We start from the raw sequence: 513,492 nt of genomic DNA on the forward strand, positions 1-513,492 counted from the left end.
ACTTCACAGTCATAAAGGCTAAAGCATCATACTCAGAACTGAGAATTTACCTGGACCCAGCCTGATTCTCAAAGAACCTTTGGGAAAATCAGTACACAGATTGATCTTCAGAATTACTTCTAAAACGTCTACTCTCTGACATCATGCGTCAATCGCCATTTTCCCCTCACTGCATAGAGATTTATTGACCCTTGCCCAAAATTCTACACAGCTATCTTAACTGTACTGCAAGTACCCTACCCTGGATGCACTCTTTGGGCCATTTTAAGCTACAGAAGTTCAACCCAGTTGACTTATTACCTAATAACAACGTAAGAGGAGCACAAATCTGCCAGGACCTTGAGTCTACATTATTAGAGGCTTTCTCTAGAGGCCTTGAACCCACTTTGTCTGCTTGACTGGCCAGGAGAAAAGAGACAGTCTCCTGGGCTCAGTCCTGCCTGAATGAGAGAGGCGTTTCCATCTCAGACTTCAGCTCCAGCAGCTTTACTGAGGAGTCTCAAGGAAAGCAAATCTCCTTAGAACTTGATAGAGAAAAAGACTGAGAATAGATGGTAAGGTCCACAGTGAAAGCTAGAGCTCTGGGCATATTCCTCATTGCTAGGACCCGGCCCCAGGGGTCACTTTGATCATAGCAGTCTCAGATAACCTGAGATGTAATTCTCTGTGCACTCAGCACTATAAATACCACTCTGTTATGTGCTGAAGCTGGCTTTTATCAGCTTGCTAAAGCTGATTGTTAAATCTTTAGGAGTTTTGCAAGCAGGTTAATGGCATTTGTAGCTTGAAATAAGCCACCAAGGGAGTGTTTACACCACAGAAATTGGCAAACAGTACAAACCAAGACTTTTTCCCCAAGAGACTCAACTGTCAAATATTTTCCAGTAAACCATTTATTCCTACCCTACAAAACCTGCATATAAAGCAGTGGTTCTCAACCAGGAGTGATTTTGGCCTTAAGGCAGTGTTTGGAGATATTTTGGGTTGCCATACAGTGGGTAGAAGCCAGAGATGCTGCTAACCATCTTACTACAACCCCACATAACAAATAATTCTCCAGCCCCAAATGTCAACAGTGCTGAGGTTGAGAAACCTTGGTGTGTATCTTGAGGAAGTAGAGCTTCCTGATAAGCCATACTCATTAAAACCAAAAGAAATTCCCCATGATGGAACTGACTATCCCTGTAATTACTCTCTCCTTCCCCATGAAAAGGCTCATATGGCCATCTAACAACCATTGCTAATGCTCATGTATTAAAAATTAACTTTGCAGGCACTTCACAAATAAACTCTTGCTGCTTCTCTACATCTACTCATATTGTATTTGTGTCTCATTGACTTTTTCAACCCTATTTTGGTGACATTCTGCTACCTGCACCCAATCAACCTCTACCCACCTCTCCAACTATGTTTTAAAAAATAGCTTGCCCAGCTGGCGTGGCTCAGTGATTGAGCATCAACCTATGAACCAGGAGGTCACGATTTGATTCCCGGTCAGGGCACATGCCCAGGTTGAGGACTTGAAAGATATTTTACCCAGAATAGAGTCATATATTTTCTTAACACAGATACCAATGAATTGTCCCATTGTGGCGTGTCCCCAAGGATTTATAGCCAAGGGCAAAGTACTCAATAAATGGTAGCTATTATTAGTACTATCTACGGGTCCCAGGTAGCCCTCAAGGCACTGTCTAAATCCCTAGTGTGACCATTTTTTGTTGTTGTTGTTATCTTCAGCACATCAAACATCAATTCATAGCTGCTACTGGACTACAGACCTACTTAGATCATCCTTACTTCATGAAACCTTCCTTCACACTTCCAGCCCTCAGAAGAACTATTCAAGCATGAAAAACTTTTATATATCAGGATTAGCTACATATTGTTTTATATTGTTTCAGTTATGTGTATTAATCATGTGGCCCAAGTCAGATTGTACCCTTTCTGAGGACAACAATTCTGATTTATAATTCTATATATTGCACATCTCCTCACAGGTGAACATTTAATGAAGTTTTTAATAACGTAGTGTAACCAGACAATCAATGGGTCCTGGCTGCCTGTCACTACTTGAGCCAATTAAGCAGAGACAGGGTTGAATCATACATGAGCATTTATCCCAATACTGCCAGCAGTATGGGAGAGCAGCAGGTCATCCACAAAAATCTGCTCTGCACCCCACCATAAGCCAGCTGCTTATATTGGGTAGAAGGACAAAGATTACATGGGAAGTAGGCAAAAGGGTATGCCAAATGGAGATTTGCAAAGGCCTGCAGGTATGCAAAGAACTAGGGGTCTTCAAAGGATTTCTACAACAAGGTTGTTAATCTTTCCATCATAATAGACAGCTCCCTGATGGAGAGGATGGCCGCATTTCCAGGTGAGCTCCCAGGTCCCATGTGCAACTCCCAGCCAGGTTAGAATGTGCCTTCTTTAATCAGAACAAAACAATCACAGTTAACGCATGATTAATATTTCTTACAATTATAGCTGGTCTCCAATATTCTACTTCTGTCCCTATTAAAATAACATATGTGTTATGTTGCTCTTTCGGATTGTATTTCTTGGTTTCTGATCAGCATAAACTGGATTTCTTGTTTAACAAGAATTTGCTCATTGTCACTTGATTATTATTTGCACTAAATTTCCAAGAAACTCAGCCTCAGGAATTACACAATGCCTCAGTTTCAATCACAAAACTGGCAAGAGAGAAGGGAAAGAACATTTAGCTCCTACATGGAAATAATCCTATATAATAAAAGCCTAATATGCAAATCAACCAAACGGCAGAACGACTGGTCACTATGATGTGCACTGACCACCAGGGGGTAGATGCTCAGCGCAGGAGCTGCCCCCAGCCAGCAAGCCCCAGGCCAGCCAAGGTGGATGCCAGTGTGGGGCCCTGATCACCCCACCAGTCGCCCCACAGATCGGCTATGATTGCCCGCCAGGCCTAGGGACCCTACCCATGCACGAATTTCATGCACTGGGCCTCTAGTACTATATAACTAAGATTGCAATCAACTACATTCTTGGCCTTTAGTATATCTGAGTGTAGTAAATACACTTGTAAATAAATAGGAGAATGGAATATGCAATAATAGATACAGAAATTATCTAATTATAGAGGAGTTAATTTTAAAAATCTATAGAAATGATCAGCCAGCACTCCACACCAACTTTTCCATAATAATTTCATTTTAACTATTTGAATCAGTGTCAATTCTGACAAACCCTACTGAGGAAATAAGTGCAGGTTCCTTCATTAATCTCTTTCTTATTTATTTTTCATTAATTTCTTTATTCACTATACATTTATTTAAACTGTGTGAATCATGCAAAGATGAATATAATCCATTGCCCCCTGTCCTGAGACTCTTCTTTGTTTCTGGATAGTAATATATTGACTGGAAAATCACCTGCCTTATACTGGTGTCTCTTTTCTCTCACCCTCCCCCCCAAACAAACAAGGCAATATGCTGCACTGCCACTTAGTATATGGTATTCTCAAAGTCACCCAGGAGTTTAGGAATGTGCTGCCGAGAAGCTTTTTTCAATATTTCTTCATTATCGTTTTTTGAGGATTTCTTACAGAGTTTTTTTCCTAAAGCTCCCTACCCACCACATTTCAATAGCACAAATGTACTGCTTTTCTGTTTATGTACTTTGGCCCTTTAGAGGACCACATCCCATTCTAATATCTGAGATTGTTTCCATCCCCTGAAAGCCAAGGTTTGCCCCCCTTGGAAGTGATATTGTTCCCCCTGAGAATGCATGGTCTTGAATCTAAACTACCACACAGTCTGAGGGGTGTCCCGCTGGCTCTCACATGTTGTTCCTGGGCTGAAAATGTAACTGTGCAGAAACTTCATTTCTTTAATCTAAACTTCTCTCCTTTTTTTCCTTTTTGATTCAAACTAGCCTTGTCCAGCCCAGGAGCACCCTCACTCACTCATCTCCCTCTCCCTTGCACGTCCACTCATCTAATCATTAAGCCCTCAGGACAATTCAGTTCTGGCCAGCATCAAGTAATCTTAGGAACAAAGCTTTAGATCTGTTGACCACAAACTAAAGATAGCATCTAGGCCTCCGTTGTGTTTCAGCTCCAGACCTAGAAAAGCAGAACAACCCCACTGACCACACACTTGTGAAACCAGACAAAATGATGCCATGGCTGACACGGACCAGATGAATGACCAACAACCCCCAACCCTAGCACCGACTAACCAATAGAGACCCTGACCCCAACCACAACACTAAATCCCTTAGTCACTGAGTTTAATGATTTCCCCTCCCCCCTATATAACCCATCCGCTAGACAGTTATATTGGGGGGAAAATAAACTCATAAAAATTCTTTACAGGTTTGAATTTTTTTTATGTTAACACTAGAGGCCCGATGCATGAAATCTGTGCAAGAGTAGGCCTTCCTTCCCCCAGCTACCAGCACCGGCTTCCCTCCGGCACCCGGGACCCGGGCTTCTCTCGCAGCCATGGCTTCCTCCGGTCTAATTAGCATATTATGCTTTTATTACTATAGATAGGCCAGAGTGATCAGACATTACCTGGGGGATGGTGGAAGATGCGGGAACCTGATCTTATATCTGGGGTAATTAGATATCAAGGATAGGGATTATGGCTGAACTGATTTAGCAGGATTCTTGCTAAAACTGTGCTCTACAGAACATGCCCAACGATGGAGCCTAGTAGGAAAAGGGCTCAGAGGAACCTGATGAGTTTGGTGGAGAGAATCTTGGTCAGGGCCTTTCTTGGGGGAATAGAAGCCAACAGAACTTTTGGTCGCTGAGCAGGTTGGTGTGATAAACTAGCATCATGGCCTTTTCTCCAAATGGGACACGTAGTAAGTACTGGAGTGACACGGGAGACTGGGGAACCTGGCAAGCAAACACCATCTTCTGGTGTCTCATAGTGTTAACCAGAAAAATGTTCTAAGATGTTTTAAATTAAATTACAGGGAGCTGGAGCGTGAAAGAGGCTGGGGTCCACCTGACAAAAGACTGCTCATATTTCTGAATGTATGTTGGAACTTTGAATCAACATCCAGACATCTGCTAACTGACCACTAAATAGGCCACTGCACCCTGCATGTGCATGAACTTTCAGAACCGCTGCCTCTATCTGATCAAAAGTGGTAAATATTTCTTCTTTACAGCCTGGGCTCCTATCCTAGAATCCCGCCCCCCTATACCCCAACTCCACCCCTTTCACATTATTCCATCCCCATTATCTACAGTCAGTGTAAATTCTTTCAAATCAACTTACATCTTTTTTCCCCAAAACACAATGTATAAAAAGCGCTCCTCGACTCCAGGATAGCAGACAGGTTGCTTTTTCCACTTAGCGTTGCTGCTGGTGGTTTAGATTTCATGCCCCCCAACTGGTCCTTTATGGTCCAATAAACCTTTTCTTTTAAAAAGCTTTTAGCCTTAAGTTATTTGTTTAAGAGTGCTTAGGAGACAAAGCCTCCCAGCAAAACACAGCAGAGGTCTTCACCTCAAGATACTTTCCAGATTTTGCATCTTTTGAACTGGAAGAGAAGAAAAGGAAGCAAAACACTTCTGATAGGTGAAACTTATGGGACTGAGGACAGAAGAGATCTGTCAGGCTCTCAATCAAGTGTGGAGAGGTGCCATGCCCCAGGAGAAGACTGAGCTGGAAAGGCAGAGTAACAGCCTCCATCTACTAGTACCTAGGAGACAATTTCTTGTCTCACACATGTGGCTAGCCTCTCTGTCAAGGCATCTGCTAGATTTTGAAGTTGCCTAAAGAGCTAAGCTCAAATGTCCAAAAGAAATCTGCCAGACTCTCAATTAAGAATTTGAAAAGGCAGTGTCTAAGGAACATGCAACAAACTAGGGGGACTGGCTCTAACTAAAAATGTACCCTACCCCAACTCAGTTGTTTACAGGATCCAGTTAGCAGAGGAATGGTAAAGCCTCTTGGGGATGCTTAACTTGTCTTCAGTTTCTATGGATCTCTTGTAAAAATGTCCTGTACGTAATAACTTGTGGGAATTCCAACAGGCAGCAAAGTGTGACCAACAATCAAAAAATGAAAACATGCAAAAAATAATAATAATAAAGAAAAAATAATAAATAAGTAAGTAAAAACATGCAATGAAAGTACAGACCCAGATGATCCAAATGTTGGTATTAGCAGATAAATATCTGTCATAATTATGTTAAGAAGAACAGTAGGAAAAGACGCACAAAACTGATGAAAAGATGTAGAACTTAACAGGACTATAAACTATTAAAAAAATCAAATGTACATTTTAGAACTTAAAATGTTTAAAGTTAAGAACTCATTGTATAAATTTAACAGCAGTTAGATATGACAGATGACAGATTTAGTGAATTTAAACACAAGACAATAGAAAATATCAAAGCTGAAAAAATAAAAACAACAGATCAGATTATAAAATATATGTGTTTGTACAGTCTAAAAGCAAAGAGGAAATCTCAAATACAGCCAGGGGAAAATAAGACATGTTATCCTCAAAAAGCAATAGTAAGACTAAAGGCTGAATTTTCAAGAGAAATTATGGAAGAGCAAAGAAAATAGAAGGATCATTAAAGTGCTGAGAAAAAAAGGCAAAAAGAAAGTTGTAAAGGGCGGGGAGTGGGAACCACTATAATTGCCTATCAAGCTATTAGTCTGACTAAATGGAGATATGAGCCCTATCCGGTTTGGCTCAGTGGATAGAGCGTCAGCCCGCGGACTTAAGGGTCCAAGGTTGGATTCCAGTCAAGGGCATGTACCTTGGTTGCGGGCACATACCAGTGGGGAGTGTGCAGGAGGCAGCTGATCGATGTTTCTCTCTCATTGATGTTTCTAACTCTCTATCCTTCTCCCTTCCTTTCTGTAAAAATATCAATAAAATATATTTTTAAATAAATAAATTAATAAATAAATGGAGATATGAGTAAGTAACAAAAAGAAAGCAAGCAAGAAAGAAAGATGGCATAAATAAATGAACGAGCGAAAAAACAGAGGTAAGTGCTGCTTGACCCTTAGGCCAAGGGATAGATTTACATTTAACTGTAGAAGTATTGGTTAAATGGACTGGACCCCACCATGTGCCACTCCAGATTCATTTATCCTCACCTCTATCTTCCCCAACTCTGTGACCCCAGCTTCACTCATTTGCCCTTTTTTCTGGCCAGAGCAGTCCTTGAAATGGCTTGTGCTGCTGTAGTAATAAAAGTAGCGAAAAGGAGAGCTCACCATACCTGTGCTCTGGTTGTACTGGGCCTATGGGGTAGATGGAAATCCCAGTAGATCCTTGGAGGAACCACGTAACACAATCCAGAACTGTGGAGGATGTGCAATGTGCTGCTGGGAAGACTTTGATCAATGGGAGAGGAAAACAGGAAGGAACAGCAGGTAAATTGTTCACTTTTCCTCCCTCCACCAACTGGCTATTCCTGGATGTGGTGGTTTTATATCATTCTCAGGAGACATCCTGCAAGGCCAAACAACCCATTTGGCCATTCCTATCATGCATTCCTTGTATTTGCTTTTCCTCTTTCCCTGCTTCACTTCCTCTTTTGCCCCTTATTCATTTTTCCCTGACATTGTATTGCTGAAGTATGGTAGCAACCATACTTAGGTAAAAACTGCTGTTTGAATTTTAACCCTGCTATTCTGGCTTCTGCACCCACTTACTTGCTTAAACAATAGGGTAGTTACCTGAGCTTCCAGACTGAGACCTGGAAACTCACAAAGGTAATTTTCCTGTGCCTGTGGACCAGAACTACAGGAGATTGATTCCCACTGACTCAGTAGCTCCAGGAGTGGAAACTGTAGATAACCTTTAGAGATTACTAACTCTGCTTGATTCTGCTTCTGTAAAAAATTGCTTTCGCAAGATAGGGCCACATTCCTATGTCCAGCAGGATGTGGCTGGGAATGGCCCTGCGGGCCGTTCCCAGCATTTAGAATTTAGAATTTAGAACAAAGGAAAATTTTTGTGGTTTGGACCTTTAAAAGGACTGCCTACACCTGGAACGGCGCGGTCGTGAGGGTGGACTCCACCTGCGTGTGGTGCTCTCGCGGCCATCCTGGCCAGCTCAATAAATCCTTGCCTGCTTTTTTAATCAATCAGCAGCCTCCAGTGGTCTTATTCTGACTCCAGGGTTCGACCCCACAACAATTGCCACCTCCCAATAAAGGGATAGCACATAAGCCTTTGGCTCAAGCATTGTATTATGGAGAGCCTAACATACAGCATCAGGGAATTTGCCCATAAATCTGCATTCATAGCCACAGAGGTTAGTAGTTTTATATTCATTTATTAAAAGATGAGCCAAGACGAAACCGGTTTGGCTCAGTGGATAGAGCGTCCGTCGGCCTGCGGACTGAAGAGTTCCAGGTTCGATTCCGGTCAAGGGCATGTACATTGGTTGCGGGCACATCCCCGGTAGGGGGTGTGCAGGAGGCAGCTGGTCGATGTTTCTCTCTCATTGATGTTTCTAGCTCTCTGTCCCTCTCACTTCCTCTCTGTAAAAAATCAATAAAATATATTAATAAATAAATAAATAAATAAATAAATAAATAAATAAATAAAAAGATGAGCCAAGAAAATTTCATTTTCTAGGTTTCCTACTTCTTAAATCTGAACTATTAGCAGAAACAGTACAAAATGTTTGAGACTTGAATCACCTTTCTAGCCTGTTTCTTTTAATAATGCAGATCATTATTAAAAGGCATTGTTTGTGATAAATTATTAAATCTATTTAATGCCTCATGAGGAAAGTCCTCTTCATTTTCATAAGAGATGAGAAATTACATAACTCCTAAATCGCTGTATTTAGAACAATACTTTTTCACTGAATGTCCTGAATGCTTAAGAGGGCAACTTTCCCATTGGATGATAGCCAAGATCAATAGCTTTCCGCCAGATTAAGTATAGATTTAACTGAAGTAAATAATCTTTTCAAGAACTTTGACTATCATTCTACAGAAGCAGGAGGAAGAGAAGTAATGAGGGTCAGAAACAGATATTTAAGTGAGGTGGTGGTACATCCTGAATCTTTAGTGACCAAGTAGTGGGATCAGTCAAAGAATAACATATGAGCATAAGATGGGCAAATTCACATAATTTTTTTTCTGTTTCAGTCAAGCTTTTCACATATAAACTTAGTTAGTAGTACTTCAGTATAAAATTTCTTTCCAAAAGGATCTATTTTCTCCTATGTCAGTGAAACAGGTTGAGATCGTGAGAAATGAGAATATCTGATACCTAGCAACAAGGCTAATTAGCATCCACCTCTCAGAGCAGTATAAGTAGTTAGGTCTGTACTTCCTTGAATATATAATCAGAATGAATTGTTATTATTATTATTACTGCTGTTGCTTATTTTGTTGTTGTTGTTGTTGCTTATTTTTTTACAGACTAATCTCTGCATTAAAGTTATTCATTCATTCATTCATCTATTTATTTTTGACCAACCAGGTTCTCTACTTTTGGTGAAAGCACCCCAAATTTTGACCACCACCCCAATATCAGCCCATGATTAAAGAGTAGGGTTAATCCCCACTTCTAGATCTCGAAGTGGATATGGTACCCATGTCTAACCAGTTAGTATGTTCCATCCCATTGGCCAAAGTGCTATTTTCAGGACTGGATATGTGACCCAAATCAAGCTAATGATTGTAAAGTTTGAGTGGCTGAGAAAGAGAAAAGCCCACCTGAACAAACCCACCATAGTGGACACCAAACCAATAAATTGCAAGAGTGCAAGTCCTGGTCTCAATTTTTAGCCCTAGAGTTTGGCTTTGGATATTTCAATTTTATGAGTCAATAGATTCCATTTCATTGTTGTAGCAGACACTCTCAGCCGGTTTCTGTCACTTGTATTCCAAAGAGTCCTGACAACATAGAAATTGGTCTTGGAGATGGGAAATTACATATAATAGAATCTAAAATGTAGACTATGCTGAGTTGATGTGCTGTGGAGGGAAGTGACTATCCCTTTGTCCCTGAGATGGAAAGTTGGAAACTCTTATCATGGTGATAGAAAAGCAGTTGTTTAAAGTATTGTCTGTGTATCTTTGTACTCCAAATCTGTTTCTACCAAATCTGAAATCTTAGGGAAATTGATAGAAAAAAAAGAAAGTCAGGGTGTGTTTGCTACTTGCAACCCTCAGGAATTTCCTGCAATAAAAACAACTACAGTTGAAGCTAGGATATTTAAAAGCAGAGATGATAGATTAGATAGATAGATAGATAGATAGATAGATAGATAGATAGATAGATAGATAGATAATATGAATGTACATCTTTGCTAAGAGAGATGTTTTTGCACAGTCAGCAAACTAAAATAGGTATTTCTTATTGATAGGTTGGAAAAGTCAAAATATTTGTTTAAATTTGGTGGCAGCAAAGATGGAGGCTGTGTTAAAAGTGACAGATAAGAATAGGACTGCTCTGGCCAGGTGACTCAGTTGGTGGGAGTGATGTGTATGGGATTCCCAGTCAGGGCACATATCCAGGTTTTGGGCTTCATCTGCAGTAGGAACTGAGGAACTGATCGATGTTTCTCTCTCTCTCTCTCTCTCTCTCTCTCTCTCTCTCTCTCTCTCTCTCTCTCTCTTTCTCTCTCTCTCTCTCTCTGGTAAGAATTTAAAAAGAAAGAATGGGACCAAGAAGGAGCTGGAAACTCAAAATCACCTCACCTTATTAGAGTAACAAGTTTCTCCTATTGTGAAGAGAAATATAGTGGAGTACATTCTGGGGCAAAGGGAACATTTAAATTGATTCCATAGTTTTGGATGGAAGATGAAAGTAAACTAAAGAGAATGAGCAAGGGTCTATGGACTATTGGAAGAAAAGTCCCAAGGATGCCATCTATATTCAAAAACTAGATTTTCTCACAGACATTTAGTGAGTAGGTACAAGGTAGGTATGAGTAGAATCTGCAGTGGCCTTGAGCAGGGTGAGGAGGTAGTCCCTGAATGAGGGAAGACTGGAACAAGGTGTGAAGCCCAAGCAGGAAGAGAAGGGAGTAGTGTGGCCTGGTGTAGGGTGTAGGAGCTTCTGCACAGGAACCATGGTGGCAATGGGAATATTAGTCAGGCACAGGGGATTGATCATATAAGTAAATGTATGTTAATAGAAGCCACTGTAAAAGAAGGAAATTACAAGTTTGGGAAGAGAAAACTAAAATGAACCCTGTGTTGCTGGGATGGGCATTGGACATGTCTGTGTGAACTCACGGTTTTTACTACCTATTGGTAGATATAAAAATAAACACAATCTGTATGTGGACATGTATATATATTCATACACAGATTTCCTAATATTTTTTTTCTGAAAGGATCTGGGAGCAATGATATCACAGTAGCAATTTGTGTACTCAGTGCTCAGACTATGGCTTCTAAAAGGAATGAGCACTCCTTGGAGAAAAAGATGATTAATTCAGGGCTGCAGCAGAAATGTACAAAATTAGCCTGGGATAATTTCTTGTGCCAGAATGTAAGAAAGCATGTCAAGAGTGAGAGAGCCCTAACCGGTTTGGCTCAGTGGATAGAGCGTCGGCCTGCGGACTCAAGGGTCCCAGGTTTGATTCCGGTCAAGGGCATGTACATTGGTTATGGGCACATCCCCAGTAGAGGGTGTGCAGGAGGCAGCTGATTGATGTTTCTCTCTCATCGATGTTTCTAACTCTCTATCCCTCTCCCTTCCTCTCTGTAAAAAATCAATAAAATATATTTTTTAAAAATAAAGTGAGAGAGATAATGTAAAAGGACATGAAAGCCGACTTGAAGGGACTCCCATTAGCCAAGTCTAGGACAAGTTGAGTATCAACATAAATTACCAAATACCAGATTAAAACCGGTGAATAAAATAAGCAGTATTAATATAAATAAGTTAAGTTTGGTGAGAAAAGAATATTTACAGAATTATAGAGTAACTTCCCACAAAGCACACATTACTTAAAAAGGAAAAAGACAGTTTATAGTGGAGAAGTTGACAGACACATAGTAATTGACTAAATGTTGGGCAAATCTTAAATCATATGTCTCTTGGTAGCATGCAATGAGAATTAGACTCATGCCTGTGATATATCTACCATGGGTTTTCTATGTTTGATAGTTTTCAAAATAAATTGGGGATATCATCAAGATGGTAAAATAGGAAGCTCCTGAGTCTCCCTGCTCTCACAGACATACCAGATAAACAGCTACACATGAATCAATTCATCTGAGAGATATCCATAAACTAGTTGAGACTCACTGGGAGACTAAGAAAATACCCATATTGAAATGGATAGGAAAGACTGCGCGTCACTCTGACTGCAAACCCCACGCCTGCCACGTCACATTGCAAATCAGGAGGGAACCTGCAGCTCCCAGCAGCTCCCTGAGGGATGAAGAGCTTGGACAACGCATTTGTTGCCCCAACTTTTATGGTTGCCATCCAAGGAACTGGCTTCTGGCTCACCTATATCTGGGAGCTGACGGGCCTGGCATTCACTAGTCCCCAAGGACCACTGATATCCAAGAAGTGGTTTGTTTGTGTTTTCAATTACAGTTGACATTCAATATTACATTAGTTTCAGGTGTGCAGCATAGTGGTTAGACATTTATATAACTTACAAAGTGATCCCGCTGTTAAGTCTAGGACCCACCTGCACCCTACATAGTTATTACAATATTGTTGACTATATTCTCTGTGCTGTACTTTACATCCCCGTGACTGATTTTTAACTGCCAATTTGTACTTGTTAATCCCTTCTCCTTTTTCACCCAGCACCCCGACCCATCACTGACCACCTGACAAGCCCTCAGTAAATATTGGTTGATCATAGTATTTCTGTGCAATATTTGAATGGGAATTGAGGGGAAATGTTGCACTTTGCCTGTATGCCGATGTACTCTGAAATTACTTGTGGTTTATGAGAACTGAAAGTCACTAGCTACCAAGCATAAAGATTTATTCTTTTTTATTAATTTCATTTTGTTAAGGAAAACGAGGTACAATGAACCATTACTATTTCATGCTGCTGAGAAGGTAAGGTTCAAGTCCTTATTTTTCTATTTACAATGTGGGGTGGGGGTGGTCATTTACCTACTCAATCTAAGCCTTTCGGTTGCTTCATCTCTAAAAATGAAATAATAATATCTGCTCTGCCTCCCCTACAGGGGTGTTGTTTTGAAATGAAGAGCGTGATACACATGTTGGGCTTCAGGGATTCCTTATAGCTTCTTGATGTTGCTTCCTTCTAAGGTTTGACATAGTAGTATTTTGAAATGTTATATTGCTCCCCAGGAGTAAACTTGCAAAACTAATGATGAAAAATAATAACAAGAAATAAATTGCACATCGCGCTTACTTAAATTAATGGTGTTTCCGAAACCATACTGACGTCTAAGTGGAAAGTGAATTCCACTTATAATTGTTCTGGCTCAGTTTGTACTATGGCAACATAAGAGCTTGTCCTAATGCCCAGAATTTTACCTTTCAAAAGTCACAGTTCTAAGAAGTGCACCAGGAAATGGCTTTGGAATCCAGAGCCCAGGGCCACTTCTCTGTGTGGGAATTTGCCAATGAATTTGTCAGGAAGACAAAGCATCGTGTTCAGCAGCCTCCACCCCAGGGTCCTTAAATGAAGTGATTTCTGTGCGCGAATTTCCTGGAGCCTGAAGGTTTATGGGAGAGCTGTCTCTCCTGCTCTGATCCTTTCTGTGTCACCTTAGGAGACGCCTTGGCTTATATTTTCTTTAAGATGCTCTGAGGGCATCTGCTTGAATGGTATCTGAGAATGTGAAGACTTCCCAAGGATTTGAAAACCATTTGATGACCACTAACATTTGCCTCCGCATTTTTTATTAGTTAGTTAGTTAGTTAGTTAGTTAGTTAGTTAGTTAGTTAGTTTTGGCAGCTTAATTTCTCATGGCCAGTGGACTGGATCTAGGTAAGAGGTGGCATTGCCTGGATTGAACTCTGTACCAGGATACTGTAGGCATAAAGGCTGTGGTTGGACATGTCGCAATATTGCTCCTCCTCCCTCTTTTGCTTTCCCTTGCAGACTAACTAGTAAAGACAAATAATCCAAACACTAAATTCCTAGAACGAACTCAACCAGGAGAGCACAGCTGGGAGGTTTTTCCTAGATAGCAGAACTATACTCCAATCCCAAATCAAATCTTTTATTTGTCTATCTCATAGATTCTTGTTGAGTGCTTATGTATCTTCTAAAACTAAATATCTCTTAAATCACCTTTAAAAAGAGAGAGAACATGTTTGGAGAAGAAGAAATTATTTTTTTCTATTTTAATGTTTTTCATTTTAAATATGGTGTCATTTTTAAAAAGTGAAGAATAACTGTAGTAGATGGAAACAATGTATTTTCAAGTTTTCTTCTTTTGTTTCTATAAAGCAGAGTTTGCATTGAATGGAGATATGTAGATCTGTTTGGGAGGCAGTAAAAATTTTTGGCTGTTGTTTTGTGTTTTGACTTTCTGTTCTTAGATTTTTTTCAAAGAGCACTCAGATTTAGTTGTTGTTTTTGCTGTACCTGTGGAATCATTCTGTGTTTTGAAATATTTCATTGTGAAAATGTGTGCCTGCAGAGATTTAATCAGATAGAATTCATTTTCCCAAATTCTACAAATTTGGGTTGATTTCTTTTAATGGTTGACATTTTTTTTTTTTTGTCTGAAAATCTGCTAACAACCGGCCATGTTTTGACTTAAGATAGAAGATTGGATAAATGATCTTGTGAGGTCAATGGGGATCAATCCATGTTTTGGGAAGATATGCTATAGAAAGAAGAAAAGAGTACCTGCTCTTATATTTACATTTGACTTCCCAGGTATCAGTTAGCAGATACTAGTATATATCTATTAAAGAGAGAGAGTGGAAGGGTGGGGGAGAAACAGACAGAGAGAAATACATTAGTTGGATGCCTCCCACATGTGCCCTGACCAAGGCAGGGGTTGAACCTGAGACCCTTCATTCTGTGGGCCGATGCTCTATCCACTGAGCAAACCGGGCTAGGGCCAGATATATTATTTTTGTGGTATTGTTTGGTTTTTCAGTTGGGAGTTAAAAGAATTCTTTCAGTAGCATAGTAGCTTAAGATTTTTAGTTTGTCTTCATTACACCAAGAGTATAAAGAACTTATTCAGATGAGTTGTCTACATAACACCAAATATCTGGATATTTGAAAACCTACCAATAGCTTGGTAATATTTTCCAGTTTTTAATCAGACACAGTACTGTGTATGAACCCAATATAGGAATCCTGCTGTATAAAGGTGATTCATTGAGAAACATGATATGTCATCACACATTTTATTTTGCATGACTGCAATCCTGGATACTATGCTTTCTTTATATACTTTGTCACTGTTTACATCATCATTACATAATTGCCAGAGAGAGAGAGAGAAAGATAAGAAGTCTGGAGGAAATCTATATAATAAAAGCCTAAGCAACCCTTACAGCGGAACGACCAGAATGACCGGTGGCTATGACGCAGACTGAGCAGGCAGGCAGGAGAACAGTTAGGGGCAATGAGGCAGGCAGGCAGGCGAGTGGTTAGGGGTGATCAGGCAGGCAGGCAGGCGAGTGGTTAGGAGCCAGCAGTCCCAGATTGCGAGAGGGTACAGGCCAGGCTGAGCCTCCCTCCCCCACCGCCAGTACACAAATTTCATACACGGAGCCTCTAGTTTCAAAATAACAGTAAAGTAACTGAATCAATTCTGACTAAGCTATTGGTTAAGTTTTATAAGTAGACCTCTTTGTGCCATCCCAGAGTTCTAATTACTTTCCCAGGTGCCTATTTTCCTGCCCTCCCGGACTGAAAACACATGTATGGAGAAAGCCACCCTTTTTGAAGACTCAAAAGCCTTTGACCATCTGTTTCTATTCCCACTGCCTAACCTTCTTTTTGGCACCTATTGAATTCTTCAGTTCAATTATTGACTACTTCAGCTCCAAACTTTCCGTTTTGTTCTTTTTTATGTTTTCTATCTCTTTGTTAAATTTGACATCTTTTTCTTGTATTGCTCTCCTATCATTAATTGTTTATCTGTGTTCTCTTGTAGCTCTCTGATCATTTTGAGAACAATTATTTTGAATGATTTGTCAGTTGATTTTCTATCTCCGTCTCTTTGGGGCCGGTTACTGGAGGTTACAGTATTCCTTTAATGGAGTCATGCTTCTGAGTCTCTCTGATTCCTATAGCCTCGTGTAGGTGGCTGCACATTTGAAGAAGCAGTCATCTCTTCCAGACTTTATAGAATGACTTTGGTAAGAAAGATTTCCACCTATATGCGGGGGGCACACTGGAGTGTGATGTGTCCCTGGGTCTAGTGGTTCAGGGTGCCGAGTGAGAGATGTGTGGCGTCACGGGGCTGGGGTAGAGGGCATGATGTCTCTTCACCTCAGGCCACTGGGAGCACAGCATCGACAACTGTGTAATCCTTGGCAAGTGCTACTGAGTGTCGACAGTGGTTCCAACAGCTATCAGGTTCCTGAGCTGTGCCTCCAGGTTCAGTGGTCGGGGACAGCAGCGGGTGGCCAGAGCTGGTGATATACATACAATTGGCTATGGGGGCCAGCTTCATGTGCCTGTGTAGAGGTAGGGGCCAGTTGCAGGCACACATATGTAGTTGTTGGGGCCAAGATAGACAGCTGCTGGAGTACTGGTAGTTTGGAGGCCCTGTCTGTCGGCACATACTACATTGCTTGCTGGGTCTCAGTCCAGATTCAAAAGTGACCTGCTTTCCAGACAAACCTGCAGTGCAGCAGGGTGAGGGTGTTGGACTGATGGCATGCATGTGCTCGGCTGTAGGGACTACAGCTCAGGGGACCACAGTGGGGCAGGCCAGTGACAGGAGACAGAGCCTTCTCTGGGCCCACAGAGGCTTTGGTAGGCATGGCTGCCAGGTGTGCCCTTCTGTGACTGCAGAATCTTCCCCAGGTGTGCACACACAGTGAAAGGCTAGTGAGAGGTGTCAGGCTGGCGGTGTGCACTTGCACAGCTGGAGGGGCTAGACCCTAGCACACACAGAGCTGTGGAGTCAGCTTGGGGTTCTCAACTGGTATTTTACCATCGCAAAGCCTCCAAGGCCTGGGGTGGCTGCTGATGCAATCCCTGGGTTCCAAAGGTGGAAGGAGGGTACGGGGTGGGACTCAGATGGCTGGAGTCAGTGAAATGAATACCCATCGGGAAAGCTGCCAAAATCTGCAGGGAGTTTATGGCAACTGTGCTGGCCATTTGTTTCCTCCTTATTGTTGAAAGCAGCTGGTTTGTCTGTAAAGCAGGTCACTGTGAACCTCAATCACTTCCGTGCATGGCTGCTATGGGAACCACCACTTTTCTTTATTGTTCTAGGCATCTCTGCACGTCTCAGCGTTGCCGACCTGGGTAGGGTGAAATTGAAGTGGAACCTTCATGCAGTGCCCCGGAAGGCGAGGGAAGCTAGTTGTTCACCCCACTCTTCCTTTTCTGGTGAGGGAAACTTTTTCTAGCTGGGGAGTTCTCTCTTGGCAATAAGCAATGCCAGTTTGGGGGATGAGATGATGCAGGGAAAATAAAGCTGTATTCCTTCTCTTCTTATGTGGTTATTCTCAGGGGTTTTTTATCCACTGTGTGGCCGAAGTTTCTTAAATGGAATCCAGTGCTCTCCCAGAGCGGTTTTTGTTCATTGAGAGCTGTCTAATTGTTGATCTTTGTGGGAGGACAGAGGCTGGGGTCTCCTATGCACCATCTTGATGATGTCACGTTGGCCTCAGTAAATGCTGATGAACGTACAGATGCAGTTCTTACCACAACCCATGGTTGTCATGTTATCATTGACAATATTTCACAAAAGTGCAAACAGCCTCTAAATGGTCAGGATCTGCTCTGTCCCATGCCTGGAAGTGTATATTTCTGATGATATAGACCTTGTTTTACTGTGTCCTCTAGCTGACTATGAGTGACACAACTTTTTATTTGGAGATTGTGTGCCACTTCTTTCAGGTCCAGAAATATACACTTCTAAGTAGAAAGGGTGGCCACCAGCTGACCTCACAGTGCACACAAAGGGCACGCAACCTCTAGGATTTGCTCAGTGATTTATGTGGGCCATTTCCATTGGCACCTGGGGTGGGGAGCTACTTTATTTACTTCAGAGTTTTGTTGAGTCTCAAATAAGACAATGTGTGTGAACACTCTTTAAAAATTATAGAACACTGCCAAAACCAGTTTGGCTCAGTGGATAGAGCGTCAGCCTGCGGAATGAAAGGTCCCAGGTTCGATTCTGGTCAAGGGCATGTACCTTGGTTGCGGGCACATCCCCAGTAGGGGTTGTGCAGGAGGCAGCTGATCGATGATTCTCTATCATCGATGTTTCTAACTCTCTGTCCCTCTCTCTTCCTCTCTGTAAAAAAATAAAAAAAAAAAATTATAGAACACTATAGAAAATAGCATCTATACTAATAAAAAAGTAATATGCTAATTAGACCAGACATCTTCCAGATGTTCTTCTGGACATCCTTCTGGACAAAGCCATGGTGGTGGGAGCTGAGGCAGAGGCAGTTAGGGGCAATCAGGCCAGCAAAGGAGAGCAGTTAGGGGGATCAGGCCGGCAGGCAGAGTGGTTAGGAGCAATCAGGCAGGCAGGCAGGTGAGCAGTTAGGAGCCAGTGGTCCCGGAATGCGAGAGGCGTGTCCGACTGCTGGGATCGGGCCTAAACCGGCAGTCAGACATCCCCCAAGGGGCCGTATTATAGAGGGTGCAGGCCAGGCTGAGGGACACCCCCCCTTGCATGAATTTCATGCACCAGGCCTCTAGTCTATAATAATAAAAGTGTAATATGCTAATTAGACCAGACAGCCGAATGACCTTGTCATTCTAGACATCCTTCCAGATGAAACCGCGGCAGTGGGGGCTGAGGCAGAGGTGGTTAGGGGCAATCAGGCAGGCAGGCAGAGTGGTTAGGGGTGATCAGGCCAGCGATTAGAAGCCAGCGGTCCCACAGTGCACACAAAGGGTACGCAACCTCTAGAATTTGCCCAATGATTTATGTGGGCCATTTCCATTGGGTAATATGCTAATTAGACCAGACATCTTCTGGATGTCCTTCTGGAAAAAGCCATGGTGGCGGGGGCTGAGGTAGAGGCAGTTAGGGGCAATCAGGCCAGCAGAGGAGAGTAGTTAGGGGCGATCAGGCTGGCAGGGGAGAGCAGTTAGGGGTGATCAGGCCAACAGGCGAGCAGTTAGGGGTGATCAGGCCAGCAGGGGATAGCAGTTAGGGGGCCGAGGCAGAGGTGATTAGGGGCAATCAGGCAAGCAGGTGAGTGATTAGGGGTGATCAGGCCAGTGGTTAGGAGCCAGCGGTCCCAGATTGTGAGAGGGATGTCCAACTGCCAGTTTAGGCCCAATCCCACGGGAAACTGTCAATCAGGCATCTCCTGAGGGGTCCCAGATTGAGAGAGAGTGCAGGCCGGGCTGAGGGATTCCACCCCCCACCCCTCACCCCCATCCCCCCGTGCACGAATTTCTTGCACCGGGCCTCTAGTATTATTAATAATGCTAAATAAATTGTTAGGTAAATTTATCCTTATGAATCTATGCTGTCACTACTCAAAGTGTGGATTAAGTGTGTGTTATCAAATCTTGCTACATACTGGGCTAGGCAATTCTCTGATTTCTTTGTCTCTTAAAGAATTGAACTTTGTACATTTCCATGTTTTATAGTATTTTACTCCAGTAAACATTTACCCCTTTACTTTTCTGTTTAAGGATTTCCTGGTTTTGTGTAGTTGCTTCACGTGACTGTTAATTTTGTTTTACATTTTGGAAGAAGAGTACATATTGGGCAATTTGTCCCTTTTATTTAACCTTTTCTAACACTATTGAGAAACTATAAGAAATTGTTTTTTGATAGTTCTCACTTTTCATAATGACTCAAGTTCTATGGGGCAAGATTTTTCTATTTTAAAATAAGTCTTTATCTTACTCAATTCACATGGGTTGCTGTTTGTCCTGATTGGCCAGACACTGGAAAACTGTAAAAGACATTTTCACAATGGCTCGGCATTTCAAAATTCATGCAGATATTGAAAACTATGAATTTTCCAGACACTCCGAATTTCAGAACAGAATTTTATTTAAAATGTTTAATGCATTAGCTATTGATATGATATCTAGTTCATTCTAAAATCTATGCGAACATTTGTGTGCCTCTCATGTTGCAGGCGAGAAACCAAAGTCCAACACGGACTGACGCGTTAAAGGTCATGCCCTTGGGTGGGAAGAGAACCTGAAGCTCCTGCCTGACTTTCCCTGCGTCATACTGCCTACCTTGCAGTAATCTGGAGCCTTTTGCTGCAGAAAGCTGCCAACCTCAATTCCTGCTGGACTCCGTCCTTGAGTACGTACCCAATCACACTGTCTCTTAGGGGATTTGATGATGCGAGAATTTCTGCATCTTGTATTCATGGCCACTTATGGTCTAGTGTCATGTTGGCTCCAGAAAGTTTCAAAGATTAGTGCAGTGTGTGTAGTTCTGACCTGGACATCTGAAATATACTTGAAGAAGATAGAAATTATTCTATTTGTTTTTCAAAAAAGTTACAACTTCAGTGGATTTAATGTCATTTTTTCTTATCATTACTAATAAAAGAACCCTCATCACTTTAGATTGTTTTGACAACAATGTTCAGATCTCAGATCACAAAATTATCTGAGAAATACCGTTAGACATGATAAGTATAAAAATAGTCTTCCTTTGTAAAATTAATTACTCACAGTGACTTTATTCATTAATTGCCCTAAAATCTTGCCCTCAGTAGGAACCTCCATGTTCACAAAGGAAAAGAGACATGGAAAGAAAGCTGACTGGGAGTAGAAGCAAAGCATGGCTCTCCCCTCTTACCCTACATAATGTTTTGTATTTGTAAATCTTTAAGTCAAATTTTTCATACCTTTGGAGAAATCATTGAGCATTTTTTATTTGGGACCTTTGCTAAATTCGGTTAAAGATAATTTTAGAAAGACTTTGTCCTCCGATATAAGCCACCCTTGTTCTAGTGGGCACCTGGTCCATCTCTGGGCATCAGTGACTATCTGAAATGTTTTCTAATGCTGAGTCCAAATCTGTTTTCCTACTGTTATTTCTTGAGGCTGCAATGAGGTAGAGTATGACTCAGTTTAAAAAGGAATGTTCTAAGAGAGTTACTTAAAGATAAAAGTGGTAGAAATAGAAGAAATTATTCCTAAATCCCTTAGGATGTTTAAGTGGTTGAAAAATCACTTATCAGAGATGTTGTAGAGTATTATACGGTAGTGGGACCACGTCATTGCTCAGCTTCTAGCATGAAAACTGATTCTACAAACATCTGTTCTTTTCGCCACATCTCTAAAACATTTCATCTGTAATTTCAGAGAATCATAGAAATCATTCTACCTCCATAGAAATGGTTTCTGCCTTGTGTTTAAAATCCATTTATCTTGCTTCATTTGTTTAATCAAACTCATCTCAAGTTTTTGTTCATCGCATTTGGATAAGTGAAAATAATGTATATCAGAACCTCTTGAAAAAATTTGATTATGCAAAATCTAAGGTGCTATAAAGCTCTGTCAAGTCAGAATCCTTGAATAGTACCACAAAACTTTATTTCAACAATTTTTAATGGACATTTGTCTAAATTCTATTTATGCAATGGTTACAGTACTTACAGTTAAACATATTTGTACTTAACTATCTTTTTATTTTTCAGTTTACTGGAGATTTCACATTTTCTGCATGACTCATGTTTATTGTTAAAACTATTAATTGGAGTATTGAGCTGTAATACAATTATGCTTTCAGGGCTAGAAGACTGTGTGTGTGTGTGTGTGTGTGTGTGTGTGTGTGTGTGTGTGTGTGTGTAGAGTTCCTGCTTTTCCCTGTATCCTCCATCCCCAATAGCTGTCACAGTGACTTATCTATAGCAATATTTATATATTTTCCAATTTGTTGTGGCTTGGAAATAGGAGATATAAGCTTATTAGAACAAAGTGTCAAGCAAGGATACATAAATTCTGAGACACTAAGATATAAAATACATCGACTTTCATGCCTGGTTCTTATGTAATGTTTATTTTTGCAGCTCCAGGTGCTTAAAAATTAACTTCTAGTTCTCTCTTGTATTGTGAAGAGGAGGGCTGAAGTGGTGAGCTACTTGAAATAATGTGAAATCTAGAACGTATTGCTCTACTAGTATTATTCACCACATTGCTTCTCTGACCCTCACAATGACAGCGGCATCTCCGGCAGTACGTGCTGCCTTTGGAGGGGCCCAACAGGTACCTGGAGAGCAGCATTATTTTGCTCCTCCTATCAAAAGAGGAGCCACGCCAGGGCATGATTCTAAACCAGATATCTTGGCTATTTTTATTAGTTCTTGATAATCATCTCATTTAGTGAATATTATTTCACGGAAAACTGTAAAAAACGCTAGATTCAAAGAAGTCAGAAAGGAAGCAGCGGAAAGAGTCTCTCCCAGCAGTATCTCCACTCAGAACAATGGCGTTGAGAAATGGGAGTCCAGAAAAAGGACAGAAGGACATTTGTAAGAGGATAAAATCTCCTAGAGTCAGGAAGAACTGGGACCATTTTTCTTTGAGTACTTTGTCACAGTACTTTGTCACCGGTTTCCAGGAGGTATATTTGGCTCTTCGTTGCTGGTAAAAGACATGCTCCAGGATCTTGCACAGTGGCACCATCCCAGGTGTAGCCCCAGGAGGACATCCTGGGGTCACTAATGTCAGTGGTGAAAACTGTAACCATAAAAAGAAAGGGCTTTCTTGCCCTGGCCAGTGGTTAGAGCATTGGCCTGGGCACGGAGGGGTCACGTGTTCCATTCCAGGTCAAAGGCAGGTGCCTGGGTTGTGGGTTCGATCCCGGGCCATGCTGGAGACAACCAGTCAATGTGTCTCTCCCACATCAATGTTTCTCTCTCTCTCTCTCTCTCTCTCTCTCTCTCTCTCTCTCTCTCTCTCTCTGTGTGTGTGTGTGTGTGTGTGTGTGTGTGTGTGTGTTTCTCTCTTCCCCTCCTCCCTCCCTCTCTTCTAGTCTCTCTAAAAAGCAATGGAAAAATATCTATCCTTGGGTGAGGATTAACAAAAAAAAAAGGGAGCGGGGCTTCCTTGAATCTGCTGCTACCTTCTATCATGTGGCCCAGGCAGGACCTGTTCCCTCAGCCTGCCAGAAACTGTGCTCCCAAGATCTGAACTCAATGCCCAAATACATTCTTAGGTAAGTGCTTGTAAACTTCAATGTGCATATAATCACTTAGGGGTTCACCAGGTCTGGCATGGGCCTGAGCTCCTGAACCAGCTCCTTGGTGATGCCCATGCCAATTGCCCATGAGGCACTCTTTGAGTAGTGATGTTTGAGAATTTCTCAATTCTAATTAAATTAGCTAGAAGTCATGAAATGAAAGGGAATATCCTATATAATAAAAGGCTTATATGCAAATCGACCAAACGGTGGAATGACCAGTCACTATGACGCACACTGACCTCGGGGGGCAGATGCTCAATGCGGGAGCTACCCCCTGATGATCAGTGTGCCCCCACAGGGAGAGTGCCGCTCAGCCATTAGCCAGGCTCACAGCTGGCCAGTGCGGTAGTGGTGGCGGGAACCTCTCCCGCCTCCACTGCAGGCAGGCAGTAAGGAGAGAGGGTTCCTGGACTGCGAGAGCCCCAGACTGCGAGAGGGATGTCTGACTGCCAGCTTAGGTGGCTCAGTGCACGACATTCGTGCACTGGTGGGGGTTGTCCCTCAGCTTGGCCTGCGCCCTCTCGCAGTCCGGGACCCCTCGGGGGATGTTCGCCTGCTGACTGGGCCTCTAATATAGTTATAAAATAAACCAACTTCTGAACTCCACAACATTAGTGCTAAAGAGACATAAAGAACATCCAAAAATGAAGGCCTAGATAAAAAATGGAATCTTAATAAACACTTATTTCTCACATTCTGGAGGCTGGGAAGTCCAAGATCAAGGTGTTAGTGGATATGGTGTCTAGTGAGGACCCACTTCCTGGCTCGCTAGTGAGAGATGGACCCTGACTTCCAATCCATGCCTTTTCGGGTCCCCATGAAATGAGTTTAGAAAACACTGAAAGAGAGGGGACACTGGGACTGGAGAGGGAGTTAGGGCATGAAATGCTTACAAGTAGAATAAAATTAAGCAGTAGAGACAACAGAGGGGAAAAGCAACTAGGAAGAAAGGGAACAAGTGATAGGAGTATAAGAAATCTGTTGGTTGGAAGAATATAAAATATCAAGGGAGGCATATTGTAAAATTAGAAGATCAAAAGGCAAGATGCTGTCAGTTCAAATTGTTCAGACGTTCTCAAGGAAGCTTGAGAAATTGGTTTTTATACTTACTTCCATTATAAGTTTCCAGTCATGAAAATGACAGCTAAATTAGAAGACTTCTCTAAAATCCAGGTACATGCCCAGCCTGGCTGACAGCTTGATTTCAGCCTCGTGAGACGGAAGCAGAAAACCCAGGCGATCTCCCAGATCTCTGACCTATGGAATAGTTGACACTTTTATTATCTGCAATAAATGTGGGCATGTGTTTGTGGGGACTTGGTATGCAGCAATAGGACTGTAATAGTTTTAGGAAGGGTGAGTAAGGGAGTGGAGAGGAAAGAGGGAAGGGAGGAAAGTCAACTGTAAGGGAACCTGAGAGGAGGCTGTGTTTGGGAGCAGTGGGGCTCAATTCTCCTGGGATCTCCTGAGAAGTGGGCAGAATGCCACCCAGAATTATCCATCAAAACTATAAGACCAGCCCTAGCCAGTTGCTCAGTGGTTAGAGCATCAGCCTGCAGACTGAAGGGTCACGGGTTTGATTCTGGTCAAGGGCATGTACCACAGTTGCAGGCTCGATCCCCGGCCCCAGTCAGGGCGCATGCAGGAGGCAACCAATCAATGTCTTTCTCACATCAATGTTTTTCTCTCTGTCTCTCCCTGTCCCTTCTACTCTCTCTAAAAAAAAAAAAATCAATGGAAAAAATAACCTCTGGTGAGGATTAACCAAAAAAAAATAACTATAAGACCACAGCATCTCAGTCCAACTCATCCACTCCTAGGGTAAGGAGGCCATAATGACCCTGCACTTCCAAGCAGAGCTTCAGCATCGTCCCAGAGTGCCCCAGGAGGAAGAGAGAAAGGCACTGCAGAAAGACATACCAGGAAAGCTTCTTTTTTCATTTTATTTATATATTCACTTTTTTAATTTTTCAATATTACTTTGTATTGGTTTCAGGTGTACAGCATAGTGTTAGACAATCATAAGCTTTGTGCCGTGAAAGGCACTGTATAGAATGAGTCTGAACTTACACAGAATTTTCTGGCACTTTGTGGCTGAAAATAGAAGTAGGCCAAGGTGATATGAGCAGGGTGCTTAAAATAATAAAATAAAATCCTATATAATAAAAGCCTAATATGCAAATTGTCCTCTCGACCAGGACTTCCATTGCTCACTATGAAGTGCACTGACCACCAAGGAACTGCGAGGAACATGGCAGGCATCGGCAATGCAGCGCTGGCAGCAGGCGGCAGTGGAGGCACTGCTGGCCCCGATGGGCCCCAATGAGAGCAGGACTGTGGCGGGATGGTGGAGCAGGTGAGTGGGTGGCGCCAGGCCAAGTCAGGTACGAGTGGGGGCTGATCACCCCACTGATAGCCCTGCAGACGGCAACCAGGACCAACGGCCAGCAGGCCAAGCCCCAGGCTGGGATGGGGAACTGGGGGTGGGTGGCAGCGACTAACCTCCTGCTGCACCTGGGCAGGTGGCTGCGACCTCTTGCTGGCTACTTGGAGGTGGTAGTGACAGGGACAGAGGTACAGTGAGAATGCGGGGAGTCCGCCGAACTCACTCTCACTCCCCCTGCTACCCTCCCCCGGGTTGCCAGGGCTCACTTGCTGGGTGTCTGCGAGGACCCTGCCCCGCACCCTCGCGGCCTCTTTTGGATGAGCCAGGCCAGTTGGGCTCCTCCTGTGGGTTTGTGCAGGAGCCGGTCTGCGTGGCTGGCTGGGAGAGAGCGTGCTGCCTGCTTGGCTTCTGTGCAGCACCGCTGGGCGGCCCAGAGGCCCACACTGTGCCCCGTCCCATGGCGTCCAGCCACACTCACCACATCTCTGCATGGGGACTTGGGTGCCATGACTCAGGCGGAGGGGAATGTGCAGGGACCTGGGGGCCTGTCAGCTGGGACCTGTCCTTCCACACCAGACGCTCACACTTCGATCACCAGCCAGGCCTAGGGACTGCACCTGTGCATGAATTTCGTGCACCGGGCCTCTAGTAATAAATAAAAATCCTGGAGTGTCAGAACTGAGACTCAGAGAAGAGAAGGCTCCTGCTCAAAGGAACCAAGCCTGCCAAGCAATGTCGGAGGAAAACTCAGTCCCCATGACCTCCAGCAGCCTCTCCACTGCTCCCAGCAAACTTAAACCCCCGAACACAAGATGAGCTGCTTATCAAATTTCTGTCTACCTATGGGCATCCTTCTATGTTCCAAACAAGACTACAAGATTACCTCTGGTTCATTTGACATTTAAATATGTAGTGCTTTGTACAAGCAATTACATGTTGGTGTTATAGGGTATTAACAAAACAAAACCATACCCAACTTCGTGTTGCTTATAAAAAATATATATATATACCAGGGTAACTCAGAAAAGTTGACATTGAGCTCATTACTATATTTTTACTTTGTCAACGCTCTAAAATTCATTTTAGAAACTTCTTTGCTTCTCCTAACGATAGCATACTTTTCTTTCTCCACGACTTCTGGACTAGGAGTGAAATTGGAAAGAAATGGACAGAGCAATAAGATCCCCAAGCTTCTTGCAGAAAAAGTCTTGCACCTTGTTCCGGACCAGCAGTCATCCTCATTTACATCTATTTTAAATAAATAACTTTCTTACGTCTCCTAATACTGAGGGTGTCATATCTTGAGCAATAGAAAATTTACCTAGCAACTGAGTAATTGACAAGGAGTTATTTTTGCATCCTAGCATGAGCTTGATAAGAAGCTTTTCTGAGCTCTTAGTTTTATTTTATTTAAATTTCGGTTATAAAAATTTAGAGTTGGTTTTTTTTAGATGCTCTAATTACTTAAATAATTTGAGCACCAGTCTAACTATCTGGTTTATAACAAATGAAAACATGGAAGTATTAGTTCATAAAAGACTGAACAAAGACAGCTTAAACTAGAGTTCCATTAAAATGACTTAAAACATTCTATTTACATAGAACTTCCTACAATACATCTAAAGCGCTGTATTTTGTTCATCTGAAGGCACACTTTTCTTTAATGTTTTAACAGCTCTGGGGTGTTTATTACCTTGCTCTAGACCAAGAAACTTTTATGATCTACTTGTTTTTGCCTGCAAGTGCACAAACATCAAAAATGCTAGATCTCACACAGCCCGGTTTCTACCGACTTCCCCGCCAATGTCTCCTACCCCTCGTGCTTTCCACGAGTTTGCTCCAAATACAGAGGCCTGCCTGGGTTCCCGGCTCGGTTGTGCATTAGAGCATGTATGCCACCAGTTCAGTATGCATGGAATGCAGTTGCCTCCGATCTCATTATGATTATCATTCGTCATTCATATCTCAGCCTAAAATGTCCACCTCATCCCCTAGGGCAGTGGTCGGCAAACTGCGGCTCTGTTGACTGAGTTCGCCAACCACTGGACTAGACTAAATGTTACCGTGTAGTTGGAAGCTGTGAGGGTTAGGCAATGGTGGCATATTGTGTGCAAAGAGGTAAAGGGTAGTATATACAGTGGTCGGCAAACTCATTAGTCAACAGAGCCGCAATTTGCCGACCACTGCCCTATCCCATTGCCAGTTCTTAAGGCTCTTACTCAAGGCCGGTTTCTAAAATCCCTTTCGCTACTCCCACGGAAAGCAAACCCATACTGTCTCCTTTTCTCGTGTCTCAAGAAACTAGCAGAAGTGAGAAAAGTACCTGCACATAGTAGTGCCCGTGCTTTTTTAAATAAACTAATGTATATGTTAAGTAATCCCACCCAAAGACTGAATAATTCTATGGACCAGACCCACTTTGGGAAGCAGGTGAGTTTTATGTGTGGGTCTGAGTGAATGGCAGGCTCACTGGCTCGGAAAGCACGAAGTTCTGTTTCTTAGCACCATGTCAGGGAGCCACAGCCCCCAATTTCCTCTACTGACACAAAGAATGCCCTTATATTTTCATATAATGATCCTTGAATTGCTGGGTAAGTATTTTATCAGGTCCCTTTCTTTCCAGACACTCTTCACCGTGTGCCAATTTAAGGGAATTGTGAGAGCTGCGCGTTAAAATTACAGATCTTAAAAATGGACAAGAAATCCAGATCTCTCCTGGTCCAGAGGCTATGGCTTCAGGCATGTATATTATTATGCCCTTATTACAAATAAAGAAACCGAGGCCTGAGAAACTGAGGGTAGAGTCTCATTTAAGATCACTTATGCTTGGTGTGAGCTCTCCCTCCCAGGAGCACACTGTGCCTTCCCCTCCCCTTCCCCTACTGTCCCCCCACAGGAATGCCATCTCCGAAACTCTAAGGGACCCCACAAGACTTGCAACCAGGGAGCAATGGGCGGCGGCAGCTCTTCCTGAGCTAACCCTCTGACCTAGACCCCAAGGCCCCCTTTTCTCTGACTTTCCCGTGAGCCCACGCTGCCTGCCTAGGCTCTCCTGTTGCTTCTTCCATCCTTGTTTCACTGCCCCCAGCTTTAATAAACATACTCTCAAAATTAAAAACATAAAAAAGCACTTATTTTTGAGAGTCGAGATGGCAGTAAGGTTACCTGTCCCATGTGTCTCTGTTCACTGTCATTCTGATCCCAGCTCGTTCATTTTCAACCTGGGTCCCATTATTTATAGTCTCATTTTAAAACTGAGGCAAAAATACCTCTGCCATTGACCAGCACCAAGTTATTAATATCAGGGGGGGAGAAATAAGACCTGTTTTGGTTTTCTTTGGTATCTTTGCTCACCAAATGCTTATTGTACACACTGTGGTGTCTTTTATTTGCATAGCTTTTAACTATTTTCAGAGTGCTCCATACATGTTAACTCTCCTTATGGGGAGGTTGAGATGTTGTTACTGAATCCATGATAGAAGAGAGAGTGCATAATTGACTCAGAGGGATGGCAAAAGGAAAGAAATATGGAATACCCTGACCCTGACCTGAATCCTAACTCCAACCTCTAGCCATAGAGTAAAACCAAGGCACATCATTACCAGTGGAGAGTAAAAGTGGACTAGAATTAATAACATCAAAAGAGTCCCAGCAGAAATACAAAATGTTGGGAAAGCACTGCTAAGTGGGGAAAGAAGGGGTGAAGCAAAGAGAGGGATGTGAGTAGGTGCAGAGGAGGCACTAAGAGAAAGCTGTCAGTGTGGGTGGATAGACAGGTTGACAGGTGAGAGGAGTAGAGATGAATGCTGAGATTGGAGAGGAAGTGTGAGGAGAGGGCAGGGTGAGAGAGTGGGAAAAATTTAAGTGCCATCCAGGACAGGGCATTGATAGCACAATTATATGTCAATAGCATTCAGAAACCACTGCTCAGTAAATGAGTCTTTTCTGTTGCTTCAATATCTACTTTCTAGTGTCATGTAGAGCTAGTGGAGATGGAATTAGATAAAATCAATTTGACCTCTAATCTTACTCTTACTCCAGCAGACCCTGAGCGATGGACGAACAGATCACTGTGACACAGGTTTCTGTGAAAGAGAGGGCTAAGGGCCTCTTTTACTTCAGTAGTAAAGCAGTCCTGTTCACCTGCCTCTTTGGCTTTTTATTGTAACAACAACTTGAACTCAAATTAACCTCTAGATACAATCAGCAGGGTCAGTATCCTTGAGAAAGTATATGCTTCTACAAGGTCAGGTCTTTAAAGACTAAACATAAAGATTCTAGCAAAACACCCCAGGCGATCGGACTTGTTTAGAAAAGTAAAGGTAAGGGCTTCGGCCTTTGGCAAGGTCCCCTCAGAGGCCCCGACCTTTCAGAGAATCCTCCTTACAGACATTCCAACCAAGTCCCGTGCGATTCCAAATTATTGTCCTAACCAATAGCATTTATACTTTCAAAATGTAATATTTTTAATGAAATCTCAAGTTAAGTAGGTAAATAAGTAAGCTGGGATAGTGAAAATTTGCTAGTTTTCTTTGAAGGCAAATGAAAAAAGAGGGCTTAGTGAATTCATCTTCACTTTACAGAAGAAAATATGAGATTTACTCGATAATTTGATCATTTCAGTTTAGTGTATTCACTATAAAAATGTTTGAGGTTGCCTAAAATCTATAGAAATAATTTTCTCAGTAAAGATCAATCAGTTTAGAATTCTCATTTCTTGTGAGGAAAATGAGATACAGTTTAATGTAATCAAATGAGAGGAAAAAGCAAAGAAGGCAGAATTTAGTAAGGAAAGTTTCATTCTGACAGAAAATAGCGCCACCTACTGCTAATCACAACCCTTTTTCTTTAAAAAAAGAATTATGACATTTTTTATTTAAAAATTTTTTTAATATATTTTATTGATTTTTTACAGAGAGGAAGAGAGAGGGATAGAGAGTTAGAAACATCGATGAGAGAGAAACATAGATCAGCTGCCTCCTGCACACCCGCTACTGGGGATGTGCCCGCAACCAAGGTACATGCCCTTGACCGGAATCGAACCTGGGACCCTTGAGTCCGCAGGCCGACGCTCTATCCACTGAGCCAAACCGGTTTTGGCGTTTTTTATTTAAAATTTTTAATTTAAAATTAAAATAGAAAAAAGCCCCGTGAAATACATTAAAATAAAATTTAAATAAATAACACAACAAAAAACACAGCCTACAACCTCACTCTCTTCCTCTTCTCTTGCTTCACAGAAGTAAGCACTTTCAGCCTTTTTGTTGCATTTTCTTGTATTACTCTTTATACATCATTTTGGTAACAGCCTTAAACGTATGCCTCTTGAATTATACATTTTAGACACATCTGTTGATTTCATGTTATTAAAAATGAATATTTAGCTTTCCTTCTTCCCTGCTCCCATCATACTAAATATTTACTCTGCAATTTTTTATTATGCAAGGTCAGAATTTCCATTATTACATTATATTACAGTATTACATTACTCTTTCCTTCTAAGTCTTCTAATGTAACATCACTTTATCATCTTGCTTGTTCTCTGCTTTTCCTGGATTGCCCCTTTGTTTTCATTTGTATAACTTTTTGTTAATATCATCTTAATTTTTTCTCATTGGCTATGTCAATGCCCGTTAGTAGTTTATTTCTAAATGCTTACACATATTAGATATTCTATCAGTTCCAATCTTTCCCTTTTAGGGAATCTTCACTCGGCCTCCTCAAATTGGTTTCTGTTGCTCTGAGGCCAACTAAATATCTGTCATCTTGTAATTCTTTCCTGAAACACACATTTTCCTCCTCTTAACAGCTTCTTAAGTAAGGGAGCATGAGATGTTAATTTTTTTAATATGCTTTTATTGATTTTGAGAGAGATAAACATCGATGTGAGAGAAAAACATCAATTGGTTGCCTCCTGTACACATCCCAAATGGAACAGAACCCACAACCTGGGCATGTGCCCTGACCAAGAATTGAGCCAGTGACCCTTCAGTGCATGGGACAATGCTCAAACAACTGAGCCACACCGGCCAGGGAGAGATGTGAATTTTTTGAGTCCTCATATGAATGAGTATGCATTTATTCCACCATAACTCTTGATTGATATTTTTCTGGACATACAATTATTAGTTGGGGGGGAACAGGATTTTAAGGGTTTACATCATTCTCTTCCCCCCTACCCCCACAGCATTATCCTATATAATAACAAACTTGAGCTTTAGTGCCACCTTTGGGAAAACAAAAAGGAGGCTGTCAGAACCTGGAATGGTGTGTTGCAGGATCAAAAGAAGGCTTACAAACTTAGGAATTCTGCCACAAAAGAGAGCAAGAAGTGTGAATCGGGTGTATGCATAGATCTAAGAAAGCCTCAGAATCCTTAGCAGGGCAGATAGAAGGTATAACTCTCACAAAAAGCACTTAGTAAAGACTGGAGCAGTGACTGCTACTTCAAAAGTTGAGACAGCAATGCAAACCTTTAATAAATGTGAAATAATGAAGAAAATATGGCATGACCAAACAGTCACAATAATTTTCCAATAACTGATCACAAAGATATGGAAATCTGTGATTTACCAGATAAAGAATTCAGAATAGCTATTTTTTTTTAAATCAATGAATTACAGCACAAAAAGACAACTCAATTAAATCATAAATAATACTCAACAAAATGAGAAGTTTAACAGGCAGATGGAAATGAGTAAAAGGACCAAATAGACAAGTGAGAGGCTTTGCGAGGCTGCAGCTCTTGCTCCCTAGACGGCAGAGGTGTCATGAGCGAGTGCCCATTCACCGTGTGCAGGAGCCTGCACCCTGGCCACCTGTGGATCTGGTGGCCAAATGTGTATGTGGACAAGAACGAGCGCACCTGGCTGCCCATTATCATTGAGACAGAAAGTAGCCTCCAAGTCCTCATGCATCAGATAGACATCCCCCGAGGAGAGGCTGTGCAGCACAGCCAGCTGTCCCCCAGCATGCTGCCTCTCATGTGGCAGCTCTATCCTGGCAGGCGGTACTGCGCCTCCAACTCTAGCTTCTGGCGCATCATGTACCACATCGAGATCAGCAGCATCAAGAACATGGTCCTTGAGCAGCTGCCAGACCCTTAACACAAGCCATGTGGTCCTCAGGTTCCTGTCCCCTGAGCCGCAGTCCCTCTGGCCTGCAGTGAAGATGTCTGTGCTTCTGTTCACCTTTTTACCAGCCCTGTTGTTCTGTCTGCCACCGCCAGGCCAGCAGGGCATGGATGGGCAGGGGATGAGGGGATGAGCCCTACCCAGAGCCCATGGGAACCTGCCTGCAGCACCCTCGGCCTCCCACCCCCTCCCCAGATTGGCACTAGAAAGCACCCCGGGTCCATATAGCTTCCTCCAAGTGCCCAGGCTATACTGGTGTCCCTGGTTTTCTCAGCTGCCTGATGATTTGTGGCCTCTCTCTCTGTGTGTTGTGCTCCTCCCTCCCAGTATCTCATGTTGTGTGTTCTACCCACAGGACTACTTCTCATTCTCTTCCCTCAGCTCTGTGCACCTCTGGCTACAAGGCAATGGGGCCTACGTGCCTGAGCCCAGGCCAGGCCTCAGAGCCCCTGTGTCAGCTCTCATGTGGCGTGTGCCTGCTCATGGCCATGTCTACAAAGGTCCCACCTGCCATGCAGGTTCACGTGCATCTCACGGGAAGGCCTGAGAGGAGCCATGCTCCATGCTCAGTGCTCAGAAGCCTATTGGTCAAGGGTCCACAGCCCCTGACCTCGCAGGAGGCTAGGCAGGCAAGCCCCATGGATGGACCTTCAGGCAGCCCTCCTGTAGTACAGACGTTGGAAGTTCTCCCCTTTTATAGGCATCCACACTCCTGGATGTTATGAGGTTGTATGTAGCATGAACACTTTATAATAGTGATTAATTACATGTAAGACAATTTAAAAAATAAAATAAAAAGAACCAAACAGAAATTCTGAGCTGAAAATACAATGAATGAATTTTTTTTAAATGCAATAGAGAGCATCAACATCAAAATGGAATAGAGTAGAAGAAAGCATCTGTGAACTAGAAGACAGAAATTTTTAAATTGTCTAATCTGAGGAAAACAAAAAAAGAATGAAAATGAATAGAGAAAGACTGTGTGATTTATGGGATAACATCCACAGAACCAATTTGCAAATTATTGGAATTCCATAATGAGAAGAGAAATGAGAAGGTGAAGAAAGCTTACTTTAAAAAAATTGGCTGAGAATTACCCAAAATAAGGGAGAGATTTGGATATCCAAATACATGAGCTCACAAATCACAAAACAGAATCAAAGTTGTTTTCTCCAAGACTCATTATAGTAAAATTATCAAAGACTTTTTATCGTTCAGTCTTTTGTGTGGTTTATCACATTGATTAATTTGTGCATTTAACCATTTTTGCATTCCAGGAATAAATACAACTTGTTCATGGTATATGAATCTTTTAATGTGCTTTTTAGTTTGGTTTGCTAGTATTTTGTGGAGGATTTTTGCAATTATGTCTACTAGAGATTAGCCTGTAGATTTTCCTGAAATTAAATCAGATGACACCTGATGAGACAGCTTTTCCAAGATATTCATATCATGCTACCTAGGAAGTCTAAAATTTGCTAAAGTGACTCTGGATTCTTATCCAATTCATAGTCTCTGCAGTTGCAACCTACAGGCTGTATTATGATAAGACATTTGTTCCAAATTGTTTCTTTTGAAATAACAATACTAATTTATTCCTTCATGTTTATTCCTACATTTTTTCTTCCCAAAGCACTTCTTTCAGTTCTGAGTGTACCTTTGTTGTATTCTCTGTTCTAGGCTACAGACTTTAAATGGGAACTGCCTGGGAGATCTGATCTCCCTCCTGCCCCTTTTTGTTATGCAAATGTGAACATAACAGGTTTCAAATCTGTGTACTTTCCTTCCATCCTGGTAGATGACACTCAGGAAAGGTCCTTTCAGGCATCCAGCAACAAGTGAATCTGGAAAATCCTGACTCTTGATCAGTGATGCTTTCAGAGAAAGATCTTGATAAAAAGGAGGAAATGCAAAAATTAATAAACAGAAACCTCAAAATGGAGTCGGGAGACTAGAAGAGAGAATTCTCATGCACACGTCACTCAGTGCACACTACTGACCCCAACAATAAGAGACACACCTGGCTTCTCTGACAGAAAGTGATACTAGTCTATGACCTTCACAGGAGGAAGAAAATATTCCTCCTTGCCCAGTAACAGCTCAGCCAATGGGAGACTGCCAGAACCGAGCCAATGAAAAGTCACAATACTTCAAACTTTCAGTTTCCTCCAGTGGACCTGGGACCATTCCTGCCCTTCCCAGTACCTCTGGACTTGTGTGTGGTTTGCCATTACACCACATGTCCTGCATTGCAATTCTTTATTGTTCCCAAATAAACCCATTTTGCTGGAGAAATGTTTGGCTTTCTATTTTTGTTTAAGGTCATTTTTACTTTGTGGAGGAAGTTACTGGCTTGGGGTTGAAATATAGTTCATTCTTGGTGGCTTGTAACACATGCAAGTAGAGATTATATCTCAGAAATATAATGTACATGAGTTTTTTAGACATTGTCATCATAGAACAGTGGAAGAAACTGCAGTATTTATGAGTTTCCTAAGACAGTGTATAGTAAAGGAGAGAAGAGGGCTAGGACTGAGTCTTGAGATTTTCTAATACTGTTTTTCAAGTGGGATCTCACAAAGGACACCCAGAAGCCATGACTAGAATAGTTTAAGGCACTCAGGAGGTTGAGATGTCAGAGAAGCCCAGGAAAAATAAAGATCCCAAAGGAGGTTATAGTCCAATTCTGCTCTGGGTCCCAACTAAAGGCTGAAAATATTCAGAAACATGTTCTTTTGTGACCTCCAGGATGAAGGTAATCCACCCCGTTCTGACACACTATCAGCATTTTCCCATGCAGTCCAGTTAATTATTAACATTGATTTAGGAAGAACTTTACAATTTACAAATGTTTTTATAGACAGAAATTGTGAAATGGAAATGTGTTACTGCCAATGCTAATTACTAGGCCAGAACTCCAGCTATCATTTCACTAAGATTTCCCCCAAATTAAACTCTTTCACTCTGTATGTGATGAGCCTGGCTGCTCTGTGGGGATTGTGGGACCAGCAGTAGATTTATGATGCATGTCCTCTGTTAGGATCTGGCCAGTGACACAGCTGTGAAAGAATTCACAACTAAAATAAGAGATGTAGAAAGAAAGTTTATTTTACTTCCCACAAAGGGAAAGGGCCAGGTATTGCTAATTAATACAGGACAAGAAACAAAAAGCAGCTTCCCCTTTTAAAAAGTAATGGCATGCCCTAACCGGTTTGGCTCAGTGGATAGAGCGTTGGCCTGCAGACTCAAGGGTCCCAGGTTCGATTCCGGTCTAGGGCATGTACCTTGGTTGCGAGCACATCCCCATTAGGGGGTGTGCAGGAGGCAGCTGATCTATGTTTCTCTCTCATTGATGTTTCTAGCTCTCTATTCCCCTCCCTTCCTCTCTGTAAAAAAATAAATAAATAAAATCAATAAAATATATTTTAAAAATAAAAAAGTAATGGCTGCCCTGGTCAGATGCTCTTAGAACATCAGCCCTTGGATCATAGAGTTGCAGGTTTGATTCCCGGTCAAGGGTACCTCGGTTGCAGGCTCAATCCCTGCCCCAGTTGGAGTGCATGGGGAGGCAACCAATTGATGTGTTTCTCTCATATCCATGTCTCTCTCTCTCTCTCAAAAAATTTTTTTAAAAAATCAATGGAAAAAAATCCGTTGGTGAGGATAAAAAATAAATAGTAATGGCTACTGTTGCTGGATGACAAGGGATGGAGGAGAATTTAGGGCTGAAGTTGAGCAGATACCAGGGGCTGTCTTGAAAAGTTTGTTTGCTTTTCAGGAGACAGTTCGGCAGATGTCCTAGCAGTGGTCGGCAAACTGCGGCTCGAGAGCCTCGGTTTGCCACTCTGTTGACTAATGAGTTTGCCGACCACTGGGATAGGGGCTTAATCACAAGGAACAACAACAGTCTGTAATTATTGGAATCGAGAGTCTAGGTCAGTGGTCGGCAAACTCATTAGTCAACAGAGCGGCGAGCCGCAGTTTGCCGACCACTGGCCTAGGGAGATGTTTTATCAGTATTTTCTCCAAACCTGTAAAACATGCTTAGAGCAAAAGTTATGAAGAGAAAGAAAAGTTACGAAGAGTTCAAAAGAGATTTGTTTGAAGGGAGGTGGGGAAGGGAACTTTTCTACTAACTGAGACATCTTGGTGCAAATTATCCCTGAGTTGTAAAAACAGCAGGGAGGAGGGGGGCGGGGGGAGTGCAAGAATGTAGCCTTGAGAGTAATCTATCTTGTCTTGCAGTTTGAACAGAGGGGCTGTTTGAATCAGAGGAGCTAATGATCTTGGGGTTTAATTACCAGGTGTTTCTCATAAATTGTGGAAGGCCACAGCAAAGAAAAAGAAAAGCCATTTTTTATGCCCTTACATCTCCCTGCTTCTTTCTTTTGTGTGTGTGTGTGGGGGGGGGGGGGGGGGGGGTATAGTGCCTGATGACAGTCACAAACCCTCCAACCAGACATGAGTCCTTAAATTGTTCTGCCCACCATGAAGTAGATTGCAAAGTAGCCTGGCCTCATGTCCAAGGCCATAGAGGGCAGAGCCTTTGATGTTGTCTGAATCCCAAATATGGAGGAGCTAAGATGACTGAGGACAAGTATATCCTGGGTAGGAACAGGGCTCAGCAGGAAGGGTGTGGGGTGGCTCTTAAGGTCTGGGGTGGGAGTTGAAGAATAAATGCTGGTGCATTTAACCAAGAATTACTAGATGAAACGTTGTAAAGTGGTATCCCTGCAGTGGGGACAAAATTCCCCAAGTGGCCATTGTGAGGGTTTCCTGAGATTTGGTGTTAATCCTGGGAATTAAATATTAATTAAATAATAACTCTGAACAGGAGGTCTTATTAAAATATAAAACCTTACGGTTATCATTTTGTTATCTGTTAAATGAGAATATTACCTTCCCTATGTGCAAAGTAGCCAAAGCTTTCTTACTTTTGACCCCAGGAGAGGAGAGGGCTCCTGTTTGCCTTAGACCACTTTGCACATGCATGAGATTGAGCTGGAAGGGGTTCGCTCCAGGTGAATGTCTGAGGATTCATGAGTGGTGTAACTAGCAGAGCTTAAAAGACTGGATTCTCTTTTATACTTTATCTGGATAAGAATCAAGAGGTGGACAGGTGGTGGCTGAGTTCCAGATGTCACTGGAAAGGGACCAGGACCAAGGTATGTCTGCCCCAGCACAGTCTGGAATGTGTGAGTTCTTGACTTCATGCAGGAAAGATTTTACAAAAGAGGTCCAGGTGATTTTGAGAGTATTATTACAACTGGGGACAGTGAAACAAAGGAAGGACTTAAAACAGAAGAGGCAAAATGACAGTAACAGAAGTGAACCTAGACTGAGCTGCCTAGACTCAGGGAAGAAAGTCACAGTAACAGAAGTGAGCCACACTGGGCTGTGTGGGCTCAGAAAACAAGTTACAGAGGCAAAAGGAAGGCAAACAGAAGGCCCTGGAGACAGGTTCAGGGGGTTAGCCCGGGATAAGCCACCACTGCCTCTGCTCCTCTGATTGTAAGTCTCCTGGTAACCTTCAGAGCTAAGGAGAAAGCAAGCCTGAGGAACAAAGTGGGTGGGGGGAACAGACAAGCTCAAGGGAGAGCATGCACTGACATCCTTCATCTTAAGAGTTTTTATCTGTTTTTTAAAAGCAGGCGTTTTAGGGGAAGTCTCAGATGAAGATCTCAACACCAAATTTAACAGCTTTCCAGGTGTATCCTTTGATATGCTGATGTATCAAAATGAGCATATAAGGGAGTTTGGGGTCTTTCTCTGGTGAGCTTCACTGCTTTGCTTTTATCTTGGATTTGCCTGGCTCTGATTGGATTTTTGTTGTTGTTGTTATTTATTCCTGACTTCATCTGATCTGGGGTTTGGCTGGCACTAATAGCACCAATGGGTCTCGATTATCTATCTCCTTGACTAGGATGATTGAAGCTACTCCCTCTCTGGTTGTGGAGGAGAGGTGTAAATCATCTGTTCTTGGTTAGGGATGATAAGATTTTGCAATTAATTAGCTGGCTTTGATTGCTTGGCCTTGTTTAACTATCTGCCTCATTCCACTTGCCAAAGAATTTCCTAGCTTCTTACTATCCTGCCTCACCGGCAATGAAACAAGAGTTGAGAAAGGACTTGCTCTCACTCCTGAATTGATCCATTTTTGGCAAATGGTCAGGTTTCTCATTTTGGCCTGGATCTTCCCAGCGCACCCAGCAAATACTAGGGCCCATTGTGTTCACCACCCTGTTAGGCATCTGAAAGCTCGGGGACTGATGTGGAAATAATCCCCATCCAACATTTGCATTCATTTGTTCCAGCCTCCAGAAAGGCTATGTGTTCTCAGGAGAGATGGGAGAGGTTTTCTTTTTATCCAACCTATGGGCTGGGTGGAAAAATAATCCCCTCATTTTCCATGTTAGTGGTTGCAATGGCCTTAAACATGTGGTGAACACAGGTGATAAAGATGAGTGAGAGCAGAAGTTTCTAGACCAGTAGGGAGCAGGTGTTTCCTCAGGTGAGCCCGGTGATACAGGTGCATGGGTGGAGGCTGTGCAGCCTTGAGAGAAGGAACGGGGGTGGACAAGAGAGAACAACAAGGAATCACATGTTTATTTTTCCTGGTTTTAAACACATTTAAATTTTATAGACTATACTTGAATGGTTTGATAGCTTCAGAAATTTAATTTCCTTACCAAACTTGTTCCCAACTCAGTTTCTCTTTTCATCTTGCTTTCAACTTGAAAATAGAATGCAATGTATGCAGTATTGCTTTTTTTTTTTATTATTGTGACTGTGTATTGAGGAAAAGCAATATAGCAGACAGAATAAAATGTAGGGTGTTAGTCGGCAAAATGACAGACTTCGGAAGCTCCAAGCTCTCACTTCCCCACAGTAACATCTACAGAACAAGCAGAACCTATCTGATTCCGCTGGAGCTGCCAGCGCAGGAGACTCAAGAAGTGGCAACATTGGTCTCTTGCCTGTTCCCTGCTTGCTCAATTAGCCCCCAGGATGTGTGTGTGTGTGTGTGTGTGTTCCTTGCACTCACACTTACTGAGCGCTCCTCTGTTTCATGACGATGCCAACGGGGCCTGAGACCTCTGTCAGCCATATGTCTTTGAGTGCACACGAAGTTTGTATGATGGGTCCAGTACCAAAGGTTCCTTTGTCCCCTTGGCTTGCCCCAGCTATGAAAAGGGAATGTACCTTCCCTTGGGAAAGCAGCCCAGGGCTCCTGGAGAAAATTTCCCTCTCTCCTCAGCCTCTTCCCTCATGCCAGAGGGAAGAGGCATACCAATAATTCATCTGGCCACCCCCACTGTCCATAAGGAGCCCAGGTCTGCAGAGTTCTCTCTCTCTGGCCCCCAGGTGGCCCTGGGTCTGGGTGGAGCAGAAAGGTTGAGGGGCTGGGATGCCAGCTGCCTGCCTGGGTGGGGACTGTAGTGGGCTGGGTAGAGAAGTTTCTGAAGACATTCTTCTTCATGGCTTCTGACATCCACGTAGAGAGATCGCTTTATTCTGGTTTCTCAAAATTGCTTTAGCCATTTTAATGTCTTTGCCTTTCCATATAAGTATTTTTTAAAGATAAATACATTCACTTCTTTTTAACCACTGAAAGTTCTACTATTTGCTATTTTCATTTACCAATTCATCATCAATATCTTCCCATGTCAATACCTACAAATCGACCTCATTTAACAATATAAACCTAAATTGACAGTATTGCATTGTGTGGATGTACCAGAAATTCTTTTTACCTTTTCCCTCTTAATGGCTATTTTTCCCCAATTTTGTTATTTTACTAAGTAATATCGATATCAATATCTTATTACACATATGTTTGCAAAAAGGTTCCCGACACCTATTTGCTGCCATTTAATTTTGCTTATTGTACGTATAGGCAAAGATCAATTTTGCTTCATCTTAATAGGGTCAAGTTTCTCAATCATTTCCTTAATGGCTTCTGGCCCTTTTTTCCTTTCTTTCTTTCTTTCTTTCTTTCTTTTTCCCTTTCTTCCTTTCTTTCTTTCTTTTTTTTTTTTTTTCTTAATGCTTTAGACTTCTGCTCTGGAACTGTAGAATTAAAATGATTCATCTATGCTTCCTACAAATAATTTATGGCTTCAGTTTTTTTTAATATATTTTTATTGATATCAGAGAGGGAGAGAGAGGTAGAAACATCAATAATGAGAGCGAATCATCGATTGGCTGCCTCCTGCACGCCCCTCACTGGGGATGGAGCCCGAAACCCTGGGCATGTGCCCTTGACCGGAATCGAACCTGGGACCCTTTGGTCCGCAGGCCGCCGCTCCATCCACTGAGCCAAACCGGCCAGGGCTCATGGCTTCAGTTTTACAGTCCCGGCCGGATCCAGTCCCGGCTTATTTTCCAAGTCCTCCCAGGAGCCCGGGAGCCGGTCGTGCCTCTCTGGGAAGCCCGGGCAGGCGCTCTGTCTTGCCGGCGTCTCCAGGACGTTTTCCCGATTCCTTCCGGAGCTCGGAGGAGGGGAAGCTGTTACCGTCGGCAGCCATCCCTAGGGGGAATTATGGTCCCAAGAATCTCTCGAAATTTTTTCCAAGTTCTTTTTGGCTCCCTGACCAAGAGCTCCCAGGCGGACGCCCAAGGGCCGCGCCGGACGCCCTCCGCCCGCTTCCGCCGGGAGACAGATCCGAGGTGGGCCGGGAGGAGGTGGGCCGCTGGGCGGCCGGTGCGATCCCGAGCCGTCCGGCTGGCGTTCGCGCCGGTTGTCGAGCGTCATCAAGCGACCGCTTTTGTGTAGTTTCTCCCTCCGGAGTCCGGGCCAAATCCGCAAGGGAGAGGCTTGACCGCGGTGCCCGAAAGTGCCAGGCGGCTGCTTGGTCCCGGTAGCGCCAGGGTGTCGGCGCGTCGCCCTTGCGCAAGAGACTGGAATCGCTCGGCTGTGCGCTGCGCTTCGGGCGTCAAACGGTCCTTGCAGCGGATTTGGACGTGGTGTCCCGGGTTCGGTTCTGGTCAGGGGCATGTGCCTTGGTTGCGGGCGCATCCCCAGTGGGGAGTGTGTGTGTGTGTGTGTGTGTGTGTGTGTGTGTGTGTGTGTGTGTGTGTGGCAGGGAGGGGGGGGAGGGGGAGGGCGGGGGGGGAGGGGGAAGGCGGGGGGGGGGCGGAGGGGCGGCTGATGGATGTGTCTCTCTCATCGATGTTTCTGGCTCTCTATCCCTCTCCCTTCCTATCTGTAAAAAATCAATAAAATATATTTTAAAAAATAAAATTTACCTTTGTAAGCATTTTAAGCACACAGTTCCATGGCATTAAGTACTGTCTTCCCGCTGAGCTTCAACTTGCCCCACCCATCTGGAGCAGCCAGCAAGTCTAGAGAGCACCAGCCTGGCCATGCTGCCCTCCCTTGGAGCCCTCCACACCATCCACCAGCCTGGGACTCCTCCCCGGGGCACCCACCAATGGTGGCCAAAGAAGGGAGCTCCAGTGGGGAGAGGGTGACAAGAGGAGAGCAAGACAAAAGGAGAGTGAGAAAAGGAAAGCCAGGTACAAAGGCCTACAGCACCTGCTATTCCCAGGTGGTCTCCTAACCAAGTACTCACCAGGCCTGACACTGCTTATCTTCCAAGATCAGAAGCCATGGGGTACCTTCAAGACAACATGGTCACAGACATTGGCAGCTACAGCCGGGCAGCCTCATAGCCAGCCCCCTCTGCAAAGTCCTGCCACACCAGGCTCCACTCACCAGTGCATTTTGGAGCCCTGGAGTCCCCCACCTCCTGGTAAGAGAGAAGGCAGCCTGCCCAGCCAAGGCTTGAAAACACAGCTATTTGGTGTTGCTGCCTAGGCATATTCCAGAATGACCACCCTGCTCACATCAAGAGTCTGGACATTTAGATTCCCACAAGTTTCCACTTTGCTGTTCCCAGGGCACCTTTTACAATAACCACTTAGAATTGAGCATACGAAAAAGTTAGTGACCTCCACCCAAACACCTTATAAATAACTAGAGACCCGGTGCACAAATTTGTGCACAGGTGGGTCCCTCGGGGTGGCCTGCAGGGATCGGTCCCAAGCTCACAGCCCCAGCGCTGCCTCCTCACTTACTCCACCATCCTGCCGGCAGAGCGATGATCTGGGCTGGGCCCCCTGCCAGGCTCCCTCAGCACTTGGGAGCCAGGCAGCGGCCTCGCACCCCCCTCCACCCTACCCCCCCCCCCTGGCCACTGCTGGTCGCCATCTGCGGGGTGGTTGGTGAGGCAATCGGGCCCATGCTCACACCTGCCTTGGCCTGGCGCTGCCCGCTCATCTGCTCCACCATCCCACCGGAGTCGCACTCTCATCGGGGCCCAGTGGGGCCAGCAGCACCTCCACTGCCACCCGCTGCCAGCGCCATGTCACCCCCTGGCAGTCAGTGCACGTCATAGCGAGTTGTTGAACTCCCAGTCGAACTCCACAGTCGAGGGGACAATTTGCATATTAGGCTTTTATTATATAGGATAGGGGCTTGCTAGCCTGCTCTCTGTCTCCTGCTCGCTCATGACCTGGGATAGAGGACTGCCCGTTCCCCAGCACACTGTGCCACTCCTCCCACCCCTTTCCTGGGGTCTCTAAGTAGTAAATCTTAGGGTAGGGTGGGGTGGGGCAGAGGTCATACCTTGGGGCTCAAGGATGGCGCCACTGGTGGCCTCCCTCACTAAGAGGGAGGGACTTCAGGAGAAGAGGGCGTCAAGGGAGGAACTCAGTTTGGCATACATTGACTTTCAGAAGCTCAGAGACCCAGGGCAGAGGTATCCAGAAGAAGCTGGACATAGGGGACAAAGGTGTGACGGAGGGCCAGGGCTGGAGCTTGTGACCCAATGAGTAAGAGAAGGGACATCATGGAAGGGGACTGAGGACATGGAGGAAGTTCATTAACTAGAGTCATCAAGCTGGAGACCTTTCGTGTTCGTTTCACAGCCTCCTGGTGCTAACAGAGTGCAGGGGCCAGGGAGGCCACTCAGTCAACATGGGCTGACTTGCCCCCACTCCACCTGTTTCCACTTGGAATCACTGGAAGAGAATTTGCTGAATTAAACAGATTGGTGACCCAGGCTCAGGTTAATTACCTAGGGAGGTGATACAAGGGATTACAAATCAAAGCAAAATATAGCCTCGAGGCAAAACTAAGAATCCAGGCTACAAACTAAGACTCTCAACATGCAGCTCACTGAGGTCTGAGGGCCTTTGCACTTGCTGTTTTCTCAGTCTGGAATATTCTCAGTCTGGAATAATCTGTTTTCTTCATAGCTTGCTCCCTAAACACCTTCAGAAATTTACTCAAACATCCTTCCTGACTTTATTTTTCTCCATAGTACATAACACTACCTGACATTGTGTATATTTTACTCATTTTTTTTTCTGTCTCCCCAACTGAACTGTCAGCTCATGACAATGGAGGCCTCTGTCTGCTTCACCCACTGCTGCATCCTGGTGTCTGGAACTGGCCTGGCACACAGTAGGGCCTCAGTGAAGGTACACCTGGTAAGTGAACACTGAGAGCGTAGTGGGGACACCTGGGTGTCTTCCAGCACTGTCCCAGATGGAGAATGAAGGGGTCAGTACAACCTGCTGAAGATCTTGTTCTTTGGAAACGTCTATTGCTATTGAAAAGAGGCAAAATTACGTCCAGGAAAAGCAGGTGCCCTGATTCAGGACCATCCTAAACATAATAAACTGCGAGGGGTGTGTGAGTCCAAGGCTCTCAGTGGCAATTTGCATCCTCTCAGTGTCTCCTTCCACCTCCCTCAGAAAACCCACCGCCAGGATACCTCGGGCCAATACCCTCCACTTGGTGGGGGCAGGGGTTGAGCTGTCGATGTTTCCAGCCCAGAAAGAACTTGGTCCACACTTTGTAACTTGGAAAACCCTCTCCTCTTCCCTCAGCCCATCCAACCCCACTGCTCTTCATTCCCATGGCTCCGGGAGGGTTTCTGAGTCTTCATGCAGCAGAGGAGCTCCATTAGGTGTCAGGTGCTGAGGCTTGTCCAGCAACCACGATCCACCCAAACCACACGTGACAAGTCCCTGGTCCTTGTGAGTGGATGGACCCGGTGTGACTCCACAGGCCTGTGGCTGAACCTCCTACCTATCTGGTGTGGTCTCAAAGGGTGGACTCTGCAAAGCTGAGCCCTGATTGTGCTACCTACCTACCTCCCCAGCCCTCGCCAAGCTGGACAATTACTGAGATTCTCACATTTAAGGAACTAAGCCCAAATCCTGGTGTGACCTTTAGGGCACTTTTCAGCTTGACTCAACCTAGCTGTGAGACAAGGGCGCCGGGGTCCTGTCAGGTTTCTGGGATTGGGGCCTCAGGGGCACCTTGAAGTTTGGGGAAGGGAGGTGCTCCACGCTCTTGGGCCGCCTCCCAGCTTCCGGGGCGGGGAGGCCGAGCCAGGGCCTATAGGACGCGCTCCGTCAGGAATGGAGTTGTCTTCTGAAGAGCCTTGAGCCAGGGCTGCGCGACCCAGACAGTCCTGGAGCGAGACGGTGTGGTGGGGACTCCGAGGCACAGCTGCAGCGTTTGGAGTCGCAGGGACCTGCGCCCTCCGGAGACCCCTCTCACCTCCTCCAATTCGCCGTCCGAGGAGCTGCCCGCCCAGGGGGTCTCAGGAGGAGGCAGGCGAGAACGGCGGTGACACATCGGAGGTCCCGAGCCCCGATGCTCAGCTCAGGGGTGCTCCTCTGACGTCTGAGGGAGAGGCCGCAGGAGGACCTGCGGGACTAGCGTCGCCGCGCCCTCCTTTTCCCTGCCGGCCGGCCGTGCCGCAGGCGACCGAGTCCTGGCAGCGGCGGCATCAGAGGCCCAGTGGCTGGGCGCGGAGGGGGCCGCCTGGGTGAGGACGCGCCGCACAGACCAGGCGGCTGCGCCAGGTCCACGCGGGTCCAGTTGGCGGCCGCGAGGGGGCTGAGCCCGGCCATCGGGAGGCCTTTCAGCGAGGCGGGGCCGCAGGTGCCCACGCCGGCTCCGGCCTCCGCAGCTTCCCGGCGCGCCGACAACCCGGCGCTGCTCGAGGGCCTGCTGGCTGAGCCGGCGGAACCCAACCGCCTCCAGGGCTCCGGCAGCTCTCCCAGCTCCAGGGCCGAGCGCCGGCGGCGGCAGTGCGTGTGCCTGGAGCGCGTGCACTGCTTGGCATCCCGGAGCTCAGGGAGGGTGTGCTGAGGCCGGCCCGGCTGTCTGCTGTCCACCCCCCGGGCCGAGGGCCGTGGCCATGCGCTCCACCAGCACCGAGTTGGCGTTCCTTCCTACCTGTTGATGGAGCCTCAAGCGCCAGAGGCGCCTTTGCCTGTCTCCTGGATGCAGAGGAGCGCTTCCATTGAAGATGGCATCTTCCTAGGAGAGTAGTAGGCCCTTCTTTCTGCTTCTCCCTCTGCCCTCCTGCTAGATCTGTGCCCTGTGGACAAGGGCAACTTCCCTGGAATGACAGTGCATCAGGGAGAGGGGCTTCCTGGAGCAGCCCTGCCAGACCAGTCTGGACTGTGTGCCTCCAGACCAAGCAGGAGAGAGATGCAAACTTTCCTGTCTGCCACGCTCTTGGGGGGCCCTTTGTAACTGCAGCTGAACCTTATCCTGACCAGGACAGCAGACTTGGAGGGGACTTTTCTGTGTGGGACCCTTGGTTCAGGCTGCTCCAAGAGCCACAGCTGTGTAAAATGTTCAGCCCTCACTTCCAGGGGGTGACAGCCTCGCCCAGCGGTAACTCACTCTCCTCTCCTGGTGCTTCTCTGGACATCTAGCATGTGAACCCTGGAGCTGCCAGCTAAATGAGCCTGGAGCTAACACGTCCAGGGATGTCTCTTGTTCTTTCCGCCCACACTTGTGCGCGCGCACACCCACTCCTCCCAAAGACGCAGCTCGTTTTAAAATATGCTGATTCTTTCCCTAATAACATCTGTAGACTATAATTATTTTTTAATATATTTTTATTGACTTCAGAGAGGAAGGAAGAGGGAGAGAGAGAGAAACATCAATGATGACAGAGAACCACCGACCGGCTGCCTCCTGCACGCCCCACACTGGGGATCTAGCCCCCAACCTGACCAGGAATCAAACCATGACCTCCTGGTTCACAGGTCGACAATCAATGAGCCATGCTGGCCGGGCTATAGACTCTAATTAAATAACTGAAGAAACAGGCTATCCCACACCTGGAGTAACTTGATTATTGCTAGAAAGATGAGTTTGGAACTGACAAGTTTCCTCTAAGCTGACAAGTTTAAAAGAATAATTTTAAAAAACCAACCAAATTCCACTCATCATATGAAGGCAGAGATTGGGACTTTATCAAGCCTTGGCCTGAGCTGTCAGTTTGGATAACCACCTATTTAGGACTCGCCACGTGTCTCATCTTGTCCATATAATATCCTATATGCACTTTATTCTTATGGAGTCTGCAACTTCATGGGGAAAAGGTACTCCAATATATATTAAAGTTGTTGAGGGAATTGTAAAAAGGTATATAGTTCATTTGTTCATTTGTTTGCTGTAAGGGTTTGCAAAGGAACTTGTAGGGCTGGTTTTAAATAGAATGTATGAATAGAAAATTTGAGGTTCAGTAAGGCCAACAGACCAGAAATGACTGCCGTTGAACAGATGGTTTGTTAGTTTCCAGAGGAGGGAGCATGCCACGCCACGCAGGAAAGCATCAGGACGGCTCAAGAGGGAGAGAAGGAAACCGAGACATGTTTCTGCCTGAGAGGAATAAGATGGGAAGAGAAGAAGTTGCCTCCTTTTGTCTGGCTTGAACACTGTGCAGACGGCTGGAGCAGAGGCAGCCATCGTGCAACCATAAGGCAGTGACACCAACGTTCCGTTAATGGTGAAGTAGAGAGGTGGGTGGCAGCCGAGTCACTGATGACATTGTTGGGCCACTAGACGACCTCTGGACCTCCCATCTCTCACATATTTAAACATTGAACATTAGGTGCCTTTGTCGTTTAAGCCACACTTTGTAGGATTATCTGTTACTTTATATCTGATATATATATATCACATATAAATACCACATATCTGATACAGCCTTCAAGTCTCCATTGAAAATGGAGATAATACCCCCAAACACAGCAGCTCAATGCAGGCAAGGCCAAGATGTTAAGGCTTCCAACCTACAAAGTCCACACACCCATTCACTCCTCAAGCCCCCACCCCAGGCCATGCTTATGTCAGGACAGAATGACTCAGACCTGGCAGGGATCAGGATACAGCTATCTAGACGCTCAGCTCAGGGCTGTGTCCAGAAACCTCAACCAATCACGGGCCGGAGGTACGGGGGGAAGAGGACCTTGTCTGGATGAGGAAGCTGGGCTCTGGAGCTGGCCTGGCTGGGCTTCCCAGGGCTCCTCCATCCCCATCTCACTCATCACATAGGTCAGCTATCTGAAGCAGAAGGGACTGGGCAGGTCCATGGACTGGGCATGGACAACTTTGTTGGCTCCTTCTGTAGCCTGGGCCAATACCCCCTCATCAAGACCCTGCAGCTGGAGCTAAGTGAGTAAGGGGCCAGGGACCAGAATTCAGGGAGAGGATATGAACCCTCTTCCCTCAACTGCAGGTACTGGCTCCTTCTGAGGAAGTGACTTTGCCCCATACTATGATTTCCCAAACTTCTTGCACCCCCACCCCCTCCATGAGCTGAGGAAGTGGTTAAAATGATTCTCTTTTCATGCTCTTCTTCTGTAGCAATGCCTGCTCAGGGTGTTGGTAACAAGGGTTTCCCTCCAGGGGCCCTCAGACTGGGAACAGCAACTTGCTTCTGTCTCCTCAAGAAGCAAGCCTGCACTCATCCTATAGTGTGAGACCTCCACGGGCCCTATTATATGGTTGGGCTTTGCAGATGGTAGATGGCCACTGACTGCCTGTTACATGCACAGCCCCAGTGTTTAATGGCGTGGCCATTGTCTGGCTAAATGTGAACTGTGGGATGTTGAGCTGCTGCCTGCCTAGGGTTGCTGACCATATGCATGGCCTATGGATTTGGGATCTCTTGGCTGAATCTTCAGTTTTCCCAGGTCTTCCATATATACATTTAGGGCCCCTCCTCTAACCCCCTCCCCAGAGCATGAAGTTCCCATATCAAGCCAGAGGTCTGAACCTGAGTGTGGCCCCAGCCTTGGACAAGACACCTTCTGCCAGGGCAACCCTGACAGACTCTACCCCAACCCTCAGGACAGGTCCAGCTACTACAGCTCTGCACGGTGGCTGTTCCAGCAAAGCTGCCCAAGGAGCCTGGTGTCCAGCTCCTCCTGTAAATACTGCATCTGGAGTTGAGTCCTCAAGGCCCCCTCAACCCTAGCCTCCATGCCAGAGCCTGGGAGCCCTCCACAGCCCGTCTCCCCAGCTCTCCTTAGGGCCTGCAGTCTGGATCCCGCAGGCCTCTCTGTGGTCTGTGCATATCCAAGCTCTCTGCTCTCAGACCTGAGCTCCTTTCTGTGTGTTGCGCCAGGGTTGCCTCTTCCACTGCCCCCAGATGTAATGATTTACAGAGGCTTTTGAAGAACATTGTTAGTTCAAGAACTGTCCGTGCCCTAGCCTTAACCCTAACTCTAAACCTAACCCTAACCCCCTAATCTTCTAACCCTAAACCCCTAATCCTAACCCTAAACTATAGCCCAAACCCCAAACCCTAATCCTAACCCTAACCCTCTCACCCTTACTCTTATCCATTAACCCTTACCCTAACCCAGAACCCATACCCTGGACCCAAACCCTAACCTCCAACCTTAACCCTAACCCCTAACACCCGATCCCCAAACCCTAAACCTCAAACCCTTAAACCCCTAAACTTCTAACATCCTAAACATAAAACATGTTACCATTTATAACATCATGATATTAAATGAAGTACAAGAGAAACTGATGCAATCCAGAGACAGTAAACACAGGATGTGTGAGGTGTAACACAGCATACTGGGGTATTTTTGTTGTTGTTTTCTGTTTTGAATTTCCTCTTTATTACAAGACTACTTTTTAAATATATTTTATTAAATTTTTACAGAGAGGAAGGGAGAGGGATAGAAATTTAGAACCTAGATGGGAGAGAAACATCTATCAGCTGCCTCCTGCACACCTCCTACTGGGGATGTGCCCACAACCAAGGTACATGCCCTTGACCGGAATCGAACCTTGGACCCTTCAGTCTGCAGGCCAATGCTCTATCCACTGAGCCAAACCAGTTAGGGCTACAAGACTACTTTTTAAAAAATCAGCATATTACAAATTTAAATGCACTTATTATGTGTATTTCCCTTTACCTTAAATTACAGCTGAGGTAAAAAAAAAATTATTCTAGAAATATCTTTATTTCTTTTTTTTAATTTATCTTTATTGTTGAGAGTATTACAGATGTCCCCAATTTTCCCCTATTGCCCCCTCCATCCCAGGCCTTCACCACACTACTATCTGTGTCCATGGGGTGTGTATATATGCATACGTTATTTGGTTAACCTCTTCCCATCCCCCCACCCCTCTTCCCTCTGAGGTATGTCAGTCTGTGTCATGCTTCCATGCCTCTGGATCTATTTTGTTCATTAGATTCCACATATAAGTGAGATCCTGTGATACTGGTATTTCTCTGACGTGCTTATTTCGCTTAGCATAATGGTCTCCAGGTTTACAGGATGTATGAGACATAACACAGCAAACTGCTTTACAGCAAACTTTTTTCTTCGTAAGTAGAAAGAGTACACTCTAAACTAATGATGAAATTATAGTATAGTAAATACATGAACCAGTAACATGATCATTTATTTTCAAGAATTTTGTATTGTACATAATGTATCTGCTATACTTTTATATAACTGTCGACAACGTCGATATGTTTACACCAATATTACCATGAACACGTAATGCCTTGTGCTACAACCAAGATGTCACTAGGTTTTCACTAGACAGCCATAATGTTACTAGGCAACAGAAATTGTTCAGTTCCATTATAATCTTACTAGAGGCCCGGTGCACGAAATTCGTGCGACGGATGGTGGGGGAGCAGTCCCTCAGCCCGGCCTGCAACGATGCAAGCGTTCTGCACCTGGCCTGGCCAGAGGCCCACTGTGGCCAGGCGCGGAACGCTTGCCTCGTCGCCAGAGTGACAACACAAGCATCCCCCAACCCCCCAGCCACTCCATGCCCGCTGCCCAGAGGCCCTCTGCGGCTGGGGTGGAACACTTGCCTCGTCACTGCGGCAACAAAGCAAGCATTCCGCCAGGCCGCTCATGCTGCCCTCTCTCAGCGGCCGCGCCCACCCCCCCCCCCCCCCAACCCCCGGGACTGAGGGACTCCGGTGGGGCTGAGAGGGCTGGGCGCCACCATCTTGTGGCTATGGGCGCCGCCATCTTTGTGATGGAGTTATAGTCAATTTGCATATTCCCTCTTTATTAGATAGGACAGGACCACCATATACATGGTCTGTCATTGATCAAAATGTCATTATGTACTATATGACTATACATATAGGTGAATGGAATTGAACTGAGAGCCCAGAGGTAAACACCCATTTATAGTCATATACTGTTGGACAAAGGCAGAAAACATTAAATTGGGTAAAGAAGGGTCTTTTCAATAAATGGTGCTAGGCAACTGACTTTTCACATACAAAGGAATGAAATTGGACCCTTACCTCATACCACATATAAAACTTAACTCAAAATAGATAAAAGGCTTAAATGTAGGAGGTTAAATTATAAACTATCAAAGAAAACCTGAGATGAAATCTTCATGATCTTGGATTTAGCTATGGTTTCTTAGATCTGACACCAAAGCACAAGCAATGAAAGAAAAAATACATGCATGAGCTTTCCTCTAGATTAAAAACTTTCATGCATAAAAAGACTATCCAGAAAATGAAAAGACAGCCTACAGAATGGGAAAAAAATATTTGTCCATTATATATCTGATAAGTCTATTCTCCAGAATACAGAAAGAACTTTTACAACTCATCAACAAAAAGACAACTAAGTTTTTTTTAATGGACTTTAAGATACCCTTCTCCAGAGAAAACATACAGTCAATAGCACACAAAAAAATATTAAACATCATTAGTCATGATGCAGATACAAATTAAAACCACACACACTAGCCCTGACACTGTTGCTCAATGGTTAGAGTGTAGGCCCTTGGGCCAAAGGATTGTAGGTTCGATCCCTGGCCCCTGTTGGGGTATGTGTGGAAGGCAACCAGTCAGTGTATCTCTCTCATATCAAAGTTTCTCTTTCTCTCTCTCTCCCGCCCTCCCTTCCACTCTCTAAAAATCAATGGAAAGGGGAGGATTAACAGAAAAAAAAAAGAAAAAAAAACGCGCGCACACACTGGAATGGTTATAATGGAGAAAACCCAGACTTCTGCTGAGATCTTCTGCCCATCCCTTTCATCAAGTCTCCCAGTGTTTCAATGACATTTCCAAGGTCTTAAGAGCAGAACAATACCCAAAAATACATATCACAAAGAAGCAGCAATGTTCCCTGGATCCGGGTGAGGCCGCGTGCCCCTGGGTCCGGGTGAGACCACGCCCCTGGGTCCGGGCGAGACCAAACCAGAGGGAGTCGGACCTGCATTACCACCATTTGTCCACCATCCAGAACTGAAAAGTCAGTGCTGACATGTACACAAAAGGAACTGGTGGACATTGAAATTGGGTCTCAAAAGAACTGTTGGTCCAGAAAGAAACTCACTACAGACTGATTCATTTGCCTGTCAGCATAACTATTATTGCTCATCTCACATTCGGTTCTTATAAGTATATTTCTAGTAACACATGATCTCACTCATCTAGGGGAAATGATGAACAACATAGACTGATGAACAAGAACAGACCCAGAAACAAGGAGGCATCGATCGGACTGTCGGGCCTCAGAGGGAGGGTAGGGGAGGGTGGGGATGGGGGGAGAGATCAACCAAAGGACTTGTGTGCATGCATACGAGCCTAACCAATGGTTAAGGACAACAGGGGGCATCCGTGGGGAGGGGTGTGGGATGGGAATGGGGGGATGAGGACAAATATGTGACACCTTAATCAATAAAGAAATTTTAAAAAAAAGAAGCAGCAATGTGATTTGCAAATATTTCTAATACATTACATCTAAGGTCAAAAGATACTTTGCAAATAAAGATGTTAAGATGTTTAAAATGGATGGAGGGAGGAGGAAGGGACGGAGGTGGACACAGATGGGGGTTGGACACAATTTTACATGTCTATGTCACAAGGAACATCTTCCTGTCAGTGGATCACCTTATATTTGGTACTTGTACTGAACTTTCATTATCTTCCAAATAAAATCAAAGTAGAAAAGCAAATAAGTATCCCCTAAAGAAATTCTCTAAGGTTATAAAACATATTCCGAAGGTTAACTACTAAAGGGAACTTGGAGAAACAGTGTCATTGTCATGAGCAGCCACACACTGCCCTCTTATGGCCAAATGAAAAATGGTACCAGTGCTGTTATGGTTCTGTCCCTAATAGAAGTCAACACCAAACTGAGACATCTTCCCCAGGCTCGCTGCTAGATCAAAATAAATTTCGTTAAGATTTAATACCTGGTGTGAATTCCAGTAGAAGTCATTATCTTGGCATTTCTCACTGTGAGAAAAAGTAGTCCAGTTCCCAAGTACAATATTTTCAGGGAGTAATTATGGAGCACCTGAGTCAGGCCCTGTTCCAGGACAGAAAATAGGAAAAGTATGGAAATAAGTTGTCTACATCACAGCTCTGTATGTCTGATTTTAAAAAAATAAATAAATAATAATTATATAGCCCTAGCTTGTTTGGCTCAGTGGATAGAGCGTCAGCCTGTGGACTGAAGGGTCCAGAGTTCAATCCCCGTCAAGGGCACAAGCCCAGGTTGCAGGCTCAACCCCCAGTAGAGCACATATAGGAGGCAGCCAATGATTCTTCCTCATCATTGATGTTCCTATCTCTCTCTCACTCTCCCTTCCTCTCTGAAATCAATAAAAATATTTTTAATCATAATTATAATTACTACTTCAACTTCATTAGTTGTTGTTGGTCTGTTCAGATTTTCTGATTCTTCCTGATTCAGTTTTGGAAGATTGTATGTTTCTAGGAATTTGTCTATTTTACCCAGGTTATCCTATTTGTTGGCATATAGTTGTCTGTAATATTTTCTTACAATCCTTTGTATTGCTGTGGTGTCAGTTGTTACTTTACCTCTTTTGTTTCCTATTTTATTTATTTGGTCTTTCTTTGTTTCTTGATGAGGCTGGCTAGCAGTTCATCAATCTTATTTTATCTTTTCAAAGAACCAGTTAACAATATTGTATTGTATTCTTTAAGAAGAGGAAGAAGAAGAAAAAGGTAAAGATAAAAATTATAAACAACAAATACATATCTATCAACAAGTGAATCTAAAAATCAAGTGAATAAAAAATCTGATGAACAGAAAAAACTGGTGAATATAATAGAATCAGAGGCATAGAAAGGGAGTGGACTGACAATTCTCAGGGGGAAGGGGTGTGGGGGTGTGGGAAGAGACTGGATAAAAATCATACACCTATGGATGAGGACAGTGAGGGGAAGGTAAGGGCAGAGGGTGGGGGGAACCGGGTGGAAGGGAGCTATGGGGGGAAAAAAGAGGAACAATTGTAATAATCTGAACAATATTTATTAAATAAATAAATATCGTGAATTGCCATTAAAATAAGTGAACATGGATGTTTATAGCAGCTTTATTCATAATTGTCAAAACTTGGAAGTAACTCCATTAGATGAGTGAATAAACTGTGGTTCATCCAGATAACGGAATATTATTCAGTGGTAAAAATAAATGAGCTATTTGGCCATGAAAAGACATGGAGGAACCTTAAATACATATTATTAAGTGAAAGAAATCACTTTGAAAAGTCTCTATATTGTATGTTTCCAACTATATAATATTCTGGAAAAGGCAATACTATAGAGACAGTAAAAAGATTGATGGTTATCAGGGATTGTGGGAGGAGAGATGAATAGGCAGAATAGAGGATTTTTTAGGGCAGTAACACTACTCTGTATGATACTATAGAATGATGGACGCATTTCATTATATATTTGTTTAAATCCATAGAATGTACAACATCAAGAGTGAACCCCAGTAAAATCTAAGCCATCTCACATAGCAATATGTTTATGGATATATCTCTTAGGGCAAAGGAAACTAAGGAGAAAATAAACAATGGGACTACATCAAAATAAAAAGCTTCCACACAACCAAAGAAACCACAATCAGATTGAAAAGGGAACCCACCAGATGGGAGAACATATTTGCCAATGATATATTTGATAAGGAGTTAATAACCAAAATATATAAAGTACTCATACAACTCAACAAAAAGAAGACAAACAATCCAATTTAAAAATGGGCAGAAGACCTGAATAGACATTTCTCCAAAAAGGACATACAAATAAATGGCCAAGAGATACATGAAAAAATGCTCAAAGTCACTAATCATCAGAGAAATGCAAATTAAGACCATGGATATCACCTCACACCTGTCAGAATGGCTATCATCAAAAAATCAACTGACAAGTGCTGGCAAGAATGTGGAGAAAAGGGAACACTATTTCACTGCTGGTGGGATGTAGACTAGTGCAGCCACTATGGAAAACAGTATAGAGTTTCCTAAAAAAATTAAAAAATGGAACTTCTATTTGACCCAGCGATCCCACTTCTGGGAATATATCCTAAAAACCCCAAAACTCCAATCAGAAAGAATATACGCATAACATATATGTTCATAACAGTGTTATTTACAACTAGAGGCCTGTTGCACAAAGATTCATGCAATAGGCCTTCCTTCCCCTGGCTGCCGGCACCAGTTTTCCTCTGGCACCCGGGACCCAGGCCTTCGCTCTGGCCACCGCCTTCTGTCTTCGCTCCAGCCGGAGTCTTCAGTCTTCGCTCCAGCCAGAGCCTTCAGTCTTCTCCGCTCCAGAGCGCTGCTCCTGTAGCTCCCTCCGCCCCCCGCCCTCCCCCTCATAGCAGGCGTCCTGCCCCATGTGTCTGCGTATGCAAATTAACCCACCATCTTTGTTGGGTTAATTTGCATGCTCACCCCTGATTGGCTGGTGGGCGTCACAGAGGTATGGTCAATTTGCATATTTCTCTTTTATTAGTGTAGATAGCTAAGATTTGTAAACAATCCAAGAGCCCATCAGTAGATGAGTGGATAAAAAAAGCCGTGTGACATTTACACTATGGAATACTATGCAGCTGTAAAAAAGAGGGATCTCTTACCCTTTGAGACAGCATGAAGGGACCTGGAAAATATTATGCTAAGTGAAATAATCCAAACAGAGAAAAACAAGTATTATATGATCTCACTTATTTGTGGAATCTAATGAACAAAAGGAATTGACCAACAAAATAAGACCCAAAGCAGGGAGGCATGGAACAGATCAAGATACCTCAATGTGGGTTGGGGGAACAAGAAGAGATAAACCAAATAACTTATATACTTACATGCATAGCCCATGGATACAGGCAAATAGCCCAGGGTGGTAAATACTGAGGGGTGGGTAGGGGCTTGGAGGAGGGGGGAAAGGAGAAGAAAATGGAAGATATCTGTAATACTAGCAACAATAAAAAAGTATATATATATTTTTTTAAGTGTGAACCCTAAATTGGGGGGCTGAGTGTAGAAAAAGGTAAAGGAGGGTAAGAGGTGACAGAAGTAGACTTGACTTTGGGTAGTGAACACACAATACAGATGATGTGTTATAGAATGGTACACTTGAAACCTATATAAATTTTATTAACCAATGTCACCCCAATAAATTCAAAAAAATGTTTAAAAAGGGTGACATTGAGTGCTCGCTTCGGCAGCACATACACTAAAATTGGAATGATACAGAGAAGATTAGCATGGCCCCTGGGCAAGGATGACACACAAATTTGTGAAGCATTCCATATTTTTTTAAAAAATAAATTTAAATTAAATTTTAAAATGTGACATTGGGTGATTATGATGCCTCAATGCAGGTTGACCAATTGTAACAATGTACCACTCCAGTAGGGAATGTGATAATATGGAAGGCTATAAATGTGATATTATAGGAAACTAGAGGCCCGGTGCACTAAATTCGTGCACAGAGGGGGTAGTCCCTCAGCCCAGCCTGTACCCTCTACAATCTGGGACCCCTCAAGGGATGTCCTACTGCCCATTTAGGCCCCATCCCTGGGATCGGGCCTAAACGGGCAGTCGGACATCCCTCTCACAATCCAGGACTGCTGGCTCCCAACTGCTTGCCTGCCTGCCTTCCTGATTGCCCCTAACCGCTTCTGCCTGCCAGCCTGATCACCCCCTAACCACTCTGCTCCCAGCCTGTTTGCCCCCAACTTCCCTCCTCTGCCGGCCTAGTTACCCCTAACTGCCCTCTCCTGCAGGGTTGATCACCTCCAACTGCCCTCCCTTGTAGGCTGGGTGCCTCCCAACTGCCCTCTCCTGCTGGCCATCTTGTGGTGGCCATCTTGTGTCCACATGGGGGCAGGATCTTTGACCACATGGGGGCAGCTATATTGTGTGTTGCAGTGATGATCAATCTGCATAGTACTCTTTTATTAGATAGGATAGAGGCCTGGTACAGGGGTGGGGGCCAGCTGGTTTGCCCTGAAGGGTGTCCCTGATCAGGGTGGGGTTCCCTTGGGGCGTGGGGCGGCCTGAGTGAGGGGCCTGTGGTAGTTTGCAGGCCGGCCACGGCCCCTGGCAACCTAAGCGGAGGCCCTGGTATCTGGAATTTATTTTCCTTCTACAATTGAAACTTTGTAGCCTAGAGCAGAGCCAAGCCTGGGGCTCCCTCCGAGGCCCGAAGCCATTTGTGTTGGGGTTATAATTGAAACTTTGTTGCCTTAAGCGGGTGGGCCCGGCCAGGGTGTATGGAAAGCTTTGCTTCCCCTGTTGCCGGCAGCAACCCTGGCCTGCTCTCTCAAGCTCCATTCTGCCGCCATTTGTTTGAATTTGTTTACCTTCTATAATTGAAACTTTGTAGCTTGAGTGGAGGCTTAGGCCTGCAACGGCTGGCAGAAAGCTTGGCTTCTTCTGTTTCCTAGGAAACCTTGCTCTCTGTGGCTGTAGCCATCTTGGTTTGGGTTAATTTGCATACCCGCTCTGATTGGATGGTGGGCGTGGCTTGTGGGTGTGTCGGGGTATGGTCAATTTGCATATTTGTCTATTATTAGATAGGATAGGTGTACTTTTCTCTCAATCTTGCTTGGAGGTAAAACTGCTCTAATAAAATAAAAAGTTTTTAATTTTTTCCAGTTTTATTGAGATATAATTGGCATACATCACTGTGTAAGTTTAAGGCATATGCATAATGGTTTAACTTACATAGATTGTAAAATGATTACTACATGTTTTTAGCCTCCATCATCTCATATAGATACAATAAAAAAGTGAAAGCAAAAAAGAAAAGAAAATGTCCTTGTGATGAGAACTCAGAATTTACTCTCTTAATAAGTGTCATATGTATCATACAACAATCCTATCTAATAAAAGAGTAATATGCAAATTAACCATCACTCTGCTACATCCACAAGCCACGCCCACAAGCCAATCAGGAGTGAATATGCAAATAAACCAACCAAGATGGCTACAGCCGCAGAGAGCAGGAGGGAGGCTTGGGTTTCCCCAGCAATGGAGGAAGCCAAGCTTTCCGCCTGCCCTTGCTGGCCTAGGCCTCCACTCAAGGCTACAAAGTTTCAATGATAGAAGATACATAAATACAAACAGAAATGGCAGCAGCCACGGAGCTGGAAAGAGCAGGAGGCTAGGGTTGCCCCCAGTGATGGAGGAAACCAAGTTTTCCACACACCCTGGCTGGCCCAGGCCTCCGCTTAAGGCTACAAAGTTTCAATTATAGAAGATATATAAATCCCAACAGAAATGGCTGCTGCCAGCCATGGAGCAAGCAGAAGGCTTGGCTCCGCTCCAGGCTACAAAGTTTCAATTGTAGAAGATAAATAAACCCCAGATACCAGGGCCTCCGCTTGGGTTGCTAGGGGGCGTGGCCGGCCTGCAAACCACCACAGGCCCCTCGCCCAGGCCACCCCACACCCCAAGGGAACCCCCACCCTGATCCGGGATATCCTTCAGGGCAAACCAGCCAGCCCTCACCCATGCATCAGGCCTCTATCCTATCTAATAAAAGAGTAATATGCAGATTGACCATCACACCAACACACAAGATGGCTGCCCCAATGTGGCCAAAGATCCTGCCCCCATGTGGACACAAGATGGCCACCACAAGATGGCCAGCAGGGGAGGGCAGTTGGGAGAGACCAGGCCTGCAAGGGAGGGCAGTTGGGAGTGACCAAGCCAGCAGAGGAGGGAAGTTGGGGGCAAACAGGCCTGCAGGGAAGGGCAGTTGGGAGGGACCCAGGCCTGCAGGGGAGAGCAGTTGGGGGAACCAGGCCTGCAGGGGAGGGCAGTTAGGGGCAAACAGGCTGGCAGGGGAGCAGTTAGGCATCAATCAGGCTGACAGGGGAGTGGTTAGGGGGTGATCAGGCTGGCAGGCAAAGCGGTTAGGGGCAATCAGGAAGGCAGGCAGGCGAGCAGTTGGGAGCCAGCAGTCCTGGAGCAGCCAGACAGCCCTCGAGGGGTCCCAGATTGGAGAGGGTGCAGGCTGGGCTGAGGGACACTCCCCTTCTCCCCCGTGCATGAATTTCATGCACTGGGCCTCTAGTGTTAACTATAATCATGCTATTAGATGCCTAGTACTTATTAACCTTGTAGCTGGTTGTTTGTACCTCTTGACCACCTTTCTCCAATTCCCTCTACCCCTATCATCCCCAAGGATGTCGTTTTTTAAGTTAAGCTGCCATAAAATGATATTTTTTAAGTATAAGAGAAGAAAAATGTGCTTCTGTAATTTGGAACTGCATTGAAGATTAGAATGGAGAAAATAATTACAGTAAAGCAGAAATTTACATGTCGTTTCTCCAAAATTCTTTGATGATCTTTGAAGAGGCCACAAGGAGCCCAGACAAGGAAGAACTGACTGAGGCTAAGTTGTTCGGTGTTTGACAAAAACTCATACAGAAAAAGAGACTCATTTTTAAAATAAGACTGCTTCAGAATTCAAAATGTCATCAGAAAAGGTCAGTCGAATTAAATAGGACATTCTCAATTTCTCTCCTAAATATGTAACTAGTTGGATTCCAATTTTGATTTCACAACTTCAAATTGCCTCCATGCTTTAAAACCATTCTCCCGAGAAGGTTTCCTTTATGGGACAGAAGTAAACGTCATCGTGATTTTATTAAATATAGAATATTATCTGTCTTTACTGCATTTAAATTCTCCTTTTACACAGTCTTACATTTATGTATCTTAAGAATATGCCACCACGTAGCCTAGAGATTTAAATATCCAACAAAAACCCTGACCGGTTTGGCTCAGTGGATAGAGCATCAGCCTGCAGACTGAAGGGTCCCAGGTTCGATTCCGGTCAAGGGCATGTACCTTGGTTGCGGGCACATCCCCAGTGGGGGGTGTGCAGGAGGCAGCTGATCAATGTTTCTCTCTCATCAATGTTTCTAACTCTCTATCTCCTCTCCCTTCCTCTCTGTAAAAAAACAATAAAAATATATTTTTAAAAAATATATATCCAACAAAAAGTTTAAAAAGTAGGTCAAATAAATTGCTGGATCAGAGGACACAAAGAAACACTATAAAAATAATTCTACTTTTTTCTCCCATGTATTGTTTAATTAATCCTACTATAATTACTAATTGTCACTGTTAAGTAGTTCTATTGTGGTTTTGTTCAAATGATAGCGAGAAAGTAAATAAACACCAATTTTTCACATTTTTAAAGTAGTAACTGTGTGTGTGTGTGTGTGTCTCTCTGTGTGTGTGTATATGTGTGTGTGTATGTGTGTGTGTGTGTGTGTGTGTGTGTGTGTGTGTATTATCTATTACATGACGGCTCCTGTCCAGCGTGGCGGTGTCCTGAGCTAGCTCTCCAACCCGCCCCCACAGCCCTGCCCAGCACCCCAATAGATAAACCTCCCGGCCCCAGGTGACCTACCTAGGCCCCACCCCTCACAAGCCCCGCCCTCATAACAAACCCCGCCTCCCCGGCGCGTCCAGGACCCGGGGAGATCCCTGGCGGCCCCGCCTCCGCAATATCCAGGCTTCTCCCCGGGCTGGTTACCCAGCCTGCCCGCTATCGGTGCAGTCTCCGGGGAGGGCCGGCCGCTTCCACTTTCGGTGGTCCCGTTGGCGCCAGCCCTCCCAGCCTCGTCTTTTCCGGTCTCAGTCAGGCGTGGCAGGGCCGGCAGGCGCCCCAGCCCTTTCGTATCCTCTCTGTCATGGCGGCGCCCTGCCTCTCCTTCCGGCCAAGCCTGTCATGGCGGCACCCCGAACAGCCACTTCTGGGCCTAGCCCCTTAGGTTGTTCTGGCTCTTAGTACTTCCGGCTGCCATGGCGGCGCCCAGGGTTCACCGGAAGTAAAACTTCGAAAGCGAGGCGGGCCTCCGCCCGGAAGCGAGCGCGGCGCTAGGAAAGATGGCGGCGGCGGCGGGCAACGCGCTGCCTAGTGGGGCCCGGTCTAGCGTGGCTCGGCCCGGCGGACAGCCCAGGCCCATGCCGCAGCCGCGCACGCTCCTTGCCGCCGGCCCAGCGCTCATAGCGAGCGGCGACGAACTGGTCGCCGCCGTATGGCCGTACCGGCGGCTGGCGCTCCCGCGGCGCCTCACGGTGCTGCCGTTCGCCGGGCTGCTGTACCCGGCCTGGCTGGGCGCCGCGGCCGCCGGCTGCTGGGGCTGGGGCAGCAGCTGGGCGCAGATCCCCGAGGCCGCGCTGCTCGTGCTTGCTGCTATCTGCCTCGCGCACGCGCTCACCGTCCTCTCGGGGCATTGGTCCGTGCACGCTCACTGCGCGCTCACCTGCACCCCGGTAAGTGCGCGGGCAGGAGCCCGACCTCCACCATGGCGGGTCGCAGCCGGCGTTCATGCCGATCCCCATCCGGCCCGGGCCTCCCATCTGCTGGGCCTGGGTCCCCAGCGGCGCCCTAGACTCTTTCGCACTGGCGTAATTTGGGGGGCCGTTACTGACTTGCTGTGCGACCCTAGCACGGGTACTTCCTTTCTTTGGAATTCCTCCCCGGTGTTGTCATTTAGATTCCATAAGGTAGTACCTGGAGAAAGCATAGCGCAGGGCCCAACACAGGTCGCTGTTGGATAGTTCCCATCCTAGCGAGTACTCGGTTGTTTCTCCCGGAAACAGCCCTCTCTTCCTCCCACCGTGGTTTTGTTGTCAAAATGTGAGACGAGACCTGCCAGGTGGGTTTTTCTGTGTGTGAGGCTTGGCTTCGAAACTGAACATCAGCCCTGCTGTCCAGTGCCCAGAGGCCTCCGGTACTGCCACCAAAACCAGCTTGAAATACAGTTAATAGCAGCGCTTAAAAGAGCTATTGGTGACCAAGTGACTTCACTGTTTGGGGTCCCTTTCCGTCCGTCTGCAAGGTGAGGGTGTGACCCGTAGCCCCAATATGGGGATGAGGGAGAGCTGCCCTGGGCCAGCAGTTGATGTCCCCGGGCCTGCCTCGGATGACCCCGCGGGTTGGGAGCAATGGGTGAGTGAAGAGGTCGGCCTCCTGCCAGCCTCCACTCTGGCCACAGGTGTGTGTCTGCTGAAAGAAGAGGGGAAGGGAGCTGCAGAAAGAGGCAGGAGCCCCATCTTTGACTTAGAATGTGGGCTGAATCCTCTTTCTCCTCAGAGAGTGGCATCTCCCTTACCCCACAAGCCTTATACCAGGGGAGGGGCTCAAGCTTTGGGGCTTGGTAGAGTTGAGTCAGTTAGTTCCATGGAAGACCCCAGCAAGGGACAGAAAAATGGAGGGGGGGGTACGGGGAGTTTGACACACACATCCGAACTTCCAGCTGCCTTTTGGCCTGTGGCTTAAAAGTGTGACAGCCTCCTTTGGAGAACAGGGCGGAGCTAAACAGCTATGGGATGAGGACAGTAAGATCTGGGTTCGCATCAGAGATCCCAGACACCAGTGCTTCTGCTTTCTGGGTTTCAGTTTCCCCTTCTGTAAAGTGAGAACCGTAACACCTACCTCGGGATGCCATGGTGAGAAGCATGGTGTCTGCAAAGCCCCTGGTATGGGGCCTGCGCGCGTGGCACTTTGTACTTTTCTTCCATGGCGTTACCAGGGTTCAGAGATGATGTGTTGTTCTTTTTTTTTTTTTAATATATTTTATTGATTTTTACAGGGAGGAAGGGAGAGGGATAGAGAGCTAGAAACGTCGATGAGGGAGAAACATCGACCAGCTGCCTCCTGCACATCCCCTACTGGGGATGTGCCCGCAACCAAGGTACATGCCCTTAACCGGAATCGAACCTGGGACCTTCCAGTCCGCAGGCCGACGCTCTATCCACTGAGCCAAACCGGCTTTGGCTGATGTGTTGTTCTTGTCTGCCTGCTTCCATTGCCAGGAGCTCTCTGAGGGGAGGGCTTGTTTTTCACAGTCACTGCTGTGACGCCCTCCCTCCCTCACCCACGGGCACAGCAGCAGTGGGATGGATGCAGCTCATGCTGAAGGAGTGCTAACTGAGCTCCATTTGGTGCTTCCCTGTCTGAAGTGCTGAGGAAACAGCAGTGAACAAAACCCATTGCCTTCATAGGGTTCGTGGGGGAGGCTTGTACTCGGCAGTCAGTGCCCAAGAGGGAAAATAGAAATGAGATAGGAACATAGTGATGGAACTTCACATGGGCACCCAAGTGTGGCCTCCTGAGAAGATGACGTGTGAGCAAAGGTCTGAAAGCTGTGTGACCACGTGTCCTGGACAGAGAACAGCACACACCAACAAGCTCCTTGGTTGAATCAAGGACGAGCCTCCGATCTCATTGCTCCTCCTTGCTGGAGGACACAGCAAGAATCGTGATGGGGCCCTAGCCGGTTTGGCTCAGTAGATAGAGCGTCAGCCTGTGGACCGAAGGGTCCCCAGTTCGATTCTGATCAAGGGCACGTACATAGGTTGCAGGCTCCTCCCCAGCTCGGGCCCTGGATGGGGTGTGTGTAGGACGCAACCAATCGATGTGTTTCTCTCACATCGACATTTCTCTCTGTCTTTCCCTCTGTCTTCCACTCTTTCTAAAAATTAATGGGAAAATACCGTCCAGTGAGGATTTAAAAAAAGAATAGTAATGGAGCCTGGCCAGTGTTGCTCAGCGGTTGAGTGTCGACTTATGAACCAGGAGTTCATGGTTCAATTCACGGTCAGGACACATGCCCAGGTTGCAGGCTCAATCCCCAGTGGGGGGCATGCAGGAGGCAGCCAGATCAATGACTCATCCTTGATGTTTCTGTCTCGCTCTCCATTCCTTTCTGAAATCAATTTAAAGGGTTGTGTGTTTTTTTTAAAGAATATTAGTGGGGTGGGGGGCGGAAGCCAGGCAACATTAGAATGGTGAGCTGTGACAGGGCTTGGTTCACATGAGCTGTGACAGGGCTTGGTTCACATGAGCTGTGACAGGGCTTGGTTCACATGGATTGAGGCTGCACCTCTTGCCGGACAGTCTTCTCCCCACAGTGGTTGAGAAGGACTCAGCAGCATCACTTTGCCTCTCACAGGAGTACGATCCCAGCAAAGCGACCTTCGTGAAGGTGGTCCCGACCCCCAACAATGGCTCCACTGAGCTCGTGGCCCTGCACCGAGATGAGGTAGGGACCACCTGCCAACCTGCTCAGTGCAGGTCTTGGGTGAGATTCCCAGGCACTGGCATCCCAGGTCAGGGGCCTCTGCCACAGACCGCCTTCTCCCACAGGGTGAAGACGGGCAGGAGGTGCTGTCCTTCGAATTCCAGAAGATCAAGTATTCCTATGACGCCCAGGAGAAGAAGCGCTTCCTGCCCGTGGCCTTCCCTGTGGGAAACTCCTTCTCTTACTACCAGAGCAGCAGAGGGTTTCAGGAGGACTCGGACATCCGCGCAGCGGAGAAGAAGTTTGGGAGTAACAAGTGAGTCCTGACATCCCCATGTGTCCCTCCTGCTGACAGGACTGGGCCTCTGCCTGTGGTCATGGGCCTTGCCCCGCCCCAGCTGGTGGCCTGTTTCTGCCCCTTCGAACTCCTGGGGTGGGGTGCCTGGGATGTAGGAGTCCGCCTTTTCAACAAAGCATCCCAGGTGAACGCGGCCCCCTCTGAGAAACGCGCTCTGTTCTAAGTCTCCCCTGAACTTGTTTGCTGACAGGAACCTCCTGGTGGGTTCTGGGGGAAGAGCCCTCCTGGGGAGCCTGGCCATGGGATACAAGAGTTGGCTATTCATCCTTGTCTTGTTTTTATAATTCCCCAATTCATTTTAAATTCTTTCTTTTAAAAAGATGGGAGAGAGAAATATAAACATTGATGATGAGAGAAAATCCTTGATCGGCTGCCTCCTACACACCACCTACTGGGGATCGAGCCTGCAACCCGGGCATGTGCCCTGACCAGGAATTGAACCTTGACTTCCTGGTTCATAGGTCGATGCGCAATCACTGAGCCACACCTGCTGGGCTTAAATTCTTTCTTTAAATCTATTTTCTTGCCTGTCTCCTCAGGTCCTGGCACTTAAAGAATGGTGGTAAAACCCACCTCTCTCTCTGCTCTCTCCCCAGAGGAAAAAAAAAAAAAAGAATGGTGGTAAAAAAGAAGTCAGTGATCAGGATAGCTCTTACTTGTACCAGGTAGAATAGCGGATGCTCTATACACACTTTAATCTTCACCAAAACTGCCAGTGCTGACCCATGCCTGGGAGAGGGCCAAGTTGAACTTCAGAGCCGCTCAGAACCTCTCGGGAATTCTTTCTGGGCTGATTGTTTACCACAACTATCAGTCCAATAGGAAGATTTTAAGAAATATTTACTGGCCCTCACTCCCCACCCCTCAGGTCCAGGCTCCCTTAAAGGCAGCAGACACAATGCAGGGTGATTTTTAGTTTATTTTTATCACTGTGGGACCACTGTGGTCTCTTATCATATTCCACATTCAGGAGCCCTCTACATACCATGCTGCACACCCTTAGCGCCCCCCTTTGTCACATTTCTGAGGCTTTTATTCAGGGCGTTTTGGGGAAATCTGGCTCCAGACCTCCTCTCTCCACAGTGGGACGAGCTCAGGCCCCAGGGGCTCAGAGGCATCTGGTTGCCAGGCCGCCTCTGTGCACCTTCAGCTTCAGGGCTCCTGTCCCAGTCAGAGGTTCCTTCTCCACTTGCTGTGTCTGCCGCCCAGATGGTGGGTTCTCATCTCACCAGCCCCCACTCGGATGGGGGTGCTGCATGAAGAGCTTGTTGCCAATTCAGAAGCTTCGTCTGGGCTCTGCAGAGCAGCGGGCTGGGGGTTGTCAGCATGCTGCCCCGGTGAGGGAGGAGAGCCATCATTGAATGGAGAGTCCTATCGTCTAGAAGGTTGCCCGGGCTTCTCATTTCCTGAGGAGGCCTGCAGTGCCTCCGGGTAGAGGTGTCAGGGAGGGGCCTCCGAGGCCTCCCACCGTGAACAGGGTCTGGGGTCTGTTTTCTTGCAGGGCTGAGATGGTGGTGCCTGACTTCTCAGAGCTGTTCAAGGAGAGAGCCACAGCACCTTTCTTTGTGTTCCAGGTAAAGCAGCAGCTCCAGCGCACCTTCCTACCCCATTCTTCAGGGCTTACCCAGCCAGCATGACCTGTGTCCAGTTCCAAACCCGAAAACTCCCTTGTCCTAATGGGTCAGAGTCCAGGGGGGGAATGGCCCTCGGGGTGGGTCCAGGCCTCAGCAGGCATCCTCATTACGTTTCTGGGGCAGGTGTTCTGCGTGGGGCTCTGGTGCCTGGATGAGTACTGGTACTACAGCGTCTTCACGCTCTCCATGCTGGTGGCCTTCGAGGCCTCCCTGGTGCAGCAGCAGATGCGCAACATGTCCGAGATCCGGAAGATGGGCAACAAGCCCCACACAATCCAGGTGTGGCCAGCAGGGTCCCAGAGGTCTTGGCAGGCCTAGTGCAGGTGTGTTCCCAGAGCTGACCATGCCCCACCCCACTCAGGTCTACCGAAGCCGCAAGTGGAGGCCCATTGCCAGCGACGACATTGTTCCCGGGGACATTGTCTCCATTGGTGAGGCCCAGTTCTGCTCTTTCCTGGTGGCATTTAGCCGTGGCTTCTGCCTGACCCTCTGGTGCTGCCCCACAGGTCGCTCGCCACAGGATAACCTGGTGCCGTGTGATGTGCTGCTGCTTCGGGGCCGCTGCATCGTGGACGAGGCCATGCTCACAGGGGAGTCAGTGCCACAGATGAAGGTGTGGGGAAGGGGAGACCTCAGTCCACTCAGGTGCACTGTGGACCATTCTTGAAGGGGCCACCATCCAGGAGAGGGCCAGGATCTTGTCCAGGCGCCCACGGAGGAGGGATGGAAACCTGGCCAGGAGGCTGGAGGAGGCAGAGTGGGTGCGGCATCTGGGCAGAGCTGCTGATCTCAGTGCCCTGGACAAAGGGAAATGGGGTGGCGGTGGAGAGAGGAGATGAGAGTCCCAGAGCGTTGGGACATCTAGGTGCCCTGAGATACCAGACCGAGGTGGACTGAGAAGTGGGGAGGGTGTGATTTCTGGGAGAGGCCAGGTGCAGGGTCACAGGGAGTCGACGAACGTACAGCTGGAGAAAAGGTGAGATTTGCTGGGCCAGGTGGGGAGCAGGTGGGCTCCTCCAGCCCCAGGGCTCAGCTCTCCAGAGACGGGGTGGAGAGGGAGGCCGAGGTGGGACTGACCACTGGCTTCACTGTCCTCCCTCTTCCCCAGGAGCCCATTGAAGACCTCAGCCCCGACCGGGTGCTGGACCTGCAGGCCGACTCCCGGCTCCACGTCATCTTCGGGGGCACCAAGGTGGTGCAGCACATCCCCCCACAGAAGGCCACAACAGGCCTGAAGCGTAGGTGCCTTGGGGGTTTTGGGGGTGTCCTGGCCCCACCTCCCTACCCCCTCCATGTCTGCTTGGCTGTGAGGGAGTCCAGACAAAGAGACTCAATGACACTGCCTCTGCTTGTTTCCCAGCGGTCGACAGTGGGTGCGTGGCCTTCGTCCTAAGGACTGGATTTAACACATCTCAGGTGGGGCATCTTGCCTGACTGGGGCGGGTGGGCTCCATGGCCGATGAACACTCAAGATGGCAGTCCTTTTAGACCCCAGGACATCCACCCCACAGGCCCACTCTGCCAGCGGGTACTAGGCCAGAGGCCATGCGGAGCAAGCCCAAGATCAGGCTCACTCTCCCCTGCTAAGGGCCTGGTGGGAAATAGCAGACTGGCTGTTGACACGTGTTTTGGGGTCATGAACACTTGAGCCTATAAACTCATTAAAACAGCAAGAAGACTGCCTGATAGAGATAATGGCCAGACCTCCTTCCAGTAACTCCTGTGCTATCTAGACCACTTTCTTCCCCCCACCTCCAGGCCTTGGTCACTGGTCTCCTTAGCTCTTAGTCAAGTTACAGCTGCCCATGTAGCCATGTGGTCCCTGGACCGTCTGTGTGGTGGGTTGCAGGACTCACTGGTGGGCCTGGGGCTGCTGCTCTCTGTCAGCTAAGGGAGGATCTGACCCTGATGCCCTCAAGCAGGGAGGCTACCACCCCCACCCCCCAGAAAAGCCTCTGACTCCGTTCTTCCAGGGCAAGCTGCTGCGCACGATCCTCTTTGGGGTCAAGAGAGTGACTGCGAACAACCTGGAGACCTTCGTCTTCATCCTCTTTCTCCTTGTCTTTGCCATCGCAGCAGCCTCCTACGTGTGGATTGAAGGTAAGCACCACGTTCCCCACCTGTCTGCTGGTCCCATGCCCACCGCCACAGGCTGGCAGGCCCTGTCTCCATAGGCACCAAGGATCCCACCCGGAACCGCTACAAGCTGTTTCTGGAATGCACATTGATCCTCACATCAGTAGTGCCCCCTGAGTTGCCCATTGAGCTGTCTCTGGCTGTCAACACCTCCCTCATCGCCCTGGCCAAGCTCTGTGAGTACCTGAAGCAGGGCTGGGGTACCAAGGGGCTGGGGCCTGGCAGGACCCCTGACCCTGGCTCCACCTTGCAGACATGTACTGTACGGAGCCCTTCCGCATTCCCTTCGCTGGCAAGGTGGAGGTGTGCTGCTTCGACAAGACGGGGACCTTGACCAGCGACAGCCTGGTAGTGCGCGGAGTGGCTGGGCTCAGGTGAGCGTGGAGACCTGGGCCAGGAGGTACCCAGCCAGCAGCAGAGGGCTTTCTGAGAGCTCATGGGCCTGAGTGCTGCCCACCCAAGCCCCCAAAGTAGAGCCTGTCAGAGGTCTGTTCCAGGGGGCTTCCTATGCAGTCTCAGTATGAGTGACAGCGGCACAGGAATCATCTTAGGCTCCAAGCAGCCACGTGACCTGTGGGAGCATCCGTGATACAAGTACAGATGTCACAAGGACCAAACCGACACCCCCTACTGCCCCTGAAGTGACTGGCACAGATATGGGGGCCCATCCCTCTTCCTGGCTGGCAATTCCCAGAGGGTCCCTCCACCCTATAACCAACTATTCCCCTTCCTTGCAGAGATGGAAAGGAGGTGACCCCCGTGTCCAACATCCCTGTAGAAACACACCGAGCCCTGGCCTCATGCCACTCCCTGATGCAGCTGGATGATGGTACCTTGGTGGGTGACCCCCTGGAGAAGGCCATGCTGACAGCCGTGGACTGGACACTGACCAAAGGTGAGGGGCTGGAGTCTCAGGCCCAGTGCAGACTCACCACCAGCTCTCACGCTCCCGGGAAGGCAAGCCAGATCCCTAGGCTGGCGGGTGGGCATGCACACACGTGGTTGTCCTCCTGGGTTGGAACCCATCCCACCCAAAGCTACAGGGCAGGGTCCTCCAAGCCCAGGTCTCCCAGCTCTTATCCCCAGGAGGCAGGAGCCCACAGGCCCCGGATCTGGGGGTGGAGGGAGGAAGGAGGGGCAGGCGGGGGCCTGGCTTCCTCTTTGGAGCTAAGGCCCTCAGGACTCGTACTTATTTGTTTCCAGATGAGAAAGTATTCCCCCGAAGTATTAAAACTCAGGGGCTGAAAATTCACCAGCGCTTTCATTTTGCCAGTGCCCTAAAGCGAATGTCCGTGCTCGCCTCCTACGAGAAGCTGGGCTCCACCGACCTCTGCTACATCGCGGCTGTGAAGGGGGCCCCTGAAACCCTGCATTCCATGGTGAGTGGAGCACGGCTCTGGGGTTCAGGGGGGAGGTCAGTGTGAGGTAGTTGATGACATTCCTCTGCGTTTCCTGCAGTTCTCCCAGTGCCCAGCCAACTATCACCACATCCACACGGAGATTTCCCGGGAAGGAGCCCGCGTCCTGGCTCTGGGGTACAAGGAGCTGGGGCACCTCACCCACCAGCAGGTAATGGCCCAGGCTCCCCACCTGCCAGCCTCTCCCCCACCCCTCACCCATGTTCCCACACCTTGTGTCCTCACAATGCCCCTGTGAGCAGGCACGATTTCATCTTCCTCCTCCCCGGATTCTACCGTTGGAGACTCCAGGTGGCACTCAGTCCACAGTGCCCTGCCTCCATGGGACCCAGGCCCATCCTGGAACCTAGGGCTGCCTCCACCCAGCTTCCTGCCCCCACCCAAGGGTCCTCATGTACCCTCAGTAGGCATCAGAATACATCTTTTTTTTATATATATTTTTATTGATTTCAGAGAGGAAGGGAAGGCGGGGAGAGAGAGAGAGAAACATCAATGATGAGATGAAATCATTGATCGGCTGCCTCCTACACGCCCCCTACTCGGGATCCAGTCTGCAACCTGGGCCTATCCAGGAATTGACCCATGACCTCCTGGTTCATAGGTCAACGCTCAACCACTGAACGTGCTGACTGGCCCAGAAGGCAATTTAGATTACCATCTCTAGTCTAGTTCTGACCCAGCCCAGCTCAGTCACCTGCTTACTGCATGGTTTGAAGACATCCCCAGCTCTCAGTCATACCCCATGTCCCATCAGCTCTTCTCCCACCTCCACTACCAACACTCCTTTACCTCCTTCCACCTTGGCCTTCATCCAGGCTGTTTGCACCCAGTGGCCAAGAGAGCCTTCCAGAATGCATTCCTGATCACACCCCTCCAGAGCCCCTCCTGCTTAATGCCACTCCTCTCGCAATTCAGGACCCCTCAGGGGATGTCGGAGGCCCGGTGCATGGATTCGGCCCGATTCCCACAGGCCAGGCCGAGGGGCCCCACCAGTGCATGAATCCATGCACCAGGCCTCTAGTATGCATTTAAGATCTTTGGTTAATCTCTTCCCTTCCTTTCCCCCTTCCCTCTGAGATTCATCTGTCTGTTCCATGTTTCCATGCCTGTACGTTGAGCACCTGCTCCCTGGTGGTCAGTGCACGTCATAACTACCGGTCGAACAGTCACTTGGGCTTTTATATTTATAGATGCCTTCCCCAGTAGAAGACAAGCTTCATGAGGGTGGGCATTTTTGGTTTCTGGGATGAGGTAGAGGGTAAGTGCATGCTGGGTTGTGAACAAGGAACAGGTGACAGAAGCCAAGACACAAGGCCTCTGTGAGGACATGCCATGCCCACACCAGGGAGTAGAAGCATTAGGGGCAGGGACCACCCAGCCATTGCCAAGCCCCTGTGCCACAGGGAGGACAAGCCCTTCTCTGACCTCTCCACTCAGCACATTGTTGGAGCTTGGGGAATTGCAGGGGTGGGGGACATCATGATCGTAAGAGCCCCCCATGTTTGTCCACAGGCCCGGGAGGTCAAGCGGGAAGTGTTGGAGTGTAACCTCAAATTCGTCGGCTTCATTGTGGTCTCCTGCCCGCTCAAGGCTGATTCCAAGGCTGTGATCCGGGAGATCCAGAATGCCTCCCACCGGGTATGGCTCCTGGACCCTCCACCCCAGGCCCCTCAGGCAGATGGGCGGGTGGGCCATGGCTCCTTACAGAGAGGAGGATGTGACAGCAGAGGACACTTCCACCCCCATTGGGGCAAGTGGCTGCTTCCTGGGGCCCGCAGCATCCCTGGGAGGCTGAGGCTGGGTAGAGGGTGTGGGAGCAATACCCAGACGGGTCATGTCTGTCTCAGTGGCTTCAGTCTGTTCTTCCTGGTGTTTCTGTTGTCTAATTTGGGACTCAGGATGCAGTTTAAAGTGGGAGCTAAGTGAGCAGTCTCAGAGGATGGTAGCAGGATCAGTCCCTACCTGGCACCCATGTGGTTCCCACCCACCCCACACACAACTTCCTGGGAAGCTATCAAGCCAAAAGGGTCTACGAAAAAACTGGTTCATAATTTAACATGAAAGGTATGGGTGTTCTCAGAAAGATAAACATACATGTATTATTTTTAAAAACATCACCGGGGTGGACAGATTACGAAGTCCAGTCCTCGGGAGGGGCCAGGACCTCCCTCGGTAGCCTTCCGTAGAGGGGACTCGGGCACAATTCTCCAGGCTGGAGCTCTGCCCCTCTGAGCCTTCGCCTCTCTCCCCAGGTGGTCATGATCACTGGTGACAACCCACTCACTGCATGCCACGTGGCCCAGGAACTACACTTCATTGAGAAGGCACACACGCTGATCCTGCAGCCTCCCACAGAGAAAGGTGAGAGACCCTGAATGAGCACGCCAGTGTTACTGAGCACCTGTGATGGTGACAGCAGTGTGATGGGCCTGTGGATCACAGCCCTGCTCCTCGGGCCATCTGGCTAAAGAGTTCCACTCGTGTCTAGCAGCATGAGGGCAGTCACTGGCTCCGGGATCAGTGATGACTTATAACCTCAAGGCAATCGATTATAGTCACACCATCTCATGTCTCCTATCATCACACCCACCTCGGGCCTGACGGCTGCCTGTGCACTGCACGTATACCCCGTTCCCACGTTCAGGGACTGCTGGTGCTGATGCTCGGCATAGCCAGACCCTGGGCAGCGGGCTTGGTATGTGTTACCACATTGTCCCTTCACCCTACACAGGAGGGCCGCCGTCCCCCTGCCACATAGGAGGAAGCATCTGGGTCACTGTTGTCACCCAGCTTTATAGACAGTGAAATAGAAGTGAACCCACCCACCAGGTTTCTTGGTGTCGTTGTGACTAAGCATTTGAACCTGGATGGCCTGACTCCAGCAGCTGACCACTGAGTTGGCGGCAAGTGGTACCCCAGAGTCAGACCATTCGAGGAGCCGTTCCAGCCACAGCACTTTCTGTCTGGTGGGGTGGGGTCTGTCAGATGCTGAAGGATGGTGCCCAGTGCAGCACCTGGCTAGGGGGTGTTTGGCAAGGCTACAGGCCAGGGGAGGGTGTTGGTGAGGCCCAGCCAGGTCAGCTTCTGGCACTTCCTGGCCTCTCTCCCAGTCTGCACTGCTGGTCCCAGAGCTCCGTCCAGCTCCAGACACCGGGCTCCTGAGACGCCCGGGATTATGGGCAGGCAGCCCAGAGAGGTGGCTGTCAGGGCTGTTGATTGGCAAGTGAAGGGCAACAACAAAAACCAGGTGGAGGTTAGTTTCCTGCCCAGCTGAGACTGTCCAGGTGAGCCATCAGTGCCAGGAGGGCTAGTTGGCCAGCCAGCTGGAAAGAGGAAGTGGATAGCAAGTGTCTGGCCAGAGGAAGTGACTCCAGTGCCCCAGCCCCAGGAGAATGGGGTTTCAGGCAGGCCACAAGGGTGGGGCTAATTAAGTAATAGGTTTGGGTTATGCCTGAGTTGGAATTTGGCCACTTCACGTGGTCTTAGGCCCTGGGTTCTGGGAGTCCTCATTTATATTGGAGGGTTCTGAACAATCTCTATTGGATGGTCACCGGTCCAAGGCACAAGTAGGTGTGGATGCGGCTTGGAGGAGGGGTAAGGAAGGGTAGGGGTCAAAATGGTGCTCCAGAGAGGAGACACTAGGACCAGGCATGTTGAGTCCAAGTCAGGGGTCTTCCTGAGTGACAGCCCTGTCCCTGACTCGGCACTGGCCCTGCAGGTCGACCCTGCGAGTGGTGCTCCATCGACGGCAGTGTCGTGCTACCCCTGGTCCAAGGCTCCCCGAAGGCGCTGGCCCTGGAGCATGCCCTGTGCCTCACGGGCGATGGCTTGGCCCACCTGCAGGCCAAGGACCCCCAGCTGCTGCTGCACCTCATCCCCCATGTGCAAGTGTTTGCCCGTGTGGCCCCCAAACAGAAGGTGAGCACAGAGGTGACAGGTGGGCGAGGCCCTGAAGTGGCGCACAGCCCTCACTTGGTCCTTTGCCCATGTAGGAGTTTGTTATCACCAGCCTGAAGGAGCTGGGCTACGTGACCCTCATGTGTGGGGACGGCACCAATGACGTGGGTGCCCTGAAGCACGCCGACGTAGGTGAGCCGCCGCCCCCGCCCCCTCCTTCCTCCCGTCCCCTGGCAAAGTCTGTTCCTTCCTTACTGTACAGCCAGCCAGGGCTCAGCATAAAGGACACCTCCCCGAGCATGAGGAGGCAGTGAAGGGATAGGGTCAGGGATCCAAGGCAGAAGGACACAGGAGTCTAAGGAACAGTGTGGCTGAAGCCACCAGAGCCATGGGGAAAGTTTGGGGAGGCAGGGAAGCTCTGTGAGAGAACCCGGGACCCTTTAGTCCGCAGGCTGACACTCTGTCCACTGAGCCAAACTGGCTAGGGCTTGTTTTTATTTTTTCAGTAGTTATAGAAAGTAAGATAAAATGCTCTCTGCGGGTACTCTTTGGGGAGGTCCAGTGAAATGGGGAGGTTTGGCTCTGAGGCCCATGGCTCCATCTAGGCATTGAGCTGACACCCACTCTGGCTTGGGGCCAGTGGGCTCCCCTCAATCCTAACACACACACATTCTTCCCTCTCCCCCCGCCCCCAGGTGTGGCACTCCTGGCCAATGCCCCAGAGCGGGTTGTCGAGCGGAAGCGGCGGCCCCGCGACAGCCCTGTCCTGAGCAACAGCGGTGTCAGGGCCACATCCAGGGCATCCAAGCAGAGGTTGGGGCTCCCACCCCCAGAGGAGCAGTCCACCTCCCAGAGGGTGAGTCTTGGAAGGGGGGCCCCGGCACCCCCTTGGGTCCAGGTCTCACCCACCGCCACTCACCTCACAGGACCGCCTGAGCCAGGTGCTGCGGGACCTTGAGGATGAGAGCACGCCCATCGTGAAGCTGGGGGACGCCAGCATCGCGGCGCCCTTCACCTCCAAGCTTTCATCCATTCAGTGCAGTGAGTCCTGCCACCTGCCCTGTCCCCCTGCCAACCCTGCCTGGCATCCATGCCCATGCCTGCATGGCACCCATGCTCACACCTACCTCCCCCAATCCATGTAGTCTGCCACGTGATCAAGCAGGGCCGATGCACGCTCGTGACCACGCTACAGATGTTCAAGATTCTGGCACTCAATGCCCTCATCCTGGCCTACAGTCAGAGTGTCCTCTACCTGGAGGGCGTCAAGTTCAGCGACTTCCAGGCCACACTACAGGGGCTGCTGCTGGCTGGCTGCTTCCTCTTCATCTCCCGCTCCAAGGTGGGCTGAGACCCCAGGCAAAGCAATGGCTCCTGCCCCACCCAAAGGCTCCTCTGCCTCTGAACCACAGCGCCCGCCCTGGAGGTGCTCAGAGGCTTCATTGATTCATGACAAGGGACACTTGGGCCTGTTAGAGGTGCTTCCGGATGTCATCTTTTTCTTCCTCACAGCAGCCCTCGGGAAAGCTGTCATCCCCGTGTTACAGATGGGGCGTGGGAGGGAGGGGGCGAGCCCACTGAGCTCTTCCCAGTAGCACAGCTCGGGCCCCAGCACTGTTCATAGGCAAGCAGGGCTCTGGAGGCTAGTGCCAACCCGTGGCCCCAGGATGTGGGACTGCTCTCTGCACCAGGCCTGCAGGAGGCATGGTGGGTGGGTGGCCCAGGGCACTCTGGGCCTTAGCACTCACCCATGTATTCAACCCCCAATACTGCAGCCCCTCAAGACCCTGTCCCGGGAGCGGCCCCTGCCCAACATCTTCAACCTGTACACCATCCTCACGGTCCTGCTCCAGTTCTGCGTGCACTTCCTAAGTCTCATCTACCTGTACAGCGAGGCCCAGGCCCGAAGCCCTGAGAAGTGAGTGCCGCCCTAGCAGTGGGAGCACAGGGCATCCAAAGGAGGCAGCATCCCTGTGGGGGGAGGTGGAAGGAGGATGCAGATGCAGGTGCAGACGTTGGCCTGGGGCAACCAGGGCCAAGCAGAGAGTCCTGGCTGTGTGCAGGGGCAGTGGGAGCCACACAACGGCCCTCACCCCCGTGCATCCTGCAGGCAGGAACAGTTTGTGGACCTGTATAAGGAGTTTGAGCCAACCCTGGTCAACAGCACTGTGTACATCATGGCCATGGCCATGCAGATGGCCACCTTTGCCATCAACTACAAGGTGAGCTCCAGCCCTAGCCCAGGCATGCCCTGCCCACCCACCCCCCACAACACAAACTATTCATCTCTCTGTCCCCACAGGGCCCGCCCTTCATGGAGAGCCTGCCTGAGAACAAGCCTCTGGTGTGGAGCCTGGTTGTGTCACTCCTAGCTATTGTGGGCTTGCTCCTCGGTTCCTCGCCTGACTTCAACAGCCAGTTTGGGCTTGTGGACATCCCCGTGGAGGTGAGTATCCCTGTGGATGTGGCCCCAGGACTTGACCTGGGCCCATCGGCAGGCATCCAGCTCATCATCGCTCCCTACCCTGCAGTTCAAGCTGGTCATCGCCCAGGTCCTGATCCTTGACTTCTGCCTGGCACTCCTGGCCGACCGCGTCCTGCAGTTCTTCCTGGGGACCCCGAAGCTGAAAGTGCCTTCCTGAGACAGCAGTGCCAGCACCCACTGCCCACCCTGCTACCACCGGGCAGGGACCCCATGTGGGCCCCAGGAGGGAACACTGCCCCCCACGGCAAGGCCAGTGCAGCCTTGCCCACTAAGACTGAGTTGGGGCCTTTCCCCTCCCCCTCCCCCCCCACATGGCTGTCCTAGGGCCTGGCTGGCAGAACCAGCCCCAGCCAGCACCTTTGGTAAATAAAGCAGCATCCACAATTTTAAGCCCTGTTTTCACCTCTGCCTGTACCACACCAGGGGTCGCTGGGAGGCTGGGTGTTCTCCGAGGAAGGTCCTGGCACCCTCGCAGAGGGCTGTGTGAGGTTAAGGACACCCTCTGCAACAGTCAGGGCTTGCACGGGCCGAGCTTCCAGCTCAGAGAGCTCTGCATACTTCCTGGTTTAATAAGCACCCCCATATGTCAGCTTCATATTTTCACATCTCGGGCACTGCGGGGAGGCTTAGGTTCTATGGCTTTTTCCCCTTTTTAGTAATATGCAAAATGGCAGCATGGCGTCTTATATGTGAGGAAGTTCAATGCACACCATTACAATACTGGCTCAGGCTAGGGTCCTGGGGTCGTGAGGCATTTAGGTGCTGTTGCCATTTCAGTCACAGCCAGGCGGGCCCAGCAGCCTGGCTCTGCCCTCACACTGACTGTCCTTCCTCTCAGAGGGCACTCGCTCAATGCAGTCGGGAACGTCAGAGCAGGCAGCACAAGAGCTGAGAAGCAGCCAGTTGGAGATAACGGCGAAAAACTTGAGGAAGCAAAGTTATAATACATGAAGTCTTTCATTACAGCCAGAAATGCCACTGAGTGAAGAGTGGGTACATTTTTGTAACTGAGAAGCTGCTTGTGACCACCTCAGGCCAGGGGACCCAGACTCAGACTTCTGGGCCACCTCCCCACCACTGCTCAATCCCTTCCTGCCCTCCTGGTCACCCTCAGTAGCCCACTGTCTGGCTTCCCCAGTGAGTGCAGTGCAGCCTGCAGTCCTTGGGAAGCCTTGGCAAACAGCAGGGCCCAGCCATGGATACCTGTGAGCATCGTGAGCACTGGCTGGCCAAGGTCCCAGGGGGTAGTGGCCCCAGACGGCAGCCTGCAGAGGGGTTGCTGTGGTCATGGGGAATGGAGAGGGAGGCCAAGTCCCTGGGACATAGACAACTTGAGGCGACTCAGAGAGCAGTCTGGAATTGGGTTTGCCAGGGATGATTGTTTGGGAGCTCAGGGGAGGGTCTCTGTGCCGCCCTCACCACTACCCCACCCCACCCCAGGCCTGAAAAGAACTGAGGGCTACGCTGTAATTGGGCCTCGAGAGCCTGATCTAGCTTTGAGGGTCACTGGGAGTCCCCCAGGCCAGGAGTTTCTGGCCACAAAGTGTTCGGTGACTTCTGATTCAGCTGTAATTGGGCAGGACAGCCGGCCTCCACAAGGGGCTCCACGTCTCTAGTCGGCTGGGCTGGACGAGTTCAGGGGTCAACAGAGCCCTGAGCAGAACTGTCACTGGGTGTGTGGAAGGGTGGAAAACAGGTGGACTCTGGGGTCACTCCTGGGGGAGTGTACTGGCGCTTTGGGACCGTGCAAAGATCTGGAAAGGAGAACCCTGGCCAGGATGGAGTCCTGGAGTGTCCAGGTCTGGGGTGGTCGCCCAGGAGGCACTGGCTTTAGAGCATCTCTGCCCTTGAGCAGGGGGCTCCTTCCGCGCTTCTGAGCCTGGGGGCGTGGCCTCCGGCAAGGGCGTGTTCAGAGTGATAAAGTGGGGGCGTGGCCTGCCATGGGGCGGGGAGACGCGGAAGCCGGTGGTAGCCGAAGCAGAAAATCTGGGCTAGGCCCAGCCGGCGATTCCATCCTCTCAGTCCCTGTCCCCACCGAGCAACCCCTAGGCCATGGACGCAGCAGAGCCGGGTAGGCGGTCCGGGATACGGGATCCAAGAGGGGCAGGAGCCATACCCGCTTCCTAAAGTGAGGGCCTATGGTTGTCCCTCTCTGTCCATAGAGCAGGGACAGGAGTTCCTGAATGGGGAGGACGCCGGGGATCCTCCATTGTGGGCACCGGCCCCCGCAAGCCGAGAGGGGCCCGGGACACCAGTCCCTGACCCCCTCCCCCTTTGGAGTCTTCACCCCGGATGCCTCGTTGAAGGGGCCCAGGAAGGGGAAGTGGCTGCTTCTGCTTTTGATATTTGTGATGGGGGCAGGGTGCAACAACCGCGGATGGAGAGGGGAAAGGGCGACCGCGCAGCAGGATCCCCACCCGCTGCTCCATAGCCCCGGGAGGAGCAATGCTGATGGGGCCTCCAGAAGAAGGGCGGGAGAAGCTGTCGCAGAAATGTAGCAAGTTTCCGCTTGTTTGGGGGGCTGTCGTTTGTGTCTCTCTGTGCATGTTGAGTGTCAGTCATTCAGTCTTTATGGCCCTGATGGCTCAGTCTGCCAGGGTTTCTGCCACAGCTCTCTGCCTGTCTGTCCCACGTGTATTTCCATCTGTCTGGCCTGAGTTCCATGTGGCTCCATTGCCAAGCTGGCTCTCGCCCCTGGGGACAGTGTGACTGCATCTGGGGCATCTGTGTTGTCTCGTTGCCTCTGAGCCTGTGTGTTTGTGGCTGTCTCTGCTCTCTGTGTTGGGTTGTGCCTGAGTCCATCTGCCTGGCCAAAGTCAGCCCCACCCACCCAAGCCCATCCTCCCTCCATTCCAGCTCAGACACCCACCTCATCCCACACTCCCCACAGAACCAGAACTTTCCTTCTGTCTTGCTCCTCTTTCTTTCTCTCTCCCACCCTCCAAACAGCCAGCCGAGGTGCTGTGGACTAGGAAGGCTTCGTGTACCCATATATGACCCCCCCCCCTCCCTTTTAGGGCTTCCCCCGGCTCCTGAGAGCAGGAAGAGGTACAGTGACATCTTTCGGAGCCTGGACAACCTTGAAATTTCACTGGGGAACGCGTGAGTCTGAGCCTGGGTCGCCCCCAAATCCTGCCAAGATCTCCAAAACACCCAAAATTCACCCTCCCCAAATCCACTGGAAATCCCTATAGTGGTCCTAGAACCCCTACATATCCTTCTGGTGACCTCTTACAACATTTGAGACCCCTATAATCCCACTCTCTGAATCCCAAAGTTACCTGTAAACCATCAAACTCTGTCTCAAGTCTCATAAAAAAGCTCACCTGGCTGTCCCCCAAAATCCCATCCCTTAGACCTCCCAGATACAAGAGATGTCACTGAGGTGGTATTCAGGACCATCAGCCAAAATTCCCTGGGATCCTCAGCACCCCTGAGCGGGACAGCCTGGGTGGAGGGTGGTATCCTGATACCCTTACCTCCCAGGACCCTTGAGATGCTGGCTGGAGACCCTATACTTACAGGAGATCCAGAGCCTGACAAGACCCCCACAGCCACTGTGGTGAGAGATGGAGCCAAGGGGGGCAGGGAGGAGGGGCCTCCAGGAGGAGGGGCTCTAAGGAGGGGGGCCCCTGCCCTGCATGTTCCTGAATGCTGTCTCCCTCCCCCTCAGACCAGTGAAACCAGCCATTGGAGTGGCCCCTCCCCAGAGGGTCCTGCACCCCTTACAGGTAGGGGGTTTTGAGGCCAGGAGGTGGGGGCAGAAAGAAGTTCTTCCCTTAAGTCATCACCAACTGCCTGTCCTGTGCACCTGGGACACTGCAGTGCACAGAGCAGATGTGAGCCCCTGCCCTCAGGGAGCCCCAGTCTGGGTGGAAAATCAGTGTAAAATTGCAAGTCATTGTAAAGGGTATTTTGGGGAGTCATAGGGTAGAATAAAGGTCACTGGTCAGGTCTTGAGGCTCAAGTGAGGTCAGGGTTTCAAGGGAGTTTAGGATTCAGAGGTCAGAGGTCCACCTGTCTGCCCAGGGGAGGAACTGGACTTGCGGCTCGTTCGGACCAAGGGTGGTGTGGACGCAGCCCTGGAGTATGCCAAGACCTGGAGCCGCTATGCGAAGGAGCTGCTGGCCTGGACCGAGAAGAGAGCCAGCCTTGGTGAGGGTCCTTCCACCGGCCCCAGGCTCCAGGCAGCTCCCACTCCCTGCCCAGCTCAGACCTTTGCTGTCTCCCCCCAGAGCTAGATTTTACCAAAAGCATTATGAAGATCGCCGAGGCTGGCAAGGTGTCAATCCACCAGCAGGTAACCATGACCAGCCCCCCCTTCCCCTCTGCCCCCAGCCCAAACCCTTCAGAAAGAACCCCAGCCCAACCCCACCCCTAGATCCTCAGCATCTTCCAACACCCCCACCCCAGAGCCACATGCCACTGCAATACATCTACGCCCTGTTTCTGGAGCACGACCTCAGTCTGGGAGCCCTGGCCATGGAGACAGTGGCCCAGCAGAAAAGAGACTACTACCAGGTGAGGGATCCATGCTGCCCACGCACCATTCCATTCACTCCCCTCAGCGGAGGGCGCCGGCACCATCAGTGCTATTTTGCTGATGAGGAAGCTAAGGCCCATGGATGCTGAGGAACTTGCCCAAGGTTACCCAGCAGAGATTCAAACCAGGCTTCTTGTGCAATTGCAAAACTGCATTTGTTTGTTGGTGGGGCGCAAGGTGAGGTGCTGAGTGTTCCCAGGAAGAGTCTCTTGGCATCTCTGGATCAAGGCAGAAAGGATGAGGTGACCACTAAGTCTTCTTGGGACACAGAGTGGGGGTGAGCAAGTCTGGGTGAGAAGACCCTCTGGGAGCCTGCAGACCCTGAAAAGGGTCCAGAGGGTGAAAGGCACCTGGCCTCGGGGAATGGAAGGACCAGTGGCCCTGAGGCAGCATCCCCGTCCCCCATCATTGCCAGCCCCTGGCCGCCAAACGGACTGAGATTGAGAAGTGGCGGAAGGAGTTCAAGGAGCAGTGGATGAAAGAGCAGAAGCGGATGGTGAGGCCCGGGTGGGTGAGGGTGGGTGAGGGTGGGTGAGGGTGAGCTAGGGAAGGAGCGGAAGGGCCCTGACTGTGCTCCTGCCCTTCCCCCAGAACGAAGCGGTGCAGGCACTGCGGAGAGCCCAGCTCCAGTATGTGCAGCGCAGCGAGGACCTGAGGGTGCGCTCCCAGGCATCCTCGGAGGACCCAGCCCCCCAGGCCCCACTGGCACCCAGCAAACAGCAAGAGCGGCGGCGGCGCTCCCGAGAGGAGGCCCAGGCCAAGGTGGTGACCCTGCCCCCTAGGCCCCTCGTGCTTCGGTGCTCCCCACCCACGCTGTCCCCCACCTGTACCCCCGGCCTTGCTTTCTCCAGGCGCAGGAGGCAGAGGCATTGTACCAGGCCTGCGTCCGGGAGGCCAATGCGCGGCAGCAGGACTTAGAGGCCACCAAGCAGCGAATCGTGTCACACATACGCAAGCTGGTGCTGCAGGGGGACGAAGTGATGAGGCGGGTGAGACCCTACCCCAAGCTGAGCGCCCCTCCCTCCTGCTCTCCCTAAACTGCCTCCAGGATACCAGGACTCACTCCATCTCCCTGGGTAGCCAGTCCCTGCCTCAGACCCTGAATGCACCTCTGCCTAGGCCCCACTCCTGTGGGGTCCTGCCCCCAGGATGACCCTGACCAGCCACCCCCCTCCCCTCAGTAACACCCTCATCCCTAGGCTGCCTCCCACTGTCTAACTCCACGCCCCCTCTCTCATATGTGGTCTCCACCTGGCAGGTGACCCTGGGACTGTTCCGGCTTCGAGGGGCGCAAGCAGAGCGTGGTCCCCGCGCCTTTGCCGCCCTGGCCGAGTGCTGCGCGCCCTTCGAGCCTGGCCAGCGCTACCAGGAGTTCGTGCGGACACTGCGGCCAGAGGCCCCGCCACCCCCGCCACCTGCCTTCTCCTTCCAGGAGTTTGTTCCCACCCCGCACAGGTGGGCCCCTAGGAGCAGAGTCAGGAAGGAGCCCAGACATGGTGCCCGCTGTTGGCATCATGGGCTGAGAACTCGGGGTCAAAGAACTCAAAGCCTCAGTACTCGGGTTTAGTACCCAAGGCTCTCATCTGGGCAGCGGGGGCTGTCCCAGGCCTGGGAGGGTCAGGACTTTAAGACTGCTGCACTGGCCACAATGCGCATACACCTCGGGGCTTGCAGACCCTAGTACTTGGAGTTGGATCCAAGATGCGGGGCCTGGGTGCTGTCACCCTGGCCAGTGTCCTCGTTCTCAGAGCCCTCAAACCTGTCCTCCCAGCTCCCCTCTGGACACAAAGAAGAAGCTCTCCGGTCCCCCACCTCCACGGTTGGATGAGAGTGCCGCTGAGCCAGGCCCTTGGGAGGACACAGGCGTCGGCTGGCAGGGTGAGTGCAGGGAGGAGTGGGGAGGAGTGGTGCTGGGGAGGGTCGTCCTCATTGACCTCTCCCCTCCTAGGGACTCCGGGCCCCACTCCAGGCAGCGACGTGGACAGCGTGGGCGGTGGCAGCGAGTCTCGATCCCTGGACTCTCCCACTTCCAGCCCAGGTGGGGCCAGGACCTGGCCCTGACCCACTCCTAACTCTGACCCTCCTCCAGCCCTGGCCAGGCTCTGACCTTTCATCTCTAACTTACCCTTCGATCTTTAACCTACCCACACTCCTGACCTATTTCTTCAGCCTCTGACCTGTCTGACCCCCCACATACACACCTTCAACCCTTTCCCCAAGGATAGCTGTGGGTGGTTCTGAAAGGCCTGAAAACTAGGAAAGCCTGCTTAGCTTTGGAACTTCTCCGTGACCCCTATGACCCCGACCTCTGGGACCCTCTGACTGCAGGCCCTGGTACAAGGCGGCTGGTGAAGGTCTCATCCACAGGCACTGAGTCTTCAGATGACTTTGAGGAGCGAGACCCTGGTAAGGCTGGAAGCAGGTGGGCAGGACGGGGGCAGGGATGGACCAGGCCCCCTAACCCTGTTTTCCCACAGACCTGGGAGACGGGCTTGAGAATGGGTCCGGCAGCCCCTTCAGGAAGTGGACGCTCTCCAACGCAGCCCAGACTCACCGGCTGCGGCGGCTGAGGGGCCCAGCCAAGTGCCGAGAGTGTGAGGCCTTCATGGTCAGCGGGACCGAATGTGAGGAGGTGTGGCCCGGGCCAATGACCGGCTCTCTGCTGACCCCACTGACCTCCCTGAGCCCCAGGCACCTCCATGACCTGATATTCCTGTGCCCTTCCCGCCCCTGAGACCAGCCCTGATCTATTGATTGCCCATGAGCTTCCCGTTCCCTAAGGATCCTTACAACCTTCGCTTCTGCTGACCCCCAGTGACCTCCCTATCTTTTTTTTTGGAAACTGTTCTTTCTTTATGCAAAACATTTTCTAAATTAATTTTTATTTGCTACCAATGAATTTGCTCCCCACCCCCAACCCCCAGTGCTTTCTGACCTGCCACAAGCGCTGCCTTGAGACTCTGCTGATCCTCTGTGGACACAGGCGGCTCCCAGCCCGGATATCCCTCTTCGGGGTCGACTTCCTGCAGTTGCCCAGGGACTTCCCGGAGGAGGTGCCCTTTGTAGTCACCAGGTGCACGGCTGAGATAGAACAGCGCGCTCTGGGTGTGCAGGTGCGACCTTGACCCTTGACCTTTGACCATCCCCAGCAATGGCCTGGCCCTCTCCAGGGCTGGATTACTACCCAGGAGTTTCTTTCCCACACTACCCTACAGGGCATTTATCGGGTCAGCGGGTCCCGGGTCCGCGTAGAACGGCTGTGTCAGGCTTTCGAGAATGGCCGAGCGTTGGTGGACCTGTCTGGGAACTCACCTCATGATGTCTCAACTGTGCTCAAGCGATTCCTCCAGGAGGTGGGTGCTCAGGGGACAGGGCAGGGCCAGCTGGGCAGGCTGAGGCTAAGGACCCTCTGCAGCCTACCCACACCCATGTTCCCCCTGCCATTCCACCCCCAGCTCACTGACCCCGTGGTCCCCTTCCACTTCTACGATGCCTTCATCTCTCTGGCTAAAACCCTGCATGCAAACCCCGGGCACGACTCTGAGACCCCAAGTCCCAGTCCTGAGGTTATTCGCTTGCTGAAGACCCTGTTGGTGCAGCTGCCTGACTCTAACTACAACACCCTGCGGCATCTGGTGGCTCATCTGTTCAGGTGTGCACTGTCCCTGACCTTGAAATGGATGTGACTACTGGACATGTGACTGCTGACCCCTGACACTGACCTCTGACCTTTGCATGTGTTTTCTGAGCTCTGAACCTTAATACATGACTTCTGACTTTCGGTGCCTACTCCCGCTCCCCATGGCTGGGCATAGAGCTGCTGGGCTCAAACCCCCGTGACTTGGGCAAGTAACCACTAGTCTGGCGTTCAGGTCCTACCCGGTAAGTGACAACTGGGCACTCTGTGCCTTTCCCTTCTCCTCGCCCCAGGGTGGCTGCACAGTTTGAGGAAAACAAGATGTCTGCCAACAACTTGGGCATTGTGTTTGGACCCACGCTGCTGCGGCCACCGGACGATCCTGGGGCAGCTGCCACCGGCTCTGTTCCCTGCCTCCTGGACTTCGGGCACCAGGCCCAGCTTGTCGAGTTCCTCATAGTGCACTATGAGCAGATCTTTGGGATGGACGAGCTCCCCCTGGCCACTGAGCTCCCACCTCAAGACCCCAGCCCAGCCCCTGGGCTCCTCACAACCAGCCCCCAGCCAGCACCCCCATACCCTGCCCCAGATCCCCTGCCCCCAACCTTACCCTCAGATTCAGATCCAGACCCTGAGCCCCACAGTGCCCTGGAGAAGCATCCCGAGGTCATGCCCTCCGAGGTAGGAACCAGCTGGGCCCACAGACGTGGGGAGGGTCCTTTCTCCATTTAATCTTCTCATTCACTCTCTCTCCTCCCTTCCTTGCCCTTTAAATTTTTCTTTTTCACTCCTTCCTTATGTACCCTGTGCTCATTCTAGAAGGAAAAGTGAGGAGTGGAATTGGGGAGGGGAGGGAGTGTTAATAATGGAGTGACAACAGGGTACAGCCCTGCAGAGGGTGACCATTCACACTTTCAACAGAATATTTATTTAACACCTATTATGTGCCAAGCATTGCTTTAGGCATTACATACACATCAGTGAGCAGAATATTCAAAGACCCTATTCTCTTGGTGCCTGCATTCTCATGGGAAAGAAACCAGCAATAAACAAGAAATATGATACAGAGTTAGTTATAGAGGATGTTACATGGTGACAAGTACTATAGAGAAAAGAAAGTAGCATAAGGTAAGGGATGTCAGGGACACGGAGGTGAGAGGTGATGGACAGCTTGTAGCAGTAAGTAGGATGGTGTGGGCAGGTCTCCTGGAGAAGGTGGATTCGAACAAAGACTGGGAGGATGTGAAGGAGAAATAAGCCAGGGAAGCTCAGGGTAAGTGTGTCCCAGGCAAAGGCCCTGAGGTGGGAGCATGCCTGGTGTGTTCAAGGCACAGCTCCGTGGTGTAATGAATGAAGGGAAGATGAGGCCAAAGAGGTCACCTACTATACGTGAGCACTTTACAGGCTTCCTGTCATTCTCGCCACAGCCCTGAGTGGTAGATACTGTTAGTGAGTTAGTTATATAGTGAAAACCATTTACAGATGAGACTCCTAGGGAGGTTTCCTGGTCCCTCAGGTTCTGCTACACCTGCCGTTCCTGAGCGCGCAGACCTCCTCCACTGCAGTCCCAAGCTGCGGAAGGGTTGCTGGTGAGCTGTGGGACTCTGAACTGGAATGACTCATAGAAAGAACTCCGGCTGCTATTAGCATTCAGCTAAAGGCAGAATAGTGAGACTGTGCAGCTAACCGGGCGTAGGTTGCAGAGAATAGAGCAGGAAGGAGCGTCACCTCATCCTAGCGTGGAGAGGGGTAAGTCACAGCCTGGCCTGGCCTCTGCTGGACAAGGGCGTTCCCGCCCTCAGAGCCCACAGTGGAGACCAATAGCACTGCTCCGCCCAGCAGGACAAGCAGGACACTGTTAGGGGCACCACATCGTCCCAGACACCAGAACTGCAAAGGAACTTGCATGTCCAGGAACAAACTCTCGGTTCTCCAAGAGCCTCAAAGAACTGGGATTTTATTGTTGGGGTCTTGGTCTTGGGTTTCTCCCTACAGATTCCAACTCCACAGAGTGACCAGAGAGAGGAAGTGGCCCAAGACACCAAAGATGAGAGAGGGGAAGGTGAGTGTGCTGGGAGTAAACCAGGAGTTCTGGGGGTACCCTGCCCAAGGTAGCTTGGCGGAGAGGTGACTCCCGGGAGGGATATCCAGAGGACTTAGTGATGCTCAGCAGTGACCACCCCATTCCACAGTGTCCAGCCAAGGCCCCGAGGACTCCCTCCTGGGGACGCAGTCCCGTGGCTACTTCAGCCGCCAGCCAGTGAAGTATCCCCGGGGGGGCGTGCGGCCTGTCACCCACCAGCTGTCCAGCTTGGCCCTGGTGGCTTTCAAACTGGGCGAGGAGACTCCAGTCACATCAGGGCCTCAAGGGAGCTTGCGGGGGAGGGGACCTGCTGCTGCCTCCCCTGAGGGCCACCCCCTGCGCCGCACCCCGCTGCCCAAGCATTTTGAGATCACCCAGGAGACAGCCCGGCTGCTCTCCAAGCTGCACAGAGAGGAGGTGCCCAAGGCCTCGGGCTGCCCGGACCCTCCGCCTGAGGATGAGGAAGTGGAGGAGCATCTCTGACCAAGGAGCCCAGGACTGAGGACGTAGACTCACTTCTCCCCAGGAGTTCACTGTTGGGGGATCTGGAGAGTTCCTATAAGGAAAAACTACACGGCCTGTGGGGAGACAAACCCTTTTGGGGACAGTGTACCAGGATCCCCCACTAGACACGGGATACTGCCAAGCATCAGGGCCACTCAGGTTCAGAGGTCACTCAGGGTCAATACTCAGGTTCAATACAGGTCACAGGATCCTTGGGGTCCACCCTAGTCTCTGACCCCTTGGACAGGGGCACCTTTGGCTACTCTGGTCGTGGCCACTTCCCCACCTCAGCCCTCTTCCTTAGCTGACCCCAAGTGACCTGCTTTTGGAGTGGGGGAGTGACAGCCAGATACGTCCCGGTCGTGCCTGGGGTCTGAGGGCCTCGGAATAAACTGTGTCCTTACGCCCTTCAGTGTCTTTCTTTGCCAGGTGAGGGCAGCAGCATTTGGCCCATTTCACCCATCGGGGAAACCAAGGCCTCCTTCCTTCGCGCACCTATAGGCAGTCAGGCCGGACGGGCACCGAGCTGAGTCATGCCACCCGGCCCTCGGGGAGCTCCGGATCCCGTCCTGCATAATCAAATATAACAAAGTGAAGATAACCGGGACAATGGGGCTGTGTGCTCTGGGCCGGGCTGCGGGAGCCCAGGGCCCAGGCAGGCCTGGGCCGGGCAGGGGGCAGCGCCGCCAGGGCGGGGAGGCGCGGGGGCGGGATTTCCAGAAACCTGAGCGCGGCGGGACCGCCAGCCGAGGAGGTCCGCAAAGTGCGGGGGGCCGCGGCGCCGCGCATCTCCCGCGGTGGGGCGGGGGTCCGGGCCGTGGGGCCTGGTCGGATCAGGGCGGGGCCTGGAGCTCGGCGGCGGATTGGACGCGAGGGAGCGGGGTTGGCCCGGGACGGGGGTGCGGACCCTGGGACCACCCGGAGCTGAGCCCGGGCGGCGCGAGGTCACGGCGGGAATTCTCCAGCCGCGGGTGACTCAGCCGCCCCCAAAGCCCGAAACTGCGGGCGCGCGAGGTGTGCGGGGACGGGGCGGGGGTCCCGCGCCGGAAGTGGAGAAGGGCCGCGAGGCGGGAGGAAATGGGGGACCGCGGTTCCGGGCGACCCTGTGCTCGCCGGGCTGCGGAGGCGGGTTGCCCCCAGGTGGCGGGGGCAGGGCGGGGGCGGGGCGCCGGGGATGGGCCGGGACCGGCTGGGACAGGACCGTGAGGGCGGGACCCCGCCTCCCGCGCTCTGTGCCGCCCGGGCTGAGCGCACTCCAACTCTGCGCTCCCTGCGCGGTCGCTGGGCCATGGGTCCCCGATCCGGCCCTCCCCCCTGCGAGGCCGCCCGGTCTGCGGCGTGAAGGACCGCCTAGGTGAGGCCGGCACGGACGGGGCGGGGGGCCCGGGTCCCTGGGAGGGTGTGGCGCCTGCCCGCGGGCCCCAGGTGCCGCCCCCTTCTCCCCGCACCCTCCTCCTAAGCCCGGGCGCCCCGGAGAGCCCCGCCAGCTGCGCGCTTCTCCGCGGAGGCCACCGGAGTCCCGCGTCCCCCCGAACGGCCTGCTGCCCCGCCCGCTCCGGTGGTGCTCTCGTCCAAAGCCCTTCGCCCAACGCCCGGGCTGTCCCCTCGGGCCTCCCGTCACCTCCAGGCCCCAGCACCACCGCCTGCAGGGCCCCGGCAGAGGCCCCACCCCGCGCACATGCCCCTGGGCTCTGCTCTCTGACGTGACCCCGACCCTGAACTTACCCTCCCTCCCCACCTTCACAGCTCACCCCTTTGTCCTGCCCTAACCCAACCTCCCCAACCAGAACAGATTGGACCCAGATTGGTGGATCGTAGGCCGATGGGTTTTGTTTTGTTCCTTTAGATTACAAAACAAAACCAACCCCGGGGGAAAACACACAAACCCAGCCAGTTGTTTGATTTGGGAGGTAACTTTTGTAAGCCTTTTTCTTTCTTTCTTTCTTTTTTTCTTTTTTTTTTTCTCTTCTTTTTAATTTTTTTTATTTTTTGGTTTTTTGTTAACTCTCACCCGAGGACATTTTCGAGAGAGTGTAAGGGAGGGGGAGAGACACAGAGAGAGAAACATTGATGTGAGAGAGACACATCAGTTGGTTGCCTCCGGCTCACGCTCTGACCCGGGATGGAGCCTGCACCCTAGGTGAGGACCCTTGACCAGAATCAAACCCGGGACCCTTCAGTCCACAGGCCGACGCTCTATCCAGTGAGCTAAGCCAGAGAAGGCTGTCAGAGTCTTATTTGTAAATAAGCAACAACTGTCCCACCAGCACCCCACAACCCACGGGGCTTGCTTTTCTAGAACGCTCTGGTCCCCCAAACACCACTTGGCCCGGAGGCCTTTGGGGTTGAGAGCTCTGGCCTTGTCCCGATCCCCGCCCTCTGTGTGCGGCTCCTTTCTGTGTCCTCCCAGCAAGTGCCGCCCGCAGCGACCCTCTCCTCTGCCCCCAGATGGTCACCATGGGCCAGTGCTACTACAACGAGACCATCGGCTTCTTCTACAACAACAGCGGCAAGGAGCTGAGCTCCCGCTGGCGGCCTAAGGACGTGGTGGTGGTGGCCCTGGGCCTGACGGTCAGCGTGCTGGTGCTGCTGACCAACCTGCTGATCATCGCGGCCATCGCCTCGAACCGTCGCTTCCACCAGCCCATTTACTACCTGCTCGGCAACCTGGCCGCGGCTGACCTCTTTGCCGGCGTGGCCTACCTCTTCCTCATGTTTCACACCGGCCCGCGCACAGCCCGGCTCTCGCTCCAGGGCTGGTTCGTGCGGCAGGGTCTGCTGGACACGAGCCTCACGGCATCGGTGGCCACACTGCTGGCCATCGCCGTGGAGCGGCACCGCAGCGTGATGGCCGTGCAGCTGCACAGCCGCCTGCCGCGTGGCCGCGTCGTCCTGCTCATTGTGGGAGTGTGGGTAGCCGCGCTGGGCCTGGGGCTGCTGCCCGCCCACTCCTGGCACTGCCTCTGTGCCCTGGACAGCTGCTCGCGCATGGCCCCCCTGCTCAGCCGCTCCTACCTGGCGGTCTGGGCCCTGTCCAGCCTGCTCGTCTTCCTGCTCATGGTGGCTGTCTACACCCGCATATTCTTCTACGTTCGTCGGCGGGTGCAGCGCATGGCGGAGCATGTGAGCTGCCACCCCCGTTACCGGGAGACCACGCTCAGCCTGGTCAAGACTGTTGTCATCATCCTGGGTGAGTGGGACCCCACTTTCCCCCAACTCCTCCAAGACCTGATGGAGGAGTGTGATGGGAGGAGATGACTTGGGTGGGGAAGGTTCTCCAAGGAGGTGATACCTGAGCAGAGATCTAATGGCTAGAGAAGGGAACAGAGTTCAGGCAGAAGGAACAGAGAGCCCCAGGCAGGACCGGGCAGCAATTCCAGAGAGGAGAGCAGGTCCGCACAGCCTCCGAGGGCAGAGGTCGGAGTCAGATTTTGTTCTGAATTCCTTAAGAGGGTTTAGCAGGGAGTAACGTGGTCACTGGCTGTTGCAATGTAGGATGGTCTGGGTGGGGGAGGCAGCAAGAGGCCTTCCCATGAGGATATACCCCACACACACACACACACACACACAAACACACGAGAACAGGGAGTGACTCTTCCAATGATCTCCTCCCCCCACGGAGTAACTGGCCTGTCCCACAGTGATCTCTTTTCCCCACCGAACAGATCTCCATGTAGAAATGTCCAGAGCTCTGGCCACAGTGCACCAATTAAGAAAGGTGTCCCTTCTGGCAGAGAAGTCAGATAAAGAGACCCTTCTTAGCAATTCTGCCCCATCGCTCTGCCAGGCCAGCAAGACAGGCCTCCCTTGCCCTGCACGCCACAGCTGTTGTCCAAGCTCTGGACCCCCCCCCTCCAGCCCTGAGCTTGGAGCTGTGGGTCACCTTGGGCTCCATCCCGCAGGGGCGTTCGTGGTTTGTTGGACGCCGGGCCAGGTGGTGCTGCTCCTTGACGGTCTGGACTGCAAGTCTTGCAACGTCCTGGCTGTGGAGAAGTATTTCCTACTCTTGGCCGAGGCCAACTCCCTGGTCAACGCTGTGGTGTACTCCTGCCGCGATGCTGAGATGCGCCGCACCTTCCGCCGCCTCCTCTGCTGTCTGTGCCTCCGCCGGTCCGCCCAGGAGTCTGCCCACTACACATCCTCCGCCCGAACAGGCGCCAGCACTCGCATCATGCTTCCTGAGAATGGCCACCCCCTGATGGATTCCACCCTTTAGCCAACCTTGGACTTCAGTGGGATGCAGCAAGTGCCAGATCGCACCCCTGACCGCTTGTGGATGTGCCTGGTTCGACTCAATTTGAAGGACAGAATTAAAGGCAGACCCTCGGTCTGGATGCCAGACCTCCGCAGACACACACAACTCTGCCTGCTCCAGGGCCTGGGGGTATGTGGTCATCTCCAGGTGCCCAGGAGAGTGTCCGATGGGGTACCGGAACTGGCTCTTCCATCATCTCAGGTTGTGGGCTTTTTAACAGACATTTTCCTGTTTTGCTGCACATCCCTGGTAAACCCTGTGGATTGCTTCCTTGTCCGTGGCGGTGTGTGTTAAAGGTCGGCGAGATGAGGACTCTCGGGCCCTGACTCCCAAAAGTAATAAGGACGGATCATGGAGGCACCATCCGCCTGAGGCTGATTCTTCAGGGGCACAGAGTCTGTGGCCCCGTGAAGCCTCCGGGCTTGCCCGTCCCCATTAGACTTGAGGGTATCCACAAGGAGGACATATTAAGGAGTAAACTTTTATTTTTCCTCGGAGGTCTCCAACGCACTTTGTGTCATCAGCTCAGTCTGTCACTTTGTCCCAGAATTGTCCATCTCAGCTGTAGCCTGGCAGGCATCCTTCAGCAGGGCCTCTCCGCAGCCCTGTTCTCATTGCCCTTCAGACTCTGGCTGGCTGTTCCTCCATCTCTCTTGGAGACTTAGATCTGTTCCCTCTTGTCTGTCTTCTCCACTTGTTCCCTGGCCTCCACCTTGCCACCTGCCTGTCTTCATCCTCTGGAGCTGAGTAGTTCATGGGCCATGTGAGTCCTCTCTTTCCCGCCTGCCCTTTCGTCCCAGGCCAGGTTCACAGTCATGTGTGTCCATCCCATTGCACACTACACACCCACAGGCCAGGGTAGTGGGATCCCTGGAGCAGGGTGCAAGATCTGAGTGTTGCCATTTCGCAAGCTCCCCTGATGCCTGGCACACGGGGAAGCACTTGAGGTGCATTATTGAACCATCACCTGCAGGGATTACACTTATTTTCGTGGGAGGACCGTGGTTTGAGAGGTTGAGATCTGGCCCGTGGTTCCACAGCTTTGAAAGGACACCGAGATGCATGCAGGGACTAGAGAGGCCCCTGGGGAAGGAGCTTCTGATTCCCACAAAGTGTGGAATTGGTCACAAGCTCAGCCTGGCTTTTCCCACCTCACCCCACAGCCCCCAACGGCGTCAGACATACCAGACTCCTGACGATGAGCCCCATCTCAGATGTTCATAGTGTAGACCAGGATCTGGATGCTCTGCTTGCAACTAAGGAGGAGATAGGGTTATGTCCCTACTTCAGGTTCACACACAGAATAACAGCCGATTTGGAAAGCAGGCCTCCCACCAGAGGCCCAGTTCTTAAGCTACTAATGTACGCATTGCCAAAGAACCAAAAACATCTAGGTCCTTCTACATTAAATGGGGCTGGGCTTCCCTTTGGGGAAACTCCCAGCCCTAAGGTAGCTTTGTGAGGAGGCAAGAATGAACTGGGGTGCTGGGTACTTCTCCAGGGTCCAAAGTGGGCAGCATAGGGCCTGGGGCCTGCAACTCCAGAGGTGACGGCCACGAAAGATGCCGTCTTTGCCTCCACGGAGCTCTGGGCTTGTTGGGTAGACGTGTCATTTTGGGGGCCGAGGCAGCCAACCAATTCCTAGGACCTCCAGACAGCTCTGTGCTTCACCGGCTGAGCATCCTCCGGGTTCTCACTCACAATCCTCGAGTCTCCTTTGGGATTTCGTCCCCCCAGTTTTCCCTCTCTTGCAGGTCTCTATTCTCTACGGGGTGACTTCCAAGTTTTTGTCTCTGCTGGCCTTTGAAGCTTTCAAACACCCATCCCCTCACCCCATTCTCTGAGGGACGCCAAAGTTGCCCACTATTTTTAGGCCGCCTGTGCAAGAGCTGTGCTAGCCGCTGACCTTCCTGTGCAGGGCTTTCGCTCTCGATGGCGCCCACGGCCTAGTACTTCCTGTACGTTATTGGGGCCAAGTGTCAGCTCTCATCAGGAAGCTTTCGAGGTTGTTCTTACCCTGGCCCACATCACTCATTTCCATTCCCTGCCGCCTCTGTCAGGGGTTCCAATCACACCGGGTGGTACCTGCATTTCCTCTCCAGCAGCAATGGGAACCCTGCCCCAAGGGTTGGCATGAGGAGCTGCTGTCTTGGGGAGCACCACAGGGTAGGTCTTCTGGAAGTATCCATTCGTTAACCGTGTGGTAGCGTTTTCTAGACCTGGAATGCTGCAGAGCAAGAGAATGAATAAACAAGAGAGTGGTCACGCTCAAGCCAGACCTTGAAAGGTGAACAGAACCAACTTCTACAGCTGAGAAAACCACTCGGTTCTAACCTCCCAGCACCCTCGCCGCGCCCCTCCTGGGAAGGCGGATGGAGCTTTGAGGGCCAAGGGAAATCCTGAGAAGGAAGGGGTGCTGGGAGGGACAGTGGGTTGCTCTGAGATGTGTGCGACCCTGAGGAATAAGAGGCTCAGAGAGGAGGGCCTCTGAGGAGGAGCAAGGTCTCTGCAGAGGAGGTGCGAGAGGCGGAGATGTGGGGTAAGGGCCACCGGAGCGGGGCGGGGCCGGCATCGCCCTCTGGAGGAGGGTGGGGGAGGCGCCTTTGCAACCCCTGCGCTCTCCCGGCATGGCGCGGGCTGCTAGGGGGTCCGTGGGGGGGCCCACGCGGCTGCTCCGGGCTCGGCGGCTCCTCCTCGCGCCCTCCGGGCCGCCGCCAGGGCCCCCGCCGGCCCAGCTCGGGAGACTCCTGCGGCAGATCGTGGCCTCACCGACCGACCGACCCGAGCCTGGAGGAGGCGCAGGCCAGGTGCTGCGCGGCTCCGCTGGGGCCGGAGCCACCCCGAGTCCGGGCCAGGAAGGGGCGGGCCCAGCGGCCGGGTGGCTGGGGGTGAAACAGAGGGAGGGCCGGGGCGACAGCACGGGGTGCGTGTCTAAGCAGGGAGAGCAGGTGTGGGGGGCTGCAGGAGGATGAAAAAGGGGTTTATGGGGGTTAAAATGTAGCGGATTGAAAAGCTTATGGGGCTAAGCAGGGCGGGGGGAGGGGGTTTAGGAGATCGTCCAGGGGCGAGAGGGATGGGTTTAAGGGGAGCTCATGGATGGGGAGGCTTACGGTGAAAAGTGGTTTATGGAATTGTGAAGGGGTAAGAGGAATGTTGGGGTGTAAATAGATGGGATAGTGGGATTCATGAAGTGGGGAGTTTGGAGTGTAAGTAATGGAGAGTTGTGGAGAATGGGACTTGGGAATAAAGAGATGGGTGACTGACCAGGTGTGGGAACCATCAGGAAAAATGGTTACTCGGGGAGCTGGGTGGAAACAAAGGACCTCCCGCTTTCTTATTAATTTGGCAAATATTTATTAGATACTTTGTGCAGGGATACTGGCTTCTGGCAAAGTCCCAGTTCTCAAGCTCATGGTTTGAGAGAGAAAATAAATGCAAACAATTTAGGAGAGCCCAGCCGGTGTGGCTCAGTGGTTGAGCATCGATGCATTCACCAAGAGGTCACCTGTTCGGTTCCCAGCTGGGGCTCATGCCCAGGTTGTGGGCGCCATTCCCAGTGGGGGGCGTGCAAGAGGCGGCCAATCAGCAATGTTTCTATCCTTCTCCCTTCCTCTCTCTCAAATCAATAAAGACATTTTTTAAAAACCAGTGTACATTGTGAGAAAAGCTCTGAGGAAAGGGCTGGCATGCTGAGGGAAGCCAGGGGGAGCGAGCACAGCTCCTTCAGAGGCCCCAGGTGGGGACAGCGGGCAGAAAGCAGAGTGAGGGACTGGAGTCCCCAGCGGCGTTTGGAGGGAGGCTGGAACTGGATCACCCTAGGCCCTTGGTCAGCAAACTGCGGCTCGCGAGCCACATGCAGCTCTTTGGCCCCTTGAGTGTGGCTCTTCCACAAAATACCACGGCCTGGGCGACTCTATTTTGAAGAAGTGGCGTTAGAAGAAGTTTAAGTTTAAAAAATTTGGCTCTCAAAAGAAATTTCAGTCGTTGTACTGTTGATATTTGGCTCTGTTGACTAATGAGTTTGCCGACCACTGGGCTAGGCCTACAAGTCTCAAAGAGTTGGGGCTTTGTTTCAGCTGCAAGGGGAACATCACAGCAATTATAAGACCACTGTCCCACTTACCCCCACCCACCACTGCCAGCCAGCCAGGACTGGCAACGTCTCCTTCACAGGCAGCCACTGTGTTTGGGTTCTGCCCAAATTATCAGAGATGGGGAAGGACTGGAGTCCTTTTGGAGGATGAGGTCTTCTTAAATGAGAGCCTGTTTGGGGGAGGAGGATGGGCCCCGGGGGTGGAACCAAGGTCTGGTGGTGTGGACGGACCACAGTCAGTCCCTGGAGCCTTCCGTTGAGGAGGGTTTACAAAGCCCGCTGAGCAGTAGCCCTGGGCAGCCTCACCACCTCTATCTGGAGAGTTAGGGGTGTCACCCACCACCACTCCCACCACCACCACGTTTATTCGACTCGTTGAAGCATTGTGCTGGGCGCTAGAGAAGCCAAGGTAGCTAAGACAGTCCCTGCCCTCCTGACGCTCTCTGGAAAGTAGAGTGCGGGGGAGACTAATTTATAAATAGTTTTCATATCCGCGATATGCTGAGGAGACGTAATTCCTGGCGCGAAAGACTGGGCTGGGAGAGGGTGCCTTTGTGTGACGCCGTATTTGCTAGACGAGTCTGAGAGCAGGGACCGTGTTGTACTTTCCTTTGTATCCCAGGGCCTGGCACCTAGCATGCATAACGTTTTGTGGCTCTTAGATTCTGGAAGGATGAGCAGGAGCGGGGGGAGGGAGGAATGGCTCTTCACGGGCAGGAACCACAGAGGCAGTGCTCTGCGTGTTTGTGGAGTCACCTGTGTTCCTTTTTTTTTTTTTTTTTTAATATATTTTATTGATTTTTTTACAGAGAGGAAGGGAGAGGGATAGAGAGCCAGAAACATCGATGAGAGAGAGACATCGACCAGCTGCCTCCTGCACACCCCCTACCAGGGATGTGCCCGCATCCAATGCACATGCCCTTGACCGGAATCGAACCTGGGACCCTTTCAGTCCGCAGACCGACGCTGTATCCACCGAGCCAAACCGGTTTCGGCGCTACCTGTGTTCCTTTGCTTCTAGGTGGACAGTTGCGTGAGGAGTGAGCTCTGCCCAGCTGTGGCCTTCCTCACGAACCGTCACCCGCCTCAGCCCTGGGCTGCTGGCTTCTCTCTTGTAGCAATCTTTCGAGACTCCCCCAGATAGGCTTCAGAATAAAATAAAATGTATCAGTCACCTCTCCTTGAAGACAGCTCTTTCTCTCTTAAGGCTAAGAAAATGAAGAGTGGGATGTTATGCATGCTTGACAACATGACTCTGAGATATCTGGCTCCTGGTTCCTTTCTGTGGTAGAAAGACACCTGGGCTTTCATTTCGAGGCTTAGAAGCTTCAAGTCTGTCCTTCTTCGTTGGAGATAGCCTGTAGGTGAACTCAAGGCCCTAAAAGTCACCCAAGTCCAGACAATAACCTTTCATCCTCAGCTGAGCCACGTACTCCACTCGCGAGAACACAGCTGAGTGGGTCTTCTCCTCCAAGTAACTCTGCAGCCTGCTGGGTTGGGTCTCTCCTGGTCAGCTGACTGGGCAAGTGACACTTTGCAAGTCTTTCTGACCCTGCCCTCTCACAGGGTGCCTGCTGACCCCTTCATAGTCCCTGGAGTCAGTTTAGCTCAACTGGTTAGCAAGAAAGAATTTCTTTTTTTTTCTTTTTTAATATATTTCTTTATTGATTTCAGAGAGGAAGGGAGAGGGAGAGAGAGATAGAAACATCAATGATGAGAGAGAATCATGGATCGGCTGCCTTCTGCACGCCCCCTATTGGGGGTCGAGCCCACAACCCAGGCATGTGCCCTTGGCCGGAATCGAACCTGGGACCCTTCAGTCTGCAGGCCGACGCTCTATCCACTGAGCCAAACCGGCTAGGGCAAGAAAGAATTTCTCATCTCAGCTGTGAGGCCCTCTCAACCTGTTTTGTCACCATAAATGTGTTTTAAAAAGGAAAGCAGAAAAACTATACTATTTCTGTCTTCCAGTCAAGATGGCGACGTAGGTAAATTGCAGCATTGGCATCTTCCCACAACCACATCAAAATTACATCTAAACCACAAAACAACCATCGTTCAGACCTGCCTGAAATCTGGCTGAATGGAAGTCCTACAACTAGAGAATTAAAGAAGAAGCCAAACTGAGACTAGTAGGAAGGGCAGAGGTGAGGAACAGGCTGGTCCAATACCCACATGTGGCTTTTTTTTTTTTTTTTTTTAATTGGGAGGGATATCTTGGCTGCGGAGGTCTATGTGAGGAGCAAGGGTCCCAGCCCCACACCAGACCCCTCTGTCCAGGATTCCTGTGGCAGGAAGAGAAGTCCCCATAACTTCAGAGTGTAAAAACCAGTGGGGATTGTGGTTGAGTGACATGTAGGCTTCTGGAGTCCCAGGTGTTCCTCTTAAAGGGCTAGTGCACGAATTACTCAGACTCACTTCCTCTGAGCTCCAGTGCTGGGGCAGTAGCTTGAAAGGATCCAGGGACATACAGGAGGAACTAAATTGTCTGGCATCAAGGCAAGAACTGGGGGCAGCTTTCTCCCAGACAAAAGTGCTGGCAAAGGTCGTTGTTCCTAGGCTGAGACCTTCTCTGCCACAGAGCCAACTGGCAGTTGCCATATCTGAGTTTCCATCAACATGACTCACACTGTTCACCTGACCCTGGTGATTCCCCCAGACCTCACCCCACCTAATTTGCAGCCCCACCCAAGCTGTTTGCATATGAATAGCCTGTCCTGGCTTAGGCTTCAGTCTTTTCTAAAATCTCTCAAACAAGCAGCAGCTAACCTCAGCATGCCCTATATCTCTTAATAAGAGGCCCCAGGCTCAGTCTGCTTTGGTACACAGCTTGGCCTCTCCGGGGCACCTCCAAGCAGCCATCAGCAGATCACTCTGTAGCTCATTATAGTTAAACTAGTGTCCTGGTGCACAGATTCATGCACATTAAAAGGAAATTAATTAGAAGAAATATTTTAATATCTCTATTCGTCCTTTCTCTATAATAGAAATGTCAACCAAATTCACGATTGACAATGACAGATTGAAACACACATGTGCAATTGGCACCAGTGAGAGCTTTATATGTATCGCGCATGTGTGAGTCACCTTAGCCTTTTATATATATAGAATAAACTTGCTTAATTAGACCTGCTTTCTGATTTAGCTAAACTTTTTCCAGCCCAGTGAAGCAGCCCAACTCTTTCAGGTAATTGTCCACAACACAGCAGTAAATATCAACACGAAGCAGATTATTATTGATCGTGTAGGGAAAACAAAGGATAAAATATTTAACTGTAGCAGTGTTTGACTATATTCTGCACAGTGAGAAAACCTGAAGTCATTTTCAAGGTCCACCATTTCTTACTTCTTTTCAGTCAGGTCAAGTTTCTAAGCTTCCTAAATCTCTGGCTAATGAAAAGAAAACAGGATTCTACCGAGTCTCCTCTCTACCTACTCCAGGACTTCTGTGAGGATCAAATGAGATGAGGCACGGAAAATGCTTCACAGACATTTGGTTAAAGTGTGAAATGTTTCCACCTGGCTATAAAGCAAGTCATGTTCCTGGGCTGAAGAAATATCCAAGGAGGTTAATCATGGCTAGGGAGAGGAAGCCGGGCGTTGCTACCTGACGTCATTACCCAGAGCCCACAGCAACCGTTTACGGGCTGGGCTGGCTCTGGGCCACATTTTGCACCATGGGGTCTTGGCAGCATTGGTGCGATTTGGTGGGGTGCGATTTGGTGGGGTTCTGCAGTGGTGGCGGGGCCTGAGTCCCACTTGGGGGAAGCTGAGTGTTGGTTTGTCAGCGCCAGGTCCATGGTGCCATTTATTTTTAAATGGCCAGTGTGCGTCATAGAAGCTCCTGTGTTGAGCGTCTGCCCCCTGGTGGTCAGTGCGCATCATAGCTACAGGTCAGACGGATGGACACTTAGCCTTTTATATATATAGATAGTCTCGGGATAGTGAACTGTGTGTTGTTCTTGCTTCTGACTACACAGATAGTGGAAGGACATTGGGAACTTTGGGATGCACCATCTTAGTTTAGATTCAGCCCGAGTCAGCTGGAAACTTCCTGTGTGAGAGGTGATTAGTCTCCATGAATGATCGTCTGACCCTCTTAGGCCAGACCCTGAGCTCTTCCTGGAAAAGGGATAGTTCCACATCTTCTGGTTTGAACCTTTCACAGATCGTGTTCTTATTCATTCCTTGTATGGGACCAGTAAAACAGAAATTTTAATCTCATTTGCCAAGGATTGTCTGAATATTTTGCTCTTATAGGCACAGACTTTTAAAAATTATTGATTGATTGATTTGAGAGAGAGATTTGTTGTTCCACTTATTTATGCACTCATTGGTTGGTTCTCATATGTGTCCTGATGGGAGATTGAACCTGCAACCTTGGCGTATCAGGACAATGCTCCAACCAACGGAGCTACCCAGCCTGGGCACCTTAGTTTTTTATAATAATAATTTTTACAACCTTTTACAGTTTACATAGTCATTGCATTTGCTTCTCTCAGCTACCTTGATGAGGGGCATATGAGGGTTATCAGGCTGGGACTGAGAGCTCCTCTGTTAGGACTGTCAAACTCCAAAGGTCTTCCCTCCCCTCAGGGTCCTTGGCCAATGTTTGAGTCATGGGCCCTTTTTTGTCTGTTTGTCAATCGCCATCTGAAATTATTTTTCCATTGATTTTTATTTTTATTTTTATTTTTTTTTTTAAAAATATGGAACGCTTCACGAATTTGCGTGTCATCCTTGCGCAGGGGCCATGCTAATCTTCTCTGTATCGTTCCAATTTTAGTATATGTGCTGCCGAAGCGAGCACTTTCCATTGATTTTTAGAGAGAGTGGAAGGAAGGGGGAGAGACAGAAAGAGAGAGAGAAACATCAATGTGAGAGGAGACACAATCAATTGGTTGCCTCCCGCATGCGCTCTGACGAGGGCCAGGGCCTGCAACCGAGGTATGTGCCCTTGCTTGGAATCGAACCCACAACCCTTCAGTCAACGGGCTGATGCTCTATCCACTGAGCCAAACCAGCTAGGGCAAGTCATGGACCCTTTTGAAAATGTGTAGCAAGCTCTGGGCCCTCCCCCATTCCCTCAGCAGCCTGCCAGTTTACTACACTCTCAGGGAGCCTCAAGCCTGGCCTCCTTTTTGTCTAGTAGTGAGATTCCTAAGGAGTCGGTATGAAAACTCTAAAGTTAGGAATGGCTGAGGGGTGAGTTTTGGAAACCAGCTCAAACAAGGAAGCAGAGCCCTAGCTGGGTTAGCTCAGTGGATAGAGTGTCGGCCTGCGGACTGAAGGATCCCAGGTTCGATTCCGGTCACAGGCATGTACCTTGGTTACAGGCTCCATCCCCAGCCCCATTCGGGGCAGGTGTGGGAGGCAACCAATCGACATCGATGTTTCTGTCTCTCCCCCTCCCTTCCACTCTCTCTCTCTAAAAAAAACAAAAAACAAACAAACAAAAAGGAAGCAGAATGGTCAGCAGCGTCATTTTGCAGACCCAGGCTCCATACGGATGTCCTGGTAGGAGCAGCTGAAGAGGACTGAGCCTTCTTCAAGTCGTTCTGCACGGTAGCAGGACAGGTGGGCTGTGCGGCTGGGTTGGCAGATTTGGCTGGAGTGGTGACTTCTTGACCCTTTGCCTGCAGGTGCACACAGATACACTAGAGCAGTGGTCGGCAAACCGCGGCTCGAGAGCCACATGCGGCTCTTTGGCCCCTTGAGTGTGGCCCTTCCACAAAATAATGCGTGCGGGAGCGCACGTACAGCGCGAAGGAAACTTCGTGGCCCATGCGCAGAAGTCGGTTTTCGGCCTGGGCGAGTCTATTTTGAAGAAGCGGCGTTAGAAGAAGTGGGGGTGTCGGTCGCATGTGGCTCGCGAGCTGCGGTTTGCCGACCACTGCACTCGAGTTGCACTGTTTAATGTGGTAGCCGCTCACCATGTATCTTTTTAAATGAAAATGAATCAAAATGAAATATATTAAACATTCGGTTCCTCAATTGCACAGTTCCATTTCAGGTGCTCCGTAGCCATGCGTGGCTAGTGGCTACCGTATTACCTCAGATGGAGGACATTTCCATCTTCGCAGAAAAGGCTCCTGGACGGTGAGTGGCATTCGAGAACACAGCTGCTGAGGGAATCTTACTGCAGCCTCTGTGGGAATCTTACTGCGGTGCAGGTTGTGCCACAGCAGGTCTTTGGGAGCAAGAGGCCACATTTCTTTCTTTTTTTATTTATTAATAAGTGTAGTGTTTATTAGGTTAATTTGTGTCTTTAAGATTTTTATTTTTATTTTTTAAAATATATTTTATAGATTTTTTACAGAGAGGAAGAGAGAGGGAGAGTTAGAAACATCGATGAGAGAGAAACATCGATCAGCTGCCTCCTGCACACTCCCTACTGGGGATGTGCCCGCAACCAAGGTACATGCCCTTGACCTGAATCGAACCTGGGACCTTTCAGTCCACAGGCCGACGCTCTATCCACTGAGACAAACCGGTTTCGGCTCTTTTTTTTTTTTTTAATTTCTTTATTGATTAAGGTGTCACATATTTATCCTCATCCCTTCATTCCCATCCCACACCCCTCCCCACGGATGCCCCCACCCCCCTGTTGTCCTTAACCATTGGTTAGGCTCGTATGCATGCACACAAGTCCCTTGGTTGATCTCTCCCCCTACCCCCACCCTCCTCTACCCTCCCTCTGAGGCCCGACAGTCCGATCGATGCCTCCTTGTTTCTGGTTCTGTTCTTGTTCATCAGTCTATGTTGTTCATCATTTCCCCTAGATGAGTGAGATCATGTGTTACTAGAAATATACTTATAAGAACCTAATGTGAGACGAGCAATAATAGTTATGCTGACAGGCAAATGAATCAGTCTGTAGTGAGTTTCTTTCTGGACCAACAGTTCTTTTGAGACCCAATTTCAATGTCCACCAGTTCCTTATGTGTACATGTCGGCACTGACTTTTCAGCTCTGGATGGTGGGCAAATGGTGGTAATGCAGGTCCGACTCCCTCTGGTTTGGTCTCTCCCGGACCCAGGGGCGCGTGGCCTCTGCCGGACCCAGGGGTGTGGTCTCACCCGGACCCGGGACCCAGCCTCACCTGGATCCAGGGGTGCACGGCCTCACCCGGACCCAGGGGCGCGTGAGGCCACATTTCTAACAAGCCCCGAGGGGTACCACCCGGCTGATCCCAGACCACACTTGGAGGTCAGGCTCTCAAGAGTGGAGATGGGCAAGTCCCATTTATTTCAGTTTCCGTAAATCCGTTTACCTGGGAGATGGTTAATCTGACAAAAGGGAAATTATTTCTGAGCCTGAGTTTGATTTGTAGACATCATGGACTTTAAATTAATCACAAGGGTCACCTAGTGGCATTGTTTTGCCTACTTACTCAGAAAATAGTTTTGTGGCGTTTTTTCCTCTAAAGGAAACACTTGGCCTGGGGCCATGGGGCCCTATGGTTTTGGGGTCTGTTTACATTTTTCCATCTAAGAAAATCAGGTTTTAAAGGTTCCAGGTTAAAAAAAAAAGTTCCAGGTTGTGTCAACTCAAATTTGTGTTCATTTGTAGAACTTGAGTATAATAGAAAACGACATTTGGGGAAAGGTATTAAGGATTTGGGGGCAAAAAAAGAAATCTTTACATATAGTGAATAAAAGTATGATAGAGAAGAGTCACTGTCTTACATGTTTTAGGAGTAATATGGTATATGGGGTGGGGTGCCTGAAACTAATAATATTATATTTAGAAATTGGCTTTTAGACAATATAATAGGTATTACAATTATAGCCTTCATAGCATTTCTGAGGAAGAAAACTCGCTGAAGTTTTTTGGTTTTTTACACATACTTCTTAAGTGTCTTCTACCGGTAGAAATTTGCGTGACTTTTTTTTTTTTTTTTTTTCCAAATGATAAGAGAAAGTTTGGTTAGAAAGTTACAGAGGTAGAAGTGAGCCAGCTGAGCTGGGCTGTGTGGGCTCAGGAAGTAAGTTACAGAAGCAGAAGAAGGACCCCCGCAGCTTAGGAGAGAGAAAGGCAAAGGTAAGGGGCCTGGGAGGGGGAGCGGGGGAGGGAAGGGGCCAGTGTGCTGGGAGAGGGAGCGTGCCGGGTGCTTCCTCCTAAAGGTTTTTTTTTTTTTTTTTTAATATATTTTATTGATTTTTTACAGAGAGGAAGGGAGAGGGATAGAGAGTTAGAAACATCTATGAGAGAGAAACATCGATCAGCTGCCTCCTGCATACCCCCCACTGGGGATGTGCCCGCAACCAAGGTACATGCCCTTGACCGGAATCGAACCTGGGACCCTTCAGTCCGCAGGCCGACGCTCTATCCACTGAGCCAAACCGGCTTCGGCCCTCCTAAAGGTTTTAAAGACTGGGCGTTCAGGCGAGGCCCGGGGGAGGATCTCAATAGAATATTCACCGGCTTGATGCTGATGTGCCAAAATGACAGTTATTCCCCTGACTTCACCCGCATGACTTTCTTGATTTGTCCAGTATTTCTGCAGATTAACTTTGCTTATAACATGGATTAAAGTCTAACAATTATTAAAGGGAGGTGATGTAATGTGTACTATCCTTACAACGTACCCAAAAGGCAAGGCATAAACTGTCCACCAACCATGTGCCCCTGCTCTCGATACTTCCGGAATCCTACATCAGGGGCCGTAGACCTTCAGAAGTATGCACACTCATGCATGTCAGCCTCTGCTTTCAGCATGTCCATTCAAGGCATCCACGGGGTCAGAGGAGGAATGTATGGTGTGGAATTCCCCAAAGCCAGATAGTGTTAGCATGAGAGACTCTATTAGCCCAAACATGGGAAGTAGACTGCCAGTGGTGAAATTTTCTGTTTCATCATTCTTTTTTTTTTTTAATTTCTTTATTGATTATGGTATCACATAATTGTCCTCATCCCCCTATTCCCATCCCAAACCCCTCCCCCTGTTGTCCATGACCACCGGCCAGGCTTATATGCATGCACACAAGTCCTTTGGTTGATCTCTCCCCCTTCCCCCCACCCTCCCCTGCCTTCCCTCCGAGGCTCGACAGTCCGAGCAATGCTTCCCGTCACCGGGTCTGTTCTTGTTCCTCAGTCTATGTTGTTCATTATTTCCCCTAGATACGTGAGATCACGTGATACAAGAAATACACTTATAAGAACCGAAAATGAGACAAGCCATAAGGGTTATGCTGAGAGGCAAATGAATCGGTCTGTAGTGAGTTTCCTTCTGGGCCAACAGTTCTTTTGAGTCCCAGTTTCAATGTCGAACAGTTCCTTACGTGTACATGTCGGCACTGACATTACAGTTCTGGGTGGTGGACAAATGGTGGTGATGCAGGTCCGACCGCCTCTGGTTGTTTCATCATTCTTAAGAGCTGCCTTAGACACTCGTCAACTCAGTGCCCGCCGTCTTTGCTCCAGGCCTGCTGGCAGGTTTCAGCTGGACTCAGGTTAACACGCTTATCTTGGCTTGGCCTAGTGCCAAAGGAGCCTTGATGTCCTAGAGGCCTTGGAGTTTAATGTTTGTGGTTTTAAAACAGCTTCCTGAAACTATCTGAAATCTAGAATCGCAGTAAAACCCTTTGTGACGTGGCTTCGTAGAACGTTTCAGAAAAGTTTCACCAGTGAGCAGGTAACACTCATTCATCTAAGGGACCGTTACTGAGTGCCTCCGTCTGAACACAAACCTCCCCAAAATCCTCGGAAGTGAGTGGTTTCTCAGGGAGCCTCTTCCTGAGGAACTGGTCCTGAGTGAGTAAGAACTGGCCTGAGGTCAGACAGTTCGAGGGTGGTTGGGTGGAGATGTGGCTTAATTCTCTTAAACTCTGCTACTGCCCTGCAGCCTCCTCTCTCCTCTGGGAGCTCACGAGAATATGGCATCACTTCCTGCTTCAAGTGCTCGATCGTACCGTTGGCCTGCGTCTCCGGAGGAGCAGCGAGAGGGCGAGGAGGCATTAACCAGGGCGGCAAACTCATTAGTCAGCAGCGCCAAATGTCAACAGTACAACGATGGAAATTTCTTTTGAGAGCCACATTTTTTAAACTTAAACTTCTTCTAACGCCACTTCTTCAAAATAGACTCGCCCAGGCCGTGGTATTTTGTGGAAGAGCCACACTCAAGGGGCCAAAGAGCCGCATGTGGCTCGCGAGCCGCAGTTTGCCGACCACTGGACTAGGGCAAGGAAGGCCACCCGACCGCAAGACGAGAGCCTGCGGAGCGTGAAGGATGAAACGACCCTGGAATCCCAACGAGCCAGGCTGGCGCTCAGGAGCATGCCCCTCGGAGGTGACCGCGATCTGTGCGGGGAAGGCAGAGCGAGAAAGCACGCAGGGTAGTTCCATCTGGCCTGAGGGGAAGGCATGACCTCCGAAGGGGGACTCACCGGGGTAGGGTGGCTGCCTTCGCTGCCGCTCAGTCAAGCATGGCCTTGAACTCCTTGCCAAAGCAAGGAGGGAGCATGCAGTTTGTTGTGCTCCTTGTTCCTTCTCAAAGTACGCTGACCTTTCTAAGGCATTTGTCTTGGATCAGAAGAAACAGTCGTCACATCTGTTTCTCTAACCACCGCTGGGAGAGCTTGTGCACTTTTTAAGGCCGAGAGCATGGTTAGATTCGGGTCCATTTGCATAACTCGAGGTGACTTCCCCGTCTCAAGACCCTTCGCCTTAGTCACCTCTGCCTTGCTTCCCCTTTAAGAGAGCTTCTTCCTGTTTCCGAGGAGAGCACCCCGACACCTTCGGAGGTCATTCTCCTGCCAAACGCAGTTCCCACTGCAGGCAAACAAGAGCCAGAGTCCGCCCCGCTTGTTTCTCTGACTTTGCCGCCTGGCTCTCTCACTCACCTCTTCCCTCACAGCATCCTGGTTTCTTTTTTTTTTCTTTTTCTTTTTTTTTAATAAATTTTATTGCCCTGGCTGGTTTGGCTCAGTGGATAGAGCGTCGGCCTGCAGACTGAAGGGTCCCGGGTTCGATTCCAGCCAGGGGCATGTGCCTGGGTTGTAGGCTCGATCCCCAGTAGGGGGCGTGCGGGAGGCAGCCGATCAATGATTCTCTCTCATCATTGATGTTTCTGTCTCTCTCTCCCTCTCCCTTCCTCTCTGAAATCAATAAAAATATTTTTAAAAAAAAATAAATAAATAAATTTTATTGATTTTTTTACAGAGAGGAAGAGAGAGGGATAGAGAGTTAGAAACATCGATGAGAGAGAAACATCAATCAGCTGCCTCCTGCACACCCCCTACTGGGGATGTGCCCGCAAACAAGGTACATGCCCTTGACCGGAATCGAACCTGGGACCTTTCAGTCCGCAGGCCAACACTCAATCCACTGAGCCAAACCGGTTTCGGCCATCCTGGTTTCTTAAAGAGCCACGTGTGCTCTCACTCGGGGCCTTTGCACTGGCTGTCCCTTCTGCCTAAATTATTCCTCTCTCCAGCCCTTTTCCTGCCTGACTTCTCCTTGTCATTCCAGTCCTGGCTTTGGTGTCACCTCAGAGAGATATAAATTCCAATAAACTTCTCGTCATCATTCTGGTTGAAGTCGTCACAAAGCACCAGCCATGGCTGATGGTTTTCTTGTTGGTGTGTGTATTCCGTGTGTCTCACTCCCTCCATCTTAACTGCCACCTGGGTCAGAAACTTGTCTGTCTGTGTCTTTGTGACACTAGAGTGGTGTGTGGGACATAATAGGTGCTCAGTAAACAACTGCTAAGTTACCGCCTGGCACCGGGGTCGGATGGCTGGGGTTTCTGCTCACGCATCAGAGTGCTACTGCAGGGCCTTGGTGAGAGCACAGCTTTCAAATCACTGCACCTTGAAATGGATAGCTCTTGATGAGTCGTCGCATTATCTGTATTGTTTAAAATTCTGCATGTAAAGGGAACTGTTTTGTATATTTCTATATTGCTCTATTTACACTTCGTACAAATTGAGTTCGTATGAAATGCTGGTGCTGCGCCTTGCTAAGGGGTTTTCCACAGAACTAGGCCACTCCGTGCGGAGGATCTCAACTCTGGCGGACAGGATGACACACTCTTTCCCACACACTTCTCTGTCCCTTCTCTTTCAGAAAGCATGCCCTTACCGTAACAGGGACTCTCTCTAAGGGATGGCTGCTCTCCTAGGCCTCCTAAGGGGTCAGGGCTTTTGGGAACATGGAAGGCAGGGCAGCAGGTCATGAGCCCCACAATTGGAAACTAAAGTTGTAGGAAGCGTTTTCCGTCCCGGGCTACGGAGGTAAGGCTGGCTAAGTCCGGAGGCAGGCAAGCAGGGACGCCTCTCTTGGGATTGGTTCCATAGAGTGGAGTCCATTTGTCTGAGCGGAGTAAGTCCATGGTTCCAGTGCCTCGCCGTCTCCACAACCGTTGGTTCGTCTGCTCTCAGGATATGGGGTATGACTCTCCGCCGGGTGGCACCTGGGTGCCAGGAGATCCCTGTGGACTGGAGCCCACCTGACTGAGCAGAGGGAGTCCACCCTCCCTGTGACTGGCCATCATAGGGCTTTTGGTAAGTCAACCCTCAAGGTAGACCAGGTGGATGGTAGTATACAAGGTCAACCTCCATGCCCCAGGTATTCCCCAGGTGGAAAGGCACCTGTGCTACCGTGGTGCTCAGACCACAGGATGATGGCCCAGGACAGCCAGAGGCTAGCTGGGATGCCGCTACCTTCCAGCTGGGAATTTGTATCTGTCTCTCCTTAGATGGGGGACAAGCCCACAGTTCCTGGAGATATCCCTTTGGGTGAAATTTGGCCCTGAATCCCTCAAGCTTCTTTAGCCACATAGCCTGGCCCCACTATAAAGTGGACAATGGAGAGGTTTGGTCAGTTGATGGCACCTTTAGGTTTAATACTATCCTGCAGTTAAACCAGTTTTCCCATTCTCAGGGAAGTGAATGGAGAATGAGGCCTCCTTAGATCAATGTGTCTTTTCCATACATACAGCCGCTATGGCTCGCAGAAATGACCCTCAGCTATATGCTACCTATAAACTCTATCATTGCTACAAAGTCTGAGAGAAAAATATACACACGTGGAAAGAAACATCCCAAAAATGGATAAGTAAATCTGTCTTTTGCCAACATTTGCCAATGCTTGAAGTATTAAAAATGACTGTCCTTGTTTTATAAATAAAGTCTTTACAGGAAAAAAAGAGAGAGAGAGAGAGAGAGAGAAAAAAGAAAAAAAGGAAGAGAGAAAGAAATAGAGAGAGAAAGAAAAAAAGCCCTTAATTGCCATCTGATGAAACCTGCGTTCCTCATGTGCTGCGTGAAATCCAGGAGAAGGCAGGTAGGCCATTGAGAAGACACTTCCTGTGTGGATCCAGGACCACAGCTGCCCTGTCTCTGGTCTTGGCCCCCGTGTGTATCGTGGGCCTTCTAGCCCGTCACATCTCTCTCTGGCAGTGGATGGTTCATTTCTGTCTTATCAGAGCCCTGCTTTCTGGTGTATCGCATCCATTTACTTTACCCTTTACAGCGGGAGCAAGACTGTTGCCAGTGAGTAACGAGCAGCTGCATGTCTTAACCAAGACCTAAGAGCACGGTGGCAGTCAGTTGTTTTCGGAAAGGGAAGATAGAATTTAAAAAGTAGAATAATGACAAGTTTGTTTTTTTCTTTTCTTTTAAATTTATTTTTATCATTGACAGTATTACAGATGTCTCCCATTTTGGCCTCCTCCACCCAGCCCCCACCCCACCCCAGGCCTTCACAACACTACTTCCTGTTCATGGGCTATGCATATAAATTCTTTGGTTAACCTCTTCCCGCCCACCCGCCCACCCACCCCCGCAATTTGTACTTTTTAATCCCTTCACCTTTTTCACCATTCTCCCCGATACCCCTCCCACCTGGAAACTTGCAAAATGTTCTCTGTATCTATGAGTCTGTTTCTCTCCTGCTTTATTTTTTTTTTTTATATTCAATTGTTGATAGATATGTATTTATTGCCATTTTATTGTACATACTTTTATGATTATTAAAATTTTTTTACAAAAGTTTATTCTTTCTTTTTTTAATATAATTTTTATTGATTTCATAGAAGAAGGGAGAGGGAGCGAGAGATAGAAACATCTTTGATCAGCTGCCTCCTGCTGGCACCCACTGGGGATCCAGCCTGCAACCTGGGCATGTGCTCTGACTGGAATCAAACCATTACTTCTTGATCATATGTCGATGGTTCATATGTCCACTGAGCCACGCTGTCTGAGCCAAAAGTTTATTCTTAAATGTACAACAGGCTCCAAGACAACACTTCATTCTAGCTATAGGTGGCAAGACATGTTATGACAGGGAATCCAGATGTTGAAAAAGGAATGGAATGAAGGATCACCATTGCCCCAGGCACAGGAACAGCCAGCTCACTTTTTGCCAGATTTCTTAATCCCACCTGTGGCCAGGGGGCCCCTCCCCACGGCATTTAACTCAAGTTTCTTCAGCTCCTCTTTTTGCTTCTGCTTGAATGCCTTATCTTCCTTGTCCATCTCCTTGGCCTGCTTCTTGGGCTGCTTCAGGGACTTCTTGCCACCTTTGTGGCCAGACATGGCGCCTCTATTGTTCATATTTTTTATGCTTTTTTTCTTCTTTTTAAAGAAAACCCCAACATTTTATGTAATACTAATTTGGTGGTGCTGAACTCCTTTAGCTTTTTCTTCTCTGGGAAGCTCTATTCATCTGTCCTTCCATTCTAAATGAGAGTTTTGCTGGGTAGAGTAATCTTGGTTGTAAGTGATTGCTTTTCATCACTTTGGATATTTCTTGCCATTCCCTTCTGGCCTGCAAAGTTCCTGTTGAGAAATCAGCTGATGGTCTTATGGGAGCTCTCTGTAGGTAACTAACTGCTTTTCTCTTGCTGCTTTTAAGATTCTCTTTGCCCTGGCTGGTGTGGCTCAGTTGGTTATGCATCATCCTGTGCACCAAAAGGTCACTGGTTCGAACCTTGGTCAGGGTGCATATGGGAGGCAACCAATCAATGTTTCTCTTGCATCAATGCTTCTTTCTCTCTTTCCCTCTCCCTTCCTCTCTCTCTCTTAAATCAATAAAAACAATTTTTAAAATATATTTTTATTGATTTCAGAGAGGAAGGGAGAGGGAGAGATAGAAATATCAATGATGACAGAGAATCACTGATCATCTGCTTCCTGCACACCCCACACTGGAGATCGAGCCTGTAACTCACGCACATGCCGTGACCAGGAATCAAAACTTAACCTCTTGGTCCACAGGTTGACACTCGACTACTGAGCCACACTGGCTGGGCCAAACATTTTATTTTGTTAAAAGAGTCTCTCTTTTTCTTTAACCTTTTGCATTTTAATTATGATGTGTCTTGGTGAGGGCCTCTTTTGGTTCATCTTGTTTTGGACTTTCTGCTTTTCCTGGACTTGTATGTCTATTTCCTTCACTAGGTTAAGGAAGTTTCCTGTCATTATTTTTTCAAACAGGTTTTCAATTTCTCCCTTCTCTCATACCCCTATGATGCGAACATTGGAATGCTTGAAGCTGACTCAGAGACTTCCTACATTATCTTCATTTTTAAAAAATGTATTTTTATTGATTTCAGAGAGGAGGAAGGGAGAGGGAGAGAGCAAGAAACTGCCTCCTGCTGCCCCCTGTTGGGGATAAGCCCGCATGTGCCCTGGCTGGGAATCGAACCGGCAGCCTCTTGGTGCATGGGTCAGTGCTGAACCACTGGCCACACTGGGCAGGCTGCTCTAATTCTCTTCCCTTCTAGTGCACTTTGTAACCCAGAATGTTATCTTCCTTTTGGCTTACAAAGTCATTGCAGCTTGAGTCCACATTTGTTCTCATAGGGTTTGTTTGTGTATATTGAACTTTTTCTTTTTCTTTTTTTTAACTTTTTATTTTGAAGTAATCACAGATTTACAGACATGCTCATTAAATTTTCCATGTACACATCAGTATAGATTCACGGAGTCTTATTTTATCCTGGTCATTTACTATCATCATTCATTTTGATGCTCAAATTGTCCCAGATTTGGATAGAAGGAATCTCTTTAAAATAACCTTGAGTCCTGGCATGGCGCCGTCATCTTTTGAGTTCTTCCTTACTTGTTGCTAAAAGGTTCCATACCCAATTTCCAATGTGTTGGCCGGAGGTTCCCCGACACCAGCACGTAATTCTTGGACGCCAGCTGGGTGTCCTACAAGTCAACTCAATTCTGAAACTACCTACATAGGTAATCATCAGATGCTACCGGCTAAGGGCTCAGTCTCCTGAGACTGCACACTCGCGCCTCCCATGTCAGATACCCAGGTTATCCATCACCTATGCTTCTGACACTGGCCATAGATTGGAGGTTCCAATGGCCCCTCTTTGGGTTTGATTAACTTGCTAGAATGACTCAGAGAACTCAGAAACATTTCACTTACTGGATTACTGGTTTATTATAAAAGAATGTAACTCAGGTACACCCAGATGAAAAATGCAGAAGGCCAGGTGTGGGGAAGAGGCACAGAGCTTCCCTGTGCTCTCTGAGCCCACACTCTGCCCCGCCTCCAGTCGTCCAGCAACCCAGAGCTCTCTGAATCTCCCCTTTTGGTTTTTTTTTTTTTTTTGGAGGCTTCATTACATAGGCACGATTGATTATATCACCGGCCATTGTTGAACCTGTTCAACCCCAGCTCCTCTCTGCTCCCTGGGGGTCTGGAGATTGGGGTGGGTCCCCTGGCAACCCGCTTCCACCCTTAGGTGCTGTTCCAAAGTCACCTCATTTACAAACGAAAGACACCTTCTCCAAGAGTTTTAGGGGTTCTATGCCAGAAACGGGGACAAGACCAAATACTGTATGTATTTCTTACTATAAATCACAGTATCACCATAACATGTTCATATTCTACTCTCTTTGCTCCAGCCAGAATCAGCCATTTCTCCAAGAAACCCTGGCTCCATCTGGAGTCGATCTTGGCCCTGGGTGTGCTTTTTGCTATTGAGGTGTCACTGCTCTGGCCACTCTCAGGAAACAGCTAAAGAATACTTGCGAGTGACACCTGAGTGTGTGCACACACACATTCACGTCTAGTTTCTCTATGTCTGTATATATGGAAAGCCACGAGTTCATCCCAATATATTTATTTCTAGTTCAGCACCGCAGGGTTCCTTCTGCTTTTCCTCTTTACGGACTTGTAACTCCTTTTTCTGATAAGGAAGAACCCTGCTCCGACTCGTCTCAGTGCTTTCCCGTAATCAGTCGTTCCCTCCTACTGTGTATCCGCCGTCCTCCTCCCCACGCTCCTCTCCCCTCCCTGGGCTCCTGACCCTCTGCTGGCCGCTCCCACAGGATGCCCTCCTCACCTTTCCCGGGCTCCACCACCCAAGGCTACGTCGCCTCCTCCAGAGACACCGCCTCACTCTGCAGGGCTGTGCGGACCCACGCTGCACCCTCGCTCAGGTGCCTCGCAGGCGTTTGAACGTCTAATGGTCTGTTCTCCTCTGTTCCTTATTTAGATTATGGGGAGCAGATATTATGGCTTCCAGTGAATGGAAGCACAAAGCTCGGCTTTTGTGAGGGTTAAACAAGTTTGCCCTCAACTCCTGGCAGCATTCCAGCGTTTCGGGTGAACTGGGTAAGCAGCATTCCTGCACCCGGGACCTGCGGGCTGAGAGAAGCCGACCCCAGGAGACACCGCACCTTCAGCCCCTGAGCCGCTGGCTCCTTAGTGCCATTGAGTTGTGTGATGTTGATCACCCTAACGGGGACGCCCTTCTGCCTGGGAGTGGGTCATCCTCACCTCCCAGGCGCCTGAGGACAGAGCCCCGCAGAGGCCTGGCTGCCGAGTCTGACTTGAAGCAGGCAGGGACTCCAGTGAGTCTGAGCGTGCAGTTTGGGGAGATGCCTGTTACCAGATCCGGTTAAGGAGGGTTCTCTCTGTTCCTGGTTTGTAAGGGTTTTTTATCATTAATATTTTACTTGGTTTCATTTATTTTTGCATCTTTTAAATATATATATTTTTTATTGACTTCAGAGAAGAAGGGAGAGGGAGAGATAGAAAAATGAGGTTGAGTTGCCGTGCCCCCTGGTGTCAGGATTTTTAACTGCGTTCTGTAAACAAATTACTTCCCTCTGAGGTGATTGTTTTTATCCTCACTCTAGGATTTTTCCATTGATTTTTAGAGAGAGTGCAAGGGAGGGGGCGGGGAGAGGGAGAGAAACATCGATGTGAGAGAGACACATGCATTGGCTGCCTCCTGCACGCACCCGATGGAACCTGCAAGCCAGGTGAGTCAAATCCGAGACCCTTCAGGCCACAGGCTGACGCTAACCACTGAGCGCCAGGCAGGGCTCTGAGGTGACTTTTACCAGGATGTAGAAATCACCGGCACCGTGTCCTGTGATCATTGATCTTTAGTGTTGAAACGGTGTAGGTCGCACACACGATCCAATCCCCCATGGTTTGTGCCTCCGTGAGAGATGTTGGGAACGCTCTCCCTGTGTTTCCTTAGTTACTGATTACGGTAGGTCAGCACCCCCGCCCCTCCTCAGTCCTTCCCCAGCCAAGGGCTACGGGTGAGTGACAGGGTGGGAAAGCGGCTGATTGGAGGGGCCAGTCAGGGCACCTGACATCACTGGTGGCTCAGACTTCCTCCTGGGCCGTCGGGGGTCCTGAGTGGCTCCCCCCACCCCCCACCCTGGCACGGGGAGAGTTGGAGCACCCCTGAGTGGGGAGGTGGCAGCGTGGGGGGAGTCAGGGCGGAGAAGGCTTTCCCTCTGAGCCTTCCTCCCCCTCCACCCCCCCCCCCCACCGCCCCCAAATAGCCACGCCCTCGAAGGTACCATGAGGAGAGAAAAAAACAAACACACGACTTGGGGTCATGTTCCTTCCTGTCTTGGTCTGCTCAGGCCGCCATAGCAGAATACCACAGACTGGGCGGCTCAGACACAGACATTTATTTCCTCACCGCGGTGGAGGCTGCGAGTGCTCCATCAAGGAGGTGCGGGTGGGGAGAGGGCTCACTTGTTAGAAGGCCTCCGTCCTGCCGTTCAGAGCCCCCCTTACGACCTCATTTGACCTTGATCACCTCCTCGCAGGCCCTGTCTCCACCTACAGTCATGCTGGGGGGGGACACAATTCAGTCCATAGCAGCTCTGTATTGTTTCTTACAAAAAAGCATCATGGATCGATAGTCACACTTTTATCTTACTTCATTGTTGCTTTACTGGGAGTGTTTATCACCCTGGGTAAGTTGGGAACAGAAGGAACCTGGCAGTTTGGGGTGGGTGCCTTTGTTTCAGTCCCCCCCTCTTCTGAGTGCTCCAGCAGATGGTGGCCCTGAGCTGAGCCCCTGTCCCCAAGGCCTCCTGCCTGCCAGTCGGGGCCCCGGGGGGCTGAGGAGCAGGTCTGAGACGTCTGGGGCAGCACTGGAAGTGAACCAGTAATGGACGCAACGAGGGTCTAATGACCGTAATTAGCCCAGAGACGTGCACTGGGGACAGACGCGCCCTGCTGAGGGACGGGAGGGGCTGATGGAGGGAAAGGCACTTTGCAAGCAGGTAAAGCGAAGCCCAAACACATGTGCTTGGTGTGGCCTCATCCACAGCTGTGACTGGCAGTGGTGACCGAGGGAGGCACCAGTAACATTTTCGGTAAGCTAGGCTTTCACTCATGCATGCTGCAAAAAGGTACAGCCTTGCCCGAGCCGGTTTGGCTCACTGGATGGAGCGTCGGCCTGTGGATTGAAGGGTCCCAGGTTCGATTCCTGGTCAGGGGCACATGCCCAGGTTGCGGGCTCATCCCCACTAGGGGGCGTGCAGGAGGCAGCCAATCAGTGATTCTCTCTCATCATTGATGTTTCTATCTCTCTGTCCCTCTCCCTTCCTCTCTAAAACAATCAATCAGAACACATTTAAAGATAAATGAGACATATTTATCTCAAGACATATGCCTGGTTAACCCCGGAAGGCGTGGTAGGCGCGTTGTCTCCTTATTCATAGACGTCTGGGGGGTTTCCATTTTTCACAATTATAAGCAGTGGGGTCATGTGCATCCTGTACATGCAGCATTCACAGGGGTCAGTCTTCCTCTGAGATAAATTCTCAGTTTGGAGGCCAAAGGACATACACCTTTTCAATATCGATTAGCATTTCAGAGCCGTCCTCCCAAAAAGGCTGCCCCAGTGCACACACCCTCCCTGGGTCCGGGTGAGACCATGTGTCCCTGGATCCGGATGAGGCCCCGTGCACCTAGGCCCGGGTGAGGCCACGTGCCCCTGGGTCTGGGAGAGGCTAAGCGTCCCTGGGTCCGGGTGTGACCATGTGTCCCTGGATCCGGGTGAGGCCTCGTGCACCTAGGCCCGGGTGAGCCCAAGTGGCCCTGGGTCTGGGAGTGGCCAAACATTCCTGGGTCTGGGTGAGACCATGTGTCCCTGGATCCGGGTGAGGCCTCGTGCACCTAGGCCCGGGTGAGCCCAAGTGGCCCTGGGTCGGGGAGAGGCCAAGCGTCCCTGGGTCCGGGTGAGACCATGTGTCCCTGGATCCGGGTGAGGCCTCGTGCACCTAGGCCCGGGTGAGCCCAAGTGGCCCTGGGTCTGGGAGAGGCCAAGTATCCCTGGGTCCGGGTGAGACCATGTGTCCCAGGATCCGGGTGAGGCCTCGTGCACCTAGGCCCGGGTGAGCCCAAGTGGCCCTGGGTCTGGGAGAGGCCAAGCGTCCCTGGGTCCGGGTGAGACCATGTGTCCCTGGATCCGGGTGAGGCCTCGTGCACCTAGGCCCGGGTGAGGCCACGTGCCCCTGGGTCTGGGTGAGGCCAAGCGTCCCTGGGTACGGGTGAAGCCAGATCCTGGGTCCGGGTGAGGCCGTGCGCCCCTGGATCCATCCGGGTGAGGCTGGGTCCCAGGCCCGGGTGAGACCACGCGCCCCTTGGGTATGGGTGAGGCCACGTGCCCCTTAGTCTAGGTGACGCCGTGCCCCTGGGTTCGGCCGAGACCAAACCAGAGGGAGTCGGACCTCCGTTACCACCATTTGTCCACCATCCAGAGCTGAGGGGTCAGTGCTGAATGTACACATAAGGAACTACTGGACATCGAAATTGGGTCTCAAAAGAACTGTTGGTCCAGGGGGAAGCTCGCTACAGATGATTCATTTGCCTGTCAGCATAAATATTATTGCTCGTCTCACAGTAGAGCGTCGACCTGCAGACTCAATGGTCCCGGGTTCGATTCCGGTCAAGGGCATATGCCCAGGTTGTGGGCTCAATCCCCAGTGGGGGGCGTGCAGGAGGCAGCCAATCAATGGTTCTCTCTCATCATTGATGTTTCTATTTCCCTCTCCTTCCTCCCTGAAATTTCCGTCTTCCTTCCTCCCTGAAATTAATAAAAATATATATATTGTTTAAAAGCCTTGGGTATTGTCTTCATTAGAGTTTTCATTTTGAGAACAGTAAATTCCTTGGTGTGTTTTTGGGGTGTTTTTGGGGTGTGTGTGTGTGTGTGTGTGTGTGTGGTTCCTGGCTGTGGTGGGGTCTCAGATGCTTGCTGTTGCATAAATAAAAGAATGAAAGACAGACTGCCACGCCCCACAGCAGCCCAGCATCACCGGTGCACACCCCACGCCTTTCACTAAGCTGCATGTTCCCATCTGAACCCCTCCTTCCTCCAGTTCACTTGGAGCCGGGTGTCAGGGCATGCTGGGCCTATGGGAGGGGCTAGACCCCTGTATCCCTGGCCTCGGGGAGGAGCTACGGAATCCCCACCGGGCCCAGGAGCAGAGCCATGTGCGGTGGGAGAGCCAGCAGGGCCCAGCGGAGGAAAGTCTGTTGATTTGTTTGCCCGACACTGTCCTCTGAGGCACAAGCACCGCGGCAGCTCCTTTGAACTCGGGGGAGGAAATAGCTGAGGCCAGGGGGTCTTGGAGGGTCGGGTGGGCAGAGGGCCAGCAGGAGGCTCAGCCTGTAAAGGGAAAGACAAGAGAGGAGGGTGAGGAGGCTCATGCTGCTCTGTCCGATGGCGGCGGCCATGCTTGCAGACAGGACGCACCCAGGGCGGAGCGCCTGAGAAGAGCCATTTTCAGGGTGTTTTCTACTAGGGGGGCACGGGGGTGTTCTGTGGACAAACAACCCAGGTCACAGGGGCTCCGTCTCTGCACTGCAGACAGAGCCCAGAGCGCCCAGCCAGATGTCTGCGCCTCTTCCGCTCACTGCATCTCCCCGGAATGTTCTGGGGACCATCATCACTCCAGGCCTCACTGGGTCTCCCTCATGCTCGGCGTGTGTAGAAACCCCAGCTGTACCCAGATGCCACGCCCGTCCCCCAGAGCCCCAGGGAGGCCAGTTTTCTGCTGGGGAAGCACCTCCATGGCACGGGTCAGGCATCGAGGCCCAGGACTGACCCCTCCATATCCCTGTCTCCTCTGCTTGGGGGCAAGACCAGCCATCAGGCCCTAACTGGTTTGGCTCAGTGGATAGAGCATTGGCCTGCAGACTTAAGGGTCCCAGGTTCAATTCCGGTCAAGGGCATGTACCTTGGTTGTGGGCACATACCCAGTGGGGGGTGTGCAGGAGGCAGCTGATTGATGTTTCTAACTCTCTCCCTCTCTGTAAAATATCAATAAAATATATTTTTTGCCGAAACCGGTTTGGCTCAGTGGATAGAGCGTCGGCCTGCAGACTCAAGGGTCCCAGGTTCGATTCCGGTCAGGGGCATGTACCTTGGTTGCCGGCACATTCCCAGTAGGGGGTGTGCAGGAGGCGGTTGATCAGTGTTTCTCTCTCATCGATGTTTCTAACTCTCTATCCCTCTCTCTTCCTCTCTGTAAAAAATCAATAAAATATATTTAAAAAAATGTATTTATAAAAAAATAAAAATAAAAAATATATATATATTTTTTTTTAAAAAAATAAAAAAGACCAGCCAGCAGTCTCGGGGCTGCCCCTCTGACACTCTGTTGCTATCTTTCCAGGCCAGGGGCAGCTGGCGGGGCCCCCTACCCCCAAGTGTCGACTGCTTCGCCTGCTGGGGACCCCAGCGTTGTCAACTCAGATGCATCTAAGCTTTGGGGACAGCAGAAAAGAAGACAGTGTGGCCTGCACGGAGTGCGGGCATGGTGACTTCACTGCGGGTGCAGCTGATGACTCAGAAAACCCAGAACCGCCAACAGGCGGTTCTCCCTGAGCCACTGCCGGGACTCTGCTCCCACTCGTGCTTGTGAGCTGGGATTTAAAACGGGCCAAGGGGCTGCTCATTCCCCCAACTCTTTTTACTAGTAAGACTCTGAGTTGTCTCTTCTAGGACTGGTCACCAGTTCTCGCATTACAATTGTTTGCTCTAATTTTGATATTGTTCACCACCAGATTCTGTCTGGCGGAGGCTGACAGTGGGGGCGCAGCGTCGTAGCTGCGGCTGCGCAGTCGGGCAAGTTGTGATTCGGTCCACGCGTTTGTCCATTGAGTGCCAACTCACCCAGACACTGCCTGCCCTTGTATCATTTCATACAGTTTTGGTTCAAGTCTGTCATGGGCTCAGAATTTTACTGGGGATTGGTTTTGCACACACACACACACCTTCCCCCCACTCTCCCCCCCACCCCACCCCCGTTAGTACAAGTTCTACCATTTTTAGCTGAAATGTCATTAAAGTCGGGTGTTCTCAAAGGACCGTGGTGGCTTCGCCTTTGGCCCACACGCGCCCTCTTGTGGCCATGGTGTGAATGCAGGTTGTGGTTCGATTGGCTGCTGACTTCATTCAAACTGGGTTTCTTGGAGGGTTTTAATTTGAGGAAACGCCCCTGGGTCAAATTCTGCACATAAAGTCGCATTTTACTAACATTTCGTATTGCGCTATTCAAAAATGCCTGAAATGTGGCCCCGCGACAGTAACCAAGCTGTCAAGATTACAGGAGCACAAAGGAGTCACCGGGCTCAGCCCCTGAGCCTGCCCTGCCAGCATGGAGCCTCCATGCAACAGGTGGGTCTGCTGGGGTTCCGAGGCTTCTTGGCCTGCACCCCAAACCCCAGTTAGGAGGCACTGGCAGAGCCAGGGTGCGAGCCTGAAGGCAGTGCTAGTGGACTGACTGCTCATCGGTACAGCTGCTCAAGACAGCAGTTTTCTAGAATCTATTCATATTAAAAATGCATACCTTTTCCCTCACCAATATCCCCTCCTGGGATTTTTCTACAAATACTTGGATATGAGTGCAAAATGATGCATTTCTTGCCACATTTTTGCAAATTGAAAACGCCTGTCAGTCGGGGGCTGTCTAAAGTGTAGACTCTAAACCAGGGTAGCTCAGCCTTGCAGTGGAATACTGCGCAACAGCTGAAAAGGCTGCTGGGGCGTTTCTCTACAACATTAATGTTAAGAATAGGGAGCTGACACCTTGTGTGCATTTTTTAAATTGGAGGGAGGGACTTTCACCAGATATATCTGGGAGAAAACTCTGGTTACAGCCATGGCCTCTGGAGAGAAAGCCACGGACCTAGGTGTTGGCAGGAGGCAGTCTCTCTTGCTCCTTGGGCAGTTGGCATTTTTAAAATCCTTAAGAGAATGATGTAAGGAGGGAAGCCAGAGCCCTTGACACTGATCACTCCCCTCAGCCAGTCATGCTCATTATCCCCCCACCCACCTGAAGCTTGGAGGTGGGTGATCAGAGGTTTCACCTGAGAGGGGGCCCACCTGGAAGGGGAATTGGAGACGGCAGCACAGAGAGATCAGGGTTTGCTGAGTGCAGGTTCAGCTGCTGTGTCCGGACACGGGCACCAGGGGTCGCTGTGTCCCATGAATCCTGCGGAGAGCACTGAGTTGGAGATACTGGAATCCTGGGCTGGGGCCCCAAGGGTGTAAGACCCCCTCCTCACCTAGGGGGCGGTCCAAGGGCTGATCCTCTTCAAGGGCTGGGCTCGGCAGGAAATAGGGACCTTCGCCGTAACTGTTACACTCAACATGTCCCTTGGGATGTGTCTAACAACTTCCGCCCCAGACCCAGGCCCCCTCCTTCAAGTTACACAGTATTTGCATGATCTACTTTGTTTGAATTAAAACTGTGGTATTTGCATATAATTTGCATCGCTTTTATAGATTTGTCTTGATTTTGTGAGCCAGTTTGGTGGGAGACAGGGACTGGGGACCAGGTCCTGGGCCACCTTTGGATGTGGGTGGACACTGTGGCCGCCACCCTCCCGGTTCCACGAAACCACATCCCCACTTGCCTGGTCGGGAGCCCTAGGGAGGCATGCTCTGTCCTCTTAGGACCCCACAGATTCACTGAGGCAGAGGCCACCGAAACCCAACAGGGTCCCAGGCAGTGGGACCCAAGACCGACTGGGAGTCACCCAGCCATGGAGGCTACCCTGAGGGACATAGGCCAGGGCCCCTCAGATGGTCACTCAGGTTAAATGCAGGTGCTGGCCAGGTATCTGGGTGGACGGGCTGCTAATATTCTCCCCAATCCACACATTTTAACCTCACTCTTCTTACGAGAGAAAAAGGCCTAATGTTCATCATGTTAATTAATTAGCAAACTATCTGGGGTTGATTGGCAATTTTTAAAAGGCTGGGCTTTAGGTTAGAGTTTTTCAAGTGGGGGCCGAATACCTGGAGTGTGTGGTCCTGACTGGGTAATTGCCCCACCTGAGCGGGGCCCACACATACACCCACGCTTGGGGCCAGCTGAGACCGAGGGGCTGTCAGAGTCCTAGGGATCCTTATTTTGGAACTAGAGGCCCGGTGCACAAAATTTGTGCACTCAGGGGCGGGTGAGTCCCTCAGCCAAGCCTGCACCCTCTCACAGTCTGGGAGCCTTCAGGGGATGTCCGACTGATGGCTTAGTCAGATATCCTTAGCACTGCCGCAGAGGTGGGAGAGGCTCCTGCCACCACCACTGCGCTTGCCAGCCATGAACCTGGCTTCTGGCTGAGTGGCACTCCCCCTGTGGGAGTGCACTGACCACAGGGGGCAGTTCCTGCATTGAGCGTCTGCCCCCTGGTGGTCAGTGTGCATCATAGCGGCCAGTAGTTCTGCTGTTTGGTCGATGTGCATATTAGCCTTTTATTATATAGGACTAGAGGCCTGGTGCACAAAATTCATGCATGGGGGGTGGTGTTCCTCAGCCCGGCCTGCACCCTTTCCAATCCGGGACCCCTCGGGGGATGTCCGACTGCTGGTTTAGGCCCGATGCCTGCAGGATCAAGCCTAAACCGGCAGTCGGACATCCTTCTTGCAATCCGGGACCGCTGGCTCCTAATGGCTCACCTGCCTGCCTGCCTGCTTGCTCCTAACTGCTCTCCCCTGCCAGCCTGATCCCCCTAACTGCTCTCCCCTACCAGCCTGATCCCCCTAACTCCCTCTGCCTCGGCCCCACCACCGTGGCTTTGTCCAGAAGGATGTCCAGAAGGTCGCCGGAAGATGTCTGGTCTAATTAGCATATTACCCTTTTATTAGTGTAGATAGTGAGAATTTAGAAAGAGAGGGATGGCACTCCATCTCAAAACACACATTCAAATGGAGCCAGAGGTTGGGGAGCCAGAGGACCTGAATTTTAAAGTAAATTACAGTCACAGGGTCATCTTGTCCCCATTCTGCTGGCTGGGGACCTTAGACAGGAAGACAGGAGGCCGGCCGTCTGACTGAGATCTGCAGCATTAAAGGGGCTCCCACTGGCCCATGGTGGCACCAGTTAATGCAGGAATCGCCAGCAGGCACCAAAAACAGCGAAGGTAAGTTTGAGGAGGGTGTTGGTGCATTCTCACTCGCCTCCCTTAACCAAAAATCAGGGCCCTAGCTGGTTCGGCTCAATGGATAGAGCATGGGCCCTCGGACTGAAGGGTCCCGGGTTTGATTCCAGTCAAGGGCATGTACTTTGGGTGCAGGCTCAATCCCCAGCCCCCATCAGGGTGCGTGCGGGAGGCAACCAATTGATGTGTCTCTCTCACATCCTTGTTTCTCTCTATGTGTCTCTCTTCCTCCTTCCACTTTCTCTAAAGATCAATGGGAAAAATATCCTCGGGTGAGGATTATCAAAGAAAATGAATCGGGGAAACCGAGGCACAGGGAAGGAGCCCCACATTCTGTGCTCCTCACCTGCCCACCTACCTGTGGCCCTCATGGGCCCATAGAGCCTCCTCCAGCTCCTGACCCTGGTCCAGCTGCCTGGCCAAGGCCTCCTTACACCAGGGACACCCTGTCAGGAAGGGCTACCCCCACCAGGGGCCAGCCCATCCTGCCAGAGCCCATTCTGAGTCCTGCCTCTGCATCCCATGTGCCGCCCTCCCTGAGCCTCCATTTCCCCCTCTGCCTGTAGGGCTCCGTGGGAATCTCCTGAGCACATCCCTGAAAAGCGCTGAGGATGGTGTCCACGCTTACAGAGAGTCCGGGGTTATACACTGAGTGGCCAGATTATTATGATCTCTGAACACATAATAATCTGGCCACTCAGTGTATATCCTATATAATAAAAGCTAATATGCAAATTGTCCCCTCGACCAGGAGTTTGACCAGCAGGCAGGCCGGCCAACCGCCATGTCCCCTCCCCCTGGCCAGGTTGGCTGGACCCCACCCACGCACGAATTCATGCACCGGGCCTCTAATACACACACATACACACACACACACACACACACACACACACACACACACAGACACTGAGTGGCCAGATTATTATGCGTTCAGAGATCATAATAATCTGGCCACTCAGTGTATTGTCCCCATTTTGTCAAGGGGGATACCAAGGCCTGCCTCCCTGATGATTCTCCCCGGGATTGCCCAGGGGCAATCTTACAACGATCCTGTTTATTTATTGGGCCCTGGTTGCCCTTCCTCTGAATCCAATCCCCCTCCCCCTCCCCACCAAGCCCTACAGGAGCCATCTTTTTTTTTTTTTTTTTTTTTAGCTTAATAAAAGTTTATTTTCACAATGTTTGAGAAGGACCCATCTTTAGCACCTCTCTCTCTCCACCGGCCCCTCACTGCTCCTCCCATAAGTACGTTCCCACCCCCGGGACTTGGCACTGGTCTTTTCCTCTACTTGAGAACCTTCTCTTCCCTTCTTTGCCTGGCTAACTGCCTTGCCCCAACCCAGACCCTTCTCTGCTCCCCAACATCTCCAGCCCTGACCCCACCCCCACCCCCGCCCAGCTTTCTTCTCCCCTGAGTCACCCCCTACTCACTGGCCAGCCAGCTATCCTGGGACCTCAGCCAAGGGCTAGGGGCACTTGGGGGGCTGGGGGCGATGTTTCTCCACCTGACAGACACCTTGTTCTCTCCTAGAGCAGAGCTGAGGCAACTCCAGCAGCTGCTGTCCTGGCTCCTGCTGATCTCCCTCAAGGCCTCCCATGGCCGCCCAGTGACCCGGAGGGGCCTGGGCTGTGTGTCCTGGAGACAAGTCTGTCCCTCTCTGGTTCTCAGCCTTACCCCTGCCTGGCCAATGAGCCCTGGGAAGGGTTGAAAGGGGAGGAGAGCTGTGGTCTGGGGTGGGGGAGTCTGTGAGTGAGTTGGTTGTCAAAGTTTCCCCAAAGCTTCTGGTTTAAATTCTTGGGGCAGGCAGGCCCACGTTCTGGTCCACCTGGACCGGGACCCTCACCTGATCCCCTCCCTCTGTGGAACCTCCCTGCACCCCCTCCCGCCCCAGGACCCTGACTCTGGTCCCTCCCCTCATCTGACATCTGATCCCACCAAGCCCTGGCTCCACACCTTAGTGGGGGCTTTGGCTCCACCCACTCACACCTAAAGCTACTGCACTCGGCACTGTGCTTCCACCCTGAGCCTTCTCCGTCTCCAGAGTCCCCCAGAGTCACCTGGGTCAGGGGCAGGGTCGGGAATTGGAGTTCTGTACATGGCGAGGTTGGCTACTGTCCCTGGGCCCTGGACCTCCTCCCCAGTCCCTGGGGTTAGAGGGGCTCATGTGCAACCCCCCTACAGCGTTTCCTCCAACCCTCTCTGCACCTCAGTCTCCACAATCTCCCGTCCTCCCAGGGCCACTGATAAGGGGGTGATACTCCAAATGGGAGTTTTGAGGCTCCCCACGTGGGAATTTGGAGGCTTCCCCTGTCCAAGCCCTAGTAGAGGTTTTCAGATCCCCTGGGCCAGGGCACGGGGAGATTTAGGGTTCCAGAAGTATGTTCAGGCCTAAGTTAGGTGGGCTGTGGCAGCTTCAAGTTCCCCCCACGTGCAGTTTCAAGGTTCCCCACATCAAATTTCAAGATGGAAATTCCAAAGGGCCTCTTACTGAGTGCCTGGTGAGACCCCATACCCAATCCCTGGTAAAGATTTCTATTCCACGAAGACTCCAGGAGGCATCTCCAGATCTACCACACCAGGGCGCTGGAGGAAGTCTGACCCGGTAGGGAAATGGAGGCCCTGATTTAGGTGCTTTGGGGAGTTTTAATGCCCCTCACCCAACACCACTGCAAAGCGCTGGGAGGAGGCAGTGGCTGAGGCAGGGGACCCGGGGCTGCCTGGGACACCACAGCTTCCACCCCTGAACCTCTCCTGTGTGTCACCGAGCACCTCCTGCAGGCCAGCTAGCGTTCTCCGGTACCCGAGGGAGCGGCCACTGTTGGTCCGTCCTCTGCCAGGGAAACAGGCTGTGAGGTTGACTGGGGGCAGGGCCTGGTTTAACCCGAGAGGCTAGATTTTGTGCTCAGGGATCTCTGGTGACCCAGCAAGGGTTCGCCCAGAGACCTCCCCGCACTGAGGAACCATGGGAGCCATGCAGGGTGTGTGCGCAGGGGTGTGACCAGAGCGTGTGGGAAGCCAGTGACACCCTGGCCCACCAGTGTGGCTCAAGCTGCAGCTCTGCCTTTGGCCTCTAGGGGCTTCCCCAGCCCAAAAGACAAGGCCCCTATCCTGGCGTCAGCAGGGAACTGGATCCCACATCCAGAATCAGGTCCTGCTACCCCAGGACACCAACTGAACCCTCTGAGCCTCAGTTTCCCCATCTGTATAGTGGGGCAATAACAGGAACAGCCTCGCTGGGAGGGATCAGTGAAGAGATGCAAGCAAGGTGCTTCAGCATCCAGCAGTCTCAATGCCCCAGGTGTGAGCCACCTGCCCAGCCATGGCTCAGGGCAGATGGACAGACGGAGGGTGCTGAAGCATGGCCTGGGGCAAGGAGCACCTCTGGGGAGAGGCACGCGGGTCCACTTGGAACACACTGAACCCCAGGGCCCTGGGGAGGTCCAGAGGCCCAGAAGGGGGTCAGACCCACAGAGGGGTCTGGGGTGGGTGTCCTCAGGCTGCCCTGACCTCCCTTCATGTGGTCAAGGGAGCCAGAGCTTCCTGTGGAATATCAGCCCAATGATAGGCTCCTGGCTATTGGGTATGACCGCTGTAAAGGGGTGAGCTCCCTATTTTCAGGAGCATGCAAGCAGACAAGGCATCTCCAACAGCAGCTGGTCCAGGGGGCCTGATTCTCCAAGGACACTCGGAGGCAGGTCACAGCCTGCTGACAGGAGGCTGAGGGTGGTACCGCCAGGGGCTGGATTCCCTGGTCCGACAACAGGTTCCAAAGAGCTAGAGCACGGACATTCCTCAGCTCCGGGCATCGGCAGGCCACTCTTGCCTGATGAAATGTAAGCTGGGCCTGGCCCCGTGGACTGCGTGTTTTTCCAGTGGCTTCTTCAGCCACGACCTGACCACAACCTAGATTCCGTTGGGTTGGCCATTTCCAAGTGTTTGTTTTCAGCCGGGCCAGACAGTGGGTGCGGACAAGGCCGGGGGCCCAGGCCTCCCAGAAGGCCTGGAGCAGCGCCCCCGGGCTCCCACTTGGACCGCCCTCTGCCTAGAAGCCCCTCATCAAACACACTCAGCAGCCCTGGCTGGCGTGGCTCCGTAGCTGGAGCATCGGCCCAAGCACCAAAGTGTCAAGGGTTTGATTCCTGGTCAAGGACACTTGCTTTTGCTTGGGTTGCGGGTTCGATCCCTGGCCCAGCCGGGGCATGGGCAGGAGGCCACTAACTGATGTGTCTCTCTCACACTGGTTCTCTCTCTCTCTCTCTCTCTCTCTCTCTCTCTCTCTCTCTCTCTCTCTCATCCTCCCTCCTTTCCACACTCTCTAAAAGTCAATGGAAAAATATCCTTGGGTGAGAACTAACCAAAAATAAATAAATAAGTAACGCGCTGAAAATATAATTAGATCTTTCTGCTTACCTTCCCTTGATAATGTTTCTTCAGTTAAAAAAAAACACAAAACAAAACATCACGCAGCAAATGACAAGGGATGGGGGACGACCTTGCTGAAGAGGCCGCAGGGGAGCTTGTATGTCCCATGCAGAGGGGTCTCCATCCCCAGCCAGGACCCCAGGTGCAAAGACACGACCCCGGGCAAAGCCGACTGACTTGAGCCTTACCGCTCTGTCCTTCAGACTGTAGGGTCAGCACTGAGACCAGGTCGGCGGCCACAGTTGCAGGTCAGAGGCCAGGGTCACGTGCGAACCCTCCCTGTGGGACCCTAGGCAAGGGCCTTGCTCTCTTAGCCTTGGTTTCCTCGGCTACAAACTGGGGATGCTAAGGGAACCTGCCTTAAAGGGTGGTTGACAGACTACAACCCAGCGCCTAGCAGGGGCTCCATAAACCTGAGGTCTCCCCTGGGTCTGGCTCTGCCCCCGCATCTGATGGACAGCCCCTGAGAGCAGAGGCTGGGTCCCCGAGGGGAGGTAGTGAACTGTGGTTTGTTTGACTGTGTCCCTCCCCTGCTCAGAATCCTCACCGGCAAAAGGTAAACTCCACCACCAGTATTCAGGCCCTTTGGACATCTGATCTTGGTTTGGCAACTTCCTCTTTATCCCCCAAAGCCCGTATCAAATGCCCTCTGCTGCAGAAAGCCTTCTCTGGACCCCATCCGGGCTTCCCAGCCCCTGGCCCTCCTGCTGGCCCAGCCCTGACCCTCTAGGCGGGGGTGTCTCTGCCTTGCTCTGCAGAATGGGGCTCTGTGAGAGCCAGTCCCGAGCTGGGCATCAAGCATATCTGTACCCACAGGTCTGCATGGAGCCATCACATGGGCGCACACGTGTGTCTGTCTGTCTGTTCCTGTCCCTGGGCCAGGCCCCAGGATAGGCAGCCAGGCCAACTCCCCCCAGACCACCTGAGAGAGCGGTGTGTTTAGAAGAGTGGGCTGAGCAGGACCCCTTTATGAGGGAGCCTGGCTCAGCCGGGAAGAACTGGGGGTGCGAGCAGCCAGCCTCGGCCTCCTGCTCACCGTTAAAGTGCGAGCCGCATCTGCTGGGGAGGGCCGGGGCCCAGGGAAGAGCGGAGTCCTGAGTGGGAGCTCCCCACCCCCGCCTTGGTGGAGGCCCTGCAGGCAGCCTTTGAGGACATACCTGAGGTTTGGCAGCGCCCGCTGGCCTGCCCCCAGGGCTGAATCAGCAGGAAGAGACTCAGGACTTCCCAGGAAAGGCGGCTGGACCTGCGCTTCCCCAGCCCCCTCCCGGCCCACGCCAGCCTGGGGCCCGGAGGGTGGGCGGTTCACGTGCGCCTGGCTGTGGCCCAGTGTGCCTGGAGGACAGGCTTGTGGGGGGTTGTGAGGGACTAGAATCATCCTTACTAGGGCATTCTGGGCATCTAGGCGTCAGAGGGCCCCCAAATGTGGGGAGAAAGCAGGGTGACAGTGGGTGTGTCGATGCTCTGTGCCACCACGTGACCTTCCGTCACGGGCCTGCCTGTGGGGGGGCATCTGCCCGTGCGGCTGTGAAGGTGGGACAGGGTCCGGCGTGTCCCCTGTGTCCAGCGGGCTGGGCGAGTCAAGCCAGGTGCACCTTGGGCGGGTGACTGCATGCGGGGCTGCCATTGGGAGTGGCGTGCAGCTAAAGGGGTAACAAGGTGGCTGGGAGGACGGGGACAGAACACGACAAGGACAGCGTGACCTTGGGAATGACGACAGGGCGCCTGGCTCCATGTGCCGTATCCACTGTGCTACACAGTGGCTGTGACTCTGGGTGGGGGAGTGTGTGTACCCCCGCATCCATCCCCGAATGCCCGTGCCTGTTGTCCCCTCATCCCTGAGTTCCCGCCCTCCTGCCTGCCCAGACCCCACCCCAGACCCTGGGCCTGGCCTCAGCTCCTGCCCTGGGAGGGGTCGGCACAGTTACCTGGACTGCTCTCTTCGGGCCGTCACCCTGCCTCTGTTTCCACCATGAAAGCCAAGCCTTCCCCCGACCCGACGGAAGCCAGGTCTCCCCGCCAGGCTGGCTCCAGTCTTTGGGGTCTGAGACTGGGTCATACCCAACTCCGAGGGCTGATGAGAGAGACAGACGGGGCTGGGGAAGTGGTGGGTGGCCACGCCAGGGCCACGAGGCCCCGCTGGAGGAGCCAGAAACGTTCAGCCAGAACAGGAGGCAGGAGGGGAGGGGCGCTGGGCTGCCACGTGGAAGGGGGCAGACCCCAGCTCCATAAACAAACACTCGGCCACAAGCTGAACCCTGCACCAACTCCAGGGGAGTCTTTGTTTGGAGAAATTGTGCAAACTTCCCCTGCTCTGGCACCTTCTGCAGCTCGCACTCACCTGCCAGGGTCGGCACTCAGCACTCAAGCCCTGTTCACCCACCCCCCACCCCCCACCCCCGTGTCGCCCTCCCGTAGCTGCTCTCCATGCCCACGTTTTCCTCCTCCGGCCTTCACATCTACCTTCGCAGCTACCTGGAATGCCCTTCCTGCTTTGCTACCTGGCAAACTCCTACACATCCGTCAAGACCCCAGGGCCTATGTTCCCTGCTCTGGGAAACATTGTCCTTCTTCCCAGTCCACAGTGTCCCTATTTGCTGTGTGACCCTGGGCAAGTCCCTCCCGCTGTGACATGGAGGTATGTGCGAAAACCACCTCCCTGAAAGCCTGTTTTGAGCCCCAAGACAATACATAAACATTAGATGCTCTTAAAGTAAGTTGGACCTTGGGGGAGCAGGGAGAGTTTGCATCCAGTCGGTGCTCAATGTGTGTTCATTTTTATCTTCCTCTTCTGGGGTTCTGTGGTTTTAAGACTCTCTTGTTTTTAAGCATTGTTCCAAGATTTTTTCTCCCACTCACGGTGCTAGGAATTTTAAAACCCCTGGTTCTAAAATTATAGAAGTCTGAAATGCTGTGGGCGGGACCAAGGGCCTCCTGGTGCCCTGAGCTGACCCCAGGGTGGCTCCGGAGCCTGGGTCTCTGGGGGGCCTCGTGCCCTCCTCTCCCCCTAGGCTGAGGGGTGTGGTCTGGCAGCCCTCGTTGTGGGGAGAGCATTGGTTTTACCAAGAGGCTGAAGGCCAACTTTCCGGCGGAGGTGGGGACTCCTGGCTCAGCTGCTAGAATGGGGTCACAAGGCAGCGTCAAGAGGCACAGGGCTGGCAGCTCAGGGTGATGGCTTTTTTTCTCTTGGAGGCTCAGGGTTTTTTTTGTTGTTGTTGTTGTTGTAGTTGTTTTAAAAAATATCTTTTTATTGATTTCAGAGAGGAAGGGAGAGGGAAAGTGAGATGGAAACATCAATGATGAGAGTGAGTCATTGAGCGGCTGCCTCCTGCATACCCTCTACTGGGGATTGAGCCCGCAATCCGGGCATGTGCCCTTGACCAGAATCAAACCCAGGATCCTTCAGTCCACAGGCCGACGCGCTAGCCAATGGGCCAAACCGGTTAGGGGAAGGCTCAGTTTTCTCATCTGGAAACTGGGGCCAGGTGCAGCCTCTTGATGAGTTGTCAGCAGGACGGGGAGGAGCTGGGGCTGCAGGCCCCGCCTGGTGCCAAGCATTGACGTGGGCTGGGCCTTCTGCCTGGTCCATGTCCCTCCAGAAGCCCTGCTCACTCCTGGCCCCGCCATGGCAGCTGGGAAGGGGCTTCAGGATGATGCCCACCCACCCCTGCCCCACCCCAGGGAAGGAGGGACAGACGTATTCCCCAAACTCGTCTGCCCCAGGCCTGGCATTGGCCACGGACCCAACACTTTCTCAATGAAAGGTATTTGGCTATGGAGCCTGACACCTCATTACCCTTGGCCTGAACGCCAGCTTCAACTGCTGGCTGCAAAGGGAGCCCCCTCTCCCTCCTGCTGCTCCCCAGGACCCCGCCAGGCAGCCCTGGGCAGGGCTCTGGAGCAGGCAGACTCAGAGTTTGGTCGTCTTGGGCAGGGGGCCTGCCCATCTGAGTCTCCCCGTCAGCTGGGGGCATACACACAGTAAGCTGTGGATAAATGCACGTCTCCTGGCTCCTGAGGGGCCTCAAAGCTTCTCTCCTCTCCTGTCCATCACAGCCCATCCCGTTCAAGGCTGGGCTGCCAGCACCCGGGGTGTCCCAAACCTTGACTCCAGCAGAGCCTCGGGGTCCACCCTCAGAGACTGGGGCTGATGCCCTTGGGTTTGCCATCTTCTCCCTGACATTCCAGACCCCCATGTCCACCACCTAGGCAGGGGCACGTGTTCCCACGAAGGGAATGGGTGAGAGGTGGCCGAGGCTAGGAGTTGTCAGATGGAGAAGAGCGGCAGGATGTGTTGGGGTCTGCATGTGAGCCTCCCTCCCCAGGGCTGGGCCCTCTCCAAGGCCCTGGTGTTCACACAGATATAACACCTCCAAATGCTGAACAGGCAGAGGGTGGGGTGGTCGGCAGCGGGTGTGAGCAGGTAGGTGGCTGAGTGGGCAGGTGGGTGATAGAAGGGGAAGGGGGAGGGTGCAGAAGTCACAAACACGCCCCGGGCTCCCTCCATTACTGCTTCCCCAGGTGATCAGCCAGGCACAATGCCTCCCATGCCAGGTCCTCAGTGATGCCACTTTGATGCCTTCCAGGGGCCAACATCTCCAGGCTGAGGGAGTCTCACTCGTGTGCTCAGGGAGCTGCTGGGTCACCCAGGGAGCCCCCCATCCCTGTGGGATTCACTCCAGGGTCCAGGCAGCCCTTTGCCTCTCCTTTTGGGGGCCTCTGTTCTGGAAGGTGGGGGTGTGGTCAGAACAGTGCCTGCCCCATGGGGTGCCAGGAGGATTCATCTAGCCATGTGGACAGAATGAGAGCAAGTGATGGTTCTGCCACCTCCAGACTGAGGGTCCCAGAGAGGTCAGAGGGTCCAGGACCAGGGCCTTGGACAGCCCAGGTACCACTTGGCCAAGGTGTGGGGCCTGGGGTAGGGCGGCTGTGGCCTCGGCTTAGGAAATCCACGGTGGCTTCAATTCCAACCACCCGGGGCATGCAGCCCTGTCAGGGCCCCTCCCTGCCCACTGCAGCCGCAGGCACACAGCCAGGCACCGAGGAGGCCAGGGCAGCAGCTACTACTGTGTTCAGCCGTCAGGGCTGCACCGGTTCCGGCCACTCAGGAGTCAGCTCTGCACGCACGTGTCTCACACACACTCTGCATGCCTCATCCTGGGGGGGGTGCGGGGGGGCACATGCCTATGAGAGGCACATCCAGGGCCTGTGGGGGCACCTGAGCTGTTTGCACATGGATGTCCTTGTGTATTGGGGACATGCTTCTGCCAAGCTCGTCTGGGTCTGGCAGCCGTAGCCTCCACCCTTTGCTCCCTGAGACTGACACCAGGAGTTGGAAATGAAGCATCTTTAATTGATTCCCTGCCTCAACCCCCTGAGGGTCTCTAAGCACCAAACATGAGAATTGTGTCCCCCAGCCCCAGAACCAAGAAGCCCCTTTCCCAGACCTTCATTGGGCCCGGACTCCCCCACACACCCCCATGATCAACCCCACAGGCTTTGTTTCAATAAATAACCCCCAGAACAAAGCTTGAGGCAGCGGACCCGATAAGGCACCCTGTTCAGTGACACACAGGGGTCTTTAGGCCGAAGGTCAGAAATCCCAAGGGGCAGAATATTTGAAATCAGAGTTAAAATACAATTGAAATCAGAGCATGTGATCCGGGAGCCATTCCCTCCAGCCTTGACGGTCTCCGGGATGCTGGCTCCCACGGTCAGGACGAACTCGAGCTCCATTTTACATCTCTCAGCAATAACCACCTTCTTGGCAATTCCACCATTGCACCTGACTCTGAATTCTGAGCAGTGGGCATCTGGAGAAGGGGGTGAGACTCCCCAGGGACAGAGAAGTCCGGAGCAAGGCAGAGGAGCAAGGCTGGGGCCCAGGTCACTGCCAGGCCCTGCCTCGGAGGGTACGGAGGAGACCCTCAGCTCAGGCCTGTGCCTGGGCCACCTCACTCATCTCCCTGCGGATGTCACCAAGTGCTGTTGCTGGGGACTCCAGCAGCCTCTGGAAGAGGCTGGGCCGACCGGCCACTGGTTCCCGGCACTGGAATGTGACAGCTGTGCCCGCATCAGCCTTCATCTCCCTGGAGAAGCCGTCAGAGGAGCCATCGAAGCAACGGCCAATGGCGATCTCCTTCGCCAGCCTTGGGCTCTGGTCAGTGACCGTGTAGACACCGTAGTTGTGACCCAGAGGGTCCAGCGGGGCCAGCATGGCAAAGGTGGCCGGGTCGTCAGCAGGAGCGGGAGGGGGGTGCCGGGCCAAGTAGTCCCGAAGGAGCCCATTGACGGCCACACGACGACAGCTCCCCTGGGGCATTATGGTCACCAGCGTCCGGTCCACCTGTCGCTGGTCGAACAGCATCCCGCTGCACTTGAACTCCACGCAGGCAGCAGACGTGCCAGGGCGCTGGGGGTCTCTCACGCTGCGGGCATCCCGCAGCCCATAGAGCTGGCCCTGGGTGCGTGGGTGGCTGCCCCCCACGTTGTGGGAGCGGATCATGTACTCCTGCGGGCCTTGGACCTTGACCTTGAGGAAGCAGGCCCGGAACTCCTGGGGGTTGGGCCACCAGGCCAGGAGATCTCCGGTCCAGGAGGCTGGCGCGCCCTCACGGAATGGGACCACGTTGTACTCGTACTTGTCGGCCTCCATGCGTGCGAAGCGGAAGTGGCTGGCGGTCACCGGGGCCTCCTGGCACTCCCGCAGGCTGCGCCACGGGTACACCGGGCCTTTGGCTTCGGTGGGGTCGCCGGGCCTGGGTTTGGCGAGGTTGATGCGGAAGCCGTTGCGCTTCAGGGCAGGGTCGTCGTGGTCGGTGCGGCGGTACCCCAGCCTGTCCAGGTAGGGCTGGGCCACGCCCACGGTGGCCGGCAGCGGGCGCGGCCGGGACGGAGGGGGCTCCAGCTCCTCCCCGCCCAGGGTGGCCGTCACCAGGGCGGTGTAGGCATCAGCTTGGTCCGCGTCGCAGAAGGCGGGGAGGCAGGCCCCGTTGGGGCCGGTGACCGCACTGTCGAAGCGGCCCCAGGCGCGGGGGTTGGCGGAGAAGCCCGGAGCCGGCTCCAGGTTGACCAGCGTGACCACCACGCCCTCCACCTGCTCGCTGGCGGCGAACTTGTCGCTCGCGTAGGCGCGCACCTTCACGAAGCAGCGGCGGCGCTCGGGCACGTCCAGGTTGAAGAGGCGCCGCTCGCGGATCTCCACGTTGCCCACGAGGAAGACGCGCTCTTCCCGGCGGACCCGGGGGGCCGCCGACCCCTCGCGCTGGAAGCCGCTCTCCTCCTCCCACAAGCCTGTGTCGGGGTTCAGCGACCACAGCTTGAGGGCCTCCACGTGGCCCGCCATGCGGATCTGGCCGGCGGCCACACGCACGGCCAGGGGCCCGGCCTGCAGCTGCTCGGCGGAGCCGGAGCCGGCGGCCCGGAGGTCCACCGCGAACATGCCGTAGGTGCGCAGCGGGGCCAGCTCGCCATCGCTGTCCGCAAAGCGCAGGTCACTGGGGGCGGCAGCCGCCGAGGTGAGATCTCGGGGATCCACGAAGGTCACCCGGGCCTCCACGGCCCCCGAATAGGGCTCTCCGTCGGCCCTGCGGAAGGCTCCGGGTGGGAGGACCAGCTCGCCCAAAGGAGGCTCGTCTCCCAGCTCCCCCAGCGGGAGCGTGTTGCTCTGGCTGGCGTCTAGGATGACGGGCGGTTTCTTCCGCATGGCCTTGACCTCGTGGTACACACCAGCACCTCGAGGGTCAAAGGGCAGGACCCTGACCGTGTCCATGAAATCGCCACTGGGTTCCACGAAAGTCACCACCAGTCGCTGGGTAGAGCGGGGCACCTCGATGGTGAAGTCGCCCTGGTAGGAGGTAAAGCCGATGGGCTCGAGACCCAGCAGGATCTGGGCAAATCGCAGGGGTTCCCCCGTGTCAGCGGCCACCACACGGCCCCGGACCAGCCCGCGAGGGGGCAGACATTTCTGGCAGCCACACTCGGCCACCACCTTGACCGGAAGGACGTAGCTGGAGCAGTGGATCTCCCTGCTGTCCAGGCGGCGCACGGAGCAGCACCGGGAGCCCGCGTCCCCACACCTGGGGCTGGAGCCCGCTGGCCCGGGGCAACGGGTGTCAGGGCAGAGACCCACATCCAGATAGGCGGGGCCGCGGCCCGGCTGACTGCAGTCGTCGGGGAGTTTGATCAGGTGCTCACGAGGCTGGGGGTCACAGGCTGGCTGTCCCGGAGCTGGAGAGCAAGAAACCGGCCAGATCAGGGTAAGGGGAGGACTCCTTTAGAGGTCAAGGGTGAGGGCAAGGTTCAGGGGGTCAGCGGGGGCTTGGGATCAGACTCAGCAAGGTCCAAAACCAGTTTGCCATTGGGGCTCCATTGGAGGTTGAGTTAGGACTTGCTGGGGGGAGGTGGCAGGGTGCTCACCAAGCACGACGAGCTCAGCAGTACCGGAGAGCACAGAGCCCGCGTCATTCCACGCTTTGCAGTGGTAGGCGCCCGCCTGGTCCGGACGCAGTCCCCGAAGCTCCAGGTGGGCCCCATACCTGTGCTCTCGCCTGTCCAGCAGGGTCCCGTTGTGAAACCTGGGTGGCGGGTGGGCAACACCATGAGGGCCCTTGGCACAGGTGTGGGCCTCCACCCTCCCCACCCAGAACACAGCCCCAGGAGGATGCAGAACAGCTCCCTCCAGGTCTCGGAGGCACCAGATATCATGAGCAATCCAATCCGATACCAAAGCCGGCACGGGGCCCTGGAGCATGGGTCAGGACACTCACCAGGAGTATTTCTTGGTGCCTGAGGCTTTGCAGCAGAAGGTCACATTCTGGCCTGCCTCTCGCACTCGGGACTCGGGGTGCTTCACCAGGTGGGGCTTCTCTGAGGGCAAAGGTCAGGGCACTGCCCCATCCCAACTTCTCCCAATGACACTTCCCAAGAGTAGGGTCCATCCTCTCCTTCTAGGGATGCCCTATTCCCCCAACTCAAGTTCACCCCACTCTGCTCAACATGATGCCCCATCTTAATGCTTCTCTGCAACTCTGTCTTACCCCGCCTTCAATGACTGCATCACATCTCACTTCTTCCCCCAGTAACCTTGATCTATCACACCGCCCCAATCCCTAGTGCTTGGCGTCACCCAGAACTTCCTCCCCAGCTTCTTGACCCCCTTTGCCACAAGGCACTTACCTAACTTATCAAGAACAATAGTGACCACCGCAGACATGGAGCTGTTGGCCTGGGCCTGGGCCATACCAGCAGAGAAGCCATCCATTTGGGCACTGACGTTGGTCTGGCTGCTGGCACAGACTCCAGGCATCCGGAAGGTTCCATGGGCATCGCTGGTGGCCACAGTGCCAGGCCAGTCTCTCAGGGAGACCTTGGCCCCTGGTAGCGGCCGGCCAGATGGAGTGACCACTGAGCCCAGGAGGATGTGATTAGGGCATCCACACGTTTTGGGGCTGCACCCTGGAGGACACAGGGAGGCAGAGGGCAGAAGGGCCTACACAGCAAAGGTGCCTCCGCATGGCCCTGCTTGGAGCAGCCCCTAGTGTGAAGGGGAGGATGGGGCTGAGTGGTCAGGGCCGGGCAGGGGGAGGGATCTGAGGTGCAGAGGGGTGAGGAAGATGCCCTGGGAGGGAACAGGAGAGGTAACTCTCACAGCACCGAGAGGATCCTTCCAGCATGAGAGAAAATGTCCAGGCGGGGGCTGGGGGCCCAGCAAGGGGCTGGGTCTTGAGCCCAGAAGATCTCCCTCCCCTCCCAACACCGCGGTTTCTCCACAAAATGGAAAATTCCACTGGAAACTTCAGGGCAGAGACGCCACAGGGAGAGCAGAGCCAGGCGGGTAGGGTGGGGACCCCACCACCCCATTGGCCATCACACTCCCCCACCCGACTGCGGGCTCTGCCGGCGCAGTCTGCAGACCGTGTTTGTGAAGCCCAGGCCGGATGGGAATTTCCAGTCGCCTCCTGGCTGGCCTGGTGTCTGGCTCTGGGAAGGCCTGGGTATCGTGTCTGCCAGGGTGTGAGCACGTGCCCATGTGGGCATATGGGGCAGGCAGGGGCTGCAAGTGCCGCGTGTGTAGACCCCAAATGCTTCTGTGTGTGTCCGTGTCCACTGGGACATCCCCGGCCGTGCAACAGGGGAAGCGCCCCCTCAGATGGGCCCAGGCCTGAACACCACCCGGGGGTTGTTCACCTGCACACATTCACCAATGGTCCTCGAGAGGAGGAGCCCAAAAGGAAAGGAAAGGAAGGGCCAATCTCCTTGTGAACCCAGTCTGGGCCCTCCAGGCCGGGCCCCTGTGCCCAGGCCCCGCCCCTCTTCTCCAGGCTCCGCCTATTTAATCCAGGTCCCGCCCATCAGGCTCCACCAAATTAGCCCCTCCCTTCTAGGTTCGTCCCTCTACCGGTCCCGCCCCTCCTACCTGGACACCGAGGCCGCACACACTTCTGTGCCTCCAGGGGGCGCCCGGGACATGCCTCCCCAGCGGGGCTTGGGCAGCGGCGGCGGCGCAAACGACGACCTGGCCCGCAGCTCCCTGAACAGGGACCCCACGGGCCCCACGCTCCCCACGCGGCCTCTGCAGGGAGGGCGGATGGGGAGGGAGGGTCAGGCGGCCGCCCGCCCTAGGGACTGCATCTTGAACACCTGTTGACAACGTGGGACCGGAAGACGCCCCCGCCACGTGCATCCAAGGGCAGCACTCCAAACAGAAGCCCTGCCCGCTGCTCCCACCAAGGCTCCCCTAGGTGCACTGTCCGAGGTGCAGTTGAGGTACCTCCCCTCCCCCCCTCCCCCCGCCCTCCCCGAGGTTAACCTGCTGTGCCACCGGCGTCTCAAACACATTTTGGGCTCAAAACACTCCCACACAGAACGGAGCTGGACAAAAGAAGGCAGCGGGAGGGAGATGTGCTCCTTGGGGCCCCTTCTTGCCCCCCCCCTTCCCCCCCCTCCCCCCGACCTGGGACCCGAGCTAAACCCAGCCTCTCCCTTCCGAAGCTCCGCCCTTATCAGGTCCTGCCCTATGCAGGGCCCTGCTGTTAAAGGACCCGCCTCTCCCTAGCCTCAGGCCCAAATCCTCAAAACCCGCCGTCCGGGCCCCACGCACCTGGGACCCCCTCCCACCCCTCGAAGCCCCGCCCCCACTCAGGCCTGGCCCCGCCCTCACCCAGAGGGCAGCGGAAGCGCACGTGGTAGTTGGAGCAGCGGCGGCCGCGCGGCTGCTCGCGGTTGAGGCACCAGAAGCCGCGCGTGGGGTTCAGGTGTACACGCTCGCCGACGGTGGACGGCAGGGCCCAGTCCGTGGTGCGCGCCTCCAGCGCCAGCGGCCGCGGGCACACGCGCGCCGGCCCGTAATAGAAGCGGATGGCAGCCAGGCTCTCGAAGTCGCCCTCACCGCCCGGGTGATCCACGTTGAACCAGGACGTCCACTCGCTGGCCTCTGTGGGCACCATAGGCACTCGGACCCGGGCCGAAGCCTAGTCGGGCCCCACCTGCGTGCTACGGGCCTTACGTGCTGTCCAAGTGGGAGTCCTCCCCTCCCACCCCAGGGAGCGCTGGGCTAGCCCAACCCACCCCTGGCCCCACCCTGAGCCAGAGCCCTCCGAAGCAGAAGGCGCTGTGAAGGGGTCGCCGGAAGGTTGCCCAGGGCCTGAGCTGGCGCATCAGTGCGCACAGAGATCTTGCCACTGTCTCACCTGTCCTCACCCTCAGCATTCAGAACACTTGAGGTGAGCTAGGAAGGCCGCTGGGGAGGCCTGCCTGACACCAGCCCCAGCTGTGGCTTTCCACTGCCTGGCAGCCGGGGCCTTGCTCACTGCCTAGCTCAACCCACCACAGGCGGGAAGGGGCTGGCCTCCCATATCAACCCCCCAGAATCCTTTTCTGGTTCCAGAGCAATCCAATGGAACTTTCCTGGCCTGAGAACGAGAGACCCAGGTTCCAGAACTCCTGCTTTCCTGTATGGCCTGGGCAGGTGGTCCCACCGTCCTACCACCATCCCTCTTCAGTTTCCTCCTTGACCAACACCTGGATTCTCACCTCCCTGCTCCTAAAACATACCTCTTGGGGGCACCACTTCCAGGGGTTGTCATGTCCAGAATGGTACTGGGCTCTTCACCCAGCTTGTGTCCCCTCCTCCTATGTCCCCACCAGCCAGAGCTTACACAACAGTCCGCAGCAGAGCCAGGACTCGGGCCCTGGCTAACTCACCTTCCCAGTCCTCCAGGGCTGGTGAGGGCTGGCCAGGGTGCAGCGCTGGACCTTCGAGGCCCCACGTGGTCTCCGTGGGCTCCTCAATAAGGGTAGTGCCTGTGGAAGAGATGAGGAGTGGGAGGAAGGGAGGAACGTTGATGGGAATCCCTGTGAGCTCTTTTTATGCATCCCCATTTCACAGGGGAGAAAACCGAGGCTCTTAGAAGCCAGAACCCAGCTCTAGCTGACCCCAAGGACTGCAGCACCCCATCTTCCAGGAAGCCTGCTCTGACCCGAAGCCCCAAGTCCACAGGCCTTGGAAGTCTGTCCACCCTCCTCCCCAGACCAAGTTCTCCCCCTAGATGTGTTCTGCTCCGGGCTGAGCGGCATTCCCCTTCGTGCGTTTGCCTGTTGGAAGTTGCTCCCTCACTCGACCTTCCCTCTGCACTTGGGGCCCATGCTGCCAGCAGGAGGTCTTTGGAGCTGAGCCCGGCTTCTCTGGCCTCAAGTTGGGCTGGGCCATGACCTCAGACAAGTCCCTTCCCTCTTGAAGCCTCAGTCTCAATGGGCCCCATTCCCCGCTCCACCGAGTGTTCCAGAGATGAGACTTCCTTTTCTGAATGGGAGTTGTGTGTGGAGGAAGGGAGGAGTTAGGTAAGAGAGGCCAGGACCAGACGATCCAGGGTCCAGACGCTGGGGCTGCGATGGAGATAGGTGCCCCGCGGTCACCGGGGGCCCAGAAAAGCCTCAAGTTCTTATCCACATTCCGAGTGAAAGTGGGGAAGGTCTGTTTCTCGCCCAGGCGGTCCTGGGCTCGTCTCCCAGGTGCCCTCTCACGCCCCCACCCCCGGGATGGGGAAGCGAGGGTCCCTGGGTTCTCTCTCCGGGCGCGGGGGGCATGCCAGGCCCACGGCCAGGCGGCCAGGCGCCTGTGGGGCGAGGCTGGGGACAGGGGACGCCTCACCTCGGGCCCCCGCCAGGTGCGCGGCGGCGACACAGAGGCAGAGCAGTGGTGGCAGTGATGCCATGGCCGGTCCGAGGGAGGCTCCGGGCTCCACCGCGCGCTCGGGTCGGACTCCCGCGGGTCTGGCAGCCGCGGGGGCTGAAGGTGGGGGCGGGACGCGACCGCAGGCCCCGCCCAGCCCCGCCCCCGCCCCGCCCGCCCCGGCCAAGCTGCTTGGCCCGGAGTGAGCTGTGTGTGAAGAACCTCTCTGGTTCGGCTGTGCCTCCGCCTTCAGGATGGCCTGCGTCCCCCGGTCGCCGCCTGGAAGCCCCTCCCTCCACCCACCCTCCATTCCCCACGCTGGGGCCCAAGCTGCCTGTGGGAAGTGCGCCCTGGAATCGGGCCTGAAGCTACCCGAACCTCCACGCTTCAGGAGGCCAGACACCCTCCTGCGAGTCGAACTGCGATCCAATGGCCTTAGGCCATCGGAGCAGGCTGCAAGCCCCAGAATCTCCCCTTGACGGGGGTCAGCGGGAAGTCCCCCTCTCCGTCTGCCCTCCCGCCTTGGGCCGCCCCAGGCTGCCCACCCGCGGCGCACAGAGGAGGCGAGGCCAGGCGGTGGTGGGATGTCTGTTTATTGGGGCACGTCCAGGCCGCGAGGGCACGGGGGGCGGTCACAGCGCGGCCACGCAGTCGGTGCCCGTGTACCCCGGCAGCCGCAGAGCGAACTTTCGGCGCACGTCGTCGGGCACGAACCTGCCAGCCACGAAGTGGTGGCGCCCGGAGAAGCGGCCAGCGCAGCGCTTGGGCGCCCCCAGTGACACCAGCACGTCGGGCCGCAGGCCGTCCTCGGAGTCTTCGCCGGTCTCCGCATCCCAGCCTGAGGGAGGAGGGGTGGGAGGGGAGATCGGGAGCTGGGGAGGGTGCACGCCCTCAGAGGAGAGTCCCAGCTTCTGCTTTCTGACAGTGAGTCTTGATCAGACCTGCCTCCCCAAAGAACTGAGCCTCCACCCTCAGACCAGTCGCTTTCCTTCCTTGGGGATGTTTTCCCTCCCCCTCTGGCCAGAGCCCTCATACTTCTCTGCCCCTCCTCCCACCCCGCTACCCAATCTGATTCAGCCTCCTCCATCTGATTCAGCCTCTGCCTTCAGACTGCATCATTTCCACCTGCTGCCCTTTCCTGGTCAGACCCATGCCTCTTCTGGCGTCTGTCTATCCCCATACCTCCCTTGCTGTCAATCCTGAGCTTCCCGGCTTGGACTAGAACCTCTTTCCACCCAGACTTCCCAGCCAGCCTCCACTTTCTGACCAGATCCCCACTCAAAGGACAGACTTTCCTCCATCCACAAGCAAGCCTCTCCTATCTGACCTCCTTGCCCCAGGCTCTTGCCTCTGACAGGAAGTGCCTCCTTCCCCACCCAACGGGAGCATTGATCCTCCTCCCTCTGCCCAGAACTCTTTCCTCTGATCTGACACCTCTGCCTCACCCTCATGCTCTGCCTTGCCTTTTTACTTGGCAGGACCACACCAGCTCACTCATTGGTTCATGGCCTCTGCCACCTCCCATGACCTTCCACCTTCAGACTAGGAGCTTTGCCTCCTCTCCTGCCTCTGACTGGAGTCTGGAACCACTAACTAAAAGCCTCTCCCCTCTGACTTTAATCATTCCTTCTGTGATCCTACCTCCACCCTCATACCAGACAGCCCACCTCCTCCTAGCCACCCCCACGCCGCCCCTGCTCTTCAGCACCCTGCTGAGAAGGCCCTGAGGTCTTGCAAGCCAGGGGATGTCCCTCTGAGTTCGGCCACCCCGTGAAGGGTCCGGCTGGCCAGCGGCTGTTTGTTCCGTCTGCCCGTGGCCTAATGGCTCCAACAGGCATAGGGCGGCGGCCAGGACGGGCGAGGCCTTTGCTGAGTGAGCTCACGTCTGCCTGGTGACTGGGCCAGGGTGGGCACTGGGCACATTGGGCTGAGTGTGGTGGGAGGGGATGCAGGATCACCTGGGCAACGACCTCAGTGTTCCCCATCTGAGGGATGGACATGGCCCTCTGCCATACCCAGGGTGCACAATCCATCCCCAAGGAAACTGAGGCTCAGAGTAGGCAGACCAACTGGGTAACAAAAGCTGGAGAACAGGCCCCCCCCCCATGTCTCCCAGGCCCTGACGCACCCCCCTCCACCTGGCATGCCTGAGGGAATGTCCAGGCTCACGAGAGGGATGGATAGCAGCTTGAGTGTGGCCAGCGCACGTGTGCAGGGGCCCCCGACCTCACGGGGCTCCACGCCAGGGCCCAGCACAGCATCCACCACCAGCCCATAGGCATCATTGATGAGCTGGACCTGGGAGGGAAGGCAAGGTAAGGGGCAGCCTTGGGGCACCATCCCCCACCTGCCCCTTCGTTGTCAAGGAGTGCTGACCTCTGTGGGCAGATAGGACAGGAAGGGGATGTCCATCTTCTCACACTGGGTGGTCAGGTCCTGGTGCAGCGGGTCCAGTGAACGTGTGGGGTAGAAGATGGTCGGTTCATACTCCTGGGGGGGAGGTGGGGGCAGGAAAGGGTCAGTATGGGGGCTGCCCAAGCTTTTACAGGCTCTGCCAAGCCTCCAGACCTGGTACCAGGCAGCAGTATCTGGGGCAAGCACTGGGCATATTCTGTAACTTGTCCAGTCTCAATGTTCCCCTGGAACACTACCAAGAGGAGGAAGTGACTTCTGCAGGGACAGAATGGGGAGTGACCCTGGGAGACCAAGGGGGTCCTTGCTACTCACAAACACCCGCAGGTGCCGGGCACAGACCAGCCCTACCGCCCCATTCTGCTCCGGTCCGCACACGACCAGCACCGTCTTCTGCTTCCTGGAGAGAGCAGGCAAGGGGAACACCTGGTAGGGGGCACAGCAAAGGCAAAGGCACGGAGCTTGGAATTCCTCCCTGATCAGGTGGGGAAACTGAGGCCCCAGGTAGAGGAAGGGACGGGGCTTGGGCTTGGAAGCAATATGGGTGAGGGGCCGGGCCACTTGGGGGCCTCAGTTTCCTCCTTGGAGACGCGGAGTCCTGGCCTCAGGATCCGCCAAGCCAGAACAGGAAAGCATGAATCCAGCCACCATTGAAAGCCCGAGAGCCTGGACTGTGGTTTGTTTATTCTCGGCCTGAGTTGCAGACATTCTTCCACCTTTTTCCACTGCAGTGGCTTCCCCGCCCCCACCCATTTTCCAGGCCCTCCCAGAGGCCCCAGAGTTGGTGGGGAGGTACTTTTCCAACCTGCCGTGCCCTGTCTCTCTCCACTGGCCTATCCTCACCTCCCTGTCTCTCTGTAGCTCTCAGACGCTCTCCGTCTAGTCTCTTTCTGTCTCTCTCCTTGTCTCAGTCTCTCTCTCTCTCTCAGACTCTGTCTTTGTGGGTCTGTATATCACTCTCTCTTTCTCTCTTCAATACAGCAGTTAAGCGTGCTGGTGTTAGAGTCCCAGCCTCCCCTGACTCCCTCCCCTCGGCCCCCTCTCCTCTCCCAGCCTCGGTTTGCCTCTATTATATAGAAGCTCTGACAGTCTCATGGGGCCTCGCCCTGACTCCACAGGGCCTGGCCATACTCTAACCTTCCACCACACAGAGGGGAAATTACTCCATGTTTAAGTCTCCTCCCCAAGGTCTGAGGTCCTGACTGACACTGACCATGCCTGCAGCCCATAACCCCAGAGTCAGGGAGGGTGACATTGGCTGGCTGGCTGAGACGAAGGGGCTTCTGGATGTACTTGGGGCTTTCAGGGCAAACACGGGACGAATTTACTACTCTGGCTTTGCTTCTGTGGCTTAGATTTTCTCCATTTCTTTCTCTTTTGGGCACCTCACTCAGGATATGTTTCATTTGGAAATAAAAACATTTAAGTAAAAAAAAAAAATTGAGTTCACATAGAGAAAAATACTGAGTTTTAAAAAATATACAGTGGTAATAAGAAGAGAAAGAGGGGAGGAAGAGGAGAAGAAGGATGACATACTGGAGCCCTGACTGTTGGGCATTTTTCTAAGGTGTTTATGTTTATTAACTGGTGTCAGTTTATTACTCTTGTTCAGAGGTAACATGGGGCAAAACACCAGATAGTAGTATCATCGTTGCTATTATTTGCCAGTTCGTTGCAGACACCTCAAGTATTTGCCCCAGAGCCACAGCTCTGCTTCCCAATCCCTGGGCCATCTGGCTGAGGTCAAGGTCAAGGGGCAGGGGTTAGGTACCTTGGTCACAGCCACAGCACTAGCATGGCCACATAACTCCACCAGCTGTTGCCGCCCAAAACGATAATCCTCCAGCAGCTCCCGTTCCAGAGCAGCTGCCTCCTCCGTGCTGGGGGACAGAGTTGGGAGAGACGCTTAGAGACGCAGAGAGATGGAGACAGAGGCTCAGATGGAGTCAGAAATGTTCCACCACTGGGTCCGGGCGAGGCCTTGTGCCCCTGGATTCGGGTGAGGCTGGGTCCCGGGTCCGGGTGAGGCCGTGCGCCCCTGGATCCGGGTGAGGCTGGGTCCCGGGTCCGGGTGAGGCTGCGCCCACCTAGGTCCGGGTGAGGCCACACGCCCCTGGGTCTGGGAGAGGCCACGCGCCCCTGGGTCCGGGTGAGGCCTCACGCCCTTGGGTCCGGGTGAAGCTGGATCCCGGGTCCGGGTGAGGCCTCGCGCACCTGGGTCCGGGTGAGGCCACGTGCCCCTGAGTCCGGGTGAAGCCGTGCCCCTGGGTCCGGCCGAGACCAAACCAGAGGGAGTCGGACCTGCGTTACCACCATTTGTCCACCATCAGAACTGAGGGGTCAGTGCCGACATGTACACATAAGGAACTGGTGGACATTGAAATTGGGTCTCAAAAGAACTGTTGGTCCAGAAAGAAACTCACTACAGACTGATTCATTTGCCTGTCAGCATAACTATTATTGCTCGTCTCACATTCAGTTCTTATATCTCTAGTGACACATGATCTCGCTCATCTAGGGGAAATGATGAACAACATAGACTGATGAACAAGAACAGAACCAGAAACAAGGAGGCATCGATCGGACTATCGGGCCTCAGAGGGAGGATAGGGGAGGGGGAGGATAGGGGAGGGTGGGGGGAGGGGGGAAAGATCAACCAAAGGACTTGTGTGCATGCATATGAGCCTAACCAATGGTTAAGTTCAACAGGGGGTTGGGGCATCCGTGGGGAGGGGTGTGGGATGGGAATGGGGGGATGAGGACAAATATGTGACACCTTAATCAATAAAGAAATTTAAAAAAAAAAGAAATGTTCCACCAATGTCCCGTGCCAGTCTCTGATGCCACCGCGAACCGCCCCCCCCTCCCCCCGCCCCCCATCTGTTTCCCCATTGGAGGCGCAAGCGATTGAATGGAACCAGGCAGGCAGCTGGAGGTTTAAACTGAAGCCTGATGCGCCGGCGCCCTCTGGTGGTCGAGGAAGCACGTGGTGGCGCATGTTGGTTCTGTTCTTCCTAATCGTGGGAGACTGAGCCCCACTCAAAGGTCCCCAGCCCCCAAGGTGGGAGGAACCCGGAGGAGGCATGGAGCCTGAAGGACTGTGATGGGGGCGATGGGTGGATTTCAGGCAGAGGAAGTCACTGACTGAGCTCCAGGACACTGGAGGGGGCTGACTGGACTAGGGGCGGGGTACGGGGTACTGAGGGAGGTGTGTGAAGGCTGCAGAGGCGTTTGACAGCTCACTTAGGGAGGTGGGATGTGACCCTCTTCAAAGTTAGTTGTAAAACTCAAATAATTGTGCCCAGGGAGATGGAGCCAACTTGCTTGAGACAAAGCTCTACTACGGAGTTGGCGTACTGGAGTGACTGGGGTCTATTTCATCTTTCCAAGCCTTGCTTCCTCTGCAAAAGTGAAGGCGGGATGGGCTCGATTAATTTTGAGGGCCAATTCAAAATGCAAATGCAGTGCCCCTTGTTCAAAAATTAAGAATTTCAAGATGGGCCGAAACCGGTTTGGCTCAGTGGATAGAGCGTCGGCCTGCGGACTCAAGGGTCCCAGGTTCGATTCCGGTCAAGGGCATGTACCTTGGTTGCGGGCACATCACCAGTAAGGGGTTGTGCAGGAGGCAGCTGATCGATGTTTCTCTCTCATCGATGTTTCTAACTCTCTATCCCTCTCTCTTCCTCTCTGTAAAAAAATCAATAAAATATATTTTTTTAAAAAAAAAAAGAATTTCAAGATGGTGATAGAGTGTTAAACCAAGTGTTGGGCACTTATAACAGCAGGGACCAAGCTGTCTGGCCCTTGCTTAAGGACCTTCCAAAGGGCCTGGACGTGGTGGTTGCAGAGAGGGAGAGCTGGCTTTGATCAGGTGTTCCTCACTCCAGAATCAAGGGTTGGGCAGCTGGCAGGACCTTCCTGCTGGGGAGTAACATCTACCCCCAGTTCAGCAGATCCTAGAGAGGGTAATAATAACAACAATAATAGAACTAGGGCCCTACCAGGTTTGGCTCAGTGGATAGAGCCTCGGCCTCTGGACTGAAGGGTCCTGGGTTCAATTCCAGTCAAGGGAACATGCCCTGGTTGTAGGCTTGATCCCCAGTAGGGGGCGTGCAGGAGGCAGTCAATCAATGATTCTCTCTCATCATTGATGTTCCAAACTCTCTCTCTCTCTCTCTCTGAAATCAATAAAAACATATCAAAAAAAGAAAGAAAAAAAAGCACACGCAATTAAAATATGATGATAATAATAATAGAACCAGTCAGTCCCAGAGAGTTGGAAGAACAACTCAGAGAAGCCAAGTGGGTTGCCCAGGGTCATGCCAGAAGAGTGGGGAAACGGAGACTTCCACCTTTGGTGTCTGTCTTCAGAGCCACGAACAGAGTATGAACAAAGCAGCAGAGGGTGATCTACATATGGCAGAAGTTTGGGATGATTTCCCTGATTTCCTCCTTCAATTCTGTGAGTAGGAAAACCACAACCTTCCAGCCAATTTTGCAGTGTGATTAGGCCAAGCAGCAGGAGGGGCAGAGGTGGGAAATGAGGACGACTGTGGGATGGGGAGTCAGGGAAGGCTCCCTGGAGGAGCTGGCCTGGAGCACTATGGTAGATAATCCAGGTGGCAAGAACAGCAAGGCCCAAGGCCTCTTGGTGGGAGAGCTTGGCAGGTTCGAGGGACAGAAGAGAGACCAGTGTGGCTGAGCAGTGAAACAGAATACATACTTTGGGGCCCACATAGATGGGGGAGATGAAGGCTGAGGGCAGGGAGGTTACATGCCCTGAGACAGCAGCAATCAGAGCCAGATTCAACCTCTAACTTGTCTTCAGCCAATGTCAGATGAGGTTGAAGTACCAGGTGGAAAAAGGAGCTCACAGTGGGGCTAAATAAGAGCAAACCCATCCCTCCCCCATCCCCGGCATGGAAGGCCAGCCCAGCTCCTGGGAAGGGTGTTCGGGAACATGGCTTATTTCTCCACTTTCATCTTGTGACAGTTCTGCCTGCAGCCCTCACAGGAGAGTGGGAGGGTGGGAGGATGAGAAGGGTGGAGGATCATCCATTCCTCCTCTTCCTCTGTCCCAAAGCTTTGATCTCATCACCACTCGGAAAATTATCTTCCTGCCTAACTGGTCGTTAGAGTGATAATGGGGAGTCCATAGGAAGAGGGTGGTCTAGGCTATGGGTAGGGTATGAGTGGGAATCGGGGCTGAGCCATGTGGGACCAGGGGTAGGGGGAGGCACCTCAGTTATGAGAGTACCTCTTGTCCCCCAACCAACCCCCCAGATGAGAAGGGCTTTGAGGCCCGGGATTTCCCCACCAGCCCAGAAGGGCTGAGGTGACCTGGTTTCAAAGGGAACTGGGCCTAACACTTCCAAAACGCTTCCAGGAGGGGGCTCTTTGTTTTCGTTTAGTTTTTTTAAAAAACATTGGTTTTTTTTCTTTCTTTCAATATATTTTTATTGATTTCAGAGAGGAATGAAGGAGAGACAGAAACATCAACGATGAGAATCACTGATCGGCTGCCTCCTATACCCACCACCCTGGGAATGGAACTGTGATCTCCGGGTTCATAGGTTGATGCTCAACCACTGAGCCATGCCAGCCAGGCTGGAGGGGGCTCTTTTGGAGGTGAAGCCACGAGGCCAGGATGGCCATGCCAGATCCTCCGTGCTCTCCGCTCTGCCTGCTTCTCTCCACCCTCACCACCCTCATGCCTCTTCTCACCAGCCTGCCATTACTGCCCACCAGGCTGCCAACAGCAGTCTCATGCCCCCTAAACTCCACACCAACGAAGATGGGGGCTTTGAAAATTTGAATACCAGATCAGATCATATGCCCTGTTGCAAACCTTACGGCTCCCCAGTATTCAGAGAATATTCAAATTCCTCATCATATACACAAGCCCCCCACTATGTCTCTAACCTCATTGCCTCCTCTCCCCTTGTTCACTGGGTTCTACACACACACACACCCCACAGAGCCCCATCACTCTTCAATTGGCATTTGAGGTGTCCCACTGTCCCCCATGCCAGATGAGGCCATTGCTTGTTTCTGGAACATTCATCTCCCTCTGCCTGGGAGGTGCTAGGTGTTTAAGCTGAATCCGGATAGCAGCCAGAATCTGGGCACCGGACAATATCAGCCCTGAGAAGAGAAGCTGATCAGACAGAGGGCAGACTTCTGTGAAATGAATCTGGTTTCTCCAGCCCGGCTTGGTGGCCCATGTCACACAGGATGACTCAGAACAAGGCTGTGAGACTGCTATGGTTGCTGACTCCAGACCCCGACAAGTGGCCCAGGTGTTCAAAACTCGCCCTAGCCTTGGCTCAGGCAGTGGCTTCCCTCCCAGACCTGTTTCCTTGTCTAGACAAGGTGGTAATAGCAGGTGGATCACCATGGGGGTGTGTAAGCATTTGAGGAGCTGAGAGTAAGAGTTGAGATGGGGCTCCAGGGTAGCTGGGAGAGGGAAAGGGGAGGTGGGCCCGGGTGGGGTAAAGGGTTATGGAGGGGGAGTAGCAGTGCTGATGAATAATTCACGGAGCGGGTTTGCTGCGACTGTAGTTTCCCTGGCAATGCAGCGTCAAAGGCGGGAAGCGGCAGGCTGTGTCTCCAGTGAAATGCGGGGTGGGCCTCGGATTTCCCCCCCCTCCGCCCCACAGCCCCTCCCAGACATGCTCCTTCCCCCATTACCCCTCTCGACCTGCCCCTTCCTCACACAGAGTCCCGGGTATCCCTTTCCCGGCTGACCTGAGGAAACGCCGATCCTCGGGCGCCTCCGCCGAGTCTCGGCTGGCCGCCCCAATCATGGCCAAGGCGAGCCTGTGCGGGCAGCGGAGCCAGGCAGACACCGTTTTAAAGCGTATCCCAGAGCAGGCCCCGCCCACTCCCACCCGCCAATCAAGAGGCGCCGTGAAGGCGCTTTGCGAGGCCACTGGTCGCTGGTCGCAGGCGGACTTAACTCTTTTGTGGCAGAAGCACAGCTGCTAGCGGATGTAAGGACGCCCAGATGCCCATATTGGCAAGGAGACAAGTCTGGAGGGGCAGAGTTGGGTTGTGATGGGTCGGTCACACCTGCTATGGGGTCCTGGCCTGGGAGTATGGGGACACGCCTCTGCCGCCTGCCCTGCCATTGCTCCTCTCCAGGCCCCTATCCATCCCTGGAGGGGTGGGTGCAGTCAAGCAGAATTACGACAGAGGTAGGGCAGTCAAGGCATAGTTTGGAATCCAGGGCTGGTAGTGGATCCAGGGGCAGCGTAGGTGTGTTTTTTAACGTCACCCAACTTGGCGTTTTCTGCTGAATTTCCAGGTCTAGTCTCTGAGTCCCCACAAGGTGTGTGACCCAGTGGCGCTCACCCTCCCCAAGTCACTCAGTCCTTGGGACACAGGCAGGCAGGTCTCCAGAACATTTATTCACTCCATGGGCGGGGGCGAGGTCCAGTGGCACTTCCTACGTGTACCAGACGAAGCCATAGGCGGCGTTGACAGCCTCCTCATTCGTGCGCAGTCCATACAGCTCACCCAGTACAGGGGGCACCCAGCGCTTTGTGTGGAACACAGACTCGCCCACCTGAGGGGAAAGCAGGTACAGGTGGGGGTACTGGCCACTGTGTCAGAAGCTGCCGCCTTCCTCACCTCACTCCCAGCACCTACTGCAGGCGTCCTCAAACTACGGCCCGCGGGCTACATGCGGTGTTTTTGCCGTTTTGTTTTTTTACTTCAAAATAAGATATGTGCAGTGTGCATAGGAATTTGTTCAGTTTTTTTTAAACTATAGTCTGGCCCTCCAAGGGTCTGAGGGACAGTGAACTGGCCCCCTGTTTAAAAAGTTTGAGGACCCCTGAGCCACTGCCTCTCTCAGCTTCAAAGAGGTTTTCTGTGGAAGGTTGCACTTCTACGGTGGCCTAGACCCTTTCCCTCCCTACAGGGGACCCACCTTCCAGTCGGGCACATCCTTCATGATGATGGCCTCCTCCTCCAGGTTCTCCCGAAGCATCTGCAGGATCCTGTAAGGATGGAGTGGGAGGTGGAGACAGGCCTCAATACCCCAAGGGACCCCTGCCTAATGCACCTATCAGACCGCCTACTCACTCCCCCTCCAATCATCTCCTGCCACTTCCAACCCTGCACACACTGACCTCTTTCTTTCCTTTCCTCACCCTGGCAAACTTTTTTTTTTTTACTAGAGCAGTGGTAGGCAAACCACGGCTCACAAGCCACATGCGGCTCTTTGGCCCCTTGAGTGTGGCTCAGCGTTAGACCACTTCTTCAAAATAGACTCGCCCAGGCCGAAAACCGACCTCTGCGCATGGGCCACGAAGTTTCAATCGCACTGTACGTGCGCACCCGCACGTGGTATTTTGTGGAAGAGCCACACTCAAGGGGCCAAAGAGCTGCATGTGGCTTGCGAGCCACGGTTTGCTGACCACTGTACTAGAGGCCCCATGCACAAAATTCGTGCATGGGTAGGATCCCTAGGCCTGGCCGGCAATCAGGGCTGATCTGCAGGGCAACCAGCAGGGCGATGGGCCGGGAGGGGACCCTCTGCTGGCACCCGCCTTGGCTAGCCTGGGGCCTGCAGGCTGGAGTCAGCTCCTGCGTTGAGCATCTGCCCCCTGGTGATCATTGCGTGTCATAGCGACCGGTCGTTCCACCGTTCAGTAGATTTGCATATTAGGCTTTTATTATATAGGATTGATTTCAGAGAGGAAGGGAGGAGAGAGATAGAAACATCAATGATGAGAGAAATCATCAATCGGCTGCCTCCTGCATGCCCCACACTGGGGATCAAGCCCACAACCCGGGCATATACCCTGACAGGGAATTGAACCAGTGACCTCCTGGTCGATGCTCAACCACTGAACCACGCCGGCCTGGCTCCCTAGCAAACTCTTTTCTCCTGCCCCAGCCCCAACACTCCCTTCTTGCAGAAAAGCCTTCCCGTTCTCCCCCTTGGTCTCCACTTTGTCTAAGGCCCCCTCCAAGGATGACAGCAGTTTGTTTGTGCAAAGATATAGCTGCCAGTCCCCATGTGCATTTTGGCTGTCCCCGAACTGCAAGCTAGGGCACTCAGGCCTATGACCTCCTGACCCTGGCGGTCCCACCTTCGGTCCTTCTCTGCCTGCAACAGCGGCATCAGTGCGATGCGGGCCTCAAAGTCCTCGATCTGCAAGCGCCTGTGAAACCCCAAAACCAACACTTGGATCAGATTAGGGTGGGCAGAGAGGGAGGCAGACATGTGGCCCCTGGATATTCAGGGTGATGCACTTCTGCAGTGGCCTAGACCCTTGCCCTCCCTACAGAGGATGGTGGTGGGGGGAGAGGAGAGCAAGCAGGATAGAGCTTGGGCACTAGGCTCCGTCCACCAGGAACCCGAGATGGGGAACCCAGCTAGTGCAGGCATTGGTCCACAAGACTGCTGGCTTCACACTTTCTTTTCAATTAAAAAACTTTTTTTTTTTTTATCCTAAAAATAGCCCAAGTCTGTAACTGCAGTGAAGGAAGGGAAGCGTTCATCATGGAGCTCTGGTCCTTACAAAACCATGTCCCCTTCATCTCAAAATAACATTGGGGCATTCCTTTCTTCTCCCTGCTCTTCAGCATCTTCCAAGCCCCAGCCATGTCTGTGCTCGGGGCTGGGGAGAACGAGCCCTATTGTGTCCCAGGGAGTGGCCTCTGGCCATATCCCCTCATCACCAGAAATCTTACGGAGGCACAAGGAAGGGGTAGATGAACTTCAACCCCTCTGCTGGCCCCATACCCCAGGCTATTGCCCCCATCACAGCCACACTATGGCCACTACTGTGTCCCCCTAGGAGGCTGGGCCTGGTCTTGCTGGTCCACCACAGGGGCCCTTGCATCCAGCACCCATCAGGTGCTCCTGGGTATACTCAATAATGAGGAGCACCCTCCACGAGCTGAGCCTTCTCTAGCACCCTCCTCAGAGATTCCTGGCCGAGTGGGGGATGCTAAGGACATATGACATAGGTGGGATAGGGTGGAGGAGCCCAGCCAGTCAGAGGCCAATGACAAGGAGCCACATGGCAGGGAATCAGATGAGCTCAGAGGTGGCTGGAGTCTGAACTGAGGCCATTGTAGGCCTTGGTCCCTCAAGCCCTACATGGCTGGCGTGGCCACTGTCTTGCATGATCTGCTTTCCATGCCCTTATATCATCATTACTTGGTTGCCATGGACTACCTGGATACCCTCGAGTCCCCAGTGGCAGAGGCTGAAGGGGTGCCTGGTGAACACATGGAGGCAAGCTCTTTGCTTACTAGTCAGTCATTAAAGGTAAAATCCAAAAATGGATTTGCTGGGTCCCCAAGACCTGGGGGGTTGGTGAGGGGCCCAGTGTATACCAAGTCCACAGGCACATGCCCACCCTCACCTGCACGGGGCCTACCTGCGTTCACGATTCCACTTCATCATGCTCCAGTGCCCAAAGATCATGGCCCCAATGCCCACAGCGAACATGCTGTAGCCTGTGGGGAGAGGAGCACCAGCTCAGCATCTGCATGAGAACAGGCCACCCGGGTCACTTCTTCTCATGAAGCATATCCACTCGCTGTACAAATAACCCCAGAAATACAGACGATGGAGAAGGTGAGAGTGCCCTGACCCCCTCCCAGAGATGGCTTGTATTTCTTCAGGCTATTTTTTTCTCTCTGTGGAATGTCCACTGGCCCGCTTCCTTGGACACCCCCTCTTCTATCACGTGTGTCCCTCTGCAGGCAGGGGACCCCAAAGAAGCCTCAGCTTCTCTCTCATAGGCAAGACTGGTGGCAGCACCACCTCTGCCCCCATGCTGGGGTTTCTGGAAGGTACTGGGCAGGGACTGCAGGAGGACTCAAAGGTCTAGGTGTTTATGGTTGGACTAGAGGCCCGATACGTGCAAGAGTAGGCCTTCCTTCCCCCAGCTGCCGGCACCGGCTTCCCTCTGGCACTCGGGATCCAGGCTTCCCTCACAGCCCCAGCTTCATCCGGAAAGTTGTCCTAGGTAATAATTAGCATATTACACTTTTATTATTATAGATGGCCCTGGCAGCGCAATCTTGCTGGAGGTTGTTTGGTTCCCAGTCAGCCAGCCAGCCCCTCAAGGATGGCTGACGCCCATGGCTAGGTTCCAGCTCCATGGTAGCTCCCATCTGCCTGGGCCACCTCCTTGCATGCTGCTCACAGGGCCTACCTCGTGAATGCAGGCAGGACCCTGTGCGAGGCTGTCAGAGGCAGGCTGTGCCCTTCAGGGGTTGCCACCACCCCCTGGCCTCCTGGGTGCTGCTCCTAGCCCGGCAGGGTAGACACCCACTTCCTGTCCAAACCCAGGGGAACTGGCTGCCATGAATATTTACTGCGCTCCAGCAGGCATTCACTGTAATCCTGACTGACAGGCTGTGGGCCTGCTGGGGTCTTCAGGGAATCCCAGACACCTGGGGCCTGGCTGGCCCTGCACCCCCTCATCTTTCGAGCATGGTCTCTTCTCTGGCCAGGCCTCCAGGTTGCTGTGACAAATGGACAGGCTCAGCTAGGTCAATCTCCAGTCAACACCTAGTAAAGGACTGGTAAACAAAGGGCGATGCCGCTCCCTGGGCCTCATGGGGAGAAAAGGGGTCGGGGGTGTCTTTCTTTTTCACATCAGCTGGGACACAAGGTTCATCAGGCACCTCTGCTGGACCTGGAGATACATGATAAACTGGCTCCATATTTCCCCCCTTAGTTCAACTTGTTAAAAACACCAGCTCAGGTCAGCGAGGCACGTTAGAGCAGCAATCGCCAAACTTTCGGACCTCACGGACCACCAGTGGTCCATGACCGCTGCTCTAGAGACAATACCCCTCCCAGCACACACAATAGTTGGCCACCAGTGTAGGGCGCTTCATCAGAGCTGCCTCATTCTTTTAAATAGCTGCAGAGAGGCCCAGAGGCCTCCCCTTCTGACCCCACCCCAGGGGACGGACCTAGACGGTCTTTGTGAAATCCTTTGCCATCACACCTGGCACCCAAGTGTGAGTCCATCTGCAAGATAAATTCCAGGACTAAGGATGCCTTTATGATGATGCAGCTCTAACTCATCTCTTCCTCACTAAGGGCTACAAGGCCCAGACCCCAGGCCCTGGGCAGGTGATGTCTGTGCTTCTGGAGCTGCCAGTATGTCGGGAAAGGCCAAGGAGTGGCATGCCCAGAGGGTGTGCGGACCATGGGTAACCAAGACTTAAATAAATGGAAACTCTTCCTGTGTTTATGGATCAGAACTTAATTTAACATTTTGTTCAGATGGCAGCACTCTCCAAAATGAGGTAGATTCAACACAGGCCTCATCAGAATCCCAACCCATCCCCCACAATCTGACAGAAATTGACTAGCAGATCGTGAAATTCATATGGAAATGCAAGGGACCAGAATAAACAAAACAATTCTGAAAAAGAACAAAATATGAGGACTCACACTTTACAATTTCAAAACTTATCACACAGCTGTGTGTACTGAACAGCGTGGCACTGGCATCAGGACAGACATGTATATCGTTGGCAAAGAGCTGAGAATCCAGAAATAGACCCTCATATTTATGGTCAATTGAATTTGTCCAAGGGTGCCAAGACAACTCAATGGGGAAAGAACAGGCTTTTCAGCAAATTGGACAACTGGATAGCCACATGCAAAAGAATAGTGTGCTCCTTCCTACTCCCATCCACACAAAAAAATGAACTCAAAATTGATCAAAGACCTCGATGTAAAAAGCTAAAATTATAAAACTCAGAAAACAGGAGTCAGTCTCTGTGACCTTGGATGACACAATGATTTCTTAGATAAAACACCAGAAGCACAAGACAAAAGAAAAAAGTTGATGAACTGGACTTCACTGAAATAAAAAAACTTGTGTGCTGCAAATGAGACCATTGAGCTGAAAAGGCAACCCACAGAATGGGAGAAAATATTTGCAAATCATATATCTGATAAAGGAATGGTATCCAAAATATATAAAGAACTATTAAATCTCAATGATAGCCCAGCATGCTCAGTGGTTGAGCGTTGACCTATGAACCAGGAGGTTACGGTTTGATTCCTGGTCAGGGGTCAGGAGTCAGGACTTGATCCCCAGTATGGGGCATGCATCATTGATGTTTCTAGCTCTCTCTCCTCTCCCTTCCTCTCTGAAATCAGCAAAAATATATTTATTTAAAAAAAAAAACACACTCAATGACAAAAAGATGAATAACCCAATTTTTTAAAAATATATTTTATTGATTTTTGTACAGAGAGGAAGGGAGAGGGATAGAGAATTAGAAACATCGATGAGAGAGAAACATTGATCAGCTGCTCCCTGCACGCCTCCTACTGGGGATGTGCCCGCAACCAAGGTATATGACCTTGACCGGAATCGAACCTAAGACCTTTCAGTCCACAGGCCGACGCTCTATCCACTGAGCCAAACGGGTCAGGGCGAATAACCCAATTTTAAAATGTGTAAATGATTTAGACGTTTCTCTAAGAAAGCTATACAAATGGCCAATATACACAAGAAAGATGCTCAATACTATTAGTCACCAAGGAAATGCAAATTAAAACCACAATGAGATACCACCTCATACCACCTGGGATGGTGAGACTCAAAAGAATGATAAATAGTGTTGTCCAGATGTGAAGAAATTTGAACTCCCAGATGTTGCAGATGGGAACATAAAATGGTATAGCCAAAGTGGAAAATAGTTTGGTAGTTCCTCAAAATGTTAAATGTGGAATTACCATAACCCAGCAATGACATTCCCAGGTGAAATTTCACCTAAGAGAAACGAAACATATGCCACATAGACACTTTTACACACATGTTCATAGCAGCACTGTTCACAACAGGAGAAAGGTAGAAACACCTGAAGAGTGCCTCAAGTGGGAAAGGATACACAAAAGTGGCCCATCAATACAAGATTATTACTCATTCATAAAAAGGAATGAAGCACTGGCACATGCTACATGAACATTAAAAACACCATGCTGAGAGCTTGGCTGAGAGACTGCAGGGGGAGGAAGAGTGGGGAGTTTGGGAAGGGAGAGTGGGGGGGACCCCCTTCTGAGCTCTGGCCTCTCGTGAGGCCCTGAGTTGTGCAGCTACCCCAGTCTCCTCCTCCCCCCAAAAAACACAACATGCTGAAAGAAACCAGACACAAAAGGATACATTGTGAATGATTCCATTAATATGAAGTGTCCAGAAGAGGCAAATCCATAAAGACAGAAAGCAGATTAGTGGTTGTCAGGGGCTGAGGGGAGAAGGGGGAGTGACTGTTAGTAGGCATGGGGTTTCTTTTGGGAGTGATTAAAGTGTTTTAAATTTAGACCACGGTGATAGTTACACAACTGCAAATAGACTAAATATCTGTGATCTGTAATCACAAAACAGGTAACTATATGGTATGAAATCTCAATAAAAATGTTAAAGACACAAGAAAAAAAGGAGCCACATACTGGGCATAGGAGGTAGTGGAGAGAGCTGGGTGTGAGATGAGGAGTTGTGGGGGTAGTGCCACTTTAGGAGCAGCAGGGATTAAAGGCAGCTTGAGCCAGCTTGGCATGCTCTGGGACGCTGGTGGTGAGTGGTCCAGGGAAAGAGGTGCCAGGCTTGAGGCCACAGTGCCAGGCTCAAAAGAGGCAAGGCTGGAGGAGGCCCATGACAACAGAGGATGAAGGTGGGGTACCGGACACAGCACAGGGTCTTTGCACTCGCTGTTCCATCCATCTGAGGAACTCCTCCTCAGAGAGGTCACACAGGCCCTCCCTAGCTAAAGCAGGTCCTGGTTAGCCCAGGCCCCTCCACTCACTACAACAGGAAATTCAGGCGTGATATGACATTGAATTCAAGACAAGGCCCATAGCCATGTACACACTCAACAAAGTTAATGAATGAATGCAAGAGCTTAAGCAAAGACCACACCAACTGAAGGAGTATCTTCCTCACACCTCTGCAGCCAGGAAATACTGGGATGGCTTTGTATGTGTTACAATGAAAGTCATGTAAAAGGGATGTGATTAGGAGACCCAACTCCAGGCAATGGCATTTAGGGCCCGCTGCGCTATGAACAGGAAGAGGACCGGTATAAAGGTATAAAGGATGTGTTTGTAGGTTAAAAAAAAAAAAGATGCCGAGTGAGGAGGGCCCAAGGAGACCCAAGGGCTGGTCACACAGGGGCATGTGTGTAAACAGACCTTATGGAGCACACCTGAGGGGTGCACTGGCCTGGTTGTTACGACTCAGATTCATTCAATGTGCTCTAGGATGAGTTGAGTGCCCATGTGGTGTCAAATCTATCTTTAACCTGTTTTTGTATGGCCCTCCGGGTAAGAACACTTTTAGATTTGTAAACAACTGTTAAAAAAAAAAAAAAAAAAAGCAGCAGCAGTGGACAGTGGATAGAGATAATCTGGCCAATAAAGCATAAAATATTTATCTGGCTCTTTATAGAAAAAGTTTGCCAACCTCTGTTCTGGGATACAAAAAAGCCAAGAAGGGGAGGGGAAGAACTTGAATTTTCAATAGGCAACTTATCTACCATCAGAATTATTTTTTTTACTATGCCCACGAATTTTTTATTAAAGCATAATATGCAGATTTTAAAAATATATATCTTTATTGATTTCAGAGAGAAAGGGAGAGAGATAGAAACATCAATGATGTGAGATAATCATTGATTGACTGCCTCCTGCATGCTGGGATGGAGCCCCAACCTGGACATGTGTCCTTGACTGGAATCGAACCTGGGACCCTTCAGTCCACAGGCCAACGCTCTATACATTGAGCCAAACCGGCTAGGGTTATATGCAGATTTTAATGTATTCACAATTAATTTGTTTTAAATTTTTTTGTTAATCCTGGGTGTGAAGTATGTGCATCTTTTACTTTCTCTCTTACCTTTTTCTGTGATGAACCCAACAACAAAATTTTTAAAAAACATATTTTTATTGATTTCGGAGAGGAAGGGAGAGGGAGAGAGAGAGAAGTATCAATGATGACAGAGAATCATTCACTGGCTGCCTCCTGAACGCCCCACACTGGGGACCAGCCGCAACCCAGGCATGTGCCCTGACGGGAATCGAACTGTGACCTCCTGGTTAAGAGGTCGACTGCTCAACCACTGAGTCACACTGGCCAGGCACGAATTTTAAAATGTTACTTAAAACGTTTGAAAAACTTAAGAATATATATTCCTGGGATATCCTACAAGTGAGGAGCACCAGCGAGGAACCACCACAAAGAACATCTTTTAAATTCCTTCTGTGTTCCGGGTTTTGAACCCAGCTTTTTTCGGGGTGGCCCTGCAGGTAAGGTCGCAGCCTCACTTTTTCCACCTGTAAAATAGAAGCGTGGCCGAGGGCTAAGGGTTCAGGCTAAACTAACCTCAACTTAACCTACTGTGAAAAGGAAATAATTAACAGGACCGACTTCTGGGCTGTTAGGAGAAGAAATTAAAGGAATTAGTAATCGCTCGACAAATTACAGCAGTTATCGTTATTGTTACCACTGACGCTATCCATAGACTCAGACTCCGCCTCTCCTCACGCCGCAGGTAGACTGAGGCCTGTTAGCCTCCCCAGCGCCCCGCCCCCGCTGCGGCGCTCAGGAGGCCCAGACCCTGACACCCCGGCGCAGATGGACACTGACCCGACAGTCCCCGACGCGGAAGGTTCCGTTTGTAGTCGATGGGGCCGTAGCCACCAGGAGGGGGCATGTCCTGCTTCACCTTCGAGGCCGCCATGTTCGGGTGCTCTGTACTTCCGGTTGTGGGCGGAAGTGACGTAGTCTGAGGTCGCCGCCATGATGAGTGTGGCGGAAGCTGTCGCGCAGGTCCCGGGTGGGGCCAGGGAACCCAGGACGCTAGTGTAGCGATCCTACTGCGCGGGAGAACTCAGGCTATGATGCCCGGCTGCAGCCAAGGAATCCTTATTTCTTCTCCCAGACGAGGCGTGGCTCAGCCGGTGTGGACGGCTGGAACCTGTGGGGTCGCCCAGGTTCTTGCATCAAAGGACTTCCCTTTCACCTTCCCTCTGGGGTGATGCGCAGGGCAATCAAGCTCCGGAGGGAGACAGGTCACCGAGCTAAGCCCCCTTTCCCGTTTTTCCCCCCTCTGGGTCTGTGCGGGCAGCCCAGGGCTCCACATAGTCAAGGCTTGGTACAAGTAGTTGGGTGGGGGCGGCAGCTGCTCAAATTTGGACTCGCAAGGAGCCACCCACCCCAACCAACCCCTGGCACAGATTCTGCTCCTTGGTGGTGGTCGGGAGCCCTTGGTAGTAGTAGCCTCTCATCAGGAACTGATTATGAGTCATAAAGCCCTAGGGCCTTGGGGGGGTCCATCCCGAGGCGGGGTGACGCCCGCGGGGCCCCCACCCCCGAGGTAGGGTGACGCCCGCAGTCACTTCACAAGGCAGAAATTGTTACCTGGGTAATAAAAGGCACCGCGGCAGCCGGACCCCGGGAGTGGGCACATGGGGGTGCGGGTGTGCAGGTGCCAAGCGCCATGGGTTAGGCCCGAGATCGGAGTCCGGCCGCCCCCCGACAGCAGCCGCCTCCTGCTCTCCGTGCGCCCCAGGCGCCACCATGTCGGGCGACAAACTCCTGAGCGAACTCGGCTATAAGCTGGGTCGCACGATAGGTGAGGGCAGTTACTCCAAGGTGAAGGTGGCCACGTCCAAGAAGTACAAGGGAACAGTGGCCATCAAGGTGGTGGACCGGCGGCGCGCACCGCCTGACTTCGTCAACAAGTTCCTGCCCCGCGAGCTGTCCATCCTTCGAGGAGTGCGGCACCCGCATATTGTGCACGTCTTCGAGTTCATCGAGGTGTGCAACGGGAAGCTGTACATCGTGATGGAGGCAGCCGCCACGGATCTGCTCCAGGCCGTGCAGCGCAACGGGCGCATCCCCGGGGGGCAGGCCCGCGACCTCTTCGCACAAATCGCCGGCGCCGTGCGCTACCTGCACGACCACCACCTGGTGCACCGCGACCTCAAGTGCGAAAACGTGCTGCTGAGCCCTGACGAGCGCCGCGTCAAGCTCACCGACTTTGGCTTCGGCCGCCAGGCTCACGGCTACCCAGACCTGAGCACCACCTACTGCGGCTCAGCAGCCTACGCATCGCCGGAGGTTCTCCTGGGCATCCCCTATGACCCCAAGAAGTACGACGTGTGGAGCCTAGGCGTCGTGCTCTACGTCATGGTCACCGGGTGCATGCCCTTCGATGACTCAGACATCGCTGGCCTGCCCCGGCGCCAGAAGCGCGGCGTCCTCTACCCCGACGGCCTCGAGCTGTCCGAGCGTTGCAAGGCACTGATCACCGAATTGCTGCAGTTCAGCCCGTCGGCCAGACCCTCGGCGGGCCAGGTAGCGCGCAACGGCTGGCTGCGCGCTGGGGACTCCGGCTAAAGCCGGAGTTCCCACATACCCGCCGCCCCTAGCACTGCGCAAGCGCGGCACACGCGAGAGGCGCGCTTCCAGCGTCCCGCGAAGCCGCCGCGCACCAATGCGCATGCGTCCTTTCCCCTTTCCTTCTTTCTCGACAGCGGGGGCCACAGTGGCCCCTGTTTGGAATCTAGTTCCTCCTCCACGAACCGGAGAGCGCATGCGCATCCTCGATTACCCCCCCGCAAGAAGGCCCCGGGAGGGGGCGAGACCAGAGGATGCTGAAGCATTGCGCCTGCGCGGACTGAGCGACTGCTCTGCGGCCGGAGGAGGCTGCCAGGTAGAGCTGCCCACTAGGGGACGCACGCTGAGTGCGTCCATTCCCAGCCCTGCCGCGCAGGCCGCCGCGGGACGGCGCGCTCCGGGCGTCACCCGCGTTGTAATTTGCAATAAACTCGCTCTACCTCGCACCTGGCTCTAGCAATGCCACCCTTTTACGGAGCGGGGAGAAGGGGTCAATCCCCGGAAGGCAAGCGCGGGCGCCCCCTTTTAGAGAAAGGTTGGTTAAGGTTCTTGAAAGATGAAACAGAGGGCCGGAGACCATGGGATACCAGGACACAGGCTTTATTGGCGATCACCCTGCCGGCCGCCTTCCAGAGGGGGAAAGGGAAGAGAGAGAGAGAGAGAGAGCTTGAGAGCGAGAGAGCTTGCCGGGGTGAGAGTGCCTTTTAAGGGGAGGAAAAGAGGGGATGGGGCTTAGGGCGCTCTGCCCATGCTGATTGGTGGTTTCATGTAAGGTACATGGTTAGGGGCCTAGGGATTTAGGAATTGGGGGTTTAGGGTATATGGCAGGTGCTGATTGGTGGTTCAATGTACAGTCCATATAAGGTGTTCAGGAATGTCCGGCTGCAGGTGGAGTTTACATCATACTCCGTCCATCAGTTGGGGGAAGGGAGGATCTATCATTCCAGGATTTTGCTAATATTAAAAAAATTGAGAGTCCGGGCAGGGTCAGGGGATGAAGGTCCGTCTTCCATAGCTACTTCCCGCTGAGCGGGGGCGTCGTTAGGGGCGTCTACCCGGGGTCTCAAGGATTCTGGAGTTAGGTTCTGAATTCAGTGCCAGCTAGATCTCTCCCACCTTCTGGTTGGTGAATGCCTGCATTCTGTTCTGCAAAAGACTAGAAAACAGTGCATGAGAAAGGGGGCTAAAGAGCAAAATTAAAGGAATAGACACCAGTTGGCCTAATGATGGGAGGCTGGACGAGGAGTGCAGCAGCATAATTTCCCCAAGAGACTGGTTGGTGAAGTCTTGAGAGCGAAGTCTTGTTGAGTCACTTGGGAGGTAAAAGCTGGTCCTGAGGCTGCCACAGCGTCACTTGTCTGGTTTTGCCGCTTTTCTGGGCCTGGAGCTGAAATACAACTGAGACCTAGATGTTATTTTTAGGGGGGAAAAGAGTAGGGGTTTCAGTTGCCTCACTAGTGATATGAAAGGGGAGAATAGGTTACCCTGGGGGTGAGGTTCTTGCTTTCCCAGTTTTGCCCCTTGCTGGGCATTCACATGTTTCTTGTAGGTCCTGAGACAGGGTTTCAAAGTATGGGTAGAGCAGTGGTTAAGCTCCCTGTGGCAGTTCCAACCCCTGCTGTGATGCCCAGGGTTAGGAGGAGAGGGATGATCTGGACTGCCCTTTTGTGTCAGATAAGATGGTTTACGGGGACAGGTAAAGACTGATTATTGGGGGCTGCATCTACATTGGGTGAGAGATGAGAATACAGGTTCCTGTCCAGCTGATGGGGAGACAGATGTATGTGCTTTCCCCACAGATGAAGAAAAATCCCTATCATGGAGACGAGCTGATAGGTATAGGGAGAAGAGGTGGACTAAAGGGTATGAGATTCCTTTTTCTAGTTCCGCACTCCAAGCTGAGAGAGTAGTCACCATGGCGCAACCAATATGGGGTGACAGATGAGTGATTGAGATTGTACTGCAGTGAAAGTGGGAGGGAAAGGGAAGGAAAGGAGTAGTGGAAGCCAGGGACCTGGATGGTTGGATAAGAGGTTAGACACTGAATATTCTGGTTTAGCTGAAGAAGTATCCAGCAACCTTGTCCTGCCAGGCTTGGAGACTGAAGCCTCACTTTCTTGCTTAGAGTAACTTTCTTCCTTTCTTTTTTCTTTCTTTATTTCTAAAAGGCAGGGGGCGGGGGAGGGAGCTGGCTCCGAAGCCTGTTCCCAGGCTAGCCAGGCTTCTAGATGCTTCAGTCCCAAATGGCCACATTCTTCCTACAGATAATGATCATAGAGGAGATAAGGAGATAAGGCATTTACAGTCCAAGGAATAGCTGGGACTTGTGGGGTAAGAGAGTGAAACTGAGGTAGGTGACTGTGGTTTGGGACAACTGGGTTTTAAGAGGGGATACATGGTAGCCCTGGCCGGGCACCAAGGTAGAATGAGAAAAGAGTGAATGGGGGAATTTAGTAAGATGCAGTGTAGACATGAGGTGGCTAATGGCTGTGAGACTAATCCGTCAACCCCCATAACAGAGACTGAGGAGGGGACAAGGGTCCCAGCGAATTCACAGAGGGCAGAATAAGTGGCTCTAGTGTCAATTAAAAAGGAGATCGGCTTACCTGCCACCACAGTCGTTACCCGAGGCTCTGTCCTGGTGATGTAAGTCTGTGGGGCCCTGTCAGGGCCTGGGCAGCTTCTTCAGTGGCCAGTCCCAGGAGGTCTGGGAGCTCCAAACCGGATCCAGAGGGCGGCCATGCTGGACTGGCTGAGGCCAGACCCGGAGGAGCCAGACTACAGTCTGATTTCCAGTGGCCTTCCCTTCCACACCTTGGGCAGGGCCCAGGCGGGGGTCTCGGGTTTGAGCAGGACTTGGCTCAGTGTCCTTCCTTGCTGCATTTGAAGCATGGGCCCGGAGGAGGCTTAGCCCCTGACTTACCCGCGGTTGGAGGACCGGCACTCCGTTTGGGGTTCGTGAGAGCGGTGGCTAGGAGCTGGAAGGCCCGCTACTGGGCCTCAGCCTTGGTCTGATCTCGCCTTTGTTTTTGGATTTGGGTCTCCTTGTCTCTATTATTAAAGACCTTAAAGGTCAGGTTAACGAGGTCTTTTGAGGGGTTTGTGGACCTGCAGTTGCGGCATATGTCGGGGAGTAAAGGTGGTCAGGTCAGTGGAAAAAGAAACCTGAGATGCCTCTCAATCTGTGAGGCTGGACATAGAGAATGGGACGTGGAAAGCAAGTGGGGAGAACGGGAGGGTGGGTGGGGAGAGGAAAGCCTGTTCGTAGGAATCTCGAATGCTTCCCAATCCGGTGGCAAAAATTATCTAGATCTCGGAGGATATTGGAATTTTCAGGCCACAGAGAGACTGTTGAGTTTATATTGTGGCCAGGTAGAGCTTCTTTGAGGTTACGAGAGGGTTTGGATTGAGGGGTTCCCATGACCGGAGGGAAAGGCCACCGAGAAGTTGGGGAAGGAATAAGAAGCGTCCTTCTTTTCCCTCTGCCAACCTGTAGAAAAAAGGACAGGAGAAGGTTGCAAGGTCGTCACCCCGAACCTTTCCCGTGGAGTAGAACAGAGTTTTCCCGGCCAGGTACCTGGGCTTTCGTAGAAAGTAGAACGTAGAACATAGAACGTAGAATGTAGAGCCGCTTACGGGAAACTCTGAGGCCTTTCCAGGTCAAGGGAACCAGGGGTGGGTGTGGTTGGGAAAATCCCTGAAGCCTACCGGTTAGAAGGAAGCGACGAGATTCCCACGTGTCCTGGTACAGCAGGGTTTGAGGAGTGTTCTGAGCAGGCCAATCGACTCAGAACCATGCCGCCGAGCAGAGCCAGAGCAGGAGTCAGAAGCTCGGGGCTAGGTTCGAGGATAGTCCATGCTCACCCAGGTTCAGCACCATGATGAAAGATGAAACAGAGGGCCGGAGACCATGGGATACCAGGACACAGGCTTTATTGGCGATCACCCTGCCGGCCGCCTTCCAGAGGGGAAAGGGAAGAGAGAGAGAGAGAGAGAGCTTGAGAGCGAGAGAGCTTGCCGGGGTGAGAGTGCCTTTTAAGGGGAGGAAAAGAGGGGATGGGGCTTAGGGCGCTCTGCCCATGCTGATTGGTGGTTTCATGTAAGGTACATGGTTAGAGGCCTAGGGATTTAGGAATTGGGGGTTTAGGGTATATGGCAGGTGCTGATTGGTGGTTCAATGTACAGTCCATATAAGGTGTTCAGGAATGTCCGGCTGCAGGTGGAGTTTACATCATACTCCGTCCATCAGTTGGGGGAAGGGAGGATCTATCAGTTCTTGCTCCAGTTCTCAAAAGGGAGTTGGTGGGATTCGAACCTGTACATTTTGGGCTCCCCAGCCTGGGAAGAGTCCAAGGGACTTTGAGGTCGTTCCCAGGGTCGTGATGGTCCTGGGAATAGAGATGTTGGGCTAAGGAGCAGAGACCCAGCACCCTTCTCATGTTTTAAGGAGGGAATGGCGTGGGTAGGTGGGGAGACCCTGTCTCGAAATCAACTGAGCATTTACAGATAAGGAAATTGATGCCCACACAGACGTCATTGCCCATGAACACAGCTGTGATTTGAACCCAGATATAGCTGAAGTAGAGTAGGGAGGTGGTGGAAGCTCTCCTTAGTGAGGGCCCCTTCCTTAGTGAGGGTAAGAGTCTGGGGGGAAAGTCAAGGGTGGGGCTTAAGTCCACTGGACAAGCTGATTTGTTCAGTTCTCTCTTAATTAATGCATTTATTGAACTCCTTCTGTATACCAAGCTTTGGGACTCAAGAAAGAAGCTTAGATCCATCCCTGCCCTCAGTGAAGAGGCAGATGAAAAGTCAAGTAAAAAAAATTGCATGGAAATCTTTTAAAAATTGTAAGTTGTGCTAAATGCTGGGGGGGGGGGGAGGGGGAGGATGCCTGAGGGATTGAAGGAGGTATCTGAACTGAACCCTGAAGGAATCAGCCACTGGAAATAGTGGGAAGTGTTTCATGAGTTCCCAAACAGGATGGAGCTGGTGTGTTTGAGTGATGCCAGGAAGCCCCTGCGGCTGGAATGGAGAGGAGGTGGAGATGAAAAGGTGTATGTCTGGAGAGGGGACCCCATATGGCCTGGGGAGTTTGAGGGTTATTTTGCTATGATGAGGTTACTAGTATGGGAAACATCTCCCTAATCCTTAATCCTGCCCGCTTCCATCTGAAGCCCATGGCCAGTTTAAGGAGACCATGCCCCACCCCTGCTCATTCACTCCCCATGGCACTCAGGTGCCCTGGGGATTAAGTGCCAGATCTCCTCTCACACCCTTGAAATAGGCTTGATCCCAACCCCTCATTTTGCAGATGAGGAAACTGGCTAAGAGAAGGGAAGTGCCTTGCCTCCATCTGGCTTTTTCACATCTGAATTGAGACAGAAAAACCAACGTTTTGGTTTACACTAGAAGGGTGCCTTCCTTACCTGGACCATATCTCAGGCTCTGCACCTGGAAAATGGGGGCAGAAACATATCCTTGGGGTTGTTGGAAAGGGCTGTGGTTTACTGGAGGACTGCACCTCGATCCTTCTCAAAGCTCCCACTTCACTCAGAATAAAACCCACATCCTCACCCATCTTCCCCACCAGCCAGCCATACTGCCTTTCTCATCCTCCACCTGCCAGGCTTGGTCACACCTCTGAGACTTGTCACTGGCTGTTCCCTCTCCCAGTAATACTTTCCCCCTTTTCATTCAAGACTTGGCCTACAAGTTCACCTCCTTCTCGTCATTCCATTCCTTTCCCTCTTTGCCAGTCATAGGTTCAATCCCATTGCCTGGGATCTGGCACATGCCTTTTTCTGTTCCTCACTGATGAATCTGCATGAGCAATGGGCCAAGGTGTCCTTCCACCCCATAGCCATAGAGCCAGCTTAGTTTCGAAGTGACAAAATCTCAGGGAACCAGGGTGGGTGTACCATTTGTTAGCTGGAGAAACAGACTCACCCCTGGGTCCGCGGAGGAGCCTGTGGCTGATCCAGCAGACTCACTTGAGGGCTGAGTGCAGAGCCACTAAGAAAGCACTTCATAAGTGCGTTTCCTGCAGCCAGCGCTACGAGTGTGGGGCATCAGTAAGGATGTCACAGGTAGACTGGTTTAGGCTTGGGTTTAATTTATCAGCCATGGTGAAACCGAACTGGCTGTTGAGGAGGGCAGTTAGCACCCACCACCAGAGGCAGGGATGCTTCAACAACAAAAACAAGAATCAGCAAAAAAAGGAAAGAAAAAGAAAGCACCTAGGAAAACACTGGTAACAGATTACCCAAGTGATCACAGGTCTCAGATAGTATGAAAAACTTGAAACCATGTGATGTGAACCTCTAAAAACAAATTTTCACAAGTAATTGTTCATTTCAGGGCCTGGCTGGGTGGCTCCATCTGTACTTAAAACCTGCATCTGTAACATTGTGTCCTGCAGCAAAGACTCAAAGTGGAGCCAAGCCTGAAAAGCACTCTGAAAAAACCCACCACTCAGGGTGGAAACTGGAAGGGGCTTAGGACCAGCCTCAGCCACTCCCCCAGGCCACAAAGCTCCTGGTTTTGGTGGAGATGGAGGCTCAGAAGCGAGACCACAGTGCCCAGTTCGGGAGGACTCCCCCGACATGGGAAGTGAAGTCCCAAGGAAGCCCAAGCAGCAGATCTCTTATCCTTTGCTTCCATCTTAACAAAGGGTCGCTCTGCTGCACTTACCCAGTTTCTAATCTGCCCCATACATGGACTAAACAATGCAGGAAAACCAGAGCCGAGGGGGACAAAAGAAAAATATAGCCAACACAGCATTTCTTTATTGTGCTTCAGATCGAAAACTTCCTTGTGACATTATGTATAGCCATTTATTCCGGCTTCTGTTTATGGAACTTCTATTCTGGTTTGGTGATCAACTTTTTGGTTTTACATTATCAGCAAAGATTTACTCAAAGTAAATACAAGTGACTCCTCCCCCCCCCCCCAAATCTACCTCCCTGCACTAGTGTAACGGTTTATTATACTTTGCTAAGGATTATAAAACTTCAGCTGTCATTTAAGAAAATATCTATTTTTTTATTTATTTCAGAGGGAGAGATAGAAACATCAAAGAGAATAACAGATAAGCTGTCTCTTACACACACACCCTCCCCCCCCACCACCACCACTGGGGATCGAGCCTGCAACCCAATCACGTGCCCTTGACTAGAATCGAACCCAACACCCTTCAGTCCGCAGGCTGATGCTCTATCCACTGAGCCAAACCAGCTAGGGCATAGCTGTTATTTTAATGAAAGCTCGGTCGGAGTTCTTTAGGCAGTCATGTGCAGCATATAACTTGGCATAAAACACACACACACACAAAACCCTATGGTGCAACAGCAAAGACCATTTCCATTACTTACACACCCCTGTGATGAGGATGCTTATATTACTTACACAAAAAACTCCTCCCTTTGTCACTGCCCATAGGAGAGATGTGTGGAACACAGGGCAGGGCTGTACTCAATAGCCTCTTTCATTTTCTCTGCACTTTTTGCTTCAAGATCTTGGAGAGTGAATCAGAGGCCCCTGGAGAAGGGCCATTCTCTGCCTTGTCAAAGGTGTGGTCCTAACTTCACAGTTGGGACAATGAGGTCCAGAGTCCCCATGACATGGTCAGAATGGCCAGAACCATGAGCAGCTCCAAGGGGGTATGCATGTCTGTGAACATACACATATGCACATGGCCATTTCAGACCTGCTCCCCATCAAAATGGGGAATAAGCTTGTGAACCCCACACCCCAGTCCACAGAATGGTGACATTTTTAAGTTTCTAGCTGCTGTCAGCAGTCTGTGTCCCAGATAACTTGGGACCATTAAAATTGTCATTTGAGCCTAGAGGCTCCTACGTTCTCACTGCTTCTGGAAACCAGGCCTCTCAGCCCTGACACTCCTGGGGGAAACCAGGACCCCAGCACTGTGGCAGATTTTTCAGGGGGTGAACTTGGCTACTGAGAGAACACACTTACTGTTAACATCCTTTCCTAGTATATTCAAACCCCACACCAGAGAGGTATTTAACAATACCTTGCCTGAAACATCTTAAAGTCCATCACATAAATACCCATTTAGGGCTTATCATAGATGTTACAACGCAAAGTGGGAAATTGAAGATACGGGGGTGGGGGTGGTGGTGGTGTGTGTGGAATTTTAAAATGGTAGAAATGAACTAAAGACTAAAGCAAGCATGTCAAAGGCCATGAGTTTGACATGCTTGGGACTAAAGCCTCTCACGTTCTTGCCCTTTTAAAAAATTCTTTTAAAAGCAGTTCACTGTCCTTTATTACCATCCCTGTAGATGGTCGAAATTTTTTAAAACATATTTTTATTGATTTCAGAGAGGGAGAGAAATGTCAATGATGAGAGAATAATTGATAGGCTGCCACCTTCACACCCCCCACTAAGGATTGAGCCCACAACCCAGGCATGTGCCCTGACTAGGAATTGAACTGTGATCTCCTGATTCATAGGTTGACACTCAACCACTGAGCCACACCAGCTGAGTTTGCCCTTTTTAAAAAGCTACATTTCCATCCTAGTAAGTTGTCCTTGATGGGAATGTGCCTAGGGATGCTGGGCTGGATGGAGAAGGCAAAGCCAGGGCCTGGCTGTCCTGTCCTCTGCCTGAGGTGATCTGGTCCGGCAAGGTGAGATAAGAGGTGGTTCCTGAGCGCGGTTGAGCCAAGTTCTGATGGGGCTGGGGATCAACATATGCCTCGAGTCACAGACCCAGTCAATCTGGATGGGAGGGTGGTGGCAACTTTAGCTGGCATTTTAATAAAATGCACCCCTCCGGTGCATGAGTGACTTTGGCCCAGACACCTGATTCAGTTACTGCATATAACTGAGGTCTGTTTGCTGGGAGTGGCCAGCCCAGTGCTCCTTGTTGGACGATTTGGAGTTTGGCCCATGTAACTGAACAGAGAGGGCTAACAGCTCAGGGTAGTATATAAGATGGGTATTTATTTACCAGGCTCGCGCGTGTGCATGCACACACACAGAAAAGCAAGAAATAGAAATGCTTGCATACTCTTTGAGTTTTTGGTGTATAAACACATCCTTTCCCCATACTCCTGAATATTAATTTCCCTTTCTCCCCCAATCCCTGCATTTTGTTATGAAAGCCACACTTCCCTGCCCTCCCCTCCCTTCAGCCCATATACTCAAAACAAAAATCAATGAGAAATTCAGGGTTTTATAGAACAAAAAATTAGAACATTTTGCAAAGCTAGGTCTTCGACCACATTAAAAATGTTTTCTAAACACTGATATTCACACATGAGAGGGGGTTAAATGAGCCTTTATTAGAATGTTGAAGCAATGTGTTCAAAGGCAGCCCTATAAAATAAGGATTTTAAGTTAAGTCCCTAACTGCATGGACAGGAAAACCAGGGCAGGAGCTGAAGTGGGGAGCGACGTATCCCGTCTCCACGCCAACACATGCATGTGCACACACATGGGACACCCTCACATGTGCTTGGAGCTGGCGCTGTGTGCAGCTCACACATGACATCTGCCTTTCCTCATGGAACTGATTTTTAAGGAGTGGGAGAAACCAAAATGAAACACGACTTAGAGCAGACCTGATCCTTTGTAAGACATTTCTGTAGACTCTAAAGAGGGTTAAAAAAAAAAAAAGTCTGAAGGCGAACACTGGCAGCACGGCCCTCCTTTAAGGGAAGGTTCTAAACTAGACCCAAACGGAAACCCTAAAGTCTGTGAGGGCAGGGGCATCGCCCCACCTGACACACCTGATGGGAGCACAAGCCAGGGCAGCTTGGGATGTTGTCTATCAAAATAAGTAGGAAAAGAAAAGGAAAAATTTAATAAAATAAACCACAACAACAACAACAAAAAAAACACAATAGCCCGCCCCTCCAACTTCCTGCTCAGGCTCTGTATGTTGCTGCCATTTCTCTACTCCCTTCTCCAAGGGCAGCAGCGTGGCTTTCAGGATCCCAGGCACTCTGGCTGGGTCTGGGTTGCAGTTTGTTCTTCTGCTAAGTGTGGGAGGTTGGGGGTCTCCAGAACGAGCAGCAGTACAGGCCTTCTGCTGGAGCAAACGAGGGCTGGTCAGTCAGCGGCCCATCCTCTGGGGCATGAGGGCCGTGCTCGGCAGGAACCCCTGGGTCTGCATGGTTTACTTTAAACTCCATCATCATGAGGTGATTAAAAAAACTTGTCAACCTAGAGATTGCCGTGAAGGAAGGCAGTCAAAGATTGGGAGGCTAAGGTGGGGAAAAAGCAAAAAGAAAACAACGGTCCACTCAACTTCAAAAGCCCCGAGCTCCGGTCTTGCCCGAGTGTGTCACAGTGTCCAGGCTGCCCATGTGCCCTGAGGGGGCTGAAGAGGAGGGCGGGAGCAGAAACAGCCCCCGAAGTCCAATTTTCTGCTGGTGTTGGGCAAACTAAAGGCAAAGAAAGGAGGAAAGCCCATGGGAAAGGTCCCCCAGTAATAATAATCCTCATCCACCTGTGAAGCGGCCCTCCAGCCACAAGACTTTGCAGCCAAGAATGAAGGGAGCTCTTGCTTCCGCAGTGTGGCAGACACTCGCTTGCTCGCTCTCTTGGGGAGCAGGATGTCTTCCCCAGCGAGCAGAGGGTGGCGGGCCAGGTGGGAAGGAAGAGGGAGCCTGTTCTCCACAAGGCCGGCTCACACTATTTCCACGTGGCCGACTGGGGGATGGAGCGTGGCGGGATCATGTCCAGGAGGTACTCCCGCTGGCGGTCCACAGCCGAGGAGGTCTTGTGCACTGTCAAGCTGGGGCTGACAAACGCAAGCGCCCCACCTGCAACAGAACAGAGCAACAGGCTGAGATGGTCCCAGTCAGGGCTAGGCTCCCAGGAGGACTGGGCCAACCAAGCCTGGGCAGCCAAAAGCCCACCTCAGAACTGAAGAGAATTTAAGAAATAACTTGCCCCAGCTAGTTTGGCTCAGTGGATAAACTGTCGGTCTACAGACCAAAGGGTCCCAGGTTTGATTCTGGTCAGGGCTCGTGCAGGAGGCAACCAATTGATGTGTTTCTCTCACATCAATGTTTCTCTCTGTCTCTTCCTCTCTTCCATTCTCCCTAAAAAAATCAATGGAAAAATATCCTCGGGTGAGGATTAACAAAACAACAAACAAACAAAAGAAAATAAACAAAAAAAGAGAAAAGAAATAACTCAATCTCCTTTACAATATTCTTAGCCTCTGCTACAGTAACAGATAATTCCATAGGCTATTTGAGAGCTCTGTTAACTGAGGTGGCTACCACAGTGCTATTTAGAACTGAAAAATAACAAATGACTGAACTACACAACTGGGAAATTAGTATGATGGAATACCATGCAGCCATCAAAAATAATAGGGTAACATTCTCTAATTAAACCATTCAGAGGGGCACGGAATGGCACATACAGCGTAATCCCTTTGTAGGACACTCACATGTAGGACATGTGAATGAAGAGGCAACTGAGGAAGGCCTCTGCTGTATTTGTTCTTCTGGAGTAGAAAATACCAGCCATTGCCATCATCTTCCTTTTTCATATTATCTAAATATTCCCAAAGTATCACTTCTACAACTGGAAAATGATTATACACACACACACACACCAGCACACAGGTTTTTGGCTGGCCTGGCCTAAGGACTGCCCTGGATCCCCAGCTACAGCAGCAGGGCTCTCCCCAGAGTATTTTTGGTGGAGGTTAATAGACTTTGTGGAACAAGGATTCTGAGGTCAAATGCATTAGAGTCCTCTCTGCATACTCAAGGCAGCACCACCAACTAGATCCCACCCAGTTTCTCTCAACCCACCACCTAGAAACACAGGGTAACCTGGAGCTCTGGCAGAACTCTCCTGGGAAATGTGGCTTCTAAGCCTTGACACTTTTACCTCTAATCTGACTGTTGAACACAGCAACTATTTATTCCTTCATATTCCCTTTCAAACATCACCCTTAAGTGCGTGCACACATGGGTTCACATGATTGCTATCACAGTGTACACATGCATATACTCATACTTGACTTTTCCCATTTCATATACTTCTAAATTTCCCACAAAAAGGATTTCTAACTAGCCTGTGAGTTCTTAGTTGTATGTATCTTATACTTGCTGAGCAAAAGTATCTTTGCCTAGTATTTACAAATGCTCTTTGCTTTCCAGGTGGTCCAAATTCTTCTGTGGTCAGATGAATATCTTATTCTCCTAAGCTCCTCTCCTATGGGAGACTCTGGTCAGCTGCATGTACAGTGGGTTCCTGTGTTACCATTGCACAAACAGCCCTACTTTCTCAGGTCTAAACAGCCCTACTTTCTCAGGTCTAACTAGGGTTCCTCTATGATGGCGTTTCTTCTTCCTACAGGGGCGTGGCATGTGCTCACTCCCACAAATGAGCGCTCTCACCCATCTCCTTTGCTCAGCCTTTTGTGTCTACCGTTCACTTTCCCGTTTTGCTATGTGTTTTTAGTATTTTTTTTGTAAATTTTTTTTTTATTGATTTCAGAGAGGGAGAGGGGGAGAGAGATAGAAACATCAATTATGAAAGAGAATCATTGATTGGATGCTTCCTGCACACCCCCTACTGGGGATTGAACAGGCAACCTGGGCATGTACCTTGACCTGGAACAGAACCATGACCTGCTGGTTCATAAGTTGACTCTCAACCACTGAGCCACACCCAGCCTTGACTTTAATATTTTTATTATTGATTTTAAAGAGAGGAAGGGAGAGGGAGAGAGAGAGAAACATCATGTGAAAGGGTAACATTGATCGACTACCTCCTGCATGTCCACTAGGGGTCAAGCCCACAACCCAGGCACGTGCTCTGACCGGGCACTGAACTGGCACCCTCTCGGTGTATGGGACAATGCTCAACCAACTGAGCCACACTGGCTGGGCTCACTTTTTCTTTTTTTGTTTTGCTGAACATATCAAGATTTTATTGTCATATAATAAAACAAAATATGAAGCTTAAAATTGGATCACTTGACCCTTTCTCTTCTTATCTCCTCCCAGTTAAAAATGCTTGCATCTCTTAATAGCCAGCATTCTCTTAGATCTGCAGTTAGGCTCAACGCAGTCAAGCCTCAGCACAATCTTCTTTGTAGTTTAGCCTTTTTTCGGAAAATCGGCTTAGTCTGCCCACCATAGCCACTCTGCTTCCTGTCATAACGCTGCTCTCCCTGCGCACCCAGGAAGCCTTGCCCTTCTTGTACGGTGTCACGTTGTGGGGTTGATGCCTACCACACTTCCTACGGAAAGCTCAGCGGGTTTTAGGAACATTCACCATATTTGCAAGCGCTATCAGCAGGGAAAGTCACTTCTTCATTTTTGATGGACAGAAATACTGAATGTTCATCTCAATGCTAGCACATAAATAAGAAACTTTTAAAATAGGATGACCCAGGATGGCAGGACTGAGGAAGATTTAAAAATATCTGCCTGAGCGCCTCCTCATCCCCTGGGCTTGTTCTTAAAATGTTGTCTCCCCAGGAGTTTGGGCGACTGGCTGAACATGCAAGGTGCCTCCCCACCTCAGTTAAACTCCCCTCCTCACCCCTACATTCTTATTCTATTTTGTACTTTGTACCACCTGATCTGTCCAAGCCAGAAGAAGGTGGGAAGAGTGGCCCACAGATCAGAAAATAAAAGACTATCTGGATGAACAAAAAATAGTATAGCAGAAAAGGCACAAGTTAACAGTAAAAACAGGTGTTCCCTTTGCCAGGGGCCAGGAGACAAGGGGATAGATAAACATCTGCGCTGCCAGAAGTCTACTGGATGGTGGGAGTAACTGCCTGAACTGGGCCTGTCCTATGTTTTGAGTGAAGGGTTAAGAGTTTGGGTGTGGAGACACTGAGGGCTACTTAGTATCACGCAGGGCTGCCACTTGTTGAGGTCATCCTATTTAGTGAACAAGAGAGATTTGGTGAACAAGAGAGATTCAGCTGAAGAGTTGGAGGCAGCTGTTCTCAGGGAGTAGGTCTGGGGTTCAGGGCCCTTTGTGCCATTTCTTTTCATCATGTGCAAGTCTTTGCTAAAATAAGAAAGGGATGGACCCATCCACGGCAAGGTCCCTACTTTGAGCCCCTTGGGGGCTTGCCCACCTACCTGTACTCAGGGGTGCCTTCTTCCAGTTGGAGGTGGCATTGCCCTTGCCAGAACTAACGGCTCTCTCGGAATGTTTGCCGGTCCTGCTGACAAGAGCTGTGGCTGAGGCTGCATTCTGCAGTTTGGGCGACTGGCTGAACGTGTGCAGGACGCCTCGGGGTGTCGTGGCCGAGCCCCGGGACAGCTGGCTGGAGGCCTGCAATGGAAAGAGGGTGCAATGGCTCATGTGGGAAAGGAAAAGGTAGAGGGTGAGGTGCTCAGTGCAGCCTTTCCTTGCTGTGGCCGACCTCTTCCCACCCACACGGGGTCCCTAAAGTCCAAAATCAGGAGACCAGGTAAGTTACACCAAGGGGACAGGGGAAGGAAAGAGGGAGAGAGAGAGAAACAGAGAGACAGACGCAGGCTGCTGACGTGGTCACGGACTGGGGCGTGAGGGCTGGTTGGTGGCTTGGTGCAGGGGACTCCCAGCACTGTAGTTCTGACCTGTAGCACAGCCCCGTTACTCCAGTCGCGGGCCTCTCCTGAGCGGAACGCCAACTTACGCCGGGGTTTTATGACCTATACAAATGGGGGTTGAAATCAAGATCAGCACCATCCACAGGCCAGCCCAGGGCAACCTAGAGTGACCAAAGGGCAGCAGCTGTGGCCACACGAGGCCTAGTCCCCATATGACAGGCCGTTTCCCGAGGACAGTGTGGCCTCCCACTATTATAGGGACCTTGAGAAGATGTGGTCATTAGTGAATTACAAATGACTTCCAAGGATACAAAAAACTGCCAACACAAAGCTTTGGATCTATATGGGGTAGAAAGCAGAGCATTAAAAAAAGCAGCCAAAAAAAAAAAACAACTTGATTTCAAACTTCTTTCTCTCCTTAATTTAGCTAGAACATTTCTTCAGAACGCCTCTTTTGTATCTCAATGGGGCTTTCAGAAAAGTCCTTATAGACAAGAAGTACTTGTCGGCGGCACAATGAACGTGAAAGCTACAAAATCTAAAAAAACTGCAAATTAGTATTTTCACCACTAAACACCACCATTAAACGCAATTTAGACGCAGTTGACAATCAGGCAGATGCTTGCCGAGTGTGGACAGAACGCCAGGACATTTTGTGTGCTAGCGACAACTTCCCTGCCAGGGAAGAGCATCTCTCCTGGAGGATGAGGCCCCAGTCAAGTTCCCAGAGGTCACAACTCTGGCTCCTAGACAAGAGCTCACCTGCTTCAGAGTGGGATGTGGGGCGGTGGCGGGCTCAGCTTTGGCCTGCACAGGAGCTGCACCCTGCTGCAGAAGGCGCTGCTCGATCTCCTGCTCCTGCTGCAGTGCCTTCACGAAGGCAGCCTTCAGCCTGCTCGTGTGCTCCACCTTGAGCGCCTTCTTCTGGTTGGAAGCCATGCAGTTCTCACACATGATGGCACCGCCCTTCTCCTCCCGCCAGCGGCATGTGAAGTCCGTCTTGCACTGCGCACACATGTAGGGCTCCCGGGACAGTACAACGGCAGCTGACATCCTGCCTGCTGTAGGGCAGATGGGTGGGCTCACATCAAAGGAACAAGATGCCAATCAGAACCCCCACTACCCAGCATGCAGGATAGAAGAGGGGCAGCACCCCAAGCCAGGTGGCTCAATGGCTATCAGAAAACCAAAGCCTCAGTAGATGCCGACTGTGTACAGATACTTTGGAAATGCTGTAGGTCAGGCATCCTTGGTACCACTCTCAAAAACATTACATAGTGCCATCAGCTTGGCTTCTCCCAATGGCCTTGCCCAGCCACAGTGTAGGACAGGGAGGCATCTCGTCCTGACTTGGCCTCCCGCCTGTCCTTCCTATACAAGCCTTGCAGCAGCAGGGTTTTTTTAAATCCTCACCCAAGGATATTTTTTCAATTGATTTCTAAAGAGAGTGAAAGGGAGGGACAGGGAGGAATGGGGAGAGAGGGAGAGAGGGGGAGAGAAAGAGGAGAGGGGACAGAGGAGGGGTGGGGGCGGGGGGGGGGGGAGAGATTGGTTGTCTCCCACACCAGCCCAGGGAAACCAACTCAGGTATGTGGCCTTGACCAGGAATTGAACCGGCAACACTTCGTTGCGTGGGCCGATGCTCTATCACAGAGCCACATCGGCCAGGGCTCGCAGCAGCTCTTTTGCTAATAATATTACCATTCATTATTAAGAAGACACCAAAGGGAGCCAGACATACATCCAGGCCATGTCAGAGCTTGCACCCCTCTCTGTGGTCCCTCAAGGTAACCTGATTGATAGGTGGAGTCTGTCAGCCCCTCCTCTGTTCCCCTGGACAAGTTCTCACTATGCCTTCTCCTCAGCTATACGCATCTGAAAAGATCACACAGGAAGAGGGTTCAGGCTGGCTGCTCAATTCATGTCACTATCAGCTCCATCTCAGGCCACAAGTGTCCCCAGTTCAGTGGCTGGTGGAGACCCCCTAAGGGTTAACATGGCCTCTACCTCCATTTTCAATATTGTTTTTGCTCACTATCCTGTTTATGCTCTTTTATTCCTAAAAGCTCCTACCATACAGGTACATTTTCCAAATTGTTTACAAGGAGGGTTATTTACTGAGTCTGGCTTAAGTGTAGGTACCCTCTCCCACCTTGAGTGCTCAGAACACTCAAAGCTCTGGAAAGTTCCACCCCTGTGTTGACTTCCTGTTTGGAAGCAAAGCCTGTCATGTCAGTCTAAGGCAGGCATTCCTCCTCATTGCCCACACCAACATCACAGTGCTGCTGCTTGGCACCCTGGACCATGTATGTGGGGATCTTGAGCTTCACCAGGGCCTGGCTCTCAGGAGGCCGTAACAGGAAAGGTGCCTGCAATGTGTTTAAGAAGCTGTTGAACTTCTGCCCTGGCGGGGTGCCTCAATTAGTTGGAGCATTGTCCAGTATACTGAACGGCTGCAAGTTTGATTCCTGGTTAGGGCACAAACCTAGGTTCCAGGTTCAATCCCTGGTTGGGGAGCACATGGGAGTCAACCAATTGATGTTTTCTCTCTCTTTCTCCCTTCCTCTCTTGCTAAAATCTAAACATGTCCTCAGGTGAGGATTAAAAAAAAAAAAAAAAAAAGCTATTAAACCTCACAGCAAGTAGAACTGATGATGCAATGTTACCCATAGCATCTAAAATACCCAATCTTTAAGACAGCTCTGGGTGCACCACAGGTGCATAGACAGGTGCTGTACATTGAAAAAAACATATGTTACAGAAACTTCAGTGGCAAGAGATGAAAACAATCCTAGCTCAGGGCCCACTCACCTTGCGTCTCCAGCAGGTTCTGTACCACCTCCTCCAGGCCGACCAGGTAGATAAATTCGTTATTGGCAGCGCTGGGCAGGAAGTTCATCTCTGGGGCAGGGGGCTTGGGTGGGGGGATTTCAAGCAGCGTCTTCTCCAGCTGTTTGCGCAGTGCGAGCTTGGCGGCCGCCTGCCGGCTGGCTGGAGAATCACCAGATGTGACCACAGAAGTCACGCTGGTGGGGGTGGAGTTGCCCTGAGCAGAGGTGACTGTCGTTCCTTTCAGTGAGGCTGGGGATGGCTTTTGGGAAATAACAACCTGGTCAGAGTGCTAGGGGTAACCTGCACTGAGGCAGGCCCTACCGCTGCACCCACAGCCCAGGTCAGCACCATTAGTTGCACTAATTAATGAGTCCCTGAGAGAGAAATTCCAAGCTGCTTGATACCTGTGAGCAGCAGGCAGAGTAGCATTAAACCATTCACTCTATGAAATGACCAATCTTGTACATACACTGTTGAGGCTTAGCTGATATCCAATAAACCACACACATTAAAAAATCTTTAATTTGCTACCTTTTTCCAGGAGGATATCCATAAAGCAACCCATCACTATAACCAAGACAGTGGGCATCCCCTTGGCAATGTCCCCACAGCACCAACCCAGACAGCATGGCCACTATCCTAGCTCTATGGCCTGACCCTCCTCTCAGCACAGGTCTGGGCAGCCTCCCTCCTCACAGGGGTGCAATGGTGGCTCAAGTGTCATCTGTGGCATTTCCCTTGTGAGCATCTTTGTGTGTGCTTATCTGGAGATGCTAATGTCTTTATCAGGGTTGCAGGAGAGAGAAGTTCCTGCACCAACCTCTCGCCCTGAGGTCACACCGTACCACCCCACTGTACCTCAACCCTTGCTATTCCTGCACTACTTTATCGTCTTTGTCTAGACCCCAGTGACCAACGCTCCATAGTCTCCTTGCTCCAGTTCACTCACCCCCAACACTGTCAAGTGCTCTCCCCAAAATCTGAAACTGACCACAATAGTGCTCTTAGCTTCATAAGGTAGAGGACCCTTTTGGAAATCTGAAGGAAAGCTGCATACACCATCCCCAGGAAAATGCACACACCTGATGACTTGCCTATAATACATCACAGGTTTTAGGAAGCACAGATGCTTTCCTAGGATCCTTACCCCCACAGAAGGTCTCAGAGTCAAAGAGACTCGTCAACACAGAGGACGCCATCACAGCATCTTGACCTAGCCAATGCCTCATTGATCAACCAGCCAGTTCTCCCCTGACCCCTCCTTGGGGTCACCACTCCACTGCGAACAGAACCCCCTGGCACCACTGCTGCTGGCCTGCTTTCTTCCATCCTCCCCGCACACTGAGCTGAGAACAGGGTCTGGCACCTGGGAGAGATGCGGATCAAGGTTTATGGGGTAAACTGCTTGTATAGGTCAAGCTTTTGTTTTGCCAGGACATCACTATGTGGTAGCAGGACTGCACTTGATCCTGACCTAGAGAAGGCAGGCAAGAATATATTAGGCCAATGGAGGCAGAGAAGCTGACTCGCCCATCAGCAAAAGCCCCTGCATACCCAATAATTTTATCTGTCAATGAGGCTTTGCTTCTAGCCTATTGGCCCCCCATCCCATCTTCCTGGCTCTGTTGGGTGGGGACAAACCCACCCCATCTCAGAGTCTTTGTCCGGAGTTGAAGGGACTTGTGAATAAGAATAGGTACACTGGTGCCATGAGGACATTTGCAGACACATGATCCTCATGTGCTTGTGCCCACAGGGGGTAAGTGTGGGAAAGGCTCTAGTGCCCCCAGCCATCCCCAGGCCCACCAAACACCTTAGCTAGCCCTATCTATCCCCCAAACCTGCCTTCCCCAAGACCTCAGACTCCCATCTCAGCTCAGGTCTGCACCCCTCACGCTCTCAGCAACTCTCCACCTCTGTCATGTAGCAGATCTGAATATCTGCCTGTGACCTTCATGCCTGACAGGCCCAGAGGAGCTCACGTACAAACCACAAGGGGTGTCCAAAGCCTCACTTGGCTCTGAGGTCACACCACCCCACCCCACTGTGCCTCAGGACTGGGGGACCTTTTGGGGGCAGCTGCATGGCACACTCCCCATGTCAGCAGAGCATGGCCCTCACCTGTGGGATATTGACGAGCAGACTGGTGTTGGGGACATTGGCAACACGGATAAGGCCTTGCTGGATGATCCTCTGTCCCTGGATTTGCACATTGGGCACAGACGCCCGGGGGGCCAGGAGGAGTGGAGGTGGCCCCGTGCTGGAATGTTGTCTGATGTTGTGGATTTGCTGTGGGATGGGGTGGGGACAAGACAATGAGGGACAATGGAGGGAGGTAGAGGAAAAGGTTGGGCTCACAGCCCCAGCCTAAGAACTGGAAAGGGTTGTTTATGTGAGGTAAACCATTGCTTGGGGCTGCCTGGCTATATTCCTGTCCCAAGGGTGCACCCCTGCTCACCTGAGCCCCCCTGACAAGTGGGGGCATGACGACCTGTGAGCTTGCCTGCGGCCCCAGCTTTGAGGACATCTGCTGCCCACCACGGACCAGGGGCGGTGGGATGACACTACCAGGCATTCGAGTCGAAGAGGTCTGTCAAAAGATACCAACCCCCATATCTTAACATGTGGGTGTTTTTTTTTAAAAAACAAAACAGGTTTACTATTTTTTAAAAGCACATACTTATTAACCAAAAAAGGAGGAGGTAATAGAAAACCCATAAAAGCAACAAGGAACATAGACTCCAACAAGAGACCTATAAACATGGGCTCGGTCAAGACACAGGCCCCACCAGAGCAAGAGTCCAGCCAATTAGGACAGGCACCTGCCACCTGCTGGTGTGAGCTGGGGGCTCAGGCTTGTTTAAGGGGAGCTGGGCCCCTGTCCAGACCTCAGTCCTATGGCTGGGAAGGAGAATCCTTTGAGCAGAGGAGGCCAGGAGCCTTGCTGGGTCAAGATCCCACTGCCTTTGGGAGACTCTGAATGAAGGGAGCCCAATATGTTTAGGTAGGAACTTAGTTCTCTCTCCAGTCTCAAAAGGGGTGGTCATGGGTAGGGCCTCCCATCTGTTGGTGTGATTTGTTTATGATGTCAATGGTGGCTTTAGTTTGGGAACGTAAGCATTATTTATTTTGGGGACGCCAGCAGGAAAACCTAACCCGGTCTAATCAGAAGGAACAGGCAGCCTTTTACAGGGCTCCTCAAGAGCCTGATGAGGAAGGAACTGACCTGAAGTGATGGCTTCCCGGAAGGAATGTTCTGGGTGCCCCGCACGAGCGGGGGAGGGGTGGTCACGGTGCTCCCAGTGGAGCCTGTGGGCTGCAAGAGAGCAGGATACTCGGTAGATGAGATAGCCATCAGTCCTGCCCACCCCATAATCCTGATGGAGGAGGACTGATTTTCTTCCTATTCCAAAGGTACTAAGTTTGCAAAGGTTTTGCTTCCAGCCTGGTAAGTGACCCCTGCCTATCTGCGACAGGAATTGACATGTACAAAAATGGGCAGAGGAGAGCTTTTCCAACACCACTCCACCCCCTGGGGACTCCTGCCATCACTCTGTGGCTCTGCCTGTCAGGGGGCAGGAAAGGCAGGCAATGGGAAAGGACCCAGGGCCTGGACAGGTTAATACCAACCTTAGGGTTCTTTTAACATTTTTAAAAATATGTTTTTATTTATTTCAGAGAGAGGAAGGGAGAGGGAGAGTTGGAAACATGAGGAGAGAGAATCATTGATCAGCTGCCTCCTGCATGCCCACTACTGGGGATCGAGCCTGCAACCCAGGCAATAGCCCTGACTGGGAATTGAACCGTGACTCCTGGTTCATAGGTCGATACTCAACGACTGACCGACACCAGCCAGGCCCAACCTTGGGATTCTTAAAGTAACATTCCACTAGGGAAGGGACAGTGACATACTTGGGTCACTTTACCTTATCTTCAACAACTGACAAGGAAACAATAGGCAGGTTCTGTCCACCAGGAGATTAACTGACATCAGTCAGGCCACATCCACTTGCTGACTGAGTGGGGTGGGAACTCAAATAAGCCCCCAAATCAGACCAGTGAGTGTCTTTCTTCTGTCCCTCTCTCTTAGGGAATACGAGTTCTACACATTCTGTCAGCCATCCTGCCTACCATGTAATCACTTTCCTGGTTTAGTGATAGTGGTTTTTTTTCTTTTTAAATATATTTTTATTGATTTCAGAGAGGAAGAGAGAGACAGAAACATCAATGATGAGAGGAAATCATTGATTGACTGCCTCCTGCATGTCCTCTTCTGGGGACCGAGCCCACAACCTGGGAATGTGCCCTTGACCAGAATCAAACCTGGGATCCTTGAGTCTGCAGGCCGACGCTCTATGCACTGAGCCAAACCAGCTAGGGCGTGATAGTGATTATGATAAGGGCAGCTGCATAACCAATCATAAACCTTCCCAGAAATCCAACAAAACACGAACTTGCCCTACAAGTTCACAGGGTGAGCTCAGAGCAGAACCACAAAGAACCTCAGGCACTGGGACAGAGCCCTGTCCACAACCCCAGATTAAAACACAGATGCCCAGATTAAAACACAGCAGCCTCTTCAGGCCAGCACAGCCACCCGCAGGGCAGGAGGCCTTTTTAAAAACAAATTCAGGCCCTGGGCAGTTTGGCTCAGTGGATAGAGCGTTGGCTTGCGGACTAAGGGGTCCCAGGTTCGATTCCGGTCAAGGGCATGTACCTTGGTTGCGGGACATCCCCAGTGGGGGGTGTGCAGGAGGCAGCTGATTGATGTTTCTCTCTCATCTATGTTTCTAACTCTCTATCCCTCTCCCTTCCTCTCTATAAAAGATCAATAAAATATATTTTTTTAAAGAAGGACTTAAAAACAAACTCAGGACAGAGCTCTGAACCTTGAAGGGTGCTTCCAGCAGCTTCATACATCTATCTGTTTTCTACTCCCTTGATGTTTTTACAGGAAGTGAGTTTTATGTACTCAGATCTGGAACATTCTAGACTAAGCAGGACTCTAATATCCTCTCATTGACATCCTTTTAGCTAAATACAAAATGGGACCTTTTGTAGTTAGCTAAAGTTTCTATTCAGACCCTCATGCCCCCGAGGAAACCCGTCCCCCATGACCAGCCTTTCCGACCCCAGCTCTGAATGGCTTCCACTGACCCTTGAGGAAGGTACAGACTTGCACAAACCTTCTGGGTGGTGGTTTCCTTTTGTATTTGACTCTGCCGCAACTTTTTCAATAAAACGAGTTTTGCTTCTTCTAACCGTAACTCTTCTTTCAGCTGCTTAATCATCCTTTCTCGTTCTTCAGGACTGCTTTTCTGCAAGCGCAAGAGAACAGGGTTGAGAGGGAGGCCCAGCACCCAGGAGCACAGGCCCCACTGTCACCAGCTATATTCAGAGATGCTGTTCAGTGGAGTATTCCCTAGCAGGGGGACAAGACTCACCATAAGGTCCTCAGTGCTGGTCTCCTGCAAGGCCTCTTTCGGAAGCCCATTCACCCTCGGGCTCATGGGCTGCTCGTTGTCGGAGAGCACAATCACATCAGGCGAGGGGGCTCTCTTCTCGGACTTCATGTCACTGTGGAGCAGGGACGGCGGGTTGTTACCAGAGCACATTGACTGTGCTGGACTCTGTTCCCCAGAACCCCTCCAGATGCCCAGACAAAAACACAGACAAAGCAAGGAGATGGCAAGCACACTGCCCTACAGGTGGGAGCATCTCTCCTTGTGTCCTCCCTGATAGTCAGTCTCTCTGCCACCCATCTAGGCTGCCTTCTCTCATTGTACTCACCATGCAGTACCCAAACCCACATATTTATGGCTCGGCTCCTCCCAGTTCCAGTTGGGACTGTTCTTGGTGCCTGCCTTTATGTCCCCAGGGATGAGGACACCTATATGTCTGAGGGTGACACAGACGTTTTGGAAAACACCACCCACCACCACTCTTTCCTCTACAATATGGCTAGGTGTTGAATTAAAAACGTCAGTGGTTAACCAGTGAGCAACTCCAGCCAGGGCTAGAGTGTTGGACCGCACACCGAAAGGTCACAGGTTCAGTTCCCAGCCAAGGGCACATATCTGGGTTGTGGTCATGCTCCCCACCTCCAGTTGGGACATATGCGGGAGCAACCAGTCAATGTGTCTCTCACATCACATCCATGTCCCCCCCACCCCTTTCCACTCTCTCTGAAAAGCAATGGGGAAAAAATATCCCCAGGTGAGGATTAACAACAACAAAAAAACAACAAGCAAACAAACAAAAATGTCAGTGGTTAGAGCCTCGGCCAGTGCACTGAAGAGTCATGGGTTCAATTCCTGGACAAGGGCACGTACCTGGGTTGCAGGTTCAAACCCCAGACCCGGTCAGAGGGTGTGCAGGAGGCAACCATTCAATGTGTCTCTCACATCAATGTCCCCCCCCTCCCCCGCCTTCCTCCCTTCCCCTCTCTCTAAAAATATCAATGGGAAAAATATCTTCGGGTGAGGATTAATATAAACAAAGAAACAAACACATGGCCATAGATCCTGGCTGAGGTCCTTCCTGGACCACATGTGGCCCCTTCAACCTTCCAGTGGTAACGTGGCTACATGTTTTGAAATAGACTAGAATACAGAACACATTTTATCTTGCAAATCTGGGTGCTCTTCATCTATCTGATCTGCTCACAAACTGGTTTCCAGCAACCTCTACCCCCCATGCTCTAACAGTGGGTGAACTGGTCCGGTGCCAAGGCCACCCCTGCCATTACTCTCACCCTCTTACCCAAACCCTGTCCACACCCAAGTCTCCTAAGACATATATGCACATCTGAGCCTCTGCTATGGTGTCACTGATACTATACACAGAATCAAAGGGTCCCAGAGATGGCACTTCGCCCCCAACAAAGCGGCTCCATTTGCTGAAGGCACAATGTAAACATTCCCTTCAGGTCTGGCTTCAAGTCTTGTTGAAGGAATCAAATCTTTCCCTTAGCAGCAAAATCAACCAAGGACCAAACTGGTCCGCTAGGTGGCACTGTTGCCCAGAGAACAAACTTGGTAAAGTTAACTGAGTAACAGCTAGAAGTTGTCCCACTCCTTTCACTACATCCCAGCAAAGCAGGGGCAGAGTTATAGGGAACTGCTGCTTAATAGCCCACTAAACCGCCTTTGCTGTCCCTGATGTGAGCTGCACATTCACAGAGGACTAGACCCTGAGGGTTCGCTGACTCTCTTGGATCCTGGACCCTAGGTGGCTGCAAGCAGGCGGGGCAGCAGCCCAGGCAGAACCACAGCTAGAATTACAGACTGCAGGCACTTTCTAAGGAAGTGTGTGCAGAGATGAGGGTGATCTACAGGGATTAACCCTTTGCAATCGCTTGCTTTTTTCTCCATTTCTTTATTCTACTCGGGATTTAATTTTTTAAATACCCCAGATTTTACAAAGCGCGGCAGTAGAATAAAAAACTGGAGTTTCTTTTCATACAAACTTATTTATTTGGATTTTTTTATATTTCAAATTATTGATACATTTAAATAGTAATTTTAATCTCGACATCCGAGTGCAAAAGGTTAATCACTTTTTATCATCTCAGTGAGGGTGTGCACTTCTTCGGAGGGCGAGATGTAAAAAAAAAAAAAAAAGAAAGAAAGAAAATAAATTGGCCGGAGGGAAGAGGGCAGGGAGAGGGGACCAGACCATCTAGAAGCTGCAGCTCCCTGAGATGGCCACTCTGACCACAGCACTCCAAGGTCCCATCTTAGACTGACATTAATCAATAACTCATCCAAGAGATGACATCACCTCCCATCGAAGATCACTTAGCATCCCAGCAGGGAGTGAACTTCCTGTATGCTACTCAGGCCACCAAAAAGTCATGTGACGAAGGCATTTCCCTTCTTGGTCATATGACTCTTTAACTGTGCCTTCCATGTGAAAACCATGGCAACAGCCAGTTCTAACCAGTTTGTGACAAGCAGCCTTCATTTTGAGAAGTGAGGTAGGTTTCAGGTGTTTTCAGAAAATGGAGGCGCCCAGTTCACCCTGGAGCTGCCAGGCTGGCGGGCACTTCCTGTGTGGTGTCCACCCACGGAGACTACAGTATGTTACAGAGACTGGGTCATTTCCAAACACAGAGGGGCCACTAGCCCCTCTAGTTTCCAACATGAAAAACTTCCCTAAGCTCCATCTTTAAAACAAGGGTGCTTCAAGCCTCTCAGTTCCTTCGCAAAGAATTCTTTTAATTCAGGAAAAAGAATGCCTCTTTGATACAGAATCAGAATTAACATGGATGTTCTTTTTTAAAAATTGTTTTAAATAATAGAACCATTTAGGCCAGGGGAACAAAAGCAGAGGAAATCCAGCTAGCCCAACATGCTAGAGGGACGGTGGCATGGCCAGGTATACTGCTTCAGTCCAAGGAAGTGACCTGGGCACCGAGTTTATTTGGAAGCTACAAGACTTCAGGGCAAATCCGATAAACCCATCCTGCCCATCTTGGGAACCCTTATGTAAAATATTGTGATCAAGAGATTTTACATGACCTATGAAAAGTCACTGGACGCAGGCCAGGCTGTAATCAGCGAAAATTGTCTCACTACCTCATCCCCCTTGAGCAGTCTCTGGCTAAACAAACACATAACCCTCTCAAGTTTTCTGGAGGTTAAGACCAGGATTGTAAACTTAACTTATAACAGGATCCTGCGTCCACAACGCCAGGCTACTGTCCCAGGTGTTCACCAGCCAGAGGTCAGAATGAGGTTAATATTTAGTGTACTCTGCCCCCTCACCCCACCTGTGCCAGGGGAAGCAGTCTCATAGAGGGAATGCAGAAACAGTCCTCAGAAACTCTGACCTTTGTTCTCTGAATGAGCCTGCCTGATGTTGGGGAAAGAGTGCTTCATCTACACTCATGCATTTATCCATTCAGTCACTCAACTCTTATTTGCTGAATGCCCACCTAAGAAGTAGGTGTAGTGCCAGGCAGGGAGGATAAACCCCTGGATAAAAAGGTGGTTCTGTCCTTAGGATCTACCAAGAGGGACAGGACCACTACCCACATCAGCTCAGGAGCAGCTGGGCAGCTTCTCCAGGGCTTTAGAAATGTAGCATCTTGCTGCCCTACACCTTGCTCAATCTAAGCCTGCATTTTTTAAAAAATATATTTTATTGATTTTTAACAGAGAGGAAGGGAGAAGTGATAGAGAGCTAGAAACATCGATGAGAGAGAAACATCGACCAGCTGCCTCCTGCACCCCCCCCACCGGGGATGTGCCCGCAACCAATGTACATGCCCTTAACCAGAATCGAACCTGGGACCCTTCAGTCCACAGACCAATGCTCTATCCACTGAGCCAAACCGGTTTCGGCTAAGCCTGCATTTTAACAAGACCCCTGAGATTCCTGCACACACTAGGGGAGCTGGGAATGACTGGGCCCAATAAGGCCTCAGGACAACAAATTCCTCCTTAGGGCCAGGGGCAACCAGCCATTCCCTGCCAGGACCTTCTCTGCAACTCCCCAGCACGGCAGCTGGGTCCAGAAGCAGGTAGCTGCTAGTTGTGGTTAAAGGCGGGGTGAGGAGTTGCTAGATCAGCACCAGCCTCACCCGCTCCTTCTGCAAACCACAACCTGGGCCCCAGGGCATTCCTCCCACTGGAACCCATTCACACCTCCCAGGCCAAGCCAATTCTTATCCACTCCAACCAGTCCCACCAGTCTCTATATGGGATCATCCTGTCTTGGGCTCTGACCTTCACCACCATTCCCTTCACCACACCCCCACATCCTCCTTCACAAGATGCACTTCAAACCTTTTATGCCCTCAGAAGGTCCCTGGGTTCTCCCACTCCAAGCTAGGGCTGCAGGTAGTCACAAAACAGTAGCCAGAACCCCATGGTTCTACTTGTAGCCTGTCTCTAGAAGGCCCATGTACTGAATGTTCCCAGGATGACCCAACAAACAAAGGGCAAAACAGGAATCCAGTCCTGATATGATACTATGGACTTCAGAAGAGGGGGTGAGGCTCCCCTCCTTCCTAGAGCCAGAAGAGCAGGAATCTTCTAGTGCCACACTGGCTTGAAGTGGCAGAGAGGACACAGGGCCTCCTCCCAGAGCCCATGGCCATGCTCACAAAGGCCTACCATGAGTGGGCACTGTGCACCAAGCTTGCACACTGGGGAAGAGGGCAGGTGTTGCTGTCATACTCCCACAAAACCACCTGTGGTCTCACTTGATTCTGCCTCTTGCAAGTGGAGGAGCCTAGGGCAAGATACTTCCCTCTCTGTGCCTCCTACAATACAAGAACAGGAACAGGGGTTTCAGCTCAGCTGCTCCTCAGAGCTCAAAATTGTTCAGATAACTTAGGAAGCTGTCAGGACATCAGGGTCCCGCCCTTCCCTGAAGCATTAAGAGGCTGCTCACGGTGAATGCAGGCTAGGCACACAATGGGCTACTGAGGTAACTAACATTCAAATATTCTCAAACCTGGGAAGGCAGGGATTGTGTTTGTTCTGTGAGCAACTGTCCCAGCAGCTACAGGATGGTCTGACATAGTGGGTTTTCAAGCAACAGGATTGGCATATGCCCACTTCCTCCTCTTCCCTGGTACCTGGTTCCAGGATGGGGTCTGTAAGTCCACAAGGAACGCAGCAATACCCGTAGAGTGACTAATAATCTTCTTGCACACGTGGATGACTATGTCCACAGGCACAATCAATGCTGTGTTGCTAAAGGATGTGCAAATTCACTTAAAAGGATTTCTGAATTCTGTGTTATGTGTCTTTTCAGAACACAGGCCCTGTAAGTTCAACCTCTAGCCTGTGAGTCCAGGATTCTGGTGGATGTTAAGAGGAAGCCCCAATACTAGTGGTTGACAGAACCCTGTACAGAGAACCAGCACTCCACCCTGATGAGGTCATCAGCCCAGCCTTGAGAGCCCTGTGAAGGCGCTCATTCCAGCTGACCCTTGACTGTGCTCACACTCCATCTAGTCCTGTTCCCATGACCTGGGCTGGTTTTGTGACTTGCTCTCTCTACAGGAACGTGGAAGAAGCAACATTGCAAGCTTTTGAGGCAAGGCCACAGGAACCTTGCAGCTCCCACTTGGGCCCCTAGAGTGAGCCCACGAAGGCCCAGGTACTGCAGCTCCCGAGACCACCCTCATGTAGGATGCCAAGCTAGCTTCATGGAAAGAGGGTCTCTGAGGGTCAGAGACAGACATGGAGATGAGCCTAGCCATCCCACATGAGTGACAAAGCCACCAGTCATCCAGCTCAGCTAACGTGGAACTGCAAGAACAAGAGTCCAAGAAGCAGTGCCCTGCTTGGACCAGCCAACAGACAATTACACACCAATACATCATTACATTAAACCACTAAGATAATGGGGCCAACAGGGAGCTAGCCCACACCACGGTAACTCCTTGTCCTCCCTCAGACTGTCCCCAACAGAGGCCATCTACCCTAGACATTACCCTGGGGTAGAGTAGGGAGAGACAAGGGATAGGGAGGGGGGAAGAAAAGATTTTTCCTAGTAGCCACCCCTGCTGACTCTCAAAGCCCCCCAAAGGGACCAGTGCAGTTCTCCACACATGTATCTCCTGTGGCAGATACAGAACTTGGGATAAGATAGACATGGAGTTCCAGGAAGACTGAGCAAGAGACCAGAGCTGCCCAACAAAGGGGTGAGGAGAAAGTCCCACAGGAAAGGAGGGGCCATCCTCAAGCCTATGAGCCACCAGTTTCAGATACAACCTGGAGTGATATCTGAGTCACAGCCAAAAGCAATTCCATGCTTAATCCAATGAGCACCCCTCCACCCCCACAATTCCAGAAACACTTCTAGAAAAGCCCTATGAGAAAATAAGAGTTATCGCCAGTTCCCGGGGAAGTCTACCATCTGGCACCATCTCACTGGCAGGCCCCTGCGAACTGGGTGTCTTGACAGACACACATTTCTGGGGCCTTTCATGGCCACCTGGGCATGGAGGCTGCTCACTGGAATCCCACCCTCCTTTCCCAAGGGATACCATTCACTCAGAGACATTTGATATGATTCGACAGGAAGCTCCACTGCCCAGACACAGACTGTGCCCCACAGTCCACGTCCTGCCTGCCCCGTAGGGGGAGGGGTGCCTGGTCTCCTCCCCAGACCCTTACAGCCCTGGAGCCCACCCGCTTGCTTCCCACCCCTCTGCTTGAATCCCTTCTTGGCATCCACTGCTACTTCTCCCAGCACTGTAACTTGACACCCTGTTGGCTGGGATGTCAAGAGAAAAGCCTGCTTTGTGGGGGCCTGGAAGTCAGAACACATTTTGCTTCTTGGCCACAAAGGCCATGGAGGTGAGCAGCTGCAATGGGATTTTTGAAACCTAGCCATCATTCTTCCTGGATACTTCAGGTCTGACTATCGCTCTGGGATGCCATTATAGTGCACCAGCCCTGCCACAGCTACAGCTGAACATATCAGGAGAAAAGGAGGGAGCATGTGTGGCCAGGTTCTGGCCTGTGAGCCCAATCCCCCCCTTTAGGACCCCCAGCACAGAGATGGGCAATTCCAGGGCACAGAGCAGGAACAGAGGAGCACTATGCCATCAGCAAGGTCAGGAGACATCCAGCCTATCTTTCTGGGGCTCCTTTTAGGAACAAAGGAACCCCTGAAAGTCACAAATCCTGGCCAGGGATGCCAAGAGGACCTCACTGTGACTGGAAGCAGTGATAGGGGCCAGTTTCCGGGTGCGCAGAGTCGCCGAGAGATGTACAGACAAGCCAAAGAGAGGACCCCCTGAGCCAGCAGCTGGCAGTGGCCCCATGGAAAGACCCCAACACCAAATAGTAACAGGGTAGCCTGCAGGGCCAGCGCCCACCCAAGGAGTCACTTCAGCACGATCCTGACCCGTCCAGCCAGGATTCAACACCACCAGGGAGGTTAAATCCAATGCAGCACACACTGTTCAAAAATTCAGGAAGAGGCACTTATTGGAAACGACCAGTCATAGAACTGAAAAGCTGGTATATGTGAGGTTTGGAAAAATCGCCCAGGACATACACTGATCCTTTATAATGGCCAGCCCTGTGCCAACCATCAAGATGCACACTTTCATGTAATCCTCGCAGCTGTTCGACTGTTACACCCGTCCAGAAGTGAATATAGTCTGAAGGGAGTGAGTTTCCCAGGTCACATGCCTGTGGCCTGCAGAGAGTACTAGTATAAGGTGGAAGAGGATGGGTCTCATGTGACTTTCAACTCTGACGTATCTACCTTGAGTTACCAAACATAATTTTTATACTAGATTAAAGGGGGAAGTGTTTTTATTCATACTTGAAGGATCCTAGACAGCAGCATCTGCATGTAAAGTCCCTGAAGTGACAGAAATAACTGTGAGGACATAAAGGGGGTCTCAAACTTGACTGAGAAACAACTCTCACTACACATGGACCACCATCTGCCTGACGGAACTAGGTAGGATTTTGGCACTTGGGAATCCAGGCTCCCAAAGGGCCAGGACCTTGGAAGAGTAAAAGAAAAACAAATGTCAAACCCAGACTGTTGGCCACAGCATCAATGCTAGTGTCCCCTCCTTCCTCTGTTCCCTAACCACATGTTAGGCCAATCTTCTACCAAGGAGGACATAGAGAGAACCCAGGAGCACTCTCCAGCTCAGGACTCGAGACATCAGATGAACCCAAACCCACATCTTGGGATGCCAGCTTCTTCACCAACGTATAGCAAGAGAAGAGTCACCTATGTGCAGGTGAAAACCACACATGAGCAACAAACACTGCTTCCTAGTTTGTACTAACCACAAACTTTTGTGATAAATGGAAAGCACACACTTTGCCTGGAAGTTTACTGCCTCTCTTTAAATTCCTAATTCAAACTGCTGGATCCTTCCCCACCTTCCACAGGCAAATCCTCTCAGGCTCACCTGTTCCCCAACCCCCACCTGCTCAGATCTGCTCCAGCTACTCTGAGCCCAGCAGCCAAGGGACTCCATACAGGTCAGCCACCCAGGTCATACTGGAGGACCAGGGGGGGCCAGGTGTACCTTTCTGGCTGTGGGAACCTGGCCCCAAACCTCAATGAACTTTGGTTTCTTCATCTTCAGAATGAATGCTGCTGACTTCAAGGGGGTGTCATGAAATGTAAAAGATACAAAAAAAGAAAAAAGAAAAAAGCAACTAGTCAAAAGACAGTGACCGTGCCTTTCTTCCAGATCCTCGCAGAATGCAATGTGCACACTTGTGGCAACCCCATCACTTTCTCTGCTCTGAACTGACTCATCTGATCACCCACCTGCAACGGGAGGTCTCTAGGGACAAGGTCCCAGGCTGAGGGTTTCTCTTCCTTCTACTGTCTGACCCCAGCAGGCCATCAACCATTGTGCTGCTGGAGACATAAGCACAGACCCTGCTGGGCATCCTGACTCTGCCCACGCTGGACAGCCAGAAACGATTTGCCTGTGCTCCTCTGCATAACACTGGGCTACTAGCAGTTCCCCAAATTGGTCCTTGGGACCCCTCCAGGGGCTCTGCCAGGTTGTAACACTGAGACAACATCTGCTTTTTTTTTCTGCCAAGGTAGGACAGCAGTGCCAAACTATGCCAGGTGTCAGTGTTGTCATGCTATGGGCAATGCCCTTATGAAGAACCATTGATTGGCTGCCTCCTGCGTGCCCCCCCACTGGGGATCAAGTCCAAAGCCTGGGCATGTGCCCTGACAGGGAATGGAACCATGACCTCCTGGTTTACAGGCCAATGCTCAACCACCTCAGCCCTTAAGAGTCTTTTTAATATTCTGTGACAAGACAGAATTTTGTAAAACTTGCGTTTGCCTCTATGAGCCCAACAGCTTCCCAACATATCAGAGATGAACTAATCTGATTCTGCAATACTGAAAATGAAATGTGTCAGTAGAGTTGATCCTTGAACAACTCAGGGGTTAGGAGCACTGACCCCTGCACAATCAAAAATCCACATGTGACTTTTGACTTCCTAAAACTTTAACTATTAATAAATAGCCTACTGTTGACTGGATGTCAGATAGCATACTGGATGTCAGAAAGTCAATACAGATGTCATACAGATAACCAATTAACACATATTTTGTATGTCATATGTATCATATACTATATTCTTACAATAAAGTAAAATAAAAATCAAGAAAATCGTAAGAAAAAGACATTTACAGTACTATATGTTAATGAAAAATATCTATGTATAAGTGGACTCACACAGTGCAAACCCATGTTGTTCAAGGGTCAACTGTATTTGAAAGATCTCAACAAGCCAGTAAACCATTATTTTCTAATGTTCAATGATACAACAAAAATCAAACATGAATAAAAAAATCATTCAGGAGGAGAAGAGATATATTTCCCAGGCAGAAGAATATCAAGTAATCTATGCAGATGCTGCACCCTTGAAGAGGGGGAATGGTTACTGTGGGCTGTAAATAGTGACTTCCTTCCAAAGTGGATAGCACACAAAAAGGGGAGAGAAGCGCCGAAACCGGTTTGGCTCAGTGGATAGAGCGTCGGCCTGCGGACTCAAGGGTCCCAGGTTCGATTCCGGTCAAGGGCATGTACCTTAGTTGCGGGCACATCCCCAGTGGGGAGTGTGCAGGAGGCAGCTGGTCGATGTTTCTCTCTCATCGATGTTTCTAACTCTCTATCCCTCTCTCTTCCTCTCTGTAAAAAATCAATAAAATATATTTAAAAAAAAAGGGGGGGGGGGGGAGAGAAGCTTTACATAGGAAACACCTGACAGACACCACCTCCACCAGGGGATCAAGGTCAACATCAGTGAAAAGTCACATTGGCTCAGCTGGCATGGCTCAGTGGTTGAGCGTCAACCTATGAACCCAGAGATCACAGTTCGATTCCCAGTCAGGGCACATGCCCGGGTTTCAGGCTTGATCCCCAGTAGAGGGCATGCAGAAGGCAGCTAATCAATGATTCTTTCTCATCATTGATGTTTCTATCTCTCTCTCTCCCTCTCCGAAATCAATTTTTAAAAAAAGTCACATTGATGGTATGTGCCCCAGACACAATGTACAGAGAAGGGTGCCTCACCTCTGTGGTCTTCCTCACTCTCCACATACTCATCACCCTAGTCCAACCATAAGAAAACACAAATCCCAATTGAGGGCATCCTACAAAATACCTCAATGGTACTCAAAACTGTCAAGGTTATCAAATCAGGAAAGGCTGAGCTCGACTGGCGTGCATTGACCTATGAACCAGGAAGTCACAGTTCGATTCCCAGTCAGGGCACATGCCCTGTTGTGGTCTCAATCCCCAGTGGGGGCATGCAGGAGGCAGCCGATGGGTGATCCTCTCTCATCATTGATGTTTCTATCTCCTCTCTGAAATCAATTAAAAAAATATATTCACGGGGGGGGGGGGGGGGGGGGGGGGGGGGGGGAGAAGAGTCTGAGAAACTGTCTCAGCCCAGAGAAGCCTAAGGAAACTAAATGTAACAAGGATCCTGGGACAGAAAAGGTAAAAAAGAGGAAATCTGAATAGATTATAGACTTCAGTTAATAGCAACATGTGGGTGTTCGGTTCCACAGTAACCTATTAACAATGGGGAGACTCAGACAGGGTGAGCACAATCTTTGCAACCTTTCTGTAAATCTAAAATGATCCTAAAATTAAGGATGTACTTTTTAAAAAAAAAGATTATTATGTTCAAAGTGCAAGAAAGACTGGTGAACTTTAATGTAACCAAGTACTGGAAGTTCACTAAAAAGATTTAAGAGTCTATAGTGCAACTAACTGTTAGGGAGAGGCCACTTCGTGTTTTAGTGTTGCATTAAAGGGAGAAATACACAATTATCCAAAAAGACTAATCAAACACACCTCAGTGCCCCAACTGCTCTGTGTGAAGCTGGATTTTTTTCATAGGCTTTAACCCTAAACAACATATCACAAGAAATTGGTTGCAGAAGAGATGAGAATCCAGCTGTCTACTTACTAAGCAAAATAATTAAACTTGCAGAATAATTATTTCTCATAAAAAAATGTTATTTATGCTGCCATGTAATAATGGGTTTATTAATGTCATCTTTATTAAATGAGTTAATATTGTCAACAGATATTTTCTTTCTTTTTAAAAAATATTTTTATTGTTTTCAAAGAGGAAGGGAGAGGGAAAGAGAGATAGAAACATCAATGATGAAGAGTCACAGATTGGCTGCCTCCTGTACGCCCCCTACTGGGGATTGAGCCCACAACCCAGGCATGTGTCCTTGACTGCAATCAAACCCAGGACTCTTCAGTCCACACTCTATCCACTAAGCCAAACCAGCTAGGGCATCAAAAGATATTTTCAACACCAATGTTCTTTGGGTACTAGAGATGGTAAAGGGGCTGTGCCAGGGCTTGTGACAAAGGGTTCCCCATCCCTGTGGCAGATGCCAGTCTGAGCAAAGGCTCCTGAGTGAGGTCCTCCTGATACATGAACTTTTTCTTGAAGTTGTATTTTGAAAAGAGAGAGGTACTAAAAATTTAATAGGACTCACCCCACAGATACACTGTAATTTCCCTACAAAATCTACTCAATTATAAGGCAACAAAATTTGGTAACCCTGTTCTTGTGGCCTTTAAAGCAGCGACTGTACAGGCCCCGCAGTTACTCAATGCCTAGATCTTGGCATTTCCCAGGGCAGCTCCGCTCTGACACTGCGTCTGCAGATCGGGAGATCAAGCAAAGGCTGCCCAGTGGCTGGCCCAAGCTCCCAATGCCAGTACACTACCCTGCACCTGATGCCCCACTCCCCACAGACTGCTACTTTCCAGGCAAAGGCATTTTCTCTCTTTCCCAACAGGTCCACCTCCATCGTCAGGTCCAGGTGCTCCTCAGCTCTACCCAGGCCCAGAACACCAACTCTTCCCCCTCCAGAGGGCACTTCAGGGCCTGACCTTCCCAGCCATACAGTCACCCTGCTCCCACCACCCTGGGCCTTCTCAGGTCCCAACTCTGACCAAACCCGAAGGCTCTAGGGACCTGAAACCCTAAGTACCCCAATTTCTGGGCTGTTAGCTCCCTAGACAGTGCCACCAAGACTGCTCTGTTCCACAATGACCGTAGGCACTGCCAAGTGTTCCTGAAGGAAGAAAACGCGTTATGGCTGAACTGGTCATTCTCCTCAGAGTACCATTGTGTTGACTTTTTTCTGAGAGCTGTCAAGGCTCTGCCTTGAGGAACACTGCAAGCTACCAGGTCTCAGTCCCACCAAGACCTGAAGCTTGGCAATGTGGTTATATCACAACTATTTTTAAGATTAAATTGTAAAAATAAGCAGTATTCTGGCTTGGGACCCGAGGAAGAGGAAATGCAGCAAGGGCTGGGTTTTTTTTTCCTCCTTGATACATTTTTATTGATTTCAGAGAGAGGAAGGGAGAGGGAGAGACAGAAACATCGATAAGATCAGCTGCCTCCTGCATGCCCTTTACCGGGGATTGTGCCCTGAGAATCGAACCGTGATCTCCTGGTTCATAGGTCAACCACTGAGTCACACTTACCGGGCAACAGGGCTGGTTTATATCTCCCGCCTCTCCACCCCTCGCACACTCCTCACCTCCTCACCCATCCTGCCCCTTGTGGGCCCCTCCATGGTGCCAGCATTGAGGTTGCCTTGGCCAAAGGGAACTCAGCAAGTTCAAAGGCAGCTGACACCTGGCTGTGCATGTCACCCACCTTACTCCCACAGATGCCTGTGGCCATCCACTTATACTCCTTTCTCTCACTCTTGTTCACCCATGAGTCCTATGGCTCCCTCCCATTAGCACTGTGACAAACCTTACTGAGTGACACTGGGAGCTTCTAAGGCTCAGGAATGGCCAACCTTGTCCAGCCGGCGTGGCTCAGTGGTTGAGCATCGACCTATGAACCAGGAGGTCACAGTTGATTCCCAGTCAGGGCAAATGCCCAGTGGGGGGCAAACAGGTGGCAGCTAATCAATGATTATCTCTTATCATTGATGTTTCTGTCTCTTACTCCCTTCTTCTCTGACATCAATAAAAAAAAACTTAAAAAGACCATCCTCGATTCACAGATGGTGGGTTCTGAGGATGGGATAAACTGTCCTTGGCCACATGGGGGTGAGTAGAATCAAGCTAAAAGACACCCTCATTCTCTTTCCACCACCTGCTGGTACCACCCTCAGGTTCACAAATTGTAATTCATGTGCTAATCTTCTCAAGGGAAAAATCTTGGCAATCTCTTGCAAACAGGCCAAGGCACTGAGAAAATGCTCCTCTCCTAGTGTGTCCCCTGCTTGTCCCACCTGGGATCACACACACCTTTGGGAGGTCCCAGGAGTAACTCCTGTTCCCACCTGCTCTACACATAGTCCTCCCCTTCATTTTATTGCTTTACCAGATTAGGTGGCTGTGAAGGACACGGTGGGATCCCTCAGTCCCAGTGCTCTGGCCAGTGCACTTGCCACCCCCGCATCACAGGATGCAAGATAAAAAGCCGTGCATGTTAAGAGCAGTTTTAGCCAGCCCAGTGGAGGACTGGCTGGTCAGAGACGTTCCCTCACATATCCCTGCAAGTAGAACGTTTAAATGACCCAGCTAACACAGCCACGGCATCGGTTACAGGGTGAGGAGCCTGTCAACATGTGACAAAACACGAGTAGGAATATGTGCTATGAGGAGGTATCAGAAACTGCACTGCAGAATTACACCAAAGAATTTCAAAATAACCTGCTTAATTCACACATGTGTGAAGAGAAGCATTCCTGACTGCTAAAGGATAAGCACTTAAGAGTGCTTACCTTGATGACCATGCACAAGGGCTGCCACACAGGACATCTCCAGAAGGCTTACACTGTCCAGTGAGAAACCATCCCCTCCATGGCCAGAGGAGGGTGCCATAAAGGCAACAGAAAAGTGACAACCCATGGTGCTCCTTACCTGTCACCAGGCCGGCTCACACTATGCCCAGAGTGATACTATATCACTCTGATACCCCAAAATAATCTAATAACTTTTAGTACAGGTGAACCCCTCAATTGTCAATTATTTCAAACCTGGAATACGGTATGGTCAGAGAGAGAACTGGGATGAGGAGCCTAAAGGGAAGGGGTGAGGCAGAGAATGAGAAGATGGAGAGAGGCCACAAAAGTTTGGAGGTGGCAGTGATGCAGGGAAGAGAGCATGGAACCAGGAACTGATTTCCAAAGAAACATACCTCTCAGTTCCCATGTTCTGAACACACTAAAAAATACAAGCAGGCTAAGATTTCCAGTTGGAGCTGATGGAGTAGCTCTCTGAGGCTGCTCGGGCTCTCCTGGAAGCTGCCCAGAAGCAGAGAAAGAATCAGCAGTGAAAGGGAGCAGCCACCCACAACAGGTGCTGGGGAGGGAGCTGAGCTCCAAAGGGTCTCCCAGAGTGCTGGAGCCCCGACTCAGAGAAGTGATGGTCAGAAGGAAGGAACAGGTTTCTGGATGCAGAACTTCCAAAGCTCTCACACAATAGAGGGAGGTCAAACCCTGTGAGGAAGACTGCAGATGAACCAGGGTGAGGGCTACTCCCACACCTATTCGGCTATGTGAAAACCAGGACCCTTTCCCAAGCTATCATGCCCACAGCTGTGTCACATTCACCCAACTCACTCAAGGATACACATTCCAGTAGACAGCTGGCCAGCAGGCCAGGCACAGCTGCAGTGCCACGTGGTCCTGAGAACACAGTGGGTAGGGGCTCAGGTTTGTACATGGCCAGTGAGCACTCCTACCCATCACCAGTCAGGCAGCCACAATCATCCTTCTGTTACCAAGGGCAAAAGACTGATGGTCATACAAGCAGGCTAGGACCTGGACCCATACCTCTCTGGAAACCCATTGGCTAAAACTGTAAAGACTTCTGTGGCCTGTTTTACTCCGTTATTAGAGCGTCAACCCTTAGACTGTCTCAAGTTTGATTCCCGGTCAAGGGCACATACCTCAGTTGCAGACTTGGTTGCATGCTGGAGGCAACCAATTGATGCTTCTCTTCTCTCTCTCTCTCTCTCTCTCTCTCTTTCTCCCTCCCTCCCCCTCCACTCTCTCTAAAAATCAATTAAAAATATCCTCGGGTAAGAATTTTTTTAAAAAAGACTGAAGACACCATCATTCTGTACACCAAAAGGTGGCAGGTTCGATTCCTGGTCAGGATGCATGCGGGAGGCAGCCAATTGATATTTCTCTAAAAAAAATAAAAAATAAAAAAGACTGAAGACACCAAGTGAAAATGAAGTGGCAGTCCTCCACACCTACCAGAGTAAAATGGCCTTGACATTTTGGGGGAAATGGTAGTTTCTTTAAAATAACACACACCAAGAGAAATGAGGATCAATGTTCATGTGAAGACTTCTGCAGGAATGATGATGGCAGCTGTGCTCACCCAGCCCTGGCAGTCTATGGACAGGTGAGTGGATAACTCTGCACATCCACGCAGGAGTCGCTCAGCAAAATGCTGATACACACACACTATGAATGAATCTCAAAGCACACAGAGAGAAGCCAGATTCTACCAAACACATACTGCATGACTCCAATTGTAGGAAGTCTAAGAAGAGGAGAGGTTATATCTAGCGTGGGAGAGTGCACCCAGTCAGGGAGGCAAGGAAATGCATGGAGGGCTTGAGGGAATTTCATGGGGTGAGGACAAGGTTCTGTACTCTGCCAAGGCTATGGACTACATAGGTGGATGCATGTATGCAAACCACACCAGGAGAGGCTCACATGGTGTGCAAATGTTACCTCCTGCCAGGGCAGGCAGCCCCAGTGTTTACCTTATTCTTCCCCTCTCAAGAGGCCACTTATAAAGAATGTCACCCAAACAACAAACACTACCTATGACCCAGGCATGGAGTCATCCATCTTAGGTGATGTAAACCTTTTCCTTCAGACCCCATTTCTACACAGAACAGAACAGGCTATCACACACCCTCACATTACAGACAAGTGGCTGCACTACCATGTTGCTTTCAGATTCATTTTTGCGTTGGAAGAAGACCTGGTATTAGCGTGTACGTGGATGATGTGCCTGCCTACACATCACCACTGTGGGCCATAAAGCCCTGTCTTAATTCCAAATGACCAGCCAATGAGATTGCTGGGCACAAAAAAGGTGACTGGTCTCTACACAGATGTGTCACCCCCCCCCCCCCCCCACTACTCCCTTTGGTGAATGCCAAAGTCTCAAAAGAAAGATGAGACAGTGATCCTGTCATCAAGGATACCAGCTTCAAAAGTGCCCTGCTTTGCAGGCCCAGAAAACAGACAGTACTTTTGTACATGCTACAGTCTGTTATAACTTCTGACCAGGGAGGTAGAAAGCCAGAAAAACTAAAAGGCAGTAACATCTCTAAGGGCTCTGTATGCTACTGCCAGCTCCCAGTAGGCTCTTGGTGGGTATAGTAGCCCCTCCTACTACATAAGGGGCAAGAGAAGTCCCATCCCTGGGCTAAAGAGATTCAATGGGGGAAGGGGAGAGAAGAGGGAGATGCAAGGCTGCCTCAAGGCCACACCCCCCAACAGAAGCCAGTATAGGCAGACACCAGGACACCTATGACATATCCGAGGTCCATGTAGCAGGCTACTGAGAAGAAACGGGGTTCTTGGTCTGCCCCTGCCCTGTCTGTGTTTCCTTTCAGGTAAAATGAGGGAAGTAGAGATGGTCTGCTAGGCATCCAGTGACTTCAACCCCCCTCCCCGATGAGCCATACCCTCAAACAGTCCCTAAGACCTCTGCATGTTTTCGTAATATGGTACCCCAGAAAATAGCATGATGAGATCATTTCTGTCCCCAGGACAAGGCCGTCACAGAGTTGGTGCCTCAGAAAAAGGCACACACGCCCTGGCTGGTTTGGCTCAGTGGACAGAGCATCTGCCTGTGGACTAAAGGGTCCAGGGTTGGATCCCCAGTAGGGGGCATGCAGGAGGCATCTGATCAATGATTCTCTCTCATCATTGATATTTCTCTCTCTCTCTCTCTCTCTCTCTCTCTCTCTCTCTCTCTCTCTCTCTCTTCCTCTCGGAAATCAACAAAATATACATACATATATATCTATATATATATAAGGCTAAGCAAACATCTGACTGGCTGGTAGGTATGATGCGCACAGGGGGCAGATGCAGCAACTTTGCAGAGTGCCTTCTTGTACTCCGGGACCCCTCGGGGGATGTCAGAGAGCCGGTTTTGGCCCAATCCCCGCAGGCCAGGCTGAGAGACCCCACCTGCTGGAGGGACCCCTGGTCCCTCTGCAGACACCCTTCGAGCCATGGCACCACCCCAGATGCGGCCAGCCAGGGAGGGACCGTGGGAGGTTGGTTCCAGGGCATGTCTGGCCCCTCTGGCACAGTCACACCACACTGACCACCTTCTAATTAATTTCCTTTCAATGTGCATGAATCCATGCACCAGTTCACTAGTATATATATAAAGAAAAAGGCTCACACAAAAATACATTTTCAGTGAAACATGGAGGTGATTGTTCATGGAACCCCAACCCCACATAGGCTCAGGGTGACAAGTCCTTACGTTTCAGGTGCAGAATATCTAAAGGAGAGGTTCATGTTTTTTGTTTTTATAGTTATTGTTGTTTTTAATACATTTTTATTGATTTCAGAGAGGAAGGGGGAGGGAGAGAGAGAGAGAGAGAAAGAAAGAAACTCATGTTTCTATAATGAGAATCATCAACTGGCTGCCTCCTACACACCCGCTACTGGGGATCAAGCCCACAACTCAGGCATATGCCCTGACTGAATCGAATCGCACCATCAACGCTCAACCACTGAGCCATGCCAGCCAGGTGAGTTTCATGTTTTACTGAGTTTGAATGCTCCTTGACCCAAGGGAAAGGGGGGGTGACGGAGTTGTTCTCACTTGTGTGTGCCCCAGATTATTTCTGAAGATCAACAATTTGTGACAGAAAGATTCTCCTCTATAAGGAGTAGACTCTACTTATCACAAAAACAAAACAAAGAACCCAATGCAGCTTTCACTGCCTATCCCAGCTCCAGCCTTATCCAACAGTCCTGACTCGAGGAGGGGGAGGGCAGTCTATGCTCAACCTCTGGGTTGGTCTCGCAAGACCAACAGATTCACAACTTCCACCTCTGTGATTTTTGTTTTTCTGAGAGCACACTTATGGACGCCAGAATGAAAACCAAACTATTTTTAACCTCATTTATATATTTTTAAAACATCCATATTAAGGTGTAATTTATGCACCACAAAAGTCATCTATTGTCAGAGTACAATATAATGATTTTTAATAAATTTAGAGTTGTGCAACCATCACCACAATCCAATTTTAGAACACTTCCATCACCCTGAAAAGTTCCCTCGTGTCCATGAGCTGTTAATCATTGCTACCACCCACCTCTGCCATACCCCATGGAACCACTAATTTCTCTCCTCTCTACACGGTTTGCTTTTTTTGGACACTCCCCGTAGATACAATTCTACAATATGTAGAGTCTGGGTTGGGAGTCTCCCCTTGGCATGACAAGCCTGACATTCATCCATGTTGTAGCATGTATTGAAAATTTGTGTTTTACATTTCTGAATAGTCATCTACTATGCAAATTTAGCATATCTTGTTCACCCAAGAATACGTGGACTCTTTCCATGTTTTAGCTATTACAAATCATGCTGCTTTGGACATTCAAGTGCCTGCCTTTGTGTGGACATATGTTTTCATTTCTCCTGGACAGATTGCTGAATCATGTGGTAAGTTCATGTCTAATTTTGTAAGGAATTATCAAATTATTTATGTCATTTTACATTCCCACCATGTATCAGGGTTTTTTACTCTACATCCTCACCAACATTTGCTATTATCTATCCTTTTTTTTTTGGGGGGGGGGGGAGGGAGAGATATCAATCTGTTGCCTCCCATATGTGCCCCAATGGGAATAGAACCCAGACATGTGCCCTGACTAGGAATAGAACCCACAACTTTTTGGTGTATGGGATGATGCTCCAACCAAATGAGCCACCCAGCCAGGGCTTATCTGTCTTTTTTTATTACAGCCATCCTTGAGACTTATTTTATGGCCTAGCACATGGAATGTTCCATGTGCTTGTGAGAAGAGGTATTCTCCAGTCACTAAGTGGAGTGTTCTATAGATGCCCTTTAGCCAAACGGGCCAACAGTGCTCAAGTCTTTTAGAGCATGCTGATTTTATTTAGTTGTTCTACCAATTATTGAGAGTGGAGTATTGAAATCTTTATAATTGATGAACTGTCTATTTTTACTAACAATACTATCAGCTCATGCCTCAGGTATTTTGTGGTTCTGTTGTTATGTGCATATACATTTATGACTATTACTAGAGGCCTAGTGCATGAAATTCATGCATGGGGGGGGGGCGGTGTCCCTCAGCCCAGCCTGGACCCTATCCAATCTGGGACCCCTCGAAGGATGTCCTACTGCTGGTTTACAGGGATCGGGCCTAAACCAGCAGTCAGACATCCCTCTCGCAATCCGGGACTGCTGGCTCCTAACCGCTCACCTGCCTGCCTGCCTGATTGCCCCTAACCACTCTGCCTGCCAGCCTACTCGCCACCAACTGCCCCCCACCGCCAGCCTGCTCACCCCCAAATGCCCCCCTGTGCCTGTGTGCTCACCCCCAACTGCCCCTCCCATGCTGGCCTGCTCGCCCCCATCTTCCCTCCCCACTGGCATGCTCGCCCCCAACTGTCCCTCTGCTGGCCTGCTCTCTCCAAACTGCGCCCCCCCACACTGTCCTGATCACTTCCAACTGACCCCCACTGATGGGGTGAGGGACTGAGGGCTGTTTTCAGGCTGGCCACACTCCCTTCAGGGTGGGGGTCCCCACTGGGGTGCCTGGCCAGTCTGGGTGAGGGGCTGATGACTGTTTGCAGGCTGGCCAAGCCCCCCTGCGGGGACCCTCACCCCATGGGAGTGTGGCCAGTCTGGGTGAGGAGCTGAGAGCTGTTTTCAGGCTGGCCACGCCTCCCCCCGACGATCCAGGCTCCCAGACCCTCCTTTTTTTCTTTGCAGTGCCTCCTTGAGCGGAGGCCAGGGTCAGCTGGAAGCAGGTATCTGGGATTTATTTATCTTCTATAATTGAAACGTTGTAGATTTGAGCGGAGGCCAGGGCTGGCTGGAAGCTTGGGTTGCCAGGGCCGGCCAGGGTAGGCGGGAAGCTTGGCTTCCTCCATCGCTGGGGACAACCCAAGCCTCCTGCTGGCTCCAGCTCCAAGGCTGCTGCCATCTTGGTTGGACTAATTTGCATACTCGCTCCTGATTGGCTGATGGGTGTAGTGGTGTGATGGTCAATTTGCATGTTTCTCTTTTATTAGTGTAGATTATATCTTCCTGATGTATTGTTATAAAATGTCCCTCTTGTCTTAAAGTCTATTTATCTAATAAAATATGGTCACTCCAGCTTTCTTATGTTTACTTATGGTATATATTTCCCCATCTTTTACCTAAGGATCTAAGTGTTTCTTATAGACAACATATAATTAAGCTTTTTGTTCTACTTTGACAATTTGTGCCTTTTGATTCAGGTATTTAGACCATTCCCACTTAATGCAATTATTAATTGGATTTACATTTGTTAGTTTGCACGTCCTCGGATTCTGGATCCTAGAACCAATACCCACTGGATACCAAGGGACAATTAAGTGTTGAGAGAGTCAAAAGTTATACACAAATTTTTGGGTTGCGCAAGGGACTGATGTCCCTAGCCGCCCCCCACCCCCACTCCACTGTTCAGGGGTCAAGTGTGTGTGTGTGTGTGTGTGTGTGTGTGTGTGTGTGTTCCCAAGGGGATGTCCGAAGCCAGATACCCTCAACGAGGATCCAAAGACTGCCTGCATCTAACACAAAAACTGTGGCCACTCACTCCAGAATGAATTACAGTTTTAGAATGGCTCTGGGCTGAACCTGATCTTATGATTCTGTCAAAACCCTCAACTGTATTTCTCTAAGAATTAGATAAAACATTCTGTGTGGGAACTCAGGGAGATACTGCTCCACATGTGACATCTTGTTTTCAATGAAGCTTAAGACTGAAGGGCAGTTGTTGTTAACACTTTTTCCCTCACCACATGCCGTACACCAGGGCTGATTCTGGGTACATATTTGTCACCCATCAACCTGCAAGGCAGAGATTATTGACCATTTTACAAATAAAGAAGCACAGGGGAAGATCACCTCTCAAGATCAGTCAGGGAGTGTGATTTGACCCCCACTCTTCTTGCTGACCTCCAAAGCCGGGCTCTTCCCACACTCACACAGGTTCACCATGCCCTGGGGTGTCTCTAGTCCTGAAGGAGGACCCTGCCCTGTGTGCCTGGGTTAATCTCTGTCCCCTGCTCCTTTGCATCCTTTATATGTTATAAAGATACCATACCCATCAACTTCAGAAAACGTCATCCCCTCTAAGTTCCCTTGGGTTGGAAGCCAATGGGCAGTGGGAAAAATCTGGGACCAAGAGGCCCAGAGACCAACTGCTGCCCAGGCTTTGGAACAGAAAGACCTGAGTTTGAGTTCCAGTTCATTCAAACTTAACCTCTCCCTCACAATTCACTGGCCTGCCCTGCAGGGGAGCATAGTGATTACAGGAAAAAATGTACATCAGGCGCTCAGGAATGCAAGGGACCCAAAGATCTCCACAAACAACAAGCTCCTCCTTATCCTCACAATCTGAGACATTGCTGAGAACCAAGTCAGAGACAGAAAAGGGAGTTACAATTTTATTTCTGGAACTTTAAAAGAGGCCTCGGCTTTAGAATAGGAGCTGCAGAAAGCAGAACCAGACAGAAAAGGCCTTTCTGGGTAGCAGAAACACAAAGCACACACTATCCCTCCAGCTTATGATACTTTCCCAATAGGAGGAGATTGGATTTTCCCATTTATTTATCTCAAGGAGATAAGAATTTTCAATGAGAAGTGCTAGGCCAGATGATCTCCTTAGGATGCCAACAGTCTGGGTTCCAAAATGGATTTTTTTAAAATTTATTTTTTTAAAATATATTTTATTATTTACAGAGAGGAAGGGAGAGGGATAGAGAGTTAGAAACATTGATGAGAGAGAAACATCAACCAGCTGCCTCCTGCACACCTTAGTTGCGGGATGTGCCCACAACTAAGGTACATACCCTTGACCAGAATCGAACCTGGGACCCTTCAGTCCGCAGGCTGACGCTTTATCCACTGAGCCAAACTGGTTAGGGCCCAAAATGGATTTAACACCAAGACCACAGGCTGAGGCCCCGCTGGAGGATAAGTTGACAATCACTAGAAGGCAAAGAGCCCCAAGCTTCCCCAGCTCTCTACTTCCCTACCCTCCACCGCTACTTGAGCAGAGATGTGAAGGGGAGTTTTCAAGGGAAGCAGCGAGGGAGACAAGGGATAGACCACAGAGGGACTGCAGAGCTGGCTGGGACGCCATGGCCACACCCACATGTCCAAGGTGAAACATCATGAGACATCTGGGTATGAACATTCTGGAGAACTACTCTCATCAGAGCTCTCTGGGGAGGGGATGACAGCAGGAACAGAGCTAGGCCTAAATTTCTTTACAGGGAGAAAAGGTTTCTGAGGGGACATAGGGTGGTACATTGAGTCGTATTTCTTCAAAGCTTTTTCCTTAAGAGCCTTACAAAAGTGGAAGATCAGGAAAGTTACTCTTGAAGTAATCAGTATCGACTAAGGAGAAACCAAGAGAGCACACCACAGAAGACCTCTCCTCGGTGTGGTCCCTCCTCCAAGAGGAGCGGCGGCATGTATGAGAGGTACCCTGGGCTGGGCTCCTGACTCTGCCGGCAGCCAAATGATCCAGGCAGAGCATAGCATCCCCGGCTTCCTAAGCCTCATATCTGAAAAGCAGGAAGGCATGACCAAATGAAAAATTCAAGTTTTCCAACAAACCAAAAGTACCAAGTTGAACAAATAGCAGGAGAACAGACAGGGGATACTACTCCCCCTCCTATGAGACCCATACCCTATGCTACTGATGTCCAGGTCTCTCCGCCACGATGGCACAACGATGCCAGGGCTGGGTTCCATGGCCATCTACATGATAACCCACCAAAACCTGCTTTCTGCAGGCTGAGGAACTGGTAGAGCCTTGAGCCCACATTCTCACATCTGGTCCTGACCTGATTCCCATCCCCTCCCCTCCTACTCACCTCTGTGAGGTGCGCATGTCCACAGGCCCATCACCTGTCTGCTCTTCGCCTCTGCCCATGGCTGTCGACTCAGCCCCGCTCAGCAATCCTGGGGCTGGGCCTCCTGGCTCGGGTGTCACCCTCATGTCTCCATCAGTGTTTAAATCTGAAGCCAACAATCCTCTCTCCATTTTTATTTTCTTGTTCTCCACATCCTCCTCTGCTGGATCCTGTTCAAGCGCTCGTTTCTGACTCCGTGTCCGGCATGCTTCTTCGGTCATTCTGAACTTTGGGGAAGGAGAAAATAAGACATTTAAACTTGGCACAATGGAGTTGTTACCTTCTTAGTAACTTTTCAGTGTCAGCTTGTAGTATTTTTCTGGCCATGTGACAGTGACAGAAGTAGGTACACAAACACAGGGTCCACAAAGTGGGCCCAGGACATTTCTTCACTGCCCTTGGGAAGGCTGGGACAGGAGTGGTGGGGCATCTGGGGAGCTGAAACCTCAGGGACCTGGACAGAAACAATGGAAGGAGGCTGTTTTATCATAAAGAAGGAGAATTCTTGGTGCTTCAGACTCAAAGCAAATAGAAGAAAACTGAACTCCCTAGGGGTCTGGAATCCAGGAAAGGGACTATGCTGTGCCAAGAGCAAGGTACTACCAGGTCCAGGCCTGCACTGCAAAAAATCAGGCTGGCCCTTGACACTTTTCTCCTTCAGTGAGGGTGGCCCTCACCTCAGGGGGATAAAAGAATGGGGGTAACTTTTAATCCTATGACTGCTGATGAGGTAAACTTTAGAGTGAATTCTAGCCCGCCACCATGCCAGCGCCCTGTACCTGAAACACACACATATCTTGATATAAAGAAAGAAAAGAAGAATAAAACAGCTGAGTCAGTTTCTGATCCCATGACATCACTGGGCTCCACATGACCCTTCCCAGGATTCAGTCTGAGAGACAAAGCACTTTCTAGAAAACTAGTCTGAACCGGTTCCAGACAACAAGCTGAAGTGCTGTTAACCCTCACATAGACAGGAGGGAGGACAAGCAGTGATGTCTGCAGGGAGGCTGCAGGCATTCCATAGCTAAGTCCGGGACACGGGCACCCACTATTAAAGGGGCCACTCTGAGCCCAGTCTCGATGTTCCAAACAGGGCAGGACACCAGAAACAAGACAGTGAGAGTTCACCAGGGGTCAGAAAGGAATTCAGCTGCTAGGCTAAAGCAGAATTCCCAAAGTGCCTGTTCTCTTCAGGACAGTCAGGAGCCATGTCTACCAATACCTGGCCAGGGGGAGGAGTACACCTGTGAACCTCTCAAAGCCCCAATTCACACCTGTGGTATGCCTACATGCAAGGCCTCCCAGCACCTCAGTTTCCTCACCAGGAGGCCTGTTCTGGACAGGGCTGGGTAGACCCAGTCCTGAAGCCCACCTTCTGGGAGGCTGGGGACAGCACAAAGCAACCAAGGGGCCAAATCATCATATATGGGACACGTTCCAGAGCTGACTCAGTTACAGCATCCTTAAAGGAGGCCCTGCCCCAACGGGTTCTACTGTGGACTTACAGACTGAAAGGAAGGAAAGGACAGCTGCTTCTTGCTCCTCCCTCTGCACATGTATTAGACCACCATGGCACTGACATCTGCTTTTACAGTCAGTCCGAAGGGTTGAACAGAGCAGGTCTCCCCATGGCCATGTCACCCCCAAAGTGCTCCCCACTCCATCTAGATGGAGGGCAGGGCTACTGGTTATGGCTCAGCCTCCATCTGCCCCCAACCCCTCCTTGTCATCCCAGCCTGCGCCTTCAGTCAATCCTGTAGCAACTGCTCAGCTTCAGCCGCCCCTATACAACCCCCATCCCTCTGCTCTTGCCCAGATCTCTCCATTCCCTCATCCACCTCCCTGTAATCTCCTCACTATCCCACAGGGAAGCGAGGAGTGTTCCCATTTGCCTCTTAGTCTAAAGTGCTAGGTTTCTTTTTCCAACATGCCCTGACCACAAACCCCATCAGCCTGCTCACAGAGTCTGTCCATCCTGTCTCTCCACAAGTCATTGTCCTGAGTATCTGTCAGTGTGGGAAGGGTGAATCATTTTTCCTTTGGGCACAACCTGAAACAGAAGTTCCTCAAACATCTGAAAATTGGAACAAGAGGCGCAATTCTGAGGCCACCTTGGCTGGCAGGTATGTGTGCCCCCAAGACTGAGGAGAAGCCTGTCTGGATAGAAGATGAGGGGATACCAGGATCTCAGACAAGGAGGGACCCCACTGGAATCCAAGGAAATTCTGCCCCTGAGGGAGAAGTTCCCATTCTGGCCTGGTACCCACTGGGGATGAAGGGTATCCCAGGTAGACAAGAACATATTCCTACTGCATAACTCTGTGTCCCCTAATCCTGCACTCAGAGCATCCATGCTTCCCCATTCCACCTCTGCTCCAGCCCAGAGGGGCTCCCCACAGCATAAGTCCCGAGATCTTATCTATGAAGCTCATATGAACCCCAGAACCTGTGTGAAATTGTTCCTCCAATCTGCCCACAGATAAAGGGACAGGCAACAAGATTGCTGTGTGCCAGGTGACCAGACTGGTGTGGTGGTGCCAAGTGGCCTCACTTCATCATCACTGGTGTAAAACAAACAGATCATGAGGTGCCAGAGCAGAGCCTCACACCCACAGGGCCACTCCCTCCAGCCCCGGTAGGGCCCAGGAATCCATCAGCTTATGCTGTGTCAGGGCAACTCATTCTGCAGCCCAGGGGCTGAAATGCTGCCAACCCAGGCCCAGAACCAAGGGCCTGGACTGTGCCTCTGACAGGCCACTCTGGAGGGACATGCTGAAACCCTCCCCCACCACAGGAAGGACAACCACAGCTGGAGGGAGCAGGGCCTGCAAGTGGGGGATGATGCCTCCTACACAGCCAGGAAGTTGCCGTAGGGCCGGATGGGGCTTGCTTTGGCCAATCCCTGGCCCCTGGCCTCACTCCTGGGCAGGGCAGGGCAGGTGCTGGTAAGTAGCTGCTGCTCCTCTCAAGGGGAAAGGACAATGCCCCAGCACATCAGGGCTGGCAGCCACAGCCCTGCAGGCACAGACCCAGGGATGGCGACAAAGTTTCAGGAAGAAACCCTCCTTGTGGAATGAAGCGTGACTGCAGATTTCTGCAAAAAGCAGTGAGGAGGTATTTTCTAAAGTGGAGGTGAAGAGGCTGGATTGTCCCAGCTGGCAAATTCTAATCAGCTTCAGAATTCCTGGAGAGCGAGGAAAGGAAAATAGAGGGGCAGCAAGAACTGCAGAAGTTTCACCACAGGCCCATTCATCCAGGAAATGCGGGGCCCACAAAGAACACCCCCTCTTGGTGGGATTCTGTGCTGGCTGCTGCCTGAAGCATAGGCTGCTTGCTACATAGGGAACGGCTGGAAGCTAGGTGGCCTCAACCCCTTCTCCTCACACTCCAGACACAACCTTACTCTGATGAGTCCTGTCCTGGGCCAGCGGGAGGTGGCAGGACACAGCCCAGGTCTTCCTGGGCAGGTTTCAGCCACATTAGAGGCTACAAAGGCATAGCACAGACTGAACTCAGGATGATGGGGCCACTAAGTACAGGGCACAATGCTGACATAGGGATTTGGGTCAGATGCAAATTTCAACTGCCTCTACCGAAAGCTGCTTTATTTTAGTAAAATCCCACCATCCCATTGGTCTGAGAACCTCAGGAGGAAAACCTGTTTTAAAACAACTCCAAAGGGTGAATTATGGTGTGGCAGAAACCAGAATTTTTAAACAGGACTAACGGGAGACCAACAGAAAGTAAGTGGCATAGGTCAGGCACACAGGCCAGTAAAAAAAAAAAAAAAAAAAAAGACCACACCAAGACACATCATTAATTAAAATGCCAAGGGCAAAAGACAAAGAGAGAATCTTACAAGCAGCAAGAGAAAAACAGTTAGTTACCTACAAGGGAGCACCCATATGACTGTCAGCTGATTTCTCAACAGAAACTATGCAGGCCAGACGGGAGTGGCAAGAAATATTCAAAGTGATGAATAGCAAGAACCTACAACCAAGACTACTCTACCCAGCAAAGTTATCATTCAGAATTGAAGGGCAGATAAAGAACTTCACAGATAAGAAAAAGCTAAAGGAGTTCATCACCACCAAACCAGTATTATATGAAATGCTGAAAGGTATTCTTTAAAAAGAGGAAAAAGAAGAAAAAAGTAAAGATAAAAATTATGAACAACAAATACATATCTATCAACAAGTGATCCTAAAAATCTGAGGAACAGAATAAACTGGTGAACATAATAGAATCAGAGGCACAGAATGGGAGTGGATTGATAATTCTCAGGGGGAAAGGGGTGTCTGTGTGGGGGGTATGGGAAGAGACTGGACAAAAATCATACACCTATGGATAAGGACAACGGGGGGGAGGTAAGGGCAGAGAGGGGGGTGGGAACTGGGTGGTGGGGGAGATATGGGGGGAAAAAAGGAGAAACAATTGTAATAATCTGAACAATAAAGATTTATAAAAAAAAAAAAAAGAGCCCTAGCCAGCTTGGCTCAGTGGATAGAGCGTTGGCCTGCGGACTGAAGGGTCCCAGGTTCGATTCCGGCCAAGGGCACATGCCTGGGTTGCGGGCTTGATCCCCAGTAGGGGGCATGCAGGAGGCAGCCAATCAATGATTCTCTCATCATTGATGTTTCTATCTCTCTCTTCTCTTCCTCTCTGAAATCAATAAAGAAATATATAAAAAAAAAAAAAAAAAGGAAATAGACATAAGCCATAGAGCCATAACTCTGAGGCATTATCATTAATACTATCTGGACTATTTACACTACTCTGTTACTAACATACCAGCAAGATTACTAGAGTAATACTCTTTTTTTTTTTTTAATATATTTTATTGATTTTTTACAGAGAGGAAAGGAGAGGGATATAGAGCTAGAAACATCGATGAGAGAGAAACATCGACCAGCTGCCTCTTGCACACCCCCTACCGAGGATGTGCCCGCAACCAATGTACATGCCCTTGACCGGAATCGAACCTGGGACCCTTCAGTCCGCAGACCGACGCTCTATCCACTGAGCCAAACCGGTTTCGGCTAGAGTAATACTCTTGTTTCATAAACCAGGAAAGCAAGGCTTAGTAATATGTGCTTGGGAGAAGTGACAGAGCTAATGAGCTAAAAAGTAGACTTGGGGTGCTTTTTCCAGAGCCCAGGGAAGGGAGTTTGCATGAGAAGCTGGGGGAAAGAGGGTGCTGAGTTGGACTGATCTCAGGGGAAGCACAGGGAGATATAATTTGTTCTAAAGGATCATCTGGCTGATTTGGGGATAGGCTGGGGGCTTCTGTATCTTGTGGCCCAGGACAGGAAGGGGACCGAGTGGTAGGGAGATGATCATATGCTGGACTGGACTTTAGAGCAGTGGTTGCCAATCGGTGGTCCGAAAGTTTGGCAACCGCTGCTTTAGAGGATAAGAACATCACAACATGTCAACAGCTGCACAAGAGGCAAGAGAAGGTTGCTCTGTTTTGTTGTTTTTTTCCTGAGAAACTGGAAAGAAGAAATTGGTTTTCTGAGATAGGGAAGGAGCAGTTCTGGGAAAAGAAGGTTAGGAGTGGAGGTACTTTGGACATGCTGAGCATGAGCTGTCTACCAGACCCACACAAGCTGAGGAGCATCTGCTAGGTGAAGGCCTGCACATGGGGCAGCTACTGTCCTCAGGGTAGTGTAGGGCACCCTTCCTGTCAGGAAGGGCCTGTGAAGCAATGGATGCTAGGATGGGACGATGGGATCCAGATGCTAACTTACCAGCCACTGGCCAAGCTCTAGAGTCTCAACACACAGCACAGGTGGGTTTCTGCACCCTAGCGATCTTGGGATTGGGGCTGTGCCACCTCTCTTCGCATGGCCTCCCTTGTCTCCTGCTTAGACCCAGGACCTCCATCCACCCTCCCCAACTCAGCAGCCTGAGGAAGCTTCCAAAGCTGAGTCTTGGTCTGCACACCCTCCACAGGCTCCCCATGTTCTTGAGAGTCGAACACAGGCACTAGGGAGGGGTCAGGGGAGAATAGCTAAGTTGCACTTTGGTCTTCCCTTCCAGAACAGGCCCTAATCTGCTCCAGGTCTGAACCACTTCCTGACACCTATCTCTGAGTAACATAGCAGAGATGCAGTGGTTGTGTTCTGGAAGGAACTCACACCAAAAAGTCAGCTCTCGAGTTTTAAACTATGTCAAGGTCTAATAAAGCTGAGTACAGGAATGTAATTTAACTTGGGAAACACAAAGATGATCGACAGCTAGTCTGCACCGCTGGATACAGCAGAGAAGAGGCAGAATCTCAGGGAGCAACTGGGGGGGCGGGGGGGGGGGCGGGGACCTTGTCACTCTGAGCCTGTTTCCCCATCCATACCTCACAGGCATGCTATGTGAAAAGACACAGTGATTTTAGAAATAACTTGAATGAGAAAATCAAATTGCACAATAGTATAATACTATTCACGCGGTTTAAAAGTGCTTATAATCTACAGAAAAAAAATTGAAAGTTTACTAAAATTGAAACTGAAAGAAATGGGGCTAAATTCACAGCACTCATTTCTGAAGAGTGGATTAAGAAACTTTCACTTTCTCTATTAAATCATAGTCTCTTAACAGTGACTGTGTATTATCAGTCTTGTATTATAAGAAAACAAAGATAAAAAGGAAAGCTAGATCAAATAACACTGTCACCTTCAGAGGCTGAGAACCTAAAGGACACAAGTGTTAGTGGGGGTGGGGCAAGGGGAGAAGGCCCTGCAGGGAGGGAGGTGCTGTCCTCAATGGCCCTTGGCCAGGAGGGCGCCTATGATAAAGGGAAGACACTTGGCTGGCTCCCGAAATGGGCGGAACCAAGAACACAAGAGGAACACAGAACCTCAGTGGGCTGAGAGGAGACACTGCTGCTACTTTCCCTCAGGAAAAAAACAGCTTAAAAGTCCACCTTCTCTGTCACTTATTACAATGACTCCCGCTCTCAAAGCAGTAAACACAACCCTCTCGGCTCATCCACACAGCACACCTTCTACCTGGGCCACTAGTTGTCCCAAGGGGCCATCAGGACACACTGTCATTGTGGGCTCACTCTGACAGAGACCATGTTCCATACAGTCCCTCACCAGGACTGTCTATGGCAACAACCTCCACACAACTCAATGGCTTCATCTCTCCTCATGCTAAACTCTTCCATGGCAGAAAGTTCTTTTTGCCATTAATCTTCATTTTCAGTGTGGAGCAAACAGTATGGGTTTAGTATGTGTTATTTTAGTTAAACTACATTTCTGTAAATGAAGTCTCATAAAGCGTATGCTTCCTGGGTTGCCCTCTGGGGCAAAACAAAGCAAACAAATTGTGTGCTTTCATTAAGAACACCTGCATTCTGACTGTAAGGCAAGTATACTGAGATGGAGACCCACAGACTAAGGCTGAGGTAGGAACAGGAATCTGGGGAGATGGACCAGATAGGGAAACAGCATGGGCCAAGCTACTGAACAGGGAGGGTGCCTGTTACAGAATAAGGCAGCCACAGCAAGTCCTATGCTAAAGGTTTGTTCAAAAGGAGAACTAAATCTTACTACTCACTGAATGAAGATGGGATCTTAACCCTTAGTGGTCTGAAAAGATACTCCAGAAATATGGCCTTTTCTTTCCTTTACATCATCAGGAGGGCCACAGGTCCAGATACCTGGCTAAGAGCTTCCTGAGCCTTCAAAAACACAGACTAAGCCCTGACTGGTTTGACTCAGTGGATAGAGCGTCGGCCTGCAGACTCAAGGGTCCCAGGTTCGATTCCAATAAAGGGCATGTACCTTGGTTGCAGGCACATCCCCAGTAGGGGGTGTACAGGAGGCAGCTGATCGATGTTTCTCTCTCATCAATGTTTCTAACTCTCTATCCCTATCCCTTCCTCTCTGTAAAAAATTAATAAAATATATATTAAAAAAAAACAAAAAACACACTGAGAAAATTTTGGGGAGAAGCACACTCACACACTCTGGGGGTGACAGCACCCAGAGCCTCAGAATGTTGACAATGGGATGCACAGGCCACCCCACAAGGTGGGGAAATCCAAGTCTAGATGGGCTAAGGATTTGGGCCTGGAACCCAGTTCTGCACTCCTATTTCTACCTGGCATTCTCACAAGCTGCCCACTGTGAACCATTCCACTATATGGTGTAAAGGCCTTTTGTTAATTATGTTTAAACTAGAGGCCCGGTGCATGAAATTCATGCACGGGGGCGGAAGGGGGGTGAGTCCCTCAGCCCAGCCTGCACCCTCTCCAATCTGGGACCCCTTGAGGGATGTCCAACTGCCCGTTGAGGCACGGTTCCACCGGGATATCCCTCTCACAATCCAAGACTGCTGGCTCCCAACTGCTCGCCTGCCTGCCTTCCTGATTGCCCCTAAGTGCTTCTGCCTGCCAGCCTGATCACCCCCTAACCACTCCCTTGCCTGCCTGATTGATGTCTAACTGCTCCCCTGCCAGCATGTTTGCCCCCAACTTCCCTCCTCTGCCAGCCTGGTCACCCCTAACTGCCCTCGCCTTCAGGCTTGATTGCCCCCAACTGCCCTCCCTTGCAGGCCTGGTCCCTCCCAATTGCCCTCCCCTACTGGCCATCTTGTTGTGCACATCTTGTGTCCACATGGGGGCAGGATCTTTGACCACATGGGGGCAGCCATCTTGTGTGTTGGAGTGATGGTCAATCTGCATATTACTCTTTTATTAGATAGAGGCCTGGTACATGGGTGGGGGCCAGCTGGTTTGCCCTGAAGGGTGTCCCGCATCAGGGTGGGGGTTCCCTTGGGACGTGGGGCGGCCTGGGCGAGGGGCCTGTGGCAGTTTGCAGTCCGGCCACGCCCCCTGGCGACCCAAGTAGAGGCCCTGGTATCTGGGATTTATTTATCTTCTATAATTGAAACTTTGTAGCCTTAAGCGGAGGTCAAAGCAGGCCAGAGCTGCAGAAGCTTGGCTTCCTCCATCGCCAGGGGCAACCCTAGCCTCCTGCTCTCTCCAGCTCCGTGGCTGCCGCCATTTCTGTTGGGATTTTTTGTATCTTCTATAATTGAAACTTTGTAGCCTTAAGTGGAGGCCTGGGCCGGCCTGGGTGTGCAGAAAGCTTGGCTTCCTCCATCACCAGGGAAACCCAAGCCTCCTGCTCTCTCTGTGGCCACAGCCATCTTGGTTGGGTTAATTAGCACACTCACTCCTGATTGGCTGGTGGGCGTGGCTGATGGGTGTAGCAGAGTGATGGTTAATTTGCATATTACTCTTTTATTAGATAGGCTAGTTCGATTTCATCTGGAGTGACAATCACATGGAGGGACTAAAATAATGCACACGCCAGTGAGGAGGATGGAACAGCCATCCTGAAATGCCTGCAAGGGCAGCCATGCCTGAGAGAATTAAGATTTGCCCTCCATGGGAAGGTCTGAGCCCTCCATCCCCATAATCAGATATTATTACCACCCACCAGGGTAACGGGCAGCAGGATGTCAGCATCAATGTTCCTGGTCCCCAGTCCTAGAAAAGTACTGGCCACACAGCAGATGCACAGCAAACATCTGATGAACAATTGAATGTTTTACAGAGAGAGCTCAGAAAGCAGGGTGCCTGGACCAGACACTTTAGATGATCCTCACAACCTTCTGCAAGGTGAGTGCTGTTATCAGTCCCCGTTTTACAGTGGGGAAACTGAGGCAGGTGGAGGTCACACAGAAAGTGGGTGGGACAGTGCTGGGTACTAAAGGCCATGCTCCTCCAGGCAATGTCCATAGAAACATCCCATTAACCACCAGTCAGACTCAATGTTTCCAAAGGACACTGGTACCTCCTTGCAAGGGGAGTGGGCTTCACCTCTCACCACAAATACTAAGTGATTACAGCCTTATAGAGTGTCATAAGTGAGACCATACCTTTTGCTGTTTGCTTTCAAAGTACAGTAAGTTCTGCTGGAGCACAATAGATGCATTTTTAACAACCGTCATGTGTTGCAAAATCATGCAGAAGAAACATAGGCCTTATGGGAACAATGGGGTTAGGTACACAGCAATCCAAATCACCATCAGTCACATAAGAAGAGACAAGAACCTGATTTTTAAATGGCGGCATGTTAAAACAGCCAAGAAATACATAAATGCTACCTGAAGCCTGATGCCTCCCCTGGGGAAGACCTGAGTGTGTGTGCTATGACAGCAGTAGAATGGGGTTGGGGGCTGCAGTTTCTGAGTTACTGTGACAAGCTGGCAGGAGGCTATCTGACTCCAGACAGAAGAAGAGTGTGACCTGAGGGGGATTGGTGCATCTGAGGTGTGTGCATTTTGATTCTGTGTACCAGCAGGTACTCTTTTGACTGGGAACAATATTCTGGATTCTTCTGGTACAGGTTAAAGGAACACAGTAAATATTTCCAGCTCTTTGGGCCATTCCATCTCTGTCCCGATTATTCAGCTGTGACAATATGTCCTCAAATGGGCATAGCTGTGCCCTGGTCAAACTTTATTTATCAAAACAGGCCACCAGCTAATTTAGCATTTCTCCTAGACAAAATCACACGCATAACCAAATACAACATGTGTGCTATGTTTCAACTGTGCCATAATATATCAATAGTGTTGAAATAAATCTGCTTTTCCAAAACAAGCATTATAGCAGAACTACAGAGAAAAATATGTTTCAAAAGAAGGACTTGAACATGTAAATTCAATCTGAGCCCACGACTCATGGTAACCCTTTTGACAAATCAGAAGAAATTTGGTTTCAAAAAGTGCCTAGTGTACACTGCTCACTGCAGGGTCAGCCTGTCTCACTACCGGTCAATTTTATACCATCCTAAAAGCCCTACACACTCTCAAGATAAATAGGTGCCTTGCAGAAGGAAATTACAAGCTATAAACTCAATTACTGCAGCAGATGAAACTTTAACCCAGTTACAGAAAGAAGCAGTTCCTCACCACACGTGCCAAAGCTCTAAGGAGAAGCACAGGGACTGAGAAGAGAACCTGATGGGTGAAGTGCCCAGTGTGGGAGGGCAGGAGAAGCCTCACTGAGAGAAATTAAAGCAGGTATGGAAAGTGTGAATCAAGCATACTGGGGCTGAGTCACTAAAGATCCTGCAAAGCCCCACTTCTCCCGGTAACTTGAGGGCTGGGGAGAAAGGGGTCATTTGTGCTAGGGAAACTCTGAGAAGGGTGCTTTACCTGGTGTGAAAGGGGTAACCATTCTAGGAGGATGCAGGTCCACACCAAATTGCCCTAACTATCCCATTCCAGGGCAACAAGGCAGCACCATCATAGCCCTGTACCACAGATTGATGGAGATCTCTAAACAATCACGATTTGCACCCAGTGCATTCTGCCTGTGGCTGCAGCTCCATAGCCCAGCCAAGAGACAGCAGGAGAGCGTTGAGGACCTGCCTGGGGCTCAGCCTCCAGCTGGTCAGCACCTCGGTCCTACAATTCTGCTAACCTTTACGTTAACAATAGGTCTGACTGGTGGGCACATCACCAACTGGTGATGTCCTGTCGGTCTTACTGAGGCTCCTTGAACCTGGGGACTTGATACAGATTTTCTGAGCCTTCTGCCTGTTAAAAGAAGCCAATGTAGCCCACTAAGTGGGCAGCCACTTTACAAAAATGAGACATGTGACAAAGAAATTTTCTTGTCCTGCTGAAGGGCCTCAGCTGCTTCACAAGGTGGGCAATTATCAATTCACAAGCCTCCAAAAAAGGCTTCTCACAAGGTGGGCAATATCATGGTCAGCCTCCAACAGCCATGGTCATAGGTCTCCAGGTTCTGAGGAGGCCAAGGCCAGTGAGTAGAGAGGAAAGGGTACAAGAAACATGGCACACAAACTTGGAAGCAACTGATCCCACTCAGTGGACACCTACTGACATAGGACAAACACAAGAAATTGGGTCATTGACAGACACCTCCCTGCTCCCCAAAGGTACAGCACACCAGGCTAGGTGAACACCAAGCAATCACGCACAACACACACAGACAGACACACTTGTGAACTCATACTCATGCATGCTCACAGATACATGCACCCACACATGCATGCACAGCACTCACACATTCAGTTTTCATTCCCTTCTCTCACTTCTGAATCTTGCCCAATTAGCTCAGAAAAGGTCTTTTTTTCGTGTTTTTATTTTTAAAAAATTTACTGATTTTAGAGAGAGGAAGGGAGGAGGGGGAGAGAGAGAGAGAGAGAGAGAGAGAGAGAGAGAGAGAGAGAGAGAGACATCAATTTGTTGTTCCACTTATTTATGCATTCATTGGTTGTTTCTTTTATGTACCCTGACTGGGGTTCGACCAGCAACCTTGGCACACCAACAACCTTGGCGCATCAGGACACTCTAACCAAACTGAGCTACCTGGCCACAGCAAAAGGGTCTTATCTTCTGAACAAAGAATAGCAGTTCTTATGGGTGACTAGTGTCCACTTAGCTCCAGATCCACCTGTCTCAATAAGGAGGAAAACTAAGTATGAACATGAGATTAGACACAGAGGCCAGGATCACCAACTTCTAAAGCACTTGAAGGAGCCCAGAGCCCTGCAGAGTCTGGCATGGATCCCTGTGCATCTCCATCACTTTAACAAGCAAATAATTTTGCACCTGGCTGGAGCAGCAGAGTTTTGAAATCACTTGCACTGCAACCACACTCATTTCTACGACTTCATTCATGCACAAGGTAATTTAAGCTTCCAGAAAAGGCAAAGAAGTTTTGCTGTTGTTTATCTGAGTGATGGGTGAACCAAGAAGGGAACTTCTGCAGCACAAGATGCCTGTTATTCAGGGTCTGGGACACCCCATTTCCAAGTTCATGGCCCACCTGGCCCAGCAGGATAAGAACACCAATGGGTTCCTGAAAAATACTGACCCTTTGCCCAATGGTGACCTCCAAAGAGCCAGTGACCTTAGGGCATCTCCTTGTGGACAGCTAGAACAGCAGCTCAGGGTCCCTGCCTTCATGGGAGCAGAGACCCAGTAAGGGCTGTGAGATATGTATGCCAATCACCATTTTATTACACCAGAAAATGAGTCCACCTGCTGGTTTAGAGGAAGAAGGGAAGAATAGAATTTGAATTTGTAGAGAGAAAAGAGGGAAGAAATGGTAGCAGAAAAGGTCAAGTGGCAGAAATATATTGGCACATGAAAACCCATCTCCAAGAAAATGAAACCAAATAAAAGGATCCTTGAACAAAAGTTTTAACAACTGTTTTTTAAATGGAATGAGGTTGCTTCGAAGGATAAAACACCCCTGTTATAGAGAAGCCACAACCTACTTGTATTCATTGTGAGAGGCTAATAGTGATGACCAGTTCTCCCATGGGCTTTCCTGGGCTCCAGGTGCTCTTAAGAATTAAGAAGTCCAGGGACTGGGGTCCTGACTGGCCATAAGCCTGTGAGTGAGGAGAACTGGAAACCTTTCACTGGGTCCTAAAGGACAGAGGAGGAGAACACTGAGAGCTGTGAGATGACACAGAGCACACTCCAAAAAGACTAGTGTATGCACACAACTTAAATGAAGTGCCTCCAGTCACTCTATCAAATAAGTCCTTCTAGCCGAAACCAGTTTGGCTCAGTGGATAGAGCGTCGGCCTGCGGACTCAAGGGTCCCAGGTTCGATTCCGGTCAAGGGCATGTACCTTGGTTGCGGGCACATCCCCAGTAGGGGGTGTGCAAGAGGCAGCTGATCAATGTTTCTCTCTCATCAATGTTTCTAACTATCCCTCTCTCTTCCTCTCTGTAAAAAATCAATAAAATATATTTTAAAAAAATAAAAATAAGTCCTTCTGAAAGCTAGTGTGCTACTCAGGGCACCTCTCTGTCCCCAGCCCCCACAGGTGCTCTCTACTTAATCCTTCCAGTAAGCGAGACCACTTTCAAGTGTGGTACTCAGCTCAGAAGCAGGAGTCAAAAACGAAGGTTAAATAAATTCAGGAGCAGCTCAGCCTCCTCCCTCAAAGATGCACTTCTAACATACCAGGTGTACCCAAACACTGCACTCCATCTGAAATGCTGATGAGCCATCTATAACAATAAAAGTGTAATATGCTAATTAGACCAGACGAAGCCAGGGTTGTGAAGGAAGCCCAGGTCTCGGGTGCCAGAGGGAAGCTGGTGCTGGCAGCTGAGGGAAGGAAGGCCTACTCTTGAACGAATTTTGTGCATTGGGCCTCTAGTCCTATATAATAAAAGCCTAATATGCAAATTGACCGAACAGCAGAGCGACTGGTTGCTATGAAGTGCACTGACCACCAGGGGGGCAGATATTCAACGCAGGAGCTGCTCCCTGGTGGTCAGTGCGCCTCACAGGGGGATCGCTGCTCAGCCAGAAGCCCTGAGCCAGGCTCACAGCTGGTGAGCGCAGTGGTGGTGGCGGGAGCCTCTCCCACCTCCATGGCAGCGCTAAGGATCCCTTGGTGGAAATCCCCTCAAGGGGTCCCGGACTGCGAGAGGGTGCAGGCCAGGATGAGGGACCCTCCCCGCCCCCCCCAGTGCACGAATGCCGTGCACCGGGCCTCTAGTCAAAATATAAGCCCATCACCACAGGGATGGGGGTTGAGGGAAGTCATACCCAAGGTACAGTCAGACCAAGACATCCATATTATCCTGGTCACCTTCTGTCCTAGGTTTAAGAAACACCCAGTAATGCAGGCCATTAAGACTGAAGTAAAAAAAAAAAAAAAAAAAAAAAAAGACAGCACCTCCGGCATTCACATTTACAAATAAACACTCTTTACAATCTGTTTGTTTTTTAAGGTGGAAGACTTGTAAATAATGCCCCTGAATTAAAAATCTACTTAACAAAATTAACCTGGAGAGCAATTTAACATACTCATGTAGTGACCATCAACATTTTCAGAGGAGATTGTCTGTTTTGAAGGGAAGAAAACAGGGAACAACACTGACTACACCAGCTGGTGTAGCTCAGTGGTTGAGCGTCGACCTCATGGTTCCATTCCTGGTGAGGGCACATGCCCAGGTTGCCAGCTCAATCCCAAGTAGGGGGTGTGCAGGAGGCAGCTGATCAATGATTCTCTCATCATCATCATTGATGTTTCTATCTCTCTCTCTTCCTCCCTGAAATCAATAAAAATAAAAAACAAAAATAAAAAGAGAAAGAGAAAAACCTCTTCAGATTCTTCAATACAAATTCCATACAGACTGCACAGTGGAGAAAACACCAGGAGCATCTCACCCCAGCAGTGTGTGGGAACAAAGCCAGTTTCAAGACAAGTAATCTCCAGGAAACCTTATGTCACTACCCTTGGTGAGGCTCGTGCCATAGTAACCACCAGTCCTGTGATGGTGTACCTGGCTGCCCAAACTCATCCTGGGACAGTCCAACCTCCCTCCCTGGAGCCATGGTAGAAAAAACTGGAGGAAGAGTAGCTCTTCCTGGGATAGAGTACAGAGGTATGCTTTTATCTTCTTCTCAGGGAACACTGACTACACAAGCCACCTGGATCCCACTCAGCTCCGTTTGCAGTGTAGCCCAATACATTGGCCTCTGAGCGCCCTTCCCAGTGACATGAGACAAAAGCCTGTCTTCACCTCTAAGTTGTGGCACTCGGTAAAAGAAAGCGCACTTATACTGATCACATGTTAAGAGGGGGAGAGGCCGCTAGCAAGTGTCTTTAAAATGTCATTAGCTCCCCCCAGGCTCACACTGGAGATAAGGACTTAGCTATAGCGTTTGTCATCTCAGAGGTGCTCAGTAAGCACCCCATGCCGCCCCCACTTGGGGCCACTTCCAGGTGGCCATCTGAGCTTCCGACCCCAGCTGGGCTGTGGTCAAATCCCTACCCTGCATCCCCAGAGGGAGAAAACAGATGCTGCTGGAGGAGCAGACAACACAGAAACAAAGGTGCCACCTGTAAAAGGGAACCTGAGTAATATTAAATGTCTACAGGGAAATGGTGACCAGGAATGATCCTGGTGCAGAATGTCACTGTGAGAGCTAGCTGGTGGAATTTCCCACCCATGGGAAAAGACCAGCCCTCTGTCCCCTCCCAGCTGCTTCCTAGGCTATGAGCCTTGCAGCCCACAAAGGGTTACGTCTGCCATTTCCACAACATTGCAATGTGCCATCGGTGTCACATCACAAAATGGGAGGCTCTAACCCTTTCAGGGCAGACTCCCTCAGGGCCCAGCGGAGATGCAGCCCTAGCCACCAGCTTCATTTGAGGCCTGTGGCCAGACATGGCAGGGAGGTTTTGCACAGAAAATTCCAAGAAGAGCCATAAAGGCCTTCTCCGTTCCAAGGAAGAGATATGAATGTAGAGGAGGGTACAGGTATGCATCTGTTGCCATTTTCATCAGGAAGCCCAGCAATGTTGTAACTCAACTGCCCAGAGGCCTTGCCTGGGCTTCCTTTGTCAAGCTCCCCCTCCACACACGTCCTTTTTTGGTGTCAGGGCTCTCAGCTGCCCCAGGAGAATTGGAGCCAGCAGGGAAAGCTACTTTTAGGACTAAAGCAAGTTTTTGGTCTCAATGAAGCCCATGGGCCTAAGAAACAGTTCTCACAGCACTTTCTGCACTGTAAGAGCTGGAACAGAAACCTCACCTCTTCTCTCTAAGTGGAAATCTTCCCATTAGGCAGGAGCTGTGCTGATTTTGGATACCTGTACCAACCTCCAGGAAATTGCCGAGCTCAGCTAGAGGGTATCACATTAGTGGTCCTTTTGTAAAACATGCTACTAAAAGTAAAAGGCCCCAACTCAGCCTTGAGATCCTATCGGCCTCTCTGACCTCATCTCCCACCATACCGCTCCCTCTCAATCCCCAACTCCATTCTCTCAGCTCTGGCCACAGTTACGCCCTGGCTGCTCCTCTGACAGCCAAGTTCACTCCAACCCCAGGGCCTCTGCACACTTCCTGTTCCCTCTACCTGGAAGGCTTCTCCCCACCAGTCTCTGCACAAACTTTCTTTCTCAGGTCTCAGCTGAGACAGCAAAATGAGATGACTCTCCCCTCCACACATGCCCCTTGATGGGTCTCTACCCCTTTTCCCACTACATCACCACTTGACATTCTATTTACTTATCTGTTTCTGTGTCCCCCATCCCCAACAAGAACAGAGAACACCTCTCTGTTCAGTGCTACCATCTCGGGGCCCACAAGAGAATGGTGCTCAATACATATTTGTTAAAAAGATGGGGGCTGGAGGGAGGGGCAGATGAGAAAAAGTACTTTCAGAATCAGAACTTCCAGCTATGGCCCTTCTATTCCTAGTTAAATAAGCCAAAATGTCTTCATACCAATAGAAAAAAATGATAAAAAACAAACAAAACCCTACTTCACACCATGTATTATAATTAACCCAAAATGGACTAAGACTTAAATATGAAATACTAAATTTAGTATAAAATTCTTAGAGAAGAAAATACAAAAGGGTAAATCATTACCTTGAATTTGGCAACAGATTCTTAAATATGACATCAAAAGCACAATATCAACACAAGGAAAAAGTTAAATTGGATTTCATCAAAATTCAAATACTTGTTGCAAAGGACACTGACACTACAAAGAAAGTGAAAAACAACCCTCAGAATAAGAGGAAATATGTACAGCCGAAACCGGTTTGGCTCAGTGGATAGAGCGTAGGCCTGTGGACTGAGGGGTCCCAGGTTCGATTCCAGTCAAGGGCATGTACATTGGTTGCGGACACATCCCCAGTGGGGGGTGTGCAGGAGGCAGCTGGTCGATGTTTCTCTCTCATCGATGTTTCTGGCTCTCTATCCCTCTCCCTTCCTCTCTGTAAAAAATCAATAAAATATATTTTTTTTAAAAAAGAGGAAATACGTACAAACCATGTATCTGATAAGAGTCTAGTGTCAGGGGCCGTGGCCTAGTGGCTCAGCTGGTTGGAGCATCGCCCCGTACACCAAAAGGTTGCAGGTTTTTTGTTTGTTTGTTTGTTTTTTAATATATTTTATTGATTTTTACAGGGAGGAAGGGAGAGGGATTGAGAGCTAGAAATGTCGATGAGAGAGAAACATCGACCAGCTGCCAAGGTACATGCCCTTGACCGGAATCGAACCTGGGACCTTCCAGTCCGCAGGCCAATGCTCTATCCACTGAGCCAAACCGGTTTCGGCAGGTTGCAGGTTTGATCCCTGATCAGGGCACATACGAGAGGCAACCAATCGATGTTTTTCTCTCATATCAATGTCTCTCTCTCAAAAATCAATAAAAACAAATTCTCAGGTGAGGATTTAAAAAAATCAAGAAAAAATAGTCTAATATCAGGAATATATAAAGAACTCTTACAACTCAACAATAAAGAGAACCCAATTCAAAAATGGGCAAAGGACACATATAGATATTTCTCCAATGATATACAAGTGGCCAATAAGCACATAGGTAAGATGTTCAACATCACTAATCATCAGGGAAATGCAAATCAAACCACAATGTGATACTACCTCACACCTAATAGGAAGGCTATGATAAGAAAAAAATAATTGTTAATCCTCACTCAAGCATATTTTTCCATTGATTTCAGATAGAGTGGAAGGGAAGGGGGGATAGAGGGAGGAAGGGAGAGACCCAGATACATTCACGTGACTGGGAATCGAACCCTAGACCCTTCAGTGAGTGGGGCAATGCTCCAACCACTGAACAACACCGACCAGTGCAAGAAAAAATTTAACTCGAAAATAAGTATTGGGGAGGATATAGAGAAAATGAAACCCTCATACATTGCTGCAGGGAATATAAAATGGTGTAATGAGCACTAGCCACTTGGCTCAGTAGATAGAGCGTCGACCCACGGACTGAAGCATCCCGGGTTCAATTCCAGTCAAGGACACATACCTTGGTTGCAGACTTGATCCCCGGCCCTGGTTGGGGCATGCAGAAGGCAACCAATCAATGTCTCTCTCTCACATTGATGTTTCTGTCTCTCCCCCTTCCTTCTACACTAAAAAAAAAAAAAATCAATGGAAAAATATCTTTGGGTGAAGATTAATGACAAAAAAATGGTGTAATGATATGGAAAAGTCTGGCAGTTCCTCAAAAAGTTAAATACAGATTACCATATGACCCAAAAATTCCAGCTAGGTATATAGCCAAGAGATGTGAAAACAGGTATTCAAAAAAAACTTGTACATGAGTTAAAACAGCACTATTCACAGTAGCCAACAAGTAAAAATGACCCAACTGTTCATCAACAAATAAATACATAAACAAAATGTGATCCAGCCACACAATGGAATATTATTCAGCCATAAAAAAGAATGAAGTTCTGTTTCATGTCACAACATGAATGATGAAAACATGCTAAGTGAGAGAAGCCAGACACAAAAGGCCACATAGTATATGTGAAATGCCCAGGCAATCCACACAGACAGAAAGTAGATTAGAGGTTGCTAGGGCTCTGGGAAATACAGAGGTGGGCGGGGGAGGGCGGTGAAAAGTTGACTGCTAATAGGATATAGGTTTCTTTTGGGGGTGATGAAAATGTTCTGGAATTAGAGGTGATGGTTGTACAATGTTGTGAATGTGTTAAGATGCCAATAAATTCACACTTTAAAATGTTTGAAAGAGCCAAAACCAGTTTGGCTCAATGGGTAGAGCGTCGGCCTGCGGACTGAAGGGTCCCAGGTTCGATTCCGGTCAGGGGCATGTATCTTGGTTGCGGGCGCGTCCCCTGTGGGGGATGTGCAGGAGGCAGCTGATCGATGTTTCTCTCTCATCGATGTTTCTGGCTCTCTATCCCTCTCCCTTCCTCTCTGTAAAAAATCAATAAAATATATTTTTTTAAAAATGTTTGAAAGAGTGAATTTTGTTATGTGAACTTTACCTTCATATTTTTCAAAAGGCAGGATTAAAAAGAACAAAACAGCCCAGCTAGTGTGGCTCAGTGGTTGAGCATCGACCTATGAACCAGGAGGTCTCCCAATCAGGGCACATGCCCAGGTGATCCCCAGTGTGAGGGATGCAGGAGGCAGCCGATCAATGATTCTCTCTCATCATGATGTTTCTCTCTCTCTCCCCCTCTCCCTTCCTCTCTGAAAGCAATAAAAAAAAAATTTATTTGTTTGTTGTTGTTATTTTTCCACTGATTTTTAGAGAGAGTGGAAGAGAGAGAGGGAAAGACAGAGAGAAACACATCAATTGGTTGCCTCCTGCAAGAGCCCGGACCAGGGAGGAGCCTGCAACCAAGGTACAGGCCCTTGACCATAATCGAACCCGGGACCCTTTGGTCCGCAGACTGATGCTCTTCTATCCACTGAGCCAAACTGGCTAGGGCCGTGGTCGGCAAACTGCAGCTCGCGAGCCACATGTGGCTCTTTGGCCCCTTGAGTGTGGCTCTTCCACAAAATACCACGGCCTGGGCGAGTCTATTTTGAAGAAGTGGCGTTAGAAGCAGTTTAAGTTTAAAAAATTTGGCTCTCAAAAGAAATTTCAATCGTTGTACTGTTGATATTTGGCTCTGTTGACTAATGAGTTTGCCGACCACTGGGCTAGGGCAAAAATACATTTAAAAAAGAGAGAGAGAACCATCTCCCAGAAAAGGAGCCAATGCCTTGGAGTGTGAACATGTGGGACACACAATTTACTGACACAGCCAATGTGGAGAGAAGGTCACAGGCAGAGCGCTATTCAAGTAAAGCCTATCACAGGCTTCACTGTGAGTGTGCCACCCATTTCAACCTCACAGGTACTTCACCCACTCCTTCTTCCAAACATGGGCTTAGTTTCTACCAGGGACCAGGGCTAATTGGATCCATGGTCACCCCTGCGGATTTCCAACAAAAGACCTCCCACCCAGAGCAGCACAGGCCCCAGGAAGCCTTAGGAGAACACACACAAAGCTGGGGGTAGGCAGTGGACACAGAGCAGGTGGACGATGCAGGGTGAGGTCCCTCCCACGATGGGAGGTACAGTGATCCGTGGATGGCACAGGCTCAATCTTGTAAAGCACTCTTTTTTTTTTTTTAATATATTTTATTGATTTTTTACAGAGAGGAAGGGAGAGGGATAGAGATTTAGAAACATCTATCAGCTGCCTCCTGCACACTCCCTACTGGGGATGTGCCCGCAACCAAGGTACATTCCCTTGACCAGAATCGAACCTGGGACCCTTCAGTCTGCAGGCTGACGCTCTATCCACTGAGCCAAACCAGTCAGGGCAAAGCACTCTTTTTTTTATAAGACAAAGTCATATTGAAAACCAGCTAACCACCTACTTTATCCATTCTACTGGCTACAGCTGCTATGGATGGCCGACAATGCGGAAGTGAGACTGGTCGTTAATCAAGACTATATTAACAACAGTATATTGGCTATCACAGAATCAACGTACTAAAGTGAGAAAGCACAGATGATAATAAGAAGTGCTCCAAGGCGAGTGTGTGTAGGGGGGGGGGGGAGGGGGCGGGCAGGAGAGAGGCTCATGGAACAGAAGGTGCCACCAGGCACAGAATGATGCCTGGTTCACCTCCACGTGCCTCAGCTTCCTTACCTGTGAAATGGGAACAGCACCTGCCAACTTTATCACTAATGCTCTCCAAGGGCTCCACAAATGGGAGCTGTGAGTGTTATTACAGGAAATATGAACGCTATAATGAGAGGTTGTCCCACCTGACAGGCCATTGGCTACAGCCCCTCACAGCAATTCCAGAATCTCTGCTGAAGGTTTTCTACTTGAATTTAAACTAACCACAAGTGGCCACAATCCTCACTTTGTAAACGGCTGTTTTCCCTGCTCTGGGTGATGTGCGTCATAATGCTCTCTGAAGGAATACCTGGGTCAAGCCTGTTTTGTAAACTTTGATTATAGAAAACTGCAAACATAGGGAAACCAAGATGGCGGCATAGGTAAACACCTAAACTGCTGCCTCACACAACAATTTCAAAACTACAACTAAAGGACAAAACGGACATCATCCAGAACACAAGGCGGCTGGCTGAGTGGAAATTCTACAACTAGAAGGAAAGATAAAAGCACACTGAGACTCACAGGAGCTGCGGAAGGCAGAGGTACGGAGGCGCGCACGGAGAGGGCTGGCAACTGAGTACGTGGCTGGCTTTCTCAATGGGGTGGGAGACAAAAGCTCCCGACTGCTCTGAACTCCAGTTCTGGGCTAGACTCTGGGGAACCAGACTCATACGGGGAGAAACTGGACTGTCTGGCAGCGGGTGAAACTTGAGGGCGGCTTTCTCTCAGAGGTGCTTGCAGCGATTACCGTGGGACAGAGACCTGGGCCTTTTAGGGCACGGCTGATGGGAAGCCATTGCTGTATGCTCCGCCCTGAGATCCTGCCCCATCCAAGCTGTGCGCAGAGGCTTTTGCATATGAATGGTCTGGTCCTTTGAATTCTAAACTTACCTAACAAACTGCAGCTGAGTCAGTGAGACCCAGAACATCCAAAAGAAGGCCCAAGGCCCCACAGCAGCTTGCATTGCTTCACAGCTGGGCCTCATCTGGGCACCACCAAAACCCAAACAAAGAAGAGAAATCTGCAGATCTCTCCATAGCTCCTGCTGGGTGGCCTCAGGAAGAGGCCAAATTTGCACCTCCTTGGAGATCCAAGAGCCAGTGTACCCAGGGGTCAGAGAGGGACCATCCAGATTACAACTCCTCGGATCCATAAGGGACACACTCAGGGGGCAGACTCAGTGAGCACCAAAGCCCCACTTAAGCAAGTCTTACCTCATAAGGGTGTCTCCAGCACAGAAGTTCTCCCAGCATAGACACAACTGATCCTCACAGCCAATTGGCCTGGAGGTCAATTCCTCCCAGTGATACCAACAACAATCAAGGCTTGACTACAACAAGACTGTGCACACAGCCCACAAAGGGGTGCACTAAGAATGTTCACCTCAGGTAATTGGGGAGGCTGAGCCACTGGGCCCTATAGGACACCTAGCACACAAACCCACTCTATCAACTCAGGGAAGCAGCCAAAATGCAGAGTCAAAGAAACAGGTCACAAATGAAAGAAATGGAGGAAAGCAAACTACTGGATATAGAGTTCAAAACCACGGTTATAGGGTTTTTCAAGAATTTTCTAGAAAAGGCTGATAAATTTAGCGAGACCCTCGAGGATATGAAAAAGGACCAACTAGAAATTAAGTATACACTGACTGAAATTAAAAAATAATATAAATAGATACAACAGCAGACTAGAGGATCGCAAGAATCAAGTCAAAGATTTGAAATACAAAGAAGCAAAAAACACCCAACCAGAAAAGCAAAAAGCAAAAAGAATCCGAAAATATGAAGATAGTGTAAGGAGCCTCTGGGACAACTTCAAGCATACCAACATCCGAATTATGGGGGTGCCAGAAGAAGAGAGAGAGCAAGATACTGAAAACCTATTTGAAGAAATAATGACAGAAAACTTCCCCCACCTGGTGAAAGAAATAGACTTACAAGTCCAGGAAGCGCACAGAACCCCAAACAAAAGGAATCCAAAGAGGACCACACCAAGACACATCATAATTAAAATGCCAAGAGCAAAAGACAAAGAGAGAATATTAAAAGCAGCAAGAGAAAAACAGTTAGTTACCTACAAGGGAGCACCCATACGATTGTCAGCTGATTTCTCAACAGAAACTATGCAGGCCAGACAGGAGTGGCAAGAAATAGTCAAAGTGATGAATAGCAAGAACCTACAACCAAGACTACTCTACCCAGCAAAGCTATCATTCAGAATTGAAGGTCAGATAAAGAGCTTCACAGATAAGAAAAAGCTAAAGGAGTTCATCACCACCAAACCAGTATTATATGAAATGCTGAAAGGTATTCTTTAAGAGGAAGAAGAAGAAAAAGGTAAAGATAAAAATTATAAACAACAAATACATATCAACAAGTGAATCTAAAAATCAAGTGAATTACAAATCTGATTAACAGAATAAACTGGTGAATATAATAGAATCAGGGGCATAGAAAGGGAGTGGACTGACAATTCTCAGGGGGAAAGGGGTGTGGGGGGTGTGGGAAGAGACTGGACAAAAATTGTACACCTATGGATGAGGACAGTGGGGGGGTGGGGTGTAAGGGCAGAGAGAGGGTGAGATGGGAACCGGGTGGAGGGGAGCTATGGGGGAGAAAAAGAGGAACAATTGTAATAATCTGAATAAAGATTTATTAAAAATGAACAAAAATGAAATAAAAAAGAAAAGGAAAGAAAAAGAAAACTGCAAACATATCCACAGAAGTAAAGAGAGCAGCATGATTAACTGCATGCATCCAACACGTATGGTCTTTAGGTGACCAACCTTGGTCTCCCACACCCCACTAGCTTCTGTGAAGCAAATCCTATCCAATGTGCATTTACAAATGACAGGTCAGTATTTATCACCATCCCACAATCACATCTTTGACAATTTAACAAGCATTCCTTCAACTGTCAGAGTCACACTGCTTGAAATCTATAGGCTCCCCACCACACTCCCTTCCTTTCAATCATTCATTGAAGGAATTAGGTCATTTATCCTGTTTCCCACAGATAGGTTTTGCTGGTGTTATCCCTGTGGTATAAAATACACCCAATTTCTCAAAAACCAGGTTTTGAGGCCTAACTAAGTATGTGTGCCCTCCTTGGGGGCTGGCCACTGAGGATGCTCGCTGTTGGGTCCCACCATTTCATTAGGTGTCTGAAAACTTGTAATTCATAATTCCACCAATTAGCCAGAATATATAAATAGCTGTGTTGTCCATCAGACAGATGAGGCCATTTAAAGCAATTTAAATTAAATTAAAACTTGACTTCCTCAAACTAATCCAGGTATGCATTCAGAGCATTCCAGAAAGTTCTGTGGGGCAGCACTGCGCTGTGAGGGAAAGTTGCCCCCACCATTTCACATATAAAAGGTAAATATGCTTGCTTCTTTCCCTCTACCAATTTTCAAAATGAGCTGATTCCCTACTGGCAAGTGTCTTCCTTTCCTTTTCGTGCCAACATAAACATGGATTTTTTTATCCCTTTGATGCAGCAATTCAGGGACTCCTTGTTCTCCCTCCTGCTCACCTGCCCCACCCTTGACCATGGGGGGCCATGTGGGTCCTTCTGGCACAACCCCATTACTGTCTGATGCAACAGGGATATTCCAATGCAGATTCAGAATTAAACCATTTTAACCTAAATGCTTTGATTTTATATTTACACTTTTATTTCATGCTGAAATTTTTGGTTCTTAAAGACATCAATGACTTGAATTTTCTTCTGTAACATATAATACTGAGACTATTGGTATTGTTAACCTGAAACCAAAAATATGATTTCTAAAAACAGATTTAAAAATTTTTCATTTTGCCTTTATGCTGTACCTCACTAAAATATTTAGAGTCAAACTATTTTATTTAAAAGTCATGTAAATACATGCACCTAGATTAATTTATTTCATTTTCCATTGGTTTTTAAGGATTGCCACCGGCCCTTTGACATACTTTTATTTTATAACTAGGGGCCCACCTTGAAAGGAACTGTGGGCTTCGAGGCTGTGGTAGGCACAGGGGTGGGTCTCGGCCCATCCTCCACGCTCCCACCTGGGCCCTCCCACTGTGGCCCAGGTCCACGTCTGCCGGCAGCAGGCCCCGCTCGGCTCAAACCTGCTGAAACCTGTTGTCGGCACTGAGGGACTGGGGCCAGTGTCAGCAGCGGGTGTGAGTGGCAGCTGCTGCCCTGATTGCCCCTCAGGAGCAGGGGGAGGTAGAGAAGTCCTCAGAGGTGATCAGGGCCGGCAGCCACCGCTTGCACCTGCTGATGGTGCCGAGTGATTGGGACCAGCACCGGGCACTGGCAGTGGGTGCGAGCGATGGCTCCACCGCCAGCAGCGGGTGTGAGCAGGGCCAGCGCTGGCAGCAGGTGCGAGCGCCAGGCGCGACTGCAGCACGTGGGAGCAAAGAATTTTCAGTAACCACCAGAGGCTTGCCCCCATGACAGCAACTGGCGCCCACCTTGGTCTGGTACCCCCACTCACCTGCTCCAACAACCCACCTCAGCCAATGCCCACCATGTTTCGCACACGGCCCCTGGTGGTGAGCACACATCATAGCGACCGGTTGTTCTGCTGTTCTGTCTATTTGCATATCAGCCTTTTATTATATAGGATAATGTAAAAGACACAACCAGAGTTACACAGAAAAAAAACCCAGGTAAGTCTCCAGTAACCCTGTTCCCTCTTATTCCTCCTCAGTGGTGACCATGTGGTTCACTTATCCTATATAACAAAAGCCCAATATGCTAAGTGTCCGGTCGTCCAGTCATCCGTTCAACCAATCAAAGCGTAAAATGCTAATGATATGCTAAGGCACTCAACCGCTCCTATGACATGCACTGACCACCAGGGAGCAGACGCTCCAACTGGTAGGTTAGCTTGCTGCTAGGGTCCAGCCGATCGTAACTGAGCGAGATGGGCTGGACACACCCTGGAGCCCTCCCCGGTCCCAATCATGCACCAGTGGGAACCCTCGGCCTGGCCTGCACCCTCTTGCAATCCGGGACCCCTTGAGGGATGTCAGAGAGTCGGTTTTGGCCCAATCCCGCAGGCCAGGCTGAAGACCCCACTGGTGCACGAATTCGTGAACTGGGCCTCTAGTAGGTTATACTTTCATTTTTTAAAAAATTAAATATAATTAAAGACACATACATCCATATCCCCCCACCTTTCATTGGATAAAAGTGAACACACTACATCTCTTTATCCTTGACCTTGTTCTTTTTTCCAGTTGTCACTTCACTTTTTTTTTAAATATATATTTTATTGATTTTTTTACAGAGAGGAAGGGAGAGGGATAGAGAGTTAGAAACATCGATCAGCTGCCTCCAGCACCCCCCCCACTGGGGATGTGCCCGCAACCAAGGTACATGCCCTTGACCAAAATCGAACCTGGGACCCTTCAGTCCACAGGCCGACGCTCTATCCACTGAGCCAAACCGGTTTCAGCGTCACCTCACTCTTAATATTCCATCACCATGACATGTAGATGTCATCCTTCCTTCATCAAGGGGCTAGGGTCCACCCTATCAGTCCCCAGCCCCAACTGACAAACACTTAAGTCATTTCCATTTTTCTACTTCAGAATGTTATAATGAATAGTTCTATCACAATCCTTTTTTAAAAATATTTTTTCATTGATTTCAGAGAGAAAGGGAGAGGGGAGAGAGACTGATGAGAGAGAATCACTGATTGGCTGCCTCCTGCACTCCCCACACTGGGGATCAAGCCCACAACCCGGGCATGTGCCCTGAACGGGAATCGAACTACGACCTCCTAGTTCATAGGTCGACGCTCAACCACTGAGCCATGCCAGCTGGGCCACAATCCTTCTTTTTAACAGTGTATCTTTGGGATAAGTTTATAGAGGTAGAATTGCTGGAGCAAAGGATAAGCAATTCCCACTCAGAGGAGTTATAAACCACAAAAAACAATGTATGGTGGAGTCTGATTCCCACCAACAGAACGGAGTCCATCTCTGTGGGAAAAGGTCAGAAATGTTGTTTTGATGAAGCTCCAACAACCATTGTTAGTATCAGAGAAAGTAAGTATTTTCCATACCTTGGTTGGTTAAGAGACATCTGCATTACTCTTTCTGTGAACTATTTTTCTATAAGTCACACCCAATTTTGATCCTGAGCACCCAGCACAAATTGCATACACAAATGTTCTTTTTAAATTTTTTTTAATCCTCACCCAAGGATATTTTTCTATTGATTTTTAGAGAGAGTGGAAGAGAGGGAAAGACAGAGAAATATCGATGTGACAGAAACACATCGATTGGTTGCCTTCTGCACTCACCCCAACCAGGGGCCGGGCCCTTGACTGGAATCGAACCCAGGACCCTTCAGTCTGCAGGCCAAAGCTCTATCCACTAAGCCAAACCGGCCAGGGAGCGTACACAAATGTTCTTAATAGCATTACTCACAAATTGCCAAAAGGTGAAAACAGACCAAATTCATCCCAGATGAACAGGTAAACAAAATGTGATCCATCTCTGCAATGGAATATCACACAGCCATAAAAACGGATAAGGTGAGATTCATGCTACAAAGTGAATGAACCTCAAAAACATTACACAGAGTAAGAAAAATCAAACACACAAGGTCGTATGTTATATAGTTTTGTTGATATGAAATGTACAGCACAGGCAAATCCATAGACACAGAAAGTAGATTAGTGGTTGCCAGGTTAGTGGCTGGGAGAGGGGAATGGAGAGTGACTGCTAATGTGGACTGGGTTTCTTTTTGAGGTGATAAAAGTGGTCTGGAATCAGAGAGAGGTAATGGTTACACCACTCCTGAATATACCCCCCCCAAAATTAAAAATCACTGAAATATATAATTGGTGAGTTATATGGTATGAACAATTTTTTAAATTGAAATTTCAAAATTTCAATTTAAAAAATTCTTTTAAACACCAGTAAAATTTGGTTTTGTTAGAATACTCTGGCCCTTGGCTAAGTAGCTCAGTTGGTTAGAGCATTGTCCCAATACACCAAGGTTGTGGGTTCCCTCCCCAGTCAGGGCACATAGAAGAATCAACCAATGAATGCATAAATAAGTGGAACAACAAATCAATGTTTCTCTCTCTTTCTCTAAAATCAATTTTAAATTAAAAAAAAAAAAAGAATATTCTGTAAATGTTCTCCTGACACAAGGACTACTTGACCATGCCCATATTTTCTTGCTATAGGCAGATAAGAGCTGAAACCTAACAAAACTGACCCCTACACCCTTGTCAAATACCACGCTCAGCCCAGCAGGCAATCTGAGCAGCTGTGATTCAGGTTAGGACATGTACCCCTTGATAAGTCACCTGCCAGCTGGACTATGAGGAAGCAGTGGACTGACCCAGGAGGTCTCCACACTGCCTCCAAGTCCCATGATAACACTGGGTTCTACATTCTTCTGCAGATAGGCAGCCTTAGGCCAAAACGTTGCTGGCCAGGCCCTGATAGCAACAGACAAAATCCCACCTGGATGGCAGGGTCTGCCTTCTGGGTCCTGAGAGTCCTTGACACAGCCTGCACTTGACAGCTCTAAGCAGTGGGGGGGTGGCTCAGTTTCCCCACAGACATGAAGCAAGATAAGGGCAACAAGCTCCAAGCACCAGTACAAGGCCCTGCACTGCTGACAATGGTTAAGGGAAAATTCTACTAGTTTTGGTCAGCATTGGGAAATCAGAAATGGCCAGAGGGCCAAGGACACCTGGCCAGAATTATCCTTGGCCTCTGATCCTCACAGAGGATCGGCTCATCCTATTTAGGCCAGGGCTTTTCAAGTGAGTGATCCCTGAGACATGAGAGGAGAGCAAATGGAGGCCAGCAGGGTCTGGGTAGCCCCATGGAGACAGTCTTATCACACAATCCTGTAGGGAGGACTTGACTCCTTCCATTTCCTCGAAGAGGTGGCCATCAGCTTCTGAAGCAGCACTCAGTTTCAAATGTTCAAAGAGCTAAGAGTCAGAGCTTTCATTACACAGATACCAGAACCCAAGCACTCACCTGGCTTCTGGGCATGGAACTCTGGTCCTACCAGCTGGCCATGGCAGCAGCTATGTAAAAGGTAACTTGCATCAACGTGCTTACCAACCTAAAGTGAAGGACAGAGGAAAAAAACCTGAGTTTTCAAGGAAAGTTTCTAGAACATTCTGGCAGTTTTAAATGCCTCCAACCCCTGTGATTACATAGTGAAATTTTAGATTTCAACCTGAGGTCTGTCTCAACCATCTTCCACAGGGGGCAGCTGAGGAAATAAGCTTCTATCAGTCTCTGACCTATGACCTGATGCATTGCTAACCAATAAACACTAGCATGGCAGATGCTGTCTTCAACAATATGATCGAGATGAGATTGTACACAGCCAAACACCAATGTGTGAAACACCCAGAAAATGGCTCAAGGTTTGACTATAACAGTAATGACATTAACAGTAATACCCAGCATTTAATAGGTGTTTAACAGTGAGTTCCAGGTATTGTGCCAAAATCTCAGTATTTCTATGAATCCCCAGGACAACTTTAGGGGCAGATTATAGAATCATACCCATTTACAGAAAAGGAATCTAATGTGCCCAATACTCAGGAATTTGGTCACCTAGGTCTCCCTCTCCAGGTGCATATTCCCTGGCACAGACCACAGAGAAACTACCCATCGTTCCAAGCAGTGCAAGGTTTGCCCTCAAGAAGTTGAGAGTGCAATGTATCTGGGGACAAGCACACTTCACCTCCCAAATGAAGGTGGCTTCACCTTTGAGGGGCAACTCACAGTTTTACCCCAGGAATCATCTCCTGAGATATAATACTGCACAGGGAGGAAGGGGCTGTGTGTTTTACAGACAGGAAAACTAAATTTAAAAATATTCGGGAACTTTCCTGAGATCACAGAGACAGCAGACATCCAGGGCTTCAGGCGCATAGGCTAAAACACAGTGAACCAGCCAAATCCTGGACTCCTGGGCAGTGCTGTCAGTTTTAGCTTGCTAAGTGTTACCATTCTTTGTGCCCAAAGAATGCTTGCTCTGATATAAAACCTTTATTTTTAAACTGGGATCACAGCAATTCACAGCTCATGGATGGTGAGAAATACTCCCACAGGAGAACTTGTAAAATATGCAAATATCAGTGATATTTGGGCACCAAGGAGCACACAGTGTCCTCCTCAGCAAGGTCTAGGGCAGGAAACACAGTGGATACAGTTAATCCTAGTTCTTTCTTTTTTTTTTTTTTTAATATATTTTATTGATTATTTACAGAGAGGAAGAGAGTTAGAAACATCAATGAGAGAGAAACATCAATCAGCTGCCTCTTGCACAGCCCCTACTGGGGATGTGCCCACAACCAAGGTACATGCCCTTGACCGGAATCGAACCCAGGACCCTTCAGTCCACAGGCCGACGCTCTATCCACTGAGCCAAACCGGTTTTGGCAATCTTAGTTCTTTCATACCACCCAAGCAATGGCCCCTCTCTGCTATGGAGAGGGAAGCCTCAGAAATAGGGGCCATGGGCTTTCCAGGCACCTGCTCTCTTCAGGATCAAGGTCAATACACAAAAGTCAACAGTACTGCCTGGCCAGCATGGCTTAGTGGTTGAGCATCGACTTATGAAACAGGTGGTCATGGTTCGATTCCTGGCCAGGCACATGCCTGGGTTGCAGGCTCAATCCCCAGTTGATCAAAGATTCTCTCTCATCATTAATGTTTCTATCTCTCTCTCTCTCTCCCTTCCTCTTTGAAATCAATAAAAATTAAAAGTTAACAATATTTCTACATGAAATAAATGCAATGAATAAATGCAAAGCTTTTTTAAAAATACATTTACAACACCATAAATGTGAAATAGTTAAGGATAAATTCGATTTGTTTAAATGTGCAAGACCTACAAACTGAAAACTATAACAATGCATCCTTGAGAAAAATAAAAAACTAAATAAATAGATCTTGTCTGTGGGTCAGAGGTATCAATTCTCCCTCCCAAATTGGACCACAGATTCAACTCTAAACCAATAAAAAATTCCTATCATGCTTTTTTATAGAAAAAACAAGCTGATTCTAAAATTTATATGAAAATGCAAAGGACCTGGAATAGTGAAAACAACATTGAAAAAGAGGAACAAATTTGGAGGGCTTATCCTATCTGAACTTAAGACTACAATAAACAAGTCTGTGATATGGACATAAAGACAGACATGTAGATGGGTGACCAGAATATACCCATGCACTCGTAGATAACTGATTTTCAACAAAGATCCAAGTATTCTATTCTATGAGACCATAAGACACTGAACAACATTTCCTGGAGAGTTAACTGGCAAAGAGGAAGGTCATCTTTTTTTTTTTAATTAATTTTTTTAGAGGGGGGCCGGGCAGAGAGAAAGAAACATTAATGTGAGAGTGAAACATGGATCAGCTGTCTCCTGTATACCCCTCTCTCCCCCCCAATCAGGGATGGAGCCTGCAACCTGGCATGTGTCCTGACCAGGAATTGAACCAATAAACTTTTGATGCATGGGACAGTGCCCAACCTACTGAAGATGGCTGAGCCACACTGGCTAGGGTGAGGAAGGTTATCTTAACAATCTGTTATTACAACACACACATTGCATCATGGGTAGCGTGCAATATGCAAGAAGTTTTAAGGTCATTATGCTCAACCATGGCTTTCCCCATCTTAGCTCATGGCACATCCACAGTCTACTAGCGGCTCAGATTAAAATGTGGAATTACCATCTTAATCTGACTATCCCACTATCCAGTCCATCTGGAAATCCTGTTGATTCTGTCATCAAACATACCTGGGTCCAAACAGTTCTCACACCTTCACTGGCCACACCATCCTCTCTGCTATGATGGAGGCCAGCAAACTAGACGCCCTGCTTTCAATCCTCAGCTTGAAACCCTTTGAAGGTTCCGCATTCACTTAGAATGAAGCTTGAGCTCAGACAGTATGGCTCAGTGGTTGAGCATAACCCATGCACCAAGAGGTCACAGACTCGATTCCCATTCCCGGCACATGCCAGGATTCGAGCTCGATCCCCAGTAGGGGGGCGTGTAGGAGGCAGCCAACTGATGTTCTCTCTCTTCGATGTTTCTATCTTTCTCTCCCTCTCCCTTCCTCGCGCTCTAAAAATCAATTAAAAAATTTTTATTAAATTTTTAATAATAAAAGAAAAAAGCTCGAGTCTCTTCTTTATTTTGAGGCCTACCCACTGGCCAGTTGTTTATCCTGCTCCAGCCTTGCTGGCTTCCTGGCCATACTCCAATACACCAGACACCCTCCCACCTGGGGATCTTTTTATGTTTTAAAGAAAATCCCAGACACTGTATCATTTTAACAATCAATTCTACAATTTGCAACCCAAATTAAAAAGGACCTTTGAAAATACAACTACCATGACCCAGCTGGCGTGGCTGTGGTTAAGCATCGACCTATGAACCAGGAGGTCATGGTTCAATTCCCAGTCAGGGCACATGCCCAGGTTGCAGGCTCCATCCCCAGTGTGGGGCCTGCAGGAGGCAGCCGATCAATGATTCTTTCTCATCATTAATGTTTCTCTCTCTCTCTCTCCCCTCTCCCTTCCCTTCTGAAATATACACACACACACACACACACTGAGTGGCCAGATTATTATGCGTTCAGAGATGTATATGTATATGTGTATGTATATGTATATGTATTATATACATTAGAGGCCCGGTGCATGAATTCGTGCATGGGTGGGGTCCGGTCAGCCTGGCCAGGGCGAGGGGACATGGGCGGTTGGCTGGCCTGCCTGCTGGTTGAACTCCTGGTCGAGGGGACAATTTGCATATTAGCCTTTTATTATATAGGATATACACTGAGTGGCCAGATTATTATGCGTTCAGAGATCATAATAATCTGGCCACTCAGTGTGTGTGTGTGTGTACACACACACACACATATGAAATGCCATATAAAAATCCCTAAATGTCAACTAACGCCTAGTCCATATTCACACAACTCAGAAATGCCTGTATACAGCCTGTTCTAACAACAGTTGCCAGAGCATTTGTATTTAGCTGCTCCCTCTGTTTTGATCAGTTCCCTCCTCCCAATGGCTGACCCCAAGTTGCTACTCAAATGTCTCCCTCCCAGAGGCCCACCTGCAGCTCTCCCACAGCCCTGGCTTCTCTGCAAGCTCCACACAGGCAGCTATTGTGTTTATGGACTTTCTTACCTGACAAAAACATAAATACCACAAGGAAAGGGAGGTCTGATGCATTTTATTCCAAGCACCTAGGACAGTGTCAGACACATATACCAGGTGCCTGATAAATATATATGAAATGAATGTACAGGGATGGTTTAACATTGAAGAAGGAACCAATCTGAGGAGCAGAAGATCTCAGACACAATTAGTGTGGAAGCTGAAAAGGAGCTGAAACCAAGCAGAGACCACTTAGCACCATGAGATTTGGGAGCATTTCTCTAAAATAAAATATAATCGCTTTTCACTGATACAACATTTAAACTGTTTTGCCATCTACCCACACTAGATGGGTTTAGAGAGCTTTCAGTTTTTATTTCCAACCCATACATTTAAAACAGTATCAAGTAACCCTTAAGTACATAATTACCAACTCATAAGAGGCGCTTCTGTTCCCTTGATAAATCATTATGGTTTGGCTTTGACCCTGCACCTGGGTACTCCACTTACACACACACACACACACACATACCCCCCCAACTCTGAGACACACCCCCAACATAATGATTTCCCAGTTTGAGAGAGATCACACTTGGTGAGAGGGCAGCCATGGTGATTTACATGAAATCAAGTCACTGCTTTGGGCAACAGAAGTCCTTCGTAGCTATTTCATCCTCTGGAGCTCAGGCAAGTCAAGTCAGCTCCCTTTTAACTTGAGGGGAGGAGCCCCAGCCAGACACTGGCTGCTGCTGGCTAGGGAGCTCCAGTTCCAAGGAGACGCTCAGGTTGCAGCACCCGTGGCCAGCCCAGTGCAGGGACTGGTCTCTGGGGCCATGGGCACCTGACTGGGAAGCCTGGGCTCTCCAAGGCAGTCACAGAGGGCCCATCACCCCTGCCAGAGGCCCAGCCCTTATGAAAGCTGCACACTTCTGGTATCCTGCACTAACCAAACACTTGTGCTGTCACTAAAATTCTTTAACTGTCTACAACCAAGTATTTACCACCACCCTGGCTCAAATCCAGTCTTGGGAACGTGACATTAGGCCAAAAAACTCCGAGGTGAAACCCAACAATATATTCTCCTTCTCCCGTCTATAGGTCCACAAAGTCCACTTTTTCCATGCAATCCAAGTGCTCCTGAAAGACAAGGGTTACCTAGACCCTCTCTGTCAACAGTCTTAGCAACAAATGCATTGCCAAACTATTAGGAAAGCAACTCCCTGGCCAGCCCTATCAGAAAGGAAAAAACTGAAGCAGAGTAATTGTGCAGCATGTCAAGATTCACTGGAGCCGACAATTCAGTTTTCTCATCTGGGATCAGCAAACTACTGTGTGGACCTGTTGTGGTGAACAGGTTTCCTGGAACACAACCATGCCCACCCAAATGTGCACTACCTACAGCTGCTTCTCTTACAAAGTAGAGCTGAGTAGTAGCAACAGAGACAGTACAACCCCAAAAGCCAAAACTATTGACTTCCTGCAGTCCTGACGGGCTGTGCCCGAGTATTAAAGGAACAGAGGTGACCCAGCCACAGTGGCATGCCTGAAACAAAAAGGACAGAGGCATACGAAGGAAGTGCTCTGGCTCCATGTTGGCCCCAGAGGACAAAGCAGTACCTGCTCTCCCCCTGGGATGGAGACTTATTAACTTGCAGAGCAGAAGAGAGCATGACTCGGCACACTAAATGCGAAAAACCAGTCCCATGAGGGCCATGGAGCCAACAGCAAGGCCACACAAGCCCATCCTTGGCAACAGAGTTGGCCCGTCTTCACTGTCAAGCTGAGGTGTCCACTGAGGTAACAGCCAGTATGTGCTTTCCAGGGCCCTGGTTTGCCCCTGCCTGTCCTCCCTCAGCCACAGTAACCAAAGTCTCACTGAGAGAGAGATGGTCCATTCCCTGCACTGCGCCAATGAGGCCATTCCTAAAGTCCCTTAAAACCCCCAATGCTAGCAACATATCACCATGGATTTTAAGGCTTTGCGTACTTTAGGCCCAGACGACCCTATGGAAGTCATTTGGCACACACATTTGTATGTGTACACACCCACACACAGACATACCCCATGCTCCTTGTCTCAATTCTTCACACCCACACCTGCCTGTCTCTACCACCAGACCTTTGCACATGCTGTTCCCACCACTGGGAAAGCCCTTCCTCCCACTCATCCTTCAGACACAAGTACCTGTTATTCAGGCCCACTCTGCCTGACCAGCTCTTACCCCATCAAACCGTTCCATCCCAAAGGACTAAAGCCCCATCACTTGGCACAGCTGAAACTTGACATCTGGCATCAAGCATCCCATTAGGTTCCCTTCCCCAAATGCTCCTCAAGAGAAAGAGCTCTCTCACTCATCTCCTTATCCAATGCCCAAGGAGACACACAGGAGAAAATAGGGAAATGGAATCCTCCCTGAGTTATAAATACTCAACCACTATGTTTCCACCATGGATTTGAGTAAAAACGTAACAATATAAACTCTATCAAGGAACAAGCAACATGGAGAGAGGCAAGGACACAGCCCAGGTCACAGTTTGATTCCCTGTCAGGGCATATGCCTGGGTTGTGGGGTGTGCCAGAGGCAGCCCATCAATGATTCTCTCTCATCATTGATGTTTCTCTCTCTCTAACCCTCTCCCTACCTCTCTGAAATCGACAAAAAATAGAAAAAGAACAATATAAACAAACATACAAAATAGAAATAGACTCATAGATACAGAGAACAAACTGATGGTTGCCAGACAGGAGTTGGGGGGGGTGAGGGGCTAGGTGAAAAGGTAAAGTGAGTAAGAAATACAATTTAAAACCCTGGTACATATATATCATGGAATATTATCTACACTAATAAAAGAGAAATATGCAAATTGAAAAAAAAAAAAGAAATACAATTGGCAGTTACAAAATAGTCATGGGGATATAGAGTACAGCATAGGGAATACGGTTAAACCCTCGATTTTTCGGACCTCGATTTAACAGACTCCAGACTTAATGAACAAAATTTCCAGTCCATATGTCATATGTGAAAATAAACATCCTGTTAATTTTAAAATGCTTTTAACCAAGATTTGCTTATAATTAAATTAACAGGTTATTTTGTTGTTGTTGTTAAACTCAGTTATTTTTAACAAATTTTAGCGGATGGGCCATATGTTAGAAAAAACTGTAGTAATTTCACCCACATAAATATTACATATCTAAAACTGTAGTCTACATATTTAAATCCAAGAGTCACTACTCACAAACAATGTTCAGCAAATGATTAACACATAATCACACTACATCTCACATAGTAATTGCTTCTGCTGTCCAGTGGCCTGACTTTCTGCAGGTTTTTTTTTTTTAAATATATCTCCATTGATCTCAGAGAGGAAGGGAGAGGGAAACATGATGAGAGAATCACCGATCGGCTGCCTCCCGCAGTGGGGAGCGAGCCCGCAACCCAGGCACACACCCCAGGCCGGAATTGAACCCAGGACCCTCAGCCCGCAGGACAATGCTCCATCCACCGAGCCAAACCAGCCAGGGCTGCAGCAGTTTTAATGCCTGCCAGTCCAAGTTCCAAGGAACATTAAGCCACGCCCCAGCCGTGTGCATTTGTTTACTCATGGTAACTGGTGAATGCATGCATTTACTAGAGCTATTCAGTATAAATTTAAAATTACTGTAATAATATAGAAAACTTTTCTGTGAAATTAAACTTTTCATACATAATTTTAATTACACAAATGTGTTGACATAAGTAAAAATAGGTAAACTTAACTTGTCAATTTTTTAACATATGAATTCAGAAAACCTACTTTATTACATAACGAACTTTCAGTTTTAATGGACACTCACCCTTGCTTGAATTAGTCCATTATATTGAGATTTTACTGTATAGTCAATAATACTGTAATAACCATATGGTGTCGGGTACATACAGACTTATCAGGGGAATCACTTCTTATATTAATGTCTAACCACTATACAGTACACCTGAAACTAATCTATGTATATAAAAGTCAAGCTACTGGAACAACGGATGACGCACACTGCAGCGGCCAACTTCCCGCACCTGCCCCCCAGCCAGCCCAACCCGATTAGCCGCCAATATGGGTGGGCGGCCAGACCCCACCTGTGAACAAATTTGTGTACCAGGCTTCTAGTACAAATAATAATGGATGTCGCCTAACCGATGTGGCTCAGCTGTTGAGTGTTGACGCAGGAACCAAGGGGTCACTGGTTCAATTCTCAGGGCACATGCCAGGGTTGTGGGCTTGATCCCCAAGAGGGGGCATATAAGAAGCAACTGATTGATGATGTTTCTCTCCAATGTTTCTATCTCTCTATTCCTCTCCCTTCCTCTCTCGTTAAAACAAAAAAAATCAATAAAAACATTAATAATGATAAATGTCAACTGTAATTGAGAAATAAAATAAACTTCAGAGAGACCCAGATAAATTCCTGGATATTTAAAGTGTCCAGGAATCCAGAAATCAAATGTCAACATCTAGACTAATCTGAGGCTTTGGGGAAGTGTTGGAAGTGTTTAGTACTGAGGATGTGTGGTGCGTTACAATATTAAAGGACATCCTAAAGAAAATGTCCCAAGAACACAAGAGGAAATGACTTCTCTGTTAATAACAAGGACCTAGGAACCGGTGTCTCCCACTCAGTGTAAATGCTGTATTAAAGAAATTCTCTGACAAATAGCCACAAAAAAAAACAAGGAATACCTTTGATCTCTGAGCTGAGCACTAGAGCAGAGACGACCTCGGATGTTCCCGGACTCTGCTCTCCGAAGTCCTCTGAAAACTCCAGGAATCCTGTGTCACCCCACCAAGCTAGAAGTATATCTAGGCCCCACCCCTCTAGGGACCAAAGAATACTCACGGAATCTCTGTGCTCCAACACTCCCAAGATGATGTTACAATGAACCTTCTAGAACCACACATATCCTTTTTTCTTAAAACCCACAATATGTGGCACAAGGCAGGCCATCAAAACATTAATGCCTTAGTTCCTTTCTCCCTAAGCTATCTCTTGGAGGATAAAATGATGCTCTCATAGGGAATGTAGGATATTTCTGAATTCAAAAAGGTTCAATTTTTTTATTGTGTTAAAACATACTTAACATACTCATAGACACAGGCTACAGTATGGTCGTGCCCAGAGGCAAAGAGGGGTAGGAGAGTAGTAAAGGGTAAAGTGGGTCAAATATATGGTGACAGAAAGAGATTTTACTTTGGGTGGTAAACACACAATGCAATATTCCTTGTCAACTGTAATTGAAAAATAAAATATTCAGATCATGTTTCATAGAAATCTACACTTGAAACCTATATAATTTTGTTGACCAATGTCACACTGATAAATTTTAAAATATACATAAAATTTATCATCTTAGCCCTGTGTGGCTCAGTTGGTTGAGCATCATCCCGTGCACCAAAGGGTCGTCAGTTCAATTCCCGGTCAGGGCACATACCCAGGTTGATCCCCGGTTGGGGTGCGTGCAGGAGGCAACCAGTTGACATTTCTCTCTCACAGCAATATTTCTCTCTCTCTCTTTCTCCCTCCTTCCCTCTCTAAAATCAATTAAAATATATCCCATCTAATAAAGAGGTAATATGCAAATTGACCATTACTCCAACACATAAGATGGCCGCCCCCATGTGGTCAAAGATGGCCGCCACAAAATGGCCAGCAGGGGAGGGCAGTTGTGGACAATCAGGCCAGCAGGAGAGGGCAGTTGGGAGGGACCAGGCCTGCAAGGGAGGGCCGTTGGGGGTGATCAGGCCTGCAGGGAAAGACAGTTAGGGGCGACCGGGCCTGCAGGGGAGGACAGTTGGGGGGGACCCAGGCATTCAGGGGAGGGCAGTTGGGGGCAATCGGGCCAGCAGGGGAGCAGTTAGGAGTCGATCAGGCTGGCAGGGGAATGGTTGGGGTGATCAGGCTGGCAGGCAGAAGCGATTGCAGTGGTTCTCAACCTTTTTAATGACGCAACCCTTTAATGCAGTTCCTCATGTTGTGGTGACCCCCAACCATAAAATTATTTTCGTTGCGACTTCATAACTGTAATTTTGCTACTGTTAATGAATCGTAATGTAAATATCTGTGTTTTCCGATGTCTTAGGCGACCCTGCTAGCAGTTCTCAACCTGTGGGTCACGACCCACAGGTTGAGAACTGCTAGCAGGGTCGCCTAAGACCATCGGAAAACACAGATATTTACATTACGATTCATTAACAGTAGCAAAATTACAGTTATGAAGTCGCAACGAAAATAATTTTATGGTTGGGGGTCACCACAACATGAGGAACTGTATTAACCCTTTGCACTCGCTTGCTTTTTTCGATTCCTTTATTCTACTGCTAACCGTGTCGAGTCACACTCAACATACGAGTGCAAAGGGTTAAAGGGTCGTGGCATTAAAAAGGTTGAGAACCACTGGGTTAGGGGAAATCAGGTAGGCAGGCAGCAGGTGAGCAGTGGGGAGCCAACAGTCTTGGATTGTGAGAGGGATGTCTCAGATTGGAGAAGGTGCAGGCTGGGCTGAGGGACACACACGCCACCCCCGTGCACGAATTTCATGCACAGGGCCTCTGGTATTTTATAAAAGGAATTAAAAATTTTTTTTTACCATCTTAGCCATTTTAAGTGTATAGTTCAGTGATGTTAAGTTCATTCACAATGTTGTGCAACCATCCCCACCAGTTCATCTCCAGAACTTTTTCATCTTGCAAAACTGAAACTGTCCCCATTAACACTAACTCCCCAACCCCCCAGCCCTAGCCCCTGGCACTCTACATTCCACTTTCTGCCTCTATGAATTTTACTACCTTAGAACTGCATATAAATGGGATCACACAGTATCTGTCCCTTTGTGTCTAGCTTATTTCATTTAGTATAATATCTCTTCAAGGTAGAAACACACACATTTTAATCCTTTGGGGCCAGAGTATGTACAGAATAAAGCCCATGGAAAAAGCCCTGGTACACCCACAACCAAAATGGCTCTAGAACCCTGCTTCCCAGACTAGCCATGTCCCTAACATCCTCCACTAGCAACCAGTGCTTCCCACCACTCCCCAAATAAATTGCACAACAAGACAGTGGCACTGAAAAGACTCAGAATGGTGAGCTAGAACAATGCCAAATGTTATGCCTTGGATGCACTGCAAGTACGCCTGTCTCACCCCAGCTCTTACATCCCACAGCACTCTGTCTCACTGGACACGCCTTTCCTAGCCCCATCTCACAGCCATAAACCAGGGATTTAAAAAGTACTCAGGTGGACAGTAAAGATGACAAACTTGTCTTGTGCACAAACTTTTCCTAAAAGTGGAAGCCAGAGACATCACAGTTCAACCCAAACCTACTCCCTGGAGCACCTGGGCTAGACATGGGACCCTATACAGGTCCACCAGGAGACTGAGCCCTGAGCTTACAACATGTAAACTCTAAACAAGAGATAGCTCGACAACTAGCCCAAATGGCCCACCTACCAATCCACATCACTGAAAAGGAAAACACTATCCCCCTGGTGCATTAACAGCTAGATCCCCTGTGCAATCTCATACCTCTGGCAAGTGCTCCCCACATACTTTGCAGAATATTTCTCTTTGAAAGGTAGCACCAAGCCCACCTATCTTCTGAGGCAGAACCAAGCCCAAGGATGCTGCACAGAAAACAGTAACACCAAGGGACCCCACAAAAGGTATCCACCCACAGAGGAAGGGCATTTCATTGCTCATCATTTCAAACAGGAAAGCCCACAGCACCCCAATTATCTCTGATCAACTGCTCCTGAAGAAAATAAGAATAAGGGAACAAAAATGATAGTCTGGGGTTCCCTGCCTAGTTTGATTTGGGCAAGCAAGAGGTCTCCTTTGCAAACATACATGTCCCTGAATGACCTGTGACTGCAAAACATGCCAAGAGCCCTCCTGAGACAACTAACAAGGGAAGGGGGGAGGCTGGGGAGGGAGTAACCGAGTCTCCAGGACTAGTCAAAACAGAAAAGTTTGGGAGGATCACAAAAAGCCCCACCTGCAGAAAATGTCTCCATTGTAGCCTGTGGCCAACATGAGGTTCCAACAGCATGCAGCTTCCCTCCCAAGAGACACCAACCAGGGGACCTCCATGTTGTATGGCATCTCATAGCTTCATAGCTGGTTATGCTTATTTTCATGTCAAGAAATAAGTCCTTTAGTCATTCTATTCTTGTGGCAAGTTTTCTTGAGTTTGTTTTTAAAGAAGCAATACCTTATCACACAGGTAACCGCCTAGAAAGGCAAGAATCCTTCTTTTACCAATGGACAGGGTGTCCTATGCTGCCTCTATGGCCTTGGCCATTAAGCACCATTTGCTGCCTCAACCAGGTTCACGCAGCCACAGGGCTGTGTGTACCATGAGAGCAGAAGCAAAGCTATACCACCTGAACATCTCCATGCAGTAAAAACAGCATCCATTAAGCAGGTCACTTTCTCATTTGTTGACAATAAGGGACCAAACCTGATCCGCATATTCATGAGGGGGCAAAGACCAAGGAATCCCCAAAGTCTTCTGAGGAGCAGCATGGAGACCATGGCTAAGCCATCTTCAAACAGGCAGTCCTGGTGCATAAACAGCTAGATCCGGCACGCAATCTTGTACCTCCAGTAGGTGCTCCCCACATTCTTTCCAGAATATTTTTCTTTGGAAAGGAAAAGAAAAAACTGTTGTTCAAGAGCACCGAGAGAGAGCAGCATTCTGGGGCAGCCCCACTGTATACAAATGAAGACCTCCAGCTTAGGCTAGAGAAAAAGAACTTCATGGTCCTGGAATACAAACAAAATCTACCCAGAGTAGTTCACAGAATTTATCCCAGCAATATTCAAGATAAGATTATTTTGATCAGTTACCAACAGCAGACAGGAAGGCAAAAATCTCTCTGAAGAAAGGTAAACAGGAGGTCTCACCTCTAACCCTTGAAAGATCTGGAGCCTCTGCCTTCATCTCAAAGAAAGGTCTCATCCTCCAGGCTGGTAACAGGAGACCAGGAATGAGTGACTGAAGTCTATTGAAGCTGGTAGTTTCTGGATCACTAAAGGATCTGCCTAGGTCCAAATCCAGAGCAGCTAGTGAGCACCCAGGTAGATAGCAGTCAGTGTCATCTACCTACAAACTTTCCAAATGCCCCTGAGCCAAGTTTTGAACAGGAGCAAGGACTTGGTGGAATTCTAGAAATCCAGTCTGACACTGGGCCTCAAATAAACTATAACCATCTGACCACCAAGCTTCCCTAAAAAGCAGAATTCAGTTTCTTTGACCATTTAGGGGCCAGGTCAAAGAGTCAACACCATCTGTTAATTTCTCAGTTGTGGCAGGAGCTGTCCACCAAACACACCACAGCACTGATGGCCTTGACTGAGGCCACATAGTTGGCCCAAGGGGTCCTGAAGCCTCACCGCAAGGTCCAGGCCAACAAGCTGGTTCCAAGACTCAGAGGCTTCATTACTGCTGCAAACTGATGAAGCACAACAGTAATGACAAAAACCATGTGACTGACTAAAATGCTGCAAGTGTAAAGAAATCATTACAAATGGCAACATACATGAGTAAAATCATGGCTTATTCTACACACATTAAGAACTGAGAAATGATATAAACAGATATCATAACTTCCTGACAATAAAAACATCAGAAGGTACCAGAAAAGAGGTGTTCCTCGGAGAGGGTGTTCATAGAAACTCCAACTGTGCTCATCACCCCCAGCCCCCAGGGTAAAATGAGGCCCAGATGGAGGTGAAAATGGGCTACACCTGGCTTCTCTCAGCTGTTAAGAGCTTTCTAGAACCCTGCATGGACACTTCCCATCATGTAACCCTCACAGGAGGTGCCAGACAGACCCAGGGCTCTGTCAGCTGGAGGGAGTTTTGCTTGATGTGTCCAAAGAGCCAGCATCTAAGAAGCACACAGGAAGGAAACTTCGCTGGGGATCAAACCCCTGGAGAACGCTGGTCTAAGAGGAGCAAGACAGCAAAAACCAAACTTCCCCACAGAAGCTTTAGGAGAGTGAAGGGCCTGCCTCCCAGGATACGATGGCAAGGAGATGAGGAGAGTCTTGTAACTTGCTTGCTGCTTCTCCCTTAAGACAGAAGTTTACCTTGCTGGTAGGAGGTTTTAGTAGGGAAACTCTGATGTGTTATGAGACGCAATGCAAAGGTCACTTGAATCTGTGCCTTAAAATAAGAAGACCTGAAGAAATCTGCAAGGGCCATGCAGGCCTGGGCTATGACCTCAGTGGGACTTGGCCTGCATTTGAGACTTACCCAAAAACTGGGGACCCCCACAAAAGGCAGAACTCAGCCACACAAAATCCACATCCAACACAAACTGGAATGTTGTTCTTCCACGTGCACACACCAGAGTGATTGCTTAGGTCAGGCTCCTCTCCAGCAGACAAGAGCCAGCACACACATGCACAAGCACGTTTACATATGCATATACAATACACACAGGGCCAGCAGATACTTTGTCTTCCGTGCAAAGATGCACTTCTGTCGGTTGTTGAGAACAGACTGCATATCCCAGAGAAACAATGTCTTAAGTGGGGTCAAGTTCCCAAGCAGCCCACAAAGTCCACCTCACTCCAGTGTCTCTAAAGCACAATCCTACCAGGACAACCCAATCCCAAGCAAGACATCTCCTGGAAAGTCACCCAGGGTCCCAGGCCATCAGCCCTTCCTGCACAGAGGCTGCAAGACAGGCAGGGGCCAGGAGGGAAGAGGCCATAAGGGAGACAAAGCAGGGGCATTCACTCACCTAAGTCTTTACTGGGCCAGCCTTGATATTGACCCTCATGCCTCCTCCCAGGGCCATCCCACTGCTCTGCTCTGCCTTCAGCAGCCTCACACAGACCCAAGATCCAGCCTGAGAGACTCATGCCCTGCAGGTCTGTCTCCGACACCCCCGTGACACTATTGCCAGGGAGGGAGCTCTGCTCTCTCCATGGTCCAGGACTTCTCCTGAGTGCTCATCATATTTTCGTGGGGCTGGAGGGGAATTCCTGACTCTTTGTTGAGAAAGCTACCAATGGGCACACAAATTCAAACTGCTACAGAAAAACCACACTGAGGACAACTTCAGGGACATCAAGAGAATCATCTTTATTTAACATGATGAAAAAAGAATTGGTTCCAAAGAAAAGTTTAACAGTGCTAACAATTACTGAATTCTTTATTTGGTGTCAGGAACCATGCCAGCACTTTACATGCCTGATTTCATTTAATCCCCATAACCACAGAACAGGTACTGCCAATGTTACCCACACTTCACATGGGGTACTACCAATGTCACCTACATTTCACACAAGGGACTGCCCCTGTCACTCACACTTCAGACAAGGGACTGCCACTGTTACACACACTTCACACAGAGGACTGTCACTGATGCCCACACTTGACAGGTAAGAAAGCTGGGGCTGAGAGGCCAAGGTAATTGGACAAGGTCACAGGGTTAAGAAGTAAAATGGGGATTCAGACCCAGGTCCGCTACCTCCTAGGCCCAGACTCAAATCTGAACCATTATAACTCTAGAACAGTCTGACTCTGAGCCCATCCTTGGGCTGAATCTTTCCCAATGCTCTAAGGAAAACTTCCTAGAGCAAAGATCAGCACCCCCACCCACACCTCCATTCCTGTTTTGAGAGCACACTAACTTAATCCTTTACTGAATTGCTGGGAAACCTTCTAGGGCAGGCGTCCTCAAACTACGGCCCGAGGGCCACATGCGGGTGTTTTTGCCGTTTTGTTTTTTTACTTCAAAATAAGATATGTGCAGTGCGCATAGGAATTTGTTCATAGTTTTTTTAAAACTATACTCCGGCCCTCCAACGGTCTGAGGGACAGTGAACTGGCCCCCTGTTTAAAAAGTTTGAGGACCCCTGGTCTAGGGCAACAGTCGACAACCGGTGGTCCGCGAAGTCCAAAAGGTTGCCGACCACTGGTTTAAGGAAACCTTTGGAGCAGCAGTGGACCACTGGTGGTCCGTGAGGTCCGAAAGATTGGTGACCGCTGTTCTAGAGGACTGAGCCTCATTGTACAAGCCAGCATCCAGTGGACTTCCTTTCTTCTGTTCAAACAGCACAGCCTTCACCCATGTAAGGCAGTGAACAGAGCAGACATTGACCAATGGGAAGAGGACTGGTTCCCCTGGTCACTAACAAAGCAAGGGGAATTTGAGGATGGCAGAGGACACAGGGACCAGGGGACAGCCCAGGCCCCGAAGGCAGGACTTCCAGGTGGGCAACTAGACTAGGCAGGGCAAATTCCAGCCCTCCCAGCTTTCATACGGGACACCAGGTTGCTGCCGTTACCCAACTCACCCTATTCCTCACTGCCACCCTCAAGTCCAAAATCAGGATCCTGATGACATCGTGGTCATCACCAGCCAGGTCCCTCTCTCCGACCCAAGTCATTTTTCTCCCAATTGCCAAATTCCCAAGGCCCCTTTCCTTCCTGTGACCACAACCCCTTCCCACTCTCAAAACCAGTGTCATCACTTGGCAAGACACTCACCTATCTTCTCCCCTGGACTCTGCCAAAAGAACCAAGATTTGAAAACATTTGAGCAATGCATGAAACAAGGAAAATTTCTCAAACCAGGAAGCATCAGCTGTTGGAATAATTCATGTGGATATCTCAGAGAAGCATCTTAATCACTCTTGGTCTTTCTGGAAAAGTATCCAAAATCTCAAGCTAGAAAATTCTCAGAATCTAGAAAATGTGGGTTACCAACCAGCTCCCAGGGCACTGGAATCATATCGAGCTTCTTCCTGGTCCCTTTAATTGCTACAAAGCTCTTTATCAGACTATGTTAAGGGCTGTGTCCCTCTAATTTCCATTCATTCATCACTACTTCAATCCTGGGAGCAGAGCGCAGAACAAACTTTTCCTACATATAAGAGATAGTCTCTTGGATATTTTATTCTCTCACCTATCATTTATTACTCTCTCACCTAACACACAAAGCACTTAGTTTGGGGGATGATGTAAGGACAGGTCAAGTTTTGCATCTGGCCCCAGAGCCCACAGCTATCCAGCAGGATCACAGATATGCCCCTAATGGACATGCCCTAAAAGTCCTAACAATCACACAGGGCCTCCACACCTCCAACCACTACATCCTCCCAAACCAGAGAAGCAGAGAGTGGCCATGCAGGGCCACAAGCTGGGCTGCCTTACCACACCCCCTTCTTCCATGCAGTATAGACACAACCTAGAACCACCTCTCCAGAACCCAGCTCACCTCACCTTTACTCAAATTCAGTACCGTTGAAATCAAAGATCCACAATCTAGGGGCCTCTCAGATGTGCTCCTGCCCACCCTCCCTCTCTCTCAGGGCACCCTACCTTGTCGCTCCATGTGGCCTTAGATCCCTGAGGACAGGAACGGGCCATCTCACCCATCACTGGACCCCAGAAGCACAGAACAGCCTAAGCAGGAAGGCTACCCCAGTTGTTGAATAAACAGATGACCTGGCCCTAGCTGGTTTGGCCTAATGGATAGAGCGTCGGCCTGTGGACTGAAGGGTCCCAGGTTCGATTCCGGTCAAGGGCACATGCCCGGGTTGCAGGCTCGATCCCCAGTGTGGGGCATGCAGGAGGCAGCCAATCAGTGATTCTCTCTCATCATTGATGTTTCTATCTCTCACTCCTTCTCCCTTCCTCTCTGAAATCAATAAAAATATATTCTTTTAAAAAATACAGATGACCGGTCCTCATCCCCTGGTATCCAATTAGTCCCTAGCCAATCTACCTACACAATGTCTCCAGCACCTGTTCCTGCTTTTTATTCTTCATCAGGCAAATTCAAGACTGTATTAGCTCATGCCTGCCTTTTATCAATGCCCTTTTTTCCTGACTGGCTTCCCTGGCCAATTCAAGTTGACATTCTTCTCTCCAGAAACTTCAGGGCTCTCCATGCTTTTGGGACGAAGTTTAAGCAGCTTTCCATTTAAGATCAACAATAATCAGAACAACCTGCATTCTGCAACTTTCTTTCCCATTAGACTTTCTGTAAACCTGGTGTGTGGAAGGGTGATGTGCCAACTTCACCCTTCCATGAATGGTCTAGTCCAATGTCATGCACCTTCTCCATAAGAGCAGTAAACCCTCTGGGTCCAAGAAAATCCTATGTCTTCTCAGAACAGTGGAGGTGGGAGGAGATGATGGATGGGACAGGAAACAGACACAGATCAGATGTACATCTGTCTCACGTCATGGCATGTAACACATATGGTATTTGCACAACACAATGGAGTAAAACAAGGCTACTCAGGCTCAGGGGCTGGGGCCACCTGGCTTCAAGGATATTTCTGCACCACTCCCATCCCAGCCTACAGATTAAGAAGCTCTGAATTGCCGAAACTGGTTTGGCTCAGTGGATAGAGCGTAGGCCTGCGGACTCAAGGGTCCCAGGTTCGATTCCAGTCAAGGACATGTACCTTGGTTGCGGGCACATCCCCAGTAGGGGGTGTGCAAGAGGCAGCTGATCGATGTTTCTTTCTCATCGATGTTTCTAACTCTCTATCCCTCTCTCTTCCTCTCTGTAAAAAAATCAATAAAATATATTTAATAAAAAAAAAAGAAGAAGCTCTGAATTAGAGAATCCCACTACCAGCAACACATCTGCTCTGGTAATTTCATCATGTAGTGATGAGAAGCCAGCACTGCATTTCACTCCATGGGATACTGACCAGAGTAGCTTATGCTCTTAAATGTCAACAGTTAACTTAAAAAAAAGAGAGAGAGAAAGAGAGAAATATTGATTTATTCCACTTATTTATGCATTCATTGGTTGATTCTTGTGTGTAACCTAAGCTGGGACGGAACACGGAACCTTGTGTATATCAGGACCACAATCCTGAGCTACTGGGCCAGGGCCTTAACTTTTTAAAATAACTTAAAAAAACAACAGTGGTTCACAGACTCGGAAGGCTGGTTAAACAAATCAAAGTTACCCTAATTTTTCTAAGCAATCTGTTTCCTTTTCCCTTCTGTAATTAACCAAGGCAACAAAATGAACAAGCTCCTGCCATCTCAAACTTTACAGAAGGTGAGTGCGAGTCTCTGAGTTGTTCACCCAATGCCGAGTTCCTACCCCAGGTAATGACCTGTTTACTTCTGTTGCCTTTTGTGGCAGGGTCACCTAATATTATCTCTGGAAAGTAACAGGAACCCCTTCCACACTCCCTGAGGGGGTGAGCAGGTGCATGATGGCTCCAGCAACAGGAAAGGCCTTCCATTCAATCCTGAGCTGAGATCCTGACTCACCAACAGGCCTCCTGGAAACTCTAGCCATCCCTCACCCCCAATCTTCTCTCCTCCAAACAAAACATTTTCAACCCCTCTAACGAGTCCTGTGACAGGGCTTAAAGACCACTCCAGCAGCCAGAACAGACTCCCACAGATATAAAGGATATACACCAAATAACCTTCCTGAAAACGCCTTTTAGCAGGCAGGTTGCACTGTTCTAGAATCAGCCAGTATCCTTTGCAGAGCAACAAAGCCCTCTCTCTTGCTTTTAAGGATTTTGAAATGGCCACCAGCATATCACCTGAAGGATATCTATCCAAGAAACTGCCATTACTTTTTTTAATAGACAGGAAAAGCAGTTTTATGCTCTTAAAATGGAAAGCCATCACCCAGTCAATTCCAAAACAAAAAGCAGCCACGTTCTTCCTCCCTGTGTCCCATCCCATCCTCACACCACGATGACTTGGACTCAAAAAGGAAACCTGCCAATGGACCTACATAAATAAAGGGAGGAGGAACCTAAAACAAAACTAACCAAGCCATGAAGAAAAGATGACAGGTCAGACCAGGGTAGCTTCAGGAGGGAACAGAGAACTATCATCTATGCTCCCCTCCCTTCTGCAAGTCAGCTGGGGAAAGGCCACTTCTCTCGAGAACCTGTTTCCAGTGTGTGTGTAATATCAAGGACTCCCCCACTCATCCTGAATGAAGTCTGTGTGCTGCATGGTGGGCACACAGCATAACTGCACACAGAAGCAAGCTAGTCAAGGTGAATCCTAAAGTTGTTGCTGCCCAAGGACCAAAAATAGTTACATTTCTAATGCCCTGCCTGACAAATATAAATGGGCAGTAAGGCCGCAATTACATTTCAACCCAGATTCAGTACATTAATATCTTTACCCAAGAAAACGTCAAAAGCTGACCAGGCAACTCCTACCATTGACACCTGACGCTCTCCACCTCCTCCCCAAAATTCAGCATCAAGAACTGTCGCTTGGGTTAGAAAGAAGGGGGGGGAGGGGGAAACACACCTCAAAATAACAGGAACTGTAAAGGTTTGGGGGAGACAGACGACCATGACCCACAAACAAACTGCTGAGGTCAAGAGGGAAGGTAGGGGAGGGTGGGGGTAAGGGAGAGAGATCAACCAAAGGACTTGTATGCATGCATATAAGCCTAACCAGTGGTCACAGAGAAGAGGGGAGTGGGGGTATGAGTGGGGAGGGGTTTGGGATGGGAATGGAGGGATGATGACAAATATGTAATACCTTAATCAATAAAGAAATTTAAAAAAACACAAAACTGTTGAGGTCAGTCAGTTAATCAAACAAAAGTGTTAAGGAAAACACTAATCAAATCCTAAAATCTCCCAGGATCCCAGTGGGTATAGGAGAATCCCACCCAGGAAGGGATCTGACTATAGAATCTTCTGAAAGAACCACTGCCATTAAGGGGGTGGGCATTAACCCTTAAATGCACAATAATAATACACGAGGCAACAGAAAATGAAGTTTAGACGTTCTGTGAATGGTGAACAAGTCCTGAGAACATCACAGGTTTGGGGTGACTCAACCAATACCTTCAAATCAAGAATTCAGTTTGCCATGCTCCTACTTTCCCCAAATCGCTGAGCAATTGTGGAAAATGCGTTTCCTTTGTGGATGTGAATAAAGGTTGTGGCAGCAACGTTTTCAAACCGGCCCAAAAAACACAAGAAAACTAAACAATCTGTTGTCACTGCCACAAAAATTCACCAACTGGAAACTCAAGTGACTCTGCCTGAAACCTGCTCACCTCCAAGGTCATGATGAGCAGCTGCCTCCAAGGTAAGAATGTGTTGGCCCTGGCTGGGTAGCTCAGTTGGTTAGAGCATCATCCTGATATGCCAAGGTTGGGGGTTCAATCCCCAGTCAGGGCACATATAAGAATAAACCAATTAATGCATAACTAAGTGGAACAAATCAATGTTTCTCTCTCTAATAAATTTTTTTTAATGTTTAAAAATAATGTGTTGAGTAGAGTTTAACGCCACTGACTCAAGGTCTCATTGCACAAAACAATTAGAACTGAAGGAAATGTTATTATGCTAGATTATATGCAAATTTAAGGCCATGGGGTTTTTCACATTACTTCAAGATAATATGACAACTTTTTAGATAAGATCTCCTTACAATAAGCTCCCAACCCCTTCAAACTGTTAGGTTGTTAGGATTTTTTTATGAAGAAAATCTAGCTCCTCAAATCTGTTTCATTGTGCATAACTGAGCTGTGGTCATTGAGTAGTTGTCACTTGGGAAGAGAAGGATTTTGTCTCAGAGGTGAATGGAGGAGTAGGGGTTTGGGTATCCCTGACTCCTTATCCTCACAGTTATCCTGTGAGGTGATAGATACAGTCCCCCATCTGAAGTCAGATGGCCAGGAGGCCCACACAAAGGCTGAAGAGTGGTAAGCTGTAGTTAGTGACAAATCTGTTTATTCCCCAAGCTAGCTAGAGAGCTGGACAGGATGTAGGCATTTGCCACTGCATCAGGCAACCCATTCCCACCCCTGACGAGAATCCACTCAGGGATAAAGCCAGAGATGTAGGGGCCCCTCTTGGTTCTCAAAGGCAAGACCCCATGACAGATATGCCTGGCAAACATCTTCCCATCTCACAAATGGAGGAGCTGTCTCTGAAAGTCAGAAGTGGGGTTCAGCAAGCACAGAGCCACAAAAGGACTGCCTCCTTTCCCCTGGGGAAGCTCCACAAACCCAGCAATTCTGTATCTCTGAGACTAGCAGGAAAAACATGCAAAGTCTGAAATCAGAAAGGCTGGAGACAAGTCCCAGCTATAAAATAACAAACAAGATGACACTGGCAATGTCACCCTCTGTAGGGGACTTCACTTTCTTCCATCTAGAAGGTGGACAGGCTGTGACTCCAAGGGGCACACAACAAACAGTGACAGTTTGTCCCACGAGTTTGAAGATGCTTCATATGAGAGAAACAGAGCGGTCCTTAATGCTTTTGTTCTCTTCCTCATCTGTTCTAGTCATAATGATACACTCACTAAACTCCAATTTCTTGAGCAGGTGCACACACTAGGCACTCTGCTAAGCCCTTTCATTTATTAGCTCACTCCCAACTCAGCCATTCAAGGTAGACAATACCACCCCCTTTTTTGAAATGGGAGAGGACAAGGTTCAGCAAGGTCACATCTCTAGGAAGTGGCTGAGCGAAGCTCACACCCAACCTCTCTGAGGCAAAGCCAGGGCTAGCCTAGTATGCTGCTACAGGGACCTGCTGCCTGGAAAGAGGCCCAAAGCCTCACCTGGCAAACAGCAGGCAGCACTATTCATGAGAGGTATACCTGGCACCAGGACCTGGTTGGCCACTATATTACAGCGGTACTTTTTTTTCTTTTTTATCCTCACCTGAGGATATTTTTCCATTGATTTTCAGATAGAGTGGAAGAGAGGGAAAGACAGAGAAATATCGCTGTGAGCAAAACATATCAATTGGTTGCCTCCTACACCCACCCCCTACCAGGGCCCGGGTTGGGGAGGAGCCTGCAACCATGGTACATGCCCTTGACCGAAATCAAACCCAGGACCCCTTGGGTCCACAAGCCAACACTCTATCCACTGAGCCAAACCGGCTAAGGCTACAGCAGTACTTTTTAAAGTGTGCTTAAAGGCATCACCCCATTTAGACTAAATTAAGTTTGAAGGTTGAACCAAAAGATCTGATTAGCAAAGCAGGTCAGGTGAAGAGAGCTCTGGAGACGAGCTGCAGAAGTACCAGCTGAAGGATTCTTCAACCTCAAACAAGTGGAATCTTTCTCTCCAATCCAGTGCTGCCTCTCCCTTCTGGACCCAGCTACAGTTGCACCAAGTAGCCATAAAGTCCTACAACCTCAAACATTCCCCCAAACTCCTGCCTCAACTTGCTGGGAGTCCCCTTTGGGGTACTGGCCACCCCCTGCCAGTTCCTTCTATCTCAGATGTTAGCTTTTCTGTATCTCAGATATCAAGTCTTTTCCTTTCAGATAACCCCAAGAATTGGGTATCAGGAGAACAGGAAAGCAAGGTGCCTGACAAATTCACCTGTGAAACAGGGGTACATTTATGAGGATGGAGAAAGTGGGTGCAGGGCACTAAGAAGCTGCAAGGATCCTTTTCCCCACTTTGAAGGATTCCCAGTCACTTCCAAAGGCTACCTGCAGATACTCTATTAAATTCCTTTGTCTTTTGAAAAACTAACCTACATTTTCATCAAAGAGGTCACAAATACAGTCTAGAAAGAGAGAAGGGCAATAAGCCCATGGTTTGACATTCTTCTTGATTAAAAAGTCCTGGATCGCCCAGCCAGCATGGCTCGGTGGTTGAGCATTGACCTTTGAAGCAGGAGGTCATGGTTCGATTCCTGGGTCGGGGCACATGCCTGGGTTGCAGCTCGATCCCCAGTGAGGGGTGTGCAGGAGGCAGCCGATAAATGATTCTCTCATCATTGATGTTTCTATTTCTCTCCCTCTCTCTTCCTCTCTGAAATCAATAAAAATCCTATCCTAGCCCTAACCGGTTTAGCTCAGTGGATAGAGCGTCGGCCTGCAGACTCAAGGGTCCCAGGTTCTATTCTGGTCAAGGGCATGTACCTTGGTTGCGGGCACATACTCAGTAGGGAGTGTGCAGAAGGCAGCTGATCGATGTTTCTAACTCTATTCCTCTCCCTTCCTCTCTGTAAAAAAATCAATAAAATACACTTTTTAAAATCCTATCCTATATAATAAAGTCTAATATGCAAATTGTCCCCTCAGGCGGGAGTTCAACCACTCGCTATGACATGCGCTGACCACCAGGAGGCAGCACAGAACATGGTGGGCATCAGAGATGTGCCACGACCTCTCGCTAGCTACCTGGGGGCGGGGGTGACACGGACGAAGGTGCAGTGAGAATGTAGGGTGTCTGTGGAGCTTGCTCTCACTCCCCCTGCTACCCTTCACCTGGGACACCAGGGCTCAAGCTCAGCTCCCACAAGGAGCCCACCCCACACCTATGCAGCCTCTTCCAGGCGAACCGGGACCACAGAGGGTCAGGCTCCCAGTGGGTTTCAATTCACGCAGGAGCCGGTTGGTCTGTGAAGCCGGCCAGGAGAGAGCACGCTGCCCACCTGGCTTCCTTATGGCACCACTGGGCGGCCCAGAGGCCCACGGGGTCCAGCTACGCTCACCACATCTCGGCGTGGGGACTCGGGCGCCATGACTCAGGCAGAGTGGGGCACGCAGGGGCCCAAGTGCTGCCCAGAGGTCAGCTGGGACCTGTCCTTCCATACCAGATGCTCACGCTTCAATAGCTGGCCAAGCCTAGGGACCACACCCATGCACGAATTTTGTGCACCGGGCCTCTAGTATACTTAAAAAAAAAAAAAAGTTCTGGATCACATTTGTCAGACTCCACATGCGTGCAGGGTATGTCTCTATCTGGTACTTTTGTTTCCAAGAACACTCACTATTTTCACCTCGCTCCACCACTTCAGGTCCTCTGTCTTTTTAAGTTTCTAGCTTAACACTCTGCCTTCCTAATTCAAGTCAGAGATGTAGATTTGCACAGTTAGCACAAATAAATTTCATTAGCCCTGGCCCGCGTTACTCAGTGGTTAGAGAACTGGCCTGTGCACCAAAGTGTTGCTGGTTGGATTCCTGGTCAAAGGCATGTGTCCTGGCCAGGTATTGTACTTGCAACCCAGGTACATGTTGTTAGGAAGCATTTTAAGAAGCTAGAGATTCAATGTATCTCTCTCACATTGAAGTTTCTCTCTCACTTCTCTCCCCCGCTTCCTTCTTTCCTTCCACTCTCTCTGAAAATCAATGGAAAAAATATCCTCAGGTGAGAATTAACAAAAATAAAATAAAATAAAGCCCTAGCTGGTTTGGTTCAGGGGGATAGAGCATCGGTCTGTGGACTGGAGGGTCCCAGGTTCAATTCAGGTCAAGGGCACATGCCCGGATTGTGGGCTCGATCCCCAGTGGGAGGAGTACAAAAGGCAGCCGATCAATGATTCTCTCTCATCACTGATGTTTCTCTCTCTCACCCTCTCCCTTCCTCTCTGAAATCAATAAAAAAAAATGTATTTTAAAGTGAATAAAATAAAAATAAGTACCATTACAACTCAAATAGCAATCTAAGACCAGATGGTCTAACCTCCTAAAAAGAGTTCAGATAACTCAAGAGCATCCATTCTAACAATCAACCACATTAGCAGGCAGCACAATTCTGTAAGCCTCAAACTATAACACTGCCAACTCGTTCTTCTGGTTCTGCTGCACTTCCCGACCTGACATAACAAGGAAACCCCAGAGATGCTCTATTACCCAGGACAACTTGCCTGTTTCATAATCTTCCTAGTTTTCTACAACGAGCATAAATTAACTCAATTACTAGGGAGAAAACCATCTATGGAAAATAGCCTTGGCCATTTCAATTGATGACACAGAAACACTTAAGTCCAAGCAGGTATTTCTCCAGAAAAGCACTCGAGTTACCTCTTTTAGAGGTTAGCACAATGAAAATCCTTAACTTAATTCAGTGGTAAGGTCATTATATTTTTGTTTCAGTTGAGAATTAATATATTCAAGACTCTGCAAGTCATTCTTAATTTTCTCCCAAGAAAACGCCAACTTTCTAATAGTTTTGTTATCTTCCCACTCACATTCAGGAGCATCCTTCAGTTGTCTGCTACTTAAGGCCCAATGAGGTCCTGGTTGTGAGACTCACTGTACCACATGGCCCTTCGGTCTCTCCTTATCCTCTTCAATGGAGTTTCACTGGTCTCAAGGTAAATCCCAGACCCACTCAGCCCCAAGGCTGGGCATCCCATCTCCCTCACATGTACGTGTGTGTGTGTGTGTGTGTGTGTGTGTGTTCACCAGATCATAGTCTTCTACTTGGCCCTTGTTAAATTTCCCCACATTCATGAGATTAATTATGATTCCTCTCCCACTAACCTCACCATAAACTCCACTAAGCAAAGATTCTTAGCACAATGCTGGAGCACAGTACACACTCCAATATTTATTGAATAAATCAACCCAGAAATCACTACTTGCAATGCCAGAAAGTCACAAAATGATGCAAAACAAATGAGAGAAGCTCCTGAAGAGCTGAAAATTGTTTTATTATTCAAAAGATGTGCCTTTTTTTAGATGTTCCTTATTTTATACTTTTAAAGAAATCATAAAAAGTAGATACCAAAAAGTTTTAAAAAAAAACTAACCCTAAAAAGAGATTTTGTTGACTTTTTGGTACAAATCCTTACAGATTTCTACCAAGAGTAGTAGTATTTCTTTCCTCACTATCAAAATATAAGAATGTAGGATCTCCCAAGTGATACTGCATTAATAGAGATGACTTGACATTTAAAAAAATGATGTCATCTAAGTGGAAATAACAATGCATCCAAATCAGTAATAAAGAAACATCCAGCCGAGACCGGTTTGGCTCAGTGGATAGAGCGTCGGCCTTCGGACTGAAGGGTCCCAGGTTCGATTCCGGTCAAGGGCATGTACCTTGGTTGCGGGCACATCCCCGGTGGGGGGTGTGCAGGAGGCAGCTGGTCGATGTTTCTCTCTCATCGATGTTTCTAGCTCTCTATCCCTCTCCCTTCCTCCCTGTAAAGATCAATAAAATATATTAAAAAAAAAAAAAGAAACATCCATTCTCTATACAATAACCAAGATGAAAGACAGTCCTCTATAACTGTGGTCGGCAAACTGCAGCTCGCGAGCCACATGAGGCTCTTTGGCCCCTTGAGTGTGGCTCTTCGACAAAAAACCATAGCCTGGGTGAGTCTATTTTGAAGTGACGTTAGAAGAAGTTTAAGTTTAAAAAATTTGGCTCTCAAAAGAAATTTCAATCGTTGTACTGTTGATATTTGGCTCTGTTGACTAATGAGTTTGCTGACCACTGCTCTATAAAAACTAGCTTCAGAATCTTGGGGGAGGAATAAAGGATGAAAGATAAAGGACTGCGAGGGAGTAAGTGAGATGAGAGTCTAGCAAATCACTATCAAAATTCTCATTCTAAACTGCTTCCTTTAGAAAAGGGTCACCTTTCCTGAGCTGGAAGCTGAGGAAGCGAATGCAAAGAGGTAGCTCTTCCGTTTAGCTCCTTAAAGACCAGCTGGTAACTCTGAGGACAAAGCATGACTAAAATGGTGTCACAAGTCAACCCTACAGGGGTGCATTGGCGCCTGGACAAGTAAATGAACTTGTGTTTTAAAAGCTCCCAGAAAATGCTCACACACTGGATTTGCAAATAAAACATTCCTGGGTTCTGGGGCCCCACACAGCAAGTTCAAGCCCAGCTCTGCCTTTCCACCACTCAAGAGAGCCTCACTTTCCTCACCTATAAAGAGAGGACTATACTACCTCCTCCTCCTCAGATTGTTACGGGTACTGAAGATGTCTGTGCACTGACCTGGGCATACCGTAGGCACTCAAATCTGGGGGCTAGTGTTATCTATTAGCACTCCTCCATAGCTTGCTGTCAGGTCTAACAAGCTACTGATCTTACCATATGAATCACTAATACTGATCAGGTGCCAGCAAACATTATTTCACATAATCTAACTTAAAATAAAATTTGTAACCGCTACCACAAGAAAGAAGAAAAAGAATATCAGCAAGACTGAAGCAAATGCACAGAAGTCTGTCCGTGGGTCAGGTTCTCTGTGCTGCCACAGCCAGAAGGTGTCACTGTGGGAAACAGACATACAGAGACTTAATAAGCACTGTGAACTCCAAGAAAACTTAAAGAACTAAAAGGGTGAGGAACAGAGAAAAAGGCTCAAGTGACTCACCCGGACTTTGATCTAAAGAATCCAAAGCTCTTAAGATAAGGATAAACTACACACCTAAAGACCTTGGGCCAGATACACAAAATCAAGCAATCCCTGAAAAATTACCAGGATAGAGCAGAAATATGTACTCAAGTGTTGCCATTCAGTTATCTAAGAAGGAGTTCCCATTCATTTCTGGGTCCCTGTGTGCTCACACACCAAGTTACGCTCTAGGCTGAGGCCCTGCCCATAAGCCCTTCCTCGTTGAAGTGATCAATTCCGATTCTTGGCAATAATCCCTTTAAAAGGACAGCTGCTGCTGTCTAGTCACTGATGCAGACCCATTCCAGGTGGGGAAAAAAGGACTCAATACAACCACTGCCTAGATGGTGAGTCAAATTTAAAGAGTAGGGCCCGGTGAAAGGCTGAAACAGAGAGGGGAAGGATCCTGCAACTCCCGGGGGTCAGGCAGGAAGGGCGAGAGCGGAGGGGGGGGAGGGTTGAGGGCCAGCCCTGCAGGCGTGGGCGCGCGGGGACTCTTATTCTGACACGGGATCCGCCGCCGTCGCCGCCACGGGGTCCAGCGCCGCGGCCGGGCCCAGCCAGCCTGGGACCCCCACGGCCCGCCCGTCCCCCGCCCCTCGCACCCACGTGCCTCCCGCCTGCCACCCCAACCAACCCGCCAGTCCGGGCCGCTCAGAAGCAGCGCCTCGCGGCCCGGCCTCTCCCTGGCTCTGGTGAAAACGCAGGAGGTACTGGGCGACACCGCGATTTGCCCAGACCCCCGCCCGGCCCCCACGTGCCCGAGCGGCGACAGGGCGCGGAACTTTCCAGGGCAGCATGAGAAAGACGCTCCCGCAATACAAGGAGTAGAACTCACTCGCCCTCACTTTTTCACGCTCACGCGGGGGTCTCTCAGGACCCCCAGACCCTGTCTGGTGCGCGCCGCCCTCGCCGCTCCAGACTCCCCTGGGCGTCCCTGGCCCCGGCCCCCAACCCCCGGCCCCCAGCAAGTTTGGTCCGGAACTTACCGGGCCGCGGGCCGGCCGGGCCCTAGGGCAGCGCGCAGGTTCGCGGGACCGTGGGGCCGAGGGGCGGGGGCGCCCGCGGGGCCGGGCGGCCGAGGGACCGGGGGCACCGGGCCACGCGCTCTCGTTCCGCCTGTGGAGCCGCCCGGGCCCGCGGCGCACGCTCCGCCGGTCCGACCGCCCGCGCCGCCGGCCAGATAATGCGCCCCTCGGCCGCACACATGGAGCCCGGCGCCGGCGTCACCGCCCGGGACATGCGCACCAGGTCAGCGCGCCCGGCCCGCGGCCCCCAAAACACCGGGGAGCTCTTAAAGGCGACGCCGCCCGCCCGCGCCCGGCTGGGCGGGGCTAAGCAATCAGGGGCGGGGTCTGGGTAAAGGGCGTGGTCGGGGCGGGGTAATGCTGGCTCCGCCCCCGGAAGCAACGACCTCCGGACTGCGCTCAAGGGTTTGGTTTCCCACGCGGGCCCCGGCAGGCTCCCAGTGCAGGACCGAGGGGTTGCGGCTAGTTCAACCACCGTAGAGCCAGCCGGCCGCGCCCAGCGCTGACTCACGACGCGCTCGCGACGCACACACTGCTGACCTCACTCCAGCTGAGCTGCGCGACCTCCAGCAACTCTGCTGCTTCTGAAAACCGAGGTCAGAATGCCTCCCCAGCGGAGTCGTCACAAAGAAGCTCCCCTCTAGGGGATCGACTCAAGAGCATCACTTTTCCATGGCAGTGAAGAGAGTTCTACGAAGTAAGCTCCAGACCCATCCACTTCTAGACACTTGGGGATGGCAGGGCTCCCTCTCCAGTTACCTCTCAATATGCCCCCCAGTGCCTTTGGGAGAAGGTTACCCTCCCCAACCCCCGCCAAGAAAGCAAATCTTACCCTTCCCTCTCAGTGACATGAAGGAAACACGTGAAACACAGGTGAACCTGAGAGAGCAGGGCCTTTGGAGATATTAAACTGCATAAAGCAGAACATAATTTGAATAGGGAAAATATAATATTACAAGAAGCCTCTCAATGTCAAGATCACGTTCTGAAGAATTGCCAAAAAAGGCAGGCCCTTTTCATGTTTTTTTTTCCCCACGTTAATACAAATAATTTATGATGAGACATCTAGACTCCTAAATAATGGGGGTTTTATAATACATCCTAATACATATTCATACAATTAAAACAAGTTTCACCAACTAAACCTTTACCACTTGCAATGCACTCTATTTTTTAAAAATATGTTTATGACATTTTTAAAATTGATCTTTAAAAAGGAAGAGGAAGAGCCGAAACCGGTTTGGCTCAATGGATAGAGCGTCGGCCTGCGGACTGAAAGGTCCCAGGTTCGATTCCGGTCAAGGGCATGTACCTTGGTTGCGGGCACATCCCCAGTGGGGGATGTGCAAGAGGCAGCTGATCGATGTTTCTCTATCATCGATGTTTCTAAACTCTCTATCCCTCTCTCTTCTTCTCTGTAATAAAATCAATAAAATATATTAAAAAAAAAAAAAAAGGAAGAGGAAGAGAGAGAGAGAAACATTGATGTGAGAAAGAGATATAGATCATTGCCTCCTGTAGGCTCCCTGACGGGGAATCAAATGGGAGACCTTCCCATGAATGGCAGGATGCTCAACCAACTGAGCCACACGGACCAGGGTGTACTCGGATATTTTCTATTTCATTTTTTTTAAATATATTTTTATTGATTTCAGAGAGGAAGGAAGGGGAGAGATAGAAACATCAATGATGAGAGAGAATCATTGATTGGCTGCCTCCTGCACGCCCCCACTGGGGATCAAGCCCGCAACTCGGGCATGTGCCCTTGACAGGAATGGAACCTGGGACCCTTGAGTCCGTAGGCGGATGCTCTATCCACTGAGCCAAACCGGCTAGAGCTCTATTTCATTTTTTAAAAGAGAATCAATATAATTTCGACCCATGATTGCTCTTGACCTCAAACTTGAAAAACACTTAATGTAGAACAAGTTTTAGAAAAACAATTGTTTTTCTACTATGTGCTTCTCCCCATCAAGTTCAAAACAGTATATCTTAATTTTGTGTTAAGTTCCACAAATAATTGGCAACTATTTTTTATAGATTTTAGAGAGAGAGAAAAGGGAGAAAAACATCTGTTTGTTGTTCCACTTATTTATGTATTTATTGGTTGATTCTCCCCACTCCTCCCCCACCACAGTGGTTGATTCTTGTATGTGCCCTGACCAGGGAATAAGCCCACAACCTTGGCATATGGGATGACCAACTGACCTACCCAGCCAGGGCCATAATTGGCAACTTTTTTCTGTTAATTCCACCACCCCAACCCCAAAATCTTCCAACTGCTTAATGCAATATCTGACACAGCCTCCCATGGGTAAAAAGAGAAGCATTCTTCAAATCTGAAAAAAATGATACAAAATACAAAGTGTTGACCCCCAAAAGGCATACCCTGGCCCAGTTTTGTCAGCAATTTGCTTTGCTACAAAACAATTCAAATTCAAAAACCTGACTGTCTTATTCTCAAACAGGTGACTTGGTATAGGAATGCAGAAAGCTCCCTGATCCCAAGTGCAAGGATAGGTTAAAGCAAATATCCAGAATTCTCACTCTAATTCAGCAGCTGTATATTTTGAGAAATGCTGTACTCTACAAAAATTAATCAGATTATGTATATTAAAGCAAAATATTACCTTACTGCTCCTCACCTGGGTCTTGATTAATGCTAACTTAATTAACTACAAACAGCAAAGTGTGGTAAGGTGGGAGACCTGAGACTTGAGATAGATGTAGGGATTCCAGAGCCGGAGCTGGCAAGCTCTGTGTGAGTCACCAAGGCGACAATCACCGTTTTCAGAGGGAGGCATCAGCTGCAACATATTAATGACACACCCCTGTGGACTGAGGTGTGCACTGGTGACAGGTGGGCTGCTCCAGTGGGCGTGTCACCTCCAGCAGGGAAAGCAGGAGTGGGGGTTGGGTGACATCATTACATGGTTTATTTTTGAGATAGGAAGAGAGAACCAGGTATGTAAATGGAAAAGGCGACAGTGAAGCCAGACCTGTTTGGGGTCCCTGATGCTCAAGCTGGTGAATGCTGAGGCTGCTTATAGTAAAGCAGCAGTGGGGAATCTTTTTTCTGCCAAGGGCCATTTGGATATTTAAAACATCATTCAAGGGCCATACAAAATTATCAACTTAAAAATTAGCCTGCGCCCTAACCGGTTTGGCTCAGTGGATAGAGCGTCGGCCTGAGGATTGAAGGGTCCCAGGTTCGATTCGGGTCAAGGGCGTGTACCTTGGTTTTGGGCACATCCCCAGTAGGGAGTGTGCAGGAGGCGGCTGATTGATGTTTCTCTCTCAACAATGTTTCTAACTCTCTATCCCTCTCCCCTCCTCTCTGTAAAAAATCAATAAAATATATTTTTTTAAAAATTAGCCTGCTATATTTGATCAAACATTTAATTAACTCACCCCTAATACCTTGGCAGGGCCAGACCAAATGATTTTGCAGGCCTTATATGGCCCTCAGGCTGGACGTTCCTCACCCCTGGACTAAAGGCTGCCTCTGTGTCTACCTACTACTGGACTAAACAGCAAATAGTTCAGCTGGGTTAATTATGAAATATGATGCAATCACCTTCAGATGCCATTCTAAAGCTGAAGAAACTCTTAACAGACAACTATGGCTAGAACCATACTTTTCTTGAAGTTTTTCCTCTATCCTAAGAATAAGATAGTCAATCAAATACAGATACCAGTTAATATAATATTTTAAAAACACTTGTTAGCTCAGCTGGTGTGGCTTAGTAATCGAGTATCAACCTAAGAACCAGGACGTCATGGTTCAATTCCTGGTCGGGGCACATGCCCAGGTTGTTGTGGCCTCAGTTCCCAGTAGGGGCTTATGGGAGGCAGCCAATCAATGATTCTCTCATCATTGATGTTTCTATCTCTCTCTCCCTCTTCCTCTCTCTCTGAAATCAATAAAAATATATTTTTTTCAAAACTTGTTATTGCCTAGCTGGCGTGGCTCAGTGGTTGAGCGTCGACCTAAGAGTTAGGAGGTCAAGGTTTGATTCCTAATCAGGGCACATGCCGGGGTATCGGGCTCCGTCCCCAATGTGGGGCTCCGTCCCCAATGTGGGGCATGCAGGAGGCCGCCAATCAATGATTCTCATCATTGATGTTTCTATCTCTCTCCCTCTCCCTTCCTCTCTGAAATCAATAAAAATTTAAAAAACAACAAAAATTTAGTTAAACAAAATTTTCTTCCAAATTCACTTTAAATTTCATATCCTTCACAGGCCAGATCCTTGCTAATGATAGCTAAGCCTCCTTCTTCCACCCTAGCCACTACAAAAATATTCTAATTATCTTTCTAATGTACTTATTAGATAAACTTCTAAACACCATCTGAGCCTGTTCTTGCACAACAGAGTGACTAAAGAAAAGAAATTTGGGCCAAAATCCAAGTTCCTGTCCTCTTTTATAACAGAAATTGGTCAAAGGCTTCACATTGTGTGAAACTGACTGAAAAGGAGTAACATCACCTACTGAATGTTTAAGGTACTGTACTTTTTTGTTTCTAATAAGGAAATTTCTTTAAAGTTTCTGAGGGACAAAATTTAAGATGTCTTATATGATAAACACTAGTAGACAAGAACTGTCTAAGACACCACTCATCCCGACTTTAGCAGGATGAGGAGCCTACTGGCACCAGCTCCAGAAGTTCACAGGCTGGTGGCACACAAGGACACAGAATGATTTCAATGCAGAAAAAAAAACATTCATAGGAAAAGATTGAGGAAAAGGTTGTTCCTCTGCCTAGGGAAGGGTCTGGCAAATCTTTGTGGATATGACATTTGAGCCAGCTTTAACAATGAGCATCCAAGGCATCCAAAATGACAGAGCAAAGGCAAAGGCCAGAGCTTCCTACACCTGAAGTGGAGAAGCTTTGGGGCAGAAAGAGCTGAAAAGAGATAGACTCATTATATTTTAAACTTTCTAGATGCCATTCTCTCTGTCTTTTTAAAAAATATTTTTATTGATTTTTACAGAGAGGAAGGGAAAGGGATAGAGAGTTAGAAACATCGATGAGAGAAACATCGATCAGCTGCCTCCTGCACACCCCCTTACTGGGGATGTGCCTGCAACCAAGGTACATGCCCTTGGCCAGAATCAAACCTGGGACCCTCCAGCCCACAGGCCGACACTCTATCCACTGAGCCAAACCAGTTAGGGCGATGCCATTCTCTCTTAAAACAGAATGAACTCGTCCTAACTGGTTTGGCTCAGTGGATAGAGCGTCGGCCTGCAGACTGAAAGGTCCCAGATTCGATTCCGATCAAGGGCATGTACCTTGGTTGCGGGCACATCCCCAGTAGGAGGTGTGCAAGAGGCAGTTAATCGATGTTTCTCTCTCATTGATGTTTCTAACTCTATCCCTTTCCCTTCCTCTCTGTAAAAAATCAATAAAATATATTTAAAAAATAAAATAAAACAGAATGAACTCTTTACTACTTGCTTAAATTCACAAGCTAAGCAGACCTACTTGTTTTCTAAGAAGCTCTCTAAAGAATAAAGTGTATATATTCAAAAGTGTACCGAGTTGTTGTTTTTTTAAGTACCCTTATGAACAAGAGCACTAACCACTTTCCATACTTTGCATATTTAGTACTCTAAAGTCTGAAACTGTTTTCACTAAGTTTCGGGACAAGATAACCACAATCTCTAAGAAAGAATTGTTTTTAAGTTTCTTATTTCACCCCAAATTCATGCTTCCATGGTGAGATTACAAAGCAATTGGTTGGAAAGGAAAGGAAAAGATTCATTTTTATGTGAATTTGATTTTCTGAGTACTTTGATGCTTCATGAAAAATACAATACTCTTGACAGATTACAGCTGCTACAAAAAATGTTTTTTATTTATTTTTTTAAATATAATATTTATTGATTTCAGAGGGAAAGGAAGAGGGAGAGACAGAAACATCAATGATGAAGAATTATTGATCGGTTGCCTCCTGCACGCCCCCTACTGAAGATCAAGCCCACAACCTGGGCACGTGCCCTGACGGAGAATCCAACCTGGTTCATAGGTCGATGCTCAATCACTGAGCCACACCGGCCAGGCAACAAATGTCATTTTTTTTAAAAATATATTTTATTGATTTTTTACAGAGAGGAAGGGAGAGGGATAGAGAGCCAGAAACATCAATGAGAGAGAAACATCGACCAGCTGCCTCCCGCACACCCCCCACCGGGGATGTGCCCGCAACCAATGCACATGCCCTTGACTGGAATCGAACCTGGGACCCTTCAGTCCGCAGACCGACGCTCTATCCACTGAGCCAAACCAGCCTCGGCAACAAATGTCATTTTTTAAATCACAACATTCTTACACTAGATGAGGAGTTTATGGGAAACAGATCAGCACCATTTGCCTCATTCCTGTCATGTATGCTGAAAAGTTCTCTGAAAGACAGCTTTCTAGAGATGGGCCACTTTGTCAACATGTGTGTGCTTTGTTCTGAGTGTCATTTCTAACCACAATTCTGAACCACTTTGTGTCTGTGCAATGTGGGGTTCAGGCTCCTTCTGCAGTTAGTTTCTGTGTGGCCCTGATGTCCCACTATTACAGAGTTCTGAGCACAAATGGTTTTCTAAAGGGTTAAATACAAACAGCTCAGAAGTATCATCATGAACATAAGTGTATCTCCCATCTGCATGTGTCACCAGTTGGCAAGGAATATCTCTTTCTTGTCTATACATAGCTTACCAAAAAAAAAATGCCTAAGTCTTTGAAGTTACTAAAGAATTAAAAGGGAAAAACAATCAGAAAACTACCAGAAAAAGAAAGGCTATATGACAGTTTTAAGTCTAGAGATCAACCTATTCAAACCTGCTCAGCAAAGAGTGTTAGTCACATCATCGGTCTGCTAATAAACATCTTTGATTTAGACATGAAAAAAAAACATGTTTTAAAAACTTGATATCCACATCACGCCCCCCACTCCCTAGTTGTTAAATGGCAGATCTTCCAACTTAACATAAGAAGGAGGGAAAACATTCCTCCCAAAGATTTCCTAATAGGGTAGGTACTCTCCCTCCTTCCCTGGTGCCCAGCATTTCACAATAGAAAAATACAGGTGGTGGGTCTACTTAGTTTGCTCCTTCACAGCTTGATAACAAACACCAGGCCCTCTTTGCATGCTAACCTAGTCAGGCCTACATTTTACCAACTTATGGTTTGGGAAGAGTAAGATCTCTATTTCAAATTCAGGGCAAAAGTCAACCTTCTATAGAGATATTCTGAGAAGTAAAATATAAAGCTTTGAAGCTCTATAAATATACATATAAGTCAAACCTTGAATGCCATGTAAGTTAAAAAACGTATGCTATGTTAAGAATTTTAGACGATCTTAAATGATGAAAATTCTCAAAAAAAATTCAGAAGCAGCCCCCAATTCTGTTCTCTTGAAGCTCCTTAAGAGATTAAACTCCATGTAGACTGCATACCATTACAAAGAAGTCTAGATATCTGATTTCACTAAGCCATCATTGGTTTCTGATTTAAAAATGCCTATTTAGAGCTCAATTTAGATATGATTTTAATTTGAATTTCATCTTAAATCCTACTATGGCACATTTTATAAGACTTCCTACATTTTTTCAAAATATATTTTTATTGATTTCAGAGAGGAAGGGAGAGGGAAAGAGAGAAACATCAATGATGAGAGAGAATCATCCATCGGCTGCCTCCTGACAACCCAGGCATGTGCCCTGACTGGGGAATTGAACCATGACCTCCTGTTTCCGATGCTCAACCACTGAGCTACGCCAGCCAGGCAAGACTTCCTACCTTTGAAGGTAACATTGGGCTTTATTTATTAAAAGTACCCAGTTCAGCCCTAACCGGTGTGGCTCAGTGGATAGAGTGTCGGCCTGCGGACTGAAGGGTCCCGGGTTCAATTCCAGTCAAGGGCATGTACCTTGGTTGCGGGCACATCCCCAGTGGGGGGTGTGCAGGAGGCAGCTGGTGGATGTTTCTCTCCCATCGATGTTTCTAACTCTCTATCCCTCTCCATTCTTCTCTGTAAAAAAATCAATAAAAATATATTAAAAAAAAAAAAAAAAGGTACCCAGTTCAGCCCGGCCAGTGTGGCTCAGTTGGTTGAGCATTGTCCTATGCACCAGGAGGTCACCAGTTCAATTCCCCAGTCAGGGAACATGCCCCGGTTGCTGGCTCCATCCCCAGCAGGGGGCATGCAGGGGGGGCAGCCCATAGATGATGTTTCTCTCTCAACTATGTTTCTATCTCTCTCTCTCCCTTCTTCTCTCTCTCTCTCTCTCAAATCAATAAAAAGATATATATATTTTTAAAAGGTACCCAGGTCAAACTCTGACTTTTAGAGGAGCATAACTTCCACAGGTCAAGGGAACGCACCAGGCTGTTTTTCACCGCCAGGCCCTTGCCTGCACCCATGCTATTCCTCTCCTCAGAATGTCTAGCCACCTATTTACTAACAAGTAGCTCTCTCCATCACCCCTTCCTTTGCTGACCCTCTAAATCGCCCCCTCCTTCCCTGATACAACTGCAGGACTTCACTAAACTTACTAGTTAATGTACCTGTGTTTTCCTAGTACCCTATGAGCTCCTATGTCCAGCCAGGTGTCTGACTCTTAGCAAGTTAAATGAATATTTCCATCACCCACAAAGGTGAGGCTTTTGCTAGCACATACGGCAGCCACATAGAATATAGGTTTGAGTCTTTTGCCTAGTTACCCTGTTATGCTTCAGGAGGCACTGCAAGTCCTTATGGCAAGAACTGTACACCCAGTGTAAGACTACAATGAACTGAGGGAACTCAATAAGAAAAATCAGCCAACCCAGGAACTTGTAGTTCACAGGCCTTTGTCATACACAGAAGCCTGTGAGCCCAATGGGAACTGGTTTGATCTTAAGCAGTATTAACTGCCATAGATAGCTGTCCAAACTTGGGTGCCAACCTGGAGAGAAACAGTCAGCCTTGATACGATTCTGTAACAACCCATTTATTTATAAGGCGTCTACAATAATCTGATTGCTGACTTCATGCTTACCATCCATACCCCACATATAAGGAGACTGAGGCTCAAAGAGTTTAGGCCACTTGCAGTTAGGTCACTTTCCTGAGGTAACAGAGCCAGCAAGTGATGAAATCTGGATACAGACCAAAGGCTTTTCGACTCTAAAGCTTCTACTATACACAGGGCCTCCCGTGGTACTTTTACAAAGCAGCGAAGGCAAATTAACAGTAAACCATTCTTCGAGAGCACACTCTTACAGAAGTACCTATCTACTGTCTGCTTCCTTAAGTTCTATACACATCTCCAGAGCATCCCTCTACAAGCAAGCTCCTGCAGGGAACGCTGTGATAATGCAACAGGAAATCATCCTGTTGGCCACTCTGCCAGAGTTCCGAGTTTGTGAGTACATTAGCTGAACCCTAGAGCTGCCAAGTGCTCCCAACTCTAATAAATCAGCTTAGCAAGGAAAAAGTAATGTTTTCTATGCTCAAATTGGGGCCCAAGAACTCAGACTGGAGGGCTAGGGAACAGGAAGTGAGGAGGGAGCAAGCATCCACTTTCCAAGGACAGCAGAACCCAGAGGTGAGAGCCTAGTCACATGCACAGTTGCATTACTTGTTCACGCCCACTTCCGGCCTGGGCCTTCCTCTTCACCTCCAGAGTCAGTACTCGGTAGAAGGTAAGAAGAAAACAGACTAACCAAAAACACTCCTCTCCCAGGGAGCCTGTGCCCCAAATGAGTATCCACTCTCTCCCTGGCTCCCTCACCAAAACACTTACCTAAGAAAAGCACCTGTCACATAACTGACCTATGTGAACTAACATCAAATCTGGCCACAACATGGGAAAGTCAAAACAGCATTTCCCCAAACCCAGTGTAAGAGGGAACCCTAGGACAGAAGGAACTCCATACACCATGAACCTACCAATACACAACAAAGCAATCTATTTGAAATCTCACTTTTCCTATGCCATAAATAACAGCCAAGCACTTCCCTTGTCTGAATTTTTTTTTAAGGTTTTAAACAAGGCAGGAAGGGCTTTTAGAGCTGTTTATCTCTGCATAATATGCGCTGCCATGAAGAAATGCCACAGGATTCCAAAACACGCTGCCACCAACTTCAAGAAAAGCAAAGCTGAAAGTGCTCCTGACCAGGACCATCCCAGACTCTCTCTCTAGTTACTCCAAAATTACAGCCACAATCATCCTGGATCAACCAATGCCAACAGCCAATAATCAACTGGGAAAATGCCGTAATTTCTGCCTTGTTATAGAGGGAGGAAACAGAAGCAAAGAGCCCAGTGAGGAAATTCGAAGAGTAGTGAGGTTTCACTTTTAAACATCAAAGAAACTCCACCCCAAGCTTCCAACACCCATGGATATTCCCAATGAAGCCCTATGATATTCTTTCATTCATTCATTTACTTGTCTGCTACTGGGATGTAAGCTCCTGGAGAGCCTACTGCATCTGTCCTGCTCAGGTGTCCAGCATGGCACATGGCAGGCACACAAACATTGCTGAATTATTTGCTGGCATAAGAAATTACATGAGCCAAAATATTTAACACTTTCTTTTAAAAAATGTATTTCTTTACTGATTTCAGAGAGGAAGGGAGAGGGAGAGAGAGATAGGAACATCAATGATGAGAATCTTTGATTGGCTGCCTCCTGAATGGGCCCCACACTAGGGATCGAGCCATATGCCCTGACCGGGAATCAAACCCTCATGACCTGGTTCATAGGTCAACACTCAACTACTGAGCCACACTGGCCAGCCTTAACAGTCTATTTTTCAATCCAATTTAAATTGCACTTAAAAAAAAAAAGAAAACCTACCTATGACCACATAGGAAAATCTGTGGTAAATAGAGTCCTTACTTGAGAGTTCAAACGTCCCTTGTAGGTCAGTTTGAAGGAATAAATTTGTATTAAATAAAGGCAGCCAGGCTGCAGAGAGGATAGAGTCAAGCTTAATACCAAAAATAACACCATCCATTCATTTGGATGGAACAACTTGATAGAGTAGTTATTTCCCAGTTCCAAAAGAGTTCAACTTCTTTCTTATCATCAAGATCCCACGGGATTTAATGCCCCCTTGTGCTGTCTCCAACAGGAAGGAAACCCTGACTTCCCTAGCTATTTCAGTTATATAAATCAACAGTTTATTGTCCAGAGTAAGAAGCTGGGCAATGTTGGGACGCACATGCCTTTTAGAGCCGCCCACCAATGGATAACCATATTACATTACATCTAATAAATGTACCTAGATCAATATCACTTCTAATTATCCAAGGGTTTTTATTGCTGTAAGGATCTTTCAATTAAAAAAAAAGTTTAAAAAACTTCCTGTTAGATAAAAGAGACTTGGTAGTGGCGCCACCATCCACCAGAATGAAGTCTATGGCACACAAGAGACACAGCATAATTTCAAAAGGGATAATGATCCCTTTTAAAGTTGTTTACCTTAGTTCGTATAATGTTAATAATAATAAACTTTGCTCCTTTCCCATAGAATGGAATAACTGTCCTTTAACGAATTAAGAGAAATTTAAGATTGGTGGATATTTCTTGGCAATATAAAGTCACTTTATGTGTGTGTGAGAGAGAGATACATGAAGGAAAGGAATGGGGATATTTCAAGGAGGGGGGGGGGAACACCCCTTTTCCTCAAACTTGGGAGAAGCCCAATGGGGACCTAGCTCAGATTTTCACCCATTATTTCCCCCTGGGTTTTAACTATCTGGGGTATGTGCCATCTGTACCCACACTAGGAAGTGAAAAAGGCTGGGCCCAACTCACGGCCATGATTTTAGGGCTTCCACTAATTGCTAAGAAAGAATCCTCTCAAAAAAAAAAACAAAAAACACACACACACAAAAAAAAAAAAACTGTCCTGCTCACCCCAGCCCTCAACCCCACCCCCATAGCTCTCTCTATCCTGGGAGCTCAAGGTGAATTCTGATCTCCTCATGGGCACTAAGCCACACACTACCGCTCTCAATGTACTATTATTGTGTCGTGTCAAATGCTTTTATACATCTCTTTCCCAGTCTTTTGTCCCCAAATCTGATCCATTACCCTAAAAAAACAGTTCTTATTTCAAGGTTCTAATGTTTAAAAGACCACTCACCAGGTAACTGCTGCACATCACTCATTCAAGCAGTCCCAAAATATGGATAAGATCCTTTAGGTTTATGGTACTCCTACTATCTTCGTCCCACAATTCCTAAAGTTCATTATAATCTATCTTGCCTATGGCCCAATTACAGTAATATATCTCCCTACTTGCCCTTAACTCATAAATTACCCCTGCCCTAGCCGGTTTGGCTCAGTGGATAGAACGTCAGCCTGTGGACTGAAGGGTCCCAGGTTCAATTCCGGTCCTCGGTTGGGCTGCAGGCTCCTCCCAGGCCTGGGCCCTGGTCAGGGCACATGTAGGAGGCAATCAATCAATGTTTTTTTTTTCACATTCATATTTCTCTCTGTCTTACCCTCTCTCTTCCACTCTCTCTAAAAACAGTGGAAAAATATCCTTGGGTGAGGATAAAAAAAAAAAAAAACACCATAAATTACCCCATTTTACAGAGGGAGAAGACAAGGCCAAGGCAAATACAAATGTCTGCCACACAGCAAATCCGCCTCACATCTGCTATCTGAACACATAAAATTTCTACAAGACCCAGGGCGGGGGGGAGAAGGGAGCAGAGCCTGGGAGGGAGGGGGCAATGGGTTTTGCAAGGGACATACCAAGTTTCTTTCTCTTCAGGCATATTTGGCCTGGCAGAATGTCAAGCGCTTCCCGGCCTGGGAGTATAGGACAAAACCCTAATCTCCTGAGCACAACAACCAACCTTTATTGCACACCAACCATGTGCTGCCCCCCTCCACCCAGTTCATTATCTCAGATTCATTCATTCTTTCATAGCATTCATACGTCTAGGAAGCACTTCCCATCTGTAAGCATCTTCACACACATTTACAGAGATGTGACCCCTTAAATATTTAGTAACATACCAATTTTGTGCCATAACTTGTCCAAGGCCACACTACTAGGGAGGACAGACCCAGAATCTGATTCAGGTCCTTCTGACTTCAAAGCTCCCCCTTCCCTAACACCCTATCTTGCTGGTTCTATGGGTTTCATTTAAAATAATAAATGTGTCAGCACTTCTCTGCCCTGTCTCAGGACGCCCTAAACCCTGAGCTTCCCATCATCTATCCCCTGCCTTTCAGGGCAGTACCTACAGCTGACCAGGAAAAGGCAGTAAAAGAGCAACCAGGTCTGTAGCACCTTCTTGCCTGGACTTGACTGCCCCAGGAACAGAGGGCCCAGGAAACTCCAAACACTTCTCCACAGAAGAAAATAGCTCGAGTTGAAACTTGTGTCCACATGGTCCACCGACAGATTTAGAACTCAAATTATAGCCTCCGCAGGAGTCTTCACAAAGAACTCAAATTAAGCAAGACCCAGATGGAAACGAACAGGAGAGAGACAGCCTTAAGTCAAACTGTAAAGTGAACTGCAGTTATAGCAGAGTCAGAGTGCAGAACTCGTTGAAATGCTAAACCAAACAGGAGTTCAGCCTATATTTCTAAGCTCCACTTCAGGAACGTTCTCTCCACTTTTTTAGCCTGAAACTTGTGCATGGACACAAAGTGGTTGCAAGTTACTCAGGTTTCAAACTGAGTTCATTCCCGTCCTTTGGACCATCTCTCAATGCCAGCATTCATCTACTTGGGCTCCAGAGAGCTCTGAGTTTGGCAAAGCAGATAAAATTAGCTACTGGAGTGAACTTGGAATCTAGGGAGGGCCATTAAAAAAAGTACACATGAGATTTGTAAAGCCACGTAAAAACTTCCTTTGGCCAGCCTGAAGTCATCTAAAACTTAGAGAAATTAAGTCAAAACGCCTGTCCCTTGCCTCTGTTCCACCCTTCCTGGATCTAAGGTGACCCATTTCCTGCTTCTTGCCTTGCCTTTCAAATCAGAGTGGCCCACAAACTGAGGAGCCTCTAGAGATCAAGGGGTAAGTCAGAGAGCCTAGGAAGAGAAAATGCAGCAGAAAGACATAAAGGAGCATTTTTTTTCTCCCCCCTACTCCCTATGCAGAGGGAGGACTAAGGCATGGGACAGGAAGTGGATCAGTCCCACAACTTGATAGTGTGATAAAGGACAATGTTCCAGCCCTGTCCCTCCTGCCTCTATACTGGCCTGACACCATGGCTCAAAAACAGAGTAACCAAAGTGGTCATCTGGAAACATAGCCTGCTCCCCCCAAATATAGCAGGTCCTAAGGGACAAGAAAACAGTGATGTGTGTTTTTATTTGTTTTGTTTTTTTGAATCTGTCTCCCAATTTCCCTTCCAGCCAAAATCTATCTGGTCTCTGGAACCTACGGTAAAAGTTCAGAGAAGAACACCCAATCTGGCAAGAAAGAATACTGAAAGGAAGGCACATTTCTCCTTCCAGAATGGAGGTAAGTGGGCGCCACAAAGATAAATAAGGGAATCTTGAAGTTCCAAGGAGAAATGAGGAGACAGTTTATTCCTTAAAGAATCAGGAGGGGGAAAACAAATCTAAAATAAATAAATAAACAACTTTTTTAAAAAAGAGAAAATCATGAGGGAAACCTCAGGCAAGTGGGAGGGGAACCCCTCTGAATGCAAGAGGACCCCCTCAGTGAAGTGAAATTTACCATGTCTCTCATCAGAAGAGAGGAATCTTAGAAAAGTGGAGACACACTTCAGAGATGTGTGGAGCCCATAGGAATAAGACATATCATATTAGGGGGAGAACCTCTGGAGAAGCCAGTGACCCCTCCAAACATTATAAGATGCATAGATTAGTAGGGAACCCAAAAGAAATGGCAAATAATTTTTGAAAAGTTAGTAATTTTTTTTTTTTCCAGAAAACTAAGGATCCAATCAGGTGTATGGGTATTTCAGAGTAATAAAGGACCTCTCAGGAAAATGGAGACACTCATCAAAAAGCAGAGTATCCTGCCCTGGCAAGTGTGATTCAGTTGGTTAGAGCGACATCAGGATATACCAAGGTTATGGGTTCAATCTCCCGTGAGGGCACATACAAGAAGCAAACAATGAATGCATAAATAAAAGGAACGACAAATCCATGTTTCCCTCTCTCTCTTTCCTCTCTCTAAAATTAATACAATAAAAAAGAAAGAAAGAAAAAAAAGCAGGGTTCCCATCAAAAGTGGGGATAGCTCAGAAAAGTAGAAAACACCTTCAAGAAGGATTCTGACAGAAGCAGGAACACCTCAGATTAGTTCAGGGATGCTTGATAGAAGGAAGGCACCCAAACAAGTGGGGACAGAAAAAAGCAACTCAGAAAAGTAGAGGGAAAGGGGACCTACGAAAAGTGGGACAACAGCCTAGGGGCCTGGCTCAGTGGGTGACCACCTACCTATGAACCAGGAGGTCATGGGTTCAATTCCTGGTAAGGGCACATGCCCAGGTTACTGGCTCAATCACCAGTGTGGGACTTGCAGGAGGCAGCCGATCAATGATTCTCATCATTGATGTTTCTATCACTCTCTCCCTCTCCCTTCCTCTCTGAAATCAATACAAATATATTAAAAGGAAAAAAAAAAAAAGAAAAGTGGGACAACAGCTCAGAGAAGCTGAGATCTCCTCAGAAAATTAGGGGGTGGGGGAGGATCCATGGAGAAACCAGGTGGTCTCAGAGAGGTGGGGATCCCCCAGAGAAGTGGAGGGATCCCAGGAAGCAGGAGTGTCTCCTGGGGGGAGCGGGATCCCTCAGGGAAGCAGAAGATCCCTAGGAAGACAGGTAGTCCCAGAGAGGTGGGGAACTGCCCTCAGAGAGGCGAGGCCCCTCAGAAAAGTGGAGGGTACATGAGAGAAGGGGGCTCCCCTCGGAAAAAAGGAGTCTGTGGGGTCCCTCACAGAGGTGAGGTCCCTCAGAGAAGGAGAATCCCTGGGAGAGGCGGAGGTCCCCTACAGAAGTAGGGGATTCCTTCACAGAAGCGAGCCCCTCAGACAAGAAGGTACACACACTGGAGGCGGTCCCCTCGCAGAAGCGGAAGCCCCAGAGAAGCCCGGGGCACCGGAAGCCGGGGACCCGCCACCAGCGGCGCTGGCCCCTCACTCACCGAAGTTGCTCGGCGCCCCCACAGGCGGCTGCTAGGTCCCGGGCGGCCTCGGGCTGCGGAGTCAGATCCAGTCCGCTCGGGTCCCGCAGCGGCAGCTCCCTCAGGTGGGTCCGCGGTGGCAGCAGCGACAGGACGACGGACGGAGGACCGACCGACTGCGCGGGCGACGCGAGGCGCGCTCGGGCGGCGGGGGTGCGCGTGCGCGCGCTGGGGCGCTGACCCCGGGCGGGAGGAGCCGCCGCGCCGCGCTCGGAGCCGCGGCTCGGTCTCGCCGCTCTCTCTCACACTGAAATTGCCCGCTTCGCAGCCCGGCTTCCCCGGTTGCTAGGCAGATTTCGCCTCGCACACTTCCGGGTTGAGACGCGTCTAGCCGAGTGGCGGCGCCGCAGGCCAATGAGGTCCGGGCGGGGCTCCAGGGATCCGCGCCCCACAGAGGGCGTGTCCAGCCTCACGACGGACAGCGACCGGTGGCCAATGAGCGCGCGGGCCGGCTCGCTCTCGGGATTGCGCCGGCGGCCTGGGCGGGCTCAAGGAGGTGGCACAGAGTAACTGACAGGTGGCCTGCCAATGGTAAAGTAGAGCGGGCCTCAGGACCAGTCAGAGACCTGTGAGGGCGGGGCTTAGGCTTAGGGGCGGGCACCGGGAAGGGCAGGGCCTGGGAGACGCGTCAATCCGTAGCCGGCTCGCTCGGACCCTGGAAGGCGGTTCGACTGGGCTGCGGGGCGGCCAACAACTGACTGGGCAGGGGGTTCCCTGCAGTGCTCAGCAGGGGCGCCCCACCCACAATGCACCGGAGGCAGCCTGGGCCGGCCGGGCAGGCGAGGAACCGGTGGTGGGCGGGGTCGCGTAAGGCGCGCTCTGAGGAGACTGGGCGAGCTGTGGCCCCGCCTTGTTCTCCAGGATGGATTCATTCCCCCAGTGCTCTTTTCTGACCAGACTTGTGGGTCCGACCCTCTTCCGAGGAGAATCTTTGGGGATTCTTGCCCTAGCCCCTGTTCTGAGGAGAATCTTCGGGATTCTTTGCCTGGCCCCAGTTCTGAGGAGAAGCTTCAAAAACCTTGCCCGTGGCTCCTCTTCTGAACAGAAACTTGGAAGTTCTTGCCCTGCCAGTTTTTCTCAGGAGAATTGCCAGGATAGGGCTGATTTTGTAGATTCGAAACCCCAGCTCTCTTTTCTAAGAAAACTTGAGGGGCCTCGGGCTCCTGCCCCCTTTACTAAAAAGAATTTGGATAATTCAGGTCCCTAAATTCACTGCCTGTCCCAAGTAGTACTTGGAGAGCATACCCTGCCTCTTCTGGGCATTATTGGGGGCCACTGGTCCTCTTCCTCCATTGTCTGAAGAGCAGTGGGGGCTTTTTGCCCCTGGCCTTCTATTTGAAGATAACGGTAAGTTTCTATCTTGTGTGACCCTCCCCCAAAACAGGAGAAATTTGGAACCTCAAGCACCCATCCTCTACACAGCAGAATTACAGATGGATGCCTCCTCACTCCTTTTACTAAAGAAATGCCATGAAGTTGTGCTCCCTGAGTTTTTTCTAAGCAGTGTCTGTTTCAGGAAAGGTTCCATTTTTCCTAAATATTGTGACCATTTGAATCCGCTTCCCTAGAAAGTTGTGGGGACTTATACTTCCTTTTTGGAAAAACTACCCACTTAGCCCTCTTTCCCCTTTTTTTGAGGGGAGTTTTTCTGTGCAGCTGTCTACTCTTCCCCAAGGATCAAATCTGTGGCCCTTCCTGGTTCTGTCCCCTGTCTTCCAGTTTCCTCTACTGGGTGGGGCCCTCCCGAGAAGCAGTTTTGCTTTCCACCAACCCCCAGACAAAACCAATTAGTTGCTCAGTGCCATGCCTACCAGGTGTTAGAGGCCTTCACCTCTGTCTTCTCCCGGTTGGTCTGAACTCCTTGCCTGATTCCCCCTCACCCCCAGAGAATCCAGCTTCGCCCTTAGGGAACCAACTGTCCATTGAATTGAAGGGGCGAAGATGTCAGCAATGAAAAAGACCCACAATAGAAAAAAAATTTAAAAATTTTTCCAAAAAAAGAAGAAAAGGACAAAGACCCACAACACTGTGAGGATTTAATATGGCAAACTTTTATCACTCCCCCTTTTTGCACAGAAGTGTGCAAGATACTGAGATACCTGAATTATAGGACAGAACTTGTGAGCCCAGGTGACTACAACAGAGGAAAAGAGGCCTGTTAGGCAAGGCAGAATGTTACACTAAAGAGATACCCAGAAAATGTAGGAATGGAGAGGAGGAAGTGATTAAATGAGATAATGAATGTGAACGTGCTTTGTAAACCTTGAAGCAATGTATTAGTGTGGAAAGGATTATTGTTATTGTTACAAGTGGGCTGACATTCCTGTAAGAAAAGTAAAGAATAAAATCTGAGAGTTACTGGGCTGGGAGGTTGGCAGGGAGCCCTGTGAGGCCTGCCTCCCTGCGTGAGTTGAGCCTAGACCCAGTGGCAAGACTGACAAGAGTCCTTGGCTAGGGAAGGAAGTTACTGAAAACATGAAGGTAGCATGTTTCCAAAGCACCTTGTTTGCACCTTTGGTGTAGCATCACCTTCTGCAAGTGTCTGAGACAGCCTGGGTGGACAATAAACCCTTGACCTTTGGTGGCTGACAGACCTGGGGTCAAACCCACATCTGCCACTCTCTAGCTAGGCCAGTAACTTTCCTCAACCATATCAGAGGGAAGAAGAATACCAGTCTCCAAAGGTTGCAATAAGGATTGTGAGCATAAAGTGCATTGCACCATGCCTGGTGCACAGAAGGCCTCAGGAGCTTCTTCTTTCATTCCAGTCACTAACCAGGATGCTTTCTGAGAACATGAATCCAGCCTTATTCATTTAAGTAATACCTCAGTGCTTGTATAGTTATTGAATTGAACTTGGATCAAAGAGCAGCTCATTGTCCAACCCCTTCACTTTATACATGAGAAACTGAGAAGTCCAGACGACAAGATGACTTGTTCCTATCCCACTACTAAAACTTTATGGCTGGATCCTTTTTTTTTTTTTTAATATGTTTTTTTTTTATATTTTTTACAGAGAGGAAGGGAGAGGGAGAGAGAGTTAGAAACATTGATGAGAGAGAAACATCGATCAGCTGCCTCCTGCACACCCCCCTACTGGGGATGTGCCCAGCAACCAAGGTACATGCCCTTGACCTGAATTAAACCTGGGATCCTTGAGTCCGCAGGCCGACGCTCTATCCACTGAGCCAAACCGGTTAGGGCTATGGCTGGATCCTAAGCTTGCACTATCTTAATCTCACTTCGAACCTATGTGCAGGAAAGGGGCAAAGGGGGACCTGTGCCCTTGAGTCCTTGTGCAAAGCAGAGCCTTGTTGAGAACCTAAAACTCCCTGTGTCTTATCTCTCAGGCAAGCTGTAGGAAGGTTCTGGAAATCGGTCTAATAGAGTTTCCAAACTCAAGAGAAAAGGATAAGTGGGGGCCCTGACCCAGGTCAAGACCATCTAAATTAACTTGGTCAAAGGGGAATTGCAAATGAATTGAGGTTATTTCAGGGTTATCCTGTGTAATTTCCAGACTGATCCCTGGAAATGTCAGGACCTATAACTACGTCTTACCTTTTTGTTTCAGGAATGCACAGAATTTCTTTGATTCTCTAGAGAAAGGTATGACCTGGAGGCAGAGATGTTGGATTAAGGTATGTCCATCAAGTCTGGAATCCTAAGCATAAGCAAGTGTCCCATTTGACTGGAAAATTGTATCCTCAAAGAATCCAAGGCAGGCCAGCCGGCATAGCTCAGTGCTTGAGCATTGACCTATGAACCAGGAGGTCATGGTTCAATTCCCGGTCAGGGCATATGCCCAGGTTAAGGCTCAGTCCCCAGTGGGGGGCATGCAGGAGACAGCTGATCAATGATTCTCTCTCACCATTTATGTTTCTCTCTCTCTCTCTCCCTCTCCCTTTCTCTCTGAAATCAATAAAAATATATTAAAAGATAAAAAGAATCCAAGGCAAATGAGCATTTGTCAGGACAAGTGAAAAGCCCCACCAAAATGGATGACATGAGCACAGCTTCTGACATAAAAAAAACATGACCCACACCAAGGATGGGCTTTCCTTTCCACAGTGGTAGCAATGATTGCATCTCTCCTAACAAGGCGTGTCCCTTCATGGGTCTGAGAAATCATGTGGGCAAACTGGCTAAGTGACATTCACAATCAAATAGGAAAATGGGCGCTGAGCCAGGTGACTGACTACACAGGCAGCAAGGAAGGCAGGGCCTCAATGGTAGAAAAATGAGGGCATGATGGGTCCCAGCCTGCAGAGACCTCCTGTTGGTGTTGTAGTCTTAGACAAGGAAGAATGCCCGCTGACAATGAAAAATGAAAGCTAGTTAATACTAGGGAAGGGTACTAAGCACAAAGTTAAAGCCCTCTGGTGTCACTCAATGACAGCGGCAGTTCAAGTGCACATAGCAAAGTGCCCCTCCCATCATTGCCTCCTAAGATTCTTAGACTAGCCCTAGCCTGTTTGCTCAGTGGTTAGAGCGTTGGCCTGCAGACTGAAGGGCCATGGGTTCAATTCCAGTCAAGGGCACATACCTCGGTTGCAGGTTCGATCCCTGGCCCAGGTCAGGGGTGCGGGTAGGAGGCAGCCAGTCGGTGTGTCTCTCTCACATTGCTGTTTCTCTCTCTCTCTCTGTCTCTCCCCTTCCCTTCCACTCTCTCTAAGAAAAATCAATGGAAAAAATATGCTTGGGTGAGGATTAACAAAAATAAATAAATGAAGATTCTTGGGCTACATAATTCATTTAGGTTGAAATGGCCTTGGTTCTCTCAGGGAAAGGGTGGTAAAAAGTCAGAGTCTGTTTCTATGTTGAGGCCTCCAGGCTCCCTACCTTTGCCTGCCACCCAGACTGGGCCAGGCTTGTCCTTGCTGCTGCTCGGCCTCCAACACATCTGTTCACCAAGGCTTTGGTCCTCTTTATGATAATTTTCTCCTGGATTGCTACTGAAGCATAGACAAGAGAGGCAGGAGCGAGAGACTTTCCCCCAGACACATAGAAAGTATAGAATACTATTTGGTCAGCACAGATTCTCCCTTCTTCCTCCCCTGTGGGCGGCAGGGTGAGCACTGAGAGGGTGGCCTGGAGTGAAAGAAAATACCTAGTGCCTCCATTTTATTTATTCTTTTGGACAAGCAACCTTGAGAGAGTTTACTCATTCATTTCTATAGTTGGTATCTGAAGGTTCCATATCCTCAGATTCAACCAACTGCCGATCAAAAATATTTTCTTTTGCCCTAGCTGATTTGGCTCAGTGGCGGACTGAAGGGTCCCCTGTTCGATTCCAGTCAAGGGCACATGCCTGGGTTGCAGGCTTGATCCCCAGTAGGTGGCGTGCAGGAGGCGGCTGATCCATGATTCTCATCATTGATGTTTCTTTCTCTCCCTCTCCCTTCCTCTCTGAAATCAATAAGAATATTTTCTTTTAAAGTTACATTGTTGCCTGTTCAATCCCCAGTCAGGGCAACTGATGATGTTTCTCTCTCACATCAATGTCTGTTTCTCTCTCTCTCCCTGAAAATAAACATAACCTTGGGTGATGATTAAATAAATAAAATAAAATTACATTGTTGCTGACATGTAGTATGTACTGAACATGTACATACTTTTTTTCTTGTCATTATTCCCTAAACAATACAGTATAATAACTATTTACATAGCATTTACATTGTATTAGGTATTGTAAATAGTCTAAACATGATTTACAGTATATTGGAAAATGCATGTTTTAAAGTATATGGGAGGATATGTGTAGATTGTATGCAAATACTATACCATTTTATATAAGCATCCTTGGATTTTGGTATCCATGGAGGTCCTGGAACCAATTTCCTGTGAGACTGAGGGATGACTGTATATTTATGTATTCTGCAAATATTTAATGGGTCCCTAACAACGGCAAGGCACTATGGGGTAGAGCAATGGCTAAAGGCACCAAGGAAGAAGCATCTCTCTCTCACCCTGATCCTCAGGCCCCTCCCCCCCTAACCCCTTCACCCACAGGCAGCTGCTGTCACTAGTCTCTCTCTTGCATGTCTATCCAGAATGGTTCTATTCCACACACAGAGATCCACTTTGATTTTGTGCATACCTAGAGGCACAGTACACATGCTCTGATTTTTTATTTTCATTTTATTTTATTGTTTTATTTTATTGATTTCAGAGAGGAAAGGGAGAGGGAGAGAGATAGAAACATCAATGATGAGAGAGATTCATTGATTGGCTGCCTCCTGCACTCCCCCTACCGTGGATGGAGCCCGAACTCAGGGCATGTGTCCTTGCCCAGAATCAAACCTTCAGTCTGCAGGCCGACGCTCTATACACTGAGCCAAATTGGCTAGGGCTGCTCTGATATTTTATTTTATTTATTTATTTATTTATTTATTTATTTATTTATTTTAATATATATTTTATTGATTTTTTACAGAGAGGAAGGGAGAGGGATAGAGAGCTAGAAACATCGACCAGCTGCCTCCTGCACACCCCCTACCGGGGATGTGCCCGCAACCAAGGTACATACCCTTGACCGGAATCGAACCTAGGACCCTTCAGTCCGCAGGCCGACGCTCTATCCACTGAGCCAAACCGGTTTCGGCTGCTCTGATATTTTAAATGGAAAGCAAGTGTTCTGATAGGGCAATCCTTACTACAGATGGGGGCAACACCCTCAATCAGTGACTCAGGACTGTCCTTTGGGATTTGGTTCCAGTCTCTAGACTACTCCTGAGAACTGAGCATCTGCAGCCCCATGTTGTGGTCCACCCTTCCTTGGGGCCTAAAAAGGAGAAAGGTCCTAGGATCCTTGGGTCAGGGGTATTTCCACATGTCAAGGGTTATGAAAGGCCATCACCTTTTGCCCACATCTAGAGACTAACTGGCCCTAACCGGTTTGGCTCAGTGGATAGAGCATGGGCCTACAGACAGAAGGGTCTTGAGTTTGATTCTGGTCAAGGGCAAATACCTTGGTTGCAAGCTCCTCCTCAGCCCAGGCCCTGTGCAGGAGGCAACCAATTGATGTGTTCCTCTCACATTGATACTTTTCTCTTTCCCTCTCTCTTCCACTCTCTCTAAAAATCAATGGAAAAATATCCTTGAGTTCGGACTAAAGAAAACAATTAGAGACTAACTGATCTTATTAGTGCAGGAGTCACTAGGACCTTCTCGTCTGGAAACCTTTCCTTTGCTCCAGGTGAGAGCCAGGAGGTTGCAACTTAGTTGCAGGTTGGGTGCAAAGGCCCAGGTTCCCCATTTGGAACTGTCACCCATGGCTATTCAGAGGCCTGTGTTTACATCCTGGATGCTGTGGTAAACAAGTCAAGGGGGGGCCCGGCTGGTGTGGCTCAGTGGTTGAGCATCGACCTATGAACCAGGCGGTCATGGTTTGATTCTTGGTCAGGGCACATGGGCCCAGGTTGCAGGCTCGATCCCCAGAAGGGGGCATGCTGGAGGCAGCCAATCAATAATGTTTCTCTCTCATTGAAGTTTCTATCTTTCTCTCTCTGTTTTTTAAAAAGTCAAGGTTGGGGGACAGACTGCCAGGAAAGTGAACAAGGTGATTTCAACTGATGGTGACAAAAAAGAGTAGCCTCAGGGTGTGACACTATGACCAGGAGACCTCCAGCCAGGGACAGATATTGGAGGTTTGTGGAAAGGTAGATTTGAGGAGAGACCTGAATCTTAGCGAGGACTCAGCCTGAGGATGAGCATTCTGGGCAAAGGAGACAGCTGATACTACAGTCCTGAGGTGGCTGTGAGCACAGAGCCAACTGACATAGGGGCCTGGGAGGAGGTGGGATTTTATTCTGAGGGGAAGAAGAGGTAAGCGTGCTGCAAAATTCTGTGAGCTCTGTTTTCCCTGAGTCTTGTTTGGACTCAGTAATCTTCCAGCTCTCTGATTTCATTCCTAAGTCTGGATCTATGTCCACACAACATGACACACATCTTTGATGTGGGGGATGCCAAATGCATTTTTTTATCAATGCAGTGGGAGCATCTAACAAGAGTTGGGGCACCCAAAGAAATCACCAGTTCAAGGTCACAATGTGGGAACGTAGGAATGAAATAAAAACATTCCTTTATTCAATGTTTTTCAGCCCCTAGGGGTGGCTAGACTTAGCAAATGAAAGCGCAGGGCACCCAGTTAGATTTGAAATACTCCTTTAGTGTAAGTATATCTCAGAGTGTCAGAGCTTCTTCCATGTGCTGAGCCACTGCTAAGAGTCAGCCTGGGTTTGAATAATCCCCTTCACAGGACCCCAAAGCCTGGTGCCTTTGGAGGAATTGGCCAAATGTGAAGATCAGAGTCTAGCAAGGTTTGGGAGAGAGAGATGAACCAGCTTCAAAAATCCACTTCGGCCCCACATTGTGACCTTGAACTGGTGATTTCTTTGGGTGCCCCAACTCTTGTTAGATGCTCCCACTGCATTGATAAAAAAAATGCCTTTGGCATCCCCCACATCAAAGATGTGTGTCATGTTGTATGGACATAGATCCAGACTTAGCTTCTGGTCCTTTTCAAAAGAGTTAAGAGCAGGATGGGAGTCTGTTCAGCACTTGTGCCCCCTTGCCCCCATCTTCTCTGACTGTGAGCACCAGATAAGGTGTAAATCTTCCAAAGGAAGATTCTGGAGAGGATGATGTGGCCATGGGCCACTGGTCCTGTCACGGGGGCTGAGCTGACATAGCCATGGGCTCTGTCTTTGTGAAAAGTTCACCCCAGCCCTGCACTTCATAGACAAGGCACATAGGAGTACCCACAGCCAGGCCAAACCTGGGTGTGGCCTGAGCCATTCCCAGACACAGCCAGGCAGGGACAAATGATCCCTGAAAAATAATCTGCTTACTAGTAAGTCAAGGCTTTCAGCCTGAGGAATACTAGATGCTGAAAGAGAAACAGATCCTGTGAAAGAGGGGTTTGGGTGTGGCCCAGCTGGGACTTCCCTCTGTCCCAGCCCGAGGACAGAGGAACTTTCCGGAGGCAGGAAAAACTTCCTCTGGAGATGAAGGCCCCTTTCCTGGGGATGAGGTGGCTCAGGAAGCAGCCTGGTGGCTGCTGGGCAGGGAATTATGGGCCCTTGGCTTGGGCATCTGGCTCTGAGGCATCTGGTTTGTAGTTGGGGCCAAGTTGAGCCACTGCCCTGACCACTGTCAGAAATGCCCTGGTCTCTGGGTACCTGCTATTGAATTCCATGTTATAGGTGGGTCAGCAACCCTGTCTTTATCACTATCACTATCTGACCCATGCCTCTGCCACCATTCAGTCCCACATAGTGCTGGCAGCCCCAGGCTCAGATAGTTGGCCTTGAAGAAGTGGGCACAGCATTCCTCAGAAACCCATCTTGGTGGCCATGTAGCAGATGTTTGAAACATCAGGCTCTGCAGCCTGGCCAGGGGAAGTTTCCACTCTGTCCTGTCACCACATCTCCCACACGCCCCTTGGTTATCCCTCCTACAGTGCTCACTCCTATGTGAGGCCCATTGTCCGGCTCCTGGTAGACTGTCCACTCCCTGAGGGCAGGGACTTTGATGTGGTTCCTGTTGTGTCCCTAGCACTCCCTAGGTGCCAGATAAATATTTGACGAGTGCCCTAACCGGTTTGGCTCAGTGGATAGAGCATAGGCCTGCGGACTCAAGGGTCCCGGGTTCGATTCCGGTCAAGGGCATGTACCTTGGTTGCTGGCACATCCGCAGTGGGGGGTGTGCAGGAGGCGGCTGATTGATGTTTCTCTCTCATCGATGTTTCTAACTCTCTATCCCTCCCCCTTCCTCTCTGTAAAAAATCAATAAAATATATTTAAAATATATATATATATATATTTGACGAGTAAATGAGGAAATGGTGTAGCCCTGACACCTGGAGAACCCTGAGGACCTGCATCTCCTACCCCAAAAGTTACAGGTGAGGAACTGAGGGGCCCTGAAATGCAGGTCATCCCACATCCCTGCAGATAAGGACAGTCTGGTCACAGTGCGGTCTGACCATGTCCTGCCCTCCCTCCCTGGTGCGGACACTGCATGGACTGCCTGCACCCCCTGGTGGTCAAGGCTGGAGCAGGCCAGGTCGCTGACAGCAACTGGTGAAACAAGCAGATGAAGACAGTGTGGGAGATACACTTCCGGTTCACCATGACACTTGTGAGCAGTTTTGTACTTAACCCTTTAGGGAGCATTTGTGCTCAGAACTGTGTTGTAGCGGGACCTCTTCAGGGCCACACAGACACTCGCTCTGGACACAGCACACCTAACTGCAGGTGGAGTCTGAACTCCACATTGCACAGACACTAAGTGTAGGGATAGGGGTTAGAAATGACACATAGAACAAAGCTAACACACAACTGACAAAGTGGCACATCTCCAGAGAGCTGTGTTGCGGAGAGCTTCTCAGCCTACAGGACAGGGATGGGGCAAAGGGCCACTGTTCTGTTTCCCACAAATTAAAAAGGTCATGTTTTTTAAAATGACATTGGTTGTAGTAGCCATAGTATTTTTCATGAAGCATCACTGTAACAGTCCCTTTAACTATTTTCAGGTCCTTTAAAAAGGTGTTAAAAATATCAAAGTACTGAGAAAATCAAATTCATACAGAAACAAACCCTTTCCTTTCCTCGCCAAACCAATTGTATTATAATCTCACCACGTGAGCATGAATTTGGGTGAAATAAACATTTAAATTTGTCAGCAATCCTCCTCCTCCTCCTCCTCCTCCTCCTCTTTGCCTCCCTGGGGACCATAGCAGTCCCCTCCTAGTGGGTGGGTGGATGGGGATGCATAGTAGGGCTTCCATGGCCATCAGGGTCCAGCTCCCTTGTCCCAGGTGGGGTGGGCATCCCACCCTCTCACTCCAGCAGCACCTCTCCTCCCGTGACCAGTCCAAACTCTGAGCTAACTGGGGTTGTGTTGGGAGAAGAGGCTGGTGAGATTCAAATCAAGGAAGTGATGTCAGATGTTAAACAGACTGGACCACAGAGGCAGGACTACCTGTCTTTCACTGAATAGCTTTCTTTGTGGGGATATATAAACCCAAAGCTCAAAGAGGCCAAGGGATGAAGCCAATACATATCGTGAACATTGTCTTTATTTTTTTCTCTCTTTTATGGACATTTTCAATTTCCAGACCCCCTGAAGCCTATCAGCTCGGGGTGTGAGTGAGGTCCAGGTTCCCTTGCAAAACAGCAGGGTCCTGTTCGTATTTCTGGAGGCAGCCTGGCCACAGTGGTTGGGTGTGTTGACGCAGCTTGGACAGTTGTCCGTGCGGCATCTGCTGAACCTGGGTTTCCCCATGGACCCACCCACCATGTGCCAGGCCTGGGCCGGGGCGTTCCGGGTGATGCTGAGCAGTTACAGGGCGAGTACCCCTGACAGGGGACAGGTGGGAGGGAGCACAGAATATTCTCAGACTATTCAGGAAATAGGCTGGACGACATCCCGGTAGGAGATATGACTGGGGCTGAGGGAGGGGTGTCAGAGATGGCCACGAATGGGCAGGGTAACCAGCAGATTTCTAAGGATTGGGGTTTGTATGTGTGTCAAAGATGAATAATGATCCCCGTCCTAGCCATTTGATGCTCAGCAAGCTGCTCTGGCTACCTGCTGGTCTCTGTGAGGCCCACTCCTGTCCTCCTCCCAGTCCCATGGCCACCTCCTGTCATCCCAAGTGTGTCCTGCAGATACCGAGGACTTCTCTGAAGTGTCCCTTTGTACTGACGAGTCCTGCCAGAAGGAACCTGTTTGGAATTACTAGAGGTTCCCAAAACTCTACGACCACAGCAGTTATTCCTTGTTCACCAACATCTGGTGTTTTGTGGAAACTTCTCTGCAACTACTGGTTAATTGGAAGAGGTCCTGCTTCCTCAGCAGCATTCCAGGGCACTGTCCTGCTGCCCGCACCTGAGCCCAACTGCTTGGCCACAACAGGCAGGTTTCTTGGCATGTGGGCCTCTCCTGTCTGGCTCCCTCTCACCGTCCTCTTGCAACTCCTGCCTCAGGACCTTCCCTGAATGTCAGCCTGATGTTCCTCACATACGTCCCCCAGATGGGGGCCCAGACTTAGTCATGCTCCTGTCAGCAGACCTGGCTGGCAACAGGCTCTGCGATGTTGTCTGCGAGGTCTGCTGGGAGACATGAGGTGGCAACTAGGAATCTTTCTACCAAAACACCTTCTCGCCGAGGCCGGCTTGGCTCAGTGGATAGAGCGTCGGCCTGCGGACTCAAGGGTCCCAGGTTCGATTCCGGTCGGGGGCATGTACCTTGGTTGCGGGCACATCCCCAGTAGGGGGTGTGCAAGAGGCAGCTGATCGATGTTTCTCTCTCATCGATGTTTCTGGCTCTCTATCCCTCTCTCTTCCTCTCTGTAAAAAATCAATAAAATATATTAAAAAAAAAAAAACACCTTCTCAGGTGCTGGGTTCCTGAAACTGCATGGACAATGGGAGTAAGATGACTGTGGAGGCTCTCTATGGGGAAGTCACTCACTTCCATGTGTTGGTGAAGTTCCCAGGTCCCTGGGTGGCCAGGGCCAAGGTGACTTCCTGTGTCAAGGGTCACTGCTTGTAACAGCAGCCATCTCAGGACCAGCCTGCCGGTTCCACTGTGGGCTTATGACAATGTTCTGGTTGACTGAGCTCAGGACACACTTCCTGCATAGGGCTTGTGAGGCTCCCAGGTAGGAAATGACATCCAGCCGACAGAGCCTACCCCAAGTGATGAAGCTGCCTGAGCCAGGTTGGCAGGGTCGGGGCAGAGGCAGCCAGATCTCAATGGTGGGGATGGCAGGGTTACTGTGCTAGGGTGAATCACCCACACATCCACTGGCCAGCAGTTTGGCCCCAGGACCATGGCCCAAAGGAGTCCTCAGATGTGCCCCCGGGAGCAAGCAGTTGAGGCCACCTGGGCGTCATCTCAGAGTGCAGGAATGACTGGAGGGCTTCGATGCAGCAGAGGTGGGAGTTCAGCACCATCCCTGCAAGTTAAAACTATGGCACAGCCCTGGCTGGATGGCTCAGTTGCTTGGAGAATCCTTCCATGTACCAAAAGGTTGCAGGTTCAATTCCCAGTCAGGACACATATCTAGGTTGCGGGTTTGATCCCGTCAATCAATGTTTCTCCCCCACATCAATGTTTCTCTCTCTCAAATCGATAAACAAAACATCCTTTGGTGAGGATTGGAAAAAACAAACAAACATTGCACAACCCAAGAGAATCGAAAACAAGTTTAAACAAAAATGTACAGGGACCCACAGCAGCACTACTCACATTTGCCACAAGAGGGAAGCAGCCAAACACCCATTGATGGATGAAAGATGAACAAAATGTCCACCCACACAAGGACTATTAGTCATAAAAAGGAATGAAGTGCTGATTCGCTGCAACATGGATAAACCTAGAAAATATGCTAAATTAGGTAAACCAAATACAAAAGGCCAAATGTTATATGATCCCATTTATATGAAACTAGAGGCCCGGTGCACGAAATTCGTGCATGGAGGGGGGGTTGTCCCTCAGCCCAGCCTGTACCCTCTCCAATCTGGGACCCCTCAAGGGATGTCCGACTGCCCGTTTAGGCCCGATCCCTGGGATCGGGCCTAAACGGGCAGTCGGACATCCCTTTCACAATCCAGGACTGCTGGCTCCCAACTGCTTGCCTGCCTGACTTCCTGATTGCCCCTAACCGCTTCTGCCTGCCAGCCTAATCACCCCCTAACCACTCTGCTGCCAGTCTGTTTGCCCCCAACTTCCCTCCTCTGCCGACCTGGTCACCCCTAACTGCCCTCTCCTGTAGGGTTGATCACCTCCAACTGCCCTCCCTTGCAGGCTTGGTCCCACTCAACTGCCCTCCCTTGCAGGCCAGGTGCCTCCCAACTGCCCTCTCCTGCTGGCCATCTTGTGGTGGCGATCCTGTGTCCACATGGGGGCAGGATCTTTGACCACATGGGGGCAGCTATATTGTGTGTTTCAGTGATGATCAATCTGCATAGTACTCTTTTATTAGATTGGATAGAGGCCTGGTACAGGGGTGGGGGCCAGCTGGTTTGCCCTGAAGGGTGTCCCTGATCAGGGTGGGGTTCCCTTGGAGCGTGGGGCAGCCTGAGCGAGGGGCCTGTGGTGGTTTGCAGGCCGGCCACACCCCCTGGCAACGCAAGCAGAGGCCCTGCTATCTGGAATTTATTTTCCTTCTACTATTGAAACTTTGTAGCCTGGAGCAGAGCCAAGCCTGGGGCTCCCTCCCAGGCCCAAAGCCATTTGTGTTGGGGTTATGATTGAAACTTTGTTGCCTTAAGCGGGTGGGCCTGGCCAGGGTGTGTAGAAAGCTTTGTTTCCCCTGTTGCCGGCGGCAACCCTGGCCTGCTCTCTCAAGCTCCATTCTGCCGCCATTTGTTTGAATTTGTTTACCTTCTATAATTGAAACTTTGTAGCTTGAGTGGAGGCTTAGGCCTGCAACGGCTGGCAGAAAGCTTGGCTTCCTCTGTTACCTAGGAAACCTTGCTCTCTGTGACTGTAGCCATCTTGGTTTGGGTTAATTTGCATACTCGCTCTGATTGGGTGATGGGCGTGGCTTGTGGGTGTGTCGGAGGTATGGTCAATTTGCATATTTGTCTATTATTATATAGGACTAGAGGCCTGGTGCATGAATTCATTCACAGGTGGGGTCCTTCAGCCTGGCCAGCAATCTGGGCCGATTGGGGCCATCTTGCCCAGTCCCAATTGGGGTCGATGGGGGCCGGCCAGCTGGGGAGGGGCCACGGGAGGTTGGCTGGCTGGGGAGGGACCACAGGAGCAAGAGGGCTCCAGGTCGTGTCTGGCCCATCTCATCCAATCCTGATTGGCCAGACCCCAGCAGCAAGCTAACCTACAGGCCGGATCATCTGCCCCCTGTTGGTCAGTGTGCATCATAGCAACTGGTTGAGCAGTTGACCATACAGTCCACTGATGGGTCAGACACTTAGCATATTAGGCTTTTATATTTATAGATGCCCAGAACAGACAAATCCTTAAACAGAAAGCACATTAGTGGTTATCAGAGGTGGGAGGAAATGGGGAGTGACTGCTAATGGGATCAAAGGTCTCTCTTTTTTTGTTTTTTCAGATAATGGAAAAGTTCTAGAACTAGAAAGAGGTACTGGTTGTACAACATTGTGAATATTTAATACCACTGAATTGTGAACATTAAATGGCTAATTTTGTGTCTTTTACATAAAAATACCTGGAAAGAACTCCCCAGGAAAATGGAGGCTGGTCAAAGTTTGTGAGGAAGTCTGTGTTGAGGGCCAAGTAAGAAAAGACAGTGCGCCCTGACCGGTTTGGCTCAGTGGATAGAGCGTCGGCCTGCAGAATGAAGGGTCCCAGGTTCGATTCGGGTCAAGGGCATGTACCTTGGTTGCGGCACATCCCCAGTGGGGGGTGTGCAGGAGGTAGCTGGTCGATGTTTCTCTCTCATCGATGTTTCTAACTCTATCCCTCTCCCTTCCTCTCTGTAAAAAAATCAATAAAAAATATATATTTTTTAAAAGACAGTGCTTCAGGAGGCCTTGCCTGGGATGTCTCAGGGTTTCCCTCCCCTCAAGGCAGGGCTGGACCAGTGGAACATCATTAGCAGAGGGGAAGATTCAGGTTTCCACCAGGTCCTCCAGTCCAGTATGGGCTCTGCATCCTTGCACCTGGTCGGTTAACCGAAGTCCCTAGAGCCCTGCTGGCTGGGTAGGGCAAGGCAAAAGCTTGTTGGGTAGCGCAGAAGGGCAGAAGGCAGGACAAGGACACAGTGAATGATAGCTACTGCAAGTGATTTTACTTTGAATACAAAGAAAAAGAAATCCACAAACAAGAAGCTATATTGTATAGTTAAGTCTTTTAAACAATGTTTTGCATTTATAAATTTGTTTTCCTGATTAAAAGCACCAGTGAAGTTACAGGCTGCTAAAACCATATTACAAACCCGTTAAAAAGATATTATGCCAAACATACTTATTAAAAACCCTTTAACAAAACAAACAATGCAACCACAAGCATATCCACTGTGCCAGGCAGCCCTTACCCAATTGTGCTCAGTCAGTGGGATAGGGAGTATTTACCCTAGGGAGAGGACTCTCACCATGCCTGTGGCCACCTGCAGGAGGCAGCTGTTTTCGAGGGAACCTGGGGGCACCTCCAGGACCAGTAGGCCCAGGGCACTTCTATTAACAGGAGGAGGTGAGGAGAGCACATGAGGGTCTGACCAATTTTCAGCAACTGACCTGCCAACAAAATCCTTATGCTATTACTGTGTGCCCTGTAAGTTGAAGAGTTTGGAATTTTTGTGTTTTTTTCCCCCCAAACATTTAGCTATATGCAACATCTCTCTGGTGTCTTATATTCTTATGATTGAGAAACTGTGAGACACCCAATGTGGACTCACAGAAAGGTATGTATGACAGCTTGATGTAATTGGTAGATGCTGCATTAGAGGGAGGTTCAAAACCATACACACAGTTTGGTTCCCATAAAGCTAAGTGGAATATTAAATGTTGAGTACTGAATTTTTCATTGTAAACTTAAGAACTTATCCTTAACTTTACACACATAGATAACAGAGTGGTCACTAAAAGCACTTTAACATCAGAACAGACATTAAGTTTTGAGGTTCTTATTTAAATTGTTCTACATACAAAATGCCCTAGAAGCAAAGAAAGGCTTAAATAAATACACAGAGACAAACATGTGCAACAATTGAACTAATGTAGATACGGAGAAGTTAGACAGTGTGGGATCCAGGCTGGTAGGCGCAGCTTATGGCGAGATGGGGGCTCCATCCCTAGAGTGGAGGGGAAGGCCCCTGATAGAGGAGGAAGACAGAATGGGGACAGCTTATGACTGGGCTTACACCCTCCTCCACAGGCCTCATGCGCTCAGGGGTGTCAGCAGAGGGAGTAGCCCTGAACACCCAGGTTCTCCTGGGGAACACAGGGATGGTAGGTCCTCTTGGGACAAGCCCTGGAAAGCCGGCCCCTCTAACTGGTGACTCACTTGCATGCCTGTCATTGGCCCCCAAGTGGGCAGCAGGGCCCTGTCACAGGCCTGGTGAGGGCAGTGGCCCAGTGCAGGGTGATCTGCTGACAGTCCTGCTTGTGGCTAAGGCACACCCAGGCTCAAGGCCCAAGTAGCTACCTGAGTAATCCCATATCCTAACGTTCCTTCCATCACAGACAGAGGCTTCGAGAAGCAGCCTTCACAGTGCAAGGGTAATGAGACACAAACCAACAAGCCACCCTGACCAGCAAGACCACTCACCACCCCTCAGTGGGGAGCTGCTCCCAGGTGCCAGAAGTTGGAGAGGGCGACTGCCTTGACTGCCCCCAATCCCACCATCACCACTGAGGCACCTCCTAGAGTATCCAAGAGGAGCACAGAATCAAGCACACTGTCTGGGCCACGTAGAATTTCCTGGGGGGGGGTCCAGCTTGGGAAGAGGTTTCAACGCTGTCCCGAGACCCACGGTAGGTAGTCCTCCTCCCTCCCAAGGGCCAGGTTGGCTGGGCTCCAGACATCTGCAAATTTCCTCTGCAGAGGAGGCCACAGAGCTGCCTTCGTTCAGCACCCTGAGTTGGACTGAGGAGGGTCCTCTACCCTTTCCACAATACAGACACTGATGGGGGAAGGCAGTTGGTGCAAACACAGGAGTCTCAGCTCCAGCTCTGAGAATCAACACACATGCACGTGCACGCATGTGCGCACGCACACACACAACCTGTATCTACTGCACATGCACACACACACTTGTCTACAGTATGCACACACATGCACACCCATGTTTACAGCATGTGCACCCCCATGGCCAGACAGTGATCCAGTCAAGGTACAGATGTTTGGAAGGCGAGTTCATGGGTGCCCTGACCAGAGGCACTAGTTGTCAGGATGGACACTGGAGCGAAAGGCAAGCTGGGAAAAGTGTTGTAGCAGGACATGCATTTTTGTCCCTGATGTGCATCCTCACTTCTTCCTTCCAATTTTGGCCAGAAATTGGCATCTTGCCTCTAAGCTCTGGAAGCTGCTGTGAGAGCAGAGGAAACACTCCAGCCTGGCACAAAAGTTCAGGCAATGGAAGTCACGTGGCAATGCCCCAGTGGTGCTGCCCATCCTGGCACTCCCCATCCAGAAAGTCCCAGGAAAGCGTGACTTGTAGTAGGACTGACAGTTCAAGTCCACTTTAAAGGATGGCTCTGGAAAATTGGCTCCAACATTCCACCTGCAAGCCTCAGCACCGGGGTCCTGATTCACAGCGGTAAAGCTGGCCAGCCCTTCCTGGGAGGGTGGGAATTGGCCCGCACACTCCCCGGGGACTTGGAAGCTCTGGGAAAGAAGCCTGGGGACACCATGCCAGCACGCCTCAGAGGAAAGCGCGAGTGCTATCTGGGTGGAAGTCAGGGACACACTAGGCCCCACGGAGGCCTTGAGAAGCTGGGTGGTCCCCTCCAGGGGTCTCAAAGGAGGCTGGCCAGGCTGGTGTTGGGTCCATTCTGAGCTTGGAACTGCACAGGCGGCGGGCCATCTGTCCACTGCAGGAAGAGAGAACACACAAGTGAAGTCCTTCTGAATCACTTGCTTGGGTGACTAGTGCCATTTCCAGCACGCAAGGGGCTCCTGAGACGAGGCTCAGTTAGGAATTGCTGGAGAGATGCAGGGAGATGGCAGCCAAGCATATACTTCCTCTTCAGGAAGTGTGCCCCACACCCTGAAGGGCTGCAGGCCAGGTAAGCCAGCCCCGAGGAGCCAACCACCACCCCCATTCTGTCTTCCCACACCTCGTGCCTATACCGTGATAAGGTTATGCTCAGGGAGGCTGCAGGCCTCGATGTGGTCCTGGAGCAGCTGCTGAGAGAAGTTCTGGTGCATCTGGGCGGCTTCATGGGCATCTATGGCATTCCCGCAGGCCTTGTTCAGGTCTGAGGGTAAGACACACATGAATGAGCCTGCCTTCTCCTGCCACCACCCCATGGCACTCCCCTTGGGTACAGGTGGAGCCCTAAGGTCAAACCCAGGCTCCAGCCCTGGCCGGTAGCGCTCAGTGGTTAGAGAGCCGGTCCACACACCAAAGGGTCACAGGTTTGATTCCCGGTCAAGGGAATGTACCTGGGTTGCAGGTTCATTCCCTGGCACTGGTTGGATCATGTGTGGGAGGCAAAAAAACAACACCCAGGCTCCACCACTGGGTTCCTGTGCACCTGGCAAATCACCGGCCTTGAGCCGTCTTGGGGTCAGCTAAATCCACCTGCCAGCAGCCCTCGCAATGCCCTCCTGAGTTTCTGAGCCATGTCCTTAACATGGGTGATCAGCGGGGCCCACGGGGGCAGACGCAGAGGCTGGTTGGGCAATGAAGGTCCCTGTGCACGCAGGAGCTAGCTAGAGCAGGGCACCCAACACCCACTTCTGAGGCAGGAGAACTGAACAAGTCCACAAAACCCACTGCCTCAGGGCCTAGGGCAAGTCTCTGTAAATAGGGGAGCAGCCACTTGCTGAGCCCCCGCCCTGCGCCCAGAGCATCCCAGCCCAGTCCTGCCAATGGGACAAGGACAAGCACAAGTGCTCACAGTCCAAGTCTTCACCCAGATGCCAAGAATCAGCCTCACAGGTCCTGCACTGAGCTGATGACATGACTGAGCCCCGTGACCACTGCCCTCAAACGGCCTCCTGAGAACCTGAGAATGTGCTAGAACTGGGGCTGTGGCATGTAGAGGCCAGTTTGAGCAAAGGCCGAGCAGGGCTTACTCAGCATCTCTGATCTCTGGGAAGGGCCAGCTGCCATACTCACCTCTCAGCAGGGCTGACGACCACAACTGAACGGACATGTCTGGGATCTTGCTGGCCAGCTGCATGGCGGGCACCACCATGTTGTTACTCTCCTGTGGACCAAGAGCAGCCAGGGAGTGGGGGAGCAGCAGGGACAGCTCAAGCCCACCTGTCATACCTAGCCCAGGCTATGCCCTCCTCCCGCTTCCTGGCACTCTTACTTCTACTTCAGAGGCAAAGATCACCCATAACATGAACCAGAGATGCAGCTAAAGAGCTGCCTTGCCCACCTTTCCCTGCTTCTAGAGATTTATAAATAGATGAGAGCCAGGAAGGTTTGGTTCAAAGCCTGGATCTGCAGTTTGGGGCTGTGACCTTCATCTCCCCATCTGGACAAGAGGTCATCAAATCTACTACACGGCGATACAGGCACATAGTCTGTACTCAGTGGGGCTTCATGCTTCCCCTAGGCACACACACAGGTCACTGTCCCCACTGTGCTCAGAGGCTTAGGGGCAGGGTGACAGAATGTTAGAGAAGAAGCAGAGCTGCACTCAGAAGGGAGAACCCAGAGGTCATCCTTTTTCTTCGGAGGTGGTAACATCCCCAGCCATGGCCATCAGTACCTGAGCAGCAGGGCCAGTTAGCCTTGGAAAACACTTGTCACATGGTTGTGGGGAGGGGAACCAGCCAGGCTCATTTAAAAAGCTTATTTTTGTCCTAGCTGGTTTGGCCCAGCGGATAGAACGTTGGCCTGGGGACTGAAAGGTCCTGGGTTCGATTCCAGTCAAGGGCACATGCCTGGATTGTGGGCTCAATCCCCAGTAGGGGGCATGCAGGAGGCAGCTGATCAGTGATTTTCTCTCATTGATGTTTCTCTCCCTCTCCCTTCTTCTCTGAAATCAATGAATACACACACACAAACACACTGAGTGGCCAGATTATTATGATCTCTGAACGCATAATCATCTGGCCACTCAGTGTGTGTGTGTGTGTGTGTGTGTGTGTGTGTGTACACATATATTAGAGGCCCGGTGCATGAATTCATGCATGGGTGGGGTCCGGCCAGCCTGGCCAGGGGGAGGAACATGGGCGGTTGGCCGGCCTGCCAGCTGGTCGAACTCCTGGTCGAGGGGACAATTTGCATATTAGCCTTTTATTATATAGGATATACACTGAGTGGCCAGATTATTATGCGTTCAGAGATCATAATAATCTGGCCACTCAGTGTATATATAAAATAAAAATAAAAAGCTAATTTTTAGGGAGCTCCAGGGTTTGGTCAGATGAAACTTACAGGCCAAGACACCTGACCTGTGTCATCTGTCTTGTGAAAACAGTTCAAGTGAGGTTGGCTAAACTATGGAGTAGATGCTGCTTCAAAATTCTTGCTGCTGTTAAAAAAGCTCTAATACAGTGGTGTAGGGAAAGACAAGATGTAAAACTAGAAAACATCCTGAGAAACAAAACCTATGGGTAGGCAGGGGTGAACAATGGAAAAAGCCAGAAGACAGAGGTCATGCAATGATTTTCAACTTTGCTTCTCAGAGCTTCTATGATAAACATGTCATATTTTATAATATGGACAAATGTTTTTGTTAAAAAATTAAAGGTCTGTGAGGTCAATGGGTGAGAGCCTGCGATGATGCACAACTGATGGGGAGACCTGGAGTGGCCAATCCCACCAGAACCAGCTCCAGGGGCCACCCTAGGTGAGAGTGGAAACAGGAGACCTGAGGACACCATGTTTGCTGGGCAGAAACAGAACCCAAGGGCTTCTGACTAAGAGGACACTCTCCATCCCAGATATTAACACACACAAAGGGGAACCTGCCTCAGCTCCCCCCCAGCTCCAGGAAGCCCCAACCAAGCACAGGATCCGTCTGCCCTATAGGCCCATCCTCCAGGGACCCAAAGTTCCCCAGGCCTGCCCCCCAGGCTGTGTGAGCCAGGACACCTCTGCCCTTGCCAAGCCTCATTAAGCAAAGAGGGCTGGGGGGAAGGGTGTCACTGAGACAAGATAATCGAGGGGCACAGGATGCAAAGCACTGCTTGATGGTGCTCCCAAGTACCATGCTGGCCCTGTCCCTCAGCCCGGCCTGGGCACTCACCCTGTGGTTCCCCAACACGTAGAAAATGTGGCCCAAAAGCACCAGAGAGCAGGCTGTGAGCCGGTTCAAGTCCTCTGCATTGGACATCTTCAGAGTTTCTCGCAGAAATCGCCTACATGGGGGAACAGACCAAGGCCGCATTGAAATGCCTCTGGGGGAGGAAGAGGCAGCAGCAGCCTCTCAGCCCCGAGCAGAACCTGCCTGGCTGGGGCACAGAGGGGCTGAGCATACGCTGTCAGGGAGAAGACCACCTAGAGGGCCAGCCCAGACTGCCCGCCCTCAATAGCACTCACTTGGCCTCATTGTAGCGTCCCTGGAAGAAGGAGAAGAGCCCGCGCACGTAGAAAGCCGCTGCTCGAAGGCAGTGAGAGCTGGGGGGAGAGTGAAGCGTCACAATTTGGTGGGGTTTTTGTAAATATAGCAGGCTTACAAAAGGGGAGTGGGTGGTGGTGGTAGAAGTGATGGTGCACGGTGTTGGGAGTAACGGGGCAGTTAGGGGCCCCATAGGTGGTGGCACCAACCCAGAGAGCAGAAAATACATAAGAAAGGCAATGGTAAAGTAGGACCTCAGTGTGGGGCCATGTACCTGACAGGGAAGCTGTGGTCTGGGTTGATCCTCTCCAACAAGCTGTATAGCTGCAAAGGAAATGTCAGTTGGGATCACTCTGCATTTCTAAATGTGAGAGAGTTTGGCCCCAACTATGCTAGTAAATTGACCAGGGCTGCCTGCAACTTCCTGATAGCGTTGAGTCCTCACCGTGAATCCCACGCCTGGGCAACCTGCTGGTAGAAGGGGCAGGATCTAGAGCAGGTGAAGGAACTATAGGACACTGCATGGGTTGCTCACTTCCTCACACCCCCATGGGAATCACAGCCTCCAGTGTGAAGGGTCTGGTGCAGGGTCCTTGCACCCTCAGCCTACCCTGCCCTATGCCAGGTGAGGGGGTCACAGTGCATGGGCCACGAGGTCTCACTGTGATTCTACAACAGAAAGCTCAGGAAAGAAACTAAATTTGTCCTGGGAGATTTGACAAAGCTTGGCTTGTTTTCAACAGGGAGAAGTGTCACTTAGCCAGGGAATGTTTCTGCCCCAGATGTGGCCCCCTCAGCCACACTACACTCTAAGGATAGATATGCTCGGGCTGCTGAGATGGCTGGTGCCCAGGACACCTCCCACCCTAGTGCCTGAGTAAGAGTTGAAAGAAAGGATACCAAACATGAAGCATGTCACCTACTACCTCTTGGTGTCTATTTCCTTCCCGTATATACACACTCGCCAGGTTGGTTACAATGAAGGCCCATAGCTCCTGGTGGTTGGTGAGCTGAAATAGGGACACAGGGCATTAGGGGTTGGCTGCTCATGGCACAGGAGCTACCCAAACACTTCCTAGTGGCTACTGTGGGACCTCCCATTTTTAATTCAGACACACACCACCACCACCACCACCCCCCCCCCACACACACACACACACACCCGCCTCCTAAACGGAAGAACAGTACAGCTGATAGTTCTTTCGGCTATAAAACCATCATCTGTGTTATGAGAAATGTAGGAAACCAGCTGCACTGATCCTGTCCTCAGAACACACTACATTTTGGTCCATTTTCTATTTGTTTCTCAGGACTGAGACCCAGGCAGCCACTCCCTCCAAACCATGGTGACCCTCAGACCCTGTGAGCACAGATACAACAGAGGTACATGTTGGTCCTGGAAAGGCCTCAACCAGGAAAGAGGCCAGAGACGCTACTAATGACCAGTGGTGGATAGACCACTGTCCCCAGTTCTTGGGAACTGAGAATGGCCAAGACACGAATCGATATGAGAGGCTCAAGTATCACCCAGGTCCTGATTCCCAGTGGGGCTGAGCAAGAGCAGTGTGCAAAAGGTTGAGGGTGCGGGGGGAGTGCAAATCCCACCTGCAGGAAGTGCTCTGGTTAGTTTGTTGTAGGACCACAAAAAGAGCTGTTTGGGGTCAAGGGGGTTGGGTCTGAGTTCTGATTGCACCACTTCTCTCTTGGCTGATGGGGGATTCCCTGGGACACACAATCAGAGCAGCAGCAGCCACTTGTGGGAAGTGAGGTGAGGAGGAAGGGGCCAAGAGACCATTACAGGCCGTGATAACTGCAGGCAGGGTAGTGTGTGTGTGTGTGTGTGGGTGTGGGGGCGGGGGGGTCCTGGCAGCCTAAGCCGACTGGGACACAGAATGGGCATGGAAAGCCATGGGAATGAGCACTGTATTTGCTCTTTATGCTCTGGTGTGCTGCCTGTACCTACGGCCACGTGGAGCATCCTGGAGGAGCAGTAACACCAGCAGAGCTCAACCCTAGGAGTAAAGAGGTCTGGAGACTGGCAGAGCAGAGCTCCCTGCCTGACAGTCAGGTGCACGTGACACCCCAGTGACTTCACCTGAGTCACAGAGCAGCCCCCACACCCCAATCTCTGCTTGGGGCCTCCCCAGGACCACCAGGAGGAAGGTGGCCTCCTTTTCCTGGAAGCACATAGGGGCTGAAGTGAGGATGTGCTTGTCTGGTTCTGGAGCAAGGTGGGCAGAGCTGAGATCTGCCACTGGGCTGTTGACTCCATGATGATGTGGCACTAGCCCTAGTGGAGTTTCCAACCTGGCAGCAGCAGGTGGCCTCTGTGGCTGCTGTCCTTAACACAGCCCATACCCGACTCCTTACTAAGAAGCACTGCCTGCCCCATGCAGTGAGGGCCAGCACCTTACCCGCAGGGCTGTGGTGAACTGGGCTTCAGCGTTGTCCATGCAGTTGACGGAGACACAGTACAGGCCCTGGAAGAAGGAGGCACTGAGGACTTGAAGCCTTGCCACTTGCCTAGGGCCGCATGGCTACACATAGACGAGCCTGACCAGTGACTCTATGAGCCAGGTACACCTGAGCTTTTGCCCTGGCGAGGAGGCAGAAAGACAGCATGCTGGGTTATTCCCTTCTCCTGGGACCTAAGTCAACTTGGACTTAAGGTGTCTGTTAGAATGAAGTCCATTGGGGTGACTGTCATGGGGTTACTCATTGGAATGGGGCTGGGGCAGGCAGTCTTGCATACTCACCAGCAGCGTGTGCAGCTGTGCAGCATGGTTGGAGAAGAGCCGGGGTGACTGTTGGCACAACTGGCAGACCTGTGAGATCTGCCGGGAGAGCATGCCCAACGTCACGGGACCTGTAACCTGGGATCCAGTGCCCACATCCTGCCTGCCCTAACTTGGGTATAAAGTTCTGGTGGGTGTGTTCATTGTGGGGGCACAGGGCAGCCCTAACCTCCTTGAAGACAGTGATCCTTGTCCGTGACCTGCCTTCTCCCTCATTTCCAACCTGTCTCGGCTGTCAGCACCTTTGCCCTGCTTAAGGGCCTGTGCCCACTCGAGAAGTTGGTAAGCAGGAGTTACATGCAGTAAGGAGAGCTCCATCTTCCTTGAGCACTTCTAGAAACGTTGACATTGCCCAGCTTTTAGGGAAAGGGCCATTGATTTCTGTACCAGATGTCTGATCAATTGTGCCCATGTAGGGTCACCAACTGCCAAGTTATAGTGACTTGACACGGACAAATGTCCTGCTGATGTACACTGGGCAAATTTACATTCTCCTATGTGGTAGCTTCTGGGATTCGGCAAACTCCAACCACCTGTCCCCGGCCCTCCCATCCCCAGCGGCCTCACCTCCTGCAGTGCGGTGGCCTTATGTCCTGTGACAAGCCTGCACATGATGATGTGCTCAAGCAGGATCACTTGGAAGGAGGATAGGATGGGGCTGCAGTCGAGCACTGGAGGTGAGAGGGGGATGAACACTCAGGATGCAGCTAGAAGAGGCTGACCCCTGGTCCAACCTCCCACCACACTGACCCACTGGCTACCAGGTCTGAGCCTACTTGCTCTGCTGGGCACCACGCCAACACCCAGCCTGTCACTTTATTCATGCCCACTGCACCCATGAGTGCCGGTTTCACCTCCCTGTTCAGGTGGAGAGGGAGACAGGCTCATAGCAGTTTCTGGTGACCAGAGTATTCTAAGAGTAAGAAATCCCTGGAGGGACTTGCTTTCCACCCTGACCCACCACAACCCAGTTGGGTGCTCAAGAACACTCCAAACATGGTGGGTTGACATTGCCCAGGAGAATGATACTGTGTGACAACCTCAGGCAGCAGTGGAGAGACCCAATTCCTGGCTGCCCCAAGTGGCTGTCATCTCATTTTGGAACTAGACAGCAGAGACCTTCCCCGACTTGGCCAGAGGGAATGAACTATGATCCCTGAGGGCTTTGCATCTTTAGCTAATGGCTTCTCCTCCAGCAGCGCTGACAAAGGGCACAGGGACTGGGTTAACAGGTTAATGGGGACACTGAATCAAAGCTCTGGGATCCTGCTAGTCAAAGGTCCCTGATCCCACAGGATAGATCAGTCAAGTGTCCAGGAAGAACCCACAACTTCTAGGCCATCTGTCAGCAAGAGCCAAATTCAGATCCCAGCCTCACGCTGAGCACAATCCATGTCACAACACGGATACTAGCAGACCCCGTTTCAATTAAGCACTGTTGTCTCAGCAGGCTCAGGTGGGATCAGCTATCACAACTGTCTTGTGTAGTGGGGTGGACAGGATGAGATGGCACAAGACCCTTAGCCAAGGATAAAAGGTCAAGCCTAGGCCTGGCCTGCTCTGTCCTGATCCATCACTCTCCTCTGCCAATTAGAGTAATTGGACCCACGGGACAGGGATTCATGGGGACTGCTTGGCACTGAAGTTCTACAGGGTTCTCAGGCCCAGCATGAGGCGGTGGCCAGGCCACAGACCAAGGGGCACAATGGCAATGTGACCCACCCAGCCCAACGTACTCTTGAGCTTCTCCAGCTGCATGAGTGCCTTGTCTGTGTACTTCTGCGCCTTCTCCAGGTAGCCAGCCTGCATGGAGTGCATCACAGTCACCTGGCGACAAGACCAGATGGTGGTGGTCACTAGGGTCCTCTCCTCACCCACCTGGTCCCTGGCCTCGGCCCTGGGGACTCACCAAGTAGACCAGCACACACATGTGCTCCTTGGGCAGCCAGTGGAAGAGGTCAGCGGGGTTGCTGGGCAAAATCTCATCATCATGCAGAGTAGAGATGGTCTGAATGCACTGCTGCAGCTGCTTCAGGCATGGCTTCACGCTTTTCACCTGCAGTGGGTGGGCAGTACTGCACACCTGAGCACCTGCTCCCAATAGGTGCCAGCTCACCAGTCCCTTCTTCCCAGGAGCTCCCGCCACACCCACCACCTGCAGGAAGCAGGCTCTCAGGGTGGGGGTCAGGGTCAGAGGGTCATTTGTGGGACTAAGGCTCAGCTACTGCCCAGTGCTGGGTCCAAACACCAAGGACCGGGAGAGACCCGTCCAAAGACCCTGCATGAGCTGTTTCCTACTTCCTGCTGAGAGAGCAGGACAGGGCTGGGGCAGCTAGTAGTCATCCTTGGGGGCAAGAAGTAGCTTCCTGGGCCAGGAGTCCTACAGGTGCTGTGCCTCATCTGAACTGGCCTCTGGGCACTGGGAAGCCCTGTCCCCAGGCCCCATAGGACATGTCCAGAGCACCCATGAATGTGCTCTATGTTTCTATGTATTGAGTGCAGCACTCGGCCCAACAGGTAAATGTAGACACAGGTGGGGAATCGGAGGCAGTCCCTTACCAATGAAAGACCTGACGTTTTCTGGGGCTCCACCTGCAGCCTCCTAGGATTCGAGGCCAGGCCTGTGGTGAGTCAGTGGGACTGGGTGGGGTGAATAGGTGGGGCAACACCCCCAAAGGCTGAGCACATTCACCCATAGAGGGTACAGCCTCTCCTCAACTACACGGGGATTATAGTCAACTCTCGGAAACAGTTGATTCTGTCATTCCCTACTTGGACCTCACAAAGTTCTCATCAGCTGCGGGCGGTGGACAGACACTGCTTTAGTACCTGCTGTGTGTCAGGCACCTTGCCAGAATCCTGTTTATTATCATGGAATTGTGTGAGGCCAAGACTACTCCCACCACGAGGACAGGCCACTGTCAGAGCACCCTCTTCCCTCAGGGGCACAGTACTCATGCCAGAGCACAACAGGGTATGTGGGGGAGCTAAACCTTGAATGAGATGCACTTTGTGGTGAGGGACATGAGGCAACAACAGAGTGGGTATCTCAGCCCAAGCCCTGCCCCTCCCATCGCCTACCTGCTCCCCAGCAGCCCTATTGTGGGAGGCACTACGCACCTGCCCTGCATCCAGGTAGTGTGTCACCTGGAGCACAAGGAAGAAGACACGTAAAGACTCCTTCTGGATAGGATTTCCCTGCCAGTTCTCGACAATCTGTCCACAGAGTGTCAGCAGTGGGTGGACTTCCTGCAACTTGCGCTCCATCAGCAGCAGCTGGGGAGGGAGAGGCACAGGTGCTGAGGGCCCCTCCCAGTGCACAGGGCCACCGTCTGCTTGCCCACCCACTGGGGGACTGCTGGAACCATGCAGGGAAGGCAAAAAGCTGGGCTGGAACCCACATCTAAGCTGTTCCTTCCTCAGCACAAATTGCACAACCTGGAACCTGAGTTTCACCTCTGAACCCAGCTGGAGCACGGGGCCTCACTCTGGTGGCTGCCTGTCGTGTTTAAGTGTCTGGGTGCCCAAAGGGCTGCGCCACAGTGAGCAGAAGCCCTGCCTCATGTCCGCCACACCTGCACCATTCTGCTCAGCCTCAACTTACCATCCCTTTGCTGAGCAGGAACAGCGCCCTAGAAAACAGAGAGGGGGAGTCAGTCTGTGAGGCCCAGGCGCCTCCTGGGATGCCTACCACCCCAACATTCATAGGGACCAACAAGCAAGCTTGGGGATGGTTTAAACATATGACAGTGGCCCCAGCGACGCCCAATGAGGCTGGTTTTATTTATCAGAATGCTCCACTTGGTTCTATTCAATCTTTTTTTATGTGTTTGGCCTATTTAGACACTCATGTGGCTCAAAAGCCCAGGATAGACAGATAGATGCTCAGAAATCACGGAGGGTTAAGGTACAAGAGAACGTGCTTGCCATAATCTCACTCTTGCTGACACAACATTGGTAGACAGCATAGGGTATGGGGAGAGTGGGCAGGATTTGATGTTTGAACCCAAAGCCATGTCTCACTGTGGCCCCTCCACACTTCAGCAGCCTCACCACCCACTGTCTCTACTTGCAATAGTCAGCAAGGCTAAATTTCTATTGTTTCTCTTAAACCTTTCAGCATTTTCTAAATATGTGCATGGTTGTCAACAAAAATAATAAAATGAGCATGCTAACAAGTTTAGGAAACAGCCAAAGTAACAGGGGAGACAGGTGCTGCCTTCAGGAACAGCTGTGGTCATGCAGAGCCCACAGCCCCATTTATTCAATGTCTCAGTCTCTGTCCCACCAGCCTTGGCAGAGTCCCTAAGTGCTGTGGCCAACACTCCATCAAATGGGTGCCGTTCTCTGTTTTACAATTGAGGGGCCAGTAGTGTTTAAGTGTCTGGGTGCCCAAAGCGCTGCACCACAGTGAGCAGAAGCCCTGCCTCATGTCCGCCACAATTGAGGGGCCTGTAGTGTTTAAGTGTCACACTCACAAGATGTTTGTGCTCCAGGCCACCAAGTTCTTCCCTGCTGTTACCTAAAGGTGTGAACTCTTTAAGTCTACCTGTCAGCTGTTCAACTGATGAAATAGAAGGCTTGGAACTTCACATCAAGGTTCCGATGTTGTCACATAGGAAGCACTTGATGTAGGCCCTACATTCATGGTCAGGGGTTCTGGGCCAGGTGACCTGCAGGCTCTGTGCCCTGGTGGAGGCCACCTAAGTCATCCACCCACAATGGCACAGAAGCCTGTCTGGGGACACTCATATGTGTACTCGTGGGAACATCTGCTGTGTAGCTGTCCCTGTACCCTGCAAAGTGTGTCACCATGGCAGCCGCAACGTAAGGGGCCAAAAATGTGAGGCCAGATAGTGTAACAGCTGCCATCTCAGGGCAGGCTGGCTGAGGGATGAGGACAGCCTAAGGAAAGCTGTGTGGCTCCACATGGGCCACACATGAGCCAGAGCTCAGAGAACAGAGTTGGGGACCATTCTGTCCCAAGAACTCCATAGGATAAGCTCAGTTCTGTAAGAGAGAACTTTCCAGAACTTCAAAAGCACACAAAAGAATAAGAGCACTGCTGCCAAGAGTCTGTCAAGTGCACAGAATTCTTGTCTTTGGGGAAAAAAAGAGACTAGAGGCCTTCACAGAGGGTACACAGTGAAGTTCCTAAGGCCTCTGACCCTGACACCCAACCCTAGGGTAAAAGTCTCCAGATGATCTAAGCAGTTTCATGCATAACACGAATCTTTGTCTCCCTTTTTATTTTAAACTAGAGTCCCTAGGCCTGGCTGGAGACTAGGGCCGATCGGGGCGATCAGGGCCTTCTGGCTGCCAGCCTGGCCTTCTTCGCCTTCCTTTATTCCGCACTGCCCCCTGGTGGTCAGCGCTTGTCACAGCAAGCAATCAAACTCCTGGTCTCTAGGTCGAACTCCCGAGGGGACACTTGGCATATTAGCCTTTTATATATAGAAGACTGATTTTAAAGAGGAAGGGAGAGAGAAACATTGATTTGTTGTTCCACTTATTTATGCATGCATTCGTTGATTTTTGTATGTCCCCTAACTGATGATCAAACCCACAACTCTGGCATATCAGGACGACGCTCTAACCAACTGAACTTGGGCCAAGGCTATGTCCCTTTTTTATTTATTTTTAACTTTTAAAAAATTTATTTGAGAGAGAGAGAAAAACAATGATGTAAGAAACATCAAATGGCTACCTCCCACATGAACCTCAACCAGTGATCAAACCCACAACCTGGGTATTTGCCCTGATTGGGAATCGAATCCGCCACCTTTCTGTGATCAGGACAAAGCTCCAACCAACTAAGCCACCCTTCTTTTATACAAACTTCCACTTACTCAGCTTACTGTCTGTTGCTGTGCATCTAAAAGCTCTTGGGCATCCTGAGAGGGACGTTGGAGTTACTTACCATAGGTGCTGATAAGCATGCTAGTTACGCCCTCTGCAGGCATCACTTTCATATCTGCACCAAAAAGGGGATTGGCCCAACAAATCGTACAGGCACTTTTATTTCAAGATACTAGATATGTGTAAATGCCAATTGTGCTGAGAATGCCAGCTGCCCTGCACCCTCACAGGCAACTCCCCAACTTCATGAATTAACAGGTGAACTGATGGGGTAAAAGGCATTCTGTGGTGCTTTAATTTGTACATCTCTTACTATGTGCGCAGATGACTGCAGTTTCATGCTGAAATGCCAATTCTACTTGTTGTCCATGATCAAATGGCGGAGCTCTTTCCAAGTAAGAGGGGAGGGTTGTGGGGAGAGGGTGCCTACCGTGTGTACTCGGATCCCACCACCCGTGCATATTCAGCTCCCACACCTAGGAGGTCGCAGGCTGACACCAGGTCCTTCTCAAGGGTGTGCAGTTGCTAAAAAGGAGAGAGAATAATAATCCTTGCTTCCAAATCTCTTGCTTTATAATACTCAGTACTTGACCTTTAAGCTTTGTTGGCAAGTTAAAGTGAACCTCCCCACTTGTCAACAAAATTGCCTCAGTGTCAGTTTTGAGTTAAATTAACCAAATACTCTCATCAATGTTAACTGCTTTAGGTACAGAAGTCTATTCTGCCTGCAGTGTGTACATCATCTACACTTAATAGTGCATAGAGCCAGCAATTAACACTCACAGGCGTAGACCCCCAGAGCTGCCTCCAAAATTTAAATGAATACAGGCAAAAGGGAGCACCAGAAGAGAGGGGAATGCAATCACCCTTGATGCTGAATGAAAGACCTGTGCTGGAGATACTGCTAACCTCAGAGGCTGAAAGGGACTTGTGAGTAGGCTAAAGGATCATCCCTGTGTCCCCATTATCTTGGTGCAGCAGCCCGAGGAAGGCCTGTGTGTCCTGAAGGAGTCAGGTGGGTGTGCCCCAATTTTAGCACCCATGTCTTGGCCAGGCCCCACAGTACTCACAGCAAGCTGGAAGAGCAGGCGGCAGTGCCAGTATGGGGTCTGCTGCGATATCTGGATCGCTTTCCGCAACAGTGGCTTTGCTGCATCAACGGAATTCTGAAAGGAAACAGTCACATTTGGGGAAGAAAAGAAATAAGCTGGCAGGCAAGCTGGATTCCATATGCTGGGATGCCGGAAGACCACTCCCATTCACACTCACAAATGGATTTGTAGGTTGCTCATTTACTTTATTTAAAAAAGAAAAGAGCCCTGGACAGTGTGGCTTAGTTGGTTGGGCATTATCCCATGCACCAGGGCGGTTGACAGTTCAATTCCTGGTCCAGGGCATATGCCTGGGTTATGGGCTTGATCTCTGCTGGGAGGTATGCAGGAGGCAGCCAATCAATGTGTGCTCTCACATCTCTTTCTCTCCCTCTCCCTTCCTTTCTCTAAAAATCAATAATTAAAAAAAAAAAAAGCCTGGCCAGTGTGGCTCAGTTGGTTGAGTGTCATCCCATGCACCAGGACACCAGGAGAATGCAAAAAAAAAAAGCAAGAAGAGGAAGAAGATATATATATATATTTTTATATGTTTTTATTTATTTCAGAGAGAGGGAAAGTGAGAGATAGAAACATCAATGATAAGAGGGAATCATTGATTGGCTGCCCCCTGCACAACCCCTACTGAGGATCAAGCCAGCAACTGGGGAATGTGCCCTGACTGGGAATTGAGCCATGACCTCTTGGTTCATGGGTTGATGCTCAACCACTGAGCCATACCAGCTGGGCAAGAAAAGACATTTTATTGGACTCACTGGCTGGGAGGTTTTTGCATTGATCATAAAATAACTCATTCAACTAAACTGAAAGTAGCTTTAGTTCAAAATTCTGAACAGTCAATTGGATGACAATTGCCATCTTTCTTGTGCTACAAGAGAGATGGGCCAGGGGTGTGAAGCATGCATTCCCTGTTACCCAGAGAGCCTCACAGGCTGTTGCTCAACGTGGGGAAAGGCGATTTTCAGCTACACCTGAGATCAGGAAACATATTATGAAGATAAACTATATGGACTTGTTCAAGAACTAATTATCTTAAGCCTAGGACGAGGCTGTTTTCCAAGTCTCTGGAAGTCTTAGAAAAATATTCTGTTGGTCCTCATGAGCAAGTGATCACCCACAACCACCGAAGGTAGGAAAGTAATGGGAAGCATTAAAAGCCAGGAGGAAGTCAGAAGAAAAAACAAAACAGAACAGAACAAAAAGCCCCGGCGAGGTGACGCAGTTAGTTAGAGCATCTTCCCGTACACCAAAGGTTGTAGGTTTGATTCCTGGTCAGGGAACATATCCAGGTTGCCAGTTCAATCACCTGTTGGGTGCATACAGGAGGCCCCCTTCTCTAAAATCAATAAAAACATATCCTCGGTGATGATTACAATATATAAGAAAGCCAAATAAAAAAGTCAGTCCACTCCTGAGAGCATCAATTTGCCATTGTGCCATCATTACAGGGAGACCCCGCTTTCAGAAACCTCCATAGGCTCTTACCTCTTGACAGTATAATTCAGACAAGAGACTTGCTGCTTCAAATTTAACATCTTCAAACTGTGGGATCTAGTGACATCTGGTTAAGGAAGTACAGATGCTGCAAAAAGGTCAGTTTAAAAGAGATAATGTGTGCCCTAGCCAGTTTGGCTCAGTGGATAGAGCATCAGCCTGTGGACTGAAGGGTCATGGGTTCAATTCCGATCAAGGGCACATGCCCAGGTTGTGGGCTCAATCCCCAGTAGGGAGAGTGCAGGAGGCAGCTGATTAATGATTCTCTCTCATCATTGATGTTTCTATCTCTCTCTCCCTCTCCCTTCATCTCTGAAATCAGTAAAAAATATGTACATAAAATAAATATTGTTTTAAAAAAAAAGTTAATGTGTGGGGTTCTTACACTGGGGAGGTTCGCCAGTCAGGTGTGTTCCCACCTACTCTGAAACTCTAAGTTCATGTATTCCCCCAGCAATCCCTGAGCTTGCCACTGGCTAGGTGTGGAACTAGATGCTGGGCTTGAAGAGGAACATGGCACCCATGGTGAGGCCACTGGTCTGAAGGGACAGATACGGCTGTGCAGGGATTCTCCAAGACCTAAACCCATGGGTGTATCATAGTGGGAATTCAAGTTTATAACACATACTTTTTATTAAACAGCATTTCTTAAAGGAAACAGTACAAAGAAAAGGATACTTGCTGTGATATCAACCACTGAAAGAGAAACAAAAAAGTATTAATTCTCAGCCAAATGTGTGGCACATACCAACTCTGGCTTTGGGGTTTATACTGGTTGTCCTGTCACAAAGACTACAGGTGTTCAGGTAAGTGGGAAGGTGGCCTATAGGCTCATTTATCCTCTAATCCAGCAACCACAGCATGCCTGGGGAGAGGGAAACAAGCATTTTCTCCCTTACTGACAGGGTGCTTCCTGTCCCCCCAGGCACATGAGTCTGAGCCCCTCCCACTAGAGCCACAATGCTTCAAAGGGGAAGGAATGCAGAGGGGTCCTTATGTGCTATTCACTGCAGTTCCCCAATAGCAAATCATAACATGAGAATTCAATTACAACTGGAGAGTGAGTCTGGGGGTGTCAATCCTTAGTGGCACTTAAAAGATGCTTGGAGATGAGTAGTTAGCCTCAGAGGGGAGGGAGGAGAGCTCCAGGAAGGACTTGGGAGGGCAGCGACCTGGCAAAGGGGTAGCAGAGATGATTCTGAGACCTGAGCTCGTAGTCCCTTTGCTGGCACACATGCAGGACGTAGTTCAGACAATAACATGCTCCCACTAGGGGACTGCTGTGCCCTGGAGCGCCACATTCCTACAGGAGGCAATTAGGTACCAGGACCATCCATCCACTAACCACAGTCTGTCAGACCATCTAGGACTCAAGCATTCATCTGACACTTGTCCCACAAATGTTTTCAGAGTCCTGCAAGGCAAATCTGGGGCTGAGCAGAAGACCCTGATTTGCCATGCTCTGTGAAAGAACAGCATGGGATGGGGGGGGTGGGGGGCGGGCATGTCTGGGGCTATGTGTGTGTGTGTGTGTTCCCAGGCAAAGGAAGTGCTCTTGGCAGAGAAGAACCTGTGAAAAGGCTGGAAGGTGTATGTGCCTCTCACTGGTAGCAGTGATTGTGGATCTGAATGCCCTGTTGTCATCTATGGAGCCCGACCCAATGAGATCTGAGAGTATCCTAGATGCAGCAGAGAATGCAGAGGGAGGAGGAGGAGGAGCCAGAGACTGAAGGCCTAAGGGTCTGCTGGCTGGGAACAGGAGCAGAGGGAGGGGCTAGTAAAGCCTGGCTGACAGCCTTGGGGCTGGAGATGCCTTTGGGGCAAGAGTGAGTGGGAAGGAGGAAGTCACAAAAGAGATTGGGAAAGACTTTGAGCTGCACCCCAGACCAGCTGCCTGAAAGACACAGGTGGGCCAGGAGGGGGAGCTGTGGGAGAGGAACAAAGAGCACTCAGGGCCACTGGGCTCCTGACTCTCACATATGCACTCAAGCACATGTGCAGCTGCACACACACAAGCACATACATATGCTTGCAGAGCCCAAGCAAAGGCATTATGCAGCCAGCCCGAAAGTCCTCTCTCAAAGCCCCACTACAGCAGGGTCAGCAGGGCTCAGGGTTCCCAGAAGGCAGAGCCAGTGCCTGCTGCCAGGAGTACAGCCCCAGAGATGGGGTTCCTTAGCTGGAGGCTGTCTACAGGGACAGTGGGGACGGGCCCAGCTCAAGCCACATGTGTGTGAAATCATAAAGGTGGTAAACATGAAAGTTGGGGCTTGCTTTTTACAGAAGCCACTCCTCCCCAGGGAGAAGGACAGTCCAGCAACAGAAGTTCCTAAAGACCACCAATTGGGAGGAAGGATGGAATGCTGTGTAGGAGACTGTGTAACTGAAGAGCTGAGTTAGGGACATGTTGAGATCTGGCCCAACCCTGATATTCTGTGGTCCTGCACCTCAATCTCCATGTGCAAGATCTACCTCAGACAAGGCCTCTGTGCTGAAGAGGAGCCCTCTAGGAAGAGTACAGAGTGGATAAAGAGAACATGGACACACACAAGAGGCCGGGATTAAAGGTGTGGACCCACATGGATCCTAGTCGCCCTTAGCATCTGTTCCCAGGGCTACAACCTGCTTCCATGCTCTCATGCATGCGCTGTGGCCGGCACTTGAAACACACACAAATGGGGGATGTTAGATAAAGATTTATGATGTGCTTCCTCATGGTGTTGTGTTCCAAGTTCCTAGAACAGGCCAACACACAGGAGGTACCTGGAAAACATTTGTCACATGAATGACAAGTTCATCTAGCATCACCAGGAAATGAGAGCTTCCTTGTGTGCAAATGGCCACAGGGCTGAGACTTACGAATTTAAAATACTAACTCCCAAGTGGCATCAGACAGCTCCCTTCAAACGTTACTGCTTTGTGTCAGGCATCAGCATCACTGACACCTTGAGACATCCCCTACTATGACCCGTACCAAAGCTAGAAGCTAAAGAACTGGCTCAGTGTCAGGGCAAGCCAGTAACTTCCTTAGATTGTCTGCCAAACACCAATCACATGGCTTTGCTTTTGTTTCTTTTTAACACTTGTGACCTAAAATCACAAATCAGAAATATACAGACATCAGAAACATATGCAGCTCACAAATAAAGTACCAAGGTTGCTACCTTACCCAAAGTTGCAACCTTAATATTAACATTAAAAAACAGCTTTTATGTTTCCTTTCTCCTGGTGGGAAAGCAACCAAAGGAACGGCCCTGAGCTGTGGGGAAGCCTGTGGGCACAGGGCAGGATGTGAACAGCCCTAGCTGAAGCCCCTGGGGCACCTTCGGGTTCTCAGAAAAAGCAGGGATCACTGCAGGGCCAATATACATCCTAAGAGGTGGAAGTGCCCATATCAGCACACTTATTGTGCTTGGAGAATTTAATCCAGGGCCAGAGAGCATTTCAAGACTTCTTTGTACCTCAAAACCAAGGTAACTTTTTTTTTTTTTAAAGATCAGGTTTTTAATAACCAAATGTGTAGGAATAGTTATCAACTGCAACTCCTTTGGGATGGAAGCACAACACTTAGGAGCCAGCCTTGTCTCTTTCTGCTGTGTGACCATGTTTACAAGCATCCCCGTCAGCAGCAAGTCAGAAGTGGTCTCCACCTTGTAGGTTTGTTGAGGATCCAATAAGACAGTGTTCCAAGAAGCATGAATGCATGGTCTGGCATGTAGAAGGCGTCAAAAATACTATGGTAATTCCCAGGCAGGAACCAGAAGAATCAGGGGTTGGAAGGGAGGCAAGGGGCGAGTTGGTGGAACTGTGAAGTGGTGGTCCCTAAACAGATTTCAAATCCTGAAGTCAGAGGAGACTCAGAGAGTGAGAGTGAAGAAAATGAAAATGAAAACAGGAGGAAGCAAAGATCACTCTTCCATGAAAAGGCTAACACCAAGCTCTGTAAATGCAGCTTCTGCACAAGGTTCTGCTCCTGGTCAATGGGGCATGGAAGTTACTAGGACACAATCATGATCCTGAAGAATGACAGATCTGCTCTAGCTGTGCCTGATGATGCAAGGCTCACCACTGAGCCCTTTCAGGCCTTAAAAAGAGGAAGGGAAGCATTTAATTACTTGCTGGGAAGGTAATCCAGAGACTGTCAGGCTAAACCTGGAAAGAGAATTAACAAGTGTCTGGACGGTAGAGTTTGGAGCTGCTTTCTAAGTCAGATGAACAAAACCACCACTAAAAAGCAGCTCTGTTCCAAAAGCAAAGAGAATGTAAACACAGTCTTGACATGGATACTGCAGTCAGAGAAACCTCTGTATATAGAATGACTGCCTGGATTATAGCAAATAAAAAACTCCAGAGGAGTGGCATTTATTTCTCTGTGGCTCTTAAATCAGAAAAGTCTAAGATGATGATGTACTTTCCAGGCCAAGGGATAAAGTGAAATGTGATAAAAAGAAAGTTAAGGGGGAATGTGCAAATTACTGAAATGGACCTGTTTGTTTGTATGAAAATAAGGAAGACCGAAAATTCACCCAAGAATGAATGTGTAGCAAGAGGAAAGTTAACACGGTGAAAATGAAATGTAAAGGAACACAATCTGACAGAAACTATACAAATAGCCTCACAAATTCTCTAGTCAAGAGATTTCTGCACTGGCCAGTGTGAATCAGTTGGCTGGGAGGGTTGCCGTTCGATTCTCGGTCAAGCGCACATGCCTGGGTTGTGGTCTTGGTCCCTAGTGGGGGGCATACGGGAGGCACCTGATCAATGTTGTGCTCTCACATCAATGTTTCTCTCTGTTTCTACCCCTCCCTTCACTCTGTCTAAAAATAAATGGAAAAATATCATCGGGTGAGAATGAACAAAAATAAAATAAAAGGAGAACATATTGACCCTGGTTGGATATGTTAGTTGGTTAGTGTCATTAGGTTGTGGGTTCAATTCCAGGTCAGAGCACATACAAGAATCATCCAATAAATGTATAAGTAAATGGAACAACAAATCAGTGTTTCTCTCTCTCTCTTCCTTCCTCTCTCTCTAAAATCAATAAGTAAAAGTTAAAACTAAATAAATAAAAGGAGAACATAATTCTTTATCGAGCGAGTCTGGGAAAGGAAAGAATAAAAGTTGATAGCTGCCCGGTTTGGGAAAAACACACAACCGATAAAGAATAATGATTTTAAAAAAGCATGCAACACAAAAGGAGATCACAAACAATTGCAGAAGAAAAACAGCATGGAGAAATGCACTTTAATTGAAATTTGAACAAAATCTCAGCTGGGAATGCAACTGACAGAAAGAAAGGGATTTCCAGGTATAATGTCAGTGTGAGCTACAGAGGGGAACATGTGTCTCTGTGGAAGATCCCACAAGATTCAGGGTTCCGTAAAATCCAGGGAAACCACTTCACAAGGATATGGGCTTAGCCCTGGCCGGATAGCTCAGATGGTTAGAGCGTCGTCCCGATACATCAAGGGTGCAGGTTCGATCCCCAGTCAGGGCACATACAAGAGTCAGGACACATACAAGAATTAACCAATGAATACATAAATAAGTGGAATAACAAACTGATGTCTCTCTCTCTCTCTAAAAAAAAAAATCCATTAAAAAAAAAAAAAAAAGCTCCTTGTCAACGCCATCTTTTCTCCCTGGCCCATATTTTTCATGATTCTTTCATCACTGCCTAACCTCTTACTACATATTCAGTATTTGTCTCCCTCACTAAAACATAAACTTATGGGAGCAGGGACTGCTTTAGTTATTGCTGATCCCTAGCACCTAGAAGAGGGCTTGGCACCTGGTGTGAGCTGAATAAGTGCCGAATAACTGGGAATAGAACTTCACAAAAACAATAACAATTTATTGTCTTGGCATGGAACCTGGTGATCTTGAGCCTAGGTTTGAACCCAACTTTGTTAATAACTTGACATGTGGCTTTGGCCAATCACTTTACCTCTCTGGGCCCTTACCACCTCACTCTTAAAACAAGAAAGTTGCTCAAGCAAGGACTAAAGTCCCCTTCCAACTCTTTTTTTCTTCTTCTTCATGTTTTTATTAATTTGGGAGAAAGAGAGATCCCCTACTGGGGAATCAAGCTTGAAACCCAGGCATGTGCCCTGACTGAGAATCAAACCATCCACCTTTTGGTGCATGGGATTATGATCAACCAACTGAGTAAAACAAAGATCTGGTATCCTTCCAAAAGCCACTTGTTACTTTTGCCATTGGTGGGATCAGATTTACCTCAGATCAATACATTTTTTAAAATCTAAGTTGATTCCATGCAAGAAGTTTCCTTTTAAAAACAAATACATATATATACTTTATATTGATTTCAGAGAGAAAGGGAGGGAGAGAGAGAAACATCAAAGAGAAAATCATTGATGAGCTGCCTCCTGCCTGCCCCCTACTGGGGTTTGAACCTGCAAACCTGGCATGTGCCCTGACCAGGAATCAAACCATGACCTCCTGGTCGACGCTCAACCATTGAGCCACACTTCAATCAGAATAAAAGAGTAAATGGCAAATGGAGTCACAGTCTGATAGGAGTTGAGTGTCACTGTGAGAAGAAAAACTCCACAGCCAGATTCTTTGAGGCACCAAGATCTCTCACAAGTCAAGATGGGAGGGTATAGTCCTGGCCAGTGTGGCTCAGTTAGTAGAGCTTCAGCTTGCATACAGAAGGGTCACGAGTTGGAATCCCGGTCAAGGGCAGATACCTGGGTTGCAGGTTCCATCCCAGCCACAGTCCAGCGAGTGCAGGAGGCAACCCATCTATGTGTCTCTCTCTCCCCCTCCCTTCCATTCTCTCTAAAAATCGAGGGGGAAAATATCCTTGGGCAAGAATTAACAACAACAAAAAGGTGGGGTGGGAGGGTGAGGCCTGCCCTCTGAAGGGGATGGTGGGAGGAAGAGAAGTCACCAGGTGAATACAGAAAAAGCAAGAGCTAGGAGCGCCCCTTTCCCCAACCCCCACCACTGAGCAAACTGGTTCTAGAATCCAGCCCCCCTACCCAACTCTGTTCCGCCTCCTTACAGGACTTCAAATGACTAATTCTAGGCTCTGTGCCTCTGCCTATGACTCCTCGCATCACTAATGGGGGCACAATACCCTCTCTAGACACTTATCAGACTTCCGGGTCCAGGGCGAGAATGCTTTCCTAGGTTTTCTGAGAGACCCAACATCAGATTCCCAAGGGATGCCTGGACTGTCACCTCGGCCCTCCACTATCCCAAGCCACTTCAGGAGGGCGCGTTCAGGCTAATGCTTCTGGGGCTGAGCCCCGAGAAGCTGGAAGCTGCAGGACTCACTGGCAATCTGGGGACGTCTCCAAAGGCGCCAACATGTCTACTCCTGAAAAACTAAAGAATTTGGGGACCCTGTTGCTCCTCAGAAGAGCAGGGCCCTGGACCCTGTCACTAGAGACGTTAAATAACGTCCCCCGCGAGAGTGGCGGCTTAGGGGTCCTGCGTCCCAGGCGGGAAGTCCCTGAGGAGCGGTCCGGGAGGCCCTCGCCTGCCGTGGTCGCGGCCCGTCAGTTCAGACCCCACAAGGAGCCCGCGCTCCTCCCTCGCGGTTGGGCCCGCGCTCACCGCTTTCTCCAAGTGGCTGCGCGCCTGTTCGCTGTTCTTGGTATGGTGGTAGAGCACGGAGCCGAGCTGCAGGTGCGTGCGGGCCTCGATGCGCTGAGGCGGCTTGAAGGGGAACACAGCCTGCAGGCAGTGCACACACAGGCGGATCTTGGGCGGGCTGGACGTGCGGAAGTGCTCGGCGAAGCCCAGAAGTGCCAGGTACCATGACTCGGCCGCTTCGGCCTGCGCCGCCTGGGCCGCGGCTGCCTGGGCCGCTGCCGCCGCCTGAGCCGCCATTTTGGCCTCCACAACAACAAGCCGTCACCACAGGGAGGCGGAAGCAAGCCTACTGGGCGGGGCCCGGCACTCTTCGCGTCCCTCGCGATAGCTGCCGCACAAAGCATCCTGGAACATGTAGTTTATAATTTGGAGTGGCTGCGACTCCCGGAAAGTGTGAAAAAAGACGACGCCTTCTGGTCTGCGGGACTGAGACCAGACCTTGCAGAGAGGCCGAGGTTTGCGTTCCTGCGAGAAAGGTCCCAGGTGTCCCCGGAGTGGCAGGGCGTGGCTGGCCAATGAGGACTACATCTCCCATTAGGCCACGCGCACTATAAGATGCCTCCTCAGGTGGCGCTGGAGCATTGTGGGATTGGATGAGTCTCAAGATGGACAACCGGGATGTTGCAGGTAACAGCCCCCTCCTCCTTTCATGCTACTATCTGGGTCCTCCGAGTTACGCGTCTCCGCTTCGTCCTCTGACCGAGTCTACCCCAACCCGCTGGTCCTCCCCCTCAGCCTCTGGGCGGCCCGAAGCGACGGATTCTGCACCTCCCCCGCCTACCGAGGTCTCAGACCCAGTTGCTGTCCCCCACCCTGGGCCTGGTTTGCTGAGGGCGCTTGGCTTGCTTGGCTTCCGTAGAGGCAGACACCGGGTCTGTCTTGCGTCGGCCTTCCGAAAAATAAACCACCTTCAGGGCTCTTCCGAGCTCCGCTCCCCAAAACAGCGGCAACCTTGGGCTGTCCTGCGCCCTTCTCTTCGCAGCAGCTGCCTCTTGACCTGTGTGCTGCTTTCTGGAAAAGCTGTTTTTCTGAACTGCTCTCAGGCATTTCCTGGATACATAAATTCCTGAGTCTTTAGAGCCTCCCCTTTATCACAAGCCTTGCCCTTCCATGTCTTCCAGCCCTAGCCACCCCAAAATGGATACATTCACCCATTCAGCAAATACTGTGTGCCAGGCATTGTGTTGGTCGCTGGGGATGCAGTGGTAATCAAAACAGGGCCCTGCCTTCCTGAAGGTTACTTTCTAACGGGTGTCAGACAATGCACCAAGAGGAAATATTTATGCAGAGAGAATTATGATGTGAGAGAGTGGGGCTGGAGGCGGGTGATATTGGGTGACCAAAGAAAGCCTTTTTGAGTAGAGGACATTTGAGATGAGAAGGAGGCCTGGGGGGCAGAGCCTTCCACACCAAGGATGGGAGGGGGATGGCAAGTGCAAAGGCCTTGGAGTGGGACTGGCTTGCCATTTTGAAGAATGTCAAGGATGGGGAGGGGGGCCATCTCTGGCAGGGCCTTGAAAATTGACTTTCAGAATTTGGATTTTATTCTGAATCCCATGGGAAAATTTAGAGGTGTCTTCTCCATCTCCACAGCCAATGCCCATGTCTGAAGACACCATCATCTTTTGCTTGGAGCCAGAAAGCCTCCTCGTTGGTCTATTTGCTGCCTACGCACTCTCTCCAATTAGTAGCCAGAATGACTTTAAAAATAAAAACAGCTATTGGATATTGTCAGCTTAATATTCCCTGACACTTTCCAAAGACCTTAAAGTAAAATCTAGACTCCCTTTCTTATACTCGCATTCTGGAACAATTGGCTCAAGCCACTTTGGACCCTTGCTGGTCCTTGAATGCACCAAGCTTTATCCAGCCTTTTAATTTTTGCATCTGCACCTTACTCTGCCCAGATTGTTCCCTGTGTGGCTTTTTAGGAAGCTCTTTATGGTTTCAGCTTACTGCTTCCTCTTCAAATGGTTGTTTTCTGGCTGCTCTAGCTATAGATGCTCCTCTATCATGCTTTCTCATCCTTTTTGGTTTCCAGCATTGAGCTCTTATGATTTTGCAGCTACTTTTTGGTTACAAGTTTATTGTCTCCCTAGCCAGACCTGAGTTCCACATAGGCAGAGGACTTGTCTCTTGTTTAGCACTTAGCACAGTATCTGGTATATAGCTCGATAAATGTTTGCTGAATAAATGAATGAGTGGATACGTATGAATGCCAATTTGAATGTCCGTTGCCACAAGCAGCAGCAACTGTGGTGCTCCTGTAGCAGTGGCTGGGTATGTGTGTGAAGCAAAGATGATTTCTGATGTGTTTCTTTTCCCTCCCCAGGAAAGGCTAACCGGTGGTTTGGGGTTGCTCCTCCCAAGTCTGGAAAAATGAACATGAACATCCTTCATCAGGAAGAACTCATTGCTCAGAAGAAACGGGAAATTGAAGCCAGAATGGAGCAGAAAGCCAAGCAGAATCAGGTGTCCAGCCCTCAGCCCCCGCATCCTGGCGAGTAAGTGCACTCTGAGGCTGGATTGGGTCTTAGAGGGTCACAGGCAGAGGGTTTTGCTTATAAGAGCAGTCTTGTTATATCTGCACCCAGTCACAGCCTGATGGTGCAAGGAATGACATAACTGCTCTCTTTCAGGAGGCTTAGTATGTCAGGAGAGACACAAGGCGTGTGTGGAAACCCAGTGGATGGCCTGCCAGTTCTTTCACTCAGCAGTTATTTACTGCTGACGACATGTGGGCCAGGGGTCAGAGGTATAGCTATGCAAATAAAAGCATAAAGCACCAACATTTAAAATTTCTTGATGAAGGAATAAATATTCAGATTGCCTCAAGACAACCATTTTGATAATATTCCTTTCCCACATCTTTGCTTTGTTTTACGAAGTTGTGATCAATTTTGTGTGCTGCTTTTCCAGCACTTTTTTTTTTAATCCTCACATGAGGATACAAGAGCTCCAGTGGGTAGCAGGAGGCAGTGTGTTCCCACTGTAGGAGTGTAGAAGAGACTTCACATTCTTTTTATACACACACACACACACTCACACACACTCATACTCACACACACTACAGCCCGTTGCACGAAGATTCATGCAATAGGCCTTCCTTCCCTAGCTGCCGGCACCGGTTTTCCTCTGGCACCCGGGACCCAGGCCTTCGCTCTGGCCGCAGCAGAGAGGCTTGGCTTCTCCACTCCAGCTGCAACGAGGCTTGGTTTCTCCGCTCTGGCCGCAGCGGAGAAACCAAGCCTCTTCAGTCTTCAGTCGTCTTCAGTCTTCGTTCCGTGTGTATGCAAATTACCCCGTCATCTTTGTTGGGTTAATTTGCATATTCACTCCTGATTGGCTGGTGGGTGTTGCAGAGGTATGGTCAGTTTGCATATTTCTCTTTTATTAGTGTGGATATACTAGTGGCCTGGTGCACGAAATTCATGCGTATTAAAAGGGAATTAATTAGAAGAAATATTTTAATATTGCTATCTGCCCTTTCTCTATAATAGAAGTATCAGCAATGAAAGAAAATTAGTAAAATGTATATGAAAATCTTCCTCCTGTCAGAACCTGGGGCGCACTGTGGGACCTAGAGTCAAGTCCTCGCCCACCACCTGCATGCGCTTTGAAAACACAGGAGACCCAGACCCAGCCGGCCCCATCCCCATTGGGTGAGACCCAAACCCGGCCGGCCCCACCCCCATCAAGCCCCTCCGGATGGGGGGCACAGCCTTAGGTTCCCCAGCCTGGCACTGGGTGGGGGGTGCAGCCTCAGGTCCGCGGGGCGCGGCCTGAGGTACCCTGTCAATCCCGGCTGGGCAGGGGCCACGGCCTGAGGTCCCCCGGCCAGCACTGGGGTAGGGGGGCATGACCTGAGGTCCCCGTCAAGCTCTGCGGGGCTGGGGAGGTGGGCGGCCTGAGGTCTCTCGCCCCAGCCAGGCGCCATGCAGCCTCAGGTCCCTGCTGTTCGGTTGTGACGTTATGGCATCCAGCTAATTTGCATATTCCTCTATTATATAGATAGATTTGTTTTTATTGATTTTTAGAGAGAGAGGAAGGGAGAAGGATAGAGAGAAACATCAATGAGAGAGAAACATTGATCAGTTGCCCCTGCATGCCCCCTATTGGGTTTGAGTCCATAGCCTGGTTATGTGCCCTGACTGGGAGTTGAACCAGTGACCTCTTGATTCATGGGTTGGCACTCAACCACTGAACCACATCAGCTGGGCAAGACTTTGTGTTCTAAAGACCCAGGCAGAGCCAGCCCATAGAGGAAGTAGGGAAAGGCCTGCCAGCAGAAGACAAGAAGAGAGAGCCTCCCATGTGTCAGGCAGGAGAGAGCTCAGGCAGGCTGTCTTCCTGCCTGTCCTGAGAAACACTGTGGGCACCTAAGAGTTTTGAGCAGGGGTGTGTGATCAGGGTGACAAGATCCGAAAATTTCAGATAAGAGGTTGACAGAGAGGCAGCCCCCTTCCTACGTGGTCTGACATGTGAATCCTGTTAACCCTCCACAAAGTTTTGTCCCAGCTCCCACCTTTTCTAAGAGTCTGTGGCTTCTCCTTAAGGGCAGGATTTAGACCTTATTCCTGTGGGAACCCCGGGTCTGGCACCTCCAGGGCACCCAGGAACATGGGGACTGATTGTTGAGAGATCTGTCAGTGGGTAGGTTCTCACCTGGAGTTATGGAAGGACTTTTACCAAGATGGGAAAGCCCTTGATGTATCGCATCCAAGAGGGTCTTCTAAAGGCTGCTGGATCACAGCTCCAGGATCAGACAGCTGAAAGGAAACATCAGGTGCATGGTGTAGGTAGCTATGCAAATAAAAGCATAGAGCACCAACATTTAAAATTCTTGCTGAAGGAATAAGAAATACTCAAATTGCCTCAAGACAACCATCCTATCCTATAAAAAGCCTAGGTGGCGTCATGCCCTTGTGCGACATCGTCACAAGATGGCCATGCACACAGCGGAGGCGGGGCCCGGTGGCCGCTCTGTGCGGTGAGGCCTGGGGGTTCTGTGGCTCTGTGCAGTGCAGAGGAGGCTGGTCCCAGTGTCTCAGCCGCCTCGTGCAGAGGAGGCAGGTCCCAGCGGAGGAGGCGGGTCCCAGCAGAGGAGGCAGGTTGTGGCAGGGGAGGGCAGTTGGGGGCCATCAGGCTAGCAGGGGAGTAGTTAGGCGTCAATCAGACCGGCAGGGGAGCTGTTAGGGGGCAATCAGGCTGGCAGGCAGAAGTGGTTAGGGGCAATCAGGCAGGCAGGCAGGCAGGCGAGTGGTTAGAAGCCAGCGGTCTCGGATTGTGAGAGGGATGTCTGACTGCGGGATCAGGCCTAAACTGGCAGTCGGACATCCCCTGAGGGGTCCCAGATTGGAGAGGATGCAGGCCGGGTTGAGGGACACCTCCCCCTCCCGTGCACCAATTTCGTGCACCGGGCCTCTAGTTTTGATAATATTTCTTTCCCACATCTTTGCTTTGTTTTCTTTGTTTTATGAAGTTGTGATCAAATTTGTGTGCTGCTTTTCCTGCCTCATTTTTTTTTTTTTAATTATTTATTGGTTAACTTGAGAAAGAGAGGAAGGGTGAGAAAGAAACATCAATTTGTTCTACTTATTTATACATTCATTGCTTGATTCTTGTATGTGCCCTGACCATACAAGAATTGAGCTACCTGGCCAGGCCTCCTGGCACTTTTTAAAAAAATCCTCAACTAAGGATATGTTTTTATTGATTTGAGAAAGAGAGGAAAGAGGGAAACCCATATCGATAGGTTGCCTCCCATACTCACCACTACTGCATCAAACCGGCAACCTAACTATGTGCCCTGACTGGAAATCAAACCTGAAACCTTTTTTTTTTTTTATAGTTTATTGATTTTTTACAGAGAAGAAGGGAGAGAGATAGAGAGTTAGAAACATCGATGAGAAGCATCGATCAGCTGCCTCCTGCACACCCTCTACTGTGGATGTGCCCACAACCAAGGTACATGCCCTTGACCGGAATCGAACCTGGTACCCTTCAGTCCCCAGGCCGACGCTCTATCCACTGAGCCAAACCGGTCAGGGCTAAACCTGAAACCTTATGGTGTATGGGACGACATTCTAACCAACAGAGCCCCCCAGCCAGGGGAACCCCCCCCTACTTTTTAAAAGAAAAACTTGTCCCCAAATTACAACTCTTTAGAACTGTCAGTTTTTAAGTTTTATTCTTACTGAGATAAAATTTACGTGCTATAAAATTGGACTTTTAAACTGTATGACTTAGTGATTTTTTTGTATATTCAAAGCATTGTGCAACTATCACCACTATCTAATTACAAAACATTTTATCATTCAAAAAGAAACGGCATACCCAGTAGCCATCACTCCCCATTCTTCCTTCCCAAGCCCCTGGCAACCACTAGTCTAGTTTCTGTCTTCACGGATTTACATATTCTAGATATTTTATATGATAGGTGAACTTTTGTGTCTGGCTTCTTTTACTAGACATAATGCTTTCAGGGTTCATCACATTGTAGTGTGTGTGAGGGCTTCTTTTTACTGTTAATCTTCACCCAAGGATATTTTTCTATTGATCTTTAGAGAAAGTGGAAGGGAGGGAGAGAGGGAGAGGGGTAGAGAGAGAGAAAAACATCGATTGGCTGCCTCCTGCACATGCCCAACTGGGGCCAGGATGGAACCTGCAACCCAGGTCCATGCTCTTGACAGGGAATGAAACCTGTGACTTCAGTGCATGGGCCAACACTGTAACCACTGAGACCTGCCAGCCAGGGCCCATAATGTATTTAACAGTGTCCCTTGTTGACTACTTAGGTTATTTCCATTTTTAGTTCATTAAAACAGATTTCTAGTAACACTTAATTTTAAAGGAAAAAGTCTAGATCTGTGAGGTCCCCGAGCTTTTACTAACTATTGGTGTATCTGTATGATGGATTGTTACTCGGCTTTTAGAAACACTATGTATGAGGAATTTTTGAGGTTGGTGCAGGATGTATGTTATAATAGAGAACGGAAGAACTAGGGCACGTTCTATGATCACAGCCTTATTTGCTCCTATTTCTAACTTAGGGGCAAATCAAAAAAATATACCAAAGTGTTAATAGTATCTATTGTGAGGTGGAAGGAATTGAGTTTTCCTCTTTGCTTTCTATATTTCAATTTTTCTACATTCTTGTTTGTTTATAATGAGCTCTAGTACTTTTATGATTGGTAAAAAATTAATTTGAATTAAGCATTCAGGTCCCTGGTTTTGCTTTTGTGCTGATTTTTATGTATTTTTTAAAATGTTTTTATTGATTTTTCTAGAGAGAGAGGAAGGGAGAGGGAGAGAGAGTTAGAAACATGGATGAAAGAGAAACATCAGCATCAATTGGCTGCCTCCTGCATGCCCCCTGCTGGGGATCGAGCCAGCAACCCAGGCATGTGCCCCGATCCGGAATTGAACTAGAGACCTCTTGGAGCATGTCCAATGCTCAACCACTGATCAACACTGGCTGGGCTTGTGCTAATTTTTTAAAAACAGATTTAAGCCCAACCAGTGTGGTTCAGCAGTTGAGCAATTGACCCAGGAACCAAGAAGTTGCCGGTTTGATTCTGAATCTCTGGTTTGATTCTGAATCTCGGGTTCAATTCCCAGTCAGGGCACATGCCCAGGTTGCTCGATCCCCGGTGGGTGGCCTACAGGAGGCAGCCAATTGATGATGTTTCTCTCACATTGATGTTTCTATTTCTCTATCCCTCTCGCTTTCTCTCTCTCTAAAAATCAATTAAAACAGATTTTTTTAAAATAAAAATAAAAGTAGATTTAAAAAATTTTTAAAGTAAAACATACTATTTGCAAAAAGAGAGAGAAAATAAAAACATATAATCCCGCTGTAATTCTCGCACCAAGAGATTGCTTTGGGTGTTTTCCTGTATGTGTATAATCCTCACAGAAGTGCTGGCCGACGCAGGCCCAGAAATGCAGTCATACATAGTAAAAGCACATGCACTGTTTTGGATAATTCTAAAGTCTAGCTGAGAAGACAGACATGGTACCCAGAAGCAGCTCAGGTAATTTGTTTACACCAGGTAGGATAGGAGTTGCACAGAAAAAGAGCCAGTGGTTCTGAGTTGGGAAGGCTATTTGGAGTGGGAGGGTCAATATTCTGATAGAGTTGACATCAATATGTGTAGCATTGGTTTGACTAGAACGAGATTGTTCCACCTTACAACTCTGAAGGTGGCTCTCTGCACTCAGCAGTCCCCAAGACACATCTGGGGGTTGGTTTTGGGTTTCACCAGGTAAGAACTTGGGTGGGTGTGGAGCTGAGACAGGCAAGGCATGCCCCAGCCCCTCCATTAGAAGTTCACCCTCTCTGTATTCTGTCTTGGGTCTAGAATTGCAAACACACACAACTCTTCCGCTTCCAACAAGTTTGCCAATGACGGCAGCTTCTTGCAGCAGTTTCTGAAGTTGCAGAAGGCGCAGACTAGCACAGGTGAGTGCAGTTTCCCCATCCCATCTCCTCCTGTTCAGGCTCAGATTCATGTTCCTGCTGCCTGCTCTCTCCTCCTGGGGAACCCTGGCTTCCTAGAAATGGCAGGTCCTGCCTCAGATTTGTTCTTCTCATCCCGAGTTCATTGAGTACCCTCATTTCATTCATTTCCACACGAAGCATGCAGGGGGAGAGCGTGGACCCTGCTCTCAAGATGCTCAACCTGTAGGAGCAGAGACAACCCAGGTTTCAGTCCAGGAGCATGGGGACCAGGACGAAGCAGGCCCAGGGCTGTGAGACCATGGCTGTGGTCAGAGCAGCAGCTCAGGTGTGAGGAATGGGGCCCCCTTTCATAGGTAGGGAACTGCCTGGCCTACAGGAATCCATGAGACATGCCAGGTGTGAGAATAACTGCCCTTAGGGAGCCCACCCGTAACTGTGGTTGTGCAATTTACCAGTCAGAGCTTAAAAAAGCTAATGGGGGGGGGGAAGAGGGGGGACAAAAGAAAGTTAGTGGTGAAGCAGATGACCTTTGACCTTTGTCAGGTTTCCTAGGGAACAGCTAAAAATGTTTAGGCCAAATTCACCCACGGAAAGGAAGAACAGGCTTCTCTTTACCGCAGGGTTACAGGTCATGAGCTGTGTTTGAAAATCCCAGAATAGGCTTGTTCCAGGTTACCACTGACAACCAGAGGGAATGGTTGTAAGTTGGATGTGGGATTCAGGTCATATCGAGATAACCAAAAAGTCATGCATCTGTGAACCTTGATGTCCTGTCCTCATCTGTAAAATGGGGTGGTGTCTTCTCTGAGCACCCACCGCCCACCTGGTGCTATGCTGGAAGCTGAGGACCCAGCCCCCACTCAGATTAGGTGGGAAGATAGGGAAAGGTGCACTGCAGAGCTTGAGCACAAGTATACGTCCTTCTCTCCCAAGATGCTCCCCCCAGCGTGCCCAGCGCCCCGCCTCGAGTACTCCCCCGTGCTGGGAAGAGGCCTCCCCTCATCAGCAGCCCACTGAGCCAGGTGAAGAACTATGTGCACGCTAAGCAGCTGCCCCTGGCCAGCCGCCCTAGTGTCTTCCAATCTCCCGATGAGGATGAAGAGGAGGACTATGAGCAGTGGCTGGAGATCAAAGGTAAGTTGTGGGGGCTGCTGCCCTCCTTCTTACCACCACCTTCCAGCTCCAGGGCAGATCCACAGTCAGCAGGGAAAGTGTGGCCAGGAGTATGGGGTACTTGGGACTTGAGTCAGGTGAGGCCACTGGGTTAAGGGGGTGCAGTCAAAGGAAGGGTGTGAGGAGGGGCTGCAGTGTCGGCTTCATCCTGAGAGCTGTGGGACCTATCATCTACTCTGGGGGCTGGCCTCCAGCCAAGGCAGGGCTATCCTCATTGAGTGTTCACTTGCACTTTCCTCCCAACATAAGGAGGACCTTCCATGGCTCCCCATTCTGGGTGCATGCCCTCCGAGCTCTCTGAGGCCCAGAAGCCCATTTCTTAATGCAGTTCCTGTCCCTGCCAGTCTGAGCCAGAAGTACAAGCCTGCAGGTTGAAGAGTTCACTTTCTTGCCTGGGGAAGGACAGTTATTGGCCTTGGGTGAGTTAGTCTAGGTCCCAAGGTGTAGGAGGGTGGCAGTGGTGGCACTCCTAATACTTGTAGCCCTATCTACATTCAGAACAAGGCCTCAGTGCCACATGAGCCATTTGGAGTCTTAGGCTACTTCTGCCCAGGCTGGCTGGCTCAGTCATGTTATCCTGAGTACAGACTGAAATGACTGTATGGTCTGCCATAACAGCCTCTAAACCCCTCTTGCTCCGGGATGAGGATGCCAGCTTCAGACCCTACATCTGAGCAGATCAGTGGCAAACCTTGAAGTCTGGAACATTAGTACAGACCTGAGAGGGTGGTGTTTCCTTAGAGAGGTGCCCTGGCAGTTCTGACTGTACCCTGCCATGAACCTCCGCTTTACAAGAGGCAGTGGGTGTCTCAAGGCCCTTAAAGCCTGTTAAGACCTGCTGTTGAGGAGGCCTCAGAAGAGCACCTGTGCTTGTAAATGGCAGCCAGGTCAGGGTCATTGTCAGGTATGCAGGAGGAGGGTGCGATCACGTGTTCCTTCCCCTACCCCCAGTTTCTTGGCAGCCCAAGCAACAAGAGGAATAAGATTGGCCACAGGCTCAGTGTCTAGCCCCATTGCCGAAAGGAGCAAACGTTCCTAGGCACTGACTGACAGCAAGAACTTGCTCTTGGGAGTTCTCATAAAAGGGATATGACTGTATATTGGCTGACAGATGCCCTCCAAAAAAGTCCAGCAAAAAAGACAAAAGCAAGTTCCACATGGCTCAAAGGGGAGGCTAATGCAAACACAAAAATGTATTTTTATACCTCTGTTCCCTGAAAAAGCCGAGGTAATGATTAAGCTCGTTGCAGTGAGCATCCTTAGCACCCAGATGGTGGTCTGGAAACATTTTCTCACTCACGAAAACCAGGACTTCTTGGAAGAATGGCTGGCTCTAGGTCTGGGCAGGAAGTGTGTCAGATGACCTGGAGCACCCTGTTCCAGCAGATAGCCAGGAGGCCATCAAGACACCTGGGGCCATGTCCAAAGGCCTCAGTATCCAGCTTGAAGAGGCTCCACCAGCCACTGAGGGCACGATTGAGCCTCTGTGATGACATTAATTGCAGTGGATTGAAACCCACCCCGTGTGTTTAAATCAGAGTTTGTAATGCTATTTTAAAAGAATTTTTCATCTTCGAAGGATGGAAAGGAACCAATTTATTGTACTTAATGCTGGTAAATGAAGAAAAGACTTAAGCATTAAAAAATGGGGAGGGGGCGGGGGGAGAGGCTGGCTATGTTTTCAGACGTCTCCCTTCCAGCCTGTGGATCGGCTCGGCCTTTGAGAGGTTCACACACTTCTCTCCCACCCAGTGTGTCTCGTGAAAACTGTTTAGACCAATTCCCCTCTCGTCACGGTGCTTTGTGCATGGACCCGCGACGCCTGACAACCTCCTGCATTTCACCCTCTTCTCCCCCTACCCCTTTGTCCTTGTGGTCCGTAGAGAGAGTGTGCCTGTTGACTGTGGGGTGTGTGAGTTGAACCTCAGTACTGACAGCCTCCTTAAAGTTTCACCCCCAGAGGGAGTCGAGACTCGGAAAGTGATAGAGAAATTGGCCCGCTTTGTGGCAGAAGGAGGCCCCGAGTTAGAAAAAGTAGCTATGGAGAACTACAAGGATAACCCAGCATTTTCGTAAGTATTTTTGGGAGGGGAAGTCACTGGTACTTAATGTTCTTGCCACACAGTAGTATGTGCAGACATTTTTGTAAAATTCTTGTGGTGACTGAGGCTGGCTGGGGCTGGGTGCTTGCTTGTGCGGGCCAGATGCTGTTCCAAGCACTTTATAACTCACACCAAAGGTTGCAAAAGTCTCCAATATGATGCAGAGACTTAATTTTGGGTTCTGTCAAGGCATCTGTGCTTGTCAGCTTGCTTTTGCATAACATGTCTTCAGATACTGTACAAGTCTACCCGTCCTCATTACTCATCTTCCTTTCTGTTTTGCAAAACTCTTCAGGTTTTTGCATGATAAGAATAGCAGGGAATTCCTCTACTACAGAAAGAAGGTGGCTGAGATAAGGAAGGAATCACAGAAGTTGCAGACAACCTCTCAGAAAGGTAGGTGGATAGAGGGGGGTGGGAGGTTCTGGGGAGGTGCTTGGACAAATTGCTCCCCATGTGAAATCAGGGTTCCTAGAGGGTGCCGTGGCATGGGGTAGCGCTAATGTCCTTGGTTTGTGCCCTCCCTGGCAGCCAGGGTCAAGCTAGGGCTGGTGCCACCCTTTTCACCAGTGCTCTGAGGAGGCGGGAGGTCTGAGGACCAAGGTCAAGGTTGTATTCAGGAGCTCAGCCCTGTACATGCAAAAGAGACAGAGGGAAGGTGTGCTAGCCCAGCAGTTGCCAACTGGTGGTCCGTGGACCACTGGTCGTCCTTGAGGTCTGAAAGGTTGGCGACCGCTGTGCTAGCCTATTGGTTTATGGTCATTTTAACAAGTGTTAATGAATGCCTACCAACCCTAGAAACAAATGTAGTGCCTGACACTTGGGAGTGGGGCCGAGGGGCCAGGGGCCAGAAACAATGAGCTGGTGAGACCTGGTAGGATGAGTGTCAGTGGATGGGGAAGAGGCTGGATGGTCTCCAGCTGTAATGAATATCCCAGCCAGTGCTGGTGGGTGGGAGGAATTGATGTTTAAGCCTGACATGGGCCACAGAGATTGGTCTGTCAAGTCTCCTGCGGCCTTTGCCCTGACTTCCCCAGGAGGAGGGCCATGCTCATCTCCCCATGTGACCTGGCTTAGCAGCCCCCTATAGAAAGACCAAGGTGGGGGCTCCTGTCTTCCCTCTGGGCCTGACACAAACTTCCCTTATATTATGCTGCCATGTCCCAGGCCCCCCAAGACCTGTGGGTGGGAAGGGGTAGGGAGCAGAGCTCAGAATTAAGTTGTAGTATTAACTATGTTTGGTCCCAGTGCAATAATCTGATTCCCATTTGCCTGTTTCTCTTTGCATTGTTTCTAAAATAAACCCCTCTTGTTGCCCATGGGGTTTTTAGCAGAAATTAGGCTGTTGGGTGTGGTGAGTTGAGCTCAGTACTGACAGCCTGCTTAAAGTTTCACCCCCAGAGGACGAAGAGGTCAAGAACCTTGCAGAAAAGTTGGCCAGGTTCATAGCGGATGGGGGTCCTGAGGTGGAAACCATCGCCCTCCAAAACAATCGTGAGAACCAGGCATTCAGGTAAGGAGGGACCCACCAGAGAGGTGACCCCTCAGCCTGGTCACAGGCTTGGTGGTCCTAAGACAGGCTAGGGTCCTGTGGCGAGAAGCTGGCAGGGCTGGGACTCGGCTCTAGGAATTTCTGGCCCCAGAGCCCAGCCTTGCCACCCTATATCTACTCCCCAAGTGCACATCACTGCCTTGAGTTGTCTCCGAGGCAGGTGTGACAGGGACTTTGAGGCCTTGTGTTTTTCCAGGTGCCTCATTGAGAAAATCTCTAGCACTTGCCCAGCTCCCTTTGTAACAGACAGTGGCCCCAAGCTGGAGCCAGGCTAGGCCCTCCAGCAGAACCTCACAAAACTGTGTTGGTCATTGTGTGTATTCTTAGGGTCTCATCTTTACAACGAGGGGAACAGCAAGAAAGCAGGAGTGTGGTACCTCAGGCTCTGAGGAGTGGGAGTCCCTAGCCTGTGTGCAGGTTCCATGGACAGGATGGGACAAGCAGCCTGACCCCCCCTACTGTCCCCAGCCATGAAGTCATACCCCAGCCCTTCAGGCTAGGTCTGTTAACCCTATTCATTGGTGGGGTTTAGCACCTGATCTTTGCCAGGGGAGTTTGGGCGGGGGGCGGGGGGGCGCAGTTGCTGTTGCAGGGCGGTACTGGCAGAGGCTTGTGAGGTGGACACTGAACCCAACGTGGGGTGATGCACCTCTGAAGACACTTTTGGCCACAAGTCCCCACCCAGTCAAGTGAGGAGATGTGATGGTGACTATAACAAAAAGTGCAGGAGCAGCACACACCTGGGCTGGTTGATTCAGGGACACCATCAGGCACTCAGGAGGAAGGAAGCAAGAGTGGATGGTAGGCAGGAGGCGGGTGTCCAGAAGGACCACTACACGGGAGTGAAGCAGTTGATATGCCGGGCACTGTGCCAGTGCAGCTGGAGTGCCGGATGAGTGTTGACATGCTGTGCAGACAAGCTGTGGATCCCATCAGGGCCAGGTCCCAGAAGGCTCAGGTGTTCATTGAGAGCCTTTGGAGGGTCTGCATAGGGAGTGATGGGGCTAACTGTGCTTTCAGGATCACTGACCACAGTCATAGAGGGTGATCAATCATTCCAGGTTGAGGGTTGAGGCAGAGGAGGTTTGCGGAAGGCTGCTGAGGGGTCGAAGATAGCTGTGGGGGGTTGCCTAGGATGAGGATGAACCCTGGGGAGAGGTGGCTGAAGGTGAGCTGCTGAGGGACCACAGCTGGCACTCCACACACTGGGGAGGAATGAATGGGAGGTGACTGGGTATTCGGGCCTGGTCAGGGTGTACAGGTTCATTCCACACGGACTGTTTAATCTTCGTGTGAGATTAGGTGTGAGACAGCTCTTCTCTCCCCCAAATCAAACAGCCACCTAGTGTACTTGCTGCTCTGGCCCTTCTGTGCCTTCCTGATTCCCCACATGGGCCGGGCACACCCCAGCGGCTGTGTGTTTTGGAAAACAATGTTATAACTGTTTACCTATCCTTTGACCAGTCATTCCACTTCTGAAATGCCATCCCCCAAATAATGTTAAATACAGCATCACCCATAGTCATGAAAAATTAGTAACACATTGAATGTCCAGTCCCATTGGGCTAAACTCCTATAACTGCATCGCTAACACATCACTTGTGTGAGCCACATTGTTTTCAAGTGTGCTGGCCTCTCCAGGTGAGGAAACTGAGATAAGAAGGCCAATCGGTGGAAGTGCCTTTGCCGCCACATTCCACTGCATTCTAATGAGAAAGCCTTATGTTGTTGGGTTAAAAGGTGTTTTTTTTAAAAATCAGCATACAGCAATTAGAACCACAGCTCTGTTCAAATAAATCAGCACTGGATAAAAAAAGACTGGAAGGAAAGATACCCAAGTGTTAGCTTTGGTTAAGGAGGCAGGAGAGAGGATCACTCCTATGAGGAGTGAGCTCCTAAAATGATCATGTTCCAATTATTCATCCTTACTTCGTCCCTAAACCCCTGACAACCACTGATCTTCTTACTGACTTGGCAATTTTGCTTTTTCCAGAATGTCATACAATTGGAATCATATAGTATGTAGCTTTTTCAGATTGGCTTCTTTCACTTAGTGATGTGCATTTAAGTTTCCTCTGTGTCTTTTCATGGCTTCATAGCTCATTTCTTTGGGTGCACCACAGTTTATCCACTGTAGGATATCTTGGTTGCTTCCAAGTTTGGGCAACTATGAAGAAAGCTACTATAGACATCTGTGGACAGGTTTTTGTGTGGATAGAGATTCTCATCTCTTTAGGATAAATACTAAGGACTGGTTGCTGGATAGAATGGTATATTTAGTTATTTTCTTCCAGTCTACGGCTTGTGTTCTCATTCGCTTGACCTTGTCTTTCACAGGGAAGAAGATTTTAATTTAATGAAGTCCAGCTTATCAGTTTCTTTTTCTTGGATTGTGCCTTTGGTATTGTATCTAAAATGTCATTGCCATACCCAAGGTCATCTAGGTTTTCTCCTATATTATTTTCTAGAAGTTTTATATTTAGAATTTTACATTTAGGTCTGTGATCCATTTATAATTAATTGTTGAATGAAGGGTGTACGGTCTGTGTCTAGATTCTTTCTTTTTTTTTTTTTTTTTCATGAGGATGTCCAGTTCCAGCACTGTTTGTTGAAAAGACTGTCTTTGCTTCATTGTATTGCCTTTGCTTCTTTGTGAAAGGTCATTTTACGATGTTTATGTGGGTCTAATTGTGGGTCCTTTATTTTGTTCCAGTGATCAGTTTGTCCATGCCTTCATCAATACCACACTGCCTTGATTACTGTAGTTTTACAGTAGGCCTTGAAGTTAGGTAGTGTCAGTCTTCCAACTTTGTTCTTCAGTATTATATTGGCTATTCTGGGTCTTTTTTCTCTGAATATAAACTTTAGAGTCACTTTGTCATTATCTACAAAATAACTTTGCTGGGATTTTTATTGGAATGTCATTAAATCTAGAAATCAAGTTGGGAAGACTTGACATCTTGACAATATGAAGTCTCCCTATCCATGAACATGGAATACCTTTCCATTTATTTAGTTCTTTGGATTCTTTCATCAGAGTTTTATAATTTTATTCATATAGATGTTTTACATATTTTGTAAGACTTAAACCTAAGTATTTCATGTTTTTAAATGATAATGTAAATGGTATTGCATTTTTAACTTCCAATTTTACTTATTCATTGCTGGCTTATAGGAAAGTGATTGACGTCTGCATATTAACATTGTACACTGCAACCTTGCTATATAATAGCTTATTAGTTCCAGGAGAGAGAGTGAGAAAGCTTGTGTCTATTCTTTCGTGTGTTTTTTTCTATGTAGACTATCATGTCATTTGCAGACAAAGACACTTCATTTTTTCCTTCTCAATTAGTATACCTACTTCCTTTTCTCATTTTTTACATTTGCTAGGACTTCCAGTATGATGCTGAAAAGCATTGATGAAATGGGATATTCTTACCTTGTTTCTGTACTTAGTGGGAAAGTTTCCAAGTTTCTCACCGTTAAGTACGAGTTAGCTGTGGGTGTTTTCGTACATACTCTTTCTCAAGTTGAGAAAGTTTGCCTCTCTTTCTAGTTTATTGAGAGTTTTTGTCATGAATGGGTGTTGTATTTTATCAATTGCTTTTTCTACAGCTATTGATATGATCTTGTGATTTTTATTTTTTTAGCCTATTGATGTGATGGATGACATTACTTGATTTTCAAATGTTAAACCAGCCTTACACGCCTTGGCATAAGTCCCATTTGGTCGTAATGTATATAATTGTTTTTAACATTGATAGATTTGGTTTGCTGATGTTTTGTTGAGGATTTTGGCATCTGTATTCATGAGAGATATTAGTCTGTAGTTTTCTTGTAATGTCTTTGTCTAGCTTTGGTATTAGCGTAATTGAATGAGTTAGGAAGTATTCTTTCTGCTTCTATTTTCTGAAAGGAATTGTAGAGAATTGGTATAACTTCCTCCTTAAATATTTGGTAGAATTCATCAGTGAACTCGTGGGCTTTCTGTTTTAGAAGGTTATTAATTACTGGTTCAACTGTTTGGTTTTGTTAATCTTCACCTGAGGATATTTTTCTATTGATTTCTAGAGAGAGTGGAAGGGAGGGGCAGTGAGAAAGAGAGAAACATCAATGTAAGAGACACATCAATTGGTTGCCTCTTGCACAGGTCCAGGGATCGAACCAGCAAGCCAGGTATGTACCCTTGACTGGGAATCAAACCCGTGACCCTTGGTTTGCAGGCCATGCTGTAACCACTTAGCAACACTGGCCAGGGCTGGTTCCGCTTTATTTATTTATTTATTTTAATATATTTATTTTTTATTGATTTCAGAGAGGAAGGGAGAGGGAGAGAGAGTTAGAAACATCGATGATGAGAGAGAATCATTGATCAGCTGCCTCCTGCACACCCCCACTGGAGATCAAGCCCACAACCGGGGCATGTGCCCTGACCAGGAATCAAACCCCGTGATCTCCTGGTTCATGGGTTGATGCTCAACCACTGAAGCACACCAGCTGGGATGATTCGACTTTTTTTTTTTTTAATGAGAGGGTCAAGATTTTTAAAATATATATTTTTTATTGATTTTTTTTACAGAGAGGAAGAGCGAGGGATAGTGAATTAGAAACATCGATGAGAGAGAAACATCCATCAGCTGCCTCCTGCACTCCCCTTACTGGGGATGTGCCTGCAACCAAGGTACATGCCCTTGACCGGAATCGAACCTGGGACCCTTGAGTCCGCAGGCTGACTCTCTGTCCACTGAGCCAAACTGGTTAGGGCTGATTCAGCTTTTTAAAATAAAAATAGGCCTGTTTAAGTTGTCTGTTTCTTCATGTATGAGTTTTGGCAGATTGTGTCTTTCAAAGAATTAGTTCATTTCATGTGTGTTATCAAATTTGTGGGCATAGAGTTGTTCATAGTAATTCTTTATTATCCTTTTAATGTTTGTAGGATTTGTAGTGATGTCCTCTATTTCATTTTTGTGATTAGTAATTTGTTTTCTCTTTTTTCTTAGCATGGCTAGAGGCTTAACAATTTTATTGATCTTTGTTTCCTCTGTAATTTTTACAAAGGTCACTTACTCGGTTTTCTAAAAGGTGTATGCATGCTTGTATCATGACCCAGGAGTACAAAGAAGATGCTGCCATTTCCTTGTCCTTCCATCCCATCCTAGGTACCAATATTAGTGTGTCTGGTGGGTCCTTCCACCCCTCTCCTGGCTCTATGTAGACACATAGAAACAGTCTAGGGAATTTCTTTCTGTTGTCTTTTATACAAAAGAAATTTTACAGCATCCTTGAGCTTGCATGTTGCTTTTGTAATCCCTTCAGGTTTGTGAGTGCAGGTCTAGCCCCTCTTGTTGAGGGCCGTGTGACCTGTGATATACACAGATTTTGTTACATGGAGATGGGCTGTGATTCTTCCCTCTGGTGTGGACCCCAGAGGTGGGACTGGGGCTCAGGACATGCATAGTCGAAGACCAGGGTCGGCAAACTGCGGCTCTTTGGCCCCTTGAGTGTGGTGGCTCTTCCACAAAATACCACGGCCTGGGCGAGTCTATTTTGAAGAAGTGGCATTAGAAGAAGTTTAAGTTTTAAAAAATTTGGCTCTCAAAAGAAATTTCAATCGTTGTACTGTTGATATTGGGTTCTGTTGACTAATGAATTTGCCGACCACTGGTCTAAAAGATAACAGGCAGTTGTAGAGGGAGCTGCAGGCTTTACCAGCTCTGAACTCAGTGCCACCTGTTCCTACCTTGGGGTGGGGGAACCACCCCTTAGGGGACTGAGAGACTTGTGGCTTCCAGCAAGGCAGGGGCTTTTGCCCTTGGGTTAGAGTCCATGTCCCCATTTGTTCCTATGTTAATTGTCTTTGTTTTGGCTCTGTTTGCTGTTGACACCTCTCACAAGTGCATCAGAAAAAACAAGTGTTTGAGCTGTGCAGTTTAGGGCAAATCTTGCCCTTTCTAGTGCTCCTCTGGGACAGCAGGGGAAGAGCTTCGCAGAGCCTGGGGCAGGTCTGAGGGAGCCTGCCCATTTTCCTTGGAAGCAGTGTATCAGTAACTGTGTGACAGGCGTCCGATAAAGTTGGGGTGGGGGTGGGGGTGGGGGTTTGGTGTGGCCCTCAGCATTGTGACAGGCTGTGGCATGCTACGTTATTTTTCAATTTTGGGTCACTGGAGCCTGGCAGTACAGGAGGTCATAGTGGAGACTTTGAAGTGACCCTGGCTGACCTGGGGGGTTTGCACAAGGCCCATGCTACTCCTGCCCCAACTGACAGTGTGCCCCTCCACTCTTCTTTGCAGCTTTCTGTACGAACCCAGCAGCCAGGGGTACAAATACTACCGCCAGAAACTGGAGGAGTTCCGGAAAGCAAGGGCAGGCCCGACAGGCACCCAAATGGTGCCCGAGCTCTGCCCTCAGCGCAGACCGCCTCCTGAGATCCTGTCCGGATCTGTACCCCTCACTGCTGCTTGCCCCGCTTCATCTGCCCCCTCACCTGCTATCAGCCCAGCTCCAGCTCCAGCTGCCCATGGAAAGCCAGCCACTACAGCCACTGTGAAGAGGAAGCGAAAGAGCCGATGGGGGCCCGAGGAGGAAAAGGTGGAACTCCCACCCACCGAGCTGGTGCAGAGGGACGTGGATGCCACCCCCTCACCCCTCTCAGGTGGGCTTTTTCAAGAAGTCTGGCATCACGTTGTCAGGGTTTATCTGTGTTGTATGTAGCAGGTGTCAGGACTTCCTTCCCTTCTGTAACTGAATAGCATTTCAGTGTGTGGATGGACTACACTTTTGTTCATCCTTTATCTGCCAGTAGGCACTTGGGTGGTTTCCACCTTTTGGCAGTTGTGACTAGTACTGCTGTGAACACACATATACAAGTACTATTGGGATCCCTTATTTCAGTTCTCCTGTGTGTATACCTAGGAGTGGAATTGCTGGGTCATATGGTGATTCTACATTTAACTCTTTAAGGAACCACCAAACTGTTCTCTACAGCAGGTGCATCATTTACATCCCTCCAGCAATGCACAAGAGTTTCAATTTCTCCATATCCTCGCCTTATTATAGTCATTCCAGTATAAACTGGGATCACATTGTAGTTTTAATTTGCCTTTTTCTAGTGACTAATAGTGTTGAGCACCTTTCCATGTGCTTGTTGGCCATTTGTATAGCTTATTTGGAAAAATGTCTATTTTAGTTCTTTTCCCATATTTTTAAAAATAAATCTTTATTGTTCAGATTATTACAATTGTTCCCCTTTTTTCCCCCCATAGCTCCCCTCCACCCAGTTCTCCCTCCCCACTGTCCTCATCCATAGGTGTACGATTTTTGTCCAGTCTCTTCCCGCACCCCCCACACCCCTTTCCCCTGAGAATTGTCAGTCCACTCCCTTTCTATGCCCCTGATTCTATTATATTCACCAGTTTATTCTGTTCATCAGATTTTTTATTCACTTGATTTTTAGATTCACTTGATAGATAAGTGTTTGTTTTTCATAATTTTTATCTTTATCTTTTTCTTCCTCTTCTTAAAGAATACCTTTCAGCATTTCATATAATACTGGTTTGGTGTTGATGAACTCCTTTAGCTTTTTCTTATCTGTGAAGCTCTTTAGCTGACCTTCAATTCTGAATGATAGCTTTGCTGGGTAGAGTAATCTTGGTTATAGGTTCTTGCTATTCATCACTTTGACTATTTCTTGCCACTCCTGTCTGGCCTGCATAGTTTCTGTTGAGAAATCAGCTGACAATCGTATGGGTGCTCCCTTGTAGGTAACTAACTGTTTTTCTCTTGCTGCTTTTAATATTCTCTCTTTGTCTTTTGCTCTTGGCATTTTAATTATGATGTGTCTTGGTGTGGTCCTCTTTGGATTCCTTTTGTTTGGGGTTCTGTGCACTTCCTAGACTTGTAAGTCTATTTCTTTCACCAGGTGGGGGAAGTTTTCTGTCATTATTTCTTCAAATAGGTTTTCAGTATCTTGCTCTCTCTCTTCTTCTGGCACCCCCATAATTCGGATGTTGGTATGCTTGAAGTTGTCCCAGAGGCTCCTTACACTATCTTCAAATTTTTGGATTCTTTTTTCATTTTGCTTTTCCAGTTGGGTGTTTTTTGCTTCTTTGTATTTCAGATCTTTGACTTGATTCTTGCAATCCACTAGTCTGCTGTTGGGTCTCTGTATAATATTTTTTATTTCAGTCAGTGTATGTTTAATTTCTAGTTGGTCCTTTTTCATATCCTCGAGGGTCTCACTAAATTTATTGGCAGTTTCTAGAAAATTCTTGAAAAACCTTATAACCGTGGTTTTGAACTCTATATCCAGTCGTTTGCTTTCCTCCGTTTCTTTCATTTGTGACCTGTTTGTCTCCGCATTTTGGCTGCTTCCCTGAGTTGATAGAGTGGCTTTGTGTGCTAGGTGTCCTATAGGGCCCAGTGGCTCAGCCTCCCCAGTTACCTGAGGTGGACACTCTTGGTGCACCCCTTTGTGGGCTGTGTGCAACAGTCTTGTTGTAGTTAAGCCTTCACTGTTGTTGGTATCACTGGGAGGAATTGACCTCCAGGCCAATTGGCTGTGAGGATCAGCTGTGTCTACACTGGGAGAACTTCTGTGCTGGAGACACCCTTATGAGGCAAGACTTTCTTCAGTGGGGCTTTGGTGCTCACTGAGTCTGCCCCCTGAGTGTGTCCCTTATGGATCTGAGGAGTTGTAATCTGGATGGTCCTACTCTGACCCGTGGGTACACTGGCTCTTGGATCTCCAAGGAGGTGCTAATTTAGCCTCTGCCTGAGGCCACCCAGCAGGAGCTATGGAGAGATCTGCAGATTCCTCTTCTTTGTTTGGGTTTTGGAAGTGCCCAGTGAGGCCCAGCTGTGAAGCAATGCAAGCTGCTGTGGGGCCTTGGGCCTTTTTTTGGATGTTCTGGGTCTTTCTGACTCAGCTGCAGTTTGTTAGGTAATTTTAGATTTCAAAGGACCAGACCATTCATATGCAAAAGCCTCTGCACACAGCTTGGATGGGGCGGAGTCTCAGGGTGGAGCAAACAGCAATGGCCCTGCCCTAAGAGGCCCCCTGGGTCTCAGTGTCCCTTGGTAATCACTGCAAGCACCTCTGAGAGAAAGCCGCCCTCAAGTTCGGCCTGCTGCCAGACAGTCCAGTTTCTCCCTGTATGAGTCTGGGTCCCCAGAGTCTCAACTGAAACTGGAGTTCAGAGCAGTCGGGAGCTTGTGTCTCCCTGCGGATTGAAAAAGCCAGCCGCGTACTCAGTTGCCAGCTTTCTCCGCACACGCCTCTGCACCTCTGCACTTTACTTCCGCAGCTCCTGTGAGTCTCAATGTGCTTTTCTCTTTCCTTCTAGTTGTAGAATTTCCACTTAGCCTGCCTTCCTGTGGTTCTGGATGATGTCAGTTTTGTCTTTTAGTTGTAGTTTTGAAGTGGTTGTGCGAGGCAGCAAGTTCAGGTGTTTACCTATGCCACCATCTTGGTTTCTCCTCTTTTCCCATTTTTTAATTGGGTTGTTTGTGGTTTTGTCATTGAGTTGTAAGAGTTCTTTGTGTATTCTGGATATTAACTCCTGTTTAGATATATTATTTGGAAATATTTTCTCTCATTCTTTGGGTTGTCTTTTTACCCTTTTAATAGTGTCTTTTGATTCATAAACGTTTTAAATGTTAATGAAGTTCAATTTATTTTTTTTGTTTGTTGCCTATGATTTTGGTGTCATATTTAAGAAACCATAGCCAAATCCAAGGTCATGAAGATTTGACCCTATATCTTCTTCTAAGAGTTTTGTAGTTTTAGGTCTTTTTTTTTTTTTTCCCATGAGTGAAAACTTCATTGCTCCAACACTTTATATGCATGTCACCAACACCTCATTGGGGCAAATATATTAAAAGCACAATCATCTCAACTTCTCAACTAATGCACTGTACAGACGCTTCCCAGGCCTCACTCCCAGTACGACTGGTGCATTTAAGTGGCAGCAGCTGCACTTGCTTGAGCCTCCTTTGCAGATGCAGCCTTGGGCACACTTGGCACAGCCGGGGAGCAGCAGGAGCAGCAGCTTTTTCAGCACGTTTTACAGTTGTAAGATGTGCATTTGCAGTTGTCTCCACAGATGCATATTCCTTACTACAAGCAGGAGCATTCCCTGGGGTCCATGGTCCAGGTGCTGTCTGTGCTGGAGAAGGAGGTGTATAGTTTTAGGTCTTAAATTTAGGTATTTGTTATTCCTCACCCGATGATAGTTTTTTCATTGATCTTTAGAGAAAGTAGAAAGGAGGGAGGAAGGAGGAGAGAGAAACATCCATTGGTTGCCTCCTATATGCGCCCCACCTGAGGCTGGGGATTGAACCTGCAACCCAGGTACATGCCCTTGACTGTGAATCGAACCCAAGACCCTTGGGTGCACAAGCTGATGCTCTAACCACTGAACACACCAGCTAGGTGATCCTATTGTCTCCCTTAAACTTTAAAGTACTTAACATTCATTCTTGTCATAGAAAGCCTTTTGCATGGGCCTCTCAAATAGTTCATAGCCCCCACAGATCTTCTTCAAGGAGGGACTGAGGTGCAGTCCTGGGGTCACAGAGCAACTGCATTTGGTTCTTGCTGGCAAAGCCCCAGCCATAGGGAGCTGGAGCACCCAGTTCTCTTCACTTTCCCAGAGGATCCTCTCCACCCATCAAATACCTTAAATGTAGGTATTTTATCTATTGATCCATTTTTAATTAATTTTTTAAAATACATTTTTTATTGATTTCAGAGAGGAAGGGAGAGGGAGACAGAGATAGAAACATCAACGATGAGAGAGAATCATCAATTGGCTGCCTCTTGCACACCCCTTACTAGGGATCAAGCCTAGGCATGTGCTCTGACCAGGAATCAAACTGAGCCACGCCAGGCAGGCTTAAATTAATTTTTATATCTGATATAGGGTAAGGATCCAACTTTATCCTTCTCCATGTGGATATCTAGTTGTTCTAACACCATTTGTTAAAGAGACTGTTCTTCCCCCATTACAGTAAATGGTCTTGACACCCTTGTCAAAAATCAGTTGACCATGGATGTAAAGGATTTTTTCTGGGCCCTATTCTATTACACTGGTTTGTATGTCTATCTTTATACCAGTACCACACTGTTTTGATCACTGTACCTTTGTGGTAAGTTTTGAAATCAGGAGTGTTAGTTTTCCAATTTTGTTCTTCTTTTTCAAGCTTTGGCTATTCAGAGTCCCTTGAATTTTCATATGGGCTTTTCCATTTCTTCAAGAAAGACTGTTGGGATTTTGATAGGGATTGCATTTGAATCTGTTGGTCACTTTGGGTAGCACTGACATGTTAACAATGTTTAAGACTTCTAATCTGTGAATACACAGGATGTCTCTCCATTTACTTAGGTCTTCATTTATTCTAACACTAGAGGCCCGATGCATGAAATTTCATGCACTGCCGGGGGAAAGGGGGTTGTCCCTCAGCCCAGCCTGCTCCCTCTCCAATCTGGGACATTCCTCTCACAATCCAGGACTGCTGGCTCCTAACCACTCTGCCAGCCTGATAGCCCCCTAACCACTCCCTTGCCAGCCTGATTGACACCTAACTGCTCCCCTGCTGGCATGATTGACACCTCACTGCTCCCCTGCTGGCCCAATCACCCCCAACTGCCCTCCCCTGCAGGCCTGGTTCTCCCCCAACTGCCCTCTCCTGCAGGCCTGGTCCCCCCAACTGCCCTCCCCTGCCAGCCATCTTGTGACAATGTGGGGGCAGCCATCTTGTGATGACGTGGGGGTGGCCATCTTGTGACATGAGGGTGTGAGGGTCAATTTGTGTATTACCTCTTTATTATATAGGATAGTATGTAGGTTTTGTTTTGTACCTCCTTGTTTAAATGTGTTCCTAAGTGGCTTATTCTTTATATATATATTATTGATTTTTTTACAGAGAGGAAGGGAGAGGGATAGAGAGCTAGAAACATCGATGAGAGAGAGACATCGATCAGCTGCCTTCTGCACACCTCCTACTGGGGATGTGCCTGTAACCAAGGTACATCCCCTTGACTGGAATCGAACCTGGGACCTTTCAGTCCACAGGCTGACGCTCTATCCACTGAGCCAAACCGGTTTCAGCAGGTTTATTCTTTTGATGCTATTGTAAGTGGAAACTTTTTAAATTTAATTTTTGGATTATGTGTTCTTAGTGTATAGAAATACAACTGATTTTTGTGTATCAATTATGTATCTTTCAACTTTGCTGAATTCATTTATCAGCTCTAAATCTTTTTGTAGATTCATTAGGGATATATGATTATGTCATCTGTAAATAGTGACCATTTTACTTCTTCCTTTCTAATTTCAGTGCCTCATCTTTCTTTTTCTTGCCTGATTGCTTTGGCTAGGACCTGCAGTGCTATGTTGAATGGAAGTGGCAAAAGTGGGGATACTTGCACTGCTCCTTATCTGAGGGGAAAAGCTTTCAGTCTTTCACCATTGAGTCTATTATAATCTTATTTGACTTTAAGTATATTTTGTCTGAGAGTAGTATATCCTTCCCAGCTCTCTCTTGGTACTATTTACATGGAATTTTTGTTTCCCATCCTTTTATTTTCAATCTCTTTGTATCTAAAATGAGTTTCTTGTAGATGGCATATAGATAGATCCTGTTGTCTCCCTTAAACTTTAAAGTACTTACATTCATTCTTGTCATAGAAAGCCTTCTGCATGGGGCTCTCATATAGTTCATAGCCCCCACAGACCTTCTTCAAGGAGGGATTGAGGTGCAGTCCTGGGGTCACAGCATCTGCATTCGGTTCTGCTGGCAAAGCCCCAGCCATAGGGAGCTGGAGCACCCAGGTCTCTTCACTTTCCCAGACGATCCTCTCCACCCATTTGCCTGGCTTCTCCCCCAGAAACCAACACCCAGATGGGCCATCACAGCACCTTCACGTGAATCAGTGCTGCTGGAGCTCCAGCCAAGCTCCTAACCTGATGCCAAATTAAATGCTGTGAGGACAACTGGCTGCCTCTCCAGAAGGAGCTAAACAGAGCCACACAGCTGAGTCTTAACACCAGACTCCAAATCTGTGTATGTCTATACTAGGTGTCTGTCCTGCACAGGATATACTTCCATGAGCCAGTGTTTGTGCGTGTGCACACATGCATTGCACTCCCATCTCTGCTCTAGTGTCTCTGGCTCTGCAAAGTCCCCACCATGTCATCCATTAGCCATATGACCTCGTTTGAAGCCCCTGACCTCTGAGTTCTGGTGTTGGTGTCTACAATATGGGGATGTAGGGCTACCTGGAGAGGGCACGTGGGAATGAAATTGGGTGCACATGACAGTGCAAGGTGTGACTCCTGCGGTCCTCATGTGACACGAGAGACTAACTGAACTGATATGAGGGCTCTGCTGTGCATGCTCAGGTGTTGTCAACGAGTGGGTTCTGCATCGCACAGACAAGAGCAGGGCCAGGCCCATGTGTCCATCACTGACTGACCTGTGTCTTGTTTCCAGTTCAGGACCTCAAGGGGCTAGGCTACGAGAAAGGGAAGCCCGTGGGTCTAGTAGGCGTCACAGAACTGTCAGATGCCCAAAAGAAGCAGCTGAAGGAGCAACAGGAGGTAAGGCCAAGAGGGTGGGGCAGGTTCCACAGCTGCTGGTGGCAGATTGTCCCCCCTCACCTGTGGTGCAGTGATCACACGGTCAGCAGAGAGGCTCCTGGGCAGGCTGGTTCCCCACCTATACCATGCCAACCCCAGCGTATAGCTGGGCCCAGAGCCCAGGCCTCCTCGTGCTGGCCTGTCATCCCGCACAGCTGTGCTCAGTAACTATTCCAAATAGTGCCTGTGGGCTGTTCCCACTCACTGTTCTTAAATTTTCCATCCAGTTCCCTCCAGCATCCAGTCCAGGACAGGCCTGGCTAGCACTGGGCACCCTGAGTGATGTGAGGGTCACTCAGCTGGTAGTGGGCAGTGTTGGGGTGAGGGTCAACTTGACCTCTTTGCTGCTTCCCTGGGGAACTAGAGGCACTGGCCCATCAGTTCTTGGGGACGCCTCACCCTGGCCACCTCCTCTAGGCCAGGGCTCTGTCACATCACCCTTAACATTCCTAGGGATAAGGAGCCCAAGTTGCCCTCAATAAGTCCATGATGATGGTGCCCGGTTCTGAGCAAGACAGAGAGGGGCCTCTCTCTCATCACAGGGATATGGGGAGACTCGGTTATATGGTGCAGGCCCTGTCATAGTGTGTGCTCCCCACAGATGCAGCAGATGTACGACATGATCATGCAACACAAGCGAGCGATGCAGGACATGCAGCTGTTGTGGGAGAGGGCACTGCAGCAGCACCAGCATGGCTACGACAGTGATGAGGAGGTGGATAGCGAGCTGGGCACCTGGGAGCACCAGCTGCGGCGCATGGAGATGGACAAGACTCGGGGTACGCTGAGGTTTCCAGCGGGGGATGGCTGGAAGCCCCACTCACCTGTTGGCCTATAAGACCCTGGGCACAAGACTTGGCTTTTCGGTGCCTCAGTTTTCTCAGTGGTAAAAGGAGTGGTGCAGGGCTGCCCTGAGGAGCAGGGTCAGGTCAGGGTCTCCCCTAACTGCCTCCCTCTCTCTCGGCCACTCACTTCTTCCTTCTTATACCTTTGCTATCTCTCCGGACAGAGTGGGCTGAGCAGCTGACAAAGATGGGCCGGGGGAAGCACTTCATTGGAGATTTTTTGCCACCTGATGAGCTGGAGAAGTTCATGGAGACCTTCAAAGCCTTAAAGGTGAATGGGGAGTCCCCAGGCATCAGCCCTGCTTATGGGCCTGTCCAGCAGGCGGCCTCTTCACACACAGGAGGAACCAGGCCCTCTGCCACAGGAGACATCTGTTCCTGGCAGATGTCCATTTGGGGAATTCACAAATAGCTCAGCTGCCACTTTAGAAACATTTCCTGGGGCTTTGGGATATCCTGCTTCCAGTGAAGCCAATTAATGCAACGTGCAGGCACAAGCCCCCATGGACTGGGCTCCTCAGAACGAAAGCTCAACATTCCTCCTTTGCACGTAGAGAGACAGCTGACTGGCACAAAGCCTCTTCACCTAGTTGACCATGGCTGCTTTTTCACACTTTGTGTAACAAATCGCCCTCAGAAGCTGAGCTTTTCTTTGCAGGTGACTCGTTAATATTGCCCATGGTAGAGGAGGCCTGTGTGACTGTCACCTTGCTCTCTTTGACTTGGTTGCCAGAGAGCACTAAGTGGGACCATGGGAACCCTGAGGAGGAGGAACTTGGTTTGAGGTGGGGGGCAGATGGGCTGATGGGCTGATGGTCCCAGCTAGTGGCCAATGAGGCCATAGGGGGCGTGTTTTGGCCTTAGGGGATGACAGCTGCTTGGTCCTACAGGAAGGCCGTGAGCCTGACTACTCCGAGTACAAGGAATTCAAGCTGACGGTGGAGAATATTGGCTACCAGATGCTGATGAAGATGGGCTGGAAGGAGGGTGACGGTCTAGGCTCAGAGGGCCAGGGCATCAAGAACCCAGTTAACAAGTGAGTGTGACCCTTGATGCAGGGTGAGGGTGAGGGGGTATCCCAAACTAGTCCCAGGGTCTGGGTCTGGTCCTGTCCCTGGGCCAGAGTTAGGCCTAGCTGTGAACTCTGGTGGCTAGCCCAGTTCAGGCTCTTCCCTCCTGTGTGTCCCACTTAGCTGTTCTCCAGCCCAGCACAGCTTGCATGGCCCCCACAGCCCCACTTCGAGCTGCTGCTGCTGCTCCTAGGCAGGCTGGTGGGCTAAGCCTTCCTGTCCCAGCTCAGGCTGGACATCTGCTCTTCTGCTGGCACCAGCCTGCTTTCCTGCTCACATTCTGCACCTCCCCCCTCATCCCCCACAGGGGCACAACTACAGTGGATGGCGCTGGCTTTGGCATTGACCGGCCAGCAGAGCTTTCTAAGGAGGATGACGAGTACGAGGCCTTCCGCAAGAGGATGATGCTGGCTTACCGCTTCCGGCCCAACCCTCTGGTGCGTGCATTTCCATCCCCACATTCCTTTGGTTTGGCACTGGTTTCTCACTGTCCACAGTAGTGGGGTGGCAGTGCTGGTAACAGAAGTATCCCTCCTCCCTCAGTCCAGCTAGTCCAGGTCTCACCAGCAACCCCCACCACCACTCCACCTGCATTTGAGCCTCTTCTTCCTTTCCAAAGCCAGCCATCTCAAGGAGTGAGCTCAGCTGCCCCTAAAAGGTTCTGGATGGGAGGAGCTGCCATCTGTTAGCATTAATGCACTCCCCTTTTATCTTATTGCCTCCCACAGAACAACCCCAGGCGGCCTTACTACTGAGTATTCTGGAGAAACACACAAACATACTTTCCAGACAACCAACCGAGCATTCTTGGACTGTAGAATGTTTTGGACTGCATTTCTGCCCGCCCTTTCCGTTGTCTCAAGTGTCATGCTGTGTATTAAAGTCCCAATGCTTGCCCACTGTGGGAGCCTGGTCGTGCCATCACCAGAGACCCCTCGTGTTCCTCAGCAGCTGGGCTGGGCGGGGCAGGTGAGAATGAGGTGCTGTGTGAAGGCTCCCCAGCACCTGAGGAATCCAAGAGCACCACCGGGACCTTTGCTTGTTGGGTCTCCATCCCTCATCAGCCTGGGATGGAGGAGAGAGGAGGGCCACACTTGGGCAGGCCCTGCCAACCTAGCACTGTGCTATAGAAGGGAACTGGGGAGGGATCTCCAGGCAGGGCCTAGCCTTCCCCAGGGCACACCTATGCCACCCACCTCCCTGTCAAGTGATATTCCCTGCCAGTGATGGCTGCAGCCCATGCTGCCACAGCTGCACTGGGTCCCACCTGTGTGGTGTACACGTGTCCCTGGGGCTCATGCCTTTGTGGGACAGCTGTGTGCTAAAATGTCACACCTCCTAGAGCAGGGGTGGGGAACCTTTTTTCTGCCAAGGGCCATTTGTATATTTATAACATCATTCACAGGCCATACAAAATTATCAACAGCCCGGCTGGTGTTGCTCAGTGGTTGAGCATCAACCTATGAACCAGGAGGTCAGGGTTCGATTTCTGGTCAGGGTACGTGCCTGGGTTGTGGGCCATCCCAGTAGGGGACGTGCAGGAGGCAGCTGATCAATGTTTCTCTTATCATTGATATTTCTATCTCTCCCTATCCCTCTCCCTCTCTCTAAAATCAATAAAAACATATTTTTTAAAAAATTAACTTAAAAATTAGCCTGCTGTATTTGGTCAGACATTTAATTAACTCACCCTTAATGCCTTGGCAGGGCCAAACCCAATGATTTTGTGGGCCTTATAAGACCCTTGGGCCAGATGTTCCCCACCTCTGTCCTAGAGGATGTGCGGTCTGTGGGTGGCCTGGCCAATGTGTGCTGAGAGCTACCATGTCTCTAGATTCAGTACCTCACATTTGTGCAGAAACACCTGGGGATCTTGTTCAGCTGCAGCCATACTTGAAGTATCAGAGTGTGGGAATTTGAGGGGACCCTAACTCACCCACCTGTGCCACACATGCACCCAGTGGGTCATGCTCAATCCCTGTGGGCTCATGGGCTCGATTCAAGCTAGAATCAGGCTCCTGGGCCAGCCTGCATTCAGCAAACACTGAGCACCAACTGTGAGTCAGAATGGGGGCTGTGACAGTGAACCAGCAATCAGACTGATCAATGCTGCCAGGAGAAACGGAGCTGTGGTGCAGGTGACCTGGGCCGGTCTCAGTGGGGGCTTCAGGGACTGGGAGGGTCTCAACAGCAGAACAGATTGGGTGACATATGCCACCATCCCCCTTCCATGGGTGCTGTGCCCAGGCAGGGCAAAGAGGTGACCCTTGCTAAAGTCCTGAGCACAGATGAGTAGCTGTGGGAAGCCAGCGGTCCCCAGGCACCCCACCAGGCAGGTCAAGGTCACCCCTCCATTAAATTCTCAGTGACTGGGAGGCTGTCCAGACTCAGCCCATGGACTTTACCCCCATGCATGGGGAGAGTTGGAAGATGAGGTCTCCCAATTGCTGTGTGTGTGTGCAGGTACCTCCCAGACCCAGGGTGCAAGGCCAGGCCCTTAGGCAGAGCTGGACTAGACACCCCTGGCCCTGCAGGTGGCAGGGAGGGCTGCCTGGAGGGGGAGACAGTGGGAAGTTCTCTAAGGGGTGAGGAAACACAAGAGGGTTCATCTTGTATACAGGAAAGAGGCTTGTGGGCTTTTGGCACGGCCAGAGTTGGGAAGGTCAAGAAACCAGGCTGGAGTTTCAAGTCAGCCCAGAGGAACCTGAACTTCATCCCATGGGCAAGGGGCACCTGGGGAAGGCCAGAAGATCATGTTACCCAGGCTTAGGCAGAGATAGGACCCAGCTGGCACAAGGCCAAGGGTCTGCATGGACAAGGGATGAGGGTTTCAATCTTCCCCCCAACCCAGGAAGGAATTAGGTGGGCACTACACACTCGTTTCCAGCAGCCATAGTACTACATGGGTGAGAGCCTGTTTGAAGGTAGTAACAGAGGCCTAATTCCCACCTTGCAGCCCCCTCATTCCCCCTTTATTCCTCCCCCTGAACCCAGCACAGCCTCCAGGCTGCTCAGAACCTTCCCAGCCCCAGGCTCCTTACTGCTGCTCAGCCCCAAGCCTGAGCTATTCTCCTTGCCAGGAACTTCTCACCAAACTGGCTCCATCCCCTCTCATTCTTGGGCCGCCTTCCTCTGACCCCGCCCACGTGAGCAGCCCCTCCCACCCCGCCCTCAGCTGCCCACAGGGTGTCCTGGCTGTAAGGAAGGACCTCAGAACACGGAATCACAGAGGCCTTCAGGGGACCCCAACCCAGGGCTGTAACCGCCTGCCCTGAGATGGTCCCCCCCCCAGGCTGTCAAAGTTTCACATTTGGACACGTGTTTAAAATGTGTCTGTGGCCCCCGAGTGAACATTCAAATCCAAGGACACTGAAGGGAACTGCACCAAGTAGTGAGGTTGGTTTCTCCTTGGGGTGCGCACGGAATATGGGATGAAGAAAGCAGAAAAGCACAACAGAGCAGGAAAACGAATTTCCTCAGAATAAAGTTGCCAGTCCCGGATCTCCAGGGCGCAGGGTCGTGATCTAGCCTTTAATAGAGAGGGAAACTGCGCTCGGCGACGGGAGGGCCACGGAGGATCGCTCTGAGTCCGGTGAGGGGGAAGGGCCGCTGCAAGGGGGTGGGGCCTCGGAGGCTTCCCTGGAGCACGCGGGGTGGCCCTGGGCTGCGACAGGACCCGGGGCGCAGCTGGGGGCGACCTTTGCGCGGGGCGGGGCGGGGCCGAGTCCCTGGCAACCTCCGGTCGAGACGCGCCACCACGGAGGAGCGGAGCGCCCTGGAGGTTAAGCGGGGCCGAGCGGGGTCCGGGCACCGCCGCTATGGACATCCCGCCGCTGGCGGGCAAAATCGCGGCTCTGTCGCTCGGCGCCCTCCCTGTGTCCTACGCGCTCAACCACGTCTCGGCGCTCTCGCAGTGCGTGCGGGGGGCCGTGGGACGGCGGGCTGCGCTGGGGGGTGCGGAAGGGGCCGGGGAGAGGATGCATATCGGTTGGCCTGGCTCTCGGCGTGAGCCTTGAGCCGTAGCCGTTCGGGCCGGGGCGTAGGTTAGAACTTCCAACCGGAAGTCCTCTTTCCGCTGGCCCAGAGGCTGTGTGCTGGGGGTGGGGGCGCCCCTGGGACGTTTGAGGCCCGGGGAGAAGGAACCTTCAGAAACAGAGCCTACCGCCCCCCTACCCCCGCCCCGTCACACACACACACACAGGGCAGGCAGGGCGTTGGAGCATTTCTCCGGTTTTCCCAGGGATATGCCCAGCATAGGTTCCAAAGTCGCCAAGGGTCAAAGTATTGCCCCAGATAAGGCCCTGGTGACCTGGCTCTTGCCACACAGGTTCGGCTGCACCACCCCTGCCAGGTTGCCCCTCCATCTCCTGTTTAAGGCCTGGGACTTTCTTTTGTTCAGGGCTGGCCCACCCTGCCTCTAGCCTCAGTTTCCCCATACATGCCTCAAGCTTGCCTGTGTCTGTCTCCTAACCTTAGACTCTGTTCCTGTGGATCCAGCCACTGGGTACCAGGCATCGGCAAAGCCCCTCACATTCCTAAACCCAGCTCAACCCAAGAATGGAGTAGAGGGAGTCTTGACCATGAGGCTAGCTCCTTGGGTACAAATTGCTGGCTCCACCCCATCCCACCCCACCCCACCCTGGATCTCAAGTGTTCCAGGTTGCCTCTGAAAGCCTCAGTTTCTTCACTGTGTAATGAACACAATCCTAGATCTCATCCCATAGAGTTAAGGATTATGAATTGTGTACAAAGACTCTGGTGTGGCCCCATCTGATGACTATAATTGTCATTGTTAGTCTGAAGGGGGCAGGAATGGGGATCCTAGCTGTTAGAGGGGTTCCAGAGAAGGTAGTCCTGGAGAGAGTGGGGGAGGAGGGGAGGATGTGTGACCTTGGATAGATCTGCCCTCTCTAGGCATTGCCAAGTTTTGGGGGCTACCCAGAGACCTGGCTTCTGTTGTCTGTGCACCTGGTTGACCTGTTTTATCGGGTCAATGGGAACAGATCGGGGTAGAGGTGGGGTGGACTTTAGCCGGGAGGAGTCAGGAGCTTCACACAGGGAGACGTACAGAGCTGAGCACTAGAGCACTAGAGACCATCTGGCAGGGTGGGTGCTGGGTCTAGCCACAGAGCTCAGTGTTGTTGAATGACTGACTGAGCAACTGAGTCCAACATATCAGCAAGTGATGGGATAAATCGTATAATCAGAAAGGGTTGACAGGTGCCCCCTCTGTACCTGGCCCAAGTTTAACGATAATCTTTTCTGAGGCGTTGGAGAAGGCTTCCTGGAAGAGGAACAATGTAGATGGGCCATGAAGGATGGGTAGAAATTTGCCAAGTGGACAAGAAACTCCTGGAAGTAGTTTCCAGGAGACGGAAGCAGCTGGGGAAAGAGCCTGGTGGTGGGAAAGGGCAGTGTAAGGAAAGGCATTTTTCTGAACGGACAGACACATGCGTCAGCCTCAGCACCTGGAGCTTCCTGGAGTCTGCTCTTGCCCTCACCAGGTTGGGGTTGGGTCTCAACCCTGGGTCTGGCCTCCCTGACTTGGTTTTCCTCTTCACAGTCCCCTTGGGGTGGCCTTGATGAGTGCCCTGATCCTCGGTCAGCTCTTTGTGGCTATCTATAGCTTGTCCCGCGGGGAGATCTACTACGACCCACACTACGCTGGTGAGTTAGTGGGAAGGTCCTAGGGAAGAGAACTGTGTGAGCCACGGCTTCTCTATCACACTGGGGGCCCTTGAAGGGCCTCCTCCATCAGACTGGGGGCCCTTGAAGGGCTCCCGTTGGACCGGAGATCTTCAGGCTGGAAAACTGTTGACAATGGAACCTCAGAGGCCCTCCTGTTCAGACTTGGGGCTCCTGAGAGTGGGAACTGTCTTCCCATCACTCTAGAGTCTCCTGAAGGCAAAGGCAGGGACTGTGCCTCCTCTTGAGGGAGGGTGGTCGTTCATGTGACCTGTGGAGTGGGAACTGGGAGCAGTTGGACACAGAGCCATGGATTGGATCTGGGTCCCTGCTGCAGCATCAGGCCCCGCCCATTCCCAGGCCTGCCCTGAACTCTCCCTGCAGTGTTTGCAGTATTTGCCTTCACCTCGGTGGTGGACCTCCTTATCGCTCTCCAGGAAGATGGCTACATGGTGGGCTTCATGGAGTTCTACACCAAGGAGGTACGTAGGGGTTGGTGTATGGGATGCCCCCTGCCTGGCAGTGTGTCTGATCCCTGCGCCTGCTTCCGCAGGGTGAGCCATACCTGCGCACGGCACACGGAGTCTTCATCTGCTACTGGGATGGCATCGTTCACTACCTCCTCTACCTGGCCATGGCTGGTGCCATCCGCAGAAGGTGCGAGGGGTGGGTGGAGTGCACCTGGACCCTGGAAAGCAGGTCAAGTCCTCAGGTGGGGTCTCAGGCTGGGGTGGAGCCAGAAGTAGGGGAAATCAGGAGGCCTCTTTAGGGCTCCAGCCAGGTGAGACTGGGAATGGGGAATGTCACAGGTGGCTGGTGGTCGGCTCTCTTCTCTTAACCACTGTGCGCCTGGGCAGCCACGTCTGTCCTTGGACGGAAGGTCTGGCTGTTCGTTCTCTCATTCAACTTCCTGTTGTCCCTTTCATCCTGAGCAAACTGGGAAGGACCAAAGCTGGGGAGCCCAGGGTGCACCTTGGGCCCTGGCTAGTGCTCTAAGCCTGGGGATGGATATCTGTCTATTGGTCATCCCTTCATTCCCCACCCAGGAAGAGGTACCGGAACCTTGGACTGTACTGGCTGGGGTCCTTCGTCATGAGCATCCTGGTGTTTCTCCCAGGAAACATCCTTGGTAAGTATTTGGCTTTGAGGAATCCTACCTCCCTGAGCTGGGTCACTGCCCTGCACCTGGAAGCCACCACGGGGTCCTCCACCCGCTCCCCAAGGTCTGGAGAGGGCCCCACATTCCTGTTCATGCATAGTCTAAGCCAGCAACCTGCCTGTCTCTCCCCATTTCATCGTGGAGGGGTGTTTCCAGGGGGAGCCAAGAACAGCTAGAGTGTACGAGCTGTGTCCAGAAGGTAAACTGAGGTAGGCCAGACTGAGGAGCATGGACATCATCTTGTGGGCACTGAAGAACCACATGTGTTAAATCTTGAGCAAGTAGAAAAAGAAAAACGAAAAAGCTGAGCAAGTATGGCATTTGTGAATTATGACTTCCATCCAGGGGCTCTGGTGTGGCCCACTTAAAGGGCCCAGCCAGGCCTAGGAGATCCTTACTGAGTATTACTCATCTCCCCTACCATGACAGGGAAATACAGCTCAGAGATCAGGCCAGCCTTCTTCCTCACCATCCCATATGTGCTGGTCCCATGCTGGGCTGGTGTGAGGGTCTTCAACCAGGCCCGGCCACCAACCTGCTGCACCCCCAACATGGTAAGTACCTTGCCTCCAGGCATGCCTGTGCCCACTTACCTCAGTCTCCCCATTGGAGTTGTTTCTGGTCAAAAAATGACCTCCTTGGAAGGATCTCCTTGGTCATTAGGAAAGAAGGGATGAGCCTCTACGGAGTGCCTGTTGGATTGCTGACTTCTCACAGTCTCTCTCTCATGGGGCAGGTGCAGGAGGAGCAAAGAAAGGGCCTCCTGCAGCGCCCGGCTGACCTGGCTCTCGTCATATACCTCATCCTTGCTGGGTTCTTCACCCTCTTCCGGGGCCTTGTGAGTCTGGCTAGTCTACGCCTCTCCTGCCTTCAGCCTCCCTCCCTGGCCTTCCCTTTCCACATATGTTTACTCAGTGCAAAAGGGTCACTGCTCTCCCATCTGACCATCAGGGAAGTTCTTCATTGAGTCTGACCTGAGTGTTCCACCACTAAGCCCCATTCCTTGTAGCCTTCTCCCCAGCTCCAAGATCTGTGGCTTCTCAGCCAGAGGATAGAACCAAGGCTGGGGGAGGGTAGAGCGAGGGGTGTGAGCCCTGCCTGGGAGGATGGGGAAAGCTTTTGGTGGGAGGGATATTTGAGGTGGATTGTTGGTTTGTCTGTTGGCCGCAGGTGGTGCTTGACTGCCCCACAGATGCCTGCTTTGTCTATATTTACCAGTATGAACCATACCTACGGGACCCTGTGGCCTATCCAAAGGTGCAGGTGAGAGGGCCGGTGGGAGGAAAGGACCATGATCCTGCATGTGTAGGGATCCACTGGGTTTCTTTGAAGCAGGTGCCAGAAACACAAGTCCAACTGGCAGAAGCTCAAATGGAATTATTGTCTCATAAAAAGAAAAGTATAGGTATAATCTCAGGTATGGCTGGATCCAGGAGCTCAAGGAGAGCTCTGTCTCTGGGCTCTACTTTCTCTGCATGGACTCCACTCCCAGGTGGTCCCTTTGTGGAATGGCAGAGAGAGCCTTGGGCAGCACCAGGCTTCCTTCTGACCTACTTAGCTACCCCAGAGGAAAGTGAGCTTTTTTTTTTTTTTTTTTAATATATTTTATTGACCTTTTTACAGAGAGAAAGGGAGAGGGATAGAGAGAAACATCGATCAGCTGCTTCCTGCACACTCCCCACTGGGGATGTGCCCGCAACCAAGGTACATGCCCTTGACCGGAATCGAACCTGGGACCCTTGAGTCCGAAGGCCGACGCTCTATCCACTGAGCCAAACCGGTCAGGCCGGAAAGTGAGCTTTTATCTCCCCAGAGCTTAAGCATAAGTCTCAGGCAGGCTCTGATTGGCTAAGTTTGAATCACATCCCCATCTTGTATCTGATCATGTGGACAGAAGTAAGGTGGGGGGCAGTGGGAAGGGTGGGGGACCCCCAAAGGAAATAAAGGTGCAGGTTGCACCGGGTAGGATGTACAGAGAGCCTCCATCCTGGGTGGGGTCTGAGGCTGGCCAGAGCCTCCCTGGGGTTCCCACCTGAGGGGTCTCAGGAGAGCCATCGGGGCATCTGCTCATCATATCTGCTCATCACAGATGCTGGTGTATATGTTCTATGCATTGCCCTTCTATGTCCTGGCTGCCTATGCCCTTATCTTCCCTGGCTGTTCCTGGCTACCTGATTGGGCCTTGGTGTTTGCTGGAGCCATTGGCCAGGTGAGGTGGGGGTGGGGTGTTGGGGGTCAGGTGCATAAGAAATAGACTTTCTGCCTACCCATCAATTTCTTTTGTGCTCTCCCTGGGCAGGGTGATGCTGGGCCTCTGAGCGGCCCCAGCCCCAGCTCAGTACCCCAGGATTCCTTAGTCTGGAGGAGAAAGAGCCAGACACAGACCATCCCCAACCCCATGGGGTCAGAACTGAAGAGAGGGAGAGGGAGAGGGAGAGGCTGAGAGGGATTACAGAGGGGACAGATTTCTTAAAAGAGGGGGCATAGGAACTGGGCTTCACCATGTGGGTATGAGTGCTCCAGGCAGGGAAGGACATTCCAGGAATGGGAACAGCATAAGGAAAGGCACAGAGCCAGTGATATAGCAGAGCCGTAACAAGGGTAAAAGCAGAGGCTCAAGAAATTGGCAGCTAGATGCTAAGGGCTTTGAACTCTGACCTTGGGGGCTTCTGTGTAGAAAGATGGAGAACAGTGGGAGGTGTTTGAGCAGTGGAGGACCCTCAGAGCTAGGGGTCTATTTCTGGATTCCTGATGGGATATGATGAAGGCTGGGCCCAAGGTCAGAGCAGTGGGAACCAGGAGGACATCTATGGTATAATCAACAGAATTTGTGTCAAGGGCAGCTGTCTGGGTTGAGGAAGAGCTGGACAGAGAGACAGGGTGTAGGGTCCAGCAGACACAGTGAACACGGTTCTGGTTAGGCAGCTGGGGAGAAGCTCACAGACAGATTTACAGGACAGACAGGACCGTAGGGACAGGGATATTTAGAGACAAGCAGATGGACTGGAAAGAGGAGACAGGTAGGTCAGCAGAGCCAGCAAGATGGGGACAGGGACCCCTGGGCTCCCCAGGGTGGAATGTTGTTGATGCTGGGACTGGTTCTCTCCCAGCCCCTGACATCTTTCTTCCCTGTGTGGCCATCAGGCACAGTTCTCACACATGGGTGCCTCCATGCACCTGCGCACACCCTTCACCTACCGTGTGCCGGAGGATGCCTGGGCCAGCTTCTTCGTGTGCAACATGCTGTATGCACTGGGCCCTCACCTGCTGGCCTTCCGTTGCCTGCTGTGGCCAGCCTTCTTCCAGCGCCTGCCAGCCGGCTCCCAAGTCCTCCACGAGAAGCAGCACTGAGGGGGCCTGTGGGACTCCCCAGGACTCCTGTAACACACCCGGCTGGCCCTGCCCCCAGAAGGATGGGTTGGGTTTTTAGAGGCAGGAGGTACATCCATGGTGTCTTTGTTTCTGGCTGTGATGGTTTCAAGGCCAGCTGGTGGGATGGGGAACCCAGAGGCCAGGTGTTCAGGCAGAAAGGGCCACAGCCACACTCAGCTGTCACTGCTCCCCAACCTCTATGGATTCTTCTATTCCCTTGCCAAATGTATCCATTACCCCCAGGGATCCTTTTACTAAAAGCCCTTTTGATGCCTAAAAAGTTGCTGCCTGAGTGTTTCAGGGGGCAGGGGTGAGGGACTGTCATTTCAGACCCCACAAAGGCCCACCATCACTGCCAGAGTGACTGTCAGGAACAGAAGGGGCCAGACAGCAGAAGTCTGTCTCTGGCTGGTGTGCACAGCTCCACTTTCCAGATGGGGAAAACAGACTCGGAGAGGATCCGAACCTGCCTGGAGTCACAATCAGGACAAGAGTCCGAAGTCCTATTTCTGCTAATAAATTATGATAATTAATAGTGTGGCATAGTTATTAAGCACCTACTGTTTACCATGCCAAGGGCTAACCTCACATGCTATAATATGCTGGATCTTACCCCATATTCCAGATGGGGAAACTGAGCCTGCGGGAGATGAAGGTCCTGGTCTGGGGTTATACCTCCTGGATGCAGCTGAGCTAGGAACCAAGCCCTGGCCACTTCAACCACAAAGCCCTGCCTGGTTGGCTCATACTTGGGGGAAACCGCCTGGGGAGGCAGTCAGGGGGTTGGGGGGAGAGCTCATTGTTTCCAGGTTTGATTATTGAACCTGGATGCAAGACCAGGTTCAGGGGTGATAGGCCCAGAGTGGGGTCAGTGGCTTGATCAGACCCTCTTCAACCTGCCAACACTCATTAAGCATCTAGTGTATGTCTAGCCATTGGATCGTCACCAAAGAATCGGTACTTCATTTCCCAGAGGTGGAATCGGGTTCAGTGAGGCCAAGCTCTCTTCTAAGGTCCCACAGTGGGTGAGGGGCAGAGTTGGATTTGGATCTGATGCTGCATGAGTGGGTCATTGTTGTGGGACCCCACCACGCAGAGTGAGCACCTTTTCAGTGCCAGAGCCCAGGACAATGAGATGGCCACTCAGTGACAACCGGGAAAAAGAGACCTGCAGACCAAGCTCCTTTTCCAGGTTACTCAGCTCCCTGTCCGTGCAGGGTATCTGAGGTGGAAGACTCCACCAGGCCCCTCGCCTCCGTTTTAAAGATGGTTAACCTGAGCCCCAGAGAGGGTCCTCCGCAGGCCCAGTCAGCCAGCAAGAGCAGGGAACTGGTCCTGCACTCACTATCCAGTGTTCCTTCCCACACCCGCGCCCGGGTTTCCTTTCAGCGGAGCGCGCGCCTCCGCTTTCCCTTTAACAACCCCCCCAAACCCCGCCACCTTGTCCACCTCCCTCCTCCCCTTGCAGGCAGTCACCGGGATTGCGCTGCCTGCTGAGACCTGCCTAGTCCTTCCTCTCTGTGCCCGGAGCGCAGTCCTGGCGCGTAGGGTCCGCTCGGCGGGGGCCTCACGGGCAGCATGGTGAGTGGGGCCGCGGCGCGGGTCCCAGTAGGTCCCTCTCTAGGATTCTATCTCTGTCTCTACGTCCCTCCGTGTTTCTCTCTCCAGTCCCTCTCCCGCTCCATTTCTCCCATCCCTTCTGTCTCTTCACCTGCTTCTCAAACTCTCTGCGTCTCCTCTATTCCTCTCCGTCTCTCCCTACTTTTCTCTCCCTCTCTGAGTCTCTCTGTCTCTCGCTATCCTAATGTCTCCCTCTTGTCTGTTTCTCTCCCTCTTGCGCGCTCTCCTCTCATCTTTTTCTGTCTCTGTCTCTCCCTCTGCATGTTTCTCTCCGACTTTTCTTCCTCTTCTTTCTCCCTTTTGCTCTCTCTCCTCTATCTTCATCTCTCCCTGCTTTTCTCTCTGTATCTCTTTCCCTTTTTTTCTCTCTCTCTCTCTTTCCCTCTCCCTCTCTCTTTCTCTCCTTTTCTCAACTCCCCCGCATCCCTAACCCCCACCACCCGGCCGGGTTTGCTGCAGTCTCCTGGCGCACGAATAACCTTGCCGCTGCCGCTGCTCAGCTCCTCCCTCCTCCCGCTTCCTCTGCCCAGGCCGGAGAGAAGGGGGCGGGGCTCCGAGCCACCGGAGTTGAGGTTAGGGGATCAGGCGGGACTGAGAGGGTGAGTTCAGGCGGGTGGGCTTTGTACAAGAGGGAGGGTGTGAAGCCCCGGGAGAGGGAATGGGGAGGGAGGGCTTTGCCAGCCTTCCTGGGGGACTCCTCTGGGACCCAGGACGAGGAGGAGGCCTGGGCACGTGAGAAGCAAGGGGCTAGTCCTCCTAAAGGCAAAAGCCAGGAGGTTGGACTGAGTGCCCAATGCCCCCAGGTGTGGGCTCGGGCGGCCCTCGGTGCCTGCGCGCTCTGGGGAGTCTTGTTGCTCGTGGCCCCCGCAGGGGCGCAGCGCGGCAGGAAGAAGGTCGTGCATGTGCTGGGTAAGTCAGAGAGCAGTGGCCAAGTGTGGTCGCCAGGGTGCATGGAGGAGGGAAAGGGGAGGGCACTGGGCGGTCCTGAAGGCCACAGTTCCCCGCCCCCCCGCCCCAGCTCCTCCCCCTCCCAGAGCCTCTCTACCCCTGTGACTTACCCCCACCCAAGTTTAATAACCACATCCCCTTCCAGGACCCCCCTCCCCAGGTCCCCTACCCCACCCCTAGGACTTCATCTGAACTCTCCTTGGTCACCCACAGAGGGCGAGTCGGGCTCGGTGGTGGTGCAGACAGCGCCCGGGCAGGTAGTCAGCCACCGGGGTGGCACCATCGTCCTGCCCTGCCGGTACCACTACGAGGCAACCGTCCACAGCCACGAAGGTGTCCGTCTCAAGTGGACTAAAGTGGTGGAGCCGCTGGCCTTTACCGATGTCTTTGTGGCGCTGGGCCCCCAGCACCGGGCGTTTGGCAGCTACCGGGGGCGGGCCGAGCTGCAGAGTGATGGTCCTGGGGACGCCTCCTTGGTTCTCCGAAATGTCACGCTACAAGACTATGGGCACTATGAGTGCGAGGTCACCAACGAACTAGAGGATGACACTGGCATGGTCAAGCTGGACTTGGAAGGTGACCAGCCTGTGGGCAGGATGAGAGGCAATTCTAAGGGAGGAGATGGGAGGGAATAGCAAGGAAGAGAAACCAAATCCTTGGCCTGAAGGCATTTAGAGGCTTGGTGGGGTAGTTTGATTCAGGGTGATTATTGCTACCCAGGGACACTGTAACATCTAAAAGGGGGTTGCTGGTGGCATCTGGTGGGTAGAGGCCAGAGAAACTGTGATATATTCCACAAAGCACAGGACAGTCCCCCAGGGCAAAAAATGACCAAGTCCAAAATACCAATAGTGAGGATGTTGGGAAACCCTGGTGTAGGATCCAGGCACTAATACCATGTCAGGAGTCCCTCCCTCAGCTCTGATTCCCTGGGTGGGCTTTCCTCTTGCAAGTTTCCCCTGATGAAATGAAAAATTCCTACCAGGCTTCCACCCTCCCAGCCTAGCAACTGATTTCCTAGAAGTCCCAGACTTGTCCCTGATTGGGCTCAACTTTTGAGTCATGTGCCAGCTGTGGCCAGAAGATGGGGCTGCTCTGATTGGCTGACAGCGGAGCTCGGAGGTGGGGTTTCTTCCTGAAAAAAATTCCCTTCCACCTGATTTGCCTTCTTCAGTCGTTTAGAAGATGCTTGGAAAGATTTTAGGGGCCTTCACCTGCCAAACTTCCCAACAATAGCAAATAACAACACAACAATAGCAGCAATTCTCCTTTGTTGGGCATTGTCTTGTGCCAGGCACTTGGTTGAAGAGCTCTCTGGAGTTTCTCATTTAATTTTCCCAAAACTCCTGAGGATGATTCAACTAGCTCAGAGAGGTTAGACCCTTGCCAAGGGCACATGATAGTGAGCAGCAGAGCCAGGACTTACACCGCAGTCTGCCAGGCTCCAGGCCTTCTCCCTGGTCCCTGTTTGCCTCCTTCCTGCACCTGCTGAGAGTACCCAATAAACCCCCAAGGTCCGCCCTTCAAACACAGACAGAACACTTGTGAGCTGAGTTGACTGCAAGTCTGACGAGTTATAACGACTGACAGTGAAGGAAAACCAAGGGGTACTGACTGTCCTGGACAATGCTGCGGATCAAAGGGAGTTTTGCCCAGGGTCAACCTTTCAGGGGCTCCCAGTGTGGGGGAGCCAGCACTAGACATAGACATTCCCAGCTTTGTGGACTCAGGGCTTGATCAGAGGGAAGGTCCTAGTGCTGGGAGAATGTCAGAAGCACCTAAGACTGAATGGAGGAGGGTTATGGGAGCTGGGTTTTGAAGGATGAATAGGAGTTCAACAGGTGGAAAGAACATGAGCAAATGTCTCCAGCGGTGGAAAGGGGGTAGACACGCTTAAGTATGTTAAGGAGGAGGGTCAAGTGAATCAAACTTAAGGCAAAGGGAGCCAGGAGGAGTGTGAGCTGGAAAAAAGCATGATCAGATCTGAGACCAGAGTGAGGGATGGACTGGAAGATCGAGGTTGAAGAGACACAGGGCACCCCAGGTGTCAGGTGGGTGGGAGATGGTTGGGGGGCCTTAGCTGATTCCCCTGTGTTTTCCCAGGCGTGGTCTTCCCTTACCACCCCCGTGGAGGCCGCTACAAGCTGACTTTCCCGGAGGCGCAGCGCGCCTGCGCTGAACAGGATGGTATCCTGGCGTCAGCCGAGCAGCTGCACGCGGCCTGGCGCGACGGCTTGGACTGGTGCAACGCGGGCTGGCTGCGCGATGGCTCGGTTCAGTACCCGGTGAGCCAGCCCCGGGAGCCCTGCGGCGGCCTGCGCGGGGCCGGGGGCACCGGGGTTGGCGGAGGTGCCTCCGGGGGCGTGCGCAACTACGGCTACCGCCACAACGCGGAGGAACGCTATGACGCCTTCTGCTTCACGTCCAACCTCCCGGGTGCGTAGGCCCCGCCCCTGGGAAGACGCGCTCTCCCCTCGCGCGTCAGGCCATTCCGGGACTCCCTTCCTCTCAGTCTCCCTTTCCCACCCCACCCCACCCCCAGTTTCTTCTCCCCCGCCCTTGCCCTCTGGGAGCCAGACCAGAACATCCTTTCCCCGGGACCGCCACGTCGCGCAAACGCTGCTCAGGCCGAGGCAGGGGTCCCGGGCCGCAGGGGAGGGGATGCTCTTTAATCTTGAGGCTGGGGTCCTGGGCTGCAGGCGGTCGGGGGCGTCCTGAATCCCAAAGAGGCCAGGTCCCGGAACGGTCCAAACCACTCCCCCAACCCTCCGCAGGGCGGGTATTCTTCCTGAAGCCGCTGCGGCCCTTGCCCTTCTCTGGAGCAGCGCGCGCGTGCGCGGCGCGCGGAGCGGCGGTGGCCAAAGTGGGGCAGCTGTTCGCCGCGTGGAAGCTGCAACTGCTGGACCGCTGCACCGCAGGCTGGCTGGCAGATGGGAGCGCACGCTACCCCATCGTGAACCCCCGCGCGCGCTGCGGTGGCCTCCGGCCTGGCGTGCGCAACCTCGGTTTCCCCGATCCCGGGCGCAGCCTCTTCGGCGTCTACTGCTACCGCGCGCCGGGCGCGCCCGATCCGGCACCTGGGGGCTGGGGCTGGGGCTGGGCGGGAGGCGGCGGCTGGGCCGGAGGCGCACGAGACCCCGCTGCCTGGACCCCGCTGCGCGTCTAGGCCCAGAGGGCATGGAGGGCTGGGGGCGGGGGGGGGGGCGCTTGGAAGCTGGCAAAGTTCCCTGTTGCCCCTGGACACGGACCACGCCCCCTGTGGTGCCCTACTGGCTGACCAAGCTACTGTGGTCCTTGAGCACTGACCACACCCCCAGAGACAAGTCTCCTGGAGTCCCCTGGACACTGACCAAGCTCCCCTTTCTTGGACAGTGGATTTCTTCTCTTCCCCTGACTTTCTCCAGCAGACCAGGCACACTCCCTGATGCCCCCTGCAGGCCAACAGACCCCGAGGTCTCCTAAAGACTCCTCCCAAGGCCACCTGAACACAGAACCATCTCAGTGGTCACCTGGAGCCTGGACCCATGCCCTCTGCATCTCCCTGGAGACTGAAGACTTAACGGGCACCTGGCAACTGAACCATCCTCCTATCACCTGTAGAGAAACTAGAAACAGCAAATTTGACAGGTGACCACGCCCCCATAGTCACAGGTGGGCTCCTGTCTTCTCCCCTACGGTGACCTGTTGATTGGGTACTCCTATCGTTGACCCCTCCCCCTCAAGTCCCCTGAAATTTCTGTAGTAAGAGACCAAGTCCCCAGGTCACCGTGGACTGTGGACCGGAGGCGCACGTGACCCCGCTGCCTCATCTCTCCAGTTTTAGGAGAGACCACCTTTTGTTACTGCTAAGACAGACTGAAATGCCCCAGCTGGCTCGCATGACTGGCTGCCCCACCCTCAGGTATCTCTCTGGAAGGGCAAGTCCACCCCCACCCGACCTCCTTTCTCCTGGCTGTCACCAAAGAAATCATTCCCAGGACACTGGGGCCAAGCCACGCCACTTCCCATTGTCTCTAAGGTGACCAGCCCTTCTTGCCAGTCACACCACCCTTCCCTCATCCCTCACACCCATGGAGATAGTGCCTCCGTCCTCTAGCTGTAACCATGGATACCATACTTTCCCCATCTCACCAGCCCCCATCCTGGAGACCTACAACTCCACTTCAGTTGTCCCCACCCTGACCAACAGCCATGGAGACCACCCTTCCCCCAACTGTCCAGAGAGTTCACCAACACTCAGTTCTCCAGCTTTCACCATGGAAACGTGCTGCCCTTTCCCCAGGCCCACCCCAGCTCCTTGCCACCCTCCAAGTTAAACAACTGTTGCCATGGAGACCGAACTGGAGTCTGAGGTAACAGAACACCTGTCTCCCTAGGCTTTTCCTTGTTGGTAGGGCCCTGCCCACCAAGTTGTTACCATAGAGACTGTTAATGTCATTCCCATGACAACTAACTCCCCAGCTCTCAGGAACTTACCATGGGCAGGAACTGTACCCTATAGGGCTTAATGGCTGCCCCTTCACCAGGTGGGCTCAGCCCCAGGCAGCATCCCCAGACAGGGCTGGACTTACTGGGCTGCTGGAAACCCTCCAATTGCACGCTAACTCTCTCCCAGACAGCAGCTGTGCACGACATACCCTTGGGATACCAGGTGTTTCATTGCCTCTGTACAGATGAGCAAAAACTGGGCCCTTTGAGCTATGCAAGCACTGGGCTCCCCTTTTCCTCTCTCAGACCCCATCCCCATTCTCACTGGGCTCTTCTTCCCTAACCCCCCAACCCCTATTTTCCTCCTAGGAGATCCAGGAGAGATAGAATGTTCTTAAACCTCAAAATCCACTCTGAGCTCCAGGTTTTAAGGGGAGATTTTTTTTTTTAATTTATTGATTTTAGAGAGAGAGAGGGAGAGAGAAACACATTAATTTATTCCACTTATTTGTGCATTCATTGATTGATTCTTGTTTGTGCCCTGACCAGGGATCAAACCTGCAACCTTGGTGTATCGGGATGATGCTGTAACCCACTGAACTACCTGGCCAGGGCTTAAGAGGAGGTTCTTACTTAAAGAAGTCAGAACCCAGCCAAACTCCCCCGTGTAGAGAGCCACCCAGCCATGGGAAATCCCAATGCCATGGTCTTGCCTGGAGTAGCACTGGGGACCTCCCGGAGCCCTCTGTACTGTCCGATCCATCTTGAGGAAACCCATGTGGGTTGGGAACCAGGTTGGCGTGGGTTCTAATCCTACCTGTGACCAAGTGACAAAACCCCTGAGCCTATTTCCTCCTCTGTATCAGGGCTGTTCTGAGGTCCCAGTGAGCGCGAAGCATACAGAAGGGGATGTATATAATGAGAAAAAGAGGCAGCTAGTGAGTAACTACTTCAAAATGCAGTTTGGTGGACAACATGTTTCCCAGGGGGAGGTACTTGGTGGTAATCCAGTCAGAAGGTCCTCATTCCTCAGGACCACATCCCACTCCTCAATCTCCTCTTCTTTCACCCATTCTCCCCCTCCCCCCTTTTCTTTGAGCTACCCCCTATAGGTCTGGCACTTCTCAGTCCTGTCCTGACTGGGTCACTGACAAACCCAGTGGTTCCTCTCAATATCCAGTGTGTGACCCTGGATGGGGACTTCCGGCTTCAGGAAGGCAGAGAGGTTGCAATTTTCCTGGAGTGTAGGTGGGGTTGAGTGGGGGGAGTGTGGGCTGATGAGCATTGGAAGTTTCTGAGATACAAACAAAAGGAGAAGAGAAAAAATGTGATTTGGTGGTAGAAGTGAGATGGTCGATATAACTGTTCATTTTTAATAACAGACTTGACCAAGCTTCCATACGCAAACTGTTCCTCTGATGCAGGGTCCAGCTCCTTGGGCCTTAGCATCCTCAAACAGGGGGCTGGGGTGAGGGGCATGTACACAGAGATTCCTGCATGGGATTTCTTTCATCCTGCCTGTTCCCTGCTGGCATACTTTCTCCCTTCCACTGTTCCAGCTCCTTGGTTTCCAGTGAGTATGTAACTACCTCCACTCATAAGATATGGAGGAGCTGACTCCACCACCTTGCAGCTCGGCCAGTGAGCGATGTGGCCCATCGCCCTGGGCAGCTCTGATTGGTCCAGGGATGGACTCGGGGCCCATGCAGACCAATGAGAAGTAGTCCCTGGGATTTTGCTGGATGATTGGGCAGAGGGAACCTACCTTCTGCTGGGATCGCTGCTGTTGGAGTGGATGTCTCCAGGGTCCATTGGGAGGACAGCTAAGGGATGGCAACTTGGATGGAACCCTCCCAGAAGCCAGGTATTCAGAACCCGCCCCTTCTCTCACTCTCTCCTTCCCCCCATCCTCTACCGCCCAGTTTACTTCCCAAAGTTTCTTACCTGTCCCTCCAGAGATGTTTTATGTTCAGTCAAGCAAACATACATATATGATTCTTTTCCCCACTTTTACACAATTGGTGGCAGCATATACTTTCTTATATTGTAAAATTTATATAACATAAAATTCACCATTGTAAATGTTTTAAAGCGCTCCATTCAGCGGCATTTTGCATATTTATAACGTTGTACAACCATCTAGTTCTAAGACATTTCCATCACCCCAAAAGAACCCCTCCCTTTAAGCAAGTGCTCCCCATTCTTTCCTCCCCCCACTGCCCTGGCAAATGCTAATCTACTTTCTGCATCTATGGATTTGCCTATTCTTGATATTTCATATAAATGGAATCGTACAATATATGTCCTTTTGTGTCTGGCTTCTTTCACTCAGCATAATGTTTTTTTGAGGTTCGTCTATGTTGTAGCTTGTGTCAGTGCTTCATTCGTTTTATGGCTGAATAATATTCCATGGTATGTGTATACCACATTTTTAAAATTCATTTATCAGTTGGTGGACATTTTGATGATGTGGATAACACTGTTATGAACACTTGTGTACCATACATACTTTAAAAGTAACTCTGATTTTACTTAATAATGTACTTTTGAGATAGTTTCCATCAACATGTAAAGATTCCCCCAAAGCATTTTTTGAAGGTCGGCAGAGTTTGCCTTGTTTGGATGCACCATAATTTTTGTAGCCAGTCTCCTAATGGTGGACACTTCATTTCCCATATTTTGCTGTTATTAATAAGCACCCACATCATCTCACACAAGTACAACAGGAGGATGCTATCGGTTGATGGATCAAGAGATCAAAACTTGCCATTCTGATCGTGATCTCCACCCCTTCTTAGAGGTAAGGCCAATTTATATTCCATCAGACATACTTGCTGTTTCCACACATCCTCGCCAGCATCGTGTTATCACTTTTTACCTTAGCCAACATGGTAAGTGAAAATGGACTCTCACTGTGGGTGTCACTTGCAATTCTCTTATGTGTGAAGCTGAACATCCTCCACTTTGACCTTAGGTGCAGATGGTTGAGTAAATCATAAGCCATTGTCAATTTAAGTATATGGTCATCATTGATCTATGCAAAGCTTCCTCTCTCAGTAGGTTTTATTCCCTCTTTTAAAAAGATGCTCTTCTTTGTTTATCTTGGTGTTCATGCAAAAAGTGTATTATTTTGTTTAGGACATATTGTAGTTTAAGAGCCATCTGTATTTTCTTTTCTGTGAATGTTTTGTTCATAACCTTTGCACATTCAGCTATTGGATTAGTAGGTTTTCTTTTTCCTATTGATTTGTAGGAGCTCTTTATATATTAAGGCAAGAAGTCTTTTACCTCTGTTTGAAAATTGTTTCTAAGTTGGGCATTTGCTTTTTGACCTTGCTTATGGTATTTGTTGCCACTACAGCTTTTAGAATAAAGCCCCAACTCCTCACTACAGTCCATATAGCCCTGAATAGTCCATCTTTTGCCTTTCTGTCCTCATCTCCCTTCACGCTCTACCTCTGTCACTCTGCTCCAGTCACTGTGGTCTCCTTGCTGTTTCTCGAATGACCATGTTCCCTTTTGCAAGAGGATTTTTGCCTTTGCTCTTCCCTCTGCCTGAAACTCTTTTTCTTTCTTCCCCTCATCATCTAGTTAATGCAACTTCTTTAGATCCCATCTGCCTCCTCTAGGAAGCCTTCCCTGACCACCTCCCAAGTACCATGTCTGTCTTATGCACCACTATCCCCCCAGCACCAGCTTCTCAGGAAGTACCTGCTGAGTGAATGAATGAAGAAAGTGTCAGGAGGCAACAGGCTTGTTGAACTGTTAAAAATTTTTATTAAAATGTCCAAGAAGTACATTAATGTCCACAGTCTCAGATACCACAGACCCACAGAACACTGCAGCTCACAGCAAAACCAGTGGAACCTGTTCACACGCACACACACATGCCACACATGTGGCCCACACAAACCCCAAAGGGAACGACCAAAAGACAAACCATCCACCTTAGAAAATACCATAGTCCCCTCCCACCGTGGAGCTGGGGTGGGGGCAGGGCAAGGGGCTGAGGGGGCCAAGGCAGGGAGCATGAACAAAGACACTCCCCAAAGAGTTGCATCCCCCAGGCCCCCAACGAAGGAAAATTCTTTTGTGACATGGACGACTGAAGATGTGTTAATGATTATTCTATTTTTTAAAACCAAGAATTATCAAAGCAAGAAGGCAAACCTATATCCCTGGGCTTTCTCAGTGATAACCATATGGTGGAACAGTGGACAATGCCTATAGCAGGGAAGACTGAAGACCGTGGTCAAGGATGGGGGTCTAGTTTGCGCTTCTCAATCTTTCTGTAAATCTGCCCGTGTGTGTGAGAGGGAGCACAATTATGTCTCGATTCCTTCCTCAGTGCAGAGAGCAGTGTTTGGAGTCAGACAGAGGCAGAGCCAACTCCTTTCTTCTGTCTTGACTGAGACTTGAAGCCAGTGCCTTTCTCTTATCTGAGCCTGACTTGTCGTGTGTGAAATGGGACCGTAATGGCTCCTGAGTCAATGGGCTGCTGAGGAGATTCCAGGACATAGTGTGTAAGTTATTAGCATGGCACCTCCTCCCAAGGTGTCAATTATAATTATTACTTCCCAGGAGGGAGATAGGCTCTGTCAACACATTCCTTTCTCTACTCAACCCTTACATGGACCATATATTTGCTTATTTTTCTTTCCTGGAGAGTGGTTTTTAACACTCACCCACAGATTTTTACCAGACTGAAGGGGCTTAGAGTAGACAAAACATGGAGGAAAAGCTGTGGATCTTTCCTCCTAGAGACCAGGGAGCTGGGTCCCGGCCTTCAGCTTGCAAAGTTCTTTCATGGGTTGCAGATTTGGGGGAGAAAGGCCAGCTGCGTTCTTTCCCACTTAAAAAAGCTTTAAAAAAAAAAAACTAAACTAAACTAAAAAACTATGGCCGTAGCCAGTTTGGCTCAGTGGATAGAGTGTCGGCCTGCAAACTGAAGGGTCCCAGGTTCGATTCCAGTCAAGGCCACATGCCCCGTTGCAGCTCAATCCCCAGTAGGGGGCGTGCAGAAGGCAGCCGATCAATGATTCTCTCTCATCATTGATGTTTCTATCTCTCCTCCCTTCCTCTCTGAAATCAATAAAAATATTTTAAAAAACTAAAAAAAAAACAAAACAAAACAAAACAGAAAAATGTGTGTGTTTCAGTTTTTAACACTGCATCTCTCTACAACATGACTGCAGGTAGATGTCACTACTTCAAATTTTAAGCATTTCTAGTCTTCCAGGCAATGGCTGGAGACAGGGATGGGGTGGAGATAGGAGTGGGACCCAGGGCACTAACAATGTCTGCTTGAGGGATGGGTAGGGGCACTGATCTAGAAAACTTGGCACCTCCTTGGTCCAGGAAGGAGGTTCTTCGTCTCCCTGAGAGATGGAGGGGGAAGAAATCTGGGCTTGTCAAGCCCTAAATCCTCTCTTGCGCGCGCGTGCGTGCATGTGTGTGTGTGTGTGTGTGTGTGTGTGTCACCACACATGCAGAACCACCAAATCTCAGCTCTGGGACAAGACCTGGGAGGATAAGCAGTACCTTCCCTTCATTGCCCACATGTTGCCCTGACTATTCTGACCCCTAACTCTGAGGGTATGGAAGGAAGCTGTTCTAAAAACATTCCTAAAATCCAGTACATAGGCGTTCAAGACTGTTTATCCACCAAGACCAAAGACTGAACTTGGGTTCAAGTCCAAGGGAATGGAAGAGCAGTTGTCAAGTTCCAGCAGTGTGCTTCCATGTAGCTTTTTACTCCCAAAGCCACTGACCATCACGAAAGGCTTCAGGCTGCATTTAGGACATCCGGCAATTTACAACGCCTGGCTCTGGTGTGAAAAGCAATTCCTTAGTGCAAAGCCAAACATACACTCTTGCACCCTCATCAAAGCCTTATTTCAACAACGGGCAATTAGCCTTGCCAACAAGAGACCAAACCAGTGCAGCAAAGAGTGGTCTTTGCCAATTGTGCTTCCTTCCACTGAGATTCTACCCGAGTCCAGCCTGACTAGAACTGGATCTTCAGACACACGGTTACACCTGCCGAGAGGACTGTGTGTGTAAGAAAGAGGAGAGAGGAGCTTTTTACAAAAGATTGGGGAGGGGGCTTGGGGCTCAGGGGCTTCCGGACCCTCCTGTTGCTCTCTGGGTTCTGTCTTCCCAGGCGAAGGCTCCAGAGGAGGTGTGAGAAGGGGGTTGTGCTTTCGTGTGCCTGGCTCTTCAGCAGAAATTCCCTTCCTCCTTCTCCCAGTCCTCCGCCGGATGTTTCTTGTGTTTTCTGCGTTCCTTGTGTGATTTGTGGTGGTGGCGTTGGTGGTGATGTTGGTGGTGGTGATGGTGTCGCCGCATCCGATGGGACCTTCTGGCTGCAGGGAAATGAAGGAAGACGGGGAAGTAGCAAAAAGGTGGTGAGAAGCAGAGGCCTGATGCAGCGGGCCTCCTCGGGGGGAAGGGAAAGGGAGGAAACACCAGGCAAGCTGGCCTTTATCTGCAAGGCTGTATTATCAGGCAGGCATTTACTCAAATCAGTGTGTATAGTCACCAGATGTTCTCACTGGAGACTACAAACAACTGGAGACGTGCTGGGTTGTCGGGGGGCAGCCACTTACGCTTGGTACAGACGATTTGGGGCCAGTCCCACTTGCCATTACTCTGGCACCGGATTACGGACATGTGGTGCTGGGTAAAGCCTTCGTCGCACCGGTAGCGTACAGTGGCGTGGACGTTATACTTGGCCTTGCGGGCACCGATGGGCGAAGCGTTCTCCACTGCTGGAGGGGGGCCACACAGCACTGGGGACGGGGGAACCTCCAGTTAGTGGCCATAACGGGGGATGAATGGTTTCCTCTCTGGTTAGGAATGACACACCTATCCAGGTCCTGCCCTTTGCCCAGCTGTGACCTCCCAGGGCTAGCAGTGATTGTGTCTGTCTCTTCCACCCAGACCCGGAGCCCCTTCCAGGCAGGAACCTCCTGGACACATCCCACCCCCCAATTCTTATGCATGCCAGGGAGGAAAGAGATGGGAGGTGAGAATAATTTGAGCAAATGAAAGGAAGTAAGGGCATGATAATTGGCAAAGAAATGGAAGCAAGAATGAACAGAACTATAAGAGAAAGGTGGTCACAAGAATGCATGTAAATGGTTCCTTAATATGTAAAGAACTCTTACAAATCAGTAAGACCAACACGCTAATAGAAAATTAGGCAAAGGAGATGAACTGGCAGGTCACAGGAAAATAAATACAGATAAATAGCCTACCAACATGTGAATAGCTAGTCATTCTCATCCTTGAAGATGTGCAAACTACAATAACATTGAAATACTATTTTTTTTCATCACGTAGATGAACAAAAAATAAAAAGGTTGAGAATGCATCAAGTTGTCAAGGATGGAAAAAAAATGGGCACTCTCATACAGTGCCGGAGAGTGAAAATTGGGTGGGGCTGACTTACGTTTACACACTTAATGAACCCGGGAATGTGAGCCACGGGAGGGCCAGGGGGCAGGGTGGCAGCGTACCTGTGCCCTTCTTACAGACATAGGGGAGGTTGTAGTTGCAGGGAACGTCGTTCCAGCGCCCACTTTCATGTGCCACCATCACCACACAATCCTCCCCGCCCGCGAAGAAATTGTCCGGCTGGTTCTCTCTCCAGTTCTCATATTGCTGCAGAAACGTAGAGCAGGAAGGGGGTGCTCAGGGAACCAGCATCTGGCCTCAGACTCTGGCACTGTCCACTGTGGGGCTCCCCTGGTCAGACCACTCAAACTCTTAGGGACTCAGTGTTTCTATCTCTATAATGGGCAGTATTCTGCCTGCCCTGCGGGTGACTGTCAGTGTGACTTGAGTCACCCCTCCTCTTCCCTCATACCCCTGCCTCCTGTCTTGCTCCCTGATAGTCTGTATCCAATACGGGTCACTCACTGTTAGATGAACAGTTGAACAAAAGGTGGCCTCAGCCGGGAAGTCCATGGTGGCTTCCCTGAGGAGGCAGCAGGAGAGCTGAAGACTCCAGGAAAAGAATGAGGCAGACAGAGAACAAGCAGAGGAAACAGCTAGTGCAAAGGCCCAGAGGCGGGACTAAACCTGTCCTGTTTGCGGAATGGAACAGAGGCCAGTGGGGCTGAAGATACTTGATAGAGTTTGGGTGTTGTCAGAGGCTGGGCAGGGCCAGTTCTTGGGGTAGAGGAGAAGAGGTGGATTCTTCTTCAATTATGGTAAAATACATATAACAAAATTTACCATTTTAATACTTTTTTTGGTTAATCCTCACTTGATATTTTTTGTATGTTTTTACTGATTTCAGAGAGAGGAAGGGGGAGAGAGAGAGAGAGAGAGAGAGAAATATCGATGAGAGAATCATTGATCAGCTGCCTCCTGCACGCCCCCTATTGGAGACTGAGCCTGCAACTCCGGCATGTGCCCTGACCGGGAATCAAACTGTGACCTCCTGGTTCATGGGTCAATGCTCAACCACTGAACCACAGTGGCCAGGCTCAGGGATATTTTTCAATTGATTTTTAGGGAGTGGAAGGGAGCAGCAAGAGGAGGAGAGAGAAAGAAAAGAAACTTGGATGTGAGAGAGACACATCAATTGGTTGCCAGGAATTGAACGTGTAACCCAGGTACATGCCCTTGACCCTTAGTTGTGCAGACCGACGCTTTAACCACTGAACAACACCAGCCAGGACTCATTTTAATAATTTTTAAGTGTTCAGTTCTATTGCCATTAATTAGGATCCACAAAGTTGTACAACCATCACCACTGTCCGTTGCCACAACTTTTTCGTCACACCAGAAACTCATCCCCATTAGCAGTAACTCCCCATCTCCCTCCCCCAGCCACAAACCCACTTCCTGTCTATATGTGTTTGCCTGCTCTGGACATTTCATATAAATGGAATCATACAATATGTGTCCTTTTAGGTCTGGCTTCTTTCTTAGATGACCCTTTTTTTTTTTTTTCATTCATTTTGAGAGAGAGAGAGAGAGAGAGAGAGAGAGAGAGAGAGAGAGAAACATCGATTTGTTGCTCCACTTATCTATGCATTCATTGGTTGATTCTTATATGTGCCCTGACTGGGGATTGAACCTGAAATTTGGTGTATCGGAACAACACTCTAATCAACTGAGCTACCTTGACATGCCTGGCTTCTTTCACTGAGCATCATGTTTTCAAATTTTATCCACATTATAGTGTGTGTCAGCGTTTCATTCCTTTTCCATTGTATTTATTGTTTGCTTGGACCACATTTTGATTTTGTGTATGTATTCATCTGTTGATGGACACTTGGGTTGCTCCTTCTGGCAATAATGACTAGTGCCGCTGTGATCATGTGTGTACCAGTGTCTGAGTCCCTGCTTTCACTTCTTTTGGGCACATACCTAGGAGTGGAATTGCTGGGTCTTGTGTGAATTCTATGTCTAACTTTTTGAAGAACTGACAGACTGTTTTGCTTAGCATGAGGAGATGGGTCTCTATCTTGAGAACCATGGGGGAGTCTGACAGGGCTTGAAGCAGGGAGAATCTTGATCTGATGTATGATTTTTATTTTATTTTATTTTTAAAATATATTTTTATTGATTTCAGAGAGGAAGGGAGAGAGATAGAAATATCAATGATGAAAGAGAATCATTGATCAGCTGCCTCCTGCACGCTCCCCACTGGGGATCGAGCCCACAACCTGGGCATGTGCCTTTGACTGGAATCGAACCCGGGACCCTTCAGTCCACAGGCCGATGCTCTATCCATGAGCCAAACCAGCCAGGGCTGATGTACGGTTTTTAAAAGGTCCCATGGTCAAGGTTTCCCTCGGGGTGTTGAAAATATTCTGGAACCAGATAGAGATGGTGGTTGCACAATGTTGTGAATATACTAAATGCCACGGAATTATACACTTGAAAATGATTAATTTTATTATGTGAATTTCACCTCAATTTTTTAAAAGTCCCCCTGGTCACCAGGTAGAGGCAGGAGTGTAGGTAGCAAGTGTGTTTGTGTGTGTGTGTGTGTGTGTGTGTGTGTGTGTGTGTGTGTTTGCCGGGGGGGGGGGGGGGCCTGCTGCTGGGGTCCCAGTGGAGACCGAGCAGGCGGGGGCATGTAAGGAAATGGGAGTATCTCAGAGCTGGAGGACCAGGCGATATGAGCAAAGGCGTTGTCCCCAGTCCTGGGTTTCCAGCTTCAGTCACTAGGTAGATGGGCCCTCTACCTGGCTAGGAAGTCGGGTGCGTTGGGGCCTCACTAAAGCTCACCTGCCACTCCAGACCTCTGACGGCTCATTTGCCTAAGAGGGTAAAGTAAAGCCAGAGCAAAGGGCATGGGGCTCCCCCATATCCCGCTGTTGTAGGTGGGACCCAGTCAGCAGCCTGGTAGCAGAGACCCAGGCTCCCGCCACTCACCAGCCCTGTGTTGTCCGTCCACTGGAAATCCCTCTCCACGATCCTGTCATTCAGGCCAATCCATGTGTTTTCACGCCCAAAGCCTGCGGGGTTGGGGGGTTTTCAGGACTGGGTGCCCGCCTCTCCCCAATGCCTAGGGTGCCAGCTGGAGGTGGGGTGGGGGTGGAGGGGAGGACCCAGCCCTTCCTTTGCCTGGAGGTGGCCTGGAGGGGAGAGGGGATGGCGGTGGAAGGATGGAGGTGGGGTAGGAGCCAAAGGCAGGAGGGGTGGGGGAGGACCCAGACCCTCCCTCAGCCTGGGCACAGGCCGGAGGCCGGGTCCCCCCATTTCCCAGTAGGCTGTGGCTCTGGCTGCTCTCTAGCCTGGGGGGTGGGGGTGGGGCACAGAAAAGGCTGTTATTTGGCACTCGCTTTGCCACAAATATGTGGCTGAAACAAATGGCCCGAGTAAGGCAAAAACAAAGACAGTCGTATCTTTGCAGAAATGAGAGTAAGGGACAGGAAAGCCCACAAGTGGCTCTAGACAGGGCAGCGGGGAGACTCAGTGAACCGGGTAGTCACTGAGGCTGGAGGAGGGAGAGGAGGAGGTTTGATTGCAGTGAGGAAAAGGAAACGAGTGACCCAGGGAATGAACAAAAGAAAGAATTAGGAGATGGGGGTGGGGAGGGTGGGGGAGTAGTAGCCACCCCAGGGCTGGGCCCCTCCAGGAGTCACAGATGAGGCCCCCACTGAGACTGGTCAGATGCTTCTGAGCAGGGGCCTCTGGAAACTGCAACTGCCCAGCGAGATGGAGGACCGTGTCCTGAGATATTTCCAAGGACAGTTCCCACCCATGTATGTTTCCCCAATGAATTATTTTAAAAGCAAAGAAAGAAAGAGAGAGAAGGAAGGAAGGAAGGAAGGAAAGAGAGGAAGGAAGGGAAGGGAAAGGAAAAAAGAAAGGAAGAGAGAAAGAAAGAAGAAAGAAAGAAAGAAAGAAAGAAAGAAAGAAAGAAAGAAAGAAGGAAGGAAGGAAGGAAGGAAGGAAGGAAGGAAGGAAGGAAGGAAGGAAGGAAGGAAAGAAGGAAGGAAGGAGAAAGAAAGAAAGAATTGGGGGATGGGATAGGGGAAATGTGAGTAAATGGATGGATGAACAGACGGCAGAAAGGATAATGAATGGATCCATAAATGCCGGATTTAATTAATGTGATACTCTTCCTAGGTCTCTGCACAGCTCCTTGCTCATTTTACCCCACACATCACAGATGCTTCCCCGTCGCCCCCTATCCCCTGGCCATTTTATTTGTCATCAGCATACTTAGGACCAGCTAAATTATAGTATAGACGTATTTAATTAGATATTTACTCCCTCACAAGAATGTTATTCCCTGAGGACGGGACAATGTGCATCTTGCTCACTGCTGTGTCCCAGAGCAAGTGCTTGGTAAATATATGATGAATGAATGAATGAAGTGAATGTATGAATTAACAAATGAATACACAGACATGGAAATTATTAAGTGGCCATGGCTTGCATTAATGAACAGAGTTTCAGAAAGGTGGTGTCTTCAGGACCCTGGGGACTTCCCTGGCAAAAAGGACTGCAGGGCCACCCTGACCCCCCCACAGTCCCTACTGTTAATGAAGTTGTGTTCCTCAGGTGAGTGGATGCTGGTCAGGTGGCCAGCTCGGCGGCGACAGTCCCTCTCGGCATCCTCCCACGCCCGCCGATGGGCAAAGTACCGGTAGCAGTGGCCCTGGAACTTGTGCCAGCCGCGGTCACAGCCCTCCGTGTCTGGGAAGTAGGAAGGGAGTGTGAGGGGGGCTGGCCTTGGCCTGAGAAGTCTGCCCTGCTGGCCATGAACACAGCCAGTCTGCCAGAGAGAGGGCCTGTCCAAGGTCATTTGTGGGGCTAGGTCACCCCTTTCCCTGGGCCAAACCCCCACCCCCTGAGGCTCTGTCTCCCCCTTTCAGCTCCCCCTCCCATATTCACTTCTTTCCTTTGTTTCTGGAAGAGATTCAACTGGAAGATCTTTACACCCATCCCCTCTCCTCCCACCTCTGATGTCTCCTCTGATCTGCAGGACCACACCCTCAGTGTGGACCTGGGAACTCAGGAAATGACCTCAGAAAGGCCTGAAATTTCCCTTCTGGCAAAGGGCTCAAATAGACATTTCTCCCAAAAAGATAGACAAATCACCACGAAGCACATGAAAAGATCATTAGTCATTAGGAAATGCAAATCAAAACCACAATGAGATGCCACGTCACACCCACTAGGATGGCTACTAGTATAATTTTCAAAAAGGAAAGGAACAAGTGCTGGTGAGGCTGTGGAGAAGTTGGAATCCTTGTGCCCTGCTGGTGGGAATGTAAAATGGGCAGCCACTGTTGAAAACAGTCTCATGGTTCCTCAAACAGTTAAACATAGAATTACCATGTGACCCAGTCATTCCAGTTCTAGGTATAAACCAAAAAGAATGGGGGGTAGGGGGTAGGGGGGAAGAATAGAAAACAGGTGTTCTGCCCTGGCTGGGTGGCTCAGTTGGTTGGGTGTTGCCCCATGCACCAAAATAGTTGCCGATTCGATTCTGGTCAGGGCACATGCCCAGGCTATGGGTTGCAGGCTTGATCTCTTAGTAGAGGGCATGCAGGAGGCAGCCAATTGATGTTTTGATCTCACATTGATGTTTCTCTCTCTCTCCCCCTTATCCCCCCGCTCAAATCAATAAAAATATTTTTAAAAAGAAAACATATTCAAACAAAAACCTGTACATGAATGTTCATAGCAGTACTATTTATATTAGCCTCAAGGGGAAAGCAACCCAAATTACCATCAATTGATGAACTGATAAGCAAAACGGTCTATCCATACCATGAATATTATTCAGCCACAAAAAAGAATTTAGCACTGACATATGCTTCATGTGGGTTAACCTCAAAAACATGATACTGAGGAAAAGAATCCAGACACAACAGGACACATCATGTGTGATTCCATTTATATGAAATGTCCAGAACAGGCAAATCCACAAAGACAGAAAACAGATTAGTGGTTGCCAGGGTTGGGTAGACGGGGGATGAAGAGTGACTAGTAATGGGGCAGGGTCTCCTTTTAAAGTGAGGGAGATACCTTGGAACTTGCTAGAGGTGGTGGCTGTAAAACATTGCAAATGTACTGAATTCCTTTTAAGTGTGCAGTCTAAAAAGGTTAATTCTATGTTATGCAAATTTTATCTAAAAAACAAAACAGTTTGCCTCCAACAGTCTGCCTATTGGACTCACAGTCATGGAACCAGAGATGGAGACCTGTGGCCCGGCACCCACATCCCCTCCTGTTTCTGGGGTCTCAGCAGAGACTCACCTTTCTCACAGAGGCTGCCCCCATAGCTTGGGAGGCAAAGGCAGATGAAGGTGTTGACCTCATCGATGCAGGTACCTCCATTCTCACAGGGACTGGAGACACAGTCGTCGATGTCTGGAGGGGAGAAGGAGGGGCTGAGTCAGAGGTCAGCCTCCCCACAGGCAACCCTTGGCTCCCAGGCCCCACAGGAAACCAGGCAGAAGATGGGGTCATGACCCTGCCAACCATCCTGGACCTAAGTGCAGCAGCAGTGGTCTGCACCAATGGCTCCGTGCCTCTGGGGGTCAAGAGGGTGGAGCCTCGCATGATGAACATAACAGCATTAATGAGAGCAGATGTCACTGAGTTGGCTGGGGGCCAGGTGTGCAGAGCATTCCACCTGACTCCAGAACAATGAAGGTTATACTCTTGCCAACAGACCCAGAGAATGCCGAAGCTTGAGGGTCTTTTTGGAATGTGGAACCTAGGGAAACTGGGTCCAGAGCATTTGCCAGGAACAGGGAGTCAGAAAACTGTTTGTAGAGACAGCTATCCAGTTGAACTTCCTCTTCTACCACCCCTGGGTAGACAGTGCTTGAGGCATGTACGATACCACTTCCACTCTGAGACCCAGTTTTGGTTTGTTTTGCAGCGTTAATAATAATGGCACCTCCTCATTTGGAGAGTCAATGGAAGAGCTCAAGAGTTTATATCATTGCCCGGCCGGCGTGGCTCAGTGGCTGAGCATCGATCTATGAACCAGGAGGACGCAGTTCTATTCCCGGTCAGGGTATATGCGCGGGTTGTGGGCCGATCCCCAGTGGGGGTGCGTGCAGGAGGCAGCAGATCAATGACTCTTTCTCATCATTGATGTTTCTATCTCTTACTCCCTCCCCCTTCCTCTCTGAAATCAATAAAAACGTATTTAAAATAAGAGAATTTAATATCATTTATATTTATTGTTATACTAGAGGCCCGGTGCACGAAATTCATGCACTGGTAGGGTCTCTAGGCCCGGCAGGTGATTAGAGCCAATCAGGGCCTTCCTTCCCCCGGCCAGGGCCTTCCTTTGTTCCATGCTGCCCCCTGGTGGTCAGCACACTACATAACGAGCAATCGAACTCCCAGTCGGTCGAACTCCCAAGGGGACAATTTGCATATTAGCCTTTTATGATATAGGATTTCTATTATTAATATAGTTGTGAAGGTTGTGAAATTGATGAGATGATGAACAGAGCTCAAGAAATTGTCTTATTTATATTTATTTTTCTAATTTCACAATTTGTCATATTTCTTATGTTGGGGTTTAGGGCTAGTATCCAACCGTTCTGCTGGTGGTACCTGCACCCCTGCCCACCCAGGAAAGGGTAGGATTCCTGGAGCCCGTGGAAGGAAGGAGCCTGAACCTTATCATCTCTCTACCCTCCTTTACCCCTGCCTGGTAGTAATGGGAGGCAGCACGCCAGAGCCTCAGCCCCCAGGATGAGAGCTCAGTTGGCTGGAGCTGGGGCAGATTTACTGGAGCGAAGAAGTGGGGAGGAAAGGAAGCATGTGAAGCCAGCATTTTGCGAACCCTGAGTTCTCATGGGGTTGACTGTTGTGGTAAACAAACCCAGGGCCCTGGAGTCAGACAAGTCCAGGTTCTGATCCCGAGTCCGGGTCACTCACCAATCTCACAGTTCTCTCCAGCGAAGCCCTGGTCACAGCTACAGCCATATAGGGTGCCATTGGCTTTACAGGTGCCCCCGTGCAGGCAAGGGTTGTTCTCGCAGGGATCCGAGGGGGCTGCAGGATAGACAGGCAGTTCAGGGAGCAGTCAGAACACCAGACCTGCCTTCCTGGAATCCAGACCTCAGGCACCCGAGGCCCTCTGGCTCAGTCCCTCTCTGTGGAGTCCCCTCTAAAACTTCCCAGCAGGTAATCACACCTTCCTCTCATGTGCCCCTGTGACAAGTTTACTCCTTCCAGAAGTTGCTCCCAAAGCATCTGTGGGCAGCCCTGCCAGTGAAAAGTTCTTTCTTTGACTGAGCTGGAATGGGCTTCCCAAAGCTTCTATTAAAAAGTCATCTTCTAGCCCTAGACAGTTTGGCTCAGTGAATAGAGCGTTGGCCTGCTTACTGAAGGGTCCCAGGTTCAATTCCGGTCAAGGGCACATGCCCAGGTTGTGGGCTCAATCCCCAGTAGAGGGCGTGCAGGTGGCAGCCAATCAATGACTCTCTCTCATCATTGATGTTTCTCTCTCTCTCTCCCTCCCCCTTCCTCTCTGAAATCAATATATATATTTTAAGTCATCTTCTAGAACATGGATTTAAGTGCCCTCCCTGACTTGTCCTTTTCTTCTGGACATACCCTGCTGGCCATTGTATTTCTCCCAATTTGGAGCACAGAAATGGACATAAGGTTCTAGATGGTGAGGTATGAACAACACTAGGAAGAATGGGAACCAACATCTCCTTCATTTGGGCTCAGCCTCTTTTTTTTTTTTTTTTTTTTTTTTTTTTTTTTATATATTTTATTGACTTTTTACAGAGAGGAAAGGAGAGGGACAGAGAGCTAGAAACATCGATGAGAGAGAAACATCGACCAGCTGCCTCTTGCACACCCCCCACCGAGGATGTGCCCGCAACCAATGCACATGCCCCCGACCGGAATCGAACCTGGGACCCTTCAGTCCGCAGACCGACGCTCTATCCACTGAGCCAAACCGGTTTCGGCTGGGCTCAGCCTCTTTTGATGTAATTTTAGGAGTTACATTGTGGAGAGATTATGGATTATCGTGGTTATAAACATGAACTTTGGAGTCAGAGAGTTTCGTTCAATCCCTGGCTCTGCCCCTCAGGAGGGGACCCCAGGAAATTGCTTCTCTGAATTTCAGTTGCCTCATCTACAAAATGGAAATAAAAATAGTTCACCTCTCTCTCACAGTCCTCACCATAATGCCATATCTGGTTCTGTGTATATTAGTCAGGGGCCTCTTGAGGGGCTCAGCATTCACCGGGCACCCAGGGTGCATTTAGGAATGTGGGTCCCTGTCCCCCTCTCCCATTTCCCCCATCAGCTGGGTTTCCCTGCAGGAAGGAGGATCTTCCCTCCCCATCTCAGGGACCCAGATGCCTTGGTGGGTGTTCTCCACTCTAAAGACTGGGAGGGGCAGATCAAGAACCCCCCAGCCAACCCCCTTCCCTTGTCAGGGCACCCACCACTTCCACCACAGACACTAGAACTGAGGTCCAGAGAGGGGAAGGGCTTGGTTCGGTGCTACATAGTGGGACAATACAAGAGCAAAACTGACTTCCTGGGCTCCGGTAGCCCAGTTAAAGGCCCTCTTTCCAGCCCCTATAACCTAGAATGTGTTTCTATTTTGGGCTTGTCTAGAGCCTCACAGGAAACTGAGGTGGCAACAAGCTGTCACCAATTCCTAGGTCTCCTGGCCTCCACTCTCACCCTCAAGAGGCTATTCTCCCCATAGCTGCCAAGGGAGCCTGTGTAAACCTGAGTCAGGCCATGCCCCTCCTCTGCCCAGATCCTTCCATGGCTCCCCATTGCCCTCAGGGGACAGGCGAAGTCCTCACTGCTACCCACAGGGCCCTGTGAGATCTGCCTAACATCCCCCTGCCCTACCTCTTGCTCTCTCCCTTGCTCACTCTGCTCCAGCCACACTGACCTTGCTGTTCTTACATGCCAGGCAGGGCTCTGTCTCAGGGCCTTTACATAGACAGTTCCCTTAGCCTGGCACACTCTTTCCCAGATTTCTGCATGGCTCCTCCCTCACCTCCTTCAGGCTTGCTCAAATGTCATCTGGTAGGAGAGGCCTTTCTGATTCCCCTTCCAGAACCAGAAACTGCTCACTGGCATCTCCCATCCCTTGTTTCACTTGTCTCTTTGCCCAATCACTATATACTATATATATATAACTGATTTCAGAGAGGAGGAAGGGAGAGGGAGAGAGAGATAGAAACATCAATGATGAGAGAGACTCATTAATCGGCTGCCTCCTACACGTCCCCCACTGGGGATCAAGCCCACAACCCAGGCATGTGCCCTGACCAGAATCGAACCCAGGACCCTTCAGTCCACAGGCTGACACTCTATCCACTGAGCCAAACCAGCGGGCTGCCCAATCACTTTCTAACCTCCAATGTCATTTAGTTATTTATTAGGATCACTGTTATGTGTTTGTGCCTCCCCCAGAGCGATGATGTTCCACATAGCAGCCAAATATAGCTTTTAAAGTCTAAATTAATTAAAAGCAAATGAAAGTACAAATGTAGTTCCTCAGTCTCACTAGCCACTTTCAAGGGCTTAGTAGCCATGTGTGGCTGGTTGCTAGTATATTAGACAGCATAGCTCCAGAACATTTCCATCATTGGGAAAGTTCTAGAGTGCTGCTCTAGAATATTAGCTTCCAGAGGATAAGTGACTTGGTCTCAACCTGGGGCCTGGAACAAAGCCGGCACTAAATAATTGCTTGCTAACGGAATGAAGGTAGCTGCTGGCTTTCCTGTAGGGACAGAGGCCAATCCCTGGAGTGGTGGCATGTGCCCCCAGGGATTGCCAGAGGGGCCTGTGGCTGTCTCTGTCCTCTGTGTGCACATGCGCAGGACTGCTAGGCATGGGAATATGTGAGCCCTGCCAGGTGACCCAAGCTGCCGACAGCTGCCCACGGACTGGCGGTGACTCAGTCGCTCACTGGTGCTGCATTTATTTTTGGCTTCATTAGCATTTCTGCAGCAAGCATAGGGTGGATAGGCACCCAGATCCCCTACCCCCCTACCCCCCACCTCCCCAGCGCTGCCTGCCTCTCTCCAACCCTACTGCCACTGGCTCCAAGGCAGACCCAACCAGGCTTCCCTTTGCACCACTCTCATGGTCTACCTCCCACCTCTCGGACTCCCCTTTTCTAGCTCCTTTGACATTGAACCTCCTTCCTGCTGCCCATCCCCTACAGCTAGTCTCTGCTCTGCTCCCTCCAGAGCAAGCTCACCCCTCCCAAAACCTCAGGGTTTTTTTGGTGTGTGTGTTTTTTAAACGCCAATGAAATACATGTACAGCCTAGTGGCTGAGACAGAGACCATGTTGTTAGTTGGCCTGATTCAAAACTTAGCCTTAACAGTCCCAGCTGCATGATTCTGCACAAGTCACTAGACCTCCCTGTGCCTCAGTCTCCCCATGCTAAAGTGAAGATCATACTAGAACTTGTTCCACAAGGACATTAAAAGGATCAATCAAGATGATTCCAGTAAAGTGCTCAAACAAGCCAAGTACATGGGCAGTCACCAATAAGCATCAGGCTTTATCAATTCATGTATCCATGTCTGCCTGCCTCCTGAGCATCTAAGAAAAGAAAAGCTAGCCTGGAACACAGCCCAGAGGTGACAGGGTTGGTGACGAAACCCTGTACCTGCTATTCCCATCATGCACACTTTGCCTTCAAAAAAGAAAGGAAGTGTAAAACCAATTGTGTTAATAAGTGTTTTTGCAACTAAAAAAAAAAAAAGTGCCTTTTAATTAGATGCTGGTGTTTTTAAAAGCTCATTTGACACACACACAAAAAAAAAAAAAACACCAACAAAAACCGCTCAAGCCGAAGCCGGTTTGGCTCAGTGGATAGAGCGTCGGCCTTTGGACTGAAGGGTCCCAGGTTCGATTCCGGTCAAGGGCATGTACCTTGGTTGCGGGCACATCCCCAGTGGGGGTGGTGCAGGAGGCAGCTGATCGATGTTTCTCTCTCATCGATGTTTCTGACTCTCTATCCCTCTCCCTTCCTCTCTGTAAAAAATCAATAAAATATATTAAAATATGTTTTAAAAAAATCTATGTTGAAAAAAAAAAAAAAAACCACTCAATATGCAGGACCTAAAAAAAGGCCTAGCCCGGCCAGCATGACTCAATGGTTGAGCATGGATCTAACCCAGGAGATCACGGTTCAATTCCCGGTCAGGTCATATGCCCAAGTTGTGAGCTCTATCCCAAGTGGAGGGCATGCAGGAGGCAGCTGATCAATGATTCTTTGTCATCATTGATGTTTCTATCTCTCTCTCCCTCTCCCTTCCTCAATAAAAAAATAATATTTCTTTAAAAAAGGGCCAGAATTTGCAGGAGAGCTTCAGGCAGACCTGGTTCCAGGAGAACAGGGTGGTAGCTTTTTCTGGATTCTGCTGAGCAAAGAGCAGCTGAGGCGTATGCAGCCTTGGGCTCCCTCTGAAGTCTGGCCACTGACTAGCTGGTAGTGACATTCCTCCCTGAGTTTCAGTTTGCTGTCTATACCACTAGGCTGTCCAATACTCCAACCCCTTCCCAGTGCCCACTTTTCCTGTGGCTCAAGGTCCCCCAGAAAATGCACCTCAGAATCCCACTATGCCTCCTCCATCCGGCCCCACCTGGGGGCGGGGTGTCTGTGTTGAGCTCTGTCTTTCCCAGACTGAAGGCCGGCATCACTGAAGGCCGGCTCCCAGCATTGTATAGCACTGTCTAGCTCTGTGTGGCCATGAACATGAGTTGTTAATTGAACCAAAATCTAACTCCACTCAACACCTCATCCTTCCCCCATCACTCACTGTGCCTTAAAACACATCAGCTTGTTCTCCTACCTTTGCCCAGGCTGGTGCCTCTGCCAGGAATATCCTTTCTGCAATTCAACTCACCTGAAGTTCCCACCTACAATGTTATTCCTGCTAGAAACCTCCCCAGGCCCCCGGGGAACAACCCTTTCTCCCGACCCCAAGCTCCCCTGGCCCCTGGTCCCCAAGCCCTGACCACAGTGGGCTGAATGAGGCTACAAAATTTGAACTCACTCTGCTCTGCGCTCCCATCTGCAGGGGTCCCTGGCAGGGCCGGCTCCTCTCCACTCGATGCCTCCTCCACACTGGCACTTCCTGCAAGGACCTCCAGCTCAAACTTGTCCAGGACCCGAGGGGCAGGCAGCAGAGTGCTGGGGGAGTCCCATAGCACTGTTGGCTCCCCTGAGGACACTGACACAGGCTTGTCCATGCTGGCCACCGTAGGTGTCCAAGGAGGAAGAGTGGGATCCCCCAGGGGGATGCCCTCAGGTGGAGGGACCAAGGCTTCCAGTGTTCCCTGGGTCACCATCTGGCCCTCTGGCTCTGGGTGGGGTTGGGAGCTGGAGGAGTCCATTGTGGACGTGGTCAGTACCCCACCCTTGTCCCCCTGGTCCAGGGACACGAGGGACATCACCACCTTTGTATCCACAGCCACTTGAGGGCTCATGGTGGGGCGTTCAGCTCCTTCAACCATGAGGGATCCAGATTCCCAAATCCTACCAGCATCACTGGGGTCCACTGTGGCTGTATCTGTGGGACCCTCTGTACCTCCTTCATCTGTAGCAGCCCAAGGCTTCAAACTCAGGGAAACTCTGGGGTCCCCCGACGGTGCAGAGGAGGTGTGGGGGTCCAGCTCTTTGATGTGCAGTGAGGGCCATGTGCCCTGTGCCTCTTCCACAGGGGCCTGTGAGCTGAAAGTGGGACTCTCTGCTGTGCTAAAGACCCCATTCTCAGACCCTGAGATTCCTCTCCCTCCTGTGGGCTCAGTTGCCATCTCTGTGAGGGTGAAATCTGCTGCCACATTCCAATCCACAGAAGCCTGTGGGCTGGATCTGGGGTGCTCAGCTTTGTTGAGTCCAGTGGGGCTGGTCCCCCCAGTTTCTCCAAAGTCTTCCCTGGGGGCATTAGGACTGGTTCTGGTTTGTGTGTCCATGGCTACCTGTGAGAGGGTTGTGGGACTTCCTGCTCTGTGGTCACTGAATGTCAGGAACACGGCCTCTTGACCTTGTCCTGTCAGGCCCAAGGAGGGGGGCAAGGAATACATCTCTGGATGGGTGGGGTCCTGGGGACCAGCCTGGGTCTCTGAGGCCAGGGAAGGTAGGGCAGAGGGCATGGCCTCACTATGACCCTTAACCCCATTGGTCTGGGTAGGGAGGGGTGTAGGATGTGGTAGGAGCCACACTTTGGGAGCACGAAGCATGGCCATGACAGGGAGGTCTTGGGAAGTGACCATGGGGGACACCTCCCAGGGGACACTACTGGGATCTTCTGAGGGGCTGGGAGCCACAGCAGTGGCCTCTGAGGGGGACCAGGGAAGTTTGAGGGTATCAAGCCTCACAATGGGGCCCTTGGCTTCCTCCAGCTCGAGACCAAGGGCCCTGCTGGGGCCTGGGATGCTGGGTGGCACCACTGTTGGGGGCCACAGCCAGGGCTCTGGGGGGCTCCTGCCACCAGGGGAACCTGCAACAATATCAATAATAATAATTATTTCTCAGCGGCTCCTTCCGTTGAGTGTTTCCTTGGTTTAGCCTGGGGAGGAGAGGGCTTCTAAGGCCAGGGACCCAGCAGGGATTCAGAGCCTCCTCCCCCTACCCCCCTGTCACCCACTCATGTCCCACCTCCTCCTTGGACCCCACTCACCAGCTCCAGGCACATCCACTTCATTGGACAGCACAGCCCAGGGCCTTTGGCTCCTGTCACTCCCTAAGGAGTCTGTGGCTCCGGTGGCCAGGGGAGGCTCCACATGATTCCCAGCAGCCTCTGGGGTGGGAGGCTGGGCACTGACCTCAAGCCTTCCCTCCAGCCCTTGCTGGGATTCCTGTTGTTGAAAGTGGCGCCCGTTCAACCCTTTAAAGCGACCCCGCCTCTTGGGCTTGAGGTTGGCTGGAGTCGCCTTGCTGTGCGTGCCAGCTGAAGTGCCTTCCTCCAGGCTGCTGGGGAATGGGGCCACAGTGCTCAGCCACACCTCCTTAGTCTCCGGGGAAGGACTTGAGGCTAGTGTGGGAACCCCAAGGGCAGGGCTGGGGGTCTCTTGAGACTCCTGCTTCTCTGCCAAGATTAGAGGCTCTTCCTCCCCACTGGACAGCAGAGGCTCCTGGAAGTCAGGGGTGACCACTTCCCCTTCCCCCAAGTTGGGTTCCAGTTCCCTGGCTGGAGGCCCTTCTGCCGATAGAATCTCCCCCTCATCCCCAGATGAGGGGGTCTCTGGGTCTCCATGTTGTGGAGTAGGGTAATGAGCTGTGGTAGAAAGTAGAAGAGGTTGTATTAGGCTCAGGGGCTGGGAAGTTCTTCCTGAAGTCTACCCACATTCTAACACACTGCCATATAGACCTGTGTATCTCTGTCTCTCTGTGACCCCCTATCTCTCTGGGTGGTTTCTGGAATCCCCCAGAAGGAGAGAGGGTGGTGCAAAGTTATTATCTCCACTGTCCAGGCTTGCACCCACTGTCAAGGTCAGAGTCAACTGGTCCCAGTAAAGGGTCAAGAGATAGCTTGGCTCATGGGTGAAGCTCAGGCCAGTGGTCGGTCACCTCTCCCCTTGACTCCTCCCCCAGGGAGGGAGCAGAAAGCGCCTAATGGGCGTGGCCTTTTAACAAAGTGACGCGACCCCCTTACGTGGAAGACTTAACTCTTTTTTTTTTTTTTTTTTTTTTTTTAAGACTTAACTCTTCTGAGTTGAAGTTTGCAGCTTGAGGCTGTGGCTCCACCCCAAGTGCAAGGGTCATCCCTGGTTCGGTCCCTGGGAAGGTGGCCTGGCCCACGGGGCGTGGCTAGCCGAGCTATCTCTTTCTCAAAGGGTGCTTCGGAGCGTGGTTCCAGGTAGGAAACGCTCCATACAGGGACGCGTCTTTCAGGGACCTCAGGGCTTAGAGCCCACCACCTCCTAACAAGACTTCCAGCCAGAGCTTGGGGCCCGTTCTACCCCCCAGCGTGGGGCTCCAGGGGAAAGCCCGTCTCAGGTGCAAGGCCTTCAGCCGGGGTGTGGCTGATCGCGATGCAGTTCCTTCGCGTCCCTCCCTGCCCAGATTCCGCCTCCACCGGAAAGCAAAGCTCCCGGGGGCGTGGCCTTTATTGGGGCGAGAGCCCTTGGGCAAGGTCATCAGTGACGCACCCTCGGGGGCTTGACCTCCAAGGACACACTCCCCCGGGCGTGGCCCCCCACGCACCACGGAAGCAGTAGGCGTCGAAGCGCGCTCCAGGTGCCGGGAAGCCTGTGCGGTTGGCGAAGCGGTAGACGGTGCGCACGCCCGGGGAGGGGCCCCCGCAGCGCCGGCGCGGCGTCTGGATCGGGTAGCGCACGCTGCCATCGGCCAGCCAGCCCGGGTCGCACTGGTCCAGGCCCTCGTGCCAGGCCAGGTGCAGTTGGCCCACGGAGGCCAGCGCTGCACCCTGGCGGCGGCACTGGGCACGAGCGCCAGCCAGGGTCAGCCGGCGGGCTGGGCCCACGTAGAAGACTTCACCTGCGGGAAGGCGCCGGAAGGAGTGAGCAGAGGTCAGGAGGGCCTAGGGGACCCTACCTGGAGCCCACCCGGGAAGTGGGGCTCACTCCAAATAAGAGGTCGCTTTAACTCCTTTTTACAAATGTGGCATTTCGGGCTTCAGAGAGAGGGAGGGGCTCGGTAAGGGGTGGTGGAAAGGAGGAGGGGGCAGAGGGGCGTAGTGAGGGGGAGAGGCTCGGGGCCTCAGAGAGGGAAGAGGTGCAGATAGAGGGAAGGGGCACCGAGGAGAGGGGCTCAGGGAGGGGAGGAAAGCTCAGGGAAGGGGTGGGCCCACGTCTTGGCTGCAGGTTTAAAGAAGGATAAGAATTAGGAGGGATGGGAGTTGGGGAAGGTAACGGGCTCAGGGAAGGGAAGGGTCCTGTCAGCCCCAGACTTACCCCCCAGCTCACGGGCAAAGCAATACACATCATAGAGTTCCTGTGGGTCGCGCCTCCCATAGCTCCTCACCCCTGGAAGGCTGCTACGGTCACCATAGCAACCAGGACGGGACTGGGTGATAGGATACCTGACAAGACAAGGATGTGTGCTCCTGGGGCCCCCAAAAAACATCTTTCCCCAGGGGCTAGCTCTCCATTTCCCCACCCTGTGCACCCCCTCACCGAACAGTGCGGTCAGAGAGCCACCCAGCATCACAGTTGTCAAAGCCATCCTCAAAGGCAGCCTGCAGGTGCCGTGGGGCTGCAATGGTGGCTGAGCTGAGACGACAGGCCTCTTGGGCCTGGACAAAGGTCAGTGCATAGCGATCCTGGGCTGCCCGGTAGTGGAACACAACACCTGTGAAGGGACATCCAGAATAGGAGGCCAATTTATTCTGAAATCTTTAAGAACAGACCTCCTTCTGCAGAATGCCTCCCCCCCAACCCCCGCTTAGTCTGATAATAATAGAACTGCTGCCCTACACTGCCCTTCACTCAGCACCAGACATGACACTAGGGGCCGTGGTGGGGAATGAGACTGATATGCCCCCATTTCACAGATGAGGAAACTGTTAGCAATGCCCATAAAGGACTAGAATTGGTCAAATATTTACTATGTAAAAAGCATTCATAAGCATTATCTCATTGAAATTAAGGCTCAGAGAGGTTCAGTGACATGGCCATGGTCACACAGCTAGTTTGAGACAGAGCCAGAATTCATATCCTGGAAGGTCTGACTCCAAAGATAGCATTCTTCATGCCCATGGTTAGGCCCAGGAGGTGACAGGAGGTATGAAGAAGAGTGAGAGAGATCCTGCCATTTAGGAATTAAGTACATGCATTGATAGGGGAATCACTGGCAGCAATGGAAGATCTAATGTGGTTATTGCCCAGCCTGGAAATGGAGGCATGGAGGGCTTCCTGGAGGAGGTGACATGTAAGTCAGGACGGGAAGCCCATTATTGAACGGACTTTCTGTGACTCAAATTCTGATTTAGGGTTGAAAGAAATGGTTGAGCAAGATATAGGAATGAAACATTTTGCTCCATCTTATTAAACTGGGAGCCCCTAGAAGGTGGCAGCTGCATCTCAGTCATGACAGTGTCCCTAGCACCAGGCTGGCATGTGGTAGGTGCCCAATTAATATTTCTTAGGTGATATTCACCGGATGACCTTCAGGTTCAGCTCCTCCCCTTCCCGCCTTGACCCTTCCCCTGCCCTCAACTGACCGGTCACCTCCAGAGATACCAGGTCCTGTTCATCCTCGATGCCTCTCACCACCTGGCAGCGGTAGAGCCCGGAGTCGCTGGCCCTCAGGGGCCCCAGTAGCAGCGTGCCGTTGGCCCGGTGCTGGGGGTAGGCGGGCAGAGACACACGTCCCTGCCAACCCTTGGCCACTCTAACCACGTTGTTCTTGGCCACCAGGATGGGCAAGTCCTGCCACTGGCCCGATGCAGTGCGCACCTTGGTCCACTTGATCCGAGGGGCTTCTCCCGCCGCACCTGGCCGTGGCCACAGGGTGAAGAAACAGGGCAGGGCCACCAGCTCCGCCAGTGCAGCTCGCACAGAACCAGACCCCACCTTCTGCATGTGGAGCCCCTTCTCAGCAGCAGCCGTGGCCACAGCAGTGGTGTCCTGAGTGCCTGAGGTGGGGAAGGTGGAGAGAGACCTAACTCAGAGGCAAGGACCAGCGGAGACTATTTCCCTCACTTAGAGGTAGGGAGACAAAGGCCAGAGAGATCTGCACCCCAATCTGTGAGCAGCAGAGGAGGAAGGGGGTCAAATCCCTTTGTAATTCTGCCTCCACTCAGAGTCCAGGTCCCTGAGGCCAGTGACTCTGTGTCACTGACTCACTGTGTGACCTTGGGAAAGTCACTGTGCTTCTCTGAGACACATTTTCCCCAGAAGTGAAGGGAGAGGTAGCCACTGGGAGAGAGAGGGTGTTGCAGAGTACCTTCTATGGAACAGGCACTTTATAGATAGCAAGCAGCCCATCTGATTTTCACAACTATCTGCAGAGGTAGCCATATGTCATCATCCTCTTTGGGGGGAGGGAAACTGAGGCTCAGAGACATTATTGTACTTTCCTATGGCCACAGAGCAATTCAGGAGGCATTTCTAAAGCCTGGGCTTTTGACCACCACTGGGGAGATGCCAGAGAGATGAACACAGACCTATATTTCTATTGCCCTGTCCATGACAGACATCACTAATCAATGTGCACACTATTCTCATTCCTTTCTCTTTCCTCCCTCCTCCCCCCCCTCGTTCCCCCATTCCCTCTCCCTTCTCTACTCTCATTTCCTTTCTCCCTCCCTCCCCCCCTCCTTTTTTTTTTTTTTTTCCCTCTCTCTCTAACTCATCATAGCAAAATGGTGAGAGGCAGGAACCTCCAGCTTTTGCTGGCAATGACTAAAAATAACCTCTCAGGTGTCTTGTTGGCTTTTGACTGTTCAAAGACCTTTTTCATCTATTCTCGTTTTATTCTCCACACCAAGCCAGGGAACCAGCAGGAAAAGACTCGAGTTAAAAAGCACTGCCCCATCTTGTCCAGACCCCAACCTCCCCCACCACACAGGCCAACTCACCCTGCTCCCCATCCACCAAGAGCAGCATCTGGAGGACCAGGAGGCCCGAGGCCCAGATAGGCATGGCCCCCATCCTGGACCTGGATCAAGAAAGAGAGGGAGGGAGGGAGGGGTGAACACAATCCCCCCAGAGAGTTGGCATGGGAAAACGAATTCCCCCCTCTACAGATCTGGAAACTGGGACTCAGACAGGCCACTGTGTCATTCAAAGTTGCACAGGCAGCAGGCAAGGGCAGAGCCAGAATCCAAACCCAGAACCAGCTGACTCCAGAATCCCAGCAGTGATGTCTCATGGTCAGAAGTATGGATGCTGGAGTGAATCAGAACCTGGAGTTGTCTCTGTGTCTGTTCCTTGCTGTGTGACCTTGGGCAAATAGTTTAGCTTCTCTGTGTCTCAGTTTCTTCGTAGGTCAGATGGGGATAACATCAGGTACTTGAAAGGAATAGATGAGTCAATGCCTTTAAAATGCTTAGAACTGCCTGGCATGAAAGAGTAAATTTTAGCTATTATTTTTATTATTATTATTAACCTTAACAGAGGCAAGATCAAAATTCCATTTTTCAAGTTGGCCTCCTCATTCAGACTTGGGGTTGGGGGAGCTCCTAAAGGGCAGCAGCCAGTCCCAGTCTGCCTGGGGTCCCCAGTCCTGGCAACAGGCTGGCCTCCAAGCCAGCCTTTAATCTGGGTTTTCTGAATGACATGATTCTCAGCTTCAGTTCCAGGATTTGATTGTCGCCAAGATTCTATTCTTGGTTTCTGGGATTTTTGAGGTCCTGCCAAGTCCCAGCTGGAGGATGGGCCTTGCCCTGCCCCTCTCCCCTCCCCCTCATTTCACACTGCCTGGCAAAGATGCCTCCTAGGTCCACAAAGACTCCAGCATGGGTCCAGCCTTCTACAGGGTGGTGGCCCGTGGGCATAAAGTGGACAATTATTGAGTGTGAACTGAAAGCAAGGCCAATTCCAAGCACTGGGACACAGCAGTGGCCTCCCTGACCTCACATTCTTCCAGACTGGAAACCCCGGGAAGGACGCCCCTCTGGACAGACTTGCCAGGGCTCAGGAGGTGGGGGCAGATGGGGAGTTAGAGCATCACCTATAAACCCAGCCTTGCGCCTCTCTCCAATAAAATAATAACCCTGAAAGGGAAGAGTGGATGGAGTCCAGAATGAGGGGCTGTTGGGGAGAGCTGGCCCCCTCCAGAAGGCCCTTCCCACCTACCAGAGGCCTCTGATGGGAGGCTGGACCGGGACCTGTCCGTGGTGCTGAACTAGCAGTGCCCACTTTGTCTTCTTGCGATAGGGCTCAGAGAGGGCTAGCGGTTTGCTTAGGGCTGCACAGCAAGGGAGAGACCAGGCATTGGGACCGTGTAGCTGGGTATTAGAGGGTGGGGCAGGACTCTGGGATGCACCTGCCTCAGGAGGGTCTTAGGAGGGGACTAATTCTGAGAATTATCTCTCTCTCTCTCACTCTCTCTCTCACACACATACACACACACACACACACACACACACAATGGTGAAGAGCTCATACTATATCCAGATGACAGGGCTTCAAGCCCTGTCTTTGTTCTCTACATGTTACATGACCCTACACAGACTGCTTTATCACTCTGTGCCTCAGTTTCCCCACTTGTAAAATGGAGATTACGCAGCATGTACCTCAGGTAGTTACTGTGAGGATAGAACGAGCTAAGACATGTGAAGTCCCAGAAATGTTGAATTAAAAAACAGTTTTTTTGTGCACAACGTCTCATGTACATACTCAAATATACAGAGGGGGTCCAACATGGTGACAGACACAGTTTCAGGTGCATCCCCCCCAACACACATGCCCTCCCACACGCACTCAGTTCCCTCTACTTGCACCCTCACACACCCACACCCTTTCTCTTAAAATATCTCTCCCAGGGCCTTCAGAGGTGAGCATTTACAGAACTGTCTGGGGCTTGTCACCTCATCAATAATACATGAACCTCATGCATATGCAAGAAGGGGTGTGCAAGGGGGGTGGCAGGAGGAAGAGGGGTGTGTGTGTCCATCCCTTCTCACAACCACCTTCTGTCTCAGTGGACACTGAGTGAGGGTGAGTTTGCCCGTGGGCATTTGTGTGTGTTTGTGCCTGGGTGTGCATCAGGGTGCTGTGTCCAGGTGAGGATATCCATGAGGTTGTGCCCTGTAGTAAGTGGACTTGTGCACAGGTCCCTAGCCGCTCTGTGCTTTGGGTGGAGCATAGAGGACACCCTGTGGTCTCTGGATATGTGGGTCTGAGTGCCCCTTGGCAGGGAGGCAGGGAGCATATGAGCACATAGGTGTGATCAGGGAACGCCTCAGAGGAGAAAAGAAACCAGCTCAATAAATCATCCCAGGCTGCCCCTTCCGGACCGAACTCCCTGCCAGTGAATCCCCTTTCCAATTCTGCACACAGACCGCATCTCGAACCCCCACACCCTGGTCCACACTGTCAACCACATGGAGAGGAACGTTGCTGTACACACGGGACACAAACACAGCCATACACTCCAGACTCAGAGCCCAGGACACACACACACACACACATAAGGATTCACAATGACATTAACAAAGAGAGACAATATGGGCACTGACAAGGCAGGCAGCCCGTCTTCTGCACAAAGACACACACCCACATTCTCAGGCTCCCCACATAAACCCCTTGATGAGGCCACATTGTTAGACACAGCTACACACACACACACACACACACACACACACACACACGGCAATGCCAGCCCCTGGCACAGCCCAGGTTGGATAACCGTGGCTTTGGTAACTGATGGGCACACATCATTTTGCCACCTGGTGTTGTGGCCCCTGGCACAAGTTTCCTGACAAAGACAGTCTGTCACATTAGACTCACAGAGGATCCCAGACCACCCCCCATGGGTACATACCCTCTCCTAGCACGGGGTAGACACACACAAAGCCCCCACCTCCTGGGGGTCATCTTACATTTGGGAATGCCCAGAAGTAAGAGAGGCTGCTGGGTTCTGGGGTCCCAGGGTCTGCCCACCCTTCTTCCCTGCCCTCCCTCAAGTCCCCCGCTGGGGCCCAGCGCCAACCCTCTCCTCAGCCTGGCTGTCTCCCATTAATGCTATTGAAAGGAACAAAGCCCTGTGCACAGGGATGGGGGTCGCTGCTGCCCAGGCTGGGTCTGGGGTCCCAGCCCCCTACTTCCTAGCACTGGTGCCTCCAAACCAAACGAGGACTTCCACATGCAACCATATGGACAGAAGGAACTGAAGGGTGAGGCAAGGGTCTGTGTCTCGCTGTGAGGACACCGTCAGATATGGAGGTGCTTGTGGCAGCCCCCTCATTGAACTGGTGCCCCTCACAGGTCCTGGTGACCCATAACTTGTACTTTCGGGGGGCTCTGATCCAGTATTCACCTGGGAAACCCAATTTGCTCCTTGGGAGAAGGGACAGCACCCCAACTCCAGGTCTGAGGGAACAACAGGGACCACCTTGGGATGGGGCCCCAGAGCATTCTCCCTGAGGCAGGGTGTGTTGCTAGGACATGGGCCAAAGGGACAGGAAGACTGCAGGGCACCCCTTCCCCTTGGTCTCAGCGCAGACCCCTACCATCAGGCTCAGACTGGTTGGGGCCCCTTCCCGCTGCAGTCCAGCCTGGCATCCTTCATTCTTCTGCAAATTGGGAATCCCCACTTAAAATCCTGGGGTGTCTCAGCTCAGACACTGGGGTTCCCTGTCTCAGAGTCCCCACACAGCATCTCACTGTCCCCCTCTTTTCTCTAAACTCGGTGTCCCGCCTCTGGCCTTGATTCCCAGTGCCCCCTCCCCAATTCTGAGACCCACCCCTAACCAGGCCCCTTCCCCACCAAGGAATCAGTTCCGTATTCCCTAGACAACCTTACCCCAAATCCGAGTTCCTCTGACATTCCCAAGCCCCCTCCCAGTTTGCATTTCCTCCCCAACCCAGGGCTCCCTTTCTCCCTTCCCCATTGCCCCCTCCCCATTCTGGGGGCGTCTCTCTGATCCCAGGCTCCCTCCCCAATCCCGAGGACCTCTCCCCCAACCTAGCCCATTCCCTGCGACGGACCCCCACCTGGCTCCTAGCTCGGATGCATCCCGGGGCGGTCGCCCGCCCGGCACAAAGGACGCTCAGCTTGGCTCAGGCGCGCCAGGTCCAGCCCCTGCGCCCTGCGCTCCGCTCACCCCAGCACAGCCTCAGCGCTTATAAAGGGGCCGCGGGGCTGTTCTGCGCATGCGCCCAATGCCAGCCGGAGGCCTCCGGCTGCGAGAGGGAGGAGCCCCCTTTGACTAAAACTCCCAACCCATTCCTTCCACTGCTTGTCCCACCCTGGGCAAGACTGGGCTTCACTCTCCCCCAGGAGCCAAGTTAAATGTCTCCAGAAGTCCCATGGTGGGCATGCCCCATCTTACAGATGGGGAAACTGAGCCCCAGGGACACAAAGTTACTCCCAAGGTCACGTGGAGGGGAAGGACAAGCTGGCATTCTAACCCTGGCCCGCCTGACTCGCCAGGGCTCACGCTTGAAGCAGTTTTGATTAGTTATTGTTTTATCCCATTTAAAGAGGGGAGGCTGAGACTCAGAGAATAAGCAGATCCCTGGGTTCCACAGCTGATAAGAGACATGCAAGAAGGAATCTCAGGTGTGTCACACCCAGAGCTGCTGTTACCAGCTCCAGCCAGAATGTGCCATTCATTCATTCCTTTGTCCAGTCGGCATTTCTGGAGCACCTGCTGTGGACCAGGCACTGTTGTCACAGGGGGCATGGGCGTGGGCAGGGAGATACTAATCTTAGCCTGGATCCACACAGGAATATTACTCAGCTATAGAAAGGAAGGAAGCACTGACACATGCCACAATGTGGATGAACCTTGAAAACATGCTGAGTGAGAGAAGTCGGATACAAAAGGTCACATGTTTTATGATCCTGTTTATATGAAATGTCCAGAACAGGCAAATCCACAGGGACAGAAAGTAGATTAGTGGTTACCAGGGGGCTGGGGGAGGAGGGATGGGTAGTGACTGCTAATGGGTACAGGGTCTCCTTCTGGGCTGATGAAATGTTCTAGAACTAGACAGAGGTGATGGTTGCATAATAATGTGAATATACTTAATGCCATTGAATTGTACACTTTAAAATGGTAACTTTTATGTTCTATGTATTTTACCACAATGAAAAAATGGAAATGAAGGGGGACAAAAGCTTAAAGAGGTCAGCCCCTTCCCCTACCTTCCTTCCCATGGTCCTAGTCCAGTGATGGGCAACCTTTTGAGCTTGGTGTGTCAAACTTCGCCAAAAAAACTGAGCATAACTCGGGTAGTGTGTCACTTTGAGGAAAAAACATTATTTCGCAAATGTTTCATCCTCAGGAACAGCAAATGTTTCATCCTCGGCATGCGGCCGGCTCAGCGGCCGCGTGTCAACAGAAATGTCTACGCATGTCAGTGCTGACACGCATGTCATAGGTTCACCATGACATGCGTGTCAGCATGTCATGTCCTAGTCCTAGTCTCTCAGGACTGACAACGGACTGCACTGGACAGAGGATCTGTGTGTCCACCAAGAGTCCTGCATCGGTGTTTAGGTGTGTTCTCATATCTCTGAGGGTGGGGGGACAAACAGATGTTTTCAGCAAAATCACCAGAGTGGTGGTGGGAATGAGTGAAGGGTGAGGGAAGACCCCTGGGAAGCAAGATCGCCCAGGCTTCCTTTTGTGTCAATTCTCCTGCCTGTGAACCCAGCCTTCCAGGCTGGAGGTGGATGCTTCCTTTGCTGTCAACTCCTCATCACAGAGGTCAGGGATCATGCTGATGTGCCTGCAGGTGGCAGGCTTGTGTGGCAGAGTGCGGCAAGGGCCTGGGGTCTGGGTGTGGGTGTGTGATGTGCATGGGAGCAGGCAGCTTGGTCTCCATGAGTCCTGCATTCAAACCCCTCTTCACTCCTCCTAACAGAGTGACTCTGGGTCAGCCATTTCGTTTTTCTCTGCCTCAGCTTAGAAAAACTTCCCTGTCTAAAACAGGGATAATTAAGAGTCCTTTCTGTACAGGGTTGCTAGGGGAATGAGATGGGAACTAAATACACAAGATGGCAGCTGCTATCATGCTGCTGCCCACTTTCCAGCTGGGAAAACTGAGGTGCAGGGGGAAGGATTATGGTTGCACTGCACGGGTCAGATGGGAGCCCAGGTCTGTGGCCTCAGAGCCAAACTTATCCCTACTTCTAACTCTCCCACTCCTCCACGCCCTCCCCTTCTGCCCACCTCATGGCCCCCCCTGGCTGGTGCCAGGTCTGAGCTTAGAGGGGCTGGCCAGGGGCCCAGGGGTGGGCTGTTGCCGGGGGCTTGAATGAGGCAACCTTGCCTGGGAATCTGCTGGGCTGAAAGAGCTATTCTATTTATAGACCTGCACTGGGATTGGGTGAGCCACCCCCAGCCCAGAGTGCCTTCTCTGTCCCCCCCTCACTGGGGCCCCAGGCCAAGGGCTGCTGTGAGTGGGTGGAGGGAGCAGAGGAGGAAGCTGGTGGGCCAGAGCAGGCTGAACCCTCCAAAAGATCTGGGTCTCAGGAGTGGACAGTGTCCCCCAACTGCCCCTCAGCATACCCAAGGGGCATACAGACTCGGCACGTGAAACCAGAGTCACATCTATCGTGTACAACGTCACAAACAACCGAAGCACACAATGACATCCCAGACACACAGTGACTGCACAGAGGGCTCATATACAACCACACCTGACAAGGCCACATATAAGGCACACAGGCCACACATAACCTCCCATTGCCACACACAAGTCATGCCTGCTGTACAGCCAAACTCACAGCTATGAATCTGGCCCCGTCTAGAGTCCCTTCACACTTAAACACCCACTGCTGTTCACACACCTCTGTACCTCAGCCTTCCTGGCTGCCACAGACAGCTCACATTTGTCCCATGTTGTTCACACCCAGCCATGTCTATAACTGTGGGCACACCTACAGCCAGCCAGCACCCAATCATGATCACCTGGCACCATGTCACCAACATGGGACATACAATCCTCCAGGGTCACACTCAGCAAAGCCACTCAACCTCACCCTAGTCATGGCTCAGGGTGTTCCCACACGAGCTCAGCTCAGTCCCTTCACGCCCAGCCATCCCTCCCACTCCCACTGTTACCCCTCTTACCCAGACTCCCAGGCTCGCATCCTGTCAGAATTGACAAGTCCAGCTGGCACTGAGGGAGCATCTGTCTATTCTGAGCCAGCCCTGCTGGCCCCAGGCAGACCCCAGTGAATAAATCAGACTCAGGCCTGTCCCTAGGGTGCTGCTGGCCACGGGACCCCAGCACACTCACCTTCCATCCAAGTACTAACCAGGCCCGACCCTGCTTAGCTTCCGAGATCAGACGAGATCAGGCGCGTTCAGGGTGGTATGGCCGTAGACACACACTCACCTTCAAAGACTCTCCAGGCTGGGGCCTTGGGACAATCATGAATCCTATTCCCCAGGGGAAACCAAGGCTCAAAGCTATTTAAAGGGCCTCTCCCTGCCCTGCTCAAGGATAACAAACTCAAGAGAAGTGCGACCTGTTCTCTGTCAGGGGTGGGGCTGCCTTCCCAGGGAGAGTCCCTGCTGACCCATACTCGCTGTGTGACTTCAACAAATCCCTGACCCCCTCTGAGCCTCCATTTTTCTCCTGAAAAAATACAGAACTCAGCCCAGTGAAAGGAGCTCCAGAGTCAGATGAGGGTTTGAATCCTGGTTCCGCTGGGTGACCTTAGCCAGATGCCTTGGCTTTTCTGTGCCTCCGTTTCCCTCAGTGAACCAGAGTTGCAGTGCCTGGTTCTTCTAGAGTGCCCTCTGCTCCATCCCTTAGGGCAGTGGTTCTCAGCCTTCCTAATGCCGCGACCCTTTAATACAGTTCCTCGTGTTGTGGTGACCCCCAACCATAAAATTATTTTCGTTGCTACTTCATAATTGTAATTTTGCTCCTGTTATGAATCGTAATGTAAATATCTGTGTTTTCCGATCGTCTTAGGCGACTCTGCTAGTGATTCTCAACCTGTAGAGCCTAAGACCATCAGAAAACACAGATATTTACATTACGATTCATTAACAGTAGCAAAATTACAGTTATGAAGTAGCAACGAAAATAATTTAATGTTTGGGGTCACCACAACACGAGGAACTGTATTAAAGGGTCGCGGCATTAGAAAGGTTGAGAACCACTGCCTTAGAGGGAGGAGGGAGCGAGTGCCCAGTCTCTCCTCACTCAGGCAAATGAATGGACCACTTTTGGCTGCCCTGCTGGGAGCTTACAGCTGGTAATTCCTTGGAGAAACAGGAAGCTCTTTCATGCCCAGGCGCCAGTGGGGTGAGGAGGTGGGAAGAGGGTATGAGCTGGCTTCAACCCAGTGGGCAAAGTGGCTCCATGCCAAGGCCAGGAGTGGTGTGGAGGGCCCTGGGGTAAGCATATCCTTGGCCCCAATGGCTGTACCCTCAGCTGTAAAATGTTGGTGACATGGACTAGCGCAGCAGGTTTAATGAGCCAGTGGATGGAGATAAAACGTTGCTTCAAGTTAAATACAGGGTGAGCTCTAGCTGGTTTGGCTCAGTGGATAGAGCTTCGGCCTGTGGACTGGTTCGATTCTGGTCAAGGGCACATGCCCAGGCTGTGGGCTCGATCCCCAGTAGGGGACATGCAGGAGGCAGCCGATCAATGATTCTCTCTCATCATTGATGTTTCTACCTCCCTCTCTCCCTCTCCCTTCCTCTCTGAAATCAATAAAAAAAATACATTAAAAATAAATAAATAAATACAGGGTGAGTTCTCAACAAAGGTCACTGTTGTCATATGTCATCCTAAAGAGCCTACTAAATTCTCCAGCAGTTCTAGAAATAGAATTTCTTCCAGTTCACAGGCGAGGAGCAGGCTCAGAGGTCCACATGCTTGTCCACAATCACACAGCCAGTTAGTGAGTGGCCCAGCCAGGATTTGAACTGGACCCTACAAGGTCCATGCTCTTCCTAACTTCCTCTGGGGGAGGAGGTTTTTTTTGTTTTGTTTCGTGTGTTTTTTGTGTGTTTTTTTTTTTGCCATGTCCAACTCTGATCCTGAGACCAGCAGACCCAAGTCTGGATGGCACCAGATCATGACTGAATGCAGGAGATCCTGGCAGGCAGGGACTGATGGAGCAGCCCTTCCGCTCGTGTCCCAGTTTCCCAGCCAGCACCCCCTCCCGGGGCAGGCTTGGGCAGACACTAGTAGGATGCCAGGAGGACCATTCCCCCAGCCCTTGAAGAAAGGGGCTGGGCCCCAGACTATTCATTTGAAGCCAGGAACCACAGCCTCCTGGCAATGGCTGATCTGTCTCAGAACCCTCCATTCATGCGGATCAGATGGTGTCCTGCCCTTTCTCAAACACCTTCTGTGACTGCTCCTGAGCTCAGCAGGATCTGGCTCCACATATTTTATTCAAATTCATGGTCCTTGGTTATACTGTTCTCCCTGCCTGGACCCTGCACCTCCCCACCGCAAGCCCCCAGATTTTTCTCACCCTGGTGAATTCCTACCCACCCCTTAAGGTGTAGATACAATACCCTCTCTCTCAGGAAGCTCTCCTAGCCCTGCTATCCCAGCACTCTCTCTCTCCCTGGCTCAGCCCTGGCCCTATGGGGCTGTGTGTGTGTGTGTGTGTGTGTGTGTGTGTGTGTGTGTGTGTAGCTCTGTATTACCCAGATTGGGGGCTCATCAAGTGCAGGGATGGAACCGTGGCCTCTTACAGTCCTTGGCATCATCCAAAGCAGAGAGAGCTGGGCAGTAGGGAGTGGCAGTTATTTAGTGAATCAGTGAACCAGATCTTTAGCCTGGAATCTATTATTTGTGTAATCTGGTTTGGCAAACTCCTCTTCATCCTTTAAAACCCACTCCACATGCCCCCTCCTACAAAAAGCCTGTCCCAGGCAGCATTTACTGGGAAGACAGAGCTGAAGGCCCGGCCCCCTGTGTTTCAGCCAGGACACATGAGGCTGATGAAGACTTCTTGTACCTGCAATATCATGACCTCTTCCTTTGCTTCTCGGAGGCTGGCAGGTACATGGGTTTCCAGGTTGCATTAGCAGTTAGGAAATGGATTTGGCAGACTTCCCCAGATAGAATCACATCTTTATAAGAAGTATATCGATTTCCAAAACCAGTGCTCTATACCTGCGGGCACCAAAGGACAGCGTCCCACATACCGTCGACAGTTTTTAGGTGCCCGCCTTAACCCAATCACTGGGCGCGAGCCCTTTAAGAGGCGGGCACTCAGGGGCGGGGCTCAAGTCAAACCCCGCCCTGGGAACGACGGCGCCGCGCCGAAGCCTCATCGCTTCTGCGCGGTCTCCGCGCGGTTCCGGGGTCTAGATTTTTGGTTCTTTTTTCCCCAAAGAAACAGCCTCGGAGCCGGAGCGGCCGCCCCCCAAAACCCACAGGACACCTGGCCTCGGGTCATTGGCAAAATCCCCAATTTTTCCGGCAAGGGGGTGATCAAGGCGACATTTAGGGCTGGAAAGGGTGGGGTGGTGACGGTTCTGGTCCAGTGCTGCAGGCGAGGACGTTCCAACTCAGAGGCGTGGACTAGAGCTCGCTGTTGTGGCTGTGCTGGCGCCGGGATTCGAACCCGTGCTGAGCCCAACTCTGAACCCTGAGGTCCTGTGGAGCTAAAATGACCCACTCTTTGGTTTGTGCAGACACCGTGAGCAGGTGAGGGCCTGAGGAGGTGGGGGCGGGCAGGAGTGGTACCTTCCTCAGCTTGGGGCTGAACTCTCTTTGGATAGAGCGTGGGGTTTGTGAAGCCGGTGGCGAGGAGGGGTGGACCGGTGGGGGCTGGGCCCTCAGTGCTGGATTCAGCCCCTCTCCTCGCCCTGATTCTGGTGCCTCCAGGGTGAGTTCGGTTCTGAATCGCAACACCCGGCAGTTTGGAAAGAAGCACCTGTTCGACCAGGACGAGGAGACGTGCTGGAACTCAGACCAGGTGAGCTCCTCCACCCCTTATGTGAATTAGATTCAGGGGTCCAGGGTGCCTTGAGAAATCCTGCCCCCAACGAGAGAGAGAGAGAGAGAGAGAGAGAGAGAGAGAGAGAGAGAGAGAGAGAGAGAGAGAGAGAGAGAATGAATAGCACTGCTTTGAGCCTGAATTAATTGTGGGCCTCAGTTTCCCTGTCTGCTTCCAGGGCCCCTCCCAGTGGGTGATACTAGAGTTTCCTCAGCGAATCCGTGTCTCCCAGCTGCAGATCCAGTTCCAGGGGGGTTTCTCCAGTCGCCGGGGCTGCCTAGAAGGTACTGGAAAGCCCTGGAAGAGGGGGAGAAGGGGTCGGAGGGGACTCCCTGGCCTCACAGTCTGCCTCTTTCCCTGCTGCAGGTTCTCAGAGGAGTGAGGCTCTCAATAAGATTGTGGACTTCTACCCTGAAGACAACAACTCCATTCAGATATCCTACCCTGGCCTCTGGGTGGGGGTGGTCTGTGCCTCTAAAAGCTGCCCGCTGTGTGTGGCCTCCAGCAAGTGGCCTCTTGGCCTGCATTAGTTCATCTGTGAAACGGGCTGATGGTCATCTGTTCTGTGTCTCAGGGGCCTACAGCAGGTCCGACCCGGACTAGGTAGAGGTTGCAGACAGTTAAACGATAAGCTGTTTCCCTTGACTGCTATGCTCACACCTTTCCTGTACCGGCTGCTGAAGTGGACCAGCTAAAGGTAACATTTGAGGACCCCACTGACTTTTTTGGCCGTGTGGTCATCTACCACCTGAGAGTGCTGGGGGAGAAGGTGTGAGGCCGCTGGGCAGCCGCCTCCTCCAGGAAACCCTCATGAAGCACAGCCCAGTCCTGCAAGTTCTGCACAGGTTTATTGATTTCTGCTGGGAAGATCCCTCCCACCATCTGTCCGGGAGCTGCCTTTGAAGCCAGTTCTGGGTTCCCCCAACTCTGGGTCGACCGTTTTGTTCCCTGAGTGTCTGAGTCCCTGTGGGGTAGGTGGCCTTCACTCAGGATCATCGGGCACCAGGTTATTCTGGAAGAGTTTGAGGATGTGGTTCTCGATCACCTGTTGCACTGGAAACAGGACAAGGAAAAGGTGGGCCATGAATGGAACTGGGGCTGCAGAGAAACACGCCCACCGGCACCCTCCCTTCCCCGGGGGTTACTACCTTGAGAACTACACCCTTCCCTCAGGACGAACAGGGGCCTTCCCACACTGGGACGTGGATTTCATACATAGGTACATCCACACCCCTCCGAGGGCACAGCTGGGAAGACTGAGGCCCCTATCCCAGGAATCTCAGTTTCCCCTAAGTTTATAAAAATGTTTTTTGGAGGCATTTCAGAGTTATAAAAATATTCCTTACAAAACAAAATCAGTGAATTGTTATATGTATGAAAGGACAAGAAGGGCTATGAAGATTGATTTGTCCCAAATGGAAGACTCCTTGAAGAAAGGAGGGGATATTTCCCAAACCATCAATCCCGCCCCCATGACCCCAGGGGTTGGTTCTGTTAGGATCACCCCATTTCATGGGTGGGGAAGCAAATGGAGAAGTGAGGAGTCAAACTGGGGTCTCTACTTATACCCACTTCCTGCCTCAGAGAGTGGCCTCCATGGCCCTGTGCACTGTGGCCGGCTCCCTCCCTCTGGGGTGTCCTCACCCTGCCAGGCCTCTGCATGAGATGTTCCTCCAGCCTGGACCATCCTCCCTCCCCCTGGGTCCCCAGGAAGCCCATTGTGACCCCAATCCATCCTGAGGTGGGGCCAGGGCCTCCTTTGGGCCTCTCAGTGCCTGAGTGTCCTCCATCATGACCTCAGTCACTGACACACATTGACCTCCACCTCTAAGTCATAGGGAGCCCCATGAGAACTAAGCCTAGCACATGTCCAAGCCAGGTACACAGTGGCCCTCAATGTTTCTAATGTGAACACTCTTGTTGCCAGTATCCAAGAGGTATGCCCCATGTACCCTCTCTGGTCACCCCACCTATAGCACCCTGTCACTTCCCCATGTGTCTCAGGCTGACCTTTCCGGTATCCCAGAGCCACAGCGAGATCCATTGGGGTGTAGCCAGAGTCAGCTTCAGTGGTGAGATCAGCTCCTCGGGCTACAAAGCAGAGCAGGGGCTGCAGGGGAGGACTGGGAGCCCAGAATGGGGCCTGGGACTCTGGAGATCCAGTGACCCCCAAAGACAAAGCCCCAGGTCTGTTGGTTGCCCATGTGGCCTTGGACAAGAGACTGAGCTCTCTTGAGAATGTGGCCAACAGAACTCCCACCTCCAGGGTCCCTGAGACCAGACCCCTGTGGTGTCCCACCACCTCCTGCCCCCTGATCAGTCCTTTGGGAAAAGCAGGCAAGATCTGTTCAAGCAGCGCTCTGACCCCTCCCTGGCCCTCAGGATTCCTGCAGTGTCAGCTAGGGCTCTTGGGCCCCCAAGGTCAGCCTCTACTCCCACTCACCCAGCAAGGCCTCCACGCACTTCACATGGTTCCCACGCACGGCATAGAGCAGTGGCGTCCCTCCATTCTGTCAGGGGCAGGGGCAACCAGCACTACCTTTACTGGATTCTCATACCACCCAGCACCCTCCAATTTAATGTGGGTCCTTCTCTCTCTCTCTTTTTTTATTTTGTTCCTTCTCTTATCACCTGGTAGGTCTAGCTTCTCCTTAGGGGGTTAACTTAGATGTCCCTCTTCCAGGTAGCCCTCCCTGACCTCCCTTGGCTATGCAGATCGCCAGCTGCCTATGTGACTGCCATCACAGCATTATTCATACATCTCAGCTGAGTGTTTCTATATTGGCTCCTCCCTCCCTCCCGTCCCACCAAACCTAGGAGATCTGTGAGGCTTGGGGAGGAGTCTGTCCTGTGTTCTTAGCACCCAGAGCAGGCCTGGTACCCTGCAAGGAGCCCAGGGCCGGCGTGTGGTGCCTCACCCAGTCGTAAATGTTGATGTCCACATCACGCTCGAGCAGCAGCCCCACGATGTCTGTGTAGCCACCTGTGCTGGCCAGTGACAGGGCGCTCTCCCGCTCCTTGGCCAGGATGTGGGGGTCGGCACCCTGGGGGGAGCAGAGAGAATGGTGATGGGAGGAGTGGGAGATCCCCTGGAATCCTGTGTCCCCATGGCAGCCACATCTAAAGACATGGCACTGGCAGATTCAGCTGAGACTTGGCCGCCCTCAAGTCCCTGGAAGTCCCCAGCTGGGCAGGGACGCACCCACTCAAGCAAGAATCGGACGGTCTCTATCTCTCCGAAGGCTGAGGCCCAGATGAGGGGGGTGAAGCCACGCTCGTCCGGCTTGTTGATGAGGTTGTCGCCTGGCAGGAGGGGGTGGTACCACTGGGCTGCACCCCTGCCCACTCTCCCCAAAGCTGTGGGAGCGGGGAGCGGGTGGGCAGCTGGGGTCAGATGGGGGGATACATGTGGATACACACAAGTGGCCAAGCTTGTACACAAGCATAGACACAGGCACGCATGGACACTCACAGGTCACAACAGCACCCATGCACACACCAGCACACAAGGTCAGACAAGCACATGGGTGTAGACACACACCTTTCCTCAGATGCTCCTTCAGCTGGCTCAGCTCTCCCTGGGCTGCAAGCTGGTGGATGGACAGGGCTGGGGCCAGAGAGAGGCAGTGTCCTCACCTGTCCCATCCTTGCTCTGTGCCTCAGTTTAGCTTCTGTCCCAAGTTGCTCCTCTCAGCCCTGCCATCCCCCCTCCCCGCTCCCCGTTAAGGACAGGGGCCACTCACAGTCCAGGGTGGCCGGCAGGGCCGAGACCTCATTCCCCCGCTGCCGGTTGGTGAGGGTTGTGGAGTGCTTTAGGGAGTTGCCTGGTGGAAGAGAGAGAAAGGGTTCTGGGGCTTCAAGCTAGACCCTGGGGGTTTAGAGCTACCAAAGACACTGCATGACTCTCTCTTCCACTCCACTGATGCTACTGGAGCTGAGCCCCGAGAAGCTGGAAGCTATAGGACCCACTGGCCAATCTGGGGATGGCCCATAGACATCAATGGGTCATCTCCTGAAAACCTGAAGAATTTGGAGATTGTTGCTCATCAGAAAAGGCAGCTCTCAGAGTACCCTGAGTGGGGTCCTGGGCCCTGCCTGTCATCAGAGATTTAAATAAGGTATGGGGCAAGGCCATCAGGTCTCCTGAGAGACTGGCAGCTCTAGGGTCCTGCTGCTGTGTGGAAGTCATGACCTAGGTCCTTTTGAGTGATGGAAATGTTCTAGAATTACAGACAGAGGTTGGGGTTACCCACCACTGTGAATGTACTTACTGCCACTAAATTATATGCAATTCTGGTTAAAATGGTAACTTCTATGTTATGTGGATTTTACCATAATAAAAACAAACAAGCAATCCCTTGCTGGGTGGAGCAGGAAGACATGTATGCCCTAGGTGGTGAGACGTAAAACAGAGGCTCCAACTAGGGCCTGACATGCCACAGTCCTTGCATCCCAGAGGCTGGAGCCCAGGGCAGTACCTACCCTGAGGTGAAGAGGCGCCAGCATCTGGTTCAGGGTTCCCAGGCTCTGGGGTGCAGGGGAAGAGACTGAGCACCACTGTGTCTGAGCCATCCGGGGCCTCATCCCTGGGGTCTTCAGGTTCCCCAAATTCTGGGGTGGGAGGCTGCTGGGTCAGGCTGAGGTCCTCTGAAGGCTGGGTGGGCTCCATGTGGGGAGCTAATGGAGGCACCTAAAGGGGAGAGATGACAATACTTATGAACAATTCTTATGAAGTTAGGTACCAGCTGCATAACTGGCCTTGCACAGTGAAGGTGGATAAACTCAGGCTCAGCAGGGAAATTAAATCCAGTCCAATTCCTTTTCAGGTCCACTCTCCACCACCACCAGGACACATCCAACAGTCATTGCTTAAAAGTCCTGGCTCTGGGGTCAACTATCTGGGTTGGAATCCTTCCACTTACAGGCTGTGAGAACTTGGGCACATGCCTTACCTACTCTGAACTTGTATCCAAATTAATAAGACGGGGAAATGAGGTCTAAAAGAAGTCATATCTCTACATAGCTAAGTAGGGGGGCTGAAACCGGCAGAGCTTAATAAATGTTCGCTGTGGTTATTTTTTTGGAGGGTGGTCCCCGGAATGACGGAGGGATCAACAAAGATGTAATTGGTTCCATTCCACCCATCCCTCCAAGCCGATCCAGGAGGTTCACTCACCTTCCACGAACCTTCTCTGTCACCCCTCGCCGCAAGCCCGGATCCCCCAAAACTTGGAGGCCCAATTCACAAACTTTTCCTCTCCAACTGATGTAGCGGGAAGCAAGCTGGAGCCTGGACGGTCAGCGCTCTGGCTTCTTCTGCCGGGACAGAAAGCAACTTGATACTCGACCACTACCCCCACCCCAGAGGCCCCCCACTGCGCCTGCGCACCCTGCCCCCCAAAAGTGCGGAAGGGCAGGAGCAGTAGGAGCTGCTTCTGGCCCTTTAAGGATTGGAGGGGCGTGGTTTCCGCTGGAGCCGTGCAGTGCAATTGCTCCTGCGCCTTCTAGTCCCGCGGGGTCAGAGAAGTGGGCGGAGCCTCAGAAGGCTCGGTGGATCTCATTGCGCCTGTTCGAAGCCAATCGGCCCCAGTTTGGGGCGGGCAGGCGTGGCTTTCTCCCTCGAGGGCAAGGGGGAGGAAGCAGGCGGGGCGTCCAGGATTTAAAGGGGCGACTCCATTGTCGTCCCGGTCCACAACAATGCTCCCTCTGGGTCTTGGGGTCTCATAAACATGTGCAGGGATTTGATGGCAGTGAGGTGCAAAGGGGCCGTTACTACGGTCCGAAGTGAGCGGTGTGTAGAGCGTTCCCCAATTCATCCGCCCCTGGAAGAGGGGGTTCTTCCCTTCCACAGTGTCCCTCCTGGAGCTTCATGGGGCCCTACCCCCCTCCTCACCTGCCTCCCGCTGTGCCCCCTTCCCCAGTCTCTCACTCACGGCCCCTCTCCGGGTTAGGTAGAGACGGAGGAACGGAGAGGGCAGGCCAATGGGTACTGGAATAGTGGCAGGGCCAAGTGCGGTTTCGCAGGGGAAGGTTTAGGGAGCTGTCACCATCTCCAGACTTCCGGTTCCGGTTTTCAAGTTTAACGGGCTTCTGTCGCTATGGAGGAACCGGAGATGCAGCTCAAGGGGAAGAAAGGTAATGCGAGGCGCCGGGCTGTAGGAAGAGCCCAGGAACTCGCGGAGGGGCGTCTTGACAGGGGGTGCGGGTGGGGGCAAAGACGGCGAGGGAGCGGGAGGGGCAGAGATTGAACTGCCATTGAATCCTGGTTCGGCCTCTGACTAGTCTTGAAACCTTTAGAAAGTCCCCGTGCCTCGGTTTTGTCATCTGTAAAATGGGGAGTATAGTCCTCCTCCCTCCCTTCATAAGCTTGTGAGAACTCGATGAACTGATATTTGTAATGCACTGGAAGAAAGCTTGGGGCGTGGCAGTCGTGCGTATTGTTGCCTTATAGTTACGTATTTGTGTGTGTTTACATTGACTTACCATATATTTATAATCACATAGTTACAAATCACAAAATGCCATAAACTTTCTAAATTATGAAGTCTCTTGTTATTTTATCACACACATTGTCTTTTTTTAAAAAAATTTTTTTTTTAATTGATTTCGGAGAGGAAGGGAGAGGTGAGAGAGAGATAGAAACATCACTGATGCCCAGCCGGCCTGGCTCAGTGGTTGAGCGTCGATCAGGAAGTCAGGATTCGATTCCGGTCAGGGCACATGCCAGGATTGCGGGCCCATCTTCAGCGTGGGGCATGCATGAGGTAACTGATCAATGGTTCTCTCTCATCATTGATGTTTCTATCTCTCTTTCCCTCTCCCTTCCTCTCTGAAATCAATAAAAAAATTATTTTTTTAAAAAATAAAGAAACATCACTGATAAGAGAATCATTGATCCGCTGTCTCCAGCATACCTCCTACCCTGGGGATCAAGACCAAAACCTGGGCACCGACTGGGCACATGTTATTTCTAATTAGTTAGAAGGCACAAGTACATTTAATTCCACCGCTTTTGTAAGAACACAGCTGTAAGCTAGTACATGCTCATTTTCTAAAGGAGGAGGCCTAAGAGGGTAAAAGTTTCTATAACTATACAGTTTGGAGGTGGCAGGCTGGGCTGGTCAGCTGGACTAATTCACACTGGACAGACTTAATGCACAACCTCCTTTGATTCCAAGACATGCCAGGGTTCTCTCTTGCCAACCACACTGCCCTGGGCAGTAGCATAGGATCATCTCTGTAGCAAACCTTGAGAGTGGGTACTGTTATCATTGCATTTTTACAAATGAGGAACTGAGGCTCAGAGAAGCCCCAGTCCTCACAAATCCAAGCTTTAATTAATTTTTTCTATAAATAGGTAACTTAGTAAAGAACAAGAATTTGAGTATGAGAGAAATGAACAAGGTGCTGAGGTTGAGAATGAGGGACATGTGTTTATTCTTGGTGATTAGGGAAGGCTTTGCCCAGGAGGTGACATTTCAGCTGAGACATGAGGGATGAAGTTGGGGGTGGGGGTGGTGGCAGGGGGAGGGGTAGTGTCAGTGGCAGGAACAGCACAGGCAAAGGCCCTGAGGTGGCAAAGTGTTCACAGCTTTGCTGTAATACAGTAGCTACTGGTCACAGTATTCATGGGTATTTAAATTAATTAAAGTAAAAAAATCAGTTTCTGAGTCACAATCACATTTCAGGTGCCCAGTAGTGGCTACCTCATTGGACAGTATAGATTATAAAACCTTTCAGTCATCTCAGAAAGTTCTTTTGGACAGTGCTGGGAGTGTCCAAGTGACAGCCAGGAGGCATTGTGCCCAGGCAGAAGGCACAGAGGGCAGGGAAGTCAACAGCAGGCAGAACACACAGGACCTTAGGGGCCAGGGTGAGGAAAGCGGATTTTATTCTCTGGCTGATGGGAGCCATGGGAGGCTTCCAAGCAAGGGAGGGTCATATTTGATGTGTTCGTTAGGAGTTCACTCCATCTGTTGTGTGCATAAGGGACTGTTGGCAGGAGGGGCTGAGTCTGGCATGCAGGTGGGAAGTGGCCATACCTGGACCAGCGGGGTCAGCGCAGTGATAAGCATGGGTGAGGTTGGGCTTTGTTTTGTGTCAGAACCAGAAGATCTCCTCATGGATGACCAGCTGACTGGGAATGCAGACCCTGGGATGAGGATTTGTGTGTAATTAACTTACCAGGAGAGCCTCACAGACTAGGGGGGAACAGAACAGGGCTGGGGAGGAGGCTGAGCAAAGAGCAACCTCAGGTAAAACCCCTCAGAGGTTGGTCTCAGCCTGATCTGGCAAGGAGGTTTTAGGGGAGTGAGTCACACCTCCCAATTGTCCCAGCACACAGCAAGGGGCACAGACTTTTCATACCCCTCAATGGTCTGTCATGGCTGAGGGCCACCCAGGGATATAAATAAACTTTCAGGCACTTACAGATCCAGTAACCAGTGGATCCTTCTAGGAGGAATCTCAGATTTATTCACGGGGGTAAAAGGAATTCGAGGAGATCCGAGTGGGCAGCAGCAGTGTCCACTACAAGTAGAATTGGGAGGGAAAGATCAGGAGTTCACTGGATGCATTGATAATTTGAATGAGGCCATCTGTGACCATGTCCTTCAACCACTCGCCTGAGCCACCGGTGACCCAGCTGCTGGAGGGGACACCAGAGGCTCCTCACTGCTCTGGCTGGCCTCAGGTTGAGCAATCAGGAGTCTTATGCTTTGTTTCTTTGTGTCTGTGCATCCTTTTCCCTTATTTTGCCACCTTCCACTGTCAATTCTGGAACCAGTCACAGACAAGTTCACTGAGAGCGTCTACGTCCTGGCCAATGAGCCATCTGTGGCGCTCTACCGGCTCCAGGAGCATGTGCGCCGCTCTCTGCCAGAGCTGGCCCAGCATAAGGTGAGCCCCATGCACCCCTGCCACCAACCCCTGCGGGGCCTGCACATGGTGAGCTGGGGCCTGCTGGTGGAGCAGGGGCTCTTGGGATGAGTCAAGGCTGGAACACAAGCAAGAGGCCTGTGGTCACTGAGCCAGGTTGGGGCTGTGGGTGGACAGATGTGGGGCAGATTTGGAAGAAGGAGCAGCAGGCCTAGATCAGTTGTGACCTGTGTGGTGAGAAGGAGGCAGCTGTGTGAAGACTAGAGGGAAGAGCATGCCAGGGAGAGGGAACAGTTGATGCAAAGACATAGTAGCTAGGTGTCCAGCAGAAAGCCTGGACTCGTGAGGGAAGAGTTGGAGGAAGAAAGGTTGGGGGCGGGAGGGGGCCAGTCTCTGCAGCCATGGTGATCGGGTGCTCCATCCCAGAGAGCTGGGATGATAGAGGTGGCAGCCTCCCCCTGCCTAACAGCCCCCCACCCCACAACCCCCACAGGCCGACATGCAACGGTGGGAAGAGCAGAGCCAGGGAGCCATCTACACAGTGGAGTACGCCTGTAGGTGAGCACCTCAGCCTCCCCATTGCCAGCATCACCTCGCTGTGCATTGGGGGTCACCACCTGGGCATTCAGGAGCATCTCAGCCAGCTCCCTGGTGAGCCCTGTCTTGCCAAGCCCACCTGAGGGGGGAGGCATGTGAGTCAATTTCCCTGGCCACACAGCAGGTTCTAGCCTAGGCCGGTGCTTCCCGCTATTTGCTCAACCTCTGTGCGCCTCGGGCAGGCTTCTTCCCAGCTCTGACCCCCTCCCCATCTATCATAGGAGGGTGTAACAAGGTTGGGGAAACATAAAATTTGTCATCTTAACCACTTCTAAGTACTAGTTCAGTGGCATTAAGTACATTCACATTGTTATACAACCGTCACCATCCATCTCCAGAACTTTTCATCTTGCACAACTGAAACTCTGTTTCCATTAAACACTAACTCCCATCCCTAGCCCCTGGCACCCACCGTTCTGTTTTCTGTTTCTCTGATTTGACTACTCTAGGAACCTCACATGAATGGAATCATACAGTATTTGTCTTTCTGTGTCTGTCTTCCTTCATTTAGAGCAAACATGTCAAACTCATGGCCGGCGGCGAGTTTGACATGCTTGATTTAGACTAGAGTGATGTCCTCAAGGCTCATCCGTGTTATAGTATGTGTTGGAATTTTCTTCCTCTTTAAGGATGAGTAAAATTCCACATTTTGTTTATTCATTCATTTGTCAGTGGGCATTTGGGTTGCTTCCATGGTTTGTTGTTTGTTTGTTTTTCTGTTATCTTTTTTTTTTTTTCTTTATTGATTAAGGTATTACATATATGTCCTTATCCCCCCATTGCTCCCCCCCACACACACACACTCATGCCCTCACCCCCCTGATGTCTGTGTCCATTGGTTAGGCTTATATGCATGCATACAAGTTCTTTGGTTGAGCTCTCCCCCATACCTCCACCCTCCCCTAGTTCCTAGTTTTTTTTGTTTTGTTTTTACTCCTCACCAGAGGATATTTTTTCCATTGATCTTTAGAGAGAGAGTGGAAGGGAGAGAGGAGAGAGAGACAGAGAACGAAAGAGAGCTAAAGAAACATCGATGTGAGACACAACGACTGGTTATCTCCCACACTCGCCCCAACGGAGACTGGGGGTGGAACCTGTAACCGAGGTACATGCCCTTGACCAGGAATTGAGCCTGTGACATTTGGGTCCACAGGCGTCAACGCTCTAACCACTGAGCAAAATGGCCAGGGTTGTTGTTTTTCTTTTTTAAAATCTTTACCTGAGGATATATTAATTGATTTTAGAGAGAGGAGAGAGAGAGAAACACCAATTTGAAAAGCACATTGATTGGTTGCCTCTCAACTGGGAACTGAACCCCGAAACCTGGGCATGTGCCCCCATCAAGAATCAAACCCATGACCCTTCAGGTAACGGGTGGGATGATGCTCCAACCAATTGAGTATACTGGCCAGGGCTGGGTTGCTTCCGTGTTTTAGCTATTGTGAATAATACTGCTGTGAATGTGAATGTACCATTTGGTGTTGTTTTGTGTGTGTGTGTGTTTTTAAAATATGTTTTTATTGATTTCAGAGAGGAAGGGAGAAACATCAATGATGAGAGAGAATCATTGACCGGCTGCCTCTTTCATGCCCCCAACTGGGGATTGAGCCCACAATCCAGGCATGTGCCCTGGACCGGAATCAAACCTGGGACCCTTCAGTCCGCAGTCCGATGCTCTATCTACGGAGCCAAGCCAGCTAGGACTGTGTTTGTTTTTTTTGTTGTTTAAATTTTCTCTAAATCTTCAGATTGTCTCCTCCGTCCCAGGGGAAAGATGCCCGAGGGTGAAAAACTGTAGCTGGTTGTTTTTTTTTGCGTTATGGCAGCTCTGCTGGTCTTTTCTCCTGCACTTCTGTTGGTTTCTGGAACTGTATTTAATGCCTTGGCTTGTTCCATTTGCCTCAGGAGTTTGGCCACTTTATTTAGAGGTGCTGTTTGCACCTGGCATGGCCTGTGGGTCATTTGGTGGAGGCTGGACACTCCCAGCGTTTCTCACCTGTGGCACTGTGGGGCTTGCCTGCTTGTTTCTGCTGTGTGGGTGAAGGTTCCTTGAAAGGAAGTCCTGCTACTGGGGCCACTGAATGTTCTGCCATCAGCAGTGCTAGCCCCTCCACTGGGGCAGGGGGTGACCGGGACAAATGGCATCTTCCTGAGGATGGTGGTCCATGGCTTTATGGACATGAAAGAGCCCTTGGCTTTTATTTATTTATTTTTAAAATACGTTTTTATTGATTTGAGAGAGAGAGAGGGGAAGGGAGAGGGAGAGAGACCGAAAGATAAACATTGACCTGTTGCCTCCCGTATGCGCCCAGACCAGGGATTGAACCTGCAACCTGGTCGTGTGCCCTGACTGGGAATTGAACCAGCAACTTTTCAGTGTATGGGACGATGCTCAACCAACTGAGCCACACTGGCCAGGGTGAGCCCTTGGCTTTTAGTTACTTTATGCAGTGTTAATGGTTGGTGTAAAATTGAAAGATGTTACATTGGGGTAAACTATTTAATAGTGAGTTTATGTTAGTGAAGTTTTTTTCTTTTTTCATTTCTTTATGTTCTTGTTTTATTAGTGAGTTTTTAAATCAAGCTGGGCAATCAAATACTAGAAAAGCTGACTACACTTGGTGGCGTAAGATGAACAAGTTAACAGAGTGGGTAGCAGTGAACGCTCCTCCCTTTGATCTCGTGGCCATTTTCAGGCAGGTCTCTGATAATAAATGGAAATGATTTTTTTTTCTTCAACAAAAGGAAATCACACTTTTAGCTCTGGTCAGTGTGGCTCAGCAGTTGGAGTGTCAGCCCTTGAAATGAAGGGTTGGGGGTCCAATTCCTGGACAAGGACATGTATCTGGGTTGTGGGTTCAATCCCCAGCCCTTGGTCTCCATGTGTATAGGAGGCAACTAACTGATCGATGGGTCTCTCTCACCTCTCTCTCTCTCTCCCTCTCTCTTTCTCTCTCTCTCTCTCTCTTTCCCCCCTCCTTCTCTCCCTTCCACTCTCTCTAAATATCAATGGAAAAAATATTCTCAGGTGAGGATTAACAACAAACAAAATAAAACCACACAATAGGACACTTTTTACTGCAGATGTTGCACAGGTGAATTTCTGGCATTCGCAAGGCCCCTCGTGTCTTGGCAGGGAAATCTAAACTCTGAGCTCCTGACGAGCCCTCAGGGGGCCCACAGAGTCCCCCAGGTACCTGCTGAGCTCCAGTTGGTGGGTGCGGCAGGGTGGTGCCTCCTGGGTCTGTCTTCCCATTACAGTGCCGTGAAGAACCTTGTCGACAGCAGCGTCTACTTCCGCAGTGTGGAGGGTCTCCTCAAACAGGCCATCAGCATCCGGGACCACATGAATGCCACCCAGAGCCACAGGTAGCTCCCAGGAGCACCCGCCCCTGCTGTTCTCCGCCTCCTCGCCAGAAGGACCTTCGCTGCTCAGCCAGGAACTGCCGCCATCGCTCCTTGGACAGCTTCCTTTCCTCATCTCACAATGCCTGCTGGCTTCCTCTTGTCCTTTGGTGTCCGTGGCAGGAGAGTTCAGTCACTCAGTACCCAGATCCTGAGCTCTGCTGTGTGCCTGGTCCTGGGCTGGGTGCTGGGGACAGAGGTGACCAGGACAGGTATGCTATGGTTTCACAGGGAGACACACAGCAACCAGGTACACATGGTACAGACCAGAGCACTGCAGAAACGTGCAAAGGAAATACGGGGCCTCTCTGATGAGGCAGAGGACGTGGGAGCGGAGGCCTGAAAGATTTGCTGACAGAAATGACTGGGGATGATGTTGCGGGCAGGGCAGTGGTAAGGACAAAGGCCCTGGGGCTGGGGAACTAGATGTGTTGGAGGAACATCTAGAGGACGGGTGTGGCTGGAGCAGGTGAGGGAGGGGAGATGGGGTCAGGGAGGTAGGCAGCCAGCAGGGAGGCTGCCCAGAGCTGGAGGAGGCTTTAGCTGAGGACAGATGGCATAAAAATGAAAAGCACTTACAGTCCTTGCACACCAGGGAAAGAGTTTTGGGGAAGGAGTTCTTTTTGTTTTTCATAACTTAATAAATATGCGTTTGAACACACATACACATGCTGTAAGCCATAATTCTAATTTGAGATGTATCTGGCTCCCGTAGTTTGGGGTTCTGGCCTGCCTGTCCCCCACCAGATATTTAGAAAAAAACCCACAAACCTCTGTGTTGCTGTGTCGGATAACTGAAACAAGAGAATCATTCAAACAAAAGCCTTGTGAATGTGTAAAACGGGTGTGCAGCCGTCCTTCTGAGGTAGCATGCTAGGGTTTACCTGGGTTTGCTGTTCTGCTGCTATTGGTGACAGCGATCACTAGAGTTGACTCTGTAAAGTGCCTTGCACAGCGCCCTGCACTCAGTAGGGCCTCAGAAAGCTAGAGCTTTTCCTTTGAACTCGTGGTTTTCCAAATGCTCTCAAATGCGCTGCTTGTCCCTGCTGCTGTGAAAACGCAAAGTGCTTTTCTGAAAGCCCCAAGCTGCTGCTAACATCTCTCTTAGAAGCCCTGTGGGTTTGAAGTTCCCAGACATGCATGAGTCCCAGCCATGACCTCTGAAGAAGGTGGCTGGTCCCATTTTTACCAAGGATGTCCTGAAGGCTCAGGCCAGGGGTCTTGGGAGGGTGACCCTATGCACAGTCCAGCCTAGCTGAGCAGGCCTAATGGCCTCTGACTGGTCTCACGGATACTGCACATGTTTTATTCCAGCCCCGAGGAGTTGCCTCCACCCTCCTCGGCCTGATCCCAGAAGAGACTTGGAGGTGCTTTGGCCCCTCCAACCAGGTCAGTGCTGAATGGGGCCAGGAGCCTTCCTGTGTTCCGTGCTCTGAACTAACTCACCCTTTTGTTGTCCAAGAAGGGATCTGCCATCTAACCACTTGCCTCTGACATGCTGTGTGACACGGGCCTTGTAGGATGGTTTGGTCAGTGGGGGTTGGGGGGAGGAGGATGCAGGGTGCCCTCTGCTGCTCAGGGTCATTGCCAGCCCAGCTCCCTCGTGCTCCTTCTGCCATCTTCTTGCCCTTATTCAGGTCATAGGCCCTATCCTGATCCCAAGGATCCCTCCTAAACAGAGAGGATCCCATATTTCCCTGCCTGCCACATACCAGCTGCTTGCTTTACTTACGTACCTTCTCTCAGACAGAGCCTGGCATGGCGATTACCACCCAACTCTGGACTCCTCGCTCCACCACTGACCTGCTGTGTGACCCTGAGCAAGTCCCTCCCCCTCTCTGGTCTCTGCCTTTATCTTCTTGGAAGTGACTCATCAGGTGGCGGAGGTGGCAGTTTTCCCGCTTCTGCATAACCCCCAGGCCAGCCGTAATGTCCCGAGACAAGGCTTTGCTGCCCGGGGATTCCTACCCCACATCAACCATGTTTCCTTGGACCAATAACTGCCACCATGTTAATCCCTATTGATTACACTGTGCTGGGGGCTTTGTAATGGTCATCTTTCATCCTCGGCCCTATAAGGTAGGTGTCACCCTCAAATACAGGTGGGAAAAGAAGTGCAGAGGTGGTGTGACTTGTGCAAGGTCACACAGCTAGAGGAGACCAGACCTCTGCCTGGTTTGGCCCCAGCCTTGCCTCTGACATGCTGTGTGACGGGGCCTAGAACTGACCCTCTCTGGCCTCCCTTCCTCCATCTGGACAAGGAAGGCTGGACTGGACCTTTTCTACAGCTGAGGTGGACATTCGTGTACTTGCTTGCCTGGCCGGCATTCTGCCTCAAGCAGAAACACCCACCCTGGGCGTAGGCCAGATGGAGAAGTCACCCGGGGACCCTGAATCCAGCTGTACCTGACACTAATCCCTAAATTACTGTATTTGCCAAAATTGCTTTAAGTCTTTCCGCTAACTGCAGAGCCTATACTGATCTCTTCGAATTCTAGGCTTGGGAGGTCATGACCCATAGTCTGTACACCTCCAAGGTCAGCTGTGTCAACACAGTGTCCAGCAAAATGTATCAGGAAGATACATCAGGCCCACTGCTCTGGGAGGACCCTCCATATTTCCCTTGGCACTGTGGGTGGCTGGGAGAGAAGGGTGGCAAGGGCCAGGGGCAACCTAGGGGAGAAACGGAGGGTCCTGGTTGGTGACAGGCTGTGGAGGAGGGTTTAAGGACACAGGAGGTGTCTAGAAAGTACCACCTCCCACTGCCAGGAAATGGGAGTCGGTCCTCTCTCCCCTCCTAGAGTGTATTAGGGGGCCTCTAGGCTGCTATTCTGCCTCCCCACCACCCCAGCTCAGTTTGAGGGGAAGGAGGGACCTCAGGTCCAACCCATTGAGGCCCTGACTAGTGTGTGGCCCCCACAGCATCACTCTTGCCTGCTCTGAAAGTACCTCTAATTGTCTGTCCCTCCTTCTACCTGTCCACCATGCAATCATTTATCCAGCAAATACTGACTGTCCTCTGTGCGCCAGGCCCTGCTGGCCCAGGGGATGCCCTGGTGAGCAAGACAGGCCAGCAAGAAAGGACGCTAAATGAGGTAACTGCACATATCCCAAGGGCACTGTGAGGTAGTAGGAGACAGGTGTGGGGTGCCCCAGACCTTTCCAGGGTTCCCCGCCACCCACAGCCCCAGGACACAACCTTAGCCAGAGACTAATAGGCCTCACAAAGAGGTCTGTGCAGGATTCTGGGCTGTCAGATCCGTCCCGCGGAGTCTAAAGGCCCGCAGGGAAGGAGTGGGGGCTGGTAATTTGCATCTTATTTACATGGCCGCTTCGCCCTTCACACCCACGAACGCCCCTTAACAGCTGGCCGCCAGGGGGCGCAAGAGGCAAAGGCTTGGCTGGGCACTCGGCCTCTAAAAGGTCATTGTCCTCATTCCTGGCTGATTGCAGTGGGGACATTGTGACCCTTACCCCTTGCCGCCCCCCCCCCCCCCCCCGCCCCCCCCCACCCGCCTCCGTACATCCTCAATTCCATTTTTCAGAGAGCGAACTAAGGCTCCTTGAGGCTGGACTACTCAGCAGGATCCCGCACCTGCCCCCAAGCGCTCCAGATCTTCCCTCCTTCTGGTGTGGCATTCCTGCTCAGTAGGACTTGCTTCTAGCAGAGCCCCAGAGATAGGTGGACAGCTGGGAGAGAGGCAGTGAGCTCCCCCTGCCTTGGGGCAGGAGTGTAGCACCCATGAGGGTGATCTGGAAGGGATCCCAGGCCTGGTGACGAAGTGTGGCTTCTCCACCCAGCCCACTCCCGCCTCACCCGAGGCTCCTTCAGATCTGCAGGTGGGATAAAAGGCCCAGGAAGGCAGCAATGCTCCAGGTTGGTGTGCAGTGGTCAAGGCAGGAATCAGACTTGAGTTTGGTTTTTAGTCCTTGTCGCCTGGTTCAAATCATGGTTTTATTTCAGCCCTGCTCTAAGGGTCCTGCCCCTGGGAAGTCCCTTCCTAGCCTTGCCATATCCCTCATGAGGCCTCTGGGTGCCCCAAACTTGGTCCCCATGCCCCTCCACCACTCATACCCTCTCCCGGGCTCTCCAGTTGTGTAAGAAACCCATGGAGACACCCTTTGGTGCTGTTACATACTGGGCCTAGTCCCGAGGAACCCCGAGGCTGGGGAGACAGAGCTGGACGTATATCCCAAAATCGCTGGGTCAGCGCTGGACTGGAAGGAGGAATGGGGTGGAAGAATTCCAGATGGGAGGGGGGATATAGAACGCTTTTGGGGGAGTGGGAAGGTAAGCCTTAAAAGGTTCTCCCCAAGAAGGAGGGGCTGCTATTGTCCCCACTTTTCATATGAACAAACAAGCTCAAAAGGGTGAAGTGACCGGCTTGAAGTCACACTGTGAGAGGACATTGGAGCTGGATGGGGACCAGGGTTCTTTAACCTGGGGGTCTGTCTGCCAGACCACACTGTCCTTGCCGTGGAAACTCCTCCACAGCCTTGCCCTGCTGCCATGTGGGAGAGGATCTGGAAAAAGGGACTTGGGGGAAGCGGCATTTCCACCTCACCACCCTCCCACCCTTGTCTCCCCCATCTCAGATCCCTCATCTCTGGCCCTTTCTACCCCCTTCAACCCCCAACCCACCCCTCTATCCTCCAACATCTTATTCCAGCAACTAAGGTGCCCCATCATCTGAAAAGACTGAGGTAAAAAATTTTGACTGTCCCACCCTGGCTGGTTTGGCTCAGTGGATAGAGCGTTGGCCTGCAGACTGAAAGGTCCTGGGTTCGATTCTGGTCAAGGGCACATGCCCAATTTACAGGCTTAATCCCTAGTAGGGGCTGAGAAGGAGGCAGCCCGTCAATGATTCTCTCTCATCACTGATGTTACTATCTCTCTCCTCTCCCTTCCTCTCTGAAACCTATATATATATATATATATATATATATATATATATATATATAACCATATTAAAATGTTTGACTGTCCCAATGGGGGACGGGGGTCCACAAAGAGTGACACAGCCAGTGGCGGGAGAGTATAGGATAGGAACAGGGGCAAGGGAAAAAGGGAAAAAGGGAAGGGCCGTTATAGGAAATAGGGTGTGAGTGGCAGAAGATGAAATGGGGCCAGGAACACAGGAGGGAGCCTCAATGGTGGGAGAGGGCAGGAGGCAGGTGGGTGTACGGGGCAGCCCCAGCCAACTCAGCTCAAGCCCGCCCTTCCTGCCATGCCCCAGCTGCTCCCAGAGCTGCTCCAGCTGCTGCCCTTATGTAACCAGAGCCTGCCTGTTGCATCAGAGATGGCAGGCCGCAGCAGGTAAACAGAGTGGCCCTCGGGGGGCCTGGGGCTCCCCAGCCACCTCCACGCTCCCCAAGCCTTGTTCTGCACCTTGGAGTTGAGGCAGAAGCCCCCAGACTGGCCTGGGGCCCTGGTGTGTTCTCGGAACACCTGAGTGTCTGGCATTGGACACTGAGGGGCAGTGGTGGCAGGGGTAGGGAGGCAGGACCCTAGACTCCTACCTTATGACACAGTGTGAACCCTAGATTTTATGTCCAAAGAGGAATATGTGCCCAGGCTAGGGCTCCAAACTTCTCATGTCACAGATGGATAAACTGAGGCATGGGAAGACGCACAAGCCTGTTCCCTGCTTTAGTGTCCTCCACATGATATCTCCACGTGCTCACCCCTGAGTCCAGGGGTGCAGCCATCTCCTGTTGTCTTCCGAGAAGGTGGACACCAGGCAGCCATGTAACCCACCTGCACCCCACTTCATTTGCCCTAAATTGACCACCTCCTCTCCATCTCTCAGCCTCTCCTTGGGCTCCCAATCCCATCTACTCTTGCTCTGGCTTCACCTTTCTTATCTCACCAGCAAAATACACTGTGCTCCTCCTTTGCACATTTACAAGGGCTGCTCCCTCTTGGAAAGCTCTTCTCCCCGCGGTAAACTACTCCTCCAGCTTCAAGGCCCAGCAAAAATGTCCCCTCTTCCGGGAAGTGCTTCCTGACATCCTAACCTCCACGGGGCTGGAGGAGGGTGTGGTGGCTGCTCTGCCTCCTCCAGACTGGGGGCGTCTTCAGGATTACCCAGTCCAACCTTATCTTCATCCTGTAATTCTTTTCACATTGATTCACTCACCCCTCTGGGCCTGGCCCTGTGCTGGGCAGTGCTAAGATCCCAGGGAAGATGGGGGTTTAGAGGTCTGAGCCGGTGCCCAGTCTTGGAGGCCCCCTTCAGCTGACCTTTGAAGTGGAGGAAGGCACCCAGCAGCTGAGGGGGTATGTCACTCTCCTGTAGATGGGCGGGTCACACAGGTGACTCTGCAGTCCCTCCATTTGGGTGAGATCAAGGGTCAGAGTTGGTTTTGAGAAGGGCTCAGTCTCTGGGGCCATCAGGGGCAGAGTTATATTTCACCCAGGATGGAGGAAGTTCTGTATTGAGTCTGGCAGTTGTCAGAGACGGTGCAAATTAGGATCACAGTAGGGTCAGGGGGGCCCAGTGCGAGCGAGCGGGGAAAGTCTGGCTGGTCTGATCCAACCCCTTCCCGTCCCTCTCCCTCATTATAAGCATCTTCAGTGTCACTTCTAGTCTGAGACTCGGCCCCTTGAAATTCCGAGGCGGGGCCATGCCCAAGTGCCCGCCCTCTATGCAAATGTTTCATCCCGCCCAATCAGCTCCCGGGGGCGGGGCCTCCGGCTCTGAAGGCACCTGTGGCCGCGGAACGCTGGTCACTCTGTGCCGCTGCTGCAGATCCGTGCACACGCGTCCGAGGGTCCAGGCGGAGCAGGTGCGTGGGGCATCCGGACGAGGCTTGTCTGCACGAGGCTCGTGCAGTGTCATTTGATTGTCATCTGTGGGCTGGGCGAGGCTGGGTTTGGAGGTCTGAGTGTGCTGCTGTGCTTTGAAAGTTGTGTGTCTAAGAGGTGAGTCCTAGGACTGTGAGTTCAGGGGTTGTGTGTCCAAAGGGTGTGAATCTGAGGGGTGGGAGCCTAAGGGGCAGATTGTGTCAGAGGGGTTGAGTGCTAGGGTTGCGTTTCTGAGAGGTGTGTCCAAGGGGTGTGTGTCTGAGGGTTCTGATGTCAGTTGGGGAGGAATTGTGTGTCCAAAGTTGTGGTGCCACAGCCCCTGCTGTGTGCGTCTGTGAGCTCTTTCTGGTCTGTGGGCTGCAGTGTCCTCCTCTCCTGAAGCACACCCCTTTTCGTACCCTTGAGGCTCCTGTGCATAACCCTGTGCCTTCCTGCTGTACATGTACCTTCATGTGTCATGGCCCCAGACCCACATGTGGCATGACCATCTCTGTGTGCCTGTGACTGCTATGACCCTCATCTGCCCCATGGTGTCTTTGCCTCATGCAACAAATGTGGGGCCACAGAGTACCCATGTGGTGGGCACAGAGCCCTGGGGTGGTGCATCACAGCTGCCTTGAAGGGGGGCTACCGCCTTCCCTGCCCCTCAGTGTCCCCCTCTGGTACATGGGTACAGGAATAATAGTGCACACGTGACAAACTGGTGGCTATTACTTTCATGGTCATGGTTCCCCTTCCCACCTTTCTCAGAGTCCCGAGCTGCAGATGTTGGTCAGTGACTGGGGTCCCTGGCCACCCCCAGTCCTCAGCTATACACCTGAGAAGTCAGAAATATGCCGGGCTGTGGTAGTTCAGTGATTGAGCGTCGGACCTATGAACCAGGAGGTCACGGTTAGATTCCCGGCAGGGCACATGCCCAGGGTTGTGGGCTCGATCCCCAGTGGGGTGCATGCAGGAGGCAGCCGATCAATGATTCTCTCTCATCATTGGTGTTTCTAGCTCTCTCTCCCTCTCCCTTCCTCTCTGAAATCAATTTTAAAAAACCAGATTTATAGAAATAGCTGAGGCCTCCTGCCTAGCCTGACCGAAAAATCCTCATTGGGGAATATCTGGACCTTTGGCGTCTGGGTACAAGAACTCTTTGGGGGCGAAGGAACTAGGTTCACAAAAGTATTTAGACTTGGAAGGATTGGTGTGTGGGGTTTGAAGTCAGCCCCTCTCTCTCCTGTCCCGTGCCTGCCTCCCACCACCCGTCTGAGCTGAGGAGTGAATCTTGGCTTCCAGGGAATGAAATTTCTAGAGCTGAAAGCTGACTATCTGGTCTGAAATTCCCACTTTGCAGGTGGGAAGACTGAGGCCAGGTACAGACACGCAGGCACTTCAGAGAAAGGCTGGAGCCCAAGATGCCCCCACCCCCAGCCCTCTGAGAGAGCAAAAGCCAGGCGCTCCAGCTCTCTGCATGGCCTCAGACAGGCTGCTGCCCCTCTCTGAGCTCCGTGGCCACCCCTGCGACCTGAGCAAGTTGAGCTCCATCTTACTTCCCATCTCCAACTAATGATGTATTTCATTAAATCATTACCCAACCAAGCAGACAACTGGAAAATGCAAATTAAGAGGAGAAAGGGAATTAAAATCATTTCTCGCCCAACTCAGATGCAACGAACGTAGGCATGTTGGAGTTCTGGAGATTTGAGGCACGTGCACCTGGAGACAGATGTCATTTTTTGAAAGGATTTGTCATAGGCCTGGGATACCATTCGGGTGAGAGAGCTCACCCCAGCCCCGGCCCCTTAATGCCCATGGGGTACACACACAGTTGGCGTCCCATTTCTGATCCCCTAAAGGGTCTCTCTGGGCATAGATCCTGGGGACTTGTGAGGTTGCCCGTCATCCCCAGGCTCAGGAACGAGTGTCTTGGACCACATGGCACCCGGACCCACTTCCCAGGCTGGGTGGCCACTGGACCACCCTGGGGTGCAAGCCCAGGCTTGCGTAGGGACCTGGGGGGGGGGGGGTCTTGATGTGTGGCCTGGGAAGAAGCCCGCTTCATCCTGTGTAAAACGGGGCGGCTGTCTCCGCTTCACCGGGCTGCCTGTGGGTCAGGTAGGCCCTGTGTGTAAATGAGGTGGCGCGTGGGCCCAGGCCCGAGGTGCCACCCGAACTGTGACCAAGCGGAGGTGCCTGTGAGCCCCATCCAGGTCCACCTCACCCTACCCTCCATCAGGGGCCAAGGAGGCCTCAGGTCCATTGGCTTCCCTGTTCTGTTCTGCAGGCTCAGGTTCACCCAAGGTCAAGGTGAGGACCTTGGAAGGGAAAGCATGGAGGCTGTTTGGCATAAGGAGCCACCGCTGTGGGCACAGGACTACCTTGTCCACTTTCCACACCCGCAGCCCCCACTGCCTCCTGACGGACGCTGTCCCAACCTCCTGCCCAGACAAGACTTCTCCCTACTGCAGCCACTGGTTCTGCTGAAAATCCTGAGTCAGACCCAGCCCTCCCCTGCTCACGTGCCCTTTATGGCTTCCCATTGCTCTATAGTCCACCCTCCCACCCTGATCCCCAGGCTCCTTGCAGCCTCCCTGCCCTCCTTGGTCTCCCCTCACCCTGTCCCAGCCACACCGGCCTTCCCTTATGTCTGGAACCCTCCCAGCATGCTCCCACCTTCGGGCCTTTGCATCTACCATTCCTTCCATCAGGCAGTCCCGCATGACTGGTGTCCTCTCATCCTTGAGGCCCCCTTTTCAGAAAAGCCCTCTGGCCCCTCTGTTAAAGCAGCTCCTCCCCCCCCCTCCCCTCTGTCCCCCCTTCCTTCTGTTGAATTTCTTCCTTGAAGGCCTCTGTCCCTGACACAATTATATGTCTGTTGTTATCTCCCCTACAAGACTAGGCAGTGAGGGAGGCCAGGCTGGGTCTGTCCTCTCCCTGCCCCTGTGTCCCTGGCACCTGGTGGGCTCCCAGACAGTTCTGGGGGAATAGTGGGGGACCAGAGATGCCCCAAGGCCCTGTCTTGGAGTCTCTGCTGACCGTGTCTTGGGTCTGTGAGGCTGTGGGCCAAGTCCCTTCTGCCCAGCACTGACAGATGTGCTAATTTCCCAAGCAGGGAGAGCTGGGCCTCTGGGGGTAAATTTCTGGGGCCCCACGGGGAGCTCTTTCTCTGGAACAAAGAGGGAAACCTTGAGCCGTTCCTGCAGCTTCACTGCGGCTTCGGGGACCTTGCCGGGGGACTTGGGCAGCCCTGGGCTCCTATCTGCCTTGGACAGCAGGGTTGGGCTCTGAATGTAGTCTCCCTGGCACCAGGAGTCAGGACCCCAAGTCTCCCGGGAGATTGGATAGGGCAGAGGACTTCCGTTTGCGTTGTCTGTGACAGAGAATCTGGGCTCTGTGGCAGGTGAGCACGTGCCAGGTTGGATGGACCTGCATGTCCTCAGGACATGGTTCCGAGATGGCAGTGGGACTCCGGAGGGTCAGTCCCTTGGCCTGAGAGAAGCACAAACACCGTCTAGTTGGCTGCTGTGTTGTTGGCTCTTTAGAGCAGGAGTTTCAAACTGGCGGCCTGTGGGCCAGGGGGGAGCCTCTGATGTGTTTTGTGGGTCACCAGGTATTTAAAAGAAAAGTGAACCAGTTGCCAATGTTTCTTCCATTGTTTGCTCATTCACTTAGGAAGGGTGACTGTGGGCCTACTGTGTGCCAGGTGCTTATGAGGCCATCCTTGCCCTCACAGAGTAGACAGCCTCACGGGGCGACATGGTTATCAAATAAAGCAACAAAAATATCCAGCAGGGCCCAGCTGGTGTGGCTCAGCTGGTTGAGCATCGTCCTATGCACCAAGCGGTCTCTGGTTCGATTCCCTGTCAGGGCACATACCTGGGTTGCGAGCTTGATTCCCAGTAGGGGGCTGTGCAGGAGGCAGATGATCGATGTTTCTATCTCTCCCCCCCCCCACATCCCCCCACCCCCCCCCACTCCCTTCCTCTCTCTCTGTCTTAAAAAAAATTTTTTTTTTCAATAAAAACATTAAAATATCCAGTAGGGCTGAGTGCTGCAGGGAGAGAAGGGGATCCTGCCTGGGGAAACCGGTGCTTCTAGAAATAGGAGTCTGTGTTCAGCCTTGAAGGAGAGCTCCTAGATTGGGGCATTCCAGGGGGAGGGCACAGCCTGGGCTTTGGGAGAGGGACGCGCTGTCTGGGGTTGGTGTGTCAGCTGCCTGGGAAGGGACAGAGGTGTTCTGGGAATTTGCCGGTACCTGAGGCCTCCCCAAGAGGAGGAACAAAGAGGAAGGTTGCAGAGCTTGCAGGGGCCCATTGTACAAACAGGGAAACTGAGTCTCAGAGCACTTCAGGCAATGAGCGTCTGTCTGGTGGAGCCAGGATTTGAACCCTGGTCTGGCCAGGCTCACAGCTGCAGCCCTGGCCCCTCAGTGCATGGCCATAATGGGCTCTCCCAGGAGCAGGCCTGGGGAGGGGTCTATAAAGGTGGGTCTGAAGGTTCACCAATGGGTCTCAGTTTCCCCAAGGATGCCAGAGGGAGCTAGGAACAAAGGGACCCCCAAAGGGTCTTCTCCCGCTGGAACATTCTGGGTTTCTAGGATTCAGAGCTGCATATAGGTGTCACACCCCACCCTCAAATTCCCAGTTCCCTTGGAGGGTGCTGACTCTTGCCTCAGGAAGCCAGAGGGTGGGTGATACCACTGGAGGGATGGGCCCTGCCTGTGTCTGGGGGCTTGAATGTACTGGGGATCAGCATGGAGTCTGCATCTATTTGGGGAGCTTTGAGAGCTGCACATTGTTGGCAAGGGGCCTGGTGTGTTTGGAACGTCTGCATGTATTTGGGGATCAGTGTGCATTTGGGGGATCAGCATGCGCTGAAGGCTCTGTGTGTGTTGGCGATCTGTGTTTGGGGATATGGGTGTTTGAAGAGCTATGTGGGTTTGGGGAGTCTGCATGTATTGTGGACTTCATGTTCTGGGGCATTTTGTATGCAGGAGCCACATGTGTTGGGTAATGCATGTTTCTGGAGCTCCGTATGTTTTAGACACCTGTGGATTTTTTAGGCACCTGGGTTTCTGCGTGTGTTTAGGGGAGTCTCCCTACCCTCTCCCCATTGTCCATATGTCCCTGCCCCCTGTCCCCCCAGCCTTCCTCCATCTGCCTGGGGCCCTCATTCTGAGCTGAGGGCCCCCCTCCAGCTGAGGAGCAGTGACCCCAAGGTCAGAGCCCAGTGACAGGGGAAGAAGGTAATAGCATCTACAGAAAACCGATTCTGAAGCCCCACCAACCTCAGGCACCCCGACTCCTCATTTTTCAGAGGAGGAAACTGAGGCCCCGAGTAGTTTGGCCACAAGAGAGTCACTGCTGGAGCCTGCCTTGTCCCCAGAGGCTGCTGTGGGCCGAGCCAGCCCCTAGGTCACCCACAGTGCCCCCATCTGAGGCGCCACCTCCCAGGTCCCAGGGAGGAGGCAGGCACAGAGCTTGGGAAGGTCATTGGCAGCTGGGGTCAGAGTCACTAGAGCCCTCAAGGGGGGGGGGGGGGTCCTGGCTTTCCAAGGGGCTCTTCCTGTCGCCAGTAATGAGGTACTTGGGGAACAGGTGATGAAACCACCGCCTGGGTTGCGTGAGGCGGTTCTGGCCTGATTTGCTGCCGTGGCCCAGGAGCAGCGCCCCCTCCCCGCTGCTTCGCAGAGTCCCTGCGGGCCCTCACCTCCCCCCACCACCCACCACCCACCTGCCTCTCACTTCTCCTTTCCTACCCTCCTTTCCCGGCCTGGGTCCCCACCAAGCTGTGGCCTCTGGGCGCAGGGGTCTGGCAGCGTGCTGTCGCTCATCCCCCTATTAAAGTCCCAGTGGGAGCCGAGAAGAGGAACTTGCTCCGTCCCTGATCCTTTCTCTCAAACCCTCGCTGCAAAGCCCGTGAGGCCACATTCTGTGGCCCATTTTATGGGGGGAGGAAATGGGGGCTCGATGTTGCCAAGTTTGTCCTGTGCTTGTCGCCATGGCACCTGATTCAGCATCCCCAGTCCCAAGGCCCAGAGACACTTTGTGGGCACCATTCCCCGCCCCCAGCCCCTCCTCCCCAGCTGGTGGAAGAAGGATTCTTACCCCCATTTACAGGTGAGAAAACCCGAGTCCTCACGTGGAGAGAGGCCAGGCTGAAGGGTCAGTGGGAGAGTGGGATTCCTTTCAGGTTCCATCTCCATCACCAGGGGCTCGGGGGTCTCACCAGGCCCGGGAAGTGACAGTCATGGCCTGAAGGACCCCTGGGGATGTTTGTTGATCGACTTAGTGACCACAAGTCTCATCACAGAGAGTTTATGGTACTCCAGAAGCTCATGAAAATCTTCCTTCATCCCCCAGCGCTTGCACGGCACCGTGCTCAGGCCTGGGACCCGGGCTCCTCCCCACCCCAGGTGTGTGCTCCAGCGGTGCTGTCCCCTCTGTAGACAACTGACCCATTCACTTCTGCCCACCTGCACCCCATTTCAGTTCAGGGCCCCTGTCTCTCACCTCGGCCTCTCCCTGCCACCTCACTCCTGCCTAGACAGCTGCTGCTCCCCATGGCAGCCAGGAGCAGGCGGGGGCTTTTTAAAAAACGTTTGCTTGAGACAAATCACAGAAACCATCCAAGTAGAACTCACAGATTTGCACACACTGAACACATCCCTGTACCCAGACCCTGGACTGGGGACCAGCACACCCGGTCTCTAGGGCTCCTGCTGCCCCGTCACGGCCCCGGCCCTGGCGGCCTCTCTGCTGACATCCATCGCCGTGAGTGAGCTTTGCCTGTTCTGGAACGCCCTGTAAATGGACTCATCATGGCATGTCTCCTCTGCGGCGTCCACACTGTTGAACTGGCACAGGTCTAGGAGAGGCCCCCACGCGGACGCATGGGGCCAGAGTGCATCCTTCTTCTGTGCAATGCAGCAGTCCGCTGTAGAGTCTACCAGAACGCATTTGCCAATTCTCCCACGGAGGGTGTCCGGGCCGTTTCCAGTTTGGGGCTACGATGAACGAAGCTGAGTCCTTTGGTAGAACCTAGGCCCATTTCTATTGGGTGGATACGGAGGTGAGAGGTCACGGTGTCACAGGTTAGACATATGCTCATGTTTAGTCGATGCCAGTTTTCCACAGTGGCTGTACCTCTTTCCCCTCCCACCAACAACACAGGAGAGTCCAAGGGGGTTTTTAAACTGTAAAATCGTATCCTGACCCTCCCCTGCCCCCAAACTCTCCATGGCTTCCCGTTGTCCTCAGAGTAAAGCCCACAAATACCTAAACGACCCCAAACCTCCACAATCCTCCCCACCACCATGCCCCCCACGTCTCCCCCTGGCCATGCTGTCTAGCCATACAGACTTCTTTGCTTTTTTGTCTTTTTTTTTCCCAAATGCCAAACTCATGATCACTCTGACCTTTGGCCCTTGCAGTTCCACAGCTAGGACCACCTTCCCCCAGATCTCGCACCACTGACTTCCCTCACTTTCCTGTCCTTTAAGGTTTGATAAAACAGCCATAGAGCCATCTGGGCCCATTGTCTGTTCATGGTAGGTCTCAGTCACTTTTCCAGTCTTCCGCGGCCATTGCTCTCCTTACACTTTCTACCTCTGAGGTCTGTTTGTCCAGTGATCGGAGCATGGTTGATCTTCATGAATGTTAAGTATAAGGGTGTGAAGAAAGGGGTAGGGAAGTGGTCTCTTGGTTTCAAATGCCCACCCCACTGCCCATCTGCTCAGGCCCCATCCAGTCTCTCCACTGAGGCCCAATTCCATGCTTCCTCCCCTGAGATGCCCTCCAGACTTCTCCTGACCCTTCTTCCTTGCTCCATTTCCTGTCCATGGGTCTACCGCTCCGCCTCTCTGCTGGGCAGGTGCCACAAACTCTCTGCTCTCTGGCTGGACATGGGTGTGGGGGTGCACAGAAGAGGTTTCCCCAAACCTCAGCCTCCCCCCTCGTGCCTGGCACACTCAGCAGCCACCACCACCTCCCCCCAGCAGTTCCGATCACGCCAACATCTGGAGCGCTGGTTGCTGGTCTGTCTGCGGCTCGGGGTGGGGATTTGCATGTGAGTACAAATATATATGCACACCCTGGGTCTTCCACCCCCACATTCCCTGGCTGGCCCTTCACACCTGGGCCTGAGACAGGTCCGCTCAGCGGCTGGATTTGCATGCGCGTGTATTTCTGGGTAGGGAGTCAGCTGGGGGAGTCTGAGAGGAAGTTGTTGAGGGACACTGGGGGTAGTTCAGATGTGCCTCTTTTAACCTGCTCCATTCACCAACTCTACCCAACAACCCCTATATCTGATCCTGAGGCTTCCAGTCTGGATCCCAGCTCCACGGATGTACACATCCCAACCCCATGGGGTCAGAACTGAAGGGAAGGATGGCAGCTGTAGACGGAGATCAGGAAGGCTTGAATTAAAAACACACACACACACTATATTTAAAATGTTTTTGTTGATTTCAGAGAGAGGGAAAGGGACAGGGAGAGAGAAGCATCAATCCGCTGCTTCCTGCATGCTCCCTACTAGGGGTCAAGCCTGAAACCCCGACCAGGAATTGAACCAGCCACCTTTGGTTCATGGGATTATGCTCAACCAGCTGAGCCACACAGGCCAGGGTGAGGGATGGATTTTTTGAGCTGGGTTTTGAAGTGTGACTAGGAGTTGTTGAAAGAGAACGGTGGGCAGGGGTTGACGGGGCAGGGCCTTGAGAATGCCAGGCTGGGAAGTGAAACTGTCTCCTGATGGTAGTAGGGAGCCATGAAGAGTGTGTGAGCAGGGAGGATCATGATCAACACTTTGTGTTGGGTTGGTCCCTCAAGGGCCAACGCTGGGGATGACTGTAGTTCCTGTGTGAGGATGGGGAGTTCCAGGGTCATGGAAGGTTAGAAGAGTGTGAGCTCATGTGTGCCTGTCAGGCCGGGCCCTGGGGAAGGCAGAGGATCTGGGACCTCCTGACGGACCCAAAGAGACCTGGGATACCGTGACTTCACCCCCAGTTTCTGCCCAGATGGATGCGGCTCTGGCCACTTCTCCAGTATCCTGCCATCTCTACCCTGCCACCCCCCAGCATGGAAAGGTTTTCGATGATAACTGAAACTCCATCCCGCTTTCTCCAACCCTCCCATGGCTCTCCGTTGCTCTTAGACCCAAACTCACAGCCTTCCCCCAGCTCAGAGGACCCAGAGGGGCCCTGCTTCTGAGGCCTCTCCCTCAGGCTCCTCCGTCCAGGCTGTTGCTGTGTCTCGTCCCTCCTCAGGGCCTTTGCACCTGCTGTCTCTTCTGGCTGGAACTCACTTCCTGTCTCGGCTCTTGGGTCTCAGTTCAGAGAGACCCCCTTGACCTTTTGGCTCTTGCGGCTCCCCCATGATGTGACCCCTGCCCTAGCAGGCATGTCCTTGTCTAAAATGGGGACAGACTGAGAAGGGGCTGGAGTCAGATATTCCAGGCTCAGATTCTCAGGTTCAAGTCCCATGTTCCCATGGGACCCCAGGCGTGGAGGGCATTTCCGGAGTCATCTTGGCACCGGGACCTCCGGACCAGTGCCCCACTTCTGTCCCCGGGGATCCAGCAGGGCGAGGGCACCACATCCCAGCCGTGGGAACGAGCCCGATTCTAGCCAGGGATTAAAATTAGCCCCAGAGGTTAAATTTAGCAAATCAATCTGGAGCTAGGGGGTTGGGTGGGGCTCTCATCGGCTGGGCTCTGCATAGTGTTACTGCTCAGAAACCCAGCCCAGAGAAGGTAGAGGACACTCCTGCGGTCACACAGCAAACCACTGATGGCCAAGGCATCTGACACTCCTGGGCCCTGGGCCTCTGGGATGCAGGGGCCCCCACCCAGACCCTCAGGCTGAGGTCTGAGAAGCAGCTATGGCTACTCTAGGAGACAGACCTCATTTCCCTGCCCTTCCCCGGGGCTTGTTTCCAGGTCTGTGTCAGGTGCTCTGCATTTCACACCCACCCATTCACAGAACAGCAGTCTGAGGCCGGGGGAGGCCCCCTTGGCTGAGGGCTGCCCCATGGGTCAGAGACTGGCTGGGATCTGAGGGCTGGCCCCCTTACCCTGGGCAGGCCTGTGACGCTGCCTCAGTCACCTGTGACACGGGAGTGGCTGGGGGTCAAGTGTGGTCACAGAGCAGTGGAGGGGTGTCAGGGACCTCGGGGCCTTGGGGTGGCTGACTGGACAGCATGATAGGGTGCCTCACGACAGGTTTCTTCGTTTCAAGGATCCCTGCAGGGGGGCCCTGGGGAAGGCCTGGACCCCAGCATGCTGCTTGTCTTGGGGTCATGCTGTCCTCCCCGAGTTGCCCACTCTCACTTTTGGGGCTCCCACGGGGGAGATCTGAGATCCCCGGGAGAAGGGTCCAGGGTGTCACCCACGTTGCCCTGGGCACAAAACGGGGTCTGAGGGCCCCAAGCCTAAGGTCCTCCCAGGGCGTCCTCACCTCCTCCTGGGAGAAAGTGGGGCAGGGTGGGTTTCTGTTATTTAAAGTTTTTTTTTTTTACTTTTTAATTAAAATTTTTTAAAAAAACAGAAATAGTTCATAATCACTGAAGGGAAAGTTAGAAAGTTCAGATAATCAAAAAAGGGGCAGGGGGAGAAACAAAAGGCTGCACATTGTATGATTCCATTTACATAAAGTTTCCAGAACAGGCAAAGCCAGAGAGACAGGAAGCAGGTCAGTGGATGCCGGGGGTCAGGGGAGGGGGTGGGGAGTGACTACTCATGGGAACGGAGTCTCTTTTTGGGGGGATGAAAATTTCTGGAACTACGTAGAGGTGGTTCTACAACATTGTGAATAACTAAATGCCACTGAATTGTGAACTTTATTTTTTAAAAAATATTTTTATTGATTTCAGAGAGGGAGAGAGAGACAGAAACATCAATGATAAGAGAGAATCATTGATCGGCTGCCTCCTGCACACCCCCCACCCCCACGACACAAACACACCTGAGCCCCACAACCCAGGCATGTGCCCTGACCTCCCGGTTCATAGGTCAGCATCCGACCACTGAGCTACACCGGCCGGACTTGTTTTGTTTCCGTAACCGCAGGCCTCGGTCTTAGTTTGAGGAGCTGTTGCGTGTTGCATGAGTTGAAAGGTGTCCGATGGGCGGGTCAGGCTCACGTTCAGAGGCTCAGGATTACCGAGTGCTGCAGCGGATGTCCCTCCAACCTGGCCTGTTGAGGGCTCTCAGGCTGTTGCCAATATTCACAATGGCAATACATATGTGGCATCTGCTATGTGCCAAGCAGGTAGGTTAGCTCCCTTTGTCCCCAGCAACAATGAGCGGCACACAGCACTGCCATCCCTGCTGCAGACAGGTGCCCAGGGAGGTCAGGCTCCCTGCGGCCCCACCGTTACCAGGGGGGAGTTTTTTAGAAGCTGGGGCAGGAGCATCTGTACCGCCATCTGTTGGCCTGGGTCAGCCTTCTCCTCACGTGGAATTGGTGCGAAGGTGTTCACTGAATATCGACTGCATCCTGGTCTGGTTGAGAATGGGGGCCGTGGGGGTGGCCCAGCCTGCCTTGATTTCCCCCTTCAACTCTCCTCAGTGCCTGGCAGGGGGAAGTGGAGGACAGAAGGAAGGCTGGTTCCTGACCCCACTTTCCACCCACTCACTCTGTCCTCTTTTCCTTCTCCCACAGACCAAGGTTGCTCTGCCCAGCCTAGGACAATGGGGAGGAAAAAAATACAGATCTCACGCATTCTGGACCAAAGGAATCGTCAAGTGAGTCCATTGGGTGGGAAGGCAGGCATTCATGGCAGGGGACACAGCCTGGGCAAAGGCCTAGCCATTTTGGGGAATTGTAGGGGAATGAGTCTTGATGACATGTCTAGAGTTTGAGATGTAGCATTTGCTCATTTTTTAAGTGATTTATTTATTTTATTTTATTTATTTATTTATTTATTTATTTATTTTTAAATTTCTTTATTGATTAAGGTGTCACATATTTGTCCTCATCCCCCCATTCCCATCCCACACCCCTCCCCACGGATGCCCCAACCTTAGTGATTTATTGAAGTCCTGGTCACAGAGGAGATGGGCCTTGACACAAACACACCCGACTCAGAGGGCTGGATCAGAGGGAGGCACAGAACTGGGGAAGCTCAGAGAGGGAGTGTGGTCTCTGCCTAGGAGACCAAGGAAAACTTCCCAAAGGAGAGGTCATTTGGGATGGGTTTTGAAGCATCAATAGAAGTTTGCCAGGTTGAGAAGGGAGAAGAACAGTCAGAAAGAACAGCACATACAGAGGCACAGAGTCATGAGGCATGTTCAGAAAGCAGTTAGCCCCCTCCCTCTCCTCCACCCCACCCCCAAATCTTTGTCTTCTCCCTCTCACCTGTGGGTGCTGGGTCTAGGTGACATTTACCAAAAGGAAGTTTGGGCTGATGAAGAAGGCCTACGAACTGAGCGTGCTCTGCGACTGCGAGATTGCTCTCATCATCTTCAACAGCACCAATCGCCTCTTCCAGTACGCCAGCACGGACATGGACCGCGTGCTCCTGAAGTACACGGAGTACAGCGAACCCCACGAGAGCCGCACCAACACCGACATCCTCGAGGTGCCCTGCACCCTCCTCCCCGTGAAGCCAGCACACTCCGCTGGCTCAGAGGCTAGGGACTCAGTTTGTACAAAAGATGAGTGTTGCAGTCTAGCTTTGCTGCCAGTTAACACAGGCTTAGGGTATTAGTGTGTCCCTCTGGGGTAGTTACCCGGCTAGCAGAAATAAAAACATCAACCGGCCCTGGCTCAGTTGGTTGGAGCGTGGTCCCGTACGCTTAAAGGCTGTGGGTTCGATTCCCTGTCAGAGCACATGCCCAGGGTTGTGGGCTTGATCCCCACTAAAGGGCGTGCAGGAGGCAGCTAACTGATGTTCGTCCTCACATTGATGTTTCTCTCTCTCCCCCTCTCACTTCCTCTCTTGAAAAAAAAATCAATAAAAAACCTTTTTAAAAAAATCAACCACTATAGATTGAAGGCTGTGCTATGTGCCTCTTACACACATTATCTCATTTAATCCTATCACCCACTTGGTGAGTACAGAACAGAAAATAAAAGGCACTGTGGAGCAAGCTGACCTCGCTGAGGTCCAGGACCCTGCAGATCACTGGTCCCAGGTAGCTCAGAAAGTCCTATAAAGTTGTCTTCAGGTGCTCCGTTTCTTTTCTTTTCTTTTAAAAAAATATATTTTAATTGATTTTTTACAGAGAGGAAGGGAGAGGGATAGAGAGTTAGAAACATTAATGAGAGAGAAACATCGATCAGCTGCCTCCTGCACGCCCCCTACTAGGGATCAAGCCTGCAACCAAGGTACATGCCCTTGACCGGAATCGAACCCAGGACCTTTCAGCCCACGGCCCAACGCTCTATCCACTGAGCCAAACCAGTCAGGGTATGGTGCTCAGTTTCTTGACATTTATTATGCACCTACTGCATGCCAGGCCCTGAAGCAGCACATGGATGCAGAATGGAGAATCCAGAACTGTATTCAGGAGTGTTAGGACAGCCAGCAGGCCGGGTGGACCTGTGGTTTCAGGGCAAGACGGTCCCTCTCTCGCACACAGTTGGAACTTAACAAATGATAACTCGCTGGGGGCTTTGGTCAATGGGATGTAGCTGGAGCAGGCTGTGCCTGCACTCTGCCCCACCCACAGAGCTGGGGAGGTCTCTCCCCTCACCATACAGCCAGGCTCCCTGGCTCGGATGCGGGGAGATTCATCCTGTTGTGTCCCCTCCCCACAGACACTGAAGCGGAGGGGTGTGGGCCTTGATGGGCCAGAGCTGGAGCCAGATGAGGGGCCTGAGGGCCCGGGAGAGAAGCTGCGGAGGCTGGCAGGTGATGGGGGTGAGCCAGCCTTGCCCCGACCCCGGCTCTATGTAAGTGACTCCCTGCCCTGCCGTGAATGTGGCCCTTCCCCCACCTCTTAGGCCCAAGTGGTCAAGGCCAAGACTGGAAAAGGGCCAGGAAGCCTAGAGTACGGGGGTAGGTCTCTGCCTGGGTGGGCAGGAAAAGCTTCCTGGAGGAGTGGGCATTGTGGCTGGGGCTTTGAAAGATGAATAGGAGTTCAAAAGGCAGATCATTCCTTCTTTTCTTTCCTTCTATTTTATTTTTTTAATTCATCAAATACCTGGGAAGCCCTCTCAGTGCCAAGCTCATACCGAGTGAGAAGCCTCAGCTCTGGGCCTAGCTGTCCAGGAGCAGCAGAGCCAGGCACCCCCAGGCCTGTGAGGTTAGGCCAGAGGGAGGGGTAGTGAGGGCTTCCAAAGGTGGAGGCTGGCCCCTGAACTCACGGGGATATTCTCTTGGACTTGGGGTCCTCACCTCCTTGGTCCTCCAACCACTCGTGTCCTCTCTGCCCTCAGCCAGCAGCCCCCACTATGCCCAGCCCAGACATGGTATATGGGGCCCTGCCCCCACCAGGCTGTGACTCCAATGGGCTTGGAGAGGCCCTGCCCGCCCAGAGCCGCCCATCCCCCTTCAGGCCAGCAGCCCCCAAAGCTGGGCCCCCGGGTAAGCATGGGGCGTAGGCCCTGGGGAAGGTGGGGGCGGGGTCCCAGGGGAGCTTGTGGGGTGGGATCTTGGCTCTGGCACTGCTTGGCTGTGTTCCTCACTCTGGACTCAGACTTCCGTAGCTGACACGGCTGCCTGCCCTCTCTCGGGGGGGTCTCCTGCTCCACAGGCCTGGCCCATCCTCTCTTCTCGCCAAGCCACCTTGCCAGCAAGACCCCGCCACCCCTGTACCTGGCAGCAGACGGGAGGAGGCCAGACCTGCCTGGCGGCCTGGCAGGGGCCCGAGGGGCACTGAGCACCTCAGTGAGTGAGGGGAAGGAGTGCCAGGCTGATGGGGGCAGGCAGGGTGGCCTGAGTGTGGGCCTCAGTTTCCCCCTCACCCTTTCTCCACACAGAGAGGCCTCTACAGTAGCCTGCAGAGCCCATGCTCCACGGCAGCTCCAGGACCCTTCCCTTTCCTCCCAGCAGGCCCCCCAGGTATGCACCCCCGACCAGCTCTGCTGTGGGAGGTACCCATACACCTGCCTGCTGGGCAGGCCACACTCCCCCACCTACCAGCTGAAAACCGGCTGGTGGGGTGGTTCAGGCTTGGGCAAGGGGATCCCAGAGGTGGGGGCCTCAGCTTTCTCCTCTTGCCCCCGCCCCCAGAATATGGCCTGGGAGACCCCCCTCCGCCTCCCGGCTTGCTGCAGCCCCCTTCCCTGGCCCCCTGGCAGCCCTCGAGGGGTGATGGGCCCCTAGCCGGCCTTGCCCAGCCCAGGTAAGTGCCCCATGCCTCTCCAACCCGAGTCAGGCTCCCAGGTGGGGCCGGTCCAAGGCTTCCGAAGCCCCTAGCCACTGCTGACACCTGGTGGCCACTCCTGTTTCTGCACCCAGCCCTTCCGGAGTGCTGGGACCGGAGGGCGGGCGGGGGGGGGGCGGGATTCTATTTTGGAGGCCCCAGGAGGGATGGCCACCCCCTCCTTTCCCAAGGTCCTCCCGCCAAGCCTTTGCCCATGCCGTGCACCTCCTGGTTTCCCTCCCTCCCTTCCTCGTAAAGCTCACGGCCCCCCATCTCATTTATGCGCTCTCTCTCTCTCTCTCTCTCTCTCTCTCTCTCTCTCTCTCTCTCTCTCTCTCTCTCTCTCTCCCCCCTCACTCCCCCCCTGCAGTGCGGGCCGAAGCCTGGGCGAAGAGGGTCCTCCAGCCCGCGGTGCCTCCCCACTGACCCCCCACGTCAGCATCAAGTCCGAACGCCTCTCGCCAGCACCCGGTGGCCCCGGCGACTTTTCCAAGACCTTCCCCTACCCCTTGCTCCTGGCCCGGCCTCTCGCAGAGCCCCTCCGGCCCGGGCCCCCGCTGCGCCGGCTTCCCACTGCAGATGGCTGGCCCCGGTAGTGGACCCGGGGATGGGGATGGTACTGGCCTTGACCCCCCACCAGGCCGGGCGCGGGCACGTGGACTCCCAACCCCCCTGCGGGTGTCCTTAGAGAAGACCAATGGGCGTGACTCCCCTCCACGGTGGTCCCGGAGGAGGAAGGCTGGGCTGGACCCATGGTCAGGGCTCTGCTGCCCCTTCCTGAGTGTGTACCCACCAATAAAGCACGTGGGCTCCGTGGATGAAGTGATCTGTCGCTGTTCAGAGCCATCCCCACCCCTGCCCAGTCCTCCCATCTCCTCCCCTGGGGCCTCAGTCTTGGCTTGGCTGGGTTTGGGGTACTCCTGCCAGAATTCCATCCTGAGATGAGGGTTAGGGTTAGGGTTCAGGTGGGGTACGGGGAGAAAGTTCCCTGGTGGGTGGCAGGACAGGGGCCCTGCAGGGGGTACAAATGAACAGGTGACAATGGTGGGCAGCTGGGCCCCTGGGACCTTGGGGGATCTTTTGGAGTGTGCCCCTAGAGTGGTCCCACCCACTGCCCCTAGAGTGGTCCCACCCACTGCCCCTAGAGTGGTCCCACCCACTGCCCCTAGAGTGGTCCCACCCACTGCCCCTAGAGTGGTCCCACCCACTGCCCCTAGAGTGGTCCCACCCACTGCCCCTAGAGTGGTCCCACCCACTGCCCTAGAGTGGTCCCACCCACTGCCCTAGCATTGCCCCTAGCATGGTTCTGTCCCACTGCGAAGGGCCTGGCTATTTGCCCTCGGATTTTGGGAGTGTCAGGTGATAGGCTCAGAGGGAAATATTACAATTGCTTGCAGCAAGAAGCAGTTGGGGCCCTGGCTGGTGACCCTCAGATGGAAGGGTCTTGGGTTTGATTCCAGGTCAAGGACACATACCTGGGTTGCAGGTTCCATTCCTGGCTGCATGTGGGAGGCAACCAATTTATGTCTCTCTCTCTCTCTCTCTCTCTCTCTCTCTCTCTCTCTCTCTTCCCCCCTCCCTCCTTTCCACTTTATCTAAAAATCAATGGAAAAAATATTCTCCAGTGAGGATTAACAAACATAAAAAGAAAGAATAAAAGAAGAAGCAGTTAGGAATCTTGAATGTTGAGGTACTATGCGGTTCCTCTTTTAAATGGGCTTATCCCTTGACTCAGCAATTTTGTTCCGCCGGAGGGAGCCAGGTAGTTATCCGCCTCCTCCAAGGTGTGCACAGCCTCCCCTCCCTCACTCTTGCCTGTTCCATGTGTAGGCAAACCTGGGGGTCCAGGAGCCCAAGGGAGCTCTATTGCTCATCCCACCTCCAACCTCCCCACAGGTGGTCTCAATGGGATCTTTTAAAAAAAATGGTTTTTTTTAGAGAGAGGAAGGGAGAGAGAGAAACATTGATTTGTCGTTCCACTTATTTATGCATTCATTGGCTGATTCTTGCATGTGCCCTGACTGGGGATGAACCCACAACCTTGGCATATCAGGGGATGCTCTAACCAACTGAGCTACCCCACCAGGGCCTCAGCTGGATCTTTACGACCGTCAGATCAGACCCTTGACCTTCATAGCTCCTCGGGTGCCCCCCCCCCCACACACACTCTGCCTGTGTCCCCCACGCTGTGCCCTGCCCCGAGCCGTCTAGAAACACTTGCATGTCCAACCCCAGACCATGCTGGTCCTCCTTACTGAGCCACCTCCCTCCACCCTCCAATCACCTTTTTGTAAAAGACTGCTTCCTACCTCCCAAGGCCCAACTCCCTGTCTGCACTGCCCACGCCGAGGAGTGGCTCCGACCGCTGAGTTAAGCAGGGGGTTTGCTGAGTGCAGATCACCGATTTGAACCGGACTGTGGAGAACACAGAGTGTTGGTGTCAGCACTTAAAAGAGTTGTCCCCCCTCTCCCATTCCACAAAGACCCAGAGCTGGTTGGTTCCGGTTGGCTGTTGAAGACTCTCGCCCCCTCTTTTCAGCCCAGCGCCCCACAGAGGAGCTTTTCCCGTAAAACCAATGCTCTGTACCCACCACGAGCGCACACAGTCACAGATGGTGGACAAAGAGGGGAGGCAGGCACACCGCAGGCTTCCCAGTCAGTCCCGTCCCTGGAATTCAGCACCTCCTCCGCCTCCTCCTCTGTAGTCACCAAGACGTAGGGCTGACTCCTTCCAGGGGTGGGGAGAGGGCAGAATCGGACAGACCTTCATGTGAGGTGGGGGCGCTCTCAGTGGCCGTGCACAGAGCACCATGCTACCCACATGCCAGACCCAGTTAGGGCGTGTCCTCCATGGATCTTCCCAGTCCTAGACACATCATCTCTAGTAAAGTAGGGGCTTTGGGGACCCCGTTTCCAGGAGAGGGACATGGCATTCCCGAAGCTCCCCTCCTCAGGGCTTCTGTGGCAGGGGGGTGCAGTGGGGGGCTAGGGGCAAGAGCAGCAGGAGGCTGAGGGCTGGGAGGGAGGTGTGTTTGGGGGCAAAGCCACCAGGAACCCTGGTGGGGGCAGTGGGGAGCCGACACCTGTGCTGGGAGGCTTGCAGAGACTGCAGGGGTTGTGGGGTGAACGCAGGGCCTCTGTAGGGTGCCCAAGGTAGACTGGGGAGTCCTCTTACCCAACTCAGACTCGGGTCCTAAATCCTCTCCACCTGCTCCCTTGTGCCCCTGCCCACCCTCCGAGGAGGGGTGAACCACTGCCCCCACTCCAGCCCCTGACAATGAACTCAGGGATCTGGGCTGCGCATACAACCTCCGCCACCCCCAGCAGCGCGGGCATGGTGGTCACCTTGAGGATGCAAATTCTCCACCTGGGTTACCCTTCTGGGGATCCCCTCCTTCAGGTCCTAAGAACCCTGGCCATCTGCATAAGGGTGTATAAACTTTGCAGTCACAGCTCCCCACACAACCAGACTCAGGACCCCTGGGGGAAACTGAGGCACAGCCAGAGAGGGTCTCTTCTCGACCTCTGGATCTCACCCTTGCAATGGACGAGAAGCCAGGGCAGTCTCTGAAGTCTGTGCCCACAATCTAAGCTCTCAGTGTGGGGTTCATAAAAACGTGGCTGCTTTCAAAGGCTGGGGGAACCCTAGGGCCTGTGTATGTGGTTCTGTGTCCCCCATCCCTGGGAGGCTGCACTTTTGCCATCTGCCATTAGGTGGCGCCCAATAATGTGCTTTGGATTCTGTGCTCCCCACTCAACATTTTTAAAAATATATATTTTATTGATTTTTTACAGAGAGGAAGGGAGAAGGATAGAGTTAGAAACATCAATGAGACAGAAATATCTTGAGAGAGAAGCATTGATCAGCTGCCTCCTGCACACCCCCTACTGGGGATGTGCCCACAACCAAGGTACATGCCCTTGACCGGAATCAAACCTGGGACCCTTTAGTCCCCAGGCTGACGCTCTATCCATTGAGCCAAACTCAACATTTTAAAATAGAGATAGGAATGAATAAATAAAATTCATCTTGGCTTCCAGGGGCTCCACCCATGTTTTTAGGCTCCCAGCCTGGACCCAGGCTATGTCATGTGGTGTGTGTGTGTGTGTGTGTGTGTGTGTGTGTGTGTGTGTGTGTGTGTGTGTGTGATTATACATATACAGCCTGTGGTGTCCTAACCCTTGAAGGGACAGTGGGCAGGCTACTGGGTTCTAGAAACACCTCTGGGTCCCGACCCCAGATATGCCCCTGTGGCTCTGTTGGGAAGGAAGCAGGGAAGGTTGTATGGAAGTGTCCCACCGCTAGCCTTGCTAAGGACACCCTGATGACATCAGCCAGGGCCAATTTTACATCAAAGGGCCCCAAGTTCCCCCAGGAGTTCCATCCCTGGTTGGAAGCATCATGGGAATTGTGTCCTGGGCACCAACACTGTGACGGAAGTGGGATATCTCAGAGGTGCACTTTTTAGAGCACCGTGGTGAAACGGTCAGTTTGGAATGAGAGTGTGGGCCTCAGTATGGTCAGAGAACGTGGGACATTAGTGTGCACGGCATAGGGAGCATCCAGTGAGGATCAGGGGGCATAGAATACCCGATGGAGAGGACAGAGACCAAGGAGGGTCCAGTGGAGAACGGAGATGTTGAGCAAACTTTGAAGAATGGAGCGTGGAGACCTTCCAATGTAGGAAAGAAGACTGGTTTTGCTCTGCATGAGTTGGGAGCCATAGATGGTTGTGAGCAAAGGAGGGCATGGTCTGGCTCAAGTGTTAACAGGTGCAGGTGCGTGCCCTCAAGCTCCTCAGGAGAAAATAGGCTGGGGGAGGGGATGGGAAATGGAAGCCAGAAACCTGGGAGGAGGGGACTTCAGGCAAGAGATGATGGAGGCTGGACGGTGGAGACAGTGAAGGGAGTGAGGCCGGGCGGAACTGCGGTTACACTTGGAGGGTGGAGCCATCAGGAGGAGCTGACAGGTTAGGTGTGGGGTGAGAGCGGAGTCAAGGCCAACTCCAGGTTTGTGGATAAGCACCAGGAGGGTGGGGAGGTGGTGGAGGGAAGATTGGGAGCGCCTGGGGCCAGGGTGTGTGTGAGTTGCCGTGATTCACCACGTGGGGGCACTGTGACACCTGGACTCAGGAGCCGGTGCCCAAGAGAGAGGTCAGGTAGAAGCGGAGATCTGGGCCTCTCAGGGCCTCAGTAGTTTCGTCAATTAAATGGAGCCAATTGTCCCGCCTCCCTGGCCTGCTGGAGGAAGCACATGAGGCACTCGTAGCATGGTATACAGTGGGCCTGCTGCAACGCCCCCCACACCCCACCTCTTCTTTCTTGTTCCCTCTTTTCTGACACCTTTCCCAAATCTCACCTTCCCTGGATCCCACCTGTATGCCCTGGCCCTGAGGGGCATGTCATGACCCCCATGTAGGTCCTGGGGATTCCCAGTGACCCTCACTGCCACTGTCATCCATCCTCTTTCAAAGGGACACTGAGTCCAGAGGACCAAAGTCACAAACAGAGAATCCCCTGCAAACAGCCATCCATAAAGACAAAATCACCCACAGAGATGAGACAACCAACCATATCGGCCCTACTAACAGGTATCCAACCCCATAAAGACATCGTCATACCCACCTGTATGTACACACTTACACAGACACATCCATAGGAACAGATGGCAAAACTTAGGTAACTATGCTAGAAGCTCTTTCTTCCAAGCCTAAGAACAGAAAACATAAGATTCCTGTGTTCTATTCTCTCTCTCTCTCTCTCTCTCTCTCTCTCTCTCTCTCTCTCTCTCTCTCTCTGGAACAGGCTGCCAACACCTTTTCCCTTCTTCTTGCAAAGTGAATACCTTTGCCCTCTCTCTCCTAAGCTCCAAGGGTTCTACTTTTGCCTCTGTAACTTGTTTCCTGAGCCCATGCAGCCAGGCTGGGCACGTTTGTACCCCTGTGACTTTCTAAATAACCTTTCACTTGTATTGGGGGTGGGGGTGGGGGGATAAAACATCAGATTTGAGGCTGACATTTGGTTCTTGATCCAGCCATGGCTGAAGCTGATCCTACTTTTTGTATTTTTTTAAAGGAACTCAAAATTTCCTTTTTTTTGCTGGAGCCCATTTGAGTTGGATTGTGTGTGTGTGTGTGTGTGTGTGTGTGTGTGTGTGTGTGTGTGGGGGCGGGGACAAAGTCCTGGCTGATAGAGAGGAATAAGACTTTTTCCACGGAAAGGAAGCATTCCGAGATGGAGGACAGCATTTACAAATGCTGAAGGTATGAGATAGAATGGCTGGTGGCAAGCTGCACTACAGTGCGCACAACAGTACTGGTGGCAGATTGAAGTTAGGCAGAGGGGTCTGAATTTACTATGAGCACTTGGGCGTCTAGTCATTTAATGTTATTTTTAAAAATTTTTTTTTTTTTATATCAGAGAGGGAGGGAGAGGAAGAGAGAGATAGAAACGTCATTGATGAGAGAGGACCAGCCATCGGCTGCATGCCGCATGCGCCCACACTAGGGACCAAGCCTCCAACCCGGGCATGTCAAGCCCACAGCCCCGACCGAGATCGAACCATGACCTCCTGGTTCATAGGTCAACCACTGAGCCTCGCCAGCCAGGCCATTTAATGTTCTGGATCAGGAGAGTTTCATGCTCAGAACTGTCCCACCGGAGACAGTGAGTGATTGGGCGAATAAATGTATTGGCCGCTGATCTGTGAGACAGGTGCAGGTGAGGAGACTGAGTCCAAGAGCAGGCGGTCACAGAGGTGTCCCTGATACAGTCCTGATTCAACTGTGGTGAGCTCATCGGACGTCTTCGAACTACAACTTCCGGCATGCAACGCCAGCGACCCCTGGTCTCTCGGATTGTGCTCCGCGTACCAGCCTGATGATTGGTCGCACGGGCTGCTTGTCAGACCACAGTCTGACTTTGATTGGTCGAGTTCTCTTAAGTGCCTGAGCTGGGGCCCGGGGTCCGCTTACCGTGCTCCCGCCCGCGACATGGTAAGGGGAGCCCTGAGGCTTGGTGGGGTCCCTCAGGGGCTCAGGGTCCCGCCGTGGGAGTCCAGGGAGACAGGGAAGGGACGGAGGTCCTTTTGTCGGGGTTGGGGGCTGTGAGAGACTCCGGGTCGCACCGAGTGCCTTGTGTCCCTCTCGGGGGTCAGCATCTCGCTGCGGGACTGGAAGCCCTGAGTATTCTGGGGGCTGTACCTTCCAGGGGTCTGGGATCCCCCCGAGGGGACTGGGGACCCGAGCACGGTCAGGGCCCCGCGAGGAAGGTCTGGGGTCCCGGTGGGGCCTACTCTGGAGGAGCGTGGGGGCAGCGCTGGTGGGTGCCTGCCGGTACAGGCATGCGCAGAAGCGCCAGGGAGAACCCTGAAAGGAGGGGGCCACGCCGAGGGCATCTAGGTGGCTTCAGGGCGGGCGGGGTCCCAGGTTAGAGACAGCTCAGTGGAACCCACAGGGCTCTCGCGGCTCCGGGTCCAAAATTTGAGTTTGTTCTCAAATTTAGTCCGCGCGCCCTCCCTTCGCGCCCCGCGCCCTCCCTCCCCCGAGCCCCTCTGGGTTGGATTGGGCAGAAGGAGAGGCAGTCTGGAGGGGCCCAGAAGGCGACCTGACCCTGGCGGGGGCCGGGAGGAGGGGTGTCCCCGAGGAGGGAGGGGCGCCGGAGAGGAGCCTGAAGTGAGAGCACTGGTGGAGGGGGTGCTTGAAAGTGGGCTGCGTGCTAGGCTGGTGCGGGATGCTGTGGGCGATGAGGGGAAGGGCTCTCAGAACGGGGATGGAAGAAAGATCCAGGGAAAGGCTCCGAGCAGGGGAGGGAATGGGTGGGTGGGAGGCTCTGGAACAGTGGTTCCCAGTCTCTTTTTGGCCGTGCCCCACCTAAGCATCTCTAAAATCCTGATGCCTCCCTGTGACATATAATTCTTATTTATTCAAAAGTGAACTCCTGTTCCCGTGGAGGAAGCCTAAAAGGCCATTAACTTGGTCTAAGCAAGCTTCCAAAGAACATGGCATCCGTGAAAGAGAAAAATAAATAAACGAAAGGACAGTTGAAGTACTGAGGAAGAAGTCACTAAGAAATTGTTTAAAAAATAATAATAATATGAAGTGATATGAAAGAATAGCAAATAGTTTCAAAACATATAATAGAGAACTAAAATGTATAAATATGTCACAATATATGTTTATATACTGTATATGAGGCCCCTAGAACCATAGAAATGCAAAAAAAATTAACTGTTAATAACTCATTCTCGAATTGCCCCCCTTAAAAATCAAATTGCCCTCCTGTGGGGGGGGGGGGTGCCCCATGTTGGGAACCACTGCTCTAGAAAATCTTCGGAGATCTGCAGAGCGTGGACCCCTGAACCGGATGCTGCTGGGGGCGGGGCACGAGAAACATCCCTGGACACACCTCTCGGCCTTCGGTGGAGAGCCTAGATGGAGGACGCAGTCCTTCCTTCTCTCCTTACCCTCCTGCCGTAGGTGCTGGGACCACAGTTGGAACCACGGGTCCCCTCACTGGGAGGTGTGTGTGTAGAGGGGTGATGGAGTCAGTGATGGAGGGCCCTGGGTCTGGCGGGCCTCTGAGACCCCGGTGGTTGGACACAGGGAGGACTGGGGAGAGAGCCAGGCAGTGGGGTGTGGTGGTCTTGAGCTGGGCCTGACAGGCCTTGCAAGCTGTGGAGCGGAGTTGCATGTGACTATGAGACTGGGGAGGGTCCTGGATCCACTGGAGGAGCTCAGTGCTGTGTCCCTGGAGTGAGGGGCGGGTGCTGGGCTCCCGAAACAGCCTGGGGAAGCACAGGTCTGCGAGCTTGGCAGAGAGGTCCAGGCTGGAGGTACTGCTTTGTTGGGGTCATGCTGGGCCAGGTCAGTGGTTAAAACCCTGGCAGAGGATGGGGACAAAGGAGAGAGGCCGGCAGAGGGAGGAGAAAAGCAGGCAAAGGCACCCAGGAGTTTGGAGAGCATTGGTGGGAGGCACTGGGGGTCCCCAGAGGAGAGGAAAAGGGGTGCTGGGAGGAAGGATGGGTGGGAAAGCCTGGCCCTCTGGGCTTGGGGGTGCCCACAGACCTTGACAATGCCATGGTCATTAGTGCCTACTGGCCAATTTGTATCTGGGAGGAGGAGGGGGAGCAATGAGACTAGGAGATTAGTGAGATTAAGAGATCAGAAAGATGGCACTCCACGATCATTACTGAAAAAGTACTTATGGGCTCAGTTTACAAGTCACAGGCTTAGAGAAAATATTCTGTGAGTTGGTTATTGTAATGATGGATTTCTCAGCAGTCATTCCGAATTACAGTGCTAGGCCCCATTTGTTATCCCACTAGAGCTTTTCCTTTTGAAGCTAGCTTATTTTTGCCCTGGCCAGTGTGGCTCACTTGGTTCCTTGCATCAAGAGGTCACCAGTTCGATTCCTGTTCAGGGCACATGCCCGGGTTGTGGGCTTCATCCCAGGTAGGGGATGTGTAGGAGGCAGCCGACTGATGTTTCTCTCTCTCTCTCTCTCTCTCCCTCACCCTCTCTCTAAAATCAATAGAAACATATTTTTTTAAATATTAAAAAATAAAGTTAGCTTATTTTTTGTCTGATAAGATCATATTAATTATTAACCCTTTGCACTCGCTTGCTTTTTTCTCGATTCCTTTATTCTACTCGGGATTTAATTTTTTAAATACCCCAGATTTTACAAAGTGCGGCAGTAGAATAAAAAATTGGAGTTTCTTTTCATACAAACTTATTTATTTGGATTTTTTTACATTTCAAATTATTGATACATTCAAAGAGTAATTTTAATCTCGATGCTAACCGTGTCAAGTCACACTCAACATCCGAGTGCAAAAGGTTAATCTTTATTTCATTTTAGTTGTTCATTATAATGCCATAGTATTAGTAGGCAACTCTCCTGAGCACATTTTGCACAATTACAAAATTACTGTATTCAGGCAGCTTCAGCTTCAGACTGATTACCAAAAACATTTCTCCTACAATGTTTACGAATAAGTGTGTGAACATGTGTTATGAATTATTGTTTCAACGGTTATGTAGAATTTGGTGAGAAAATTCCTAATAAAAAAAAAGTTATCCCACTCCTGTCTAAGTTGTTACCCTGAAGCAGGCAGAGGCCAGCTGAGGAGGTTGCTGAGAAGGGAGGTGGCGAGGAGGAGGGGTGGCTGAGCCATCGGGATAAATGGAGACAGAGCCGCCCGCCCAGGGAACACTGAAGCTGGGAGTTGGTCCGAGGCAGTGGGTGCCAAGGCAGGGCCTGTGGCTGGAGAGGAGCCACTTCTCACTGGACGTACCAGGGTCATTGTAGGTCCAGAAGGCAGTCAGAACAGGAAACAGAATAGGAGGCACTTCATTTCCAGAGGAGGAGCACCAGGCTGGGAGAGGAATGCCTGAAACCCATGGCACAGACTGGGAGCCGACATGTCTGACCTGTCTTTCCCCAGCACCTGTTCTCCATCCCGCTCGCCCCCCCCCCGGCCAGGTGTGGGGTTCCTGGTCAGTGGGGTCTCCCAGGGTTGGGTCTGAGCTCACCCCAGTCCACTTCTCCAAGGTACAGGGGGAGCCAAGGAGGCCCCTCCCCCACCTGGCCCCGCATCGCTATAAATAGCCGGTTCCGGGGAGTAATCTTGTTCCTCTCTGGCCGGCACTGCCTGTCGTGTCCCTCCCCCAGGCCATCCTCGGAGTGCAGCTGGTGGTGACCCTGCTCACTGCCACTCTCATGCACCGGCTGGCGCCGCACTGCTCCTTTGCACGCTGGCTGCTCTGCAATGGCAGGTGAGCCCCAGCCCCCCTCAGGCCCTGCAGGTAGTTTGTTTTTTTAAAAAATAACTTTATTGAGATGAGGTTGATGTACAGTAAACTGCATATTTTGGAAGTGCACAGTTGGATCAGTTCTGACAGATACGCGTGCGCGCACACACACACACACACACACACACACACAGGACCACGTCCACACTCTTCCCCCTTCACCTCCCTTCCACTCTTCTCTCCCTGTAGAGGTTTCCTGAAATGTTTCTGGTCCCTGTGTGGGTCAGGGCCCCCTCCTGAGGCTTGTGGAAACTGCACTCTCCTTAGGACAGTGTGCACACCTTCGCCAGCAGATTCAGGGGTGTCTGCACCCCTGCTGCACTGCCCAGCCCGCCTCCCGAGCCTTCCCTTGGCCTTCCATGGGCGCTGCTCCTCCTGTCACCAGGGGTCCTAGGGCCCAGCCCTCCCTCTGACTTTAGTACCGAGTTTTGGGGTTCACTGCCTTGACATCCGAGCCCTACCCCCGTGCCGAGCTTTCCTGACCACCTGCCTGTCTTTGCCCGCAGTCTCTTCCGGTACAAGCACCCTTCGGAGGAGGAGCTGCGGGCCCTGGCAGGGAAGCAGAGGCCCAGAGGCAGGCGGGAGCGGTGAGTGAGCCTCCAACTTCAGGGGAGGCTGCAGGGGCACGGGGCCTGCCCTGCCGGCTCTCGGGCACCACTCTGGGCACAGAGGAGAATGAGGCACCCCAGGATGAATGATTTTCACTGTCCTACCTGGGCTGCCTTCCGTCGGCATTGAATGCTTGGCAGTTTGCTGTGGGCCGGCCCTGTGGGTGGGTGGTGCCCGCACCCTGGTGTTTAGAGGTTACCCAAACTGGGGCGAAGGCACCCCGCCAGCTCCTGTGCTCTGAGGGTGGCCCTCAGGCTGCGGCGGGGAGCGGTGGGCTGGACTGGGGAGGGAGACATGGAGGACGCTGCTCTGACTCTCCCCTCCCCCCAGGTGGGCCAATGGCTACAGTGAAGAGAAGACTTTGTGTGTCCCCCGCGATGCCCCTTTCCAGCTGGAGACCTGCCCCCTCACGGCCGTGGATGCCCTCGGTAACCGTCCAGTGGGTCCCCAGCACCCCTCACTTTGCCCACCCCCTGGCAGGGTGGGTGGGTGGGGGGAGACCCTGGGCGGGCAGGGTTGGGGGAAGGCCTCGGGAAGCAGCCCGGCTGAATAGGGTGTCCCGCAGTCCTGCGCTTCTTCCTGGAATACCAGTGGTTCGTGGACTTCGCCGTGTACTCGGGAGGCGTGTACCTCTTCACAGAGGCCTACTACTATGTCCTGGGCCCGGCAAGGGAGACCAACATCGCTGTGTTTTGGTGTCTGCTCACCGTTGCCTTCTCCATGTATCCTTCCAGCTCTGGGTGGGCCGGCGGGAGGCGTGTGGGAACCTGACTGAGGCTTCCTGTCTCCCCTATATTGGTAGTTGGTTATGGACTGCCGTGACACAAACCTCACCCCAGCCCGGTGGGGGAAAGCAGTCCCTATTATCTCCTGGGCCAGGCTCAGCTGGGGGCCTCATCTCTGCTCCCAGGAGTCCGCCTTCTAGCAGGCTGGGCCAGGTTCCCACGCTGCAGCCGCAGAAGGGCAGCAAGGAAGATGGGGTGCTGCAGGCCCCAAGCCTGCACACCCCATCCCTGTCCACCCTTTCAGTCAAAGCAAGTCACCAGGCCCGCCCAGAGGCGGGGGCTGAGAGGGAGATGCCTGCTCTGCATTATTTCCTTATTAAGCTGCGCAGGGAACAGGGTGAACCTGTGACTTTAGGGACCCAAGTAGGAGAGGATGTCCTTGTGCCGTGGGCTTGGGGAGAAGGACAGCCCATCTTGAGGTCCCCACTCTTCTGAAAGCCCTGGGTCTCTCCGAGGCAGATTGGAGATACAGCCCTTGTATCTGCCAGCTCCGCAGAGGGACGTGCCGTGAGGTAGCCAGGAGGCTAGATGGGTGAGGGAGGCGGGGCCTCCTGAAGAGACTCACTGGGTGGCATTTCTAACTGGCCACGCACAGTGTGATGAGCCAAGCCGGGGGCCCAGCCCAGGCGCACCTGCCACGCGCAAGACCCCACACTGCGGACACGGGCGTGAGCAGCATTCGCACCTTGTGTCCTGGGCTTATCGGCTCACACTTCTCTTCAGTCAGCCCCCTGTTCCCCAGGACCCCAAACCCAGACCTGGTGTTGGTGCTCTGGATTTGGGGTGTCACCGGCTGGAGGTGGTGGAGCGGGCAGGGGCATCACAGGTGGAGGCCTCCTTAGCTCTGCCGCCAGGAAGATGTTCCTGACAGTGACTCGGCTGTACTTCAGCGCCGAGGAGGGGGGCGAGCGCTCTGTCTGCCTTACCTTCGCCTTCCTCTTCCTGCTGCTGGCCATGCTGGTGCAGGTGGTGCCAGAGGAGACCCTGGAGCTAGGCCTGGAGCCAGGTACGTGCATCAGGGCGTGGGGTGGACACCGGTCACTCCCTCCTGTTTAAGTGGCTTGATCCACTGCACATTGTAGGTGTAAGAGGGGGCTCCTGGCCTAACCGGTGTGGCTCAGTGGATAGAGCGTCAGCCTGTGGACCAAAGGGTCCCAGGTTCGATTCCGGTCAAGGGCATGTACCGGTTGCGGGCACATCCCCAGTGGGGGGTGTGCAGGAGGCAGCTGGTCGATGTTACATCGATGTTTCTAACTCTCTATCCCACTCCCTTCCTCTCTGTAAAAATCAATAAAATATATTAAAAAAGGAGGGGGCTCCTGGGGCCAGACAGTGTCTGGGTTTCCGCCCCCCTTGGTGCCCCCTTGGGCTTTGGGATGGGAGGACCTGTTATCTCACTGTCTGGCAGGCGCCGGTGGCTGTAGCTCTTCACACAGGCATTTCTGTTCCCGCTAGTCTGCCCTCTACCCAGCAGCCACAGTAATTTAATATTTACCTACTTTTGTTTAATTTGTGGGAGGAAATGGGTAACGCTACAAAATTTATAAAATAAATACAAGAGTGAAAATTACACTTCCACTCTGGCTCTGATCCCCAGAGGAAACCCACGCGCCACTGTTCCTTATTCACATAAAGCAGCAGCGCAGGTATCTCACACCCTGTGCTTTTCCCTTAAAAACGATAAATACTGGAGGTTGTCCCTTGATGCTACATACGGTACTGTTTCTTGTGACAGCTACATGGTATTTCATTTTATGGATGTCCTATTATTGTTTAACTAGGCCCCTATTTATGGACATGTAAGTCTTCTGCTATTAAACGTTGTGGCACAAACCATGTTGTTATATAGCGATGTGGTATGGGAATAGCTTTGTGCCTGTAGCCCGGTGCACCAGAGGGCATTTGTAATCTGGATAATGTTGCAAATTGTCCTTCAGGAAAAGATGTATGAACATGCCTATTTCCCCACATCCTCGCCAATGGGTTCCTCCGACTTTTTCATCTTGGGTGATCTAATGGGCGAAAATGTAAGTGAGGCTGAGCATCTTTTGTTTTTTGTTAATCCTCACCCAAGGATATTTTCCCGTTGATTTTTAGAGAGAGTGGAAGGGAGGGGAAGAGACAGAGAGAAACATCGATGTATGAGAGACACGTCGATTGGATGCCTCCCATTCATGCCCTCTACTGGAATCGAACCTGGGACCCTTCCGTCCAAGGGCCGATGCTCTGTCCACTGAGCAAAACCGACCAGGGCGAGCATCTTTTTATATGCTGAAGAAGCTGTTTTATTTCCCTTCCAGAAAAGTCCTGCTCTTTTGCCCAATTTTCTACTGGGTTGTTGCCCCTTTTATTGATTTGTATGAGTTCTCTGTTTTTCTCTTAGTTTCTCATTTTTGTTTTGACTTTTTCTATTATTTGATTGATCTTTTAAAAACATAATTTGGATCATGCAACTTCTCAGCCTGACACCAGACTCTAATGGTCTTTGAATAAAGACAAATTTCCTCACTGTGGCTTACAGGGCCCTGTTGATTCCTTGAGCTTTATTATCACCAACTAGAGGCCCGGTGCACGAAAATTTGTGCATTTGAGGGGGTCCCTCAGCCCGGCCTGCCCCCTCTCATAGTCCAGGATCTCTTGGGGGATGTCCACCTGCCAGCTTAGGCCTGCTCCCTGGGGGATTGGGCCTAAGCTGGCAGTCAGACATCCCTCTGGCAGCCTGGGAACCCTCGGGGGATGTCCGACTAACGGCTTAGGCCAGCTCCCTTTGAGGAGCCAGCCTAAGCCATTAGTTGGACATCCTTAGTGCTGCCGCGGAGGTGGGAGAGGCTCCCGCCACCGCTGCTGCACTGGCCAGCCATGAGCCAGCTTCTGGCTGAGTGGCGCTCCCCCTGTGGAAGCGCATTGACCACCAGGGGGCAGCTCCTGCGTTGAACATCTGCCCCCTGGTGGTCAGTGCGCATCATAGCCACCTGTCATTCCACCATTAGGGTCAATTTGCATATTACTCTTTTATTATATAGGATTCTCCCCACTTTTCTATTTTTTAAATTATGCAATGTTTGGTATACATAAAATAACACATACATGTAAATTACAAAGGATAATAATCATGTAAACACCCATGAACCCACCTCTCAAGTAAGAACTGGATCCCAACACTTCTGTGTGTCTCTGGTGCTCCTTCCTGATTCCACTGCCTTCCCTCTATTCTCAGCCCCAACCGGTCTCTCACACTGTGTTTGTTTAAGTTTTTTTGGTTGTTAATCCTCACCTGAGGACATTTTTTCCGTTGATTTTTAGAGAGAGAGAGGCAGGAGGGAAGGAGTGGGAGAGAGAAAGAGAGAGAGAGAGAGAGAGAGAGAGAGAGAGAGAGAGAGAGAGAGAGAATCCAAGTGAGAAACACACAGATTGGTTGCTGCTGCATGGGCCCCTACCAGGACTGGGGATCGAACCTGTAACCCAGGTACATGTCCTTGATTGGGAATCAAATCTGGGACACTTCGGTGCGTGGGCAGATGCTGTAACCACAGAGCCACACTGCCCAGGGCAGGTTTTGTGTTTGTTTGTTTTTAAATTGATTTTTAGAGAGAAAGACAAAGAGAAGCATCAGTTTGTTGTTCCACTTATTTATGCATTCATTGGTTGACTCTTGTATGTGTCCTGACTGGGGATCAAACCCGCATCCTTGGCGTATAGGTGTGACGCTCTAATTGAGCTTCCTGGCCAAGGCCTCAGACTTTGGGGTTATCATTTCTTTTTCTCCCCGGCCGGTGTAGCTCACTTGGTTAAGCTTCGTCCCCTGCAACAATTCCCAATTAGGACACATTCCTGGGTTGTGGGCTTGATCCCCAGTCGGGGACGTGTAGGAGGCAGCCAATCGATATTTCGCTCTCACATCTCTTTCTCCCTCTCCCTTCCTCTCTCTCTAAAATCAATAAGAACATTGAACAACAACAACAAAAGTTTCATCACATATGTCTCTGTCCCTAAAGAATTTATTGCAGTTTTACAACATGTCGTCTTCCAGCTGTGCTTTTCTGTCTGATATTGTTTCCAGATTAGGTGGTTTTGGTCTGGGCTCCTTTAGTTCATCTCGTTACCTTGTATGATGTGGTGAGACTCCACTCGTCCCTATTATCCCATTCTCCTGTGATGGACATTCTGGTGGTTCCCAGAGTTTCACAGTTGCTACAGGGAACATTCTTACACATGTTTCTTCATACACATGGGCAGGCATTTCTTTGGGGCACAGACTTGGGAACCATGGGGACGTGTTCACCTTTCTGAGATGGGGCCTCAGCGTTTTGAGAGCAGTTCTCCCAGCACATCCACCAGCCATGCCGCCTGGGGTCCAGAGCACGGGCGCAGGGCGCAGGCTGCCGGTGAGTCCCAGCCGCGTGGCGGTGGCTGTGGGTGAGGTTACAAAGGCCCCCTGCTTGGCCTTCCTGCTTTTAGGTTTGGGTGGTGACTGCACCCACTTCCCAGGGGACAGGGTGGTTTAAATGAATCAAGGTCTCTGGTTTGAGTCTGTTGGTGTAGAGCGATGCCTGCTGGGTCTTCACGTGCATTTTTCTGGTACCTGAGGAGGGGGGTGCTCTTTTCCTCTTTATTCATGATTCACGTTTCCTCTTCTGTCAAAAACCTGTTCGTATTGTTGCCCATTTTTCTTTCGGTTTTATGCCTTTTTAAAAATTGTTATGGTAAAATACAGCCTCTTTTCTCTTTCTGTTTATAGCATTTAAGGTTATAAATACTTCCTAAGTCCCACTTTTGTCTTCCCCTAAGTTTTGCCTTGTGTTTTCATTATCATGCAATTCTGGGTATTTTAAAGTTTCCATTGTGATTTCTTTTTTAACCTTTTTAAAATACTTCAAACCTGGCACTTTAAGAAGATTCTTATTTCTAGCTTAATTGCTTGGTTACAGAAGATGGTCTACTTGAAATAAGTTCTTTAATATTTGTTAAGACTTGCCTAGAAAGTGATCAGTTTTTGTGATTGTTCCACATGTTCTTGTACAACATATATTCACTGCTTCTATATATCCAATAAATTCAAGTCTCCATCTTTCCTAACTTTTTGTTAGTCACTAACGGGTTAATCCCCCTCTGGGATAGAGGTCTCAGTGTCTCTAGGTTCTGTCCATGTTTTTTAAATATAGAGGTGGATTGAGAAGGTTAGAATTGCTACATTTTCCTGGTGAAGCAGTCTTTTTTATTTAATCCTTACCCAAGGATATGTTTATTGATTTTAGAGAGATGAAGGAAGAGGGAGAGAGAGAAACATTGATAGGTTGCCTCCTGTACATCTGGCCCGGGGCTGAATCAGCCATTTTGTCATGATGTATTGACCCTTTCTGATTCTAGTAACACTTCTAGCTCCATCTAGTTGGTCTGGTTTTGATACAGTCTTTATAGTGTTCTTTTGTAGTATGTGTTATGTCTTTTTAACATCTCTGTTCTCTCAGCCTTCCAGTGACCTCATGTTGAGGTATGTCTCTAAAAAACATAGCTGGATATTTTCAATCAAGTGTGTCAGTCTGTGTTGTTTAACTTTGAAGTTTAGTCTGTCTTTTATTGTGATTGGACATATTTGGCCTTGTTTCTGCCATCTTACTTTTATACTTCACATTGTTCCTTTCCTGTGGTTACTTTTGATAGTGGCTGCAGCCTAACTGTCCTTCCTTTATAGGTGATCTGTTTTAACCCCTAGGCTGCTTTGCAATCTGTGTTTTTGGTATTCTGCAATTTCGCCAGGATGTCTAGGTGTGGATTTCTTTGTATGAATCTGGTTTGATGTCTTTTGTGTGTGGCATCCATTCTGCAAACTTCTCAGCCATTCTTTTGCAGTATCTCCTGTTCTCCTTCATTCTCTCTCGGTCTCTCCTTTTGGGGCCCTGACTTGACTTATGCTGGACTTCCTATTCTGCCCTCTCTGTCTCCATCTCCCGTCATAGTCCCCACCTTCTTGTCTTTCTGAGTGGGAATCTGAGTGATTTCTTCAGATCCAATTCACGAATTCCTCCTTGGCTGTTTCTAATTTAATGTTTAATATCCTGTCATTTCAGTAATGATATTTCTCCTTTGGAAAAGGTTGATTTCTCTGTAAATTTACCTGATCCTCTGAGGTAATCTTGTGTCACCTGTTCTGTCATTCCAGCTTTTATTTCCCTCAGTCATTTCATACAAAGCTGATAATACCAATTTCTGAAGTCTAAACTGTCTTTTATTTTTCTGCCGAATCTCCTTTATGGTGATTTGTTTCCTTGCGTGTTTGGTGATTTGGGTTGTGAAGTGGTATTTCCTGCTTTCACTCTGTGGAAACTCGGGGGGTCTGCACGACGGAGGGTCTTTCCAGGACTCGGGTTTTCTCCTGTGGGAGCCCTTCACGTCCCTCGATTCCTGGTGTAACCCTGTAAGCTCCCGTTCGGTGCTCCCTTGTTTTTCCCACGTCCCCCAGCCCAGTCAAGGGTCTGCCTGATACAACCTCCTGTTCTTTTATTTTTTAGAGAGAGAAACATTGATGTGAGAAAGAAACATCAACTGGTTGCCTCCTATACGTACCCCAATTGGGGATCAAACCCACAACCTAGATATGTGCCCTGACTGGGAATTGAACCCACAACCTTCTGGTGTACCGGACGATGCTCCAACCAACTGAGCCATCTGGCCAGGGCCATTCTCCTGTTCTTTGGAAAGCGCCGCTCGTCACTACAGCATTAAGTGATCCTCCTGCCGGCATGGGGCCTGGATGCCACTGGTGCGTTCCTACCTGAGGAGCAGAGGACTTCTAGGAGGGGCCAGAGTAGGCCCTGAGTTCGCAGGGTGTTCTCTACTCTGTCTTTCTCTTTGTCTTCCCCAGGCCTGGCCAGCATGATCCAGACCTTGGAGCCACTTCTGAAGACGCAGGGCTGGGACTGGATGTGAGTCCTGGGAAGGGAGAGGGGGCAGGGGCGGCTGTCAGGCTGTGGGGTTCCCTGACCTGTCTCTTCTTCCCAGGGTTCCTCTAGTCAAGCTGGTCATCCGTGTGGGGCTTTCGATCCTAGGCTCCATGCTGGGTGCCTTCCTCACCTTCCCGGGCCTGCGGCTGGCCCAGACCCACCGAGATGCACTGACCATGTCAGAAGACCGGCCCATGCTGCAGTGAAGTGGGGAATGGGTGGGTGAGAGGTTAGGGAGCCTAGGGGAGCGGATGGGGATGGTAGGTGCCTAGGCCTCACCCTGCTGCATCCTTGCCTCCAGGTTTCTCCTGCACACCAGCTTCCTGTCCCCGCTGTTCATCCTGTGGCTCTGGACCAAGCCTATTGCACGGAACTTCCTGCACCAGGAGCCCTTTGGGGGCACACCCTTCTTCCTGTGTGTATGGGGTGGGGTCAGGAGGGGGGTAGCTGGGGGACCCCTCTGTGTACTCCAGTGTGAGGCTCAGGGAGGAGCCATGGGAGAGCTGTGAGTCCTGGGGGAAGATCCTGGGGCAGAAGGGGGCCTCACTAGCCTCCTTACCCTCTTCTGTGCAGACTGTCGGACTCAGCCTTTGACTCACTGCGCCTCTGGGTGCTGGTGGCACTGTGCCTACTGCGCCTGGCAGTGACCCGGCCCCACCTGCAAGCCTACCTATGCCTGGCCAAGGCCCGCGTGGAGCAGCTGAGGCGGGAGGCTGGCCGCATTGAGGCCTGCGAGATCCAGCGGCGGGTACGGGTGCTTGTCTGGGAGGGAACCTGGGATGCAGCGCAGGCCTTCCATGCCTTGCAAGCATGGGGTGAGCTGGAGCTCAGAAGGTCACCTGTCACTGCTACCTGCTCACCAGGTGGTACGGGTCTACTGTTACCTGACGGTAGTGAGCCTGCAGTACCTGACGCCACTCATCCTCACCCTCAATTGCACGCTTCTGCTCAAGACGCTGGGTGAGAGGAAACTGCCTTGTGGGGTGAGGGTGGCCTGGGGGGCCCTGAGGCGTCCTGGCCTCAGCCCCGCTTCCTCCGCTCCTCATCCTCCTGTCCCTATATCCCCCCTATTTCACCCCTCCTTCCTACACCTGTCCCTCTCTACTCTCTTCTCACAGGTGGCTACTCGTGGGGCCTGGGCCAGGCCCTCCCACTATCCCCAGTACTGGCAGCAGCCCGAGATGGTCCAGCGGGCCCCAAAGAGGATGAGGCCCAGCAGGCGGCGGCCCGGATCGCTGGGGCCCTGGGCGGTCTGCTCACACCCCTCTTTCTCCGTGGCGCCCTGGCCTTCCTCATCTGGTGGACTGCGGCCTGCCAGCTGCTTTCCAGCCTCTTCGGCCTCTACTTCCATCAGCACCTGGCAGGCTCCTAGCCACTGAGGAGACTCCTGGAACCCCGTGGCCGCCCTCTGTGTGCACCTCAGGATCCCCAGGTGCAAGAGGGCCTGGAGGCCTGTGCTCAACCCTTCACTGCAGTGCCTGCGTGGGCCCCTTTGGGCCCTGAGCTTCTGCCTCGGAACTGTCTCCTGAGGCTGCTGGCGGAGTCCCACAGCCATTGTTCCTGGACTGCATGTGCACATCAGGTTTGACAGCAGAGCAACAACAGAGGGGCGGCTTTTTAAAAAGGGGGAAAGAAGGGATCTGGAGGGAGAGAGAGGTGGGTGGGGTGGGTGGGGTGGGTGGGCCCCTGGCTCTGGGCTGGGCCACAGTGGCTACTGCCCTCTGCCACAGGGACAGGGCACTGCTTTCCTGTAAGGGTCACACACAGGCCATGGGTATGTGCTGAGGCCACAGGCCCAGGGCAAAGAGGATGAGGGGCTCTCTCTGACTCTGGAATTTTTCTGTCACTGTGGCGACAGTGGGAACCCACTATGTATGCATGTATGTAGAACAACATACACGTGGCTGAAAAGCCAAGATTCAACTGAGTAAATTTTAATGGTCTTAATAGGCTTTATTGAATGACTCATGAACCAGTCAGCATCTTATGCTTCTATTATGTGGATAAACATGAATAGTATATTAAAAACAAGGGTTAGCCCTGCCAGTGTTGCTCAGTGGTTGGGCATTGACTTATGAACCAGGAGGTCACAGTTCAATTCCCCAACAGGGCACATGCCCAGGTTGCAGACTTGATCCCCATTGTGGGGCGTGCAGGAGGCAACCTATCAATGAGTCTCTCTCATCATTGATGTTTCTATCTCTCTCTCCCTCTCCCTTCCTCTCTGAAATCAATAAAAATATATTTTTAAAAATTTTAGAAATAAAACCTGGCTTGAGGCAAACTAAATGCATCATCCAATTTTGATCCTTCTCAAATCTCCAGTTAAAGTACAAGGCTGCAGTATGTTCCAGAAGGTGTAATTAAGGGAGGAGCCATGATTGACTGCCAAACTCATGGATGCCAAATCCTAAGCCCAGGAAACAGCTTGATTTACCCATAGAAACTTCCAGAGGCACTGACCCCAGCAGGTCTCAATAGGCCAGGCTGAGGGTGGGGGTGAGACGGAGGCTGCTGGCCCGGGAGTTGTTTGGAAAGTTCTCAGGTGCTCATTTCCTTCCATGACACCACTGCTGGGAGGGAAGCCAGGCGTGGTAGGGAATGTGGTGGCAAATGGGATTAGGTGACTATACATAATGAATGCTAAATGGAGCGAGCCACTACCCCTATCCTGCCTGCAGATCCTAGAACTTACCAGGCATGAGACTGAAGACCTCTGGGGAATCCAGCTGGTCCAAGAAGAAAGACCTAATAACACTAGCACCACAGAGTTCCCATCAGCCTCCAGCTCAGGTGTGAGTCCATGTGTTCCCCACACTCCTTTGGTCTTCCCACCTGCTTGTCTCAGCCCTCACTCTTCATTGTGACTAGACAACCCGATTGTCCAGGGGTCTGAGGAATGTCCAGTGAGGAAAACAGACCCAAACAGAAAAAAGACAACTTCGGGAAATGGATTCTACAGGGAGAAGGGAACTTACAAAACAAAAGCAGTCCATGCCCTGGCTGGTGTGGTTTAGTTGGTTGAGTTTCCGTCTCATTCACCAAAAGATTACTGGTTCGATTCCCGCTCCTGGCACAGGCCCGGGTTGCAGGCTGGATCCCCAGTAGGGGGCATGCAAGAGGCAGCCAGTCGATTGTTTCTCTATCACATGGATGTTTCTCTATCCCTCTTCATTCCTCTCTTTCAAAAAAAAAAAAATTCAATAAAAGAAACAACAGTCCAGGATGTTCTCAGAGAAAAGAGATTCATGAAACGAGAACAATGCTGCTAAAAAGGAACATCTGACGAACCTTTGTTCTCTTTGGAGCTCTTGGAGATTAAAAGCAAATGGAAGATAAAGTTGTGGAAATCTTACAGAAGGAACAAAAAATAAAAGATATACAAAACAAGAACTAACAAAGAGGAAATTAGAAGATTGGTTTTAGAAGAAGGATCTTCCAAATACTTCTTGCAGAAGAGATCCAAGCAAACAGAGGAAGAACATTCCATGGAGCAAGGCAAGGTTCCAGGTGCCGCATGCCCAGCCCTGGGTGTCTTGGGATGCCTCAGGTTAATGGGACATCATCTCCCAGCGCTGCAGGACCCACACTGTCCCCTGGCACCTCAGGGGTCATCATCTGGCACCTGGTGGCCCCTGAGCCCTCTGGGCACACTTCTTCCTGCAGTGGCGCCCTAGGATGCCTGGCCCCCTGCTTGCCCACCATGGCTGTGCATGCTGTCTGCTTTGGAGCTCAACACCATGTGGTCTAGGGGCACACAGGAAGGCGGAAACACCATAAACAAAAGCAAGGCAGTGGCTGACACACAGCAGGCACAGTGGGTGCAGCACCTGGGGGACAGCCGAGGCCGGAAGAACCAGCGACAGTTATAGCCTTTGCTGTCGTGCATCAAACCAGATATTTACAGACTGTGCACATTTCACACACACACAAAGAAGGTAAGAAGGAGAAGAAATAAGGTGAGAGAGAAATAGGGAAGATGGAAGATGGTGGTAAAGATCCTGTGTTTTCAGGAGGAGAAGTATTTTAGTTTTTGTTGACTCATCAGTGGCAATTACCACATATTGGTGCTGCTCCCGGGGGGGATCATTCCGCCCCGGAGTGAACCAGTCAATGGAGGAGACATTTTTGAATGTCACACTGGAGGGAGGGAAGAGGCTAATGGCACCTGGTGGGTGGAGGCCAGGGATGTTGCTCAGCACCCCACAGTGCCCAGGACGGTCCCCAACAAAGAAAACCTGGCTCCAGACATCAGTAGCGCTGAGAAACCCTACATCACAAGAAATTAACTATATGATTTCCAAACCACCTGAAGAAAAGGAGAATTAAAAAGAAAAAAGAAGCCCCCAAAACAAACCACGAGAAGTCAGCCAAGGAAAAAACTAGTGCAAAGAAAAGGTGCTGCAAACTGAAACCGCACCTGAGGTGCGCCACGGACATCTGAAACAGCCCCACTGTCAAGTCCGCCAGCCCTCACCTGCCCTCGCCGTCCCCTCCCCACAAGGCACCATCTGGTCACCACTGGCCTCCCCTGTGGCTCTCCTCACCCCCTGCAGGCTCCTGTCTCCCTCTCCCCTCCTCTCCATCCTTCCTTGTGGGCTCTCGATGTTTGTCAGCAAGTCCCATTTTATGTCTATGGTCCTGTGTCTTGGGCAGCCCAGCCAGCACGTCCAGTGCTCTTGACCTTCCCCTACTACCCCTCAGGCACATCAGCTGCATTTTTCTGTTACGGTTCTCTTTCTCATACCCAGCCTATTCGGAAACCTGTCTGCAACATCTTCAAATCCACCCGGACCCCAACACCCCACACCCCTGCCACCACTCTGCTCGGCGACAGCTGCTTGTTCCCTTGCACACAGCTCTGCCCAGAAGCCAGAAAGGGGTTTGTGGCAGACTCCATTCCCTAACTGATGGGCTGCCTCAGTTAGGGAGCCTGAGGGCTTTGAAGGGCACCTAGGTCCTGAGAGAAAAACCCAGATTCTTACCAAGCAGACTGCTAGGACAGCGCTGGGGAAAGCGATATGGGCCATGACTTAGAGAAGGACCACTCTGCCAGTGGCTTTGTCCATTCTGGCTGTTACAACAAAATGCCATAGCCTGAGGGGCTGACAAGCAAAGGAAATTGATTTCTCACTGTTCTGGAGGCTGGAAGTCCAAGATCAGGGCACTGGCCTGGCCAGGAGAGGACCCACTTCTAGGTAGTAGATGCCACTTCTCATACAGTGGAGGATGGAGAGGAGAGCCAGCTCTTTGGTGTGACTCTTAGAAGGGCACCAATTCCATCATGGTGGCCCCACCTTCATGACTTCATCTGACCCTAAGCACCTCCCCAAGTCCCACCTCCTAACACCACTAGGTTTCAACATAGGGATTTAGGGAGCCAGGGGAGACATCAGTCCATGACAGCCTTGAAGATAAAATAGCCAGGATCTGGGCTCCCCACAATGCCATTAAACACACACACACACACACACACACACACACACACACACACACAACAAGCTGAGTAGGCAGAAGAATCACAACCACGGCAAAGATAAGATCTTAAGGGAACACTAGGAATTATCAGACGTTACCTGAATGTGACAATTTCTTAGGAAGATACAAATCAGGGACTTGAGTCTGGGTCTGGTCTCCCAGGTTGAAGGCAGGTGCCCGGGCTGGGCCCTGGGGTGCTCTTGGTTCCACCCCTCACCAGAGTTCTCTGGAACCTCAGCTTACAGGTCCTGCATCCATCCCCTTGCTCAGATAGCCTGGCTCCCTGCCTGAGCTCCCCCCTCCATCTTCCCTCATCTGCTTGAACACCCTACATGGCTTCCCAGTGCCAGTCTTGGGGCTGCTGCCAGACACCCACCCTGCAGGGAATTCCCAGGCCTTGGGGAGCTTTTCCCAATTCCTCAGGTGGGGTTCTTCCCTCCCTCAGCTGCCCTCCAGGATTCCCACCTGACTCTCCTGGGCCCCACAGCGTATTTTTTAGATGTATTTCACATCAAGAGCCAGAACAGCATCACCCATCACCCCAAGCAGAACACACCAGGGTTCACCCAAGTCTGGGAACCTTGACTCACCCCTCACCGGAGGTGTTTGAGGCCCATGGCACACTGGGGCTGGGCGGAGTTGCATGAAGAAGCTGCAGCCACTTCTCTCCAGTGTGTCTGTGTCACGCCCATCGCTGCCTTGCTGGGGCATAAAAACACAAAACACACGATTCCTGCTCAGGTCACTTGAGAACAGCTCACCTTTCTACCAGGCCGGTGTCTTGGTCTACAGGGTACAGAATGATTAAGAGGAGGGAAGTAAATAACCAACAATCAGGAAGAGATGCTTGGCCTTGCAAGGATCACAGGAAGATGTGACTAAAACACAAGGAGGTACCACGTGGCACCCCCAAATGGGGAGTCAGAGGCCGCCAGCTGGGCTGTGGCTGAACCTTGCACGATGCCTGTGGGTACCGAAGTTCACACAACTGCACTGGAGAGCACTTTGTACCTGGAAGAGGTGACTCCACAGCTGGCTGGTCCCTCAGGGACACATCCTGGGAGATTCTCACCTGTGGGTGCAGGAGCCAAGGTGGCGGTCACAGCATTATTTCTCACCGCAAGAAGCTGGCCCAGGAATGAATAAATAGATGGGGTTAAGTAGTAAATAAGTAAATACCATGTTGCTCACCACCTACACACAAGGCTCCCACTTCCTGCCTCCGGTTGGTGTGCCCTGGATGCCATGGCCACTGAGACAGACCTCTGGTGCCCTCACCTCCTGCAGGTGAAGATGGCAACGTTGAATCCAAGGCTTCATCCAGCTGTGGACCGGAGCCCCCAGCACAGGACAGGGAGCGAGAGCGAGAAACCTCAGGGTTTCTCTGGGGCCCACTTGCTGAGCAGGACACGGCCCATCCTGACTGATGTCTGGAAGGACATCCCTGTTACACAAACTGGTAAGTGGGATGCCCCTCAGAGGAGCTGGGAGACCCACCTACTTGGTAAACCCTTTCACGCAGTTTGCGTTTTCTAGAAAATCATAGTATGAATTAACAATAAAAAATTACATTTTTAAAAAGTTTTATTCATGACTTTATTTAAAAATTTATCAAAATAACCTCAACCCTATTTTTGGTTCGTGGTGGGTGGGGGTCAGAGCCTAAGAAAAGAGACATGAGCAGGAGGAAAAGTCAATTTAATTTTTATTAAATATACTCTCTTGGCACAAATCTTTAAAATATATAAACATTATATATTAACAAAGTCTCTTCATGGCATCAAAATAACTCCAGACCAGGACAGGCAGCCAGTGGGGAGGGGTGACCGCGGAGGGTGCCAGCCCGGCTGTGAGTGGGGTGGGGAGTGGGTATGGTGCTGCCGAGGCCCTCGGGGCTGGGAGCGACCTTGGGGAGGCACACGGGCCAGTAGGACCTGGAGGACCCTCCTGCTCCTGCCCAGCCTGCAGCTCAAAGGAGGGTGCCGCCCAACCAGCCGCCTGGTCTCACCCACCTGGGGTGGACCCCCAGTCCCCGATGCTCTCTCTGGCCTGGGGCCCTTGAGCCCCATGCTGTCTCCCTGTGAGGGATCCCCTGCCTCTCCTGAGTGCTGGGCAAGGCTGGGAGAGGAGGTGAAACACCCAACAGGACAGCGATCACAGGCTGCTTGGGTCCCTGGGGACCAGAGCCTGGGAATGACACGGGGGCCGACCAGTGGACACATGCAAGGACGGGCACACCACGGGTCACGGGTCCCAGGCAAGGACAGACATGGGACAGAGCGAAGGTAAGAAATGGGTCATGACTGGAAATGAGTGTGGAGCAAGCACACAGATCATTTCACACATGATGGGGCTGGAGCCAGATCGGGCTGGTGAGGGTGTACTGTGACTAATTTTCAAACCAAAAGAGTCAAAAACCTTCCAATGTCAGTAGGAAATGGGTGTTTCTGAGTCCTTGTGATACCCAGGGGGGCGGGAATTTCTCTCGAGACCGGCTCCCTGGGGGTGCCCCGTGGTAACTACTCTTCTGAACTGCCCACCCCACGCCACACACTGTCACAGGCTCCCAACTAGGGAAGAAAAAGGCTACCACCCACCTCCATGCATTCCATTCATGGAAATCAGACAACCCTGTAGGCCTTAAATTGACCCATGTCCAGGCCAAGCGCCCACTCAGGTGGGGGTCCAGGATGTGACAGATGCTATAGGTCCCCCCAGAAGCCTCTGCGCCTGTCGGTAGAAGGTCAGGGCCGGAGGCTCGGCCTCCATGGGTGCAGCTGTAGGGTGGGCAACAGAAGGTAAAACTGGCTCCAGGGCCCCACCCTGGCATGAAGTCAGGATCAGGATCACTTGGAGAAGGCTGTTCACCAGCAGACTCTGGGGGCTGAGGAGTCACGTCACCTGGTAAGTAAAGGGGGGAGGGGGCGGGAAGGGCAGGCAAGAGGCTGCATTTGTAGCCGCAGCTGAGCAGGAGACTGGTCCCATGTGAACAGGTGAGGCCAGGCCTCTCCCCACTCCCGGGCTAATCCACCCTGAGCATTGAGCATAGCCGGGGCCAATAAGGGGCAGGCGGAGTCTGGCTCTGAGCCTAGTAGGGACAGGGTCACTAGAACCCGGAGCGGGTCCAAGGGCACAGAGCACCAGGAGGTGGCGCTGGTCACTCCTGTGTCAGGGCGTTTGGGGGGAGGGGCACTTCCGGGAAGCAGGCCAGCTCCAGGGAGGAGGGAAGAGGAGAGGCTGTGGGCTCATGGCCCCAACACTGCACTTCAAGGGCCTCTGGCGTTCCTCGCGGACCCATGGGCACTGAGCCCAGGCCCCCACAAAGCATTCCCACGTGGCTCTGGGGCAGAGCCCAGTGCCCCCTCAGTCCCCAGGCTCCAAACTGTTAGGGGTCAGCGGTCCTCCGCGTGCTGGAGCTTGGCTCCCTGTCCTGAGGGCGGCCAAGTGCGGGCCCCTAGCTCTGCAGGCGCCGCAGCAGAATCTGCATGAGGTCGAAGGTGGTGAAGCTGATGCCCACGGCGATGGGGCCCTTGAGCCAGTTCATGCTCAGGCCCTTGTAGAGGCCACGCACCACGCCCTCCTCCCGCACGATGGTACTCAGTGTGCGGGCGATGGAGGTGCGTGGGTGGCCTGTGATGCCAGCCGTCTGCATGCGCCTCCGCACCACGTCCAGCGGGTACGAGGCTGACTGCCCGATGAGGCCAGCGCAGGCCCCGAAGATCATGCGCTCGAAGGGGTGGGGCTGCCGATGGCCGCTGTACTCTGCGGGGAGGGCCAGGAGGGGCTGTGAGGGCGCCACCTGCACCCACAGGAGCACCCTGCACCCACAAACACCCGCACAGTGTCGTCCCTGTGTTTCAGGACCTGACGGGGGTCCCCGGCACCTTCCCACCCGGGGCCACTTCCTCACCTCCTGGTCTTTTTATTAAATTGAGAAATAAAAGTTGTTGTTGTTTAAGACAGAAAAGCACATGATTCCAAAGACCCAGCATGAGCTCCCAGAGAATCACTTTTGTCTTCCCTCCAGTAAAGACATCAATGTTTCCTCGACTCTTCCCCGCCCCCCCCCCCATCCCCTCCCCAGCGCGCCCTGCGCAGGGGCCTGAGAGCCAGCAGAACTGTGAACACCCAGCACTGCCTCCTGGGTCCAAAGGGACCGAGGATGTGCAACCCATCCACAGGGGTTCCCAACATGCGTTGTACGTTTATAACTAGGAATTAAAAGCGGGAGACACACGGTTCACTCACCACATTAGGAAAACATTAAGTAAACTGACAATACCACTTGGGGTGAATGTGGGGCCAGGGCCCCAGGCAAGTGCAGCATAAAACTGAAAATGGGGTCTTGCTTGCCCCCCCCCCCGCACCCCCCGCCCACCAAGGAGGCACTCCTGGGTGTTCACTGATCACAGAAAATCTGCCAACAGCCTCAGTGCCCCTCCCCTTACTTAGACGACTCAATACCGGCCGAGCCAGAGCTGCACTACCCAGAGGTGTGGAAGGTGACTCAACTCCTTACCTTTTATAACCAGGAAACCAGATGAGGGATTGTTCCTGCCACATATTACGTGCACAAGTATTCCCAACCACGGAGAGGAAGCCGCCGGCACTTGTGGTGGGGGTTGTTATAATGTTCCCTATACTTTTTAAATTTCTCAAAATTAAACACAAGAAGGCACTCCTCCTCCATCTAGGCCACTCCCAGGCCTGGTGCAGGTGCCTGCTGCACAAGTGGCCACCACAGTCCGGGCCACCCTGACCTTTACGAGGCTGCTCTAAAACTGGGCATTAGAGGTCCTACGTCTGGGTTCCTCTCACGGTTCCTGGGTTCCTGACGTCACGTGTCTTCTCTTGATTCGGACCCTGAGCCCCCAGCCTGCCTGCCCCTGGGGGTCTGTGTGACCCGTGGGTGCTGCCCCACCCCCTCCTCACCTCTGTGCAGGCTCTTGAGTGTCTCATAGGTGAAGAAGCTCAGCCCAGCATAGGGGATGACCCCCAGCACGGTGGGCGTGAAGCCATGGTAGAGGGTCTTCAGCCCCTCCTCCCGGGAGATGCGGATGAAAACGTGAAAGATGTTGCTGTACCTGCCAGGACAGAGGGACCGGAGGGTGGGCTGTGGACTCAGCCCTCGCCTAGTGTTCCCGTGTTTATAATGTGTCTGTGACCAATTAAAAATGAAGGCTCAAGTTTTACGGAAGCAGAACTGACCCCCAGGCTTAGAGAACGTCTTGGAAGCTGCAGAATGGCCTGCCCTGTGCACCAGGCAGGGTCCATGTGGTGGGTGCTGACACTACAGCTTCCTCTGTGGGCTGGACACAGAGGCCCAGACCCAAACCCAAGGATATGACGAACGGATTCAACCTGGGGGCCCCCCTGGACACAGAGCTCCTGGCACCGGTGAAGGTCACCATGGTAGGACTCACATTTCCTTTGGGGTCACGGCCATGCGGGCTCGGACCAGGTCCAGGGGGTAGGTAAGTGAAGCAGCTGTGGTTCCAGCGAGTGCCCCTGCCAGGAGGCGAGGCCATGGGGGCAGGGCTCTGAAAGGGGGGAGGGGGAGGAGAGACGGTGAGACCCCAAGGCCCACAGGAGGGAGGCCCAGCCCAAGGCCCACAGCTCTCAGTGCGGAGCAACCACGGACAGGGGGGCCGGCTTTCTGGTAGCTGAGGTGGTGGAGTCTCAGTGGACGGTTCAATCGGTGAATGGCAGGGACCTTCCCTTGCGGCCCTCCTGGGACCTGGGTTCTAACATGGTGAGCATGTGAAAGGAAGACAGAAGCACAGGGGACAGGGGAGTTGAGAGGGTTAGGGGGGTGGGGGCCTCACTCTCCACGGAAGCCGTAGTAGCGGCCCAAGACTCGCTTGTACTCCTCGTGTGCGCTGAACTGGATGGCAGCGTAGGGCACCACACGCACCATGGTGGCCGAGTTCCCGCGCCACAGGCTGAAGAAGCCCTCGTTGAGGTAGGTGAAGTAGAGCAGCCGGAAGGCCTCCTAGAGGGGGGGCAAGGTCAACACCTCCGCCGGTCCTTTCCTCTCCCTGCTCCGTGGACTCCTTGCTTCTTTGTCCAGCCCTGTGCCTGGGGGCCCCACCTACCCCACTACATTCTCTGCCCACACAGCCCTCGACCCTGGGAACTGTACAATGAGAGGGGAACGCCAGGTTTTTGCAAAGCAGGCTCAGAGCCCCACACAGGGTGTTTTGTTGATGTTTGTCTGGTAGTCTAGCTTTTAAAAATGTTTTCTTTTCTTTATTAAGTAACACCTGCTCTATGTTTAAAAATAAATGTGAAAATATGGGTTTAAAACATCAAGTCGCCTCACCCCCGGCCCTAGGACAGGCACTCTCCTGTCAATTCCCAGGGGGCTGCATCCAGGCAGTGCTCAGGGTGCCAGGACAAGTGGCCCCACCCCCGGCAGGGGGGGCTCGGTCACCTGGGCTCCTGGGAACCAGCCTCGGGGGAAACCAAAGGGGAAAAGCATCTCCCCACTTCCCCCACCCCCAGGCCTCCACCGCCTCCTGCCAGCCCAGCAGGGCAGCTGGCGACAGTCCCAGAGCCAGGAGTTGGTGACCTAGTGGCTCACCTTCGCAGAAAATCTTTTTGAAGATACTGGGGGGAAAAAAAACAACACAAAACAGACAATTAGATGCGAAGAAGAGGACCCCCCCCCCAAGTCTGCATGACCCCCTACTGCAGGAAACTGGTCTAAGCTGGGAAATGACAGCAGCCCCTGAGCATGTTCCCTACCCCCCAAAGGGCGGAGGGGGTAGAGTCCTGAGCAGGATCACTCTCCTCCCAGGAACCTCCTCATCCCCTGTACCCGGCCACTCTGCATGCCAACCTGTCCCCAGGAAGTGGGGGTGAACTGCCCAGGGGTCTGTGGGAGGACGTGCCTCTGGAGGGTTGACAGTATCCCCACCCAACCAAACCCGTTTGAGGAAGGTGTCACAGTCCTTAGCCATGTGGGGATCAGTCCAGGGGATCCAACTCCCCCAGGACAAGGCCAGGGAGGTCTCTGTCTTGTAGTCTCCCGCTCCTCACTTCCTGAGCCTCTACTTTGTTTCCAGCACACCCCTGCACTCTCGTCTGCGTGGACGTGTGCACGCGCACTGCCTTCAGAGTTACAGCAGTCCCGGCAGGCGCTACACTTCAGGTTCGCCAGGTAAAAACGCAGCTGACACGGAGGAAGGAACACAGGGGAGCTCCCTCATGCCTGCTCTTTCCACAGCCTCTGGGGAGGGGGTTGATGTTATCGTCCTCGTTGTTTAGATAAGGAAACTGAGGCACAGAGAGGCTAGGGTACCAGCTCAAGGAATTGGGGAGGGCTTCTCTTTCAAAACAGCTGAAGGACGGGGGTCTCAGGTTGTGGCCACGCTCCTGCCTGGTGCCGAGCAGGCACTGGCCACTGTACAGGATGGAAAGGCCTCATCTTCAGGGGACCCTGAGCCTGTTTAACCCTCAGGAGAGAGAGATGGTTTCTGGAACTGTGTTCCCCAAAAAGACATGGCCATGTCCTCACCCCCGGGACCTTGCGGAAATGAGGCCTTTGCAGATGTCATTAAATTAAACCGAGGTTGTATTGGAGTGGGGTCAGCCCTAACCGAATGATCGGTGTCCTCATGAGAGGACAGGACATAGGCAAGAAGGGAAGGCAGAGACTGGAGCGATGCAGCCACAAGCCAAGGATGCTTGGCGCCCCCAGAGCTGGGAAAGGCAGGAAGGGCTCTTCTCCTGGAGCCTCCAGAAGGAACCAACCCTGCCAGCACCTTAGTTCAGACTTCTGGCCTTGGAACTGCGAGGGAATAAATTCCGGTTCTAAGCTGCCTGGTGTGTGGTACTGTGTGCTGGCCGCCCCAGGACACCACCTCACAGTGCAGTGTGGGGAGCTGTGAAGAGGGTGACTGCCTGGCAGCATCTCTATCACAGAGGGACAGACAGACAGACAGCTTTTACCTTGGAAAATGATTTTGGTTCGGTCCAAGGGAGCTACTGCCGTTTTGGCAAGAGCGCCAGCCAGGGCCCCAGAAAAGAGGGAGCTGAGAACTTGCCTGTGATCGCTCTGCAAGAAACACATGAACACACGTCTGTTGTCAGAGAAGGAGGGAGAGGTCTGCTCCCCTGGGGGTGGCACCAAGATCCCCTTTCCTCACCCTCCCTCACTCCCCTGCCCTGGTCCAGGGCGGAGAGATGCACAGCAGCGTGAGTGTCCTGGCCCTCATGGGCCCTGGACAAGCAGAGGTGGGTCCAGGCCTCAGAGCCCTCACAGGATACGGTGAAAAACCTCCCAGCTGCCAGGGACCATCCATGAGAGGTGATGCCCTGTCTGGGCCACAATGGGACTGACTCCAAACAGAAGTCACCCCTGACCCATCCTGTAAGCCTTGGTTCTGTCCACCTACGTGTGCCGGAGTCTTGCATCGTAGTGTTTCAGGGCAAAGTCATGAGGGCCCTTGTGGTGGTGGGGGGACAGGCAGGGGGTGCTGGGCAAGAAGACCCTGCCTGTGTCAGTGTGTCCCCTTTCTACATCTTTCTGTCAGGACTTCAGGGACTGGTGTCTGTGGCCCTTCAGCCAAGGCAAGGGAGATGGGGACGGTGGCTGGCCTGCATTTCGAGCTCCCATGGCAGCCTCAGGGCCAGCACTTTCCCCGTCTTCTGGAGGCTCTCCAAGTCCTCCTTGTGCAGCCTCTCTCCCGCCTTCCTTCCCTTCCATGTCCATCCGAGTCCTGGGCAGTCTCACTAGGTTGGAGTCTATATTCCTCCACTTGACTCTCACAAGCAACTGCGGTGAGCACTCTGCAATGTTCTGGACTGGAGGTGCCCTCTTCTCTCCTTCGTCAGCAATGAGCAAGAATGGCAAGGATCAGGTCATTCAATGACCCCAGGAATCCATGAAGTCCCACAAAGACAAGGTGCCCTGAGGGGTCTGGAGACATGCGGTGCAGAGTGGGGGTATGTATGAGCCCCACCAGCCCCCTCAGGGTCACCCCCCAAGATCTACGGAGAGAGCAAGACATAAACTAAATCTTCAGACAGAGGTGCACAGTCGCCAATCTAGGTGGGGGCCACAGAGAGGCTGGCTTTTGCCCAGAGAGACATGGAGAAGCACAGAGTGGACAGGCCATTTCACCATGACCAGGGAAGAGGTGGCTCCTGCAGTAATCGAGATGGAGTGGCAGAGGCTGAGACCACAGAGCGTGCAACAGGGGAGATTGAGGGCATTTGGGAGGTAAAACTGGCAGCCTAGGTCTGAGTGGATATGGTGGAGCTCAGGGCAACCCCTCACCAAGTCTGCTCAGCTCAGCGGTGGCCCAGAGGTGAAGGGCCTGGCCCGGGGTCTGTCCACACTTCCGGCCTAATTCTGGACTCTGTCCTGACTGTAGTGACCAGAGGATGGCCTCTCTGGTCTCTCCTTCCTCATCTCTGACACACTGAGTGGTGTCTCCAGTCCAGGTCCCACTCCCAGATCCTCTTCTGTGTGTCCCAGGTGCTCCCAGGGGCTGTGTGCCCTGCAACCTGGCCCCAGCCCTGTATGGCCCAGCTCCTTCCCCTTAACGCCCTGGCACCCCCTCTACTTCCCCAGAGGGTTCCATCTGCTCCTTGATTCACACAGGCCTGTCACTGGGACCCCTGCCTTTTCTGGGTCACACAGTAAGGTTCTGGTTGTCCGGTCCTGCTGGCTTTGAGAGGTGTGAATGTCAGGTGCTAGAAGGTTCAGTGGTACTCCTAGCAGCTGCTCCCTGCTTCAGTTTCCTCTCTGTGAACCAATGAGCAATTGCTCACCCCGCTGTGAGCCAAGGGAACACCCCTCAACAGCTTATGTGCCTGTCGGCACTGAAGGCGAAGCCGATGTGTCCTTTGTGCCTCCTTCTGTGTAACCTGTGGTTCTTACAATCCCAAGGCCAGCTCTGTGCGTCTGGAACACATGTCCTTAAGCCCTGCTCTCGCGGGGGCTCCTGACGCTCTGTAAGTCCACTTCCTGGCTCAGCAGATGCTGCCCAGTGGCTCTCACTGACCACAGCAGCTTATTTTTTGAAGAGCTCAGCACAGGCATCGTCAAGTGGTCAATGTGTCCTTGTCCATTGTATGGAGGGATCCTGCAGTCCGACCGAGAATGAGGGCCATCACAGATCCAAACAGCCGTGAGCACTGCGAGAAGACTGGGCTTCTTAACCAAAGAAACAGGATTTACAGGGTGAGCGCCCACATCGGGCTGGCCAAGTGGACCAAGGCTGATGTCAGATGTGTGGCCGGCACAGAAGAAGATGGGCACTGGGTATCCAGACATGAGCTGGGAACAGACAGGCCTTTTGCTGGGATCCAACCAGCAAGTAGAGGGGCTGAGTCTCCCTCGTGCTCTGCTGGGAAGTTCACTAAACTGGGAGGGACACGCATGCCTGCTGTAGGCTTACCCTGGATGCTCCACATGGTATGGGGATGGTGGCCCACCACACTGGCCCACAAACCAGTCCTCCCACCTGCCTGGCGCTCTGCAGGGCCACCTGGAATTTGGGAAGGTCTGGAGGGTTGGGAGGATCACCACCTCAGCCTTTGAGCTCGTAAACTTTGAGACCTGCCCGAAGGCACCTGAGCCGTGCGTGCCCTGAGAGCTAGGGTAGGCCGCGAGGGCCCTCCTCACAAATGAGCCTGGGTTTGCCGATGCTTTTGTGTTTGCAAATCCGAGAGAGAAAAGGGGCTCCAGGACAACTTCGGACGTTCCAGCCAAATCCGGGTAAGGTTCTGGCTCTTGCCAAGTGGTTGGGGGCCGGATTCACATCACAAATGGGGCAGCCGGCATCTCCCCTACCCACGGTCTCACACTGATGCAGCCCCACACCAGTGTGTGTGTAGGGGGTGATCTGTGATGGGTGCACACCCACAGGAGAGGGACCCATGAGAACACATGAGGGCAGGTACTTGCCTTTGAAGGGACGGATGAGGGCAGGACGGCGTCGGCATCCTCACGCAATCGCACCGCGCCTTCCTTCACACCATTACCCATTCCAGGCTGCTGGGGACAGCGGAGACCCGGTCCTGAGGAACAAGAGGGGGCATGAAACCCGATGAGAAAGGGCCTCCCCCAGCTGCCTCATGCCCCATTCACCTGAAGCAAGAACTGAGTGTGATTTCCTGACCTGGTGCTGTCTCCCTGCAGGGAAAGAATGCCACAGTCCCCTCCGCTGAGGGCTTAGTCATTAACTAAAGTATTTTATTTGATTGTCACAAACAGGCCTCTGAGTCATCTGCCTTTTTAGCCTATACCATCTGGGCAGATGGGCTCAGAAAAGTTAAGCCACCCCACTGAGGTCACATAGTAGGGGGCAGGGGCATGGTAGGCTGTGAGGCAGAGAGGTGGGGGTCCCGGTCTGCCCAGAGCCAAATGCCCACTGGGCTCAAGACAGCTGTCTGAGCCTCTGACAACAGAAACAATTTTAGAAAATTAATCGCCCTAGCCAGTTTGGCTCAGTGGTTAGAGTGTTGGCCTGTGGACTGAAGGGTCCCAGGATCAATTCTGGTCAAGGGCACATGCTCGGGTTGTGGGCTCAATCCCCAGTGGGGGGCATGCAGGAGGTAGCCAATCAATGGTTCTCTGTCATCATTGATGTTTCTCTCTCTCCCCCTCTCTCTTTCTCTCTGAAATCAACAAAAATATTTTTTTAAAAGAAAATTAATCTTTTAATTTAAAGATTGTGTGGCCACCTCCTCTTCGTGGCCAAGTTTATAGCAAAGGGCCCCAGTACTTGAGGATTCCTCACTGGAAACCCACATTTACTGCAGTGAGGGGACCGCAAGGAAGAAAAGGTGAAAGGTAGGTGTCACTGAGATGCCACTGTGCACCGGTGCCCTTTGAGGTCTTGGTTCCCATGCTCTAAAATTATCCAATAAAGACGGAGCGTTTGAGATCTTGCTCTCCAGTATATGTCGTCAGTTTGGCTCAAATAAACTCATAAAAATTATCTGCAGGTTTGATGTTACGTTGACACCTCTATGGGAGCAATGATGGAAAAAGAATTTAAAAAATTATCTAATGAATCAATACACCTTCCTGTAAAATGCTGCAAAAGGTGCAGGTGTGCCCTGAGCAGGCTGTGGAAGCCATTCCTGCCCTCCGGGTCCTCCCAGGCACCACATCAGTGCCAGTGTGGAAGGTTCTAGAAAGCAAAGTGGGGTTCCACTCCATTGGCCCTCTGCCGCTGTTTCCTACTCAAAACAGGCCTGGCTCTGGAGGAATGGCTGCTTCCAGGGCAGAGCAGGAAACAGGGATGAGACCGGAGTACCCTGAGGTGCCAAGGAGAAACCAAAACTGAGGGGGATGATTATACCAGTTCTCAAAACTGTCAAGGTCATCAAATCCAGAAAGTCTGAGAAACTGTCTCAGCCCAGAGGAGCCTACAATACACTAGTGATGACTAAATGCTATATGAGATCCTGGGACAGAAAAAGGACATGGGGCGGCGGAGGGGGGGGGGGGGCGCGGAGGGAGGAAATCTGAATAAATTATGGACTTTAGTTAATAGTAATGTATCAGTATTTTAGAAACAACAACAACAAAACACCCCCAAATAGCCACTTTAAATTGGAGCCAGAGTTGCCATCCCAGAGGAATTGCCTTGTGTATCTTATGCCTCAAACCTTTAGAATGTTAAAACAGCAAAATAACCCTTGGACTGGGCCTCAAGAACATTGTGTCCCAGACAACTGTTTGCAAGGATAACAAGAAAGCCAAGGGGACTAAAAATTAAAAACATTGCTTAGGCCCTGGCCGGTTTTAAGCTCAGTGGTTAGAGCAGCAGCCTGCAGACCGAAGGGTTGCAGGTTTGATTCCCAGTCAAGGGCACATACCCTGTCAGGGACACATGTGGGAGGCAACCAATCGATGTGTTGCTCTTGTGTTGATGTTTCTTTCTTTCTTTTTACTAGTAAGCCTCCCCCCCCAACTCCTCCCTCCCTTTCACTCACTCTAAAAATCAATGGCAAAAAATATCCTCAGATGGGGATTAAAAAAACAACATTGTTTAGAATGTGTCACTATGTTAGCTTATCTGCACCAATAGAAATGCCTTTTTTCTATTGATGTAATTGTTCCTCTTCCTTTTATCATAAACTAGAGGCCCGGTGCACGAAATTTGTGCACTGTGGGGGGGGGGGGGCTCAGCCTGGCCTGTGTCCTCTCACAGTCCAGGATCCCTCAGGGGATGTCTGACTGCAGGCTTAGGTCCACTCCGGGAGCGGGCCTAAGCCGGCAGTCAGACATCACTCTCGCAGTCCGGGACCCCTCACTCCTTACTACCCACCTGCTCACTGCTCCCTACCACTCAGCTCGCTGCTCCTCAGTGCTGCCACAGAGGTGGGAGAGGCTTCCACCACCACCGCTGCACTCGCCAGTCATGAGCCCGGCTTCTGGCTGAGCGGCACTCCCCCTATGGAGCACACTGACCACTGGGGGCAGCTTCTGCGTTGAGCATCTGCCCCTGGTGGTCAGTGCACGTCATAGCAACCAGTCGTTCTGGTCATTCTACTGTAATGGTCACTTAGGCTTTAATTATGTAGACTAGGGGCCCAGTGCACAAATTTATGCACCTTGAAAGGAATTGTGGGCTGCGAGGCTGCGGTGGGTACAGGGCTGGGTCTCGGCCCATCCTCTGCACCCTGGCCCAGCCCCTCCCACTGCAGGCCCTGGTCCCCTGTCTGCCGGCAGCCCCGCTCTTGCTGCCGCCGCTCCCACACGCTGACAGCGCTGAATGATTGGGACTGGTGCCGGGCACCAGCAGTGGGTGTGAGTGGCGGGTTCGGTGTCAGCTGCAGGTGCAAGCAGGGTCGTCACTGGCAGTGGGTGCGAGTGGGGCTGTTGCCAGCAGTGGGTGCAAGAGGCGGCTGCTGGCCCAATCACCCCTCAGGAGCAGGGGGAGGTGGAGAAGCCCTCAGGGGCGATCAGGGCTGGCAGCCACCACTCACACCTGCTGACAGCGCCGAGAGATTGGGGCTGGCATCAGCAGCAGGTTCGAGCGCCAGGCGGGACCACGGCACAAGGGAGCAAAGAATTTTCAGTAACTACCAGAGGCTTGCCCCCATGACAGTGACCAGTGCCCCTGTTCACCTGCTCCACCATCCTGCTGCGGCCGATGCCTGCCATGTTCTGTGTGCACCCCTGGTGGTCAGCACACGTCAGAGCGACGAGGTCTGTGGTTTTTCCGCCGTTCGGTCTATTTGCATATTAAGGTTTTATATATATAGATACCCACTGCCTTGTCTTCTAATGGGAACACTTTTGGGTTTCTGCCTGAATCAGTGCTTCCCCAGTAGTTGCACCTTTTGACCTCAAATAAATGCTTGTTGCCTCTCACTTTGGCCTTTATTTTTAGGTTAACAATTTGTTCATTACTTGTGACAAAGGTACCATACTAATGTCAGATGTTAAAATTGAAGAAACTGGGTGTGTGGAGTTTAGGGGCTGTGTTACCTTTGCAACTTTCCTGTAAGCCTGAAACTGTTCACAAACATAAACCGGGCCTTAGAAGTATTCCCAAGCCCACTGCTGGGGTGTCAGCCTGTGGGATGCACTGAGACTGAATTACCACCTCTAGAACCTCCAACTGTGGCTCACAGCTCCCCAACATTCTGGCCCCGGGGAGCACCCTTGTATCTGGGCATGGATGGTGCTGCATCTTGTGAGCATGCTGAATGTGAACACATTCTGTAGAACCTTCTTGAGAAAAGACCCAGCCCTTCGTACACCTGCAGTGGGTGAGGTGCCCTCCCCCAGCTCCTGCTCAATGTTCCCCAGGAGATCTCAGTTTTGTAATAAATAGTTCCCTCAGGCAGGCAGGTGCTTGCAGGCTCAGACCCGGGGCTGCTCGAGGAGCCCACTGGACCTTATGAGGACCTGCCATGGTATCTCAATATAGACGGCTCAGACAGGGGCCCCAGTGTGGTAGAAACGATCAGAAAAAAAATCACCACACAAACTGGTGTAGACCTATAAGAGCATGTCACTGCAGGTGACAGAGCATTGAGGTATGTCACTGGGAAGGTACCTGCAGGGAGCTGACCCTCAAAAGACATGGCTACTCAGAACCTGTGAATGTGATTTTATTTGGAAAAGGATCTTTGCAGATGTAATTTTATTTTTATTGGCCGAAACCCGTTTGGCTCAGTGGATAGGGCGTTGGCCTGCAGACTGAAGGGTCCCAGGTTCGATTCCGGTCGAGGGCACGTGCCTTGGTTGCAGGCACATCCCCAGTGGGGGGCATGAAGGAGGCAGCTGATCGATGTTTCTCTCTCATCGATGTTTCTAACTCTCTTTCTCTCTCCCTTTCTCTCTGTAAAAAAATCAATAAAATATATATTAAAAAAATTTTTTTTATTGATTTCAGAGATGGTTTTAGAAACCATCAATGATGAGAATGAATCACTGATGATCCTGGATTTAGAGTGGGCCCTAAATTCAAGGACAAATGATCTGTTAAGAGACAGAGGGAAAAAGAGACAGACAGGGAGAAGGCCCTGTGAAGACAGAGGCAGACACTGGAGTGGTGCCCTCCCTAGCTGGGGCCACCAGAACTCCTAGAAGAGACAATATTATAATTTTATTATCTACTAGAGGCCCAGTGCATGATTGAATCATGCACCTGTAGGGTCCCCTACACGCTTTTGCTTTTCCCGGTGGAGCTGGGTGCCTGTCCGCGGGTGCACCAGGCCTTTCAGAAGCCTCCGGCTCGGCGGAGGCTTCTGAAAGGCCTGATGCCGGAGCAGACAGGCACCCAGCTCCCCCACTTTTGATGGTCCGCGGCCACTGAGGGGGGCTACCCTGCTGTTGAGAGGCGCAGGGGCGGGACTCCCGCCCCCTGCGCCTCTCAACGGCCACTGAGGGGGGCTGCCGCGGACACCTGGTTACCCTGCCGTTGAGAGGTGCAGCTGGGTGTCCGCGGCAGGCCCCCTCAGCGGCCCGCGGATCTGGCCATTGAGAGGCGCAGGGGGTGGGAGTCCCGCCCCCTGCGCCTCTCAACAGCAGGGTAGCCCCCCTCAGTGGCAGCGGATCCGTGCCTCTCAATGGCCGGATAGGCCACCCCGAGTCCCGCCCCCCAGCCTCCCGCCGCCCAATCGTGGGCGTAGCGGAGTGATGGTAATTTACATGTTACTCTATTATTAGATAGGATAGTCTCTCCCTCCTCTAGAGCAGGGGTGGGGAACCTTTTTTCTGCCAAGGGCCATTTAGGTATTTAAAACATCATTTATGGGCCTTACAAAATTATCAACTTAAAAATTAGCCTGCTATATTTGGCCAAACATTTAATTAACTTGCCCCTAATGCCTCAGCAGGGCCAGACCAAATAATTTCATGGTCCTTATAAGACCCAAGGGCCAGATGTTCCCCATCTTAATTTCAAACTTCTGACCTCCCAAATGATGAGGATGAATTTCTGAACCTTGTCTTAAGACACACAGTTTTGTGATTTGTTATGGCAGTCATTGGAAACTAAGCCAAGGCCTTTAGGGAAAAACCTGGGGGGAGCGGGTGTGCCAGGCCCCACCACCCCAGCAGAACAGGTAGTCTCAGCCTGATAGCTACTTCCATCAGGGCTCCTGGGGCCCCCTGGCAGCTCCCCAGGATTACAGGGTGAAGAGGAGAACATTCTTGCCCTGGGGGATTGTGGGAGTGGGTGGGGGTTATCTTAAGATTTTGTCCCTCAGGCCAAAGACTAATTTCTCTAAGAAATAAAGACTTCTTTGCTCTTTCAAATCAATTAAACAAACAAACAAATCCAAGACAAAATAAGGCAAAGAAACAGCCAGGTCACCAGAATGAAACAACTTAAAAACAGGACAGGTGCCTGCCTGTGCTCATGATGGGGAGGCAGGTGTCACCCTCAGTGAGGGGCTGTTTGCATGCATGGGGCAATAATGCAACTGTGCAACAAGGTGGGGGGGGTGTAAGGAGAGAGGCTGAGGGTGGCACCTCTGCCTTGGAATGTGTGCTGTACCCCCAATATGTGAGCATGAAGACTGTGGACCATTAAGATCACCGCCAGCTGCTGGTCCCAGTGAAGGGGAAGAAGGGGGCAGAGGGAATATGTGATCTGTGTCCCCATGGGAGAGTGCCACCTAGCTTTTTACTGATGGGCGAGCCAACCTGGATCCAGGTGGGACACTGCCTAGATGTGAAGCTCATAAGTAGATCAATTGTTCATAGTGTGTGGTCAATAGTAATGGAGACTTGCTGAACGCAGCAGGGCCCCAATTTCAGTTGACATTACAATATAACATTAGTTTCACATATACAACATAATGACCAGACATTTATATAACTTACGCAGTGATCCCCCTGATAAGTTGTGTATCCATCTGACACCATACGTGATTATTACAATAGTATTGTCTATAGTCCCTATACTGTTGTTGTCATTCCCATCACTTTTTATTTTTATTTATTTATGTTTACAGTGTAAAATTTTTATATTTAGAATTAGCCAGCTGGACTCAGTGTAGATGATCCTAATTTTGTTGGCAACATCCATAGCATCATCATAGTGAGGAGCCAGTCGAACATATGCCTTTTCTCTCCAGCAGGCCTGTCAGGGTGTTGACCTTCACCACGTCAATGTCATAGAGCTTCTTCACAGAATGAACACAAGTATATTGCTGTCTCCTGTCTTCTTCATGGCTGACTCAGCAGTCGGGGAAATGGATGACGGTATAGTGGTCAAGCTTGTTTCTCCTGGGTGCGCTCTTCTGAGGATATTGGGGCTGCCTTCGGAGCCTCAGTCTTTAGCTGTCAGAAGGTGGGTGATGTGCTGATCTTTTTTTGTGTGGCTATGGACACCTTTCGAACTGCTTTCTTTGCTCCAAAGACTTTGCTTTGGCTTTGGGAGGGGCAGGGCTTCCTTTTTCACTTTCGGCGCCATCTTCATAAAAAGAGTCCCCATGACTTTTTATTTTTATTAATTAATTAATTTATTTATTAATTATTATTTTAAAAAATATTTTTATTGGTTTCAGAGAGCAAGGGAGAGGGAGAGAGATAGAAACATCAACGATGAGAGAGAATCACTGATGAGAGAGAATCACTGATTGGCTGCCTCCTGCACGCCCCACACTGGGGATTAAGCTTCCAACCCGGGCGTGTGCCCTGACCGGGAATATCAAACCATGACCTCCTGGTACATAGGTTGACGCTCAATCACTGAGCCACGCCAGCTGGGCTCCCCGTGACTTTTTATAATTGTCAACTTGTATGCCTACTCACTCAGTAACAGAGGGAGGACACCAGCCATGTGTGGATACCACCCCCACACACACACACACACACAGCTCTCTTCTGTGGTCAAAGCCCCTCCTACTGCATTCAGGGACCCCCTCCATGCTCTCCACTGGCCCCCTCCCCTTAAGAGGCCACATAATTCTGAATTCATTCGCACCTACCCTAGGGAGGTGCCCCTCACTGAACTGTATCTCCTACTGCCCTGCACAGGATCCATGTTCAGAAGAGTTACCAGGTCGCTCGCTTTTACTGCTGGTGTGGGGATACCTGGCTGGGTCTTCTCTGCATGTATCCAGCCCCCCAGGTTGGGCCTCTATATCTGTGCTCGAGAACACGGGCTCCTGGAGCATCATCCAGAGATCATCGTCAGTCAAATAGAGACCAACAGCCCACGTGGCCCAGGATGAGGCCTGGAGCATGGTAAGTGTCCTCAGTTGGCACAAGCAATCCACATGCCAGAGCCACCTGCTCCCATGCCGACTTCCTTCAGTCCCTACAGGACCTGCTACCCTCCCCCTCTCCAGAGCGAGAGCCCAGGGTTCTGCACCAAGGTAGGCAACTGGGAGAGGAAGTTTCTTAATGTCCTTTTGTTTTATTATACCTTGTTTCTTCCCTTGTCTCTAGTAATACCGAATTTCTTTCTTTTTAAAAATATTTTTCATGTTTATTAACTGAACAGTTATTTCTTTTTAAAATTTTTTTCTTTTTTTTAAAAAATATATTTTTATTCATTTCAGAGACAGGAGGGGAGAGGGGGAGAGAAACATCAATGATGAGAGAGAATCATTGATCGGCTGTCTCCTGCACAACCCCTACTGGAGATGGAGCATGTAACCAGGGCATGCGCCCTGACTGGGAATCAAACTGTGACCTCCTGGTTCATAGGTGGGCATTCAACCACTGAGCAACACTGGCTGGGCAACAGTTATTTGTTTTAAGAAATATTTTAAACTAGGAAATACATTTTACATCATACATTCACTTATACTCACATACACTCATGCATGCATGCCCTAAAGAAAATGAAGTTTCAGAAAGTAAAAGATATCTTTTTAAAAGTACTATTTTCTCTGCCATTTCCCTTCTCCTCTCTTCTATTTAATTTCAATAAAGCTGATCACAACCAACTAAATTTATGTCAAAATAATGGGACTCAACCAGCAAACTCAAACTACTGTGCTATAGGCTGTGATTAAAAAGGCGATCTTCATCACTTTATTGGTTAAAAAAAGTGAGAGAGACAACAGGCCCAAAATGTAGTCACTTGTGCTAAGCCCCAAATCACCAAACTAAGACTTAATATCTAACTTACAGTTTCCCAGGAGTAGAATGTTCAACCAGTCAACCTCTCCCAGGAGTGGAATGTTAAACCAGTCGATCTGGAATCACCTGGTCAGCACTAGTGAGGTTATCTGCTTGATACACCCCTGCTATCCCCTTAGGGAAGGTGATCTTTCCACAAACAATCTACTCTTTGCTATTAACCTCCTTGTGCCACTCCTTCTGCCTATAAAATTGTACAGCTCCTCAGGGTTTCCTTAGATGGGATGCTGCCTGATTCATGAATCTGAATAAAGTCAATAAGATCTTTAAAATTTGAAGTTGAATTTTATTTTTTAACATTATATATTTTGTATCATATATTAATACTAGAGGCCCGGTGCACAAAATTCGTGCACTTGGGGATGGGGGGGTCCCTCAGCCCAGCCTGCGCCCTCTCACAGTCCGGGAACCCTCGGGGGATGTCCGACTGATGGCTTAGGCAGGGAGCGGGCCTAAGCTGACAGCTGGACATCCTTAGCACTGCCACTGAGCCTGGCTCCCTGTAGGAGCACACTGAGCACCAGGGGCAGCTCCTGCATTGACCGCCTGCCCCCTGGTGGTCAGTGCACGTCATAGTGACTGGTCGTTCCGCCGTAGGGCCGAAACTGGCTCTCCGACATCCCCTGAGGGGTCCCAGATTGCGAGGGCACAGGCCAGGCCGAGGGACTCCACCAGGTGCATGATTGGGGCCGGGGAGGGATGCGGGAGGTTGGCCACCTGGGGAGGGACTGTGGGAGGGCTCCAGGGTGTGTCCGGCCTGTCTCACTCAGTCCTGATCAGCTGGACCCCAACAGCAAGCTAACCTACCAGTCAGAGCATGTGCCCCCTGGTGGTCAGTACACGTCATAGCGAGCAGTTGAGTGGCCTTAGCATATCATTAGCATATTACGCTTTGATTGATTGAATGGCCGACCTGATGACCAGACACTTAGCATATTAGGCTTTTATTATATAGTATATGTATGCACCATAAAATAACTACTATAATGAGGGTGCAGCTTTCAGAACTGGGAGAGGTCCCCGGGATCTCGGAGGTACTGGGCCCAGAAGTTGCCCTCTTGTGTCACTTGTCACAGCAGAAAGATGCTCTCTGGGGTCACGAGTGCTCTGTGTTCTCTGAGGCTGAAGAGCATGAGGGAGAGGAGCTAGTCATGGCCGGGCCCTGGGGACAAGGGTTAGATGCTCCATGACAAGAAATTGCACACCTGGCCAGGACTTTTAGGAAGAGGCGAAACCCAGAGGGTACCTTGTAGGCATCATTTTGAAGGGAACACAAGACTGTTGGTTTTGCTTCAAAACCCACAGTTGGCTTTTTCAAAACAAGTCATCCACAAGCTCAAAGATGTATTTTTATAAAGAGTATCTGGGCAGGGGGAAATGGAACATTACATTAAGCCAGTTGTAAATGTTTGCTCCTAAAAAACAACTTTAACTCATACAACCCAAATACCAAAAACACAATCTGATTTTAAAATGGGCAGAGGATCTGAATAGACATTTTTCCCAAAGAAAACATACAAATGGTCAATAGATAATGAGAAAGTGCTTAACATCACTAATTATTAGGCAAATAAATAGAAAAAAATATCAGCCCTGGCCAGGTGGCTCAATTAGTTGGATCGTCATCCCATACACCAAAAGGTTGCAGGTTTCATTCCTGGTCAGGGCACATACCTAGGTTGTGGGTTCCATCCCAGTCGGGGCTCATAGGGGAGGCAACTGATTGATTTTTTTTTCTCTCTCTCTCCCTCCCTTTCTGTCTCTCTAAAATCAATAAAAACATATCCTCAAGTGAGGATATATAAGACTACAGTGAGGTATCACTTCACACTTGTTAGATGATATTATCAAAAAGATAAGGATGTGGAGAAAAGGGAACCCTTGAGCACGGTTGGGTGGGATTGTATATTGGGGTAGCCACTATGGAGAAAACAGTATGGAGGCTCTTCAAAAACTTGAGAATAAAAATACCACATGATCCAGCAATTCCATTTCTGGGTATTTATCTGAAGGAAACAAAAACACTAACAAAAAGATATCTGCACCTCCATGTTCATTGCAGCACAACAGTCAAGACATGGAAGCAACTTAGGTGTCCATGGACAGATGAATGAATTTTTTAAAATGTGGTACACATACCGTATACAATGAAATCTATACTAATAAAAGGGTAATATGCTAATTAGAGTGGTTGTCTTCCGGACATCCTTCCAGACAAAGCCGCAGTACCTACAAGGGCCGAGGCTCAGGCAGCCATTACCAGCTGCGAAGCGCTGAGGCTCAGGCCAGCAGTGGCAGCAGCATTGGGTTATGGGGGTGGTGCCTCCAGAGGGAGGCCAGACTGGGGGCCAAGGCACAGGCAGTTTGGGGTGATCAGGCTGATAGTGGAGGGCAAGGTAGGGGCAATCAGGCTGGCAGGAGATCAAGGTAGGGGCGAGCAGGCAGGCAGGCAGTGGGGTTAGGGGCAATCAGGCAGGCAGAAGTGGTTAGGAGCCAGTGGTTAGAAGCCAGCGGTTCCAGATTGTGAGAGGGATGTCCGACTGCTGGAAGTTGGACATCCCCTGAGGGGTCCCAGATTGAAGAGGGTGCAGATTGGGCTGAGGGGCACCCTCCCAGTGCACGAATTTCGTGCACCAGGCCTCTAGTATTATCTATAATAATAAAAGCGTAATATGCTAATTAGACCAGACCGCCGAACGACCTTCCGGATGTCATTCCGGACGTCCTTCTGGACAAAGCCGTGGTGGTGGGGGGCCGAGGCAGAGGTGGTTAGGGGTGATCAGGCAGGCAGGTGAGCAGTTAGGGGAAATCAGGCAGGCAGGCGAGTGGTTAGGAGCAATCAGGCAGGCAGGCAGAGTGGTTAGGGGCGATCAGGCAGGCAGGCGAGCAGTTAGGAGCCAGCAGTCTCGGATTGCGAGAGGGTGCAGGCCAAGCTGAGGGACATTCTCCCCAACCCCCCGTGCATGAATTTCATACACCAGGCCTCTAGTTCAATCATAAAAGAGAAGGAAATCTTGCCATTTACAACATGGATGGACCTAAATCAGACAAACAAATACTATATGATCTCATTTATATGTGGAATCAAAACAAAACACCAAGCTCATAGATACAGAGAACAGATGGTGGTTGCCAGAGATGGGGGGAGGGGTGAAATGGGTAAAGGGGGTTGAAAGGCACAAACTTTTAGTTATAAGTCCTGCAGGTGTAATGTACAGAGTGGTGGCTATAGTGCTGCCTTGTGGCTCTCTCCCTCCAGAAGAAAATCTGTTTTAAAGTTGAACTGCACATTCTTCAATTCAGAGTGAAAGCTGAGGGTCCTCTGATTTTAGAGAGGAAGGGAGAGGGAAAGATAGAAACATCAATGATAAGAGAAAATCATTGATTGGCTGCCTCCTGCACGCCCCCTATTGGGGATCGAGCCCGAAACCCAGGCATGTGCCCTTGACCGGAATTGAACCTGGGACCCTTCAGTCCACAGACTGACGCTCTATCCATTGAGCCAAACTGGGTAGGGTCTGAGGGTCCTCTGAAATGAGCCATCTGCATGGTCTTGGGTGGTTCATGCTCATGCAGAACAACTGGGGGAACTGGATTTATGTGAGGGGTTAGGGTGGGGTCTGGGATTGTTTCTTAAAAATACCTTCAGCACAAAAAAAGAAAATCTGTACCTATGTGTAGTGATGGATTTTAACTAGACCTATTGTGGTAATAATTTCTCAATATACACAAATATAAAATGATTATGTTGTATACCTAAAACTAACATAATGTTATATGTCAATTATATCTCAATAAAAAATGCAAAAATGCTCCATCCTTCAGGTAAGAAAAACAATACACACAAGGACAAAGGACAGACTATGCATGACAGTGGAACTTCTCCCGGCTACCTCTGTAGCAACCAGCCAGGGAGCAAACCACATCCCTGCAGCAACCAGCCTAAAACAGCTGGAACTTGGTCAGTGACTGAAGCCTCCCTAATTTTTGTTCCTGCTTTCAACTCAGGACCAACCAGAGAACGACAAATATACCCACTAACCAATCACATAGACTTCCTCATACCAACAGCCTCCAACAAGGACCCTAAGCCTTCCCTTCTCCATCATAAAGCCCCCTCTGCCCTGCCTGCCTGAGTCTCTGCCAAGTGCAGGAGTGGCAGCTAGCTCCGTGGCTCTAGGGAACTCCGAACAGCAGGCTCTGCTCTCAGCTGGGAGGCCTTCTTTATTTCCACAGGTAACTAAATGAGTGGGGAAATCCCACAGAAGCACGTTGGGGGCACTGGGAAGGACACAGCATCGCTTCTATGGGATTCCTGCCAAAAACTCAGTCTCAGTCTAATGAGGAAACATCGGAGAGACCACAGTGGAACTACAAACGGCTGAGAAGTTCTCAGCAAAGGTGTGAAGGTCAAGGAAAGACTGAGAACCGTCACAGATGAGAGACTGAGGAGACAGAAGACTAAGTGGAAGCGTGAGCCTGGGCCAGCATGGGAGCACTACGGCAAACCGTGGGGAGGGGGCGGGAAACAGGAAATCCGAATTCGGTCTGGAGATGAGTTCCCAGTGTTGCGTCAGTGTGAAGTTTCTGGTTCAGATAACTAATGTGATGACACAGATGCTCAGCTAGATGAAGTGCATAAAGAGACTCTCAGTTATTTTTGTCTTTTTTCTATAAGTCTAAAATTATTTCCAAAAAAACCTGGGGGAAAAATGCCTTGATAAATCCAGGAGCTTCTAGGATGTGCCAAAGCCTTCAGAGAAACACATTCCAGATGCCTGCGGCTCTCGAGGGGCTGGCCCAGTGACTGGGCTCCTCTCCGTCCAGTCCATGTGTCCGAGTCAGGGGCTTAGCAGGATGGGCCAAGGAAGCGCACCAGCAGCCGTGGTTTGTGAGGTGACCGGTGTTCCTCCTGGCAGGTACACCCTGACCCTGGCTTCTCCTTGGAGCGGGGTGTTGGGGGTCAGCAAGTGTAGGGCCTCAGGCCAAGGCCTTCACTGGGGCCTCTCTCTGGTTCTGCGCACGAGGTAAGGAGTAAAGAGGGATGCTCTACACAATGGCAGCTATTGTTCATTAAATCCCTCCGCCCTGTGTTCTCTGATCCACCCAGTCCTAACCCCTGCTTCAGAGATGGGGCTGCTGAGGCAGCGCAAGTCCTTGCTGTAGAGTCCTTGCCTGAGACTGCTATGGTGAAAAGCATCGCCGCTAACCACCGGGGTGCTGCTGGCTTATCTCCCATTTTGGCAATGAGACTTGGAGCAGCTTGACTAGACCAAGACCCGAGGGAATCCCAGTCTTGACATACACCAGAAAACCAAGCTTCAAAATCATGGCTACGTCCTTCTGCACAGAGCCCAGCCCCTGGACAGCCGCAACAGCATATCAGCCACCCCGTCTTGAGTCTGAACCCCCTTCATACGGGCATCTCCTTGTTTGCCGCCTTCATAGAGTGTTCACTCCCTGGATTGTCTTGCTTGCTGTATGAAGGCAGGCAAAGTACCTATTCACCTCTGTGCTCCTAGGGCCAGCAGGGCCTGGCATAGAGATAGTGACTTTCCTTATCCTGAAGGAACTCCAGTGGTAAGGGAGGCAGATGCGAGGGTCCGGCTGCAATCAGAGGTCCCCTGAAGGCACTATCAAAGCCAAAAGATCCCGGCAGCTACAGGAGTCTGGGTGAGCTTAAGGGGGTAGACGGTGTGCCTTGGGGGTCTGAAACCTGACTGTGTACGGAGGACAGGGCGGTGTGAGCGCAGTGGTGTGGCAGTTCAAGGTGGGGTACATGTTCCTGCTGTGCATCCTGGTCCTTGCTGCTCCCACTCCAACATTCACTGTGCTGCCCCGCCTCCTGTGACAGCCCAGCCTTCTGAAGGGCACTCAGGGCCTGGAGCCTGAGCAGTGGCCACTGAGGGGAACTTACTCCTTCACTCCTGATGAGAGGACCTTACACAGGAAGAATGGCACCGTTAGCAGGACCAGGTTGGGAGGTCCATGAGTGGGGGCTTTATGAAGGTCCTGGAATCCTCTTGTTCTGACACTGGGGGAAACGGTCTAGGAAAGGGAGCCCTAAGGACCACCTTGGTCCAATATTTAAAGAGCTGTGGTGCCGAAACCGGTTTGGCTCAGTGGATAGAGTGTCGGTCTGCGGACTGAAAGGTCCCAGGTTTGATTCCGGTCAACGGCATGTACCTTGGTTGCGGGCACATCCCCGGTAGGGAGTGTGCAGGAGGCAGCTGGTAAATGTTTCTCTCTCATCGATGTTTCTAGCTCTCTATCCCTCTCCCTTCCTCTCTGTGGAAAATCAATAAAATATATTAAAAAATAAAAATAATAAAAATAAAAAAAATAAAGAGCTGTGGTGGGCTGAATAATGGCTTCCAAAGATGTCTGTCCTAACCCCCGGGACCTGTGAACATGCTATCTTACATGGCAAAGGGGATTCTGCAGATGTGATCAAGTTAAAGATCCTGAGATGGGAAACTGTCCTGGATTATCAGGATGGCCTCAATGTCATCATAAGGTCCTCATGAGAGGGAGGCAGAAGGGTCAGAAAAAATGTGACAACTGCCCAGCTGATGTGGCTCAGTGGTTGAGCGTTGAGCTATGAACCAGGAGGTCGCAGTTCGATTCTGGTCAAGTGGGCTCGATCCCCAGTGTGGGGTGTGCAGGAGGCAGCCGATCGATGATTCTCTCTTATCATTGATGTTTCTATCCCTCTCTCCCTTTCCCTTCCTCTCTCTGAAATCAATAAAAATATAGATATTTTAAAAAGTGAGAACCGAGGCAGACTTCAGAGATGTGAAGTGCTGGCTTTGAAGGTGGAGGAAGGGCCACTGGCCAGACTGTAACGGTGCCTCTAGAAGCTGGAGCGGGCAGGACACAGACTAAACCCTGTAGTCTCTAGGAGGAGCACGGTCCTGCACACCCATTACAGATTCTGACCTCCAGAACTGAAAATATAAACCCGTGTTGCTCTCAGTCTCCGCATGTGTGGCAGTCTGTTTTACAGTCGCCACAGGACACTGACACAGGCTGTCACAAGGAAGAGGTGCAGCTTTTGGGGGTGAGGGCCCCGTGGACAGCTCACGGGAGTTACAGGGAGGCCGATTCCAGGTCAATGTAAACAATGAAATGCCAGCGCAGCGGCCTAAGGGAGGACGGTCATTCACAATCTCTATGCCAGGCCCTGCTGGCCCTAGGAGCACAGAGGTGAATAGGTACTTTGCCTGCCTTCATACAGCAAGCAAGACGATCCAGGGAGTGAACACTCTATGGAGGAGGCAAACAAGGAGACGCCCATCTGAAGGGGGTTCAGACTCAAGACTGGGTGGCTGGGCCAGCCTCCCTGAGGGGAGGTGTTGGAGCCAAGGCCCCAATAAACAGGGAGTGGGCAGGGAGTTTGGCAGTGAGACAAGAAGTGTAAAGGCCCTGGGGCTGGAGCTAGCTGACGAGGGAGAGACTGTGGGTTGAGGAAGGCAAGGGTCAGTCTTTTGGGGCTGCAGTGGGGGAGGGGTGCAGCAAGGCAGGGAGGGCCAGAGAGTGAGGTCTCAAGGAGGGGCTCCGGAGTCCGCCCAAGCTCTGCCTGAGACCTGGGGGTGGTGGGGCTGTTTTCCAGGAGGGCAGGCTCAGATGGCACCAATGCGGGAGCAGTAGGCCCCTGTGTGAGGGCCTCACGACCCTGTAAGGGGTGAGTGGCCTTTGCTCCCCGCCCCCTCTGAACCTCCCAAATGAGACGAGGTGGTCAGCACTTCTGGAACCACCTGGTCCCATGGCACCACCAGGGAGGGTATGAGAGCAAAACATACAAAGCACCTAAGTTTACTTAAACATACTCTAAAAACCACCCATGTGGGCCCTGTCCAGGGGTCGCTACCCTCGCCCACTCACCCCTGCTTCATCATCCCCTGATAAGAAGGTCACAGTGATCATCCCGATGGTTCCTCACGGTTCTAGTGGTGGAAGGCCACGCCCTGACCTCCTCTTATTCGCTGGTCAAGGAAATGTCTCCTTGCACAACTGGGGAGGCACAGTCACAGGGTCAAGGCTGCTCTGCCCTTCACCAGCTCCTGTGGACCTTGTGGCACCACCTGAAGTGAGGGAGCCAAACACAGGACTACCTTCTCTTGACTCATCCTGCCAAGGTCTGCCTATGCCTGCCCAGAGAACCCAGAGTCCTCATACACAAGGAATGCAGATAGGGCGGCCACTATGCAAATCAGCCTGCAGGCTCCTGGTGGAATGTGGAGTTACCATATCACCCAGCAATTCTGCTCCTGGGCACATGCCAAAATTGAAGACAAGTCTTCTAATAAATCCCTGTACACCAGGTTCACTGCAGCCAGTCACACTCACAAAAGGTGGAAACAGCCTAAATGCCCATCAGTGGATAAACAGATAAACAAAATGTGGTCCTTCCATACAGTGGAATATTACCCAGCCATAATATAAGGAATGAAGCACTGATTCATGCTGCAGTGCTGATGAACCTTGAAAACATCACTCTGCGTGCAAGAAGCCGGACACAAAAGACTAATGACCCCATCTAAGTGACCCCATCTACTAGTAAGTGAAACACACACACACTAACACAAGGAATGAAGCTTTGACCCATGTTACAATACAGATGAACCTTGAGGATGTTATGCTGAGTGAAATAAGCCAGTCATAAAAGGACAAATACGGTATGATTCCTACAGTAGTAATCAGATTCATAGAAACTTGAAGCTCTAAGGGCACTTCTTTTGCCTCTGTAAATTGTTTCCTGAGCCCATTTCTTCTACCTCTGTCACTTTCTATTTTTATTTTATTTTATTATTTAAAATATTACATATAGTAGTACATATATCTCCTTTTTTCCCCCCATAGACCTTCCCCCAGCCTCCCCTATCCCCTGTCACATTCTATTTTTATTTTTTAAATATATATTTTTTTATTGATTTCAGAGAGGAAGGGAGAGAGAGAGATAAAAACATCAATGATGAGAATCATTGATTGGCTGCCTCCGGCATGCCCCCTACCGGGGCGGAGGGATCGAGCCCACAACCCAGGCATGTGCCCTGACTGGAATCAAACCTGGAACCCTTCAGTCCTCAGGCCAACACTCTATCCACTGAGCCAAACCAGGTAGGGCCCCTGTCACTTTCTAAGTAAACTTTCTCGTAGAGTTTGGGAAAAAAAGGAAAAGAAAGTAGAAGGGTGGGTGCCAGAAGCTGGGGGAGGAGAATGGGAGTTAGTGTTTAATGGTAACAGTTTCAGTTTTGCAAGATGAAAAGTCATGGAGATGGATGGTGATGATGGTGATGGTTGTATAACACTGTGAATGTACTTAATGCCACTGAGCTGTGCACTGTAAAATGGTTAAGATGGCACATTGTATGTTGTATATATTCAATCACAATTTAAAAAATTCAAACACAGCCAAAACTCAGCAGTGACAATAACGATCAGAATGGGGTTACCTTTGATGGTTATGACAGGGAGGGGCGCAGAGGAGCCAGTTGCAGGCTTAAAACACTCTGTATTTTGGTCTGGTTACATGTGTGAACACGTGTAACAATTCCTTGAGTTGTACACTCAGGAGTTATTCAGATTATTGTATGTAAATTATCTACACTAATAAAAGAGAAACATGCAAATTGACCTTCCCTCTGCTACGCCCACCAGCCAATCAGGAGCGAGTATGCAAATGAACCCAACAAAGGTGGCAGCTAATTTGCATACACAGGCACGGAGCGAAGACTGAAGACAGTGTAGAAGGAAGCCAAGCGCTGCAGAAGGGAGCTAAGCAGCGGAGAAGGGAGGGAAGCCCACCTCGGCGGGCTTTGATCCCTTCTCTGCTTCGCTCAGGCCGCAGGAAGCCCTATTCTTGCAGGAATCTTCCTGCAATGGGCCTCTAGTACTGTAATAAAGAAATTTTTAGCCCTGGCCAGTGTGGCTCAGTTGGTTGAGCATTGTCCTTATACCAAAAAGCTCCATTCCTGGTCAGGGCACATGCCCAGGTTTCTGGTTCAGTCACGGATGGGGTGTGTACAGGAGGCAGCCAATTGATATTTCTCTCTCTCTCTCTCTCTCTCTCTCTCTCTCTCTCTCCTTCTCTTCCTTCCTCTCTTTCTAAAATAAATAAAAAACATATATATTTTTAAAAGATAATTTTAGACAGTAAGAACAAACCACCCACACCTGCCCAGCCCCTCCCAGGCCCACTGACCCTGAGCACTGTGTTCCTAACTCCCAAGGGACTCTAATGGTACCAGGGGGACAATGTGCCCTAGTCGCTCTCACTCACCTTCCTCACCCGTGGAGAACGCTGCTGATGGTTTTGGCAACGACCGAAAGTTTGGAGGGCTTTTAAGCTGGAAGGTGGGCCACACTCGTAGAGGATGTCCAGCCCCCTTCCTAGAAACAGCACCCTGGGCACCCACTTCCTCTGCCCTCTATCACCTTGAAGAAGGGGGGCTTATGCTCCCCTTGACTCCATGGTAACCTGGGGGACTCTGGCTAGATCATGGGCTCATACTCCTGGGTTCAGGGTGCTGGATCCAAAGAGATTTTTTTTTTGGGGGGGGGGAGAGGGTTGGGCCAGGTAAGTCCTCTTCCCCCAGGGAGAGGAAGTAGGCCAGCCTGAGGGCAGGGACACAGAGCCAAGGCCTGGAGCGGGAGGCAATGTCTGTAGACTGGGGATGTCCAAGGACCAAACATGTGGGAAGAACCTGGGCTTCCCCACCCTGGACCCCATGAAGCCCCCTTTCTGATTCAGCCAGTTCAGGATGGGTTTCCATTTCCTGCAGAAGCCTGACCCTTACCCTCCTCCAGCCCTAGGCAGCATTTCCAACCACAGACACAGCATCCTGTGGCCCCAGCGGGCTCAGCTTCATCACACTCTCCAGGGCACCTTTGACAAGTACCATGAACTAGGATTCAGGTGTGTCTTTCCCAGTAGTGGATAAGAACCAGGGGCCAGCCCAGCTGGTGTGGCTCAGTGGTTGAGTGCTGACCCATGAAGCAGGAGGTCATGGTTCGATTCCCGGCCAGGGCACATGCCTAGGTTGCGGGCTCGATCCCTAGTGTGGGGCGTGCAGGGGGCAGCCGATCAATGATTCTCTCTTATCATTGATGTTTCTATCTCTCCTTCTCCCTCTCACTTCATCTCTAAAATCAATAAAAATATATTTAAAATAAAAAAGGGCCAGATGCAATGGGGCCACGACCGCCCCCGCCCCCACTTGCCACAGGTGGGTGGCATGTGCCGACCAGCCCCAGTGAACATTTATATTTTCACACAGCATTTCTGTTCTGGCAATCTTTCCATCTGTCAAACGAAAATCCAAAGTGAAGCGGGGTGGAGTAGGGGGCTACTTCAGCGATATAATGGGCTCAACAGCATTGTCTAGAAACTGTGAACCTGGGGTCACAGGATCTTGGGGAGCCCAGCCTGTGAGCCCCCCGCTAGAGCCGCTCCTTGTGCATGACTGTCCTGATACAGTAGAACCTCGTTTCTCGAACTTATTTTGTTCCAGAAGGCTGTTCGAGAAGCAATCTGTTCGAAAATCGAATCATTTTTCCCCATTAGAAAGAATGTAAATTGAATTAATCTGTTCCAGACCCTCAAATGATTTTGTTTTAACCTTTCTTATATATAGTACATGTCTAATGCATAGTTTAATCTATAAATAAACACGTCTTTTCTTAAATCTATCAAACCATCCCTACTAGCCTTAAACGAACTTTTCATATATCACTACCTTCAAAATGCTATCATGGGCTAACTGCTTTTCCTTTATCCAATAAACAAGTTTTTCTACCTATTCAATTGCCTGTGTTTGTTGTTTTGTGAGCACTTTCACACCCTTAGCAATATTAGCACTCTTTATGTTTTAAAATTGTGCTAATCATCAAAAGCATTCTCTCCTTTGTTGCCTGAGAAACACTTTCTGTCATGCTGAGGTATCAGCATGAAAGGGTTGTCAGGCCAAAAATTGAAGTTTTGGTCAACAACCGAGATTTATTTTTTCTTTTCTTTTTTTTTTTTAATTTCCTTTTCTTTTCTTTCTTTAAATACATTTTATTGATTTTTTACAGAGAGGAAGGGAGAGGGATAGAGAGCCAGAAACATCGATTAGAGAGAAACATCGATCAGCTGCCTCCTGCACACCTCCCAGTGGGGATGTGCCCACAACCAAGGTACATGCCCTTGACCAGAATCAAACCTGGTACCCTTCAGTCTGCAGGCTGACGCTCTGTCCACTGAGCCAAACCAGTCAGGGCAAGTTATTTTTTTTCTAAGAACTGAATTGAGATGGGAGACACTCGAGAAATGAGGTTTGACTGTATGTACACGAAGATACACACAAGCACACATGTGCACACATATTCATGCCAGACTTCCTTGGAAGTTTCTTGCCCAGGGCCGCCGCTCATGCCAGTGTGTGGCGGGAGCTGTGCACAGCAGTGTGCTACACCTCTTGGGACATGTTTGCACAAACAGGAGCAATTTCTCGGTTGATGGAGTTTACAAGCAGCTGTGGAACAGATACCGTAATGTCTTGGTAAACAGAAACCAATTAACATCCTATCTGCCTGTTGATAAAGGCCTTTCCTTTTTCCAGTTAATGGGCATTAACTTTCACCTAAGAGAGCTGAAGCATCTTACATAACTGCTGCTCCTTGCTAACCCCAACCCAGCCAGCTGCTGTGTGTTTCTCCTGGCTGCATACACTGCCACACAAACTCTGGTCACTGCAACCCTGTGCTACCGTCTCTACAGGTCAGACACACAAGCATCCACATACAAAAAGATCCGGAACATTCTAAGGTTAATCACTGTCCTTGGTCCTTGCATTCAGTGAGTACTGCCACACTTGTTGCCAACTGCACTTGGAGTAACCTAAAACAACTGAGGCACTCTATGGTACTAAGGGGGTACACTTGTGTAATGGCCGAACCCCAAAAGCCTTGTGTTCTTGCCACACAGAGCCTAGCATACCACTTACACCTACTTAATTACTTGCTGGGTGAATGAATTAATTCCCTGGACATACCAAGTTCTGCTTTGGCTGGACTCCCTTTATACCTGGCAAACTCCTCTGCATCCTCCAAAGCCATCCTAAACATTCTGGCCGCACCTCCCCAAAGTTAGTTGTTCTGTCCTTCACTGAACACTACATAGCTCCCTGCCACTTTCATGTGCTTCCCCTGCTAGGCTGGGGGTCCCAGGAAGGCCTGGGCCTGGGTCATGCTCAGTGTTCATGCCCAGCAAGGAGGCAGAGACATACACCTGTAGACACCATCCCGCCCCAGGAAGGGCACCTCCTCAATCTGCCTCATCCCCCAAGCAGGAGCCCATAGAGGCTTCTTGCCATGCCATGCTGGTGTTGTGAGAAGGCGGGTTTCAGTGTGTGACTTGGGATTAAACGTCTCTGGACCTCAGTTTCCCAATCTGTCACTATCTTCCCAGGCTGGTGCTGCTAGAGTGGGTCACGGGTATTAGTACCGTATTTCCCAGCGTATAAGATGACTTTTTAACCCAGGAAAATCTTCTATAAGCCTAGTCATCTTATACGCCGGAAAATACGGTAAGTACTGTTTTGCCTAATAAGGACTCAGGTGGGGCTGGGAGGGAGCCCACAAAACACCACCAATCTCCCAGCTCTCACCATCCAGCAGAGCACCGACCTCTGGAATCCAGCCCCCTAACTCTCCCTCCTCCAGGCTCATCTCTCCAAACTGTTGGACAAACGTGGACAGCGGTGCCCCGCTGCCCATCAAAAGGAAGCGCCTGTTCCCCACCAAGCACTCCACCACATCATCCTCACTACCCAGCACAACAGTGGTGCACTCTCTGACTGACATTCAGGCCTGGCCATCATTTGGCTCTGGCCAATGTACTCCAGAAAAAGGGGCCGTGAGAAGCCCCCAAACCTGCTCATTCTTCAAGGCCTGGCTGTTATGCACCCCATTGCCAGATTGAGGATAGACCAGCCACAGGCTGAAGTCTGACCAGCAGTGGGTAGCATCTCCCCATAGTGCTGCAAGCCAGGAGTACCACCCTGTCCCCTCCCCTCTCATGGCCACAGGGATTTGCCAACAACTGGGTAGGGGGAGGGTCACCCACATTCCCCCCCGCCCCCGCCCCCTGGCACTGAACTATTCCACCAGGTGTTTCCAGGAGTGCCTGTCCCAGAATCTCTGGGGACACCTGTACAGGACTCGTAGTCCCCATCCCAGACTGAGGTCAGAGCCACCAGAGTGAGGCCCAGGAATCAGCCCTTTAGACAGGATGAGCGGGAGACACACTGGGCTGACAAATACCGAAGACCTCGTAGGTCTTGGGTCAGCATGGCTGCAACTAACCCGATTCATCCTGCGGCAAAGGCACAGGGCCTGGAGAGGGAGCAACAGCTCTGACCTCTGCAGGGCACATTTCATCATGGAGCCTTGAAACCCTTCTCAAGCATGGTCTCCAGTCCAGGTACCCAAGTCACAGCTGGGAAGGCACAGGCCATCAGAGGTTCTGAGCCCTAGGTCAGCTGACCACTCCAGTCCACAGTGGCTTCAACCTGAGCACTCTCCTCTGCTGGCTTTTCCTGCCTCTCTCATCAGCATCACAGACCACGTCCCTCTCAGGACCCTCTTGGGCTTCCCAACCCCTTAGCTTTCTCCTGGGAGTCACACGTCCAGGCTTGTTCATTCCCTCTGCTCACAACACCTTGCCATCGAATGAACTCCTTAATGGCTTCAGATCTTGGGGAACCTTCCTGGACCCCTGAATTAGTGCCACAGCCTCTGATCAGGACCAATCAATTACAGTGCCCTAACCACTTAGTGAGGGTCTGACCTACATCCACGTAGCCTTCCCTTCTGAGCCCCAGTGTGTCTGCTCCCTCTGCACCTGTCCCGAGTCCTGGCACACAAATATTTAGATTGTAGAATGAGGCTTTGAGTTTGTTCTACTCCTGGAGGCCATACTGATGGCAGCATCTGTGTTTAACAGCGACTGAAAGCACAGTGCTACGGCTACTTGCTTGGATTCAGACCGACCAACACCTGTCTGGGCTCCTGCCTGGGCTTCCCCATGTGTGTCTCTGGGCAAAAGCCTCCTCAAGCCTTGGTCTCCTTTCTGTAACACTGGGAGGACCTAGGACCAAGCTATCAGTCCAGTAAGTACTTGTCAAGGGGTGACAAAGGGCAAAACTGAGATGTATACTTTCACTTCTCCGGGTCCTTATTAGCTCTGGGCAGATGCCCCCACCTGAGGGAAGGGAGTTGGGTGATCAAGGGAGCCCCCAGGGGCTGCCCACAGGGGCCATCTGAAGGGGCTGGGGAATGTACTACGACGCTGCTGGCCTCACCTTGCTGGAAACAGCAGAGGCAGCTGGACAAGCACTTCCTCGGATAACGCTCTGATGAAAACGCTGGCTTCACAGCTGTAGGGGTTAAATTGGGTCCCACAAAGTTCATATTCACCCAGAATTTCAGAAGGTGACCTTATTTGGAAATAGGGTCTTTGCAGATATAATTAAGGATTTTGAGATGAGATCATCCTGGATTCAGGGTGGGCCCTAAAGCCAACGACTGGTGTCCTGAGTAGAATACACAAACACACAAGGAAGAAGGCCTGTGGGTATGGAGGCAGAGATCAAGGTGATAGGGCTGCAAGCTAAAAAACCCAGGGGTTGTGAGCAGCAGCCAGAAGCCAGGATGGATTCCCTCAGGGCCCTCAGTAGGAACCAGCACTGCTGTCTTAATCTGTTTGGGCTTATGTAACAGAATAGCACAGGGCTTATAAACAACAGAAATGTATTTCTCATAGTTATGGAGGCTAGAAGTCCAAAAACAAGGCTCTGACAGACAGTGGCTGTCTTCTCACTGGGTCCCTACATGGTAGAAGGGTCTAGAGTACTCTCTGGGGTCCCTTTTATAAGGCCACTAATCCTCATCACCTAATTACCTCCTGATACCATCGTATTGAGATTGGGTTTCAACATATGAATTATTTTTTATTTTTTTATTGATTTTTTACAGAGAGGAAGATAGAGGGATAGAGAGTTAGAAACATCGATCAGCTGCCTCTTGCACACCCCCTACTGGGGATGTGCCCGCAACCAAGGTACATGCCCTTGACCGGAATCGAACCTGGAACCCTTGAGTCCACAGGCCGATGCTCTATCCACTGAGCCAAACCGGTTTCGGCTGAATTTTTTAAAATATCTTTTTACTAGAGGCGCAGTGCACAAATTTGTGCACGGGTGGGGTCCCTCAGTGTGGCCAGTGATTGAGGCTGATCAGGGCCAGCCAGCCAGCCAGCCAACAGGGTGGGGAGAGGGACTGTGGGAGGCTGGCCAGCCATGGGAGGTTGGCTGTGGGAGCGCACTGACCACCAGGGGGCAGCTCCTGCATTGAGCCATCTGCCCCCTGGTGGTTGTTAGGTCATTTGGTTGCTTAGGCTTTTATATATATAGATTGATTTCAGAGAGGAAGGGAGAGGGCGAGAGGGATAGGAACATCAATCATGAGAGAGAATCATAGATTGGCCACCTCCTGCATGTCCCACATTGGGGATCGAGCCAGCAACCCATGCATGTTCCCTGACTGGGAATCAAATCATGACCTCCTGGTTCATAAGTCGAAGCTCAACCACTGAACCATACCAGCCAGGCTCAACATATTAATTTTATTTTATTTTTTAAAATATATTTTTGGTTATTTCAGAGAGGAAGGGAGAGGAAAAGAGACTTAGAAACATCAATGGCTGCCTCCTGCACACCCCCTACTGGGGAACAAGCCCACAACCAGGCACGTGCCCTTGACCGGAATCGAACCTGAGACCCTTGAGCCAAACCAGCTAGAGCGACAACATATGAATTTTAAGGGAAGACACAAATTCAGTCTATATCCCCTGCCAATACCTTGATTTTGGCCTTCTGACCTCTACACTATGACGGAATACATTTCTGTTGCTTTAAGCTACCTATTTTGTGGTAATTTGTTACAGTTACCCCAGGAAACATGGCAGAGTCTGAGACCAAACCAGCCAATGCTGGCTTGTCCCTTCGCTAGTGACCTGTCTCTGGCCCTGAGGTCACTGCTCTCCTCTCTGGACCTCAAGGGCACTCTCCTGGCAGAGATTCAGCATAAAACTTGGCTTCTGGGGAACTCTGTTGAGACCCTGAAGTCCCAGCACTCAGCTGCAGCAAAAGGTACTCAGTGAAGAAGAAAAAAAACAAGACGTTGACAAGTGTATTTTAAAAATAGCACAGTGACACAGTGACCAGGGAGGGGCTGCAGGACACAGGGAGTCACTCTAATTCTTGAGCTGAGTGTTAGTTTCATTATTCTTTCTACCTTGGTTCTTTCCATGTGTACACTATATACTTTTTATTAAGCAATAATAAAACCAAAACAAGCCCGAATAAAACTCAAAGAAGCTAATATCTTTGATCATCACAGTGTTCCCTCTGTTGTCCAACTGCCAAAATAGAAAAGAACAAAAAATAAGGTAGCATGTGGGAAAAGGCCTGACCTCAGTCTGATGACACCCTCCACCAGGCGCCAATAATGGGCAATTGCCAACAACTGAACCTTGAGACGCTTCCCAAATAGATTTAGCATTTGACTTCTCTCAATCTCATCTGATGTCTTCATTCTTTTGCTGGATCCAAGTGGAAAAAAATTTAGCAACAGTTACACAGTTATTCTAGCCAACTGTTCTTGTCAAGGTACCTCATGCTTGTCAAGGTACCTTGTGCCAACATCTCAGGATGTGCCCTCCTGGGACTCCGGGCGATGCCCCATCAAGCACAAGATTTCCTTCAGAGCTTTGCAGAGTAGGAACTTAAATATGTTTTGGATTGAATTATACTCTAACTGTGAAAGAGAAACAGAAATCTGTCGTTTAATTACCACCACATGGGCCATAATCCCTAAGAGATGTACAGGAAGCAAAGAAGCAACATTCCAAAGGATCTTTTGGGCTATTTTTTACCTATCAGATTGGAGACAGAATACTTGATAAAACACACACACACACACAACACAACACACACACACACACACACACACACACACACAACAACAAAAAAAAAAAACACCCTGGCTACTGGAGGAAAAAACAGGCATTCCAACTTTACAGCTGAGAGACTGGACATCTCTGGAGGAACATTAACCATTTTAATGGACATGCCCTTTGGCCTGCCACTCCTAGGAAGTTGTTGCATTGAATGTAAGCTCCATGAAGTCAGAGGTTTCAAAGTGCCTGCACCACACACGTTCACTACGTATTCGCTCACACATGAGTCTATTTGTTCAGTGCAGCTTGGTTTGTAAAAGAAAATATGAGTGACAACTTGGTAAAGAAAACCAAACAAACCCTGGATATATAATCAACATACCCATTTGATAAAATCAGATGCAAATTTACCAGTGGTTTGAAAGGGGCAGAGGATATGCTCCCGCCTCCTTCCCCTGCCCGCCCCCAACATAGACTATCTCTGAAGGAAACAGAAGAAATCAACCATGGTGCCTCTGAAAGGGGATGGGGTTCAGGTATGGGAAGACCTGCCTATTTTACTGTATGCCCTTTACAACTGTTTGATTTTTTTTTTTACCATGTACATGAATTACCTCGCTAGTTTATATATATATATATATCTATATATATATATATATCCTATATAATAAAAGGGTAATATGCAAATTGTCCCCTCGACCGGGTGTTTGACCAGAGCTCGACCAGGGGACAGGGCTGGCCCATCAACCACCTGTGGCCCTCCGCCCCCACTGGCCCCAGCCCAGCTGGCCCTCACCCGTGCACAAATTTATGCACTGGGCCTCTAGTATATATATATTTGTGTGTGTGTGTGTGTGTGTGTGTGTGTGTGTATATATATATAGAGAGAGAGAATGTGTGTACAGTATATGTATATATAAATGTGTGTATATGACCCTGGTCGGTGTGGCTCAGTTGGTTGGAGCATTGTCCGTGCATCAGAAGGTCCAGGTTCAGTTCCCGGTCAGGGCACACATCTGGTGCAGGCTCAATCCCAGATGAGGGCATGTTTGGGAGGCAACCAATTGATGTGCCTCTCTCACATTGTTCTTTCTTTCTCTCTCTCTTTCCCCCCCCCCTTCCCCTGTCTCTGAAATTAATTTAAAAAATTTTGTAATTAAATGTATATGACATTTATATCTGTTTATAACATCTACATATACACATACACACATTTTAAATGACTCCTTTTGAATTTGAACAGAAAACTCCAATAGCTTCAGTTTCAGGAGAAGCTGAAAGTGACATGACCCTCTGGAACATTCCAGCAACATCTTTGCAGGGAGAGAAAGGGTGGGACCCAGTCAAAGGGGGGATGGAGTGGTCGTGTAAGAGGCTCTATGCAAGCCTTACAGGAAAGGGCACCTTATTGCTTTTTTTAACAACAAAGGCTTGGTCTCCTCTGCTGCACACAGGCAAATCATACTCCCAGGATTGAAAAGTTCCAGAAAAATCATTATCCCCAGCACCACACCAGATTCCAGTTGAGCAGTTTAGCTCTAACTGTAACATTAGCTCTCTCACTCTGAAGAGGGTTGGCTTACTCTGGATGCATCGGCTTTAAGGGTCCAAGGAGCTCCCTTGGGTCAAGGAGGGGCTTCAGTCTGCAAGAGTGGGGGCCAGAGGCCCTGCAACTTCCTTCCAAGTGACCTTGCTAGAGGCAGCACCCCAGGTATTGAAGCCACACTCAGCACCCCCATCCCCAACCCAGGGCTGGCAGGCTCATTTTCCAGCAGCAACCAGTGGCTACTCTTCCAGCTCAGTCTTTCTGGACCCAAAGTCATGACGCCTGAAGAACAGCTGCAGAGAGGGTGGGGGTCCCCTCCCCTGCCAACCCTTCAGAAATAAACACAACAGATGGGCAAAAATGGTGGAAGTCCACAAAGAAGGATTAGCATGCTCAGGAAGGGGTGGGCTCTGCCTCCCCAATTCAAGTCACTTTAGGTTTGTTAAATTAAAATGGAAATAATTCTGGTTTTGTCTGGGATGGGATTATTCTAAGTCCATAAATCACTTAATAGACTACCATAAATGAAAAGACAGTATGTGGGTGGGCTCTTCTTGGGAGGGGGGTGCAGTGATCATCAGATTTCAAGGTTTGGAATGTTGGAGGGGGGGGCGGTGTTTTGAGGATTAGAGAGGGAGGCAAACACAGGAGCATGTAGAAGAAAGTACCTGCAGGTGCACTGACTGGGGGTGTGAAGCCACTGGAGTGTTGCTTAGGGGCACAGGGCAGGTAGTGTGTGTGTGTGTGTGTGTGTGTGTGTGTGTGTGTGTGTGTGGCGGGGAGGGGGCCTGAGGGCCCTGACCAAAGTTGCTGAAGGGAAGGGCAGCGAGAGGGGCACAGACCTGGATGTCAGCAAAGTCAGTGAAGAGATACCAACGGGCCCAGATGTTAGTGGAGGGCCCTGAGTTTGGGGTCACAGGCTCAGGTGTTGGTATGGGAGTGCAGGCCCAGTTGTGGAGGCGGGGTAGGGTGGAGTGTAGGAGGAGACAGCTCCGGGTGTGCGGCATTATCAAAAGATACAGTCTCAGGAGATGTGGGAGGTGTCCATGGGTGGGGGCGCGGTCAGGTATGTGAGGGGACCGTAAGTGGGAGCACAGACTCAGTTGCATGTAGACCTAACTGTTCTGGGCGCCTGGGGACGCGGCCCCGGAGGATGTCAGCGAGGCGGACAGTCTCAGGTGTATGGGGAGGGGGGGACTCAATGAGAACTGACGCGGTGTCAGGTGTGCGTGGGCTGACGGTGAGGGTGTCAGATCCGGCTATGGGGGTCCCCAGAGCACACCAGACGCTGGGGGGGGTGCGGGGGGGAGCTTGGTCCTCTCCTTGCCCCCGTGACGCGGTCATTCCCCACCTCTTCCACCCCCGCCCCAGGACCCATGACTGGGCCGTGCCTCGCCCTGACCTCCGACGCCTGCGCCGCCGCGCGCCCCCCGCGCCCGCTCACCGGCTGGGAGGCGTCGCTGTCACCGCCGCCGCTGCCGCCTCCAGTCACCACAACTCCGCCTCGCGTACCCCTCCTGCGCGCGCTGCGGGAGGGGTCCATGACGCGCCCCGATTGGCTGTGCGATGACCAATCAGAGCTGGAGATGGCAATGATTGGTGGGCATAAAGCAGACGGGCAACCCCTAAAGCCAATCGCTGCGGGGGTACAGGCGGGACTGTTGTGAGAGACTCGGAGTGTCAAGGGTGGTCCCGCCCGGCAGAGGTGCTGGGTGGTGAGGGCCTGGAGGCTGGCGAGAATTGGAGCACTGGCGGAAGACAAGCAGCCCTGACGACCAATCGCTGGGGAACAAGAGCGGGGCTCCGAGGTGGCTGGAGCAACTGGCTCCAGTGAAACTGAGGGAGTAGCCTGGAGGGCGACGAGGATTGGCTGCGAAGCCGAAGGGTAGGGCGGGTGGCCAGCCGCAGGGGCCGTGGGCGGTGTGCCACGGGCGGAGCTCGGGTGTGCAAGGTGCAGTCAGGCCCGGAGCATGGCGGCTAGAGGTGCCCTCCTAAGCCCCACATGAAGTCCCCTGAGACCGTGGAGTGAACTTGGGCCATCTCGGCGGAAGGACTCGTGGATAATCAATCCCTATTATTCCGCTGCAAACGACAGGGAGAGGGGGAACTCGCTGGAGTTCACTGAGGCTGGCATTCTGCGGCTCCTGGTTGGTGTGAAGACGTGGAAAGAAGTGGAATCCTACTCGTGCGCTTTGTGGTTTTCTGGAAGTGTTGGACTTTTCCGAGTTCAGCTTTCTGTCCCTCGATCCAATGGCATCTCAGTCTGGCCTCTTCCCTGCTATAAACCTTTGTAAATCTTAACCACAATCCCATGAGTTTAAAGCTACCACTGGCCCCCTTTTACAGAAACAGAGCATACAGAGGTCAAGCTCCTTGCCCAACACCACAACGCACTTCGGTGGCTGGATCTGGGTGTGAATCCAGCAGTCTGCTTTTTGGAAGAGGGTAAGGCAGTGTCAAAAGAATAGCTCTGGAGGCCTGAGAGACTTGGGTTCCAATTCCTGTTCAACCACTGACTCACCCACCGCACAACCTTGGGCACTTTGAGCCTGTTTCCTCATTGGGACAATGATTCTTACACCTGGAGAATTCATATTCCAGCCCTTGCCTTGATCCTCTGGTGAATGCCTTTGACCCACAAGAGGTCACAACAGGACTGTGAGCCTCAGCTTCTCTGTGAGGTGTGGTTCATGGAATTCTTTGCAGCCAGACACCAGGAGTTTAGGGAGCCATCTGTCATCCAGTGCTCTGCTGTCACTGGCACCTCCCCCAAGCCCACCTGTTCTTTGATTCCCTTAATCTCCAGGAGAGAGAGGGTTACAAATGTTCCCAGATACTGGCTCTTATTACACCAGGTTCAGGCTGGGGTTGGTGGGAATTCAGTTCAGAACCAGGAGTCCTGGGTAGGAGCAAGGCTGAGCTAAGCTTTAACCCTTTGCACTCGCTTGCTTTTTTCTCGATTCCTTTATTCTACTCAGGATTTAATTTTTTAAATACCCCAGATTTTACAAAGCGCGGCAGTAGAATAAAAAACTGGAGTTTCTTTTCATACAAACTTATTTATTTGGATTTTTTTATATTTCAAATTATTGATACATTCAAAGAGTAATTTTAATCTCTATAATTTTTCATGGTGTGATATTTTTTGAAACATTCACCCACACGAAGACCTGGTTTACATTCACGTTTCGCAAATATAAATCGTCTCTCTTCTTCCTCCTTTGATTTTTCTGTTAGAACAAACAACACAATCTTTGTGTTTTTTGTTAGGGTGAGGTGTGATTATATGGAGCTTTCCATCTAAACGTTGCTCTACGTTAGTGGATAATAATCTACCCCTGGAAGTTAGTGTACCATCCTGAATTCTCCAACAAGATCATGTACTAGTTTCCTAATAAATTTCACATGCGTTATCGGTTTTTCATTTTTTCTTTTTTGGTATCAGTTGAGACGGCATTTACATTTTACTTGTCCTTTCATGCTAATGAAAACAAGAAAAGATACTGGAAAAATAGACAAAAATCCCCCTCCCCCCCCCCCCCGCGGTGAAACTACATGTCGAGTGTGGCTCGACATACGAGCTGCTACCGATACTGTGTCGAGTCACACTCGACATCCGAGTGCAAAAGGTTAATAAGGGTTCACATTCCAGGGTTGTACTAGCCGCTGCTAAGTGCTTAATCCATGACGTCTCTTGGAGGAAATGACTGGGGCTCATACTATAGGAAGTCACTAGCCCAAGACCACCATCTGACTTATGCTAGTCCCATGATATCCCTGCCTCCCCTCCCCTTCCATACCTCCTAGCTGTGGTTAGCTTCCCTGAAACTTCAAGACCATGGTCTCCATTCTGCCCTCCAGAGAAAAGGAGGAACCAGAGTCTGCCGAACACCTACTGAAGTGTCAGGTCCTTGCCAGGCCTTCCCAAACACCATGTCACATGACTTCCAGATGGGGGGTGACAGTGCCCACTTTGCAGACAAGAAAACCTAGCCTCATATAACAAGTGTTCCTTGCTGGAAGGGTGCAGGGCTGGGTTTGATCCCTGTTTTTTTTTTTACTTGCTGGCCACAGGATCTTTAGCAAGTGACTCAAACTCCCTGCCTCAGTTTTTCCAACTAACTCCCAGGGTTGATGGCAGCATTAATGAATTGAATGGAAGTAAAACTCAAATGCATTGGTCTGCAGTGAGAACTCATTGATCATGTGTGATGGACAAATTGTTCTTAGGGACTCTGTTTCCTTTTTTATAAATAGCACTTTATGGAATGTGGATATAGACCAACTATGAGTGTAATCTGCCACCCGAAGAGGGAGATATTAATGCTGAAGGAGTCCTCACTCACAGTATCCATCTGCCAAGCTCTGTGAGAGAAGCAGCAAGCTCCTGGAAAGTCCCATGGTACTCCCCAGGGACAGTGCCAACTGAGGCAAGGGTCAGGCAGCATCCTAGCACCCAGCTACTCCTTCTAGTGCCAGAAACACTGGCTGTGCTCTGGCTTGTTTGCTTGTCAGCAAGCTGGCACCAGCCAACCTTCCTCTACCCTTCCAACAATGACAGGCAAAGCCCCTTGGCATCAGCAACTGATAGATACCCCACCATGGGCACCTTGGTTGTGACTGGCCAGCTTGCTCAGGATCCTAGCTCTTCTGAGCTGGCCTGGCTGGCCCTGGGCAGGCCACTCCCTCTCTGTCCCCTAGTTCCCTCTACTTCTCTGGGATCCCGGGAATCATCTCTCACACCAGCAATGAACTAGGCTTAGGGACAAGGTTTAATCAACCGAGACCAGAGAGCCATTTGCCCAAGGTCAGGTTAGCAACACTGGCAACAGAGGAGTGGCAGAGGCAGGCCGAGCTGTGTTCTCATCCTGTTTCAGCCCCCCAAATGCCAGTGAGTCTATTTCTCATCTGGAAAAATGGGGTTCACAGGCTATGCCTCTCAGAGATGTTTGCAACCAAGGACCCTTCCCTGGCTGGAGGGACACAACAGTGACTACAGCCAAGCCTGACTGGTCTCAAGGCAATCTCAGTCTCCCAGAGGCTCTGAGAGTCCTAGCCACTCATCCAAGAGCACCCAGCAACAGAGGCACAGCCCAAATGTGCTGGCACCTCCCTTGCAGTCATGTTCCCCTCAGCCCACGTTTTGATGTCATCAACAAGGTCAGGGAGTACTCCTTGGGGCGGGAGGGTGCTGTGCTGGGCCTTGCAGGGAGCTATGGCCCAGGGCTGTGACAAACAGTCCATTTTCAGTTGAGTTGGCCAAGGCTAACCAAGGCCAAGGTGGCAGTGCAGGGACTAGAATCTAGGCATGGCCAACTTCTGGGAAATGTGGGGTCTTCAGCTGGACATGGGATAACCAGGCTGAGGACATCTAAACAGTCCCTAAGTGCAGCCCCTGAAGACACCCATTTCCTCTGGCTAAGGTGGGAAGAACTGATAAACGGGAGCCACCCATCCCCGAAGAGGCCTGCAGCTACAGAAAAGCTGGCGAAGAGCCCAGGGGTAGGCCATGGGCTGTGCGGGAGGCCTTCTCTCCAACCACCCTCTGTACTTATTAATTTACTCCGGTATATGTTCAGAAATGTTTACAGCAAGCTGGAGCAGAGTGGGGAAGACAGGAGCCTACCCACACAGAGTGGGAGGCAGACAAACAGGAAAACATACAAACAAGAGGACCTCAGATAGCGTCAGAGGTCAGAGGCATAGCACAAGGGGTGATGGGACTGGGAAAGGGAGCCAACAGAGGGAAGGGTACTCCAAAAGGAGGGCAAAGGCCCTGAGGTGAAGAGGCTGGTGTGGCTGGGATCATGATTAAAGGAGAGCATGAGGAAGATGAGGGTGGGAGTGGGCAGGACCTGGAGTGCAGTTTGGTTTTATGGTGAGGCCAATGGGGAGCCATGAGCAGATTGAGAGCTGATGTAGGGCAGGAATCACAGGGCAGCACTCGGGCTTCCTCAGAAACTGGCTGGCAGCATCCACCCTCCCACTCACCCCTACCCCACTCCTGACCATGTGACAGATGAAGTAACATAAGGATTACAGGGCCTGAGGACTCCCCAAGGTCACAGTGTTATAGTCATTTAGACAGACATGAGCAGAGCAAGGATAATGGACCAGGTACAGAAGGTCACCAAGACCAAAAGCCCTGGGTGCCTAGCAAGGGGCAAAACTAGGAAAATAATAACCTCACCCCCAGGGTAACCTTTCCTTCTCTAGCATGTGGCTAGTCATGGGGTTTAGACCCCGACCTTTTCCTCCCTAAAGATAACATCTAGGCCTCAGTTGTATTTCAGCTCGCAGCTCACAATGGCAGCAAAATCAGACACATGACACCATGGCTGCCTCAGGACCAGCTGCACTGACTATTGATGCCCTGCCCAGGCGCCAACCCATCAGTGGTGACCAGGACCCTGAAAGAGCACACCTGGAAAGCTGATGAATGCCTCCCCTGAGACCTCCCCTAAGATTCCCACCTGCAGGAGATAAATACCATCAATGCAAAGGACCCAACCCATGCTCTCCCCAAGGGGAGCATGCCTGTGCCATTCCCTTCCCCCTCTCCTTCCTCCACAGGCACATATTCCCTAAACTCTAAGGGACCCCACAAGACTTGCAACCAGGGTAGCAGTGGGCAGCAGCAGCTCGTCCTGGGCAAACTCCCTGAACTTGTCTCCAAGGCCCCCTTTTCTCTGACTTCCCAGTGAGCCAAAGCAGCCCAGCCTAGACTCTCCTGTTGCTTCTACTATGTCCTTCCTTGTTTCACTGTCCTGAGTGTGTTTTTGCTGCAGCCAACAAATTCTTGCTTGCTTTGCTGCACTGTGTCTCTTGCTTGAAATCTTTCCTTCAAGTAGATAAGAACTGAAGTCTTGTCTTGCTGGTAACAGAAGGACTGTCCCAAGGTCACACATTTGGCTGAACCAGAAATCAAAGTCAGGGCAACCTAGAGCAGGCAGGGATCCTTCTCCTACACCCTTGCCAAGTCCCTGGTGAGGGGAGATTAGGGCAGGGTAGTGGGGCAGAGGGTCATGTCAGCCCAATTGAGCAGGCAGGGTTCACCCAGCTGGGGGCAGGGGAGACTTGGACACCACAGGGAGGTGGAGCCAGGGTGCTGACCTCACAGCTATTTGTATTAGCCGATTTCCATGGAAACCAGGAGCCTTCTGGGAAAAGGGCTTGAACTGATGTCAAGAGTGGAAATGAGTCCCTCCTCAGGCTAAGGGAAGTGAATGACCAGTAGAGAGTGTATTCCGAGCCCACCAGGGTCTTGAGGTTACTCTGACCCTGACCAGGCCATTAGGAATGCATGAGCTGCCAGATGACCACAAGATGCCCCAAGTGTGACTACAGAGAAAGCTGGGGTCTGCCAGGCACCAGTGCCTGGGGACCCAAGAACACTTGGGAGATGTAGTGGGCATCGGGGTACCAAAAGTGATGTCCATCCTACAGATGGGGAAACAGACTCAGAGAGAGAAGGAAGGCTGCCCAAGCCACTTAGC

The 513,492-nt window shown here is 50.6% G+C and overlaps 21 protein-coding genes, 2 long non-coding RNA genes, 2 other non-coding genes and 2 pseudogenes across 41 annotated transcripts; 15 read left to right on the forward strand and 12 right to left on the reverse strand.

The window, feature by feature from the left end:
- The first annotated feature begins 32,447 nt into the window (after positions 1-32,447).
- Positions 32,448-32,783, forward strand: LOC114228018 (T-cell leukemia/lymphoma protein 1A-like). Its single transcript, XM_054718317.1, has one exon. The coding sequence runs from the start codon at positions 32,448-32,450 to the stop codon at positions 32,781-32,783; it is 336 nt and encodes a 111-aa protein (XP_054574292.1).
- A 23,834-nt stretch (positions 32,784-56,617) lies between these two features.
- LOC114228025 (U6 spliceosomal RNA) lies at positions 56,618-56,724 on the forward strand. Its single transcript, XR_003614111.1, has one exon. It is a non-coding gene; the product is annotated as a U6 spliceosomal RNA (small nuclear RNA).
- Positions 56,725-61,317: 4,593 nt separating this feature from the next.
- Positions 61,318-76,778, forward strand: ATP13A1 (ATPase 13A1). 2 transcript variants are annotated; one of them, XM_008156344.3, is made up of 26 exons: positions 61,318-61,707; positions 64,392-64,481; positions 64,586-64,776; positions 66,320-66,392; positions 66,576-66,731; positions 66,814-66,883; positions 66,959-67,065; positions 67,561-67,690; positions 67,813-67,868; positions 68,426-68,552; positions 68,627-68,764; positions 68,842-68,962; positions 69,326-69,483; positions 69,792-69,967; positions 70,047-70,157; positions 71,519-71,644; positions 72,259-72,367; positions 73,725-73,924; positions 73,999-74,095; positions 74,599-74,759; positions 74,830-74,944; positions 75,049-75,245; positions 75,679-75,821; positions 76,014-76,125; positions 76,206-76,349; positions 76,435-76,778. In XM_008156344.3, the coding sequence occupies exons 1-26, from the start codon at positions 61,318-61,320 to the stop codon at positions 76,543-76,545; spliced, it is 3,609 nt and encodes a 1,202-aa protein (XP_008154566.2). In that variant the 3' UTR covers positions 76,546-76,778. The 2 variants fall into 2 exon arrangements, with proteins under 2 accessions (XP_008154566.2, XP_054573210.1); XM_054717235.1 differs by having other exon boundaries at positions 61,323-61,707; positions 64,712-64,776.
- A 1,596-nt stretch (positions 76,779-78,374) lies between these two features.
- GMIP (GEM interacting protein) lies at positions 78,375-87,553 on the forward strand. The gene is made up of 21 exons (XM_008156345.3): positions 78,375-78,459; positions 79,406-79,490; positions 79,875-79,950; positions 80,062-80,119; positions 80,418-80,543; positions 80,624-80,688; positions 80,802-80,909; positions 81,347-81,427; positions 81,523-81,693; positions 81,783-81,920; positions 82,190-82,386; positions 82,703-82,809; positions 82,880-82,969; positions 83,260-83,337; positions 83,409-83,563; positions 83,856-84,044; positions 84,147-84,284; positions 84,387-84,583; positions 84,862-85,249; positions 86,564-86,630; positions 86,761-87,553. Exons 1-21 carry the CDS (start codon positions 78,441-78,443, stop codon positions 87,132-87,134), a joined length of 2,907 nt encoding a protein of 968 aa, XP_008154567.2. The 5' UTR covers positions 78,375-78,440; the 3' UTR covers positions 87,135-87,553.
- Positions 87,554-88,328: 775 nt separating this feature from the next.
- Positions 88,329-91,907, forward strand: LPAR2 (lysophosphatidic acid receptor 2). Its single transcript, XM_008156347.3, has 3 exons — positions 88,329-88,509; positions 89,604-90,345; positions 91,058-91,907. Exons 2-3 carry the CDS (start codon positions 89,604-89,606, stop codon positions 91,369-91,371), a joined length of 1,056 nt encoding a protein of 351 aa, XP_008154569.2. The 5' UTR covers positions 88,329-88,509; the 3' UTR covers positions 91,372-91,907.
- Positions 91,908-100,206: 8,299 nt separating this feature from the next.
- LOC114228032 (U6 spliceosomal RNA) lies at positions 100,207-100,313 on the reverse strand. The gene has a single exon (XR_003614116.1). It is a non-coding gene; the product is annotated as a U6 spliceosomal RNA (small nuclear RNA).
- Positions 100,314-109,860: 9,547 nt separating this feature from the next.
- LOC129149268 (translation machinery-associated protein 7B-like) lies at positions 109,861-110,043 on the reverse strand. Its single transcript, XM_054716810.1, has one exon. It carries the CDS (start codon positions 110,041-110,043, stop codon positions 109,861-109,863), a length of 183 nt encoding a protein of 60 aa, XP_054572785.1.
- Positions 110,044-132,534: 22,491 nt separating this feature from the next.
- Positions 132,535-139,816, reverse strand: CILP2 (cartilage intermediate layer protein 2). Its single transcript, XM_008156348.3, has 8 exons — positions 139,753-139,816; positions 138,807-138,905; positions 137,764-138,036; positions 137,020-137,175; positions 135,780-136,058; positions 135,371-135,470; positions 135,021-135,178; positions 132,535-134,831 (listed from the first exon to the last, which is right to left on the reverse strand). The coding sequence occupies exons 1-8, from the start codon at positions 139,814-139,816 to the stop codon at positions 132,535-132,537; spliced, it is 3,426 nt and encodes a 1,141-aa protein (XP_008154570.2).
- Positions 139,817-140,358: 542 nt separating this feature from the next.
- On the reverse strand, positions 140,359-149,049 carry YJEFN3 (YjeF N-terminal domain containing 3). Its single transcript, XM_008156349.3, has 6 exons — positions 148,933-149,049; positions 143,957-144,065; positions 142,501-142,611; positions 142,150-142,263; positions 141,921-142,071; positions 140,359-140,611 (listed from the first exon to the last, which is right to left on the reverse strand). The coding sequence occupies exons 1-6, from the start codon at positions 148,989-148,991 to the stop codon at positions 140,406-140,408; spliced, it is 750 nt and encodes a 249-aa protein (XP_008154571.2). The 5' UTR covers positions 148,992-149,049; the 3' UTR covers positions 140,359-140,405.
- Positions 149,050-149,571: 522 nt separating this feature from the next.
- On the reverse strand, positions 149,572-159,387 carry NDUFA13 (NADH:ubiquinone oxidoreductase subunit A13). The gene is made up of 5 exons (XM_008156350.3): positions 158,829-159,387; positions 152,586-152,664; positions 151,287-151,358; positions 150,119-150,188; positions 149,572-149,752 (listed from the first exon to the last, which is right to left on the reverse strand). The coding sequence occupies exons 1-5, from the start codon at positions 158,920-158,922 to the stop codon at positions 149,633-149,635; spliced, it is 435 nt and encodes a 144-aa protein (XP_008154572.1). The 5' UTR covers positions 158,923-159,387; the 3' UTR covers positions 149,572-149,632.
- A 274-nt stretch (positions 159,388-159,661) lies between these two features.
- Positions 159,662-161,029, forward strand: TSSK6 (testis specific serine kinase 6). Its single transcript, XM_008156352.3, has one exon. The coding sequence runs from the start codon at positions 159,762-159,764 to the stop codon at positions 160,581-160,583; it is 822 nt and encodes a 273-aa protein (XP_008154574.1). The 5' UTR covers positions 159,662-159,761; the 3' UTR covers positions 160,584-161,029.
- Positions 161,030-166,375: 5,346 nt separating this feature from the next.
- Positions 166,376-167,405, forward strand: LOC129149269 (uncharacterized). The gene is made up of 2 exons (XR_008556220.1): positions 166,376-166,424; positions 166,941-167,405. It is a non-coding gene; the product is annotated as an uncharacterized LOC129149269 (long non-coding RNA).
- Positions 167,406-169,766: 2,361 nt separating this feature from the next.
- On the reverse strand, positions 169,767-282,375 carry GATAD2A (GATA zinc finger domain containing 2A). 6 transcript variants are annotated; one of them, XM_054717237.1, is made up of 13 exons: positions 282,076-282,138; positions 236,612-236,699; positions 207,121-207,386; positions 183,419-183,551; positions 183,161-183,292; positions 181,201-181,290; positions 180,433-180,564; positions 180,096-180,263; positions 177,954-178,233; positions 175,905-176,203; positions 175,170-175,244; positions 174,687-174,882; positions 169,767-171,380 (listed from the first exon to the last, which is right to left on the reverse strand). In XM_054717237.1, the coding sequence occupies exons 2-13, from the start codon at positions 236,624-236,626 to the stop codon at positions 171,250-171,252; spliced, it is 1,917 nt and encodes a 638-aa protein (XP_054573212.1). In that variant the 5' UTR covers positions 236,627-236,699; positions 282,076-282,138; the 3' UTR covers positions 169,767-171,249. The 6 variants fall into 6 exon arrangements, with proteins under 6 accessions (XP_054573212.1, XP_008154575.1, XP_054573211.1 ...); XM_008156353.3 differs by lacking the exon at positions 282,076-282,138 and adding an exon at positions 265,901-266,230 and having other exon boundaries at positions 207,121-207,381; XM_054717236.1 differs by lacking the exon at positions 282,076-282,138 and adding an exon at positions 265,901-266,230.
- On the reverse strand, positions 173,422-173,865 carry LOC129149382 (60S ribosomal protein L36a-like; annotated as a pseudogene).
- LOC129149383 (uncharacterized) lies at positions 266,300-281,088 on the forward strand. Its single transcript, XR_008556293.1, has 4 exons — positions 266,300-266,636; positions 270,274-270,445; positions 280,314-280,422; positions 280,855-281,088. It is a non-coding gene; the product is annotated as an uncharacterized LOC129149383 (long non-coding RNA).
- Positions 282,376-297,879: 15,504 nt separating the features above from the next.
- Positions 297,880-323,460, reverse strand: MAU2 (MAU2 sister chromatid cohesion factor). Of its 3 annotated transcripts, none has more exons than XM_008156355.3 (19): positions 323,143-323,460; positions 316,234-316,251; positions 315,547-315,612; positions 314,023-314,118; positions 313,383-313,477; positions 310,698-310,725; positions 310,214-310,369; positions 309,003-309,149; positions 308,830-308,920; positions 307,661-307,764; positions 307,055-307,132; positions 306,713-306,778; positions 305,222-305,308; positions 304,573-304,622; positions 304,280-304,357; positions 303,987-304,098; positions 301,898-301,988; positions 300,904-301,031; positions 297,880-300,644 (listed from the first exon to the last, which is right to left on the reverse strand). In XM_008156355.3, exons 1-19 carry the CDS (start codon positions 323,416-323,418, stop codon positions 300,570-300,572), a joined length of 1,842 nt encoding a protein of 613 aa, XP_008154577.1. In that variant the 5' UTR covers positions 323,419-323,460; the 3' UTR covers positions 297,880-300,569. The 3 variants fall into 3 exon arrangements, with proteins under 3 accessions (XP_008154577.1, XP_027988208.1, XP_054573214.1); XM_028132407.2 differs by having other exon boundaries at positions 305,225-305,308; positions 323,143-323,444; XM_054717239.1 differs by having other exon boundaries at positions 300,579-300,644; positions 300,891-301,031; positions 323,143-323,444.
- A 112-nt stretch (positions 323,461-323,572) lies between these two features.
- Positions 323,573-353,659, forward strand: SUGP1 (SURP and G-patch domain containing 1). Its single transcript, XM_008156356.3, has 14 exons — positions 323,573-323,808; positions 325,514-325,685; positions 331,545-331,645; positions 332,579-332,779; positions 334,767-334,890; positions 335,216-335,316; positions 336,310-336,433; positions 342,763-343,124; positions 349,964-350,070; positions 350,711-350,888; positions 351,119-351,225; positions 351,845-351,990; positions 352,332-352,461; positions 352,753-353,659. The coding sequence occupies exons 1-14, from the start codon at positions 323,775-323,777 to the stop codon at positions 352,777-352,779; spliced, it is 1,914 nt and encodes a 637-aa protein (XP_008154578.2). The 5' UTR covers positions 323,573-323,774; the 3' UTR covers positions 352,780-353,659.
- Positions 346,357-346,616, reverse strand: LOC114228013 (metallothionein-4-like; annotated as a pseudogene).
- Positions 353,660-355,842: 2,183 nt separating the features above from the next.
- TM6SF2 (transmembrane 6 superfamily member 2) lies at positions 355,843-362,734 on the forward strand. Its single transcript, XM_008156357.3, has 10 exons — positions 355,843-355,937; positions 357,588-357,691; positions 358,094-358,191; positions 358,263-358,366; positions 358,756-358,838; positions 359,298-359,422; positions 359,605-359,706; positions 360,039-360,131; positions 360,958-361,077; positions 362,013-362,734. Exons 1-10 carry the CDS (start codon positions 355,843-355,845, stop codon positions 362,217-362,219), a joined length of 1,131 nt encoding a protein of 376 aa, XP_008154579.2. The 3' UTR covers positions 362,220-362,734.
- Positions 362,735-363,799: 1,065 nt separating this feature from the next.
- On the forward strand, positions 363,800-367,974 carry HAPLN4 (hyaluronan and proteoglycan link protein 4). The gene is made up of 5 exons (XM_028132412.2): positions 363,800-363,821; positions 364,664-364,769; positions 365,022-365,384; positions 366,912-367,244; positions 367,583-367,974. The coding sequence occupies exons 1-5, from the start codon at positions 363,819-363,821 to the stop codon at positions 367,972-367,974; spliced, it is 1,197 nt and encodes a 398-aa protein (XP_027988213.2). The 5' UTR covers positions 363,800-363,818.
- A 7,481-nt stretch (positions 367,975-375,455) lies between these two features.
- NCAN (neurocan) lies at positions 375,456-400,348 on the reverse strand. The gene is made up of 16 exons (XM_054716811.1): positions 400,320-400,348; positions 396,239-396,318; positions 394,880-395,293; positions 393,834-394,008; positions 393,612-393,739; positions 392,902-393,195; positions 391,376-391,972; positions 390,727-391,195; positions 389,750-390,651; positions 384,624-384,740; positions 382,977-383,090; positions 381,249-381,407; positions 379,635-379,717; positions 376,757-376,901; positions 375,845-376,027; positions 375,456-375,601 (listed from the first exon to the last, which is right to left on the reverse strand). The coding sequence occupies exons 2-16, from the start codon at positions 396,309-396,311 to the stop codon at positions 375,456-375,458; spliced, it is 3,999 nt and encodes a 1,332-aa protein (XP_054572786.1). The 5' UTR covers positions 396,312-396,318; positions 400,320-400,348.
- A 6,223-nt stretch (positions 400,349-406,571) lies between these two features.
- On the forward strand, positions 406,572-408,034 carry NR2C2AP (nuclear receptor 2C2 associated protein). 3 transcript variants are annotated; one of them, XM_008156359.3, is made up of 5 exons: positions 406,572-406,967; positions 407,148-407,238; positions 407,438-407,543; positions 407,626-407,693; positions 407,918-408,034. In XM_008156359.3, exons 1-5 carry the CDS (start codon positions 406,930-406,932, stop codon positions 408,032-408,034), a joined length of 420 nt encoding a protein of 139 aa, XP_008154581.2. In that variant the 5' UTR covers positions 406,572-406,929. The 3 variants fall into 3 exon arrangements, with proteins under 3 accessions (XP_008154581.2, XP_027988230.2, XP_054573217.1); XM_028132429.2 differs by having other exon boundaries at positions 407,492-407,543; XM_054717242.1 differs by having other exon boundaries at positions 407,498-407,543.
- Positions 408,035-408,230: 196 nt separating this feature from the next.
- On the reverse strand, positions 408,231-413,275 carry RFXANK (regulatory factor X associated ankyrin containing protein). 5 transcript variants are annotated; one of them, XM_028132419.2, is made up of 10 exons: positions 413,193-413,275; positions 412,436-412,575; positions 411,742-411,949; positions 411,003-411,083; positions 410,801-410,866; positions 410,462-410,616; positions 410,178-410,303; positions 409,703-409,769; positions 409,270-409,350; positions 408,231-408,312 (listed from the first exon to the last, which is right to left on the reverse strand). In XM_028132419.2, the coding sequence occupies exons 3-10, from the start codon at positions 411,926-411,928 to the stop codon at positions 408,242-408,244; spliced, it is 834 nt and encodes a 277-aa protein (XP_027988220.1). In that variant the 5' UTR covers positions 411,929-411,949; positions 412,436-412,575; positions 413,193-413,275; the 3' UTR covers positions 408,231-408,241. The 5 variants fall into 5 exon arrangements, with proteins under 5 accessions (XP_027988220.1, XP_027988219.1, XP_008154582.1 ...); XM_028132418.2 differs by having other exon boundaries at positions 413,153-413,197; XM_008156360.3 differs by lacking the exon at positions 413,193-413,275 and having other exon boundaries at positions 410,462-410,562; positions 412,436-412,614.
- BORCS8 (BLOC-1 related complex subunit 8) lies at positions 413,271-422,181 on the forward strand. Of its 2 annotated transcripts, none has more exons than XM_008156362.3 (6): positions 413,271-413,394; positions 416,045-416,157; positions 416,630-416,694; positions 419,995-420,102; positions 421,453-421,527; positions 421,885-422,181. In XM_008156362.3, the coding sequence occupies exons 1-5, from the start codon at positions 413,358-413,360 to the stop codon at positions 421,484-421,486; spliced, it is 357 nt and encodes a 118-aa protein (XP_008154584.1). In that variant the 5' UTR covers positions 413,271-413,357; the 3' UTR covers positions 421,487-421,527; positions 421,885-422,181. The 2 variants fall into 2 exon arrangements, with proteins under 2 accessions (XP_008154584.1, XP_027988225.1); XM_028132424.2 differs by having other exon boundaries at positions 421,889-422,181.
- On the forward strand, positions 420,109-443,047 carry MEF2B (myocyte enhancer factor 2B). Its single transcript, XM_054717240.1, has 10 exons — positions 420,109-420,350; positions 421,453-421,527; positions 438,594-438,676; positions 439,309-439,512; positions 440,694-440,828; positions 441,315-441,462; positions 441,632-441,765; positions 441,858-441,939; positions 442,111-442,222; positions 442,614-443,047. The coding sequence occupies exons 1-10, from the start codon at positions 420,221-420,223 to the stop codon at positions 442,837-442,839; spliced, it is 1,329 nt and encodes a 442-aa protein (XP_054573215.1). The 5' UTR covers positions 420,109-420,220; the 3' UTR covers positions 442,840-443,047.
- A 6,151-nt stretch (positions 443,048-449,198) lies between these two features.
- On the forward strand, positions 449,199-463,036 carry TMEM161A (transmembrane protein 161A). Its single transcript, XM_008156365.3, has 12 exons — positions 449,199-449,238; positions 452,918-453,021; positions 453,564-453,644; positions 453,997-454,094; positions 454,232-454,388; positions 455,306-455,457; positions 461,314-461,374; positions 461,451-461,594; positions 461,694-461,807; positions 461,966-462,140; positions 462,256-462,352; positions 462,511-463,036. Exons 1-12 carry the CDS (start codon positions 449,236-449,238, stop codon positions 462,762-462,764), a joined length of 1,440 nt encoding a protein of 479 aa, XP_008154587.3. The 5' UTR covers positions 449,199-449,235; the 3' UTR covers positions 462,765-463,036.
- A 5,532-nt stretch (positions 463,037-468,568) lies between these two features.
- SLC25A42 (solute carrier family 25 member 42) lies at positions 468,569-507,504 on the reverse strand. Of its 2 annotated transcripts, none has more exons than XM_008156366.3 (8): positions 507,441-507,504; positions 477,789-477,901; positions 474,824-474,929; positions 473,454-473,479; positions 472,696-472,862; positions 472,294-472,410; positions 471,803-471,954; positions 468,569-470,632 (listed from the first exon to the last, which is right to left on the reverse strand). In XM_008156366.3, exons 2-8 carry the CDS (start codon positions 477,867-477,869, stop codon positions 470,325-470,327), a joined length of 957 nt encoding a protein of 318 aa, XP_008154588.1. In that variant the 5' UTR covers positions 477,870-477,901; positions 507,441-507,504; the 3' UTR covers positions 468,569-470,324. The 2 variants fall into 2 exon arrangements, with proteins under 2 accessions (XP_008154588.1, XP_054573218.1); XM_054717243.1 differs by having other exon boundaries at positions 507,399-507,450.
- Positions 507,505-513,492: the final 5,988 nt, after the last annotated feature.

This window comes from Eptesicus fuscus, chromosome 6 (assembly GCF_027574615.1).
Source record: "Eptesicus fuscus isolate TK198812 chromosome 6, DD_ASM_mEF_20220401, whole genome shotgun sequence".
NCBI lineage: Eukaryota > Metazoa > Chordata > Mammalia > Chiroptera > Vespertilionidae > Eptesicus > Eptesicus fuscus.

What these genes read in the sequence shown, in the direction of transcription:
- LOC114228018 (XM_054718317.1), top strand. Translation starts at nt 32,448, where the DNA reads ATGAGCGAGTGCCCATTCACCGTGTGCAGGAGCCTGCACCCTGGCCAC.
- ATP13A1 (XM_008156344.3), top strand. Translation starts at nt 61,318, where the DNA reads ATGGCGGCGGCGGCGGGCAACGCGCTGCCTAGTGGGGCCCGGTCTAGC. An exon ending in CCTGAAGCACGCCGACGTAG is followed by an intron (nt 74,096 to 74,598) that starts GTGAGCCGCCGC and finishes CCCCGCCCCCAG; the next exon opens with GTGTGGCACTCCTGGCCAAT. An exon ending in TCTTCATCTCCCGCTCCAAG is followed by an intron (nt 75,246 to 75,678) that starts GTGGGCTGAGAC and finishes CCAATACTGCAG; the next exon opens with CCCCTCAAGACCCTGTCCCG.
- GMIP (XM_008156345.3), top strand. An exon ending in CGAGAAGAGAGCCAGCCTTG is followed by an intron (nt 80,544 to 80,623) that starts GTGAGGGTCCTT and finishes GTCTCCCCCCAG; the next exon opens with AGCTAGATTTTACCAAAAGC. An exon ending in CTGGTGGCTCATCTGTTCAG is followed by an intron (nt 84,584 to 84,861) that starts GTGTGCACTGTC and finishes TCCTCGCCCCAG; the next exon opens with GGTGGCTGCACAGTTTGAGG.
- LPAR2 (XM_008156347.3), top strand. Translation starts at nt 89,604, where the DNA reads ATGGTCACCATGGGCCAGTGCTACTACAACGAGACCATCGGCTTCTTC. An exon ending in GACTGTTGTCATCATCCTGG is followed by an intron (nt 90,346 to 91,057) that starts GTGAGTGGGACC and finishes TCCATCCCGCAG; the next exon opens with GGGCGTTCGTGGTTTGTTGG.
- LOC129149268 (XM_054716810.1), bottom strand. Translation starts at nt 110,043, where the DNA reads ATGTCTGGCCACAAAGGTGGCAAGAAGTCCCTGAAGCAGCCCAAGAAG.
- CILP2 (XM_008156348.3), bottom strand. Translation starts at nt 139,816, where the DNA reads ATGGCATCACTGCCACCACTGCTCTGCCTCTGTGTCGCCGCCGCGCAC. An exon ending in TGTGCGGCCTCGGTGTCCAG is followed by an intron (nt 136,059 to 137,019) that starts GTAGGAGGGGCG and finishes TGTGTCCTCCAG; the next exon opens with GGTGCAGCCCCAAAACGTGT. An exon ending in GGCACCAAGAAATACTCCTG is followed by an intron (nt 135,179 to 135,370) that starts GTGAGTGTCCTG and finishes CCCGCCACCCAG; the next exon opens with GTTTCACAACGGGACCCTGC.
- YJEFN3 (XM_008156349.3), bottom strand. Translation starts at nt 148,991, where the DNA reads ATGATTGGGGCGGCCAGCCGAGACTCGGCGGAGGCGCCCGAGGATCGG. An exon ending in CCCGGCACCTGCGGGTGTTT is followed by an intron (nt 142,264 to 142,500) that starts GTGAGTAGCAAG and finishes CCTCCCCCCCAG; the next exon opens with GAGTATGAACCGACCATCTT. An exon ending in GAGCCTGGACATTCCCTCAG is followed by an intron (nt 140,612 to 141,920) that starts GCATGCCAGGTG and finishes CTCCTCCCTCAG; the next exon opens with GCTGGGATGCGGAGACCGGC.
- NDUFA13 (XM_008156350.3), bottom strand. Translation starts at nt 158,922, where the DNA reads ATGGCGGCCTCGAAGGTGAAGCAGGACATGCCCCCTCCTGGTGGCTAC. An exon ending in TCCGCGTCGGGGACTGTCGG is followed by an intron (nt 152,665 to 158,828) that starts GTCAGTGTCCAT and finishes CTCTCCCCACAG; the next exon opens with GCTACAGCATGTTCGCTGTG. An exon ending in AAGTGGAATCGTGAACGCAG is followed by an intron (nt 151,359 to 152,585) that starts GTAGGCCCCGTG and finishes GGGGTTTCACAG; the next exon opens with GCGCTTGCAGATCGAGGACT.
- TSSK6 (XM_008156352.3), top strand. Translation starts at nt 159,762, where the DNA reads ATGTCGGGCGACAAACTCCTGAGCGAACTCGGCTATAAGCTGGGTCGC.
- GATAD2A (XM_054717237.1), bottom strand. An exon ending in GACATGCGCACCTCACAGAG is followed by an intron (nt 183,552 to 207,120) that starts GTGAGTAGGAGG and finishes CCTGCTCCACAG; the next exon opens with TGACATGAAGTCCGAGAAGA. An exon ending in CACATCCCACTCTGAAGCAG is followed by an intron (nt 175,245 to 175,904) that starts GTGAGCTCTTGT and finishes CCATTTGTATAG; the next exon opens with GTCATAAAACCCCGGCGTAA.
- MAU2 (XM_008156355.3), bottom strand. Translation starts at nt 323,418, where the DNA reads ATGGCGGCTCAGGCGGCGGCAGCGGCCCAGGCAGCCGCGGCCCAGGCG. An exon ending in TCCTGCTCAGCAAAGGGATG is followed by an intron (nt 310,370 to 310,697) that starts GTAAGTTGAGGC and finishes CTCCCTCCCCAG; the next exon opens with CTGCTGCTGATGGAGCGCAA. An exon ending in CACAGCTGCACACGCTGCTG is followed by an intron (nt 306,779 to 307,054) that starts GTGAGTATGCAA and finishes TCCTTCTTCCAG; the next exon opens with GGCCTGTACTGTGTCTCCGT.
- SUGP1 (XM_008156356.3), top strand. Translation starts at nt 323,775, where the DNA reads ATGAGTCTCAAGATGGACAACCGGGATGTTGCAG. An exon ending in GCAGACAACCTCTCAGAAAG is followed by an intron (nt 335,317 to 336,309) that starts GTAGGTGGATAG and finishes GCCTGCTTAAAG; the next exon opens with TTTCACCCCCAGAGGACGAA. An exon ending in GCTTCCGGCCCAACCCTCTG is followed by an intron (nt 352,462 to 352,752) that starts GTGCGTGCATTT and finishes TGCCTCCCACAG; the next exon opens with AACAACCCCAGGCGGCCTTA.
- TM6SF2 (XM_008156357.3), top strand. Translation starts at nt 355,843, where the DNA reads ATGGACATCCCGCCGCTGGCGGGCAAAATCGCGGCTCTGTCGCTCGGC. An exon ending in CACGTCTCGGCGCTCTCGCA is followed by an intron (nt 355,938 to 357,587) that starts GTGCGTGCGGGG and finishes TCCTCTTCACAG; the next exon opens with TCCCCTTGGGGTGGCCTTGA. An exon ending in GCTGGTGCCATCCGCAGAAG is followed by an intron (nt 358,367 to 358,755) that starts GTGCGAGGGGTG and finishes TTCCCCACCCAG; the next exon opens with GAAGAGGTACCGGAACCTTG.
- HAPLN4 (XM_028132412.2), top strand. An exon ending in GAAGGTCGTGCATGTGCTGG is followed by an intron (nt 364,770 to 365,021) that starts GTAAGTCAGAGA and finishes GGTCACCCACAG; the next exon opens with AGGGCGAGTCGGGCTCGGTG. An exon ending in GGTCAAGCTGGACTTGGAAG is followed by an intron (nt 365,385 to 366,911) that starts GTGACCAGCCTG and finishes GTGTTTTCCCAG; the next exon opens with GCGTGGTCTTCCCTTACCAC.
- NCAN (XM_054716811.1), bottom strand. Translation starts at nt 396,311, where the DNA reads ATGGGGGCCATGCCTATCTGGGCCTCGGGCCTCCTGGTCCTCCAGATG. An exon ending in CTTTGCCCGTGAGCTGGGGG is followed by an intron (nt 393,196 to 393,611) that starts GTAAGTCTGGGG and finishes GCCTTCCCGCAG; the next exon opens with GTGAAGTCTTCTACGTGGGC. An exon ending in GGACGGACAACACAGGGCTG is followed by an intron (nt 376,902 to 379,634) that starts GTGAGTGGCGGG and finishes ACGTTTCTGCAG; the next exon opens with CAATATGAGAACTGGAGAGA.
- NR2C2AP (XM_008156359.3), top strand. Translation starts at nt 406,930, where the DNA reads ATGACCCACTCTTTGGTTTGTGCAGACACCGTGAGCAG. An exon ending in TGTGCAGACACCGTGAGCAG is followed by an intron (nt 406,968 to 407,147) that starts GTGAGGGCCTGA and finishes TGGTGCCTCCAG; the next exon opens with GGTGAGTTCGGTTCTGAATC. An exon ending in TCGCCGGGGCTGCCTAGAAG is followed by an intron (nt 407,544 to 407,625) that starts GTACTGGAAAGC and finishes TCCCTGCTGCAG; the next exon opens with GTTCTCAGAGGAGTGAGGCT.
- RFXANK (XM_028132419.2), bottom strand. Translation starts at nt 411,928, where the DNA reads ATGGAGCCCACCCAGCCTTCAGAGGACCTCAGCCTGACCCAGCAGCCT. An exon ending in ACATCAACATTTACGACTGG is followed by an intron (nt 409,770 to 410,177) that starts GTGAGGCACCAC and finishes TGCCCCTGACAG; the next exon opens with AATGGAGGGACGCCACTGCT. An exon ending in GTGCGTGGAGGCCTTGCTGG is followed by an intron (nt 409,351 to 409,702) that starts GTGAGTGGGAGT and finishes TCTGCTTTGTAG; the next exon opens with CCCGAGGAGCTGATCTCACC.
- BORCS8 (XM_008156362.3), top strand. Translation starts at nt 413,358, where the DNA reads ATGGAGGAACCGGAGATGCAGCTCAAGGGGAAGAAAG. An exon ending in CAGAGCTGGCCCAGCATAAG is followed by an intron (nt 416,158 to 416,629) that starts GTGAGCCCCATG and finishes CAACCCCCACAG; the next exon opens with GCCGACATGCAACGGTGGGA. An exon ending in AATGCCACCCAGAGCCACAG is followed by an intron (nt 420,103 to 421,452) that starts GTAGCTCCCAGG and finishes GTTTTATTCCAG; the next exon opens with CCCCGAGGAGTTGCCTCCAC.
- MEF2B (XM_054717240.1), top strand. Translation starts at nt 420,221, where the DNA reads ATGCCTGCTGGCTTCCTCTTGTCCTTTGGTGTCCGTGGCAGGAGAGTT. An exon ending in TGGACCAAAGGAATCGTCAA is followed by an intron (nt 438,677 to 439,308) that starts GTGAGTCCATTG and finishes TGCTGGGTCTAG; the next exon opens with GTGACATTTACCAAAAGGAA. An exon ending in GCCGGCCTTGCCCAGCCCAG is followed by an intron (nt 442,223 to 442,613) that starts GTAAGTGCCCCA and finishes CCCCCCCTGCAG; the next exon opens with TGCGGGCCGAAGCCTGGGCG.
- TMEM161A (XM_008156365.3), top strand. An exon ending in CTCACCGTTGCCTTCTCCAT is followed by an intron (nt 454,389 to 455,305) that starts GTATCCTTCCAG and finishes CTCTGCCGCCAG; the next exon opens with GAAGATGTTCCTGACAGTGA. An exon ending in GGGGGCACACCCTTCTTCCT is followed by an intron (nt 461,808 to 461,965) that starts GTGTGTATGGGG and finishes TCTTCTGTGCAG; the next exon opens with ACTGTCGGACTCAGCCTTTG.
- SLC25A42 (XM_008156366.3), bottom strand. Translation starts at nt 477,869, where the DNA reads ATGGGTAATGGTGTGAAGGAAGGCGCGGTGCGATTGCGTGAGGATGCC. An exon ending in TACTACGGCTTCCGTGGAGA is followed by an intron (nt 472,411 to 472,695) that starts GTGAGGCCCCCA and finishes CCCCCCTTTCAG; the next exon opens with AGCCCTGCCCCCATGGCCTC. An exon ending in ACTCAAGAGCCTGCACAGAG is followed by an intron (nt 470,633 to 471,802) that starts GTGAGGAGGGGG and finishes CCCTCCCCGCAG; the next exon opens with AGTACAGCGGCCATCGGCAG.